This window comes from Falco punctatus (assembly GCF_963210335.1).
Source record: "Falco punctatus genome assembly, chromosome: 3".
Taxonomy (NCBI): domain Eukaryota; kingdom Metazoa; phylum Chordata; class Aves; order Falconiformes; family Falconidae; genus Falco; species Falco punctatus.
In genome coordinates this window covers 108,121,464-108,634,593 of record NC_137582.1, presented here as the reverse complement: position 1 = coordinate 108,634,593, position 513,130 = coordinate 108,121,464, and the positions used below count along the sequence as shown (strand labels likewise).

Here is a 513,130-nt window from a genome sequence, read left to right as displayed (position 1 = left end):
TGTGGGTCACACAGATGGGTGCCCTGGTTTGAGATCTCCTTCCTCTACTTCTTGTTTGGTGTGTTGATCACATTTATCATTGCCTTAACCCACCCATAGGCCTGTAAATCCTTGTCTGAGAACCCCCGAGCACACTCCCTGCACCACCGAGGAAGTGGGGGGTGTCTTCAGCTGCCTTTTTCCACCCACAAGCTCCTGAGAAGCGGGTCAAGGGCCCGGGGAGCGGGGCTTGTTTAGCCTGGGAAAGAAGAGTTGCAGGGGGGGCTACTAGCAAGCTTACAATACCTGTGAAAAGTAAGCAAGAAGACAGAACCCGGCTCTTCACGGTGGTGTATGGCAGGAGGACAAGAGATGATGGGCACGTTGAAATAAGAGAGGTTCAACCTGGATTAAAAGACTATTTATTTTGTTTGTCGTGCAAACAGTCAGTTATCGGAACAGCTTGCCCAGAGAGGTTGTGCAGTCTCCAACTATGGAGGCTTTCAAAACCCAACTGGATAAAGCCCTGAGTAACCCCAAAGCTGACCCCGCTTTGAGCAGTAGGTTGGACCAGAGACCTCCAGAGGTCTCTTTCAATGTTAATTATCCTCGAATTGACAGCAAGTCTGCCTCCACTCATCCTTGGCATGTGTAGAGATTAGCCTTAGCCAGGGCACATGACAAATGAGAGATTACCTCACTGGCCAAGGGAACGCTTGGGAAACATCCCATCACTTGCCTTACATCAGTTCCATGCCGGCTCGTGCAGAGAGCACCCCACCCAATCCATGTGGATCTGTTCACTCCCTACCTCTGACAGCTTGTTTATTCAAAAGCATTTGGCTCTCAATGCCTTCCAGATGAAATCAGAGATCAAAGGCCCTAATTTCCTTTCCTCCCACTGCATTCCCCTTCCACGTTCGGGCTGGGGTTCACATTGACCAGGGATTGCTTCATGGCACGGGAAGCGCCGTTTTGAAGAACCCCTAGCACAAGAACCGGCACAAGCCAGGAGCAGGTTGGAAGCAGCTGCAGATTCCTTGCTTGGGGAATTGTAAGAGGCTGAGTTAGCAGCAGCTGGGAGTAGGTTTGTTAGAGTCAAGGAGAAAAAGACAGGTTCAGAGATGATGCTAAACAGGTACGGAGCTAGCTGGAAGGTTCTGTCCTTGCAGGCAGAATTAGAAGTGCTAGGTCAGTTCTATGAACACTAGGAGCTGGAGGGAGCTACTTCCATTTAGCTCAGTTACTCAATGGGGCTCCCGTTAGCAGAGAACCTCTCAGGCTTGACCTATCCTCACAGTATCTCTACTAAAGAGGTTAGTACTACCAAGTAATTTCAGAGGGGAGCTGAAGCACAGGGAGACCAAGATGACAACTATACATCATCCCCCCGATCCAAGCTCGGTCTCCTGCTCCACAGGCTTGACACAAGGCAGCTCAGGAAGATGTTACAACCGTATCAGCATGATGCTGAACTTGAGCTAATCAGCTCAGACTCCCAAAAGTGAACAGACCACAAGGAACTTGCCAACATTGCCCGTCAGGAGCAAAATCAAAGACTTGAGCCGTGTCTTTGTGGTCCTGCCCACCCCGCCGGCTGCTGACACCTCTCCGTAAGCTTCAGGCAGCACTGGGGTCTTCAAGTGCCTCAGTGTCCCCATTCCTGGAATTATTCAAAGTATGTTCATTCTTCTCCTGCCTGAAAACAACCTGTGATTCACTGATTTCTTTCTAAGCAAACACGCAACCTCTCCCATGTAATCAGAGTTTGTTTATTTCGCTGCTTCCCCTTTCATGTGAGGCTTACGGCTTTCCATTTCTTTTCAGGCATCAAACACTAATTTCACTTGGCTTTTGTCAGTGAAATGGGCTGGAACAGAGAGTCATAAACAACTGGATCAGTAACACTGATGTTTATTTAAAGGGCAGTTATGATGGTTTGGGTTTTGGTTGGGTTTTTTTTTTTGTTACTGTCATTTTTTAACTCTTGAAATCCAGCATCTTTCTGCAGCTGTTTCCCTCTCTGGCTTTACAGAGCAAGAAACTGAAGGTGGAGAAAACAAACAACAAAAAAAATTACAGATAGGAATCCGGATAAAATGATCATTTAGCAATTGCTGCGTAAAAGTGGGAGTCAGTCTGGCAGGAGTCAGTCCTGCATCTCACTGGCAGCATGTCCATCCTCAGCGTTTGGGGGACCGTGCCCTTATTTGCAAATGGCATAGGGTGGCCAGGTCAGAGGAATTCTTTCTTCCCCTTTTTTTTCCTGGGCAGATCTAGAACAAACTAGTAAGATGAGCTTGGGCAAACAGCATTTTGATGTAGCTGCATCGGGTAACAATCACAACCTGAAGATGGTAGCAGAGGTTGGGCAGGGACTAGGGTCCGTGAGAGCACAGCCAGAAACCCCCCTGCATTTACAGCCTGAACCAGAGAAACTGCTCTGGTATCATTGTGCTTTTCCCTGGAACATTTCCCGATGACAGAGACTACCTTTCAGAGCTTTCTTCTCCTCCTTCCCACAAAGCCGGTGGGAATGCAAAAGAAATCGTGTTTGTTTGGAGGTGTGTGCAGTGCTGAAGCGATACAGGCTTCTGCTGGGCAAACAGATTCCAGATCTACGGTCTCGTTTCTCAGTGCTGCTGTTTGCAAGCAAGAGTCCAACAAATGCCACTGGCTGCAATGCCTGTTGCTACATGGATGCTCCTCTTAGATGGTGGATTAGGGCTACTGGGTCTGTTTGACCTGGGCTGCCTAAGGCTGATGTGGTACCTCTGCCCAGCCCCACATCAGCTCGGGAGATCCAGATGTTCAAGCTGCAGCATCCTACTGAGGAATGCCACCTCTTTCTGAAGCTTTTGGATTCCCACAGAACATTTTCTTGTCCTTGGGGAATGTTGGAAAGAAAACAGTGTTGTCAATACCTGTGAATTGCACTAATTGTGATATTTAATACTTGGTTGCAATTGCACTGGTGCTGAAACCATCATACCCTGGCTATAAAAGACCCTAGTGTCACAAATACAGTAGAGTTTTTCATGCCAACTGCTGTTCTGGGTTATGGCTCCAGTCTGGCTGCATTGCTCAGTGAAATATGTTATTAGAAAATTAAACCAACAAAGACAATGTTACAGCAATGTTCAATCTGAGCCCAACCCACAGAGGGCTGGGACATTCATCACAGAGCAGGGAATTGCATCCTAGGTCAGCCCAGATGCTGTGTGCTAGGTCTAATCCTGCAATGAGCTGAGCACTCTCCAAGCCTAAAGGCTTCAGTGAACGTGATGGTGCTTAGGATGTCGCTCTGCTCCCTGCAGGACTGAGCCCCCCCAGGCACCGTGACCCCCACATTGCCATGCCGGCCACCGCAGCACGGTCAACTGCCCCATCGCTCTTTTGCTCAGGGGATTGAGGGGCTTACGTCCTGCTGGCCCGGGGCACAGGCTAGCAAGAGAGCAGATGCCCATTCTTTTCTCTCCTGTGTCTCTTTTCCCAAGACATGGCACTCTTTAACAAAGCTCTTTCTATGTGCCCTGTTCTCCACGTAGGGCTGGAAGGGGCCTCTTGCAAAAATGCTGACATAATCCACTGCTTAGAGCCCGTTCAAAACAGGGTAGCTTTGCCAAGGCCACCAGCAAGCAAAAAACATTTGCTCTTTGCAAGCTGGACTGAACCCACTCCCTCCTTCCCCAAAGGCTGCCCAGTACTCCTGTACTGGCCCAGCATGGATCAGAACTCACTACTTACTGGTGGAAGAGGCTTCATGGTCCATTAGGTTGTGCGCTGTTAATCAAAGCCACGCTGTGCTCCCTCCACTCACTGCAGCCAACACACTGGGCTTTCCCCAGATCCTGCGGGGGATGCATGGAATTTCACAATCAGGAGTAAAAGAAGAGAAATTTTGTCACTCCATATGCCGGACAAAAATTGATTTTGCAAGCAGACGTGTGCATAGTTCAGGGGGCTATCTTTGATAAGAAATAATTTGTTAATGAAATATGGGTGCTGAGGGAACAGAACTTTGATTTAGTATCTCCTCTGCTGAGAGGCAGAAGCGATTGATCTGCTTTGCAGTCTGACTGATTTTTTCAGAAACTGCACTACATTAAATGAAACCAATTAATTTTTTTCTCCTGTGTATTTACTTGCAAGAGCTGTATAACAACAGAGAGCATGAAAGAGTATCGTTTTGTGGTCGTCGAACCTAGTGGGCTTTTTCCCTCTCCAGTTCTGCACCACCACTCAGCCAAACCTTCTGCAGAGGTGGATTCAGAGGCCAAGCCAGAGATCCTTCCAGCAGTAATCTAAGCCCCTTCCAGTGGGGTTTATGGGTGAGACGATGACAGGCAGTGTCCTCTGTCTGGTATGGCACTGCTCGCGGGCGCCGTGGTAATGCTCTGATTTATACATTCATTTCCTACTCTCATCTGTGGTTTCGAGCCCCCAGCTCTTCAGCAGCATGCTCTGCACAGGGACACGGGCTCGCAGAGGAAGGATGGAATAACACTGATGTGTGCGAGCTGTTTTTTAAGACCCCACCAAAAAAAAAAACCACCAAAACCAACAACCCCAGAACCACAACAGAACACACCACTGAGGAACAACCACTTCTGCTATGTTGTTGTAGTTGTGAGAGTTATAGTCCAAGAGGGGACAAGGTAACGTCTGCCCAACTGCAGCAAAGCCGTGGAAGCCCATGGCTGTTGGTGAAGAGTTTCCCAAGGTTAGACCATAAAGCATGCGTCTCCTCTTTGTTACAATGCGTCTCTGCCACGAGCACAAAAATAAACTCTTCTCATTTCAAAATATAAGAAAAAGAGGAAGGTAAGGGTCAGGGATCTGTGCACTGAACGAGAAACCTGCACAACCAGGCCATGCTGAGAAAGTGGACCCCATCAATTCTTGCAGGTTCCCCTGTGCGACCAGTAGTGCCCACTTCTCATGTACGAGGGCACCAGTGCATTTTTAATTGGGAACAGGTTTACTCTCTCTTCCAACTCATAAGCAGATGCAAGGGAATAAAAATTGCAGAGGTTTTAATCTGGCCACAGCACAAAAATTCTGTTTGCAAAGGCATCCCTTAACAAGCCCCCACTAGGTACGGCAGAAAGGCTTTTCGGAGGGGAAAGGTTGTGATTAAACACCCAGGAGGAGCCACACCAGACCCTGATTTCAGTCCCTGCCATGTATACCTGGGCTCAGGCTTGCAAAGCCAGTGGTGCTGTTTCAGAACTCACACCAAGGCAGTGGAGGACTCAGCGTGGCTCACTAGGCTGAGCAGAAATTGGCCAAAAAAAAATAAAAATGCTCCTCTTGGCCGAGAGCCAGATTCTGAGGTTAGTTTCAAGGTTTGGGGTCATGTTCAAATCTGGTTCAGAGTCCATGTCCGGCTGTGCTGAACCCTTACAGGTCTGGTATGGGAGGAGAATTTCAGATAGCAGTCTGAGATAGACTTCTGCTATACTGCATGGCCCCAAACTGTGCTGTGCAGAGCTCCCCAGTATCCCCAGGGCTGGCTGGCCATGTCTGACAGAATGAAACCTCCAGATCTGTTGCATTTCTCCCCCACCAGCATTGCCATAGCAGAATTATTTCCCTGGAGTTGCAATGCTGAGCTTCAGGACTAGTCCCAGAAATGGCCACGAAGAGGTTAATGCAGCAGGTATCACCACCATATGTGTCCCTCCAGGTATCCCTGCTGAGGCAATCCGAATTGCTGGTCCTGTGTGAATAAAGCACGGTGAAAGCGGGTGCTCAGCTCCCCCCCGGTCTCCTATAAAATATGGGGTCTGCGGGTCTGGAAAACCCCCAGCCGTGTTGGCCTGGTCTGAAACCTGCAGCTAAGGCAGAGCTGCCACCTCACCGTCCCGCTTCTCACAGACACGAAGAGTTTCCTTTTGCATTTATTGTCACCTGACTTGATAATCCGTGAAACTGGCCTTTCATTAATCCCTTTCATTAATCGATCCAAAGCCTATTAGTGGAAGGTGGCACCTGAGGAGTGCAGCTTAGGATTTGGTCTTGGAAAGCTGAGACAGAAGAAAGAGCTGTATGAAGATAACAGCTACATTTCTCACAATTTTAATTTAAATTTGAGACTTTGTGAGACTTTGAGAGAATTTAAAAATTCTCTCAAAGTCTCACAATTTTAATGGGATTCCTTTAATTTGTTCGCTCCATCTTTCTTTTGCTGTTGTCTTATTATTCCTATGGCCACTGTTGTGCGAGGTGCTGAGCAGATCCAGGGGGAAAAACCAGTCTCTTCCCACCCAAAATCTGCAAACTAAGGTAAGATAAAAACGTGCAGATACAGAAAAGAAAAATTAATGAAAGGATAGAACAGTTTTGGTTGGCCTGCCAAGAAGTGATCTCAGCACACTATGTCCCTAAACTGTAGCTAAGATTTAAGCATCTCTGCTAAGCAGGGTTTTAATGGAGAATTTGAAGAAGTCGGCAAAGCTTTCCTGTCTTCAGCAAGCGAGCTGCTCAGTCTGAACGCATTTGAAAACAAATGAGCAAAACTTCAGGCCATTTCCAAAACAACAGCCCAGAAATTCATAACAAGTCCCATCAAGCTAGGAAGAAATCACCCCGCCGTGAGAGGCATCTGTTCGGTGTGACAATCCTTAAACAGGAAAGGTTGGGTTGGGGTTGGAAATGCTCTTAAGAGGTACCAGACAGACAGGGCAGGGGATCAAATAAAAGACATTGAGGAGGCTATAAATAACACGTTGCCCGATAAATCCAAGCCTAAGAAAGAAATCGCTTTACCTCCTACAGACATTCAGCCACTGGGATTAAAAAAAATGATAATAAAATTAATCCAAAGGAATATAGAATGTAAAATAACTATAATATAGCCGGGATACAAAACTAGCACCTGATTCATCATGATCATAAATCAACATGATTTATCTCCCTGCATAACCCCTCAACAGCTTTTCTTTCTACCTGAACCTTGACTTTCCCCAGCCACTCCCATTATTTTTTTTTAATCTATTTAAAAAAACACCCACCAAATTTGTTAAGCAACGTTCTTTGCTTTTAACACGTCAGAGCTTTTCAAACGTTCTCTTGCTCCAGAGGTTAATGCATTCATCACTTTATAAAAGTTTATAAAAAGAAACTAGTTGAAGAAAAAATGATTGAATAGATGTTTGTCTCCTGTACTATTTGCATGTTTCATAACTATTTATTTACTACTATCAGTGAATCCATCATCCTGTAGACCTTAATCCATTGTCCCATAGACCTTCTCCTTGCACTGTACCATACTGCCCTGAGTGCAGATGATGACATGGATGCTACAGAGAATAATTCAGGGTACTGGACTACCCTCGGTGCTGGTTCCCTTATGGTTTCCATCTCTCCTGCACTAAGTCTGTTCATCTGGGGTGATATGACAGCCGTTGGCAGGACCTGTAGCACACACTGCAGAGCAATACACTTAAAAATGCTGCTTCAACTACTCGCAGAAGAACAGATCTCCTGGGTTAGCCCAGGTTTCCTGGACAGTAGACCAAGTTGTTTTCTGCCATCTGGTGTCCAGAGACTAAAGGCAGATGTTACCACTAATCAGACTCTTCCAGATGGTCACCAGCCTCAGGATGTTTGTCTTACATGATCCTGTAGCCAAGAACCAAAGAGCTCTCCTGATAGCCAAAATTCAACAACATTACCGAGGGAAATACCATCTGTGTGCTCTCACAGGGATTGAGTTAGACCTAACTCATCTGGAAAGAGCACTGTTTGGCATTTGGGAAGCGTCTTATCCCATCAGAGATCTGAAAGTGCTTTGATAACGTTAATCAAGCCTCATTAAGCCTCACATGCACATCTGTAAGGCAAGTAGGGATTTCTTCTGCCTCAGTTACAGAAGAAAACACTGAAGCTTCGGAAAGCAAAGCCACTTGCCCTGGGCAGGGTTGTTGAGTAGTTGGTGGTATTAGCTAGAATGTTGTGATATATTATTCATGTAATATCATTCTTCTGGGGTCTCATGTCTTAATTTTTGAAGGTTTATAGCAGGCAAAGAGTCAAGTCCATTGTGAGGCCAGGAAAACAAATGAGGAACTTAGACTTTGATCTTTGTGTTTAAAGTAAATTCATTCTAATCTCATTATAAAGACTTGAAATAAGCGTTTTAATACGTAGTAAGATGCACCCTCTCCAGCACCCTTCAGTCTCAACTGCCTGCTTATTTTGTGGGTCTGGCCCATTTGCTAGCCAAGGAACACGTGCTTTCAAATAAAACGAGACACAAAGTAAAAGTTTCACCCACGTTCCTGAGGGATTGTCCCAAGGAGTCACCAGCGTAATGATCCGATCCCAGCTTCTTTCAAATGTGGTGAAGTTGTAGCTTGGCTAGCAAGGATGCTCTTGCTAGGAGATGCAGGCACCGTGCTCATGCAAAACACTTTGTTGCCTTTTTTCAAAGTTTGAATCAACTTTATCCATCTTCATTATTTTCGTTGTAACCCAGATGATCTAAAAAAATTGCCTAGGCCCCCAGTGTTTACTTTCGAAACAAGAGAAAATGACTGGCTCTCGGTCACATGTATCCCAAGACTTTTCTCTTAAGCAAAATTAGAGTTCCTTCCATGGCTAATTAAATTCTCCAGTGAATGAAAACAAATTTCCTGGAATGAATATCATCTTGATTCACTTTGGGCAAAGCCAGGCTTACATGCTTCTCCCACTCTGTTCTCTGAGGGTGTTGGCTGCATTTCTGAAATCTTGTCAACACACGACAACACAGGGAAACAGTCTAGTACTGGGGTCTGCGTACAACTTCGCCACAGATTACAAGAAATTGTGTCGTCCTTATTCCTTTTCTCTGCTTTATGTGATTTTATAGACTTTCACTCTCTCCTTCATGAGTATTTTTTTCCAAGCAGAACAGTTATAGTCCATTTAACCTCTGTATACAATATGGTTCTATAATTCTGACTTTTCTATACGTATAATTCTATAATACCTCTTAGTCTTCCCTGGACCTTTTCTAGTTCTACTATATGCTTTTGAGCAGGAGATACTTGTTGACTTACCATAGTTACGTGAGCACACTAGGATATATATGGTAGAAATATGAACCCTTTTCTTATTTACAGAACGCAGGATGCCAGTTCACTGTGTGGCTTGCCCCCTTTGCTCAGATGTTTCTACAAACATCAGCCTCCCCGTTAGGAAGAAATCTATGGTAATAAGCACTGAGTGAAACGGCAAGTCGGAAATGTTCTGACAACACTGAATTCCCAATACGTTGCTATTCTGCTGCTTTTCCCTTCCCAGGAACGTACCCAAGAATCTACCAGAAGTGCTCACATGGTTTACGAGTGCACAGCAGCTGATTTTTACTGCTCTTACAGCCACACATATGGGAGAAATTCCTAGAACTTACCAGTTCTAGGTCACTTCGACATCAGTTACAGTGGGTAAGTTAATGGCTTGTCTTTAGTGTCCCAATTCCCCCAATAACCGCTTAAGAAAATGATGCTTTTAAGTTCCCAGTGATGGAGGGATACAGCCTTTTGCATGATTACACTCATCTGGGTTTGGGAACAATTTGCTCATAACTTGCTGAAGGCCACCAGGTTGACAAGCCGCTTTGGATGGAAATGGGGAAGATTCCTCCCAGGGCAAAAATCCGTACCTGGCAAAATCAGCTCCTTTCCTGTGCTTGTTCCCTGGTTGTCATCTCCCCGGTGAGCCTGTCTTTTGTGCTGTGTTCCCTGGGGCAAGGCAGGCCTACGCTCTGCGTTTGGCAGTCAAGCGAGGTTAAAGTCAGCCCAAAGGAGACAATAAATCATTATCATGGTTAGGCTGTGAGCAGATGGCTTTGGAGGCCATCCATTTTGAAGGCAAATTCCTTCCCTCTCTGACGTTTGCTTTCCTGTTTATTCCTTTCCAAGCCTTCATAAACGGTGCTCAGTTCTCCATCATCTTTTGATGCCAAACTCTGCGTCCAACTGGCCTCCAGTAGTCTTTTGGTGGTAAACACCAGCACATTCCCCTACGTGCTGGAAAACTTCATTCTCCAGACCAATTGGCAGTTTATCATTTTATCACCCAATTTCAATTGTCCCATCGGAAAGGAGATTTGGACCATGCACTGAATAATAAGACAGGAGCAAGATGCTGCTTCACAGTTGAACAGAAGCAAGTTTTTCTAGGATGTGGCCTCAGAGATCATACTTTCTCTATGTCTACACGATATCTACTGGGATGGTTTGTTAGCTTGGGCATGTGAATTCAAATAGCTGTGTTAGCACATCACTGTTCTACCTGGATGTTTAGGCTATGGTCAGCTGGTTGATGGTTGCATTTCTGGGGAATGAGGTATCATTCCTCTTCTGTGCTGCAGCGCCTGATGGTGGGTGTTCTTCAAGACCTAGGCTGGTCTACTCCACAAACAGATGACAGAATGGTTGAGGTTGGAAGGAGCCTCTGGAGGTCATCTGGTACAACCCTCCTGCTCAAGCTGGGCCACCCAGAGCCAGCTGCCCAGGACAGCTTCTGAATATCTCCAAGGATGGAGACTCTCCAGCCTCCCTGGCCAACGTGCTTCAGTCACTTTCACGGTAAAAAAGGGTTTCCTGATGTCCAGACACATCGTCCTGTGTTCCAGTTTGTGCCCATTGCCTCCGGTCCTGCCACTGGGCACCACTGAAAAAAGCCTGGCTTGGTCCTCTTTGCAATCTCCCTTCAGGTATTTATATACATTAATAAAATCCAGCCTTCTCTTCTCCAGGCAAAACATTCCCAGCTCTCTCAGCCTTTCCTCACGGGAGAGATACTTCACTCCCTTAACCATCTTTGTGGCCCTTTCCTGGACTTTCTCCAGTATGCCCATGTCTGTCTTGCACTGAGGAGCCCAGAGCTGGCCTCTACTCCAGGTGTGGCCTCACCAACGTGGAGTAGAGGCAAAGGACCACTTCCCTCGACCTCTGGCAATGCTTTCTCTAGTTCAGCCCAGGATATTGCCAGGCTCTTTTGCCACAAGGTCTGGGTTTGCAGCCTCCTGTCCCAGACGTACCTGCATTCTGGCAGTGGCTCAGTTACTAACTATACAGTTCCTACTCTACCCACAAAGTTATCTTAAATCGTGAGACTTGTAGTACTCGAGCATTCTGGCTACAATTTCTAAGATTGGAAGCAATGGAGTTCAGTTGCAACCAATTACACAGAATATACTTATGTTCTATGTGAACATTGAATGTCTCGCACCATCACATGATTCCGGAGTCTGGAGCTTCCAGGAAAACCCAGTACCTTAGCATAAAAGCCACAAGAGTTGTTAGTGCTACAGTTCCACATGAATTCTGTTCCAAAGACAAAACTCTTTCCCAGGCCTTGTGCACAATCTTGGTTTATTGTGGACAATTTTAAGTACACTGCCAGGCTTTTGGTGTAAGTTTTACAACGAGTCTCCCTGTCTTTGTCTGCTCTTGGCAACACTGAACTTACAAACTGGGCACTGGGTATTCCCAGCTCTTTGCTAAAACAAGTCGACTGCTCTCACGATGTCTCAGGCCATGACAGAACAGAAATCCCATGTGTGAGACGGGGTGGACATGACCTCATTTCGTAAAGACCGTGGTTCCCGAGTTGCTGTTGTTTGCGTAGTAACACAGGAGTTATGTGTGAAATTGCAGGTCTACTGTGTCAATTAACTGAATCATGCCATGAAATATTGGTGAAATGGATAGTAAAAGGCTGGTTTCATACATTGCCTTGTGTTGCCAGAAAGTTAGTTTGTGCTCCTGCTCCAAGGCAGGCTGCAGAGGGGCTCAGGGTGAGAAGGCAGCAGCTCTACCAGCAGCCATCGTCTGACCCACTCAACTGCTATCTTCAGTCCCTGCAAAACGAGAGGGCAAGCAGCTCTGTAATGGGGTAACACTTAACATCTGCAGAATATTTTGGAAAAGGAAAAGCAGCACTGAAGCAGGCATTCCTTGTTTTTGTGTTTCTGTAGGTAGCCTGCCTTTCCCTAGTCGAAAAATCGCATGTGGTGGAACTGCTTTGCACATTTGCAACTCCAAAATTTCATCGGGCAAGACTGCAACTTGGATAATACCTGTGCAGGAGAAAAAGGACCGTGCTTTTACATGTCATGGATCCTGAGGTGTCCAAGAGAGCAGCTGGATGTGCTGACTGTAACCCTGGGCTGGGGCTGTATTGGTTTCATCTCCTACCTTGTAAAAGCCAGACAGAAACCTGAGGATGTACTCAAGCGGTGAATCGTAGGATTTAACCTCTACACTGGCATTGGTACCTCCTCTGTGCAGTTTTAGAGGTAGTGCAGCACGAACTCCAGCCTCTATTTGCACAAACACACCACATTTGCCCCTATTTGAGTCTTAGAGGCCACAGCTTTTGATTCAGTTTGCACCTTCCACAATGATTATGTCAACTGAGATTCTCAGGAGCCATAAACTAGTGTAATCCCCAGTGACTCCAGCCACCCTCCACACAGCTGTGCTGTTCAAAACCTCAGTAAATCCTCTGAGTGAAATGTTTCTCAAGGCAGGCTGACGTGAGACCGACGTTCTCCTAGGTCAGCTGCTCTCTCCTCTTTCCTGACACCCCACCCTCTCCCCACATCGCCTCCCAGACAAAATGACATAGTGTGTGTTGATCTTTCTTACCTCCCTCAGAGAACCAGTTAGAAAGAACCTATAGGCTGCCAAGAATAATCCAAAACCAGGGAATTATAGTCTGTTTGAGCTGGATATGCCACCCATGTTGTGATGAGTGGAGCCAGGGGAGGTATGGAGGGAGCAACGCTGAAGGTTGTGCAGAGACTTAAAGCAGCATTGCAGCTCAGGATTGATACGGGATTGTCCCAGGGAATGGCTGTGTGCTCTTCGTCTCTTCCACTCAGCAAGGCAACTTGTGTAAAGCTCCTTCATCATAAGACCGCCATGTGTGACCACAACATGCTCAGCAACTCTCTTACCTCCTGTGACAAGCCAGCAGGACGACATCTCTGCCTTAACTTCATCACAAAACAACATTCCATCCCTTGGCTACACTTGGTGTGTACAAATTTACGAATTTTGCAAATTTGTTGTGTACAAATTGGTTGAGTACAAGCACTACATGGGAGCTGACTCTACGGGGACCCAAATCCACACTTCAAGAGGGTGCAGATTCTTTGAAAGCCACAGTGTCATACCTGCTTATCCCCCTGGCATCCAGCAAACACATGGAGTGGTGAGGTGACCTTGCAGCTCATCCTTCCACTACAGCTCCCCATCCACCTAGATGCAGTCTGTTGGGTAGATGTTTTGCTTTTGCAGAGAGATCAATGTAGATTACTTCTATGGACCCGGCAGTTGTCCCAGGTTGACTCTGCACAGACCTTTATCAGTAGCAAGAAGGCGAGGCTGAGCAGTACTCCAAGAGCCTTCTAGGCTATTCCCTTCCCTGAGGGCAGACTGAACGTTATCAGACCCAGAGGATAAGTGCCACATTCTGGATCTCAACAGCAATTTTGCAGATCTGTGAGGAAAGCAGGGTTTGCCCCACTCAACATGAGCAGCGACTGCCCCATGGCAGGATTCACCTCTCCTGTATATGTATATATACATGTACATGTGTGTGTGTATATATATATGTATAGCTATGACATATAGGTAGCACTCCTATCAGAAAGGGTGTCAAAGAGTTCAACCAGAAAACACACATAAGGGAAGCTGGCTTCAACCCAGCCAGGCTGTTTCCCTCATCTCTTCCCTGTCAGAAGACAAGGATGTCTTCTCTTCATGCTTCCTCTGGTGTGTGAAGTGTAAAGAATACTGTTCAAGGTGAGGTGGGGATCGTATCCGTGATAGCGGAGAGGGGAAAGCCCTTTCCCCCCTGCTGCTGGCCTTCCCTTTCACCAGCCTGGGCAACTTCTACAGTGTCAGCTCCAACCAAGGCCCCAGCTGAGACAGAAAGAAACACAACCAAAGGAATTTTCCAAACTGCAACATACAAACAAACACATCAGCCATCTTCTCCTCAGCAACCACAGAACATCCTCCCAAAAGCAACACAGCGAGTCGCTTATTAGAGACTTAATGAGCTGTGGAAAAATAACACTATTCATCCTCAGCTACTTATTCTCTGTCCTTTCTAAAGTCATAACTCAGGCCACCGCAGAACCACACAGGCAGCAGGCAAACGCATGGGCAAAGGCACGAGCTCACTTCGGCACACAAGCTCCCAAACAGTATTTGTTGGCTTGTAGCTTTGGCTCTGACCTGGTTTGACTCCAGCCTCAGCTGCGTTAGCCCTAAACCCAAATTGGACTGAACTCACAAAAGCTGGAAATTACCACCAGAAGACTGGTAGGAAGAGTTTTCCCTTCTAGCAGTTGATTAGCTATATGCTTCATCTTTATAAGAACTGCAGATACTCCCATGGTATCTTTCTTCCCAGGATCTCAAAGCACATCTTCAAGTGAGGGTTATTCATCGCTCAGAATTCCGAAAACCAGGTACAAAGAAATGATGTGGCTCGACCACTTTAGAGAGTGGAAGGATAGAAACCAAGTCTGACGTGCTCCTAAGCTCTCAAGCACGGCGCCTCCTCCAGCAAGTGTCTGCCAAGGTGGATGGATGATTGCATTTCTACACCCTTTGCCTTGCTGCTGCGGTCAGTGCTGCATCCCTGCCCTCAAATAAAAAAAAATAATAAATTAATTAAAAAAAAAATCAAAATCAGCCAGGCTGTGGTGCAGCAATTCTTCTCTCACATCGGCAATCCGAGATTTATCCTCAGGGAACGTGTTTATACAACTGCCACCAATGTCTGCACCACCAGTCCCAATGCTAAATTCTCTTCCCAAATGAAGCCCTCAGTAAATGGGCACTTCTTCGTTCCTCTTTGTTCTCAAGTTGCCAAGAGGCGGGCCCTGAAATACCCCACATTCCCGTGGGGCTGTCTGCACCCTGGGTTTAGGCTCCTTTCAGTAACCCCACCGCCTCACACGGACAGCAGAATGGCAAACGTGAGCACCATTTCTGGATGGAATAACAGTATCTGCTACTGCCCGCTTTGAGAGATCATCAGACCACGCAGATCTCCACCGTTACACTTCCCAGGAGTGATGACAAGCCTTCTGTTATCAGAGAGAGCACCCCAGGTGTCAAACACCCTTCTGCATGTCAGCAAGCAGCAGTGCCCGGAGGGCTGAAGGCTGGACCTGGGTACTGAAGACTGGGTGCTGTTGTGAGATGGGAAGGAGAGCTCCACGGTCAGGCAGCTGCCACTGAGAACTGCTCAGAGCGGCATACACTTGACAGCCAGGGCAAATCAGAAAACGGTACCATCTCTCAGTGCCTGCTGTTCGGTAAATGCACAGATGCAATTAAATATTAGGAGACGTGATCACACCCCGCAAAGGTGTTTTCTACCAAAGAAGGGATGAAGACAGGCACATATCAGTGCATGTGTAGTGTTTGCCAAAAAAAAGTCTTCTTTTTTTTATTTATCAGTTTCAAAACATTCACTGAACACTCTCCCAATTTATTTTCTGTTTCACAGTTGGGGTTTTTTCTTGGTCTCAGGACAAAAGCAGATGCTCAAAGTGCAGAAAGGTTGGATTCACAAGATTTTCTTTTCCTCACAATTTAACTTGGAAATATCTAATGACCTTCAGAAAGAGATTCAAGATTTTCTGCCTCTTATGCAAACCAGATCTGGAACTGGGGGGAGGAGTTATCTGCTATGCCATTGAAGATTCAAAGACTCCACACAGCTCAGATGACAGACTGGCTGAAGTTGTTTGCATTCACATCTCAAAACTTATGGGGAACTGCTTCCCAACCTGCTTGTTTCAAAGAGCGGTAACAATTTAACATGAACATCAACTATTTACTTTCTGCAAAAGGTCTGCCAAAGAAAACTTCCATAAAACCACAAGTTTGTTCAAATTTGGTCATATTCCATCTGTACTGTTTGCAGAGCTGAGAGCACCTGTAGGTTAGTAAAGGAGCGTCACTAACAGAGCTGTACGATTGATAAAGAGCTGCTAGGGACACACCCTCTCTTCCCCCATGATCAGCCTTTCTTACACCTGTATAAATTGGATCCTGATTGTTTACCAAAGCTCAGCTGATTCCCTGAAAACACTTTTAAAGATGGGACTGAGCTAGGAATAGCATGAATCACTCATTTTTCTTTCGTGACTGGAAAAAACCCACCAAAGAAAAGCAACCCGTTGGTGTTCATGGAGAAGAAATTATCTGTTTGCCTGTGATTTAGCTGCCAGCTACCTCAACATCTGATGAAGACCTCTTCTCTTTTTAAGACATCAGCTTGTACTAAGGCTGGACAGAAGCCTCAGGAGGAAAGGAGCCTGTACAGGTCTCAGGGGCAGTGAGAAGACTGATACAGCTACACAAAGCACCAAGAAGACATGGAGTGAGCCTCTGGTTAATATTACAGCTGGGAAAATAACGGCCCAAATCTTCATCTCCTTCTTAATGAGTGGGACCCGTTCATCTCCCACATCTCCTCCGTGACATGAAACCATTTCTATAGAAAAGACAACCATGGCTTTACAAGCCAAATCACTAATACATCAACTTGCCAAGGAATAACAGCCCCTGCCACAGGTCACATGTGTTCATCACGACCACAAGCCATTTGAGGCTTTTCTTGTTTGTTTAAGAAAGAAACCCAGCACATGAGCAATCTGTGGCTGCTACTGTGTGGCAAAAGTCACACCTGCCTCCCTCCTTGCTTTTGGCCAACGCAAGTGATGGTACAAAAATCCCATCAGTAATAGAAGGATGAGGCTGCGGTGATGAACTCCACATTTAGAAGAAACACTGCAGCACTCCAGGCAGGAATGGCTTGTTCTGCTTGGGCAAAAAAGGGACCCTACTGTCAGCTCAATATTTAGACCAAAAGCTGGAAGAATACAAAAAACTGAATTTTACTTTTTGTTTTTAAATTTTAGAAGTCAGCGGTCTACTTGGTGGCAGTTCACGACTCCAGCGTAGTATCACCAAGAAAAAAGCTATGTTCCATGTGACAGAGAGACTGCCATCAACTGCCCAAATCCACGGGCTTGTGCTACACACACAAACAACAATTAGCACTGTTTCAGAGCTTCTGACAAGGCTGAATAAGGGGTTTCCCTTTGTTTGCATAGATTACGCACATACTACTGCAATTCCCAGAAAATCAACCCTTCTCTAGCTTCCTCTAAGGCTCCATCCTGCAGGATGCTGATCCACGGACCTAAGCACAGAGAAGACTTGCTGTGCGCCTTCAGCTGTGGCCAGGGTTTTCAGGTCCTACGCTGCAGAAAGGTACACCTCCTAGCACCAAGCATTTTTTTTTTTTGGCTATGAAAGAGCTCTAGGAATGCAAGACATTCTTCTATACTTTGGATCTTTGAATCTACAACAAATCAAAGGCTTCCAAGCATAGTCAGACGCTTTATGATAGAAACCAACATATTTCTGGAATTTGTGTTCTTCAGAAGTAAGAACTTGCTGAGATTTGTGAATATTGCAGAGTTCAGAACATTGATTACAAGGAGCTAAACCCCTCCAAAAAAAACCCCACTACTGTCCAAAAGTTCTTGCCCGTATGGGGTATGGCAGCGCTGCTGTTGGAAAGTAGAAGGTAGCACATGTAGACAGACTGGAGGCAGATCCCTCCTAACCACACCGAGCAATAATCACAGCAGAACCAGCCAGCACAGAGCACAGCCACAGACCATGTACAAAAGCCATGAGCTATGTATGGAGACCATAGGTTCTACGCACAATACAGTTCTTACTATAGCCCATCGCTGTGTTTGCCCATTGCCCCTAGTGCATTTGTTTCCAAGCCTTCTATTCCTCCTCCTAGTTCAATTTTTTCAGTGCAACTGCTTGGTCAGGGCACTTTAGTGCAGAGAGCTCCCTTTTCACAGCCCAGGCTTCTGAGATGTGTGTGGATTTCATTACAGATTTGTTTAGCAAGATGTGCTGACCAGTCTCTGTTGCCAATCGTGAAATATTTCTGAAAAATGAAAACTGTGACACACTCATTCCACAATCTGGAAGACAAGGCCAAGTGGATCCTTTCCAAAAACGTTGCAGGGCCAGTGACTGGCTCCCTTCTCACAGATGGAAAAACCTCATATCCCAACAAATCTTTTTCCTTGAACAAACCCCAATCAAGGTCATTAATACAGAACGTGCCTTTCATTTAGTTGTGGAAATGTCACCAGAGGAAGTCAGACTGGATGCTAATTTAACTATGCACGTGTCACTGCATGGGCTGGAGAGCACCAGAGCTGCCCATCAGGATCCACAAGCCCTAAAATGCTGCTAGCGAAATTTGACAGTCCTATAGCCCAAGTGACAGCCTGTTGCTGAAGCAGAAGGCTATACATATATCCAGTACAGAGTAACCAGGAACGTCTAGAAGGTTCTTATAGCATCTAGCAGAACAAAAGCAGAAGTGTCTTACATAAGCATTTAATAGTATAAAAAGAGAGAGGAGTTGAAATTAACCTTAAAGTCCCATTAGGGATGGTGCCGAGTACAGGATGCACAACTATGGACCAAAAATTAAGCCATCAGTTTGATAGAAGTTAACTGACCTTATCAGAACAAAACCACTTATCAAAGCATTGCACAGTAATGTTCTTAAACACTGCAGCCTGCAGTTCTGTCCCTGCTGCCATGTGGCTGTGACATTAGAGCCCTATATTCTTCCATCCAGACAGGAACTACAAGCTGTAAGAAATGGTTTTCAGATCAAAAAGCCAAAAAGCTACTTAGTTATGCCTTTTCCTGCTTGCTGCAAAAAAACGTACACAGCATAGGAAATCAGGCTCGTGCTGAGCTAAGTCCTGTATAGGAGAAGCTGGTGGGCGCTGGACCAACAAACTCTGGACTTCCTCCCGACCTACATCATTCCGTGATTCTCCAAAGGTCCTGTCTGTTGGAGACAGCGGTCTACAATGTGCCATGACCAGCACAAGCCCCATCATTCATCCTTTCTTGCTAGGCAAGGGAGGAGAGACCAAGGCTTCAGCAGATAAGCTGCAAAATGCATCGTAGAAGACTGGCAGTAGTCAGAACCGGGATAAATCCAAAGCGGGGAGCCGGTTTGTAGATCTGTCAACCAGACTAGTAACCCCCAGACATAAGAAATACCTATGAGGAAATATTTATTTTAGTGCACATTCCAGACTATCAGATTTCTGGCAGTTTGACTTCAGCGCTCTTGGAATCATGAGCCATGGGCCAAGCATGACAGTATCTCTGCGCACTCTTAATCTTATTTCGCTGGGAGCTGCAGCCGGCCCCAGGCAGTCTCCAGGGAATCAACTCTCTGTCTTCTCATGTCACCCCAACGGTATCTGACATCCCACGCAGACTGTCCAGCTCAGTGTTGCACACACCGATACCATCAGTCTGAATTCACACACATATTTTTATGTGGATTCACTTTACTAATTTGCACGTACCTGCGCGACAGAGGTCTGCTGGAGTACATTGTCGCTTTGCCATGGACTGGGATGTGCACATGATCGGTTTAATTTCACTTTTGTTTACACTGACTTCAACTTGATGAATTCAGAAGGGTTGTTCTCAGCATAACTGAGTGTCAGAAGCCCACCAGACATGAAAGATTTAAAACGGAGCAAGTTGGAATAAGTCGAGCCTCCGTGGGACACTGATGGATGTCAGAGAGCTTTTTTTTTTTTTTTTTCCCCTCTCTTCGTCTTTTATCTTTGGGCTTTTTTAGAACCTCTCTGAACTAAGGTGCTTTCAGCCACAGGTTTTTCTTCTATTTTTTCTGGAGACCTTCATGCTGGAGGTCTGAGCATTGGAAATGTTCTTCCTAAGGTATTTTACAGGTGGAATGGAAGGAGGGACCCTGGACGTGTTGCAGGGAGCCTTCTAGCTTTCACAAGCTTTCTGGTTTATTTTTGCAGACACACACAGAGCTCAGGTCAGAAAAGGCTCCAGATTTTGGGGAGCTTCTCCGAAGCCCAAGCTCTAAATGCACGGCAGCCTCCCTGCATAGCTGCATTCATTCATCTGCAAACGGTCTGAGGAAAGAGCTGCCCTTCTCCTGAGCCTGAATGAGTGTCTGGGGAGGTGACAAACCACTGTAGGTGAACGACAGGGTGTTAGACCTAAGAAAAAGCAGATAGAGCTGCAGCCCAGAGGGACCAGCGCTCCTTTAGAGATGCACCAGAGCTGGCCTGAGCAGCCCATTTCACAAGCAGGGAGTTGGCTGGCGCCGCACAGCCCTTCCCAAATTATTTAATTCACTTTCCCACAGCCAGACAGGCTTTGGACAGGTGCTTAATATCTGAGCAGGGCTAATTAAAACCACCTTTGAAAAATCTGACCAAGGCCAATTAAAAAACTATATGAACGATTGTCCCTTTGGAGCTCTGACAAAGCCTGTGGGTGAATCCTCCCAGTACCCAGTGCTGTGCTGGAAGCTGGGGAAGCTGCTTTAGCACTCCCATGCACTGGGAAAGGGTGACCAGGCAGGAGGTACACCAGGCACTTGGAGATGACTTGCAGTTTGGTTTTCTTCCCCAGGGTGAAGCTGGGTAGATCACCCCGTTTATTTGCAAGCACGCACCCCATCTGCTGAGATGAACATTGGAGAAAAGCGCATGCACCAGCAAAGCACAAGTGGTTTGAAGGAACACGGATAAGGCTGCCAGCTGTGGATTGGCAGTGCCTTGCTGGCAGGCACCCGATGTTCTAGGGTTTACCACTCGTCAGACGTGATCACCCCAAAAGGCTGGGCAGGCAGGCAGGCTCGCTGTTCTTAACGTATTCTGAACGGGACTGTGATGGCGTAGAGATCGATACATCACCGAGCACCTGGCACTCACCTCCTGAGTGATACTGAACATGTCACTCGCCTCTCTGTTTCTCTCTTCATATCAGGTTTTTAAGATGCTCTTATCCTAAAGGATACGTCTATCCTGAAGGCCCCACCTGAGGATACTAATGGAAGGTTAACAATGAAAAGCAGCAGGTATGAATGCCTGTTTTCCCCAGCTGAAAAGCCAAAGTAGGCACCCTGCAGGCTGACCCACAAAGAACCAGAACCAAAACCATCACAAAGTCTGGAACCTGCTTCCCTCAGCTTCAGATGCGCCCCATCTGCCCAAATGGCAATGCCACAGGAATGACGTAGAAAAGCCACTTTTTCCTTGCCTTGCTCAGGGCTGACTTGCACCACCAACTTTGATAAAGGCAGGCGAGTACCCTAACACTGCCTGCTGGCCTTTTCACACCATCCATCCCCTGCTGGAGCTTGCCAGGAGGCAGCTGGCTAACTGCAGCGAGCGAGCGGTCACGTCCCAGTTAGTGCCCTGGGGAGGAGGGGTGACACGCTGGGGGAATCCATTGCTTCCAGAAGAATTCTTCCAGGCTGTCTGGCCTGTAGAAACACACCAGTTGTCTTCAAAAGGGTTTCTTGGGCTCTTAGCAAGTTAGGAAGTGACTATATGCGGGGTCATCTCTTCCAACACGTTGCCAGGGCACGATAAACCAGACGAAGCTGAGCCGACTTCTTCAGAAGCCACAGGCACCAGGAGCACTGAAACCACGTTCTGCCCTTTAGCTGTCCTACCTGAACCTGGACTGTTGCAATCACTCCTCACAAGGCTTCCTTTGAAGGCTTACTCCAAGGATTTCTCTCAAAAGCTTCAACAGGAGAGAAATGCAAGCAAAGCGATGGCTCAGGTTGTGTTTGTTTCTCCAGTAAGTTAAGCAGAGGGTAGAGAGGCACTGCCAGACCACACAGTTTTGTTATTCAGGTATTTTATTATTTTTTTTTATATATAAAAGGGAGACAACTTAGTTTTTGTTTCTTTGGTTCATAAATACAGCACATGTGTGGTCTCCGGAGAAACACACCAGCCTGGGCTTTCCTATCCCTCATCTCTTCCCAACAATTTCAAGGCACTGCTAATACCTGGTGGTAATGTCATTAGTGTGTTTGGGTGGGCAAGGAAAATACTCCACACAGAATGACACCAGGGCCTCCCTCCTAAAGGGACAGCTGCCCAGCCTTTCTTTTCTGTTGTTGCCAGCATATTTCTTTGTGCCGGTGGTTCAGTGCTTGCAGTTAAATTTGCAGATGGCAACGCCGGCATTGCAAGGTCCAGCTCCCTGGCTGGCCAGGGCTGCAGTGCGGTTCTCTGGGGTAACGCCAACACTCACCCTGGCAACTGAGCTTGCCTGTTGGCTAGTGGGAACAATTAAAATAAAGCTTTTACTTTAATAAAGGCCAGGAAGAAGGATATTCCTTTGGTTGCCTTTGCACAGCAAGGATAGACCTTTTGCAACAGCCACCATCCTGTGCCAGCAAGTGACAAAATGCTCAGGACAGTCTGAAGTGAAGAACCAAGGCCCAGATACTAAAAAGATGCAAGGCACTGGACACCAATCAATTCCATTGTAGTTTCCCATGCATTTTGGTCATAAAAGAGCCTCCCAACCTCTGTAGGTGAGGCACAGACGTGTCCTGTGCAGGGCTGTGTCTAGGTACCTGTGACTTGTACAACACGTGTTACTGCTAAGGCACAACAGAAACGGCAAAACACAGAATTTCAGGCTTACCATTGGATTATCCTGGAACAAAATCCCATCTGCCATTCAGGATACGGGCATTTCCTCTTTTAGATTATATAAGTGTTATTTAAAGAGGTACCGAGTAGATTTCAAAACATATTTTAACTTTGAGAAGGAATGTTTGCTATCTATTTGAAATGTTGAGTTTATTGGTGGGGTTTGGGTTTGGGATTGGGATGCTGTTCTAAGATTTCTACAGCTCTTTCTTGCTGTGTTACTGTATTAAAATCATATATCAATAGGAAACAAATACATAGTACAATGTCATTGAATATAAATGCTCCAGTACTGACAGAACGTAAATGTTAATGCATTATATTATAAAATATTCTCCATGCAGAAGGGATGAATCTATGACCGTTGCTTGAAACCACGCAAGGAAAGTATTTGGAGGACCAAGGGTGGACAGGTGATGGCTCGGTCCCCATCCGGCTAGAGAGCAGTAGGTGGAAGGACACAAGAAAGAAGAAGCTGAACCTTATTTATACAAAAGTATCTATTAATGCTAAACTAACCTAGGTCCCTGTACCAAATCTAAGTCTAAGCCAACCAGAGGGTTTCCCCCCATCCCTTAGTCATGTTGCTTTTCCTGAGAAATCATGTTAGCATGCATTTGCATCTTCACTGCTCTCGGATAACTTAGTTTCTATTCCCAATCACCCTTCTGCTCTAATTTTCATACTTAATGCAAAACAGAATGTTCTCTGGTCCTTCAGGCATGCCACAGGACCATTCCCTCTTCCCCACCTCTTAAATATAAAAAGCATGCAGCATAATCTTCCCTTCAGTCATGAAAAATACAGTATAATCTTAAGTAAATATTAGTGTTCCACTTACGTAAATACAAACTGCCACTGAGGGCTAAAGCACTGAGCCTGTCAAAATCCTAGACTGAACATATTTCTTTGGAAAGGACACCAAGGGTCAGGAGTGAAAGACACTTTGGTGTTCACTATGAGTTAGGGGAAGAGTTCTGCTGAAAAGAGAATGGGCCAAATATGAACTTCATTCTAGGGCTCCTGGAAAAGAGGAGAAAGGGAAAAGGGGAAGGAGATGAAGGAGATGCTGCTTGAAATAAGGTTTTCTTGATTCTTTCCTGAATAAATACCTCCTGCTTGCCATTCTACCCTATTTCTTGCTGCTTGCTGGGCAGGGATAGATAAGAAATCGGTTTAGGACAAAGGTGACTAAGGTGACTGATAAAATGAGGACAGTGTCCTCCCCCTTGGCAGCCACTCCAGCTCCGAGAAGAAGAGCCAATGTCATAGCAAATGACCATGACAAAACATCTCTCATTCAGATTTCCACATTGCAGACACCACTGCTGCCTGTCCCTGAGCTAGGAGAGGTATTTCCCTTCCCCATCCATTCCTAGATAAGTGCTGCAGGTAACTCAGGAGGCAGCAAGAAGAGACACCTTGCTGTCACCAAAGCATCATCCCGACCAGCTGCTGCTCACAAATTACACTAGATGTTCTGGGAGTGCCAAATCTCGAGGTTTTAAAGGCACCCATGCTTCAGAATCATGACAGGTCTTCAGAGCACTCCACTTATCATTAGTGAACCTAAGGTTCCAAACCCTCCTGCCATCTCAGGTCTCTTCCGTTGTAGTAACCACGCTGCCTTTGCATTCTTGTTTTCTCTCACCCTACCCAAGTGCAGCAGATTTCTGTCCCCTGGGTGGGAAGAAGCATAGGGCATTTTCAAAAATATCCAGCACTGACTGTTCCTGTAGCCCTCTGAGGCTGTCGCTTCACTGAGATGAGCACTTGAAGATAGATCTCATTTTGGGGAGCGTTATTTCACCTCTTCAGACAGCTGTATAGTTTCAGCATCTCCTGGGGCTGATACCCAGCTCCAGGCCCCAAGCTCTCTGCCTTCATCAAGGAGAGTGGTCCCTGCTTCTCATGGTTTGTAACCAAGAGGTGGAGGTAAAGGGCAACAGCCACCCAGCAGTCCATCAGCTTCCCCACTCTGTTGGGCGCTGGCAGTTCAGGTCTGCTTCAAGTCCCATGAAAGACACAGGGTTTACACAGCTAATGACCATAGATCCATCCCCAGTTCAAGTCCCCAACCAAGTCCCATGAGAGACACGGGATTTACACAACTAACTTGACCATAGATCCATCCCCAGTTCAAGACCCCAACCAATTTCATGAAAGACATGGGATTTACGCATCTAACTTGACCATAGATCCATCCCTGGTTCAAGTCCCCCACCAATCATTTCCCCGTGGTTTCCTAAAGCACCTCAGACCTATCCCGCCATTAAGTCCAGCATGATATTTTATCTAACACAGCCTGGCCTTTTTGTTTTCACACCTACACTTTATCAGCTGCATAGGGATATTTCTGGAAAGTTTATCCATCCCAGAGGTGGTTTTCCCTTTGTCAAGAACGGGAGTGATAACTGGTACCTCCCATTGCACATCACTGAGTGGATAATCAAACACAAAGGCACTTAGAGCTGTAAATTACTGGTGATGACTTCAATCTGTAATCATGGGGACAACACATAATTTCTGATTTCCAACGGAGTTAAGAGGTAAGTCTAGCTCCAAGGAAGCATTTACCAGAAAGGGATAACACAGAAACTCTGCTGACCAAAGCCAAACACCCCTTGGCCCACAGGATTCCCATTGCCTATCATGAATACGTAGTCCTTTGTGGAGATCAAAGCATTGTATCCACACTAACGACCGAATCATAACCTGCAGAAGGCACTGCTATTCTTCCCCTATTCAAGAGACCCTCCTAACTTGGAGGAAAATAAAGCAAGGTGCCTGAAGTCAGCCGAGGACGCAGAGCTCCAAGCAGAACCTGCACCTTTCAGTGCCTGGTCCTGTGCTTTTCTGTAAAGCCCTTCTCCCCCTGGAAGAGCAGGGCAGGAAGGAAGGCTAGATCCTGTTACTGAACAGATTAAATGTGTCAATTTTTTATTAGTCTTTAAAGCATTAGAGAGATTCTACACTTGGAACCCAGCTGCGTTTGCCCCATCATTACTTTCTCTAAGCATTAATTTCAGACTTCTTTTTTTTTTTTTTGGTCTCATGTGCTTTTATAATTCCCCTGCTCTGAGCCAAAGCCCTGCTTGTTTCATAACTACCATAAATTTGATATAGACATTAGATTTCAGAACAGAGCTTTGTCAAAAGGAAATTTCTGAATATTGCTGACAGCAAGAGACGAAATCCACGTTTGCTGTGCATCTCTGCCTTCATGTTCCTGCAGACAAGGTTTGCCTTTCCGTCAGATGTTTGTGTTGCAGGTAGCACAGAAGTAATCAGCTGCTCGCCCCTTTACAGAGCTGTTCTTTTCTGACCCCCGCCGTCCAGATGTGGGGCAGTGGCAGTAAAACACACCCCATGGAAAAACTAGCGGACATCTAGAAAAAGCCAAGCCCCACTCGGCTGGTACAGCCTCCAGAGTGGTGACCCGGGAGACATTCAAGACCTTTTATACTTGCCTGGCCCCGTGCAGTGATAATTTAACTCTATTACCTGCAGTGTTGATTTAACTCTGTTAGCTGCAGCCCAAGGTGCTGCTTCTGCTGCAGATGTGGGATTTTTTTGCCTACTCATTAGTGTGATACCTTTCTGCATTTGTAAGGAGAACCTGAAACCACAAAGGCATTTAAATGGCCAGTCCCCTCAGTGGGATTTAGAGCCCCAAATACTTTCATGAATCTACAGGTGGACAAAATGCCAGGAACTGGTGACAGCAAAAAGATGCTGGGGGTGGTGGGGGTGGTGGATGGATGAGCTCAACCTCCCAGCCTTACAGTCAGACTAAAGGACCCCAGCTTCTTCCCCCAGCTTTCCATCCTTCGTACATACGACTGCGAGCACTGGAGAATAATCACCTAGATCCAGTTCCTCCTCCTAAGCACACACACACACACACCCCGCCCCCCCCCCCCCCCCCCCCCCCCCCCCCGCTTTGCTTTATGACACCGAAGGCACGCACAGCCCATTTTAACATTTTCCAGCCCGAGAGCTGCAGTCCAACCAGGGTGGGCAAACAAACGTCTCGTCACCGCCAAGTATGGCCCAACGTTGGCTCCAGCAAGAAATTTCCAGCCACTATGGAGCCAGACACATTTACATTCCTCTATTTGAAGTAAAAACCCTAATCCTTTGGAAGATTTGCAGTCTGAGCGAGAGCTGCGCTCTCACCCGTGCCTTTAAGGTTTCTTTCTGCCTTGCAGCAAGGGGCAGCAGCAGACTTCCAAAGAAAGAAGGGGCTGATAAAGAAAATGGACTGGAAGTTCATGGAAGGGGCTTTTCTTTTGTTTCAGTTCTTTGAGGGCTGTGAAGTTTTTCACCAATTTATCTTCAGGATCTCACCTCTAGGAAACAAATGAAACACTTTTTTTTTTTTTTTTCTCTCTCTCTCCATATTTTACCAGCAGGTAAACAAAAGTGTGTAGAAGGAAAGTGTCTTCTCTGATGCCATCTAAAAATTACACAGCAGAGGCAGCAAGAGCCTTGGCTCCAGTAAGCTCATTAATAAATCTTGACTTAATACGTGGGTTTGTCACAATTCTGATCACTTGAAAGGGTCATTGGCAGCTTTGGCTTTCCCTGCTGGTTGCTGCCCAGAATTGTCACTCTCTTTCCCATTAGAGGATTGCATCGATCCTCACCGCATCCATTGTGTGTTGCTCCTCAACCTCCATCCATCGGCAATGGGAAGAACTCTTCTAAAAACGGGAATAGACTGTGCAGGCAGAAGGCAGATGGTTCCAGCCTAGTAAGTGCATGCCTTAACGCCGTAACTCATCCAGCCCTTAGAAGTGACACACCTCATGTACACAGACCTCACTAACACATCGCTTCACACACACGACGTCCAGCCCCCACTTGTATGCCTTCTTGAACAGTGGAGTTTTTCCATAGACTTTAACTCTTATGAGATGGCCTTCCTTGCTAAAAATAAATAATTAGAGAAAGCAAGAAACAGAAAATTCGTCTTTTCACACCATGCAAGGCAGCGGTTTGTGAACCTGGTGTAAGATCCAGAATCACCTAGTAGCTATCTTTTGCAGGGAAGGAAGACATGCTAATACGGATGAGCACACAGGGAATTCCTTCTGGAATGGCAGAAAAGACTCAGTACCCTGCCCTTCCCTCCAATTCCAAGCCCACAGACTGACAACCCACTTGTCAGCGTTTCTCAGCACTTCACGCAAACCCAGACATCCAGATGGACAGAGGACATAGCTCCGTGCTACACGTTGTCCTGTCCACTCAGGAACAGGCCAGAAAAAACATTCCAGAATAAAATACGGCTCGGATGTTTGAACTCAACAACAGGAGCAGCAGAGTCTACCAGCCTGGAAACTCGTTACAGGCCTGCACAAGACCTAGGTGCTAAGCTGAGTAGCTGAAGCACACCACGTTATCTCTGGTGGTACCTGGAAAGCGCCAAGAGAGCAGATTTCCACATTGCTATGCATACAGAAAACGTCAGGTGGTTAGTTCTGGGACCCACAACACCGGATCTAGCCAGGCATCATGCTGGCAAGGCTTTGGCAAGCTTCTTGTGGGCATCTCTGCCAGGGCACCAGGTACTCCAGCACATCCAAGCCTACACCTTCCCTGTGGCACGCAACACCCTCTCCCATTTCAGTGCTGAGGTGAGGCTGCACCAGTTTGAGCAGAGCTTTGGGGTGAGCACATGATGGTTATTGCCCACGCTGGAACTCCAGGATGTGGTTGTGGTCTGGATCTCAGCCTTGGCCCCCAGGCAAGATCACTGTAAGCACAAGAGCTCTTGCTTCCTTCCTGATCCAGCCCAAGGACTAGCAGCAGTCTCAGAATGGGTCAGTGAATGCCTTTTCACTCCTGGAATTCCATACAGATTACCTAGCAAACCATAAATTTTGGATTTCCAGTCAAGGGCTTGGACTTGCTGACCTAGTCTCTTGTTTCTTTCAGCACAGACATTGTGAAACTCTGATATTCCTGTTTTCTCTCTCCTTTTTCAAAAAAAAAAAAAGAAAAAAAATTAAAAGAACCTTTAAAGGTTCTTTTGCTGGCTAGCCTGACACATCAACTTTCCAAGCAACATTACCGCAACGGTTTCTCCTTTCAAATGTCAGACCCGAACACTCCTGCTTATTTTGTGTCTGCAGACAGTTCATCTGCTCTTCTCAGGAGGATGAGGGAGTACCTAATGTATGAAGCAAGGGTTAAAACTGGAGGAAAACACATTACTGAAGGCATGATACTTCCCATACTTGACTCAGATCACCTCACCGCTGCCAGGGTAGCTGTGAAAATAAATAAACCTGCAGCAAAGCTCACACATGCAGTGTTCTAATTATATGGGCTTTGGCCAGCTGCAGGAGCGCAACAAGGCTGCGTCTTCCCCACAGTAATGCAGGTCTTCCCAGTTCATACCCTCCAGCTCCTCTGGATCGTGTGCTGTGCCCTTCTGGGGCTGGGCAGTGACCGAGTGGTGACAGTGGTGCTTCCCGGGACCACAGTGACAGTCATCTGCGTGTTGGCCCTTGGTTCCCTGGGCCACCAAAGTCTCCCTGATGGCGTACTGGTTGCACTCATGGCATATCTGTCTGCAGAGCAAAGAGCTAAGAGGGCCAGGTAGCGGGAAATATCAGTGTTTCCTTGTAGGAAACCTCCAGTTCATGCCAAAGATGTGGGTTTTCCAATCACGATTTAGGGTCTCCGTTGCCCCTCCTGAGAGCCTTTCTGTGAAAGGCTGAAGGTAAAAGATGCAGATGCAGAAGTTCCTCCGTAGGCTGCACTGCCCATGCCAGTTGTCAGATCCTGACTATGAACAGCTCATGGCTCCAGCTTCCCTTGCTCGCATCACAGCTCCCTACAGGCTTCTCCCTGCATTTCGTATCCCTGGATAAATCTAACAATATCTAATAATAAATGAATGATTTCAGTTTCAGACCTTGTCGCTTGTGAGGAGGCTTTCCCACAGTGGTTAATAACCTCCGATGAGGACCATTAGAATCTGCAAGGAAGAACAAAACAACGCAGAGGAAGGGGGACAGGGAAAGACAAGCTGGCTCCTGTCCCACAGCGCTACAGCATCTGCTGCTGAACTATTCCCGCATCCAACCAATTGCAATCCAGAGCAAGTCCTTCCAGCTCCATGCCTTTCCAACCTTTTTCAGGCTAACACTACAATTCCCAACTCTTTCCTTACTATTGTGCTTAAATCACACCCAGAAGAGAAAACTAATCCGGTTTGTACCATGTCAGTTAACTGGACAAAGACCACCTCTGCCCACCTGAGAGGGTCAAAGGCGTTAATGTCAGACAAAGAGTCTCATCACAGCTTGATCAGAAATTATCACCTTTTCCAGTTCTAGTAGGTACGTGGCAGAGCCAAGATCACTGCAGGATCAACCTCCCCCTGCTCCATCCACCCCCACTCCCAGCGCTGGTTAGAACATTGCTCCTCACCGCAAAGGGTCTAGTTGTTAACACAAAATAAACATCAGGTCTGTTTTGCTGGCAGGAAAAAAGCCCTTGCTGTCCACATAGAAGGGAGCCTGTGCCTGTGGAACCAACCAGGAATCTTTCTGTGATACGAGCATCTCTAGGCTGTCCTCATAGCACTTTTTCTGAGAGGGGTCCGTGGGTGCTGGCTGGGTGCAGTAAGTCTGAACAGAGCATGGTGCAGGGAATCAGTCAGCTCTTCTTCATCCTTTATGGTCTTTTGGGTTTTATTTTAATACATTCAGAAAAAGGCACAAACAATTTTGACAGCTTCTTTATGGCATTTTCCAGAAGCCTGAAATGGGATTCAAGTGACAAACCTCTAAATTCCTGTAAAGTTCCTCTGGATGCCATGGCAAATTAGGAATTTGCTGTCCAAACCACATATATTGAACTGGCCCTGATCCTGCTGCATTGACATTCTGATGTGTTTTCCTTTCCCTCCATTTCATTCCCTTTGGCCAACTACAATTGTTACACATCCATGAATCACGACTTCCTAGTCGTCGGGGCTGACCCACTAATAACAGCATTATTTGCATTATAGTCAGCCTATTTTGCTAGACATTGCGCAAAAATCTAGAAAATGACAGCCCTTGCCTCACAGAGTCAGCAATGGGATTAGATGTGTCGGTTCCTTCTTACACAGAGGAGTAGGAGGTTCTTGAATTCACTTAGGTGTTTGCTCAGTGGTTGTCTGAAAACGGTACTCCGAGCACCCCCATGAGTAACTAGCTTCCACACCATGCCAAAAGATCACCCTTCCTAACTGGATTTGCTTCTCATCACCAGAAAAGCCAAGGAAGCAACAGGCTGTGTGTGTTGGATCATCCCGTTGCTGCAAGAGAACGTGATAAGGAACTTTGCCGCTGTTTATGTGCCATCTTAACTGGGCTTGACCCAAGTAGTGCTCCTTGTTTGTTCACATGCTGCCCAGATAACCTTCATGGTGGCCACTTTCAGTGTGACCAATATTTTTCGGGATCACTTTTGCGATGCTCCCAAGTACGCAAGTGATGGATGAGCTGTCTGTCTTGCTTTCCCTCACCAGTCTCCATGTCCTCACTGACAAATGGACCAAGATCATGTAGGCTACAGGAAGCCCAGCGAAGTGAACTGCCTGAAATAGGCACAGAAGTGCTTTAAGCTTTAGCGACACCAGGCTGAGGACCGGAGATGTTTGAGTCAGCTCTGCCACTTGGGAAACACAACCATGATCCTGCAGGTAGTCACGAAAAATGCTAACGCAGCAGTTCGTTGGGTGCCACCTACAGACAAGGCTCTTGCCTACTTGTGATTGATCAGCCAGGTAAATCACATCAGTTTGATGTTGTTATCTCTTTCCCCAGGCTGAATTAGCATTTAAACATGCAGATTCACTACTGGCTTCTCATGTCACAAATCGACAAGAAAGAGCTTGCACAGTAAAATTGAAATGGATGCTAACAGACATTGACATCAACGCTACTGGTAACATTTTCTGCAGTTTTTCTCATTAAAACAGTTTAGGTAGCTCCAAAGATGTTCTGTGCATTTTGTTAAACAAAATTGACCTTTGAACATTTATACAAATAAAAGCTATTTGGAGTACTGAAAAGTGTTTCTCTTGTAACTGTACCAAGAAGGGTCACGTCAATTAGCAAAAAAGATGTAACTGTCATGCTGTGACATCTTCTGGGGGAAGGTGTTTAAGTATTTACTGTTCGTATCCATCAGCTAAATGTTCTTTGGAACAGGGTGCAGGGGGAGATGATGGAAACCCTCAAGGCTGTTAGTTCAAGAGAGGGGGGATTCTCCAGGCTGTGCCCTGCGGCCAGACCCTGGTGGGCTGGCCACCACCGTGCCAAGGGAAGGCTCGGTCAGCTAACTGGCCTTAGTTCTGGATGAAGCCTTGCATCAGCTCTTCAGCTGAGAATATTGCTAGAGGAGGCTGCTCCAGACCCCCTAACACCTCGCTTAACGCCCTTACCCACGTCCAACTGCCCAAGCGCTCCTTCCCCGCTCCGCTCACCTCTGTGGAAGCCACCTGCATCTCTGAAATAACTTTCCTATATTCGGTAAAAAGCCTCAAAACGGGGTGCTGCGTGTCCACAGCCCCTGAAGAAGCATCCTGCAAGCCGCTGGCTTATCGCTGCCTACATAGTTGAACCAAAAGGGATACGTTTCTTGCTGGCAGACGGTGGAGACTTGCTGAAGCCGAGCCAAGAAAATAGATGAGGCAAGGGGTGTTAAAAGCTACCGTCTCGCCTCTTCCACACATCACACGCACGAGTGCCTTCAGCACCCAGGGCCCGGAGCCCAGACAATTCGCTGAAAGTCTAATGCGTTTCAGATAAGGCTTTTGACTATTACCTGGATTGACAGCCAGAGAATGGGAGGAAAAACCCAGGCTCCGGACTACTCAGCCGAGCAGAAAGCAGCCCAGTTCGCAAGCTAACCTAGGTCAAGCGATTTGGCGCCTGCGGTGTATTAAAGTTATTTACAAGAGGAGAGAGGGAGGGAGGTTACAGAATTCGAAGAAACTCTCCCAGCAAAAAAATGTTTTTATTATTTTAATTTGTGATATGTCCTGGCTCTGTGCCCACGGCCAGGGCTGGAAAGGCACTGTCTTTAGTAGAGACAATGGAAAAATGAACAATATTTCTGAAACTCCCTCCATTTCACCACTACCCAGCTCAGGTGCTTTGCTTTCATTCTATGGACCATCCCCAGAAAGCTGTTCCTTCAGGCTGGAGGTGGAAAGGATCAAAGGATCAACTCAGTAAGTTCCCAAGAGCCACAGGCATTTGTACACACACTCTCAGGCATATCCAAAAGTACCGGGACAAGGATGCAAAAGGACAACCACGTTTGGAGCCCGCACCAGAAAGGCAAACACCTCTCTTGTCCAGGAGGACATCGGTGCAGATGCTTCAGTAAATCTCTCCCAGTCAAAGCCAAACTGGGAGCTCCAGAAAGACAAACACTCTTGGGAGGTTTCAGCCATCTCCCATTCGAGCTGGAACGGTGTTTCCCGACTGAGATCACTAGTGCTCTCCGTACTGGGTACGCTGGGGGTGAAAGATTACAGAACCTTCCAGAATGCTGAAAGGTAATGAGACATTTGGGACTGATGGGGTTGCCTCTTTCTAACTCCTTCCAAGGCTTCATTTCTTAGAACAAGCCTTAGCTGGTAAAGCCCAGTCACCCCCCTGCAAGGTGGCGTATCACCCTCTCCTTGTTCATGTGTCTGGCGTGGGAAGGGGCACAGATACTCAGGGTGGCAAAAGTGGGCTGGGGGCTCCAGAGTGACAGTAGCCAGCACACTGTCCTGTACCGCTTCAAAGCTCCCGAGCTCTCCAGACGCTGGTTATCCAGGAGGAAAACCGAAGGGGGAATTACTGCTGAAGGAACCGGACACACATCTTCTTTCGGAGTCTTAGAAAGCTGCCTTCCCCACCACTCTTTGTTTGTCTTCCAGTTATTGTGTACCACCACCGGCTGTAAACTAAGCTGATGCCTCTGCCAGGGCTGGTCACCACCGAGACACTGATCTGGCCTCAACGTTTCCATGAGGGACTTATGTCTCCCACTGCGATGGGTGCTGCCAGCCGTGCCAGCGACAGCAGTCCTGCGTGGGACAGGCTTGTCACCTCTGTGACCCGGCTGGGGCTCTAGATGCAAGCAGCCAGGGCTGGGAGGCTCCGTAGGAGTTACAGGCAGCAGACTGGAACCAGCACCAGTTCAGTGATTGCGTTAGTCCTCATGGTCTGACCTGAGCACAGCCATACAGGGGCAGGACAACAAGCGTAATCATTCTCTAAAACACCACCACACTTTCCCCTCTGCTTCTGTTTTCGGTTTTCCTTTCTCTTTTCTAATTTCTGTGCTGTTTGTTGGGAAATCTAATATTCTGTGACCAACTTGCACCCCCCGCCCTTGCCTGTCCCCCCACCTCCCGTCCCCTTCTGCTCTTTGATCTGAAGATCAAAGTGAGAAAAAAAGCACAAGAAAATCAATGCACACATGGAGTAAAAAAACCCACCTACTTATAAAAAGGAATAGTAATATCTATTCCTCCACTTGTGATGGCCCCCACAGGCAGCTCTGGCTCTTGATTCTCTGAACTTGTCATAAAAAAAAAAAAAAAAAAAGTCCCCGACTGACCAGTGCACATTTTTTGGAGTAGTTTGGGAACCCCCAGTTGTGGGCTACCATCCAAAAATTGTATGTTTTTCTTACAATTAGTTTAACCGATTTCTGTGCAAGGCTCCGGTTCTACTGTTTTCCTCCATGGCTGCAGCATCAAAGCACATCACAGGGTTATTGAATCAGCTGCTCCCCATCACAAAGGAAAAACCAGTCCCACAGCACCCATTCTGCACTGGCTTACTGGGTCAGCACCACCTGGATAGCAGGAGTGCTGCTGGATAAACTGCCGAGAGCACCTCCGACCTAAGGCTTTACCCTTAGAAAACTTATTTTTCAGTTCAGAATTGGGATCTGCTGAGCTGGGATATACCAGCAGGACCTTACTCTGACACAGCATAGAAGCTCTGCAGTAGTTTTAAAATCATTGACCAAATTTTTTTTTTATTTATTTTGCTGGTGGCTGTGATGCCTCACATGTATCGGACTAGCAGCCTGATTTTCTGATATCCCAGACACTTTATCCATGGCCCGCTATCGCTGTTGTAAATATAGATGCAGAGCAAAGCGTATCATTTTGCTGCTCAGGCTCAGTTTCTAACATGAAAAGGATAGTTTTGCTCTGCCAGGAAAACAGCCCAGCCCCCCCTCCTTCTTTTTTTTTTTTTTTTTTTTTTTTCCTGAGAATTGCCTAGCAATTACAAAAAAGGGCAAAATAAATGGCAGGGGGAGTGGGCATCGCCTACTGCAAAACAAGGGCTAAACCCAACATCCCCGTGGGTTGTTAACTCACTATGGCTGTCAGCACTGATCATAATCAATTGGTCACTCATCACAGGAAAGCAAACGGTCAGGCCACAGCATGCCCCGCAGAATCAACAGGCTAATTATCATCCTCCGTCTCACTGGAATAAGCCTGCTATTAAACTCCCGGGAGTCTCACAAAGCTCAAATGTTGCCCTCCAGCAATGCCAGAGAGCGACCCCAAGCAGCATCCCTGAGGTTTCCCTGTGGTGCTTCCAGCACGCACTCATGTTTTAGCAGTGAGGAGTAACACAGCGCAGCAACGTGGACATCTCCGCACGGAGCAAAGACACGGTACCATAACCATCACAAACTCCATGCCACTTCCCCTGCCCAGGCTCAAGAGGATTATTTTTTTGTCTTCCCCGGAGGAGGACAGGAGCACAGCAGCTCTCCCAGCGTGGATTCTGAGCAGCGACTGTGCAGCTCCCAGGCACGGCATTTGCAAAACGTTCAAATACCATCTCTCTTGCAGCTCGTTCGTGGAGCTGCTCCTGGCGCGGCTGGCGGGAGGCCAGCGCTGTCACTCAGCATCAGGCAGGTCCCTTGTCAGCATGCTCTTTAGCCATCACAACACTGTCAGCCCTGGCGCCTAGGCAACTGTGGGAGGATGCTTAACCAGGTCCAATTTGTCTGGTGGTAAGGGAGGAGAAGCCAGGGACGTGTTGCAGGATGTGTCCTGGAAAAGAGCTAAAGCACTTGAGGTGCAAGCTGCGGGACCCAAGGAGAAAGGTAGAGAAGCTAAAGCAACAAACAGCCTCCTCTTCCCCTACCTTCTCCCTGTCCCCCAGGAACTGGACAGGAATCTCACACACAGGCCCCTCTGTCTCCACGCACCGTTCTGCCTCCTCTCTCTGAACTCCTTCAGCTCCCTCTGCAACCCCCGGCTTTCCACCTACTCTACAAACAGTCTCCTGCTCAGCGTGGCTAAATGCATTTTTATCTAGCGCATGGTAATAAAGACACTTAGAGCGAGACACTTTTATTCTGCTTCCTACCACCCGCGTGAAACTCCCTGTAGCCATCACATGTGCACGTTGGGGATAACTGTGACACTCTCCATCCTTGAAAATTCCTCCTGCCAAATGTTACTGCGGTGCAGCAATCCACCTGTCTCCATGCAAATCCCACAGCCTTAGCCACACCATCCCCACGCCTTCCTGCCAGGCTGCATCCCGCTTTTTTTTTTTTTTTTTTTTTTTAATAGAAGTGACTAATTCTCCACACCACTTCGCATCACATTAAAAGGTTTCACTCGGGGCTGTGTCTGGTTAAAACAAAACAAAGCACAGCAAAAATTGCTTCTAGCAAAAAGAAACATTCTTTTAATATGATATCACCATTCCTTTCCATCATGTCTCACATTACGATCCCAAGGCACTGAATGGGAGCACATTTTACCTGTAAGTAGAAGAAGGGTAATCCTGGTTTCCCATGAGTTCATAGGAACCCAGGATAGGGAAGGCGGGTGGAATTCCCACTTTAATCAGAATGGGAAAGATGAGTTCAGGTGGAAATGCAGAAGCTTTCCCTTGACACGCTGGTCCATCACTCTGGGTCACCAAATGAGGATGGTTACTTCAGCCAGCCCCACGTAGCTTTGGTCAGGAAAGCCCCACATCCCCCAGGTTAGATCCAGGCTGCTTATGCAGGGTTTAGGGAATGAAATATTGTCGCCTCTGCTAGAAATCGGTTCTGTTGCTCACTGGGGTTTGTTAACCTGGAACAAGAACAGGCTAGAGAGGTACAAAGGTGAGATAATCCAGGAGGTGTGGGGATGGAAGAGCAGAGCAATTTGTGGACGGCTTCACTTGGCAGAGTGCTGAGGATGGGGGAATCGCGGACTGGAATCACAGAATCATTTTGGTGGGAAAAGACCTCTGAGATCACCAAGTCCAAGCATTACCCCAGCACTGCCAAGCCCACCTCTAAGCCATGTCCCTGAGCGCCGCATCCATGTGGTTTTTAGACACCTCCAGGGATGGTGACTCCACCGCCTCCCTGGGCAGCCTGTGCCAGGGCTTCACCACCCGTTTGGTGAAGACATTTTCCCTCATATCCCGTATAAACCCGCCCTGGTGCACTCGAGCCTGTTCCCTCTTGTCCTGTCACTTGTTATTGGGGAAAAGGGACCGACCCCCCCTGCCTACAGCCCCTGTCAGGCAGCTGTAGGGAGCAATCAGGTCCCCCCTGAGCCCCCTCCTCTCCAGGCTGAGCCCCCCCCCCCAGCTCCTTCAGATGCTCCCCATCAGCCTGGTGCTCCAAGAAAACACTTTACACAAGATAGCTTTTGCTGTCTTGTTTAAACTACCTTCCTTCTACTTTATTTGCAAAGGTATGTTAAAGGACATCTTCTGCATGGACAGATCAGCCTTTCACATAAAAGGCTGTCGGTTACCATCACCCCAAATTAATTGAAACAGTCTCTTGTCAGGGTGCATTAGCTTGGAGAGGTTGGAATCAGGTTAGTGTGATCTGCCTGTTACATTACCAGAAGGCTGGTGTTTAATCATATCTTCCAGCAAGGAATTTTTTGCAGTCTTTCCATGGGAGTTTGCTATCAAATGTGAGCCTGGAAGCAAGTGAGAAATGGAGAAATTTCATTGTCCCATCATGAAAACAATTTAATCTGCTCACTCAAACACTAACAGTTAAAGACAGGGTAGGAACAGACTCCTGGGGTCGGGAATCTGATTGAAACTCCTTTTTCACCTTGAAAATTCTGGGCAGCTTTGGGGCACTCGGTGATTCGATCCTAGCTTATTTGAATTCCTAGAGGATTCAAACACATCCAGGTCAGAAAAGCATCCACAAAAGCAGGCTGTCTTTAGATGAAGTGAATCCCTTTGCAGCCCAGCATGACACATCTGACGTCGCAGTTGAAGGAACAGAAAGATGGTTAGAGCCTTGCCTTACTGCAAATCCAGGGAAGCATTGAGCTCCTCCTGGTCTGGCTTTGACTGTGGTTGACGTTCCAAACCGCTCTTACTCCAACACGCTTCCTTTTCCTCCATCCAGGAGAGTAAGACAATGAACCCAAGGCCTGGAAAGTCTTATCTGGTATACCTGATCTCTGCCGAGTATCGAAATAAGAATCCACATGCCTTTTGTGATTGAGAACTAGCAAAGACCAAGGCACAGCCCAGCACAGCAACTAGCACGTGACTCGGTATTCAGGCATGGATTCTGCCTCTGCAGCACAACAGCTGAGGTTCAGGCAGGAGCTTCACCACCTCCAAGTGACTATGACTGACGATGATATTGATGATCTCACAACTACAAGAGCCCCCAATCACATCAAGCAGGACACAATTGCCTCATTTAGCCCACTGCCAAGCTCAGCACAAGGCTCTGTGGCACACCCCCAGTGACTTCAGTCAGGTACCCCAACGAGAGGGGCATCCTGCTCCCAAAAGGGGCAGACCTGCATCCTGGACTCCTCTGCGAGCTTCTTACGCAAGTAGATTGAGCAGCTTTGGCAAGACTCAGAACACAGAACCTGCAAGTCACTCATCATTAGCAGCAAAGGTTTTTCACTCGTGCACATTGACTGGGAGGCACGGGGTCAGTTTGGGTAGGGGTCAAGGAGGCAGGAGTACCACCTGTAGCTGCAGCCGGGGGTCTAGTGGCAGGAGACAGTCCCCACGGCTGCACATCACATGAGACACGGTTAGCAGAGCTCAGCTCCATGTTCGTGCTGCACCTATGTGCCTCAGGTCATCCCAGGAAGCACCTGCTGTGTAGGTGCCAGACAGAGATGATATCAAATGAAACTTTGGCACCAAAATTGACATACTTCTGCAAAGCCAATTTACATTCCTTGCTCTGGGCTTCTGGAGCCAAAAAAAAAAAAAAAAAAAAAAAAAAAAAAAAAAAAAGTGCTTTGGATCCAAAGTTGACTCCGTGGCTCCAGTTTGCCGAGCATAGTTTCCCTGGTATAATGCTAAAATGAGGTTCTGGCTCACAATGCTGTGTCCTAGAAGAGTCCCCAGTGGGTATTGCAAAGTCTATCATAAGAGCAGACTGGGAACAAGACAGCAATTATGAGATTGTGATGAAAAATGGTCTATTTGTTGCATTGCCCAACCCTGTTCCCATCTTTGTCCTCAAGGGCTTCTTTGCAGACACTGTGATTTGCTTTTCTTCTTAACGACGTCGGTTTGGAAGAGAGAGCCCTTTTTTTCCACCCTCCTGACACAGAGTCCATGTGATCTCTCCTTCCCTCCCTCCTGCATTGCACGCTCTTCCCTGTAGCAGCCAGGCTCCTCAGCAAGGGAGAGCAACAGATTCACAGCCCTGAAGATCCTACCCCAGAGATGAAGCAGCATCAGACGACACTTGCAGCTTCATCGTTACCAAACTCTGTTGGCTGCTCATAGAAAATACGGAGCTGGGCAATGCGCATAGCCTGGTCTTGAATCTCCCTCATATTTTACTACGAGTTATTGCTTGTTCCCTTACAAAGCTGGATGGAGAAGCCCCTTCTGCTGCGAGGACTTTGACGGCTTGCTACACGTGCCCTGTCCGAGGGCAGCTGAAAAAGCTCAGCCGATAGCAGCTTTCGTCTTGATCTTGCAGCTCCACAGGCTCAGACAAGCATACGGCTTGAGCCCCCAAATTCCATTCGTTTCTTACACTAATAGCTAATACTAACAGCTCAGTGCCCCACCAGCTCCATTCCCAACACAAAGCATAAGTTAATAACCCAACATTTCCTTGTTTTCATATAATGCTGATGTAATAATATAAAATAACCTACAAAATTATAGCGCGAGTTATCCATTTGCCCACTTGCTTTATCTCTTGCCCACTTCTTTCACGAGGGCATCATCTTTATGTAACTCCACGTTAACACAAGAGTTATTTTAACCATAAATATATTTCTTGTTGGTTAGGACCCGGCCAACACCTACACGGTGTTCGGCAAGTCACTACTAGCTTCCCAGAGTGCAGGATGAGGGCTCTGGTTTTCCAGTTTTGTCCGTTCACTTCGACTGCCTTCGGTGGCATTCCTACGTGCGAGCAGGCATCACCGCCAGCACCTGGGTTTCTTCCTGCTCTTCAGCTCTCGTTCTGCCCAAATACTCATACTTCACTCTTCTCAAACTTCACCGCCTGTGTCTAAAGAAGTCCTCACTGCCTCCTTTCTGCCTCTGCGGTCCTTCTGCCCATCTTTCCTCCCTTGCTTTCTCTCCCCCCGCTCCACAGGTGCTTAAGAAATCAGACTTCTGTTTTTATTGGAGCCCACGAAAGCCAAAAGCAGCCAGAATTATATGAACTTAATTTTTTCAAAAGCTCCACCTTGGCCTCTGCCGTTTCTACCCAAAGCAAACAGGCTCAGGCTACAAGGCTCGGCTAAAATAAAGGTAATATCATTAGAGTATAAAGGTTTCACCTTTATGAGTAAGGCAACAGGAACATACCGCTGAACTGATTATTTCAAAAAACATGTTTTATGTATTCTTTATTGATTCTCTTCTCAGAGGTGCTGATTTGGTAAATACACGGGTGCGTAATTGAAGCCCCTGAGGAATGCCAGGCAGCTAATTATTTGCAGGAATGGAGGGCCTTTCCTGCCAGCTAAATAATGAAATATAAATTTGCAAACCTCTCGGCGAGTAAGCGGTTCTCCTTTCATTGACTTTTATTCCATCTTTGTTATGGGTTTGCATTAAGCAGCTTCCACTGGCAATGAAAAAACAGTGCATGTCGTTTCGGAAGATTCCCTAGTCTTTTCCCAATCCGCCATAAATGTCACTTGGGGCAGAGTTTTATTTTCACTGTTCCTCTTTTAATTCTCTTTTCTGGGCAGGAACATTTTAAATCTTGGTTGCTAATGGGGGTTTATGATGAAAACAAATCTGGTTAATTCTCCTCACTGTAAAAACAAGTCAGCTTATCTGGATTGCATTCCTCGAGGCAGCCAAGTGCAGCCCTGCTTCACTTACCAGAGGCACCAGCCCTTCTGGATACATATCCATTAATCCCTTCAGGATTAATCCCTGCAGGAAATTCTGTCACTCGAGCTCTTCCCCACACAGATGTGAGATTGCACATCTTCCCAGTTACCGTACGTGTGTCTGTCTGTACGTACACGTGAACTGCATGAAGGCTTTGGAGGACCCCTATTGCTCCAGCGCCGCTGCTCAGCTTTCTCAGAGTCGTGCCACCCACCGCATCGCACAGTCCCATGGGGACAGACATCTGGAGGGACAAGCACCGCCACTTGTCGATATCTGGATCATTAAAGAACACAAACGCAGAGAGGAGACTGAGCCCAGCAAGCAGTCCAGCCTCCCACAGAGGAAGGGCGAGAGGGATTTTGGTGCAGGCAATACATCTTGACCTGGCTACGTACAGAAGTATAGAGCCTTGGGTGGGACAAGCATTCCCAGGAGGTGCTATTCCTTCCTTTAGCAGGTCCTTCTGTACAGTTTCATGTCCTAAATGCCTCGTTGAGGCATCTGAACGGAGGGAGACGCTGAGGTTGGTTTTCTCCTTGTTTCTGACAACTGCACTTCAACAGACATACGTGGAAAAGATGTGAAAACATCAGAATGAAAAGCACAATGCAAAAAGAAGCTATTGCTAATCCTGCCCCACCCCAGGAGATCAGAATTGCACATTCCTTTCTTCTAGTTCGAAGCTGTTTAAAAACCAACTGGCCATCAGGCGTAGCAGTTCAATAACCCTGAAGAACGAATAAAGGGGGCAGAAAAACTGTCCTGGGCTGCAGCGCCGTAACCACAGGGCTTAGCAGGAGATTCGCCTGTGCTCCCCAGCCCAGGACAGCGATGGGGATTTCACCTGTATTGAAGCAGCAGCAGGTACTCCTTGTGCTCAGGTAGCCATGGGCAAGCACCGAGGGCACGTAACTGTAGCATGGGGCTCAGCAGAAGTGGCTGGTACGATCACGAGCCACGTGCTGCAGCAAGGTCTCGCTGTTCCCAGCCTGTACGTCTCCCTAGTCCCTCCCTGCCTCAGTTTCACAGGCACTTTGGCAAAGGATTCCCGTTTCCCTCCCTGTGCCTAACCCCAGCTCCATCTAGAATAGGGAAAAAAATAATTATTTTCCTCTTCAGAGACCTGGTGTTTTCTCTCTTCTCATTTTATTTGTAAACAAGGAGGTGGGAAAAGCCGCCTCTGGAGTTATTTCTCCAAGCTAAGCTTTCCCTGCATTTCATTATCATCTTTCCCCACAGATTTCTTTATGTTCATATCTAATCGTAACAGACTGCTTCCCGTATGAGACGATCCAAGACAAATAGCCAATGGGAGAGATTTAGACTGTTTCTTTCTAGGAGGGATGCCTTTGCAGGAAACCAGCAGACATCCCCCAGGAGAAAAAAAAAAAAAAAAAAAAAAAAAAAAGTACAACAGAGAATAAAATCAGGCTGGGAAGTGTAAGATCAGATTTGGAGTTTTGCTTTCTTTCCCTGCCCCCAGCCTCCTCTAGCAAAGCCTCATCAAAAGAGATCTGACAGGAGGGATCACTTTATGTGTCTTTTCTCTGAGCCACCCTAGACATTCCCAGGTCACTGATGATTTAGATACTAGCAACAAGAGGTCAGTTCCCTGTTGCCTCCATCCACATCTCCAGCACCTTCCTCAAGCCAGCCAGTTTCACTTGTATGGCTTTATCCTCAACGCTGTGATGCCAGCAGCCTCCTCCAGCCCCCATCAGGCTACCAGAGCTAGCATCTTTTGGAAGGAGATTTACAGAGGCTGTCCATTTGGCCAGGAGACAGCCTTTAATTCCTTCCTACCAGCATCTTGCTCCAGGAACATAAGCTGTTCCCAGCTCCCTGATGCTTTATTGCAGCCCCAGCCATCCATGTCCATTGGGTGACCTTTCAGGGGAGGCGCAGTGTCTGGTTTCAAGCCTTTTTGTCCTTATCAATGTGGGAGATGAACTGTCAATCTGCACAAACTTCCCTAAAATTCACGCTAGCATGTTCAAAGATCGAGGAAGGTGCAATAATTCCCTTGGGCTGAGAGCTGGTTGAGTAACGGCATTTCATTTCCTCGCTTGATTCCCCCATCCCCTCCCCAGCTGCCACTTGGATAGCATCGCCATTGCATCACATCGCCCACCATCCCAATTCCCACCAGGAAAGAACACATCTCAGAGGGTCTCTGCAGCCCTCCTCCTGGCCCCAGCCTGCGGCATGCTCTTCTTGCTCCTCCTCATTTCGTGTCCTGCTAATGCCATTGTCTCACCCAAGTTCTTGGTGTCCCCCCCTACACAGATGTGCAGGCTACCAGGGGTCAGCAGATAAGGGGTACGTGCAGAACACAGCCTTGTCTTCAGCTGTGCAGCATATCCAGGTGACACCTACGCATTTTCTCAGTGCTTTCTGGCTTGTATCACTCAGGTTGTCGCAGGTGGGATGCGTTTTAAAGAAGGAACTTCAGATACTGAAAGATGGGTGCTACTTTCTCTCTTGTCCTCCCTTCCAGTTGCATGCTAAAAATCTCTTCAGAATTTTCCACACTTTTTCCCATTGAATGACTACTTCTCCATACTTTTACATAGGTTGTTGTGGGCTTTTTTCCTCTACTATTCCTCTACTCAGGGCTATAATTCCAGCACATCTTAAATTACGCCCATAAGTGCTCACAAATTCAAAAAAAAAATATTTATGTGTGTTGTAGTAACTCAGTGGAGAAAAACATACAGCCTTAGGACAAACCCCAGTGCTCAATGCATGCATCAAAAAAGAAATATCTAATTATGTTAAAGGAAGGTGTTGATCTGCTGTTACTCACACAAAACCACATCTATGTGTAAGTATAAGCCCTTGGAAGCACATGCTGTCCTGTGTGGACAATTCACACCAGCACCTCTTGTACTAATGCATTAGCCCCAGCTCATACAGACTAGTTATTTCATTTACATGCTGTTTTGTCTCGCCGCTCTCTAATATAACTGACAACCTTTGCCGAACACTCGACTCCTTTAGAGTCAAGGGCTCAGATTTGTTCCGTGTAGTAAATCGCATAGCTTCATTAAAATTGACCAGAAGCTGATCCACATCGCAGGAGTTGAGGGTTTGTCCCACAGTGCAGCAAGTAGCACTAATACAAAGGCAAAGAGCTAGGTAAATACGCAGTGCGTGGAAACACACCGCGCAGTAGTAGCTGCACCAGTGCCAGGCTGGGAGCAAGCCTTCTACGCGGAGGCTGGTCCCTATGCACAGGCTGCCCCCTACGCGCAGGCTTACTAGCACCCAGCTCACCATCCTCCAGTGCCCGAGGTGCTTCAACAAAGCCCTTTCCACTTGGCTTGTGTTTTACTTCCACACATCTAGGAGTGCCTCATCCTTTTCAGATATATACCCCTATAGCCTCCAACGATCCGTCTGCTGCAGGAACGGAACCGCAGCCTTTGGATTCAGCTGGTGGCGATGAAGTGAGCGTGGGAGGCTGGTGACATGTCTCTCCCGAGGTCAATATTGGCAGAGACAAAGATTGTTTCTAGCTGTTATCACTTCACCTTTGAATAATCCCAGGGAGTTACTTTGGGGAGTTTTGCTTTTCCAGGCCCTTTCATCAACTCATATAATCTGGGAAAAGCTGATGGGATTTGTCACCTTAGGCAAGGGCTGTCGCATCTGTAATTTGGCCAGAGTTTGCACAGATACACTCAAATCCTGGACGAGTCCCGGTCCCCAGCCTTCCTTTTCACACCGGAGAGCCTCAGTTCCCAAGGCAGCTGAGGTACCAGAGCATACAGCAGGAAGCACTCAGCCCTTTAAGGATCAGGGGTTTCTCCAGAATTGGAAAAAAAAATAAAATAATAAAAAAAATAAAATAAAAATCTTTCCCCAGAGGATGCAGGCATGTTTGGATGAAATGTTACATAGGAGTCAGACACCGCCTTATCTTTTCCCACACAGTTTGTATGTAGATACAGTGATATAGATCCAGTGATAAGAGACAAGCGACTCGCAGCTGTCTGAGTTGCGATTCCCTAGTTCCTCAGTGAAATAATACCGCGTTTCTGATGTCTGCGTGTAGCATATTCTAAGTAAACCTGGAAGCAATGCAAAGGTCTCAGATATATCTAAGTTCCTATAGATTTAATGAAAAAAAAAAAAAAAAGTGAAAGGGTCCGCCTGAAACCTTCAGGCAAACAGAGCTGACCTCAGGCATCCTACCTCCCACAGTTACTCATTGAAGGAGACTGAATTTTTACGCAGGGAAGCCAGGGAGGCAGTTACCGAAACCCCTTGCCAAAACCAGAGCTCACACAGCAGGGAACAAAGCCACAGCCCCAAAAATCAGCACAGCTCTACCAAGGCCATAGCAGAAAACCCGGGATGAAAGTAGCTCTGGCAGGTCAGAGCAAGCTCTCCGTGCCTCCACGAGCGACCGGACCAGAGGCAGATGCCGAGGGCAAGGAGCAACCAGAGGCAGATGCCGAGGGCAAGGAGGGTGTACGGTGACTTCCACTCAGGCTCACGACAGGAGGGACGGGACACCAGCCGATGGAGAAGCATCAGCAGTCAGAGACCTGACCCAGGGATACTGGATGCAAGCGGTGCGGGCTCCGCGCCACGCACTGCTGCTTCGTTAGGGTCATTAAAGCACAGCAGCAGTCCCTGGGCAATGCTGCTAGCAGCATGAGGACACGGGTGGCAGGAACCTGGCCGCGCTCGGGAACCATCATTTTTTCCATTGCCCCACTCCTCCTTTTTTTTGGTCCCAGTACAGCTACGCTGTGTCTTTAGCAAACGCTCCCGCTGAGTTTTCAGAGTCAAACCAGCACATTCCTTATGACCCCAAATGCCTGTGTGATTCCACTGGGCATGAGAGGGGGAAGGCAGAGCCATCCTTGAGGTTAGCTAGGCTGGCTGGAAGGGGGAGGGGTGGCCTCAGTGGTCCAGCGGAGACAGAGCTCGTTTGGAACTGCCCCTCCTGGAGATGAGCACCACAGTGGTTCCAAGCCCTCAGGGCTGGAAATCAGATCCTCATCCAGCGTGTAGCAGCTGAGTCCCAATGGAGCTGGGCAAGGACAGGCAGCAGCTCCGCAGACATCCCTGTGGAATGGGGAGCCTTGTCCACGAACACCCACCGCGCCGTTCCCTGCTGCTGATGGGTGGCACGCAGACTGGCTGGGGAGGGAAGGGGGGGGGGGGGGGGAGGGGGCACCTTGTTTTCACACAGCAAACACTAATTCTTGACTCTTAGTATGTTCCCTCCAAGCAATGAGGGCTAACATTAAAATGCAGACGTTTGGATAGCTTTATCATTAATGATGGCTTGGAAAATGAGGTGGGGGGGAGCAGGGGAGGCAGACTGGCTTCTCAACAGGTAGCCAGAGCTTCAGGAGAGGCTCTGGTGGGCACACGTGTCCACCTGCATCCCACTGCCCAGCTCCCTCCGGCCCCACGCAGGCTGCCCACCAGCAGGAACACGGGCAGCAGCCCCACACACCCACCGAGCCTGCGGAAAGCTTCCCGTGTCCTCTTCCTCCTCCAGTCCCAGACCGGAAAACTTCCCATTTCCTCCTCCTCCAGGCCCAGACAGCTGCCATGGCTGGTGAAGGAGTGTCCTACCAGACCTTCCTCTCCCCCCACCCACCCTCTACCTCTCCTGTTATCAGATCCCGTTTCCTGCAGAGCTTTAAGCTAATGGCTTCCTCAGGATGGCCCGGGGGCATTAGGTGAAGATCCCTATCACTCTTAATATTCCCCAAGGCTCCAGCTCCTGTTTGTTCAAAACCGGGGGAAGCAAGAAGAATGTAACCCATTGAGCCCCAGCAAGGCGAAGGGCAGCGGCTGGAGATCCAGTACCGAGATGTCTAGCACCGCTGACAGTCCCTCCCTCTTTCCCTGGCGTTTTCCTTTTAGAGTAAATATGTAAGCAGGGACCAATTCCAGGAACACCAGATCTGCTGGAGCCAGACTGGCTGCAGGCTGCTCCCTTGCGGGTCGCTCTCGGCAGCTCTGCGCGCTCCAGCTCCATGGCAGTGACCTGTTTTGGGAAGGGGACAGGGGACGTATGTCCTGTTGCAGAGATCCAGAGGGACAGGAGCGAGTGTCCCCCGAGCACCCCACATGGCCCCGCTCACCCGTGGCATGACGAAGCCCATTAGAGCCCGTGTGATGGTCTCACGAGATCATCCCCGCAGCCACAAGATGCGCAGGGATGTGGGGACACTTGCTGACAGCCACACGTCTGTTATTGCAAGATGAATAGCCTCCAGACAAGTAACCCGACACATTTTATTATGACAAAATGGGATTTTTATGCGCAGAATTTGGATGTCACACATACTTTAGTTTCTTTTTCAGAGCATGAAAGTTAGGTAGTTAATTGATTAAAAAAAAAAAAAGTTACTTTTAACACAGTATTCACCCCCACCTTGCCCCAGGCACTCAAAAGCTCTCATAAACTGAAGTGGAAAATAAACTCTTCTCCAATCGCTTTGCAGGTCTGCAATGGGAGGAACCCAGAGCTCAGCGCACCCCTCGGATCGCATCAGACACTGCAGCGGTTTTCAAATAGCCTGTCATCAGTCATGACAACACAAGAGAGTGAGAAGGAGATCAAAGAGGTACCAGTCTGCAATTCCAGTCTCGGATTCCCTGCAGTTCAAGGTAATGACAAGGTCAGGAACCAGCATCAAGTGATCACTCGGCGTTTTGATGGAGCTGGGGATCCACGGCTGTAGGAGCCAGGCCTGCTGCATGGCCCCCCAATGGCACTCCACGGGGAGATCTAATTGCGTGGATTTCCCCAAACCACAGATGACAGCGTGGCAAGACTGGACCCTTCAAAAGGATGGTATTTCCAGTAGCTCCTGCCTGCGGTTGGAACTGGAAATATCATCGTCTGAGGTCAGCGTTTCCTCACCTCTGACTGCAGAACACCTCTGGCAATGCAAAGGCATCAGCCTGCCCAGGGGGGGATGACCCAGAAAGGTTTCAGAGAACACGTTCCTCCCACTCCCAGGGAAGTTTCCATTTAATTTTCATCAGGAGGTTTCAGGAAGGCTGATGACTTTTTCCCTGGGTGGAAGAACAATACGCTCCTTCAGTGCTAGTACCCTTATGCAAAAGCCTTGAACCCATTGAACTCCCGACCCTTCATCTCAGCGGGAGGAAATTACTGCTCTCGCCACTTAGGAGAGTGTTAACAGGACTTACTCCTGCTTGTAAAGCACCAGCACTCTTCACACAATATTCTTACTGGTCAGCTGGGATACCAGGCGATACCTAAGGTCAACTTCAGAGAGCTCTAGAACTCTTCAACCTCGTGTGAGCCTTACGTACTGGCTGCGTAACCCACCAAAGACCCTTTCCTGAGGGGCTCGTGGCTCAACTAGACAAGACACAGAAAGGATGAGGGAACTTGCCCAAGGTCAACAAGCAGGTCAATGGGAGTGCTGGAAACAGAACCCAGCTTGTCCTTTCTCTTGCTCCGAGACGTATGTGCTCCCATGGGCAAGTGCGCGTCCCCTCAGGCTACAACAGCCATACTCAGAGTTCGAAGGAGCCTCCAGGCTTCAACCCTAAGGGCAAGAGCACAGCTACCCACAGGAGCTGCCCTGTTCCTCTCTGTCCAGCCTCTTGTAAAAACATCCCCAGAATCTCTATCACTTCATAAAACTTTCAAACCAAAACCTGGTTGGAGATATTTATACTGTTTGAGATCATTTCCCCCAGACTGACTGTCATTCCTGTTTTATAGATTACTGGCAACTCCCGGCACCCTTTGCTGGGAAAAAGAGGGTTTGATAATTACAACAGCCCTTGAGAACTTTGCTTTAAACAAAAAGAAAAAAAAAAAAAGCAGCAAACAACCCAAACTTCATTATCTTGTAAAGTTTTATGAGATCTCACGTGTAACACGCACAGAGCAAACATCCCGTAACCTGTCAAAGGAGACACCTGAGAGAGCAGAGCTAATTTAAAGGGGCTAAAAACTGTCCTTAAAGTTTGGGGGTTTTTTTCTCTCCTTGCAGCTAGAGCTACACTGAAGGGTTTTCTCACATCTCCTGAAATTTGGTTTCCTGGCCACACAGATGTCCCAGCTGATGGGTTTGGCAGCCGGTGCTGCTTGGAGCTTTGTGCCACCCTCAGCCTTGGTGGGTGCCTAAGGGCTGCCCTGGCCAGCCTGCGGGCTAGCCAGCCAAGGGGACCTGCTGCCCATCCCGGTGCATCTCCCTTAAGGGATCCCCCACATCTCACCAAAAGAAAAAGGCTGGGAAAGGTTGGCAGGTGTTTCCAAATGAGCCACGAGTGCCTGAGGGAGAGACAACAGGGATGCCCAGGACACGACCTTGCTCCTTCCCTCCCGGAGTTCAGAGCACATTGGTTTTCTGCCCCCCTTGACCCAGCGCCCATCCAGCTCCCCACACCAGCCCGTCCTTAGCACCCAGCTCCTGCAGGGAGACGAGCTCGGAAAAGCACGTGGTGAAGAGAAACGTTCCTTAACCAGAGCAAGACGACGAGCTCTTAGCCAATTCCTTCCTGCCAGCTACAGCCCCAGCTGCCATTCTCCCTCCATCCCATCCACCAGCATCACTTTTCCAAGAAAGGATCATGGCTGAGCCGCCTTTCCAGAGAGCTCTGACAACTCCATCTGCTCTTTCAGTGCTCTACAAGCTAGCCACAGCTAGAGGGAGAGCAAACAGCAGGCAGAAAAAAAAATAAACAAGCCAGTGAAAAAACAAACATGCAAACAATGTTTATGCCAAACAAACAGCAAGCACAATATTTTCTTTGCCAAAAAATGACAAGCTGCAGCCAAGAACCAAAGCACAGAGCCGATCTAGCAAAGAAGCAAGTGCCTCAAATGAGATTTAAGATCCTAACGTTAGAATCCACAAAACTCATGGAAAGATTTTATGGAAACACAAAATGCTGTTCCCCATGCAATGTCCAGTTTCTCACTTGTTCTTCATCCGTGTACATCAAATATTTCTCCAAACCCCTAATGGTAGAGCAGCCATTCCCAGGGAGGCTGGCACCATGTGGGGGGACCCCTGAGCTGTCTTGACACCTGGCACAAGGGGGGGACACGGCAGAGGCAGACACTCATCGATAACCCTAGGGTCTGTGCTGGGCAGCCCCCACCCACCTGCCATAGAATCACAGACTCATTTCGGTGGGAAAAGACCTTTAAGCTCACCAAGTCCACCCGTTACCCCAGCACTGCCAAGCCCACCTCTAAGCCATGTCCCTGTGTCTAAAATCCATGTGGTTTTTAGACACCTCCAGGGATGGTGACTCCACCGCCTCCCTGGGCAGCCTGTGCCAGGGCTTCACCACCCGTTTGGTGAAGACATTTTCCCTCATATCCCGTATAAACCCGCCCTGGTGCACTCGAGCCCGTTCCCTCTTGTCCCGTCACTTGTTATTGGGGAAAAGGGACGGACCCCCCTGCCTACAGCCCCTGTCAGGCAGCTGTAGGGAGCGATCAGGTCCCCCCTGAGCCCCCTGCTCTCCAGGCTGAGCCCCCCCAGCCCTGTCACTGCAGCGCAGGGCTCCGCACCCCCACTCACCGCTGCGCAATTTTCTAGCAGATGTTCCCCTCGCTTCCATTTGCGGCCTCCACACAAGCCAATTAACTGATCACGCAGCCAAGAAAAAGGCACAACAGACATTTCCAAACTGTTTCTTCCACTGTTTCTTCCTCCCTCCAGGCAGATTTATTTGCCTATAGGCAACTAGAGAATGACGGATCCGTGCAGGGAAGTTTAACTGTACATAGGACAGAGCTGTTGCATGGGTTTGGTATTGCTGTTATAGGCGTCTGCTTCAGCCCTGGGGTGGACCGAAGTGGGATGCAGCTCTTGCTAGTTCCAAGAGCCTAAAACCACACAGCAGGTCAGCAAAGCCCCAGGGGGATTCCCATAAACCTGACCTTTATCATGTGTGGCTTCAGCCAGCACCTGCAGGGAGCCGAAAGGGAGGACCCAAGGAGCTTTGATGCTTCACGGTAACTTTGTGGTGTGTTACAGCCATGGCACAGGGCAGCCGGTGGGCTGTGTTCACTGTTCCATGTTAATTCCAGCCTTTTCCTTAAAGCAGGGTGCGAAGCTCCCCGCCAGCACACCTCCCATCTCCCCAGCCCTGCTCTCCTGGCTACCTTCCCTCTGCTGGCTGGTAGCCCAGAGGCTGCACTGCCCTTCAGCCAGAGCTGGCCAGGCTGGAGGGCTGAGGAACCTCATGGAGTTCAACCAAGGCACGTGTGGGGTCCTGCCCCTGGGGAGGGACAGCCCAGGCACCAGCACAAGCTGGGGGTGACCTGCTGGGGGGCAGCTCTGCAGGGAAGGGCCTGGCAGTGCTGATGGGCAGCGAGTTGCCCATGGGCCAGCAGTGTGCCCTGGTGGCCAAGGGGCCAGTGGGATCCTGGGGTGCATGAGGAGGAGCACAGCCAGCAGGTCAAAGGAAGGGATCCTTCCCCTTTGCTCTGCCCTGGTGAGACCGTGCTGTGCCCCCCAGTTCCAGAGGGACAGGGACCTACTGGAGAGGGTCCAGCGGAGGCTGCAAAGGTGATGAGGGGGCTGGAGCATCTCCCTTGTGAGGAAAGGCTGAGAGACCCAGGGCTGTTCAGCCTGAAGGAGACTGAGAAGGGATCTTACCAACGCCTACAAATATTCTAAGGGCCAGGGTCAAGAGGACCTTCCAACCCCTTTTTTCCAGAGTCCAGGCTCTTCTCAGTGGTGCCCAGCAGCAGGACAAGGGGCAACAGGCACAGACTGCAACACAAGAAGTTCCTTCTGAATATGAGGAAGAACTTCTTTACCTTGAGGGTGACGGAGCAGGGGGGCAGGCTGCCCAGGGAGGCTGTGGGGTCTCCTTCTCCGGAGACATCCAAACCCACCTGGATGGATCCTGTGCAGCCTGCTCGGGGGGAACCTGCTCCAGCAGGGGCTGGACACGGTGATCCCATGATCCCAGAGGTGCCTTCCAGCCCCACCGTGCCACGATTCTCATGTAGACATTCCAAGCCCATCCTCGTACAGCACACACTGCAGCAGGGCCGCACACAACCTACCTCGCACCAACGACAGCAAGGCGAGTCTCTATACAAACAATCACACTTTAAAGAAAAATAAATCACTTTAAAGCCCAGCATAGGACCCCCCTGCCCGCAGGCAGTGCCAAGCCCCTGGCACGGAGGGGTCTGGGAAGCAGCGCAGAGTCTGCGGACACATCTTCATCGAGCCTGTGCTGGAAGCAAACCCAGCTCAGGTGCCCCAGCACTGCGGCTCAGATTTGGGATTTCAGCGCAAGACTTACTAAAAGGGCACACGCTCCATCCCTGCGCACCGAGCCCCTGCAAGGCACAACAGAATCAGCCCCAACCCAAAATGACGTTAGGTTAATAGCCAGATCAGTTATTCTGGAATATTCTAGCTTCAGCCACAAAGACATAAGATCATTGCCCTAGCCGGCAGCCTAGCCTCCCCATCTCATATTTCAAGATAAAGGGAGCTAGAACATTCCCACAGTTGAGCCTGGGAGATCACAAGGCATGCTCCAGCAGCTCTCCTAGACATTTCAAACCTCCCAAAGAGCCATAAGGAAGGACTCATTTCAAACTCCTATGGCCTGACCTGCCTATTCTCAAGGCTACCTGGGAGCCCAGGGGCTATTTTAAATCAGAACTGCTTGCCACAGAGGAAATAAAAATACTAGATCCTTTCTAAGCCTGAGAAATAGAGGTCATCTAAGTCGTAACAAACAAACACATTTTTTTGCCCCAAAACATCAAACAAACGGTAAACTTACAAGACCAACAAGCAGACGCAGCTCCTCCACTCCACAGGGATCCAGTACTCATAAAAACTTATTAGAAATACTTACCCATCCTTTCACCACTGGTTATTTATTAGGGGAATACCAAGTCCCAGAAGCTCTGCAGGAAATTAGCTGTCCTGCAGGAAATTTGGTGCACCTGAATCCCTGACGTCACAGCCTTTTAGTCTTCATTGACACCAGCCTAACCTGAGCATTAAATAAAGCTGCTGAGTGAGGTGAGGCTCTGTGATCAATGAGAGTTTGATATCTTGCTGTAGATATAAGCAAACACACAAAGCAAGAGGGACTCAGGGTCTTCTTGGTACCCGGTTCTATTTTTACAGGGTCATCCACACCTGAACTTTCCACGGAAGCCTAACAGATCCAGCTCTCTGGAGTCTGCTGTTGGGGCTCTCTCCACCGCAGCAGTTACAACGCTGAAGTATGTGGTATTAATTCCCAAGTATCATCTAGTATTAATACCTATATCGGGCTAAGTGACTCTGCTTTTTTTACTAGTCACCAATTCAGAATGGTTTTCAAATTACCCTGGAGTTTTCCTTGAAGACTAAGCCTGTAACTAACGTTCTGTTCATCACTTCTATTTGCAGGCTCCCCGCAGAGATGCTTGGAAAGGGTCTCTCTGATTTCGTCATTGTCCTCTGGACTGATTTATAACCTGCGCCTATTTATAACAAGAGTTTTATATGACAAACTATTCATTTTGCTCGACAGTTAATAGCCTGCCATTCAAGAGAAGTTTACATGTGCTGGGCCCTCTTCTATGGAGTGAGGAAAGGCAGGCAATCTGCAGCTAATCCAACATAAATACCCCTGGAGTCAGTCTGGAGTGTGGCATCGAAATAATTTACAAAACGTGAAATTCGAATAGAACTTAAAACCCCGTAACCTGTCAGCTCCCAGCCAGGGAAAATATTCATGGAGTGCCTGCAGCTGGAATCTCGGTGCTTGGAAGATTGCTTTTATTGGTCTGAAGCAGTTAGCAGAGAGAGCAAGGGTGCAAACGGGACAAGCCTGGCATTGTGGAGGTAGCTTTGCTCAGCTCCTAACAGCTTGTCCAAGGGCTGCTTCAAGGCTCTGTGTGGATTAAATACAATCCACTGCAGATTCCACGTGGGAAGGGCTGATCCGGCACTGCGCTGCGTCCTTCTGAGCCAGCTTGCGCAGTGGTAAACATGAGACAAGCGAAAAGCAGCAGGATTAGGACGATGCAGCGATCTTTTGTCAATATAGCTCAGAGGGCAAAATTGATCGTGGCTGTGCCAGCAGGAGCACACCTGAAAGGCAGCTCCGGAGTTAAGCCCTGGACTAGACCAAATACCTATATTCTGGGGCGAATTGCTAGCACTCTCGCCAGATTTTCCACCAGGCTCAGTGGGCTCTCTGTCAGGCTCAGAAACCACACTTACCAGCACATTCTGTGAGGGTACCCAATATAGGAGCTAAAAAAACTCCTATAAGGTTTATATATAAAATATTAAAAATATATATATATTTATATAAAGCACTACCTAGCTTAGACCTTTGAGACAAGGCAGAGGTGTGTTCCAGAAGCACAAGGCAATGACATTTACCATCGTGCTAAGCAAGCAACTGTAGCCTGAAGCTGGAAACTTATAGCTGGATTCCATTTAGAATCAGGAATTAGGAGTGAAGATGATAACTTTTGTAGACATTGAAATTAGTGGTCTGTGCTCATCCTAGGGTTTGGGTTCTTGGTGCTGAAATACAAGCCAAGCAGCAAAGCCCTCTGCTTTACATCACAGCCTGTGTGAGGGGGAAGCGCAGCAACCAGAGCAACGAGAATACCGAGCTCAGTGAGTCTTACAGGACCAGAGTATGAAACTCAGTGTCAGCATCTTAGAAGGAAGAAGCTTTCGGGTAGGAAAAATTCACGAGAGGGTGCAAAACTCTGGATAGTGAACACACCTCCCTCGTTCAAGAGGGATCTGCAGAGACCATTAGCCCTAACAAAACCACGGTGATTCGCAGTGGTTTTGTCTGAATCTGAGCTGTGCACACAGCAAAAAGCTTGATGTGGGTGGTTGCAAGGATTGAGTGAGGTTTTGCAGAGGAAGGGGCCAGGAGGGTTAGTGAGCAAGGGCACGGTGAAGGCAGCAGAGATTTGGTGAAGATTCACTGATCCGTGGGGGGTGTCACAAGAACCTCTTTGCAAGTGTTCTTGAACTAGTATACATATATATATATATATATATACACACACACACTATATAGAGTACCTGAATATATATGTACTATCAATAGTATATATACAGTACCTGAACAAATTATGACTGCGAGTACAAGTTATAAATATTTGAAACTTTTTTGAAGGCGCCTCTGTGCAAACATTCCTGTGAAGTAGTCAAAGATGAGGGTAAGAAAGGAACTGGTTCCAGTGAGATGTACCTTTTCTTACCTCCAGTTTCCCTGAAACCCTAAACTTAGAAATGCTAAAGGAAAAAAAAAAAGTGTGTGTGTGTGTGCAAAAAAAGCAGCAACTGTGTTTCCTATTCTGCTAGGACCTCAAGAGAGGTGCCCCCATCATATCCCCCCTGCCCCAGCTCATACTGATAGTGCATTGAGCATGCTGGAAGGACCCAGGAGAAAAAAAAAAAAAAAGAGAGACCATTTAATTGTGCCTCTTTTAGACTTCTCCCCTTGCACCCACAAATAGCCATTGCCACCGAGCAGGCTTAAAACACTTGGCCGTTAAACCATAGGCTCAAGCACGTGGGTTTTATTTTGTTATAAACAACTTCTTCATACCGAACTCAGTCCCCTCGAGTCCTTCCATTTTTCTGGGACTATAAATTTTATGACTACAGAGGAGCACTGAAACTTTGCTTCGCACACCATTAATCTCCTTGCTCTCCAAACAGCGCGGAAGCCTTGCAGGGTGTTTGTCTCACCCGCAGCCCAGCCAGGAGGCTCGTGTCCATAATAGTGATGAGTTTTGCACACTCGCTGCACCCCAGCGCTGGAGGCCCCACTCTCAGCTCGCTTCTTGGCCGTTTCGACCCGTTCTGCCCCATCTTGCTGCTGGACGGACAATCTCACGCTGCCTGAAGCCCCAGGAGTGCAGCCTGCTAGCATTCAGAGCTGAAAGACTCCTAAAAAAGAAAAAAGAAAGAAAAAAAAAAAAAAAAAAAAAAAAAAAAAGTCTTTTGGCTACAAGACCTTGGAGATGCGTAGGAAAGCTCCTTAAGGGACAACCCTCTATCTGGAGAATAAAACGAGCTGATTGAAACCCCACAAGCTTTCCAGTGGTGACGGTGAACTCGGGACAGACAAAGAGATGCGATGTCCGTGTCCTCCGCTAATCCGGCTCCTTTCCCCAGCGGGAGCAGAAGGGCAGCATGGCTCCCCGACAGACACCGGGGAGAGGTCTGCTCCTCTCTCTGACACTACCCACAGGCAATCACTGCTCCTGCCGAGGGAGATTTAAGCCTTCGCTGTTTGGGCTGTGTGTTCCTAGGACTGTCTGACAGCTGCTAGCACACCAGGGAAACCGTCAGGGCAGCACTCTTTATACAAATAAAGGAGAAGCAGTATAAAGGCAGAACGAGTGCGTCTCCTACTAAGAAGATCATGAGAGTAAACCAGCAAAGAGTGGGGAAAAGAGAGTCGCAAATCCCAAAACAGAGTCTGACAAACATTTTTAGTTCTACAACCAAATAAATATTTTAACTCAGATTTACCAAGAACAGTGAGACTCGGTTCAAAACCCCTATATATACCAATGTACGCTTGAATGTCACACCACGTTGATTATGTTGCTGTAAGTCATGCACAAAACAGCCCAATTTATTACAAATATTCACACAGAACAAAGGACAGTATAGCTATACATGCTGGGATACAGGCCACTTGCCCTGACTACACTTACTCCATCAAACCCCAGTGTAAACAGCCAATCTTTATCGACAGGGTTTAGTGATATTCACACGTGGCTTGTGCTATCTGAAGCTCCAGAGATGACTGCTGCTGCTGCTTGCTATGCTTCGATAGCTGTGGACTCCCCTCTGCCAGCACAGCACCCAGTTTATGCTTAAAAGCAGATTCTCCCCAAAGTATACTATGAAAAAAAAAAATAAATCCATAGGAATTCTGGTATGTATTGTGGAGCAAGAAGGAATATATAAACATTCATAGCTGCTGTATTTTAGACAGCCACACAGGTCCAGTTAGAACAACCGCATTCCATTGACTAGAAAGCGGAATTTACCTGTGTTTACTTGTGTCACAGCACTACTGTATCATTCCCTGTACCCTCTCCTTCCTCCTCCAATAGGTATCACTTCAATACTTTCTTCGCAAAGGAAAAAATACCATTTATCCTTAAAGCTCTGTCCCAAGGTATTTATAATAGAGATGAAAAAAACCCAAAAGCAGTTTCAGCCATGCCTGTTTTACAGCGGGTATTTCCACAGCTCTTGAAGACAGACATCTTTGCATACCACCAACCTCAACAGCAGCGTTACTGGAGCTTGTAGAAACATCATATATTGGCCAACCTGAACAGACCCAGCGACAGATGACATTTTTTACATGCCTTCTGCTGTCCCCAGCAGCCTTTGTTTCCCTTGAACGAAGATACTGCAGTTGATCAAAGGTCGCAATACTACACAAGGGATATCTTCCTTTCACTGCAAATATTCAAGAAGTACGTGGACGCCCTTCTGGGCCTTGCTACCATCTATTTAGGACACTGTTATACAAGTATGTCCTTAGTTAAGTTGAATCAATAAAAGGGCCAGGTGTCTGTTGAAAGGGAAAGCTACAGAGGTACGTTAAACGAGTGTGGGTTTTTTTAATCACAGGGATGTTACCACATCTTGGGTAACACACCTTAACCCCGTGAAATGGCAACACCCTTTTACTTAATCAGAATGAGTTTGTAGCCAGGAGCTATATGCAAAGCTGCTCTGGGGGCTCGATCTCACATGCTTACATTTGCAAACAGATGTGTAGAAATCCAGAAAACATCCACTGGAGGGTCTTTTGGACAGTCTTTGGCAGCACTTTCAACCTCCAAGCACATCCCAGATAGACTCCCTACGACCCTGGCCGCCTGATGGAAGCAAGCCTTGCCCCATGTTTTCTTTTATTATTTCACTGGCATTGAACAAGCACCAAATAGGTGACACATCTGATCCGGGGCTGCTACCCTCACTGTCTTTGCCAGGCTTCTGACAACCAGTGTAATACATTTGACGCATTTACAAATGATTATACGGCACCTGAGAGGATGCTGTTTATGCGATGCAGTCCAAAACCACATGTATATCTTACTAAAACATAAGAACACAAGTAAGGGAGTTCGTGCTAGAACTGGTGCCATTGGCCTTACCTTTTCATAACAACAAAACTGCACAGGCAGCAAGGTATTCAGCTTCATCAGTAAGATCAAGGCAATACTTAGATACAAAGAACCACAATAAAGAGTTCAGACCTTGGATTCCCATCTGTGAAGCACGCATTGTCTGAGAATTCAATATACTTTTTGTCAAATATATCCAATTCTGAACATGAGAGAGGGCCTATACCGTTCACAATTGCATGAGAAAAGCAGTTTTGCAAATCCTTGTCTCTTCCTCCATAACACAGAAAATATAGTCACTTCTTTACTTCCCCTCTCAATCCTTCATTTACAAACTCAAACACCCCACAATCGATCCCAAAAGACATGCTGATTACAAGTGCTATTGTGAAATAAAGTTATAATGCAACAAATTCCAAATCTCAGAGTACTGTTCAGTGAGCATCTGGTGAAGCACAAATTAAATATTACAGTTTATTTCTGAATTATAAAAGTATATTTTTTTACGATGAATGAACTGGTGTGGACCTTGAAAAGCAGTAGCCTCTGAAAGCAAGCTGGAGTATCTGTGAAAGGAAAGGCTCTTTGCTTGTTTAAAAAGATGCCAACAGTTACAAGGAAGCAGTCTTCAAGAGTCAAAGTAAAGGTTTCTTCAGTCAAATATACACTGCAAGGCTCTAATTCATATCCTTCCCTGCTACGCTGCTGCAGATGACGTTACGCGCCCATTAACATGCCCATAAAATCTGATCCATTCTGAATGGTGATGGGAGCTCCAGCACTGTTATCCACAAATATGGAGGTGTACTGGCCAGCCTGCCGAGAGAAAAGAGGGAAAGGGAAAATATCTGATGCTTCATCCCAGCATAAAAGGGGGGGCGGGGGCGGAAAGCATTTCACTGCCATGAACTAAGCACAGAAGCCTCCTGCCCTTTTCCCTCCTGGGAACAGGACCTGATCAAATATTTTTTTTTACTGCAACACTACAGTCTTGATTTAGTGGAAGAAATTTTCTGTAGTGAAACTGTGCTATAGATTTATTCCTTGACTAGACTCCTACTGCACTAGCATCATTTTGGGTGACTAGTCAAGTGGCCATTTGTGCTTCACATCCCCTGCTATGAAATGGGAAATACAATTACCATCTTAACAACGCGAGGGAGATTTGAGAAAGAAAAATATTTAGGGTCATTCCTCAGAGGGGAGGTTACTTCTGCGGCTTAAGATCAGAATGGGCAACGCAAGTCTGGCTTTTGTTCCTGTTCCTGCCACAGCTTCTCTCTAGTCACTCCAAGTAAGGCATTTAACTTCATTAACCTTAGAAAGAAGATTAATAAAAGCTTCCCCGTCTCCTGGTGAGAAGTGAGCCTCGCACAGCCCACCAAGCAAACCAGTACAGCGATTCCGCCTGCACGGGCTTACCTGCAGCTGCAGTAAGCCGTGTACGTAGATAGTGAAGATTTTGCTGTTACTTTCCAGACCAGCAATGACTTCCAAAGACCTAAACAGTAGCAAAAAAGAAAAATAAACTGCTTGAACACCGAAGGCAGTCACAATACTTGCATGCAGAATGACAGTAGTCTCATGACCTCCCTAGAAATAGGACCTGCTGGTTCTAGTACCCATCTGGACTAAACAGGTGGCCTGTTGACTTGATTCGAGCAGTAATCAGCTACCTCGAAATGAGAATGGTAGATTCTTGTCCTCACTGTAGCGTCTAATGGAAGACCTAGAGAGCACACAGGATTATGAACACAAAACTGAGCTGGAGGCAAGAGCTGGGAGCCACCTTCTCTGACAGAGGTCTTCCTCAAGGTCCTGTAGTCTCCATTCCCCAGCCTTGAACAGGTGCTAAACATGCTCTTTAGATTTGTCTCCATCCATACCAGTTATCCCAGTTTGCTGACCCCCACAACAGTTTCTACGCTTGTTATTCTGCAAAGACCCAGGTATATGCATTCTGCCAATTACAGTTCATCCATTTCCAAAGCGTGAAAGGCGTATTTCAACCTTAATATATGCAGTCAGCCTACGAAAGAAAGAACATATTCTGCAGCTGAAAGCTGTTTTGGGAGGACATTTGGAGCAGGGGTCAGAAAAGCACAAAAAAAAAATAATTGTGCTTTAGTTAAAATTCAAGGAAGAGCTCCAGGTCACTCTTCAAACATTGGGTTTTCCTAATATCATATTCTAATAGCCATTATATTCCTTGCAGGAGCAAGACATAGGACAGCTGCTCTCTGTTGCACCCGCAGATTACAGAACACTAACTCGGCTCCTCTGTACAGAATTCGGGGTGGAAGGAGGTGCCTGAGACAACAACAATCAGAACAACTCCTGTAAGCTCAGTTCCAAAGCAATACGAAAGCACAGAGCTCCACGCCTGGCTAGTTCTTCCGATACCTGCCTAGCCAGTGGTAGCAGATGTAGTTGTTTTCCCAAGAAAACCAACCCCTTTCCTCCCTTTTTTCCATGAAGTGGTAGTGACGAAACCGAGCAAGTGCAAACGTGCTGTTTCCAGCCCCCTTGCAAGGAAATAACATGCATAAAAGGTAGGGGCAATTTGGCCCAGAGAGAGCAAGCCACTTGGCACCACCTTGACTGAAGAGCTCAGTCTGTATGCTTCTGCCAAAAGCCTAACTTGGGTGGGAACTTCCCACCATTAATCTCTTCTACTCCAACTGTCTCCTTGCCTCTAAGTTTCCATCTCTCTCTGCCGAAAGCCCTCGGGGCTCTTTCAGCTCCCTCAAATGAATGACTGTGTATGCTGACATCCCCAGGAAATTCCACAAGCACGGGTGGCAGCTCAGCCTGTGCCAGCAGAATGTCTGTCCAGGCAGATTCCCATCCCTCCACCCACCTTCCATGCCCCAGACCAGCCATACTCTCATCTACCATATGACAGAGAGGGCTCTCGGAGCCAGTGCTGATCCCGCTTTATGCCCACTGCTGTCCAACTCACTCCACTCTGGACAGCCATACAGCACAGCCAACCCTGGACAACTGATGAAAACTCCGAGTCACAGATCAGAGAGCTTTTATCTAAATAATTAACACCTGAGTCAGTTCTAAGACAAAAAGGATTCTGCTATTCCTGTTCTTTGGAGAATGTAGCTATAAATTCTTCAAATGGCAAGGTAATCTCAGAACATCCCAATAAACCTGCCTGGGCTGTATGTGACAAAGTGGTTGTTCACACATCCTAGCTAGAGCCAGAACAGATTTCTAGAAGCTTTCAGCTAGAAAGACCTGCAGTGAGGAAGGCACAGTAGTTTCCATGGCCCATGGGGAAGCTTCCTATTCAGGTCACTCTTGTGCTTGCATTTACCAGAACAAGAAAGCAAGACTAAAGTCATGCTGAAAGCAATCAGACTGACATCCTTTCTTTAGTAATACCACTGTAAGGTTGACTGAATGGACAGCAAAGGAGAGAGAGACATAGACAGGCACTGTCATTGGAGACAGAAGGAGCCTTCCAGAAGAAACATTTTGTTCTCCCTCAGATGCCTTAAATTAATTGGGAGCTTGTGGAATCTCAGGAAGGAACACTCACCACTGTCACTTTAATTTATTTTTCAAAACCATTTAAATGGATTTTAGATTTCTATATGATCCTGTAACTGGAGACAATGTAAAGTAGAGATCAGGATGGGAGAACAGCTTTTCATTCTTGGAGATCTGCAGGATCCATTTCACTTTTAAATCCTGTAGGTGGCTTCATAAATCTCACCCACTCATTCACTTAAATCTTTATTGAAATACCATAAGGTCAACAACACCAACCAACAATATTTTCCCGTATCCCAACAGGGATTATCTTTCCACATCCCAAAAGCATGTAGAAAAAGATTCTGTGGGACTTGCAGTCTCCAAGGAATCCAAGGGCTAGGGGCATGAGTCCTGTTCTTGATGAAATTGCTAAAATGAAGAGATTATTATAGGTGAAAAGAAAAAAGCATCAATGCTGAAGAAAGAAAAAAACCCAGCACCTGATTACTGGAATCTGACTGGTCTTCGCTATGCAGAGTAAAGGACAGGACTAGGGATCTGCACTGTGCAAAGGCAATTTGAGAGAGCCACTTGTAAAAAGGGCAGTAATATTCTACCCTACTCATACCTGTTCTACCCCTGTGACTAAAGGCCTGGGCTGTCCCAAAATCACTCACTGTCAACAAGCATCCCAGATTTCCAGATCAGGCTGAGGTCCATTCTTAGCACGATCCAAAGGAATTCACACAAGTGCCAAAAATGAAATGTCCCCTAAGATCTGCAACTTACCAGAATATAAGCCAACCCTTCAAGGGGCAAGAAGTTACACCCCCATTCTTCTCTGGCATTGTGACTGCAGCCAGTCTGTCACTGCCTCACTTGAAATGCTGCAGTCATAAAAAACGGTTGTAAAACAGTCTACAGGGCCAAGGAGGTGCCAGTTGCTCCAGTCTGCAAGCTCCTTGATTTCCCATCATGTCAGTGGGTGCACAGCTCCCTCTTACCCTAGTTACTAACGGGTACACAGACACCAACCGAGTCTTTTCCACAGGCCAATGAACCCTAAGAGAGGTTTATTTATTACACGAGGCTTCATGTCAAATTCACCCACCACTAAACTGAAACGTCTGCAGAGAGGTCAGTCCTATTTGCAGCACTCTGACTCATGGAGCAGGGAAGGTGAGGGCTGAAGCAGTCAGTCCAGCAGCAAATGTATGGTTTTGTCGGGTTTAGGTTACACCTGCGGAGTCGTTTTATGGCTATATTTCAGTGGTGCTATCGCAAGGTTGTTGCTACAGCTGCACTGGAAGAGCTGCGGGCAGAGCACAGCAAAGCTGCACAGCCCTGTCCAGGCATTTTTTCTCCCCTGAAAAGGGCCGAGCTGCAAGCAGACGCAGTGGCTACTCTGTGCAAGCGGCATTGCCCTCTGCTGGGTGTGTTTCAGCCCAAGCGAGGGGCTCCGCAGCCCCTTCCTCCAAGCAAAGCTTGCCAAACTCCTCCAGAGCAAGCTGGCCTTCTCTGAGACACAGGGCACCTACATGCTGCAGCTGAAAGGATGACAGAAGCAGAGCAAACATGAGCAGCCACCAGTACACTGGTGCCGTGGCCCAGTGCATAAGGAGCAACACCCAAGGTCGCCATGGCCTAACAATTCTTTAGCAGAGTTCTACTAATGGATCCCAGCAAAGGAAAATGCAGCGTGGTTATCTGAGCAAGCTCCAGAAGGCAGCTGAGGGCTGCCAGAAGGTATCATACATCTGTGTACAAGCCTTGCACTTTCTGCCTCAGGACCCATCCACCTCTATTTTCCTTCTATTCATTCTTCTCATCACTCCAGCACTTCCATGGCAACATGAGTGAGATGCCATGATCCATTCAGGATGCAGCTGAAATTATAAAAATTTACCTAACCACCTCTGGCACAAAATTAAAGTGTTTGTCTCACTCTGTATGTTCATGATAGCTGAGCATTCAGCACCTTCAGCTACATCCAGATTCAGCTGACTTCATTCACAATTCTCTCAACATACACAACATTTAGCCATTTAGAGTAATTAGCACCAAAAGGTTAAAAATCAGAATTAAAAAAAACACATAAAACCTAAAAGCGAATGGAACTTCACTCTTCAGAAAAGTTCTACAAACATTTATCATATAAAATTCACTGTTGGTGAACCTGATTTCCACAGTTGGTTGAAACATCGGCCCATCTGAGAAAAATAATTGTCAAGACAGCATCGCAGTAACTCACGTGTATCGGTGGCACAGAGATTCAATGCAGATCAACACTCGGACATTATCTCTGGCTCGGAGTTGGACTTTACTCTTCAACTCACTGTGGTCTAGGGAAAGCAGTGGAAGGAATATAAGCACTTTCACAACATAGCAGACCACCAGTTGCTGGTGCTTGGCTTAACAGAGACACCAGTAACCTTGTGACTCCTGTATTGGGTTTGCACATGAAGGTTTTGGTAGAGGGGGGCTATAGGGGTGGCTTCTGTAGGGGAAGCTTCTAGCAGTTTCTTATGTCCAACAGGGCCAGCACCAGCCGGCTACGAGATGGACCTGCAGCCCCCCAGGTCAGTGCAGAGGGCAGGAGATGCTCCAGGCACCACAGCAGAGATTCCCTGGCAGCCTATGATGAAGACCATGGTGAGGCAGGCTGTGCCCCTCAGCCCATGGGGCTTAACAGTGGAGCCCATCTCCACCTGCAGCCTGTGGAGGACCCCACATCGCAGCAGGGGGATGCCCAGAGGAGGCTGTGATCCATGGGAAGGCCATGCTGGAGCAGGCTCCTGGCAGGACCTCTGGCCCCATGGAGAGAGGAGCCCAGGCTGGAGCAGGGGAAGAGTGTGAGGAGTCCTCCCTTTGAGGAGGAAGAGGCAAAACCAACATCTGGTGACCTGACCAAAACCCCCATTCCCTGTCGCCCTGTGCTGCTGGGAGAGAGGAGAAATCAGGAGTAAAGTTCAGCCCAAGGACAAAGGTGGGATTGGGGGAAGGTGTTTTAAGATTTTGGTTTTATTTGTCATTATCCTACTCTGATTACATTGGCAATAAATTAAATTTATTTTTCCCCAAGTCCAGTCTGTTTCACCTGTGACAGTAACTGGTGACCAATCTCTCCCTGTCCTCACCTTGACCCACAAGCCTTTTGTTACATATTCTCTCCCCTGTCCAGCTGAGGAGGGGGCTTTTGGTGGGCACCTGGCATCCAGTCAGGGTCAACCCACTAAAACTTATCAGGAAAGCACCCTTCTGGTGTTAGATTATAAAATACTTCATCACTGAATAATTAAAAACCATTGAACAAACGCACTGGTGACAAAACACAATCAGAACTGCTTTGATGCAGTTCTCCATCTTCATTTCTTCTAAGGTCTTTTATGGAAGCCCTAAGTTCTCTGCACATGAATATATTTGGTCCCTAAACTCATGTCCATAAGAAGTATTGATTTGTTTGGTTTGCACGGAGGAGCTTGCTGTGGCTGTCGGTCTGGGGAAGCACCCAGCTCTAAGGACAGGGGTCTGGGTCATGGTACCAAAGGGAAAGCTCACTGCAAAGGGCTGGCATTGCACATACTTTAAATCAAACGGGACCCAGGGAGTTCTCTAGGACTCCTTCCTGCAGCTCTCAGGCAGTACAGAAAAGGTTTCTGTGGACAACACTCACCAATGTGGACATTAGCTGAAAACTGGTAGATGCCAGACACAGGTGCTGTGAAACGTCCTGTTGCCAGATTTAATCCCGTCCCCCGGAGAAAAGCTCCTTTGGCCAGAGGCTGTAAGATGAGAAAACCAGACCTTGATGAAATATCCAGCACTCTCAACAATTGCCTCTGCCTGTGACAAAGAACAAGCTTACATGCATGAGAACAAAGCTGAAAAAATTTGTGAGGCTTATCTCCCCAGAACACACCTGCCAGATGGGCACTCTCAGCATTTGATGCTCACAAAAGGCGAAACGATCAGTATGAGACACGAAGATGCCCTTTTTGCTGGTTGCCAGACTGTTCCAATTTACCTTGACTCAGACTGTGCTTACTGCATCCCTATGCTCTGCTGGTCCTAGTGGCCTCTAGCCTCCACTGATGTTCTGCTACACAAGATCTCACATTTTTTGAGTCAAGAGGTCCCTACTACTCCCAAAGACTTCCTAAATGGGGCCGAGCAGTGTCCCCAGGCTCAAAAACCTGGAACCTCATACACTGTTTTTGTGATACAAGTACAGAGAAAACACTTGTATGGGTCTCCAGAGGTTTTCTACCCACTTTAGGTTTAAGTCAGGTGGCTTTGATACTGTTAAAGAATGACAGCTTGGATTCTTAAAGATTCCATATTTAGTTTCATTTTGTTCTAGCCTCGGATTCTACAGAATAGGCAAAAAACTAGTAAATAGCATGCAGCTTCTCCTCATGGCAAGGAAGCAGTCTTAAGTCAAACTCACAGCAGATTATCTGACTCAGACTAAAATAAACCCTGCAAGAAATGTTTATTGTTTGTTTTGGCCTGCCTTATGAATTTGGCTAGAGCTGGGGAGAAGCAGGAGTGGCTTCAACGGGCCAAGAAAGCACATTAGTCAGACTCTGCTTCCACCGCAAGGGCATTCTGTGCAATGTGAACGCATCCCCATGGATGCTGTCCTGAGACATTTGCCCCACATTGGTCTTACAGGACAGAAGAGCTGTTCAAGTCTGACTTGGTAAAGGCACACATACTGCTATATCCCCAAAACATGCACAAATACATAATTTAGCGATCTCAATAACCCAGCATTTGGACATTCTTTCCAATACCAGCTGGCAAAACGGGCCTAAGATGTGGTGAAAAAATCTGGAGCAGTGCTGCCACAGGTGCTACTACACTAGGGAAAAAAAAGAAAGTAGTGGAACACCTTTGTTCAAGTATGAGAGGAAGTTAATTGCCTCCCCATTACGGTTCATCACAGCCAGAAATTGCGAGCTTTCACAGTGCAGGGTAGAAATAATTTATTTAGCTTTCTCTTTTAAAGGGTGTAAAGCCGCAAATATTGGGGTCTGGTGGTGTTTGTTTAGATAGTTACTACATGGTAGGAGTGAACCTGCCTTTATTCAGCACATCCCAGGCAAGGGTCACAACAGGATAATTCCCAGTCCTTGTTTACCAAGATCTAGCTGTATTTTAAAAATTTCACAGAACTTTTCTAGAAATGTTTTATGTATGCATACCATGGTAAAAATTTATCCATGTGCGACTGTAGTGGCACTTCTTATAAGATCACATAAGTATAATGGGAAAACTGTAATAATGAACTGCAGAACAACTACATTTTGTACAGTAATTTCTAAGTCCCTGTGTTTATCAGCGGGCACTAATGTGTGCTTGTGCACAGAAACACACACAAAAGGACGTGCACAGACAACAGCCAGCCTAACAAATACTATGTGCTCTTATGCTATATCATTTTTGGTAATGCTGTTTCAGATTTACCTCACTGAAAGAGCAGATCCAAGCCCTGTATATGTGTAAAGCTGTACTGCATAGTTAATAATGTATAGTTAATTCATTCCTTTCTTGTTACAGCTATTAGCAGAATCAGCAACATAATTCCAAAACCACTGGCTGAGCGTGGAAGGCAATTTTAGGCACCAGTAAATTATCGCTGATAAAACATTCCTGTTTCTTCATGCCCTCTGTGGCTTTGTTATTCTTTTGCTCATAGAAATAGACAATGCAGGGAGAGGTTCTCTGGGCAAAATATTCCATTAAACCCTACGCCAATTAGAGCTCCTTGCTGCATTTGCTGCCTCACAGCAGCGTACTCACCTAGCTGCTTCAGACACTGCAGGGATTTATATCTGAGAAACTGTTTGCACACAGTTATTTCAGACCAAAAGCAAATAAACTAGTGTCTAGTCATTCTGTACAAACCAAGCTCAGCTCCTCTGCCTCAGTTCAGCTCCTATCCCCACATCTCCCTCGTACACTCCATCGTTTACTTCCAGGTGGAAAACAGAAGCCATGCACCAAGATTTGAGATATGAACGTCCAGTATCACTTTTCAGTGACAAATGCTGTGGAAAGCAATGCGCTGACTTATCTGTTATTAAAGAACAGGATAACACAGCCTGCACAGCAACCACAATGAACAAGGGATGCACCAATTTCCTGAAGCAGCAACAAAATTCAGCTGCCAAAAGGTAGACATTTAGCCTGACCTCAAGGCACAGGAGACACCAGGAGTCCTTCTGGGATCTTTCACCATGAAAAAAAAGCACGTAGGCCATCTTAGCCTTAAATGATCTGGTTCCAGTAACGTTCCTGGGCCCCAGAGAAATCCCACTTCCATGGCCTGTCAGAGGCTCCAGTTACTTCCATTCTTGCTGTGTCACGTACCTTTCTGAGAGCTTCTGGAAAAGGCAACCATCAGAAACCTCAAAGCAGGAGGCAGAGGAGGAAGAGGTGTGGGGAAAGGAGTATCACATGTTTCGTTCCAGATATCAAGGAAATTGTGAGACCAAGAGGGGGAGGGAACATTCTTGGAGGAAATATAGCATGGAAGGATGAGAAAACCATTGTGCTCTCTCAACACTCAAGGTGAGAGTGACTTGGACAACACACCCAAATGACAGAGTATAGTAGTGATAGGCTGTTTCTCAACAGAGGTTCTTTCCACTATCTCAAAATGCTTTGGGTAAAGTCCAAATCCAGGAAAATTAGTCAACCCCTGTCATTTCCCTGAGAAGTATCAAACTGTTGGCTTCTTCACACTATTAAACTGACAGAATGGAGGGAGGGGAATGATCTCTTTCCCCCCTGCTTGGGTTGTTTAAAGACAATGTTTTCATCTTTTCAAGAGCATCCCCTGTCTCCCTCCCTGCTAAATTCCCCTATATCAGAGCACAAGCTAAAACCAGACACTTCTTGTCCCAAAGCTGAAATGAAAGGCTGGCATCCAGAGGCCTGCCAGCCCTCCCACATCAGCTTCAGGGCCAGAAGCAATTAGAAAGAAGCTAGGCATATGATAACAAAGCATGGGAAGCATCAGCCTACGCACTGATGGCTGAGATGTCTTTATTCACATTTTCCCTCCTAATTAATGAGGCAGCAGATCTCTCTAGCCCTGCCCACACTTCAAGTACAATCTTGCCTCTGTGCCAGCACCCACAGTGCTGTCAAACCAGGCTTCCACAAGTGTATTTGGGAAAGATCCAGGAAAGCACCCTATTTAGAACACAGCCCCTACCTCTAGTCCCGCAGCTGTGAGAAGTCCTAGCAGCAAAACTGCTTCATAGGAAAGGATCTGCTGGACAGGATTCCTCAGAAATGGGACTCGGAGCAGCTGGGAGAGAAGCTCAGCACCATACTACATGGACAGTGTTAGCAAATGCTGCTGATGGAAAGCCATATTCCTTGTTTATATTCTTCAAACTCTTGTCACATCACAAAAGCAACCATGTGTCTGAAGGCCTTGTGGTATTAGATAGGCTTTGTGATTCCAAAGTCTAGAATAAGTCTCCTCAGCTACCAAGCAGCTGTTTGTTTTTAGCTATTACTTTGCCTAACATTTATATTTCCAATTCAGATCCTATTCGCCACTGGATCAGAAATGGCTAGTAAAAGTTTTAATATCAATTCAACAGCTTGCTTGTAACCATGCGTATAACTACCAACAGCATCCCATGCTGCTGGTGCGCTTGTCATTGTAATATGACTATAACAAAATTATACAGTTAACATTTATTAGTCTTCGATAAGACATTATGTAAAGAATTTGAGCATCAGGACTGGCCCATCTAACAAAACGATGGCTCTTATTTGGGCTCACGAATCTATAACCAAACCAATGGCTTCTGTCTGCCTCTGACATTTTTCTGCACTTGAACGTTACTCTGGAATTAAACAGGGTGTGCACTGTAAAAAAGAACAGATCCTTCAGACTAATGCCAAACATGGACAAGTCTTTCTCCATCATTAACTGAAATAAAAAAACCTGACTGCTGTTCGGACCTGTGAGACAGCCCTCTCTTGCACAGACCTGTTAGAACTTCAGTAAGAACTGTAATGAGATTCAGCTGGGCTGCAAGAGAAGGCAGAAAGTCTGCCTCTTGGGCTTGTCAGGAAGGAGAGGACTCAGAGTTAAAAGTCCATCTCACTGCAGCTGAGCTTCAGTGCTGAAATCACCCTACGAGATCTTACTTCTGTCAATCACAGAAAAGGTAGTGCTATATTCATAGCAGCCAAGCCTGGGATGTGCTTCTGGGATTAGTCTGCCCTTTTGGGAAACTTTATCTACACAGCCACCTAGCAGCTTTGCAGACTGGGGGAACTACAGCTGATCTACGCACAATGGCTGTTGTGGAGTTGCACAGGTTCAGTCTGTAATCCCTTCTCACCGACTGGAAGTTCTGAAGTTCTACCAGGGTCTTCTTATCTACAATGACTTGTCCTTTTAGCTTGCAATGGAATGCCTCCTCTACACGTCTGTGGGGCGAAACTTCCTCCAAGGAGAGCAGGAGTGGAGGCAGCTGGCTAGGATGGGCTGAAATAGCCAGGGATGCTCGACGCTCAATGGCTTCTGGGAAGAAAAGAAAAAATACAGGAAAATAAAGGCTTAGTTTAAGAGCCTGGTCTATGAAGCCATTAGTTGTGTGATTAGACTTCTGCACTTAACTCTTCAACTCAAACTAAGCAGCCCTGAGGAAATATTTTTCCAAAATTTTGACTGCCAGATAGGGGAATGCTTTAAGGTAAACGTTTGCAAAGCCAGTTCTTTATTTGCCATGGCATTCACCAACAGAAGCATACCACAAAAGCACAAAGCTCTCACAGTCTTTACCTTTTAATATTTCCTTAAACTCCTGCAGAAGGACTTCCCGGGTGACTTCAGCACCAGGTGCTCCTGGAGGTCCCTGGGGACCAGGAGGTCCTGGGGGCCCAACAAGGCCACGCTAAGGAAGTAACCAAAGAAAAACATGTGAATTGAACCAGGCAGTTGCACTGACAGACCACAAATTCTCTCAGCCATGAGCCAGTCCTACAGGGCTGTCAGCCACGTGAGCAGCCCCCTCCAGTATCAGTCCAATGACAGGCCTGATGCAGTAAGTCTTAAACTGACTCTCCAGCCAGCTGTGAATTCCAGCACTTGGAATCTACTCACATCTTTATGTGGGAGGATAAACTTTGCTCAGGTAAACACTAGCTGGTCCTTGAAGTACATATATACAGTGCAAAGCACAACAACAGGGACAAGACTAAGTTTGCCACTGCTGTTTCTTCTCCTATCACCAAAGTATCATATTTTTACACTTATTCTGTCTATTCACTAACTAAAATAGCTATCTAGCCACATTATTACGTTATTTAATATACATTGCTCAGACATAACGATCACATACATGAACGTTTGGTGTGACAGAGCTCTCAGAAAAAAAATTAAACAGTTCATTCATAACACCTGTAAAAATTAGCCATACACACATTAGAGCTTTAAACTAGCAGTACAAACACGCAGCAGCGTTATCAAAGCTATTCTGATGTATATGGTTCCCAAGAGTTCCTGTTTCCTCAACTGAAATGCAGTAAACCTGCATGGAAACACTCCTGTCTATCAGCTCACTAAGAAAAAAAAAGGAAATCATTAACAGTGTTATCATTAAAAGCATTCAAGATTATCTAAGCAGCAGATTAGAAGTCCACACATGATCAAGCATCACTCAGCAGATGATCAGTAATTCATTATTTTGAAATAAACAACTTGTCCACACCTTGCTTAATATATCCTTTGGGATACTTGGACTTTATCTAGTGGAAGAAAAAAACATTAATTTTATTTCTACTGAGCAGGAGAAAAAAAGAAAAACCACACACAAAAAAGGCTCAGTCCAAGAAACAGCTGGTTTAAACAAAAATGAATGTTGACAGTGGAATTCACACACCTTAACTTACAAAGCATATAGCAGTCTTTGCCTCAGACTTCGCCAAAATACTCTGAGAAATTAAACACACACAAATGAAAAAGCAGCACACTCTGGGATGAGAAGGCAAAAGCTGGAGTATACAAAACACCTTGCGTATCAGTAGTAAGAAGGGAAGCCACACCGCACATTTATTAGCTGAGGGTGATATAGCAATAACCTACTAATTTCTTGTCTTTCCCTTTGCATCTCCTTTTAGAGGTATTGCCATCATCTGGGCGGTGAACAAAGGAGATCCAGGTCCGCCGTGGATCTGTGATTCGAGGATCTGGAGATTCTAGGATCTAAAGAGAAACAAGAGCAAAGACTGGTATCACCGTATCTCTAGCCAATACATGGATTCAGGGAAGGCAAAGTTTCCAGACCAAACTGTTGTCTGCTGCCTAAACCACATCCTTGATCCAGACGTACTGCATTTGGGAGGACATTGAAGGTGGGATAAAATGGAATTTTACACTTCTGTAACAAGCAATTCAGTTTGGATTATCCAGTACCATGCCACTTTTTCTTCATTTACAGGAGCATTGCAAATGCAGGGTAGTACTTCAATCTGAGCTCTGACACAGTGTATGAAAGACACCAGCCTTCCAAAGAGTCCCATTAGAGTGGGATTTTTTTCTTCATAAGTTGCAGGCTAAGTCTGCCAGCAGAAATGTCCCAAAAGCCAGAAGATGCTGCACTTAAAACATCAAAATGCCTTTTCATAACTTAATAAGCTATTACCTGCAGGGCCTCCCATCTTCCTTTGCTTAAGGAATCAGTTAGAGCCAAGAGCTGGGAACCAGTGCACCTCAGAGACCTTTCTCAAGCTTCTGAGACTCTCAGCCCTCTGAAAGTCCTAATATGTGCCACAGAAAACCTGCCCAGATGCCAGAGATTGTTCACTACTGGCATCTGACATTTATCAGCTGGATCAGTCAAGCAATACAGGGAGATTAAAATGTACAGAAACATTTGAAATGCTCCACAACTTTCAAATCACAGGCTGCAGAGTGACAAATGTGCACACAGAAAAAAAAAAATTCACAATGAGAAATGAAGTACATGTCCGATCACAGAAAAGATGTCCGTTGGCAAATTCAACTACCTTGCCCACTCCTGCATTCTGCAACTGTATCATAGCCATAGAGAAATTATCTAGGGAAGCTTTGACATTGAAGTGCCTAGTCCTGGATCCCTTCTAAACAAAGTCTGGACAGAAGAGAGGATCTGTCTTTATGAATTTCGATCCCCTTCCCATTGGACTCCCTCGTTCCCATTACTCACCTCCCAGAGACAACCAGAAGTAAGTAGTCAAATAGCCATACCTGTTGTTTTTCTTCTAGGCTAGGAAATTAACTTCTAACTTTAGACTGAAAAAAGGTACCAGAAATCATTGGTTGTCAATATCTTGCCATGCTCTTGTCGAGAGCAACTAGCAGTTGGCTAGGGAGGTTCCAATCTGCTGGCACACCAGCCTCCCAAATGTCCTTCATGGTGAGGATAAAAGCACAAGCCCTCCCAGAATTTCACAAACCATGCTTAATTATCCAGAGCCATTAATGAAAAAGCCAGAGAAGAACTGCAATGAACACTTAAAAAAAATAAATCTTTAAAATAAACAAAAATCCCACCCTATGCCTATTGTAAACTTCTGGAATTCATTCAGAAAAACTGTTTTTGTTCTTCTCCTGGTGAGACAGAACAGGTACAGATCAGAATTCCAGCAGGAAAGCAACACAAGGCAGTAGTGGGTTGAATGATATTTGAAACGATTCCTAGACCATTATAAGATTAGGTAAATCAATACTGATCTATCACCATTCAGGAGGAAGAAAACAAGATGGGCGTGGAAAAAGCATAGAAGCAAAGCCAGTCAACAGTGCGCTTTTCAGATCTAAAAGTGTTTGCCCCAGGATGTTAAGCTCCTACTAGTTTGACAGCACTAGACGGTTCTGCCGCAGCTCAGACACTACAGCTCTACATTGAGTGATCGTAACAGCAACAGTGACCTTGCAAGGTGCTTCCAGCACAGCCGAGTTAGCAAACGCTCTACATTTGCTCCTTACCTGTCTCACTTGGCTCTCTAAAGCACTTGCCACTTCTCAGCTAAGTTTTATTGAGTTTTAATAACATTTCTAGTACCACTTATAAGCATAGATTCCCCTTCATCAAGTAGACTGCAGAAGCACATAGAAAACAATTACCCTTTGGAATGCAGGTAGAGCTGAGGTCCCAAAAGCTGCAATATACGTCACTGAGAGCAACAGGAATCGGACAGAGGACTGCAAATTTTAGCTAGAAATGCCAGGGCAAACCCATTTTGAGGAGAAAAGACCACAGTCTGCGTGACCTGCTATGACAAAAACCCACGCAGCATAAATCGTTTGAAAATGAAATCTTAGAAGTCTGCTGGAGTTCCAGCTTGAGGCTGTAAGGAATGTCAGAGCTTCTAAGCTGATGCAGAGCCTGGAAAACTCACTCTCCGGCATGCATCCAGGCACATGGGTGTAGTACAAGGCACTTGTCCATAGATTTCTGAGCTGATGTGATCACAACTCTATTTCAAACAGCTTGGGTCAACAAATTATTTACAAGCCAGCAGAGTATGATGTACAAACCAGCTCCCCAGAAATCCGATGTGTCGTGAGCAGAGCAAGGGTATTTGTTAAATATACATCTCCACCCCTGTGAAGCCAACTATCTTCTCTATTTGGCAAATAATCTTAGGTTATTTACTGCTCAAACGCAATCCACAGGAAGATCTACTCCTATTGAATTGCTGTATTCACGCAGTCCACCTATCCTCCCCTCTGCAGCATTCTGTCTGGAGTAGCTGCCACCTGCGCTCTAAGCCAGAGCAAGGACATCCCAAGACATTTCACCATATCGTTCGTGCATCCTACTGTAATTAACGATAGCCAGAGATATGGTTATGCCCACTCGCCTTGGTGCTCAAATTTAGCGTGTATCGCAAACGAGAGCAAGACACATATTCATAACAATCTAGTTTGTTATTTCTGTACCAAAAATCAGTCTTGAACAGACTCTTTAATGTTTATAACCACATTTTCAGTCAGCCGTAAATTGCATGTTTAGTCAAGGGGTTCTAGTAGGTTGTTTTAGCTGAATTATTATTTGCCTTTTTTATTTACTGCACTGAGGGCTTAAATAGCTTTTTTTCCATTGGAAAGTAATGTAGATGGAGCACCACAGGAAAGCACGGGCATTGTGAAATTAGTTACCTCGCTAAAACATTATCATCTTCCCACAAATTGCTTGACTGCAGATTTTTGCAAAGCGTAAAAAAAGTCTAAGACAGGCCAGGAAAGTCCTTTGGTGCAAACCTCTCCGTCTATTGTACCACATTTACATCAAGTCCAGAGGCAAACGTTCATAAAGTTTGAAAAGTTCTTAGAACAGCACATGAGGTGCAGCTTATCTCTACAACAAACATGAAATATATTTATGGGAGTTCTGTAAAGATGTAATGATTTCTGATGGGAGAAGCTAGTTCTTTCCTACCCCGCTTCATCTGAAAGCAGACAGGTGCAGCATCACCACACATGAGGTCACACCTGCAGAGGACTGTATTTATGAGCATTGAAGTTTACAAAGTTCATAAATGTAGAGCAGGTAAAAGCCTACCCTACCCATGCTTTTCCCAAAGGGAGAAGATGTCTTTTTGTCCCAGTGACTGGGACCGACAGGTCTGTGGTAAAGCTGCAGTGCAGTTGACAAAACAGAAGGAAGCACCCAACTCAGGCAGGATGGAGTACTCCCTCAGTGCTGTAACAGAAGCCAGAGAAAGAACAGCTGGGTTGTAGAGAAAAGGAAAATAAAATCAGTTCATTCTTCAAAAAGAGCTGGCTCATGTGGCAGGAACTCAGCAGTGCAGTCTCCAGAGCACAGCACACACAAGACCAGAGTCTTAGGCGCTGGGATGCAGCATTTGCTGCAGATGTGGAAGAGACTAATCAAGTACTCCTGGTTTCCACCAGGCTCCAAGACAGGCATAAACTCCCCTCTACTGCAAAAAGGAGGAAACAGGCCAGCTAGAAGCAGAAGCCAGCAATCATGGGCAGACTCTGATCATTAACTGTGAAGACAAACAGATGTCCTCAGCCTTTCTGGAGCTCCAGCTGTGAAGAAACAGGCCAGAGCAGACATCTTGTCAGGGAGAAAAAAGAAATCCAGATGGCACATCCCAGAAAAATAAATTAAGAACTCCAGAAGTTTTTAAAGAAATAAATATAAAAATCCCATACCTCTCCAGTGGCTTGCTTAAATTACAAATCCCTCTACAAGACAGTCATGGCACTCCCCAATTTCTCCAGCCCAAGGATGATTGACAGTTAAAATGAATGTTCCATCCTTGTGGTATTATTATTTAATTACTATGGCATGCATGAGCAATCCCAGCAATAAGCATGCAAGCCTCTATTTTTCTTGGCAGCGGCAGCCTCCAGCAGCCAGAGAGACCTTGCAGCCAACTCAGGTATCAGTCAGGGCTGAGAACAGCCTTGGAATCCCAGCAAAGGGGACTTGTCCCTCCTGGGGTGCTGTTCACAGCGCAAAGCTAACCTACAGGAGTCTGGAGGAATCCTCACCTTAACTACAGTGAAATCAGGTTACTCCTTAACACTTGAAACAGTACCTCCAAAATCAACAGAATCCTTGCCAGCAATTTTTAATGAACTTTCAATCAGGTCTTTTAACATTACCTTGGAATCCCAATACAATGGCACCTACCTATCACTTCAGAACCAGTTTAGAAGACTGACGAGAAATTAGCCCACCCTCTCCCTAACTTCCCTCACAACAAAAAAAAAAAAAAAAAAAAGACAAGCTGAGCTGTAATTTAGGCTGCTGTACGCAAACAGAACCTGTGGTTCTTTCTGGCTTTAACTCCCAGAACAGCACGCACTGCCCAGAGACACACGCAGTCTCTGGCCAAGACTCAGCCAGCGTGGAAGAAACTGCTAGCAGAAAATCTACAGTCAAGTAGCAGAGTTTGGATCCTGAGAAATTTCTGAACTGTATCTGAACTTTCCTGAAATTCAAGGATGCTGGGATCCAGTCTGCACCTCTGCTAAAAACTACACTGGAATGAAAAAAATTAGCTTCAATCTGGATGAATAAAAAAAATCAACGTGACGTGTGAGCAAGCTTGTACACCTGAGAGCATCTCAAAGTGTTCTCAGGCACACCTAAGTGTTTCTCAGGGTGGAACAGGATGGAAAGAAAGCATGAAAAGGTTACAATTTTTTCAGAAAACAGCATCCTTTCCACCTGCAATTAGTCAGAGATGTGTCCAAGAACATATCTAACTATTCCAGTCCACAGCCTTTATGTCTGAAGTTACTGCCCTGCAAGTTTTGCTCAGTTACCTACATATTTGTCCATCTGTGATTGAATTATATTTAAGAATTCTTTGCTTAATAGTTAAGCATTTGCCAGCTGCAAAATGGACTCGACTAAGCATTTCAATTACCTTCATCCACAAATTTCTATGTTATTATACCTGATTTACACCAGCAAGAGTATTGTCAGCTTTGTTATGAAATTAGGAGCAAATTATTTATTTCAGTAGTGTATTTTACTTGGAAGAGGTTAAAAAGTGTCAGACCACTGTGTTTTTAGCATGAAAAATCCTATGGCAGCTGCTAATAACTTATGGTTATACACACTCTTGGTTATTAATGAGATGTAAAACCAAGGTCCTGACCACTTGTGGTTTTTACAGATCTCTCAAGAATTTTCCCTAGAGCAGAAGTGTTAGGTTTGGCATCTTAGCCAAATCCGAAATGGAATTCCTACCTAAATTCCCCACTATGTTTTGTGATTGAAAAGTTATACTTCACTCCCCTAAATGGCTATCTCAAAACACTTCTCCCCTCCACTTAAACACAAAGTACCTGCAGCGGCCACACCCATAATGAATTTAATTAATCTAATGGAACAGTTCGCATGAGCAAGAGCTATTCTGGGTGAGGAAACACCACGATGTTTGTGCTGTGTTAGCCATGCTGCAACATTAACCAGTGCCACCCGTGGATGTACCAGTAAAGTTCAGTCTTGAGGGACACCACAAAGGCGAGGAACTGAGCAGCACCAACAGAACAGGAGCAGTGTAATGCATGTAGTACATAAACCCACATCTGATATAGGACTACATAATTTAATAATGAGCTTTAAAAATCTTATATACAGCTTTGAGAAATGAGACGAAGCACTGAATTATCTGATAGGCCGAGTCACAGATATATGAATCCAACGTTATTTTACATGGGCCACGAGGAATTGCTAGGAAGCCTGTTATTTGCTCCGGCATATTATGGACTAGAAGGGCTATAACAAGCCTGACAGTGATGACAGATACAAAACATGAAAGATAACATCTCCTGCTACAGACAGGTCCACAGTCCAGTCTCTCCCATGGCTTTACCACTTGTCAGACCACAAAAATACTTTTCTCAATTACACATGCAATCACACACTTCAGGCTAAGACTGAAATCTCTTTACAGTGGAGGAATGCAATCTGTGCTATGTCACTGAACCAGCTGCTGTTTTCAACGGGAAGCAAAAGACCCCAAAGAAATAATTCGGAGAGATTTACATCATAAACCAGGTAGACCTGACCCTAGATACCTGACAGAGACAGACGGATCACAAAGAAAATAAAATCTCAAGGACTCTTTAGCTATATAGTGGCTAACTAATTTCAAAATATTACACTATTTCTTCCACTGAAGGTAAAATCCTGTTGACCTCAAATCATCCCTGAAATTTCACTGGGACACTGAGTCATTAATTTTCCCCAGGTTAGGATGCTGTCTTTGAGTTGCTTAGCTGAACTACCCCTAAAAGCAGCTCACAGAACAGCTGAAGCTGGAAGGGACATGCACAGGCTGTTTAATTCAACACTCTCTGCTCCAAGCAGGTGAACTAGAACAGGCTACTCTGGACCACGTGCAGTCAGGTTTTGACTGTCTCCAAGGATGGATGCTCCGCAGCCTCTCTGACCAGCCTTTTCCAGTGTTTGACCATCCTCATGATACAGAGGCTTTTTTCCTTACATTTAAGCAGAATTTCCTGTACTTCAGCTTGTAACCACTGCTTCTTGTCCTTTCACTGGGCACCAAAAGTCTGCTCCATCTTTATTCCCTCTGCCCAGGTATCAAGTGGTAACTCCTGGTCAGCATCAACTCTATATAACCAGTGGACAATCTACTACCGTTAACCCCTGTTAGCATGCTACCACATCCTGCAAGGCAAAATCTATGCCTGGAAAGGAGAAGGCAAGCCTGGCAAGTGGCAGCTGCAGGTACTCAGCCACACAGTCAAATTAAGAAGGTCCAATAGATTAAAACCATCACTCACATTCTGCTCTCTCTTAGTACACCTGTGTCAGAGAAGAAAACTCATGTGCTTGCAAGCACGTCACATTGACAGCAACTCAGCAAAGATAAGACTGGAGAAAAACTTTTAAAAAACCACAAACCAAATACACAGTTCCCTTGGAAATATCAGGTTTATCAGGAGATTTGAGATTTCTGCTTCCCCGTTTTAGGTAGAGGTTTCACCACATGACTCACTCATGCATTGTGAATGTTGAATGGGAGCTTTCTCCACACCTATTTGAAAAGAATTCCCAAAAGAATTCCCAAATTGTTTTGCTTAATTAGAAGGAAAAGACATCTACCTTTTCAATAGTATGAATAAAAAACACTACTCAGTTAGTATTTCATTCCCTACTCCTCCTGCTTTGATAAACCTACCAGCTGGCAGCAGAGCGTTCCAAGGTAAACACAGCCCTAATTTTTACTGCACAAGGCCACAAAAATTCCACCTTTCCTGTTATGTGCTGTAGAGAAATGAAATGGGACTCTGCTGTTGTTCCATGAAAGCATGCCCTGTACAGGAAAGTGAAACAAGACTGCTCACAGAAGTACCTTCACAGCTCAAAGAGATCAGCCTTCCACTTTCAACGTTCCTTTAGCTTGATAGGTTAGGTAAGGAGAGCTTCACTATTACTTTCCGTCTTCCCTTAACTGAATACAAATTGTGGTGCTTTGCTGTAAATGGCAACTGTCAACGACCTCAGAAATGGTGACAATCCTTAAGCATTGCATTTATAGTATGTGTAAAATAATCCCTTAGTTTGGGCAGGTGCTATATAAATATAAATACAATACAGTCACCCATGACATTTAGAAGCAATACTTAACTAGAGAGCCTGGATGTCAACCTCAAATAGATTCCAAGGAGAAAACTTCACAGTGCAAAATTTGGGAGTGGATATCAAGCAGAGCTCATAAGCATTTACATCAAAGATTTGGTTTCATCCTATCCTTACTCAACAGAACCTGCCTTCACTGACTTCACCAGCTCTTACTGCAGCCAAACCTTTGCCATGGATATTTTAAAGCAAAGTATTTCAACACAGAAACTGCAGCTTCCAAACAATGTCTGTTTTAATGAATGCCCACTAGCCTTCAAATGAGTACTGTGTTTCTTCTAGCAATAGTAGATGTATGACTATAGCAGAATTAACCAGGACCAGTTTCTGCTTGCTTTTACAGTCAGAATATATTCTGCTTGCAGTCCAATACATTTTACATCAAGCCAAATTAGTTCCAGAATGGACTGAAATTTAGTTGTACCAGATAGATATCCAGCCCCTTTTGCAAAAGCAGAATGAAGCAGCACTAGAAAGAGTAGAAGAAAGTGATTGATTATAAGCACCTCAAGAACTTAGCATGTATACAACCTGTCCTGACAGAGCCCTGTGATACACAGCAAAAAATTAGCTACAGAAACTCTGCTTACAGTCCCCTAATGATAATTTTAAGTGCAGCAGCCAGCTTTTTTATGTAGAGGATTGTTTCCCAGACTTGCCCAACCTTAACCAATTACTCTCACAATAGCATTGAATAGGATATTTAGAATGTCAGCCCAATTGTTCTAACTTGCCCCCTCTGCCATGCCCCAATTTTTGACAGGTTTGTTCCTCTATTGCTATAGTGACTGCCATCCCTAATGTTTGAGATCAAAGTCATGTTTTAGAGGTCACCTCCATTTGAAACAAGGGACATTTTTGTGTGAGCAGAGGAGGGAGGGAGGGAGGCGGGCTGTGTGGTAGGGGAGACTCCCTTCTTTCTCCGTGTTGTAGTCTCCCTTCCATTTCATCCTGCTTCTAATCCTAGGACCTGCTTTTAATTCCCTGATTCCCCTCTCCTACTCCCAAGCATTCTATTCAAGTGTTCATCTTAAAGGATTCTGGGGGGCATTGATCAATTGACTGGAAAATTTTTGCATCTTTCATCCTGGGGTGATTCTCCCAAAGATGTAACTGGACAGATCCTACCCTGCAAAATTCACAAAGTCCAGCAAGTCATCCGCTACAGCCATCGAGGTCTCGTATATGCAGCCTTACACTTGTCACTTATGCACAATTAGCACCATCCTGAATCCTTTCCAACAAGAGCCACAATCACCTTGAACAGATCATCTGACTACCACAAAATTTCTCGTCTGTAATTTTCAACCACCACAGCCTCTCTGGTGGAAGGTGCAGTGCAGGAAAAGCTCAGGCATGCTCAGATGTTTATACTGTTGTATTTGCCCAAGAAAGTTTTGAAATAATATTTCAGAGAGTAAAGGGTTTGCCTGCAAGAAATACATTAATATTCCAGTCCTACTGTACTGGGATAGCTCACTTGCATTTTATTTCTTTTTTAATCAGTTTTTTCTGAACAGGATAGTGTTCATATACTAGAACTTAAAAATGTCTTTACACTTCATCAGATACTATGGGACTGGAACTTCAGTCATGCATATTCTAAAATAAATTCTAATCATAAACTGTAGCATTCCAGTGTGTGCTTCAGTAAGCTAGAAAATCAAGTCATGCAAAGGAAAAAGAGAGCACATTTCTCTTTAAAATCAAATAGAATTTGGCAAGATTGCCTCAATCATTGGAAATAGAAAACAGCACCACATTACTGCCAGAAATAAGTTCTACCCAGCACTGACAACACACAAACACCTACCTTGGGATGTCCGTGCAGTTCTTCACTGTTTGAGAGGGTAGCATTAAAAGGCTCTGTATACTGATTAGGTTCTTTCTTCATCTTTCTCTCTCTCTTTGCTGCTGTAACTCTGAAGAGGCAAAACTGCTGACAAAGTAAAGTTGCCACAAATACCCAGGTGCACCCCTTCATTTTGAAAAGGGAGGGGCCAAGTCAGGAAGAGCACTCTCCAAGCACAGAAACCGTCACCACCAATAACAGGAATAGACACAGACTTCTCTCTAAAAAAAATTAAAAAAAATAAAAAGGTTAGAACGATTAAAGATGATCCTCTGGGCTATGCAATGTCAAATGAGCAGCATGCATGGATGCACTGGTTGCTGGAGAGATCTCTGTTCAAGCAGGACACATGGAAATGGTATAGATAAACTTGTTTGAAAATCTGGATTCACTCGAAGAAAGAGGTAAGTCCATTCAGCCTCTTGAAGCTTACATAAATACAAGAGGCCCTGGAAAGTCCTGCCACCCACCTTGAAGTGTCACTCCCCCCCCCCCCCCCCCGGCCCCCCCCAATAATTCTTCAGACTTGTTTAAAATGCACTCAACTATGAAACCTAGAGAAGTCAAATTGCTCGGGGCAACAGTTGCTCAGGCCAGAGCTGACAACATAAACTCATTAGGGGGGTTGTTAGGTTGTTCTTCTTCAACAGGAGATTTCACTTTCTGTCATTTGAAGCACTGTGTTCAGTTCAAAGCAGGCTTGAATACGTTCCATCCAGTCTCTCGAGAGATACTTCCCTTTCCTCAGTGACAAGTCCTCATCCTTTCCTTCAAGATGCTGGAGAACTGTAATCCAAGGTTGCTACAGCCGCTGCTCTTCTGAAGGGGCTGAAAGCATCACCGCTCAGCCCAGTGCTCAGCCTTCTATGAAGAAAATTAATTTCTCATGTCATAAAAGTTAAAACAGGGAGAAGCAAAGATTCTGAGGATGTACCTAGGTCCATCAGGAGCAGATAAAGTTTTCCCAAGTCTAGCTTTTCTCCCTCTTTAGCCGAGTGTATCTTCACTTTTCTTTAATGAGACGATGAGCAGCAAGTCCCGATGCCACAGGGAGCTGTCAGGATGTAGAATCTCATGTCTTTTTCATCCTCACCTCTCCTCACACCAGGCAAGGTTTCAGGTACCTTGGAGTGGAGATCATGTCTGATTTTTTTTGCTGCTCCTTTCCCCAGCTGCACACTGGCAAAACCCTCCTCAGCTTTTGCTTTACCTCAGCAAATAAGTACTTCTTTCCTGAATGAGTTTCCATCAACTTCAAGAAAGGGAAAAAAAAAAAAAAAAGGAAAAAAAAAAGAGAAAAAAGGAGGAGGGATCACATTCTAATGAGCTGTCAAGCCTATTCTCTTCACATTCCTATTAGACTCACTGATAAGTGGAGCTGGCCCGTGTGCCAGGCAGATTTAAATCAATGCCCATTCCCTGCTCCCTCCCCTCAGCCCTATTCTGTACCTCCCCTTCATTATCTCAGAGAAATCACCATTTTTCTGGGAAGTTTGTAAAACTGTACATGAGTGTGTGGTAGAGCTAAAAATATGTGGCTTGGAATATGCACTCAGCATCGCACCACACATTGATACATCAGAACTTTTGCTTTACACTCTACTTAGCTGTGTTCCATGCAACATTTTCCCCTAGCTCTCATTAGAGCCTGGCTCAGTGGGGGTTTTCTGATTTCTTTAGAGGGTATGCTGTTTATTAAAAATAACAGAAAACCAGAGGTTACACATCTCCTACAAGCATTTCATAAAGGAGATCTTGAAGTACTTGGACACTCTGCAAATTTTTGTCAGTTCCCCACCACCCAGAACAAATAATTCCTATTCTTTCTACAAATATGGAGTGTGATGCAAAAATTTCTCCGAGATTGTACCATGAGAAAGTCCAAGAATGATAAAAGGTTGAAGAGCACATAATGTGAAGTCCCTTATTCAGTCAGCAAGCAACAGATTTGCTTTTTTTTAACAATCCCTTTACCATGCCTTCTGTAATCCAAGTAATAATGCCAGCACAGCTCTTCGTTGGACTTTAAAGGCAGCCAGGGTGGATCAGGAGCACTATCCATGGCTCAGGGAAACTGAGGTATGAACAATCTGGGCACATAAATCAAGTAGTAGAATACAGGGTTTTTTAAAAGAATACTTTTTTCAGCATCTTTTGAGGGAAATGGAGTTTCAGAAAGAGAAGAGACTAAGAAGGGAAGTTACACAGAAGCTAAATAGTTAACAGCATTATCACCCCTCCCCCAACTAGCTCACATTCCATCAAAACTACGTGGCAGACTTTATTTGTTAATAATATTTAACTTTCTTTGGCGCCTTCTCATACTTAAGCCTCTTTTTCAGGTTAGTTGTAGACAAGCCATGAATTTGTAAAAGTGCACTTGATGACACATTAATAGGATGATCTGTCATATTGCAGCTAAACAGCTTGACAGATCCGCACACCATGGCAAGAAATGACATTCAAGGCTGGAATGGGGCAATCGCTTTTTTAGTTTGCTGGGGCAGGCTGCATCTGTCTGCCTGCAGCATCTCCTTTCCTATCCCAAGAGCCAAATCCCAGGACTATATCCTCAGATTTGGGGGGAAACGAAACCTACCTACGTTTGCAAGCACAAGGCGAAGTTACCTGATGGTCCAGTAAGACAAGCTGAATGTAGCCAACTCCTGCCTGCATACTTTTCTCTGTGTTGGGCTGAAACAAGCATCAGCACAGTTGTTAGCTCTCCTCCAACCTTCAATTCAGCATTAGCACTATCTGTAAAAGATTGCATACCTTGCTGCTGCTGTTCTCACATCCAAGTTGCAGCAGTTCCAAAGCACCTGAGTCTTGCCAATGCACAAACAACATTCAACCCCCATTTGCAAAAAAAAAAAACCACAACCAAGCAGGAATAGGGCGATGTTACACTTCCTGGCACAGCAAACCAAGGATCTCAAAGGGACTGGAAAGACAAATTGTTTCTTCTCTGAGCTCAGCACCATTGCAGCAAACAGGAATAGAATATAACAATATCAATTCTGCACGAGGAAAGTTTTACAGTAGGGAAGGTATTATAAGAAGCCACACTTAACGTTTCAAAACTGTGCACAAGGACCCAGATGCAGTGTTTGCAAACCCTGCAAGAAGCAAGTGTGAAGCTAGTGAGGAAACTGAATAGTTAGGGCAAGAAACTTGTGATTTCATCTTTCAATCTCTACTTACGCAATTCACCTTTTACTCAAGGTCTAAAAATAATACCCAAAGGGCAAAAGGTTGAAGCTAGGATTTTCCCAGAATTGCCCATTGCACATACATCACACAATTCCTAAGCCTTGGTACAGTGATTTTTTTAAAGCAAATACAGCAGATGGCACATTACCATTGACTAACACACACACCCCCTGCTTCACAGCGGATAAAGGTCTGGAGGACTCCAATGATAGATCCCTTGGGTTTAAATGTGAAGTTTCCTAATACTAACCCAATAATCAGCTCAAGCTGTTGATTGGGTTAACATACAAAAGCTGTCAGAACAAACCTAAACACACCAGCAGACAAAAGAGCAGCTTTAGGAAGCGAGACCAAGAGCTTAGAGCTACTTCAGATGCCTTCTGCAGCGTCCCCCCTGGAGCTGCCCGTACCCCTCGCTTCAGAGCACCTCTCCATTCACTCCCCCCCCCCCATTCCCATCCATCCCGACCCACGCGGGACCGCTACGCCATCTCGCGGCAGATCCACGCAAACACACCGAGACGCTCGGAAAAACGGGGAAACCCGCAGCGACTCGCAAGGTTTCTGTCGGGGTGGGCTCTTCCGAGTGAGCGAGGTGTAGAAATAACGCTGTTGGGGCAAAGCTTTTATCGCTAATAAAAGGCTCCTCGTAAACCCTAATAAATCACCCTCATTCGTTGCCCAGAAAAAGTCTTTTCGATAACACGAGACGTAAATGCTTTGAGTTCATTTTCAATCGCATCCCTTTTGTGTATGTGTCTAGGGGGAGTGGTTTTTCCACTATAAATATGATTTTTCTGCTTTAAGAACTAAGACCTGGCCTTCGCTGGGCAGCAAAAGAACTATCATCTTGTACACTGTCTGTCTTCCTGTGACTGGGTTGCAAGATAAGCCACCAACAGCAACAAATTATTAGCAGAAATTATTCAGAGACATTCAAAAAATACCTTTTAAAGCACATGACTTCAGGTAATAATCCTAATTACAAATTACAAGCTTGCTCTCCTGAGGAAAAGACAGTTTGTCACTTGCTGGCTGCTTACACATTTAAGGCAAGCTGGAGAATCCATCAGGTGGGCAAGAAGCATCTCATTTCTTTGACCTTCTGTGTAGGAGAAAGTTTCCCATTAAATACTTAGCTAGATACTATCAACATCCACAGTCAGTTTCAAATCCAAGTACTTGTGCAAATGCAATAGGAATTTGGGGGTTCTTACCCACAGAATTTGTCTAGGGCAGGGGCAGAACAACGTCTTCACAGCAAGAATCCTGTATACTACACGGATTTGAAATACAGCAACACAGCTACCCCCATCTGACCAGCTCCTCAGTAACATGAGCCCCAAGAAAACCAGAAGCAGGGGCAACTGACAAAATGAAAATCACCAAGTCTAAACAACAGTTTCAAAAGAACTCCCAGTCACAAGAACTGATCCGAGTAAGAAAAAAAGGTAAAAATACCAGCATTATTAAGGAAAAGCCATGATTTCATAAAATAGATTAAGACCCAGCTCAGCCCTGGCAGATTCAGACAAGCAAAAAACCTCACTTCCATCAAGTTGTAAAAAAATTGCTATTACAAATAACCATGTTTTGGATCCCCCATCCCCACCCCCAACTGAAATGCTAGTCCAAAATCAAATTCTAAAAGTCCACAGTGAAGACAGCCTCCAAGTAAAATATACTGTTTTACACAGAACTGAAGCTATCTAGATCCCTAGGTAATTCAAGCTGTCAAGATAGCACAGAACTAGCTATCCAGATGTTAGGGGAACAGCACCAGAATAAACTCAAACTCCACTCAAACAGCAGCTGTTGAATTTGTAGCAAGGTTCCAATGTACTTTTTTCTTCAAAGACATCATCACTGTTGGCAAGGACAGTGAAACAGCATCTTAGAGTGGCTCCTGTGTGTCTCAGAGTAAATAATGAAAGCAGGCACCATGCTACAGTAACCATTATGTCGTTACAGAACAAACACCTCTCCAGAGAGGAACTGCATTATCAAAAAAAATATTTAAAAGAAGTTACTACCTGTAGGCCTTTCTGGAGGTATCCCTTACATCTGTGGTAAAACTAACTTGAGGAAAAAAAAAAATTTAAACCTGGAGGTTGGAGAGATGCAGTTTTGCCAGTTTTCATTTTCTAGTCCATACATATCCAGTTAAGATTTCTTCCCAGTGATTCCTTTCCCAAAAACAGTCCCACAGAAAGTATAAATTTTATCATGAATGTTTATTATGAACAAACAACTTTACAATGCAGTCATTTCTACTCCTCAGTACATGCTTGAAGGTTAACTTCCACAACCTTGAAATCTTAGGGGGATAAAAGTTATGGCTACACACAAATCCAGGGTTTTAAAAATCAAAAGATCTTTAAAGGTGACCACTGAGATGTCTTCTGAATCAAGCTGCAAAAACTCCCTAGCACCTGTGTATAGCAATCTTACAGAAACCTACGAAACTGCAGCATTAAAGTAAAGGGCCAGACATTTATTCCAGTACCATACACAGAGGGACAGCTTTCACTTTTATTACATTAAGTAATGTGCTGCTTCAGGGCACGATAATATTTTTGCATGGCAAAGAATGATTTACTCCATCTAATGACTTTGGTAACAAAAAGATCAGATACCGCATACTGTTATAAATTCTTTTAAAAAACACAAAACGGTAAAACCTACACAAAAGGGAATAAATTTTCCGTTACCAAAGGCAAGGAGCAAGGAGATGGATCAAAATCGTGTAACCTATAGGTGCAAGGGTTCAGTCAACTACTGCTCCTAGCTTTCAACAAATGGCACCTGCAAGGACTGTCAAGTCTTTCCCTGATTCCAGGGTACTGAAGAGAAACTGCAACTGGAAGTCTTCTTTTTAAATATAACCAATCCTTAGAAAAAATGCAGCATGTCCAGGGTTTAACCAAAGGGGGTTTTTGTTTCCAGTTGTGGCACTTACTTCGAACAAGAGACCCATCTTCAAATGCTTGGGCGTAGCTTAAGGCCAACTTCTTGTCACAGAATAAAATGCCTTTTATTCACCATCTCCGGATTTTACTAGCTCTTTTACCTTAGTTAGGTACACTTCATAAAAGATGCAAGCACACCATGCCCAGAGTCTCCTTGCCTTTGCCTTCATCTATGCGGACAAAAGAACTTCCATAAGATAAGATGATAAAAAACATACATAACCAATTATAAGCTTCTGTCTGTAGGTGATGTCAACAGTAATAAAAGGCATTGCAAGAACACAAACACATTCGAGTGATACTGAGACCTATGAGGCAGAACAGCCTCAGCTACAGGTCCATATGCTTTGAGGGGAAAAAAATAACTCAGCCTGACAAGCTGTCTTGAAAAACCTATCACTGCAGGAAAGACATGACACTCCCCCTCTTCCTCTCCAGCACAGCCCAGACTGACAGAACATGATTATTTCTAGATAGATACAACTGGTGCTTCTCTTTTTACAAGAGCTGATTAAGCACATACAAGAGGTAAATTAAAAATAGTTATAAATAAGGTTTGGTAAAACCACAAAATAAAAAAAAATAATCGAAGATTTATAAATACATTTTAAAATCTAGGCTTTTCCAAATTCCACCCTCACACACCCCATCTCCTCCTTCCCTTCCTTACCTCAGTAAGAACTGCTTTAAGATTTCTTTAGTATAGAGCTGTTCTGCAAGTTTTGGTAATTCCTACCTATTGCAGAGAATTGGTCACATTATTGATGCTTTAAGCTGCATGGCTCATGGGTTAACACTACATTTTTGCTTACGATTCAAGATACCAAGGAGAAGCAGAGAAAGAGAAAAAAATCTGAAAGGGAAAATAAAACTTTCAAAAAACATTCTTAGATATATGAGGTAATATTTATTTGGGCTCTTCACAATACTTAAAATAAGACTATGCAGCAAGATGCAGAGCTTTTTACCCTGCTATCACCTTTGAAGTTAACTGTAGCATTAACAGTGAGTGCATTCCTCCCCAAATGACTAGGCTTCACTGTCAATTATGAAAGGCACAGTAAGATTGCCTCTGATGAAACAAAGCATTTGGATAAAATTAAGCAGGGGAGAAAAACCCAAGCAAAACGAGTTAAAGTAATTTCAGACAAGACTTTTGAACTGCCCTAGGAGCTTTAGTGTTTATCCGCAGTCCTGTAATCCCATGAACAAACATGAGTATTTCAGTCATCAATCACGTGAAGGGGAACAGTGATGAACTTATACCAAAAAGTAAAAAGCTTCTAGAATCTCAGATGAATTTGAAGGGTTTGGGGTTTGGCTTTTGGTGGTGATGGTGGTAGTTTCTTTTAAGAGTTTATGCAAATCTTCAAGTAAGCAAGCAGAACTAATTTTAAGGGTTTACTTCAGCTAGTGACACTTCAGATTAATTCAGCTGACTCTGAAGAAGCTGGTTTGTTCAGACTCATTGGTCTTTTTATCTTCACAAGGGTTAGGGTTACTGCAAATGCAAAAAAGTAACTGAAGCCCAGAAAAATCTCTGGATTTCTTGAATACACAGTCAACTCTCCATTGGTGTGTGCAGTTTTATTTTTTTTTCCAACAGTGGCATCTTGTGATCAAAATTAAGTATTACAGCTTTCAAATATAACATCTTCCAAAATGGAAATCTGTAAATGAACAAATCCAAAACAATACTGGATACGGGTAGCCCCACTAAAGACTGGTTCAAATGCTTTTTCTTGCTCATCATTCCTAAAGGCTGACAACTGCACTTCTCATAGCCCAAATAAAACCTTCAATGACTTTTTTGACAATTTAGACAACACATTTAACACACATGGTGTTATCTTCCCCACTCATCTAATCACTACTGACTAGATATGCAATGATGTTCATTCTATTTAAAAAAAAAAAAGAAACCAGCAATCCTCTGTAGCATCAATGTTTACATTAACCAAACCCTTACCAAGTCCACATGAAATCTTGATTCGTATCAACACCTGTACACTCTTCCCTAACAAAAATATGATATGCATAAATTGTGAAATTTTAAAAATTGTCCAATGAAGTAAAAAGCCTAATTTGCTTAAGATTTTCAAATTTCAAATAACAGATGGAAAACTGCTGTAAAAATCAAAGCACTAGAAATGTTAGTGTCTCATCAATAATGCTTTGACTTGTTTGTAAGCCACTACTAAGACAGTAGCAAGGACAAGAGGATCTGTGAGCAGAACTACTTTCAGTTTTCTGACTAATTGAAACTAGTCCATTTCCCAGACATAACCCATGAGCCAACCGATGTTTTACCTGCAACTTGGTAAAACAAGAATTTATCCCAGTGTCAGAGTCAGATGCCCAAAGAGTCCCACTCATTCTGCAACTACCACTAATTTGGTCTTGAAATTCTTTTATTATTTTCATTCTTGCGCTATGCTTCTCAGTACATACTTGACTGTGTAGGCAAAGGCTGCAAAACCAACTATAACAAACAAGTTCGCCAAAGCGCCGCCTAAAAGTCCATGGTTACGATTGGCCTGTTGGAGACCTGGATGATTGGCAGGTGCCAATGGTACATGCCCGTTAAGAAGGGGTATTCCATTCTGACCGTAGTGTGCTTCCCCATCAGGGACAACATCTGGTAAAGGGAGAGATGGAGGTCTGTTACTGAGCTCTTCTTGTGCTTTCTGTTTTTGTTTAATCTCCTGGAGAAAGAAAAAAGAAAAAAGAAAAGTGAATAGCTGGAAGTGAAAGTGGTGAAACTCTCAGGTGCTTTTTGAAAAGATTTCAGAAACCAAGTTCTTACCTAACTTTAGGAAAAGGATATGGTACACTTTATATTGTAGGTCTTTTAAACTAAACTAACTGCATTACATACATTCTTCACAGTCTCTCCATTGTCTTCCAAAGTTACCTACTTCTGTAGCTGACACTAACAATCATTTGGCCAAATTTATTTTTAGTTCACATGTACATTTTCCAAGAAGCCTTTTTTCAGAAATGAAATTCTCGCATCAAGTCTTACATGTCCAGCTTCTTCTGAACACAACACATTAAAAAAAAAATAAAGTCAAGCCATCATAGAAGCTTAGAAGGATTAGGACTGTTAAGTATTACATGTTAAAAATCTGCCTGTACTTAGGACATAACAGCAGTTATCTATTATCATCTTCAGAGTTTCCCGATGATTTAGGTACTAGCAAAACAGTACTGCAGAAAAGTTATTTCCAATTCTCTGGCATTCTTGTAACTGATAAGGAAACACAATCAAAACCTTCAGTTCAGATTTGTATCTGCGTAAGGAAGGAAGGAAGTGGAGATAAATTTTTTCCCAGAGGCCTGTCCCAAAAGAAGACAGAAGGAAAATAGTTTTTGAACTATGGGTTTTGTATACCTTTAAGCATAATAATAGATGAATCAAACCTGAAGTTCCATAAGCACTCACCAATCTGCCCAAAAAGGCGATTTCTGTCTGTGGACAATGTTTACTTCACTAGCTGGCTCACTTGTTTGTAACCCCAGGTTCTCTCTCATGCTTAAGAAAACAGCTGGGAAAAGCCTCTTCTACATCTTTCCCCTGCTGTTCTACAGTATATGTTCTTTGGGCAATAATTAACACCTGCAATTCGGTGAAATTTGTACAACTCTGAATAGTTTGCCTAACAAAATTAATTTTATGCTTAGAATTCCAGATTACAATGAGCATCAGCACTATAATATTGTAACTCCAGAGTCACGAAACAGAGTTCGTAACAGAAGACTGTTCCAATTCATACAGTATGAAGAAAATTAACTCTCAATGTCTTAATAGTAGCCTGAAAGAACTGAATTCCTTCACTAAGAAGTTACAGGGAAGGAATCATCCTGAGACAAGAAAGAAGCATCCCTCATCTGTAACAGGTGAGACCTTTTAGAACCAAGTTAGCATCAGTGGAAATTGGCTAGACAATCCCAAAGGTCTGAATTAAGTGAGATACCTTTTTCCTTTCTTTCTTAAACCTATACCATCTATTTAACTTACCTGGCAGAAGGGTAGTGATTTTTAGAACCTTAGTCAAAGCGAATTGCTGTATCCTTCGGTTGTTACCCCCATATGACAATATAAACTGTGTATCATACAGGATTAGTGTTGCACAAGACACACACCCCAAAAAGTTAAGCAGGAAAAATAAAACAGTCTGATCTTAAAGGAGAATTAAGAAAAAAAATCTAAAATATTGATGGACCAAATCCAGATAAACAAAGACTAGTCCTACCCAAACTCAAGAAAACACAGCATAAAATTCTACAAATATTGGGACCACAACCACATCTGCTGCATGTACAGCTCAGTCAAGGCTATGATAGCAATCCTAAATACACATACTTGATTCTCTATACAATGGATCTTTGTGCAGCAGAAACAATTCCATTTCAAGATTCAAGTTTTTAATTCTTACACATAGCAAAAGCATCTTTTAAAAGGCTTCCAAGATTGACAGAAGCAGCTACTGTCTGGGAAAAGTCCTAAACATTAGTTTACAGATCTACACAGGGAAGATGAAGAACTACAGAAAACCAAATTATCACACAGATGGAATTCCCTTACCTCCACCACTTCAGGGAAGAGCTCACAGAAGACTTTATCTTTTAAATTAAATGCTAAGCTTTGTGCAGCGAGTTGTCTTTTCTGTTGAGGAAAAAAAAAATTATCAGCACTTGCATATAAGCAAAGTTTACATACTTTAATTCAACATCTGACTTCCCACAAGAATGGTGCAAACCACTAGCCAACTGGTTTCTAACATTTAAAACTTTGTATTTGTGAGTATTATTCACTAGAACAGACATCTAGACATATGTTCTCAGTTCTTCATCATATGAGATTAGCATTCTGTACCAGTGCGCCTGCTTGGCAGACACTTCAAGAGGAAGGAAGGAGAAAGTCCTAACCATACTGTTCACCAAAAGGGATTTTAAGTTCTCCAAGAAATCCTTTCATTTGCCCATCATCTGTATTAGGCAACAACATAATCATTTCTGAGAGATCAAAATACCAGCTGCTGCTGCTGCTTTAACTTTGAGGTCAGGTTCAGCATTCTCTAAGCTGACAAAAGGTACATCACACAGTCCGGAGCTTACTGTGAACTCTGACGTCTCTATGCTGCCCAGTGTGGGGCCCTTTTCCACCATAAAACTAAGAAGGCCCGTCAAGATCGTCGAGACTGACCAAGCTGGATTCCATGTATCCGGGTGGAAATCAGTGATTGAAAGACACAACCTTCAAAAGACAGGCAGTGCATTTTATTATTGCCACTAAAACCATTACATGTTATACATATTGCTAAAATGGTGTTAATTGCTTAAGTGTTAGAAGAAAATCCTTACCTTGTATTACACTTAAACCTTCCATTAGGTGTAATCATATAAATACTAGGAGGTTTAAAAGGAAATTCTCTGGGGAATATTAGTTTCCCATGATAATAGCCACCTGCATTACATAAAGAGATGAATTACTTATTTTGCATGAAGATGAAGTCCTTAACTGTTACTCAAAACGGGCCAAATAAAACCCTTTACTTGTCTCCTTCTCTCCTCCACACTAAAGAGATCAAGCTCATCATCTTGTGTCTCTAAAACACAGTAATAATAATGCCCACCTGCAGTGGATTCACTTTGGAGGCAATCCTCTCACAAGCATATCACAAACAGCACTTTCTGTTGTCAAGTCCATAATATATTTAGATATAACCAGCCAAAGTGTGTGTATTTATTTCAGCACAAACGGGCTAATTTTCCAGAAACAGCTAACTGAAAATAAAATCCCTATGCAGAATCAGATTTCAAAAAGCATTTTGTGACAGGCTGCAGAAGACACTGTGAATTATGTGACTACAACAAATTAATAAGGCTTTCACATTCCCCACTTTCTCCAGAGAAATTCATAAAGAGAATATAAATCTCAGTTCATGTGGTAACAAAATGTGATTTTAGTTACCTTTGATGGTCACGTACTATCTAAAGCGAGCTATCTGCTCCAAGACCTCGCGCAATTACTTAATAGAAACTTATCTGTCTTCAGTTTAACCTAAATGTAGTTTTGTTAGAATCCTTGATAACAGAAAAATTACTAATAGATAGCGGTACCACTACCGCTTTCAGCAAGTTATCACACAAGTCACAGACAGCCTTGAAGCTGCACTAACAGTTTTTAGAGCTATTTCCAGTTGTTATATTTTGCTCATTCAAACAGGCATGTAATTACTGAGGCATGCCAATCACAACATAAAAGTACATGCACACTTTTGCTACATGCTAACTCTTACCTTCATAGGGAGTCATCTCAGGTCCTCGTACAACATAGTGCCTAAGACAAAGAAAAAAAATCTAAACAGTATGAAAGCCTTCACACAATCAGCCATCCATTTCTCTAGAAAAACGAAGATCAATATCACTTCAGCAAAGTTTCATACTCCACCTCCCAAAACCAAGATTCCCATACAATCTATAGGAGGGAGGGAGTCAGACTTGACAACCTGGAAAATCTTGTTCTCTCCATGGTTCATTGTAATTCTTACCATTCAAGGATATTAGATGGGAGGGGCTCTGCACAGATATAAGGCACTGGATCTTTCTTAATTCGCAGGTAGTCTTGTTTAAGTCTCTGTGTTGCTGTCGTCGGTGCTCTCTTATTACTGTTGTTGCTCATCTGGTTTTTAAAAAATATATGTAAATACAATCTTAATAGACATAGAGCTACAACAGTTCACTGAACACAGCTCCATTTTTTTGCAAAATACTTTACAGAGTATTTTTTAAAATACAAATTAATTTACCATAACTTTTAAATGGCAAGAACCATGCAAAATCCTAACCAACACACTCCCAAGAGACTCTGCACATTGCCAAAATGGGAAAATACTCCTTTCAGAACACTGCTGCTTCAATACCACAGTAAATTGCTAGCATGAAAATAACAGAGCTATATTATGCACTATAGAACCTGCTTGAATTCTTAATAACCAGTCTTGTATTTAGGCTGAACACACATCATGACACTGTTTTAAAGGACTTAAGTCTTTTTGAGTAATTATTTTCCCTATTCAGTTAAATTCATTTAGTGTTTCTCACATCCAGTTATTTGAAAGAAACAACAAACAAAAACCCACAAAAGCCTCATTACTGACTTGGAGGTGAAGGCTTTTAAATTACATCTGCCACATGCTTAAAAGTCAGTTGAATTTACAGAAGCGAACTTTTGAGCCAGATTATTCTCTTCCAGATAAACAAAGACCTCATCCAAAATGAGACAACTCAATGTGAAGAAAGGAAATTCCATGCTGCTTACAAGACAAAGAAAGCATTAGCCCTTACAATGCACCTACAGAACACATACCAATTAACAACTGCTATTTAACTCACTTTTGCTGGAGACATTTAGCAAGTTACTTTGCTTTATACATGGAAATTTGAGCCAGAACAAGAAGGAAAAATTTTATAAGGAGGTTGTATTAAGAGATAAGACAACCTTACAATACGAGAGCAGCATCTGACACAAAAAGTATGTTAAATGCCTATAACCCTTTCTATTCCTTTACTTCAGATAGCCAAGCAGAATTTATTGAAGAAATAATAATATTTAAACCATGAGCAACAATTGTACGTGGTCAAATATTCAAACCTTACTCAAAATAAACACGTTTAAACTGGCTTTTGTCAGAATTAGTGTAAATCATTGTTTTAAATATATTTTCTTGAAGGAAGTCACACACCTTTTTGTAAGTCACACCTCTTGAAACCATAAAAATACTAATTTTTCACTAAAAAAGCTTTGACTTTAAAACATAAATTAAATCATATCTTTTTAATTTAACACAATAATTTGTTCTGAAGTCTGGCAACAGCGCCCCTCACTATGGGCTGCAAAGCCACACTGAAGTACTTAAGTTATTGGGATTTTAACACCCCTCAAAGCCTTATCTGAAAGGACAGCTGTATCTTACACGCGGAAAATAAACACTGACAGAAGCGACGACCGCGAACTCGTTGTCCCATCGGGACATCCCAATTTACGAGAAGAGAGCAACCGGCCAGCGCTTCCAGACGGCCGGGCACCAGCACACGATGCTCCCAGATGCAAAACCCGAAGGAGCAGAAGGACAACCAGGGAGCTGCCAGCCCACAGCGGGCCCCAGCAGGCCGGGGAGAAGAGCGGCAGCCGGCCGGGCCCCCCCTACCCCCGGAGCTCCCTCACGGGCTCGCCCCGCCGGCCCAGGCCCCGCTCACCTCTCCCTGCTGGAGCAGGCCCCTCCGCCGCCGGGACGCCCCACCTGCCCGCAGCCGGCGGCCGAACGAGGGAGGGAAGGGGGGAAGGAAGGAGAAAGGAAAGAAGCGCCACCAGAGAAAGCGGGAAGGCAGGGCAGGGCCGCGACCCCCACGCCTCCCCGCTGCGGCGCGACCGCGGCTCCTAGCCAAGATGGCGGCCCGGCGAGGCGGAGCCAACCGACTGCTGGCGTCTCCTTCCGGGAAGGAACCGCCCCACTTCCGGCGTGCGGACCCGCGGCTCCGGCGGCTTCCGCTTCCGGTGGGGCCGCCTTGGCGGCGGGGGGCGCTACTGGGGGGCAGCCCGGCCCTGGGGGGCAGCGGTGGGCCCCGTGCCCTCGGCCTCTGGCCGCCTGGGGCTGCCGCCCTTCCCGGGCTGCGGCCTGCCGGGCCCTGCGGCCTGCCGGGCCTGTGCGCGGGTGCGGCCGGCTCCGGGGGGCCGGGGTGCGGGGCAGCAGGCCGCGCCGCCGGGGGAGCACCGGGGCCGGGGTGCGGGGCAGCAGGCCGCGCCGCCCGGGGAGCAGCGGTGCGCCCTGTCGGGGCAGAGAGGCAGCCGCCAGCAAAGCAACACTGATAACGGAGGTCCGGTGTACTGGGACGTTGCCAGGCAATTGTTAGGGCTTCAAAGAAAATTATATTTGGGAGGCATCGCGGGGTTGTCCGACTTTTTTTCTTTCCTCAAAAATAATTAGCTGTCTGTGTCTGTTTTGCTACAAGTTTCTTCGATCTGTTCTGCAAATTCCCAGTGTTCATCAAATGGATAAATGCAGACTCATTTTCTGTCATTCAGTACACAGGCAATATTTTTGCTTCCAGGATTACACCAGCAGGCCCGTAAAATACAGCAAATTATCTCTTATCATGTTCATGCATCTGTTGCTTCAGTAATGTTTATGAAGAACAGAGCAAGTCCATCTTAGGAGAAAACGCTGCAAAATGTTGCCCCGTTGAGGTGGACACTGTGTTACTTTCTCTCTCGGATCCTTAGCTCGCTGTCTTGCAGGAGCTCTTTCCCTTAAGGGATTATGTGAGATGCCTACGGTTGAAAGATTAAACGTTTCCACAATGTGGGTATTGCAAAGTGTTCTGGAAACACAAAATTCGCCCTGGCCTTAACGTTCTTGGGACAATAAGCAAGCTGAATGAGTGAAAACCAGCATCATATTAAGACGCCGCTTCGTGCAAGGCAGGCTTTAGCAGACCAGTCGTGATGGTCCTTTTCCAAGGATTTCACCCCAGCCCTTGCTGTCAGGGTTATGCTGATCTTCGCTGATTTGGATCCAGCTCAACACTGTTTCAGCTATATTGAATTTGAATACTTGTATTGCTTGTTATGCTTGTTCACATGCAAAAGCTGCCAACCAATTAAAAATGCCTCTTCAAAAGACTAATAAATACTCTAGCTGTGGCTAACATTTAATGTTTTAGCATTTCGGTCATAACCTATATACTGAATTGTAACCCAGTTGAGAGCAATTTTTTGCTTACTCGCTTCCCATGCTCTTCTTTCAGGGCTTTTGAAATTTGCAATTCAAACTGTTTGTGAAAGGGAATTCTTGCAGTTTGATTAGTCAAGATTTAATTTAAAAAAAACATAAGGAAGAGATTGGCTCCTGGCTAATACATCTGTGTTTAGTTAGCGCTCTTGGTGTGTAGAGGATAGCGGCTGTACTGTATCCATTAACTATTAGCATATATATTAGTTTAAGGGAAAGTGTACTTCTGTTGTTTGGGCTAATAATCTTCCTTTATTGCCTCAGGTGAAACGAAAAGGCAGAAAAGAAAATGACTGAGTTGCCCAGAGACTTTGAAACAGACTCATAGATGGGACTGCATGACTGCAATAAAGGCCAGAATTTTTCTTCCTGTTCCAAAAGGTGCAGGCAAGAATCTTCCGTGCCCACAGTTCTCCCCTCTGCCTGAGCGCTCCTGCACCGGTACCCAACAGAGGGCACTGGTAGCCCACACACTTTTTAAGCTCTTAGTTCTGTCTGTTGCCAGTAGTGTAGGCTGTTGGTCAGACTTGCACTCTCTCAGGGGTTTGTGGAGGTTAATCAACATCAAGAACAGGGAGGGGGAAAAATGGCTGTGATGTCAGTACCTGTGGGGGAAAACCAAATTTCAAACCACCTATACGTTTTAAGTTTCACTTTGTTTCTACAAACTGAGGATTGCAAAATACTGTGTCCTCATAGAATCTCTCACTTGAGCTTTCAGTTCGTTTTTGGTGGGAGGATGCAGTTTTCATTTATGTCCTAAGCACTGAGGCAGGCTTGCTGATGCAAAGTGACTGTTGCATTAGACCCCAGGGAGAGCTACAGTTGTGCAGCAAACTGAAATTATGTTTGGCCTTGCAGAACCCCACTGAGAGGTGTTAATTTTTGTTACTTCAGCTTCAAATATGGACAAGAAATATTTTTCTGAAGTAGGAAAATGATAGAGATTTTAGGAAAAAAATTCCAATCTGAAATCATGAAGAGAGAAATTAACTAAACAAAAATATTTTGTTTGCTGATGGGTGTAAAAATTTTAATTTAATGGTAGTTTCATTTCATATGTCTAATATTTTCCATGATCACTCCAGACTTCAGTCACAATAGCAGGATCCTTCAGACACACACTGTTCACCTGTCCCACCTGTGGCCTCATCAGAACTTTCTGAGTTAATGAAGTTTATCAAACCATGTCCTATTCTTTCAACTGTTTTGATTTTGGTGCCATGAAATACTTCAAGGAATAATGGTTTGCTTCACAAAAGAAGCAATAGTTGATCTGTTTTGTTTTAATCTCTTACACTCACTCATCCTTATATCTAATCTGAGCTCACAGTTTACAAATTCTTGAAGGTTTTGCACAACAGAAGGAACTTTTATTATAAATTATTATTATACTTTGATATGTAACACACTGTATAAATACAAGGTATTATTAGAATGCTGTATTAGCCTACATGTATTTTGCCTAATAAACTCCCCATGGCAACTCATGCAGTACAACATATACGTAGTTTTAAACCCTTTGACCTGATGACAATTAACATTTCTTTCCTCTGCTACACCATTTTGTCTTTTTGTGTGTTTGACACTGGAATTCCTACTAAGTCATCTAAGTCTACAAATGCAAGAAATGTGAACTAGAGACTGTAATAAAAGCCCCAGAATGCTGAAGGAATTCCAGAGCTCATATTTATACCTCTGTCATTCTCTCTAATGTTCTTCAACCCCGAAGTATTTCATGCATACGTGTGTTGTCATTAACATTCCATTCATCTCTCTGGTATGTTATTCTCAACACTAATGATAGCATAGAATGAGTCCTCTCTAGAGTAGTTTCTTTCTTCCCAGTTGTTTTCCAACATGCAAATGAATCACACTATAGAATTTCCTCTCTGTAAAGTATCTTTGGTGTACTGCTATCGTGTCTTGAAGGCATATTTTAAACCTGGGCTTGGGAAGTCAATAGAAGTTCCAAAATTATGTTCTTAAACCATTAACTGCAGCAAACAAATAAGTACATACTGCTAAATTAACTTGGAAGGTGATTAACTCCAGGACAGAGACAAGTGAGACAGTTCACTATCTCTTAAAGATTAGAGTTGGTTTTTAGTTTGATATGGGCCCATCAGCAGGATCACATGGGTGGTTACAGGACATGAAAACATCTTTATATGCTTGTGAACACAGACTTTTTGTTTTATTCTTTAAAAATGTGTAGCTGTTTGACTTTTGCACTGCAGAATTTTTTCCTTTAATTGTGATTGTAAGAAAAACATTGCAAATTTTCAGGACAGATACAAATAACCGGAACCCAAATTTGACTGCATGCTCCATGCATGCAGTTCAATGAGTGTTTTGAGGCTGACCTTGGTGGATGAAGAAATAATTTGAGAAAGAAAATGCACCCCGAGGAATGTAGTGAGGGTTAATTAGCGTTCACATGTACTCAAATGTAATCTTGCCCAGTAAATGTGGCAATGCTGTGGCTGCTGAGCGTCTCTGTTTAGATTGTCCACAGAAAGACACAGAATGCTTGGAAGAACAGCCATGCCTCACGGCTGCTCAGAAGTGGGGAGGCTGATAAAATGGAAAGTTCTGGTATTCCAGAAAGACATTTGATGTATCTTTGGGAAAGCAATTTCCCCACGTCCTGTTACCAACAGCCATGTAACAGTGGGATCAGGAGAGGATCTTCTCATAGGTACTTTCAATGGGCAGGTTTTTTTCTTTAGTTACCTCATGACTTGGCCATTGAACTCATTGCTGCTTCAGATAACCGAGATAGGTCTCTCAGCTTAAGTACTGAAAAAAACAGGAATCTTTACATCTGCCCTGAATAGAGAGAACTACCCCCTAGGCCCTTTACTAGTTTTTCAGTCTCTGTAGCCTGTGAAATTGGAGGATCAGTCAGTTATAATGCACTGTCTTACTTTACACGTCCATAGAATGTGTTCCCTGGTATGTATTGTAGTGACACGACCGATCTAGTAATTTTTGTTTGCTGTCTAAAGCCACGGCTAACCGGCACCATGTAAATATTTTGGATGTACAAAGGCAGAATTTGCTAACCGTGAAGAGCTTACTGTCACAAGCACAAGATGCATCAAAGAAATCATTGCCAGGTGAATAACTGCAGGAGTGTCCTGTGGTCTCTCCTGCCTGACTACCTCCTAGAACAGGGGGCTTCAGGGAACTGAAGGTGCTCAGCAAATCTGCCTGGCACCTTGCTCCATTAGCAAAGATACAGCCAGGATTCAGGGCAATTAAAAGCCACAGGGATCGGTAAAGAAGGAGGCTTGGGAGTGTTACACCCAAGTAGGAGAGAAGTGGGTGAACCAAGGGGACTGTGGCAGCCTTGATCTGAGCGGGCTGGAAGAAGTCGGGCACGGGGCTGAACATTTGCAAAGCCATAGGGAAGGAAATAATGAATCTTTAGGCTGTTGTTAAGGAAGAAGTAGCAGCTGGACAATCACCTTGAAAAATGCATCCCATGAGTAACAGGTGATGTAGCTCAGGAAGCCACAGACACATCTTCTCTTACTGAGCCAGGGAGCAACATTTATTAGCATGGCTATTGTCAGTGTTGGCCAAAGACGAGGCAGAGTTGCAAGGTGCTCAGTGATGCTGGTGAAGCCGTTTTTCATTTATGCTAGGCAAAATTTGTGTTCCAGGCACTTACCTGAAAGGCCTTAGTTAGGATTTTGGTTTTATACTTTTTTAAAGCATTAATAAATATTGCTGAACAGTATTTACTCTTAAATTTTTAAAGTGTATTTCTTCATTTTGGGGGAATGCAAAAATTAGGTTTGGGTTGGTTTTTTTTTTTTTTTCTTTTCTTTATTGGGAGGGGCTTTCAGCAAAAGGAATTTGGAATTCTGAGGAATTCTGAGGAAGAAGGATATTTGCTGTTCAATCTATAGTGAATCTCCATCACTGATACCTGAACGTGTTGCAATTATAACTACCTGCATGGGGATGAGAATGGTGACACTGAGAAACCAGATCACCGTCCCAGGGCCCTGTTTGTAATAAAGCACTAACTGATCACGTTTTCCACAGCCTGAGCTTGCACTTTAAACCAAAAGATATCCTTGACCAATAATCCTTCAGAGATCTTTTTTATAAGAATACAAGGCATTGATGCTAATGTCTTGGTCAGATTTAGTTCAAGTAATTGTATCCTGCCTTCCTGAATTCCCTTCCAATTCCAAGTGTATATGAGAGGCATCGCTTCCAGGTCTGAACTATGAGCAATGTCATTTGTATTAAAACAAATTAAAACATTGCTGCTTCCCAATCTAAAAGTTCCATTTCATTAATGGATGAAACGACGTAGGGGGGGTTGGTTTTTTTTTCTCATAAAGTGGCTCTTTGTTAATCTTTGGCCAAAGGGCAATTTAGAGGTTCTGTGCGTTTATCTGTTTTTCTTATTTTTGGTTCTTTGTCCTTTTGTTTTATTGCTTTAACTACCATACTGGCTTTTATTGAGTAACTTTCCTTCAGTGACTGTTTTGTCACTATAGTGCATGTTTGTTTCATAGTATTCCAGAAGTATAGTATATTATTGTCTAGCAGAACTATATTATTTTGTAAAATTGCCCAAACCCTTTGATTCTCTAGGAGACCGATACTCATAAGTGGGTTTTTTTTGGTTTTTTGTTTGTTGTTTTTTAATGGGAACTGGTAACTTGTTCACAAGTAGCTTCAACATGACTGATGATCTTGAGTTCCAGAGAAGGGCTGTGATGGTTCCTGAATCTCACTGATTCATTGTTGATCATGAGGAAATCATCCAATTGTTTTGAAGCTCCATTTTTCTTCTTGTGTAAAGAAAGGGTAATATTTATCGAGCTTTACTGAGAGCATGCATGCTTAATCATTTGGTGAGTGGCATCTATTTTGAGCTCTCTGGACTAAAGGTTCCACATCAGCAAGTGCCAAACATGAATCATAATCTTTGTTTTCCATAATCACTGCTGTTATGATAATGATTAATGTTGTTCATTTATAGGCCAGATTAACATTTCCAGACATCATACTTTTTGTGACTTATTTCATTTTCTACTGTCTGAATTGGAGAGGCAGCAGGCAATCAGACAGCCTTAGGTGACCCAAATAAAATGACAGGCAATTTAGCCTAAGCACTGATAAATAAACTTGCTGAAACCAGAGCTTTTTTCTCTTTGATTTCCTCCCCTGCCTGGCTAAGGACGGGTGTGACCTCCTTTATGATGATTGACAAGGAGATAGTATTACTTAAAAAATAATTCTGACATGTTTCTGAGTCAGAAAGAGGAAAGGTCAGTCCTCTTCCTTATTTATTCCACCAGTACTAGGTAAGGAACTCCATCACCAGGATCCAGTTCCCATTTACCTCTCTGTATTTCCCAAATGATAATTGGTACATGGCCATCAGTGGCCTTCGAATGACATCACCTTAAGATGCAAAGACAAATAGTATGACATGCCAGTTTCTCCTTATTGTTCATCACTTTCACTGCTTCCGCATGCCCTTCTTTAGTATTTGACATTTGTATGATTTCATTGCTCTTTGTATCCAAAGTGCAGCATGCCTAGTATTAGAACGTTATTAAGCTGTTATCTTGCAAGATGGATGTATGCCTTCAAAAGCCATTATGATGGCTGTGGTTTCATTGCTGCTGAACTTCCTTTAGAGCCAGGCAATCTCTACACAGATCTCTATAGATAATCATTCTTCATGAAGATCATTTGCAATTTCACGGCAAGTTTTTCTGACAAAATATTTTTTCTTAACTTGCTTGAAATATTTAGTCCTACAGGGAGATCCTGGCTGAGCTGACCAGTGGTTTGTTTTCTGATGGTTAGACACAAAATGAACCTCATTGAATAGGCTGCTTCGCTCAATATGACAAAATTTGCTAAATTTGACAAATATGCCTCTGCCTCAACTGAGAGGAATTGTCTCCAGTGCTGACAGGAGGATTTGAACCTTTCAATGATAACATGTTTCCTTTAAAGAGCTTACTAAGCAAGAGAGTGCCTGCTAAACTTAGCCTGAGCTGTAAATCCTTGCTTTCCCACTCTACCTTCCGATCTGTTTTTTCCTTGATGTCCATGAAGAGAAACTGGCAGGCACTGAATGCCACCAGAACTGTTGGAGCAGACAGGGTGTAGAAGCACATGCAGTCTTCTACAGCCAGATTCCGATCGGTCCAGGTACAGGTAAGCAATTCACTTACTGATGCAAACTTTTGGAGATGCTGCAGCCTTGCAGGAAGGCACACCTTTGAAGAGGAAAGGGGAAGCCTTTTGGAACTGTTGGTACAAATAATGCTTCAAATTTATGTCTGCCAGCATAGTCTCTGGGTAATTTAATAAGAAATATATGCCAGATGGATTATCAGAAATAAAAGCAAGGCAGCATGATTTCCTGTGGTGCCCAGAATAACGGAATGGTGTTCCATCTCACAGTTTACACTGAGTACTCATGGCAGTGTGTCCTAGAGAGTCTGACCCAGAGGTTTGCTCAGAACATATTCTGAAACCTGTAGCAGACCAGAGGTAACCTACTTTTGCTCATCCCAACAGAACACACACACAGCCCCCCCCCATTCTTACCCCTTTTGTAGCTCCACTAATGTGTTTAATCTGTAGTACACAAGTGTTCTTTGACAAAGGACTAACCTAGCTGCAGTGGCACAGGGGACGTCTCAGATGCAGCTTCACAGGTGATTGCTGCTGCTCTGGCAAGTCAAAGTCAATGGTCAGATTTTTAATGGAATCGAATATGAAGTTGACGTTTGCTGCCAAAACCTGCTGGAAGACTCCAGTCAAAGATGCCGGGGATAATAATGGGGGAAAACTGGGTCTTTTATGTTAAGACACTTTTCAAAATGAAGTCATACAAAATGCATTACTTGCATTGCAGGCCTGTGTGTGTGACAAGTGAATGCATTCCCTCAAGCTGGAAAGAGAATTTCAGAAAAAAAGATCAGGTAAAGGATATACGCCCTCATGATGAATATCCACTTCTGGAGGCGTATTACATGGCCCGCGTGGCAAATGCAAATTACACGTGTTCTTGATCTATAGACCTCCTTATGACAAATAGGTCTGGAAGTGAAAATAATCTTGATCTTATCCTTTCATGCTGATGGAGTGAGAAGAAAGTCTGTTATCTTAAGCAATGGGCATTGCAAGGAGCTCATTTGATGAGGCTGAAAGCTAGAGGCCAAAATATATGGGATCTGATGTAGGCAGCACCCCTTGCATATTGTGGGAAAGTATCTGCAGGATTGTTAAATGCACAAAGAATTCTGTCACTTGTTTGTCTAATACGGGAATACGCACTGATCATCTTAAAATATCAGATGAGATCTAGGAACATCTCTTAAAAACATATTTTTAAATATTGTAGCATGACTACAGCCCTGTTGCAATTAACAAGCAGTATCAAAGCAATAGTCATCATCATGCTTACATGGCAGCTTACATCACCAAAGCTTTATACAAACACCAATTAACCCTCTCAACAGTGCTGCAAAGTGTCATTATGACTGTTTCAGGGATGAAGCAACAGAGAGAGAGAGGCAGAAAGATTTGTCCAAGATTGCACAGCAAGAGAAGAGAAAAGTTCAAGAGTTTAAGGCTCTCAAGTTGGTATTTCTTTGTCCATGTTGTGGCAGACTCTGCCCTTCTCTGCGGGTGGAGTTTTGGATTTATTGCCATTGCTTCTGCGGTTCTGGTGGATCAGGAAAATTGAATTATCTTCTTTTGGTTTTCATTTTAGTTGGGTTTTTGTTGTTGTTGTTTGGTTTTTTTTTTAAATGAGCTAGACTGGACACAATCTGCTGGCAAGCCGGGACCCTCCAGCAAACAGGACATCGACTTTGAACAAATGGTTGTGGAAAGTTTGGAGACTTCTGCCTTTGTTTGGGTTTTCTGTGGTGCTGATGGGTATATTCAGCGAGGAAAACATCACTAGGCCAGTTTAGCTCCTTCTGGTGACAAACCATTCCTGATCTGACTTTTGGAGGTTGGTTGGGGACTTCTGTGGAGGGTTTCTGTTAGCGCTGAACAGACAGGTCAGACCAGGAATATTTGTGCTATTCAGGTGGACTGATCACTCCACATTACTCATGGTGAGGTACGGGTCGTGGTAGTCACATGGCTCAGCATTGGCTAGTAAAGCTTTCCTGGGCATGAAAAAAATGAAAAACAGGTGATTAATAGCAAATCTCAGGGCTTACTGGCTAAGTGCAGTGCTTTCCTTGTGAATAAGCACATCCCAAATATCAGAGCAAGCAGACCCGGAGCACGGGGACATTCATGGGTCTCCCAGATAATCTGCTGCAAGTTTGAATGAATCAAGAGTAAGTCATCTATGCAATCCTTACACCAACCTAGCATCTTGGATCGCCTTTGGCATCATTTAAAGGTTACAAAAGTATATCTTTTTTTAAAGCCAGGTCTTCTCTTCAGCCACAATGCTTCCCTGAGGGTTTATCTGTGTTCAGAGGGTTATTACTGAGCTTTCTAAAGCTTTCAGCACTGGTAGCCCGAACGGAGCTGTTTGTATGTTTGCCGTTGCGGCACCAGGGCTATGACTTTTCAGATACCAACTCAGGCATGGGTGGAGCTGTTTGATGAGAAGGTGAAGGAATCCTTCAGAGGTTGCTGATGGAAAATAGGGGATTGCACCTGAATTTAACCCAAAAAGCATCCATCTAAAGAGGTATGACAGCTGACACAGCCATTTATGTAATAGCTGGTTTCAGTTACTGATTTGCTAATGACTGTTTTGCCCTTGCGCAGTTTGTTCCCGGTTTCTTCATTCCCCTCCTTCCTAGGTGCCATACTGTAGTGCCTCTTCCTCTTGTTGACATCTGTTCTAGTTCCCAATAGGAAAGCCTGAAGTTATTGGATTGATTAACCCCACTGACTTGCTATCAAGCATTGCACTGCAGTTTCTTTCCTGGGTACCAAGAGGAGTGGGGATCACCAGGGGAGATCTGCTTGCCTATTGCCAGAAGACAGGAGCCGAAAGTACTATCTACCACTTTCTCCGGCAGCTTGGACAACAGCATGGGGAGATTTGGGCATCATTTATGATGGAATTATGGTATCTGTGATTGCAGGATGGTGACATCTTGTGTTTCCACAGAACAAGAAGCTTTTACTGATGTTCTCCAACCTCTGCCAGTCCTGATTGCATCAGCATTCCTACAGATACTGCGTCTGAGCTGGAGTAGGATAAAAAAAAAAAAAAATCCACTGGCAAGCAGGATTTCACCAGCCTGTGAATCTTTGAAATTGGCTGATGGTTTAACAGGTCTGAACAGGTGGAACAGCATCTATGAAGGCTCGTGACTAAAGAAACAAGACCAGAGAACAGGAAGAGAAACAAAAAAAAGCAGGTGTTATCCCAGAGGGATGACAGGAGCTGCTACAGACATCTTACTCAGAAAGGTGAGTGAGTGGAAATGAATGCTTGGTCATACTGGAAGTAAGCAGGATTTTGCTACTGAGGCTGCATTTTTAACCCTATGCGCCTCTGGTGGAGGCTTCATGGAAAGCAGGGGTTACGTGGGGCCTCTTCGTAACAAGGGGTGTAATTAAGGAGTATTTAAATGGCTGGTGACTAGCAGAATGTGCATGTCCTCATTGCTGTGATTTCTGGGTTTTTGTGAGGATGTGCCAGCCAGCATTAGTAACCTTGCTAACTCAGTCACGGCTGGTGATAACACCAGAGCGCTAGCAGGGAGCTCAGCGCAAGTTAAGGAGTGTTTACCAGTTCCTTGAGCAGGTTTGGCAGCCTTTGCAGCTGCCTTGGCTAGGTGCAAACCAGTGCACAAGGGACGCTGAGGTACACCAATGCTATCCTATTTCTGCAGGCATAACTCACTGTGGTTTCAAGATAAAGATCCCCTCAGCCACGGCTCAAAGCATCACACAATCAAAGCAATGAATGTTGGCATTCCCAGAGGAAATTTTGGTGAGCTTCGACACAGATTCCAAGAGAGGTGGAAAACACCTGAAAAATCAGAGTCAGTTTAGGACCATTTGGGGCAGGATCAAAAGGAAATATTAAGCAATGTTTGGAAGCTCTCGCGGGCAGGGACTGCCTTTGTTCTGCCTCTTGCATAGGACTGAACTGAACAAGCTGTCAGCACCTCCATAATACCTCGCAGTACTGCTCCTTTCTTCGGTAGGACAGCAGATTTACAGACAACAGAGTAACAGATTTGTGTTCTGCTTTGAAAAGATGACAGAGTGGTTCTGGGCGAGTAAGAACTGGGGAAAAAAAAAAAGAGAAAAAAAAATACAGGAGGGCAGAGCCAGCTGCGTGCCAGTTCAAGTCCATGCACAGCCCAGCCAGCCAACACATGGGAAGAGGAAACACGGGGAGTTGAGTTTCCCTTTTCTATAGTTGCCCACAGAAGTTTGTCTGCCTTTGAGTGGGAGGAGGAATAGACTGGCTCATCCAGTGGCCATGAAGAAAGCACTGGGAGGGAGTTTCCACACAGCCAGAGGAGGCAAGTCATGCTGATCTCAGAGAGGAAGACGGGGTTGGTATGCTGTGCCCCGTGTAATGAGAGAAAATGTGGGAAGATGGTTTAACAGAGTAACCTGGGGCATTCCAGAAGAATAAACGCCATCCATGCAGGAACAAGTGACGTGAGTAAAGCAAGATTTGCTAAAAATCAAGATTAAACCGTAGCGCTACAAAGCCTGCTGAATGCAGGAGGGTGCAGGATGTGCTCCGCATCCCTTCCAGTGCAGGAGGAGGTGGATGCCAGAGGCTGAGAAAAGCAGTGAAAAGAACAGAATAAAGAAAAACCGTGGGGAACCTCCAGAAGACGCAGGCGAGTTTAGAAAAGGAATGCAACACTTCAGTGGGAGAGCGCACGATAATATGAAACAAATGCAACGAGGGAGAAAGTTAATAACTGAAAGAGAGCTTGTGTGGTTAGTGGAGAGCAAATTACAGTGAAGTTCAGGGTGGTGTGGCATCAGGGAAAGCTGCTGCAAGGGTGGTGGTGGTGGGGTTGCTGTGTCATTTCAGTTTGCTGATTTGTTTTAGGCCTCTCAAGGCAAGCAGGTTTCAACCATGAAATTTTAAGCCAAAAAGAGCATGATTTACAAGATGAGGAAAAACACTTTTATCTGCCTGGTCAGACTCCCCTCACTGTAATTCGGTGTTCTCACAAAAGTCCAGACACTGTGGCACCTCTTGTTTTGGACATTTAAAACGCTACCGGGCAAAATACTAACATTTGAGCTCTAGAGGACTAGCTGGTCACAAGAGGGACTAGCTAGAGATCATCACTAAGCTTTTATCACCCGTGCCAAGTCTGCACTATGAGCAAGGGTAGCGTAGGGTCAAGGTGGCAGTTTGGACAGTGCCCTGAATATGGACAGCAAGGTAAAAGCTTAAAAGGAAAAATGACGGAATTCCTTTACCTGTACCGTCTTTGTCAAGGAAATGGGATGTGACTCCATTCATCTCAACCGGTGAAAAAATTGCAATTCGGGGAAAGGAGCTTGAAAAAATGCTGTGTGGGAGAAAAGCACGACACGTCCAGGGCTTGTATTCAACCATGACATTCGCTGCTGCTATATGGGGTGTGCGATAGACTTACTCCTTCCCACCATTGCAGTGCTACAAGCACCAATAAACATTTTCTGCCCCACTGAAAATAATTAGAGCATAGCCTTTTTGCAACCTTAAAGGACTTTCTCATGACTGTTATCTCCATAATCTGTTGCTGTATTTGGAAAGAAACACCAACTTACTTTTTTTAACCAGCAAAAGAGTTCTCTTCCCCTCTCCTCCCAGCTCAGGATACAGGATGCCAAATCAGCAAGTGCAGACAGAAATGGCATCTTGCTTGAGGGACAGCGTCGTTTGCACATCCAGTTCTTCTCCATTTCCTGCAGGAAAAATTCCTGGCTGGCTCGGAAGGTGTTGTTCTGATGTGTCGCCAGAAGATCTCTACACTGAGGCCTGCAGCCATAATGAAGCAACAGAATTTGTCTTGTGCATGTTCATTGTGCAATAATTTCATTGTCAAGGATTTATTGTTGCCATTTTCTATTGCACAATATAAAATGAAGAGAGAATGAAGGGTGGGGGACAAAGAAATGGACGTGACAGAATTAGGTTTTCAGCGTTCTGAGGTTTTTTAGTGAGAATTCAACTATTTACTTCTTCACCAGTGACAAGGGACTCTGCTGTAGCTGTTCAAGAGCCAACTGGATTTTTTTAGAACAAAAGTTTAGTTTTTACACCTCAAAATACTGGGTATTTTTAAATCAGAAATATTTTCCAAATATTTTCTGTGACATTTAAAATGAAAGACAAAGAGGGGTAAAACACATCAATAGCAGCTGTCTAACAGCATTTGCATCTTTTAGAATAATTGTTCTAAAATTTGAGGTGAATGTTCTGCATGTTTCATTTTTATGAAGCAAAATCCAGCACAAAGCAATTGTTAAAAGCATAAACAGGATTTAAATCAGTCAAAAGCAGAAGAGTATGTTTCCCCTGACTTTTGCCCTTTCTCTCCTTTTTTTTTTTTTTTTTTTTAAATTCAATTTCACAAGAAATTTCAATTGTCATTGCAAATAACAGTATTTCGCAACTTCAAATGTAATAGAAAATCCGGTTCCAGCCAATTTGAAAAGGCAGGCAGGAGCTCTGCCCGTCTCATCCGGGGCTCTAAAAATTCTTCATATCCAGAGTATTAATATTTTCATACAACAAGCTTCTTGCAAAACCATCGCAGGGCTGTTTTCCACCTGGGCAGATGTCAGTGCTAATTATACGAGCAATCTGATGTGCTTGTGTTTTAGCAGTCCCAGAATCTGCTTCTGCATTACTTAGGCAGACTTTTGCAAGTCTTGACTGAACAGCATTACAAAACAAGGGTGTTCTGATTTAAATTGAGAATCGTGGTGGATTTAGTTTATTCAAGTGTCTCTATTTGAGGGTTAAATTCTTAACGGGTATGGGATAGCCCACTGCAGATAAGCAATATTCTTGGAAAAGCAGGAAGGAATCCATTGCCACGTGTGCTTTAGACTGAGTAGCTGATCACTTTGGATTACATGGAGGTATTTAATTCCTCAAGCACACCTGTGGACAACTTAATGGCTTCAATTACTAATGATCATGCAAACCTCCGGAAACCATGAAAAGGCAGCAGAAAGCTACTTCCTTGATGGGAAAGTTCAGAGTGGAAAGAACTTTACAGGATCCATGGGGATTCCCTAGGTATTTGCAGAAATTATAGCTGAAAAGCTATTCTAGCCATGGCGGGGGGGGGGGGGGGGGGGGGGGGGAGGGGGGGGGCGGAGAGAATAAAAACAACAAAAAACCCACCTCCCACCACTCAAACCAACTTTAACTCAAGCATAACCTTAATTTTAACTTGTTTGTCCAGTTCATTCGGTTCCTATTATTCCCTGGATCATGCTTTGAATAATTTCCATGATCTGTTGCTGAAGTCCTGCCCCTTTTGATGTCATCCATTCGATCCATATAGGCTGGACAGCTCCAGATACATCCTCAGTTAGAAAAGGCAACACGAAAGCTGGGGACCAGGACTTGCCTCCTGGTCAGGATCAAGCCGAAGGCTGAGTTTAGTGGCTACTCTAAACACTCAGAGGTTCTGCCAAGGTACAGTGGGGTCTTTTGCCATTTTACTGTGTATTTCTGTGTATATATGTGATGGATATGTAGCTATAGATTCCTATGTGCTTAAATATTTGACTACATGACCTTCATGTGTGTTTAGTGTGTGTTGAGCTGCTGTGAGGATAAGGAAGATACACCTGTTTACCACCGCTGTGTAACTTCCACTGACTTTCTTACAACCTGCAGCCTCTCTCCAGGCTCTTACTACAGACAGGCAACTGGTCACCGTTGCTGTTACGTGTTTGAAGTCCCCAGCTGCAATTGCTATGTTAAATAAATTAGTGGTAGGCTGATCTGGGAAACCAGTAGGGAGGACGTGCTGTAGCCTGTGTTTTGAAAGATTCCCTCTGGGCTGTGTTTTTTGGTTGGTTTTTGGGGTTTTTTTTTGTTTGTTTTTTGCATTATCATATGCTTTTTTCATTCTAGTTATGTTAAGAATGCAGATTCAAATGGTATGAACTAACTAGCCATAGCCTTAAAAGCCCAGTCAGGATGTCTGAAAACTGTGGGTTGTCTCTGAAAGCCATAGTTTGAATGTTTACAGGTGGGGTTTTAAGGTTCAAAATTATGCATAAAAAGGTGGGGTTTGTAGATTTGATTTAGCATTCACTTTTGGTGACTATTATCTTTTATTCTACTTTTTCTCGTAAGGGCAAGGCTGACTAGTGAGATTAATACAACACTAACAAATTAAATTTTCCTGGTTTGGTCTCACACAATTTTAATTTCTACCTTAAACCACCATAAACATTTAAGGACTCATTCAATATCTTTCTTAATGTACTCTGCGGGCTTATTTGCATTTATTCTTATCTAAACAAAATGAGAAAGGAAGAACTGAGTGAGATGAAGGTTGAACATATCATTTAGCATCTGAGTTTAATCTGAAAAATGTGTAATAGGCGGCAGCAAGACTACCAGATATTTGTTTCTGGAGTTTGCCACATATCGTCCTTTTTGGACTGGAGAAGGATTTGGATGTAAAGCTGTAGCTGTAAGGTTGGCTGGTAAAACTGGTAACCAGTGGCTCTGTGCAGTCGGTGTGGGAGCAACAGCTTAACTGTATATGCACTGCGGGAAAACAGTGTTTCCTTGTAGCAAAAGTGGAATCGCTTCTTTCCCGCTTCAATTTTTTTATCACACAGGTTTTCTTTTAATTGTTCATGCCCTTTATTGAATAGTTCACTTGGCTTGGGCTTCCTGTACTTGTTCAATGGCAGCTGTAGCTAAGAAATTTGAAAAACCATTTGTCATGTTTAAATATAAAAGTTTAAAAGAGGTACATATGCCTTTGAGGTTTTTTTTAATAATATAGAATATATATTTAATATATTTAATAATATATTAATATAAAATACATAGTATAATATATAAAAATTTGTATTATTGTTAAACAATATTCTTATGCCCTTTGAAATAAAGCCATGTTTTAAAATGAGATCTAGCTGAGGATGAAGGCATTGCAGGTCAGGGCTCCGGTGTGTATCAGCTGAGCTGCAGGAACCTCCCCAGCTCCTCCAGCTGAGCCACCACCAAACACTTCAAGGCTCATAACTCAGTAGAGAGCCTGAGCTTTCATTTCGTGATCCCATAGCCCACTCACAACAACTCTTTAGTTATTTCTGTGCTCCCTGTCTCGGCTTCAAACCCTGTTGCTGTATTTATAAGGTTTTTATTTGGAGTTAAGGTTGGACCTAAGTGTTGCACTCAGTAAACTTCTCTTAACAGCATAATAGGTAGGGTGATTCAGAGTGCTGCAATGTTGGAAACTCACAGATTACAGGGCCTGATGTCACGTTCAGTAAGTGGAAGTATGTCAACATTAGTCCAATGTCCCCAGCTGCTACTAAACCTAGGAAGATGTCCTCAGCCTGTGCTGGCTAAAACGTATAAGCATAAATGATAAATTCATGGTCTCATCAGTATAAAGTCTGAAATTATCTAGAGTAGCATAGCAGGTGTTTTACTTACTGTGACAAGGGAGAGATGAATTTTGCTTTCCAGTTGTGCCACTCTTCTTGGGTGGTTTTCAGTTTCTATGCTTCATTTTTGTGTCTGCAAAATGATAAAAACCTGGAAGAAGCTATTTATGTAGGAGACAGGTGGTAAAATTTCTGTTAATAGTAGTAATCAATATTTCTGTGGTCTTTGGAAGCAATCCAAGAGCATTTTATTTTAAGTAGTATCTGCAATGCTTCACCCACATCCTATTTTGGGTAATCTCCTCTGTGGTTTCAGCCGAGGTGGTGGTTTTCCCCACTTTCTTTCCTGAACGCCCGATTCTGCTCATCTGAACCGCACAACACCTACTGCATTTCATCTTGGAAGAGGCTCTGTTTCAGGGATGACAGAAATGAATCCTGTTTTACCTCCGTTCTGCAGAACGGGAGATCACACAGCAAAAATTAAAAGCAAATCCTAATATGTCCCTTGAAAGTCAGATTTATCCTGATTCCTTGGCGTAAGGATGAAGCCATATTGCTAGTTCTGAGGCAGCCTTGTTTCGTGCCTCGAGCCCAGCGCGTTTCACAAGCAATATACTCGTAACAAAAAATTAGTTACAGACCTGTATTAATGCCCGACGACAACGTTTCAGAATTAAATGCTGGTCCTTGGTGTTCTTCGAAAGAACACTACACACCCCTTTGGCTGCAAACTGCTCGGCAGCTGGTGCATTAGTCACTTCACCTTTGCATACCCGTGCTAACGGGGAAGTCATAGTGGAAGTGCGGCAGCACGCCCTGAGTTACTGGGGCAGCGCTGTGCGGGATGTTTGACCTCTTGGTTGCTTCCCTGTGTCCAAACTCTGGAAAGATGGATGAGTCTCACCTCACAGTTATTTTCAGCTTTTGCTCATAACAAACTCATCGGTGCCCTGTTTGAAAGAGCCCATCGGTTGGCTGCGGTCTTTCTAACACGCTAATAAGATTTAATTTTTTATTGAACAGAAACAGACTTAAAGGATGGAGCAGGAAGCGGCAAGAGAAGAGGAGAAGAAAGAAGGCTTGATTGAGTTTTACGATTCCTTCAAGGATATGTTTGAATTCTTCTGTAAGAACACAACGATCCACGGCACTATCCGCCTCGTGTGCTCGGGCAGCAATAGGATGAAAACAGCTTTTTGGACTCTGCTTTTACTTGCCAGCTTCGGCATGTTGTACTGGCAATTTGCACTGATGTTCAGCCAGTACTGGGCCTACCCTGTTGTCCTGACCATGTCAATGCATTCCGAGCCCAAGATGTTTCCAGCAATTACCATCTGCAATCTGGACCCATACAGGTAACCTGCACTCTCCCCTTGGCTGCAGCCGTATCTTTACAGTCCACGAGGGTTCAGGGAGCATCAGCATCCTTATGGCTGCAGCCCTGGGAAGGCTGAAGGTAGAGGGAGGTCTCTCTGCCTCACAGAGGTGGAAAGGGACTATTGTTATTTCCAAACTGGTTTTAAGATAAAAATCTTGTTGGGAATTGTGCAACAGCATGTACAATTTATTTCACACACTGAGTCAGGATAGAGGGAACTCTACCTTGTGACTTGGTGCAAGCTGCTAACTGATTTTATGCTCCGATAAAAACAGCCTTTCCCTGAAAAACGTGGGTACTTTGTGGTTTTATTCCTAACCAGACTACGGATTTCTGGAACCATGCATGTTAGAGCTTATTCTGCTTGGTTTCTCTTATCACAGAATGGCTTTAAGGAAACAATATACTGTCTGTGGAAGTCTGTGTGGCTCTGCTTGTCAAACAAGGCTCACACAGTAGCAACAAATTATTGAGATGTTTCAAATTACATACTAAAGGAATTATGTAATTTCCTTTGAATAATTATTTAACTGGCTGACAGAAAGGCTAGTTTGTGCACAGCTACAGGTTCTGAGGTTTTCAGTGGAGAATCCAGCAACTGGAAATTCACCTTTGGAGCTCCTAATAAATAAATTTATTGAGGTTAGGTATGCTAAGCATAGGCACTGTGACTGCTGGCTTTTCTCACACAGACATCAAGGTCCGCAGAGACCAGGAGAGCAGCCTTTCCGTAGGTGCTGTGAGGGTACATAAAATAAAGTGCTTTGGTCTAATAGAAAATAGGTTTTCACAAATAACTAATATTTCTTTTCCTTGCAGGTTTGAACTGGTTAGTGAACATTTGGTTCAATTGGATCACATGGCAGAGGAATCGATTGCTTTTTTGTACGGCATCAACGTATCAGCCAGCTTATTCCACGTGAACGAGAAAAACATTCACGTGAAAGACCTGTCAAGCATAGGCAATCTCAGCAGACCTAGCTTCAAGCTGAGCCAAAACTTCTCACTCTTGAGAATGCCTGACCACAATAACAGGGCAGGGAAGAAACATTCCAGCGTGGGCTTCAGGCTGGTAAGTGCACGTCCTCTTTGGGATTTTAACCTGGCTACAGACAGGAGCAGCGAGGGCCGGCTGCTCCCCCAGGGATGGGGCAAAGGAGCCTGCCGGCAGGGCAGAGTGGGAACCCATCCCATGGTACCCAAGCAAGCAAGCAGGGAAAGCTCACGGATGGTGGCTGGGTCCAACCATAAGTCCATCTCATCAGACAAGTCCACGGTGATGAGGCAGGTTGAGGATCAGCTAGCCCACTGGATCAACGGGGTCCACGGTGAGGCAGGAGCACCACAGGAGCCTGGCTGGGATGCAGCAGCTCTACCCCCCAGCACAAAGAGGGGCTGCTAGCCCTGGGCTGGGCTTAAGTGAGCTCCTGAGCCCATGGGCAGAGCCCAGGTGAGGCTGCTCAGGGCCGTTAAGGCATAACAGGGCACTCAGAGCCCTGACATCTCACTAGGTGCCCTCAAAGAAGAAAAAAAGAGTGAAAAAAAATATTTCAGTGCTGTGTAATGACAGCTTGGAGAGTCCACCCCTGCCTGTAACAGTCTGTGCTGATTGCTAGGATTCTTGGGATGTGAAACAGCAGCAACATCAATGATCTTACACAGCCCACCCGCTTGTAAAGACCTTCTGGCAGGGACAAATTCGGTAGGGGGTGGTAGCAGCAGGCTATGGAAATCATTGTACCCCTTTCCAAAAATACACAAAACATCGAGGCTTCGCAGTGAGCCTAGAACGGACAGAGAAACAACAAGGGAGGGTTCCCTCGGTGTCTAACAGCTGCGGTACTGGGGGCACTAGAAATGCTGCAGGTAAAACAAAAATGCAATAACAAATCCAGAGGATGAATACAACAAATACGTATCTGTGACTTTGGAGAAGAATGGAAATGCTTCAGGTTCTTCATATCAAAACCAGGGTTAGTGTAGGTAAGAGCAGAAGCTATGAGAGAGAGATCAATGTGGCTAGAAAGGCCAGCAATTTTTGCCTGATTATAATCATCTTGCCCTATCCTGAAGTCCTTCACCAGGCACACTGCCACCAGAATCTGGGGGTGTTCATCTGTCTAAGGCCTGAGAAAGGACAAAGAAAGTGTCTGTGTCTTAGGACGTGGTTCATGATTCGTGGGTTGTAGAGAATTCCCACCAGCCCTGTCCTTCCTTCTCCCAAGGTACTTGAGTTTGCCCGTCTGCTCTCTCCTCCTGCCTCTTTTCCCCTGCACTTATCCCCTCCAGGTGAAGCAGCACCCCTATATTCAGCTTCAAGGAGAGAAGGTGCTTAGCATGTAACAAGATGCTCTCCAGAGGTCCCTCCCATTCAGTGACTCTTTGATAAATGCAACGATCAAAACCTTTGCTTTCTGGAAAAATAGAGGTTCCCCTTGCCCCTGTATCCAGTATTGCCTTTACCCCCAACCCCTGTTGTCCTGTGCTGAATGGCTCCATCTCTTCTTTTCTTCCAGTGCAACGCCACAGGTGGGAATTGCTTCTACAAGACCTATTCCTCCGGGATGGATGCAATTCTTGAATGGTACAGGTTTCACTACATGAACGTCATGTCCCAGCTACCAGTTATAATCAACATTTCTGATCATGAGGAGCAAATTGAAGATATGGTCTACTCCTGCCAGTATGACGGGGAGCCCTGCAGACCCAGGTATGGTATTTCTTGAGGTGTTCATTGTGATTTCAGCAGAGCTGAAGGGTGGGGGGGACTGAGCTGACCCCACGCCTTCAGCAGTGCAGGTGCTGAACCTCGTGGCGTACTGCACCGCCTGGCCCTTGTTGGACATCTGACTGAAAGGAAGAACAGCCTTTCATGATCGGAGCACGGGGCTAGGAACCTGGAAATTCGTGTTCTGCCACGGCTGGCTTCTCTGGCTGCGCGTGAGTGTCTTAGGGTGGCAAAGAAACCCAAGAGAAATTCAGCAGGAATTAAACCTTTAGTGGTACAAAGATGCATTGAGTGGTAAATGGTGAATGTTGAGCTGCATGGGAGGAAAGGAGCAGGAATCCTCAGCTATCCAAGGGATGAAAGTGGGATCTCTTTTTGCTGTAACTATGAAAAGCAGGGAGGGAAGTGGAAGAAGGCTCTCATGACTCAGATGTAGCACTTGGCCCCTGAGCACAAGGATTGTTCTCAACTATTCTGCCCGAAGAACGAGGTGAATACCAAAAGGGTCAGGTGGCCTTTTGCATCCGTTTGTCCCTAGAGGCAAGGAAGGGAGCCTGCTGCACGCACCGGAGGCTAAGGTGTGACACCATGTTCCTGCATGCTTACGGTCTCTGCTGCTGGAAGCTCTTCCAGCTGACATGCACCACCCAAGACAACGCTGTGCCTCGGGCACGCGAGCCATTTGCTGGCCTGCTTGCTGTCAGCTGATGACTTGTACCAAGAGCAGTGCACTCATCGATGACACAGAATAAGCAGAAGGCAGATGGAAGTGGTTTTCTGAGCACTTTCAGCAAAGAGGAGAGGGGTCCACAAAGTTTTTTGTAGATCATTTTATGAGATAATGGCCTGGTTTAGCTTTGCTGGAGGCACATTCTTCTGCACTTAGTGTTTCTGATGCTCTCATGTAATGTGTCTCATCTGTGCACTTGGTGGTGAGCATCGTCACTTTTGTGCATATGTTTACCCAATTCTTCTGTGAACTGGCGGAATGTGGAGGCTGACTTGGCCAGGAAAGGTCAGCATGATCATAAGTGATGTAATTTTAAGAAAACAAGGAAAGAGAGGATCTGTTTCTTTTATTGATTAGAGCACGGAAATGGTGTTTCTCCTACTGATTAGAGCACAGAACTTCAACCTGCCTGGTTGTTGGAACAAGCAGGGGAAAATTTAGTCTACTGGGTGGAAGGAAAACAGGTCAGAGCTCTGAATTTGTCTCCTGTGTTTGCTGCTCTGGCTGTAACCGTAGGTGAGCAATGAACCCCTGGGCACCTGATTTTTTTCCTTGTCTCCAGTGAATTAACAACTCTTTCCCATAGACACTCCTGTACCTACACACACACACACAAACCACATCCTACATAGGAGTAGAAGTATTACTACACTCAGAATTAAACCCCATCAAAATCTCTTTTGATTTCAGTGACTATGTTCACTTTCACCACCCAGTCTTTGGAAGCTGCTATACTTTTAACAGCAAGGGAACGGACCCTTTTTGGACAGCTACAAAACCAGGAATTCCTTACGGTACGTTATTTGGCAAAAGGTGGGAGGAAGAGCTACAGTTAATATCATTTGGCTATGGATTAAATATGTCTTCTGTACGTGACTTGCTGACATTAGCCCTCTCTTCTAGTCTGGTGGCATAAATTATATATAACCATGTGTATATAATAGCCATATCAGCTATTATCCTCACTGATATCAAGCAGAATAGTATTTTAGTTTTCAAGCAGAGTGTTATTACAGTTTTGGAACAGCCTCGGGCAGTCGCTACCTGACCACTCACCAGGTCTCTAAGGAGAAAGAATGGCTCTTGTTCAGTCCTGAGAATTCCAGATGTAGCAGTATTCCTACTTTGGCTCAAAACGAGTTGTTCTAGGCTTCCCTTTTCTGTGGTTTACAGGCCTTTCCCTTATCCTGAGAGCAGAGCAGAAGGATCACATCCCACTCCTGTCTACAGTAGCGGGGGTGAAAGTGATGATACACAACCACAACCAGACGCCATTCCTCGAGCATGAAGGCTTTGACATCAGACCAGGCATTGCAACTACCATAGGCATTCAGCAGGTTAGCTGCTTGCCCAAGAGCGTTGTTTCTTTTCTTTCTGGCCGCGGAAAGCTGCGAGGAGCTGAACACTGACTCATATGACAGACTTGTGCGACGCTTATTTCACTTCTTGGCTGCGTGTGTGTATTTATGCAAGCCCCTTTTCTCTCTTCACTGTGCTCAGGTTCCCACGGGTAAAACAAAATTATTCCAAATGTGCAAGTGGCCTTTTGGTCCTTAATACTTTGGGGACTGGTTTGTTTTACACTGAGCCTCTTACACCTCTGACATCTCGTTCTTACAGCTCTACGCAGGGCGCTGCGTGCGTATATTAGAATGAGAACAAATACTTGGAAGTGATTTAGTTATTTCGACACGATGAGTTACAGCTTGTCAGCTGAACCATAGCAACTGACCACCTGCATCCTCCTGCCTTTGCCCTGTTCATATGTTTTATATGCATATGTATATGTTTTCTTAGCAAGATATAGCTCATGTATCACTACGCTTCCTGTCCTTTATATGATGCTCCATCCTGATCAGTTTTTATGGTGATGGCTAGGTCCAATTACAGCTCCTAATCACTCAGGCCTCTTTTCTGTGTCCACAGGATGAGGTGAATCGCCTGGGTGGCAATTATGGGAAATGCACGACTAATGGCAATGATGTGAATGTTAAACTCCTGTACAACAACTCCTACACCCTGCAGGTACTGTCAGAGTGGCTGACTGAGGCCCCAGCTTCTTTGGAGTGGATAAATAGCTAGCGAGTCACACCTTACTCTCCAGAGAGCTTTTACAAATCAGCAGGTTCATTGCTGGAGAGAACAGAGAGATTCACGCCCCTCTGAAAAGCAGCTGACAAATGGGGTGTTACAACTTGAAATGTGTCTTGTAAGACAGAGTGGGGGTTCCTCAGTCCCAGACACTGGGGCTCTTCCCTTCTGGTAACACAAGAGCCATCAGGCAGTGAGACGGTGGAGGAGCCAGTCTGTTCTCCTAGTACGTTCTTGGGCCATCAAGTTTTTATTTGTGTCAGTAGTTGCTCCTGGCTCTAGATGTTTGGGCTGTTTAACTGAGATGTTCCCAGGCGTAATGATAAAGGGAGCTGGGGAAAATTCTGTCTCGCTGTGTTCAACACTATTTTCAGAGGTAAAGGGATGAAAAGTGAAAGCCTTTTCCATCATCATGCTCGAGTCATGGCTGGCATCTTTTTGCAGCAACAGAATCCGTACGGTGTCCCCTAGGAGCTGCGTGCTGCAGACTGGAAATTTAGGCACTTGAGATTTTCCAGCTTATCCAATCTTTTATGCTTTCTTTATTTTCCAGGCTTGTTTGCATTCCTGCTTTCAGCACATAATGGTTCAAAAATGTGGCTGTGGCTATTACTACTACCCGCTGCCTCCCGGCGCTGAGTACTGTGACTACAATAAGCAGCCTGCATGGGGTAAGGGCAAATGGCTGCTGGCTTGTCCCGGTCGGAAGGGGACACCGTCCTGCAATACTTGCTGCTGACGGGACTCAGGTCACTGCCCTGCTACTTGGTGCCTGTTTTCTGCTTAGACTATTTCCTCGCATCACTGAATCCTGCCAGAGGGCAGCCACCTCTCTGGGCGTTTGCATGGGTATCAAGAAAACATCTTGATGCTATCAAGCATCCCATTACAAAGGGCGTTAATACAGCGTTGAGCTCTTTCATGTTACTGATCTTGGTGGCTGTGCTGGTGTAAAACAAAGCTTTGAAGAACTTCTCTGTGTTTTCTGGATGTCCTGTCCTCAGCAGATCCTTCCAGGGAAGGCACCTGCACTACCTGGAACCATCCTAAAGTGACACTGAGGAAAGCTGGGTCTCTCTGGAAGGGTTCTGTGTGCTCGGGAAGGCCACGTGAGGGCAGAGGGTTTGGTAGCCTTCCATCTGGTAGCCTTCCATCCCCTGAGGAGATGTCTGAGCGCCTTCCTCCCCTTTCTTTCCCCAGGTCACTGCTTCTACCAGCTGTACAACAGGCTCAGAAATCACCACCTGAATTGTTTTGACCAGTGCCCCAAGCCTTGCCGGTAGGTCACAGAAGGAGAGCACAATAAACACCAGCTTGCAGAGGAAAATTCCACCCGTGGAAATGTAGGGAACTTCATGGAAAATGTATGGAGCGGCTGGCCAACTGGATCTTGGCATTTGCTGAACCAGAGGTTTCAGTTTGGTGTTTGAACCTCAATACTGAGAAAATGAAAACAGGACAGCATTAGATAAATTAAAGAAAAAATCTGTGTGTGCATGACAGCAGAGAGGGGAAATTATTTTAGTCACACAAAAGTATTTTATTAAGCCCAAACCAAACTGTGTCATTTTTCAATCTATATTACTTTTCTCAATTCACCTTTATTGTTGTAGGTCGATTTCAAAATGGAAAGACATGATTTTAAAGCAAAATATCGAATATTTGGGGGTTGAATGCATCAAAGAAAAGTTGTCAGCGTTTTGAAACCGTTTTAGTTTTCCTCCTGACCTGAAGAATTTTCAGGCAACCGCTGGGTTTATTTTCTAAGCTGACTTACAAAGCTTTTTCCAAGGTTCTCAGGAGCTGCCGCCAGAGCTTCTGCTCTGGGCAAGTCGTTAGTATTATTAAACTCCTTCTTGTACTCACTTTGAAGTAACAAAAGTCATAGTGATCGTTATCTCCGTTTTTATCTTATCAGGGAATCGCTGTACAAGGTGTCTGCCGGGACAGCTAAATGGCCATCAGCCAAGTCTCAGGTAGTCCATACAGACAGCTGCTGTGCTCAGATGGGATAACTGTGTTTACTGGGGCTGTTGGGACATTGAAGTTAAGGGTGAAAACTCAGGCAGCAGCAATGGAAGCAGCAAATAAAGCAAACTGGTCCAAAACCTGAGCCCAAGGGAATGACCCTGTAGTTGAGATGCCGGACTAAGGTGCTAGAGAGGTACATCTAATTCCAGTTCTGATCCAAGCGTCCGTCTGACCTTCAGCAATTCACCTCACTGCCTTAGTTCCCACCTACAAAACGGTGTGAATGACTTCTTCCAGCGGGTGCTGTGGTCTAACAACCCGCTCATCACGGTTTGAGGGGCTGCAGGGCTGCGGTGGGAACTGAGGCAGCGCGTGACCTCTTGCCGTTTCACACGGTCTGACGGTAAACGGGCATTCAGCCTGTGCGACCGGGGAATTCATTCCCGTGAAAGAGGCGACAATGTAGCTGTAACTACAACCGATACATTTTAAAAGAGGAAATTATTTGGTGGGGTTGCCATTAAAGGCAGAATTTAAGCGCCAGAATACTGTACACACCGAAAATATTGGTGTTTCCTTGCTAGTCTGGCAAATGTAGTTACCACTTGATAGCTCTCACGGCGTGTCATAATCCAGTCAATTACATCCTTTTTTATTATTTGCGGTAGTCATTTTATTGCTTGTGAACGCTACATTTACAAAATACTAAACGTCTAAAAACTGGGGAGACATGATTGCCACTAACGTATAGATATACTCTGCTGCAGGACTGGGTCCGCCAGGCTCTGAGGCATCAGAAAGGGTATAACTCCACCAGCAACAGGTCAGTCCCTGCGGGAGGGTGCTCCTCTTAAAACTATGGATTAACTCTTCATCCTTGCAGAATTTGTAGACGTTAGACTGGGAAGGGAGGACAAGAGAGCAGTGTGCAGGGTCACCTGATCCATGTCCCATCTTTCCTCACCGCGCTGCAAGCCAGTCACTTCGGTAACCTTTTCCCAAGCTCGCGTTAAACACCCTCAGGAAGAAAGTTTGAGTGAGTGGGGAAATCTGTGTCCTGGCAATCAGCATGTAAAATCCAGATGGGAATGCCAGCCGGCCCTTCCACCAGGGGAATGACGCGTGGAAATCCCTCCGTTGCTAACTGCTCCCTTTCTCCAACGCAGGAAGGACATTGCCAAGGTGACCATCTTCTACCAGCAGCTGAACTACCAGTCTGTGAACGAGTCGCCTCTACTCTCAGTAAGTTGCCCTGCACCAGCTCACAACACGGCTCAGTTAGGGTGTGCTGTGTATCGTTGGAGCCTTATTTACAGCCCCCGGGGTGGGATGATTTTTCAAAAAGGATCTTGAAAATGTCACATTTTAACACAGTCACAACAAATTGCTCCCCCAATGGCCAGCAGCTAACCGACCTGCTGGCAATATGCCACGATTTGATGTTCCCAGAGCCCTGCAACGCAGCCCTTTGATTCTTTCCACAGGAGAATCTGCTTCTGTCCAGCATGGGAAGCCAATGGAGTCTGTGGTTTGGATCCTCAGTGTTGTCTGTGGTTGAAATGTTTGAGCTGCTTATAGATACGCTGGTCTTGTCTCTCCTCTTCTGCTACCAAAGGCTGAGGTCAAAGAAGACATTGAAAGTAGCTCGCACTCCTACCATCCCCAGCGTGAGCTTGACTCTGGAAAACTACCGAGTTGTGCAAGAAGAAGCTGGAAAAGCTGACGATTCTGCTCATGATCACCCTTCTGGAGTCACTATTGCCATGGACATCAGCAGTGACCTGCATCTTGCCCCACTCCCCAGCAAGGTGGAAATGCCAGAGGTGTGCCCAGATGTGGTGCTTAATGGATTTGGGTGCACGAGGGACAGCTCTGTGGAAGGGGAACGCAGTAGCTGAGGCTGTTGGTATGCACGGAGGAGTGGGAGACTCGAAACTCCCCTAATGCTCAGGTGCTGTCGGAAAAGTTGTGGACAGAAACATTCTGGATCCAGGATCTGCGAGCACCTACACCCCTGAGCTTGGCAAGCCTCCCCCAGCTCATCCCAGTTGATTATTAAACCATCCGTGTGTCCTGGCTTCAGGCACCGTGCGATGCTCTTGTGTTCCTAACAAGGCTCTGGGGAGGGGAGAAGTGCGCTCCTGCTCCCCGGACCATCCTCGTTCCTAGCTTTTCACTTTTAAACCCCGGAGAGGAAATCAGCCTGTGCCTTAAGGCAGGCCCATCTACATTTCACAGATGTACTCAAGAGCAGAGCCAGCCCGGCTGTCAGCGGAAAAGTTCCCAGTGGAGGCTCAGGAGCGAGTGCTGCTATCAGTCAGTGGTGTCCCGAGGGTGACAGAGCAGGTAACGACAGGAGGTGGCTCTGATGACAGCTTTGCTCCCGAGGCACCTCTCTGTCCTTGACCTACGACTGTTGCACATTGAGGACAACGCACAGAATGATGCTGCTGAGATGCTTTTTGACTTAACCCGGATTATTTCAAATGAGACTTACAATCTTAGAAGAGAAGAAGTGGGGTTGATAACTTTTTTTATGTCACAGGTGAAGCATCTGATTTATTTAAACAGTGCTGCGTTTTTGTTGCAGTCCATTTATAAACAGAGATGTTTTAATGTTAATATTTGACGGTAACTTATGTGTACATAAAATAGCACATTTATTTTTGATTATGATGCTTGCACAGGAGCATTTTACTCTATTACAATCTTGTTTACGACTTTCTGTAGAAGACGAGTTAATAATAAATCAATGAGCTTTGTTTTGTAACTTTTTTAAATAATAAAATGCTCTGAATACAGGCTGTGACTGGGGGTTTAGTTTGCCTTTTTTTTTGCTTTCAACCAGTATTTGAGTTTGTTACTGCCTACTTCTTATTTCTAGGTGTTGGCTCTGGAAAAGACCTTTTCAAAACACCCAGACTCACTTACAGAAGTGTAAGTGCACAGAGCCAAATCACAAAATGAGTTTTGATTCCAGGCATGGAGGTGGGATCCTTGTAGCCTTCAGTTTGCTGCTGACATCATTGGAAGCCAAGCATCAAGATGCTTTTGAAAGTCTTACTTTTGTTTGATTTGCCAGATGATTTTTTTTTTTTAATTTTTCATTCACAAGGAGAACTTGCAGAGATGTAGACCAAACCCAAATGAACTGTGCATTAAAGCATTTAATGCACTGGCCAGGTTACAAGGCATGGGAGCACGTAGGCTCCTTCAGTGCATGATTCAGCCTTTTCTCTGGGTCTTCTGCCCTGGGAAATATAGCTTCTTTGCTGACTGGCAACAGTGATTTTATGCAATAATGCAGTCCAAGGGACCCTGTTGAGAAAGGATAATGTGAAGAAAAAAAAGCACTAAGGACAAGAAAGAGAGGGAAGGAATTCAGAGTCTAAGCAGAACATCTGGGCACACCCTGGGAGTGCAAAACTCCGGCAGGTGCCATGCAGGCATGGATACACACATCTGTGTGCATACACATACACTTTGCTCTCAAAAAAAGCCCCTCTCAGAATTCCCAAATCTGTTACCACTGGGCCTAAATGGGAAAGCTAAAGGTTAGCTGAAAAGAACTAGCAGAAGGAATCTTTATACTGGTCCTGCTGCACAAAAAAAAAAAAAAAAAAAAAAAAAATCACTGCAGAATCCTGTATCATGTAATGGAATCGCCAGGAGGAGCCAGGTTTGGGATCAAGCAGCAGCATCTTGTTCCGTGGTCAGGTTTGGAACAAGAGGGATGTGGCAATCCAGGACAGGGATCTGTTAGCAGGGGTGTGTGCTTCAGTTTGTACACGTGCAGACCCAGAAGAGCGAGGGGTGTTGCAAGCCAGGAGGGAGATGCCTTGGCAGCGCGGTGTGCGAGTGGGCAGGAGTGGCTGTGGTACAGAGGGGTAGGGCTGGAAGAGAAAAAATGGCGTGGGGTTTGCTATGGGGTGTTGAGAAAAACTGCTTTGCACCTGCTTGTGCCACCTTTAGTAGAATAAAATAATGATTTCTAAGCTAGTGGCAGCATGAGTAATAGGCACCCAGTTCGAAGGTAGCTTAGAGCAGTCTTCTGAGGGTGTGGACTAATTTTCAGCTTAGGAGCTACCTCTTTATTACAGAACATTCCCGTAGCCTGCTGTAGTTGAGAAATCAGCCACACAAATTTTGCACTAGGGTCACACTTCAGTGCCTGAGATCATCACTGACACATCTGTCCTGTCGGGAGCTCCTTATATCAGAGCCACACGCTTCCAGAATGGCACAAAAACCAAGGTACAAATGGGAGTGATTATTATACTCAGAATCACACAGCAATCTGTAGAAAGGTATATAAGGTATGTGAAGGTGTATAAATTCAGAGCCCCAGCTCCCTACTCTAGCTGCCAGGCTGTTCTCGCCCGATAGAAAGCTGCTATGGCTCTCACAGCAATTTAAAGCAAGCAGCAGCGTGGGTCAAGCCCCTTCCCTGCCACAAGCTCCACTGTCACAGCACTCTCAGAACCATCAAGCTGCAGCAAGGCTTTTACCATCACATCCCAGGTTAACGTCAATAACTAGTTAGCACACCTTGCCCCAGCACAGCCACCAATGCCCCACAAGGTTTCACAAGTTCATCTACTGCTCATGCTGTTTCTTCATCCTCTTCAGGCCAGTCCACCCTGCTTCTTGCCTCTGCTGCATCCTTCTCCTTGTCTCTCCTCCACCCAGGGCTGGCTCTCACTCTCCTCCCGCTGCTTCCTCCAGGCCTCTCTCCATCCAGAGGTCCTCCTCCATGCCCTTCAGAGCTATTTAACTACTTAGCAGGAACCAGCCACAGCGGCACCTTATCCCCGTCAGCCAACCCACCGCCCCTGAAGCCAGCCCACAGCTGTATATTATCAATGTTAATTAACCTGCCTTCATTCCTCTGCAATTCCCTACAGCTGCTCAGCAAGCTGCTCTGTGGGCCTCAGCAGGAGGCTGCCGGCAGCCCCCCAAGCCCATCACCTGGGCTCTGCCTGGCCAGGGCAGGGGGTCCAGCCCCCCCCGAGCCCCACCGCACTGCACTGTGCTCGCCTGGCAGCATCTCCCCCGGCTGCCAGTGTCTGGGGGGGCTTGTGGAAGCTGCATTCTGTTGTCTGGTCAGGGAGGTGTTTGGGGGCTTCTCTCTGAGGAGAAACATCTTGTCTGAAGGGCTGAGATGTCTCTTACGTTGCCACACCGCTCATGTGTTCCATTGCATTAATGAAATCAGAATGTGTCTTAATCAGATCAGACAGAAGGGCTACCAAGGGAGTGAGAATCCTGCGTCTCTTGGGGGGGAAAGTTCCTTTAGCTGCTTCTTTTCAAGCCGTAAACCTGTGCCAAACGAATTTCATATTTTAAACCTTCTCATACTAAAGTGCTTTGCTGGCTTGTAAAGCTCTAGAATCAGAAAGAACGAGGAAATGTCCATACGAAGAGCATCCAGCCCCAAAGCTCTTTGGACTAACGGCCCTCAGCATTGCCCACGGGCAGGTGGCAAGGGCTGGTAACGCCAGGCTCACCGGCAGGCAGGCTTCCACCCACGGCTGCTGGTTTTGGGCACGGCGATGCTCAGGAAATCTCGGGGGTTTGTGTGCACCGCAAACCCAGCTTGACCTACCTGGTACCTTCTGACTCCAGTCACTTGAGCCCCTCCTCCCACTGGTGGGATCTGCCTGTTCCCACCGCCCCCGGCAGCACCGTCCTGTGCGTACCAACGCATCCACCCGGACTTCTGCCTCGCAGCCGCTCAAACTGCTGTCCCCTCCCCGCCCCCGCTGTGCCCGCGCTGTCACCCCCTGCGTGCATCACCCCGGCTTCCCAGCATTTCCACCAGCTCCCCACCGCCGATGCCCCCCCACCTTCCCTAAATAAAACGTACTCCCTTTCTGGGAGGAGAAGAAGAAGAAAAAAACCCACCTTTCTGCACTCTATAGAAATCCGGTGGCTTTCCTACGAGGACAACACAGACTCATCTCCCCAAGGTTTATTTAGGACGAGTTTGCTGTTAATTGCTAAGCACACCTGGCAGCACCAGGGAAGTGGGTGCTGACTGGGCTGAGCTCCAGTCTAGACACCAGCTAAGAGCTGCTCCTCCTCCTCCTCCTCCTCCTCTTTGATCCCGACTTAGTTCTGACACCAGTGGGCTGGTGGCAAAGTGGCACTTTGGTAGCGGGAGAGAGAATTTCCATCACCTCCTGCCCTTGGTAAAATGATGAAACCAGCCTTCCTCAGTGAGCTCACCACCCCTGCTGCGTACCGGTGAGATACTTGCTCTGGCAACACCGAGGTGTAACTCCGATTACAAGAATCCTGTTGTAGTAAAGTGTTAGTCCCAGATTTTTGAAGATATTTAAGCATTTAATCCTCTTTAACTAAAGAAAGAGTCTTTTCGAGATCTGGGTTTCTGTAATCGCGTTTTGGTCTTCAGTGTGTTTATTCTTGTGAGGCCAGTGAGACCCCAGTCTCCATTTTAGACAGTAAATAGGTGGTAAAATAAAGGGGTGGCAGAGGGGGTCAGTGACAGGGTGGGAACAAGCCACGTGTCTCCCAAGCTCTGTGCTTATGAATTTACTGTGAGACCATGCAGCTCGCCGTCCATGAATGACCGTAATGCTGCTGATTTCAAAGTATCATCACCCTGTTTAACTCCTCCACTGAGCTCATCACTTGGGATCTGTTTGTCCCTCCGGGGGAAAACAGGGATTAATCCACAATTTTCTTTTCCTGCATTTGCTTTCCATGCTCAGTACGATAGAAATCACAAGGCCAGGCCAGTCTTTCTTCTTCTTCTTTTATTGTTCCGCCACAGACACACAGTATGAGAGAAGCCAGCGAGGAAGGTGCACCCTGGTGTGTGGGACATGGTGGTCCATGCACAGAGGACCCGTATTTTCACCTGGTGCAGGGTCTCCTTTTAAAGAGCCCATAACACACCAAGCACGAACTGATCCAGGTACCCTGAAGAAAAGTGAATGGGTGGGTCGGGGCGGGTGTGTGTGTGTGTGTGATGTGAGCCTGTCACCTTCACGCCAACCTTATTCCAAAGCACCCTCAAATCACACCATCGCAGAAACCCAAGCAGAAATGCAGAGTATTTACGTGGCATTCCAGTCCATTCACTGCCATAAAACTCAAGCTGTGGGTTGCAGAAAAGAAGGAAGAGGGTTAAGAAGGAATGGTTTTCTAGATCCAGTTAATACAAGCAACAAGGGAAGGCATCCTACGTAAATAAATCAAGCCAAAGGAGGAGGAGGGAGGGAGTTTATCTAGATTTTTATTAACAGTGTTTCAAGAGACAATAGAAGAGAAGGGAGGGGGGAAAAAAGGCAGACACCACAGCAACAGGTTTTAAAATTGTACAAAGATAATAACATACAGAATATCTGGTTCCATAGTTACAGTCAGTACAGGCTGTGTAGGGAAAGGGGGAATTAAAAAACATGTTACAAAGTTGTACTGAAAGCAGGCAAGTGAAGGAGGTTAATAGGTTATAGCGTATTTACAGCAAGTGTCAGCCCCTGGCGCAGCAGCCCAGCCATCCAGCGTGTGACGGGTTAATATTAATTAACCACACCGCAGCTTTGACTTGGCTAAAGAACTGCTTTCTCGTGCTGTTTCGATAGGAAGGTGCGGGAGCCTGAGCCAGGAAGAGTTGGCTGGGGGTCACCCCCAAGGTTTTCGCTCCAGGCTGCCAGCCCGCGTACCCCTGCGGAAAGGCTTACTCGATTCCTGTGATCCAGCAGGTCTCCCCGCCCCAGGGGAACCCACGCAGACATTCGTGTGCTGCTGGAGGGACATGATGGGTGGAAGTCAACTGAGACATCTCTACAGATCTGTTGGCAACCTGAAGGCAACCACCTGGCTGCTCCCAAAACGTCACCTGTCGGAGCACGGGGACATACCAAGGTGCTCCCTCGTGGTCCTCACCGCGAGTAAGGGGCCAAGTGCCGAGATGTGTTTGTGGAGCAAACACTCCTATGTCAGCTAGCGGCTCTAACCATCTCGGCTGCTGCACTAGAACCACACCTGGTCCTCCTCGTGCCTTGGAAACTCTCTTGGCTACTACACCCACCTCCGTCCCTCATTCCCTTCCCGTAACCACTCAGCTGCCCCGTCTTCCCACTAACCCAGCGCTGGGCATACAGCTCACAAGGGATGGACCCCAGCCCAAATTCCCTACAAGGCTGAGGAACCAGCAGGCAGACTGATATGAATCACATTCCTATGGAAACAGCACTCTGTATTTTGGAATCTCAAAAAAAAAAATAAATCAAAAAAATCTTGTTTCATCAGAACTCCCACTCTCCCTTCTGCTCAGTCACGCCTTCCCCACGCCCCCTCCTCGATATAACAGCACCTCACTCACATGCACACTCACGCAGGCATCTGTCATCTGCTAACCAACGGTTCCATATAACATTTAATCCGTTCATCCTGGTTTGTCTTTGGTTGAAAGCAAGAATGCTCGGGCAGTGAGGAGAGAGAAGTGGGCTGAGGGACGGTCGAGCAGCGCAGGGACAACCCAGCCGTTCAGCCGTGGCCACCAGCTGTGTTGTGGCCATTGGACAGCAAGTTAATCAGTGCATTTCGTTAGGAGGTCCTGGGTTTCTTTTGCATAAATAATGGCCATTTTAGCTGGTCTGAGAGGTTACTGATCTACGTCGCACTGATCACAGTCTCAGCTTGTCAAATCTTTTTCGTTAAAGACATAAATTCTTCCAGTTCCACGTCTTTCTTCTAGACTGCTCAAAGAAATTCCACATTGCAGAGACTATCTCAGCGACAACAGTACTAAAATAACCTGAGGCTTCCCTGGATGACACGTGGAGAGGGAACACAGAGGGTGGCAGATCAACTTGCCAGCAACCTGAACTCATCCCATTTGGAATCAGAGGTTCAAACCTAGACTGCCTGTCCAGGCACTTGGTTAGAGGGTTTGGGTCAAGTCAAACAAAAGCTAGGACAAGTATAGAAATATTCACCCGGATCTCAAAAACTCAAAAGATGACAGGATCTGCGTGGCTGAGGCAATGGTTTGGCTCCGTTTGTGTTGTGGCAATGCCTGGCATGTTGCTTTCTAGACAAAGGCAAATCTCCTCATGTTAACTGTGGTTGCAAACCAAGTTACCGTCGTATAGGTAACATACACACTCTTGGAAAAGAAGAACGAAAAGAGAGTAGTTTTGGCATCAGATATTTCAAACAAGATTGTACAACACAAATACAGCTGTATTTGAAGAAGGGAAAAAAAAGAAAGAGTTCAATATTGAGTCTTCCCTGGAGCCTGGTTGGCTATTTACTTTGCCAAAACCAAATTTTCCGTACAAGTTCCCCACTCTTCCTTCCAAACCTCTAAGCGCACACGCACACACATGTACACCCCAAGCAAATAAATCAAATAAACACAGAAAACATTGAGAAGTGCCTCCTTAGCATTTTTTTTCCTGGAGAACCTTATTGTTTTAGAAACTGCAGGATGTAGTAAAGTGTTTGATTATATTTCAAACCAGAGGCATTTAATGCCTCATGATCTGTATAATGAGAATAGAAAAAGGGGGGGGTGGGGGTGGGGAAGAAAGGAAAATCATGGGGGGGGGGGAAAAGGCAGGTTTTCAAAAATATTCCCTAACAATGCTACAAAAAAAATCCTGACATTAAATACAGACAAACTGTATTGAATAAAAATTGCACTAGTCCTCTGGGCACATCAATAATAAATTAAATACTTAACAATTTCACTGATTAAAAAAGACAGCACAAAACCCATAACAAAAGAACATAAACCCCCCCAATACTGTATGTAGGAAAAGTGCACAAAGTTGCTTTATACATTGAATCTAAATAAAGTACCAATACATGTTAAATAGATAAATTGTCTTGCAAGACACTGCTTTTTGCTTCAGTATTTACATATGCTTGAACTTCATGTACTTCAGCAGTGAGTCTGAGCTTCAACGGACCTAACTGTACACGATTTTTTTTATTGTCGTCATGAGCCGCTAATGCTGACGGTGAAATAAAATGACCCAAAGTGGAAGCCATGTCTCTAGTTCTCACTGACTTACAGAAAAGGTCGGTCCTATTTCTAACTCCTCATAAAAAGCTGGAAAACCAGTTGGGGTGCTTGAAGGTACATGTGAAAAACCTCGCTAGGCAATGATGGTGCTGGGATTCGTTAACAGAATAGGACCGTGGCAGTGGTGAAAGATCTATTTTGCTTTCAGGACCTCTGCAGCACCCCGGAAGATGCCAGCTCCGATTCAGTGTGGCCTTTGCTGGGGGAGGGCACAGCTCGAGGGGATGTCAGCACTGACAAGTGTCTAAATCAGTGCAGATGAGTACAAAAGGGGACAGGATTATCAAAGAGAACTCGTTACCGAGGTTCCGTTCCTAACCCAGGGAGCAGAGTTCTTGGGTGGATACTGGTTCCTGTACTGAGCACTCCAAGTGCTGGTCTGGATGCCGCAGGGCAATGGGCATGATCCAAGCACAGCCTCACCGAAGTCAAAGACGTGCTGGAGGGCTTTGCTGTGCCGCTGGCAGGCTCAGCACCACTGCTCATCGCACCGGCCAGCAGCACCCAGCACCGCCTGAGCTCTGCACGGAGCACGGAGGTCTGCGGGGCATTTCACACAGGGCATGTATAAGACTACAGATTTACTCCTGAGCCCACTCAGACCGACAGCAACGCTGCCACCAGAGTAAGTGGGCTCAACTGACGACAAGGCAGGGGTGCCAAATGGGGCAGCAACGCACAAATGAAGGCACCACCCTGCTCAGTGGGGAAGCCCATTTAAATTTAGGGTGACCTGAACCAGAAAGAAGACGAACTCCAGCACAAAGGACCAAAAGATGAAGCTCCATGAGAACATCAAGTGGTAACCTTCTGTAATCCTGCACAAGAAACAGCGAGTGGGCAGCAATGCCAGCTGTACCTTCACACAGGTATCGGGAAGAGATATTTAACCTATGGTATATTAAACGTAAACTGAAGGAGACCGTGTAGCAGCACTGCAGCCACAGCTACGCACATCTGCCAGCACCCGGTATCACTTTCAGGGACGTGATTCCGGAGTCGTACAAGGGAGCTACAATCAGAACATGGGCCCTATGCAGGATGAAACTGTCCTCGGAACTAATACACATCCTGGCATTCCTCTGAAACCCAACTGCAGTGACAATGGCATTGTACGTCACAGCGCTTCATCCCACAGGCAGTCTGGAATCGCTCTCGAGGGCGCCAGAGCTGAACAGGGCACGAACAAACCAAGCAACCTGCCCACTGCTGAGGGCACGTCCTACAGCTTCTGCTCCGAGCAGAGTTGAGAGGGAGTAGTGCCCGCTCAAAGACTACAGGGTAGTAGTAGACTACAGGCACTGGAGGGCTCAGAAGGGAGAACGCACGTCCCGCTCCAGCCCCTCTGCGTGCGGTGAACTGGCAGGTTCACACAAGCCAGGAGTCACATCGTCCTGGCGCAGCAGCAGCAGCAGCAGCAGCACGCTCTGTGCACAGCACTGGGCTCCCAGGACAGAGAGCAGGGTGATGGAGAACACCACGAAAGGCGTCACCAATGATAAAAAGGCTGATGGAGCCAAGCTCGTTAATTTTTATTTTCCATGATTGGTGGAAGGAGATAGTTACTTAAGGAAGCGTGACAGGTCTGGGGGCAGATTTTGTGCTGCTGTCGACACGCAGCGGTTTCAGCACAGTCACTAGGACCATTTGGGATCTGCAACAGACTGAGATCAGAACTTGGCACTTGGTACCGTGCATCCCAAAGCTCCAGAGGGAACAAGAATGAATAAACAACAAGATAAAGATGGACTTCAAGACCCAGACCACACAGACAGAAAAACTGTGGTCTGGCTGCAGCAAAACTTGGGACAGCACTTTCCTAAGGAAGCAGGGACTCTCCCTTGTCCTGACAGGACACCCTACCAGAGACCAAGTGGAGTTTCTTTATCGTTCCACTTTTCACTGCGTGGGTGGACCCCGAGCTGTTGGTTCAGTCCCTGAGGGCAGTATCCCGAGGGAAGAGCTGGATCGCTGCTGCTCCAGCATCTGAGTTGTGTCACAATTGTGTCAGCAGGAACAAACCTGCAAAGGTTTGACCTTGGATGGGCTGCAGCACGACAGCAGCCAGCACACAAACAAAGGTGTAGAAATCACATGTGGGTTGGACGAAAAATAATACGACCGTGTCTCACTGCTGATGTAACACAGGAGGATGGGGAACTCTGCCTGGTGTTCTTGCGTTCCTTGTGAGATCTGGATCCCCTCGAGATCCCAGCAGGACCCGTAAGGCACTATGGCCCAGCCTCGGAGCCAGCAGCCGAGGCGCCCAGGCGGGTTAAATATGTGGACTGCCAGCCACGAGTCCCGACAAACTCTGATGTCAGCTGCAGCTGAGGGAACTTTGCAGAGGCTCTAGAGGAGCTCCCCTCAGCTTGGCATCCAGACTGCCAGCCAGAGGACAACCTGCCAGTGGTACACATGCTCTGTGAGCCCTCCTGAGACGGGATGACGTGGCTGCAGCATCCCCGCAGAGCTGCTGTAGCACGATGCCCAGAAGAGACCGTATAAACACAGCAACAAAGTGCTCCAAGTAGAAACACATTCCCCTACTCCAGCAAAGAATACAAGAAGGAAAGAAACAAAAAAAAAAGAAGATTCTGCCGGTCATTGGAATTGGAGAACTCAAAAGCCCCTGGGCCAGCTACGGAGATGCCCTACTCACATGCTTCAGCGTGCGGGGGGAGAGCACAGAGGGATACACATGCAAGTAGAAGTCTCCTTCACACAGGTGCCAAGTCAGAAATCTGAAGTGACCAGGAAACAAACCGAACCAGGGTCAAATCGCATCGTGCAGCCAGCCATTTAGGCAGTGGGAGTTGGACGTGGCTTTTCTTCCCTGACACAAAGCCCGTCGCCAGCGACAAGCTTCTCCCAGCCTCAAAAAATTAGCACTGCTGCTTCCATAACGCCATGCAGATCGCATCTTGGCCCAGGAAGCAGGCGAGCTATGGCTTTGACCAGCTAACCACCAAGGGCGAACAAGGGGGAGCGTGGCTGGTATAGTCCTGAGAGCAATTAAGGTGAGTAGCCATCGCTCTCGATCCTACCCCTTCCGTCGTGACGTCTGGAGCAAAACCTCTCTGCCCCACAAAACAGCCTGTTCCTGACTTTGAGGTCATCTTTTAGTTCTCTAAACGTGCCCCAGCAGCTCCCAGATGCTGCAGCAATCCCGCGAGCGAGCAGGCTGCCGGTCACACTGCCAGGACAGAGGGCTCCACGTCAGAATCCCTTCCAACCAAACTGTCCAGACGAGGACTCAGTGCGTGGGAACTACACTGAAGCAGAGACAGGTTCGTCTGATCGTATCGTTGGTGGGTTTCTCCTGGTGATAGAGGGTTTCCTTTTCTTCTCTTTTTTTTTTTTTTTTTCTTTTTTTTTTTTTTTTTAAATGCTAAACTCATCTCCCATACCTTCCACACACTCAAGTCCACACGCCATGGTCTGTAGTTATGCCCTAGGAATCTCCTACACCAAATCAACCATCCAGTAGTCAAGCATGAGAAACGCTAACAGGAAAGACCCCTTTTCCTTCCTGCGTGCATCTCAACCTATACGTGCAGGCATCCAAAACAGACCAATCTGCAAGAAACACCAATATACCAAGGACGGGGCTCTCGGGGCTTCTAGAAATTCAGCCCAAATTCAAGACAGCAAAGGAGACGTGGGGGAGTTGTCACTAACACTCATCTATATTAAGGCTGATGAACTCCTGTATACACTTTCTGTACTGCAGCTCGGTAGGGCTGTTGCTGGGATATTGACCTGGTTGTCCAAAGGGACCTTCTGCTTCTCGCATCTCCTCGTTCATCCGAGCCAGACGCAGCCTAGAGCGAAACAGAGAAAGCACAAGGGAGAGAGGTTTGGTGATTCCTTCCCCCAGGGCTCTTTACGGGCAGTGCTCCCGCAGACACCGGCTGCACTTACAGGGTAACGATGTCTGCGTTGGCCGCCTGGACCGCGATGCTGAGCGGGTCCTGCCCGTCACCATCCACCGCGTGCTGATTCGCCCCTCGCTTGAGGAACAAGCAGACCTGACTGCAGAAGGGAAAGACAAGACCATGAGAGCAGAAATTCCAGCGCCCCCAGCCCACGCCACAGTGGGCAGAGGGCAGGACCCTTCCACGGGCAGGCACGGCTTCACTTGTGAGGCTCTAGATCAGGGAACGCTGCGGCAGCACGGAGAAGTGGATGGATCTAGAGGGGCCCAATTACCCCCCGTCTTAAGGATAACTGCCCCCCGATGATAGACAATCAAGCTGCTGATTTATATGTGATATAAAAAAGCATTTGCAAATATATACTATTTGCAAATATGCCAAAAAAAAAATTAAATTTGCAAATAAGCAACCCACCCCCAGCCAGCTCCCTTGCGCACCCCAGTGCTAACGCTGAACCTCGGTCCAAGGGTGATGGAGCACGTCACGGCAGCGTGCAAAGGACTTACCCGGTATGGCCCAGGTACGTGGCATGATGCAAGGGAGCTCGGCCTCGGCTGTCTCTTTGGTTAACATCTGCCCCATTCTGCAGCAGGAATTCACAGGTTATCAAGGAGCCCTGGCAAGGTAAAGGGGAATTTTCTAAATACATTCAGCCAGCAGCACCGAGAGGATGCACGAGCACGTGGCAGGCTGTAAGTCGCCCACTGTCAGCGCACTCCGAGCCAGAGTCAAGACCTCACATTTCCAACCGTGGCCTCCCAGCCACTAGCACACCATACCCCCATCACAGCTTGAATCAGAGGAGTTTTGTTCTCATCTTCATCATTCACCCAGTTGATCTCAGCACCATGTGCGAGCGCTTCTGCCATGAGAGGCAGGTTTCGGGCGTGCGCTGCCTTGTACATCAACAAGCCGGGATGCAGCTCCCTCAGGTCCTCCAGATCCGATGCCTCCTGTTCGATCTCCGCTTCACCGCTTGACTCCTCCGACACCTCACACTCTAAGGGGCAGAAAAAGGATGGAGATGACCCAAAAGCTTCTGATGTTCCCTGTTGTTGGCACCAGAGAGCACCAGATACCCACCTTCCTCTGTCACGCTGTCCACCACAGAGCCAAACACCAGGATATCAGTGCTGCCGTCCGTGCTGCCTCCGAGCCCGCTGTCACTGCTCAGACCTGCAGGGCCAACAGAAGACAAACCAAGGCCATTTTAATACACAGGCACTCCGGTACCAGGCACAGCTGAGACCGCAGGGGAAAAGGGCTGCGCAGAATGTCACACACACATTGCACCGGGCACTGCTGGCACGGGAGAGGGGGACCGCTATCCCATTTAGCCCCACTCCATACAACTGCCCAAGGAAAAATTGCAAAGCCTTATGGTGTCCATGTCCCCACGCTGCCCTTCATGCAGGGATGCTCCAACACTGCCCTGGCACTTTGGACGGCTGAGGACAGCCCTTGCTGCAATCCATGAGGATGCTGTGACGGAGACTGGAGCAGAGCAGCAGCAGAGACAGCTTTGCAGCAGGTTGTGCAGTGTCATAAGCAAAGACACCCCTCTGCTTTTACCACTAATAATCTGTTTCCACTCTATCCATGCTCTCCCCAGAGCTTTTTGGTTGTCACTGGGGCACTTGCCAATACATTGCTCTTGTGTCACAGATTATTGACGGTGACTGGGCCAAATAGTACCAACAGTGTGTATCTCAAGCCAAACTTAAAGCATTGTCCGTTGGCTCACTCACCTCCACAGACATCCCTGCCCTCTCCCCGCAGTGCTTCCCACCTTCCCTGTTTAGCTGGTGAATGCCACAAGACAGCTGACGACATACAAGAAATGGAGCCACGAAGAGATGAAACAACTTGTTCAAGGACACACAGTGTGTCAGCGGCAGAGAATCTTTGCACTTTTTCCAGCTTGTACCCAAAAGCGGTCAAAAAAATGACAGAAAGGAAGAAGCATGTGCAGGAATCGTCCCTGCAGGAACAGGGATGGCACATCACCTTTGTCCTGGGGGACGCCTGGCCCCCTTGGAAACTCTGGCTGGATTCAGCTTCTTGCTGCTTTTAACTTCCCAATGACTGTAAGGGCTGGGGGTGCCTGTCCTCCAAGAACTTAGGAGGTTAAGTCCCCACGACCTACCTCAAGACCTACCCTCACTCAAACCACTGCAATTAGAAAGAAAAAAACAGCCAAGTTGTAGCTGACAAAATGTTTCTAAAACATGAGCAGAGTCGTCTTTGCAAAGAGTCGTAGCAGGAAAGCCTGCAAGAACTAAAGATCTGAGCCTGGAAAACACAGCAGAACAAGACACCTTAACCTTAAGGCTCTCTGTTGAAATCTTCAGAGCAGCTACAGCTAGGTCCCAGATAACGAACAGTCTCTAAATTAGTGGTCCTGAAATCAGGGCTCCCAAGTAATCCTTCAGCACCGTTCAACAGCCAAAGAAGATAATGAAGCTACAACAGGAAAGGTCTGAAGTGGCACATCTCATGCATATATCTTTTTTTTGGATTTGCTGTCAGAAAAATCCCTGCTGGTTTCTGAGGAACGCAAACGTACTGCTTGGTGAGACTACACTCTGTGTCACGTCAGTACAAGTAGTGTGGCTCCAATGAGGCCACGTGGCACTACTCTAGATTTACGTCAAAGCAAGAAAGGAGGATCTGGCTCATATCACATTAATATTAACGCATCAAATTCCCAGTTCTGTTCCCACTGAATCAGTGATAAAATTCTTATTCTCTTCCACTGGAGCAAGGTAAGGCTGTTGAGCAACTCTGAAGTCCCACATCTCCCAGGTATTGTTTCTGTGGACTAGTAATGCTAAAATCCTTGAAACTGGAGTAGCCCTCAAGGCACTAATTCAGACAAGCACTAAAGCACCTTCTTCACTGATACCCAGAGACAACGTGTACTTGTAGGAAAGCCTGTGGTTTTCTGCTGTGCTGACTCAGGACTATAAATACTTCTCTTAAGTTCACACAATAAAAGCCAACTGAGCTAGTAAGTTTTAAAAAGTTACCACTCCTCAGCTCCATATGACAATGGACCCACGACTAGTCTGTGACCGGTGTGGGACACTTGAAGCAAATATTTCTTGCTTCTTATTTGCCATGAGATCCCACCTGTGCAGGATTTGACCCTTTAGCTCATCCGAGGGACAGGTGTTCCTTTAAGATGTAGTAACTTGACTGCTGGAAACCCTAGGAAGCTTTTTGCCTTTCAAAAGCTTTTGCCAGCCTCTTTGCCACAAGGGACAGGTAACGTATGGAATTCACTCGTTTGGCTGCAAGAAAATACATAACTGCCTCTGACGCTTGGTGTGGAACAAGTAAAATTTGGGTGTCTCTTTTGCTGCTAGCTGCCAGAGCGTCACCTTACCTCCGTCCAGGAGGAACGGCATACCGCTCCCACCGGGACCAATGCCACTGCCACTCCATGGGCCACCTGTTAGCGGATGCTGCATAGAGATGTGGCTGGCACCTAGAGGAAGGTGGACGGAATATGAGGGGAGTTCATCGTCACAAACACAAAAAAAGAAAAATTGTCCGCAGTAAGACTTGCTAAAAAAAGGAGAAAAAAAAAATTAAAAGCCAAAACAAAAACCAGAAAAAAAAGCCAATGGAATGCATAGTCTGGGCGTAAAAGACGTTGGGAAAAAATCCCATCCACCAGAATGCAAACACCAGGGACTGACTGGATAGGATATTAAAATAATCAGTGCAATAAAAGAGCAACGGGTTGGAATTTGTGCAACTAACTCCCCGTCACTCTTCTAAAATATTTACCCTCTCTCCAGTGAGGCCGATACCGTGCCTTGGGTCTGGTGCAATGCACATGCCCTAGAAGAGCTGGGAGGCCAAGCGAGCAGACACTTTGTACTTACTGCGTGGGCCAGAGCCAGCCCCGGTGTCGAAGTAGGAGAAGAGAGAGTCCAGCTCGTCAGGGCAGAAGAGGGAATCTCGACGGAACTTCCTCTCCAGCGTAGCTGCTATTTTATACAGCAAGATGTTGAAATACATAGTTAATAACACGCAAATGAACGAGCGGGACACATTCTACAGCTGTATTTCCACAGGCTGAGCTTGCCTGTCCAATGCACCCCACATGTCCAGTGCCATACTCATGCCCCTGTACACCAAAACGTGTAACACTGAGCTGACCACAGGTGGTGACACGCCGCAGACCGAGCCACCCCACAGCGTTTTGAGCAGCCAGAACCCTTCGTATGTACGGCCTCCCTTACAGACCAAGCAGGTAAAACCACAAGGATTTGAAACTTATTAAAAAGCAGAAAGCTGGAATACAAACAGAAGTGCACAAAGCAAGCTTAGAAGCTGCTGGATCACCCTGGTGTAATGATCTCCTCCTTTAGCCACACGAACCTCCTTAAACAGATGGAAAGCATTAGGAAATGGCTCTAACGACCTGTCAACTGTGCAACAGCATGTTTGCTTATATTTCTGGAAGGCTTACAGATCCTAGAGAGAGACAGGGCTGCACACATTTGGGCAGCCGCGCACACACCTACGAAGGGCAGTGGGCAGGTGAGCCCAGCTCACTGGGGACCGGGGCCAGGGGGGTTCCTACCTGATGACAACATGGCTGGTGACGCGTTGCCTGCTTCGTGGCGGTACTTCCTCCGAGCCGTGGGTGCTTTCGTGGTGCTGTTGTGTCTCTGGCACTTCTTCACGCACCAGCGTCGAGGTTTCCGCTCGTTCTCTGTTAGAGCCTCCCCATTCGGCAGCTTCTTCAGGAATTTCTTCTCCACATACTTCACTTTGATCCAGGCTTCCTTGTCCTGCCTAAGAGAACAGCAGCGTAAAGCTGTGCACAGGGTCACACAGTTCACCTAAAGCAAACAGCCACAAGGAGATGGAGCTGCTCTGGGTCATTTTATCAACCTGGTTTGGAGTCCTAATAATCCTTGAGGCCTGTATTAAGCAAGGAGGGTTTCTCAAACCTGAAAATATCTCCCATTTCAAAGCAAAACTAAGAAGTGCAGGGTGCAGCCAAGAGTGGAGTGACACGTTCAGCCCTAGGCAACACCGTAGCTTCAGTTACAGGTATTCAAAAGGTCTCAGAGCAGGCGCAAACCCAGCAAGCCCTGGTTCCCAAGCACGTTTCACCAGGTTGCTGGTTGGTAATACCCCACTGGCCTTTCTGAGAGCCAAGCTCAGGCTAGCTACGGGGGGAGTGGGTTGGCATAGGTGCACCTGAGGTATTTTGGGCCAGCCACACTCTTAACCTGGCTTTCCGGAGAGTGTAGGGTACTGGGTTTGCTGTGTGGATGGAAAGCTTTCCACAGGACTGAGAGGACCAGTGTGCACACTCGGACTCACCTGGAGCTCCCTGCTGTTGGTTTCTTAAGTCCCAGCTCTTCACACTGCGCCTCATAGATCTGATTCATGGTACTGTTCCCCAGCTCGCACATCAGCTGCAATACAAGGGAATGAATGAAATCCTCAGGGAGGAGTTACCGTCCCTCTAGACTACCCTGCCACCAAGTACGACTCCCTCCAAGCCCGCCACATGTCTATCCCTGGCTGTTAAAACCCAGCACTCACTTTCAGTAACTCTGGCTCCCAGGAGTCCAGTGTGAGAGATCGGACCTTGGAGCAGTGAACACCCAGGCTCCTATTTATGCAAAAGGAAGAAAACTGATATGGTTACATCCCTCAGAACAGAAGTTCTCACCTGCCATAAGACAAAGAAGATCAATCCAGTTCTTACGTATTTATCTATACAGACATAGGTATAGCACCGAGTTTTATGCCTGTGCATACACAGATGTACCTGCACACACACAGGTACCGCAGCAAGCGATTACTTTTGGATCTATCTGTACAAACGTTATAGTCAGTCGTAATTCAGACCCCACCGTTTTTCCCAGCAGCTTGCAATCCGTCCCTGGCTGGCAGCACGGAGCACACACGCACGCAGTACCTGTGAATACCGGAGCACTCAATGCACAGCAGAATGCCCAGGTTGATACTGGCCCAGCGAGGATCCGGCTGACCACAGTCACAGCACTGGTCATTCCCAGGGATGCTCTGCACTCTCTGCAAGATGGTCTCTCCTTTCACACTGCGCTCCCGGGAGTCAGTAGCAGAATCAATGCTGCTAGTTGATGGGGAAGCAGTCCGGTCCAGTCTCTGCAGGGAAAAAAAGGGTTCCAGGATTCTGCAAAGCACTGTGGAATGGACGAGAGCTTTGCATAGCAGAGGGATGGATAGGAAGCATTACCCAAAGAATAAACTAGGGCTAGTTTAATGAGGGCTGTCCTCATTAATTTGTATTGTTGCCACAAGACTGTGCTGCAGCCCAGCCCAGCCCCGGCAGCGCGGGCAGCATGCAGACTATTGTCTGGCAAACTACTTGCTATCAAGTGCCTTGCTTGCACTTGTCCCAGCTAGGGAGCAAGCTCTTCCCAAGGGAAGATAATTCCTAGGGGAACACCAATCCAGAGTGATGGCAAGCAAATGAAGGTGTCAGGACAACACCGATTTGAAGCCTTGCCTTCCCCCCAGCCCAGATCTATAAGCATGGCTTTGGTTAGTAAATGATTGTTGCTTCTGAGTTAGCACTGACACCAGCTCCCCTCCTCGGGAGCAGAAGAGTATTTCCAAATGGTCCACCCACACTGGACCTGCCACAGCGCAAAAGCCCACTATCAGGGCTCTGAGACACAATTATGGATCTTTTGTGACACCCTCACTCACTTCAATATAGTAGCTGTCAGGACTCTCCCGGTATGCAGAAGCAATGCTAGCTTGAACAGCTTGAATCCAGGCCTGACGCAGCTTCTCCGAGTCAGCCTGCAGCATGCAGCTCCTGCCAAGGAAGGAAAGGAATTGGAAAGAGCAAAAGGACAGGGTGCATGTTTTGGTCAAAACTGTTGCACTTCATCCTCAGCGTAGATGTTCCAGTGGGGGCAGCATCTTGGTTTGACAGGTAAAGGGGCAAAAATGAATCCTACAAGCTTGCGCTGTCAGAGGTGTTCCCTTTTAAAAAACTCCAGGCAGGTCTGCCAGCTGCTTTGAAAAGCTGCCCTTTGCCCATTTCACTGTCTAGATGTACATTAGGTATGCATGGCCCAGCTCTGGCTTATGCTGATGTCTCACAAACTTCACGGGGAGTCTGCAGTACAGGCAACAGTATCTCCCGATAACATTTAACAGCCCAGGGCAGCACCTGCTCAAATCTACGATCTCTCACAGTTCCGTGCACAGCCCAGCTCCCCTGAGGATGGCCTAGGGAAGCCACCAAACTTACTTGGTAGGTGAGACGACCTCAAAGCAAAACCTCCTCTCTATGTCTTCACATGGCTTGACAGTACAGAGCCGCAGGTCCTCCACCACTACCGTGAGGGCATCCTGGAAGGGTGAGAATAGGTGGCTTTGTTGGCTCCCTGAATCCCTGTCATAATCAGGCCTCCCAGAAAACTCCTTCCCCAGCCCTGCTGGTTAGCATACGTGGAGTCTAGAGAGAGCCGAGCCAGCCCACCACTGGATAGGGAGGGCAACAGGAGGAGGTTATACAGAACCAAAGCATGGGACAACACGCACGTGAAGCGGCAGGCTTCGCGGGGACTTCAGCTTCCTCTGCTGAACGTGAATAATTACATCACCAACACCATCTGCTGCCACTTAGTTCTCAGTACAGTCTAACTCTGGAGCACAGTAACACTTGAACGGGCTTGCTGTCCCTCTGACCCAATCCCCCTCCCCCACTCCTCCCACCCCATTCCCTTGCCACGGTGCAGAAGTCCCCCAGCAAGGTAGACCAGGACACCAGACAAGCTGGCTAACCTGCCAGTATCAGCCGCGGTAGCCTCACTGACCTTTAGCTTTTTCTGGTACACCAGCTGACTGTTCTGGATGGAGAACCACCTCCTGAGGGAAGACAGACACACAGACATCAGAAGAAGTAACCAGCAGAGCTACAGAGAGGCATTCTGCTCTGTGGCAGAGCAGGATAGCTCTCCATTTGAAAAAAATAAAATAAAATAAAAAAGCGTAGTTTGTTCCAAGAAGCTGGAAAGTAACATCACAAGAAAAGCTCGCACGTCTCCAGTGCCCTCCCTCGGAGGGCAAACAAAGGATTTACAGCCTTAAGGAACGACTCCTGGCGCTGAGATGCTGCGATGGCAAGTGTTCTAGATATGTCAATGTAAAGCAAGAAGGAAGCAAAGACAAGAAACAAAGGAATCGGGCAGTCCCATCTTACTGCCTACAATTTCTGGGGCAGAAGGCTGTGTGTGCAGACTGACCCTGGTGCAGGTAGTAAATCCAGTGCCTATGGGACATGTTGCACTCGTTAGGGCATACTTGCATACCTGCACGGTGGGCGTACTTGACATTTACTGGCTAAGTTGGATGACTTGCACGTGCCATGCCAGATACAGCGTGCCTACTGCCTCTCCAAGCAGGCTGTCCCAAGGCAAGCCAGAAATCCCTTAACATCATCAAGAAACTTCCAGGTAGGAAAAAGAAAAATCCACCTCAGAAAACCCTGCTGACTGGCAGCTCTACAAACACCGCTGGAGAAAATAATAGGAATGGGTTGCACATCTTGCTGTTTATACAGGCGATGCTACCCACCAGGCAGGTTTTTGGGACAACCTTCAGGAGGCCAAGAGATGCTAAAGGTCCTGCTCCCTGTGGCTGCGGTATGGACAGGTGTGCGTGAAGGGAATCTGCCTTCTTAGGAGGCAAGAAATCACCAGCTAGCAGCTTTCCATTAAAATACAAGTGACAGAAGGTCCGTGCGCTGCTTATAGCGGAGGTAATTCCCCGGTGTCTTAATCTTCGGTGCTAAATCCAAACCCCCGTCCCTCCCTCATCATTCTAAGATACAAGCTAAGATTTAGCAACCTGATCATCTTCATGGAGGGCAATGGAAACGGTTTCAGGAATACCTGAGCATAAAGAGTCAAAGAGGCTTTGCAGCAAGACGTTATTTAGAGCATGTATTACATTCTCTGTTTGCAAAAGAACGAGGCTCCCTGGGAAAATGAGACGAGACAGGGTTCTCTTTCTTTTATCATTGCTGAAACGTTAAACAGATAAAAGACAACAAAAGGACTTGACATGCCTGGGGAGAAATGGGAAAATACAGGTAACTGGAGGGCATCCCATCCATGTGGGAGCCTGTTTTGATGAGCTGATATGCTTCTGCATCATTCTGAGGTGCTTTGACAGTAGCAGTCTATGCTCCAGGAGCTCTGCTGTCACACCAAGCTGGGCAGAACGTTTCTCTGTCAGGTTCTGATCGCTGCTGCTGCAACTCACAGCTGTGCTCTCCTGCTCGCCAACCCCAGAGCAGGCACTTCTGCCTGGCGCTGGCTCCCAGCCCCACGGATTTTGGCGTTCTCTCTGCCTGCTCCCTCCCGCTCACACGAGGGGGAGGCACTAACAGTGAAGAGCTGGGTGACGGAGAAGGTGATGAGTAGGCTACGGAGCCGTGAACAGCCTAGATAGATATGGCGAGGAGTAGGTGGGACTGAGGAGAGAGAGATGCCTGTGGGGAGGCTACAGGCTCTCCATGACTGGAATGTAGGAGGACAGCTGGGATTTGGGGGACACTGAAAACCTGGAGTCCTTGATGCTAACATTGCTTCAGACATCAGGAAAACCAGGAAGTCCCAGACAGTCATGGACAGGTGCCCTTTGGTGGGACCTATGAATTCACAGCCAGGGTTGCTGCTCAGAGAAGGGAGCTGCCTGGAACTGTTCCTCTCTATCGCAAGAGTCAAGCACAGGTCTTGACATTAACTTGACAAACTTTGAAACGACCTGCTACTCCACATAAACGAGTGGTGTCAGTGAAAGGAGCCATGCTACGGACCAAGGCTTTGCTTAGGAAACACCAAGCAGGAAATTCTAAAAAAGATTGATAAAAATTCAGCTAAGATACCTTTCCAGTGCAACAGCTTGTGAGCATGGAAATCACAGAATCATTTAGGTTGGAAAAGACCTTGAGATCATCAAGTCCAACCATTACCCCGCACTGCCAAACCCACCTCTAAACCACATCCCTGAGCATCACATCTGTGTTTTTTAAACACTCCCAGGGATGGTGACTCCACCACCTCCCTGGGCAGCCTGTGCCAGGGCTTCACCACCCTTTTGGTGAAGGAATTTTCCTAATATCCCATATAAACCCCGCCCTGGTGCAACCTGAGGCCATTCCCTCTTGTCCTGTCTATTATCTGGGAGAAGGGACTGACCCCCCCTGTCTACAGCATCCTTCCACGTAGTGGTAGAGAACCAAATGCTGATGCACTGTGTTGTAGCTGCCGTTGTGGTTTCTGATTCCTCCAAGCACAAACTTAGTACTTAACTGTCAGGGGACTGGACAGCCTGAGGGGTAACAAAATTCTACCAGATTTGACTGGAATCTCCTTAGTACTAGGGGAAGCTTCAGAAAGAAGGAATCACTTATCTAACAAATGCAGGGATCTCTAATAATTTCAAGTGTTTCTTCCATGCAAATACAGGCAGTTTCTGTGCATAGCACAAACTGTTCACTGAACCATTTAGTGTTTATTTATTCCAAAGTCTAACAGCAGCACATTTCAGCCTTTCTGGGGTGTATACATTGAATGTATCCCACAGCCAAGTAAAGATCCCTTAATACCGTATCATCTCCCTGTTAGGTGAGATGAGGAAATGTAGGTCCAGAAGGCATTGATCTCATGCATTAGAAACTCACGGGAAGAGCTTGAATCCTTTTGCACAACCGTGTATGAAACCCTCAAGGGAAACTAAACACACAAATATCGAGCAAGGCTAGAACACGAAACCTTTGCTTCCACTTCCCCAAGGTCTCTGGCAGCCGCAGAGACTCCTGCTGATTGCAGGAGGCATGTGTGCCTGGTATTCCCAGTGACCTATCAGATGAAATATTTATAAATTATTAAGAGCACAGTCAGTGCCATTTCTCAGCTCCAGCAGCACAGTTGATATTTCCAATCTCGCATATCTCCCTGCCTCAAAACAGACAGGTTTGATACCCATGCCATGTACTGCTGCATTAGGGTATTTCTCTTAATTGTTATAAATTTACAGCTTCCCTAGGGCAAGACGTGAGCTGCAGTGCCCCATCATCCCTACGTGGAACCTGGTCATTCTTCCACTGTGGAAGGCACACCTTTTTTTTTCCCCTGGCATCTGCTAAGATGCAGCAAAACATGAACTGGCTCATTCCATGATGCAGCTTAAGAGAAACCTACAGCTTCACAGAAAGAAGCATACCTGCTTTTGAACAGGAAAATAATAATCATATAGACTACACAGCACCTAGCTCTTTTACTGATTAACATATGTCTCCAACACACCAGTATCAAAGACTTGCTGGCTCTGCAAGCTCAGCACGTGAGTTATAATATGCTGGTAGAAAATTTATGTGGTCTTAAAACATCAGTGCAATGAAGCAGATTCTTACTTCTCTTTTGCTCAGAGATGACTTCGCGTAGGGCTACATTAATCTCTTGAGATACTGCTTCTCTCAGGAGCACTTACTCATCTGCAGTTATGCTAACACAGCTTCAGGTTCTGATCTTACTGGCAGCTGACAGGTTCTGAGCAGAATCACAGTCACTTTGGTCGAAAGGGACCTCTTCAGACCATCTAGTCCAACCCTCCTGCTCAAGCAGGGCCAGGCAGAGCACGCTGCCCAGGACTGTGCCCAGGTGGTTGTTTAATATCTCCACAGACGGAGACTTCACAACCTCGCTGGGCAATCCTCACAGTGAAAAAGCAGTTTCTTGCATTCTGATGCAATGTCACATTTTTTATATGTGCCTCTTTCCCTGTCACTAGGCATTGCTGAAAAGTCTGGCTCCCTCTTCGTTCCCTCCCATCAGGAATTTGTACACATTGACAAGGTCCCGTCCCACCCCACCCCCAAGCCTTTCTTCTCCAGGCTGAACAGTTCCAGCTCTCAGCTTTTCCTCATATGAGAGATGTTCCAGCCCCTTAATCATCTTTGTGGCCCTTCACTGGATCCCCTCCACTAAGTCCACATCTCTCTTGTGCTGGGGAGCTCAGAGCCAGACACAGTACTCCAGATGTGGCCTCACCAGCACTAAGTAGAGAGCGAGGACCACCTCCCTCAACCTGCATGCAAAACGCTCCTAAAAGAAAAGCCTTTGTATGCAAAAACGATCAAACCAACCTCATTTGAACTATTTAGCTTTTAGCTACTTAGCTCAGAATCCTTCCAGTGGTGATAACAGTTGCTAAGATCTCACTGAAAGTTAAGTGTGCTGCTGTGGGGGCAGTTAGCTGTATGCAGAGGTTTAGCCCAAATATCAAATGGAATATGAGTTTTACTCACCGATTCCATGTTTTGAAGGCATTGCTAGCTCTCTTGAAGAGGTAGCCTTCCATCACCACTCCATTTGGGGCATCTACATTAAACTCCACCTTTGAGTCATCACAGGAGAAGTCCTGCAAATAGAAAGAGACTGAGACTCTAACATGACTGCACTCTCTAGGACCAAGATGGAGATGAGTCTAATCAAAACATCAAGAAGAAAAAAAAACCATCTACGTCAAAACACAAAGGTTCAGGCAGAGCTTTCAGAGCATATCCCTATGCCTTAGTGCAGCCGTGAACAGCAGTCACAAATCATCCTCATTCCAGCAAGCTTATCTGTTTGCAGGAAAGTATTATACATGCTTTATTTCCCCCTCTGGTAGCTGATAAGGAGAAAGGCAAGTTGCTTATCATCATGAGGGCTAAAAATTCCCAATATTTGGGTCAGTCTAAAGCAATAAAGGTGCTTTTCACTGGCCAAGTGAGTGAGCAATGCTGCTGCCACCTCTCTGTTCTGCAAGGAGCCAGGAGCAGAACAAACTCCAGCTTCTTTACACAGGGCAAACAGGCATAATGATTTCTAGAGGGGAAGACTTATCAATTCCATTTTCATTAGCTATCATCATACACCACCTCCAATCTGAGCTCACTCAATTCTCTATGCTATGCTACCAGTCAGAGCTGATTTTTCAGGTTTGCCACTGATTCATCAGATAGATCTCATGGATTCTGACAGCTGGCAAGCAAGACACAGAGCAGAGGGAATAGTAGCTGCTCTCACAGAACATGGGATCCTTTTCCCTGGGGAATAGTCTGCCTCCTTCCCAAGAGAAACTAGGTCATGAAACCTAAACGACTTTCCCCTCTAACCTGTGGAATTGAGGCACATTGTCTCTTTGCACGCTGATTCCACTCCAATGATGCATGCTACCCACACCTCCCCCTCTCTGGAGTGCAAATATTTCTCCCTGTACTACTTGGTTCAAAGACAAAACAGCGCAGTGCAAACAGCCCCATTAAGTTAAGTGCCTTTCCTAGCTCAGCGTATGAAGACCCTTGTGATGCTGTGTTGCTAGGCAACATGCACTTCACTCTCATTAAGATGAGTTATTTTCATGTTCAGAGATGCAAGCTTGCCTGGGAGGTGTCACAATAATAATAATACTACTGATACAGAAGGAGGAGATATAATGCGACAGGACTGAGTCATTCCTTGGAAAGACAGCATGATGCCCAATTAGACACTGGAAACTGCTATAAGGCACCCAATTAAGAGTCCTGCTCAGCCCTAAATTTTCTTGCCATTAGAGGGTGAATCCCATGGGGGTCCTCTTCTGCAGATGTCTTTTATGTACATATTGCAATCAAAGGCTCGAGGGAATTCTCCTCTAACTCACAGATAGTTGCATCTGTGATTTTTGCAGAGCCGCTCCACAGTGACAATTCTACAGTCAATGCGAATCCGCGTTGTCTTGCAATACATAATTCAAATATCCAAAAACGTGGAGCTTGTTGAAAAGCGCACAGCAAGCGTAGGGCCGAACCTTTCCGAGCACATCTTAAAAATGACCACTTAGCTGGATCTTGCTTTGTAGAAGAGGTAAAAATAAGGGGGAGGGTCTAAATATCATCACCTGACTTCTTCAGCTGTCCTTAGATAATGAAGCTGTGTGACGGTAAGAAGGATATATTGCCGGTGAGTGCGGGAGGAACAGATGGGCCATATGCGTCACTACAGTAAATCCACTAAAAACCAGCGGAGTCAAGCCAGGTGTGAATTTAACCTCGCTGAGGCTGTATTGTATGACACCTCTCTACCGACCTGAATGGCTTAAGCAGACGAGCTGAAGGCGCATGAGTTGTTCCTTGCCTTTGAAAGGACTCCAGCATGCACCAAGCCCAAAAAAAGAGAAAATGACACACAAAACCCACCAAGTGCATATGAAGCTAAGAGAGAGCCATCTGGATGATGTCCAAACATAAAAACACATTGCTGGGAAGAATGGCTTGTGTTTGTGTTTCTCTTCCTTGTCTCGTTGGTTAGGAAACATCCCCAGGCCAAGTGCTGCTCATATTTTTGCTGGTGTAATTCCTGAGCAACTCCACTGCTATCAACAGAACTACTGAAGGGCAGCTGAGGGCAGAATACATTGACCTGAGTTGTAAGTGGGTTTTTGCTTTCCACTTGCTGGTTTGAAAGCCTCTGCATTAATATCCTTCTTCTCATCCCTATGGATATGTCTCTTGGAACGTATTACTTTATATAACAAAAGGAGAGATACGAGGGATAAGGACCAGTCTGCCTTTTACGCCCAGGGCACGCAGCAGTCTGATCTTCAGGGGAACTTGGTTCCATTCCATCCTACGCTGCTTGGAAGCACCTGAAGTCTTTGCTCCAAAATTATTGAGAGTGTTGAAAGACTAAATAAAGGGGATAGTGAAAAAAATCCAGTAATCAACCCCTTGATCAGTATCATTTTTCCTCTCTCAGCCAGGCAAAGGCCAGAAGAGGGATGTACAGAAATGGCCTGAGTAGCTGAAAGGCAAAATCACAGCAAGTGCAATTGTGAAACTTCCAGCACACCAGAGCAAGCTTAAACTACAGGCTTAATGGATCCCTAAACACATCATCTTGCTGCAGCCCACAAAGGGAACTTTCTTACCACAACCACTGAAAAAGGGGAAATTTCTGGGAAAAAAGTTACAAGAACATCTGTTGAAACCTGCTTCCAGGTCAAAGCTAGCTTAGAAACTGTCCGAGGGGATGGATCGCTTTGCCAGCGGTGTCAAAACGTCATGATAGTGTGTGGCCACAGCTGGATGCACGCAGATGGGTGACAATGAACGCCCTTACCTGGGTGGCCTCCCCTCGGGGTGTCCCTCTATCTGTTCTACTCACTGACACAGATTTTAATCCTGTTCTTCCGCAGAACCGAGTCGAAAGGTCCTGGCTGACAGGACACACATCACAAACTGTGCCCCCCGCCAGTCCCTCTGTGACCCTCACGGGGAGGCAGGGCACCAGGGGAGTGCCTGACTCCACACAGAACTGGGAAATCCAACCCTTCCAGCCCCGCAAGCCAAGCCACGATGTCTGGAAGGTGCTGGTGAAGAAGGAACACGTCACCCACTCCACAACATTCCAAGTAGGTTTCTTGATTCAAATCTTACCCTTGATAAAGCAAGGTAAGAGAGTGAACACAGATGATTTCTCTCGTCCCCTCTTCTTCCATTTTCTGCTATACATGACATTGTACTTTAAATGAGATTATTATTTTAATGCATGATTTTAATAAACTACCTTTTGCAATGATGGGAAGCATTTGGTAGTGTACATGGAGTAGGCAAGTCTGCTCTAAATGAGTTTGGACTGATTAATTAAGCCTGCATTTAGCACCTCATTGTCTCTGTAACATGAAAAAAATGCTTGACATGGGAAACGCTTCGTAGGATTGGGATCTGAATGGCTTTGGCTGCAACCACATACACAGTCCAGATCAGAGACTGTGCTGAATCACACATGGGTAAAATAAATCCGACATGTTCCAAAAGAAGAAACCAGATCGCTGTCATCACCTGCTTCTCTTTCCTTCACTGGTTTTCAGTCACACCAATTTTGTCTCACTGTCCCATCCCCTTCCCGGTCCTGTCACTCTGAGTTTACACACGAGGCTGCCTGGGAACTGATATTCTTTTAGAAATGACATCACAATGGTTTCCATGGGAGCACACCAAATGATGCTGAAGCAACAATGAAGTAACACACTCCAAGAGACACATCCATAGGGATGAGAAAAAGGACATTAATGCAGACGCTTTCAAACCAGCAAATGGAAAGCAAAAACCCAGCACAGGCGCAAACAGATCCATGAAAGAAAAAAGAAAAGGGGGGGTGGGGGAAGGGAAAAAAAAGGAAAAACCCCTATTTGAAGGTTGCCTCATGGCCCACTCAGTTAGGAACTCCCCCGTCCATCTCCACACAGCACACCCGAAGACTGCTTGCATTGCAGACGCCAGACAAACTCTTCCGATTGCTCCTGCGAAGCAAGCATTTTGTGCAGAGAAGATGGCTGATGAAATGAAATAAACCTCCAGCTTCTAATGTGAAAAGTGAAGATGCCCCTCATCAGCCTGGAATCCTTGGCGGGGGGAGTCTTCAGAGTAAGGAGCCCTGCCTAAAAGCCCACCCGCTGAAGTAGGAAAGTCTTGTTTATGGGCTCATTCCCACCCCAAAGGGAACATCACCTGGCTGAGAACAGAGAGAACCTCTCTCTAAAATACCAAGATTTCCTTAAAATTCTTTGAAATACAATCACTGTGGCAATGGCCCTCCCTGAAAAGCCACAGCGTTACTCCCTCAGTGCATCAATGCAATGTGGACATAATGACACTGTCCTTTTCTGTACAACATTTTGATTTCTACTGATAGAAAATACTGTCAGAACCAGGCAATCACGACCAGTGAATCATTACAGTCCAGGTGGGTTTAGATATTCAGAGAAATATATCTTACTACCAAGCCTCAATGTTAATCTCTTTTCAAACGATACCACTTAGGGTAAGTGACAACACACGCGATACATCCTTTTCCCCACAGAAGACAAAGGCTTTTATCCAAAAGTGCCCTCTTTAATTATCCAATTAGAATTTATAATTTAACAATAGTATTATGTATGCTCCCAACAACATCATGTATACATCCATGCATTGGAAACAACTTCTCCTGGAGGTGAGTTTAAAATTGCATTTGACTAGTTCAGCTATTCGGTTCTGAAGGGAACATAATTCAGAGGAATATTCATATTCCCTAAAGACGCACGCACATCCCTTCCACACAAACACTGGTGCATGCAGTCTGTTCTCTTCTGGTGCCTGAATATATTTGGAGCTTTTCTCTATCTGGCTATTTTTACCTCTGTGTATATACTGCGAACAATCCGAGACCCTCAGCGGCAGATGGAATTTGGAGGAGGGCTCCCCCACCTACACTCCGCTCTGTGCAGACAGCTTTCATTCATTCTGGCCAAATCCCATTTAGAGACCTTTTGTTTCTTGAATTTCCTAATGCCAAACGATCTCCCTGCTCTGCAGCTTGCCAGCAGATGATGCACAGAGCTCCGTGCCCTGCCCCAAAGCTTTTCCAAGCCAGAAACAGAACCAAGCACGTTTGCTTTCATAAAGCTCTACTTGCTTTTGGGTCACAGCGGCAAGGTCCTACATCACAAATCCTCGCCCCCCCCCAGGGAAAAGCACCCTCTAAACTTTCTCCCCAAGTCAAAGCAACCCTGCAGGAGTCTCCTTACCAGGAGGTATTCAAGCCTGCTGAAAATCTTCATGATGCCAGCTGCAAGGGAGGTTGTGCTGCTCTTGCCTAGAGAGCAGGGAGCAGCTCTGCGGTTCTCGCTCGCTCTCCGTTCGCTCTCTAGAGTAGCATCTCTGCTAAGCACCGTGGGCTGGCAGGGAAGGAGGGATTTCTTTTTCAGCCCCTTCTCTTTTACCCCTCCTACTCCTTTTTGGGAGCTAAAAGCTCTGGTGGTGGCTCCTGTCAAAGCGAGGGGCACTACGAGAAGGAAGCCTGTCCAAGGAAGCCTGCTGGCCTCTGGGGACCACCTGCTTACCCCCTCCTTGTGCCTCCTATTCACAGTCAATCAGCTTAGAGCAAGGGCTAATTATCATACAGCTGTCATGGAGGCACAGGAGGGAATGGGAGAAGCCAGGCAACACAGAGCCAAGTTGACAGGAAGATGCTCACCGAATGCCTCCCTGACCTTAACACAGCCAGGCTCGCCTGCCTGTAGCCGGGTCGGCTTCTCCCAGCTTCTGGAGCAGAGCCAGCCTTTGGGCAGTGATTCCACGCCTGCTCCGCTGCAGCCACAGAAATGAGGGTGTTGAAGTGCCATATGGCCCCCAGTTGATTATCTACCAGCTGGACTGAACGAGGCAGAGAGGTCAGCCTTGGCACTCCATCCTCCCTTCCCAAGCAAACGGGCAACAGGAGCACAGTTGCTTCCCTGCCTGCTCCGGGCTGGGGAACAGGCAGGAGGCTGCAAAGAGGTTTTTATGTAGATAACTCTGTATCCTGCCACTTGCACTGTGGCCTGTCAGTTTTGGTGCAGTGGAAGGATTCAAGAAGGTCAGGATCTGTGAGGGAGGACTGGTTTAAATGCTACCGGTTTCTCTATTCATTTCCCACTGGCAATAATTCCTAGGACTGTGTGTACTGTGCTAAGTTCTCCAAAATCTTTCCCCTCAGTGGTCCAACCTACACCAGGTCCTGTGTGTCTTTGTGCGTCCATCTGAAGGAACTGAGCCCATCTAAAAAATACGAACTCGTCACATCTGTGGTTTAAGACAGTGCAGTTCAACACACAGAAGCAACGTGGGAAGCTACGAGACCCTCTCCTCAGCCTCCTCCAAAATGTATCGCAGAGCACGGTCCCCGCACACGTGCATCCCACACACAGGAGAAAGGCACCCCCAGCCTTCATCACGCCGAAGCTCTGCACAATGGGAAGATAACCCAAATATTTATTGTGGGTTTATTTATTTATTTATCAAACAAAAAATATTTAAAAATGGGAGACTCTTCCTTCCTGCTCGCTGATTTTATTTGAAACCTTTTTGTATAAGCAAGTGTTATTTTTATATGAAGTGTGAAGCCGCAAATAGACATCTTTAAGGTTTTGGAGCTGGGAAGGCAGAGAGTGCCATGGTTAAAATGACAGCTTGAAATGACAGCTGCCCTAGAAATCTGCCCCAAAGGTGGCAGATGTTCCGTGAGGGAAGATGGGGAAAGGGTGGCACAGGAATAAAGCATCTAAATTACAGTATCAAAGAAAATATTCAAGATTTATGCTGAGTTTTTCTCTCCTACTGAATTTATTTTAATTAAAACAATAATGAAACAAAATGCCATAGACCATTTCCTTATGAATTTGGCTTTTAAAAGGCTGCCCTCCATGCCTCACAAAGCTGCCCAAAGGCTATTCAATTCCCTGTCTTTGGAATCTGGGTAGCTTTCCCACCCCAAGAACACTTCAAAATGTATTATTTCAACTAGATTCCCTCCCTTTCTGTCATGCCTTAGCAGGCTGTTCAGGGAGGACACTCTGTTGAGGTAAAAAGGATAATTCTGACACCACTCTAATGAAGCACAACTAAATCTCCAAATTTTTCAAGAGACCAGAGGGTATTCTGGGCTGAGCATGAAGACATATATTCAAATACGTGCTGTGCTCCCTTTGGAGACGGCAAGATGCTCACCAGATGCAGAGTGCCATGCTCCATCGCAAAGGGAGGAGCAACACTGACTCCGAGCAGCTGAAAAGCTGTCTCCTAGCACTTTAAATCCTACATTGCAACAGGGATGCTCAGCTCTCTTACAAGCCTACGGACCCAGAGAGCCACTGCTCTATGCATATGTATCCCGATGAAGAGTAACTGCTCGTCCTCCCTCTGGGAACCTGTCCTCTGCTTCACCCCCTGTTAGTCCAGTCAGCAAAGCCACGAAAAGGGATTTAACCGAAATGCACTGTGCTAGAGAGATTTTTCCATGTTTCCTTGAATGAAGTCATCACTCCAGCAGAGACCCAGGGGACCTGAGGGTTCAGAAATGGATTTACCCCTCCCTCAGAACACTTAACCAAAGGCAGCATATGCACAGGGAATGTCTGTCATTAGCTTTCAAATCTGGTTATGTTTCCATCTCAAGGGTTATGACATTTTTGAGGGTAAGCATTAGAAAGGAAACCATGGCCACTTTGATTCCTCCTGGTGAGAAGTATTGATCCCCACAAGTGCCTGCCAGACGGACTCCTCAGCAAACCCTACGCAGGGCTGCGTTCGTGAATGGTTCTCTCTTAGGGCTCTCTGAAATCCCTTCTTACTACACCCACAGCATGTGACAGCGTGTGTCAGAGTGTGCTGTGTATGTCACAAGTCCACCAACACTCTCTGCCAGGAGCCTCCCACCAGAACCGTGGTCCTCAAAGTCCCCCAGGCACTAAACATGCACCGAGTGCCAGCCAAGCACTGCTGCCACTGCAATACTGACCTCTGAGTCAAGACTGACCACCACACAAACAGAGGGACCTGAAATCTTATCTTAGCACAGGACTGAAAACACCTTTGATGAGGATGAAACCCAAATCACTTGAAACTGGGCTTTAAAATTCCATCTCTGGTGTTCACGTTACACCACCAATGCTAAGACAAGGTTTCTTTGTTTTGCTTTCAAAGGCAGGACTTCATAAATATCCAGAGCAGCAAAGTGTTAATTCTGAGAAATGAAGATGCCAGAAGAAGGAAATACATGTGGGTACTCACCTGTAGGAGGGTCTGCAGGGGCAGGTCAGCAATCCATGAAGAAAAAGAAGGAAAAGAGAAAAAAAAATTAACTGATGTTTCTGTAAGCCTTGGATTTGGAATCATTGGTCCAATCCAATGGTCTGGAAAATCAGAGCCCATGTTAACCAAAGATGCCTCCTTACTGAAGGCTCAAATTTTTTTGATAATAAAGCCTATTATCTTGCCAGTTCATGGTGGTTACCCCCAACTACAGCAGGTGAGAAGACACACATGGTGGGTTACCATAGCTCAGCTGAAAATAACAGCTTGCTTAGCCATGGCAGCTCTATGGCTTGGGTCCCCGCAGATCTTCCCAAAGTTACGCTGCTCAAGGCTGTGGCCACGTCATGTCACAGGAGCCAAGCAAGAATCATCTGAGCTGCAGTTTGGAGCACACTTGCAGGAAAGAAGTTCCCTGCAGCACACTACTCTCTCAATAGCAGCATGGAGTCCTGCCCTCTCTCCCCCACGACCCACGAGCATCGCTTCAGTGCGGTCTGAGCTCCCCAGGTACAAAGAAAAGGCTCTGCAGCAAGTCCTGCCTATGGGGACCAAAGGAGTGCTCATTTATCTGCTGGGTGCTGTAGCAGGGGCTCTGGCCATCTGGTTGGGTTGGGCACTCAGGCACGGTGCCATGCTGCTGCCTCACCACGGGGCAAGGCACGGGAGAAGCGTTAGAATGGACACATCAATACGGCAGTAGCTGCAGGTCATGGGGCTTGCCAGATAAAAGCTAGCTTGCTCAGCCAGAGGAAGGATGCAAGACTAGGAGAGAGGAAGAGAAGAAGAGAAGAGAAGAGAAGAGAAGAGAAGAGAAGAGAAGAGAAGAGAAGAGAAGAGAAGAGAAGAGAAGAGAAGAGAAGAGAAGAGAAGAGAAGAGAAGAGAAGAGAAGAGAAGAGAAGAGAAGAGAAGAGAAGAGAAGAGAAGAGAAGAGAAGAGAAGAGAAGAGAAGAGGAGGGAGAGGAGTGCTCTGATCTCTCCCCAAAAGTAGCTCTGCTGTGCAGTCAAGTTATTTTCACAGGCAACTACAAACAACTACAGCCACTCCTCTATCTCAGAGCCATTTATAGAATATGAACCTTTGTATCTTCCCACACCCTCAGCAGCACAGAGGGAGACAAAGCGTAGAAGGCAGGCTTGCTCAGAGGAGGAGCAGGTCAGCGGCGGAGCTGGGAACACAGCCCAGGTGCCCTGAGCCATGGGGTCCTGCCTGTGTCCCTCTCCCTCGTGTACCTAGATGCGTCAGCAGCTGAAAGCCCTGCGTTCCGTCAGGCTTACCTACTACTAGCTAGGTCTCCCAGCGTCCATCCGGTTATTACTTTCATCTCAACAACTTCTGCTGCAGCTGCTCCAGGCTGTCAAAGACTAGCCCAGCCAGGCCCCTCATCAGGCAGCAGTTGCCACTTTGAGCCAGACAGCCACACTAATGGAAAGAAGTGCTGCTTGCACCAAGCTGCAGCTTCAGGACTCACCCTCTGCTGTATCAGCGCATGCTTGTGCTCCATCTCCCTCTTCTCCACTGCCGAATCAATCACCAGCTGGTCCAGCTAAAGGCAGGGAGGAGAACAGCAGGCACAGAAATCAGGAAGGAGGTTTTATTAGCCACCGTCCATCTCTGCTTCTCTGCTCCGGGATTACACCAGCCCTACCTAACATCCCGAGTCCCCACAAGAGGGGAAAAGGGCTGTGTTTGGGTGTGCACTGGAAGTAACCATAGCTTTTGGCTGCCACCCCATAATGCAGCATGGCTCATCCAACAAGCATGATGCTCAGACCACTCCCTGACTACCAAGTACAGTAGCTGAAAAGGGAAGAGGATGTCCTCTCAGGGTGAAGGGGTACGAACAGGCAGGTCGAGTCAAGCATACCCGTCAAGCATACCCCTGGCCCCTCACCTCTGTGGCTAGTTTCTTCATGTAGGGATCCAGTTCGTGGAGAAGACTGTAGCCCTGCTGGAAAAAGGCGTACTGGGCATGCATGAAGGACAGCATCTGGGGAGGGAAAGGATAGCAAGGTCAGAGCAGATTCTGGGACAAGGCGAGTGTGAGAAGTCCTTATTATCCCTTATTACCCACAAAGAAGTCTCTTCAAGGTCTAACGCTTTCCCTTCCCAAAGCAATCTATCCTTCCTCACTGTCAGGCAACCCCTGTTGTGAGCATAAAGCAGTACAAGCAGTGTCCTTCACCCTCAAAAGTCCTCTCCAGTCCTGGCCTGTGGAGCATCCAGCTGGTCCTTCATTCTCCCCTCGTTAGCATACCTGCAGCCCCCAGAGCAGTCCCAGACAGTATCTCCAGGGCAGACCGAGGAGTCGGTATGTCGACCCATGCAACCTGAAATGGAGAGGGCTGCCTTTCATTGAGTCACTGAGAGCAGCCACAGAAAACAGAGAGCGCCCTTACCGCATCCAGTATTTCAAACTTCTTCTTGGCCTGGAGGACATTGATCTGTGAAGGAATGGAGATAAAACTCTCAGCACTCGCAGCGTTAAGCAGTCTGGTGTGGAGATCCAAGTAGGAACAACTTGCTGTAGTAACCCTAGCAGCAAACCACAAACTATTCAAGGACACTTCCAGAAAGTTAAGTTTTTGAAAAGACAGTCCTGGTGAGTTCGAGGCAGAATAAAAAGGGGAAGAGCACACGTGTACTTTCTGACCTGGGCTGCTACTGATTAAGGTCGCTGCTAGATGTCTGCCTGTACGTAGGCTGACAGCAATGACCCCAGAGTGCAGTCTGGCATCACATGAAGGAGATAATTAATCTCTCAGGTCACTGCTTTGATTTCTCTTAGGCTGAGAGGTAACAGTTCAGTAATCACATTCAAGCCAGCCAGGAAATTGTGGTACCTGTTAGGGGCTTATATTCCCAGTGTGTGCATCCTTTACACACCCATTTTTCTTGGAGAAAAGTGTATGGCTGACTGCCCCAGAGACCATCACATTCCTTCCACACAGAAGCAGCAGTAGCTCAGGATGTCCTGTGCCAGCCCTGATGGGCTTGGGCTCCTGGGGTGGAAGAAAAGGCCTTCCAGCACATTCAGGCTTACACCTCTTCCCCGGTCAGGGAAGAACTGCAGTACCTCTTGCAACAGCAAGACAGCATTGCTTTGGAAATGCACCCTGCTACTGCGAAAGAACCAGTTTGGAGCATTTACTGTGATGAGGGGAAAGCCTGGACATCCCTTGAGCTCTCCAGCAGGTGCTTAGCAGAGTGGCTGTAGAAGCTCGTCTTTGACTCCTCACAGTTCACTGCCTGCATCTTTGATCAGGGAAGTCCCACCTAAAATCCCTGCCATAAAACCTTGGGCACAATACAGCAAGGTGCTACATCCCAGTTCTTTCTCTCCAGTATTGTTCTATGCCACTGGGAAAGTGAGTGCTGACCCCTGCCCCCCACAATCACGCAGTTTTGGAGTCAACAGCAATCTTTACTCTGAAAGGAAGAACAGGAAGACTGGAATAATTCAGTATTATGAGGTATGTAGGAAGAACAAGAAAGGTAGTATCTGTTTCTAATGTTCATTACTCTACCAGTGAAACTACAGCCATCAGCATCTCTTGGGCATGAAGATAAAACTATTGCATATCCTCTTTAACTGGGGACAAAGGCAAACTCTGAGAGACCTAGTACATTTCTCTGATACAGGGCCATGGATCTGGAAGTGAAAAATATCCTTAAGAATTAAAAATAATTTAAAAATTTTATGTAAGGCCTGAGCACCGGCCAGGAGAATATAATTTCAAAAGGAAAAAAAAAATTAATAGCACATAGTTACAATAGCTTGCCCATAGATTCCACGAGTTACACCGGGAAGTCTCACAAGTGCTGCAATTAGCGCTGAAGAAACTGTCAAAAGCAGCAGAAGGTTTCGATGGGGCTTCAGCTGTCAGTGTCACAAATAATGCATTAGCATGACAGCAAACTGGTTCCAGTGTGTTAATAACTCATTTAGAAATGCAGCACCCGTTTGTTCAGAAACACTTTGCTAAAGGAACAGCATCCACGAGGCACACCGTGATCCACCTCCTGACTGTGTACTAGGCAACGTGGTCATCAGCTCCAGCAACACAGGAGGGGAGACAAAGTAGTTCAGGTATACCCCCAACCTCCTAGAGACCTCCTTAAAAAAAAAAAAAAAAAACAAAACCAAAAAAACCCAAAACCCTGAAACTAGTAGTGCTGCTTTATAGCAACAGTTTCACTCCACAGCAGTAACTCCTCCGGGCCATGTATAGCCATAAACCAGTCACTGTAATAATGGAAATATGCTACATATTACAGATATAAAAGAATAAAATGATAACTCTCATCACTATATCCTTAATTAAATACCAAAGGGTACCTGGACAAGTTCATGTCTATGCATTTTAAAACTGATGGGTTTAGTCTGGTAGTTTGCAGTGGACCAGCAGGGAAACCTCCCCAGCATTGGATCAGCACGGTCAAGGAATTCTTCCTCTTCCTCAGGGGAAGAGACAGAGGGAGCTAACCGTAGCATGACCCTGCCAACAAACACAGTTGCATCCATATCTAAATCCTAAATGCAAAAAAATTCAATCCTAAAGGAGGATCAACGACATGCATGATTTATACTCCAAGGGGAAAGCATTGCCTTTCCATCCGCGGCTGCCAGAGCATGGGACTTCAGAGACTGCCTCATGGTCAGACACAACATGTTGGCAGATGGCCTTAGATCAGTGCTACAGGAGTGACAGCTAGTGGAGACACACAGGGATCAATATTAACAGTGACTCTGGCTGCTTGATACACCTATTGCTTGAAAGGACAGACCTGACATGAAGCCTATGAATGATTCAAAGAACGATCTTTGACCATCCTGGGGGCACCAAGTGAGCGTTCCCACAGGGAATGTCCCTCTGGGAAGAGAATGCAGCCTAAGGCAGTGTGTTTAATTACTCCTACTGAAAAAAAAATGATTAAAATCTCCCTTTTCAGGAATGCCACAGCATTTTTAGGAAGGAGAACATGTCACAGACCTGAAGAGTCACGTCAGTGCCATGCACAGGTGTAAACACAGCTAAGCACACATTCCCACACAGACGCAGCGTAACGCAGGTTGGAAGGGACCTGCAGAAGTTATCTGCCCAACCGCCTGAGCAAAGCAAGCCTGACTTCAAAGTTAGACGAAGTGGCTCAGAGCCTGGTCCTGTTGACTGTGAATCTCTCTGGGTCCCTCTTCAGCGCTGCGTTAATTCTGAAAACTGTTTTGCCTTCCACTCAGCTAGAATTGCCACTGTCACAACATATGTAGCTACGCACCATGCACATATGTACATGTACACACATACATCCACCCAGATGGGTATTTGCACATGCACACACATCCCTCTGGAGTTTCAGGCACGGACACAGGTACACACACATGGATGTTTACATGTGCACACAGATCCAGACCTTTGCCCTTCAGGACACGTAGGGGCAGACAGTGATTTGCAGAGAACACTTGACAGCATTGCGTTCTGTCTCTCACTTTCAGTAGTTTCATGACCCTGTTTTACCAGACTCTTGGGAGAGTTACAAAGATCAAAGCAGCTAAGGATTTGGGGAGGCACCTCCACTCTCTTACACCACTTACATTGACAGTCTCTGACTATTTCAAGCAGATGTGATCAGCTACAGACCTCAGCCCCACCAGGGAAGGTCCTCTCATCCCAGCACAGCCTACCCTTCCATACAGACAGGCTGGATTATGCCAAAAGGCAGCTCAAAGAACCCTGGGACCTACAGCAGCATGGGGCTTTGCTGAGCTAGGCATGGGTGCACAGCCGCACCCCTACACCCACGCCGAGAACTACAGCAAACCTTGGTGGTTTCATGCTCCATCACACAACAGGACTAAGCACTCCCTGCCTCAGGGGGCAGAGAGAAAGATGTCCAATGGATTAATAATCCAGTACCCTTTGGAACCTGGTGGTAAAAACCTACTTGCCCCCGCTCATCCCTCAACTTCTTCATTTCCTACAGCACATTATTTAGCAATTTGCTCGTGATGTCTCGTTCCGCGCTGGGAGATCCAGTCAGAGCTGGGGCACAGACACCAACCTGCAACACATAGTCCAGGGCCAGGTGGCGGAAACACTTTCTTGTTATGGTCAAGGTGCCTGTGGCCTCTTCCACTTCATGGGGCTTGTGCCGAGGTGCCTGGGCGTTCTTCACTAGTGAAATCTCCATGTCTTCTCGCACCTTGTCAAACTGCTTCTTGGTTTCCTTGAATTTCCGGACATCACTGGAACACAAAGAAGAGGAGATGGTGAGAATCATCATTACCAAGCAGCCAGAATATTGCTGATACCAGCAGAGGATGGAGAGGTGCAACCAGGTACACTATGATCTCTCAGAGATCCTGCTCCAGAGGCCACTGGGATCCTAGCCCACCCCACCAAGCTCCACCGTGTCCAGCTGGACAGACTCCAGATTAACTCCAGAGACAGCTGGTAAGGAATTATATTGAACCTTGCATACTGCCTTCAAAGCCTGAAGGAAATTCTCCAAGGACAGCATCCAGAAAGCCGGGCCAGATGGCATCCAGCCCTAAAGATAGCCCACAATTGTCCTCAGAGTAAGTGGGGAGCAGTACATTTCGGAACTTACCTGTGAAAATACAAGTTTCACATTTCACTTAGTGAAAAGAATAAAACCAGTTACTTTTCAAATTCAGGACAGGGCATTCAACTGGGGCACCCAGGCCATTCATGTGCATCTCTACCTGATTCTGCCTTGTCTGACTGTAAAATCCAGGCATTTGACTATTCTTTTCCCCTTGTATAATAGGCACATTTATTAACATTTGCATTGGGAAATAAATGCATTCACAGTATGAACTGTCGAAGGGTTTTTATGCCTAGAGACCTCACATGAGATCAGGGGTCTGCTCTGCAGGGGCAGAGGGGAGGCTACAAAGACAGAGCAAGTGGTAGACTTATTTTTTTCAGTTTGTTTTATCTTTTTTTTTTTTTTAAATAATAGCAGGTACCATTCAGGCAGGACTCAACTTAAGTTGCATGACCACAAAGAACTGAACACATCAATTCCTGAAGCTCAGCTCTTAAAAGTGGCCTTGGTTCCTCAGGAGCTGGCAATAACAATGCTGCTTTACAGCAGCTGCAACACACTTATCTTCTGTCCAGGGGAGCTCTGTTTACCTCAATTATAAACTGTTATAACTGAAGGTAGTTAAAAACTGTTAGTAAATAGTAGCGCCCACTTATTCTTTGCCCTAGGGAAGATGAAGAGCTTCAGTTGAACGTGACAGTCAGAGAGTAAATGCTGAACTCTGCCCTGTGGCAAACTGTTTGAAGTTGCATATACTTCTGTAGGGATCAGCCCTTGGCCAAGAGAATCTACCATGGGACAGGTTCGGCAAGGATAAATTAACACGGAGGTGGCTGGATTCCTGTCCTGGTGGTGGTTATTGCTTTGCCACGTTGCCCTCAGTGTTCAGGGCTGCCCAGTGACATGGCCATCTAGCTCCACTCGCAGGAAAATTAACAGGGTCACTTTTTGCATTTTTGGGTCACTTGCAGCAAAGGGCTGTGGGGATTTTACAGAGCTTTTGATCCAGCTTTGGAGAGAACAGCTTCCTCTTCTGTGCATATCCCCCATGGAAAGGAACAAGAGTTTGGAGCCACGGTGGAATTTCCCAGCTTTGCTCTAAGCCAGGCTGCAGCAGCATGACTGCAACCTCAGGAGTCAGCTCCAAAAACCCTCCTACTCAGCAAGGGCTGTGGCTTGGAAACGTGCAGACACAGAACATTTGGCTACCGGCAGCGTGGGCAGGGCAAGCTGACCCTTCCTGCATGTACCATGTAAATAAATCAGGCAAAGACCTTGACGGCTGGGAGACAGGGAGGGCAGGTTAGAGGGTGAATGTTGCCCTCAGATCTGGATAAATCACCATGCAAGGGCACAGTTCCCCCTGTCCCTTTATTCCCATCCTCAGCCAGAAAGTCGCAGATTTGCTCTAGCTGGATTATTCAAAAATTAAAAAAAATAAATAACATGGATTATTCAAAATGGTCCCAAGCGTGGAATTTATTTTCCAACCAAGGGTGGGAGCAACGCAAGTATCAAGGCACCAGGGCCTGCAAGTGCAGAGGTTGAGCAGTACAAGTGTAAAAAGATGAGGAAGTTGCAAAGATGCTGAAAGGATGACAGACCCCAAATGAAAGTGAAATTCTCCTTTCTGACTGCCGGCCTTAAGCAGATTAAATCTGAGCTCATCAGAGAAATAACTACAGAGAAAGTGGGGGTAGGGTGACTGCTCGGCAAGAAGATGGGGATGAGGAATGGGGGGGTCAGCTAGGGACCCCCTCCCTCCCCATCAAACCACACAGCTGCTGAGGGATTCACAGGCAATTACCAGTTCCCATGGCAACCAGCTCCTGCTTAGCTGAAGCCCTGGGTTGCCTCTCTGACCTATATTCAGCTGACATGGGACCCGAGGTACCTGCCCTGGGGACAAGAGGCACGCAGAGGAACATGGCAGGGACAGCCTGCTGAGAGCCTTGATCTCAGCGCAGGCTGGTCCCATCCCATTAACTTCCCAGCTCTTCTGCACCTCAAGCCTGCCACGTGCTAGTTCACATCCTTCAGATGCAATATTCTGCATTGCTCACACCAGGGCATTGTAAACCTGCTTTCCATTAGCAAGTAACTCTGAAGCAGCGGCCAGGCTCCAAGCTGAAGGCTCAGTGATGATCGGCTGCTCCCTCCACATGAAGAAGGGCTCTCCTGTCTGTCATCTGTTGCACCAGGGGAGGTTTAGATGGGATATTAAGGAAAATTCCTTCACTGAAAGGGTGGTGAAGCCCTGGCGCAGGCTAACCAGGGAGGTGGTGGAGTCACCATCCCTGGAGGTGTCTAAAAACCACATGGATGCGGCGCTCAGGGACATGGTTTGGAGGTGGGCTTGGCAGTGCTGGGGTAACGGTTGGACTTGATGGGCTTAAAGGTCTTTTCCAACCTAAATGATTCTGTGATTCTATGATCCTCCCAGACAGATGCTCAGGTTACTCCAGAAGACAAGGGCTGCTGTAATTTGGAGTGACTAAGCGTGATCCGTAGGGAGCTAAGAATGTAGTAATTCTGCTGGACCCCGAAGTCACTGGGCAGTAAAGTTCCTTCCTTCTGCAAGCATGCACTGCTTTTAAATCACAAAGGAAACTCTGCATCAATTGTAAGACAACATACGACACAGAGCTGGCCCTGCTCTGTGGGGATCTGAACTCTGGGGTGTGTTTGACCTAGAGGATCGGCTCCACAGATGAACTTCACCAGACTTCAGGATAATGCTCTGATCTGGAAGCATGCCTCACGTTGAAAGCTGGAGAGGGACTTTTTACAAGGGCACATAGTGATAGGACAAGGGGAAATGGCATTAAACTGAAAAAGGGCAGATTTACATTAGATATTAGGAATACATTCTTTACTGTGAGGGTGGTGAGGCACTGGCACAGGTTGCCCAGAGCAGCTGTGGGTGCCCCATCCTGGAAGTGTTAAGGCCAGGCTGGACGGTGTTTTGAGCAGCCTGGTCTAGTGGAAGGTGTCCCTGCCCGTGGCAGGGGCGTGGAACGAGATGATCTCTAAGGTCCCGTTCAACTCAAACTGTTCTATGATTCTGCAGTGTCCAGCTTTAACTATGAGCTGGCAATAGGATGAAGACATCTGGTTGACAACAGAGCAACCAAATGATAGTGTAGCACGGTGCCAGCAACAGCACCACACAAACCAGATCCTTTCCTCTGCCCTCCAGTACCTCTTCTGCTCCAAGCTTCCGCAGTTGTGCAAAGCTTGCAGTTCTGATTCTAGTGCACATAGAGAGGTGCAATGGAAGTTCAAGAAGCTGAAGACCAACCTGGTTAAGACAAGTACTCACTCTTTCACGAAATTGTGCAGCTGCTGCCGGACTGACCTCTGAGCCTGGTCAAACAGGATCTGAAAGAAAAGAAAGGGAAAAGAATATCAAACAGCGTGGCAACATGGAAACATTGAGGAGTCAGAAAATCCATGAACACTCTCTAGGGGATTCAGTGTGAGGGACTCCAGGGCTTAGCGCTGTCCGTTATTTGATCGCTATATAATGGATAACAGCTTTTCTCTGTAGCTACAGCACTCCGTTACCCGAGCAGAATTCCTGCACTGCAGGTTCCACAGCCTGTGCCAGGGCTCTGAGACCTATGCCACCAACACACCTTCCTAAGAGGAGTGTTTGTAGGAGCAGCTGCCTTCACAGTCCCTACTCACTCTCTCCACAGCCTCGCATTTCTCCTTTTGCCAGAGGAGGGCACTGCCAGCTCAAGGCTACTTCGGGCAAGAAACGGGAGCGATCCCTGGAGGTGCTTCACAGCCTGATGGTACATCACACCGATGATGTACGCTGAAGGTATGTCACACACACCGATGAACTTGGGGGAGAGATCCAAGCACACAATATAAAGAGAAGCTTCGTTTTTACAAGTCTTTTAAATTTTACTCTCCTGCCTGTGCTTCACAAATAAATGGTCCCAAGCCCATCACTCTACACCCTCTGTCCATCTCATCTCCAGTCCTCCCATCTTTAAGAGGTGTTTTCCCCCTACTGCTGTGTCTGCTCGGCTTCCTCCCATCCATCTGATGGGCACGATTACTAACAACTCCGTATTTCACAGGATGACACAGCATTTGGGCTAACAGGGACCAGATGGGGAGAGGCTTGCGGACCACATAGCGACTGCAGCAGGATGTACATATCATCCCAGGGTTACAGAGAAAAGCCACTGGCACCACGGCAGCCAGCAAAAGTGGCCCACAAAGAACGGACGGGGCTCCATTTCATTCCACCATCAGGAACACATGGCCTGGGCACTGGCCCAAAACTTAGTGATGCCCTGAAATATCACAGTGCTGGGCTCTGGCATCACTACAGCTGTTCGGCATGAACAACCCTGGCTGATTTGCTCCTATTTAATACTGTGTCCTGAGCAGCCAATTTCACCTCGAGAGGTCCTGGAACACACAACGGTAACTGTGTCTGTGTTCCTGAGGATTCAACCATCATTTCCCAGTCCAGCATTGGCCTTGCCTTTTCTCCTGAAACGTCAAAAGCCCTTTCGGAGGAGGCTTTGAGCCCACCGTGTGAGGGACTGTTCTCAACCAGGGAGCGAGAGGCAGACACAGGACTCGGTTGAGGCAACTTTTCTCAGCGAGCAGACTGTACAAAGCCCTTTGGATCAAAACAAACAGCTTTTTCAGTTTGCCTTTTTTCCCCTCCTCTTTGTGGCAAGCCTGGATTTCCCAGTGGGAGCTTTCTGGGCAGCTTCCCTTGACACCCCAGCCACCACCTCTCCTGTCCCTCTCTGGCCACCTTCTCCGCTTCACTACACAGTTCAGGTAAGACCCAGAAGCGGTGAGCACCTCTGGGTCTCCCAGCTTTTCCAGGAAGCAGGAAACATCATCTGATCATCAGAACATTGACAGTGCAAAAGAGCTGGCATTGCCTAAAGCAGCAGCTTTTTGTGAGGAGGTGGTGGGTTAACCTTGCCTGGTTGCCAGGTGCCCACCAAGCAAGACAGTGCCTCCTCAGCAAGACAAGGGGAGAAAATCAGATGAAAAAGCTCATGGGTTGAGATAAGTACAGGGACATCGCTCACAAGTCACCATCACAGGCAAAACAAACTTGGCTGGGGGAAGATGGATTTAATTAATTGCCAATTATGAATAGCGGATAGTGAGATACAAGAACAAAACTAAAACTGCTTCCTCTCACTATAGCATGGTTAGGATTCCCAGCCTGAGCAGTACTCTGTCCATGACACTAAGATCCTGGCAGGCACTGCAGAGATCTGACATGGGATACACATCATGCCCCACAGTAATCTACTCGCAAAAACACCCCGGTTCCTTCCTGACCCTTCCTTCCAGTGCCAACAGACTCGTACAGGCACAGATGTCCTCCCTACCGAAGATCTCCTGCTAGGAGATAAGCCAGTCATGCTTTGGACGCTGCACAGGTGTACTGCTCCAAACAGAATGCCAAGCACCCTGCAAGGACGCGGCAGCGCTGGCTGCAGAGCCTCGAACGCGTTCATTGTGTGTATCGCTGCAGCCAAGGACAGAGCAAGAAACATGCCAGGACTAGCTGAGTATAAACAGCCACGAACGGCGTCTAAATATGAACAGATGCAAAGCAAGGGGGGAAGAAAGAAAACCCCAAGACCACCCAGCTTTGTGTTTTTACCAGTGTAAATTATTTACTGCTCTTGGCATCCAGTCACTCTCTCCAACAGCAGTCCAAGAGGCATTGGGCTGCAACTTTTTCCAAGGAGCAGCTTCCCCAAGTGATGTTTGGGCATGGACAGTGTTTCCCTGCACTCGTGATACCATGCGGGGATAGGCAAGCAGCAAGAAAGCCATCTGCTTCCCACCTGCACCTACACCTGGCAGGTTTCCATTACTGGCTTCCGCCAGTAATTAAGGATTTAAGGATCAGGGAAAGGAAGGGACACTATCAGGTCACACTCAGCACTGCAGACAAGTACTCTGGGACGTTCTGGGGAAGAATGGATTGCAGGGTACATAAAAATCAAACCACACAGCTCAGGAACAGGGCTTCCTCAGCTTGATAAGTAGCAAATCTGGGCTACACAAAGCTACAACACGGACAGGCACCGGTGTGATTGAAGAGCTCCACAGAAATGCAGGCTGCTCCCTGTTGGGTGATGACAAGCAGATACCACACCAGGCAGTGCTAGTGTGGGGCACCTACCTCCACCTTACCATTCCTGCCTGGAAAAACCATCTCCTAGCTGGTGCCTTCAAGTACTGCATTGAAAGAAGCAAGCAAAAATCTGCTGAGCACCCAGGTTCACAGGAAAAACGGAGAAAGGTACCAGACCAGGCAGATCACCCTGGAAGTAGGATACTGCCCTCGCTTTTGTGGAAGCAAGAAAGGTTCTGCTCACCAGTGCCTAGCTGGAAAAAAAAAAATAATCAGATGCTTTGAACAGGGCAAGTGAAGCATCTACAGAAGGTATCTGCCTCTAGCAGGGAGGCACTCTCCCAGCACGGTGCTGCCAGGCATCCGTGCGATGCTTGGCAAAGCATGGGCTTGTTCTCCGGCTGCCTAGGAAGAATTAACCAAGGATCCAGTCCAGGTCTAAAAACCAGAGCTCATAAAACTGCTCCTTACTGAAGCTGTTTGCTGAGAGGGTGATCTCGCGGTGATCATGAGCAGTATTCCTATGCCTGTGGTACAAGGACCTTTCCATGTGGAATTTTAATGTGAAAGGATCTGTATCAGAACAGGAATCTGCACAAATGAGGAAAACAGGCCATATATATATATATATATATATATATATGCATATATATGTATACCTCCATCTCCTGCTCTATCCATACTCCTCTCCCCTGCTCTGGTTATCCATGCACTGAGCCCCACAGCACTCTGATGGTGCCCTTCCTTCCAGCCTGAACTGATTTATATAGTGCAAGCCTGGGGCAGGGAACGCCAAGTGGTTTTGAGAGGATATCAGGTAATGAAAATGCTTTTCCCTGAGAAGCATCCTATGATACCAGCATTATTTTTATTACTTTTTCATTAATTTTGCCAGGCAAGATCACCAGGGGAATATTTTCAAGTGTGTCCTCCATTCAATTTTCAACGCAAAATAAATAAAGCTTTAAGAGGTAGAGTTTCAAATAAAAACTCATCCCTTGGCTTTTCCTCCTTTCCCAGACATACTTGGAACAAATAATTCATTTTAAGATTTTCCAGACCAAATATCACCCCACCCTCGCTCTTAGCTTGCACCAAGACATGGGAAGTCCTGCCTATGACTCACCCACATCTGGCCTGAGGAGGGTCAGCATGATAGAAGGGAGTTAACGCAGCTCTCACCCAACAGCAGCAAAAGGCTAGATCCTGTATTTCACTTTCCCAGCATGGGCTTCCGAGGCAGCTGCATCAACCCAAACCCACGTTTGACAGGGGGCTTAGGAATTTCCCTACGAAATAAAGCAAGTTCAGCGGCCCAGGATGTTATTCCTTGAACTGCAAGCCCAAGATACATCAGAGATCCAAAGAGATGCCACTGCTGCAGCACTCCCACATGACCCCCTCCAGCACTTACAAGAGAAGAGTAGAGAACCCACCAGGCTGCAAAGCAAAGTAGAAGCTAAAAAAGAAGTGAAATTGCCTGGCTGTGAACTGCTGCTCTCAGCACTTACACGCATGGAGCTCAGAAGTAGGACACCACAGCTGCTCATGGGAGCAGTGCTTGAGCAGAGATTAAAGGTGCATCTGTGGTGGGAATTCATCAGGGAGCAGCAGAGGCCGTTGGACCAGGAGCTGAAGAGGAATAACGCAGGGCAGGGGCTTCACGAGCCAAGGTTCCACCCCACCAAAAAAGAAGGGCAGGTTCAGAGATGGTGGCCATATTCCACCAAGATCATCAGTGAAGTCTGTGGTGATGAATCACGTCCAAGGCCAGGCTGGGACGTCAGTCCACGTATCAGGGTCAGGCCCAGAGATTGCCAGGCAGATCCCTAACAAGGCAGGTCCAGCATCATGCTGGAAAAATCAGTTTCTAAGTCGGGATCACCAGGGTGCATGGCTGGGTATGGCTGAGCTGGAGACCTGTGCTCCTACAGCACAGCTCAAACCAAGGCTGAAGGCCTCAGGCAGAGCTTCAACGGAGTGCCCGGGGCTGGAGGGTATGGGTGGAGGCGGCAGTGAAGCTGGTCCAGGCTGTTAAGGTCTACTAGAGAGCCATAGCCCAAGATGAGCTCAAGATCACAAAGGGAGTCAGCCCTTCTCCTGCAACAGCTGGCCCCAGATGATGAGACGCAGGGTGTGGAGCTTCCGTGCAGCTGCCTGACACATGGCCAAGGGCAGCTCTCCCTTCCCCAGCTCCTCGATTCACCACCCCGGCCACAGCGGTCACGAGCTGGGTGAGTCACTGCTCCACACTTACCTCCCTCATGGCCAGTCTGGAGGCCCCGTTCTCACCGACGTCCCCTGGAACAGTCTGGGGGATTGGTTTGTGTTGCATTTCAATGAGCATTGGTTGGTTGGTGGTCTGGGAATCAGAGCCTGATCCTCTCAGCCAGTCTTGGGAATGCTGTCCCATCAGCAGTCTCCCACAGTGTGGCTGCGAGACGGAGGCAGCTACAGCCAGGCTGGCAGGGCCACCTGCCCAGGTACACAGGTACAGGTACAGGTACAGGCTGCCTGCCCAGGTACAGGTACAGGTACAGGTACAGGTACAGGTACAGGTACAGGTACAGGTACAGGCTGCCTGCCCAGGTACAGGTACAGGTACAGGTACAGGTACAGGTACAGGTACAGGCTGCCTGCCCAGGTACAGGTACAGGTACAGGTACAGGCTGCCTGCCCAGGTACAGGTACAGGTGCAGGTGCAGGTGCAGGCACAGGTACAGGCTGCCTGCCCAGGTACAGCTGCAGGAACAAGTACAGGTGCAGGTACAGGTACAGGCACAGGCTGCCTGCCCCGGTACAGGTGCAGGTACAAGTACAGGTACAGGTGCAGGTACAGGTACAGGCTGCCTTCCCAGGTACAGGTACACATACAGGTACACGTACAGGCTGCCTGCCCAGGTACAGGTGCACATACAGGTACACGTACAGGCTGCCTGCCCAGGTACAGGTGCAGGTACAGGTACAGGCACAGGCTGCCTGCCCAGGTACAGGTACAGGTACAGGTACAGGTACAGGTACAGGCTGTCCACCCAAGTACTGCTTGCTCAGGTACAGGCTGCCCTGTCAGCTCTCTCTCTGCATCTGCTGGGGATCAGAAGTGACCCCGTAACAAACCCACAATCTCCACGTGACCCCCTGTCAGACACCCTGCTCCCCAGAGACCACCCATTCTGCCACTGGTGGGACCGCAGTGCCTTTGGCAGCCTGCCCTGGCCCCTCCTCCTCGCCTCCCCAGCGCCCTGTCCTGCTGCAGGGTGGCAAAGGGGTTTCTCCGAGACCTGGGTGCTTACTTGTCCTACGGCATGTCTAAGCAAGCTGCTGTTAGGGTGTGCCTGGCAGAGCTTTGGAAAGAGCACGGAAACACCGCTTCAGCTGCTCAAATAACAAAATAAAATACAACACTGACAGCACACTGTACATTTTTCCCTGCTTCCATATTCCTACAGTTTACTTCTCTTTCACTGCAGCTCCTACCTGATTATAATAACCTAAGGGGCAGGAGGGCCAGCCAGAATTCAAGCATCCTTTGTTTGGCAGGAGATGCTTAAATGACTTTTATTCCTGCCTGGCTATATGATTTGGTCCTACATCTCCTGAGGAATGGCCCGCCAGATAAATGGCACCCACGAATGGCATTCCACCCGTGATGCCTTTGTAATACAGCTCACTTGAGGATCTGGAAAACAAGCTGACAACACTACTTCTACTACACGTTGGATGTCAGCACATCCTAACTTGGGAACCAAGCTGATGCCGAGTCGCACAAAAAGCTCAAGAGCTCCAGTTTGTGCTTAGATTAAAGGACATTTGTTCCTGCCCCTTACATATTATTGAAGCGGATCGTCGCCCCTAACTGGAGAGCAGATATTCTGGGAACTGACAAAAACCTAGTCTTCCTGAAAGGCAGAATGCAGCACTGAGCTGGACCGGTATCAAACCGCAAGGGCAGCAGCTCCCTTAAGTCTTTTAGACCACTCTAATGTCATTGCACTAGGACACAACGGCAAAACCCGTGAAGCCACGGGATGACAGAAAGCACCTCCCCTGCCAGATGGTAGTTCTGCATCCACAAATGATGCCCCTTGCTGGGGTAGCCCGATGCACCTGGACCCTTCCCAAGCTCTGTCAGAAAATGCAGGTGGTCCACCCAGCCCTGTGGAGACTAGGCAGCGTGGAAGCACTCTCCGCTTTCGCTTTCTTCTTCCATCCCCCTGAACTCCACCACTACCCTCCACCCACCACATCTGCCATCTGCCTCACTGACTCATCACAGCTTGGGTGGTTTTTCTTCTTGTCAGCAGGAAACGCTTCCTGGCTCGCTCGGCATAGCTACATCTCCCCTGCAAGCTGCTGCTGCTCCTGCTGGAGGATTCCTGTGATGTAGCTACAGTGATTTACGGCAGACAGGAAAGCTTAAGACTTAAGGAAGCTCAACACAGCGCTGCCTGGAGTAGGGCTGATGAGGGCAATGTTAATGTTACATCTCCTGAGCTGCAGGTACTGGGTGCTGCTGAAGATGCACTTAATGGGCTCGAGCCAGAGCAACCCTGTCACAACAGCACTTCCACTTGCATGCTTCCACTTATCTTCCTGATCGCACAGAGGGAACTGCATGCTTGGGAAAGAGCCTTGACGTGTGAATGTGACAAGGCTGTGCTGCAGATCCTGGTGTTTCTTTCCAAGGGCAACAGGCTGGTGGGAAAACTGTTCGCCATTCTTTGACAGAGCCAGGGGTTATTGCATCCCCATATTCACTGCCTCCCACTCTTGTATAACCTGGAGTCTCTCCTTCCTTGGAGAGGAAGCTGTCCCTTGGAAATGGGTGCTGACAGCTTTGAACTATCTATAAGTTGTACATCACTCAATCTGGACAGCTAGTCAGCACCAAGAAGCTGGCATGGAGCGTATCCAGTTGTGTCAGCTTTAGAAGTCCATGGAGAGGATTACCCTGCCTTCACAAGAGCTGATTAGATACGTGACTGCACTACAAAAAACTGCACCTAAAAGCAGGGCAGGGAACTCTGACCTAATCAGAATTTTGCAGGAATAAAATCCACTTCAAGTCTAGGGTTTAACAGTCTTTGGCAACGGGGTTAAAAAAATACGTGAGCTTTTGCACTTCTGTAATTCCAAACACCACTGCCTAGCATTATAGTATAAATCCAATAGCCCATAATTATCAGCTACCTCTCCAGAACCAATGGCAACTTTACACTCCTTTATCCGTGAGGAAACCTTGTTACACTCCTGCACTTACATTCATCAGATTCTGTAAAAAGCAGGAAAGGTGGTTTTCTCACATATGACGGCCTGGCAGATTGCTATGCCTTTCAATCTGTTTCTTGTTTTAGGGAGGGTGATAAGGAGGAAGGAAGGAGGCAAAAACCACACAGGTTTTGGAGCTGCCAGCACAGCATCTGTCTGCAGACAAGCAAGGAGTGTTTCCAGCACAGAAGAGTACTTTGGCAAGCCACAGTCAAAATTTATTACTCCAGTGTGGTATGTAGTGAGGAGGGGGGGTCACAGGGGAGACTTCAGGTCTGCGAGCAAAATTCCAGTTCATGCCACTCAGGCTCCTGTGAAATGGAATGGTTCACTCTGGTGAGCTGTGCAAGGCTCAGGCATCCCTGTCTGCCACCCACTGCTCAGAGGTCACTGGAAACTTGTTCCCTGTTGCAGCACAATCAGACCAGTAGACTGCAACAAGGCTTGCCACCCTGCAGCCTCTAACCAGTGCAGGGAAGCTCCCCTGATGAGATGCTTCAGATGGGCCCCGTGCTGCAAAGGCTGCAGCGTTTCTTTTAGAAGTTTCTGCAGAATATCAGCCCATTCTGGGTTTTGGCACAGGCTCCTGGCCACAGGTAGGGGAACGACAGAACAGAACAGTACAAATAATGGGGCAGACCACAACATTTGTTGGAGGGAAGTGCTCTGGCATACTGCAGTGTTTACACAGTGAGGAGATGACCCCCTACTTCCTCAGGATCTCAGGCACAAGGAATTTTTCACGAGTAAGATTTCATTTTCACTTGGGAAGTGCAAGCTAACACTGCAAAGTTGTCCAGGTGCCTCTGTTTCACTGAGTCCAGTGGTACTGGGAGTACGAAATACCTCTGAGACCCTGCACCTCTGCCCTGCGTGTGTTTGGTAAAGAGCCAATTACCCTAAACACTGTACCTTTACAAGTATTAGAGGTAACAGCTGATGCTTTTAAATTCGTAGCACAACTGACAACTGCAAGACTAGAGTCCATAAGGAAAAGTGGGGCATTTTGCTTTTGGAACACAGGCAGGAGTCACAATCATTTCTCATCGGGTATTTTCCCCCTGCACAAACTGAAATTTTAGGTCTAGGATGCCTTAACCCTTAGATACCTAATGTAGCAACAGTACAACTGAGATCAGGACACTGAACTGCTGTTAGAAAAGATGAGTACAGGAATTCTGTGGACCTACACACTGCCATGATTGCTAGGAGAGAGGAATGACAGCCCCCTGAAGCAGAATGCAATATTCATCGAGACACGGTACAGTCACCAAGAGGAATACATGCACAGCATCCTGCCTCGAATCTGATCCTGAGGTGACATGGCAGCCAGCAGGACCTTGGCTTTTCTGCTGATGCTGCTGTCAACATCTGCAGCTGCAGTGATGCCTCAAGAGGTCAGCATTGTAACATCAGTAGGAAGCTCTTTTTCAAGCCACTAAGCATACGTTTCTGAACAGAACATCCTAGGAAGCCAATTTCCCAAGACACTGGAAGGCCATTTTCCCTAGGCAGCAAGCAAAATCAGCATCCCAGCTAAGCAGTTGGCACGTTAGGGAAATACATCCTCTGGAGCTGCCAGGGCAGTGCTATTCCAGCTCACTAGCCAAATCACACAACCAGCTAGAGCCATTAGTCCCTTGACCTCTTACTCAATCATAATTACCTACATTGGTTCATTTGAGCCATCTAACCTCTCTTGTCTCCCCTACAAAGCCATCCCCAGCAAAAGAGCTGCCCAAGCAAGCCAGGTTGAGCAGTCACCACAACCGGCCACAGCCAGGAGCCCAAGCTTCTTCAATACCTAACGGGGAGAGGCAGTCACCTCCGGAGCACAGCTGAGAAGCCTCGGACCACAGCTTCATGAACCTTTTCAGCTGGCACAAGCCAGCACTGCAGTCAAGAGTTCCCTGTCTTTGTGTGGTTGCATCGTGAAATGGCTTTAACTAAGCTAAAAAACCCGGCTAGTCTGGACGCAGCCCAGTGTGTGTGACCCTGAGCCACACTAGGGAGGGATGACAAGGGTGCTGGAAAATGTTAAAAATGGAGAGAAGAGAAGAGGGGTGGCAGGACTGCCTCTCTCTGCTGGCTGGAAAAGGTCAAGAAACTGCTCAGGCTAAAGGAACTCCTGAGGGACACCAGCCTCCGAAGTGGCAACTCACCCCTAAGGCGTGAGCACTTTCTGCACCGCTCCACTTGGTTCTGCAATGGTCCCACAGCTTTATAATTTCATTGCTTTCCTTTCTCTCCCCGAGCCAAAGCAAGAAGCACAGATCTGAACAGGGAAGGGACTGCAGAATTGCTCCCTGCACCGTTAGCTGAAGCAGCCTGTGGACTGTGGTTGAAATCCTCTGCACTGTTCCCCATGGAGCAGTGCTGCTCTCTCTCAATATGTCTTACAAATTTCATTATCAGACAGGAGTCCAACAGTGTTTCCAGTTATAACAGTGTAATTTGTGTGGCTGAAGAGAATTTGAATCCCAGCACCTTTAATCTCACAGTATTAAAACTGTCCTCTTTTCCCTCTGCCTGTCTGCCTTTCCTTGGTTTCATCCCTTTCTACAGTTTGGGCAAAAATTCTACTACCTGGGGTATTGATTCATCTTTTGGACAATCCTGGTATTTACCTGGCAATGAATTAGCAGAGCTTCTGTTAGTTGTTAAGCCTGTGTGTCCTCCCAATAGCCCCTCAGAGACAGGAATGCGCTTGAAATGCTTTTTGCAGATATGGAAGCTGAGACATAAATGTACAATAGTCCAGATCCATAAAGGTATGGAGGTTTCTAACTTCTATGCATGCTTTGACATGAGTAAGTCATTAGCCCAAATGCATGTGGTTAAGAGAAAAAAAAAAAAAAAAAGGCAGAGAACACTGATTCCAGCTCTTCTGAACTCAACTCTCTCTTTTGTCATCTGTCCTCTAAAGTTGCGTTGAATGATTTTTTTTCCTCCTTGTGCATTAAAAGGAAGGTGGGAATGCTCTGGAGCTCAGTGTGTTCATTTACATTCAAGCAGGTTTTATGCTTGGATTTTGCTGAACTAGAATCAGGACATCACTGGGCCCCGTACTTTAGCAATAAAACTATAGAACAAGCTTTTCCAACCGATCTTTTGGGGATATTTTCCCTTCTTTTTAACTTGTTCCAGTTGTACATACTGTCCTGGCCGCATTCCTAGAGTAAGCACTGACAACTGTTTCATAGCTGAGATCCTCAGACACCGACGAGCCAAGATACACATACACGCACACGCAGAGGCACACACAAAGGAGACAGCAGAAGGCACTAAAAATAACTCAGCGAAATGAACAGCCGCCGGAGCGGGCTCGGGATGCAGCAGTCATTCCCAAGCCTTTTCCTGGAGAGGGACTCATGCTGCTGTGCACCAAGGGAGGAGGGTGCTCTCCCAGGGCTGAGGGGAGGGAGGATTTAAGCACTGTCTCCCCTTGCACATGCTTTGAGAAGCCCCGAGTCACACGGAGTCACACGTAGCGGGGAGCTCAGCCCTGCTGACCGGGGTGGGGTGCAGGGGAAGGGTTAGACCACATCAGCTGGGAATGTGACGGCTCTGGGAAGGGTCCTGCTGCTGATGAGTTGGCTGAGGCAAGAGCAATCCCAGAAGTGGCACTTTTGGCAGGGAGCGGGGATCCAGGGGAAGCTGCACAGCTGGCGCAGCAGAGCTTGCGGACAGAATTCTGCATCTAGAGGTTTCTGGCTGGGACTGCTTCCTCACAGCTGGGCTGCACGCACTCCTCAGCCCAGCCCCTATCAGTGCAGCTGTGATGTGAGCCCTGGGATGGAGGGGTAGCTTCTCAAGGGTTCATATGCTCCTTGGCAGAAAGGCCTTCCAATTGCTGAGGGAATTTGAGCAGCATCAGACAATCAGGGTTTGACTTTCTCTGCTTCGAAACAAACACACCTTTTCTCTGCTGCTCACGCTTGTTTCATTCACTCTCTCCCCACCAACAACATCGCTGTACAGCTGTCTGTTCCCAACTACTAACAGTCCTAGGAGAGCTGTGTGTGCAATACCTCTTTTCCCTGACATTTTTTACTAGGAAACAGTCATCCCATCTGCTTCATGAAATAATTAAATGGACTTGATGCAGCCTCTTCTCCAGCTGCATGTGGCTAACTTGCGTCCCAAAAGCAAGCATCGCGCCTAATGTACTTTGACAGGGGCTTCATGGTATAAAAGTGGGTCAGTCCAGTGCTGACACTCTGAAGCTTCCTTCACTTCAAAGCACTTGTGCTTTAAGCTCCTGAGTTACAGACTTAAAACTGTGGGTCTGGCACGGAGCCACCAAGCACGAAGCACCTTATTCTTCTACGAGGTTTACAGATGCCATGGCTGGGATGTTTGGGATGGAGAAAGGGCAGATTCTAACCCCTTGGGCTCTGTTAATGAGACACGGCAGCTCAGCAGAATAGCCATTGTCTGGGCATTTCCCTCCTTTCATCTCATTGTACTGTTAATATGTCCTGTGTTAGCCTTAAACACAGAGCTGCACACAACTCACTGAGTCTTCTCCCAGCATCAGCTGACCACAGCAGTCCGGCCAGTTTGATTCACTCACAGCCTTGCTGGTGTCCGAACATCACAGATTTGAATGCCAAGCTTCAGAGGTATTTCACATCTGCAGCAACAAGGTTATACATGCAGGCTGTTAACAGCCAGGGTCTGAGTTGTCAGGGCGCCTCAGGACCCTGTCTGCCCTCCCTACAAAAACCTGCGTTATCCAAAAAGAAGAACAAGGCATCTGGAGTGCGTGACCTTCATGAGCTCTCCTCTTCCTCTGATGAAGAGGTCTCTAACCTCATCCTTCTACACACTTCTTGTACATCTCTGCTCTGAAATGAGCCAAAAGGCACCCATGCAACAGTACACACCCTTTCACCGAGTGGTACCTCCTCTGTAAGCCTGTGGAAATCCCATTTCCTAGCACACATGATGCATCAGGGCTGATCACGGTGAGTACACACTCACAGCTCATACAGTTCAATACTGTTGCAACAGGCAACAATAACCTGCAGCCCTTTGCTGCTCTCTTGGCTACGCGATGTGCAGGTACTGGAACCCAAGAGACAGTCCATCCACGGACCCCACCTTCGTGCAGTGGCAAGTAAGCCAAAGACCGGAGACCTTTAATCAGTGCTTCGAGAAAGAAGTTGCCATCAGCACACAAAAAGACAAGAGGAAGAGGCATCTTACCATATGATAGTTAATCATTTCCTGCAGGCTGTCTCCAAATTTGTCGAGGCACTCCTGCAAAAAAAGGTAAAGAGAACTGGCAGTGAATAGAAGCAGCTGCCCTTCATTCCCAGGGGTTCAACGGCTGAGAGAGAATCTCATTTAAGCCACCGAGGAGCCACTCCACCATTTGGCAAGGTGGCATTTCAGAAATGCCTGACAGTGAAGCCATAGGCTCCCTGTCCTTTCCAGTTTAGTGCTGAAATCAACATGTCAGCTGTCGCTTGTGTAGGCTGGTTACCCGTGCTTCCTAAATAACTCATGCTTACTGACCTAGATTCCAACAACCTTGCCAGCACTGTGGCTTCTTAAAAGTCCAGTTCTCCCTGCAAACAATGAATCTCACTCTGACCTTTCAGTATTGCGTATCAGATGGTCTCTACATTCCTCCAAAATTAAAATTCCATACTAAACAGCTACTTAAACAGTACAAGGGTCTTGGACATACGGTCCATTTGCGGTATCAGGAAGATTAAGACTGCCCAGCCCTCAGTGTGTCCCATGCTCCATCCCCCAGGATGACTTACCGAAATCATTTCATCCTTCTTGCACTGCTGTGACAAGTCCCGGACTCCGCTGACAAAGTGCTTGTTCGTGGTGATGTAGGCTTTGCCTGCTTCTATCATCCCACTGCATAGCTTTACCAGCTGCGCAAGGAGAGAGGCGTGAGCTGACCACATCAGACCCAACTGCAGCCAGGCAGGTTTTAATCTGCACCAACCCCACAGCCCAAGACCTTTAGAACCGGAGCCATTCGTGTTCCTGGTGTGGCTACATTAGCAATCCTGCCTGCACATGGCAGAAACAGGGATGCAAATCCCACTTCTCCGGTACGTCACGCTGTCAGGGTTTCGCTTGTCACTTAAGAACAACAGTTGCAGGCTGTCCCCTGGGGACAGATGAATCAGGGCAGCCCATTTTTTCCAGTGGGTTTCTACTGCTCGTTCTATCCTGAGGCATCAGGACTGCAATAAAAGGAACCTGATTACACAGACTGACTGGGGAGAGGTAAGACTCCTTGGTGCTGGGTGGAAGTGAAAAGCTGTCTAGAATCTCCCTGCTGGGAGCGTACTGCTCTTTGGGATTGTCAAGTCTCTGAACCCAGCTGGCTGTTCTGTATACTTGTGGAGCCTTGTTTTGCTCTTCCCTTGGAATGAAGGGAGCCAGCATTCAGCACTCTGATGGTTTTGTATCGTGTTGTCCTTAAACCAACTGACCAGGACTGTTTAAGCTGTGCCTGCTGCGTGCAGCCAGGGAAAAAAAAAATCTATGTTCCCTCACACGCAGGTTAAACCATCAGGATTTAGATATCTATGAATCAATTCCCACCATTCTGCAGCCCTGGGAAACTTTGCTGGGACACTGTAAGGGATCACAGCGTGTCTCTCTGGACTGCACGTGACTTAGCGCAGTCTTTCTGATAGACCTGGAAAGAGCTTTGTTTGGAGAAACATTAACAACTTTAAGCAAGCTACACACGCTCCGATTCTCACCGCCAGCCTTCTCAGAGTGAAGTTAACACTGAAGTCACCTGGAACTTGCAGCAAAATGGGCCAGCTTCCTCATTTTGGAATTAGTTTGCTGCAGCAGAGGTATACATCTCCAGACAGCCTTTATCCACTTCTGATAATTTAACAGCTGCAGGGAACATTCCCAGACTTCCTAGCCACAGCAAAGTGCCTTAGCATGCCTGGAACTGGCTGTAAAGACGGGAGCATTAGCTTAGCCAGAGTTCCTGGCCATTAGCCTATCTCCTTTCAGCCAAAGCTCCTTGTAAAAGGTTACACTAAACAACTTAAGATAAACCAAAGGCCCAAGGGATCTGCAACAGTAACAGCTGGCCACTGAGTAAAAATTTTTAATATTTTGTTTGGTTGGTTTTTGCTTATATCATCACTGTTCTAGGCTTTTCAACTAAGTTGAAAACTTTAGCTGCTGATAACAAACAACACTTGGATCTGAAGTTTTCCATTCTCAAAATCCAAGAGCTTTTTAGGGATATTAATCTTACTAATGAAAAATGGCTTTAGAAATCTTTCCCCATCAACCAGCCTCACCTACAGGCTGGGAATGAGCAGCTCTCAAGTCTGGCTCGATACCAAAGCCCCACTGAAGCATGATGTGCTGGTTTTGGCCTTGGTGCTCATTTATTTATGTAGCCACAAGGCTTTGGGGTCTAATCTATATGCATGTTTTGCAGAACAAGCTGGCTTGCCTCTATCTGCAGTTTTGTAAAAATATATCTGAGTATATCTGAATGTATAAATATATATGTAATACAAATATACAAATATAATATAAATATCATCACACGTGGTACATCTGTGTATATGTAGTATATACAGTCTTCACTCTTTCACACTCTCATCCTCTCCTGTCCACGTAACTTGACAGAAGAGCATTGGATGCTAGCAGGCTATCCCGTCCAAGCCCAGAGAAGAAAAGCAAACAGATGCAGTTCCTGTCACATCTGGAGCCCAGACGTACACTAGGCATTTGGACAGATCCTCTGGAAAGGAAATCCAGCCTATTCTGCAACGTGGCGGTTTCTAGCATACCTCTGTGCAAACACTTGTGGCCAAGGCTGTGTAGTAGCTGAAGGCCATTCGGCACAAGCACGCTCCCAAGGGGAGCAATGATGACTTTGCTGGTGGAGCACAGGGCAGAATGAAGGAAATCCCCCTGAAACAGAACCAAGCCCAAATCTCTTGTTCCCTTGAATGAATCATTGACACCACCCTTTACCTCCATTTCAAACAGGTGTGAAAAAGTTAACCGTTTATCAGCTAGGTGCTCAGGGGCACAGAAAAAGGCAGAGAAACATAGTCAGTCCTCGCCAGCTTGCTGCTCTTTAAAAACTAGTCATGACAGTTATTTGGGTACTACTGAACGACATTTACACCAAGCCCTGAAAAGGCTGCCCTGGGCTTCCACCCAGCCTGGACATGGGAGGGGAGCTGCGCCATCCAAGGCTGATTTTTCAGGGGGGTGACTGAACCTTGTCCCAAGTTACCCTCAGAGAATTAATTTGAACTCCAGCCTCACTTGCCTGATAAGCCTGTTGCTGACAGTAACTGAGCCAGCATTTTGCATGACCACTCATGTCTGCAACAGGCAGGGAAAATGATGTATGCAAACAGAATGAAATGTTGGCCCACTCTGCACTTCCAGAATATCACCCCATAACTGCTGTCAGGGGAAGAGCAAAACTGCATGAGACTATTGTTTTAAATGCAGTCCTCACCCAAAGGAGCTCAAATCAATTTGCAACAAAGCACTAACAATAAAAAGCTGAGAGCTCTGAACAGCTCTTGTACTTCCAGCCTACTCTCCTCACTCCAGGACTGTTCCTCACACCAAGTTGTCTAACTACAGGGGGCACTGGCAGCAGCAGTGCTAGAATCGCAGCGAGTTTCTCCCCACTTTCTTTTTCTTTAGAGCCTTAGTTTAGAGGAAAAGAGATAACCTAAACCCCTTTGCAGCTTTCACCAGTGAGACTAGTTAGCTTGTGCAGATCACCATTTCAAGCAGCTTGATTAGTAAATAGGTTTTATAGGACACAGCTTTGCCTAGGGCTTGTGACTTCAACAAAGCCCGTTTCTACATCAGACGCAGGAGTTTTATCCCTTGCTGGCTTTGGGAAATCTTGCAGACAAAAAGCCAGCAGCTCTTCTGGCTCCTCTTCTTCATTTTACTCTGTTCTCGCTTAGAAACAACTTGGCTGATGGCTCAGACATCAGGAGGAGTGGGGGTGGAAAAGCCGCCTTCCAACATAAAGCCTCTGACTTAGACCCAAACTACCAACTGGATGTAAAGAATCACCAGCATAAATGCAAAATGGCCAAACTGGTCCCTGAGAGGATACTTCCAGCGTCAGATTGCAGCTGTGGTGCACAGCCTGGCTGAACATCAGACAGCAACCACCACCATCAGTCTGAATCTGGTCCCTTGTTTACCTGCCAGTGTCTGAGCTGACGCAGCAGTGTGTGGACTGGTAAGGGCTCCGACCCCACACAGCTTAATATCACAAGCAAGATGGTGGAGAGGGGAAACAGCACCGAAATAACTTGCCAGAGCAGGAGAAGCAGTGTCAGTCCCCTGAGTTCCAGGGGCAGCACAAGAAGGCCATCATTCACCATTGGGAGCCCACCTGGACCTCTTGTCCTGACTCCTTTGGCAGTCACGAAGGAGCCCTGACAGGTCCCTTTCAGCAGAGGGACACGTGGCCCTGCGGACAAGCCCAGTGTCCGACACATCAGTTTCCTGACAGCCTGAGATGGGCTCACTTTTTAGAGGAGACCACTGGGGCCAAACTCCTAAGCAGGAACTCATCAGCCCCTCTTCAAACCAAGGCACCAGGCTGCCCCACCTTACCTTGTCAAGCTTTGCCTCTATCTCCACCACATCTGTTTCCACTTCATCAATGGTTGCCCTGTAACGACAACAGCAAAAAAAAATAATTAATTGATTGCTTTTGATGACTGGGAGAGAAGCCAGGAGGTCCCAGATGACTGAAGATCAGAGGGACTAAGGCATGTGTGCTGGTGGTGGGCAGGAGGAGGGATTCACGCTTCCCACTTTGGAGTTCCCCGCTGCTATGTAAACTCAGGACTGACTTACTCGGGAGAAGGATCGCACCTCATCAGGAATAAATTCCACAGGGCTGGGAAAAGAGACAGATATTATGCTATCTTCTGTCAGCGGCATGGGGAAATTCAGGTGTGCTGTGGCAGCCACACGCAGCAAACTCATTTAGTGGCCTTGTTCTGATTCTGCAGGCAACGTTGTTAATTGGCAGTAATGCCAACTGACACAGAAATAACCACTGTTACACCTTAGCTATCCAGTTGCATCCATCAACAACACAAATTGCTTACTTCAGTACCACCAAAAAACATTTTCTAGGCTATTACTGTGCCTGAAGTGCAGCCACATGGCAAATTATGTCTTTTTCACCTTAGGAACCATCACTCAAGCAGAAACACATCTTGGTCCTTTTGCGGTTGAACACCTTAAATCCCTTTCACACATGTGGGTCTTTGCTTGCATACGGATAAATCCGCTCCACGATTATCTGATCTGTTTTCTTTCCACATCACTGGACAGATATGACAGTAAGAGGCTATTAGAATCCAGCTGCAAAGGTCACCGGGCCTCCCTCACAAAATGAAATATTAACGTGACATCAGCCATTTCCAAGAGGCATTCCCGGGCTGAGGCACGTGGTATGAAATGCCTTTTTGGAGGCTGAAGTCCGACAGTAAGCCCTGTAAACCTGAGAGCATTCCCTTGCAGAGCTGCTCGCTGCTGTATGATGTCTACACTTGGACGGTCGTTTCTTTAACCACACACCTGGAAACGTGTTAAGCCCCACGCCACCCTTCTGCACCAAGGATATGCAATCCAAATCTCACTGCAAAGAGCTTCTTAAGTTGGTGAGCTTGTAATTTATGTTGGTTCCTGAAATACTACACTCAGGCTTTAAAAACATCCGGCACTGAACATGTGCCAGCTGAAAGAATAGGAGGGGAGAGATGTGACTTAAAGCCCCGTGAATCCATACTGCTATCTCAGCAAAAGGACAGGGCACCCACAAACCAAAGGGAGCAGCAAAAGTCCTGGAGGAACCGTTACCATACGTAGTAACTCCGTGCCACTCAGGCTCTTGGTGTCTTCAGTGAATAAGGGAATGATGAAGATAGTGACTGTCTTCACTAAGGGACATGTTTCTAAGAGAAGGAAGGATAAATTTAAGAAGGAAGCCCAACAGGTCACAAAGCTGGGGTCTAAATCTAAATTTCTGCCAAGCTGAGGAAGGGTTCAGGCCAACAACATGGTACTTGTATGCACCTTACAAAGACTACACATAACCAAAGCAGCACAGCGCACTCAGTAACATCTATTCTAAGCATTCTTCAATGGGAACAGGCATAATATTTTACACAGGTGAGTGCAGTCTCCATCTGTAAGCTATGAGACCACCAACGTTTGCTACAGTCCTGTGTAATCTGGGTGGAGCACGGAGGAGAGTCTATCCTCACACAGCACTGGCCTCAAAGAACGTGAGTCTCGTCTTGCTGAATCTAAATTGGCTGCATATTCAAGAACCATGATGGAACAGCTGGAACTTTCCTCCAGATACTCCTGTCTTCCCCTTCCACTTCTCTCTTGCTCCCAGATGATATCATTTACAAGCAGAGGAGTCTCTCCTCCATCAACGCCCCTTTCCATTAAAAATTCCTTCTAGCCTGTGGTTTGACCATGCTGCTCCCAGCCAGGGAGGGCAGAAGGGGGATGCTGGACACTTAGAGGCCACTTGTGACTCCACTGCTGCCCTTTCCTCATCTGGTTTCTTTTAATGTGTGACTCCGAAGAAAAAGGGGTAGGTTTACTGTTACTAAATGAGCTGCGATGTTCTTCAGCACCGAAACCCTGCCAGTGCTGTGCGAGGAAAGGATGTGTCCCTCCTCCCTCCATCCAAGAACTCTTGATGTCATCTCAGCAAACAATACTCCCTACATCTTAACGTAAGCAGAACATCAAATCCAGAGGAAACAGGCTAGGTTATTCATCACCACTATATATGGCAGAAGGCAGCCTGGAATCTGCTTTCATTCAAAAATACAGTACGCAAGAAAATACAACTACTGCCTGCAACTGGCTCCTCCACTTCCCGCCATGCGAGGAGAAATAATACTTATAAAAAAGCTGGCTGCCTGCTGAGCACTTTAAATGAAGCACATTTGTTACACCTTCCCTCGCCCCACACATCACTTCTTTCTCCCTAGGCCCTTAATAACCAGACAGCCTTCTCCTTGCCGGGACACCCGGCGTAAAAGATGGTGAGGCTGGAACTTCAGAGATTTCACCGACACTCTCCATCTCAAGCCAGCCCTAGCAAGCAAAACAGGAGGGCAGCCGAGCACTCTGCTTCTGCAGGGAGCAAGCCTTCGGCTCTCTGAAGTTGCAGTAATACAGCGTGGCTGCTCGGGAGTGTGCTTGATCCCTGGCCTCCTCCCGTATCTGCAAGGAAGCTGGCAAGAAACCAGGGCAGAGCAGGCAAGACAGCAAGAAAATCTTCATGTTCCAATTGACCTTTTTCATCTGCAGTTCCTTAAAACTGTAGATAGCTAGAGACTAAATCTGCAGCCACCATGGTGGGAGCAAGTCTTAACGTATAGGTCATATTTGTGCAGGAATACACTGAGACAACTCCCCAGCAAGGAATACTTCTGTGCAGAGTCCCAACTTCACTGCAGTTGCAGGGCTCTCAGTTTCCCTTATGCAAAGGAAGGGTACCGGTTGCTGCAGGTTTACAAGCAAGTATAGTTTTCTATAATAACAGCAGAAACACCAAGTATAGTGCATTTTTTTTTTTTTTTTTGCATTTTTGCGTTTTCAGGAACAAGCTCTGTCTTGGAATGATGCTGTAATGCTAGCCTTTGCTTTCTGCAAATAGCTCTCTGTTCCACCACAGGCACTTGGAAAGAAGGAAACGCAATAAGGACATTATGGACTAACACAGACCCATGTCCAACCCCAGCATTGCCACTACTGTCTTTCCAAGCCCTGGCCTGACTCAGGGACTCCTATAACGTGAAGCTGCAATGGTACTGATAGGTGGTGGCTTAGGTCCTACTACCCTAGAACCTACTAGAGAAAGAACCAGTCTGTTCACGGAAGCCATACAACCAGAAGAGATGCTGCAAACTCTAACAGAAGGGTCAGACAATAGATTGATGCCATTAGAGAATGAGGGACCCCTGCCTGAGCACAACAGACGTGTCGTACCCTATTTCCTTACTGTGTTGCAGTGCGCACCTGACCAGGCATCCCACTTTCCTTCTTCCTGCTTGTTCTGTGTACAACTGGTACCCATGCCACTGGGCAGCAAGGGGCTTGCCCAAAGAGAAATTAAAGGAACAGATCTTATTGCAAAGCTCCTTTGACAGTTCACAAAAGGTTATTTTGGAAGGTGTTTTTAACAGTGGTCTTTTCATTAGCTTGAAAATAGGAATTTCTTTACTTTTCAGTCCTGCTGCAGCATTCCTTTGAACAACATCCCAGCCAATAGGGAGGTTTCATAAAGTGGCTATTGACTTAATTCCAGATAAAGATATATATAAACAACTATTTTCTCCCTAATTAGAGAAAACTCAGGTGTCACTATGGCCATCTTCAGCACAAACACCACCCACAAGAGTATTTCAAAGCTTTGCAGTATTCTCAGTGTTCCTCATAAGCTTCAAAAGTGTCAACTTGCAAGTGTTGGAGGAAGACGTAAAAACTTAAGGCACCGCAGAAGGGAACAGGTGACTTCTAGAATAGTGGATGTTCTGTCAGTGTCCTGAAACACAGATAGACCAGGCGGCTGGTTACTGCAGTGTCAGCACAGCTAAATGACTTTGCCTTTCTGTAGCAGCGGCAGAAAACGCCATCGTGAAGATTTCAGTCCTCTGTGCCACAGCAACAACAGCCCAGGAACCTTCTCCAGCAGACTGAAAAATAAGTGCTGGTTGTCCTTTCTTTGCTTTCCTCCAACACTTCTTCCAAGCTCTTCCTCGAGCAGCCCTCTGGGAGCAGCCTCTAGAATCCAGGCAGGAATCTAAACTCCTTCACCCTCCCATCAAAATCCCAGATCAAAACAGAAATCCTGGTGACTCGCTATGAAAGTAAAGGCTCCCTTGTGCCCTGGGCTCTGGCCACCATCGATCTGCTACCAGCTCTTTGAAAACACAGCCAAAAAAGCAGCTTCTTTCTCTCTAATAACGCAGCGCTCAAGCTTTACTGCAACACATATGGCTGCCCTATACACATGGCAGCCTGGCTGTGCCAGGGGCAAAGCTTTTGAAAGAACTGGAATAATTAAAGAGTTTCTTTGAGGCAATTTTTTTCTCTTGCAGCTATTTTTGTTCTCTGGGTTTGGAAGTCGTGTGCCTTCATGCACTGCACTCTTATTGCCAGATTAAATTTTTCCACTTGGTTTCTTCATGCTTCTGATAGCTGGACATAATAACCAGCCTAAAAAAAAAAAAAAAGAGAGAGAGCTGGGATGTCTGGGGATGCTTTTCTTTTCAGGAAAGCTAGAGCAGCCATTGTTTAATCTTCAGACGTCAGCTAGAGGCCAGCCCAGCAAGGCCGTCTAGCAGCATATTTCCTGCCAGAAGGTGGAGAGAGCACCTATAATTTACTCCCCATTTTTATCATAACTTAAGAAAAGGAGTTGATATATTTGGACTCTGTGTGGAGGAGGAAGACATTTTGGTCTGGTATCCACTAAGGTATGAATACAATTGCCTATGGCATGAAATTTGACCTTTATTTTTGGTGTAGAGACTTGATATAAAAGGTTCCAAGCGTTTGATTTCAAGGACAGTGATCTCAGGGACCTATTCAGTTCCAGGACTGTAATGGAGTTCCAGCTTCATTACCGGAAGCAAGGATGATCATTCATCCATCCTTTCCAGTTACATGGTGCTTTTATAGCTGAGTGAAGTCCTTGGGGAGAGGAACTTAGGAGGATGAGATGTGACCAGGCATAGTGCAGCCATGCATTCATCTTGGATAAACTAAGGGGAAGACAAAAGCACATCAGTCCTCAGTCAAGCGCCTAGCCCCGACCCTGCAGTGCCTTTTCCCACACACCTGGTCTTGTTGTTTTTCTTTCTGCAGCTCTGGCCCTTTGCTTCTTAGAGAGCAACAGAAGTTCTCTAAGGGCTGGGAGAAGGTTGGAGCAGAGCAGCAGTGTGCAAAAAGAGAAACGGTTCAAATTCCTCCCCCCCTTCCCCACCTTCTCCTCGTCCCTGACCAAACGATGCCACTGCAGGGCCTGCCATGGCATGGGAGAAACCAGGGAGCAAAATCTAGATGTAACAAGTGCTGACTCCTTTGCTCACAGACTCAGGCTGTCCCTCCCCAGAGTGATGTGTATGAACGCCAGCTAACTTCGTTATGATCTGTAAAGAATTACCAAATTCTTTAATACTTGATTTCCCACCCCTCAAGGGTACAACATGCCTAAGGCCATCCCTTAGAGGAGTTTTGGGGTTCAAAATGTCTTTATCCTGCTCACTGATGCCGTTCCAGAGTCCACTGATCATGTTTTTCTGGAGAAATAACAGGTTTCAGTGCAACTGCTTACTACAGAACACAAGGGCTAAATTCTCTGCCAATTTCATTCCTAAATTTAAATCCTCCCACTGTTCCACCAGTGTGTCATAGATACAAGACAAAACCCTTTCAGTTATACAAGCAAGCTGAGGACCTGGAATAACTCCACAGGGATGAGTAATGCCACCTCAGCACTGCCGATCCCACTGCTCCATCCTGGAGGAATGCAGAAGTGAGGTGAGCAGGCATGGCAAGTAGCACATACGATCCCTGCTGAACCGACACGCTTGCCATGCCCACAGCACTTGTGACTTCTGACACAAACAGAAAACCCCAGGCACAGGCAGCAGCTGTAGTGCGTACACGGGGATGCTTGGCACTTAGGGCTCACATGCTCACCCAGTTGGAGGCATCTGGCTAAGAAACCAAGTGATTCTGACAACAGAGAATTGAATCCTTTCACCCAAAAAAAAGTAATATCCCAACTGCTGGGCAGCTAAAGGCTGTGTAGTCATGTCCTGGCTGGGTGCCCTTGGTGTTTCCTGATGCTGTGCTCTTCCTGCTAATGCTTTTCCAGGCCTTGGGCTATTTCCGTCATGAGGGGAGAGAAAACAATCCACGACCTCATCTGCTAGTCGTTCAGTGCAAACCGGAGCCCCTCCAACTAAAGAGGTGAGGCTTGAGTTTCCTTGCTCAGAGAAATCAGTAATTCCCCACAGTCCAGAGGGTTTTGCATCACGAATTTTTCTTTGTCCTTTAAAGAAGCCATGCAGAAGCATGATTTTTATGTGACAAAAAATCTTCCCAGAAGCGTTTTTCTACCCCTTGGGGACAGGAATAATAAGCTATACTGCTATCAGAGAACAGGGTCCGTGGCCAGGACAACTCTGCCTTTCACCTCTTGTGGCATGGTGCTACTAACCTTCATGAGATGGTTCCAGCCAAGCACCAGGAGAGTAATCACCTGCATCCAAAAAGTGATCAAAGCAAGAAAGTCCCACTGGCAAACTGATGCAGAAATCGAGTTGTCAGCATCACTACAAGCTGAGGCTGGGTGTAATTGTGTGGCTGCCTAGAACTGCATTTTATAAGCTGTGCTTGGAGCACAGTTAGAGGGACAGAACTGGTAGAAGAGGACGGACAAAACCAGAGGGGAAATGACAAGCTGACTGAGGGGCACTGTGACAGGTCAGCCATAAAGCCCTTTTTTAAGGTAGATTATCATTAGTCACCATTTGCTTCTGACTGCTGAGTAACAGTCTTACAAGAGATGGTTTGTGAGTGGAGCCATGAGCAGGCCTAGGAAAGTTGCTATTAGCTGCCATCGAAGTCAGCTCTTAGCCTTGACTTCCTCATTGCTCACTGATAAACATTTGCTTCGCATTGACATTGCAAGTATTCAGTGATTAATCCATGTTTGGCAAGCTCCGGGGGATCCCCAGGTGACAGTCACGTATTCGATTAATAAACCTTAGCATTAAACAATATCACGTTACTAACCAGCTTGGGCATGAAGCAATCAACAGACATTTCTCAGAGAGGCCTGTCTGCATTTTTTACATTTCTTTTCCTTCACGGTGGAATAATGGTCATGATTTTCTTGAAATTTTTTGTTCACTGAGTGCCTTTGACACACACACACACACGTCCTACAGGAAGGCAAGTACAGCAGAAATCCAACACCAGACTAGGTATTAAAAAGTAAGAAAATGACCTCAAAATGCTTGGTTACCTCTGGCAACTCTATGAAGAGGAGAACCAAAAGAACATAAAATGTAATTCCAAATTATTAGCTGCTATAATAGCAACTACTTATACTTGCAGCTGTCAAAGCAACTCACAAAGCTGACTTAATTAAACATGCCCTTCTTTTTCCTTGGGAAGTGCATTTGGTTTCCCTCACTTTTCTGGCAAGGAAACTGAGGCACGAGAATACAAAGACTAAGATCTTTTTTTTCAGTATTGAAGTTCAGAAAAACACAGGGCTATTTTCTGCATGCAGTCACCAGATTACAGGTTGTTAAATTGGTCAAGTAAAGGGCTCGTTTGGCCTAGAGGACATTTACATACAAAGGCTGTTGCATTCACTGTCTACAAAAAAGCTGCATTTTTACAGTCAAGCATGTAAAAAGCACCTCGGAGGCTTTTGCTTTCCGAAGGGCCCTCCGAAGGGTACATCTCTTTGGGGCCACACAGTTTTGCAGTGCATGAGCTGATCCTGCTCCAAGTGATATCAGCAGGACAACGTGGGGTCCAAGCCAATTCCCATTGCAGCCATCGTGGAGATATCCCTTTAGCTCAGCAGGAGCAGGAATGTTTCTGGAGCGCCTGCTTCCCTCCCTCTAACTCCATCGGTGCCAATTCTAACTTGGGCTGATTTGCGACTCTTACATATGTGATCTAACTGCTACATCGTGTTACCGCTCCCTTACAAGCTGTCTGTATCGCCCTGCATGAAACCCTCCCCCAGTTGGAGAGAAGGAGAAGGTGTAGCCCTTGAACTCCGAACAGACCCCCACCTGCAGGCCAGCTGTTCCAGCTGCTGGCTGGGATGCACGCAGGCTCCCGCAGTTTCAAATCCCTCTTGCCTGGGATGAGTCATACACGGAACGGGAGCACTGCATTCAAAGCAGTGGGTTTACCTGGCGCCCCACCTGAACAACACGCCGAGTGGGCTGATGAATTCCTAGAAACCCACCTCGCACCACGAATAACTGCAGGCACATGTGCAGAAAATCTGCCTTGCCAGCAGCAACAAAAAAAACCCAAAAACAAATAAACAAACAACTTTAAAACCAATAAAAGAGCTAATCCATGCCTTACAATGACAATTCCTCCACAGAAACATCTTCTGTGGCCAGGCAAAGGGCTGCCTCATGAGCCTAATGGTTTTGGAAGTGAGCCACTGGCATATCGAGATCAAAGACAATGTTATTTAGCCACCTGGAGCATTCAGACTTCTGTTTAATATAGCTCCAAATCAGGCTCCTAAGGGCCCTACTATGTCACTAGAGAGATGTTCAGGGTCTCCTTTAGTTTAACGCCGTGGGACAGAATGAAACCCGGGCTTTCCAGAGCTCCAGATAGGAAACAGGAATTCCTGGATCCTATTCCTGATGGCCACCGCACACACGGAGGCCACTTCCCACAGTCTCTCTGCCCCACTATCACTATTAAAAGACTGAGAAAAATTAATCCTCCCCTCCCTCAAAGGAGTGTTTGGAGGATTTCATAAATAGTAGTCGCAAAATATTCAGAGAGTGAGGCGCTGTAGGTGTGCAAAGCAGAGTTATTATTTATTAAATCTGACTGTGTTCGATTTGAAATGGAGTGAAAACAGCATCCGCCTTGCTGAGATTCGCTCTGTCCCTAACTAGACAAGGATGTTTGGCATAGACACAAGTTGTTTCTCATTCAACTCCTTCTTCCAGAACCATCAGCAGCCTGACAAGTTCACTAACAGCTGCCAAACTGCCTTCCAAAGGAGCACAGAAATTAAATTCTCTAGAAATTAAAAGGAGGTGAGTGTGTTCCTTCAAGGAAAGAGGCCTGCAGGGGAAGATGGGATTTTAAGTTCTGCCTCCACATCCTCATCTTCTGCAAGATACTGGACTTCTGGAGGTTTAAACTGAGATGAGGTAACAGCCAAGCACTGACTACTACTGACTACTGGTCACTCTTTGGAATTTTTTTGCAAGAGAGAAGAGCGCTGCTTTCATTGCATGGTGAAATACGCTGTGGGTGACCCTGCAGCAAGTGCATTAGTTTCATTTCCTTTTGTGGGCTGTTACTTAATATAAAAAAAGAGAAAAATAAGGAACCTTACACAGACAGCCTCAACAAGACTCTTAAAGCAATTACTAACCTCCCTAAATATCTATCTGAAAGCTTCTGTGCTCTCTAATATCCACTGTTTTTCCTCCTTTCTTCAAAAGAATAGGTATACTTTGCATCTCTGTCAATGCGAGCAGACAGCACCATGGCAACAGCTCCATGGTGACAATATCCATGACAACCAGATCCTGCAACTGCGATGGCTTCCCGTTCAGAATGAGAGCTTGATTTCCATGGCTTTTTGCATTTGCTCATGGAAATAGCATGGGACCAGTTAGGAGACAGTTAAGCATAGCCAAAGGTTTCTGAGGGTAATGAGCAGAGCATACAGGATAGTGCTGGAAACCGTAAATTCTAAGGAATAATCAAACTGGAGAGTGTCATTAAAACCAGCTCAGCATCCCATCTCGGCTGGAGAGCAAAGAGAGACTAGGTGAGATGCTTTCTCAAGGCTACAGCCGCAGCAAGCATGTAGTTCTCACACACAAGGCAGCGGAGCAGCCACGCCAGCAAACTGCCGTTTCAGACACACACACACAACATACTGGAGATTTTAATCCCTTTGCTGGTGCTGGTTCTGCCAGGCTCAACAACCCACAGGAGCATCTCCCACAGGGATCTGGGAAGGGACTGAAGAGCTACCCTGGACGAGGACATATACTCCCTCCATTAATGCCAGCCACTTCTGAAACCACCAGCTCTCTGAAGACTTGAACGGAGCCTCCTATGCTCACATGCTCCACAAGTTGTGTAACTTAGGTGGGAAAATTCAGGCACAGGAAAAGGGCACTCGTCTTGCCAAACTTCCAGAAGCAAATAAGCACAAAATCCCCATGAATTCTGGTCCCTGTCTTCAGGTGGACTCCGGTTGGAAGAGTCATCCTAGAACTGGGAAGAGGGATGGCAGGGTGTGAAACCAACCAGGAGTCAGGAAAAATACATGGAAACCAGATTCCATCTATAGGAAACCTTCCCATCCCCAGCCCACTAAATCCTGTTGCTCTGTCAGCTAAGTGTGGCTCTTAATACACCCAGCACTAATACGTCCCTGCCATGCCCACCAGGCAAACACCACTGCCCTCCCCCCGTTACACACAGTAGTGGGATGCCTAGAGCTAAAAAGTGTTAAATTGGGATTAAGTTGCACCTGAGGCTTTAGTGGCTCCCTGGCTGATGGTCGGGGTAGTAAGTGCTGCTGCCATCTGCTTCTCCTTTGGTGCTTCTCTATTACCTCTCCCAACCAGCCCTTCACCCTAGCTACCCATGTGGGCCAGGCACAGCCCTGCCACGCTGTCCCTTGAAAAATCAGCCGCCACCACTTCTCTCAAGCTCTGTTGCACAGCAATTTCTAATCAAACCACGCTTGCCCATCACATTTCCACCAATCTGCCGATCCTTAGCCTTTGCTCTTCCACACCTCCATTCATTCTCTTCAGAACACCTGGCTCTCCACATGGTGGGGGAAACACACACACACACACACACACAAAAAAAAAAAAAAAGATTGGCCTGGATAATTGAAAACTCTGAGGAAAGTCAAATCCAATGTATTACTTTTCAATTGTTGCCTGGGTTTAAGTTTGCTGAAACAAGCTGCCTTCATAGTCTTAAGTCTGAGATGCACAAATTAGTCACAGCACATGAACAACACTGTCCTCAGTTGTCTCCCACTGGTCCCTCTTTCCTTCCAGAGTGGAAACAGTTCAGCCAGATGTTGAATCCCTTGGGCCTTAGTATCCATTGTTCTTTCATCAACAGCAAGATCAGGACAAACTAAATTAAAACTCAGTTGCGTAGAAGACCAATGACTTCAGTAATCCTTAAATTGTATTCCAGAGTAACAAGTTCTCAAAGTGCGAGTTTCATTTCTCTTTCTGTGGATCAATGGCAAAACTCTGCATTTAGCACCAGGAGGATGAAATCCCATCTTTCTTGTCCTTATGAGGGTTCCTACTCTTACTGATAGTGGTCTGGATCAGGAGAAAGTGTCATCAGGGCAAGTGCCCCTCCATCAGCCCCTGAGCCTGCTGCTACCTGCTCGCACCCATCCACACCAAGCTTCTGAGCAGGTTCATTGGCTTCCTTCAGATTCTTGGGTAACACAGCTTGTTCCCTTGTCTCCTTGTTATTTATCCCCTTTTATCCCCCCCTGCAAGCTCCCTGCCTTCTGTTTGTGTGCAGGGGTGGGGGGAGTTCCCACAGTCCCTGCTGGCTGCAGCACTCTCTCTAACAGAAAAAGTAAATGTTTATCTGGTTCTTTGGTGTGTATATCACTGCTGTGCTTGCAGCTCAGTAGAGAAGTCCTGGTGCAGCTGGAGTTAATGCCACAGAATACCGTAGTCCAAGGGTGGGTCTAACTAGGCTGGAGAGAGTGATGTTCAGGGACTTGGAGCAGGAGCCTGGGAGCCAGGGTTGTATCCTTACCTCCGGCAATGACTCAGTCATGTCATCAAAAATACCTCATAATCGCTCCCTGCCTTGGCTTCCCCGTCTGTAAAATGGAGCCGCTTTCACAAAGCTGCACTGTGAACTCGACTTAATGACAACTGCGCCCCATTCAGAGACCTTCAGATCAAAGATAGTGTGAACAGATTACTGTTAGTATGGCCAGAGATTTATTAACGCATCCCCAGTGCTGACAAGTCAATAGCCTTCCCAAGCATAAACGCTCAACACGGTGCAAACACTGACCCAGATTTTCAGTAATTATGCTGGAAACTGGCACATGCAAAGCTTTTGCTCTCTGGCTTTCAAGTCAGCAGCGTTCACGTAAGCAGAGGATATACAGCTACCTTTTGTTTCAGAGCTGTGCCTTTCCTCCCACCACTCAGTGTTTCAAAGTATTAGCAAGACCAGACCACAGACTATTTTCTTTTTCCATCCCCAAACGGAGGTCTCTGCTGCTGGAGTGCAAGCAGCACGTTTGCTAGGTGCAGAGCAAGGTTTGGAACACTCCACGGCACTTAGCTTCTGCCCAGGACAGGGCAGTGCTGCTTGTAAATCCTCGGTGACTCACTGCTCTACAGAGTGAACACAGGGACCATCACGGAGGGTGGCAAAGACCACGCTCCTGATGCCAACAGTGACCTGTCTGCAAGTGAAAGGAATTCCCAGAAGACATCAGCTCAATCGTCAATGGAGAAGGGAGAAAAGAGCTCCTTCCTGACCCTTCCAGTGACCAGGCGGTATGAATGATGGCGTTAGTGTACTTCATCTGAGTGTAGGGACACTCACATATTCCTAATCATCTTGACAGTGAGAATTTTTACCCATTTTCCATCCCCTCACTAAACGAGGATTTTTTTTTACTATGTCCACCATTCCTGCTAAATGTGTGCACTTCCAGTTTCTCATCTTCTTAGAACAACAGCCTCAAACAGTGCAGCAAGAGGGAGCTTCGTCCTTCACAAGAGTCAAAACATGGAGTCGTAGCTCAATTCGCAACGGAGAGCACATGTGTGAACCACACCAGGGAGCAGCTATATTGCTGCGTTGTGCTGACCCGGACAAGGCTGCTGGCTTGCGGGCAACAGCCTGGCTTGAGAGGTACAAAGGGCTGAGAGCTGGGACTTGTTATGCTCAGTCACACAGGGCATGCCGAAGAAGCTCATCCAGCCAAATCACTAGTGACATACTCAGAACTGCTCTTGCTTAACCGAGTTAAGGAGAAAAGTCCAATTTTACTAGAAAACATTGACTTCCTTCCTGATTTCTGTCTGTATAAGGAACTGGCTTCTGGTGCTGCAATCTCATGAGATACTGGTCTTCACAGAACTGGGACCCTGCTTGCCTTGTCGGCATGGCTCGCTTCGAGCATCCACAAAGCTGCTGCCCCCGACAGTAGTCCTTGCAGTAGGCTGGCTCTGGCAGTGACAAAAATCACAAGGCACGGGCAAGTGACAGGACCCTCAGCATAGCACTGTGATACCTGGAGGAGAGAGGCTCGCTGAGGATAAAGTTTGCTTTTGACGCTTGAGATCTCACCACACGGCTTCAGCGCAGGTCACTAAAGACCTCATAGCCTCGTGCTCCATGTGGAAAGACTAAGGCAGAGGGAATAAACGATCACCAATCACACGTGCTTACACAGCAATTCAAGGACAGGCGTGAGAGCGCTTACTCCCAGGACACTCCCTGTTCCATGCTCTGATGGCAATAGCCAGCCAGTGAGAAAGCTACCAAAGGTGCATTAATTAGTATTGAGGCCTTCACTGGCAAAGGCAAACTCCTGGAGCCAGCCAGGGTTTAAAGGTCATGCATATGCAAAGTCCCCAAGCAGATACTTGATTTTAAGCCCGTCTCCCACTCTCACCAAATTCAATGGGATTTCACATCTATGCCTAGTGCTAAGCACAGGCTTCACCCAGCTTGCTAAGTTGGAACAGGAATCAGAGTGAAGAAATGTCTTTGTAAAACCAGTTGCACTGGTATAACGAGCAGGATGAACTAGAACCAGAGATATATCCAGCAAGGAATAAACTAGGGAGTTAATGTTGTGTGCTGTTACACTTAAACCCCTGGGTGCCTCGCTGTCCCAGGGATGACGGATGGAAGACATGGAGTGCCTCTTGCTACACTGGGTATGTGAAGCACTCACAGTTTTTTGTAAGCTTGCTCCATCTGCATTACTCAGCATGAAAGAGCAATTTGGTGCAGAGCACAAGAAGTGTGCACACGAACAAACTGAAGTCCCACAAAAATGCCAGCCACAAAGCAAGTGTTTTCATCACAGCTGAGCATCCCAGGCTAGCCTAGACAAACTGAGGAAGAGTTCTTAGCCTAAGCCACAGTAGGTCAAACTGCAGGTTGCCAAATTTCTCTAAAAAAAAAAATTTGTTCACTATGCTTTTATGCAAACAAACAGTAAAGCCAGGCATAAAAGTAAGAATGAGGTATTTTGAGGTCTGCAAGACCACTGTGTCTCTCTCATTTGTTGTACTGCCTAATGCAAGGACACCACGTATATCCTTGTCCACAGAATGGCATTGCTTTGTGACTCTAGAAGACACACTTTCAAACACAATGTATCCTAAAATAAGAAGCACAAAATCTTTTTTTATTTGCCTGTGACTGCTGGGCTTTTCTCTGGAACAATTAAGTCTTTGGTTTCTGTTACCAGAAGCTGCAACGTTAAAAAAATTACATGTCACAAACTAATTATCTACTCCTAATCCTCAGCAACCTAAATGAATGATTGCTATGGTGCAAGAAGGTGAATTTGGCTAGGAAGTGAAAGCAGACAGCATGGATCTTCTTGCATGAGACACCGAGACACAGCCCCACACACTGCTGCCACAAATATCATCCTTAATACTAAGCCAGGAAGGCAGGACACACGCAGAATTGGCATATACAGTGGTAGCAGGTGGCTGAAGAATCGCAGAATTGACTGTTAAATGTCTTAAATCGCATACTAAATATTTACCTGCACAAGTGATGAATTAGACCCTGCAAATGAAGGCTGCATACCTTTTCACTAATCTACATCAAATTCATAAGAACATAGAGGAAAATCTTCTGATAACGGTAGGGATTAAACAGCTTTTTGGTCAGAAAACCAATCTGGTTTGTGCAAAGTAGTGCAGCCTTGCACCTTGCTGGTAACAGTGTGGAGTGGCAGGTAGACTCAGGGTCTGTGACTCACTAGAACTCCACAGAAAAGAACTCCACAGGGAAAAAAGCACCACTGGCAGATGTTAGGTGGACTCTGCTATGCTGCACAACCCTTCTGCCTTGAACCAGAAATAGCTGGACTGCAGATGTGTGCAAGATTTTGTTTAGTCTATCATGGTTATTGCTGCGGAGAAAACTTTGTTTTGCTCCTAAATATTCATTCTCCCACACACATGCATAACCACAATGCACACACACACACACAGTTTGGCAGAAGATGCGGAGCCTGCTTGTTCGAAACCTAGACCTGGAATACAAATGCATTTTGGAGAGACCAACGGGAGCCAGAGAACAGCAAGGGGAAAAGACACATTGGCAGTAACAGGACATGCTGCAAGTCAGGGAGGGGAGCCAGGGAAATGATGCAGGGAGGCAAGGGTAGCCTAGCAAAGGGAAGTGCAAGGAAGCAGGAGAAAAGTGCTTTTGCTGTCTCTCGGGGCAGTTTTAGTTCATACAAAGTCAGTGGGAAGCACTGCTGATTTGCACCAGCTGGGAATCTAGCCTTCAGCACTGGTTCTGCATCCCTGCAGCCAAAGAGGTTTGCCATGAGGCTTCACTACATCAGGCCTTTCCTTCCCATGCCCCGATGTGGTCCTCACCCACGGACACCGACCGTGCACCTGGCCTGGCTCTGAACTGTTCTCCCCTCACAGCCTCTGAAGAGCCAGAAGAGAAAGAAAGGGCGACTGTGATGGGGAAATCGCATACACAAGCGCCAAGCAAGGCAAACGTTCCAATTTGCCAGTGGCAGGTGTCGCTTTGCTGCAGTGGCAGTGATGGATGTCACCCTGCCCTCCTAAACACAAAACCACACACACTCACACTTCATCTCTTGTTCCCATTAGCTCCGGAACAGACAACCACACAGGGCCTATTCTACTGGCACAGTATCATCTTGCACTGATTGCTACTTGTCCTCTGCCTTGACGGTGAATTTTGAAGTCATTAGCTGCTAACGGCCCTGCGCGTGGAGCACAGGCACGCTGGGGGCTGCAGACAATGCCCTCCCTTGTGGCCGCCGCCACAGGAACTCCATTGTGTGCCCCAACACTGGAGCTGTGTTCCCCTTGGCCGGTGCTCCACGATTCTCCCCGCTCTGCGAGATTTCCCCGTCCTCTGCCAAAGCTCAGCCTCACTGGCCTTTTCAGTGCTGGGGTTTTGCTTTCCATTTCCCGGCACAGCACCATTGCCAGCGCAGCTCCACTAGCAGGGGCAACATTCCCAGCTCTCACCAGCACCTGTGCCCACAGTCACTGCGTTCTGCTGGAAGTATGGGGCCCCAGATCCTCACAGAATCCCTGGAATTCTCCCTTGTGAACCCCAAAAGGAGTCCGGTTTGCAAGAGGTATCCGGCATTTGGCACTCCTCACCGTGACACTTGGGACCAGTCTTTTGGAAGCGTTTGCTGCTCATCACGCTGAGTCATTTGGAAAACTGACCTCCCAGAGGTTCAAGTGCATTTGGCCCTGCTGCCCAAACCCCACTGTAAGTGAAGTGCTGTGATACTAGCGAGAAAGGGAAAGCTGAAAACTGCTAGGATAAACATAACCATCAAAATCAATGGCAAAATGGCAGAGGAATTCAGAGATTCGCAGTCTGCCAGCAGTAGGGACAGTGAGGGCAGTTCACTCATACTCACGCTACCCAAACCAAAACCCTCCAGTTGGTCACAGTCCACGATCAGCTCTGGAGCACTGGGAACACCTCTCCTACAAATGGCAGCCACACGGAGATGGGGTGGCAGCCCCCCATGCTCCCCGAGCACTGGCAGGTCTAAAGCACTGTGCTGGTTTTGGCTGGGATAGAGTTAATTTTCTTCGTAGTAGCTGGTATGGGGCTGTGTTTGGGATTTGTGCTGGAAGCAGCGTTGATAATTCAGGCATGTTTTCATTATTGCTGAGCAGCGCTTACACAGAGCCGAGGCTTTTTCTGCCTTCCAGACCACCCCACCAGCGAGCAGGCTGGGGGGCACAGGGAGTTGGGGGGGGGGGACACAGCCAGCACAGCTGACCCCAACTGACCCAAGGGATATTCCACACCATAGGACATCAGCTCAGCAATAAACCAGGGGGAAGGTGGGCTGGGGGGCTGCTGCTCGGGGACTGCCTGGGCATCAGTCGGTTGGTGGTGAGCAATTATTTTCATTTGCATCACTTGTCTTTCTTGGGGTTTATTTCTCTCTGTTATTTTCCTTTCATCAAGATTTTTTACAAAGTAGTATTATTATTGCTATTATTGTCATTATTATTAACATTAATATTAATATTGTAATAATATTCCTATTATTAAACTGTTCTTATCTCAACCCATAGGTTTTCTCATTTTTACCCTTCCAATTCTCTTCCCCCATCCTGCTGCGGGGAGGCTGAGCGAACGGCTATGTGGTGCTTAGCTGCCGGCTGGGGTTAAACCACAACAAGCACATGACAGAGGAGGTCAATGCATTCCTCCAGCCTGCAGACAGGGATACATGGGGACCAAAGTCACACTGTCACCTCCAGAAGGCCAGCAGCAGAGCAGAGCGCCCGCACCGTCCTCCTCCATCTCAAGCCACCTAACACAGATCCTGCCCACTGATTCTACCTTGCCAACATTTGCCAATGTCAAATGTTTCTGTTTCCAGACAGAAGGAACTCTTTTGCCCCTGAAAGCATGATATTCAGAACAACTCTCCTGGGAACAAACACTGATGCCCTTTTCATGTGCACCCTGTCATAGCACTCTGATGACATCTCCTTCACCTTTGCAGCAAAACTGAACTTCCAGCTTGTCTCAGCACAACAGCTTTTGTTGAAAGAAGTGGACCCATGGTACATGGAAGACAGCAGTAAACTTGACATTAAAAAAAGCCACAGCCCACTGCAAAGTACTGCAGACTGGGAAGCACTGCGCAGTAGATCCAAACTATCCATGTTTCAACTCTGCGCGATGCACCAGTCTCTTGGCATACAGGCTTCCAGTTAAAACCACCAGTTTCAAAGCAAATCCCTGTCAGAGACACAGTCCTTGAACCGCTGCCCCAGCCACAGAAGGAACAGTGTCCCATTATCTAAGGTAGAGAGAGAATCTCCCACTTTCATCGGATAATCCCTTAATTAGTGTGGCCTCTAAAATAATTCTATTGAACGGTTTAGACAGCACAATTTAAAACAAGCCATGCCGCAGATCCCAGGGTAATGGACACTATGTCATTCTAAGGTGTCTTTGTATTAGTTGATTAGCTTCCTTTCATATCTGCTAAAACAGGTTGTGCCCCGGCCCTCCCAATCTTTCCACAGCACTAACAGGCTTTTGCTTAATACATTATAGCTTGCTGGATTTAAAGGCCAATAAAGCTCTTCCGACTAACTCATAAGACCGCACAGGGCATTTAAAAAAACCATGCTGGCTGAAAGCTTATTTTCCAGAGTAATTCCCAGCCTTCACATGAAACTCTCAAGACAAGCAACAACACTAGTTCCATGGGCACTGGGTGTTCTTGCTGGCCCACACTTTGCTTTTAATGTGAATCTGTTGGGGAACACGAGCAGGCTGCATCATCTCAAGCCTCACCAAGCCCCGCTCCGCATGCTCGGAACGATCGCATTAGCCAAGTTTCTGCACAAGTGCGATGTGCTCTATATAAATGCTATATGCTGGCTGGCTCGTGGAAGGTATTTTCTGGATACACTCCAAGCTGGCACCTACAAACAGCTTGCAGGCAGCACCCTTCGCAAGGAAAATCATTTCAATGCCAGAAGCTCCGTCCTCCCTGTCGAGGGTGAAGAAGAGGATGGGGATTAAGAAATTAGCTTGGCCTCTCATAGAGTGGAAAGAAATGTTGTTAGGGATTCATGAAGACAGATGAGAAAACAATTGTTCTTATCCAGTGTTTTGGGGACTCAGGGATATATGTGCAGCCTTAAAGCATTAAGAAATGAGTCCTCACCATGTCCTCCATCAACAGAGAAATCAGGGTCGCTGCAGGAATTAACTGAGGGGGTCTGGTGCTTTAGGCAGTTCAAGCCCTGCAGGTCAGGCAGTGCTCCATGAAATCAAACTTTGTATGTAATGCAGCAAGAACTCTTGGGGACAAAAAAAATAAAACAACCTGTCCTTTGTGTTACAATAACAGTTATTTTTGTCTTCTTTCTCTTTCTTAGTGCATACATATTTATATGTGCACTGCCCTTTTAAGTGCAAACACTGGGCAGTTCTCAGAGGGCAGTGTCTGGAAAGGTTTCCTCCTATTGCCAGAAGAAACAAATGTCTTATATGAGAGATATTGGCTGGGGGGAGAGAAGGGGGTTGGGTTTGGATTGGGTTCTGAACATCTTTTCTCTCCCCTCCTCCCACTCCCTTTTTCTTCTCTGATTCACAGGGAAACCACAAAGCAAACTCAAGACTGAATGAGACTTGTTTTTGTGAATGTTCTGGCTTTCTCTTAGGACATTCACTTCCACCCCCACTAGCCTAAATCTCCTCCATTTAGACCAGCCCAATAAATTCAATGAACTTCCACAAGCGTAAACACAACTAAAACCTGGCCTGCTATTTCATTACCGTTGCAGAAGCCACTGGAAGTTACATTGATCTACAAACCCAAATTTTAATGCTCTTGTTTGGTCTAATGTTGTTTAATTTGGTTGAACTTAAAACTTTTCAAACTCTTTAAACATACTGACTTGGCGTGAGGACAGCCTTACATGACCAAAAGCCCAGAGTTACTCAGGGCTTTTAGCTGCATAGCACACGGAGTGCATCCCTCCACCTCTCCACGTACCTATTCCGAAAGGCAACTAGCAAGTACATGCAACATAGCATGCACTATGCAATCTCTCCACTTGGTATTTTGCTATCACCATGTCATCAGAAGGCTCTACCCTGCTTCAATGCAAAATCCAGCAGAACTAGCTAAAAATTACCTTTGTTGTTGGTTTGGTTGGATATTTCATATACTTCAGCCTGCGACTACTTGATTTTGGGATTGAAGGGATTTGTAAAAATTTCACAAGCCACTCATGTATTTCAATAGGCACTTAAGTGCCTTTAAAATTCTAGCCTTGGATCATCAGCTCTAAAATGAGATTAATTCCCTATCTAACAAAGAATTGTACGAAGAAGTCTATTAATGCTTATTTACACGGTCTGGATAACACAGCAATGCACTAATCTGACAGGAAAGGTGAAAGAAACTTCTGCAAAGTGCTGGATGTAACTGATGTGTTTTAACAAATGCTTCCCTTCCCCGTGAAACAGGTTCTCCTGCTCAGGGCTGAGTAGGAGTGACTACACATCAAAGGCTTTGCTTACTCAATCCCCAGAGCCAAGAGCTAACTCCCTGCTCTGCCGCCCGGGATGGCACAGAACGTGTGAAGTGTTCCATCCAATGTAGAGCCGCCTGGGAATTTTCTGGAGAAAAAAAGTACTTTCTGAAAGAATGCCTTGGCATTGGGAAGCGCTGATTTATCAGAGTGAAACATTTCATGGGACAGTGTTGAGACTGGGAGTATCCATTCTGGAAGGCAAAGATGGACCAGTATGTTCTGCTTCCACCACTCTGACACGGAGCTCCTTTGACTTCTCAGTTTCACAATAGAATCTGAACCCAGCTGGAAATGGAATGACAGTTTTCAAATGAAAAATTCCTTTGGAATTTCATATCACAGGATTTTTTGGACTGATTTGTCAGCCCATTCTACCTCTGAAACAAGAATAGGAAAAAAAATTACAGAAATTCCTACACACCTAGCTCCTCACGCAGCCCCAAAGAAAGCCCAGCCCTGCCCTGTGAACTGGCTCCACGTTGCAGACTAACCTGTCACACAAATGGGGCTAATGACTGATTTTTGTAATGAGAGCTGGCAAACACAAGAAAGATTTCACACCCTTCTTCCCATGAATGGGGAAGAAGCATTCAATTAGGAACACTGCCTATTCCTTAATCATTTCCTTTGTGTGCACAGTTATTAATATCTTTACATGACTAGTCAAGCCACAGGCTATGTTTTTCTGGACTTGTCTTGGCTACTACTTAATGCTTATAAAATACATACAGAAGCCACACCCATAGAAAAATCAGGAAAGAAAAGGAGGCTATTGTTAGGACTACTTGCAGTAGACAACTGCATTCTCCAAGCATACTGAAACCCCTATATATATGATATTATACAGTGTCACAGAAAGAGACTATCATACCTCCAGTGACTTTCAGTAGATAAGGCAGGTGAATGGCAAGAGAAGTGAAGAGAGGCATGGGAGAGGTAATGTGACCCATGGAAGTGAAAACAAAAGGCCAACACCCAAACCAAGAACAGAACTGATCTGCCTAATCCCTCATCCAATACTTCGCACTGCCTGACAGATAAATATAACTCAAAACCTCTGTTAAAAAAATGAAAGGGAATCATCAAATGCAAGCTGGAAATAGTATGTCTTGCAACAAGACTGGAAGTTGGGAAGAAAGCCAGATGTTCTCAAGGCCGCAGCTGGTCCATAATGGACTCGACAACATGCATGCACACACCGTGTGATGAAACGGTGCAGGGAAAGCTGAGGAGAAGCCCATCCCCTGTCCACCTTGCACCTAGCACATCTGGATTTTGGCCTTTAAGTAAGAATACAAGACAACAGGAGAAAAGCCAAAGCTGGGAGGAATTGTCAACCCCTCAGTAAAGTCAGATGACAGCACTGCATTGTCCTTGCTTTGGGAATGAGATAGCACTTAACTAAGTGCTTGTCCTCACTGACCACTGAGCTCTCGTCTGCCCATATAGTAACAACAGGAGCCAAACCACTCCAGATGTTGGCACTAACCTTGCAGACAGGGGTTCCTACTTCACTGTAAGACACATCTTGGCCCACTTCTGCTCTCAGCTGGCTGAGCACCTGGAATGAAAGGATGTCATTCCTGGCAGAGCAGCTGAGCTGCCTCCTTCAGACAGGCATCCCCAAGCAGCCAGTTCACAGCATCTCTAAGGTTTCTGCACAGCCACTCGCCTTCTCCCATCAGAGAACGAGCTGAATCAGTGGAGAGGGGATGGGCAGAGTAATGCTATTTATATCAGCCACGGTCTGAGTGAACATCTCCATCCACTGGAACGGAGATTCAACTGCTTCTGATTTAATTAACAAAGGCCTCATTTGCTTTGGGAAGCAGGACTGCTGCCTATCATTACATCGCTTAAAAAGGCCTTTTCTTCCACACACGAGCAGAAATGGAAATATTTTACCATGTGCCTTGTTCAAAAAGAGGGAGTAGAACTGTGCGCTGAGTGAAATAAAACCACATCTGCATTCAGCTAATACGAGTTGCTGGCAAGATGTAAGCACAAGCTGGATATCCACCTGTAGCGCCAACCATCATGGCCTGCCAGCAGTGATGCACAGGCTAACCACATGCCACGTCAAGCATGCTCTTCAGACACCGCCACCTGCCACACATTTTTGGGTTGTACTTGGAATGCTGAGTGGTGGCAAGGGAAGACTTTATGGCCTTTCATAGCCGAGAGGTTATGTTTGGAGACCCTGACCCATGGACAGCTCATTGAGAAGTCTATGAAGACCCCTGTCTGCAAGTATTCCCCATGCTTGCCCAAAAGGCAGGGAGCCCAACAGGTCTGACCGAGAGGTGTGTGACAGATCAGCATCCTCCACGCAGCCGACATCCTCTCACTGCAAAGGGAAGATGATGATGTAGAGCCCTGAATGAGATGTCCTGGAAAGAAACAGGCCAAGGAGACAGAGTTCACACAGGGAGGAGTGCCTGGTTTTGATTTGAGGCTGAGTCAAGGCCAAGCCACAGCCCTGGATTCTCAATCACTGAGATCACACAAGCCTGACTTGGAAAACAACTGGCAAAACCTCCTCAGAACTGGTGACTGTGACACACCAACCAACCCAAAAGGCACTAAATTCAGCCTTCCACCCAACCCAGCACCAAAGGGGTTTTGATCTGGCCGTTTGTATCCTGAACCATCTCACAGGGCCATTCTCTAACAGGACTTTGCCTCCATCCCAGACACAGGGATGACCCAACGGCACTACAAAACCATCACACATTCCTGGAGGATACGCAGGAATAACACGCAGTATCCCAGTTTCTGTGTTCTTTATCTTCGCGTTTCTAAGGCTCTCTTTGTGCAATAACTAGTTTATTTCAGATCGGCAGCAGAAGGGAAGGTTCATTCTGCTTGCTTGCCAAGTCTTACACGGGCTTTGCTTTATTTTCTGAAGGGTTTCTGCACATTCAGATTATCTAAAATAAAAATCACCTGGAATAAGAAATAGATGGCTGCTCTTCGTGTTTGACAGCACCCACGTCTGTGCTCTTGCTAAGTGGGAACTATGGCTGCAAAGATTTCTGCCGGGTCTGTGGCTCCCCGCGCTTTCAGCACTTCAGCAAGGCAGCCAGTCCCTGGCCTGTCAGCACAGGGTAGCTCTGATCTTTCCTAAAGCTTTGCCATCAGCCTGCAAACCTCCACGAAACCCAAGACCTGTTGCTACTAATCTCCATTTCCCTTTCTGCTCAGAAGTGACAAAGCAGAACGCAACTCCTGCCTCACATTCCTCCAAGCCCACAGGAAACCATAAATCAGAAGAAAAGCATAACATCCAGAGAGAATTTGCAAAAGGCCAAACACCAGGATGGGCTGAGGGGCTGGGGAAAGGGAACAGGGAACCAGTAGAACCAGCCACAAGGTGAGCACTAACCCACACCTCCACCTTGGCTGGGAGAGATCCTGCTCCAAAGAACAGAGGAAAATCGAGGGTCAGGGCAACTAAAGGTCTTCCCCTCTTCCAAGGGAATGCATGCATACATGTATATCTATATTCTTCATTTTCTTCCCACTCACCCCACCCCATTGCCTCTTCCGTAATTACGCAATAATAATATAAAAACTTTTAGCAGGAGAGGGTTAAACCTCCCCGAGTGTCACCCTGGGCAGAGCTCTCAGCTGGCTTCAGCTGTAGCTCATGACCCTGCCAGGAGACAGGGAAGGGGAGGCTGCCTGCGGGGTGGGAGAAAGAGCTGGGAAGAATTAGTGCTCAGAGGGAGGTGAGCGAGCAGTGCTTGGGCTGTGAGGTGCTAGCTTTGTTCAGCTCTTGAAGCCCACGGTTTGGAGCACCCCGAAGCAACCCTGCAAGGTCACTGTGACCTGCCTGGCCACGAAAGCATGGCCACTGCTGACCTCTGAGAAATCAAGCTTGCTTGTCTGCACTCGTCCTGGGAGCTTGGACGGCACAGGGAACTGTGGCTCGTTCAGTTTTGCTTTGCAAAGGGTCTGTTACAGCTCTGCATCCTTGGTGGGATCAACCAGGTCTGCGGCCAGGTAATGGGAAGTGAACTGCCTGGCAGGTCTCCCCAGCTTTGTGCTAGAACCTGCTCTATCTTCCTCCCATCCACCCTGATGACTGTGGTTCAGGCTGAAGCACTTCTCTGTGGCTGAATGAAGCAAGGATCTGCTTCATTTAGAGGTGACTCGTTCTGGTCAAAATGACTGAGATTTACTCTGGCCCAGATAAATCTATTTATAGTAAGTGTTATGCTAATTCCATATGCCTGGGCTGATCCACTTGTACTCACTGGAGCAATAATGCTTTCTGCTACCTGTTCCTTTTAACTACTTCTGTGCAGCTCGCAGCCATTTTGTCCTCGGATCATCAGCACTTACTATAAAGTAGATGTGCATTTCCCCTTGCTTCCCTTTCCAGTGAACCATATAGAACTCCATTTCCTGCAGCCCTGCTGATCTCCTCCCTGTGGAAATCGCTGGCTCAATACAAGATCTGCACTGTGTTTTTAATAACTGGGAGAAACCTAGGTAAAAACAGAGGATGCAAGTAATTTTAAAGCCACTCACATTTAAGTCACTTAAAAAAAACAACAAAAACCAACCTGAATTGTTTTCATTACCTTATCTGAGGTTCCCGTTATGTTTTGTAAAGAGTAATTAATTTCCTGTCACTCTTGTGAACTAAGGAGTGTGGAGGGGATTTTACTCATCGTTAAAATGCATCTGTCTTTGGGATAAACTGTACCAATTGCTTAATGGAGAAATGGCAATAGAAGAGCTTTTTTTAGTGGTTTGTCTCTCCTATTTTTGTTTCCAGGATAATGGAATAAGCTGTATTTCTAATCTTGACTAAAATCTCTCTACAGATGGCTATAAGCATGATGCAGATGTGGAAGGTCGTGCCAATGCTTTTTGATCCTGGAAACACGAGAGGGTTTTCTGTAGTAAAAAAAAAAAGAGGTAGAACAGAAGCTCAGATGATGTAAGTGGCACCAAAATGATTCTGAGATGCAGGGTCCTCATCCCTCTCCTTGTCTTATTCTCGTTTGTTCTTTAAAAAGTTCCACTGAAAAATTTCTTTGCAGTCTTTCAACGATTGCTCAAACACTCGACTTGTCATCAAATCTATCTGTTTCAGCTCCTTTCCTGCTACAGAACTACAAGTAGCTAGCAGAGTCAGCTCTTCACTCCTCATGAAGTCCCCAGGGCAGTAGAGTTAGAGATTGCTGGCTTGTCTTGCTGTGAGATGGGGTTTGGATCACTGGTTTGCTAAGGGCAAGCTAGTATAGCCAGCAAGTGACATCAGCTTGCTGTTCCGCTGTTAAGAGCAGTCAGAGGTGGTCTCAGCACAGCTTTTGAATGCTACAAGACCCTCCACGTAGATAAACAATGTAACTATGGGAAGTAACATCAGAACATAAAATACAGATTGCCCAAATCTGGTTTTCAATGGTACATGAATACAGATGTTTTCCTGGTATTTGGTATTCTATTTTCTCATTTTTTCATGGAGGTTAGATGTAGGTATACAACCTCTAAAACCATTTCCAGTACGTGTGCTCCTGGGTGAAGAGATTCTGTGCCTAAACTCAGCTTAGCTCTAGCTTTGGGAATAGTGTTCATAACATTCTGCACATTTTGCACAGCTACTGAAATATCCAAGTCTTTGCCTGAAATGTGCTAAATGTCAGTTTATGGCTCTCATCCTTTTACTGAGAGGCTGGAGGTGTATGTTTGGACAGAGTATTGAAGCAAGATGAATAAGACTTCATCTTTTGGTTGCATGGTGCTTCATTGACTTTAAATTGGTACATACAATGACAGATACGGCTTTTATGAACTCTGCTATACATACACAAGTATAGGCTTTTTCCAGTATTGCTTCTCATCTATGCTCAAATTATTAAAAGGCCCATCAGAATTTATGAAAGTATTTGAGTTTACCAAGTAGTTTTCCCATACACTGAATTCTCCATCACTACGATAGTGAATTTGAACTCCTGTAGAATCAAGGCACTAAGCAACCTGATCCAGTTGGAGCTGCTCAGAGAAGGGCATTGGATTAGATGACCTCCAGAGGTCTCTTCCAACCTACATTGCTCTAGGATTTAATGTCTTAAAGGTGAAATCCTTCCTTAGCTCTTTTAATGCACTCCTTATGTAATGTATCTCATGATGACAGGGTTCCCCCAAGCTTCTCTTTTGTAACCCACACCCAAACGTTCAAGGAGGCAATAGCAACTTCAGCATCTGGATCTCTCACTGTCCATCCCTGGTTGATCTGCAGATCATAACGTCTACATAAAGCAGAGAGGAAATACTATACAGAAGGCATTTTACTTTTTACCACTCATCATTACAGTCTAGAGGGGAAATTTGACAGAAGTTGCAGCAAACTATTTCTTACTCCTGCCCACAGTACTTGAGCAGCTTCTCAAATCCTGAGGGAACAGGGAAGCAGCCCAACAATGTCATGGTACTTTTAATCTTCCAATACTGCTATTTCAGTGTGTGTGAAAAGGAGAATTCCAATAGAAAACTGACCCAGTGAGCGTAGGTAGATCAGGTCAGGAAATAGCATGGAATTAGACTACTGCCCTAGGGTAGTGTCTCTTCTCTACACGGCCTTTTGGGTGGTTTCAGACCAGCAGTATGCAGAAGTCTGTGCAAACCATGGTAAAACCAGTAAGGAACATTGACCTCTCGGGGACTCTACAGCCTGACTGACAGTAAATCGGACAGTTGACTTTAAAAAGGCACCATCCTAAGGGCAAAGGGGGTTCTCTGCTTGCCAGAGCGGCCAGGACTACCCATTTCTTGTTCAACGTTGTTCTTGTCTCCTTTAGTTCACTGGAAGTCATTTCTCAGCTAAAACACTGAGCTGAGCACCTCAAAGTGATGGATTCTCCATGCGGACCATTTCACATGCATTAATGCTGATGAATTGGCAGAGCAACTGACAAAGATCATCTGGTACCACACAGCAACTTCCACCTTTAGCTCATCAGAGCATAGCACTATTTCTGCTGAGAGCTAATAATTTTTTTGGTTATCAAACTGAAGGGAGCTCTACCTTCCTTTCTGCTCTCAATATTTGTTTGGCAGAAGAATGACACAGCTGCAAGATCCAGCCTCTCTGGTTCGATGTGCAGTAGTTCCAGCACCACATCTCTAGTACACTTTGAGAATAGTCCAGGAAGAGATACAGGTCTCTGCATCTGCAATCTGCATGGACAAGTGCACTCCTGCTGTTCGGTATTCTCTCGACCTCTCTGAGCAGCTCATCATGCAGCTCAGTTCCTGGAATGTCATTCACCAGAAGGATGCAAGAGAGGGCTTTGAGCTCTGGAGAAGAAAGTATCATTGAGAGACTCACAATGAGCAAACTAGGTGAGGCAGCAGCCATACCACAACACACCGGTCAGTCCCACCGCAGCGTGCAGCCAGAAGGTGACTTCTCCTGAACCAAATTCCCGGCCCTTGCTTTGTGCTGACCTGAGCCTGCTGTGTCTCCCACAGAGAGGACACGTGCTTTATTTGACCCTCGCGAGCTAGTTCATCCACCCCACAAGTTCCACAAACACGACTCTAGTGAGACATATGCCCAGAAACAGGGATGTTGACCACCAAACATCCTCCACGCTCAAGACTTAATCAGGTGGGTCATTTGCACTTTCCCAGGGGTGATATATTTTCTTCCCTATACACTTCGATCAAGCTCACTAAGTGACTTCATAGATTGTTTGTCTGCTCATCAGAAGACATTTCTCTTCCTGGGTCACAAGGATTTTCCAGTGGCAATATGGAAACTGCACAGCAAAGACTGAATACAACAATATTCTTTCCTGAGCTGAAAAAAGAAACATTATATGGGCATGTGACTCTTCAGATGACATTTGTTTGCTTTCTTTTACAAGCAAAAGGGATTTATGAAAAAAAAAAAAAAACAAAACAAAAAACTTGTATCAAACCATTCTGTCTTCTCCCCAAATGAACTCAGCAGCATCCGTTTACCAACAGGGCTGGACAAGTTCCAGCGGGCTTTGTTGAGACTTCCCCTAGTCCATAGTTTAGCTCAATCCACCCTCCCGCAGCAGGGATCTCTCTCAGCACTAAATGCTCCTTGTTTCTTTTTTTTTTTCTCTCCCTCCCTTGGGCCTTGGCTCAGAACTGGAGCTCCCCAACCTCTATGCTCCCTTTGTCTCTGTCTGAAAGGCTTTTCCTGTGTCGTGTCCTGCCAAACACAGCAAAGGTCTTGCCCTCCCTGGCAGCAGAAGTGCTGGAAGTGCTGACTGACCTGGGGGCAATAAGGGAGGTTCCTTACCCCTTCCTTGGCCCTGGGAGAGCTGGGTGTCGCTTGCACCCTCCTGGAGGTGCCAAGTATTTTTTTCTGCGCCCCAGTGCCACAAAACAACTGTTTTTTTCCTGTAGAGTTACTTCCCAGTAAGTAACACAACCCTTTCCTAAAGGGATGAGAGTCTGTGGCTGTGCTACTTCAGCTGGTGCGGCATGGAAGCTTGTTGGGGGAAATATGAGTAAGTGTCCTAAACACTACTCACCCCTTGCTTTTATTTATTACTCTCCGGGGTTGGGTATGGGACCTCTTTTCTAGCTCTGACTGCCTTACACCTCTCGAGAGGGAGAGAACTACTGTGCTGCGGCTGGGGTATTAATTCTCATGTAAAGGATTAGTACCTTGGTCATCAAGCTTTAGAAGAGGACACCAGCTACATATGGCCACATAATGGACTGTCACCTCCCTCTGAGCTAGTAAATCATCCTTGCAGGATGAACCTTACCATCCTGCTGCATACCTGACGTTGGCTCGGACCCTGCTCTGGACATAGGATGGGTAGGCTCATATACAAGGAGGAAATTCCCAAGCTCACACAAAAAGCCAGAATGGTGGTAGAGGGAATCACTGGGCAGGAAACGGGGACCAGTGCTGCTTGGAGTAAAATTAATACGTCCTCTGTACTCAATGATGTGGCCCAGGCAAGGGAGAACAAAGTTGGCATTGTAGTAACAGGCCTCAGCAGCAGAAAAAGAAATGAAGCACAAAGTCAAGGGTCAGAACAACAGGATTCAGCCCTGCAGGATTCACAGATAGTCATCCTCCATACTGAAAATTCAGTTAGAAACTGCCACTTCTTCTTGATCTCCAGGCATCTCACACACTTCATCTGAACACCCCCCCCTCCAGTTCAGAACAGCAGGTAACAGAGAAGCATGGAGTACTAAACTATGAATAATTGTGATGAACACAAGCAAAGATTAAAGTCCATGAGGCTAGATGCTACAGCATTTTGACTTCTGAGAGAAGCCTCTTCCCATCCCATCAACATATGTATCAGCTTGGAGTTTTGCAGTGTCTCGGTCCTGTTCACTAGTCTGGCATTGTCCCATCGTCTTATGCATTATCTCTGAATTCAGATGAGTCAGTGGTACATCAAGAGCTTGCATAATTCCAAACTCCTCAACTCAATCTGGCAGAACTGGTTTTATTACACTCTTTGAACACTTAAGGTAGGCATCTTTCTACAAAGTCAGCTTGCTGCCTTCTCTTCCTCCAACCTTCAGGTAGGCTGATCTCTGCAAAGCTGAGAGCACCAGCTGAAGTGCCAGCCTCCAGATGGTGCAAGCAAGAAAAGCCAGGAAGCCTGTGGGAAGAGAAACGTGTGGGAAGAGAAGTGTGTGGGAAGTGGGAAAGGGAAGGGAAGGGAAGGGAAGGGAAGGGAAGGGAAGGGAAGGGAAGGGAAGGGAAGGGAAGGGAAGGGAAGGGAAGGGAAGGGAAGGGAAGGGAAGGGAAGGGAAGGGAAGGGAAGGGAAGGGAAGGGAAGGGAAGGGAAGGGAAGGGAAGGGAAGGGAAGGGAAGGGAAGGGAAGGGAAGGGAAGGGAAGGGAAGGGAAGGGAAGGGAAGGGAAGGGAAGGGAAGGGGAAAGGGGCTCCTGCTATGTCAGTGCTATCACAGTGGCTGCTTCCCACATCCTGGGGTGAGGTCACAGTGCGGGGACAAAACCATACTTCCTGCCAAAAACTGGGTTTATCAGAGAGAACAAAGGGGTGATATTCTGGAAAGAAATTGAGCTGTGGGAAACAGCATTGTTTCACTGAGCTACAATGGAGCAGGAACAACTGACATGCTTGAATAGCCTTCTGCAGAATAGTTAGATTTCTGCAATACCCCAACATGGCAAATGTAGCAGGACCAAGCCAATGTTTAAGCTTGTATTCTTCTTAAGTGCATGGGCATAAAATGGCCTTCAAGCCAGCCACAAGTGTGTATATATGCATAACCTAACTTTTCTTTGTCGTAGGAGTACAGATAAATCTCTTTTAGCAGCTCCCTATGTCCATGGAGATACTTTACCGTAGCAATATATGCGGACCATGTCTGTAAAAACTATACATGTAGTATGCTGTATTTTCAGCCCAATGGCCAGAGATTTAGCAGATGAAACCATATGTCAGTCTCCTCTACGTTACTGTTAAATACAGACCAGCACAGCTGCCTGGATGCTGAGAAAGGACTACAAGCTATACGTCTGTATCTCTGTGCATCTCAATGCATGCACATGCAGGCCATACAGCTAAATTTTATTCCCATAAAATCTCCTCTCACCTTATCAATAGGCAGATGTATCCAACGCTGCAAACACTGCATGTGCACATACATATTTACACACATGTTCACACATGCTGTTTCTATCAGCAGTAGCATTTAATGAAGAGTATGGAACTTATTAAGCCCCGCTGCAGGGTGATGGAGCAGACTGGGTATGCGGAGAACGGATTATCTCACTCTCTGATATTATATAATCTGTTTAGACTGTGCCACTTTATGCTTATTTAAGGAATGAATGAGCACTTCACTCTGGGATGTGCCACCCATGAGTTCTGACATCATCCCTTTAATCCACTGTAATGAATATACTGCTTTGCTTTTTAGCCATTCCCTCCCTATACCCAGTAAAAGTTCTGTACTAGAACGATTACTCTCAGAGACTGCGTACGTGTGTGTGTGTTATTCCACACTGAATCAAATGATGGTTAATTATATCAGAGCAATAGAATGTTCTCTGCTTCCCTCAAGAAGAGACCTGGCACATAAGCATTAAGTAAACTTCTCCTGCAGATAAGGTGAAGCATGACAAGAACGTAGGGCGTGCATGCGCACACTGCTGTAAACGTACCACACTGCATTTGGTCCACTTTGTATTCAGTGGATCAGTACGGGCTATTGAAAATACATTTACAACCTTTCCATTATTTTTTCTAGTTGTTTCTTCCTTCCTATAAGTCAAAGTCTCTATTTATTCCCTTCTTTACAAAATGAGAGGCCAGAGGAGACAGCACCATGCAAAAATAAAAAGATCTGTAGATGCACTGCTTTAAAACAAACCCTTTCCAGTAAGGCAAAACACGTACCCCACCAAGTGAAAAGGATGGAACATTTTGCCAAGAGATTCGCATACGGGCAATTATCTTGCCTCATTTTCTTCTTTTGGGAGCAGCGGCTCAGAGGAGTAACCAGCTCCTGCAGCAACACGTGTGGCTTACTCACCACTTCTTTGACCTGTGTTGGTATTGTCTCACCTAGTTTGTCAGGGCAGATACATGCATGCCTAGCTCTGTTCATATGCACGGGACGGGAGGCAAAGCCAGTTTCCTACCACCAAGCATGTGCAGGAAGGAACCCATGAAAACTCTCCTCCAAGCCTTCTAGAGGAATGGAGTCTCCAGCATACCCAGTCTGCTTTTCTAATCTGTGGCAATAGAAGTAGAAACACTTTTTCCCTTTCTTTTAGCAGCTCGCACAATGGGCAGGACATGAAGCAGGATGCTTTTTCCTTGCTGGTACACGGCCAGCCACGATGGGTGTTGTGACTGCAGTTGTGGGCAGCTCCTTCTGGGCTGAGGGCCAGTCTGGCTGCAGCCAGGCATGGATGCAGGGGAGTTGCAGGAAAACAGCCTCCACCCTGCTCCCTCTCCTGTGGGGTCCTGCAGAGAGGAAGGCTGGCAGCTAACATTCTGGCTGCTGTGTACTGAGGGGCAGAGACACAATTCACCTCCATGCAGCCTGGAAGATCTACACATCTCCCGGGGATGGCAGTTAAGACACATAGTCCACCCCCCTGGCCTGGGGCTGAGGCATGCAGACCCCTAGTGCTGGGAATTCCACAGCTCCAATTCTTTGTCTTACCCACTCCAAGATCTTAACAGAGCAGGCTCTGCAGTGCCTCAGAGAAGATAAAGCAGCAATTAGAAAGCTACTGGCAGGTAAAAATCTCAACCTTCCATACTGGCCATGAAGCCTGCTTCCCTGTCTCCCTTCAAGTCTGCAACCGCTGGTCAAAAAGGGAACTAATTCTGCTCTCGCTTCCCTTTCCTTTCCCCACAGGAAAAGTTAGCATGGCATCATGTTAGCATGAAGCCTAACCTACCTTCTTTTTTTTCCCCACTTCCTTTCCTCCCCCGCTCATCTTTAATGCAAGCTTTACATTAGACAGGAACCACATTAATTATGGGAAGAGCTGACAATCTGTGTGTGTAACAAACACTTGGGAAACAGTGGTCAGGAATGACTGTCAATGTCTGAAATCAGAATACAGCCCTGATGTACAAGAGAACTGCAAGTGAACAAACACTCCTGGCTCCAGGGAAACATTCTGATCTGTCCCCAAAATTCAACTAAACTCTGATTGCAGGTCTGTTTCTAGGACTTGTTTCTTTATCCCAAATAACCAAACTTACAAAGCTAGCAGTAGCCTGTTTTTTTAAGCAAAGCCAGTGCTTAGGAAGCCAGAAAAACTCATGGTTCCACTGGCTTTCCTGCTGCAAAAAAAATTAATATTACGGATGAAATTTCATAGTGTTATGAAACCAGGTTTTAAAGAGACCTTTGCCATTTCAGAAAACCTTGGGATTCCAAAGCTCTTGTGCTGGGTTTTCATTCCTCCCATTCCTGCCCTTCGACTGCCCCTTGAGAACAGAGCAGCTCAGGACACTTCAGAGTCAAGGCTTTACGGGGCTAGCAGTTTCAGGTAGCTTTTCGGTGCAGGAATTAAAACTTAATTTGCAATGGCTACAGGAAACTGCTAGGTGGTGTGAAAACTGGCTCTTTCACCAGCCCCGCGTATCTGAACAGGAGGAGCTAGGGACCTGTTTGACCTGACAAGCTATGTGAAACAGTACGGACACAGCCTAGAGACAGGTGCATCCAGACCCAAAGTCACTCTCGTAGCTCTGATTTCAGGTCTTAGCCTTCGTGCTGTTCCTAACCTAATCCAATGTATACGCTTTCCATCCCGAGGTCATCTGTTGCCCGCTCAAGTCCCAGTACCAAATTGAAAGTCTCTGGCTTCCTTATATCTACTACGTGACTTGGAAAGGGGTTTCTCAGCTCGCTGTACCTGTGTTAGTAACCCCAGGATACGGTCTCTTCAAATCAGAAAATACTGTTTAACTGGAAAAAGGGACTTGCAATATCCCCCAGGATACAACTCAGGCATTGTAGCGGAATTTACGATGCCTGATCCGTGCATTAGCAGATGAGACAGTGCTTTATTCCTTATCCAGTGATTATAGGTCAGAGACGAACTGCCCTACTGACAGTGCAAAACTTTGCAGAAGCACCCAGATTAAGAGAGGCTGTGTCACTGATAACATGGATAATGTGCAACAAGCTCAGGATGTCTGGCCCAGGGGAGGCCAGCCAGAGAAAGCTGCCAGACGCGCAGTCCAAGCTCCTCCAGGCACAGGATTCTCCACCATGCTGTTGCATCCCTTCTCCCTGGCCGGACTGGAGAGCTGCCTTGATGATGCCACTGAGACCAAAAAAAACCAGCCTGACTCCAGGAGCCTGCACTGCCTTCCGGTCTCTGGGAGGCAGACCAAAATGGTGGTAAATGGTAAACGGTAAATGGATGGCTTCTCTCTCACGAGCTGGGAAAGGTCCCTGGTGCATGCAGCAGCAGCATGTTGCCCTTCTTTCTAGCACACCTCCCCTCGGAGCCCAGCGTGGGAATGCCATGCTTTCCTACCTAAAGGGATCACCAGAAATGAATGATTAATCAGTCAGTGGCGATGGCGTCACGTTACTGAAGGTGCTTTGCCATCACAAACATTAATTACTTCACAGGCTCTTGACTCAGACATGCAGTGAGACCCTTCCATCCTGCCCCTGTCCCTAAGCTAAGGAAAATAAAGCAGAGGAGCTGTTGAAATAAATAAAAGGGACTTTCCTCCATCGCACAATCGCTGAGTGCCAAAGCAAGCAGGAGCCCTCAGCCTCGGGGCTCCCCATTCTCCGCTGTGGCTAGCAGAGAGCCTGGGTTCCCTTCAGACGAAGGCTCGACACCGTTGTTTCCCATCACCACAAAACTGGCTTTGTGGCACCTTTCCAGCTTCCTGAGCTTCAGCACTGTGTGTGACAACAGACTCTGACTTATCCCTAGAATGCAAAGCTTGCTGGCTTTGCAGTAACACACATTTCAACAGGAGCCTGTCTAGAGTCCACATGAATGAGGTAACGCCAAATAACGTTTCATTGAACTCTTATTCTACGTGCTCACTTGGCCTCACTGCAGTCCTTCGAGGACCAGGGTTGGAATCCAGAGACACTGCGTGGTGCCATGACAACCAGCAAAGCACAATTATCAAGACATGTGGCACTCTCCGAGGAGGGATGGATGCATCTCCCACAGATACTTTCAACAGCACAGATAAGCTAGCATCAGCATCTCTGAGCCACATTACCTCTGGGTCTAATTACCCTCTTCCACCACAGGGTTACTGCTCTTTCGGTTTTGTCATCTAACTTCCAACCATCTTACATTCTTTATTACAGCTAGAAAACTAGCCACTAGCAAAACCCTGATCTTGGTTTCTCGGTGGCTTTCGGCCATCCCAACAGGACAAGGTCTACAGTTCCTCGGGGTGTTGCCCCTCAGAAGGCTCTGGGGGAAAGCAGCCCAGACTAACACCCTGTGCATGTGACAACCGGAGTTTTACACTTTGCAAAACTTTTCCTGCAAAACCATTCAGGTGGAACAGCTTACTCCTTACACTTATCTCATGGCAGCCAGGAGGAGAGCCACGGAAAGGGAAAAATGTCAGAAGGCCATCACCAACAAAAGTGATGATTTCCATCTTTGTGTAGCCACACACATCCCAGCCAGTAGAAAGAGAAGAGAGGAACAGCTACTGAAAATGAAAGCAAGCAACTTCCAACTCAGAAACTGATCTGTTGGGCAACTAGAAGCATTTCAAAGTTTGCAGGTGTTCTTACAGGGCACGTACTATTACAAAGCAAGGCACAATACAGGAGTGATATTCCTGTAACAAACTCAATCATCAAATTACGAAGTACCAAAATTTCCCTGGTCCGTGCGCTATGCCATGAAACTTATGAGCTATAGCTGTTATGAGTGTCCTGAGAGACTGTATTTCAGAGTTTAGCATCATCCACTGCAAACTCACAGCTCCTTAGTCTGGACAGTCTTATCTTGGGGAAAAAAAAAATATTTAAAAATCCCTTTTCTGATTTTGAGAGTTGGGATGGATCAGCAGGGTTTTAGCTTCAGAACCTTGGCCCTTTGGGATACTCTGCTTACACAGTTCACAATTCACAGTTACTAAGGAAACTGCTTGCTAAAAATTTGGCATGAAATACCATTTATGAAGCCAAGCCAGAGATCTCACGTCAGTTGTCACCCAGTCAATTCTCTCATACCAGGGGATTTTCCCTGTCTACACACTGAATAAATACCTTCAACTCTGCCCACAGTAATGCAGGCTGAAGGACTGCAGCTTTTTCCTAAGTACTTCAGGATTCACATGGTGGTTTTGAGGACAGGGAACCTCAGATTAAGGGACTTCTGCTTCCACATACTTCTGTGATACCACCTACGGAGGAAAAAGAATTGTACCACGCGAGGGTCCTGCTGTGAATGGGATTCACCTGACACAAGAGCAGCTGAAGGGTGATGCTGCCTCAATGGCAGAGGAAGCCCTTTGGGTGAAGTTGTCACAACTACAGCTGTCACACACAGACAGACACACGTCTGTGGGGAGGCACCAACCTAATAGATGAGGGACAGATGCCACCATGCCCCAGTACAACTCCGGTAAAGGCCAGATTTGCTTCTGTATTACTGACTTGGGATGACTTTAAAGGGATGCCAAAAAAGGGGGGGGGCAGAAGCCAGGAGAGGAAACAAAGCCTCACTGCACTCGGAAAGCACCACGCTGATGCACAGATATTTAGGATCTGGATGGAGCGGGTGGACTGCTGGAACTGGGAGAGTATCTCATGGCTGGCACTGCGAGGAGAAGTAACTATACAGTGACATCTTTGACTTCTCCCTCTACATACTTCAGACTCTGACTTTAGAAGTGCAATAGTCAAGAGATAAGAAATAGGATAAATAAAGACAGGTATTACAATTGATATAGATAGTATCATGCTGGTTTTGTGACAGCATCTTCTCTCTCGTGCAACTAAACCAGCAAGTGATGGCAATCATGCTCATTAGTCTCTCATTCAAAAAGCTCTCTACGTAGGCATATATTCATGCAACTGCAATCAGGAGCAGGGATCTTGCTTACATAAGGTGACTTGTGTAACAAAAACCAATTTCAAATCAATGCATGTGCTCTTTTTGTTAAACTGATTTAGTTAAACAGATGAAGATTCTTTCTTCGGCTGTTCTGGGCGTAATTTAAATTTGCTTTTAAATATCTTAAGCTAATAAGTTTGGCTTACTTCAAACTCCATGTCGATGGCACGCAATGTCAACTGACACAAATCACACAGAAGCCACTAAAGATTTTTTCTGCAGAGGCCTTCACCAACACACATTCACATAGCACCGATGCATTAAAACTGGTTATGCCAGCTTTAAAGTTGTCTAATTCAATCTGTTACCAGACTTAGCAAGATCAGGTTGACTACTGATTTTAATTTTTCCCCTTCTGTTTGAAACACCCTAGTAAGAGTTAGAAAATATTTTCTAAAATGTACATGTTTTTCCACTTTCTTTTCCTCTGGCAAATGACAATTTTTTTGTCTTGCATCTTTCATGGAGCTAGAATTACATGCCTGCATTTTTCCCTGCCTAATGAGAGCTGCAATAACGTGCAGACAGTGGTGCACACTGCTAGAAAAACCATCTCTGCCTATGTCCCTGGGTCACTGCCTGATGACAGCGCTGCTCTGGGGAGCCCTGTGCATTTCCGAATTACTGCCTTACAGCCATCCAGAGGCTGCAAGGCACGGGGGAGGTGAAGACTGGCACCCCTCAGATCTGGGCACGTACGTGGTCTTGTGTATGCCCCAGTTGCAGGTCTCCCTTTCCTGCTAAGCAGCACAGAGGTTCCTCGGTGGCCTGGGGCTTGGATGGATCCAGAGGGATGCTGTTAGCTGTCTGTTCCCTCAGGTCACGGCAGCTGTAAGGGCTCCTCATGAGAAGATTCCAGCATCTGAGTCATTGTGCTACAGTCAGCACGGCACCTCCTGGCTCACCCCACTGACACGCAGCCCGCTCCGCAGTGGGTAACCCTGACCTCACAACTCTGATTAATAAGGTTAGTTAATAGCAACAACTACAATAGCAATGTTAGTTAAGGAAATAACCGCTTATTTCCTTCCCTTGTGGGAATTACCACACAGGCATTTCGGGTTTTCTGTGACCCACAGAGTGCTACAGCCAGGTCCAACTTCCACAGTTTGTTCCCACTCTTCCCTTGTCCTCCTGACTGTTCTGAGAGCACATTTACACCCAGAATGAGTAACCATGTCCCTACCCGTCCCTTAGCACGAAATGAGTGTTCCCTGAGTGAGGAGGGAATAAAGGTTGGGGGTAAGCCTTTGGAGCTGGCAGTATGCCTAAGGACTTCCAATTTGCAAGAATGAGCCAAAATTACTCATCTAGCACTGTTGCTTAACAGATCTGCAAGGGTAAGGGCAGTAATGGGTTCTTCTTTGCATCGCTCCAGACCACTGGCTTCTGTGACTGAGTGGAACAAGTCAGAAACACGTTCCTAGATTTCCCAGACTACTGCTAGCGAAACAGAAGGCTCCGCGTGTCAGGCAGATGAAAGCCACAATATCTATCGGGGTTGCATTCAAATGTGCTAGAACTGGTCTTTCAGGATAATTATACCTGTTTACTGGAATTGAATATACATGTCTCTACAAGATGCCTTACAGAAACAAGGCTTATCAACCCATCTACAGAGCTACACATGATCAAGTAACGAAATCTTTTAAAAACAGAAGTTTTCTTTGTAGCAACTGGTCCCTATATAATGGGAAGCAATGATGGATGGAGCGTATATTGAATATCGATTTGGAGTGTTTTGACATGTAATTGGATTTGACTCCTAAAGTAGACTAGTTTGGTAGCCTTATTATGGGATGTTTAATACAATGTTTGTTTATGCCTGTGTGTTATTTTTGGGTTTTTTTTTTTCCTCCCTGTGTACCACAAACAGAAAACAATTTGATTAGCTCGAAGGTTCACTGATGAGGAGAATAAACCAATTGTAAAACATGGCACAACCCTTTGCTGGCAAGCGCAGAGGGGCTCTGTGCAGCACTGAGTGCCAGCAGGAAAGGGAGGGCGATTCCCAGCTAAGGGACTGGTGTGGGAAACCTGGATTACATTTTTGCCTCTTCCACAGATGTTTCCTATGGCAAGGGACTTCACCTATTGCTGTCTCAGTCTCTGTTGAGAAAGTGTGGATTATATGCTACGCTACCTTCTCTCATCTCATTTTATCTGTATTTTTGTATACAGTTTAACTTGCATGGCATTTTACTTTTTTTATAGTTGTAAGATTATAGGGACATGTTAGTAAGCATCTCTGCTACGTACTATGGAAGACGTCCTGTCCCTTACAGGTATCTAATGATTCTCTTGTATTAGAAATGAATAATTGTAACAGAAGAACTAATTAAAGAGTCAGGAGGAAGAAAAGTATACAAGGATGCTAAAATCTATACTGCTTGAGAAAGTCTGAAGAATTCTATTTTGCTCTTTTGTGTGTGTGTGTGTGTCCCATAGGCCTGCTAATGTCAGTATTTTCTCACTGTTCGAGGTTTTCGTAGTTTACGTATTTCCCTGCTATGTGTATTTCAGACCTTCTGAAATACACAGGCTTACTTCTCTAGTCTAATCTCTTGTTCTCCCTGTAACAGGCAGACTGTGTCTGGCCATTTGGGAAATAGTTCATAATTCCATGCTTAAATAACTGGCTTTTGATAAAGGTCCAACCCAGTGCTCTGAGAGCTGTTTTGTTTTTATGGATGGAGCAGACAGAGCAGAATGATGTTGCCTGCATACTAAGAAACTTGGCCTGAAGCCCACACACACACCAAAGGCAAAATAAATAAATAAACATATCAATCAATCCTGACGTCACCAGGAAAAGGGTCACTGCCATGTGGAACGAGACATCTGGACAGTGAAGTCACTGCTCTGGATGGATGCCACTGAACAGTTCACATGCTCTGCGGCACAATAGATAAAATGACAGTCAAACAAGAAAAGGGAGGGGGCAGATAAATTCCAATTGATGCCAAGAGAACAGAGGTTTAAAGAAGGAGCTTCACACCTTCTGCAAACCTGTCCATGCATCTAACTTTTTCCTGACGAAAAACTCCCATGACTCCAACGCCAACCAGGCACAGAAACAAAACCAGCCTGTCATCTCACATGACACTGCCCATCACACTTTCAGAACCACCTTTGGCACAAGAAAGAGCAGGATCTTACCGTGCAACCAAAATTAAAACGTGTGGGGGAAGACCCTTTCCACAGCCCTATATATCCCCATATGCAGGGATAAAGAAGATGCACGCACCCAGGTATTTGCGTTACTTGCTGCTGTACACAACCACACACAAAAAAAAATAACAGTTGTTCAGAATAGCAACAGACCACGGTAGCCTTTCACATCAATATTGCATTCCAAGAGATTATTTTTAAATGCACCTCAAGGAAAATGCAAACCGTTCTATTTCATAAACACAAAGGTTTGGAGAAGGAGCAACAAGAGACGTCTGCAGGGAAGGAAGGAGAGACCCCTTGTAACTCTTTCCTCCTTACACACAGCACAACCAACTTGCAGAATTCTGCAGGCTATTGTCTTTCCTTCCCTCTGTCCCTACCAGGCACAGCACTGAAGCAGCAGGAGATGGTTAACTATGGAAGCTCCGCTTTCCCCTTTATAGCATCAGGACACCCCAGCCCATCCAGACAGCTAGCCAGGATGGATGCTCCTGGCACAATGGAGCATCTGCACCCAGACCGTGGGGGCTCCTCTCCAGCCCTGGGCATTTCTGAAACGGCCTGATTTTAAATGCAGCGCAGCCAAGACGGCGTCTTTGTTGTCATAGCCCGGATTCCTTCAAGACTGCTAAAAAAATCCACCCTCCGAGAGATGGGAATGCGACTGCATGGAAAACGGCTCTATTTCTCCGCACTGGCTCCTTTGCGGTTTAAATCAGCGCTGCCCAGCTGCCCCCCGAGGGCGATGCCAGCCCCGTTACCAGAGGGACCCGGCGCTGTCTGCCGGGCGCTGGGATCGGGATTTTTTCCGCCGGGAACGAGCAGGGCAGCGCGGCGCGGAGGGCTGGCCACCGCCGGGCACCGCCTGCAAGCCGGCGGCATCCCAGCCGCGGGGCCGGTAGCCCCAGCCCCGGCGGGTGGCGGGGGTCGGTAGCCCGGCACGGGGCCCGTTCGCTCCCCGCGGCCCCCCGGTAGCGGCGGGAGCGCTGAGCAGAGCGCGGGGGCAGCCCGCTCTCTCTCCCCGCTGCTCCCCCGCCGAGGGCTGCGCCACTGGGCTCGGCCGCTGCTTACCGGAACCGGGGCGAGTCCTTGATGCACTCCTCGAACTCCACCGTCATCCTGCCGGCTGGGCCCGCGCAGCGCTCAGCGCTCAGCGCAGGAAGCGCATCGGCCGCCGGCAGCCGGGGACGCGCGGCCGAGCGCCCGCCCCCCGCGCCCGCCGCACACGCGCCCGCCGCCCCGCCGGGGGGAGCACCGCCCGCCGCCCCGCCGGGGGGAGCACCGCCCGCCGCCCCGGGGGGAGCACCGCCCGCCGCGCCCGGGGCTGCCCCGAGCCCAGCCGAGGGGGCCCCGCCGCCTCCCGCAAGGCGCTGCCGTCCCTTCTCCCCCCCCCCTCGGTTCCCCCTCGCCGGTACGCGGCGGGGGCGGCTCGGTGGAGCGTGTTTCTGCGCTGAGCCGGCTGCGGTTGCAGGCTAATTGCCTGCCGGAGTGATTAGCTGGAGGTGCGGCCGGTCGTTTGCACCGAGGGTCGCCCCGGCGGGATGCGTGCACCGCACAAAAAAAGTCAAGGCTGTGCGGGATGCGCAGGGCGATTCTACACCAGCAGTGTCAAAAGGATTGGCTTCAATCCTGTTACGGCTTAATCTAGTTTTTAATTTTCTCTACGCGGTGGATTTGTTGCTGCCATCAGCCATGCAGTAAATCTGCAGTAACTCCTGGGAAGCCAATGTAATCACCCAAGGAAGGAAGACATCTGGGCTTGTGGGTCTGGCCGAACAGATCATGTTTGCCACAGGACATAGCAATGTAATGTGGCATGGATAAATGAGGCTAATTACAGTGAGCTTAGTTCTGATCCTCCACCCATCCAGCACCACACACAGAAGAATGGTGTAACACCCCTCATTCACTGCAAGTTTTAGGTGAATTTAAGACTAAGAAAAGGGCATGAAGTGTCAGGGTCCATGACATGCATCCTGTGTAATATGGACCTAAACTAAAACCAGGAGCCGGACAAACACCAGGGCCAGGGCATCTGAATCCAGGACAAAACGTGATGATGAGGCCTTACCTCAGCCATGGGCAGAACTGTGATGACATGAGATGAAATAAGATGTTCAATGCTGTTTCTGTACACAAACTAGAGCCAAGAGTCACCTCTAGACCAGGCTCCCATTTCCGTCTTGAGTTCCCAGACCTGCTTGATTTGTCAGCCACAGTCACAAGTATCTATGTGCGAGCAAAAGTCTGACTTATTTGTCACAGTTATCAGATGCTGGCGTCTTCTGAGGAGCAAAGGAAGTAGCCCCCATCGATCACCTCCGTCCAGGAGAAGGGGCAAGGTGACCTCTTGTGGCCTCTGTTTTACATGGTTTCATAAAGGTCAAATCAACACAAATCTTTTTTTTTTTTTTTTTTTTTTTGTTCTTCCAGCACAGATGAAAGTGTGCGGGTGTTTCTGCCTGCCAGTGTATGCACAAACTCAGGGATTAGAAATTACCATCCTCTTTAAAGCTGAGATTCATCAGTTTCGTTATAATAGAGTCTGGATGCCATTGTGCGAGTTGAAAGCTGGTGGGATTTTTCCATTCAAAACAGATCTCAGATTTGTATGAGGCAGCCAGGGATTTTTCTGTTGCTCTCCCTCTTTTTCTAATGAGTTGGGATTTGTTTACTGGTTTTAGGCCATTGTACATGCAGATATTGCAGTTCAGTATGACAGAAAGATGAATAAAGATTTTAAAATACAGAACATAGTCACGAAGAACATCTGCAGCCTTTTGTTAATTCTCATCATCTCAGCCTATTTTGGTCCCTGTAGCTGTTCTTTACCCTCAGCGATTGGTAGCCTGCACACATCTTTCCACAGGCAGGCTGACCGGGATGAACGTGGGCTGGCCTGCAATGCCCATGCTGGTTTTTGCGGGGATTCTGGCACAGCTCCTGGCAGTCCGGAGCGGTTTCGCTGCAGGTTGGGAACATTGGAGCCTTTAGTCAACAATCCCAAACTCCCAAGGAACCAGCAGGCAGCCCCTTGCCACGGGCACTGCCATGTCCTGGGCCTCACCCGAGAAACTTATGGCCCCATATAAACCATTTTTTTCCTGTGGGAGTTACATTCCTGCTCTGCTGCTTGCCGAAAGGTGCTTGCCTACAGTCAAACTTGAGAGCCGACAAGAAGACCAAGCACGCGGGTTCGAGGGGGTTCCTTCCCCCGCCATCGCTGCCCGGGTCACCTTCAGCCAGCCTCCTCCACGCACAAGGAAAAACTCCGAGGTGCCCCCGGGGCTGGGGAGCGGCGGGTGCCCCCGGGCCTGCGCCCCCCGGCCGAGCGGCGGCTCCATGCAGCCCGGGCCCAGGCCGCGGGCAGCAGCCCAGGGCCACCGCCCAGCTCCCGCCCGCCTCCCCCGCGGCCCGGGCCGCTGCCGGGCCCGCCCGCCCCGGGCCTTGAGGCGCTGCCGGCGAGCGGAGCCAGGCCCCGGCGGGCCCGCGCTGCTGCCCCGGCCGCCGCCTCTGCAGGCCCCGGCGCTGGCTGCCCCCCCGGCGCGGCGGCGGCGGCGGCGGCGGAAGCGGCGGAAGCGGCGGCGCGGGGCGGGCCGGCGCCCGGGGGAAGGCGGCGCGGCCCGTGGGGGAGGGGAGGGGAGGCCGCTGGGCTGCACCGGGGCCCGCTGGGGCCGGAGCCTTCGCCGTGGGGCCGTAGGCAGCAAAGATGGTCTCTCCCCCAACTCGATACCTAGTGTTCTTTCAGTACCTTGGCACTAAATATAGGTAGGTGCCTCAGCATGTGCTCAGCCATGTGCGGTGGAAGTGACCAGCGCCTGCTGTGGCCCTGGGGGTTACCCACGGGCCGTGAGGGGGGAGCCGGCCCTGCCCTGGGGGTTACCCACGGGCCGTGAGGGGGGAGCCGGCCCTGCCCTGGGGGTTACCCACGGGCCGTGAGGGGGGAGCCGGCCCTGCCCTGGGGGTTACCCACGGGCCGTGAGGGGGGAGCCGGCCCTGCCCTGGGGGTTACCCACGGGCCGTGAGGGGGGAGCCGGCCCTGCCCTGGGGGTTACCCACGGGCCGTGAGGGGGGAGCCGGCCCTGCCCTGGGGGTTACCCACGGGCCGTGAGGGGGGAGCCGGCCCTGCCATGGGGGTTACCCACGGGCTGTGAGGGGGGACGTGCAAGGAGGTGGCTGGGGAAGGATGGGCAAGTGCAGTGGTTTTGGTGAGGGATAAATCCTTTGCTGAGCAAGTGAGAGCAGATGGGGAGCTGGACTATGCATCCTGCTGCTGTGTAGAAGTGTTAGGAAGGGGGATGGTCGGGGCAGGAAATGCATAAAAGGGGCAAAGAGAAAATAACAAAGGATGGAGGAGGCGGCATAGTTGTGGTCTCAGGCTGGATGGGGGAGCCAAGTTACTGTGTTTCCTGTGGTGGTTTGTGGGGTGCCTGGTGGTGTGGGCAGTTCTCAGTGGTTCAGATACCTGCGCTGCTTGAGAGATGCGGGTGAAGTGAAATGTGGGCTGTGAGTCCTGCAGGGTAGCAGAGGCAGGATTCCCCCTGGCCTTAAACATCCCACATGTGTTGCTGTGCTTATTTACATTAAAAAAAAAAAAAAAAAAAAAAAAAGTGTGTGGGAGAACTTGTGCAGCTCCAACTCATGGAATGGTGCCTATCTTCATGAGGATTTTACAGAATAATAGCATCATGTTCCAAACCCCACAATTCTTTTGTAGTGTGTGGTCTGTGTCACTGTGGGCACTGACCTAAGTTACTCTGAGTAGTTACAGGTAGGTTGGGTTTAGCCTTGGGATGTATCTCTGCACTTCAGCAGGTTTTGTGAACGGCTGTGACTTCTGTAGTAGAGAAGGAAGCTCATCACAAACTGTCTTTGTGGTCTTTTAGTACTTTCATGACATCCACAGAGCCTGCAAGAAAGGGACCTGCAACTGGCAACTAACTGGCCCTGGAATAGTTTTATCCTTAAACTCTTTTCTACTGTAATTTGTCTGCCTGACCTTCTTGTCAGTCTCCATCTGAAGGGCTAGTCCAGATAGTAACATTTGAAGACATTTTTATTTCCAGCCGCCTTTCTTGCAAAATCATCGCTACATCTGTTTTCCTGTCTGTTCATCGGAGTGTTTGGTCCCTGCAAGTTCTGTAAAAAGATCGAGGTCGCTCAATAGCAAACAGTTTGTTAATTGTCCCGCATTAACTTCTGGATGTATTGGTGGACTCTGTCATGTTCTGGTGTCTTGACTCCTACCAATAACTATTGTATTTGTTTTGCTTTGCAGTGGGGTTATGGGGACTTCGAATGATCAGTCAACAGTTGGAGTCCAGAATTACTTGGAGGTACGTCCTTGCTAATCATATTGTTATTAAAATGAAACTTTGAGGGTCACATTGTTGAGCTACAGATATTATCAAGGATAAATATTTTTAGATTGACACTCCGTAAAAGACACTTGAATAGTGCTAAACACTGTAATACTGAAAACACTCGGAGTGCTTTAGAAATTATGTCAGTATACAGGTGGGAGAAATAGGTCAGGGTGAAGTCAGGGACATTAAGATCCTGATACTGAAAAAGATGTGGATCCTTCAATAAGATTTGAAATTGAGGCATCCAAGTCCAGAGCTATGACTCTGAGAGCCCTGGCTCAGGTGCTGGCCCACCTGAACGTACTTTAGTGTGAGCTTCATTAGCATTTGTTGCTTTGCCTCCCTTTATTCTTAGAACTACTTTGGTTCTGAACAGGCTTAGCTGCTCTGCTTCTGCTTTGTGTCTAAGTCCTTTATGGATTTAGAAATCAGATGCTGCATCCTCCTGGGAGAGGATATCTAAGATAGACATTTTTCAGAACAAAGCATAGCAGGATATCCATTGTTCCAAAGAAAAAAAATGCTTGGTTTCCATTCTTCTGGAGTTCTTCTAATATGCCGGGGATAAAAAAAGGTATGATCCTGTCATTGCTGTTGTTCCTGCACTGCTCCCAGGGATTTCCCAGAATGTAAGAATGGATTTTGGAACCCAGATGCTGTTTGGGCTTGGACTGTGCAATAGGAATGCAAAAGACCCACTGTTACACCAGGAAGTAGAGAGTGGGTTGCTTGTGTAGGGTAAATGCTCAGCACACCTGGATGTTTGTGCAACCCAGTTGTAACTTAATTACAAGCTGCTGTTGAGCAGTGTTTGTTTGAGCGGTGGGGGTGAATCCTGTGTGTGTGTGCAGGGCAGGAATGAAAAGGAAGCTGCTTTATTTTTCTCTCTTGTCTTAGAAGTAGTCAAAATGAAACTTATGCCTCTTTATAAGATAAGAGATTGTTGAAGAGGTTGAAGCTGACTGCTTTAGGTCAAATCACACCTGTATATTAATAGCCAACCTTTCTGTTACTCAGTTCTCATTTTTGGTCAGACTGTCTAACATGACAAACAGGAGCAGTTTGAAGGTGGTGCACCAGCCATGCTTGCCTGTGATCGTCTGTGCTCTGCCTGCCTTAGCTACAGTTCTGGTGTTGTGAAGGAACAGTTGTTGAAGAGCTGGTCCAGGAGCAGACTTGCTGTCCCACCCAGCCACGCTGTGACCGTGGCTAGGATTTCCACACTGTGTCTTGGTTTGCTGAGTGAGTTCTTGCCTGCTCTTGCTAAGTAGTTTGCAGAAGGAAAGTGTGATGAATTATGGCTTGAGTAAGAGTTCTCAGGGTGTATTTGTATGGCTTCTTGCCTGAGACCATTGTGGAGAAAGTGTATAAATATTGTGCAGATCTTGAAAGAAAGAAGAGCCCCGAAGGACTTTCTATCTCATTTATCTAATCCTCTGAACCATCCAGTGTCTCAGCCCCAGGCGCCGGACTTTGGGTGAGCCCAGCAGTTGTTTTGCATTATCCAAGTAACTTTGTTTTAACAGGCAAGTGGGTAGGATGGGTGATTAAAGGAGAAAAGAAAAAGAAAAAGATAAACTTATTTGGTGTTGTCTTTTCACAGTATCAGCACTTTGCAGGCCAGTTCTGGGATATATGCTTTGCTTTCATGTGGTGGTATTGATGCTGGGCACTGCTGAGCAGGGCTGTGTGTATTAGAACCACATGGGAAGTCTTAAAGCAACTTTAATAGAAAACTTCTGGGGCCTGTAGGAATTTAGCTTCCTTCCTCCATTTCTGTGTAGCCTTGAACTTCACAACTTTCCAAACCCAGGAAGGCAACTGAAGGGAAGGGCAAAATTAAAACTCTAATGAGATCCTTATTGTATTCTAAATATGTTCAGACATTTGTTTGCAGTTACAGGCAGGCAAATAACCTGTGAGGTGTAGACCTTGTATTTCAACAACTGTATCATTAAAAGTGTAATGGACTGGTTTGTGAGAGTGTACTGCAGCTCTCTGTGTGATAAAGTAAAACTGCTGGACTGGGGCTGAGCAGAAGGCCTGTCTATAACCCTTTGTCACTGTAAAGCGCCATATCCTACAGGACACAGAAGCTTTTGCAGTCCTCAGTGCTGCTATGTAACAGAGCCCTGGGACTGTATGGAGGAACTGGAGACTTGTTTTAGTTTGGGAACAGATGTAGATATTCAAAGGAGCTTTTAATGTATCTTTGAGGGGGGTGAGCTTTGCAGGCAACACTTCCTTGGAGGCAGCATACATGTCTTGAAGTACTTGAAGCCCAGCTTGCTAGTGATGGGTTGAACATAAAATGCCAGACCTTGCTTCCCCAGGTGGCAAAGGCTGAGTCCTGTGACTTGGCTCCCTCAGGTTCCTTGTGGAAGCTTACAAGATGCAGGACTTTGCTCTCTAGTCTCAATTCTTACACAAATGTCATTACTGTAAAGGAAGGTGTCCTGTGTAGCACCTTTTGCTAAAGTGGGTATCTGTTGCTTGTGCTAACAGGCACCGTACGCAGGGCCTGCTAGGATCTACAGAAAGTTCCCTTTCATGTTTGGTTTGAACCATCTCCGGAGTGTGCTGTTTCCCATTGTGCTGGTGAATGCTGCCCAAAACTAATCTTCCCCACACGAAGCTCTGTTTTGGCCAGCAGCCTTGTGCTAAGGCCAGATATTACTCCTCACGAAAGGAAAAGGGGGAGTAGGAGAGGAGAGAAAGAGAACATACACAATCTCCCTACTATGCAAGGCAGCTTTGGTACACACACATGCACCACCACCCCCCCAAAAAAAAGAAAAAAGAAAGGAAAATAGATCAAGAGTACTGTCATCTTCGACCCATGTTCTGATTATGATTTCAGCCGCATAGAAGATTGGTTTGGAAACCCTTTCTTCTAGCAGAAGCTACTTTCTCAGTTTTTTCTTCCTGGATTTCACTTCAACTTGTATCTGTTCCGCTAAAAATGAGTTAGATCTTTAATTAGTTTCAGTTGATGTAGCACCCATTGAGTCAGTGAGGCTGTGATGACTTGCAACCAGAAGCTTGCATGTTGTTATTAGAACACAGCAATTTATAAATCATGCAGCATCCCTGACAACACAGCACAGTCCCTTGTATCTGTGCAACTAATGCCATCATGCATGATGAAACCAGTAAGCAATCCAGCTGGTGTGAAAGAGAAATAGATGCTTATTTTTCCAAAACATTCCTAATGCCTGTAGAAATACCTGGCTGAGTATCTTGAGGGTCTTTTTATTTAGACTTCAGGGAGAGAAGTGGATGAACTTGTGCTTCTCCGCCATAGGTGGTATACATTAATGGGCCTGTTCTTCATCTTTACTCTCCAGCATTTGTACAGAGGAGAGAACTGAGCTGCGAGTAATAATAGCAATCTGGAATGTGGATCCATATCATTCTGGCATGCAACAGTGGAAACTTCAGTGTGGTTCAAAATGTGGAAGTGCTTAGTGAATGAAACCTGTTAGCAGAACAGATCTACTAAATGCAAATAGTACTTTCCCCTGCATCACCGGTATGCAGGGTGTTAGAGGTATAAATGGACACCATGGGATGCTTGTTGCTGCGCCAGGAATATGGTTGTCTGGAAAGACTGTGACTCAGGAAGTAAAAGCCAAATGAAAATGGATGAGATCTGGCTCAATGAAAGTCCTCCAGCAGGTGCCAAGCCAAGACTTCAGTGTGTTTGTAACACCTGCTAAAGAGAAGGATATTGGCGTGCTCTGGGGCTTAAGGAAGGGAACAGAGACCTGTGAACTCCGAGCACATGGGAGGACAGCTCATCTCCCTCCTTTATTCCTGTATCTTCTCTGTTGCTTTTTAGCTGGGTGCCCACGGGTAAAGTGCTTAACTTCTGCCTCAGTTTCCCTCATAGGAACGCGTAGATGATACCCAGCAGGGTAGGGATCTGGATTAATAGCAGTAAAGCCTTTTGAGTGCTTCAGATAAAAGGCCTGCTTGGTTTTGGGGGCTTGTTTTTTCTGAAAGGGCAGGAAGAACTGGTTGCTATCCAAGCAATTACTAAATGTAAATAATGCATCTTTTTTGAAATTCAGCGTGGGTGATATTAACAGATTAAAGTATACAGGAACCAGAGGAGGAAACAGTCAGCTGCCTATAGGCTCAAAGGACATCTGGATGGTACAGATATGAGACATTTGCACAGGTGAAGGGGTCATTTCTGAATTGCCTGCAAAGAAGTTCAGCAGTTCTGAAATTCTCTCTTTAAAGAGATTAATTAGGATGGGCTATAAATGAAATTTTAAAATTGAAACTGGAGGCAGCAGTTGGTAGTATATTATCCGCTGCATGCCTGTTAGGCTGGAGGAAGAATCCATAAACACAGCTTTCAGTTTTCAGAAACAGATTTGTTGTTGATGGTGGTCCCATTCCTCCTTAGATGCCCAGCACATACATCCTTCGGTCATCCCTCCGGAGAGGTGCGCCTGGAAGAAAATTGTGCTAAAGGCTGCAAAAATCCCATTTGTTAAACCTAGCATCCAGTCCTGCACCTTTGTGGATTCATTGGCTGACCTGATGGGGGAACAACCAGATTTGCCTTGGAGTCTGCAATCCTCTCTTCCTCTGCAGCCTGCTCTCCAATAAGGCTCAATTCCCACTGGCAGAAGAGAAGAGATCCAAACAGTCTTATTATCCAGCTTTGTTCAGATGCAGTGACTGAAATGGGATGCAGTGTGGGATCCAAAAGAGTGCTGCATCCAAACTTCTCCAAACCATTAACAAGGAAGGAGGATGTTTTCCATGTTCGCTCCTGTTTTCTTTCTCCCTCTACCCCCATTCAACTATGTTCCCACTGGCTGGTTTTTGCCTGATGAGAAAGGAGGGGGAGAAGAGGGTGGAGAAAGGGAGGAGCCTGCAAAACCCAAACGTTATCGTTGCAGAAACTTTGCTCTTAAAATGCAACTTCTGCTTTAAGACAGATTGCCGAGGCAGAAATCAAGGTTGGCTGCTGAACTATTTAATTTCTGTCTGCTTCTCTGTGCTTAAGGGTGATAAATAAAGATTTTCATTGTTAATTGTAACCACATGTGAACTCCAAACAGAAGGATTAGGAAGGGAAAAAGGCTAGGGTCATTTTTGTTCTGTTTCCCAGGTCTTCCCCAGCAGCTTGGTTACGTTTTTTCCTTGCCTCCCTGTGCATTTTAACAGTATGTTTCTGGGAGCCCGGAACCCCGTCTGCTTAAATAGAAGAAGTCTGGAAGGTATTTGTGAGTCAGCAGTTCAAACTTTACTGACTCTTGGTACCAAATTAAAATCTAATCAAGACCACTGCTGGGTTCACTACTCAGGAGCGGAGATGGGAGAGAAGGAAACTAGCTTCTAGTTATTTGGTTTTCTGCTTTTTTTTGATGATGTTTTTCAGTCTTTCAGATATGCTTCACTCATTCCCTGTAACAGATTACGTTGGATTTTCTGTCTAGGGCCTGTCTTCACAGGGCAGAAAAAAGTTGCAGTGCTCCAGCAACCTACTTTAAAACCTTAGTGTAAGTAAGAGCTACTATAGTTTTAACATTGCATTAGAAACCTTGGTATTCCAATGACTTCGTGACCTACCAGCATTTGTCCCTTACCAAAACCCACCCTGGCTTTGCTAAACTTAGGCCAGTCTAGACAGACCCTTTAATATAGAGCATCTAATTAACTGTGTTAGCATCTCTTTTGCTCTGCCTCTTTTGTGTGTTCGTCTTGATTAAAAGACACCATATTAATGACTCATTTAGCAGGATTTTATTTACTTTCCCAGCAGGAGCCTGTAGTAATTCACCCAGTTGTTTTTCCAGCCCTTTGTTAGTGGGCAGAATGAAACGGCAGAAACAGGGTGGGGATAAAAGCCAGCCATGTGGAGAGGAACACTTGGGAAGGGGAAACAACAATCCTAGCATCGGGTGGATTCTCCATGCCAAAATCTGTGTACAGAACCTAGAGGATCTGAATTACTGTCCTACCCCTTGTGTTAATAGTAAGTTTCAGCTTGTTGAAAAACAACATTAGCCAACTAATTTTTAAAGTGTGTCTCAGCTGCAAGTGTAATTTAGGGCCTTTGGGCTCCAATAAGCTTGAACTCTGTGATGGTGTAAATGTTTGTCATTTTCTGCTTTAGCCTTGCTATGGCAGAGGTGTTAGTGTGAGTGAGATGTCATCTGAATATTAAGGCAACTCTAGCTCCTGGAGGAAACAGTACTCTTGAGGATTAGCCAAGTCCTGCATTAATGCAACTGTGGAAGCAGCAAATATAAGGAAATTCCATCTTGTGACTGCCAGTAGCGTGTGTTTGTCCTGTGGTTATTTGTACCTGCTGGGATAGCTCAGTGTCAGCTCTTCAACTACTGGTGTGTTTTATGAGAGCTGTGTCTTGATTCTTAGATCTGTCTATATTTATATTTCTCAGTGGGACTAATAAATGCATTACGTCAGTGCTATGCTACTCCTCTTCTGGTCCCCTGGCTCCTCCTCTGCTCTCAACAATGAATGGAAGCATGTTGCTCTCTGTAGCCTTGCTCCCATTGGGGATGGAAAAGAGCTTTGGCCTGCAGCAGTAAGCTGCAGTATTTTACACCATACTTGGCCTGCACTGGAAGCAAAGGATGCAGCCTGAGCTCCTTTAGGTGTCTTGGCTGATGTCATTCAGACGTCACTGCATGCTGTTTCCATCCCTTTAAGGACTGGGTTCTGCAGCTCTTTAAGAACTGCTAAAGTAATCTGAGTTCTTAGCAGTAAATTGCAGGGGTGGTGTCTGGGTTTAAATGGGTAATTCTGTCCTCTTTCCCCCTCACCCAATGATATAAAGCAAAGGATAGGGAGATGAATATTTTTTTACTTTGTACACATAAGGAGACTCACATGGCATTTTGGATGTTCTGTTCAAGGTGATTTCAGGACAAAAGGTGAGAAGCCGCAGGTGCTAGGAGAAGTCCCCCAAACATGCTCCCTTCCATCCCTTTCTTTGCAGCCCACAGTAAAACTTCCAATTACTTTTCTGTGTGAGCAATCAGGAGACATGTGGTTAGCAAGGAGGACAATGTTTTTTCCTGGTTAATTTGAAGTGAGTCCACTATTCATGAATCCATCTTGTGTTGGCTTTCAGAAGGCAGCGGAGAACCTAAAAGCCATTGTTCCTATCAAGTTCCACATCTCCAGCCGAACAGATACTGGTGTCCATGCACTCTGCAACTCTGCTCACCTTGACATCCAGAAAGCACCGGGGAAGCCAGCTTTTAAAGAGAAACAGCTCGTCTACAGTCTTAATTACCACCTGAGGCCTGAGCCAATCCGGTGAGTTAGTGGCAAGTCAAAATTTTTATTTTGCCCTTGTTGGAGAAAGGAGGAGATGCAGCAATGATCTCCCATCTTCACCCAGGCAATGTATTTTCCCGTTACATGTGCTGGCAAACCACTCCCTTGCACATGTGTATTTCTGCTGCTACCAGACCCCTGGCATGTTAAAGATCAAACTTGTTCCACCATTGTCATTATGAGATAATCTATGCTGGTACCCTTAAAACAGGAGGAGTTTTGAGAGACAGGGATCACCATGTAAGTATTGAATCCACTGGGACGACTCTAGTTTCACATGTGAGCCAGAACACTACTATTTTAACTTCCAGTGCTACTTTATTCCCCAAACTCCCTAATTTTCTTTGTTCATTGAATTGGCATTTAGCAAAAACTTGGCTGCAGTATTGCTGCTCACCTATATCTGTGCAAAAAGATGAAGAATAAGCAAACAAAATTGTTGTTAGTGTTAGCATAGTCTACTCTTCCCTTCCCACGTGATCAGACTCTTTTCTTCCCTGCTAGACCAAGGCTACTGTTTGACGTGGTTTAGAGAAGTTACATCAAAAGGCCCAGTTTAGTATTTTTATAGCAAGACTTGATGTTTTATTCACTGTTCACACTATACCCAACTGTTAATGACTAGGGAGAGCTGCATATGAATGTGTAGTGAGGAAGTTGGTACAACAATCTGCAGAGAGCAGAACAGCCATTTCTTCTTCCTGTGTTCTTCTTTCTTCTTGTTAGAGTTATTACTTCTTGCAGAATTCCAGAGCAAGCTTATTCTGCATGAGCTACGTCTGAATGCCCACCCTCAAAGGCAGAAAAAAAAGATCATTAAACTAACAGTTTCTGTTAGGATATTGAATCAATTACATAATTACTATGCCTTGTGAATTTTTCAAAAGGTGGATTGAATTTCATTTCCTTTGCTTTTCTTCTCAAGCTGTTGTGCAGTTTCTCTGTCAGCCATCAGTTTTTGTGTTCTTCCCCAGACGTGGGCACATTTTCATGGTTAAGTGTAAATTGAATGTAGCGTTGGGTTTTTTGGACTAAAAACTAAATCTGTGCTGTGTCATAAAATCAACATACCATTTGCCAGCAGCTGCTTTGCTGCGCTCTATTCTTTCTTGTGTTACTTTGTCTTATTTGCATAAACTAAAAACTCTTCAAGGTACAGACTGTCTTTGTTTGTACAGCATTTGGCACAACAGGACTTGGATCTCCATGCAGTACCCTACTGACGAGTGTGTCAAAGCACTACAGAGTGTTGTGCAAGAAGATGGGTAATTTATAGGAGGTATTTAGATGAGCAGAAAAACTTTGATGCAAGATGCCAGCTAGTAATTACTCAGAGGCCCAGGCTGCTCTGCTTCATGTTACTGCAGTCTTTCTGATGTCTGGTGATGTGAACATGAAGGAAGATCGTGGAGGCAAGTTTCCCGTGCCAGAGCAAGGGCCCAGGACAAAAAAAGCACATCCACCCCAATGAAGGGATTGTTGTGAGAATAGTAACATTACTATGAAGTACGTCCCTCTTCCCTTGTCACCCAGTTAGCTTTATTTTCTGATCTCTTCTGTATGAAATAAGGCCTGACCCAAATGCTGACATAGCAAGGCCTGTGATTTGAGGACTGACATCATACTTGCATCTGTTCTTGGTTTTGCAAGGGAGGATTCAAGTTCTCCAGGGCTTGGGGAGCGGTGAATCCAGCTCTAAATGTGCAGGTGCTCAAAAAGTGTTTGGGGTCTGAAGGAGGGAGACATGAACAATGGTGTAACTTTTCCCAGGAGGTCTTCTGTGCATGTTCCACGTGCTGTATAAAGTGAAGAGTGAGTTAGTCTAAGTTGGCTGAAGCTGTGGTGTGCTCTGCGCAAGGTGTTGATCTGCAATTCAATCAGCTGTTTAGACTTTTTGAGAGTGTATTGCAGGCATTCTAACCTTAAGCAAAGGAAGGAACCCGAGGAAAGCAGTCCCAGGTGGCAGTCTTCTCTAGCTTTGACTACACTGGCGGGCGTTGAGTACCTCTGGAAACCAGGCCCTCAGGATCAGACTCTCCAAGGTGTCTGCTGCTTTTTAGAGGCAACAAAGCAGACTGCCTGCCCCTGGTTGGCAGCAGAGATAGGTTGCTAATCTGCAGATGTGAGTAGGGGGTGAGACGTTCCAGAGTGCCCTGGACATGCCAGTGGCACCTGCAGTGCTGGGCAGAGGCTAGCTAGGTTGCAGAAACTCTGCATCTGCTTTAACATTCTGTGAAACACAGGTTAACTAGTTGTTAACTTGTTGCTCCAGCACTAGCTTACTTGGAGTAAAATAAGTTCAGTGTTGGTCAGCAGTCCCTGACGTGACTTGCTCCAGACCTTATACTGACTCGGTGTGAATCACAGATGGACTGAAGGGGTCACCTTCTGGTCTAGTGGCCATTCTCTAGACCATGTGCTGTGATGATGCAAGGAGCACTATTAGGTGGAGGGCCTCTGCCGCCAGAGTTCTGCTGTGTCACATCTAGAGGGCATATTGATTCCAGGGAACGAATTCCGACCTATGCTGATAGTCATGTCTGTGTGTGAGACTGGTAATTTGACATTTGTTGCTGTAACAAGGTACGTTGTGACTGGGATCCCACCTAGGTACCTTCTGTAGGCCTATGTTGAAGAAGTGTTTAGTGCCTGTAGCTCTCATGGCCTCAGGATTGGGTTTTGCAGTGTCTGCATGCAGCGTTTCTGGAGTTGTATGTCAGTGATGCTTTGCATTTATTTAAATATAGTGGGACTTTTTACTGGTGGGATCTCAACTCGGTCAGTGACTGCAGCAGAAGCTGCAGCAACAGTCTTGGAGCCAGCTGCATTCTTTCGCCTCTGAGCAAGCACCAGGGGAGCCATCAGAGGGTGAAGGGAAAGAGGAAGTAAAATCCGTGGAATCTGAGCTTGGGAAGGAGGGCAGGAAGGCACTATGAGAGCCTTATTACTGGAGGCACATAGTTCTTGTTAGTGACTGTTTATTATGTTGGTTTAACTGACCTTTTTCCCTGGAGGTTTAGAGTTCCTTTGACAGCCCTCAGACAGTTTGGGGACAAGCATAAGGCCACACTGCTTTTCCCGTTTGATCCTAACAGTCTTCTGACTGTCAATGTTAGCTGTTGCTGTCCTTCCGTGAGACCCTCTTACGATGTCTTGGGAGTGGGTGAGCTCAGCCCAAGGGCAGTGTGAGATGACTGTTATGCTGCTTGGGCTTGATTTAGAGTGCATCTGCTGTTAGAAATGCATGACTGTCAATCCCCAGAAATCCATAAGGGAAATTTTTCCTGCCTCCCCCACCTCATTTACAAAAATGTGTTATAGCAGTTTGCGGAGCTGATCGAGTGTTTCTCTGAAAGCAAAGGTTTCGCATTGGGTACCTGAAAAAACCCAGATACTACTGATTTCACTGCTTCTACTGCACAGCCCACAAACAGCCATCCAATAACAAGTCAGATCGTGCATCCCAAACCTGAGATTGAACATTAGCATGATAATACAGGACTAAGAGTTTTGCACTTACAAATGGGCTCTAAAGTAGCAGCTAGATTCCTCTACAGTGGGAGGCTAGAACACAAAGCAAATCTCTCTCTCTCAAGCTAAGTTGCGTGCCTAACATCTGCGAGTTACTGTCCCTTGACAGCTTTCACCTTTTTTGACGTATGTGTGAAGAGTCTAATGCAGCTGCTGTGGGGTGAGGCTGGAGAAGATTTCTTTTCAGACTGCTGTGTCAATTTAAAAAAAAAAAAAAAAAAAGGATTCTGAAATAGAATTTGACTTATGCAGGGTTTTGGTTGTTATTTTTGCTCAGACTGAAAACTAGGTCAGAATATATACTCCCTGGAAGTCAAACTGTTTCTGGGCATTCTAGCAGTAACAGGGAACATGAAGTAGGTCACAGTTTTGATTTCCTTCCTTAAAAGACTAAAGCAATTGTTTGGGAATCAAAACTAGCTGATTTTACAGCCAGAGGGTACCACAGCAATAATCGATCTGTTCTGTCCATCACCAGCCACTGAATCTCAGTCTTTTCCCCCCAAGTTTAGGCTTGTAACTTTGAGTTGTGCTACCTAGCTTTAGTGGAATAAGTTGTCCTCAAGAGCTAAAACTACTGTTGTGACCATGCCACTTTCAATAATAGTAGTCACACATACATAGTTATTGCTAGCTTTGTGATACCTTGACTGATTAGTCCAAGAGCAAACAGGAAATTTGCTGCTGAAGAAAGTTTTAAGTTAGGGAGTGTCTCCAAAATGAGGGAGCAGTGGGATCTCACAGATGGGAAAAGTGTTTTTTTGTCTCATGCTAAGATCTGGCAGGTACATGTCAGGAGGTGGTATCTTCTGACAGGATGCAGTACAGCCCTGATCAGTTAGAGTTGATCAGGATGCAGTCAGCTCTACTTCTCCTTCTGCCTTGGCCTGAACCTTTTAAAAATGGTTTAGCTGCATTCCATTAAGGAGCTTGGTGATGGGCATGAGTCTAAGTGTATTCAGCAGGCACCTCCTCCCTGTGTAAATACTACTTTGCCAAGAAGAATTCTCTCCTAATGCTGAAGAGAAAACTCAGCACTTTCATGTGGTTGCAAGCAGGGGGTGGTGGAGAGGGATCTTTGTGAGAACACATTGTTGTTGATAGAGCTTGGAAGCGAAACAGAATTCCAAGCTGGCTGACTGACTGTATCATCAGCAATAATAATCTTCTTTGTAGCACGATGGGTCTCTTCTATCAACTGCTCTGTCTTAGGTTTGCAAAGCGTATGTGGAAGGACCTTGTCTGCAAAGGCCAGGGTGTGTTTCAAAGATGCGGTAACTTTAGGAGGACTTAGCTGTCCCTTAAGTAGCGATGGTAATACAGTAGACTCATACCTCCTATTTCTGGTTTCAGTTTTGTGAGCACACAATAAAAGCTGTCTGAGTGACAACAAGACAGAGCTGGAATTCCTCCCACCTCTTGCAAATTGGCATTTAGTTTCTGTTGTCAGTGGAAAGAGAAGGATGTACTTCTGGAGACCGACTTTGTATCTAATATATTGCCATTTCTGGTTAGATGTCTTCAGGCTTTTTTTCCTTCAACCTGTGAAATTCAGGCTGTGTTGAAAAGGTAAAGAATGCTGTGAGTCTCTTATTTTCCAGCAGTCTTTCAAAAAATGGGATCTTAATGAGTGCTGAAATGTAGCTGCTGGAATAAATGCTGGAAAGACGTTTCTAGCTAGCTAGAAAGAGCCTGTGGCAGCGATTACACCTGCTAGGAGAGGCAGAAAAGGATGCCTGTGTTTAAGAGCATAAATAGGCTTTTCTGAAAGAATCACTCTTATCAGAGGGACTGAAAGGATGGTTACTTAACAAAAATCACATAAGCGTTAACAAGAGCAGTTCAAGATAGATTAAATGCTTGTGGAGGCATGTAGATAGAGGAAGATAAATGTAATAATTATATTACTGTGTTTAGAAAACACTGGAGGTCCCAGGTTCAAACTCCAGTGCAGGCCTGGAGGATGTAGTTTGCATTTCTACTGAGAGTTCATAATAGTGGAGCAATCTCCTGGGCTTGTTATTGCAAATCATTGTGGAGGCCTGTGGCTCAACTTTTAATTTCTTCTTCTGTGGTCTGAGCCTTTGCAGTCAAGGAATGGGAGCCAGAGGGACTTGAGCTGGCAAAAATCCCTGAAGCACCAACCTTTTAAAGTAAATAAATAGGTTTGTCTATTACTTGATCCCAAATGGTATCATATGTTTTGGCTTCCCTGGGTCCCTTTTCCTCACTATGCCAAACTCCAAAGACAGAAGGGCATGCAGCAGGAGAAAAACTGCCTGCTAAGGAGAGGTATCCTCTAAAGTAACACCTGTAGAGAGATTATGCATGTGTAATAGCGAATTCTTGCTGTGTGATCCCTGCAGTACGGTGAGTAGCCAATACTCTGGGATAAGAGAAACAAATCCAGTAAAAACTGCTTCTGACATGTTCAAATCAATGATAACACTTTGGGAGAGGTGCAGAAACATAGGGAAGCTCTGTTTTCTCCCTTGCCAGAGAGAAGGGTGTTTTCTTCTCTGACAGCCTTCATACCTTTCCTTCTGGCTACCAGGCTGTCTGTGTTTGATGGTAATGGTGGTGCTGGCTTAGAGAAACAAGGCAATTTCTCCCTGTTGCTTATAGAAGAAAACAGGGGAGTTAAGCTGCCTAGAAAGCTGCTTCTTGATTTAACTGCCCAGAGTCGGTGGAAGATAAGTAGACACGAACATCCCCAAAAGACATTTTCTGCACACATGAAACGCGAGGTTCCCAGGAGGTCTCCTGCATGTAGCATTCCACTGTTTTCAAGATAGACTCAGTTGAGATGATGGGTGGGAGGCACCTTTTTTTTCATTGCTGCAGCAAAGTCCGATTTGTCTTGGAGGTTGTGGGGGGAGGTGGGAGGGAAGTGACCTAGTTTCAAGTATCTCCATCTGCTACGACGAGCTGCATAGCCGCCTTCAAGCACGGAGGTGTCTGTTGCTGGGGGAGTCCGTCCTGCTCTTGTTTGGGACTGTGGTTCTGCAAAAGCGGAATGGCACAGTGTTCGTAAGGTGTGCTCCTCGGCTGGAGGTAGAGGGAGTCAGCTTGCTTTGGGAAGTCGCAGTCTCTCACCTTAAGCATCGCTAGGAACATATGTGCTCTCAGCCAGATGTGCAGTACAGTTTGATGGGCTGGGTGAGCTGTTTGGTTTCACAGCACAACAAAGAACGCATGCTATCAGTTGCCACTTCTCAACTGTGGGCCTTTTGTGATGGTGTGAGTGTCCCCAAAGCGTGGTAGCAGATGACCCAAAGTCAGTTTCACTGTGTATCTGATGACAGGGGTGATGCCAGGGCTCTTCTGCCTTGTAGATGCCTGTGGCAGCCTACAGGTGCATATCCTCGGTCACTGGTTAGTCATTGGCTGTCAGGAAGTGCAGTGTCTCGAAGAATCCATTGTATGTTTTAGTTACCATCTATGTGGTGACCAGGCGACAGCTTTTGAATTAGCACATGACATTTCTCTCCATCTCTTTCTCTCCTAACAGCATTCTGAATGCCTACCAAGTGGCCAATACCTTTCATGCACGCTTCTGTGCACTGTCAAGAACCTACGTTTATCGGCTGTTGATGGGCTGCGCTCATCATTCTGAAATACCAGTGTTCGAAAGGGATCTCTGTTGGGCTCCTGCGGGAGGGTAAGTGTGCCCCATTAAACCTCCCTGGGGAGCTACCTCATCAACATTTGGAAAAGGCTTGGCTTTTGGGGGAAGCAAGGGGGGAGTAATTTCCATGCGTGAGACCAGATTCCCCATTTGTATTGACAAGATTTCCCTGTTGGAAGCGGTGCAACTGCACTGAGTTATGTTCACTGAGACCTGAGACTTACAGACTTTTTTCATTGTACTGTCAGTTGTACCTGTGACAAACATGCTTAGCACTGCTGAAATAACTCAGTGACTCCAAGCACAGTCCATCAACAACTTTCTGTGTCTCTCCCCATGGCGGTGATGAGCATTTCCTCAGATGACCTTGCCAGTTCATACAGCAAACCCATTTGGACAGCTGGCTGAAGGGAACAGCGCTCTGATATGATGCAGAGAGGCAGAAATGCATTGCATGGCAGATCTCAGAGTTTTAGGTGTGACCATACAGGCAGGCAAGAATGAAGGCTGAAAAGTATTTATTTATGTAGTTATCTATTTATTATTCCCCCCCCCCCCCCCCCCCCCCCCCCCCAGTCCTGTTTCTGGTAGCAACTGTATGTAAATCTGCTGTCTTATTCCTTGTCTGCGTGCTTGTATGTTTGAATAGTGAGAGCCATGACTCTGAGCAACCCTACAATAACAAACCCGTGTATCTAGCTCAGTGTTCACTTGTGTCTTGGAGTAGCCACTGAGTAATAACAAATCAGTGCTTGTATATGCAAGGGAAGAAAAACAAATTCAGTGCCATTTAAAAAAACCAACAACTTAGGACATGATAAACAGTGAGTGAGGAAAAAACAAACAAAACCCAGAATATAATTTGTTATTGTCCTTTCAGTTTATGTTGTACTGAGATAAACATACATTGGAGAAAACTGGTTTTCCACAACATTATAGAAAAACAGGTTTGTAGCTGGTTGTGGCCATTTCATCACCACTATTGGAGTAACAATTGTGGGTAGTGGAAAAAAATGTAATCTCAACTGTCCTAGCAGAGGAATGAAGATGACATTGTCCTAACGTTAAATTGCTGACTTTCTTTTCTGTGGGCTGTGGAAGGGAAAAATAAGTATGAAATTGCAAAATTAGATGTTATGTGCACAACGTGCCTTCATCTTGAGCTTTGTGAAACAGCATTTAATTTAATCCAGACACTGCAGTTAACTTTCTCAAATAGCAATACTACATAAAGGGATAGGGTGAGTATTTAAGAAACTCTGAATGGGAGCTGTCTCACTAAAAGTTGGGATATTTGGACTGCTAGTAGTGGAGAAGCTGATAGTGTCTGCACTACTGAACACATCTGGTGTATAAAACACATAATAAACTTTAAACTTCTGTAGGCATCTGAGTTGCCAACTAGGTGACATCAGCGCTTCTCAGTGTGACCAGGATACTAGTAATTTTTCTTGAACACAGTGAAAAAGCTTAATGGTGTTGGAAAATCTCATCTTGATTTTTTTTTTTCTTCAGGAGCATTTTGACTTCTGCTAAGATCTGAAAAACTTAAGCCATACATCATGCATACTAGCTCAGGGTGTTCTTAGGAGAAATTTACAAAAATACAATAAAAATAAGCATCTGTGCAGCAAATGTATTTGTAAATCTAAATTCCTTTGCTTGAGACCTAGATACTTCCAATGAAAAAATCTGAATGACACTTGACATTTGGAGTTTTACCCTTGGCCCTTTCTTCTGTAAAATGCAACTTTGGGTTTACGCTGGCTTCACCTCTGAAAGTTTGCTCACTCATTCCATTTCTGTTACTTCCTAATTTCGTCTTTTGGCTGTTGCAAATCTAAGGTTTGGAAAGCCATCATAGTGTTCGATGTTTTCTTACCTGGCAACATCTTTTTCAGTTTATAAGATCCAGATACTGCAAAGGATTTTGGTTCGGTTGCCCTACACTCTAGCCAACAATTTGAATAGAGTTATTTGAATTGAGCTGTTACAAGCACAGCAGGATAAAGGTTTGCGTAAAAGCATGTGCCTGCCAACCCCTCATCTAGCTTGGGGTTTTCAATACCTTCAGACCTCAGGTCACTTGGCATCTTGGTTTGTGGTTTGGGCCGTTACAAGACAAACTCCATTTTGCAAAATGTTGTTTCCACAGTGCTGCAGTGTTAAATCTGCATGCCAAATTTAAGCCTCTCACCAATTAACTGGACTTTTGACCCACTTAACGTACTTGGTCCCACCTGATGCTCCTTTCCTTTTGCTCTGCATGTTTGATTTCAGCTACCTGAATGTGCCTGCCATGCAGGATGCAGCACAGTTCCTGCTGGGAACCCACGACTTCAGCACCTTTCGCTCACTTAACTCTGAAACACCTTTTCAGTCTCCAGTCAGAACCATCCTCCAAGTAGACATCCAGCCCTCTTCTGGTTTCCTGTCCCACCACTATGAACACAGGTGAGAGCCTCGATACTTCGCTGCAGAGCTGCTCTGGTCAACTGGTGCTTGCTTTGTCAGAAAAGCTGCTTTCCAGCACTGCTTTGGGAACTGGCCTCCTGTTTGCTGTGCATTGCTTTCACAGTCCTGTGATGGTGTCAGCAGGGTTCTGCCTAGTGACAGCTTGGAAAGGACGTTTCTTGCCCTCTCCTCCCCGATGTCCTGAGGGACAAAGATGAGCAGGAATGAGGGCAGGGAAACTGGTCCAGTGATTTGTACATTAAAACACAGACTGTTATAAACTGGTGTATGGAATCTGGTATGGAGTAATTCCTACGAGGTGCTTCCAGCATTTATGCTCATTTTTGTTGCTAACAACCGGCTCCGCCATGGGAGGTGGTATTTCCCCCTCTCTGCCCCCGCCCCAGTGGTGTCCTGGCTTTGCCTAAAGGCTACAAACAGAAGGAAAAAAACCCACCCAACACCTAGGTCACTGCTGTAGCTATGCAGATCATTCAGTTCACACCAGTAACTCCTACTATCTTCCCAGGGAATGCTGATGAAGGGAAGTCCAATATTTCTCAGTCATTACATAAACAAAAGATTGTTGAGTGTCGGGTTCTTTCAGGACCAGGTCTTGCAAGTATTGAAATTAAGTGGCGGGATGTATTCTCTCTCTAGCAGAAACTGAAGTTTTTTCCCAGAAAGATAATGGGTATTTATGATCTGAACATGGATTTTGCTTTCATGCTTGCTTCTTTCACGGATAAGTGGCTGATGCGTTTCAGCTTGAAAGCAAACCTTGCTGTTGTCTGTCTCCAAACCATATTTTCCTGCTTTCTGATTAGGAGAAACCCCTTTTCTTTGTAGTTTTCCCCAACAACCTTCCATTAGATTTGAATACCTACTGAGTTGTCTGTAACAACAAGTGCCATGCTCCAAGCTTTGGCAGAGCCTCGCTGCAGTTTGCAAATAGCCTACTGTTTCTTTGTCCATGTCGTAGAACAGTGTATGTTGCTAGCAGTAGTGTAAGATAAAAACTGAAAGCAAGCTGCAAAAACAGAGAGATCTGTATGCTCTGAGTAACCCTGGTCTTTCAGTTCCTCCCATCTTCTCTGATTCCTGCTATTCCTGCTCAGCGTTGGTGCTTGTCAGTAAACAGCTGCATTATAAAGAGCCACCCAGTTGACTATGGCACTTCCACTGCTGCTCTCTGCTGTATAAGCACAGGGATGTGGGCAGTTGGTGCCAGATACAAACACTTCCTACCTTCTATGCAGCTGAGAAACATCATCCCCATGGGAAAAGGAAGGCTGGAGCGGAAAATGGGTGCTTTCGTGTGGCTGCATTCTTGCTGTTTATTATTGGGTTGCCGTTGCTGAAAGGAGAGCTTGTCCTCCCTCTGGCAAGTGTGGTTGTGCTTGGGGACGCAAGTAACAGTGAGATGCTTCATCCACAAGATTATCTTGTCCTTTATGATGAGTAGCATTGTAAGTGGCAGGGTCCCGAGTTAACCTGAAAATAACCATTAAAAGTCTTGTTAAGATCACCTGTGAGTGCATATATACAGGTTACTTTCCAAATCCAGAACTGCTATTGTCGGTTTTCTGATTTCCGAGATGTAATACGGATCGGCTCTTTTCTTATGTCTTCGATTTTAACGGTAAAAGGGAAATTGCCATTCTTCGCATAACTTGCTGCATAAACCCATCCCACACGAGGCCAAAAACAGCTCATACGAGAGAGAGAGAGCAAACCTAAACTGGATCAAAAGCATCAAGGAAGTTGCTGATGGAATATTTTTGCTTTTGGTGACACGTGCAGCCAAACTTGTGTTTTATAGTGAGTCATTTTTATAAAGTGTTGATATTAATTGATTTAATGAATGCTTAGGCTGAAGGGGATGGCTTTGAGAAGCCTAGTTTCATGCGTTAAAATGGCATTTAACTCTCTTAGACTACTTTGTTAGTAATAACCACAACCGTGAATTTTCTGATCTAGAAGAAAAGTTGTGGGGTTTCGGTCTTTGTGACGGGCTAGGTGGTGTTGGGTTTTTTTCCCCTTTGTTAAGGGGTTTTTAATTACAGTGTTGTAGTTACTTTTAATCTGTAAAATTCTCTGAATGTGAACAATTGCACTCATGGAGTTCAGTGTGTGTTTGTCCGTTCTGCAAATAAGACACCAAATATGCCTGAATTTGTGTATATGTGTGTATTTCTTCACTGCAGTAGCAGAAGTGAACTGTTCCTGCAATGAAAGGGCTGGGATAGCAGTAAAGCTTAGAAATAAGTAATTTTTTAAAAAAGCTTGGGTTTTTTAGCCTAATCTAAGGAATTTTTTTCCTGTTTCAGAGGGAGGAATCCACAAAATGATAAACTGTGGTCTCTTAGTCAAATAATGCAGCTTTTCTTTCCTTCTTTCCTTCCTTTCTGAACTTAAACTGTTCTTCTCAATTGACCACTTGTCTGTTTAAAAGACTAACTGTTAAAATGATTCTTTCCATCAAACTCAGTTGCTCAGCAACAGTGGGAATGGAGTTAGTGTCCCATCCATACAAAATGCTTTTGAATGCTAAGGATGTGTTCAGAGACTTAGCCCCATCACTTATTCCTAGGGAGCGATTGCTCTGTCACCTGTTTTTGAGCAGAACATGTATTATTCATTGCAAGGTGCTGGCTTCTGCTGCCAAATGGAGAAAGACAGCTGGATTTTTTTGCTGGTAAGCAAAATTATCTGTGAGATTGACAAGAAAAACACAAATTCCCCTTAAAGAAAAACATCTTGTTCTCTTTTAAAGTTTAAGAGATATTTTTCCCAAGTATCTCAGCTCATCTTTTGTGGCTTAATATATCTTGTCAAGACAACCAAGACAGGAGAATCCTGGCTAAAGAAGGTGCATGCAATTTGATGAGAGGGGGATTTGTCTCTGTTTGAAAAAATTGTCTCTTGCGCTTTGCTAAAGAGCTGAGCTGAATTATGACCTCGATATACTGGGCGTTTGTGCATGTGTGTAGCAATGCACATGCCTGCATGCCATGCACGTTGAGCTGGGGGGAGAGCAGACCATATGTAAGTGGTAGAAACACTGTCGTTTCCTGACATAAAGAGGAATCCGGAGGTAGGAGCTGCCTTTGCATATGCCCACATACACAACAAGGAAGGCTAAAAGCAGTAATTTATCTGTAAATCCTGCGACAAAACAGCTTGTGGCTGCTCCCTGCAACGACTATTTCAGTTTCTTTTCCTGCTAGCCCTGCCCTGATGCCCCATGTGGGCCTGTGAATCGTGGTGTCCCTGCTTCACCTTTCTTCTGTGGCCTCCAAGAGCTGCCTCCTCTCCCAGGGAATGGGCAGCCCCTTTCCTGATACTCAGGTGTTTCCAGCAAACCCAGCCTGTCCATCTGAACCCTCCAGGTGAATATGTTGCAGCTGTGCTTTTCTCACAGCCAATTCAAATCTCCATAGCCCTTTGATACCCAGCTACTGGGCTCATTGCAAGGGAGGAGAGCAGAGGGTTTGCATGCAAATACTTAGTTTTCTGGCTTATGTCAGGTAAGTTTCATTTCTTTTTGCTGTAGGAATGCTATGGGGTATAAGGACCACTTAGAAACAAACTTGCTAACAGTTCATTTTTATTGTTATTGTTACTTTTATCAAAGCAGCTTCTAGGATTTCTTGGTAGCCTGAAAGTTTGAAGATGCAGGTATTGAAGTGATAACCTAATTTTTGTGCTGTTGATACTTGTGTATGTGTTCTTATATATCTAATATGTATATCAGATTTTTATAATTTGTAGGAAGGAAACGTGCATACAAGTTCTTCCCTGCAGGACTATTCCTGAGAACTGCTTTGCATTGGGTTTTAGTGTTGGAACTGGTACTAGAACATCAACAAAAACACAGAAGTATTTAGAAAGCAACTTGTAAAGATTTAGCAGAGGATGCAAGTGTCGGTGAAGTGTTGGAATAGTTAGCTTCAGTAGAGTTCTTATGAGAAATATAGGTTGCTACCATAAAACTTTCTGGAAAATTGTATCTGTATGAACAGACAGATTTGGTGAGGAGAGAGGATGTCTTCTTGCATAGTAGCATCCATGCAGCCATCCCCAAATATTCATCTGCTATTTCCTGCTCTGCTGGCTCTTAGCCTGGAGTGCTTTCTTGTCTGCTGTCACTGGTGTTCTTATGCTGCAGCTCAATTTCTCAGGCATGTCTGTGTCTTGAGTTGCTTCTCCTGACTTTTCCCATAGCATGTGGATGTTGCAGTAGGCATTGCTGAGTGTTGGAATCCATTCTGCAAAACCTGTAAAGACGACATGACTCTCTTAAGACAGCTCCAAATGAAATGGTAGAGTTGCTTCGCTACTGGGGGTTGTTGCCTCCTTTCTCCAGGAGGCGTCAGACTGCATTCCTCAAATCGGTAGTACCTTAGCAGACCTTATCCCTTTCCTTTTGATTTGAATCATTATATACCTAGGCGTAAGGTAGCAGGAAGATCAAGCCCCATAAAACTAGGTACATACAAACCAGGCAGGAATTGCCTCACCCTAGAAAATGTCTGCATTGGAGTAGCAAATGAGCAGTCTGGTATTCAAAAGCTCACGGTGCTCTTTTGGGTTAATTGGGGGCTGTGCAGCTTCTTATTGTCTTATCCATTCTGCTCACCTTCACCTGTGATTTATACTTCTCTTGTGGGTAGAAGAGCCATTTGAAATAAGAATTTTAAATGCTTTTTCTGTTTTTTTCTTTAGGGGGCTGGAGTTTTGGGAGTTGACGTTCAGGAGCAGAGCATTTCTTTACCGACAGGTACTATTTGGTGTTTTATTCAGCACACAACCTTCCAAGAACCAAAGTGTTGCTGTAACTGTTAATCAGTTTAACAATGTTGTGCCATCTCTGTTGCACAGCTGGTGTTACAGCTGCGTGACACACACGGGGACTTAGCATCGGAGAGGTGAGGTTTTGTGTTCTTTGTTTGATCCAGTAGAACCAGAATCTCTTAAGTTTGTCTCTAAAATGAATGTCCAAAGTCACAGAATTGTGTGGGAGGATGGAAAGTTTTGTTTTCCGCAATCTTTGTCTTTGCAGGCTGAGTGGTAAAAACCAACAGACATATGTTCTTGCTCTGCTGAATGGCACTGGGCCCAGCAAAGACTGCCTGGAATTTTACTTTCTGGCTTCGGAGCATGAAGTAATTCTCAGTGTTGCACAAAGGAGAGATGGGAAGACCTGATTCAGCTATGCAGGCATGACTGCAGGATCTTCCCCTCTGCCATGCTGTCTAGTCTCCACTGGGTTTTCTTTGAAATAACTCCAGTGGGGTTTTCGCTGCTGTCCTCAGGGGAGACTGCTTGCTCCGCAACTTAATGGATCATCTCATTAGGAAAGAGTTGGCTGTTCTCAGTCTGCCCATCCTGGCCATGGTCACACTCTGGAGACGGAGAATAGGCAAGAGAGGGCTTGTTTTTTAGAGGAGAGAGGGGGTGTTTTGTGGGAACAGCAAGCAGCTATTTTTTATTCTGTTTTGACAAACCAAATTTGTTTTTATCCTGTGCCAAGTAATGCTCTGTAAGCTCTCTGACAGTGGGTGTCTGGATACGACCAAGGGAAGAACAACAACATGCTTGAGAAGGGCTTGACATACAGCAGGGATTTGCTTCATCAGATGCTCTTGTGACAAGGAGGAAATGCTGGTAACCCATTTAGTGCGTTAGAACGGAAATGGTACTTAGTGACATTTTGCAGAGAGGACAGTTACCCGTAATGCTCGCCTCAGCCTAATGCCTTCTTTGAACCTTGTTCACAGCAGCCGCCTTGCAGTGAGCTGGCAGGCTATAGGGTAGCAGGAACAGGCTGCACACGCTGAACTTGCACACTTCTACCTGAGCATCAGCTTCCACCCTCCGTCGTAAAGAGGAGACTGAACTAGATGGACCTCTGATGTCACCTCATATAGCAGCTACAAGTATTGCCGTTTGGATGGTTTTATTAGAGAAAAGGGTTACACAGCCCAAAAGGTGTACATATGCATTTTTGCTGAATAGCATGCAGGAGGGAGACACCAAGCACATGGCTGTTTCAGATGCATACCATCAGTCCACTTTTACACTAGCAAACTCCCAAGTGTGGAGACATCAAAGCTAAGTCACAGCATACAATGACCTCTAGTGAGGGATGGATAAAATAACATATGTCAAGTATCTGTGCTTCCTCTCTGCTGTCTGCTTAAAGGCAGGCTCTCGGCACTCCACAGTGCAGTTTAAGATCAGAGCACATGGGGAGAGACAGTGCTTGCCTTTGGATTAAATATATCTTGGTTTGTTGGACCTTTCGTGTTAACGGTGATAAACATGCTCAGGATGCTTAGTGGACTTTGGTTTATTCTTTTGTAAACATTAATGGGTCGGGAAGTTAGACCAATGCTTCATTATAGCACTGCGTTTATGTTTTTGAAGAGCTTGGTGCACTTTGAAAGGTCACTTATAGAATGAATGTTGATTTAGGCCAAATGACTGACTGCGCCTGCACAAGTGGGGGGTGTTCTGGCAGCAGTACGAGAAGGTGAATGAGGCAGGACAGTGTCTGCCTGACCGGTTTCCTCCATGTGGGCTGGTAACTGCTGTTGCCTGTAAAATTTGAGACCGGAGGGCAGTTCTTCCAGTGTGGACAAAGAAAAGCAACTTGGAGATGGTGAAAGTGGGGTGACTTGGGATCAAGCGGTGTGAAGGGCTGAGTTTCAGTGTGGCTCTTCTGTCAGATAAGACTTGGGTCTGGCGAATGTGTGGCATGTTCCCTTAGGCAGCGTGATCTCTCCTATGAAAATGAGTGCAGGTGAGCCCAAGCAAAGTGCTGGCAGGTTCTGGGAGGGGGTTCAGCTCTTGCCTAGCTGGACACCACTGGCCTGGTTAAGTTCACTGCACTGTGCTGTTTCTTTCCCCTCAAGAGACACGTTTCTCATGATGGGACTGTTTGGACAAGCCTGTTCACCCCAGTGGCACTGGGACGGAGCCTGGCTTTCCTTGAGTTTCATCTCTTGCTGAACAAAAGGCTGGAAGCCCTTCTCTATCTTCATCCTTTGTTTCCCCAGGGATCCTCTCTAGGATGCCTTGCTGAGAGTACTTTGGGCACAAGTTGAGGGGCTCGAGGGGCTCTTACTTGTCAGTTATTCCTCAGCAGCCACTTCATGGGGTTGCCTTGACATTAAGAAGCAGCAGGAAGATTAGTGCTCAGTCCTCTGTTTTCAGAAGGATGCCTTCAGCTCATGAAAGGGGTGGAGAGGAATGAAGCCACCACACAGAGGTGTAATAGATAGCTAGCCATAGGGAGCTAGCATTTGGTGTGCAGGTGGCATTGGCAGGTACAGTCTTGGCCCTCCTGGGACAGCATGTCTTCCAGGGATGTGGAAGGAAAGGATGTTCTTTAGCCAAGAGGATGCTGGAGTGTGAGGGGTGCTCACGCAGGAGGCGAGCTCTGTGGTGTGAAATATGCACTAACCCACTAGGTCTGGAACTGTTGAGTGTCGAGGGAGGGAAGGGAAGTCGTGACATGCAGAGGTGTTTGAAATGCCAGCTTGCTGCGCTGGGATGATGTTGCCTCGTGGGCTGTCCTACTTGAGTGGTTTTTTTCTCTCTCTTTTTAAGCTTTCTGAGAGAGAAGCAAGCTGCCACATAGTCCCCCACCTGAAAACAGTATTGCTTATGTATTAAGAACCTGTGAGCTCAGCTCTCCCAGAAGGCATATGAGCTTCCTGCCACAGATGTGTGGGTGCTGCTGTTTCTGAAGCAGAAACCATCCTCTGCTCAGCAGTGTAGCTGGAGATCATTCTGTTACAGGTCCTCATTCTTACCAATGTCTTTAGCTGCAGGGAGGGAAGACTTAAAGGACGCAAGATAATTTTGCTAGTTCTTCTCCCTTCCCTACCATCAGCTTTGGTCACTAGAAGATGCTGTGCCACTACACGTTGCAGACAAGCTTAGCTGCTGCATGCTGTCATGTCACCCCTGTCAGTCCAGAGCCTGGGCAGCCCATGCAGTCCCTGCTAGAAGGGGAAAGAACACCTTTCCTCTGCAGACTGCGGGGTGACTGTGACTGCTGGGGTGTGCTTGGGGACTAAGGGAGTATGATCTTTCTGAAGAAATAAAGCGAGCGCAGGAAATGCTCCCTGGAGGTGTGTGATACCAAGGGCGTACAGGGGGCAGCCAGGACTGGCTTGAACCCAGATGGGTGAGTCTGGACCTGGGATACTTCAGTGGCACCTAAAACATGAGTCAAAACATTCTTTGTGTGGAGCAATGCTTGCTTCTTAACACCCAGCATGTTGGACTAGGAGCAAAGTGCACAGCACTGGGAACAACTGATAGTACTGGGAACAGCAGAAGAGCGCCAGAAATCCAGCTTTCTGGGAATTCTGGGTTTAATAATGATGTACCTATATTCAGGAGCAGGCTCATATGAAGAAATGGCAATTTTCTTTCCTGAGTGACAGACACTAAACTCTCTGATTAGGGTTTCCAGTTTGACTTGCCGTTAGTAGTAGCAGTGGGCTGTTTATAACAGCCCAGTGCTGCTGATAGCACAAGTCCAGGACTAGCCAGAACTTCCTAATCTCTTTAAATTTTATAAAAGGCAGCTCCTAAGCTATGTTCTCTCTTTGTCCAGGTCCGAAGAATGGTTGGGGCTCTAGTTGCAGTTGGCCAGGGAAAGTTAACACCTCGTCATATAAAGGAGTTACTGGAGATAAAAGATTCACGGGCTTTTCCATCAAATGCCATGGCTCCACCATCTGGACTCTTTCTAAAATCAGTGGAATATAACGAAGCAGGTAAGAATACCATTCCTTTTGCATTCACTTTTTGTAGGAGTCGGATCTAATACTGAAGGGAGCAGTGACACCCACCGTCTCCCCTTTATGTGCCGCCTGACCTGTGGCTCACAGCTTCCTTCACTGACACCCACGTCACAGCGAGTGCCCCAGACTGTACAGGTGTTTACAGCAGTTGCTGTGGAAAAAATGTGTATTTTTTTTTCCCCAGCTAGATTTCCCCCTCTTAGTTGCAGGGTAGTAAAGGAAAAGTTGACAATGACTTTGAGATCTCATGTGAATGATACTATAAATTCTCAGAGATTCTTCTTCTGTCCCTGACTGTGTATAAAGACCAAATCTTCTGTGGTATCTGGGCACCTACAGATCCATTGCTGTTCACTGACTTTCCCCCTTGGTATTTGAGAGGTTCGTACAGACTGGAGGGCAGAAAGCAGATCATCCTTTTGCTTATGTGGTGGCTCTCTTTAACAGCATCTGAACTAAACTATTTAAATTTTTTAGATAAAAAAAATAATTAAATGGGTAGGGGGCAAATTTGCAGAAGTAGCAAATGGTGATGTAGTGGAAGTTTGACATCCATGCTAGGGATAGCAGGTATTTAAAACTGCAAGGACTAACCTGCCTCTGATTAATCCAGTGCCCACAAAACGTAGATAGAAAGGACTTCCCACCTTTCCGCCACACTGCAGACCTTCTCCAGGCTGTGTTGTCTCATGCAGGTGGGCTTAGAGTACGCTGTCTCCCGCAGCAGCACTGCAGACACTGGGGCTTAAGGAAGACACAAGGGAAAGGGAAGCAACAAAGAGCTGTGCGAGGAGCTTGAACGTGGTCCTGAGCGCTCGGCCTGCCCTTGGGAAGGCAGCTGCTGCTTGCTGGTTGTGGTCCTCTCCGATGGTGCTTTTCCTCACAGTGCTGGCTGCGGAGCTGTCTGTGCCAGTGCGGAGGGAGCCCAGGCAGGAAATGAAGACTACAGATTTTTAAGTGCTTTCAGGTGGTTTCAGTGCCATCTTTTTCCCTAAATCAATGTTTTCTTTTTTCCCCCTTCTCAGATTTGAACGCTACCGTTGCCCCAGGAGAATAGCAGCTCTGTGAGATACAGCCACATCTGAAAGGACTGTTGTGGATGTGTGATGGAGGTTTGCCAAGTGCTCTTTACACAATACACGACCTTGTCTCAATAAAAATCATTGACTGTGACTGTAGGCATCTTCCTATGATTTCTTCTTGCTCACTGAGACTGTCAATGGGAGAAGGAAGAACAACTCCATGCTGCTTTCAGATAACTTTTATTTTTTTGAAATTCTGGTGCCTGTCTCTCAAACGGGAGGAGGGAGGAGTGGGGATTGGTGGTTTTGTTTGTGTGGATTTGGGTTTCTTCCCTTCTGTGGTGTGTGTGGGAGGAATACAGGTTTAAAACGGAGGAGAATGAAGCGTTTCCAGCCCTCTCCTCTGTAACCCTGCCTTTGTACGGCATGGTTGGGACAGCGGTTGCTGTTTGATGCAGCGACTTAACAGAAACAGCCTTTGAAAGTACTCGCCACTTCCTCTCCTCATCAGCAGTTGCCCTTGCTGAACTGTAGTAGTTTTTACATTATTCTGTTCCCTGGTACAAAGTCACATGTGTTACACTTAAGATGTGGCGTGTTACAGAGCCAAGTTCTTTTGAGGTCACTTAAACCCTGTCTTAACAGCCGCAGCCTGGGCTGGTAGCAGAGGCACAGCTACCCGAGCGAGAGCCTAGCGGGACGTGAAGCGCGGTCGGCAGCGGAGGCTCTGTAGCCGGAGGGTGGCTGCCACGCTCTTGCTGGGCTTTGGTTTGCTTGTTGCCACCTTCTGCTGTTGGCAGCTGTTGGTGCAGTGGTACCGCAGAGCGTGCTGAAGCCTAGCAGTGATCTAAGGGCGTGTGAATCCTAGTGCAGAGCAGGGAGCAGAGAGAACTTTTTTTTTTAAACCGCTCTAACCTCAGGTTTTGCCTGCTTGCCCAAGCAATAAAATACACATTGGGTAACTTGTGGGTTTTTTTTCTTATGAATGACACCAGAATCTCCATTTTGGTTATAAAATGACTGAGTGCCAGGTTACAGGAAAAAGGACAGGGAAAAAAAATACTTCTGAATTTCACAGAAGAAGCAATACCCGATTTAAATCCTGCAGTGAAAGCAACGTGCAGCTGAGATGCCTGGTACCACCATAATTAAACTCCCCTCTGTCTATGAGAGGAGAAGAATTACCGAGAAAGCCAGAGCAGACAGCCCACTTGAGGACTGTGGAATTTCTGGTCTCTGTTTGCACGGTGGAGAGCAGCAAGGTAGGCAGAGGAGGGGGCAGCAGTTCTTTTTGACCTCTTTTAAGGCCTCCCTTGTCTTTGGCAGTGGGGGATTGAGGTAGTGAGTGGTCCTGATACAGAATACGAGGATGGCCCATTTCTAGGTGTCCCCTCACAAGAACTGATGCATCTCTTCCCCGCTCTGTTCCAGGCAGCAGTTTTGCCAGCGTGGGAAGGAAAGGCAAGGTACTTCTGGTTACTCTCTGCCTTCCCGTGGAGCATGCAGACTGCTCGGTGCTTTGTTCCCTCGGGGACCAATTCCCAAAGAAGACAGAACCTGGGAGGAGCCCTGGCTCTCTACCGTGGAGAAGGAGAGTTGAAGCCGCTGTGCCGATGGCGTGGTACCTGTTGGTGCTTCTCTAGTACAGCCTTGCCAGGTAAGTACCCGGGGGCAGGGATGCTGTAACACGCTGCCCTGATTTTTCAACACAAGCACCGGGGCTTCCCTGCTCCAAACCTTGACATGCCCGTGTGTTTTTACAGCAGTTTGTCTGGAAGGGAATGGCAGCGGATCTCGCTTTTCCTCCCTTTGAGGGGGAAGTGAGCGCAGCTACGGGCCCACTTCAGAGCACCTCAGACTGATGCCCTGGTACCTGGTTCCACAAAGGCAGGCCTGGCGCTGCAGGTGGCTTTGGGTGGGAGCGTTGTGCCTCCTCTTGCAGTGGAGGGAGGTAAAGCATGCACTGGTGGTGTGTTGGCTGTGTGCTGTGCTCTCCCCCCAGGTCTGGGGGGGCCCACGTCGCTAGCGGGGCAAGTGCTGTGTCTTGGATCTGAGTGACAGCTTTTCATCTTCGCTTCCTGTGGTTTCTCTCTGTAGAGCAACGTGGGAGAGCTCTGCAGTGTGTCTTGCAGGGCAGTTTGCTCTGGTGAAGAAGAGCTTAGTGGTGACCTCTGAATTGCGAGAACTCTTTGGAGAGGCCAGTGCACTCACCTGCAGCTTTTGCAAGAGGGACAATGCTCTGAGCTCTGGTAAGTTAACTTTCTAACTAAATTTATTACGGATATTTACAGGGCAGAAAACTGACCCAAATACTAATGCTGTTTGGGTGTTAAAACACGTTAACTGCTGCTGCAGACTGGGGTATCGTAGCTGCAGTGCAAGAATAGCTGCTATTGATGTTTCTGCAAATGTTTCCCAACTTCTGGTTACAGTAAAAACGTATTGTGCTTATGGGCTGGTCATCGAACCCAGTAACTGAGCGCCCCAGGTTCAGCTGGCTGGGCAGTAGTCTAGCAGCAGACTGACGGGCGAACTCTGCAGTTAGCGTAAAGAACTGTTGTGGGGTTTTGCTTTTGTTCTTTTTAAATCCCAGAGCAACTGTTAAAATTAACCTAAAGACATTTAATTAAAGAACGTGCTCTCTTAGCATCAGAAAATGTACCATCAGTAGAGAACTTCTGTGCAAACTCCTACTCTGAATATTTTTTTTTACGGCCATCATTAATACTTGCTAGTTATCAAGGGGTATTTTAGCATTCTGCTCCTTTTTATGTTGCTGCATTACTAGTTTCTTTTAAGCTGATTCAATTTGGACAGCCAGTACACAGGGAGATCTGTCTTTCTGATTGTTTGACAGTGATGCTTTCAAACTAAAACCCAGAAAAACCTCACACTTGACCAGAGTTCAAAGACTTAAGCTTGGCTTTATATGAAAACAGTTCTAATAATTTAATGAACTCAATATCCAGTGGAAACTTCAATGTATGCTTTTACATGTTTTTGTAAATCAAATCACTTTGTACAGAAACAGAAGTTCAGTAGTGTTTTTTGTTTGTCTAGAAGAAATAACAGCCTTCCCCCCCTCAAAAAAACAAAAACAAACAAACAAAAAAACCCCCAGAAAACTACGAAGAAACAACAACCAACCAGCCAACTCCAGCCAACCAAGCCAAAAGCAAACAAAAAACCAACAAACAACTCTGGGAAGCAAAGCTGAATTTTGAATTTGATCAGACTCACGGTAGATAAATAAATGATTTGTTATAGGGTATGGAAGTGGCTGTATGGTTGGAAAATGTATGTTTAGTTGTAGAGTCTGTCACTGCTATTACCTCTCACAGGGAATGAAAATATTTTCGGGCAGATTTAATGTACATGGTGGGGTCCTGCAGTGCATATGCAACTGTTTGCAACTGGTAGAAGACTGACTTGTAAAAGATTTGTAAAATACTCCGTGACAGTGGTTTATTTACCCCTCCACCTCTCTTCCACTGTTTGTTACTTCCATAGTTAAGCTTAGATGGGCTGCATTTAGGCGTGGTGGGTGCCAGCAGGCACAAGGGTCTCTGTGGCCAGTTTCATGTGTTACTTCCCAGCAACGGAGCTGTTGGCATTGCCCACTGCCCACTCTGAGAATATAAGACATAATCATAGAACCATAGAATTGTTTAGGTTGGAAAAGACTTTTAAGATCAGAGTCCAGCTGTTCACCTAGCAGATGCGGGCTCCTGTTTCAGGAGGGATGTAGGGGATTGAGACTACAGGTGCTGAAAGGGAACGATATTCCTGTGGTATCACGGTGCAAGCAGCTTCCGTGCCTTTGTAAGGCCTCACGGCCGTACTGCCAGGGGTCTGCGCGGAGGCAGTTTTAGGCAGTCAGCAGCTCTCATGTCTGGCTTCTACAGAACCTTGGGACCGTGTGTGTGCTGTGTGGAAAAACTCCTTTTGTTTTGGAGCCGTTACCCGATAGTGTCTACAGCTGTCCTTACTGTGCTTGTCTTGCGAGAAGCGGAAGCTCATCAGTCTGCTTTGCCTGTCCTGCCCCTTCAATGATTTTACAGGCCTCTGCCTTATCTTCCCGCAGCTGCCACTCTATACTTTAAACCTAGAAGAGAGAGATGTTCAGTGGCTCTTGCTCTGGCAAAGCTCTGAGATAAAGGCTGTTTCAAGTCCTGTGCTGCTTGAAGTTATGGCTTAGCCACGCCTGGGTTTGTATTAATTTTCTCCTGTGTGTACAAACCCTTTGCTGGTCAGTGAAGGACCCGTGTAAGCAGATACGTGTGCTTGCCTACTTAAAGTGAAACCATTTTTTTCCCCATTTTTAGTCTTCCAGTTATCATCTTGGGTGCTTTCGACTTCATTAGATAAACAACTGTTGGGAGGAAGTGTGATTTCAGAGTTTCCTTTGGAAAGTACCCACTGACCTTTTTATGTTGTGTTTTCAATGGCTTAACTTGAAGAACACTGCACATATTGTACTTGGGTTTAATTTCTCTACTGCCTTTAAGGGATTCTGTTTAGGTGTCTATGTTTAGGTGTCTACATTTAGCTTAGTTGGATTTTGTTTCTATTTGATGGAGAAAAACTGCACTGCTGGAGTGCGGTTTATTGCTTACGTGACACGAGTGACCTAGCTGAGAGGCGTTGTGCTTGGACAGTGCCTCTTTCCCACGTTTCAAACACTAAAACTAGTCCTTCAGGCCCCCTTTGTACCTGGGATGAGTGGTAGTTTCCCTCTGCAGTGTGCCTGCAGAGGCGGCGTAGGGTGCTGTAAGTTCACCCAGCAGCTCACACCGAGCCGTCCCATGTGTACCTGAAGGTCAGCTAAGGTGTAAAAGTGTGGGTGGGAAGGGTGGAAATCCCGCTGTGTCTCTCACGTTGTCTGCAGGCATGTTAACCGGGTCTTACGACAACCTCGGCCTGTATCCTGGGCTCAGCACGCTCCTGCAGAGCAGTGTTTGTTCCGAGAGACCTGGCACATCTTGTCTGCAGTGCTGAGCCCTTCCACTTACCATTACGTGACAGTTGTTGGCTTTACTCCTGGCGATCCGCCCTGAACTCTCCTCCTGCTGCCACTTTATGGTTTGCGTAACAGCTTGGTATGGATGCCAACTACCTGTTTCAGTTCTGTGCTTTAAATACTATTTCTTCATTTTAAAAGAAAGGTTCCACACGTGCTCCGCAAAAAAACTGCGGCAGCAAGGTTGAAACAGCTCAGTCACGCAGACTGCAGGGCTAACTGTCACCTGGGAGCCACTGGAAAAGCACTCCTGCTTGTCTTTTTGGCACTCCTGCTTTCCTTTTTCCTGGGAAGTCTGCACAATCCAGCCCTGCGGATTTCTAAGGACAGAATAATAACATCATACACCCCTCGGCAGTGATGCAGGAATTTTGGTAGGGCTTAGGAATGAAAAATTAATGGCAGGACATCCAAAGGTGTATCGCTGCTACGGTTCTGTTGTACCGCTTCAGTTTCTGGCCCATCCCTAGCCAGAGCTATAGCTTTCCACGTCTCCTTTTGGGGCAGGGGGAATTGCTACCTCTGTTATTTCAGTATTGTCACTTTGTGATGATTTTAATGCCAGTGAGGACTCTGGCTACTGCGTAAACTTCAAATGTTTGTGTTTTAAATTATTTATTCTCCCATACAGCCACGCTGCTTTCCATCTAAATATACCGAGCGCAGGCGTCTGGATGACAAGACTTCACCAGACTTGACGTCGCTCAGCTGTGTGGCTTTAGCTCTTACCTGCTCGAGGTGAAATAACACTCAAGAACCTCCTGAGGTGAGGATGGCTTAAGACTCTTATCCCATGTCGGACATCCTACACTCCAGCAGAAATCATGGCAGATGTTTCCTGGACTGGAGAAGTCTCCAATGAGACAGCTGCCAATGCCAGTTCGGAATTCAGTGTGGAAGCAGACTTCCAGTATTGCTTGTTTACTGTCATCTACAGCATCGTCTTTGTGCTGGGACTGATAGAAAATGTCTTGGCTCTGTACCTCCTGTCCTGCAAGGTAAAGCACATTTCTCATTCCTATATATACATGATCAATCTGGCTCTGGCAGACACCTTGTTTGTTTGTGTGCTGCCTTTTAAAATTCATTACCACCTGAACTGGAACAACTGGATCTTTGGTGACATGGCCTGCAGGATAACTGGGACTCTGTACTACATCAACATCTACCTGAGCATTGCCTTCTTCACCTGCATCTGCGTTGATCGTTACATTGCGGTGCTGCACCCCTTCACGTACATCCAGATCAAAGTCATCCATTACGTGACGGTGGTCACGATCCTTTGGGTGGTCGCTCTGAGTGTCACGGTTCCACTTATCCTTGGAGGTCCCCTCCACAACAGAGGGGTGAGGAACACGACGGCATGTTTTGAGAACTTTGCTACGCATAGCTGGACTTACCGCATGGCGCCTTACAACATCCTGGCCTTAGTTTTTGGTTTTGTGATCCCATTTTCCATCATTCTGATCAGCTACCCTCTCATCGCTAAGAGGATCTCCCAGATCAAACACGCCGCTCGCAAGAGGAAGGCCGTGAGCACTATCTACATCATCTTGGTCATTTGTACTTTGTGCTTTCTCCCCTATCACCTCACTCACTTGTTCCACTTCTTAATGAGAATCCAGGTCATCCAGAATGAGTCATTCACCACCTTGATCTACAAGATGCGAAGGGTCACCTTAGCCCTGGTGAGTTTCAACTGTTGCCTTAACCCCCTCTTGTACTACTACACCTCTTCCAGCAAGAAGTGGCGCTTCAACCTCAAGCTCAGATTCAGGTCCAAAAAGGTGTACACGATCTGCGACCAGAGACTCGGGGAGTCCTCCTGCGTTTATAAACTCCAGCAGACACATGGAAATAAAAACCCCAGAGATGAAATCAACTGATCTACTTCGGAGTACGGTATTTATCTTTCAGTTTCTTTGAAAACAAAGCTGTAAAACCTACCCTTTTTTTGGTACAGTGGCTCTTACATCAAGGCAGCACTGGAGGGAAGGGCCTGACAGCTGGTTTTGTTAGTCAGCTGGGACAGTGCTTGGGGGAGCTGCGTTCCCTGACAGCACATGGTGGAACACTGTGCCTTGATGTTTTTTGGTCTCCTTTTGTTGACCTTCAGGGCTGGTAGGACACAGGGCTCTTCTGGAAAGCCGTACAGCCCGGGAAAGGGTTTATTGAAAGAAACCAGCCTCCTAATTGACACTCTAAAAGCTGAGTGGCTCAGGGCAGTCCTGCTTGGCTTGCCCTATTTTGGAGGGATCCCGTGTTCTCCCCAGGGGCAGGCTGTAGCCAGCCGGGTTCAGAGCCTTCCTGCCTACATTCCACGGCCAAATAAGGGCTTCTCCTCCCTGCTCCTGAATCGATTGATCGGCTTCCCGAGGAGGACTTCAGCCCAGGGTTTCTAGCCTGCATGCCTGTGGATTCAAGCTGGACAGCTGTTAATGAAAGTTTAGACAATAACAGGTCCAGGTATTTCTCAGTCAGTGGTGAACAAGCTCCTCTCACCCCACAGCCGCGGAGGGGCAGTGACCAGGAGCTGGCACACCTCAGGCCCTGCAGTCCTGCCCGTCCGTCACAGCTCCCCGTTCACTGTTTGTGACACCGTGTTTGTATCTGGCCTGTCTCCCCCCTCCTCTTGTATTAACACAGCCGCCGAGACCTGCCGCGTTTTCCAGGCTGTGACATGGAGACTTTGGAGAGAATTTATCATTTGTGGGTTATCGAGAGTCACCAGAAAACCACTGGCCTGGCTGACAAACCTGCTTCATAGCCAACGGGTTAAACAAGAGGATGTGATCTCTTTGGCAACAGCAAAACAGACTCGCTCTGCTGTTCCTTCCCACGCCACCCCCAGACTTACAATGTGCGTATGTGCTACTGCCCCGGAGGTGCGCAAGGCTGGGAGCAGAGGGGGTCCCGGGGCTTGTTTAGCCAGGAGCAAGGGCTGCCCACCCGCGGCAGGAGCTGCACCCGCATTGCTGTTTCCACCGCCACAACGCAGGCTGAAAGTCACGCTTGGCCCGGCTACCTGGCGCTGTTCCTGGGCTCGGAACAAGAACCACTGCGGACCCTAAATGAGGGAGGGAGCAGGATGGTTGGGGCAGAACGGTGCGGGGAGAGAAACGATCGCGTGTCTCTGTACAGTGCAGTTATACCTCTTTGCACAGCCATGGATGCTGCAGCTTCTGCCCGTACTCAGCCGGTTTTCCTATGGCAGCCGGTGCCACAGTCAACGCTGGTTAAGGACGGGAGGGGAGAGGTTTGGAAAACAAGCAGCAGTGGTGCTGGGGTACACTGGGGGTCTTGGTTTGTGGGGAAAGCCCACGCGTTATGCTGGCAAGCAGGGGCTGAGGGGGGGAGTCTGTATCGATCAGTCAGAGCCAATTAATAAACCACTTTAGCAATGTGAGCTGGATGCAGCAAGCAGACAGAGAGCAGAGCTGAAATGACAACAAGCAGCGCTAAGCTTTGTACCAGACAGCTTTTGTGGGTGCAGTATTGCCTGTTAGGGTGGGCCCGACTCGCGTCAGTTACTGCTACGTGGGGGTTGGACACCTGTTAGTAATGATGGGTCTGCTGCTGACCTCTCCCTTCCTGCATTTTGTTTTAGCTTGGAGGAATTTTTAACGATTGGTGAGAAAACCTCCTCAGACTTTTCTAAGACACTGAAAATAACGATTCCTGCCTTCCTTTGCCTGACTGGCAAATCCTTGCACTTGTAAAATGGAGATGAGGACAGCCTCCGAGGGAGAGACTGCTGGTGTTGTCCCACTTATAGGCTATGGAAAAACCTCCCAGCCCTGGAGGGGCTGTTCTTTCCAACTAAGCACAATTTTTATGTCCTAGACAAAAGAGGGAATTTTTTTATTAGAGACTCCAGCCAGGAGTGCAGTTTTCCTGCAGGCTTGTCAGCTGTCATGGAGGGAAGTATGGATAATTAGAGAAGTGACACTGCTGAGTAAATAGCGTGTTTAGGGCTTTATACTGTCATCCATTATACTCTGCATTTTAATTGTGAAGCTTTGAAAGTTCCTTGTTTCGGTAGCACTGCTGAGGTTTCAAGGGAAGCGAGCTGGGGGAGGGGAGGGATGCTGTTATCACTCACCTCAGTGCTGGCAACTCAAAGCTTGTTCCTCAGACTCTTCGCAGCCGCGATGCCTCCCTGGATGGGTCTCCACTGGGGGATGATCGCGGTACTGTTGAACAGTATGCACTGGCACTGCACTAATTGAACACTTTAATTCCTTTATTAAAAGAAAACCAGAAAACATTCACCATGTAAACAAAATAAAATCTAAGTCTCTCTGAAACACCGCTGTGCCTGTTGCTCATGCCGTGCTCTGGGGCAGTCCCTTTTTCAGGAGGGATGTGAGATAGCTGCCCAGTTCTTCATCCTAGGGAGAACAGAGAGAAACAGGATGAAAGCCATCGCCTTCTACTTGACTTTCCCACCTGGGCTAGTAAATTCAACTCTGGTACTTGGAAACAGACTGAAACAATTCTTGGGCCCAGCACAATCTACTGTTACCGCTGCTCGGAAGCGGAAGCCAGTCCAGTTAGCACAAACCCATTTCTGGGTGCTCTTTCAAAACACCAGTGCCAAACTCTCATTTGTCAAAGTCGGCGCCTGGACCTGAGGTGTCACATTTGAGGAAAAGGACCATTTTTCTTGAAAGCAAAGCATAAAGAACCATTGATTTTTACTTGTTTTGCTTTGCCCTCAAGAAGGCATTCCCTTACTGCAAATAAAGCATTTAAAAATACAGCCATAGAATGTGTACCTTTGAAAGGAAGAAAACACAATGACTATGTCCAATCTTGCCACAGTTTTGTGTTAGCTAGGTGTAAAACTTCAACCAACAAGCAGAAAGCTAAGAAATAGAATATAAAACACTGCCACGCTCTGTACGGCAGCAGTGATACAGCTGAGCGTTCAGGAGCTGGATACTACAGTGCCCTTGAAATGACTGTAACTATGTAAGTGCAGTTACTTCAGATCAGTTGCCTTGAGGTCAGTGGTCCCAGAGAAAACCGACGCAGTAGAGTTCCTGTAAAATGATTTGTACTAAACCTAAAATGGTGAAGAAAACGGCAGGGACTGGCCTCACCATCTTGACTCGAGCTACCTCAGTGCGGTGGCAGAGCGGCCCAGGGTGCAGGACAGTTCGGGCCGCAAGGAGTTAAGGTCAGAGCTGCCGGAGAAGCATGTCTGCCGGTATTCCTACCTGGTAAGTCCAGGATACGAGCAGGACTTTGGTTCCTTGATCCTCTGAGTGTGCTGTGGCTTGGATAAGAATGGACTCCACTGTTATGGAGCCGTCGGGGAGGTGCTGCACGGAATAATCCTTCAGGACCCTGGTAAGAGAGAAGACAGGTGAGCTATTTTCAGTGGGAAGTGCAAACCAGCTGAAGGGTGGGTCACCCCCTCTAGTTCTGGATCCCAAACACCAGCACGTCGTTACTACCTTCAGCATGTCTGAGCCAGCAGGGAAGGGAGAAGGGGCCCGAGTCATAGCTTGCTTGGTTTGGTTCTTACATTAATCAAGTAGGGTTCCTACAGAATTTATTTCTGTAGCTCCAATGTGAACCCTGTTCATCTGAGCAAAGGGCTACTCTGAATCCGCCAGCGTTTCAGGTTTACCTGCTGCTGGCTTGTGAAGGAAGAGGTCAGGTGGACCGCTCTAAGCTTGGCAAAGACCACGGGCTTGTAGGCTGACTACCAGCCTCTGCCACTGCAGTGTAACTGCTGCGCCGGTTACATCAGCTACGCAGACTAAAATCTAAAAAAGAGAATTTTCTCTGTGTTCCCTGGAGGAGGGGGCACTAGCACGACCTACATTAAGTGTGATAAGCTCAAGTCCATCCCTGGGAGGGATAAAAGCGGCTACGGACTCACCCTTTGAGGTGGTTGTACACACGAAGCACCGTCTCATGTTCTTTCCGTGGATCCTGGATGTGAACGCGGCAGGTGAAACGCAGCTGATGTTCTGTAAGGCCCAGCTCCTTCAGGGCCTGCTCAGGAGAAACCAGGCGGAAGCTCTGCAAAGGAAAATACAAACCCCTTATAAACCATTTCTTTGCACTTTCTGAAGTTTTATTCCTGCTCACAGGTCTTTCTTCCTCACTGCAAAACTCCAGCAGGCAAGATCCTTTCCTTTCAATCTCTGAAATGTCTCGGCACATTTCTGTGGCTACTTGCAAGCAGTAACAGCTGGGCACGAGCGTATGACAGACAGCAAAGGCAGAGCCAAGACAGCGGCAAAACATCCACCTGAAGACTCACACCAACACCTTATTTCCCCAAATGGAAGTTGCTCTCTGAATGGAAGCTGGTTTAACCTCTTTATCAGGGGGAATGATTTGCTTAAATATAAACATGAGGTTACAGGGTAAGAATTCCTCCCTCGGCACCTTTCCATCCCTGTCCCACAAACCGAGGTGTACCAACAACAGGCTGCTTTGGGAGTCTTTTGGTTTTTACAGGCACAGTGAACCGGGAGCACCTTGGATTCAGAGATGGAACCCCCAGTTTCCTCAGAGTGGCTGCAGGGTGCCAGGGGGGGAAACAAGCCTTAGGACAGAAGCAGCTCTTCAGATTTACCCATTTCATGAGACTACCTGTGAGCATGCACCAGACTGACCAGTAAAAATTCTACCACCACCCGCCCTGCGCTCATGAATAGCAAGATCCTAACTCTGGAGTTGTGGGACTAGTGAGGACTATCAGTCAAGACAACTGACAAGCTAAAGAGTCTGTTTTACAGATTGCTCTTCTTTTACTTACATTATCCTTCATCATTAATGTGCCATGCATTAGCTTGGGCTTCTTGGCATCTGGTAACAGACCTAAACCGAGGCCAATGGAAGAGAAAGACGACAGTGTTAATGACGATGCACACACTTTTCACACCAGATGACTGCTACAGGACCAAACAGATTGGATTTCTGAGTCCCTGCTCAGGTTCAGAGACACAGATTTTACATCTTTGTTCTCCTGTCCGTTGGAGCGCCTGGTGCTTACACCATTGTCAGAGCTCCAGGCACATAAGAAGCCATGTTTAGTAATACAGAGCAACTGCCTCCCTTCCCATGGCGCTTCCCAATTTGAAAGGTTTTAGATAGCTTTTTTTAAATTGGGTTTATAAAAGTAATTCTAGTTTTCTCAGACTTAGCGAGTAAAAGCATCCACGGACTTTGTTTTCATAGGGAATGGGCAAAACAAGGTAGTGTGTGTACTTGTTTTTAAAAGTTATTGAATATACAATCCCAGCACAGTAGCCACTTCATCTCACAGGAAGCCTTCTCACCCCCTACGTGCTCATAAAAGCAGTTCTTGTACAGGAAACGCTGCTGTCAGCCACCACTGCTGCAGGCAGCCCTGCAGCACTGCTCCCACCTAACACAAGCAGCGTGCAACACAGCGGCAGGGCCCAAAAGATGAAATCCTTGGCTCAAAGCGCATCACCTATTGCTGTTTCTCTCTTCAGGAGTCCCAGGGATATGTCCACTGGAATGCTGGGATTGGTGAATATTGTGGCGGTCTCCCCGTTTGCAGGCATGTAACAGTTGACATCTGCAATGTGAATGACCCACGTCAGAGGGGCTGCGGCAGCAGCATGGCCAAGCCCAGGCCGCCAGCGCACCCACAAGCAGCCCACGCGCAGCCTGCGAGCACTGTCGTTTTGGCAGAGGCCTCTCGCAGCTGTGCGGGACAGGGAGCGAAGTTTAACAGCGATCTGCTGAAAATTAATACCAGGGATTTGAAAAGAGGCTGTAAAGTAGAACTGCTGCTCAGACTTGAGGCTCACAACCTTACCCGAACCCTCAGAACCCCCCTGGGGGGCAACACCCAGCAGCCTAGCTGTCCTGACCCCCTGCGGGGGGTGACACACTAACAGACTGCAACAAAACGGCCCCCACTGATGCTGCTAACAAATCACTGCAGTGACATTGTGACAGTGACCATCCCATGTGAGCTCTATGCTTTCTCCACTCGGCATTTAAGAGCTGGCTGTTTCCAAGGAATAATTTTTTTTTTCCCCAGAGTTCAATCCATTTAACTGGAGTTGCTAACTTACAACTTCAGCTGTACCCTGCCCACCTCACCTTCTTTTAGGAGTCTAAAGAAATACAAATTCAGTAAGTGCTGAACTGTAACAATACAAACATAACAAAAAACCCACCTACTTCAAGTCCAAACAGACATTAAAATTAAATGAGCTTAACATGTTAAGTAAGATACGTCATGGATACTACATTTCCGAAGGGTGCCCGGTCCCGTGTGTTAATTATGCCTGACTGTGCTGAGGTCCGGTGGATTGAGCAGGTGAGCTGTAAGGCCTGCCTTCTACCGCCATTCCCTCTGCAGTACCAACACCATACGTACGAAATTCCTGTTCTATTTTCTGCTTCAGAAACTCCATTTTCTTCGCTTCACCATGGACCAGGAGAACGTTTCGTGGCTCAGCCTGGCGAATCAGCTGCATTATTCCCTTGGCATCTGCGTGGGCACTGAAGGACATGTACTCCACCTGCATCTTTACTTCCAGCTGCAGAGGAGCAGAAAGCACGGGCTTTGTGGGTCAGGAATCGCTGTGGCTCACTACAGCTTGTACACCACACGCAAACAGACCCCCCAGACTCCTCCGTATTTAGTTTAAGGCAAGAAGCAGAACAGCTGAATTGGAAAATGAGGTTGGAGAGGGAGCTGCTTCCCAGCACAGACCGCAGGCGATGCTGTGCAGAGCAGCTTTCAATAACTTAAGGATCAAACTGCCCCATTTCAGAGCACGGTACATGTCACACATCTGCCAAAACAAATCAATATTTAAGGACAGCTGGTATCAGGTTTCTTAGTGTCCCTGTCTGCCTAAAAATATATCAGTTTTACCTAGCTAGCTAACGGGGTCTAGTTATTAAAAATCCTAAATATGCCCCTGACAAAGTCTTACAGCAGAAAAAAAGACAAACTGTTGCTAATGTAAAGTATGGCAAATGGGAAGAAACCCTAGTCCAACCGTTAACTGGGCATTTTCAATGCTGTATGTAGCACGTTCCCATTACAGGTACACGGTGGCGTAACTACCACCTGAAGTTCTGAGGAACTTCCCCAAAATCCTCTTCCTTGAAAATAAAACTTACTATTTGTCTTCCTTCCATTTCCAGCTTGCGCTGCCCACTCAGAATCTTATGGCCTACAGTTCCCTGCACACAGTAGCCAGGCATGATGACCTGAGAAGGAAACCAGAAACATCTACCAACTCGGCACGTGGACTGTGCGCAGCGTAGCTGCCATGAACAGAAAAACGGCCACAAATGCATAATGCTGATGTTAATTTGTGTTCCCCCCCATTACACATACCACCCCACACTGGAAAGCTGCTTGCTTTGTTCTGCAGCTTGCGAACACCCAACCCCAGCACACACATCAAAATGAAACTAGAAAGCAAACCGCTGAAATCTATACACCACTAAGGATTAATGCTAGTTACAAATGTCTCTGAAGCAGCCTCATAGTAGTGAAAGCATTTCTGAAAATAAAGTCTCCCACAGCCTCCTGTCTGAGACAATGACCTCCTCCTCTGCGTGCCCCGTCACACACAGCAAAGAAAACGCAGTTTGAAAGACTCTGCCCCGGGCTGGTTTGGTAGAGGCCTCATGTCCCTTACCCCCAGGTACTCAGGAAAGCCTTCCCCACAGCCTCTGCTCCTACAAAAGCATCAGTGCCGCTACCACGTTAACACAAAACATCACTCAAGAAAACAAGAATTACTTACCATATTCTTTTCATTCCCTGCCCATTTCCTGAAGATTTGAAGGGACTGTCCCGCATGAAGCATACCAGGCGTTGCAAACACAACCTGGAATTCGAAGATGTGCCAAGAATCACCACACAAAACACAGTTTTTTTCCATTACTTGTAATATATAAACAAACACCCTAAAACTGTGGAGTATCCACTAATACACGTTACAGCACACTTATTACAGCAAAGCTCTAATGGGGACTTTTCCTATTTTATTTTTTCCAACCTTGTCTAATTTTCATGGAAGTTGTACTACTGTTTTAGGAAATTTTTGTGAGCATCCACAGTGCCTGATAAAAGCTTTGAATGGTTTTATAATGGCGCTATCATGCTCGGCAGATTCCTCTTGCAACTGCTGCCTAATAAACCAGAAATAAAACCAGCAATAAGAGATTGTGTCTGGAAGGATTTGTCTCCTGACTTAAGTAAAACAATATACTGTAAAAATTATCATTTGGATCAAACCCAGAGGTACAGATTATATGAACATGCAATCATTTTTATTTTCTCTGGGCATTTTACCTTTACTGAAATAAAGATAGAAATATCTTTAATAGTTACAGAGATAAAAGCACTCAGCCTGGCCACAGAAGGGTTTTAGATGGGATATTAAAGCTGATATTAATGGGGTAGAGGATGCCTAGCTTTTGCAACTGCCTGTTTGCCTTAGCCAGAAACAAAATGGTACAAAAGCAGCTCCCTGAACCTGCAGCCCTGCCCCATCAGGTGTTAATGCCCACCTACCATAGGCCCTGGGTTGTCTGCAAAGGCCCGATCGAACGCTTTGATGTGTTTGAATTCAAACATGTTCCTCTGCACAAATGTTTTCCGGATTTTCTGATTCGTCCAGGTGATGAAGAGCTTGTAGTAATGATTGGCCTTCTCCGTCAGTCCCGTGGAAAAATAAATTGGAGCCTTCAAGTTCATTCTTTCCCTGTAGAAAGAAGCATTCCAGATAGGTGTGAAGGCCAAGTTAGGATCCTGGCTATCCATGCTGGAAGTCCGTAAATCCATGTAGGCACCAAAGATATTTTTCAGTGCATACCCGACTCTCAACAAGCTACAAATCAGTACTATGACGATGCTACGTCACTATGCATTAGCTTTACTGAAAAGTAGCTTTAGCCCAATTCACCCCCTCACCCACTACACACAACTTCCTTCTGTTACAAACACTAATCACTCTGCTATGGGAAATAATTAAAAGCAGTATCATTTAGTATTATCAAAAACATTTCCAGACAATGTTTATGCGTAAGTTTAATACTTGTTCATCCCTCCTCGCACTCCCATGAAAACAATTTTACAATGTGACAAAGACGCAATCGCGTTTTTTAAAGGACAGTTGATCCCAAGTGTCTGGGGGAGGAGTGGAGAGTGACTGGGGAGAAGAAAACGTTAGTTTCCTGCTTAGAGCCAGGAACATGGGGAAGTACGTGGAAAGAAGTAATTCCGCAACTGCCAGCACGGGCCAACACAGAGAGGAATATTAATGAGAACAGCTGTACTAAACAGGCACGAGAGAATCACAGAAACCTGCCGGGACCACAGCACGAGGAGGACAAAAAGGAGGTGAAGGAGTCACACACAGGGGAGACTGCACTCACCAGAAAGTTTCCAATAAAATGCAAAGTTCCTGGGCACGTCCAAGGGCAAAAACTGGGATAAGAACCTGCAACAGAGAGATGATTTACAGGCTGAGAGACCCAAACCGCCATCTCTGAACAAGCCCTCAGTTCCCTCTCACTCTCTGATACACTTTTTGCCGACCTTCCTTTCCACAGCAACGTGGTGTTCTGCAGCTTTGGAGCAAAAGGCACTGAGATTTGATGAGCACCTGCCTGCTCGGCTAAGACCTCTGTCACACACACTGAGGAAAATCTCTGGCAGGGCACGGTGCTCATGAATACATTCAGTTCTGTCCTCTCCTGGGTTATACGAAAACAAGTTGCTGAGAGCAAAAATTCTGGCATCGTTTATGGAAATGGACACCAAGATGATACCCTCAATATTTGCAGACTGTAAGCATAGCACTTCCCTTACTCTCTCATTAACTCATAGTCTGGTTTCCTTCCTGGCATAGTTTAAATGCTTCATATTCTCTCTTTTAAGGTACAGACGGAGGAATATAAAAATTCTTTTTCAGTTTCACATAGTAATCATACATAGGTGCCCGAGTTAAATAGTTGCACAGCACTACAGAGCCAACAAGAGCTTCACAGAGGAAAACCAACATCACATCACTTAGATTATCAAAATGCCATACCTTCCCTCCTCTTTCTACAGTCTCATGAACTTTCTTCAAGAAGTCTCTTTCTCTGCAGCGTTTGGAATCTCTGATAGTTGTGGCATAGGTAGATTCACTTATTAATAAATCTGGGCGACACTTATCGATCCAGGCAGCACTAAAACAAAAATAATTTTATAAAACACCAATGAATTTAAGAGAAGGTAGCTGGCACTTCTGATCTGCAGGTCTCAAAGGTGGAGAATGTCACCATCTCCATTTGCAGGAGCTGCAACATGATGCAGATGTGCATCAGCTTCCCAAAGCCACCCAGGAGTTCTGTGGCAGCACCAGGACCCTCTCTTTGCAGGCTATGCTTTCTTTAAATTAATCCAGTTCAGAAGAGACTACAAATTTTGAAAAGCAGTCCTTCTCCAGTCTATTACTTGTCCTAAATGCATTAAAACATTACTCTAAATAGAAGTATTCTAAATCTCTCATATATGCTAGTAAAAATAAAATTAAAGTTTGTGATTGGCACTCTCTTAGAAAGTAAAGACATTTAGAAGATACCGTGACAACAAAACATTTCAAACATCTAAGTCCCATTGTTATGCAGCCTTAAAAATAGATTAGTGTGAGTATTCAGAAGAAGATTACATTAAGGTCTGTCTGGAAGAATCAATGCAGATCTGTTCATTCTCACAATTCAAAATTGCATTTATCTTTCCAGCAAAAACATCACTAAACATTCCAGTCTCCTAACAAAGAATCAATGCTGATAAACCCCTAGTATAAACAGAAGCTGTGCTAAAATCTTCCTGGCAGAAACATATACAACTCACAGAAACTCAGCTTCCTACTCACCCTAAATGTCTGTCTGGTGTCATGTTATAATCACCCTAATGGAAGAAGAGAGATCCGTTAACATGCTGAAGGTAACCGGATGGGCCATTAAAAGGCGGTGCAGGTATCTACGCCGTCGTCCTTACTTACAGTGTACACAACTGACTCGCAGCCAACCTTAATCTGGAACATGGCTGCTCCTAGCACATGGCCTGCATAGTATGCCTTGATCTCCAGCTCCTCATCCACCTACACAAACAGGCAAATGCAGCATTAGAGCAAACATTTTAAAAAAAAAACAACAAACACAGACGTAAAATTGCTCTGCCTTCTACAACAATCCAGTTGGTGTGACCCAAGAGTATGCAGAAATGATCGTTTACCTGAACTGTCTGGTGAAGATGCACAGCAACTACTTTTTTCATACAGTCTTTAATCATTTGAGAAGTGAAGAAGTTTGTTTCCCCTTTCTTATCTACAGTTATTTTCCGATAGTCCTCCAGGAGGATGGGGCAGATGGCCTTGGTAGGATGCGTCATGTAAATGGGCCCATCGTAACCAACCATTTCACTGAAATATGGTAAAGCTCCACAATGGTCCAAATGAAAGTGGCTGCAAAAAGACACAAAGGATAAAGGAAATGTGGCACAGGAATTTAGCTTGCCTGGTTCTCAGATCTTGCTTCAGATTTTTAAAGCTCTGCATGACATAGAGGAACTAGCCAAATGATGAAAGTTTGGGTTGCTAGGGACACTATACAAAGCTTTCCCGTTTCCTATTTGAGCTCTGACAAGGAAGGAAGCTTCCTCACCTGATGATCACGCAGTCTAGAAAGTCAGTCAGCCTTCCATTCTGAGTAATGTAAGAAAAGTCAGGAAAGCGTCTCTGCAAAGACAGGAAAAAACCAGGCTATCTGTCACACAACAAAGCTGGTTAATACCACATTACTAATCCAACAAAACAATGGCGTGGATGACCTGAACGCTGGGAAGGTGCTATAATCCGTCTCGAGGCAAAACTGCAGTAAGGCAGCAGACCGCACCAGTGTCAGCAACATGGTAAGAGCTGCAGGCAGCACCATCAGTGGTTTTGGGCAAAAAGTGTCAAAGAAGGGAAGGGCTGCCAGAGGGCAGACAGAGAAACTGACCTCACGAATAAATAAATTACAGCCAAGTTGATCTTCAAAGTAAAACAGGTGACCAATGCGTTTTAGCTTCCCCGCAGGCATTAAAGCAGAAACACTCAAAACCTTTTCTCTAATGGCGCGTTTGCCATGTCATGCTTTAGCTCTGTCTATCTCAGAGAGGATTTCTGCCATTACTCCTTTCCTGTGAGTATCAAGTGACCAAACATCTGGAGTATTTCCTGGCGCTCTCTCTAAAGCATCAGAGATACATCACACAGATCCCGCAAGTAATTAACTGCCCAAAACCAAGCGCTGTATCAAGAGTAGCCTAGCTATGCTTTAAAGCATGAATCCTGTCATTAGAAGATAGAAGAAATACAGGAAGACCAAAACCTCCCCAAATGCAGCATTCACAGCTTGCTGAGTATTTTTTGAGTCCACAACCCTGGGAAAGGATGGTCAGATGGCGGCACAGACCAGGAATACCTCTTATACGGGAAGGCAACATGTTGGGGGGGCAACAGTTCATTCTCTGGCACAATCCAGCTCCAGCAGTGGCTGATACACGAGCCCAATAATGCACATCTAGTTAACGTTACCCCCACATCACCTAAGATGAGCCAGGCCATGTTCAAAATAAAAGGGAACGGAGCAGAACAACGCACCAGGAGCCCTGCTGGGAAAGGCCAGGCAGACGCACCTGGAAAGCATCTCTACACCATGTTCAGGCTTCTCCACCATACTCACATCATCGTTGTAGCCCATGTGCATCCCACAGTCAAGCATGACATTTTTCCCGGCAATAGACACAAGGATACAGCTGCGCCCCACATCCTGGCCAGCTCCTGACCCAAGCAAAAGAAAGACAAATAAGACATTTCTGGGAATATTTACAATCACTTCCCAAGAGAAGCATTTAACAGTCCATACAGAGTTCCTAGCCCTTTTCTGATGCAAGAAAAGACTACGTTCTTTCGCCCAAGCGAGTACATCTGTTGCAAGCAGATCCTGCAAGCAAGCAGAGGGTAAGCAAATCTGAACTGACTTACCTGAGCTTACGAGAGGGTCTTCCAGCAGCAGCTGCAAAACCGCAGTGAATACAGCACTGCGCCCAAACCCATAAGCAGTTCAGATGCAGGGCACGTGTGTTCTCTGCCCGCTGCTGTGTGATCACAGCTACAGCTTTGAGTAAGAGTAAAATAATCTCTTATCTGGAAAGGACTAGCATGGAACTCAAAGTTCCCAGGGCTGCACCGCCTCAAGTACTCTGCCTCTCAGTGAAAGCACAGACCTCTGTTAAGAAGACTCTCTCGACTAGAGCCAGGTCCATACCAAGCCAGAAAACTATTCCCCAGGATAAAGCAGCTTTGTTCAGCACATCCTCTGCCCTCACAGTACATAAAGGTATCTCAACAATTTCTGTGCAACCAATAAAAAAAGGAAAGAGAGAAAAATTTACTTCCTGTAGATCTTTAACACGGTTAACTAAACTAATGCTCTATCAATACTGTAAAATACTATGACGCCTTTACCAGTATGCGCTAATGAATCCTGTAATCAAAATAAAGAGTTACCAGGCTGTTTGAGTCTCAGTTGATTCAAAAGGAGGACAGTAACATATGAACAAGAATCAAATCAGGATGCTGTGTGATGCGACCCCATGGCCAGCTTTTGGTGGCATGGAAAGGCACACATGTCCCCAGCAGTCCAGCGCATATTACTTTGAATCCTAAACTCCACAGTTATTCTGTGTTTCTATTCCAGGATGATTTTAGATTGGACTTACCCAAGGGAGTGATTTTGATTTCAGGCATTTTAACAAACTCTAAACCTCAAACTGCATAGCAAATTATTTCCGAAACAGTCTAATGGGGACTGCAAAAAGAAGAGAAGATTTAGCCTGTTTTACAGCTGCCATTTCAATTCTTTTTCAGTACCAGGCAGAAGACTTAAGCAGAGGTCCAACTTCTTCCTGGAGGGAAGACAGTCAGAAAACACAAGTCAGATCAACACAGGGATGATTAACAGCTCCTGGCAATTCGGGCCTGATGGGCTTTGGTGATGGGCATCAGCGCTGTGAGCCAGGAGCAGGGGCCCCGCCTGCAGGCAGGGAAAGGAGCAGGCTCCTGCGGGGCAGCAGCAACGCGGGGTTTCTTTATTCATACCATACACAACGCCGCATTTCTGAGCGTGACCTGGCAGCGCCTGCTGGCCTTCGCCCTCATCGAGGAGCCGGTGCGAGGCAAGGACAGGCTGGCCCCAGCCCCGGCCCTGGTCAGGGAGAGCTTGTGCAGGGTGTGGACGAGCCAGCCCCAGCCCTTGCCAGGGACAACCTGCGTGAGGAACGGCCAGGCCAACCCCTGCCCCGGTCAGGGAGAGCCTGTGCGGGGCGCAGCCAGGCCGGTGCTAGGCCTTGTCAGGGAGAGCCTGTGCGGGGCGCAGCCAGGCCAGCCCTGGCCCTAGTCAGGGAGAGCCTGAGCGCGGGACGGACAAGCCAGCCCCGGCCCCGCTCCGGCCCTTGCTGGGGACAACCTGCGTGAGGGGCGGCCAGGCCAGCCCCGGGCGAGGTGCACAGGCCGGCCCTGGCCTGGCCAAGCTGCGTGAGGGGCGGCCAGGCCGGCCGTGGAGCTCCCGCCAGCCCCGGCCCCACACCCCAGAGCGCAGCCCCCCGGCCCCGGCCGCCCCCTCTCACCGCCGTGCCGTTCCGTGCCGTCCCCGCTCCTCTCCTCAGCGCCGCCGCCGCGCAGGCGCAACCGGCCCCGCGCCGCCCCGTGCCGCGCGGCGATGGCGGGCGCGTTCAGCCTGCGGGAGGTGCTGGCCGCCTTCCAGGCGTGCGTGACGGAGCGGCGGGAGGTGCTGCTGGGGCCCTACCTCAGCGGCTGGCGGGGGCTCATCCGGTGAGTGCCGGCCGGGGCGGGGAGGGGGAGGGGGGGGCCGCCGCCCGCTAACGCCCGCCCGTCTCCCCCGCCGGCAGGTTCCTCCACACGCTGGGCGCCATCTTCTCCTTCATCTCCAAGGACGCGGTGGCCAAGGTCCAGCTGATGGAGGACTACTGCCGCGGCGAGCAGCGGGAGCAGTACGTGTCGCTGCAGGCCATGGTGCGCTACGAGCTGGCCCAGGGGCTGCTGGACGCCCCGGGGCGCCCCGACTCGGGCTGCCGCACCGTCCTGCGCCTCCACAGGGCCCTGCGCTGGCTGCAGCTCTTCCTGGAGGGGCTGAGGACGGCCCGGCAGGACTCCCGCACCTCCACCATCTGCACCGACTCCTACAACGCCTCCCTGGCCGCCTACCACCCCTGGGTGATCCGCAAGGCCGCCACGGTGGCCTTCCGCACGCTGCCGCCCCGCGACGCCTTCCTGCAGATCATGAACGTGGGCACGGCCGAGGAGGCTGTGGCCATGCTGGGCGAGGCCTTGCCCTACATCGGCGATGTCTACGACATCACCCAGCAGCTCTTTGCCCAGCACGAGCTGCTTGACCTCCCCTGAGGGGGGGCACCCACCCCAGCACCCACCCAGCCCCGGCCGGGCGAGCACGGTGCCACGGCAGGGATGCGCAAGTGCCTGGTTCTCCGTCCCTGGCCGCTCGCCCTTCCCTTGTAGACAGCTGAAGCTGGCAAAGCTATTCAGGATGCCTCACTTCATATAAACGTGCCGATTTTTTAATATATATATATATATACACACGTATCTCCGTCTGTATGCACGTAGAGCCTGGGCTCTGCACTAACAAAGCGTGCTTAAGGGATTTCTTCCTGAATTCACCTTCAGCACCCCAGCTAGCCTGGGAGGAGGTGTTTTGCTTTCCTTTTTAACTCAAACTCTACAACTGAGGCAGCTCCTGTGCGTTTACATCGATAGTTAGGACCTCACGTGACAGCACAACTTCCAGACGTGGCATCAACACACTTACCTTATCATGCAAGCTCACATTGCCACTTTTTTTTACAAGCTTGTGCCCTTGGATAGAGGGGGGGGGGGTGTTACCTGTTTACCCTCTGTTACGCTGTAACCTTGACTATAATCCTGAGCAATGCACATCTTGGTCTTTGTGTCCCTGTGGTCACAGACTCATTCGATTACTGCTGCTATTTCTCTGTCCCCTAGAACTAAAGAAGGAAAGGGTGGTGCAGGACACTTAAGACTGTACCTTGCTTTCCAGCCCTGCTTCTAAAATTGTGTTGTTATGATTATTTTTTTAATGAATGTGTCAAACGTCTTCAAAAATGACTTCTTTTACTGTCAGGGGAGAAATCCAAACTTGCACTGTTAAGTCACTACCTTGTGAGGCTTATGGCTTCTATTGCAAATCACTGTATACAGCTGGGGTGTCTGTATATATACACCCCGAAGTATGTAAAATGAAGTTTACTTAGCTTTTTGAAAGCTGGAAAAGTACCACGTTGTTAGTTCTGTGAGGGAGAAGCCCACAGGCTATAACATGCTTTACTGTATCTCAGATCGGAGGCATTTTAGTCTAATATAACATTATGTAATTCAGGAAATCACTATTACCTCATGGAGATGAGACTTAACTGGACATTAAAGTATGTGAATAACGTGCTTCTGAAGAGTATCTTATAAGCTATCTGGTTCTGTGGGACTGGAAGGGAGCAGTTCCACGTTAGAAACTACAAAATGCTGGGCCTCCCTTGCTGTCTGATGCAGATACAGCTAGTGTTTCGTCTGTGTAGTGTATTAAATGCCTTAAATTATGTCAGATAATGTTCTGTGTCAAGTCAAAAAATGTTGAAGTTTCTGGTATTGGTTTATCACTTGAGGAAATGGTAGTATGACCACATGGGAAAATGAGCGGGACAAGGGAGAAAAAGTAATTCTCACCTATTCCTCCGATGAGATAAACATTGATGTTGAAGATTAACTTGATTCTTGCCATTAAAGAATTTATCAGTAGGGGAAAAAAAAAAATATCGTTGCTGTAAGTTTATAACCATTCCTTTTGTGCAAAGTATGCCTCAAATAAAATACAGCTTTCCATCAGTCTGCCTGTTCTCATTAAAACCAGATGCTGCCTAATGGTGATTTTGGTTTCCTGGTGTCCTGCTCTGCCTCCAAACGACGGGGACCTTTTTAACAGCCCCAGTGAGTTACCACAGAGTAAAATGAAGGTCTACACTTGGCTTTCGGCAAGCTCAGAGCCTGGCAGCTTTCACTAATGGTGCCAAATTCAGAAAAGTAAAACCTTCCCCAGCAGCTAGTGTATTTGAAAGCTGCAACAGCACACAGATTCACTAGAGGGTGTTGAATATTTTGCACAAAAGTCCATCGCATCAGCTATCTCCTGTGGCACAGCAAGCACGGTCAGGAGTAAGTAATTGTCTGTGTGAGACTTCCACACCATGCAAACAGCTTTTTTTTTTTTTTTTTTTTTTTCCTAACTCTCCCTCCAGGCAGCTGAATTTGTATTTTGTAACTTCTTTTGAAAAAGTTCTTAGTTAAAGCTAACACTTGAATATTCCATTAAGGGGAAGGTGTCCTCAAAAGGATGTCAGTATTAACATGTCTGTGTAATGTAGCGATAGATACAACTGTTGCTTGCCTGAATTACTCACATACTTGGCGTTCTCCAGCGTACCTGCTTCTCTTCATGCATGGAAAAATACCCTACCCTTGTAGCAAAATCGGTGTATCACTGTGGCAATATAAGCAGTTTTTATGATACAGTATAAATATATAATAAACCAATAAAATGCAGTCGTTTAACTTTCCAATTTTGAGCCTATCCTGTTTTCTACAATTCAAACCTGACAGAAAAAATGCAAACCACGATGCAACCTAAATTACTATGCTGTGGAACTTACACCTAAACCAAAGTTTTTAAACTGAAGTTAAAGTCACAGCTCAGGGTGAGAAAAATTTAGATCAGCCAATAACAATTTCCTAAAAACAGCAGAACAGCTCACCAGCAGCTCACCAGCCCTGCAGTTCAGGGATGGATTGCTCCAGAAACGTTCTTGCGATGCACTGGGGAAGATCTGATTGTCTCCACAGTGAGGGGACCTTGAATTTAAGAACAAAAAAAGAATAAAAATTACCGCTGTGTAAGTTTCCTACCATTACCCTTTAGTTCAGGCAACAGAACACACTATCCTGAAGTTCATTTAAAAATAAACTACATGCCATTTATTCAGTGCAGGCTGCTCCCAAGTGAACGTTTGGGTGGGAGACAGCCAGGGACAACCTCGGGTGACAGCAGGAGGCAACGCTGGCGAGTAAATTTTTTCCTCCCTCAGCCTCTGTATGGGTAATGGTTGCGTGATGGTAACAGGCACTGCTCTGCACAGGGCACTTCAGCTCATTGGATTCTGGTCCTGCCAAAGTGCCTTCTCCTTGGCGATGCTTTGAGGCGAGCAACCTGCACTCATTTTTTAAGATCTGCTCCCAGCATTAGACAAGTCAGGCTGTTTGTGAAAGCTGTAAATGGGGACAGTTTCCACAAACATATTCCGTTAAAGATGAGGGTTCTTCTTGGGTGGGGGAGTTAAAGCAAAAAAAGGTGTCCAAATTAGAGTGAGGCACCTGAATTCTGCCCTACACAAGTCCGGAGCTGTGACAAGGACCTCAGTTAGTCATTCTGCTTGAGTAAGGGCTACTCACTGAGCAAAGGAAACCAGGATCAGGCCAGTGATTTGCAACCAAGTGCACTCCCAGGGTGTTGCGTATTTAACTATTGCCCACTAAGCACAGAGTTAGACATTCAATGCATTTTGCTAAACAAATTCTTCCCCGTTATTTTCATCTTCCCAAGTTCTATTTAAAGAGACCTCCCCGGAACCGATGAGACCAAATCCACTGCCCCGTTCCCTCTCCCACATTTGCTTGGCGATTTCCTCGCAACATTTCCCCAAAAAATAGACAAATAATGGTCCCTGACCTGCTGCTGGGCTTGAGCTTTGGTTGCGCAGCAGCCCTCAAACCCACGTGCCTATCGGCTCAGTTTCAGCAGCCGGGTGATTATATCATAGGAGGCTTGTTCCCTCTTGGAATGGAGACCGTAAACCTGACGGCACGATCAGAGCCCACACTGGTTGTGTGCAAAAGGTAAGAGGAATCTTAATTTCATGAGTAGTTGCTGGGAAGAGAAAGGAAAAGAAAGCAATCCTGAGAGCAACTGATGGTCCCACAGCCGGGCGCGAAAGCTGAGAGGGAAACAAGGATTAGCTCCAAGGTGCTGGAGCGCTGGTGTACGGCACCATCCATTTCTGATCCCAAAATGGAAAATGTGTTTGCATTTTCTTGATGCTTCGGCATCTTCACGCTATGGCAGTCACACTTCAGGCACAACAAGCCCCATGCTGATGAAAGCTTTTAGTAGCACCCGCTTCCTTCGTGTGTTGACTCTAACACACAGAGGTGCCAACGTTGCTGTCGCTTGCACTGCGCTCCGTGGGCAGATGACAGGTGGAGATGGCACCATCACCTTTTACAAGGTAAAAGGACACTCAGTGCTGTGCACAAGGCAAAGGGGGGGAAGGGAATCACCTACCCTGCAGGCTTGCCACCCTGTGAGCAGTATTTGCTACTCAGTTACCCCAAGGGGGCTTGCTCCATCCCACTACAAGCTCCTTACAGCTCGTTGTGAGGAGAACGAAAAGACAGGCTAGTGTCCTACGGAAGCGCACAAAAGCGTGGTCCAAACTCTTTGTGTCTTTACAAGCCATAAAGCAGGGGATATGCCCAGTGCACTGAGCTCTACAGCGGAGGAAAACCCCAGGAAGGTGGACATCTCTCCTGAATGAGCTCACACAGCACTTTGGGAGCCCCTGGCTTCATAGCCAAAGTACACAAAGCCAAAAGCAGGGGGTTGTCCGAGTCTTGACCCTCTCAGCTAAACACGCTGGTCTCTCTATACCTCTGCTTCTTCTCCTGTGATGCCCAGAGGATATATTTGCTGATAGACAAGATTAAACAGATTTGAAAGGTGCTCAGAGCTTTCTCTACTCACAGAACAAAATTCACAAAGGCTATGGGGGTACAGGGATGCTCTGCTGACAGTGGCAACAGACAGGATGCTAAAATGTCGAAGAAAACCTGACCACCGTTGTAACAGCTCAATTAAACCATGTTAATTCCACCTCCCTTTGCAGGTTATTTGTAGATGGGCTAATATGGGCTCTCGGGATGAAGTTTGCCATCGATCAGATCAACAACTCCACTTCGCTTCTCCCAGGAGTCCAGCTGGGCTACGACATGTGTGACAGCTGCTTTGAGCCAGTGGTGGCCTTACAGCGCAGCTTGCTCTTCCTGACCCGAAAGGGCACCACGGGCATCGGGGTGCTGTGCAACTACACCGACTACCAGCCCCGTGCAGTCGCTGTGGTAGGACCACATAAGTCAGATCTCTCTCTGGAAACAGCCAAACTCTTCAGCTTCTTCTTGATCCCACAGGTAAAAAAACTCTCCGGAGAAGGAAGAATTCTCCTTTTTGCTGGGGGAAGGGTTTGGATCAGCAACGCTGTCGATGCTCTAGGTCTTTGAACCTAGAAAAGACTGGAATCTGCGCTTTAACAGTCGATTCCAGCCTTTTCTCTGCCACGGATTTCCCAAGTGATCGTGGGCAGGTCACTAAACTTCCCTCCTGGAACACCCTCCAGTGTCTACCTTCCTGCAGAGAAGAGGGATAAGTCAGGCTGCTCTGTGATCCATGTAAAATGGGAATAACGAAGCCCCCAGCGTAAACTGGGAGCATCCCATGAAAATACACCTGTGACTAAGTACTCGGGTACCACAACAGAGCGAGCTATAATGCTCAGGTAAATTTAGCCCTGAGCTAAGATACTACTGAACCTTGGGTGTGCCGCCCTTTGTAGAAAGTAGCTAATTATCACTGCCATTAATGCTAAGGGCTGGTGCTGTGATGACGGACACCACTGGCAGTGGAAGGAGATAGCCACGGGGGACAGTGCCACCAGAGGCAAGTGATGGGCCAGTTCACGGTTCTCCTGGTAAATGTACCACGTCAAACCTCTCCCTTTAGATTAATTCTTCCTTCCCACTACCCTGACCCAGCATTTTGGAAAGTTTAGCACGCTAAGGCTAAGCAAGGAGGGCGGAACATGATCTGGACTGTGAACACTTCCCTCCGTTTTACTCCTTGACTTGCATTGTCTCTTCTCTAACTTGCAGGTCAGCTATGGAGCCAGCAGTGAGAAGCTCAGCAACACAGAGTTGTACCCATCTTTCTACCGTACTGTTCCCAGCGATAAGAACTTGGTGGAAGGTATGGTCCTGCTACTGGACAAGTTTGGATGGAACTGGGTTGCCACCATTGGAAGTGATGATGAATATGGCAGAGGAGCCCAGGGGCTCTTCTTCAGCACAGCTGTCAATCACAGCATCTGCATTGCGTTCGAGGGGCTAATTCCTACAGACCTTGCAGACCCTAAAGCCAAAACCCAACTGGAAGATACCATTAAGTTAATTAACAAGACCCAAGTCAACATCATTGTGCTTTTTGCCTTTAGTCAGCCAGCCCAGGCCCTGCTGGAACACAGCATCAGGATGGGACTAAGCAAGAAAGTCTGGATTGGCACTGAAGCCTGGATTTTGTCTGACATCGCTGCCTCCACCCCGAACGTTCAGAGCATTGGGACGGTCCTGGGCTTCATTATGAAAGCAGGCACAGTCCCTGGCTTCCAGAAGTATGTCGCTGATCTCTTTACCTCTGTTCAGCAGGATGAATTTTGCCAGGAGACTAGAGAATTCCACCACCCCACGAATTCCGACACACTGGACACACGTTGCGGAGAGTGTGACCACATCTCGCTGCAGGAAGTCTCGCCTGTGCTGAGGCACTCGCAGGTACAACCGGTGTACATCGCCGTCTACAGCGTGGCCCACGCGCTGCACAGAGCGCTGGGCTGCACCCACCAAGCCTGTCCCAAAGCAGCCGTCAGACCTTGGCAGGTGAGTAAAGGTCGGGGGGACAAAGAGCAAGTATTTGTGCCCTATTTCTGCACCAGAGCTGCACGCAGCTGGACAGGGAGGGGGTAACGCTGCGCTCCTGCCCCCTGCCCTGCTAGGAATACAGCATCAGCAATTTCTTCAGCCAGGCAACCCCCTGCATCCCCCCACCCTGGGTCTACATCCTGGCTCCCGCTAACTGGGCTTGGCACAATAGACAGAGCAGTCGATAATACACCCAGAAGGCCAGTAGCTGCAATATTAACCCAGGGAAGGGGCAACCGATTTCAGCCAGAAATCAGCTTACTGCTTTACCATCCTTCAAGGAAGAACATCAACTGTCCCCATATTTACTACTAATTTTCATTTTCTCCTCAGCTGCTGCACTTCATGAATACCCTCCCGTTCAAGGTGAACGGCCGAAGTTTCAAGTTTGATCCATCCCACGGCACAAACACTGGCTACAAGCTTATATTCTGGTCCTGGACAAACAGCACCCTCACACATCTGCCTGTAGGCAGCTACGAAGGGTCCTTGTACGTCAATAAGTCCCAGATTCAGTTTCACACTGCAGATCAGAAGGTAAAGACAGTCAATCACAAAATGAAGTAAAATTATTTGCCACTTTAGCAGGACTGTTCCTAAGGAGCTCTTAGCCTGCGTGCTGCTCCGACGGGATCTGGGGGGGATCCAGTCGTGGCTCCTCTGCAAACACGTAACGTATCTCCGTTGTGCAAAACTAGAAGGCGGCATTCCCAGCTCTGTGGGAGATTCAGACCCAGGGTTGACCCCAGCGCAGCCAATTTCCAATTTGCTTGGTGACACCGTGCTTCTCCTGAAGGTACCTGGCTGACATTCGTTCCTCCTCTTGCCTAGGAACCTGCATCCGAGTGCTTCAGGCACTGTAAACCAGGACAATTCAGACAAATAAAAGGATTCCACCTCTGCTGCTACGACTGTACGGATTGTCCAGAAAACACCTTCTGGAGCACTAAAGGTGGGGTATGAGAAATTAAATGGCTTTAATTCTGTGTATTATGTCTATTTACTGGTGGTGGAGGTTACACAGGCTTACAGAGTGAGCTCTGCCTCCATGAATCACTGCCAGGGCAGAATATTTGCCTCCCTTTTGTTGTGCTGTGCGTTGCTCAGCCTTGCTCTACAGATCCTCAGTGGGGGACCTTCCTCTGTTGATCCCAAGGACGCGTATGTTTTATCTCAAGAGGTAGGAGAGAGGGGTATGATGAAATTTGAGGGTCACAGGTAGAAAATAGTCATATGATGAAATTCTGGGATCTTCTGGAAACTGGTGATCCTCCCTGGGGAAGGGAAACAAAGCCAAAAAAATATGTGGACCCTTTTTGCGGGAGGGTGGAGAAAAAGAAGTGGGGAGGGGGGAAACATTAAAAAAGAAAAAGACTAAACTATCAAAAACTCTGGAGATCCAATACTTGGGGGTGGGGGAAAGTAGACAAAGCAGCACCCAAACTAGCCACCCAACTCACGAGTGTGATCCATCCTCAAGGACTGCCTGCAGCAGGGTAGCAGCACTCCACTGCAAGGTGGTCCTCAGCTTCTCGCTGCTCCTCTGCAGACAGGTCCACCTGCACTCCCTGCCTAGAGCATCAGTGGTCCCCTGCCCGCAGCACACAGTGCTATGACCGCAGCGAGAGATACCTCTTCTGGAACGAGCCGCTCACCATCGCCTTGCTAACGCTGATGTCCATCATCATATCCCTGATCTGTCTGACAGCAGCGCTCTTTTTAAAGAATCTTGAGACTCCCCTTGTGCAGGCTTCTGGAGGTGAACGGAACCTCTTTGCCTTGTTCACACTCACGCTGCTCTGCCTCAGCTGCTGTCTCTATATAGGGAAGCCCAGCAACAACCTCTGCGTGCTCCAGCAAATAGTCTACGCCCTGTGCCTCAACGGTTGTTTCTCCACCTTCTTCATCAAGTCCCTTGAGATCACCCTGGTGACAGAGTTCCCTCGCTGCGCACCCACCTTCCTGGGCTGGGTGACCCAGAGGCGGGCCTGGCTCCTCGTCGCCTTGTGCCTCCTCACCGAGTGCTTGTTCTGTTGCTGCTATCTTCACCTGGGCCCTGACTATCTGCTGTCGGACTACAAGTCGCTGCCCACTGAAGTTCTGCTCATGTGTAGCACGGAGTCCTGGTTTGCCTTCGCCCTGATGCATGGCTGCAATGGCTGCTTAGCCTTCATCTGCTTCCTGTGCACGTTCATGGTACAAACGTCTGGGAAGAAGTACAATATTGCCAGGGGGATCACATTTGCCATCCTAATCTATTTCATCATCTGGATCTTCTTCATTGCTATTTTCACCACGCTGAAGACCGTCCTCAGGTCTGTTGCTCAGATTGGTACCATTTTGGCAAGCAGTCTGGGTATCTTGGGGATCTACTATATCCCCAAATGCTACATCATCTTGTTTAAGCCTCATCTGAACACAGTGGATTATTTCCAGAATTCCATCAATGAGGAGCCAGAGGAGGACTCCATGAACAGACAATAAACCAGATCCACTGTCACCTGCTGCTCAGCGGAAGGTGGCTGTATTGCAGGGAGGTAATTCTGTTTATGATGACTCCGGCAGTCTGAGCTATAAGCCTCACCCAGGTCACTTTCCTGTAAAGGTCACTGGTAATTTCCATTTCTTATTAACTAGATAACTGCTCCAGAGATATATCCATGAATCTTTTCCCAGGCCCTATAAGAAATTTTGAATATGTTTGACAGCACAGAAATAATAACTAGAAAACCAGAAGGGAATCACGTGGAAAGGTGTGAGATTATAGACCACAAATCGAAACCCTTGTGATAAACCAATGACACCCAGTCCCTACCTACACAGCGTCCTCTCTAAAGACCTTCTCCTAGCATCTCCTATCGTCAGGAAACACAGCTCCTATGCAGGCTTCCCCCTGTGAGACACAGGAGGCAGGTGAGGAGGGGGAAGGAACAGACAGAGAGAACCAAAGGTCCTGCACGCTGCTCCGTCACTGCAGCCCATACACCTGATACGTGTTTGTGCGCTTCCTTTATTAAAAGTGGAATCAATTACATCCTACAGCCTCTGGGTCTCTTTTTTTAATGGTTACAGTCAATGCAAACTTCTCACCTTCTAGGTTGGGAAGCAACCCTGCCCCATTGTCCTGTAAATAAGATTCCACGATGAAACACACCGATCCCTCGGGCTGCCCTCTGTTTAAACAGAGGGGCTCCAACTTACCAGTATGGCACCAATTTATTTTTTTGCTCGTTTTAGATTGACCTTTAGAGGATACCTGGAAAGATATACACTCAATTAACATGGGTGAAGAGTACACAAAGAAATCGATAGGTCATACACAAACTGAAGTTTGTAGGGAAACAACTGCGCTCGGATGAAGAAGGGCTGACCATTTTGACTAAACTAAAAGATAGAAACGCTAAGTAAAGCTTGTGATGACAAGCATCGCTCTTCTAGTTCGTGACACCAGCAGTGCACTGCTGCACCATATTAACTAAGAACTGGTTCTTGTATATCATCAAGTGCCGAAACAAAAAAAAAAGCAAGAACTCTGATTTCTCAAGAGATTGCACGTTTCACTCCAAGTCAGAATAATTGCAGTGATTCAAGCCAGAATCTCAGTAAAACCGAGAGTTTTTTCAGATAGGTTACACAGTAACAGTTTAGATATCATAATGGAAATATCATAATTTCACGCTTCTTTTGCAGTAGGAAACTCAGTTTAGATATCATTGTCGTGAAACAAAAAGCTGAACTTTCCAAAGTCAACGTTTACATTTCTGTTAAGTAATGTTTTCTACGAGAAAAAAGTCAGTTTTAATTTTCTTGACTACTTTGTCACAAAATCCATAGAAACCATTCTGATATGTAAAGGCAGCTGTATGCATGATATGAAGAGTATATCACCCATTCAAATTTCAGTTCACTCATTTGTATTTCATTAGCGTGTGTTTGCGAAGAACATGGAAATGAGGACCAGACCCATGGAAATGAACAGTGTGCAAATCACACTATCCAAAGTCACAGCCAAACGTTCCTCCCATCTCCAAAAACATGCAAAAAAAAATCACCAGAGAGAAACATTTCTTCTCCAGTGGGATGTTCTGCAAAACAGACAAAATCAATCAAAGGCTTTGAAGTTTAATAAATCTCTCTCAGCTGTATGCATACATGTACCGCATGGCTCCTGCTCCCTGAAAAGCAGAATTCTCACGTGCAGAAAGGCTACTGGTTTGCCCTGTTAAGCAACGGATTTACAGGAACAGGTAATGGTGACAGTTTCAGAAGGTGTGACAAAGAAATACTCATACAGGAAAAACACAGACTAGCTCCCTCACAAAAGGCACTTACTAACTATAACCAGTTAATATCTAGTTTATCTGTAACCCTTCATGTTCATCATGGGTTACTGAACAAACACTGATCCTCTGAAGTGCTGAGCGTGGAGGTTCGATAACCCTCGGTAAACGCTGCGAGCTCTTTGCCGCTGGGGAGTACCGTCTATCATGGATTTCACAAGCCTATTTTTGTGGACGCAAAAATCACCTCTAATTGTCAGTCCACCTGCTTGTACCAGATAGATGTTCCTCACTGCCTAACAGCCACAGCCACATGCTCCAGGCAGGACCTTCTGCACAGACGAACTACTCAAATCAAACCTGAACAAAGGCACAAGAAAACGCCCTTGTTTCCATTCCTGTAACGACCTTTACCTTCCCCAGCAAGGGAATCGGCCCTTCCACCCAACACTGGACATCTCTCTTCAAAGTGGCACGAATCTGGGCCTGAAGGCGGCTAAAGGCAGGGAAGAGACGTGCAATTAGTAGGTACCTTCTGCACAGCTGTAACTGATTTGTTAATACCACATAACATGCCGTTAGCAGGTCCCTTCTGCAGCACGGCAGTAACTGATGGCATCTGGCTGGGCTGCGTGTGACAAAAGCGCACCTATAGACCCTCTAGACACATATATCACCAGAGCATTTCCTCCAAACCTACAGCACCCTCCAGGTTCCTGCCTCCCCTGCAGGCTCAGCTCCCACCCCCACATCCCACTCCCACCCCCCCCCGCATGAAGGCAAGAGAACCACGTCACCACACCAGCTGGACCATGCTAACACTTAGGGGTGTGCTGGTGGCCTCCACCTGACAGGGGTAACTACTTAGTTTGTACTACTTAGAAAGATGCTACTAGTAGAATCACCAGGGCAGATGACTTGAACTCAACTCCTATTGCTGTCAATAGCAAAACCTCACTTAACTTAAACACAGGCAACTACCTGATCAGCTTTAAAGCAACCAGACATGCAATGGACTGAGGAGCTTTGCAGGTGAAGACAGACTTCTGTTGACTTGTGTAAGGTGTTACAAAAGCATTTCAAGGTTTGTCTTTACTCACTACTCAGCCACTTGGGCATTTACGCTTGAGGCCATTTATTCTTCCAGCTGATTTGGACGTCATTTCTGTCATTCCTACAGATCAGACCATGGTGGAAGGACCAGGTTACACAGCTTTCCAACCCTCTTCCGAGGGGCTGTATCTCTACCGGTGCCTGGATTCAGCCCCAACAGCTGCCAGGTAGGAGCTGACAGCAGCACACGGAGAGGCCGGATCATCCACCACCTGTCAAGTTCCTCCCGCTGGGCCGGTGGGAGTGGGAGCTTCCCCCCTCCGGCTGCAGAGCCCAGGGAGGGGGGGTCCCTGCTGCCAAGGAGGCTGGGGGGTCCCCGCTCCCACAGGGGCCAAGGAGGGGATGGGTTGGTGTCGCGGTGGGGGGTCCCTGTTCCCAGAGGGGCCAAGGAGGGGGTTGTCGTCCCTGCTCCCGCAAGGGCCAAAGAGGGGGGCCAAGGAGGGGGGTCCCCGCTCCCGAAGCGGCTCCCCCCGCGGGCGCGGTGCAGCACCACGGACAGCAGCCGCCCGGCCGCCGCGCGACGGGGGTCCCGCCGCGGGGGGGTGTGTGTGTGTGTGGGGTTGGGGGTTCCCGTGTCCCGCATCCCCACTGCCAGCGGGGACATCACCACGTCCCTTATTCTTCCGACTGTCAGCAGGGAAGACCCCCGTGTCCCTTACTCTGCCCGTCAGCGGGAAGCCCCCCGTCCCCGTCTGCAGAATGCTTTACTGTTCAGAGCTGCTCCTGAACCATCCTGCTGTGCAATAAGCAGGTAGCGCTTCCAGCCGCTGCAGGCACACGACACGCAAGCTCTTTGAAGTACAACACGTCACATTCTCGCAGTAAAACTCTAGCAGAAGACAGAGGGTAAGTCTCTGTGCGGGCAGGACGGGACACTACGGGATCTGACGAACAAGCTGCTGCTGAGAGCACAGATAATGCAGAAGTGGCACCCGCTGCAGAAACCTGAGGGTGCCAGAAAATGAAACCCATGAGGGCAGAGGCTTGGAGCAGCACAACTCGTGCGGCGCTTCCCCTTCCCTTGCTCCTCAGAGTGCCAAAGCTACAGGCACCTTGGGTACCCGGACACAGGGCAGGCAGTAGATGAAGGGCAAACAGACCTGCCAGCATCACATAATCTGGAGCTTTTCAGGCCTACTGCTCCGTGCAGCGACTGTGACAGCTCTCCAAACACAGGAAAACTGCAGAAAGCCTTAGCCTCCTCCTGCTGGCAGAATGTGTTTGCACCAAAACATTTTTTATAGCCAGTAGGACTAGTTCAACTACAAGTGTTACTCCCATCTGTTCTTGCAGGTGTGGAAATTCCTCCGTCCTTCAGGTCCCCCCTGCCAACTTCAAGGCATTGTAAAACCAGCGGGGGGACTGTAGCACGTGACAAAGCTGACTCTGCAGCTCAGGGGGTCACCACAAATCTCAGTCTTCCAAAAATCAGCTCAGAACCGCAGACCCCGAGCAGACTCTATCCCAGCACACCTACGGTGTTTTATTTTTCGCCTTGCCCTTTGAGACTTCTGGCTCCGCATAATGGAAGGATTATAATCCAGGACAGAAGAAGCTACGTTGCTGCTCCTACCCCTGTGCCTTCTGCCAGTTACTTTTAGAACACACGTGGTGGTGAGATCACACTGCCGTGCTTCACCGTGAGCACGCTGCCGGAGCACCAAGCGTTTGCCAGCCTCACAACACCACTGTACAGAAGCGGCTCTTGCCTTGCTTTACTCCTCCAGGTTTTCTAGATCTTTTCAAAGTGTTTACTATGACTTACTAGGGCTAACCTGACGCACCTACGTGCACAGGTGGTACAAGCTGATGAACTGGGTCTGCTTTGCTCATTGTCACGACTGCAGGATCGTTATCCCTGCCTCACAGAGTCCCAGCAGCACAATCTCCTTTGTGTCTTAAGTATTTTCAGAGCTAGTGGGGATGTCTGGCACTTTTGGTCCTTACTATAATACCGTGTTCTACATTATACTTCTTGTCATAAACATGAAAACACATTTATTACACCTCTGTACTCGTTATTACACACCTCTGTACTTCCAAAAGGCTGGAGAGAAACCAGCCAGCCCAGTACAGACACCAAGCAAAGATGGACAGAATCTTGGACTGTAATGACCAACAGTGTCTCAGTGTCCACTGAAGTACCACAAAGGCTGCCACGTGTACTAATGTAATACAAGGTGGCTAATTAGGTACGCTGCGCTACCAACTACCAGCCAATACTTGTTATCAAATGTTAGCCACTTAGTGTCTCATCGTGTCGGGAGAAGTGGCAGCTACCACTCTACTGTTACTTTACCTAACGGTGCAGATGAAATACAGTAGATTTGTCTTTTATCATGCTGTATCATGAAGGAATGATGACAGTATCTCTCCTTCAGTTCAAAACCAAAGGATACAACTTGATCCAACACTTACTAAGCAATGCCATCACACTTATCCTTTCCTAAACCTGATAAAAGTACAATTGGACTCCAATCCGATTCTTAGAAAAACCTGATTTCATGTTACTGAAATCAAGGAGCCAGCCAAGAACAAGTACTTTCTCAAAGCAAACCCAGGAACGTTTCAGTAAAGGCTGTTCACAGTTAATTTTTTATCTTTCAAGCAATCTTTATTCTACACTCCTTTTGCAAAAAATTGTCAGTGGTAAACCATGAAAACTGAAAATGGAAAAACTTGCATATTATTTCACATCACTACCAGTGTCAAGTAAATACCAAGTCACATCACTAAGATCTTTTCCCCACCCAATCTGACAAGCAACTGTATTTCCCAAATTAGATTTAAATGTTTTTCCATCTATCCGCTACGTGGTATTGGAAGTTAAGTCACCAATTTAGCTCAATTAAAGCACTTGCAAATCAATCTAAACCAGCAAATACTTTTATTCTTAAAACAAAGAGCTTTTCAGTGCACTGCAAAGCTAGCCATCCTCGATTTCTGTAGCTACCTGTATCTAAAATTCTCCTGGCATGCTTGAGTAAAAATAATGTGAGACGTTTGACAAAAGTACTCCTCAGTGTAATTAAAGATAGCAAAAATCTGACCTGAAGACTGGAAGTCCTTGTTTCTGGAGACGGCAGCAAGTCTTCACCAGCATATTGTTGCACCTGATAATCTCAGCAGTACTCCTCACTTCAGCGCTGTCAGTTCATAGCAGAGAAGCATTAAGTAACTTTTGATCATCATTTCAGAAATAGAGAAGGCAATAAAAAAAATAAAATCGAATTTACTTCTACTGCTTCTCTTTCTGGCAGCAGAGCCAGAGCCATGGTAAACTGTTTTTACTTTGGAGGGAGGGAAAAGCAGCCAATTTAATTGTTCAACCAATTCCAGTCACCTGCAGACAGCTCACGCTGGATCAGCTGCAGCCCGTCAGCCCCTGCAGCAAAAAGGCTGCAAAAGCAAATCCAGAATTCTGATCTTTTAATATATGTTTCACTGGGGGAATTTTGCGTCCTCTATAAACAAATATGGGAGAACAGGGGAAACTCTGCAAGGCTGTCTCATAGGTTTTTCTATAAATCTGCGGCAGAATCACACCGTTTACAGTGGGTGGCTCCTTAATAACTATTACTTTCTCTCTCCCTTTGCTTCTTGATCTCTACCAGCTGAGATGAGGGAACCTGCTTCATCAAGCTGTGGTTGTTCCTTGTACGTAAACTACTCAGACCTGACAGGGAGGCTGGGCGTCCTTGTGTTGCATGACAAATCTGCTGTGGTTTAAAGCTTACCAGTTAGTCTGCAAAACGGTGTCCTAACGCGCCTAGCTCGCCTCTGCTGGAGTTTGTGCACAGAGTCCAGAACAAGGGAATATTCCCGTGAAACAGCTGAACACATTGATGGGCTCTACCGGCAGATTCATCTCCAGGGTCTGCAGGCAGGAAAACTTGTTCCAGCTCCTGTCCTTGTAACAGGACGTACCCTCCCGCTGTCTTTGACTTCCACAAACTTCCTTCAGCCTTCCCTGCATACCTACTCCTGCCAGGCTGCGAGAGGGAGAAGCTCAGTAATTAAGAGGGAGGGCAATTTAAGGGGAAAGCACAGCTTCGTCACCAATACGTGAGTCATTAGCTTAAAGCTACAGCACTTCTGATGAATGGCAGGGTCTTGTCTCATTAACCTGCGCAGAAGAGCCAGGCCTCTGCACTTTAATCACCTGTGGCCCACTTTAGCGGGGAACATTTACCGCGTTCCTGTCATATCTGGAACTGTAAGCGCTTCTGAAGTACCATTAAATCACAGAACAGAACGCCCAGCTGCCTGTCAGCTCCTGAATAATCTTCTCCTGTCAAAAGGACAAAACTTCAGTGTGGCAGGGGGTGGGGGGGAAGAAGAAGAAGAAGAAAGTAAGATTCAACCAATATTTCATCATTCCTGAATAAAAGATAATGCAGTAGTGCAAAGAACTGAAGACATACACTGCGGTTATCACATAAAATTAAAAGCTTTTTAGTGTTTAAAATAGCATTTACACATAAGCAGCTATATATTAACTATACAGACACTTGGGTTTTAATACAATATCTACAAAAAAGAATTCAATTATGCAATAGACATTTAACGGGAACAGTGCAGTCCATGCTAGTAAGAGGTCACTCTTTGAGTAGAACCAATTCTAGAATAGGTGATAGTCTGGGTTTTCATTATTTAAAATCATGTAACTTTGTTCCTCTACTGTACATAAAATTCTTTACATGTATTTCTAATCACTGATTAGAATTAATAATTTTAAGTCAATCTTATTACAATCCAGTTAAATGCAAAACAAAAACAATTACATCAACTCATGAGCCGTCAAGCCTCCAGGTGGGACTGCCCATTTCAATAGAACAAAAACAATATTAAAAGTCAATGTCTGTGCATCATTGCTTGCCATCCAATATACCTTTGGATAAAGTGTCCAGGGGACTGCTACCTTCGAAAAGTAGATTTATTAACAGGAGGTAAAAGACAATAGCAGTGCTTTTAAGACTATTTGCCAAAAACCCCTACTCAGAGTTAATACACTGGGAGGGTACACAACCCTAACAGATACCACCTCCTTCAGACAGGAGACATCATCCCGCCCTGTTTTCTCATCATTTTCGGTGGTCCTCCAAACACAGCTGTTAGTCCTTGTTAAAAGCTGTCGGTAGGTACGCACGAACGTTAAGCACAGCTGCGGAGCACAGGCAGGTGGGGAGAGTCTCACTTGCAGAACAAAACCATCAGCTACTTCAGGCTCCCGTTATGAGGCTGTTTCCATGCTTAACGCAGCAAAGCCACACCACCTCACCGCCGTTAGAGGCACAGGTCATGCATTCTACAGCCCAGCCAGTGCCCGTTACTGGACATGAATATCAGAGGAAAAATTCAAGCCCTGGTGAGAGAAACAGACAGTTCTGCAGCACTCCAGCCTTCCCGCTTTCTTCCACCTGGCACAGTACTCCCAGTTGTACATAGCTCGGCTGGCATCAGTGGCACTTCTTTCTGCAGGTAGTACTGTACCCAAGAGGAGAAACTCGCACAGCGAGGCCCCCAGGCCCCCTTGTTGCAAAGACACATGCACATGCATTGAAAGCCAAGGATGGGACCTGGGAAACCTCCCGTAGTCGTTCACTTCTGAAAATAAAGAGCTAGCAATGTTTCAGGCCTCACCGGCCATTCAGGCAACCAGCCTCTCCACCGTACGCTGCAAGGCGGGGAAATGAAGCTTTTGGTTTACACCCAGTGGCCGTGACGTATTGCACCGTTCACAGAAGGGTCACGTACGTTCTCCTGCTGCTCTTTGTGAACAGCAGGTTGGACGCGCTCTACAGCATCAAGCCCCTCGCACAGCCGTCAGGACAGTCAGAGCGCTCCTCGTCGGCCTGAAAGGGATGCCTGCTTGGGGGTGAAGCTCCTGCAGGCTGGATTTAGCAGCTCAGTTTCCTCAGCAGACAAATGCTTTCCCACCCCTACGTTACGGACCGTCACCCTCCTCCCAGGGATACCCATAAACACGCAAGTATATAACACAGTCGTTTCAACATAGCAGCAAAGACCAGCAAGACACAGAATAGTTTCTGCCAACAGCATAACAACAAGACAAAAAAACCCAACAAACCAACAAAAAACTAAACAACAACCCAGCAGGTGTGTAAACTGCAACTCTTGAAAAGACAGAAGGAAATTAAACACGTTTCTTCCACGGGTGAAAGCTCAGCCCCCGGCTTTAATCCCTTTTGGAAATACCTTATTAAAATGACAGTCTTTTCCTCCAGCCCTGTAAGTTCTGCCTTAAGACAAAAGTGGGTCAGAAAAATCGTAATATATAAGAGACCAGAAAAGTTAAAATTCATTTAAAAGTAGAACCACTAGTGATTGTCAGCAAAGTCACAGACTCCTTAATAGTGTCTCCTGGAGACACAGCAGAATTACAGAATTATTTCACCCTGATTTATTTCATTGCTTTCAATGTCAATCTCTCAAAATAGTTTACTGAGTTTAGTTAGCATCTTTGTGGCGTTACTGGGAGGAGGAAAGGAAAAGAAAAGATACTGTGGCACAGTCAGGCTTTAGGTAGTGCTAATCTTTTGAAGAAGCCATCACCAACGTTGCAATCTATGCCAGTCTATCAGATGGATTATGACGAAAGCACTGCTTTCAGAAATGTCATGTAGCTTTTTCGGGAGATTCTTTTTATATAGAAAACTGTCCAAACCCCCTCAGCTAGTTCAGAAGCCTAGTAATGGGAGTACCTAGTCTGAGCGACACACAGTGTCCTAAATGCCCAGCTCCCTTTTGAAAGTATTAACACAGACATTTGAAACTGTTACTCTGACTTTTGTAAAAGGGATGTGTTTTCACGCAGACCTGGAATAAGAAAAGTAGTGGTGACAAATCGATCAGAATGAACAACAGGCAAAACGGGCAGTTTGAAGAGTAATTTTTCAGGGACAAAGGAAGATGAAACTGCACGTATCTAGTGGGAAAGACATGTTCTCTTTTGACATTCGTACTGGATATTCACACTACCCATAAAGCATGGAACATAACAACAAGAAGCTTCTTACCAGTGAAGAAAACGCTTATATACAGTAAAGACTGATTTTAAAGCACCTGTCCTAAAACCTGCCAGAAGCAGGTATCTCACCAAAGAAGATTTAACCGAGGCATGGCCCCATAGTCAATGCCACCGACTGCAGCTTAACACTTATTTCCCATTAAATGAGCCACCCTCACAGAGTGTGTGTGTGCTCTTAACCATGCCCTCACTCAGTGCCTTTAAAAAAAGCTTCTTAAACATCAGTGAACGTTCCTGAACATAATTTATCAAGCATCCAGAGCCTCGGAGCAAAAAATACACGGTAATGCAATCCTGGGGATATACAACAGCAGTTGCTTCAGTCAAAGCTCCCCAGCAGGAGCTTTAGTGTGGGTCTCACTCAGTGTCAGGAATAAAGATTCATTCCTTGTACCATTTGTGAACTGTTCTCCAAACACCCTCTCCCTTCTCTGCTAACATCTGCGTTCAGAACCCTTGGGCAACACTGCAATTGGGATCAGACATCTCCAGGTTTGCCTTTCAAAAGAAAAAAAAAAATAAAGAAAGAAAAAAAGAAGAGGGATATGCTCAGAAATTAAGAACAGAAAAAGAAGTGATCAAAATGAATAGCCATGTCTCAGCAGGAGCCAGGATTGCCCTGCATCTCTGCTAGAATGGGATAAATATCCCCTTCGAAAGGGAAAAGCTGCAGCTACACTAACAGAATCATAGCGGCAATTGTCCTATTTCTGTGGAAATAACTTTTAAAACCTGTAAGCAATTGTGCATTATAACCAGGAGAAACAGACACATCTGTCAGCAGGGATGTGACTGAAATGCCCAGGAACGGACTGCAACTACAAAGTCACTACCATGATACTAAAGGAAATAACTTTACATGTTCTGCACAATGAACACATACAGTAGCAAGACTCCAGCACTCTCTTGATAGAATAATATCCCCCCCCCCCCCCAAAAAAAAAAAAAAAAAAGGGAGGGAGAGAAAGAAAGGAAGATTGATTCATACTGCCTGGTCAGCAGAAGGTGGTCACAACTTTTTGCCTTCTGCCAGGAATCGGTTTGAGCCTGCTCCTTCCCAAGCACACGTTGTCCGTACACCTGCAGGTCTGACTGACGCATCCCAAAACAGCCTTACGAGGCAGTATCACGGGTACCAGCCAACGAGCATCTTTTCCTTGTCAGAGAAAAAGCAGGGAACAATAAAAGTGCTACTATGCATTACTGGAAATTTAGAAGTCGTGTGAAATAATAGTCCTTGAGTCAGCCCAAAAGATACACTAATTGCATTGAAGTAGGTGCCACAATTACCAAAGCTCGTTAAGATGTGAATATACACCAGCCATTCATAATCAAAAACAAGGAGGGGGTGGGGGGTGAGGGAGGATAAAGAAAAGATGCCATCGATTTGCTGACATTTAACAATCCCAGGAGAATTATTTTTTTGTTCATTGTTATGGTTGGGGTTTGTGTGTGTGTGTGTGTTTTTTGTTTTGTGGATTTTTCTGCAACACAATCACAAACCAGGCAGGTGTGACATGCAAGACAGCCAAGTTTCTTCCATTAAGTGTTTGACAATGACCAGATTTGCCCACCCACCCCCAGCCCAGTCCCCCCCGCCCCCAGCCCTTCCCCGAGCAGAGTCTGAAGGCACTTCTTCTCACATGATGTCGACAAAGAATTCACAAGGGTTGCCCATAGCCTTCTGGAAGGACTGCCGGCTCCCCGTCAGCTCCGGAGGAACGGAGCTCAGTTCCCTCACCGGGGGTCCTCCGGGGGGGCCGCTGGTCCCGTAGACTTTGGAGCCCAACTTGGGGAGATTGTAAAGGGGTGGGACGCCCGGCGGCCCGTACGAATGGTGGCTGTGGTGGCTTCTCTCGCTGTGGGTGGCAGAGCCGTGGCTCCGGTGGCTGAGCTGGCTGACCGGCCTCTCCCGCCGCCCCCCGCCGGTGCCGCCCCCGCTGCGGGCGGTGTGGTCAGACTCGCTGCCGCTGCCGGCTGACTTGCGGTCCTTCTCTCTGCCAAGAGCTCTCCTGCTGTTCTCGCTGTTGCTTCGGTTCGAGCTGCTGCTTTTGCTTCCTAAAGCCCCCCAGGGAAAAAGGACACACAGAAAAGCAGAATTAGCTCAGCTCCCCGGCTGGCTCCCCCCTCAGCTCCTACCGAAACCCACAGAGCCCGGTATGACCATTGGAATGGCAACGGCGATGACAAAACCAGGCCTGAACGTGCTGATGGTGGCTTATGGGATTTAGCAATGACGGTTGGTCCAACAAAGCGGACAAGGTTGTGCCATGCACAGGTACACGGAGACACCTTAGGGCTTGCACAGTGAAAGCAGCAGCTAGCCTAAAAACACCGGCTGAAAGCCACCTCTGCCACCGCCACCACACCGGCTGGAGAGGGGGGGTGCAAAAACCGAAGGAAGAAAGCAGGCACTTGGGTTTTGACTCAAGCAAGCGAGGTTCAATCCAATTGGAATTGTCTCTGCTATCTTCTATCGGCAAAAATGTTTCAAAAAGAAACTCATTTGCCTTCTCTATCATCCTTGGTCACGCTGGGCATACTCGCAGCCAGGGCCACATCACCTGAGGTTAACAGATGTCCTTTTCCTGGCTTCAGTGGGTAGATTCTTTTAGAATCCATCACTACAGTGTTCCAGTGTTGAAGAATTCGTCAAAAAACAGTTATTTGTTGAACTGCTCTACAGTGAATCAGTAACGTGCAGGATGCTCCCAGCAGAAGCCACTAAATCAACTCAGAAAAACAAAGGACGGCTGCTGGCGTGTAAGCTGACTTGTTACATACAACTTCATACATACATACAACATACTAAACCTCACTTTACATGAAAGTTGAAGGTCATACTCTTACTGTGAGATAGGCTAGGATGATGTCAGGAGACATTTCCAAGTTAATTATTCTTTTAAAAGCCCCAGCAAACCAAACCACTTCTCATGAAGTTCATGTCATCTTTGTGCACTGCCTTCTCAAAAAGGATCCCCAGCCAGCTGAACAGGGGACAGCTTTTGAGTCTGAACGAGCCACAGAGTCACTGGGGCCACTGAAATGGGAAAACCAGAACGATTCTGAGCTGCTCCTTTCTTGAACTACAGATGATCATCACCACCTGTCTGCTCCAGCTGATGTTTAGAGCAGGCTGATAGAAGAGACAGGAAAACAAGACTGTATGTCTGGTGGCACAGTGTGTACAGTGGAAAGGCGAGATTCCCCTGCAGCGTGCAAGAAAAGCTGGGCACAGATGGAAAACACAATACGAAATCACCAGACTTGAAGTCAATACTCTGAGCCTGGGGCTCTGAAGTGGTATTTGCTGACTGTAACCCCTTATCAGCTCTCCTCTGCTCTGGGATAAACTGTCCTGCTTCATGCCTCAGTTTTCTTCCATCCGTGTATAGACATCTTAACGCAGCATCAGCTACCTCCACCAAATACTACAAAGATTCACTAAGGTGAATCTTTTTGAAGAGGTAAGGTGCTCCCTGAGCTGTCATTTCAAATGTTTCCTAGCAATCTTGTAAAAAACAAATAAGCGAGGTGAAACTTATTTGTTAGCAGGTTGACTGTTCTAAAGAACAACACAGAGATGATCTCCCAGAAGCATCTCTGTAAGCTCCCCACTGTGGCACGCTGTTCGCACCAGAAGAAAATTGACATTTTAACACTTCCAGGGCTAATAGGGCTTTACCTTTGGCTCATGAGGCATTTTGTTGCCACCCACCCAAACCCTGATGCAGGCTTCCCATACATAAGGATTCATTGTCAGCTCCACAGCTTTTGGCTGAGTAAAGATCACGGTGTGGAGAAAGCAAGCTGCCCTGAAAGCGCGTATTACTGATCTTGAGAGGTTTTCCACAGTCAGTAGGACTGGGAGTGCCTTGTGGCAATCCATCACGTTGCTACTCCAGACTTCAGTATATCTGGAGTAGCAGCTCTAGCTGATCTGCCAAGACTCCAAGAGGTCAAGTGGGTAACGCAGGCTTCTTTTCTCAGAAGAACCTGGCTTTCTGCAGCTGGGCTCCAAGCTGATTACACGGCAGAAACAAAATAGAGAAACCATCTGTCATTACAGCAGCCTGTGTAAGAATAATCAGCAGCAGAGCCATTCTCCTCTGGTCGTGCTGAGGTTCACTCTCTCCCTGACATGCCTTTAAATACTGTCACAGAACAAACAATCAGAAAGTCCTTCGAAGCCCGAGTTTAAAGGCAAAGTAACAAGAATGTCACCTTCTTGGCAGCCAGGGACTGGTCTTGGAGTCATGCAGCCCAACCTAAAGCTGAGGTTTGAGATGCTGCTCTGTTGACACAACCGATGCAGTGTTTGCTTCCATCTAAGGCCAACTTGAAACCAAAGTGTCATAAAAGGGATTTAACGAATCTGCATTTCAAGTGCCTAGAAAAGCTGCACTCAGCACTGCCACAATGTATTACCAGCCTTCGCTCTCTGGTACTGCTGGACACCAAACCTCCACCCCCTGAAGCCACCGAGACTCCAGCTGCCTCACTACTTCATGGGAACAGAGTTTCCACGTGAATCCTCCCGGGCAGGGGCAGGAGAGGCTCCAGAGGCAGTCTAGGGAGGCCCTGAAGACCCTTCTATTGTTCCTGTCTCAACAACTGACATCCTGTGAACTTGAACAAATCCATCCTTCCTACTCCTTTTGTCTCCTCTGGCTGTAACCTGACGATCCCTCACGATCCAGCTGTACAAGGAGCATCGGCCAGAACAGGGAGGTGACTCTGATCTAAACGCTGCGGTAACAGAGGTGACGTTCTGCAGAGGAGCCGGACCTCACACCAGTGTCATTCCCCACAGCAAACCTGCCCAAGCCTTTAAAAATAACCTAAGCCCCAGGTACCACAAGCAGGGACAGATGATGGGGCTCAGATGAAACGAGCAGCAACCTAAACTGGAACGCAGCCTTGAGCAGAACTGGAACACCACATAAAACCTTGCTGATTCTTCCTCCCCATCTGCTGCTTGCCAGAACACAGTCACAGTCTGGCTCTTGACCCAAATCTTGGGATTTTGTCCGTAGTCATCAGCAAATACACTGCATCCACCAGGCTCTGGAGCAGTGCTCTTGTTCACCAGATGAATTCAGTTACAATCTAACATCACACATAAAAGAGAGACTTCGCAAGAAACCCAATTCTAACACTATATGGAGAGTGGGCGATGCGACCTTGTGTCCCAGTACTCCCGATACCTGCCTGAGACATCTGGACAGTGCTCAAGTGTCTTTTAGTAAATGAGCAGTAGAAGGGCATTGGTAGATAAATCCGATCCATGTGGATGACATCAGTCTAATACATTAGCAGCTGGGATTACTGATTTATTTAATGAGGAGCAGTGGATGACTGGCAATACCATTTTCCCATCTGAGCTGACAGTGAGCTATCTGATGCCATTCCCTCCGTAGCTGCTGCAGCACAGTCACACAGGGGCCAGACAGGTTGATAGGCTAATGCCACGCTATCGGACTACTGTGCACTGAGACAGGTTGAACGTCCAAGACAATTAAAAAGAAAAAAAAAAAAAAAGAAAAAAAAAGAAGGAAAAAAAAAAAGAAAAAAATACAGCTAAACATTTGGGTCACAAGAGTCTAAATGATCATGCTGTGAATTCATTATTATTATGGAGGCATTTGAAGCTTACCAATCCCCTAGAGTCAGCCATTCCTCTATGAATCCTTCAGTCTAATGCTTGCTCAGAACAAAACAAGGGAATAAAGTTACAAAACAAGAAACAACACAGAAGTGTAGTTTCCAAAAGAAGAACAAGGAAGGTGTTGAAACCCTTCAGAATTAAATACCTTGGCACCTTTCCAAAGGCTCTCTTTAGCCAGTAACACAGGTCGCATGGATAAAATACCATACCTTTCCTATTCCAGCAGCAGAGATCTAATATTCTACTGCCCACAGAACCAGCTGCCGAAAAAAAAAATATAATCACATACTTTCCAGTACAATCAGCTAGCAGTTCTAAAACTTCTGGATACAACTGTGAGCTTCCTCACAGACACTTCTTATTTTGAGATAAGATGGGAAGCAATAGTGCTAAAATCTTGTGAGCAAGTTCCTGTTAAAAAATTCTTTTGTGCAATTTTGCGAAATCTAACTGCCTGCAACGAACAGGACAAAGTTACATCCAAGTTACTGGATGTTAATGACAAAACCAGAGAATCCTCACCTTTTCTCTACTGGCAGCGTTTCCAAAAGCAAAACTCACTCTGGAATTGATTTTTTTTCAAAAATCAAAATCTGTACAGCCAAAAACCCATAATTTTTATCTACTAAGGTTTAAAAATCAACCACAAAATTATCCTAGGGCAGGAAAGGAGGAGGTCAGGTTTTTAATCCATGCAGTATCATCTTTTTTTTTTTCCCCTGGCACATATTCCAAAAGAGACTCTCCTCCCTGTGAGCAGTGTTTCAGCCCTGTAAACCGTCTGGCTGGCCACGTCACGCTTGTCTCACACAAGCAAAGAGCGTGATTTTCCTTCTGGATTGTGCGCTGAAGTGAAAGCCAAGAGCACCTTGGTTCTAATCCCTGTTCCATCAGCGATGAAACGGCCTAATTGCTAGCAATATCAAGCGACTGCAGCCCCGCTGCTGGCAATGGCTCTGACCTCTAAAAAGGAGGGCGACAGTTTATCTGTTTTAACAGGGTGGACAATTGAGTCATTAATGTTGGCCTGATCAGCATTATCTAAGCAGCAGTTAACCGTGTGGGGCTGGGGGGTAAGAAAAGTCCAGCTGCCCACACCACCACGGACACGACAAATACTTGGCTCTGGTTCCCCATGGGCATTTTGCACGGGGCAGAGAACTACAGGATAACTATAAAGAACATGTATTCTAGTCTATTCTGCTGACTCAGAGCATCTCTGGCAGTTCCGATACAGAGCTGAAAGGCTAACCCACTCCATCACACACACAAACGGTCTCGATTAAGGGCGGTCGCACCAATTCCATGCACGTAGCACACAAAACCACAAGACAAGAGCACAGACAGTACGGAGGAACTCAAGCCAATGGTCAGGGATAATGACAGCTGTAGAGATAAATACCAGCTGAACCGTCTTACCTTCACTTTGCTGGCTCCCTGCGCTGCCGCTACCGTAGCTAAAGCCTGGGTCTTGGTATGCTGGTGGGAAACACGGAGGGGGCAGAGGATACTGGTATGGGTATCCTTGGCCTAATGGCCAGGGAGCAGCAGGATGGGGAAGTGGAGCAAGGGTATCCTGATCCGAGGCTCCGCTAGAACCGTTGTTAAGGTTCAGTGCAGCCATATCTGGAAAAAAGAGAGAAAAAGTGAAGACTGCGCTCCGACCTGGCAGCTGGCTCCTGCACATCACTAATTCCCGACCCAGCACCTGGTGTGGCGAGGGAGCAGAGGGACTCAGCCTCAGGGTTCACTTAAACACCACAGACGGCAGGACAGACATCAGCGTTTACCGCTGAGCAGCAGGGTACCTCTGCAGCACTTCCGTAAGGCAAGGAGGAATTATCCCCATTTTACAGATTGGAAACTGCCTGGCTGACAAGCAGGACGCCTGTGGCATCACCAGAAATAAATCCTGCCTTCCTGAGCCTCGGTGCACTACCCTGTTTGATGAGTTCATTTTTCTCTTCCAAACGGTCTAATTGCTTGGTCTGAACAAGTGTCAACCACTTATCAGGCACCCCCAGGCTGACGACCCGTTCCGAACCGCCACTTGTGAGATCCTACAGGGCTCTCTGTCCCCTGCGCATCCTGCCAGCACAGCAGAGACGACGCACATGCAGCTTTGCCCCTCACAGACGGGAAACTTACTGCCACAGAGGTCTCCAAAGACGTAATAGCACTGTTCCGAGAAGGTGATTTTGTTCACAGTGTGCCTGAGGTAGCCGTGTTTTAACATGCTGCTGGCGTATTTTCTAGCCTCCCGTCGGTCTTTGAAGCCTTCTACGTGTGTGTAAAGCCAGTCGACCACATCTGCTCCTAAAATGAGGAGAAGGAGACACAGGATCATCCGAGCCAAACTGACCTTGTTCGGTTTTTTAATCTTCAGATTATCACACAGCCCACTAGTACTACCGTGCCAGGGACCGAATGCAAACATGAATATGTAGCAATCTTGCTGCAAAGAGTTTAAAATGTCATTTTCATGACTCAGTCTAACTGCTAAATTACTTACCACATCAATGGAGAAAGCAAAGAATTACCTTGCATCCAGTTGAATACTCCATTAACAGTGATACCCAAATACACACAGAGGAAGTTTTACAGGTACACTGTTCAACCCTTTCTGAGTTGCAATAATGAAAAAGACAGGATATAGAATGAAAATAACAGGAGTTACAGAACAGAAGTGACTGGGAGAGTCATCTTCCTCCAGAGGCAGATGTTATGTGGTCAAAAGACCTGGGTTCCAATCCTTTTCTCATCAAAAAGTAGCTACAACCCAGATTAACTAAATGTGACCACAGTTCAGGTCACAGGACAGTCAGAATCAAAGGCAGGCTAGTTGTGGTAATTTTAAATGTAATTAAGATGCTTTATTAAGCTTGTGTAGCTGTCTGGAACTGGAATTACAAGGATTTTTGCTTTGCTGAAATTGGGCAGATTACTAGAGCCACAAGTAGTTGCATGGAAAACCTGAGCTATAACAACTCAGGATGAATGACCAGATGTGCACAGGCATGAGAAACGTGCAGGATTTCTGGCTGTCCAGGCTCAAACAACAGCTATTAGTTATTTTCTGTCACACTTAGAGCTGTTCATGAATACCAAGTCAAGGGAATGCAAGAGGTCACAGCCAGGGGGGAAAAGGAAAAGTTCATAGAAAGGTAGTTTCTTGAGCCTGTTTCCAAAAAGCCACCGATTTGGGGTTTTATCCCCCCCCAGCACTCCTTTGATCTGCTTACCTATCACTGCGTTGGAGATGGTAATTTTTAACCACATCCTGTCCCGAATTTCAAGGCCTGAGTCCGGGAGCTGCATAACCTTGACAATAGTAGCCATGTCACTCTTCACAGTTAAGGGGCATTCTTCTAACTCTAAAAGGAAGAAAGGTTACATGCTTCTTTGAAATGAACCGAGTCTGAAAGGAACTTCTCAGCTCCCAGTCTGGATGAAACATTTCAAGGCACAGCTTTACCAACAGATGTAAAAAAAAAAAAGACACAGAGGTTCTCAAATGCATCTTCATCGATGGCATAAATTACAGCAGTCGTACCAATTCTCTCAAGATTGTGCTCAGTGCAACTGGTTTAGTCACCGGGATGGTGAGCCCCTACGTGTCTTGACTTCACAACCCAGCTATGGGTCAGTGCTGCGCTCTTCCAATCCACACTGCACTGAGATTTGCAGAAGAGTAAACCCAAGGAGCTCTAGGACCACTGCTTCCCACTTCAATTTGCCATGAGCAGCCCCTACCCACCCAACGTCTTGGTGCACTGTACGCAAAACTCTGTAGGACAAGTTTTCTTGGCTTGTTCTTTGGCTTTTGGTTTAATTGTCAGGAATAATACTCATCTGCATAGATGTGGTGCTTAGAGGCATGGTTTAGTGGTGGAATTGGCAGTGCTGGGGTAACGGTTGGACTGGATGATCTTAAAGGTCTTTTCCAACCCAAATGATTCTGTGATTCTATGGAGAAAGCTGACAACCATGTCTCAATCAATGTCCGTTTGGTTTTTTTAAGATGTGGACATCAGCGTAACTGGGGAGAACTGAAATTAGAAGAGAAAGCTTCCATCACCCGGATAAAGGCTAGTGGTTTCCTTCAAAAAAAAAAAAAGCTTTCCAGGATCCCGATGACGGCAGCCTTACAAGTTAACATGTTGCTTAACCCAGCATCAACCATTACTTTGCCCTGCATCTTTCTCGCAGAACACTTAAAAAAACGCTGTTCCTAAATGCCTCAGCAGCCACCACTGCTCCATTCCTATTTCACACACACTTACAGGCAGAGCTGGCCCACCAGAGGCTTCGTTTTTTCCTGATCAATTTTTAGAATAAAACCAGAACGCTAGGGCTGAGATTCACCCTGCTGAACTGGGTGGGCACCACAGGAGTCTAATTCCTTTAGAAACTCCTTCCATACCGTACAAGGAGGCAAAGTGGCATCTAAAATTGAAAGCCCAGGGGGGTGAATCTGGGTTCAAGAGTCTCCCAGCCTTTTGGTGATCCGTGCAGAACTCAATCATCCTGTCTACATATAAAATGTTCTTTGGATACAACACCCAGTCCTTCCTGCTCCCACCTTCTCAGCCCTAGAAAATTAATGTTGAGCATGTGTGTCCTGTGCCGGTAGTTCAGACCCTTCTCCAGCAGGAATTCGGAAACCCTCCTCCCCTCCCTTCTCCCAGCTCCCCATATCACCCACCTTTCAAAAGCACAAGGGAACCGATTGTGTCCTTTTCCAGCAACCCAAAAATTCGATAAAAGGTACAACAAGCATGAAACAATGAAAACTGAAAATGCACTGCTAAGAGACATGAAAACATCCCAGACCACTTATGCATGCGGTTCTTACAAAGTTTGAATAAACACTAAAATTTTGCTTTTGCTTTAAGTTAGTTTGGTTAGTGGCAAAAAGCAACATGTTTGTTTGGGGGGAAAAAAACCCAACACACCAATATTCAAGTATGTGGGGAGTAACGCATTATATTTTCTTGGAGACCTGCGATCTGCATATAAAGAACACTGGCCAAATGATCATCATTGTTTTCTAAGTTTGCTAGTTGCTGTACAAATATGAAAAATTCTAAGATGTATCTAAAATGCACCCACTTTGGTCTGAACTGAGTAAACCGTGGGTCTGCCCACCTGTACAGGTACGTGATAACCTGAGGAACAGCACAGGCACGAACTCCTTTCTGGGGAACCAGATTTCCTGCAAAGGTCTTTCTCAGGGCTTTGGTTATCTGGTTTGAGAAGCACTTTTCTCCCATTAGCAGATCCTGGTAATACAATGAAAATGAAGTCCTACCATGTGTCACACCACTGCTGGTTTGGATCCTTATTTGAGTAAGGAGGTAAGCATTTGCCCAAACAAAAAACACCCCCAGGAAATTCTGCAGTACCTCAGGCTGAACACTGTTAAGCAGAAATAGTTTGCAGTCTCAGTTCAAAATCCTCTGAAGTCCACACAAGAGCAAAAGAGAACTTTCCAACCACGTCAGTGGACCACCTTGGGAAATGGCAAGACTTTCAAGGAACACCTGAAGTTAATCTCATGGACCGGGACAGCACCACTGTGCAGAAAGTGGTCCTGTAGTGGCAGTACAAGGGCTGGAAAAATCTACCTTCAGCAGAGTAAACGAGGAGCAGAGTTTGCACTGACTGAGGCGGCGAGTCCGACATTCACAAACCACTGTGAGAGAGTATTGTCCTGCATCAGCCCAAACACTGCTGGAGAACGAGGAGCGGGGGGGTTAAAGCAGTAATTACTATTAAACACCTCAGTCTGCCTTGGTTTGCAGAGTCCTGTTTTTGAAGAAATACACCTGAGAAAATAAAGAGCTAAGACAGAATAATTCCTACGTATGGTGGTGACTGGTGTGGCCCCAAATTCTCAGCTACTTTAATCACTAGCGCTGATGTGATGGTGGCTGTGCAAACGCTTCAGCTATCAGAACTTCACTTTTGATCCAGAGGCTCGAGAGCAAAGGAATGTCAGAAGGAAAGCAGCTCTTCAGCCCACTGACGTCATCCTGGCCTTGCTACGCAGGGTAAACCAGCAGACATTCACAGTACTTAAAGCAAGGAACCATGAGACAGACTTGTCTAAGGTGACTCCGTTAATTCACGGCTTCCCCTTTCACGGCCAGCCGCTATATTTGTAACATTTATCTAATAAAACAGTTGTTATATTTGCTGCAAACCTCAGTGACTCCAGCCTCAGAGGAACCGAAACTGAGAATCTTGCACTGGCACGTGAAAAGGCAGAAAACATTTTGCGTGAAGCTCTTCGTTCAGCCTCTCCTCTCCTCTCCCAGCCTCCACTCCTCCCCAAGGTTGTCTTGCCTGCCAAAGAGGTTGGCAGGAGAGGTGCTGTGCACCTAGGGCCCTGCGGTGCTGCCTGGGGGGGTTGTGGGGGGGAACAGGACTGAACTGAAAGCAGAAGGTCACAATAAAGGTTAGGGGTACTCCACGTTTTCTTGCCTTCAGCAAAGAAAACATAGTAAGCCACTGGCATAGAAATGAGAAGCTGTCTCCAGAAATGTGGTTCTGCTCCCAAATAACCTTTATTTTAAAAAATATGATTGAGAGGGTGCCTGTGTTCCACGCTTCCCAATCACATGGCGATATAGCAAGGCACATGATACATGAATGGTTCAAGAGGAATGCAGAGTAACAGACTCTCGTCGTTTGACAGCAATCAGCAGATACATTCGATTCCCACAATCTTTAGTACCTGTAAGGCTGAAAACACATCTCAGGATAAAGCGGTCACCAGGTGAGCAGTTCGCTTGCTTTCTACTGCGGATGTATTTTCCCTTCAGCGGTCCTGCCTACTACCTACGGAGGCACTGAGCTACAACGCCGACTGAAAGGATAACTGCCCTCTCAGTTCAAGGTGAAGTGTCATTCCAGGAACTACACGCTTATGAAAATCTGAGAGAGGACAGAAGAAAAAGATGCAGACACCTACGTAGTCTGATAGGACTTAAGTGGTCCCTGCAAATGCAACTTCTACACTTCAGCCATGCATCTGTCCAGGGAAGATTCTGTCACTAATCACCAACACCACAGTGGTCTTTGAAATCCACCAAGTGTTGGTTTTCTTGTTCATTGTGTTTTGCTCAGGTTTTTTTCTAAATGACATCCTGCCTTTCTCTCTGGAAAAATCTTACAAAATGAAAAAACAAATAGTTACTCAGTCCTATATGTAAGACTCCAGGTCTGGCAGACACTTAAGCATCCCTTGTTAAACATGTAAGGATTTCTCTGGCTTTCAGTGAATACACACTGAGGTAGCATCATTCCACAGATGAGATAAACTCCTCAGAACTTTCAAGCCACTTCAAGATTTCTACGTGTATATAAACAACCAGAATAAATCTTGCTACAAGATGAACAACTCTGATAGAAAGGTTGCACCTCTAGGGAAATTCTTCCATAGTAATATTAAAGGCAACAAACACATACTAATGAGGTGTAAAGTACCTCAAAACTTTCCTGTCAAGCAAACAGAAGTGCGGTTTTAAATAGGGACACTTTTCTGAGACAGGACTTCGGTGGCCAGTGTCTCCAGAGATGTCTCCAGATGTCTGCAGAGATGTCTCCAGAGACATCTGCTCCTCGTTTCTTTGTCTTGCCTTACTGCCGTGTATTTCAAACCAAATGCTAGCTCTTCTCCCACGCTTACAGCAGAGAGCAAGGGAAGAGGGGAAGAAAGGAAGAGTTTATATTCCGTAAACAAAAACTTCCAAGATAAGGAATCATGACAACTTGTTGGTTACATGGCTATGACTTTAGAGACTGCCACAGACCAGGAAAGAAGGCTGACCTCTAACCATAACTTCACGTGGGACATTACATTTGTTTCTCCCTTGTTCAGTAAATTCTAAAAGTATAAAGAAGTATAAAAGAAGGCAATGCGAGTATCAGAGGAAGACTTCCTAAACGATACGTTAACGTTATTATCCAGTGATGCCTACCTGAAGCAAATTATTTAAATTTATTTTAAAAGAAGTCAAATGCAAGGAGGAAGCTCTCATATTCATCTGAGGGTCAGAGCTGGAAGCCTGCATTGCAACTTTGAAAGGGACCAGAAGCCACCTCTTCCTCAACATGAACCCTGCCACAACACCACTGCGCTCACTTCTGACCTTTGGGGGGGGGGGGGGGGGGCGGGAAGCTTTTATGCTCCCCATCAGAATTACAGATTTAAGAAAGCATTCAAGAGTTCTGTGGCGGCTGTCGTTTTCATCGTGCTTGTGGCTGGGGTCGGGTTTGCGCACAGCTCGGCACTGCTGGCCCCGAGCAGAAGACGCCTGCCCTGTGCTGGCCGCAGTGTGACTTACTTTCCGAATCGGGAATTGAGCTTGTTAGTGAGGAGCTGGTAGATGTGGTGATGCTCATGGAGGGGCTCATACCGTAACGGGGGTACGCTCCCGTCATGGCTGTGGTATGAGAGATCCACGCTGCAGGGTCAATTGGCCTCACTGGTTCAGCTGCAAAACAACCAGGAAGGGAGAGAAAAGACAAATGGAATCAGTGAACAGTAAGACCTAGAGTAAGAAGGAATTTTGGGGTTTTTTTGGAGGAGGGGGGCGCACATGTCCTTGCCATTCTGATGGTACAACTGGGATAGCCCCAGCACAAGGGAACAGAAAGCACCTTGCCAGCAGCAGTGTGTTTCCTCTAGCAACTGCTGCACCAGCCTAAGAGGATAAAACTGATGCTCCTGTTCCTGTAACTGCAGTAAGAGTGAAATATTTCCCCTTCTGGGAAAGAAGCTACCAGTCCAAGTAATCATATGTCACTATTATTCTATACAATGAGATAGACTCTCATTTTGCTGTGACATGAATTGGTACCAAACGCTTTGCCCCAGCTGATGGGAAGACCTCTTCCTACTCTAAGCATCTTGGATCCAAAATAACCTCTCAGAGCCACATAGCAATCAATTTTTAAAGCTGGGAATAAAACCCGATTTTCCCCACAATCTGGATGACTTCTTTTCTTCTGAATTATAGTGGCTGTTGTTCCATTGCCCTAAAACCAGAAATTATATAAAAAAGAGCTCTGCCTATGTTAGGTATTCCCACAAAATACACATTGCTGCAACCACTTTAGCCTACAACAGTTATATGGCTGTTTGCCTGGGATAAAATGCATGCACCTTCGCTGGACGAAGGACAAACTGATACCACAAGCTCTCCCTGTAGAAGAATCTCAAAATGTGATTTGTGGGATTTTTCTGTTTTTTTGGATGCTGGTGTTCCTAAGGACTTCAGCTGAGTGAGGTCCCGCAGTCTGCACAAGTCTGTTGCATTAATTTAACGGGCAGCGCCAGCCTCACCTGCTTAGGACTGGTAACAAACTGGTTTCAGTCCCATAAGCTGAGCACTCACCAGTAGGAGGCAGCTGTGCTTGTCAAATGAGCACAGATCTTTTATTACTACTGAAGGCTTTATTAAACCAGAAGTTTTAAAACTAGATCATTTTCAAGAGGTTTTATGTATATTCATCAATGTTGTTTGCCCCACATTTTAAAAATACTCTTTTAAAAGCCTTTCCAAGAAGTGTACATATGACAAAATGAGGCTTTTTAACACTGAAGTATAGTTATCCTCCAAACTTTCTATCAACTGAACAGTTAATTAAGATCATGAGGATATACCCACCAAAAGGTTAAAAGCTTGATCCAAAGCCATATGAAACAAAAGAAAAACTCGGATGAATTCAGTGGGCACTGGAGTCTCAGAAAGAGTATCTTAAACCCCCACACCTCCCAAAACAAAAAGCAAACAAAGAATGCAACCAAACTTAAAAGTATCAAACTTGTAGGGATTGAAAATCTATTCAATGCCAAAATAGCTGAAAATATTCTAGACCTTGAGGGCTCCACAGGAACCCAGCAAAGAGCACAAATATGTACTCACCCCTGGGGATGGTGAAATAACTCCTGGGAGTAGGGTCCCAGCATTTGGCTACTGTTAGGCTGATAGGTCTGGGGAGAAAGAAAACAAGTCAGGGTGACTCTTAAGTTTCCCTACAGAAATTGTGATTGCTACAATGAGCTCTCTGAAACAAATTTACTCCTATCCAGCAGCTGTCAAGTTACATGCAGAGAATGCTTTTGAGATGTTTGGTGAAGTATTTTCAGTAGGAACCAGTATCAAGATGTTTCTGGTTTTGCATAGATCATGCACGCTATCAGTGAAATCTGTCAAATGATCAGCTCTTGAAATATTAAAACACTCATTGTATAACCAAACAGCACTACTGAAACCAGGCAACTCCTAGTTTGTGTTGGTTTTGGCTGGTACGTTGGAATTGGTCTCATCAATTCATCATTTAGAGTGAGAAGTTGCGAGTTGAGATCAGCAGTCACGTTGGTTACTTATTGAGATCAAAATGTTAATTTCTCTGAGGTTTGCCCAAAGCGGTTTTGTCGTATGCTTACCCTGGTTTGGAGACTATTTCCCGTAAAACCCGTACTGCGTCGTCATTGCTCATGTTCTCAAAATTGACATCATTCACCTAAAACATTGCAAAAATCAGAAGTCAGGCTTTGCAACAGGGAAGTTAGAAATTTTAGTTATTAATTTCCAAATACAATGCCTCTGTAACTGTTCCCATTCCCTTGAGCAGCTGCAGAAATACTGTTTCTCAGAGCACATCAACTATCCAGCAGAATTTGCAAAGGATTATCGATTTAAGTGAGAATAGTCTTTATGACACATTTCTCTGGGTATGAAGGAATTCTGTTAACGGATTACTAAGGACACGGATCTGGTGGAATGACTGAGCTGAGCCACCAAAGCGCAAGCCAGCAGCACGTATTTTTGGACACGGACCAACCTGCAGAAGCATGTCTCCTGGTTCAATTCGGCCATCTGCTGCCACAGCCCCTCCTTTCATTATAGAGCCAATGTATATGCCACCATCACCCCGGTCATTGCTCTGTCCTACAATGCTGATGCCCAGGAAGTTATACTTTTCTATACAGATAGAAAGTGGAGGGTGGGGGGGGAAAAAAGCAAACAAAGTGATTGGAATGATAGAGAAGAGCAAACACCAGGCTACTTTTGAAAACTCAGTTCTTTCAACACACCAGCTGGGCCATGGTTGACTTACAATTATCTCAAGTTGCCCTATCGGTGTGTGTCTGCCTGGCACGTTCAGGGAAATGCTGCTAAAGACATTATGTTTTCATACAGCACACTGAAAAGTTTCATTAAAAAAATAATAGATAAATGAGCAAGAGAAACAACATTGAAAAGACACGTCTACACCTAGAAATTACGCACCCAATCAGCATTATTAGGCAACTTTCTCTCCACCAACTTTCTCTCCACATGTCAGAGCGGCAGGAAGAATTTGGTGCTACTGAAAGGTGCTGAGTTGGCAGTCCTACACATCTCTGTCTGGCTAAGCAATGAAACGCGTAAGCCACAGAAGCGCAAACCTCCAGTGTCCTGACAATGCCTGACCCCTTACCGTTCCTAGAAATAATGGCAGAACGCCATATCCTGGAGTTCCAGCTCCTCCCCTGGGATTCTCGGGAAGAATACTCATTTGCTCGTGCCACCGGCAGAGAACTCTCCAGCACTGCACTGGGAATCCAGGTACAGCCACCAGAGTAGCAACTCTTAGCTGCCATTCCCTTTAGTTCAGCTGGCATCCTTCCCAATCAAGAAACTTTCTCCTGGCTCCAAAAGCGACTACGCCATAACAAAATACATCTGTACCGCTCGAAATTCATCATAGAAAACATCGCTTATCTTCTTACCCATGTTGAGTGTGACAGTGATGATATTTAGGGACATGGTAGAATCAGTGATGCTGCTGAACGAAGACGACTGCAAAATACAACAGAAAATTCTCAAGGTTTTAAATGGCTCAGAATAAGACAACAAAAATAATTATTGAGGATTAATCAGGAACTGATTAATAGGTTTCCATTTGGAAGGCATCCACAACCACTGTGGCCACCCCAAAATTATTCTTCGTTTAGAGTCAGTAAGGAAAAAGATCTGCACACAACCTGCTCTTTCTCCAAAGACTTGTTTACAAAACACACAGAGCAAGCTCCTACGAGCTTTCTCAGCTGACCTTTACAATGAATCATTTCTGCCTCCTCGCTACATGACTGACAGGCAGACGTTTAAATACTACAGGGCCCAATGTGAATTACTACGTCCACGGCCCTTCCCTAAAGAGAGGGGTGAACAACGCAGGATCCTTCAGAAAGCGAGAAGAAAAGACATTCCCCCTCCTCCAAAACGAAATACAAATGTGCTTATCAAGTATCTTCTAAAACATTGCTCCAGGTCTTGTGATGAAATGTGTGCATACTCATTCTTTAATCTGGGAAGACCAGTACTTATAGAACGGAGAAGTATGTCATTTGGGCCATCTTCATTCTGCTCCCATAGGACTAGCACGGAAAAGGGCAAGAGAACAGATCTGTGATTGCCTATAAATGCAGATTTCTCCTTTCAGCAGAATGCCAGTCTCAACAATTTACACACCAGATGTCTACCAGCACAGAGCTGCCTTGCCCACCTCAGCCAGCAGCGTAACGGAGGGTCTCCTGCAGAGGCTGGTCTTGGAAGAGACAACAAGAAACGCAATCACTTCCCGAGGAAAGGAGAAAGGGAGAGGAGAAAGGGAGCCTTGACTTTAGCGCTGCAGAACTTCAAACGTTAGAGATTTAGTCCAAGGTAGACTGGAGCCAAAGGGAGCCTTTCCAATGAATTCAACAGGGATAGCCCTCTTCTGGGTCCCTTCCTGATTTACATGCTACACTCAAAAAATCACGGTTCACCTCCTTGGAAAATTATGATGCCAACCTTACCCTGTCAATCTGTCGCATCCTTTGTTTCCTCCTCCTGCGTTTATGCTTCCGTATGAGCCGGGATGAAGTGCTTTGCTCAGTGGAGCTACTCAACCTGAGGGAAATTGAGAGCAAATGTCAGCTCTGTAAAGCTGAACCATTTGACTTTCTCTGCACCCTGCCAAAAAAAAAAAAAAAAAAAAGGCTGATTCCTGCAAACGCAGGAGAGAGTAAAGCACCCCGACACCATCAGCGGGCTTGCAGTATATTGCTCGGCTTGTTGCTGAGTTCCTGCTCAATCCTACCAGGTGCTTCTGCCCAGGAGCACAGAGAAGACACCAGCTAAACTCCAGCACGGACTGGGGTGCCATTTACTGACTTGCTTTCTTTTAGGAGCAAGACTGAATGCAAGCCACATCTCACCAGGCACAGATCAACCCCATTTAACCCCCCTAAAGTCAGAGGTAGAACATCTTCCACTACTTTAAAGGTGCTCCTGACAAACCTCTTAAAATTAATTTTTGTCAGTCTCGTCATGGTGCTGTTATTTTCTTCTGCTGCTATCTACCCTGATAACAGGAACTTAACGTTGGGGCTTGAACTCAATGAAGTAAAGTAGCAACTGATAATAGTTACTACCAAACAGTGACAGAGGATAGCAAATGTGATTTACCTTTACATATTCTGTTAGTTTTATTCTGTTGTGGGGGTTTTTTCAGGCTCTTCAAACTTGCAGAACCTAAACGTGCCACATTCTACATACAAATCCTTAAGATCTCCCTAAGAGTTAGGAATGTCCATCATTCTCATTTTACAGGCAGTGGACTGAGACACAGAAAGACATAAATAGATTTGCCCAAATTAATTTCAGAAGCCTGGAACAGAGCCTAGATTTCAGATATACCAGTGTAACACCACAGAGACATCTCTCCTCTATTTAGTATGTTAAGAATGGCAAAAAAAGACAAAGTAATGCCCCATCATTAACCAAGATTAAAACCCATCCAACCCTATACAACACAAGTAACTGACTGGCACTATCACAAAGAAAACAGTGCCAGTCTTTTTCCCCTGTCTCCATGTCCCTGTCTTCAAAGTTCTTGCATTCCTGCATGTGGCTAGAATACCTCAAGCAAACCTTGGCACCAGCAACTTCAAAAAGGAGCTTGCTGTCATGAGATTACAACCCACCACACCGGGAAACCCATCTTGCATAAAGCAGGTGTGTTTTACTCAAGCAAACGGAGCTGAATATTAGAGCTGATGGAACTGCTTCGAGGGTTTGAATCTCTTTACAATCCCTTTGAGTTCACCAAACTATTTCAGGCATGTTAACCTCACACACTCCTTTTTTCCCCTCCCAGCAAGGCAAATTAATTTAAAGAGCCAAGAGGTGGTATTTTCAAAAAAGATCAAAACGTTGCTAATTCTTTATCTTTGGAAACAGCTCACAGCTCCTGGTTTTCTGAGGCTTCACCGTTTCAAAAGGAAAAATAAAGAGGTCTCTCAGAGCAGGGTTCCCAAAACTGGGCTTGTTCAACATTCACCACTCTTCTTGAAAGTACGGCAAAGATCGTACATCTTACGTTTTAGTCCCAATGTTCTCCCTCTTTCTATTTCCTCTCTGATTTCATTCTCCTCTTCTTCTCTATGTCTCATTAGTAGGATTCAGCTAAAACTTTCTAGCACGCACCACTTTAGGAGAATGGGAAGAAAGGCAAGGCATGTTGCCCACATCACAGTGAGCCTGCCTGCTCTTTGAGAAGGGCAGCAAAAAGAAGAGAGGCAAAAAAACCTGGGGGAACTTTTCTGCATAAACACAAGTCAAGCAACAAGATACCTTCAACGACTATGAGAGAGATGTGAGTGCCCTTCTTCCACTGATAAGAGTATGAATTCAGCACTCCAGTCTGCAGACAACCCCCCGCTTACAGACTCTCCTCCCTGCTAGTTTTGGAGACAGCTGAGCTAGTCCATAAGAGAAAGGGAAAAAAAGCTTAAAATTTTATCTGTCTTTTTGGCTGCTATAATCACACCTTGAAGTCATTCACAGCATCCAGGCAATTGATTTTCATTGTTTACACACATACTTCACCTACTGCCATATCGTATTTTTGACTTTATCCCAGTGTGCATCACTTAAGGAGTATGCAATACCTCCTGTCACCAACCTTTTTAGAATGGCATCCTCTAATCGTTACTGTGGATAAAGAGAATTCATTAAATCCATACGCATCATTTCATTTATTCAGTTTCCCATTGCTACATCCCTGAAAGGGGCAATGCCTCCGGCTAAACATTGCCTGCTGTATAAAACAATTTTAAGTTAGCAATGTTCACAGAGCAAAGAAAGAAAATGGAGAGAAAAACTATACTGCCAGTCAACCTGCCTGCAGCAGGAGACCGCGAAGGGAATTCACCCAGTGGCAAAGATCTTCCTTCCACTTTCCAGACAACAGGTATTTTATCTGGATAGCAAGTTAGGGAAATGAGGGATAGGAACAGTAGAGGTTCAGCAGACAGTTCACTGAATTTCTTTGTCTCAAGCAGTCTTGGCAATAATCTGGTGCTATGTCATGGCACTTCACATCCTAAGAAGCAAGCTACTTAAAAGTACCTTCCAGTGCGTGTTAGTATGCTTCCTCTGTCAATATTTTTCCTGATCACAGCCAGCGCATAAGAGCTGACTGCCAGGGGTGACTGGCTATGCCAATTCCTCTCTCCTGCTCTCGAGCCCATCAATACGCTGTTGCTCAGAAAAACAAAGAACTATTATATCCAACTTTTAGTCTCATTTTCTAAAATTGGACTGGGCAAAAATACCTTTTGCCAGCACTGAGCATAGCTAGAAAACAGGATTGCTCTCTGACTCCTTAGAAGAGATGTTTTAATCTACCATCAAGTACGGGACATAATACTTTCATTCCTATCTTTAGAGCGATATAGCAGCAATGAGTTCAAAAAGATGGGCTGGAAAAAAAAAAAAAAGAAGAAAAGCCTAAGTACACTGCAGAAAGCAGGCAGTGATGAGGTGATGAAGGTGTGAACAATTAGCTGATACTAGTATCAGCATCTTGTTCCTTCTTCACTTTCGCCCTCCCTATTTACTTTGACAACCTGGGGGTGAGACTACTTTGGAATATTCATTCCATTTCAATACATGACCACAAATTTGGATTCCTCTGTAAGCAGTGAACATTTTGAATTTTTCTTTTAAATTAAATTTAAATTTAATTTAAAATTAAATATAGTTTAAATTAAAACAGCAAAACTAGAGTTTACTGGCAAATCTCTAAACTTTTCTAAATCTCTAAATAGATGATAATACGTAAGAAATGAAGTTCCTTCCCACAGTATTTTTTTTTTTTTCATTCTACTCAACATTAGATTGGAAGAATGGAAATCAGTTCTTTAGAAAAGCCACAGTTCAGGTTTAGGTCAAAAGGACAGACAATATGTCAGAGAAGTAACTACTTGAGCTGAAACAGCCTCCCACATTAGTTGCACAAAACTGATGATCAGAAGGCACTGCAGAAACATTTTTGTGTGCTTACACATTGACTTCTATACAGATAAATTTAGAAAAATGTTACTTATTACACCGGAGAAACCATACACAGAGAGCTCGCTCAACTCTGGGGTTTCATCCCTTCTTGGGGGAAGCTGCACAATGACTTAAGTTGCCTTAACAAACCTATATGTAAGTAGAAAGCAAGACAGCTTCTTCTGCAAGACTCCCACATTGTGTGAAAGCGTATTTGTAAACATCAGGTTTTACAGTCTCTGCAATTTCTTAACAAGGAGTCAAGCCTGTATCTATTTTTCTGTGGCTATGGTACACTTCATCATCTCTTCCTGTTATTTCTTTTAAATCCAGAGTTTTAATACATCCTTGCTGAATCATTCATAAACACTGCATCTCTCGTACTCCAGGAGTACCTGGACACTAAATAGCAGCTCAAACCTGTTCTAATGAGGAGTAATATTTTGATCCATGAAGTATCCCTAGAAATGAGTAAAAGTTGTTATTATTACAATTTGATGGACAAAGCAAGAGGGCATATTTGAGCTTTTAGGACAAGCACAGAGATGAAAAACAAATCTGGAATCATAACTACCCGTTTCCTGCACTAGCCACTGGCCAAAACCCTTCTAACAAAACCCTTCTAACAGAAGGGCTAGTAAATCCCACAGAAGAGACTTTTACCAAGAAGAATAATAATTCATCCAATCTACATTCCCCAAAAGAAGGAAAAAAAAAGGTAACAATTTGTTAAAGAAACAAAAGGAAAAAAAAAAGCTAACAATTTGTTAAAGAAACCTTATCTATATAGTTTAAAAAGAACTAATGCTAATTTCTTAAATGTGAAACAAAAATTCTGCAAAAGAACCTGCATTTTTTTGCAGTGAATTATATTGAACTAAGAATACTAATCACAAGTTGCTGACAATAATCCTACAGCTACAGATGACATATCTGCTGGACCTTTATTTTCTTAACAGAAGACAGAAATCAGACTCTTACTGTAAAGTTCACCATGAGCTCCCTACAATCTGTACCCAAAATACCACCTACCTGCAAATAACACTAAAGTTCAATTCTAGTATACTTTGAAAACAAAGGAAATAAGTTATCGCACTCACTGCTTGAAGGGTTCTGTACTGTCAGGTAATATCTCTGAAAAAAATGAATTCACTGAAAGAAAAAAAAAATATTCTTTCTCTCTAACTAAATGCAACAGAGCTTCCTTGGACTGGAAATGAACCAACTGTGCTGCCCTGCTCCAAGTTAAAATAAAACAAACCAATGTCAAACACACACTTAGAAAAGCATCCTCAACCTTACAGCCTCTTTGCTTCCAAGACAGCAGCATCCTTTACATCCAATTTCTTCTCTCAGTGGCCTCCTCCACATATAATCTCCTTTACAAGGCAGGTTCTGATACCAGTGTTCATCAGCTGTTATTAAACAAACTTACCCCCTCCAACCTCTCTTTCCCCAGGCCGCTGGCTCCAGCAGATCTGGAGCATTGCTCCATCTTCTATTTGCCTGTATTTGCCTCTGAAGTAAACTTCTCCCTGCCAGCACAATCTCTCATCTGCTGGAGAACATCATCACCCTAACACAACAGCATACCTTGGAGCATTCCATTTAGTTGTTCTTCCTGACTAGCTGGCCTGGCAGCTATTCTGTGTGCCAAAAGCTTCTGCCCTAGCCTAGAAAGGAAAAAAAAAAAGCCCTGCGCAGCAGCTTCGAAGAGTCTCTTTCTTCTCAGGTCAGACGCAGGAAGCTTTACTTTATTAAATATCGAAAGGTTTAGCCTGGGCTAGTATAATGTGCTTCAGTGGCCACCCTGACTGTGCTAATCCTGCCCTACCGCATATCTTGCTGCCATGGAAATTATTAATTTATTTACAAGCAACAAAACCAGCTGCAGGGTTGTTGTTCTTGTGGGATTGATTTTTTTAGGGAGGGAAGGAGGGTTAGAAGCCCTAAAGGCTTTAGGAAGGCTCAGAGTGCATTCAGGTTAACTACTAATCTTGCCAACCCTTTATGCACATGAACATCCAGGTGAAGTACAAAGCATCCAAAAGGCTAATTTTCTGTGTCTGCAGGTGTTGGCAACTTCACCGTAACTGCAAAATAGGTTCTTTAAACTAATTCAGGACCAAATCTTAAATGTTCTTTTAGTTACCCTTTCAAGCCTTTGGAAACACCCAGCCTGTAAACAGAATTTGAAGGAACTGCTGTTCTTCAACAGGTGTTTAAGCTATGACTAACTGCAAGCCCAAATAGATCCACTGAGTTCAATCAGCTAATAACCTGCTTGTAAACACAGCAAATGTTTAAGTATCTCCAGGACGAGCTGTTCTTTGCTGTTCCCATTCTACCTAGAATCTAAGAATATCACGTTGCACCTTATTTGTTTTAGCTACAGGTCTCTATGAACCACCAGAGATCTGTAATCTTGTTCTCTAACAATTAACAGAAATCCATAATGGGTTTTAATAGCTCATTTGGATGGACAACAGCTCTAGAGACTCCGTTCAAATGCTGTCACTGCAGCCAGGAAAGGGAAGAATACCAGTTTTGACTGATTTTACATCTTTAAAAACAAGTGTTTTGAATCTGAGAAATTTATTGGCTTACAGAACAACGGAAATATCTTTACAGGTTAACAAGGATGTCTTGAAATGGAGAGTTTTTCTGTAAAAAGCAAGGAATAATTCACATTCTCTCTGTCCGCACAAAAGGAAAAAATAATTAAGTCGTAAATATATGGCATCACAGCCTGCCTTTGCAAAAGCATTAACTTTGATGAATTCCTGTACTGCTCATAGGTCTTAGACTATGCAATTACATAGGAATTCCTTTGCAATTCAGCATTAATGAAGTGCATACTTATTAGGAATCTATGCTGAAGGTATTTTGTTACAATATTCACACCATTACTTCATAAATAGGTACAGTTGCACATTGCTTTGATCTTAAAATGTGATCATTCTTGCTATTAAAAGGAAAGAACAGGAACAAAATTTTTCTCTTAATTGGAACAGTGGCTATAGGCAGCTTGGACAGTGATCCCAATAACTTAGCTTGCTTCTCAGAGCAGTAATTATATACAACATGATGTTATGGATGAATTATCGGTGCTCAAACCATATGCAGCAGAAACAGAAAAGAAAAGAAAATTTTAAAAGGGAAAGAAAAAGGGGGGAGGGTGGCGGGGAAGAGAAGATATAAATCTTCTCATCTGACCAGTCAGTGTGTTTCAGGAAATAGTCAAGTTCACTGGAAATAGTCAAGTGGCTGGGAAATCGATGCAAATAGTATTTAACAGCTCACTTGCTATGCCCATGCCCTACCTGCTTGTGTTGTCATCATCATCAGAGTCAATGAAGCTGCTGGATTCCAGCTCGCTGCTCATCATGGTAGAAGAGCTGTCATAACCAGGAGGGTGCTCGCGGTGTCTGTCCAGTTTCGGATGGCCATTGATCCGAGGGACTGTAAAAACAAAACAAACAGAGTATTACCAGGCAAAGAGGAAGAGCAAGGAAGAAGTGGCACAGTGAGCAGCACGACAATCACACTGACAGCTGCAGACAACTCTGCAGGAGCATCCCTGTGCCAAAAGCAAGCTCTTTGCAGAACCTGATGTCATTCAATGGCTGGAAAGCCTACTGCCCTGGCTGGCCTGCCTGCCTACCTACCTTTTTCCATTTCTCTGTGGCTCTGTTCACGGGCAAGCCATAAACAGATCGAGGCAGAAGTAGCAGGCTTGAACAAGCACTATAATGGTATCAGAACATCAGTTAGAATGGCCATGAGAAGTTGATGTCAATAGGAAGGTACCTATGAAGATGTTGGAAAAGCAGCAGATAACACAATTTGAGTTTGCTACGGATAGGCTTAGCAGCACAGAAAACATTAAACAACATGACTTGATGAATTCTATTAATATCTCACCAATAAAACCAACTTTCCCTTGAGCAGTGCTACGTGTTCCTGTTCCCATACCCTCACCAGCCTGTCCGGGCAGTACAGCTATATCAAAGTCACATTGTCCTGACCATTCCACATGCGTAAGATGCTTCAGAACAATTTCTTACTAATCCCTGGCTGTGCCAATGTTGTCAGACACACAAACATTCCTGATCACCCCCACAGTGAGAACGCCATTTACTTGAAGGCAGCGGTGATTCATCTTTTTCTAGAGATGTTTTATGGATTTTCCTCTGCAAAGCAAACTCCTCTGCCTGCTTCCTTTCAATGACCTCTCATTAGAAGACTCAGAATCTCTAAGTGCTCTATTTTTGCCAAGAATATTCCTTTCCCTGAAACAAGAAAGGCTCTGCTTGATAAGGCACCTGGTCAAGAAATAAACATACCAGGCTTCACAGACAGACTGATATTTTAAAACGCACTCTCCAGACTCACACTTCCCTCCCCTGTCCAAAGGATCTGCTCTTCAATTACAGAATAGAAAACCTTCATAAAGGAGGAATGTCTGCAGCAGGAATTGTCTATGATGCTGGGCAACTGTACACATCCAAAGTTAATTGATAGCTCTTGCTAGCTACTACGGTACCGTGGTTTGAAAAGCCAAGAGCCACCCTAAACACCTGGCTATGAAGCCCACCATGGCTAGCCTTCACTCCTCTTGTTTCAAAATGCTTAGCAGTGAGATAAAAAAACCCAAACCTGATTTGTTTTCTTCCTGCCTGAGGAACATGGGCCTAATTATTTATGTCCATACAGGATTTGAAGAGATTCTGTAAAAGGTAACAGACATCTATAAGATCTCTTCTGAATCTAAACCATAAATTTCTCTCCAAAGTGAAATAACTGAGTAAGGCTGTAACAAATTCTCCTGCTACGTCACTTCCATATCCCGTTTGATCACCCATCTTCCAGACACCTCTACCAGGACACAAAATGGATGTGAAAACACTTAAGATGGCTCCCCCAAGATGACCAAACCTTCTTCCAAGTCACAAAGCAAAACCAAAGCCCCTTCTCCCCTGCAACAGCACCAAGCTTTGGTTGGAAGAGCACCTGAACAGTACCAACCCTTCATCTCCCTTCTCAGAACTGATACTGGGTTTTGATCCTGCCGTATGCTGAAGGGCATCTGAGATGGTACCGGTTCTTCAGGCTATGAATCCTCTTCCAAAACCAGCACACACTAGCAACGGCGAGGCAGGGACCCACTGCTGTCCTCCAGGAGCTGCCTCCAAGCCAAAGGCTGGGTGGTGTTAAAAAAATGAAGCTTACCAGGTTTCGGTTCCAGACTCTGCCTCCAGAGTCCCTGACCCCTATAGCATTGCCATCTCCCACCGCCCCGTGTGTAAAACCGACAGAACAGCATTTGCCAGAGCTTTTTAGGCCACGTGTTCTACAGTACAGAAATCCTCTCCTCCCAGAACGTGGCCATCACGACTACCCTAATGTGCTCCCAGTACCGGGTGGTAAAACCAGATCGCACTGAAAACTATTCATCAGCTTGTCAACAGCATCTCACGACTGCAGAATGACAGCTCTTCAGAGACACAGTGGGGAAAAAAGCATTTAAAGGCTTTTTTATTCATCGGTTTCCTCAAACTCTACAGTCCAATATAAAGTGGACGTTGACTATTAACATGCTTCAGCCGGTACCACAGATGATCAGGTGAACATCAAGTACCTTCAGGAATCCCACATCCACACTGGAACAGTCTCCTAGCTCTGCCTTTACACTAAAATCTAAGGAGCAGCCAGCTATGCTTGCATATGCCAGATGTATCCAGATAAACAGAAAAAGAGGCTGGCCAAATTTTACTCCTAAAGCTGGCACGAACACCTCTCTCAACCAGACAGCGTAGGAACAGATGCAGCTGTTGATGGCATCGTTACTGAGGAGGTGAAGACTACTCTGCATTGTTTCTTCTCATCAGGAACAGGCAACTTGGACCTTTGAGAGTCAAGGTCAAGTAATCCATGAATTACAGAGTCCCTCAATGTCCAATCCTGGCTACTCGTCCAGGCTTTAAATTTTTTTTTTTCGTAAGTCACTTTCATCCACAACAAAAACGGGAAAAAAAAGAAGGGAAAAGACATCCAAATTCTAAACCTGAGAAAACAGCGCTTTTCAGCAAATTAATAGGCTTTAGACAGAGTTCTGTCTTTTAAGACTAAAGAGAACATCACAGACTTCAACAATTAAAATCCCTCCTTTTTGTGTGTTACAAGTCTGTTTTAAGGTCTTTATGTAGTGCAGCCTAGAGTCCAAAATATTTCACTTGATCTGGAAACCTGGCTGACAATCACAGCACTGGGCAAATCCAACACAATCTCTTCAGCCTCAGTTTAACCACAAAACCAAGCCCAGCCACCTTCCCATTTATTTTTCGTTTCTACGCAGTGAAACATCAGAAACCGTGGAGTGAATTAAAGCCTCTTATTCCAACAGATTGCATAATCTAAATATGTATTCATTGGAAACAGTACTGGAATGGCTAACGACTGACACTGGCACCAACAGCCAGATAACTTTCAAGGAACCAAAGCATCCCATGCTCTCATCACATGAACCCCCTGCATCCCTCCTAAACACACAGCACCTTTAAGCCTGATTTCAGGAGGAATTGCTGGCTTGCGAGGACATCATCACCAACAGATCACTGCGATGGACCACTAGAACACACAAGGTCTGCACGGTTTTCCTGAAGAGGGAATAGCAACCAGAAAAAAGGTGGGGGACATACGTAGAGCATGGTTTGGGGCAGCGCTAGTGATTCTGAGTTATAATGGACACTCACCTAACGAAAATCCCACACAGTCCCAAGCAACTTCGAGTTGGTTGCTGATTACTCGATAGTCTGGCTTCCACTGGCATCTCTTTTCTGACTTCAATAAGAAGCAACAGCAAATCTTAGAAATTAGCTAGCTAGCACACAATTTACAACAAATTTATTACCTTTGTTCCTTCCCGGTTTAAAATTTTTATTTTTCATAGAGGAGCATTATAAAAGCTAGGACAGATGGAAGTCAGAACATCAGCCATGGAGAAAACTGACTTACATTTCTCCACTTGAAAAAAAACACTTATTTTTTTTAACTGTGCTTGTTTTTCCTGCCTTCCTCTGCTACTCCTCACTTGCAACTTACAAAAGTAATCACATCAATGTTGGGTGAAAATGCTGATTTCATCTGGGGAAGCCGACATTAAACAGAGCCCTGCTATTAAAAACAAGCCCCTGTCAGAAGCAGCTATCCCAGCTCTGACTGGGGGGTAGCAGATTACAGAAAACAATGACTTGGATTTTATCCACATTTAGCTGGTATAAATAGGAAGCAAATTTGGGCAGCATGCTTCTCTCATCAAAGATCTTTTATTTACATTTGGCTTTGATTATTATTAAGTATACAGCCCAGAAAGAATGTTGCCAGCATGATTTTGTCATCTTTCTCTGCAAAACTAGTCTGTTTATGCAGCTGGGGAGGGTGGGAGGGTGCCTCTGGACATCAATAGGTGGGTTGTCTGAAGTGCCCACCAGAAATCACCAGTCCTGGCTCTCCCACTGCAGGTCATGACTGGTAGACAATGTAGATCCTTATTCCATTCCAAGTGGGTGGTCTAAAAGCTTTCAATCTTGTGGCCCCTTCCACTCTAAAAGTCCATTTTGCATTCACTTCTCTGCTGAGACTTCTGGATGTCATCAATCAGGGGGCGTTAAAAGTAGATATCTACCAAGTGTAGCCTCCAAACTCTCACCCAGACCTTGCACAGCTGGCAGCAAGGATTGCTACGAAACCAAGATATGTTTCAAAGTGTCACATCTCATCCGCTGTGGGCTATTTATTCAGAAAATATTTGTCCTTAAAAACCTCTATGAGCAGATCGCTATTTTAGTGAATTTGCAATTCGGAGTCCTTTGCCTAATACCTTCAACAGATAAAACTGGCTGTAACTCACCTGATTTGTTTTTCCTGACTCCAGCTACTGGACACCACACTCAGCAGTTGTGTGTATTTTCACTCCTAGTAAGAAACTTCCCAACTCCAAATTGGAATTTGCTTCCTGCTAGCATCCTGAAAGACCATTCTCATGCCGACTTGAAGCAAGCTCCCTTCAACATTTAACTTTATATCTATGGCACTAAAGAATAAACTAAGGTGTCCCCCAGCTCTAATTGCTTAGCACTGGGCTCAAATACCAGCTTTCTAACTGCATTCTGTGTTCTTATAAGTCTTATTTTGTGTGTGTTCTTATAAGAAATGCTCTTCTGCTGCTGCTTGACCTACGATACATGGATTACAGCATAGCAAGCACATACAACACGGCGTGATTATTTTGCAGTCTACACTGATGGGAGCTGAAACCTCTTTGGCTTCCCGGAACATCCTACACTTTACATTTCCCCAAAGTACATGTTCGCTGTTGTTTCAGAGACTATAAACTTGAAGCCAGGACTTGTGCTCCTATCAGATGGACCAGGACTACTAATCCCATGTCTAACACGGAGTCTCAAACAGTTTCCTCATTCATTATTAGATGAATAATTTCTCTCACACAGAAACTTGACCAGTTCCAAGCATTACAAAGAATTAACGGCCCACATCAATGCTCTAGGCTCTATAGTTCTCAGCAAGGAATTTCCACACAGAGGACAATTTAAAGACCAGACAAAATTTGCAACCAGCTGAAGGCTGCCTCGAACACGCTGTGCAAAACCATGCCAGTGGAGTGCCTTTTTTAGCATTCTGCCTTTCAACGAAACAGCAGTACCTCTACAGCAACTCTGTTACACCGCTAGATCACCTGCATCTGGCAGTGAAAACACCAAACTTTCACTCATTTGCTTTTCAACTCAAGCAAAAAAGTTTAGAAACTTTTTTTAGTTTAGAAAACTAAAGAGAAAGTTTAAGACAAGTGATGCTTAGTGCTCACCAAGGATTTTCCAGCACCAAGAGAACAACCAGCAATACAGAGGGAGCCAAGGTGTGGAAATGGCTTCCAGAGGTATTTTCCCCTCCAGCCTGGACATTTTCCGCGTTTAACCAAAGACTAAAGAAATTGCAGCTCGACACAATGCCACGGCCTGTATATGAGGTATGTCTGAACCACTGCCTGTCCCCGCAGGGATGCTCTACTAACGCCGAGGACTCACATGGCTGGAACGCTGCAAACTGTGCTGTACGACTCGCTTGAGAGCCTACAGGACCACCAGCAGTCCGGAGGGCTTCTGGCAACGGTCCCATTTCTGTGCAAAGGCAACAGAGCTCGTGCCCAAGGAATCAAGGACAGCACCTGTGCTGCAGCTTATAAATCCCAAGGAATACTCAGAGCAACGGGTCCAGTGTGGCAGGACCCAAATTCGAGAGACTGGATTGCATCCAGCTGAGGATTGGATCAATGCTACAGGACATTAGCATGGACATAAACTCCCCAAACTCAATAATTACCACCCAAACTTTCACATACCCTTTAGATCTGGTCCTCATCATCTCATTTTTATACTGAGTTTTTTATCTCCGTTTCCCTGCACAAAATAAGGGCACTGACTACTTAGAAACTTCAGCTGAAATGAACGTTAATACCTACAGTGATACATGTGGGGCTGTGCTTCTGGATAACATCTGACTGGTTCCAGTGGCCTCAGCAGGTGGTGACACCACTTGTGACAATACCTCCTACTGGCAGCGGGTCTCAGAGGGGAACGCTGCTGTGAGCGGAGCTCCTGTTGCCTCTCCTGCTGTGGCTGTCTCCTACCAAAACACTTCAAAAACGTGCGAGTGACCATTTCCCTGCCCAGGCTGTGCCCACTTCGTGCACTGTGACTATCGCTCTGTCCAAGTCCAACCAGCGTATCCAGATGTACGCAGAGCTTCCCACAAGTAGTTATTTTTCACGCACAGTGTGAGAGAATAAAAGAGCCAGTTGAGGGCTCCTGCTGGGACACTGGAAAATTCCATTTCTGAAGACTCAAAGATTTTGAAAAATATATGTATTTTTGCATGCTCTTCCTCCATGACAGAATCCCAGGGAAGCCTGTGCCCAAGAGGCAGCACATCTGGTAAGCAGTGTATCTTGAAGGACTGGGGAAATAGAACAAAAATAATTTGCATTGACTTTGCCAGTTGCCACTCTGCCATTTCCACAACACGCTCTGTAATCGCATCTGCTGCTACAAGTCACATTTTTCACGGATCAGTTCTGAAAATCCAAATCCTTTTACAGCCACATTTTTAATGGGATCCTGTTATACAACATAGCACGCTCTATCCCAATAAACCACACATAAACAGACCCTTGGAATTTGCATAATTACTTTTTAGAGTATAGTCAGGCTACTAGAGATTATACTGATCTGGGTATTCTTTTAAATCATGTCTTATTTTAAAGCACTACAGAAATGTATCTCAGATCTAAAACCTTGGTTTTCCAGTCTCATAACACTTGTCTTTCTTGGAGACAGAGGTGAAGGAATTTTTCACCAATAATAATAAAAAAAAACCCACCCACAGACGTGTGTTTCTCATCATTAAATTCCGTATACTTCTGCTAGCGTCTTTACCAAGAGCAAAATGTTTCTCAGCTTCAACCCAAGGTAAATGCTGATGATGGAACGACTCTGCTTGTTCTGGAGAAAGTCTAAGGCAGACAGATTGTTCTGTCAGGACACAAACCACTTAAAGCAGCAACACTGAAAGTTCACAAGGTCTAAACATGGGTGTCATCATCAACAATGGTGAAACAGACAAGTTTCACAGAATCAGTTGAAGTTTGCCACATGGCAAATGGCAGCCACGCTATAAAAATTGATGTTGGGTCTTGTACGTGTACACACGCTCGTGTCTAGCTGAGATTCACCGAGACTGGTATTTTAAGGTCTTCACGCAGAATCAGGAATGGAGCACACCTTGGTATCAAGCAGAAGTTTCTGTTCGTTCTGGTGAAACCTGTGCTTGACTTACAACTGATAGAACTTTCTTTTCTGTACCTAAATACCCCCCAACCCACCTGCCCAGGCGTTACCGCTGCGTACTCACGCCCCACAGCACAGCAGCAGTGTTTGCTGAATTACTGACTTCTTACCAAGGAACAAAAACGACAGAAACTGTCAACATTTGCAGCTTCCATGCCATTTCACAAGGACTCAAGGCTCAGCCATTCAAACGTTACAGAAACAGTTTCGTGTCCTTTGACGGGGTCTTCAGGACAAACACCAACCAAATCAATACGGCATTAATTTAGTAAGACAGCACATTTAAAAAGATGATCCTTCCAAGTGATATTACAATTGCATCATAAATATTTTTCAAATCCTCATTTCCCTGAAAGTTTTTTGTTAGCCTTTCTTCCCAGTTGTTCCTCAGAAGTGTAAGGAATTAGGACAAATGCAAGATGATGATATTTTGTGTAAATTAGTGTTTGCTTTTAGTGTCATTAACAGCAGCAAAGTTTAACATTAAAATTCTCATATGGTGTTAGTACAGATGCGGTGTTACCGCAGATGCTAAATTAGTACCACAAATGCTAAATTTAAAACAGATTTACCATATTTGCTCAAGATTTTGACCTGAGCTCTTCAAAAACTAAATGTCCTCTAACATCATCCAGGTTTTGTCATCTGACTGGGAGACTGTCCCACTATTTATGGATTACTTGGGTATGAAGGAATCCATTTTTTTTAATAAGTCTCCATGAAGTTGTAATGCTTCATAGGGAACAGCATTTTGAAAGGGTACCTTTGCTCCTTGAAAAGTTCACTGTCTCTAAAGCTGAAGGAATCGTCTCTCCCCTTGGTTTTTCCCCCAGACTATGGTCATCTTCAGTCATGCCGAACACCCTGGGATGCTTCCCCCATCCGAGAGCTGTCTCCCACCGCTGGGCAGCATCATCCTGCTTTTCTGCCGGTCCAGAGCGCAGCCGGCTCCCCTGCAGCCCCACCGATCCCGGCACAGTGCCGGGAGCTGCAGCAGCAGGGAAAGCCGTGGGGATCGTGCCTGGGATTGTGCCTGGGGGCTCCCCCGTCACCTCAGCTGCATGTGGGCACTGACCTTAGAGTCCTTCCACCGAGACTGGGAACTGCTGACAGAAGTAAAACCCTCCCCTGCGGATGATGCCTTTGGGGGTGGGCAAACTACAGCTACTCCTTGAATGACCTGGGACAAATTCTTCCAGCGGGAGCAAGGCTGTCCTTTAAAAATAAACAAAACAAAAAGGACAGTCCTACTGACACGGGAGCTGGAGTGGCAGGGTATCATGTTCCCAGTATACAAAGAAAACACAAAGCACGTGTTTTTAGGGTTGTCTTGTAGGTTCAGGAAACCCACCAGAAAGAATAAGCAAAAACTTTGTCCCATCCCATCCCTGTCTTCTAATGGGGAAGGAAAGCAAATTGCTCACGTGTAAAGCAGATTGCGGCAGCAGGCATCACACACCACTCAGGGGACTAGACACAGATTTACAGGGTGTTTTCAATGGTCCTTGGATTCCTCACAAGCGTTAGGTACAAAGAATAGAATCACAGACTCATTTTGGTGGGAAAAGACCTTTAAGCTCACCAAGTCCAACCGTTACCCCAGCACTGCCAAGCCCACCTCTAAGCCATGTCCCTGAGCGCCGCATCCATGTGGTTTTTAGACACCTCCAGGGATGGTGACTCCACCGCCTCCCTGGTTAGCCTGCGCCGGGGCTTGAAAGAAACGGACAAGTTGAGATGCATGAGTGATGGAAGTGCTGTGTGTGTTTTGTCTGCCTGCCGTGACTCAATCTGACGGGGATTTTGCTGCCTGCAGCAGGACTGCACCTGGAATGCAGCACTCAGATCTAAATACCACATCAGCAGGAATCTGCTGGCACCTTTAAGCCCATTCCAAACAGACAAAGCAATGGCCAAAACACTGCGAACACAGGTTTACAGGAGGAAATGGAAATGACCTTAAATCAGTGCCTTTTGAAACATGGTGGCGATTTCTAAGTTTGTTTCTGCGTGTCACATACAAGCCACAAACTTGGTCCCACTACAGAGGTGCAAAGGAAAGATCCCAACAAAGGAAAAACCTGTATTTAACTGCAGTTTCCCTCCCCTTTCCTCTTTAATTCTTAACATCTCTGCAGTGACTTAGTTATATCAAACATAAACATCATATTATTATTGTTGTTATTATTGTTATTATAATAACTAAATACCCTTATTATACATACATACATATATTTTTTAAGGCTTCTGATTAGTAATGTGTTAGCCTACCAGTGTAAATTAAAACTTCATTATATGGCTTTTCTCATATTGTTCAATATAAACCAAAAATGGAAGTGAATTGTTCTTTGAGCGCTGTTAAAGGTCCCCTTCATTGCTTCCCTACAAGCCAGTGCACAGCTGGATTCAGCTGGAACTGGGATGAGTGAACAGGTAAGGAGAAGGGTTTTTAGTCTCATTTTGCAGATCTGAAGATGCACGTCTGAGATCAACTTCCATATTTCTAGATATTCCAACTAAAATACACCAGGTTTATATATTAGATCAGAAGAGCTCACTATACTAATAACACCTCCAGTTTACATTTTTTCCCTTTCCTTTTTCCAGCTCTATCTTCCTTGTTAAATTTTAAACAGAAAAAATAGGTTCAACTTGACATGTTTGAACTAAATCTTCTTTATGGAAAAGCTCCTATACGCTGCTACAATAGATAGAACAGGCTTTACCAGTATGCAAATACACTTCAGTTTTAGCAACACTTTATACCTCCCAAACAGCACCAGGTATTGGCGTTCGCAGGAAAGGTTTGCTTACTTGAATTCACGGGGAAGGTTTGCTGTGTAATTAAGGTGTGCATTGAAATCCATCCAGATTTTGTAATCTCTCTACCCATTTAAAATTCCCTTTTCTAAGTTTTTCTAATTTAGAATTTGTTTGAGGGGTGGGGGTCGGGAACCATTATTAGAATTGAGTGAGTACTTTCACAAACCATGATTAGAAAGGTTTTATTCATAAAATGCTCGCATGTATCCAAGTGCTGAGCCTAAACAAGAATCAATCATTCTCTGCTCTGGTTGAACGCCTGTCCCACTAATAACAGGACTTTCTGCCCTGCTGACCCCCTGCTCCTGTTTCTTCATTACAAGACGACAGAGTTCGCCGAGACTGTCTGACAAAAGCCTTTCAATGTTTCACAGAGATTAGAATAAAGCATGGCCTAGGAGGTTAAAATACATCCTCCTTGACTTCTGTCGAGCCCTGCCTGAGGGACAAAGGCACATCAAAGTGCTAAAGCAAATCAGCCTTGAAAGCGGAAAAGAACGGAGCAGCATCTGCTCAAGGAGGCTGTAAAGAGGGTCCTGTGCCACTGCGGGGAATCAGGGTGGCAGTGTCCCAGGAAGAAGCCAGAGCCAAGCTCCCAGCTAAGAGAAAAACCAACAGAGCTTCCAGTCACCACCAATGCAGAGAGTCTCTACCTGTTATGGACAGGAAAAACATCACCACTTTTTCGATGAAGGCTTGCAACCCTATCCGTGCAGCTCGCTGCTGCGTGCAGGGGTCAATCTCCGCTACATAAGCACGGAAGGATGAGTATTACAATGTCTGCTCCTGCTTGACGCTTGCTATGCATGCTATACCCCTAGACCCTGACCTGTCCAGTGCTTGAAGTTCCCTGGAACCCTTCAACAGCCCCCCTAACCCCTCCTAACCAGAGAAAGGCTCCAAGACATTGACTACGAGCAGTAGTACCGACGTTCCTGCTCTCACAGGCACACAGCCCTACGCTGCCAGAATCCCACGGCATGGCCATCCGGGCACCTCAAACCTTCAGGGGTTCACCAACCACCTCACAGTTGTTTACACGTGAGAGAGTCTTTAAAGAGCAACCACTGTTGCAAACTGCATTTTCAGCTACCACTGTTTAAGTTCCTGCTGCCATTGCTTTGTAGTCCCAGCCCTTTTTTTGTTCAGATTCCTTGGCACGCACTATGGTAAAGAATACATACGCTGCAGCAAGGACTGGAAATCTGCAACAGCTCCTCTTCCCAAACCTGTGGGGATCCTACAAGTGTGTCCACATTCAGAGCTCCTGAAAGCATAGGTCATTATCCAGCATTTTTCAACTGGCTGCACAATAGTGAAGTTCACCCCACAGCAAACCCAGTGTTGAAACACTAGTGTCAACACTTGACATCTGCAGGCTTGTCAGAAACCGAGCAGGAGCTATAAAACATTCTCTAATGTCAAAGAAAACTTGTCCCTTAATTACCTCCCTAATTAGAGCTTCCACAGTCCCCTTTCCCACTCCTCCTCAGGAAAGTGACATGGGAGCTTTGTTCTACACAGCACGGGGTCCCAAGAACATGTGCCAGGCAGACCTCCCACATTTCTAATTAAGATCCTCACTCTACTTTCACTTAATAGGACTTTGTCAACTTTCCAAAGCAACAAGGACTTTTGTTGCTTTAAGAGAGAAAGTGAAGCTCTGACATACTGACAGCTCAACTCTTTCAGACTAATTTTAGATGAAGCTAATGCCAGGGATAGATTTGCTACTAATTAGTGTGAAAGATGATCAGGAGAAGACGTATTCCCCAACACATACAAAGCCTCTTTGGATCAAAGCCTTTAAAAAAAGAAATCATTTCTCTGCATATGCTGCCTTGACAATATAACCATCATTATACCTTTATACACATATATATAGATATATATATACTCACACACACAGAGAGTAGCTTTGTCCATGCTTACCTCACAGGGCTCATCCTTCTCAGCTAGTTCACTTTATTAAGCTCACTGAGAATACAGCAGCAGCATCAGAGCAAAACCTCTTTCAATTTGCACTTCTGGTGTGCAACCCCATGCTTGGAACATCAGAATAATACAGCAAATCTAAACTTAGGCAATTCCCTGGAGAAAAATTACATCTATGCTTCTCGATCCTTCATGGTTTCCCGAGCTTTACTGAGCATCTGTGGATAAGTGGTGTGTGCTTTGCATGCATGACATCATACACCATTCTGGTTCCCAGCAGCAGAGAATGGTGTATTAAAACTTACTGAAAAGGAACACAGATGAAAAGCTGGAGACTGTATAAGCAAGCACTCGTGCTACAGGTTAACAGGTCGGTGCACAAATAACCGAAGCCCCGGCAGAGGAATGACATAAAGCTTTTTTTACAGCGTCAAACAGCTATAAATCAGGTCCAGGAGCAAAGCCCAGAGAGCAGCTTCCCCTAGCACCTATCAGGCACTCAGTTCGATGCAGAATTTCAGCACATACTTCAACGATGTAACTGAGGTTGACCAAAATCACTTGGATTTAAGTAGACTTCCCTTAAAGTTAAGCAGGTGCTTAAGTGATGAAAGAGTCAACAACAAAACCAAGAGCATCGCACGGCTGATGAGGCTGGGAGCAGGTTCTGCTGATGTGTATTTGGACATTTATAGTAGGTAAGGAAGGAAATTAGTGATGCATTGATAACTGCCCCCCCTGGCCAGCCTTCCTCCCACTCTCCATTTAAAAGGAAAACTCACGCTAGGCAGGATTCATCCGAGCCACTGCTGTTCCCTGATGCCGTGAGCTGTGCAGCGCTACCACAGAAAGGCTTCTAGGAATTGGCATGGGACAGATTAAAACCTCCTCTCAAGCACAGCAAGATCCAGGGTGATAATTCTTTTGAAACTACATCCCTTCTCACTTTTCTCCCTATCTCTGGCAGACGTTTCACCACAAAAATTATAAATGCACTTTCATAACCTTTTTTCCAGATCAGCTTCCCTTATGATTTTCTTAGTATCTGAAATGTCACATACTCTCAAACGCACATTGATGAATGAAGGAGTTTCATTATGTTCCTCAGCCCATCCCATTCTCTTTGTATGTATATTTTTGAAGACACAAGCATAGGAGCATCAGTGGCTATTTATTGCCTCTGCTCTTAAAATAATTTAAGGAAAATGGGTGGAAGAGCTGGCAAATGCCCTAGCCTGTGCTGTTATCAGAGTGGAACCCCGGTCTAGTAAATCACATCCTCTCTGCTGCAAAATTCTTCTGCATTTTCAATGGAAAGAGGTGCAAAAACTTTGCCAGACTACCAGGTGTCCCCCACATCTTCTGCCTGCAGTATGCCATCAATATTTATAATGGCCTCTGTATGGAGGAATATAATTGCCCATTAGCAATTCAGCAGAAATAGTTTTTCTGTGATGAGTAATCCTACAACAATGAAGTAAAGCATTTGTCAACAATCCGCCCATGATACCACAGTTTTAATTATCAGCCATCAGAGAATCTGGCTAGTTTACCAACACCCAGACTCCTCAAACCAAAACTGAAGGCCTCAGTCAGAAACCTGTTGCAGTTCAGGCACCGACTGTCAGACTGACCTACCCATGTTTTCCAGTCTGTTGTACAATTAGGGAAAAAAAATTGTGCAAATTAAAATGGAGGCTAGGACAGAAATTGCAAAGAAACTGGTTTAACTCTTTAAGGAGTTCAAATTTATTTTTTTTTCCTAGTATCAACAGTAGCTACAGAGGAAAACTCCCTTTTTCCCATGCCTGTTTTCCCTGCCAGCTTTTGTCTCGCCTGTTTCCACTATCAGCTTTTCAGGGCAAAGCATCTGTCTGTTCTGAGCTCTCCACATAAAACTTTGCCCTGCGAGCATTTTGAATAGCTGTCACTGCAAAACAAAGAGGAAACAAGTCGGCAATAAACATTTTTTAGTTCATACACTGTCCTCATGCACAGACACACAAAAATGCTTAACCCTTCAGCTTCTTGCCAACTCATTCCTACCCCTTTCCCACACCATTACTCCCCCCCCCAAAAAAAAAGAAAAAAAAATTGCATAGACCAATTATTTGAGCATTAAACTGGTCTTTTTATGAATTAAAATCTGTGATTTAAGAAAGACAGGGATGATGCTTTAAGGACTCCACTGCTACGTAGAATGACTGGGGAGCAAAGATAGGTCCGTGGGTCTAACCCTTAGTGAGAAGGAATGAAAGGCTGCCCACAACTAATGGTATCTGTATAGCTCATTACCAAGTATTATTTTAGTCTTTCTAAAAGATGAAATTTAAATCCATTTGGGAGATTAAGATGAAATTCGCTCCTACTCATGATGGAGCCATGCAGTGGGGGGCTGGAGGGCATTTAAGGGAAAACTAGCAGCCAACTGAAAAGGAAACTTGTGTCATGCTCTGAAAACGGCAGTGATGCCTAAACACCAGGCTGACAGGAGAGAGGTTTTTCTGCATAGTTAGAACTCTGCTTTTCTGCTTACATTTACTTTGAGATATTTTCATTTTACCTACATTCCCAACAGATCTGTTTTGCTTCCCTTCTCGTCCCTGCCCTGGGGTTTTCCCAAGTCAGAGCAAGAACCTCATTCTGTTGAGCCTCCCAGTTCCACAGTGACTGGGGATCAGTGGAGAAAGCTTGCTTGACCTGTACAGGTTTTAGCTCACTGTGTCTACACCTATGCAGGTCCCAAATGGCTCATCAGCACCTTCTCTCACTTCGCCTTGTTTGAAACAAAGGCTATAATACACTCGTCAGTTTTTCCTTGTGGAACAGGTACTTCTTGCCCTTTGCAGAATATCCAGGGATATCCTCATTGTCAGGGTGGGTAAATCTTTGTCATTCACTTTATACCATTAATAAGCTCAAACAGTTACAAACACTATGTGGCACATGTTTCTGTACAGCTTGGTGAGCTGGCAGGACCGTACATATGTCTTGGCTACTCTGCATAATAATACCTATGGAACAAACCTATGAGTAAGGCAGCGCTCCAAGGAAGATCCCTCACCCTGCCTCTCTGTGAACTACCAGAGCTGTAATTTTGGTATTATTTAAACAAGTCTCTACAGGACAACATCAAACACCCTAAGTGCATTTCCTTTTCTCTGTTGGGAAAGGAAGATTTACCACTAGTTCATAATGACAAGCGAGCGCACAGCTTCTGCCCCTGAAGTAACTGTGAGCCAGGTGTCACAACCTCCCTGCCCTTCTTCCACCCCTCTCACCCTTTTCCCATTTTCCACCCATCTGTGCCCCAAGCAAAGAATACATGAAGACTCAAGAAAAGCATGGCTCTGCTAACATGTGATCATTGTTATGAAGAAGCCTTAAAATCCTTCTCCAGGAGAAGACTGTTTTACTTTTTTTAATCTTTTTAAGTGGCAGTTCAAGATATAGTGCTGAACTGTGCAATTTGGAGACATGCTTTCAACTGAAAATAACACACTGGTCGTTTTGGGTTTTTAAATAAAATATTCTGAGCACAGAAACACTGTGGACATTAAATAATATATTTCATGAGACCAAAATGATACAGCAGTGATCTTTGCTTTATGCACATTAACAAAACACCTCTTGCTCACACCTATAGCCTGCTTCAGGTAGGAGGCCTAAATTGTTTTGAGAACAGGTAATGTTAGCATTGCTGAGTGACATGTTCTTGCCTGAGTACAGCTTAGGCTGACATGAGAAGGAGGAATTGTTATCCCATCTCCATCTAAAGGGAAAAGTATGAATTAGTTGCAGACCAGAAGCAGGCAGAAACTCCTGCGCTTGAACAATAAATAGCAGACGAGCAATCTTGACTCTGTTCCTAGACTAGACATGCAACAAACAGCTCTTTTGCCACGGATGTCCACGGTAAAACATGCATTGGCATGAGTTTAAACCAATGTTAAAACCAAATCACCTTCTAACATTCCTCCCATAACAAGTTTTTAACACAACACTGTCAGGAGATTCTGCCTCTTTCTGTGATTTCCCAAAGGAATTTGCAGTCGGATTCCTGCAAAGACAGCTCTCTGCTCCACCCACTGAGTAATTTCCCTTCGCTCTGAGTCAGTTGCAAGTTGGGAGGGTTAAATGAACAAAAAGACACCTGCCTCTAACACACAGTATATAACTTCTGGGTTTCTAACTGGAGGCAAATACTTTAGTGGGTGGAGCTGTGAATGAAGCCTGTGATGGCATCTCTTGGGCCCAAATATTCCATATTTTGGACCATTTTAAACTCAATGGGTGGCACCTATTAATTCTTAATTAAGCCTAGAAATTCTTGTCTGGCAACAAATGAAAAAAAACAAGCTTACTTTGATGTATAGACTAGAGGCAAGGGATGAAGTTCTGTAGTTTATATATGTCCTTTGTGTCTATTTATGTACAAAAAAAGATCTTGAGAGCCAATGCGCTGTTGTTATACCAGCATAAAACACTACCGCTGATCCAAGCCCAGAGAAATCAATTTACATTATTTCAGAGTATTTTGGCTCACATCTTGCAATGTTAAAATACTAAGACTCTCAAACTGTCTACCCTGCAGACTCCCACCACATCACACAGACAGTCTGTTCTACCTTTAAATGAGCAAACTTGAATAATGGAGGCAGCCTAGCTGTGACAGTATGGAGCTCAGCATTGGGTGTCGTTATTCCTCTCCAAGCTAATCATCTTCTAACACTATAGAAAGTACTGCATATTGTCAAAAAGAATCTCTCTGACACTTTACTGTAGGCTGTCTGACATCTTAGATGTAATATGTCTGACATCTTAGAAAATGCTGAGCTTCAAAGAGTTTCAAAGCAATTATCAAATTATTCCATTGAAACAATAACAGTCCCTGAAAGCACGCAGGAAGGCAGACACACTTCTCTTCTGCAGGACTGATGTGAAAGTAGTTGTTGCTCTGAAAGATTATCAGAAAAATTGTTCTCTCTAAATGAAAAAGAAGAAAAATGACAATAGGACTCACCATCCTCATGCCCTTCTCTATTTCTCCGTCGATGTCTGTCTCGCCGGTGGCTAATAACTGACTCTGTTCCTGTCTCATTGTCCAGGCCATCCCGGCTGCTGGCAGCATTTGGGCTGTAGAGAACAAATAGGAAGAAACAGTGGAGTCATCTCTTCTTTTCTTTTTGATAAAAACGGTTGCAGTCATGTTGGTTTAAAAGCCAGAAAACTATCAAGCAGATTAGCTGCAGTCTTGCTGCAGCACTGCAAGCTCCCCCAGACTGCTCTGCTCACCCCAAAACCACCTGAAGGGTGACGGCAGTTCAGTATCAGCACTGTGAGACACAGTGCTATTTGCACAAGTAGTATCATCACGACATTGAAAAAGCTGCCACAAGACTGTTGCATGAAATTTCCATAGAAAAAAAACCCAGCCTACTGGTAGGCTAACACCAGCTAAGAAAAGGATGATTTTAGCACATGCTGAGATGACAGCTACCTACGAGACAGCTTTAGCTGCTAATGCACTGGCAAAGGACACGGGATTTCAGCACAGTCCTATCGTGACAGCTTTAATGTCACAAATTTGCACCAGACCTGCCTAACACAAGACCAGGCGGATAACACTGGTTTTTGGAAGAACAACACTTGTTGACCCTAACACTCATCGTGGCCTCCAAAACACCCCAAGTTCCTACGCATCTCCCAAACTCTCCCACGTTCATTCTGAAGAACACAGATCCAAGCCATAAATACAAGTACGTATATGCTCCTCTAGTAATGCCAGCGGATGACCTGCTTTATCAGGGGCTTATTCTCAAGCCTGGGAATTGAGTTGCCTTTGCTACAATATCCCAATACAAAATTTCCTTCTTTTTTTTTTTAAACCAAACCCAGTGTTTCAGCTCACTTCCTTAAGTGCTTGTTCACCCTGAACAGGTTTATTTTCCTGACAATAACAGGCAGCATGCCGACAGCCAAAGAGCAGAAGCTACAGCTCACCGTGGCCACTTTTGATACAGAGTGCTGACCTTGAAGATTGAAGTCTTGCAAATCACAGTAAAGCTCAAAATAATTAAGCGCCTATCTGTGAAATGTGCAAATAGACCCAAGGTCCTTTCCTCATGTTCTCAACTGAAAGCTACACAGATATGCCAGCACCATACGAATCCAGTAAATCCCAGTGAAGAACCACTATGAGCAAGGAAGCTTTAGGCAAAAAGCAGAAAGATCTTAACGATGATCTCAGTGGCCAGATTCCTTCCGCTTTGCTTTTGCGAGGGGTTTACTGAGAGTCACTTTCTCACCACTACAATTAGCCAGAACAAAACATTTCGAAGAGGCAGCAGAGAATTTGCGTGGGTTAGGGCCACTTTCTGGGATGAATCTAAACAAACAGCAATGACAGCTCCATACTCTTGAACTTCCAAGCATCAAGGAAGGACCCAGTTCATACAAACCAGTCTGGCTTTCACTTCTAACTCCAATAGACAAGCCAAGTCGGATAACCAAGAGCAGTGGTGAATATATATGACTGCTTATTTGCAACCATCTGTTTCAAGATCTCTGCTGAAGGAAAAAAAAAAATATATCAGTCATGTTAAAGCAGAGTTGGCTGGAGCAAAGGGGAAGATGGAGATGCTCTTTTTCCCCCTGCTGAACAGAACTAGCTTAGCTATTTAGTTTTCCCCTCAGGCTCAATCTGTTTTATGTTTCTCTGCTATTCTTATATTTAATAAGCTCCCTTGAAGTGCTCACATGGAAGGAAATAAGAAAAGCCTCTTGCAGTGCTGGCAAAGGCCATAGCTCATTTTAATGGACTAAATTGTGGAAACTGATCTAAAGCTCCTGAAAATAGAATAGTGCATGATCTGCTGCGGGCTAATGCTCTGTGGTGAAAGATTTCCCTTCGAAAGTTACTGGTCATAACCTTTCTCTCTGTCCCATAAATACCACCCGCTTAAAAAGGAGCCCAAATTCACATCTGCCCTTTGCACCTGCTACTTATGCCTGACATATCCTACTTATGCACAGCGAGTGCATAATGGCCATCATTATACTTACACCAAAGCATGAGAGTCATTCATTTATTTCTCCTAGAATTCCAGGAGGCCAGAGTACACTGCCATGCACATTTTACGTGGGGAATTAAACTACCAACAATCTAACCAAGTGGCGCCACGGGCTTCTGTGGAAGTTGGACCCAGCGCTGGTATATGTGTAAGCACATCTGGATAGCGTTACCTTTACGAGGGCTGCTGAAAAGGCGTCCGCACACGCACGCACTTTCTTTGCCTTAATGAAATGTACAGACATGCCCAGCACACGAATTGGGAAATCGAGGTTGTTATTCAAGAAAACATTTGACCGCACATTTGAAGCCACCAAAATGCAAGTAGGGATGTAAGTGTTGTCACGAGCCACGTTTGCATTTCTTGTTTCAGTCCAGCACAACTGAAAAGGGACGGAGGGTGACAGTCTCCGAAGGTCACCCTGCGAGGCTCCCAGACATCGCAGCAGCACCATCTAGTGAACACTAGTGACATACTAGTGAACGCTGACACTTCCCACTGCTAAATCGCTTCCAAGGCTAGATCTGCCCCCAAAGGTGGCTTACGCCCTAACAAAGGGTGCAAAAGGAACCTCAGAGCTGGCTCCTTTCCCCTCTCATTGCTGAGCCAATTCAATTCCCTTCCATTTTTAGTGCACGTACCCAAGAGCTGTGTAAGAAAGGTAGCTCAGAGGTCACCATGCTCAACTCACTCCTGCACCTCCACCACCTGACCCGGAGCAGCCTCACCCATTCGCATGAACGTGGATTTGGCAACCACTACACAGAAGCAGCGGAGCATGAAATACAGGATGAACTTCAGAACCCTCCTTAGGGAGGAGAAAAAGTAAATTTTCTTTGGATTTAATCAGTAATGAAGCAAACCATCAATGCTGTCAGGCAGCTAGTTGAGATTACCACTTCATCTCTGATAAGGATCTCATTCGCTTGGATGGTATTGCCCGCTGACCTGTCCTCTTCATCTCTTCTTTGTTGTCCAGCAACACCTCTGTTTGTACAATTATACAACACCTAGCTCATTTGCGGCCTCCTACGTAAATAAGGCCTCAATCAACACTGAGGAAGGAAGACAGGACAGGACACATCTCTGGTAGTTTGAATAGCATTTAAAAAAAAAAAACCAAAAGCTCTGGGATTTAGGAACAAAGAATCTAAGTCACACAAGGGGAGGTGACAGGTGAGTATCAGCAATATTGAAGTTACAGTTGCGAAAGTTACAGGGTTGCACGGCTGAGCTCTTTAAATGGAAATACTATTCAAGGAGACAGTATGCAGAAATGGCACTGAACTCACTACTGCAATCACCGTGCCAAAATCCCAAGAAACATAATTTTTAAAAATTGCTGGAGAGCCGTAAGTGATCAGAAGAAAATACAGTCATGATCCAAGTTCTGAAAGCCACGCTTTACAGTGAAAGACTTGAGCAGCTCAACTTACTTTGTTTATCCAAGAAAAACAATTTCAAAACATGGCACATTCTTTATCGCTTGAAATCTTTAAACCTAAAGTGGGTGTGTTTTAAAGCGAAATTCTAATAGTGAAACAGAATTAAGGGCTTCATGCATAATAACTGAGTGTGATACTCTGCCCTGTGTTATGGAAATAAACTTAGGTCATCATAAAGCTCTCCTCTGAATTGAAAAAATAAACCACATCAGCCAAGAACACAGCAAAACGTTAAGACAATCAGTTGTGACAATAAGAACCAACAAAGGTATTAAGGGAGAACAAGTTTTAGTCCAGAAGACTAAAGCCCCACAAGCCACATTCGCTACTGCAATTTAAAACAAGAAAGAAAAAAAGGCTCAAGGGAGAGAGAAAGGAGGAAGGTGGTTTACCTAGGAATGAGAACACAAGCCACAAGGCACGACCTCCTGTGTTGCTACTCCTGACTCAGCATGACCTGCATAAATTACTTCACCCCTTTGAGGATTCCCACATTTGCTTTGTAACATGAAGATATTATCACTTGCAGCACTGTGCTGACTGACAGCAGGAAGATACAGACAACATTTTTGGAATACCATGGAAGGCAGCAGGTGCATCAGCAGAGCACAGCTTAAATCTCATCATCTGAGTACGCACAGTTATTAGCAGCAAGTGGTTCCACAAACACAGACTTGTGCCTAACTTACAATGTAATGATTTTTATTTAAATACAGTTCGATCCCGCAGCTGTGACGTATAGGTATAGGTCAGGAAGACAATGCACTGGTTGGATTTGCAGGCCATGTGGCTGCACTCATACCGGCCTCTCCAGTCACCAGAAAGCAATTCCCGAACGCAGGAGGGCAGTAAAGCCTTTGCAAGAAGACAGTGTCAGGCAGGTTAGCACTTTTCAAGATTTCTTGCCCCCTCTCAAAGGTATTTACCTGTAAAAGACTCATTCACCACACTAAGGGCTCTTCCAGGCAATAGCTATCCCAGAAAGCAATGGAAACACACAACACCAGGCAAATCAAGACCACGTTTCCTTCTCCAGACATAAACCAAGATCACACCTAGAACCAGCTCCTGCTTTAAATCCTCCTTGTGTACATTCAGAGGGCCTCCCTGAAAACGAAGGTGTCCTAAGGATATACATTGGCCCTGCACATGTAAAGGGCAATAACAAGGCTACCATTAAATCAGATGATCCCCAGCCTGGCTCCACGCAGTTCAAGCTGCCAGCCTGTGGATGCACGTGGAGGAGGCATTCTTCCTGATGTAAATTTTTTCTCTTGATACCAGTGCTCTGCTGGCTCTGCATGCTACGTCATCAAATAGTAATAAAAAGTTGTCATCTGTACTCCACGAAAAGAATTTTTGTCTGCCTTGCTAATTAAGTCTCCACAGTGGGTTTCAAAATGAGATACATAGGATACATATTTCATCCTAACAATGACAGGAGTTTTTTTCTTCCCATTCCCCTTTTAATTCTTCAGTTCTAATAAGTATATCAGTTTTCTAACTATTAGAATAAAAAGCTGGTTTGCAGCAGCAGGGAGAAATGCGGGGAAGAAATGGACAGGAATTGCATTTTCTGGTTTAAAATAATAATAAAAAAAGACAACTTGTTCTTACTGGAATGATGGAGGCCGGGAGTCTCCGATGCCGCCTGTTCTCTCAATGGGTGGCGGAAGGTCTGTGTGGCTCTCGGTGCACTGGGAGCCTGTGTCAGAGTGGGAGCTTTCAGCCAGGACCAGCTGTCAACAGAAAGAAGAGAATTGCATACACTTGTAAAGGTTTCTCCACTCTGACATAAGGTGTTCAGCCACTGCTTTGCTAAATATTCAGTGAGATCTAAGGGAAACCAGAGGAAAGGAAGCGCTTAGTGTCTAGTTGCATGGATTCCTGCCAAACTTTCATAAAATCAGGTTACATTCAATCTCAGCATGAAAACATCCTCTGCTAGGATACGCACAAAATCCTGCAAGCACCACAAATTTTTTCTCATCTAAGAATGAACAAGCAAAGCACACCAGACAGGGAGTGCACTTTTTCTTGTGACTTGCCGTTACAGCACTCTTGGAGTTGCCCAAGCGTGCAAGTTGTCAGCATTCCTTGCAAAACGCACGCACATTTAAGACTGCGCTCTCCGCCTGGTTTTGCCATGACAAAACCAAAAAGCAAAAGCTGAAGCTTGACCGTATGACGGCCCAAACATGGTATAACTTCTTATAAAAAGACCTTCAGAACCCCTAAAAATTCACAACTTAGTCTGGACTGATCACCAAAATCTCAAGAGTTGCCGCCTTCTCTATTAAGTCTGAATTCAAACCAAAATTCACCGAATCTCAACAGCCATATACTTTAGGAGGAGGACCAGGATCCTGATGTTCATCATACTTTTGTCTTCTGTGCCTGTTTTGTCTCTTAATGTTTCCTTAAGGCTAAGCTGCAGATAGGAAAAGTTATTTTCCAATTGTGCCATGAAAACAAGGACATTGCGTGCACCCTTCTGTAATTCGTAATGACCTGAGAACTACACTTCTATAAAACGACACAGCTGTAACCATCACCTTCAAAACTCCTCTGACACTGACATTTACATTCACAGAAGGTGAAGGTGCCTGGGAACCTGCCAGCCAGGGCAGAAGGATGCTGCAGAGCACCCAACACACAGCACCCACGTGGGAAGAGGTAACTGAAGACAGGCTGCAACACCCAGTCCCCTCAGTACAAACAACAAGCATCTACATACAGTTTGGGAATTATTATATATTCCAGTCCCATTACAAGGCAGGGTGTAAATTCTTCATTTACTAATGCCAGCACATATTTATATTTCCCATTAACATCCTCAATCATTAATAGGGATGCTCCTGGATAATGGATCACAGGCACAGTCATGGCACACAAGAAGCTTACTGTACTCAATTTTACTTCCAATAAATTCAGGACAGAAAGACCATCTTAATTTAGTATGCCTAGCGTGACATCTTTAATCAGCAGATAAACAGGAGAAAGAAGAATGAGTCTCTCCTCCTACCCTCACGCTCCTGGTTTGTAGCTCGTTGTAATATACTGATTGACAGAGGATCTACCATTTAACTATGATCTGATTCTATCCACTTATCTACCAGGCTGGTATCAATTTTCTGTATTGAGAATTAAAATAATAATAATAATAATAAAAGACAGAGATGCTCTGTGTTAAAGAATCCTTTTGTACACCTAGGTGAAACTGGTTTTCCACATTAATTTTTTTTTAAATCTTAGTGCTGGAAGAAGCTCTTGGTTGAAGTCTACACCCAGGAACCAGAGTGTGTCTCTTCTCTAATACTAATTCAGTAAATCTTTTATAAGAAAATTGGCACTTCTGCCTCAGTTTCCTAACCCAGAAAGGAAGGATACTACCAATTTTGCACAACCGAGTTAAGATAATTAACATGCCTAAATGCAATATAAATCCTAGGATAGAAGAACCATACACACTGGGTAAAGCATCACTACAGAAAAACAAACAACGTGCGCTGATCCAAGATTATTTTTCATTTGATTCCTAATTAGTGGTTCCAGTTCTAATTCAACTTCACCTGCTAGATTATGTGGTTATTTTTTATTAAAAAGCATAACAGTGGAGAAAGAGATTCCAGTCCTCTACTACTCAAATCAGAAAGGCAGATGACTAAGGTGCGAGGTTTTGCCCAAGATGAAAATAGAATCCCATCAACTGAAAGACTTGGTTAGTATTTTAAATGACCACATAAAATTACTCTCCCGTTAAGCTGGGCATCTGATCTGGATGAACCCCCCCAAGGACTGTGGGCACTTCAGACAAGCAAGATGAAGGAAAAGGCAGGGAGGCAGCACTGCCGACACCACTCCACTTGCTCAGCCTCACACAGGAGGTCGAGAGCAGCCTTGAAAGTCAGTTCAGATCCTGCACACCCTCACCTAGTTCCATGCTTCCCTTACTGTATTTGCAATGTTTTTGCAAGAAGGGGGAAAAAAACAAACCTGCCTAACCAGAAAGGAAGCTAAAACTGACTCATGTATTTCAACAGCCCATTGACCACACACAGCACTCTCTGGCCAGTACCAACAGAAGTTAGACTATAGTGACCTAGAGGTGAAAAGGTTTATATCCTATTACCAATCCCCTAAGCCATCTAATCACTTTACTGTGTCCCTTTTAACAACATAGTTATAAGGTCTTTAATTAAATAAATGCTCAAATATAGATTATATATAGAGATTATTACCTTTCAGAGCACCTTAAAGAGGCAACAAGGTCTCAGCTTCCCTCTATTTTTAGCTGTAGAAGAACTAGCCCTATATAAGAGATTCCACTATAACTGGTTAATTTATCAAGGGCTAATTCTAATATAATCATCAGACAGATGCTAAAGAAGCGGATGGAGAAGGAGAGGAGGCGACTGGCATTCAGGATGCAGCATGTTGCTCCTAAGAGCATGTATCATAAATATGAGAAGGCAAACACACACAGACTGTCAAAAAGGAACTGCCTGAAGACAAAACAGTTCTCCAGCACCCCATGGAGTCAGCTGCGTTATTCAAACTCTTATCACCAAAGCAAGAGCAACAGAGGAAACACTGAAGGGAAAAATAACATGAGCTTTCCTAATAACTTGGTAATTAAGGTTTCTTTCTTTCAGGTAAGGAAGTTAATGGGAGATGTTTAGAAAGCCTGTTGGCATGATGGGGATGCAAGAATGTCTCTGAGTCTGGCTCATCCCCTGAGGATCCTCTGTGCAAGTGCTTTCACTAACAAAAATCAAACCAAAGGATAAAAAGAAGGAAAAAGAATGAAAGGAAAAAAAAGAACAAAAGGATAAAAAAGAAACTGGGTGTAGGCAAGACTATACATCCCCTCACCCTTCACATCCTAAATTACATCAAACTAAGCAAACAAGCACCTGGCCTGAGTTACCTGAAAACAGGAAAACATGTTCCTCCTTCAAGCCTTTCTGCTGAGCAACACCTGTCTCAAAGATGAGCTTGATGCGAAAAGAGAGATGAGCCAACAAGACAAATCCTTTCCATATTTCAGGATATTTGTTCTTTAGTACTTCCCTGCTCTGGAGGAAGAAGTCTTGGCAATGCAGAACCCATTATGAAGGCAAACCCACCAAACTGATCATCTCGGGAGCGCTGCTGAGCAGAAGCAAAATTCACTGCAGCAAAGCAAGTCCTTTGTGAATGTTGCCCCTGGGCTGTGATTTCCTGAAGGATAAAGCACTGGGTCCCCACTTCTTCTTGGCCTTCAGTGGGATCAGAGTCACAAACAGCCTCAGACTATGCCATTACCATTATAAAGGGAAGAGAGCTGCAGAAATTACCCACGCTCATCTTTCAGCTGCATTCAGGAAATAGACCGCTTTAAACCTCAACCAGTTCACTACCAGACATAGTGAACTGGAGATACATGCCAATTTGAGAAAAAATAGTAGCAATATCTCCTGTTTCCAAGCAGCTTGTTAATACTAGATGAAGGTCTTTCAGATTACAAGTAGTAACTCATAAGCACAACAGCCATGATGATGCAGTGGCCAGTGCAGAACTTCTCATGTTCACCTTCCCTATTAAGATCTGTTACTTGCAGCCTGGCTGAGGCGTTTCCACCCAAAGTACATTTATTGTAATTCAGACACATCCTCTGGGGTGAAATCTTGCCCCTGAGGAATAATAATAAACAAATAAACAAACGAACCCAATAGCCTAACAGTTTAAATATGTTGCCTCATGTGATCTTACTCTTATGAGAAGCAGGACCTGGGAGCTCCTGCAAGAGGACCTGATTCCAGGGATTTAAGTAAAAGAACTTGAAGCAATTATGTTCTTCAGACACAGATTGTCCAGACCTCTGTCTGGTTACAAATGGAGCGCCCACCCTTCATCAAAGCTTTTATTCTTGACTTACAGATCTCTATGCTCATGAGCACTAAAAAACACAAATGGATGGCTGCAGACCAAATTAACAAAAACACCCCAAAAGAGCATTATAAAAACATTGTTTGTGCTAGAAAAGAAAAACTGGAGTAGAAGATGGCACATGCAGCGAGATGAAGGCCGCGCTGTCTAGCTGATTTTCCAAAGGATTGGACAGGTACGGAATACCGGGGTCAGGGGGAGCTGTAGTGAGTTAGCAGCCCCACTTCTTTCCAGACACCTCACAGAACACCTTGATTTGATGAAGGTTTGGCTGTGACTGCCTAAGAAGAAGAATTTTAGGGGGGTGTACACTTGTTGACAGAATTCACATGTCAGTGCCCTGGCTCCATGTGTGGGCATACAGAATCGCTGCTCCCTGCTTTGCCATGCCAGCTAGGAGTTCCTCATTTCTTCCAATGACGAGGAACACTCTGTAAATCATTAGGTGTTTTATCAGCTTTAAGATAAATTGTGTCCTTTCCATTGACAAGCTACGGTAGGAATAGAACGCTCCAATCTTATATCACTTTGAATGGAGAAGACAATGCTCTACTGGACTGCTGCATTATAGACTTCTCACTGTGCTTCTGGGAGAAAAGCAGCGTTAACCCCAGCCTCCTGGCCAGAAACCAGCCCTGATAATTATATTTCATCCATCAGGCTTTCCCTGCAGTTTTGACTGGCAGTTAGCATTTTAATCCACTTCTTTATTTGCACTGTGTTGGTACTGTGTGCTGCTCGAGAGCGTGCCTGTGGGCTGTAAAGTCCCACCCCAAAGGACTGCATTTCCATGTGAAACGGGGATGTCTTCCGTGTGGCACACATGGAGGAAGTTAATAAAGAAGTGTGGAACTAATTGCAACTGTTGATTCAGTTCATTCCATCCTACTGAACGCTGTTTGTTTTTTCAGCTGAGATCCTACCGTCACACTCGCTACTAAATCTTTTCCAGGAAGTGGAGAAAGAGTATCATCCCTGGCAGGTTAGCTAAGGATCTCATGTTCTTCAGATATCCCCAGCGATTCCCACACAGCCACTTCCAATCCATAACCGTACATGCAACGGCGTGCTGTGCAAGTTGGCTACTCTACGCTGGGCTACCAAAACACGCAGCCTACTCCTGCTGACAAAAAGCGCCTCTTTCCTTCCGTGCTAGAGAAGGCTACCCAGGCACTGCTAGGCATCTGCTAAAAAACCGTTATCTTGGAACTCACTTGCAAAAATAAAGTGTTCGGCTCTCTGTCTGCGTCAACACTGCCCACTTCAGCAACACTCCCCATCTCAAGTCCTAGTACCGGCACAAAAGCCAACTCCACACCAGCTCCTTCTGCATGTTGTAAGCAAATCCAAGTGATGGAAGAGCAATTAGCAGGAAGATGGCTGAGCTCTCAAATGCAACCAAATGAGGGTAGGTCTCTTCTCCCAGATAATGAGCAACAGGACAAGAGGAAACAGCCTCAAGTTGTGCCGGGGGGGGGGGGGGGTGGGGGGGGTGGGCAGGGGTTAGATGGGATAAGAGGAAAAATGTCTTTGCTGAAAGGGTGATGAAGCCTTGGCACAGGCTGCCCAGGAAGGCGGTGGAGTCACCATCCCTGGAGGTGTCTAAAAACCACATGGATGCAGCGCTCAGGGACATGGTTTAGAGGTGGGCTTGGCAGTACTGGGGTTAATGGTTGGACTTTGTGATCTCCAAGATCTTTTCCCACCTAAATGATTCTGTGAGTGGCTCAAAACACCAGCACCCCAGCCAGAGCCAAACAGTGACACCAGGCCAGTGAATGCTTCCAGTGCCAGGAGAGCTCATTTACTTCCCATTATTGCTACCAATCTTCAGTGAGTCATTGGATCAATTGCTTCACCTCTCTGTAGCTCAATTTCCCTTTTTCTCCTCTCCATCACATTTGCTTCTGCTTTTCACTTAATTACAGCAAGGACTGCCCTTCATAGCACTCAGCAGACATCTCCAGCTCAGGCATTACACCAGCTCAAGGAACTGGTCTGTGCAACATCCATGGCTGAAGACACCAGACAACAAGAACCTGTCTGGGAAGGGGAAAGAGCAAACATGGGTACACTCTGCTCTCATATTCTCACCTGGCAAAATATTTATTCGTCTATCAGCATGAAAACGACAATATTTAAATTCTCAGTGTTACTGAGAGCAGCAGCAGCTCTTGGTATTTCGCTCAGCTCAGGGAGAGGTGAGGGATTGATAACAGGAACTAAAGAAATACCCCAAAAGAGCCATTTGTATTTCTGACAGCAACTTCAGAACAGCCACATTCATCTACAAGTTGAAAGTAATTATTTCCTATAAAGCCACAGACATCTCAAATCCCAAGCCAAAGCTTCAGAGATGTGGCCCATTATCCACACGATGGCTGCTCCCTGAGGACCAATTGCACAAAAGGACTTATAGATGAGGCCCTTTATTCCACCAGGAATTCTGTCAAAGGCAACAGGACTCCACATTGCTAGAAGGCCTGCAAAAGCCTAACAGGAACGTGATGTTTATTTTAGCAAGGAGGAATTGTCTGTGCTGGGTAGATTAGGATTTCCCTTTTTTTCCTGCTGAAAACTACAGTACATTTGTTTGGGGTTTGCTCCAACCACGGACCATAGCTACTCAGAGAATACAGGATCAAGCTTATATAGCCTGGAAATCAGAAGCTGTTACAGGCTGAAAGGAACAATTTTAAGAAATCTGTGGCTGCCAGGTAAAGGGTGACCTTTAGTGCTCAGAGACAGAAAGATACAGACTGGGTTTCAAAATAAAATTGCCAACTTGTATCTGTGATTTTATCATCTTCTGCTTTCTGTCATTGAAAGAACATACTGTATCTTCATGAAATATACGATCTCAGATTACTCCCAGATTCTGTTAAGCATCTCAGGTGTTTGTTTATGGCACAGTATAGCAGGCTAGCTGTGAAGCACATTCAGTTTCACGCAATGACGTTTCACAGCAAGTACTCCAAACACAGGATTACCTGCCTCGTGGAGAACATGTGCACTCAGAATGGGAAGGAAATAAAGGATCTGCAATCCTAGAATCCTATTTCCCTGTCTCGCCCTTCCAGATTTTTTCAGCAGGTTGGTCACTTTTTCTGTGAGTTTACATATTCCTCACCCCAGCTAAAAACAGGCACTTTTTTTTAGTGAAAAAAAAAAACTAAAAAAACCTTATTTTAGTTTTTTTTAGAGTGAAGTGGAGACCTAGCGTCCCCACGCTTCTGCAAATGCTAGTGAGCACTCCTGCCCCACGACTAAGGAGGTAAGGCTTCCTTACAGGCTCCTTCCCCCACCTGGTGCTGATTACAGTTAGAAACAGGACAGCATCTTTCGATTCAAATGTGAAATAAATCTAAGAATCCTTGAACGTATCAGACTAGAACCACGCAACGTTACTTTAGCAAAGAGAGGACCGTAAGATTGTAGAGCTCTGAAGCTTCCTCATTCAGCACATTCTTTCATTATTTTTTTTTCTTCAAGTCCCCCATCCTTCACGTTAACACGTTTGCTTCTTCCCCACCTCTTTCTCATAAAGGTCTAGCACTCCAACCCCTCAGAGGAATTTCATTTTCTTATACTAGGACTTGGGTCCTTCCCTAATAACTCATCCCGGTACATTAAAGGTTAGGAATCTTTTCAGTGCTCCCACCTCCCTTCTTTATAAGCTCTAAACATTACAGAAGAAGATACTATATTGTGCTAATATCCTTTTCGCTTTGGGTCAGATTTCAGACACAATATTGTGGTAATACCCTCTTCCCTTTGGGTCAGATTTCATGCACAGCTCTCTTATTTTCTCCTGTGTGATAATTCCATCTATCAGCAGATGAATGAGTGTATATATATAATCTGTGGAGAAAAGAAACAGGTCCTGAAATCAGTTCATTTGATACAGAAAAAAATCAACCAAGCATCTGCATCTGCGGATTTTCATTCCCTGCTTCAGTTCTGTGCCAAAAGGCACCAATGCACTTTGCTGAAGATCATTTAACAATTCCGAAAGCTCCTGTGTTGCCTTGTGTGGTAGAAGACTAAATGGTTCTACCCAACAATGTTAATTGCAATTGCAAATACAGCGTCTGAAAAGCTTACGTACAAACAGGACAAGTATTATCTGTTGGCACCCAGATAATAGAGAAGAAAAAAGAAAAAAAAAAGGGAAAGCTCACACAAGGCTATGACATCACTGCCAGCCAATAGGAAATATTCCCAGCAATAGGCATATTCCCAGCAGCCAGTCAGGGAATTGTTCCCAGATGTTGCAAAGCCTTCCTAAAAAACACAGATAACAGCCAGCGACGTTGTGCAAACTGCTGGCAGAGGCCACTCCACTGGCTCCGATCTGGCAGCAGCCACAAGCCTATTCTTTCCACATTCCCAGCTTCCACCAGGAGGCTGTTCCTGGACTGTGCAAAAAGAATAGAAAAACATTTTAAGCTTTTGCAAAAAGCCTGAAGGTAATGTATTCTCTCCCGTACAAGCTATTTTTCCAAATTGCCCTGTAAGGACCTGAACCTGAAAAAACAAAAATGCATTAATAATTTCACTCAGGTAAGCAGTCCCAAAGAACTCAAAATAAATTACCCTCTGAGAAAAACTGCAGCCTATGTTTTATGTGCGTGTGTTAGCAGAACAGGCACGTATATCAGCTATTTCCTGCAGAAGATGTGTTTGTGTAAATGCATTTACAGTAAGAACTACTAGATGAAGAACTCTGCCATACAATTAATGCTAGGTTGCATATTGTTGAAAAACCCAAAGGTCAACCACTGAAAAGGAATCAAGTAAGTAGTAGCCCTCTGTCCCAAATTACTTAGTTGTTAAAAAAAACCCAACGAAAACCAACAAATCCCCCCCACCAAAAAAAAACCAAACAAAACCCATCCCAAAATCAAAAGGACAAGATCTAAGACGCAGAGGAGAAAAACAAGCAGGACACAGGAGGGGTGGGGAGAAGCTTTATCTATAGCTAATTAGCAGCAGTAATTCTAATTCTAATGCTAATTCAAAACTAATCTAGCTGCACACTGAGTTCCCAGGGCAGCAAAAGTAAGCAACAACTAAAGACTTGCAGATCCTGCCTTGAAAATTTTCCCCTATGGAAACCACTCCTGCATATGACACCAAGATCAAAGTTCCTACCTACAACAAATAGAAGGATTCAAATGTTATTAAAAAAGATGAAAATCTCAAATTTCTCAATGTCAGTCATCTTGTAAACTTCAAAGTAGCCACTGTATCAGTCAAGAGGGGAGTTGTGGGGGAAGAGACAGCTAAGCTGCATCGCGTGCACTTAACGTTCCAATTTTAAATCTGTCATCTCATTAGGAAATACACACATATACATTGCTGTAATTTATAGTGAGGATGACAATTACCACAGACGGTTTTGTGAAAGAATCCCAAGCCGCCTGCTACCAGCTGATGCACAGTTTATAAGGCAGGAGACAAAGCTCAGGCCCATCACCTTAAAAACCAGATAAGGACACAGCCCTGCCCCAAACACATTTTTTTGAAAAGGTAAAGACCAACTTTGCTAGCCCTGAAAGATATGTATGCAATTATCTGTTAAATTCCAGTGAATAGGATATTAAAGGGTTGGAAACTGTGAACAATTAACTTACAGTAAGATTTACATAAAACTCCTCCAGTAATTAGCAGCAAATAGAGGCAGATAAGCACTGCAATTTTATGGGTGTTAGTGTGGAAAAAGTAATTTGCAATTCCTAATGCAGGTCAGACACCGATGTTTCAGCTGATTGTTCAGCAGAGCGAACAGAAACCCCTGTCAACATCGTCTGCAAAAGGTGCACCATATGATCGCAGAGAAAAGAGCTATAAACTGAATCCAAAGCAGTGGGATATGCATATAAATTTGGAAACAAGCTGATGGGTGAGAAGGGAGGAAAGAGTCTTTATGTCTTTTGAGGTAATGTATCTATCCATACTGCCTACAACAATCTGTGCTCACTGTCTCTGCCTCAGCAGAAATAGATGGGTTTATAGTGCATTATGTCAGCAGAGCCTGTGAAGAGCCTGCGATGGTACAGCACTCACAAAAGGCTTTACAGAACTAATTATCTGAAACAATTTAAGCCACACATCTAAATTTTGCTTTGAGATCTTTGCAATAGCACCATTCCAACTATTAGAGACTTCGCTACTGACACAGAGTGAACTGATACTTGGGTGTTAAGTTCCTGGGTTGGCATTAAGAAGAAAAACTATTTCACTGTTTATCATCAAACTGATGTTATTTCACCTAAGAAAGAAAGGCAAATTGAACTGGTTCTTCTAAAGAAAAGATGTTAGAAATGAAGGAGAGATTGTGTTCCGACTTGGAACACCAAATTTGTCTTTAAAGGTAGACGAGAAACTGCCTTAGTCTGTCATTAAAGAGGATGATGCAAGTATCAGAAAAGCTACAGAACAAGCAGTGAATCCATTTGCAGGATAGCTGACATTGCAACGGACCTCTGGAGACACTCTAGTCCAACCACCCTGCTCAAAGGCAGCTAAAGCAAGTTGCTAAGGGCCTTGTTCAGTCAGGTTTTAGTTATCTCCAAGCATGAAGACTGCACATCTCTAGGCAGGCTGTGGTTTACCACCCTCCGAGTAAAAAAGGGGGTTTTATGTTTGAATGGAATTTCCTTTATTTCAATTTGTACCTATTGCCCCTTGTCATGTCACAAGCACTGTTGAGAAGAGCCTGACTCAGTCTTCTTTACTCTACCCATCAGGGATTGATAGACATTGATAAGATTTCCCCAAGCCTTCTCTTCTTGAGGTTAAACAGCTCTCTCAGCTTCCCCTTGTATGCCAGATGCTTTTGTCCCTTAACCATCTGCAAGGTCCTTTGCTAGACTTGCTCCAGGGTGTCCAAGTCTCCCTTATTGTGGTGGGTTGACCTTGGCTGGACACCAGGTGCCCACCAAGTTGCTCCATCACTCCCCTCCTCAGCAGAACAGTGGGGTAGAAAATAAGATGGAAAAAAAAAACCCTTGCGGGTCAAGATACAGGGAGTTTAATGAAGCAACAGCAAAAGTCACATGCGCAGAAGCGAAGGAAAACAGAAGATGCTCTTCTCTACTTCCCATTAGTGGTGATGTTCAGCCCCTTCCCGGGAAGCAGGGCTTCAGCATGCATAGTACTTGCTCTGGAAGACAAATGCCATAAATAACAAATGCCCCCCCTTCCTCCTCCTTTCTCTTAGCTTTTCTATCTGAGCAGGCGTTGTATGGCGTGGGATATCCCGCTGGTCACTTTAGGTCAGCTGTCCTGGCTGTGTCCCCTCCCAAGACCTTGCCCCCCCCCCAGTCTACTGCAGGGGGGAGGTTGGAGGGGCAGCCTGGGTGCTGTGCAAGCACACACCGGCGCCTTGTCACCCCCTTCCTGCTGCCAGCACAGGCACAGGACTTTTAGGGTGCTGTGGGGCTCAGCCAGACCCAATACCTTGTTCTGAGGTGCACTAAAGCTGGATGCTGCCCTTCAGATGTGTCCTCAGCAGGGGCAGGATTAGCACTGTCCCACTGCTGGTGATGCCCTTCCTGACGCAGCCTCAGGCGCTGCCCATCTTCTCTGCTGCAAAGGCCCTTTACTGGCTCACAGTCAACTTGCTGTCCACCAGGACCACCAGTTAGGTTCAAGAAAATAAAATGTTAACATTTTTTAAAAGGCTACCTTCAACTTAAACTTGACCATAATCTCATTTTAAAAAACTAGCAAAAAGAAGATTTGAAGATGAAGTAATCAGACTATGACATATCTGCTGCCAGTTGCAGAAGACTTTCTACATGACCTTAAAGGGGAAAAAGAAACAAATGTAAAAAACTTCTGTGTCTCAGTTCCCACCCATAATGTGGAAAAAGCAAATAGTAAGAAATTACAAGATCGAGGTCTCTGATCAGTAGCTGTGTCTCCCACCGTGCACATGTGCAGTGCACAGCAAAAGAAAAAAGGAAGGAGCAGAGACATTGATCATGGTTGCAGCCTCCAAGCAAAACTGCAACGTGAAAAATAGAAATGGGTGGGAAGATTTGAAACAAGGTACAAATCCTTGGAGCAAGGATTCTGCATTCTTCTACATTTGGAAAGCAGCCAGCCACCTATACTGGAACAGGAATCACAATAAATTGAATTCATTCTTAAAGTGCATTTCAGAAATCATAATGTTTCTCTGAAATTAAAACACTTAAGTCACAGAATTAAAACATAACATTTAATTCATGTGCCTGCGTACATATATATATTCTTGTTCTGACCTTACTGTTCTTTACATTCTTCTGTTTTTCAGCTGGAAAACAGAAAAGCCATGTATTTCCATATTTCATATTATTTTAGAAGCTGGGAAAAAAGTTCAGCTCTCAAGTCGAGATCAAATGCCCTCGGGTTTTTAGTCAGGGGAGGGAAGGAGGAAGAGGTTACAGATTAGGGATGTAAAGAGGAATTAAATAATCCACATGCTTATTCATGTGGAATAGTTTGGGGTTGGGGGGTTGCTTTTATTTAAACTCCAAGAACACTGGCCCTTGTTGGAACAACCTGAGTCAGGCTGCACTGAAGAGCCTGAATAGCGTATGCAAGTCCAGAATGAATCATCGGTACTTTGAATCACCGATGCAAAAGATACATTCTTTAACAAGGCTGCACAGATAAAAAACACTTCCCTGCTCCTGAATGCACTGGGAAGAAGAAACCCAAGTCAGGGATGCAGAAGGCAATCCAAGTATCAGCCTGTTCGAATTAATTTATATCAGTTCAGCAGCATGGGAGAAAGGGGAAGAAACAGGGAGGGAATGACACCAAGGAGCAAATACAGTGCAAGTGCTACATACTGAGGAGGAAAGGGGCTCTCAGGATTAATTTGCTCTCCTGATAAGAGCTACTATTCATTTCTACCCCCTTGCTTTTAAAACAGATGCTGCTCTCATGCTATGGCAACATAAATGACATCTTCATAGCCTTTTTTTTTATCTGAGGCTTTCAGGATGCGCTCTTCAGCTTGTTATTTACACATGAAATCCCTTTTTGTACAATCTATTCCCATACTGTCAGAACACCATGCTATAGCCCACAGTAATCCTTGGACTGAAGACAAAAACCAGCACCGCCAACATTCATAGTTCAAGCGTATCCTGAAAGTAGCAGATTCAGCAGCATTGAGCCCTTCAGTCATCTCCAGCCCCTCAAAGAAAAATGACCCTCATACCACACCAGTGGTCGTCAGCATGCATGTTCAGCCATGACTTGGAGAAGTTAACACCATCAGATGTTCAATTTCCACACAAAAATGGCCATAAGCCAACAACCTCATTAAGGAAGAACCTTGTGCTGTCTCCCACGGTACTAGGTGAACCATGAGTTCTCAAAGACCACAGCTGTTTCTTTAAACATTCATTTTACTCTCTAATGCCAGTGATTTTATTCTAGACAACGAGTACTGCTTTTACCAACCAATTTACTCCTCCACGGAGCACAACACATAGGGATCCTTCCTTCTTCGTGAAGGCAAGTAGGCAGATCCCTGTTGCGTTCATTTCTTTCCCTTGAGTGCAGTGGCTCACGTTGGCATCAGCATCACTTTGCTTTGAAACACTCACCAATTTTCAATTTTCAAATTTTCAAACCAAGGCGTTTAGTTGCCTAACACCCACTGCTGGGTGGAAATACATGGTGCAGTTTTACAAACAGCTTTGAAAGTCACACTGGTCATTAGACAGCTATTGTTGCCGAGTCAAAAGGTTGTGGCAGCAAAGACCAAAAGTAGGGTATGGAGGTCCTACAACAAAAAAAAAAACCCAAACAAAACAAACAACAACAACAAAAAAAAGAGTAGCTTTTCCTTCTGCATTTTTCGGTGACAAAATTGCTAACTGTCAAGAAAGTACAGACTGAAGGGAGAACATTCTCCTAATTTTTAAGACCTCAATTCAATACAAAATCTGGTAAGTGCTTCTGTACGCATTTGGGTGTGTAGGAGGACTAAGGTTAAGTTGGTGCATTAAGAAAGCCATGTGTTTTCCTTGCCTAATACTAAGAACCTGTTGGGACTACACAGTTGCCAGAGTCTTGAGTGCCTTAAAATTGAAAGCAATCAACAGAGCAGAAAGAAGTGATAATAGTGTATGATACAGCTGAGCTCAATTCATCTGCCAGCCCCTGCCCTCACATGAGCAGTGTTTTCAGCTGCTTAGAACCCAGCAGGGGCTGTATTGGATGAACCACAAGGCATCGTTACTTTAGAATCAAACTGGTATTTAAAAGATACATCACACTTTCCTTACACAATAATAGAGCGCGCTACTGCGGGCAATAGCATGCAATCAATATACCGTATTTGATTTTCTACTGAAAGCACCCATAATCCTGTCTTCAAGAAGCCAGTCTTAGAAACTATAAGCTACCCAGCATGATTATATGCAAGGCCCAGACAGGTTTCTTTATTCTGTATAACTTCAGTGACTGGGATACTGAAGTATTTTAGGGGTACCGACTGTAAACGTATAAGCAAAATCTTCAACTCCTAAAATCATCATAGGACTGTAAAAATAGATGGAGACAAGGAAGTTCATTCCAGCTGAGAATCCTAAGTAGCCCCAGTTGTCCTAACCGTGCAGTTGGAGAAAACTCCTGTAAACCTAAACTACTATGACTTCCCTGCTTATCTTTATCCTACCAGAAATAAGAAGACTGCAAACATATATCCAAATGTACATCCAATGCTGAAAGGTTGTCCAATATCTCTAGTTACCTCAGCAAAGTTCTATTTGTGGCACTACGGTTTCTAACCCTACTTGCATCACTTGTTGAAGCCAAGCCCTTAACAAAAAAACACTTCATACTTGAGACAAACTTGAGTTTTGAGGAAAACGAAAAATTCTCCTTGTCCTTTGTTGTGTTCCTGATACACAAGATTGTATGGTCAGCTTGAAAGAGGATATTAAAATCACAGACGATGTCCCAAATGCTTTTTTGGTGTTAAAATCTAAAATACTAGTGCCCTCTTTTCTGCTTAAAGTTGCAGCACTTTAACCAAGCTTGACAGGTAAACCTCCTATCCTCAGACGGAGAAATACGTTCACCAAATGGCCAAACACCAACTTCACCTGCATGTTTATCTGTGCCCCAAACATAATTGGAAGGTGGGAATTCCTGTATTTCACACAGTAACCCTGGGGAGCCACAGACTTTTATTGCACCTCCATTAAGTAGACCACAATGTGGCTAAGGAACTGTGCATGTGGAGAAGCGAGCATTACAGGTGACAAATTCATGGCATACTGGAGAAATGAACATGTTAAAAACAGGCAAGAGAAAGAATAAGGGAGATGCGATCTGCTGAGCAGCACTCTAACTGGGATGAACAGCTGGATCACTGACTTCCTCCATAACTGGACAAATTACAACCCAAATTGCTCTGCTCTGCTTATTTCTCCAAGGCTATACATTTTTCTGTCTTTTTACTGAATGTTGAGCTCAGAGATTTAAACCTCATTTAAACCTTCCAGACACTAACACAATACTGATACAGTGAAATTCAAATAACATAACCAAAATCCCCTCCAATATCACGTTTAGCTGTTTTTCAATAAGTTGTTTTGGCTATTTAAGTATTAAAACTCAACGATTCGGCAGAAGCCTGATTATTAAATGTGTAACGCAGACAAATGTGTGCTTCTACTCGCCTACCGACAGCAAGCTGGCTCTTACATTTAACCTTAAATTGTGGGACAATTTCTTTTAAACAAGGATTAGAGCTTGGCTCTTACTGTTTTCCACAAAAAGTAAGCAAAAAAAAAAAAGAAAAAGAAAAAGAAAAAAAAGAAATGCTTTTAGAAAAAAGGTAAGAAGAAAAAAAAAAAAAGAAATACTTTTAGAAGTCTAGGATTATTTTGTGAGGTTTTACAGCATTATTTCAGAGCCCTCTGAGATTCAGTAATGCTTAGGAAAGGAAGAGACACGAGTGGGAAAGAAGAGGACACAACATGTTACTAATATTAAAGGTTTCATGTTAAAACCACTTTTTCAGCCCTGCACACACATTTGTGAACCTCACTCTCATTTTTAAAATAGATGTAATTGCTTCCACGCAATTTGAGATTCAAGACACTTCTAAAAATTAGGATCCGTGTACTGACCACCCTGCTACTGCACCCACCGTATCAAACAACATAGCGTACAGACACATTAGCCAACATACCCAGGACACCACTCTTCCGTTGAAGCAAGGTAGCTTTGCATTGTCGTCTGAGATTTCCTCCTTTACCACCCTGGAAAGAAAAAAAAACACAATAGGAAGAAAATCAAGAGTTTGAAATTACATCAGATCAGAAGGGACAACGGGTTTCTTAAATGCTCCAGGAAAAATACGAATTTTCACTAAAATGTTGGTATCGGTAGGTCTTCAATCTTTAAAGAATACATGACTCTCAGAACAAAAGAAGCAAGCAAAAATAAAGGGGAGAACAGTACCTTTCCAGACAACCATTCCAAATTGGTAGGCACAAAAGTAATTACAAGCATTTTTCCCACTTCGGAGTCTTCCATCTCACCACAATCTTTAAAGACCTGATGGTGATTAAAATCCCACTGTGCTGTGCAGTCTTGTGACCCCAGGTGACAAGTTAAGGCCACTCTGGCAGCAAAGAAAGGGCTAATCCCCCAATTTCCTAGAGTGGATTCGGAGTCCAACTCACCACCTTCGCTGCAAGGCACGGAAGGACTTGTGGTCAGGCTTCGTACCGAACACCATACTGAACTCACCTCCCGTACATCGGACGGGCATCACAAGCTCCTTCGTTAACTCAAGCTCTCTTCCCACTCTCGCCAGCCAGACCCCCCTCCCCCTGCCTTGCTCCCTGTACATCCCTCCTTTTGCTCCAAGATGGTTTCAAAACGGTGAAGCCTAGCCCAGGGGAAGAGCTGACGTGGTCAAACACGGAGGTGCAGCCGTGCCTTGGAGTTCCCTCACCTACCCCGCCTCCCTTCTAAACAGATGTAATGCCCATATAGCATTCAGCTCAGAGCTGTTCCGAAGGCTTAATCCAGAACCCAAACTCTTACAACAAAGGAGAATAAAACCAGCCATTTGTTTTACTAGTGTAAGGTTCTTCACAAGGTTTTCAGTTCTGAAGACACTCGCTGTGCTTCAGTGTCTCAGAACCAGCATTTATTTCAACAGTTTGGCCGGAGCTGAATATAAACAACACAACTACTGAGAAAACAGAAATGTTTCCATTTCATCAGACTTAATTCCAAGCTTCCAATTCAGCAGCAACTAAAGTTACTTCAAATGCTTCTGTTCTTCCAACTACCACAGTAACCAACACGGCCCCCATTTAACAACCTTATAGTCATTAAATTAGCCAGGCACAACCACATACATATATATTTATAGCCACAAAAAGATATTCTGAATTCTTCCCACAATCCAGTGCTCGCTCACCCTCCTGGAAAGTAAAGTAATGATGTTTTAAGTCAGCAAGGTTCTTATCAGGTCTGCTGGAGGCAGTCAGGCTCCAGCTACTCTGTAACCCCTGGACCACGTAGCTGGCAGAGCTGGACCCGCTGGAGGCGGCCTCTCTCCATCCCATCCAGGATCTGGAAACAGCGGTGCTGTTGGCTACACTGGAGTCACTTTGGATTCATCCAGATGAAAAGAGCAGGTTCAACACCAGCTAGTGGTTCAGTACTACAGGGGGTACTCTCTTTGCAACAAGCCCCCAGTGAGCCAGCTTCTAACTCTACAAACCAGTGGCAAATGTCATCCTTCAGCAGGATGATTTACACCGTGGGGTTTAGGAATGCTGTTTTAGGCTGGAGGGCTCCAACCTGAAGCAGCAAAGATTAAGAAAACCCTGCATTTGCATCACCTTCCTTAACAAACCTCCCTCATTTATGCAAGGCCATGATCTCTCAGACGGTGGTTATTTGTTTTTGGAGAAGAATTAGACATTGCTGGTGGCTTCTGAAGAGACCGTCAAATGAGAAATTTTAAAAGAACCACCATTTCAGAACCCAGTCTGAGCAGTGCTTCAGTTTTAACATGTGCTTTATTACTTAATTTAAAATCAGAATCATTGAACTCTGCTAATTCTGAAATCCTGATTGGTAAAACAGGATTTAAAAAAAAAAATAATTAAAAAAAATTGGATTTGGTAAAACAGCTGGGCTGCTTTCACTGTTAATATTAAAAAGTTTCAATGCAATATGACAGAGTTCCGAATCAGTGCTATAATGGATTCTCTCTTGATGATGACCCACAAGACAGGACAGAAAGGGTCCATGTTATCTACTACAACACTAGGTCTGGTTATCTCTAGGAAGGAGATACGGATGAAATGCAGGGCAGCTAGCTCCACATTTGGCTTCGTAAGAACAACATCACTTCAAACATTACGCAGGACTCTCTTCTCATCCTCTCACTCCCCCAATAGGACACAAATCACTTCTGCCTAGAAAGCAGACCTTAAGGCACAAGCTTCCTTTCAAGCCTTTTTTTTGATTTTTTTTTTTTTTTGAATCTGCAAATTGGAGCAAACTCTAAACGCAGCATCTGGCAGAAGCAAGGCAGCCCCAGGCAGGGCAGCACAGAAAATCCCACACTATACCACACACCCTGTACAGCAATTATTGAAACCTGAAGCCCTGTGCAAACATCTCTTCAAATGCTACTGCTGCCTTCCTTGTAGCAAGATTCTTGTGGATTCTTCTAATCCTACAAGTAAGTGCTCAAATAGGGCTAAAATACAAGCACTCAAATGCAGGATGTGTCAAATTCCCATTTCAGGCAGCCTCATGTACAGAAATACTCCAAGACAACACAGCAAGCTTACAGGACATTTCAACCCATTTTAATCTCTTATTTCAAGAGAGAAGTAGTCCTGGTCTTGCCAGAGTTTACCTTAATTCACTTAATCCATAGTGCTCTATTTATCAGACTTACAGGAACAGCATCAATGCCCATGGCTTCCTTTAAATGCAGAGCTCTCCCATTTCTATCTAGATCCAAATAAACTATGGCTTTATGACAGCCAAGACCAATAGAGTACTTCTGCTAAGTCCTGGGAGTCACTTGTCCAAGAAAGGGTTTGCTTCACAATCCTAAAGAGCCTGAGATACTCACAAAGGTGGCTGCCCAGGTCAGGGAGCATCGGCTGGGTTTTCCCTTGGGTTTTGGTTTTTCTTAATGTACAGCTTGAAGGAACCGAGCTAACTAATAGAAAGTCACTCAACTGCAAAATCGCCAGGTTTGTTCTTAAGTGTAAAGCTTTACTACTACATATTGATGTGAATATTCAAGACATTCTTTTTGTTACCTAAGGGCTCCAACCAAAACTGGGAACCTTTTGACCAAGGCACTGTACAAACAAACAGGAAAGCTCTAAGTTTGTCTAACTATGGGCAGTGAGGAGCACGGTGCCGTGTTTATACCAAATCAGACAGTAGATCCATAGCAGAAATAGATTTCTGGCCTCAATGTCCCTATGCAGAACAGGGACGATTTGTTTTTGACAACCTCTAAGCTTTAAAAAAGCCAACCTGAAGTCTAGTCAAACTCAATGAAAATTTGTGGTTCCACAACCACATTTTCCTTTATTTATGTTTTTGTCTTCCTTGTTGCTGTGTAAAAAACAACCACAATAGCCACAAAGCAACTGACTATGCATGAAACAGTGTCATATTATGAGGGGGGAAAAAAACAGTTAGGAAGGAGAAAGCAAATGGACAAAGAGTTTCTTTCCATCCTACTTTTGGAAAACTAGAAATAAATGACACCAGCACTAATACCGGCATTTGCACACTTTAAACCATTTTTTAAAGAAGGAATTAACATCCATTTCTTTCTCCACATTTATTTGCATTGTTAATGGCTAGCTGTACAATATTGAGCAGCCTTCACCCCTTTCCTATTATTGGAAAGAAAAACGTTTTAAAATATTCATTTAACTCCTAATGCATCTGTCCTCCCTTCACATTTTGGCAACAGGAAACAGATCACATGATTTCATTATCGTTTTCAGTCATTTATACCTAGACTCTACAGAGACAATTAAAAGTAAACACCATTGAAATCAACAGATACCCAGTGCTTCAGAAACCTTTCACAATTCACTGAAGCTCTCAGACCTGTAATTCTGGAGCTGCAAACTCTGTGCGCAGACAGAGGATTTCAACATCTGCTTGGATCTCCAGCCCCAGTGGACTGACTCAAATTCAAACATTATCATATGTGTTTCACAGAGTCCTGGAGAGAACACTCACTCAGCAAAGATCCAATGGTAGAATCAGGAAATAAAGATGCTATATTAATTTTATCTTGACAGCTGCATGTTTTAAATGACAGTATCTTCCCACCCAACAAGGAAATGCCACTTACTGCATCCCAGAAATCATATGCAGAAGTTCTGCACCAAGCTTTAAGATTTAGGCAAAGGTCAAGCACTAAAACCACAGTGATTGTGGGTTTCTCTCCAGAAAAGACTGGGGGGTGGTGGTGGTGGGGGGGTTGTCTTTCTAAAACTGACATATGTGGTGGCAGTCAGGATACCCCTGCAATACCGCACAGACTGGTTCAGTTGTCCTCGTGATGGAAAACGAGCACGCTGAAGTCACCCCTTACAAAACAACGTGCTATCACAGCATTAGCCTTCTGCTGCAGCTAAAGGGAACAACTTCCAGATCTGTTGCAACTTGAACTACTAAATATAGCCTTGAGCTATGAGGCAGGAGAATGACAAGACTGTAATTCCCAGCTTGCTTTGGGTAGCAATCAACAGTGCCAAGAACATCAAAGACAGCAGCAGCCACTAATTTCAAATATCACTGTTTTACAAATCATTATTTGTAGTAAAGAGGCAGCTCCTTTCAGTTCCCAGGAAAGATAAGCAATGGAGAGAAGGCAAGAAAGGAAGATGAATGGTTGCAGCCATATGCTTTTGTCTGAGGACAACTTTGTATTCCAGAAGACATCTTTTGCTCTACAAGAACTTAGAACCCGTGCCGTTACCTGCTTTTGGAACACACACGGTCCATTAGGAACTAATATACACAGCAGCTTAAACCCAGGGTGTTAAGGCCCTAAGTAATGGGTTCACAACCTAGACCCAGCCCAAGCCAGCACAGCAAAGAAGAAGAGGTGATGTACTTGATCTGCCAGAGACAACCTGCTGAGGTGAATACTGGTACTGGATGAGGTTTGTCGTGGAGATATGACACCAGTGCTCTCAAACCCAATCATTTTTGTTTTGTCGTTGATAATAACTGACTTGCCGTTTGACAATAAAACCAAAGATCATCATACCAAGGAACACATCCCCTGCTCTCACAGAGTTAAAGCTTCCCTTCGGAAGAGGGGCTGTTTTTTTCCCAGGTCACATCCTGCCTCCTGGCAGCACTGTGCCTCTGGAATTGCTGGCAAGGTTGGAACGCACGCAGTCTCTACTCCAGGATGCACAAATCTCCTGTTCAGCCTAGGTTATGAGCCACTTCGGGTCAGAGAGAAAAGGGCAAATAAACATCTATCCACAAAGCCGTTTACAAAGCTACCACTCCACGCACAGCAAACAGTGACAGAACAAACTGGTCATCTCCAGACAACTTGGGGTGCAAGACCTACCAGCAGCAGGTCTACCCAGTACTGCCCTGCTGTGTTCCAGCTGTACACAATTCTCCTTTGCAAAGGGGAGGGAGGGCAGGCTCTGCCAGCACACCGACAATTCAGCTACATCATTTTTCTTAAACATCTAGAGACTTGTAACGTTTTCCTCGTCACCATACTCCAGGAAAATCTTGATGCACAAGATACTAGATCCTTTAGTCCACCCTTCAAATGCATCTACCAGGTAAAAGGAAGGTAAAAGAAAAACACCGGGGAACAACTCACCCAAGGTCACACAGTATGTCAGCGACAGATCATGAAAAAGCCCCCACGCTCTTGAACACCCCCAAGCACCTGCTCTACATTGTCAGCAAGCTCCCCACTATCAAATCTCACATCAATACAGTCTTCACTTAGAAAGAGAATGTGCATAAAAGGGTGTAGATGTGCAGGGAAGGGGAGGAGGCAATAGTTCTCAGAAGCTCACATCCTCTGGCTTATTTGACTTAGAGGAGATTTAAGAACTAATTACTAAATGAAACAATCGCTGCTGGTAACAGCCCCTCCTTCCTCTCACTTCCTGGAATTGTGTCCGGATCCTCTGACTTTGCTACCACCCTACTCTGCACAAATAGGTATTTGTGCATTTATCGAAACGAATCATGTTCACCCTCTCACACCTCACCTGCTTCTAGGATAGGTTTACACTCCTGGTTACCCTCCCAGCATCCTCACTTCTTGAGTTTCCTCCAAAGAGGATTTTAGTCTGAAATCCAAGGATTGTTTAGGCTTACCCTCGCTCTCATCCCTCTGCCAAGCTGTCTGCTGCCTCAAAATACATGCTGACTCCATATTAAGAATACCAAGTGAACCCCACAAACCTCTAATGACTCTCTGATTCATAAGCATTTAGGCAATTGGAAATTAAACACTGGGTTTGATAGTATTGCCTACACTTGCATTTTGATTGCATCATGCATGCCCGTGAGAGACCTAATGTCCAGAATTAGCTAGATTTTTTTCTTTCTACTCAGAAAAATGAGGTTAACAAGGAAATTCTCCTTTGCTTGCTTCACCAGTTGCAAGCCCAATCTGGTTGTTACAGCAGTGTGGCCCCTACAAATTTCTTTCTAAGTTAATGTGTACCATGCCACAAAGTGCGCATCCTAATAAACTTTAGCACCAGATCAATTCTACCTTGTCACTGTGATTATAATCAAGTCTTTTCTTAATTCTTTCTTATTGTCCTTTATTGATGGGAGAAGGGGAAGAGAAGCTTCATTCATTACTTTTTAGAAGTTGCTTGGAGATCCTTAGAGAGAAAGCAAAGTAATTAAGCCATTTGTTCTAAACACATCTCCAATGACCCCCATCACCACAAAGGCAGGTAAGAGATTATTCAGATGTCAGTTTTGATTCATACTCATGTAGGTTGGAAGAGAAATCCGAGGGTCATCCAGTCCAACTTCCTGCTCCCAGTGGGTTTACGTTGCTCAGGGCCATGTCCAGTCAAGTGCTGAGTATCTCCAAAGATGGAGCTTCCACAACCTCTTTAGGCAACTTGAATCTACTTATGCAGCAGCAGTTTTCCAAAGCGCTGTTTAAATTTGTAGACCCGTATGTAATCATAATTGCGACTACTCAATTGGAATCCAAGGCTGCAGCTCTATAAATAGCCTTTCTGAAGCTATTAACATTTCAGTTTGAATCTCTAATGCAGAATTAAATCTTCAGGCTTTTTGTAGCTGAGGTCACAACACCGAGAGCCTTTAGCCACCCTTCCAACTCAGAGAAAAGAATGAAAGCAAAGCCACCCACTGAATTTACAGGTGAGTCTTGGCTAGGATCTACTGTTTATTCTGGAAATAAAAAAGGGGAGAGGAGGAGAGAAATCTTTTTGCTGAGCAGATAAACACTGTAATGCAGTGCAGCATAGAAGGGCTCTGCTCAACACAAAAGATTCGCAGCCTTCTGTGATGCATGAAAGCCTTAGATCTCGTCTGCACCCCACTGAGCTAGCGCGCAGGAGCCGCCGTTGCAGTGTTCTGAGGCAGACCTGCAGTGCTTCTCGACAGAAGGCTCATGCCAATCACTCCTCAAAATACCACAGAGCCCGAGCGCAACCAGCATTCTCCTTTTTAGGTTGTTATTCATAAACACCACTGACAATGCTTCGCCCTTCCATGTATGCGCTTGTGTATGCCAGCTCCCACATAAACCTGTCAAAAATGAACATCAACACGCTACCCACAATTATGATATAAATGACACACCCAAGTGTGGAACAAAAGCCTCTTCGAAACAGTCTCCAAAGATACCTAACTTCGATGCACGTGAGAGCTCTCCCAAAAAAACAGCCGAGCAGCGGCTCCGCGTGACCAGCTACACAAGTTCAATATCCCTCCTGCATAAAAGCCATTTACTAAAGTCACCTTGGGGTTGACCTTCTGTCCTTCCACCACGCTCACTAGCTCCTTCTTACAGGTTCTATAGAAATTGTAGCTAGAAACTGTGTGCAATGGGTATCAGGGAAGTCACCTCTTCCTGCACAGGTAACAAATGCATTAAGAAACTCTCTTTTTCTTCATTTATGTAATTAGCTGCTACTGTGTCTCGTGTTGTTCTTAACACTTTTAGAAATCTAAACATGCGGTCTTAGCGATTCTGCCTGCAATTAACAGTCAATGGATTCATGTATTTACACACCAGTTATCCTCTGCCACATCTGATCTTCATCATCACCACACTAAACACTTTTGCCCACATCACTGCCTCTTCCCTGTTTTCTCCACCCCACCTTTATTCCTGCAGGCACATCCAGCTGTTTGTCATGCCAGCCTTCTAGAATAGTACGGATAATTCCTCATCTTTCAGGAGAACTGCAGGATACTGGAAAAGTTTTGGCACTTGGGTCCTGTACCAAACTTAAACACACGAATGAAGTAGGCACTACTGCATTCTCTAAGAGAGAATCGCCCTGCCTCTGCCCTGCATCTCAAACATAAAGCTTCACTTTCTATAGCAGAGTTGGAACTCAAGGACAACTAAATTTCTTTAGGCTCCACTCTGCCACCAACCCGCTGCATGACCTTGAGGAGGTCACTTGGACTATTACACTCCCTCTTACTACAAGAAAATTATGGGACCTTTGTGTTTAAAAGATAGTCATTTGAGCAGCAAAAAAACCTACTTGATTAGAGAAATCCAGAGTTCTGCTTAAGCAAGATCCCTGCACATGAATTAAAAAAGAATAACGGGAGTATGGGAGGGAGGGAGGAAAGCAGAGATTACTTGCGTTACAGCTGCCTCCAACTCGAACAGGGGAATTTTGAGCTACAGCCATCCAGTTTAGCCATCTGCATCACACTCAAAGCACTTTCCAAGGCCTAACAGTCGTTACAAAGTGCCAACGGTCTGACACAGTGACTCATACTAAAAGGTTCTGCGTGTTTTGAACCAACTGGTACTTGGGCTCCCAGCCCAGATCTGTCTCATCCTTCCATTTCAGTCAAGTGCAGCACAACAGGGACTAGTGCTAGGCTACAGACCCCTGCCAGAACTTCTGCCCATTATCTCAAAAGGGTCTCCAAATATAGCGGACTTTGTAGCCTTTATGAGGAAAGGCTTCCAACTAAGTATTTTAAAATATTTATGACTGTTACAGAGCAATGGCATATAGGGAATACAATTTGCTTCTCTTTAATTAACAATATTTCAGTGGTTGTGCAGATTGTGCACGAGGTATGAAAATCCCTCTAAAATACAAGCATTTATGGCATTATACGTTGGTATCTACAGAAATTAGTCTATTTTGATGTTAGCACGGATAGCCCCAATTGTCCATAGTGTTATCCTCCACTCCATGACCAGCTAACTTAGCAGAAAAAAAAGCATACTCTTAATTATGTGCACAGAGAAGTCAAGCAAACGGTTCACTTCTGGAGTCCTAAGGCCGTACCGTTTGTTTTCATCAATACCATCTACTCCCTCGGAAAGGGTCTGGAACAGAACTGGCCAAACTGCCCACAACAAGCAAAGCGTTTTAGCCTCACTAACAGTCTTCTATCTTTTCTATTATTTCCCTTTTTCCTCTACTCTCCATGTTATTTAGTAAATTATTTATGTGACTATATTACAATCTCACAGTTGTTAATGAATCTATTCTTGCAGCTGTCCCAAAGGACAGACACATATCATCTCCTCTGCCATAAAGACAAGGAAGCCACAATAGGGAGGGACAGGTCAGCATAATTATGACCTGAACCCAGATTTCCAAGTCCCAGTCCAATGTCTTAGTTATAACACAATAAATATTAACAAGCCACCATAAAATGAAATAGTTCTTGAAAACCTAGGAAAAATACTGTAAAAGAGAGGCTACTGCCAGCAGCAAGTTGGTTGTGGAATGCCCATTTGAAACAGCTGGCTCTGATTTTGCTTTCCCCAGGGTGCAATTATCTTCAAAACTCCAGCACAGGACACTCTCAAAATAGCACTTAGAGATGACATTCGCACAAAGTCAAGGCAGAGATGCAGCCTGTTGAAAATCTAAGCCTCTGCAGGCTGAAGTCAGGTCATGACCTTGCACACTGAGAGCTACATACCGATTCATTGAGATGTTGCGGTTTCTAATACACACTCCAAGTGCCTTTCTCCAAGCCAGTTCTGAAGCTGAGAACTGAAAGGCAAGGTTCACGATGCTTTTAGCTGATCCCGAACAGCTCGCAGCCCCATTGATAAACAGCAAGAGAGGCCGCATGATTTGTAAGTTTATTAGCCATTCCACCTGCTGTATGCTACCAATAAGATCCGTATTTTTGTGCAAAGAGAACACTGATTTTGATAACACAGCCTCCCTCAGTACAAACAGACTCTCACAGTACGTCCTTTCAGCTATGCTTCCAGTCCTTTTGAAGTTACTTGGGAAGCATGAAGAGCTCCATGAATGCCCAAGGTTTTAAATCATCCCTAAGGATGTTTTGGGTAATGTAACTCTAATTCATCAACAGGCAAAAAGCATCACTTTGCAGCCACTATTCTTGGACCTCCAGCCAGAAGTGAGGATGCCTCAGCTTCAGCCTCAAATCCATCTGCTCAATATCAAAACGGACAAAGAAGCATTTCAGGCTCCTAAATCCAAGTAGTTTTAACACCACAAGCTGAAGGAGTGACAACAGCAGCAATAGTTACACAAGCTTCGCTACAGTCCACAGATTACACTAGGGACTCCGGTACCTCCTCTGGCTGCCAGACCACGCTTGAAGCCAATGCTGCCACAAATTATTTTGAGGACTTCCCATACTAACAGGATTCTAATTAAGACCGATACACTCTTTGCTATCACACATCCAAAATGGCATGCAGACCAAGTCTCATCTCACATTTTGCACCTATAGAAAACTCTTCAGGCAGAAAGGGTGGACTGAATGCACGGAAGGATGAGTGACAGCAGGAGACACGAACTAGAGCCAGATGCAGCAGCACAGCTCTGTCACTGCTGACAAACCGATTTCAGTAGCTGAATTGAGGGCTGGTTACCAGGTCACTCCAAGGAATCGCTGCACCCAGTGCCAATAGCTGCTGAGGTTACAAAAGCATGCAACCCAAGCAGACACTGACATAAAGATATCTGACAAGTTGAGTAGCAAGAAGGACCTGCGTGGAAAGGTAACAATTTCGGAATAAGGTTGGAATTATAGGACAACGCACCTACACACCCAGCAGAAAGAGTCCAACAGAATTGCATTGGGGCACTGCAGTCCACTCAGGAGTCTCATACAATGTGTTTTCTAGCAAATGACAGCCTCAAATTCCCAACACTAACTTCTGAAGGTGTAATTCACTGCTGAGCAAAACAAAAGCACAAACACAACGTTCCACCTGACCTGGTCTTAAATAGCATATCAGCTTCAGCACAGGGATGGATCTGACTTAGGCAGGGCTAAACTGACAAAGGAGGATAATTCGGAGGAAGGGTACAGTAAATACTTCAGAAGGATGTTATGAAAATATGATGAGTGATATCCAGACCACTGTGTTACAGATCCTTTTCCAAAATGCCAGATGATTATTATGCAACAATCCATTATTCTTATTCATAATATTGACCATCAATAAGAACTGAGCCCACAGACAGCAGATATCTCTTATCTTTGTATATTTGCACACATTTCACAATGGCCAAGTGCCCAGGCAGTTATTTTTGCCCTGAGTTAGGACCTTGTTCCACAGCAAGACTAACAGTCAATTTGCAACTTGTAAGCTCTTCAGGGTCTGAGTATCTTCTGTGGAAAGGCTGATATTCACACACATCACACTGCAGCCACAGAAAGAAGGGACCACAAGAACAGCCCTTGTTTCTCTGCAACTGAAATAACACGCAGAGAGACAAGACCCCAATACCATCATGTGCCTGCATCTATGAGAGCGAATAAATGAGGCAACTAATGCTAGACAGCATACTGAGGTTTTGTGCTGAGGCAAACCAAAGTCACATGTTCTTACACTGCCTTCACAATTCAACATAAAAGAAACAGCTTCTCAGCTAAAGACTATTGCCAGAACGCTTTATTTGCATTACTAGATGCCAAGCAATCTATTTTCAAAGGCAATACCACCAACGACGTATTGTAACCTTATGAATCTATTTTCTGTCCTAAAGGGGGGAAAAAATATACACATACAGGAACATGTTACTTCCATCTCAGTACAATCCAGTTGCTGTCACTGATAATGCTGGCATGATCACACGCAAGTCAGAGCATTCTGCTTAACTATCTTTCCACTACAATGATTCTAGCACTAGTGGTACCAGCCCAATCTTGCCCACATGGTAAAAAACCATGCACAATACTTGCCCTTAATTATGTGGTATCAGTTCTTCTTTATCATGTGTTCACGCAAACACCATTTTAAAGATAACTATATTTTCATCTAAAAAGATAGTCTCTGAATATTAATGCACAGTATAACAAAAATCCCAGATACAGTCAGGTCCTTATTTTAGAAAATGAGTAACTGTTTATATTAACTTCGCAAAAATGTCATTGTCCACCTTCAGCGTATGCCATGTTCTATTGGTAGAAGAATGAAGGAGAAGCAGAGATCTTCCTCTAAGACTGCAAAGGACAGGTGGAATGTGAAACTAATAAAGTGATGATCCTTCAGGAACCAATTCCAGAGCAGTTACTAGAGAAACAAGTCAAAGGACTGTGCCTGTGACCCTAATCCCACATATTCCATCAAGTCCACTACTTTCAATATGGAATGAAGCACCTTTCTGGAGAGGTCCACTAACTTCCATGCGGTGAAATCACTCTCTGAAAGACAGCAGAAGAATGAGCTGTCTGAAAACATGCCCACCCTCTCCACTTCTCAGTCAGAATGACTTTCAGGTCCTTTACAAAAAGCAAGAAACAAGTTCAACATGCGGCCTTAGAAATAGAGCATTTTTCCTGATCAACTAGAAGTGGGTTTATTTCTGCCATTCTAAGTAACCACTGCATATGGGAGCAGCTCCAGACCTCTTATTTTACAGCTGTTCAATTAATTTTCAATAAAGGTGTCACACAACCATGACAGATACGGTGTCAGCTGCCAAACAACGCTAACCGAGGAATGCTAAACATACATGAGAGCAGCCAAGCTAAGAATCAATTCTTATTCCTCTGTGAAACGTTCCTTTTGTGCTCTCTCAAAAGTACCTTATTATAATAATGAAGCTAGGTCAAAAAAAATAATGAAGCTAGGTCAAAAAATAGCCAAAAGTGTTAATCAATACCTCACAGAATATTTATTTACAGTCAGGTTAAAATAATTGCTAATGAAGAGATGAATGCCAACCTACTTTCACGAGAAACAACCATATTATCCAGCAGTGGCTACAGTACTCCAAGACTCCAGATTCTTGGGAGAGAAAAGAAGCTATTCATAAATTTATTTAGTATGGTCCCTATGCAGAAACCTCAAACACTTATTATAGATAATATCTCCCCCTAGGTTATTTGTCTAGACATATTTTAATTAAATGGCATAATTCTGGTCACTGATGTGGTGAAAACTATTTAGTTCATTTCAATAAGATCTTTTGGTCTACACTCCTCCGGCTTCCAGCAATATAACTCACAGCCCATGACAAGTTACACATACGCGGTAATGAACGCGATAGCGCCTATTGCCTCCAGACCTATATAAAACACAGGCACAAAGGTGGAGACTACCACCTCTGTTTACCTTCAAAGCACATGCCGAATGGCAACTCTCCCACAGAATTACACAGAAAACCCTAAAACACCATGTATATATTTTAATTTTTTTTGTGGGAAGCCACCAGAAGCCTTCACTAGTCACTTCTTCACACAAGCTTAAGAAATGCATCCTACCCAGAGATCAGTTTCAGGCACAATTCCCAGAATCTCCATCGAGCCTCAAAGGCAAGCCAGGAGGGGTCTAATATGAATCCATTTCATGGCTGTTTCAGTCATTCAATACATGGCCTGGAAAGTCGCTGTGGACAAAGTATTTTGGAATTCAGGTCACAAGATGAAGTTGTCGTTGTCTCCACCCCTTCGAAGTTTAGTCTCCCACAAGGAACACGCTAGCAGCATAGGGGAAGCCCAGATAGAGCCTCCTCACATTTCCCTGGGATAGCAACACTGCAAGGCAAACTTCTAACGTAATGCAAAGCTGAGTTCAGACCTCTTACACTCAGATCTAGTAATAAATTCCACCCACACTTCAACTTCTAAGTATAACTGGACCTACAAGTTTGTTTAGGCGTTGAAAGAGAGATCTTCAGCTTGTCACAAAATCCCAATTTGGATATAAATTAAAGAAATGGGTAGTCTTTGGATACGTGCCTAAATGGGATGGTGATCACTCTCTAAAGACTTTCACCACAGTAAGTCAAAACTTTTGTTTTCACCATTGGAAAGGTGTTCCAGCAGAGAAGTCAAAGAAGTTCTTGATAGCCAGCACAACCCCCCAGCCCCATGTTCACGTTCAGACATGAGCTTGCTATTTCAAGCTACACTATAATGCGTTTTACAAAAATATCTACCATTTCATTTAGAAAAATACCAAAGAGTGATAGCACAAATTGCATGTACTGATGTATTCAATGTGCTTGCAAAACCAAATTAAGAGAGGCGTTGCCTTGAGAAAACTGAAATCTTCCAGTAGAAGACAGCTGTCTGTATAAACATCAGCAAGCCACCCTCCCTCATCTCCTGCGTGGCTCCTTCGGATTAGAACTGGAGGACACTGGTAAGGGAGAGAGAGAGATGGTTGCTTCATTTCCTACTATACTCCTGAAGAACTAGAAGCAAGAAGAAAGCTGCAGTGCTCAGGGACTCACTTCGGTACTTGACACAGGTTTTTGAGTTCTTTATAAAGAAAGATTTGTTCAGGCTATTCTTGTTCAGTTCATACTTACAAGATTGAAAACAAAAAGAACTCCAAACCAAAACAAAAAAAGCTGTAATGAAAAGAGCCCACATTGCTGTATTTTACCATTTCCCCAGGTGCAGCGCAGGCTTTCCCATCAGGTCACCATGTCCTCACTCCTCATGAATACACCAAGAGGCGTTTGCCAACAGCTCTTAAGGCCATGCATTAAAGGAAAATAAAAATTAGACAGGTCTAAAAGACCGAACCGTTCAGCTAAAGCACCCTTCATAAGACAGGCAGCAAGCTTGCCAAGAACATGCATGCACTAAGAAATGGTCCTCCTCCAAATATTGCACTTGTGTAAGTATTACCTAGCAGCTGGTAAAGCACAAAGGCAGACTGTTTCAGGAGCAGCCCCCATTAACATAGGAGGTACATGCTTTTTACCTGCCTAGCTCTGCCTGTTTGGTTCCCCATTCCACACCTCCCACTCCAAGAGTCATTTCAGCATCCCAAAAGGCTGCTCAGAGAAACAGTTCAGATAAAAGGTGTTCAGATTTTATGCATCACAGGGAGAGAACTGAACCTTTTCCATATGCAAAGGGAAAGCAGGCAAAATGCAAACCCTTCCTTCCAAATCTGTACATTTGACTTCTAAATGACTGTTTGTAGGTTTAAGTACAGAATCCTACAGAACCTCTGTCTTAATTTACCGGTGTATCAGTGTAGAAAAGAGAGGGGAAACATAGGGTCTAATTACTTTTTTTTTTTTTTTTTTTAATTAAGGAGCATTTAAAGCCTTCTGAAACAGAAAACAGACCCTCATTATCCTGGCACCATACAGAACAAGATAAGCCGCCTATCATCTAAAACACAAGATGAAAGACTTATTGCATCTTTTCCAGCAGATGGTAAGATGAGGCAGAGAACTGTGTGGCAGGGTTGTCAACCGAACCCAGGTCTGCCAAGTGCTAGGGAATCACCTTAAGACACAGACAGCTTCCTGAAGAGTCTCTGTCATCATGAGCGTGGCATTTCACTAGGAACTGAACAGGAAAAAAAATGCAACCGACTCCCATTCAGAGGAAATTCACATTTTCAATCTGTAACAAGTAGTCCCCCTTGCCTAAACTTTACAAGCTTCACCACGGAGATTGCTACAGTATTTGCAAAGGTTGCTCTGGATTCAAGGGATTCATTTGCCCAGACTGGAAGATGCACACACATACACGCCTCCGGTTCTGTGCAGCTATTGTGGTTACTCTGCAGCTCTTGAGGGATCTAACAAAGCTCTGAGATGTTACCTGCTTGGGCTGTGGAACGCATCACAGGGAAATCTGAATCTCCCACAGGTTTTAGATCGACAAATAGCACCCCGGGCAGCCCTATCTTTTCAAGGAAATATCCTGAACCTTGCAGAAGGTTTGTACATACTGACACTGGGCAGCACACCCCAGAGATGGAGCCACAAAAAAAGATAACTGGCAGCCTTTCTGCTTTACTAAAATAAGGCACGAGCCAGCATAACCTAACTCCCTAGAGAACTACATGCATAAACACTGGCAAGCTGTATCTTCAGGGTGCAGAGCACAGCTTCTTCACCCTGCCCAAATGGTGTCTAGAATCCATTTTGACTAGCTGTGCACTCTGAAATGACATGCAGCATCGCTAGGGCATGTCTGACGAATGCATTCATCGCCCCAAGAAGGCTGAGCTTGAAATTGGGAAGAAACTCTAAGTTCTCCTTATTGCTAGAGTTGTTAGAGTTGCATCATCCATCTTTCATCAAACTCGGTGTTTTCCTGTCATGGGAACTTTATAAGCCATCGGGCCTTTGACTACAAAAAGGCATGTGCTGGCCCCACTTGCACAGCGGAGATTTCCACCCTCTCTCGAGAGAGCTGGCAGAGCACCAGGAACAACCTTTAATGAAAAGGCAGATGCAGCCAGACTGTGTTTGTATTAGGCTGCATAATACTCAGCTTGGGACACACAGCAGGACTGCAAAAGATTTCTTCCAAATCCTATTTAGAGAAGCAAAAGCTGTTTGCCGTATCAAGTTCAAACTAATGAGAAGAGCCCAAATCCACATCCGAGTGTTCACAAGCACCAAAATCATATATGCCAAGTGCGCTACAATCCGTAAGTCGCAACAGTTTTTCACAGGTCAGACTTTCAATTGACTCAACATCAACAATAACACTGGAGCAGGCAAACTGTAAAGTTTGATTTTATTGCTGCTTTTGTTACAGAAACAGTAAAGTGTGGCTAAACAGCTCCAACTCAACCGATCCACACCATAAATCCTGAACAGCTTCTTGAGCTTTCCAAATCCTATTTTTGCAGAAGGATACCAATAGCATCTCTCAAGAGTAAAACTCCACTTTGTCATTTCCTAATTCTGATTTCATTGAGACATATATCCTGCTGTTTGGCAAAGACAGATAAGAAGAGACCCGGTCCCAGAGGTTTTGTAATCTGTCCATTCTTCTGTTACAGCTGTGCTCCTATCTTTACTCATTTTCTGTCAGCAACTCGGGACAACCAGCAGCTCCCTAACTGCAGCAGTTGCCAATGGTTATCCAACCAACCACAGCCTCATTTCTTAATTAGTGATCCCTGGAGCCTACAGAGAGAAAAAGAAGCTATTAAAAGGAGACAGTATGGATCTGGGGGGCGGAGCGGGGTGGGGGTGGGAAGGGGGGCAAGGATGGGGATTAAACTTCAACGCATAGACTAGTTGTTGATATTTGCCCAAAGACATGCCGAGTACCTTAGCCACAGGGAAAGGTCTAGCTGTTGCTTTTAAAACCAGTATCCAGTAAGCCACCAAAAACCCTGTTAAAAGTCAGTCTGTCTAGTGGGGAAATCAGAAATACACATTAAGCCACTACCTCTTTTACAGAATCTTAAAAATGGCAAATAGTTTAAGACACCTTGTCAGTGCCTTAGTTATAACTTTTTAACACAGATACTACCTTCTGACCATGTCCTGAGTCACTATTTTCAAAAGGAAATCTGTCCATAAGAAAACACAGCAACAAAAGGAGGTACTGTCAGATTCTCAAGAACATCGCGTTACTTGGCTTTGCCCTGGCAGACACTGTTCTCCAGTAGCACCGTGGCTCCACCCCCAGAGACACAGCTTCTTTTGATAACACAGGTTTAATAAAAGTTCAGCTTTTGTATATTGCCTCCACAGAACACTTTTTGGAATGCTATCTGACATCTGCACTTACTGTTTAACACTCAGGAGAGTGAATCATATTAGGAAAGGAATAATATATTTTCAAGAGCTGGTTTTGTTTTGCATTTAAATTTCTCTACTTACTATCCTTAGAGAAAAGAATGTTTTAAGAGTTCATGAGCTGACAGATGTGCGTATCTCTATTGTTTTTATTTATTTTACCTCACTGCTGTAAGTAAAAAGAAAATATTTTAAAGAACAAGAATATACGAATGTGAGAAATCAGCACTCTTGGCAAGGAAAAGTCAAGGTTGTTCTAGGACTACTTAAAGTAAGTTTTTAAGAGTTACGTGATTTTTAAGAGCCAGGTTTCCATAAGCAGCTAGAGAGTTGGTAACATTTAGTATTGTGCCTCTAATAGAGTAAAGGTCTCAATTACTTGCCAGCAGCACATTTGATTTCACAAGTGCCTACAACATAGATCCAAATGCCTAAGACTGAAAGAACAAAATAAAATTGTTAAGAAGGAAATATTTGAGGCAAACTCTTAGAATAAGTACTGAAAATCAGAAACACATTTATCCAACATGTGCAGCACTGGACACAAGTCTGTCTCACGCATCCTTTTTTAGATGCGTGGGGGATTGCTAATTGAGGACAACGCGACATCCAGTGTCCTGCGAGGACAAAGCAGCAAAGAAGTATGACTGGGGTGAAGAAGACTTCCCAGAAAGGAGAAGGAGAAAACTACCAACTCAAAGAAAGTTTAAATAGCTTCCTAATGCTGGAGAATGAAACTTTCCACTCATCCAACAAGCAAGCATAGATCCTTCAATCCCCCGAGGAACCTCTCATTGCAAATGGACATGCCTCAGCCTCTGCCTGTTGAGGTATCAACAGTGGGGCAAAGGATGGCTGTGGTCTGTCTACTACTAAACGCCCACGCACTGGAAGTTGAACCAACTGCTCAAACAACCCATCATCCACAGCATTATTTGCCAACCTAAAAGCCCAGACGAAAGCCACCATCACCTAACCTTACCAGATCCCTGAGGTCACGAAAGTTCACAAGAATGTCCTATTTGTATACAGTTATAAAGCCATTTCCTGATTTGTATGGCATCACTCCAAAGAAATAAAAAATACAGAGTTCTAATTATGATACTCAGCCTGCTGCTGAGAGTTCACAGTGTCCCAAATATTAACCAACATATTGTAAAGCTTCTTGTCAGCTTGGAATCCAGAGACAAATCACCACTGTTCCTGCTCCTAGAAGCCCTCAGGATAAAAGGAGAAAGGAACAATAAGACCCAACAGTTTCTAGCACTATAAAAAAGAAGAAAGGTCTTATTTTGCTTAATTTGAAGCAACACGTTATTGGAATGACAGTGATAGACTCAAGGTTGTCAAAACCAATTGCATCCAGAAGCAACCACTGGAAGCAACCTTTAGTCAGTTTGCCAGGCTTGACTAGATAATTATGTCATGAATTTGTTCTTGTATCCAGTATATCCCAGGCTATGGTCCCAGACCTTGGGCACAGAGAGTGATTATCATTTCTACTCATCCATTTTCTATTACTTTCACTTTTATTTCACGTAAAGCAAACAGCAAGATTCTTCCTTAAAAAGGACAGTTGTGTTATGCCTTAATGGATTTCTCTCCTTTCTAACATTTTGGTATTTTGTTTGTGTCAGGAGGGAATGTATTTCAGTTCAGTACACCTATACTTAGCCAGATTACAAAATTTTTAATATTCCAGAGAGATGACTGGGATATTATCCAGAACTACCACGACACACTAATTGTACCCTCGCTCCTAAACACATAAGACTGTACTTTGATCTTGATTCTCTAGACTGCCCTCACCCAGCTGAAAAGCTTTACTAGTGCTCAATAGTTATCAATGGAAATAATAGCACAATGGAACTTCTTTACCTGCTAGATGAAAAAATTAATGTGTTTTCTCCAACTGTTTCATTCACATGCTCACACCTATCACATCTGTGCCACCATGATAATTATGACAGTCTGAGAAAGCCTTTAGTAAATAGGAGCCGATCTGCCAAGCCTAGGAAGAGGTTCTGCCTAATACGTCCCTTTCTCTGTGGCTGTCAGGAGTAGGAAAGCGAGCAAAGTGCAACAGAAGAGCTGAACCTGCCCAGCTCACAATTTGAGTGCCTGATTCACGAAGCCTAATAAAGAGATGACGACCTTACTCTCTTCCGTTCCCTTTGTGTGTGTAAGATACATGCAGTGCTAAGGCTGCTCCAAAAAGCATGAACTGTAGATCTTCACGGACCCAGAGAGCAGCCACTGCCCTTCCAGCAGAATGGTTTGCTTTACATCATCCAAATATAAAAAACCATAGCTGGAAGGACTGCTGCATCTTTAAGTGCCAGCGCTCAAGGAGCATGCTCTGACCACCTCAGAAGTGATTCTTCTAAAGAAAGCTCATGTTATACCACTAGGATAACAGAATCTTGGCTCCTTTTTTCCCCTCCAAAGAAGAGATCATTTGTGTGCATACAAAATATGCAAAGCTGGGAATCAAACCTCTCTCTTTTTAACAAGTTTTACTTCAAGCCCATTATTTACTGTACCATGATCCCCTCATTCAAACAAAACCCTCCAATGCTGCCTGTCCTTAAGTTTGTTCCTTTTTGCTTAGCTGCAATACAAGTTCTTAAAAATAAGGATTGTTTTCTTACTAGGAGTTTACACTATTGCTTCACCAAACATGATGCCCATCTTGACAAAGGATCCCCCACTGCACCAGCAGTAAGGAACCACGCTGTATTTGCCTTTGCATCTCTGCCCCCTTTTTACAAATGTAAATAGCAAGTGCAACTCATGCAGCAACCCACAGGACAAGGCCAAGACAGACCAACCAAAGATGTCCCCCCCAAAAAAGAACCTGTTGAGGAGATGCCTCCTAAAGCTCAGTCACTACCCTTCAACGCCCATGAGCCCCTCCTGTCAGTTCTTTTTGCACTGCCTGGTTTTAGTCACACAAACTAAAGTCAGCTTGGCACTACAAATGCAAAGCTGCCCTGCAGCAAAGGATAATTCACAGTAGCGTTATCTTCAATTCACTGGCTTACTGTTAATTTGGTCTCAACCGGAGGGTGGGGGGAGTGTTAGCAAAGACAAAAATAAGCAGATGACAAATTTGCTTATTAACCACATTGAATAAGAGATGTATTAAAAAAAAAAAAAAACGTAAGGAGGGAGGGGGGATGAAAAGCAGGATGTGAAAGAAGCAGGAGCTGGAACAGCATGGCTAATGTCAACCATGAAATGCAACCCCTGCTGGGACAATTTGAAAGACAGAAGAGGCAGGCTTTTTAACATTAACTATTTGACCGCTTTCTTTCAGATGCATCTATCTAATATCACTAGCAACAGGATTTCCATTTACCCTGTAGGTAATTCTTACAAGCTAGAGACCCGAAACAGCACTGAACAACAAATAAACTCACTCCACACTGAAAACTGTCACTAGCTTCACTCAAAATTCATCAGGACACACTGTGCAAGAGTCATCGTGAAACAAGTGACACACCAAAGAGCTCTTGACAATGCTCCAGCTGCACATTCACACAGGCTCCAGGGCCATGACTTAGTTTACCTTTATTCCAAATGCTCAGAGCTCTTTGGAAAGCACATTCTGTACTGTTTCAGGATTAGTTTCTTGTACCATTGAAGCCAGTGAGGATTTCTGCATAGAGTGAAATAAGGAACTTGTCAAGCATGTCTACAAGCATTGCACTTGCTCAACAATCTCTAATGACTAAGTATCCCCACATGTTTCCCCATGACATCAGAAATCCAACCTCTCCCTCGAACTCAACAGTCTAACTAGCACCTCTAGTTAGAAACAACATGGTTGGTCCAGAATATTCCTAAATATTCATGTGTTCTGCAGCACTCCCATCTTCCTATCGCTTACTACCACTGTGCAGCTCTCTTCCTCAGTACGAGCAAAATGTAATTAGTGTCAGACACTTCTTTGCATATTTTTTTGCAAATAAAGAAAAAGTTTGTCATATATCCTTACTCCCCCCTCCCCATCTCTGAACCAGGCAAGTCTCTGGGCTCAATTAGGTTTGTTACATTTACTGTACCTTTTTTCAGTTTGGGTCTAAAACTAAAAGAGGTCATAAATTACAACGGGAAATAAACACATTTAAAAAGCAGCCCTAAAAAGTCATGCAAACCCACTCTTTTAGTAGTTCCATTCTTTCTGCATTAGCAAATCATTTTTATTTATATATATAATTTTAAGAATTCAACCACAATAGTAAATTCAACGGAAAATATTATGTGGGTACAAACAGAACAATCACTGAAGCTGGTCACTGCGAAGAACTACTACAATGACTGCCAAAAAGCAAGGGGCAGGGAGAGGAGAAAGAACCTCTCTGCTTCTCAGCAAAACAAAAGGAAAGAGAAGTCTGATAAGACACCACGCATTGGCATTAGTATAATTCTGTAAGTGCGAACTGGCAGCATTTACGCTAGTCTGCAGCCAGTGTTTTACCCTAATTTAGTAGTTTTTACAAATCAGAACCAAAACCCCAAAATAAAAGCCTCTGTTTAAGAGTTTCCTAGGCATGTAATCTTAACATGTTTTGAGTCCCCTCCAAAGGTACAACTCAGGTATAAATTAAGCTAGGCACAAGTTTAACTGTTGGTAATATCAGGGACTAGATCACTTCCTCAAGGTCAAACACAGAGTAGCTGGAAGAGGGAAAATTGAACTCAGACCTCAAAATCTCAATGCAGTGCTCCAACCCAGCTAGTCATTCTTCTCTTCACATTCCAGAGAGAAGGTGGAGAGGTCTTTTAAATATCACAGGTTTCAGATAGAAGTTAACTAACAAAATGCTTATTCTGAGATAGTTTTCAAATCTATCTGTTCCTCTTAAACTTTATGTGACAAATGCTTGGTTTTAACAGCCTAACAGTTGTTAAAACACAAGCTCTCGTCCCAGCTCCCCATAGTAAACAGCTCTCCAACAGTATTTGCATGCTTACTGAGGATTTTCCAAACGCATATACTTCTAGACCTCAGAAACGCAAAAGCAAGTTAAAAAGAATTAAATAAATCAAAATCTGGAGGCTCCCTTTTAGGGCTGCTCCTCACAAATTGCTGAACAACCTCTATAGGACACTTCTTCCAAAATCAGAGGTGTCTTAAAAACAGAATTATGCAAATCTAGCAGCTTTCCAGAGCACTGAACGGACTCCATACCTTAGTCATTACTATTAAGACTGCAAGTTGTTGTGAAAATGCCATCCTTATAGAACTTGAGGGGCCTGAAGTCTCAAGTCTTACACCTCCCATACCACAGCCCTGTCAAGTCAGCCATCAGTCACATTCCAGTTAGATACGTCAGCATCCCAGTCACATCCCCCCCATCCGAATCAGAAATTCTCATACTGATTAGACATGGTCTGCACCAATTGTATCGTTGCCAAACAAAGCCAAGAACACTGATCCTCACTTCACCTGCTTGATAAAAAAAAGAGCCAGAGTACTTTTCAAAAAGGAGGTACCTTCTTCAGAAATGATGAAACAGGTAAAAGTAAACCCGATAGCCAAATGGTCCGTAGCAAGTCAATGGCATAGGGTGAAGGGGTTCTCTTACTATCCTCAAGCATTTCACTCCAATAACCGAATGGAGAATATCATGTTTTGTATGCTTTGACTATTCTTCCAAACAGTTTTCATACTTTATCTTACCAAGGCCACTGAAATAACTAAAAACAATCATTATTCCCTCAGTTACTTACATTTCACATGGAAATAAGCCACAACAGAATCACAGGGCAACTATTTAGGTCATTCCTTCCTCAAGCACTGTAAATTCCTCTGTACTTGCTCAGCAGCTTGTCTCAACTGATTAAACTCTACAGCAGAAATTGGAGGACAAGCCTCCAGTAGTCTTCTCTGAGAACTGGGACCCCAAAACAACATCAGCAAAATGTCCAGTGACATCCTCCCCCTTCCCCAACACGCTCATTAAACCATGAGACAGTGCTTAATTACTTTAGAAGATGGCATTCTAGTGGCAGGCCAATCCAAACACCCTTTGCTAAAAGGCAAGCAGTAATCAGATGGAAAAAAGCAGAGCCTATACATCAAAGCTTTTCCTGCACATACGAAGTACACTTAAAATCTTCTCTTAGCCCTGATGCTGAAATGGAATTGAGGGCTAACTGAAGATCCAGAGAACTGTGTGCTCATACTGCATATCCCCACTGCTTGCTACCTCAACAGTGACATTCATTGTGGAAGAACTCACCCATCCACGTTAGTGGAGCTGACAGGAGAAAGCTGGCTCAAGCACAGACATATTTTTTCCTGCTGTGTCTCAGCACAACAGTAAGACTCTACTTCTGAAGCAGCATTTTCAGGACCCAGCTCACTGGTCTTTATTGATTCCAAAACACAGCTCCGAAGAGGCAGCTGCATTGAACTGGCCATGACCAATCAATCCTTCAAACACATACATTCTCAGCATTCCATCTTCTCTCACCAGGCATTTTCTTGCAAAGAAAAGCTTCCAAATCTAGGGTCATTTATATACTATACGTACTTATACCCAAACTCTGGGGTTTTAAAGCTTGGAGCATCCCAAACTGTTTTCAGGAGGATTCGCAATCCTTCAAAGGGGAACTTGTGGAAGCAACTCCATCCAAACAGCTTCTGGTATCCAACAAAACCTGGACAAATATATTGGTAAGAAGAGTCTGTCCCAAAGTCCATCAGAATTGACTGTTAATTGTTTCTAGGTACCAGTAAGGAGGTTGAACCTGGCCCTGTTGGGAACTACGAGCAAGACAAGCAGTAAGGAACACCTGTGTAAGCGTATTACTATGTGCGAATGGGTTTGCTTCTGAGATTTGTGAAATAATAAGCATTCAAGTGTTTGACTAAATTAGGATCTAAAAGCTCTGTGTGTCACCAGTTTCCACACGCTATATGAACTGACGCTTGGATACCGCAGCAATGGGGCCTCAGGAACAGCCCCCACTCCCATCCCCTGCTTGGCCACAGAGACACTTACTCAAGAGTTCCATGAGGAAGACCACCTGGCTCCAAAACGCGTGAGTATATTCTGTTACCGACAAACAGCTGATGAAGCAGTAGCAGCAAAATGAACAGACCCCTGAAGGACCAGATACCTGTGAAATAAAGCCCCAAGAACACAAACCAGTTCAACTCCATGGTCTCCACTTAAAAGGTGGAGATGTAAAAGGCTGGAAAATCTGTATTTTTCAGCTCAGATGGGAGTGTATTTTCACTATATTAAGTTCTCACACAAAGACACACAGAGAGGACAAAGCTATCAGACCAAAATATCCTGCAAAAATAAAGATGGTTACACATACCCTTTTCTTCCCTGTAGAAACAAGGAGGACTAAAAAACGGCTTACACATTTTCATAAGACACTGTATTTCTTCTGCTAGAAAAGACAGTTACCCATTCACAAACAGATGCAAGTTTCGGTCCAAGTAGTATCTTTCACCTCAATGTTATGATCATGTTTGGGAAAACAAGCAAAATTTAATATCTAAAAGGATCTTCTCAGGAGATAGCTGGATGCAGCTCTTAGATTTGCAGGTTTTCTGGAAAGCAGACATGACCTTTTCATTTTTTCCTCCAAAACAGGATCATCTATCTGCCAATTTTTAGAGGGCGTATAAGGAGAGGAATTTTCTGTCTTGTATACTCTCAAAGTAAAAGAGGGTCATAAAACAGTGGGAGCTGCCATGAACTCGGAGGGGTGGGGGGGATATCAGATGATACCATCAACAGATGCTGCTTCCTTGAGAATCTCTCTCATGAATTTGCCTTTCTTAACACATTTTTAGGCCAATTAAGATCATGATGAGAAAGTATCTTCCAAAATACTTTACCTGGCTACTGATGGACTAAACCTGACACAGTTGTGTACCATGTAGAAGATTCTGGCATGTCTGAAGCTAACCTAAGGTATGTCTCTGTATCGTGGCATTGCAGCACGCAGAAGTACAGGCTCACACTTACAGTCGTGCTAACATAGGCCTGATTCTTTTTCACTTCTGCTCTACCACAGGGTCCACTGTATCAGGGAAAGAACCACACCACAGCCATTCCAGAGACTGCTTACCTGGTCCCCCTTCAAGTCAGTCTCCACAAGACTACTTTGGACTATACAGGTATGTGCTTAGAGAACTGAAGACCAAGACAGGCTGATTGTTGTTCTATTTTTTACAACTTTCATACATTTCATCATCAGCAACATGCTCTTGAAGAGACATTTTGATTCAATTACTATTAGGCTTCCAACTGCAGTACTAGCTTTGTCAGGTAAACCAACGATGCAGACCAATTTAAAAGGAATACTGCCTACATTCACTGGTAAATCTTTGAACAGAAAAAAAATAAGGCAGCACACACACACACACCCCCCATCTTGGAACTCTTGGAAAAGCAACACAAGACTGCATTTCTTAACACTAATAGCAAGATTTTCAGCAATGGTTTTCCTCTGACTTCACTGGAAGAAGTGTTAGACCTACCCTAAATGATTATGAAAAAACAACACATTTTGCCAGGACAAGAAAAACAGATGAGTTTAATCATCTGTCCAGATGCAGCACCCCAACCAAGTGAATAAAAGCAAGCACAGATTAAACAAACAGTAAAAGTGATATTAGAGATTGTCAGGAATGCTTTACTCCCCTTTTAATCTTCCCAATCCACCTACTCAGTGTATTTTCTCTGAAAACAGTCAGTACTTTGGATTGCATATATCTTGCAAAATTCATAACAAATAGCTCTACTTAAACTGAATTTACATGTGGTTTTCTCATTAGTTACATATACAGGGGTTTCAAAATGCTGGCTGCTGAAGTCCACAATACTCGAGACTACCAGAGAAGAGAACTCATTTGCAGATCACACAAGGATCCCTTGTGGGCCTGTTTTAATTACTGCCCTGTAACACAAGTAAAGCGCATAAAGTAGCCATTTAGCTGAAAATGAGGCACCTGTTTCCCTTATAAATAACATAGCCAAAGAAAAGATGCAGTCCTGGATATTGTAAGTCATTAGCCATTAAATTGCATCAGAAGATATTTCTGCTCAGTGCAATGTAGTAGATTACTGACCTCAGCTTTAGTAAACTACAAGGAAATACTTATGCAAAAAGAATGCAAACAACTGGATAAATAGAGAGTAACCACAAAGCAGGAACAGGCTTTTTTAAAAAGTAACTATAGGACCAAGTAATATTAATCTGTCTCTGTTCAGTGCTGCATCCATTTTTATCAGAGGCCATTCACCTCACCTCCATTATTCAGTACAGTCAAGCTATCCAAAACATTCCAACAAAGGATCGCAACAGCACAGCTTGCTCCGCATAGAACAGGCCGAGTCCTGTCAGTACAAGGGCAAAGCTAGATTTCAAGGAACAAAAGATAAATTAAGTCTATCTGTAGCAGCCAAGCACTGAAAGGACACTGCCACTTTTTTGAGCTGCCTTCTCACGTTCTCTTTGGGTGTTCCAGCATGTAGCGTTCCGCACTGCTGCAGTTAGCGTAGGTGTCAAAGCAAAAGAAACACTCAGCTTCCTGGTTCACCTCAGGACTATCTGGTGGACAAAGGACAAAGGCTGACTTTACCTCCAGTACTGGCAAAATAGATGGTCAAGTCACATAGAAATGTGTCCAGTCAAGTCACACCGAGCCATCTTCCTTTTCCTGCACAGACTGAAAACAGGAATAGAACTCTCCTAGATACTGCCTTTACTCAGTAAGTTGTCATACTTGGCACTTTGCTTCCTCTCTCTTAATTTCTTTCCAAATAAAATCCAGAAATCTCAGCATTTTAAGGAAACAAAAGCTAGACAGAATAAATTGCAATAATGCGTATGTAAAGAGTTGTATTGAGTCAGCATCATTAATTGGAACAATCAGATGATTCTATTGAATTTTCCCTCCCATAACGTGAGGCACATTAAGAGAGGTACATACCTGCTGAGACAGAGGATCAGGGTTTAATGGCTTTAAGATACTTGACCTCAACAGACTTTACATGGGACCGGGCTCCAACACTGCTGAAAATTTCAAGGATAATGCTGCTCCTTTTTAGCTTACGATAAACACAGGAAAAAAAAATAATCTGCCTCTGTGTTGTAGAAATTTCAAGTAAATTTAAAATAAAAAAGGCTTGCCACTTTGCAAACACCAGCTGATATGCCTAAGTTGTTTCACACAAAAGCAGGTGCAATAGAAACTTCAACCTTCCCTATTTCAAAGAGGCTGTAAACACAGCTCACTGCTGTAACTGCAAGAATCATCCCACATATCCCTGGAGATCTTCAAACTGGACCAAGTAGCAATCAAAGGACAGTGGACTAGCTATTCAATCAACAGAAACATTAACAAACTGGGGCCTTGCAAAGAAATTCTAATGGCAAATCAGATCTCTACCCATCACAAGGTGTTCAAGACTGCAATGGGGTGAGTATAACATACTGCAAGTTACTTGAGGTCACAAGAATCAGCTGCATAAAGACATTGATGGATATCCTTTCTCATGTCCACTTACAAGGAATGACAGTAGCACAGAAAGAGTGAGAATTAACCAGAACTTAAGGGGCAGGGGGTGTGGCGACAATCACCATTTCACATGGTGAATCATATGCGAAAAAGAATTTCACATGGAGATGAAGGCGGAAAAATCTACCGTTGATTGTATCGAGCACAACAACAATGTATCTAATCAGCCAGATATACAGCAACCCCAACTGTTGTGGAAAAAAGAAAGAAAAGAAGTAACTTTAATTATCAGGACATCCAAATCGAAACATGTCATGATTCCTGAAGACCAGAAGAACGGGGAGCGAATTCTAGCAGTGACACCATTTACAGAAAAACCATTACTTGTGTTTCATAAACACCACCTCGTCAACCTTTCCACCTCACACTGTGGTACAACAGTTGAAATAAACGGTTGGGGCTCCCAAACGATTCTCTGAAAGTACTAATGAGAATGATAATTGGCCAGGTTGCACAGAGCCATGGTAACACCTGTCAGGCTGCATTTCCAGTGCCATCTGAAACGCACGCACGAACAAGGCTATTTTCAAAAACGCCAGACTCCTGCTTGAAGGTAAGCAGACTCCAAGTGCAGGGAGCCTGCTGTACTAATCTCAAATATACCATGGAAATCTTTATAGGCTTTCATACTGTATGTAAATTAGTTCCTTAATTCAAAATTTTAATCTATTCCACAGCTATTCATGTTCATTTCAAAGCGCTGAATGTAGATCTCCTTCTGGTGCACCTGGATCTCCTCCTGGTTGCCTGTTCACTCTCCTGTGGCATGCTAGAATGGTGATAATCTTTCAAAAATTATTAAATAAATCCCATTTAATCCAACCTACTTCACAGGCAAATTTTAATTAGAGATACAGCAAGCCCATAGATAAGTTGCTGAACTTGAATCCTATAGAGAAGGTTCATGTTTCCAACAGATACACAGTCTGTGTGTGTATTCTTAAGCCAAAACAAGTCTACCTGAGCACTAGAAAAAATAGAAAAACAAAACTGTGCATACACTATGTGGAGGCGTTCATTAAATGAACAGTAGTAAACTTGTTTTTCTAACTTGTCCCGCTGCAGATCACTAGCCGCAGGAAGCAGACCAAACCTGATGTATCCCTTTAGTGTGTTTTCATAGCATTAGCTTTTAATAAATATAACATACTCCACCCTCAGAGCAGAGCAGTCCTCAGGTTCCAGCAGAAAAAGTGGTTGTTTTAAATATTTAGATTACATTACAGTTGGGACTTTAAAATAAGCAGTGACTTGTACTGTAGACAGCTATCAGGATCAGCTCGGCAGAATACGTGTAAGCTAACCTAGTGTGGTTACAAAGTATGAGCTTTGAGGTCTATTAGGCTGGTGTTCTTATACATATTTTTATTATTTGTACTACAATAGTGCTTTCTGATATCAGCAAACAGAAAAGCACCACAGTGCTAGATGCTGTAAAAACATAAGTAGTAAGACACACAGTCTCCAGAAAGTTTATAAATTCCAGCAGAGAAAATGGGAAAAACCTAAGAGAAATAAAAGCTATTCTCGTTAGGCAAACAGCTAACACAGGCCTCAATTCAGCACTACCCTTCAGTGTGTCCAAGTACTTTGTCGAGTCCAAGCCTAAGTCTGTGGCTGAATACATATTTTTTTTTCTATTTCCCAGGTCTTAATTCAGTGGTTTAACTATCCATTTTCTCCTACTAGGTAACAGTACTCCAGTACTCTCCCTTCCAGTCTTAAAATTTCTCCCTCCCTCTGAAAGCCTCTGTGCGGTTGCTGTTGATTCAGATACTCAGGCCAGCCAAGGACCTGAGTATTAGTAATTTTTTATTACTAATTAGTAATAAATTAGTAATCCCAATTTTCAGAATATTATTCCAGATTTATTTGATTAAATCAAACTGAAACTTGGCCTTCACTTTTGAGCCTCTCCACCAACAGCAGATCAAGGCTTCTGCAATGTTTCCAGCATTTAACTGTGCAACAGACCATGCCGAGCGGCATGAAAGCTGGAAAGAACCCTGACCAACCCACTGAACTGTAAAGTCAAGAGTCACCATATTCAGTTTTATTAGTGGTCTGAAAGAGCTACTAAAAATATGAGCATCTTCTCAATCTGCCTATCTGGTTTGGTTTGTTGTTTGGGTTTTTTTGAGGAAAGTCTTCATTAAAAGGCATTCTCTTCCCACTGCACTCACTGCAGGTTACACGTTCAAACCAGTGCTGTTCATGTGACAGAATTAGTTCTGCTAGAAAATGGCTCAAAATTCAGTGCAGTTCAGAGGAAGACTTAGTGACTTCACCAGGCTTTGGATAAGACCCAAACGGAGCTTCAGCACTGCCAGATACCCTACTGTAGCCTCCCAAAGCAAAGCTGGCAGCAGCAGCAGCAGAGAAGGGTCATGAATCTTAGCCATGGGCTGTAACATGCCTTGCATTCATTTTCTTGGTCAACCGTGCTTGTTTACATCACAGGAACAACTGTCCCAGGGTGACCTGAAGACACCTTTGACTATTATGCAATCATTCCTTTCTAGCCTACAGACAGGCAAACCTGGCCAAAAAGGGTACAGGATAAAAAAAAAACCAAACTTTAAAAGAAACCCATCTGTTGCTCCATCTGTTCAACCAGGCTTGCTATCCAAAAGATATTTTCAGTAAACATGCCATAGGCAATTGCAACAATCTATACCGTAAATTATGTGACTGCATTACCAGTTGAAGCCCCAACCCTTTTTGACCTTGTGTCCAAGTAACCTGCTGTCTTTTTCTCAGCCAAACTGTACCTCAGATCTCTGGATATCTACTAACTGATGAAACAGCCTGAGATAATGGAGAAAATACAGAGGGTTAACACTGAAAGGACACAAAACTTCAGGAAGCCTGCTCTCATTAGTTCTACCCTCATGGAACTACTTCGTTACTCACTCACCCCTCCTAAAAAAACCCTGTTCCCTCAATAACACTGAGAGTAAAAGAGACTAAATGGGGAGGGAGATGCATGTGGGGAAACAAGCACACAGGGGGAGATTCTACACGGATGCTTTGTAAAAATAATCTTGCTTGTATTTCAAGGCCAAAAGTTATACGGGACAACTCCTCCTATCCGCTTATCTGCCTGCCCATCATCCATGTCAGTAACGTGGACGTCGTCTTGAATTCTCCGACTGCTCTGTAGACCCTCACATCCAGCACACATATAGGTCTTGCAGTCTGTGTAATATTTCTGACGTTTTCCATTTATACACCTAAAATTCTTGCCAAAGCTTTCATCATAGCAGCTGCCTCACCATCCCCTTGCCTAGTTCTGATCCATACAGCCTCACTCTGTGGGTATCAATCCTTGTCACAGAGCTGCAGAGATCATTTTCCTAAACTTTTATTTTTAGTACATGCCCCTCTGCACATTAGTCTACCAGCTCCGTATTTTCTAATGCAAATATGAATCATTTGCCTTCATTTTATTCTGTTCCAAAAAAGACAGACTCCTACCTGTAACTGACCTATATCAGCCTCTGTCACCTGCTTGTTCAGTTTTCAAACAAGTATGGAGGTAGGCATCCTTTCATGTTGCTCTTTAGTCTTGAGAGGATCTCCTTAAAAACACCAGCAAAAATACCTCATTAAAATCTTTGTTGCAATAACTACCAAAAAAAAAAAAAAAATAGAACCCCAAAACCAAAACTAGGCTCTTACTACTACACAGCAGAGTCCAGCTAAAAGGCAGACTCCTACCTGCAAGGCACTTTGGTCCAGTATGCTGCCTTATCCCTGAATAACTATGGAAACAGTTTTCCAAGCACAGAACTCAGCCCAAAAACCTTCTCTTGAGCTTGGCTAGCTCAGAGTCTAGAACTCTGTGGCACCTGATTGACAGAGAACAGGCAGAAATAAGGCTTCCACATTTTCACCCAATGTTCCTTTCCTTGCTGGATTTTTACAACAGCTTTCATAGTTACATTTAATCAGCGTGGAATTCTGCAAATATAACACACAAATCAACATTCTGTTTTCCAAATTATCTACATCCAGTGTCCAAATGGCACTTCAAGCATCAATCATCTAAGCTTTATTGATTAACAGGCAACTCCTACTTTCACTTGTCTCCATAAAAAATATTTTGACGTGGTTTTTTTTTAGTATCTGGTCTCTAAAAGCTTTCCCAATTATTACATTTTTCTGAATCCCCACAGCTAGACACTAGTCAACTAAGACTCCTGTTTCTCAGTCAGGGCAAGGCTGAAAACAGAGACAATACCTTGCCTCTATGAGAAAAGACACAAAATAGTGCTTCTCATGTTCCTCTTCTATCAAAAATTGCCCCACTCAGCTCATAATCCCAATCCCAAACTGGATTCCTACTGCTTTAAATCACAATTACTTGTTAGTTTTCAACACATCAAGTATCCAAGAAAATCAATTTATGTGCAAGAAACAGCTGCACCTAAAAGTGCGGTTCCAAAGGAAGTTCTTTTGCTGATACCAAAGGAATGCCTGAAAAGCCACTCCTCAAAGTACTCCCTAAAGAAGTACAATCAAAAGAATATTAGTTCACACAATGGAAAGAATGAGGACTTGAACCTCACCCAGAAGGATGGCAGAACAGACACACTCTGGTATTCGATGGGGAAAGATTGCAGAGCCGAAGATCGGCTTGCTCTTCCCATCCTGCAGCACGGCAAGGCACCCGCAGCACCAGCTCCTGCCCCAGTGATATTTGTTCCCTGAACAGCGCAAAGGAAGCCAGAACAACGCAGGAGAGAGCATATTTATCCACGTGAGCATTCGTACAGACCATTTATTTGGTACAGTTCCTCCTCTGCATCTCTCCTGCTATAACCATGTCGCAGCACAGCATCCTATACTGATCAGAGATGAAACAGTAGCAGGGAGTCTCAAAGCAGGTTACTGTACAGCAAAATTAAAACACATAACTTATGGGAACACCTGGATTCATACACATACAATTTTGTATTTTTGGCATTTTATGACAGTGTTTTTACAGGAAAACCTGCAGAAATACCAAATATTTAAGAGCAGACAGGTAGGAATTCCTCTTTTAGGACTTGCCATGCAGATTCATTATGAATCACTTGGACCCAACAGTTTATGCAACTGTCAGAGGCCCAGTCACGAGAGCCCAGGCATCACAAACCATAGCTTTATTTTCTGATGTATTCATTGCCATTTGTCAATCATCGAAGAATCAACAAAACTGCATTATACATTATTGCAAGGTCCTGTGTGGCTGTAACCTTAGAATTAACAATTCCAGTGATCAGAAGTGACGTCTGAGCTCTTCCCCTGGAAAGAATCCGTCGCTGTAAGCAACTAAGCAAGCTGACGACACAGCTCCTTGTCTATAAAACACATATCACAAATATCACCTTTTCTAGATTTCATTGCTGGCGGATACTATCACATAAATGAGTCTGATCCTGTAATGTCCCTGCTTAATTTCCCACTGATTAGAATAAAAACAGAAGCTACACAGCACTTCCAAGGGCTGTGTCTTAAAGTCAGAGCACAGTTAGGCATCCTGCATCTGGGAAACAACATCAGATCTACAGACAGAGTCAGTAGAAAAGCCTGGGCTTTCACAATAAAGACAGATCCACCCCATCAAGAGTCAGTCCAGAAGTCACCCTTGAGAATGACACGGCACAGGGAAACGTGTTTTTAAATCAAAGGAACGCTGCCAGGAAATTCAAGATGAACGTTCCACATTGTATCTATTTTCCACAGCTTTACTGATAATGTAACATGGAGACTAAAAGGCAGAGTAACAAACTAAACTGTAACAGAAGTTCAGGAGGATATACACCATTCCCACAGCTTTCCTCTCCTGCCACTTCCCAGAAGCAAAGCTGAAAGCAGGCTGGTAACCCAACACAGGTACACAAAGCATGTAACTGCTTAATTTCATAACACAGCTCGATATGGCTTCAACCCATATTCCATTCCAACCCTTAGCAACTCTATCTTTCATGCTTGGAAACAATTCAACACATCCACTGTTTCTGAACACAATTATTTATTACATTATCTCAGGATCCAGGAAAGGCTGCGCCTTAATTACAACAACATGTGCAGTATTGCGAAGTCGGTTCCCGATCACTGGCTTCTCAAGGAGGCTCCACTTCTCCAGGAAAACATTTGCTTTCCTAACACAAGAAGTACTTTTCACTCCACATTGGGATTTACAAACCGCCCTGCCAAGTAGCAGTCACCATGCCAGATCACAGCTCCGCACAGCCATTCAGCAGCAATATGAAGAACAGAAGACCAGAACTGCAGAACACTACATTTAAAACCAAAATGTTACTGTAGTTGAAGCCTAAGTACCACTTACAGAACACACAGAAAAGAATTTCTTTGGAGGACGTTTTCAGGCACCGAAGGTAGAAATTAGATACACAATTTTGTTCTGGTTAGTGGCAACTGCATCTATAATTACCTATTCACAACAACAATAAAAAAAAAGTCAGCTTGAAGACAAGAAGATGAAAATAGCCCAAATTTACTATTAACACTTGCTAAGACAGTCAAGATTCATGTAAGTTATCTTCTACTTTTCTTCTGCTTTTCTTCTAATTCTCTATTTTTCACAAGTATTTAGGATTCAGAGGGGAACATAAATCTGGTTGACCAACAAAAGCAAACAATAATCTGACTGACAGCTTACTGCCTTGCAAGAGTCACCATCTATAGAGTCACTTCAGCTGTCTCAAGACAATGGACCAGCACCCTAACGGATTCAGCAGTTTATTTGAGACTGTTGTTTAAATAAGAGAGACAGCATTTACAGGTCCTAATCCTCATCACCCACTTGCAGCCCTTCATCTTCCATCATCTCCATTCCCAAGACAACACAAGAACAACAGACAATTTGCACCCCGGTTTCCAGGCTAACGAGAGGGTCAGCTGTAGGGCTGACGTTACTAACTCTGTTACCTGGTCAAAGAACAGCCCAAGCACGTTGAAGATCTTCCTAGTACGTTCAACATGCCTCAGCACAGTTTACATTTTTCTAGCGCTATGTTTCTGTAGCAGTGGGAATGAACACATACACTGTCCCAACAAACCCAACATCTTTTATCGAGGTTGCACCACAAAAACTGAAGAGCTTGAACTTATACGACACCCGCAGGGTTTGCGTCCCTGCCACTTGAGGGTGAAGGAGAGAAATTTATGCACAGACGATTTCAAAGACCTTATTTTGAAAACAAACAGTTTGTATAGCTGTTTCCCCCCAAAGTGTTTTCACAATCCAGACAAACAAGAAGCCAAGACATGAACAGTCCTACAGTAACACGCCAATACTAACAACTCGCCACATAAGAAATACGTGTCAACAAACAATATCCACATTCCACCAGGGATAAAAACACAATTAACATTAAAAGCTTTGGGTCTCCTGGATAAAAAAAGAGGCTACACAATGTGTATGAGGATGCTGGGGGTGATTGATCTCATCAAACATCATCCAGGGCATTATTTTAGAGTCAGGTCCAGATTAGTTTCCCACAAACCTGCTCTCTTTTGTACCAGCAAGGTATTTAAATACCTTTATTATAATATATTTATTTACAAGTTATTTAAAAACCATCTTGCCAGCGACAGATGTGCGTACAAAGGCGAGCGATCTCCTACAAAAGGATTAAGACATTTGGAAAGTTGCAAAGCGTCGAAGGGGGCGGGGGTGGGGGGGGTTATTGGGTGATTTTATTACAGCTGTAAATAAACCCGGTGGCAGGCTGAGCGGGACCGGAGGGACATCAGATCCCCCCAGCTGCAGCCTGGAGGGGCCGCAGCGGCGCTGGCAGCCTGCCCCGCACCGGGAACCCCCCCTGCCCCGCAGCGGGAAGCCCGCACCGGGAACCCCCCGCCCCGCAGCGGGAAGCCCGAGCGCTTCCATGGAGGAAGCCGCCGCTCCCAGCGCTGCGCCTCGCGGGCCGCCCGCAGCCTGCCCCGCCGGGGGCCGGGGCTCCTGACAGCTGCGGCCGCCGCTCACACAGCCCGGCCCCAGGCTGCGGCCCGGCCCCGCCGGCCGAGGGGCCTCCGCGCTCGGCGGGGCTGCCAGCCCCCGGGGCGGCCGGGCGGGCCGCGGGGCAGGGCCCGACCCCTCAGCCGGCGCCGGCCGGGCCGCCATGTTAGCGGCGGCGGCACTCGCGGCTTCCCCCGGGTGCCGGCGGGGCCTAGCGCCGGGCGGGCGAGGGCCGCACCCGGGCCGCCGCCGAGCCCCCCCAGCCCGGGCGAGGCAGCGCCCGCCGCCGCGGCCCGGCAGGTGCGTCCCGCCCGGGGCTGAGCGCCCTCCCCTCGGCTGTCAGCGGGCAGGGGCGCGGGGAGGGGAGGAGGGCCGGGCCCGCCGCCCCCCGCCCCGGCAGGCGGCCCCGCCGCCCGCCCCGCTCACCCGAAATCCTGGTCCATGGACTTGAAGAAGAACTTGTAGCTGTGCACGGGCCGGTTGCTGAGGACATTTTTGAAATCGGCCAGAGTGACTTTCTCCGGCGGGACGGGCAGCTTCACCAGGTATGGGGTCTCCTCCTCGTCGATGTGGTAGATGATTTTAGTCTCCGCCATGGGCGAGGGGGAGCGGAGGGGAGGCGGCCCGGGCCCCCGCCGCCGCTCGGCTCCTCTCACGGCCTGCGGCCCAGAGCCGCCCCCGACAGGAAGGCAGCTCCCAGCGCCCGGCCGCCGCCGCGCAGGGGCTCCTCGGCCGGGATTTCGCTCCCTGCACTGCTCTCTAGCTGCCCGACCCGGGAACGGCAGCCCGCCGCCGCCCGCCCCGCCTGCATCCTCCGGCCGCGGCTCGCCGCACCCCCCGCTCCTCCTCTCGCCGCCGCGCTGGGCAGCGGCCCCCGCGGAGCCCGTCCCCGGGCAGCGGCGGGAGGCGGCGGGGGCGCGGGGCGGCCGGGCCTGCCGCCCTCCTGCCGCCGCCGCCGCTCTGCACGCCCCGCCGCCGCGCTCCCGCACGCTGCCCCCTGCTGGCGCGGCGGCGCCACAGCACGGCACGGCCAGGCCCGGGCGGCACTGTGGCACTACGGGCATGGCCCGGGCGGCACGGCAGGGCACGGTGGCACCACGGCAGGGCACGGCACCACGGCCGGACCTGGCACGGCAGGGTCCGGCACGGCAGTGCCCGCCACCCCTGCAGCCCCCCGGGTGGGTGAGCCATGCCGCTGTGCCTGGGACACAAGCGGGCCGGCGGGGGGCACGGAATCCGGGCGGATTTCGAGCAGGCAGGGCAGATGCAGGTTTCAGCAGATGCAGGTTTTGGCAACCGCAAGGCATCGGCCCCATCCTTCCCAGGGGAGCTGGGTGCCAAGGTGCTGAGCGCCCACTCCTTGCCCTGAGCATCACCCTTCGCCTTCGGGCTGCTTGGGGCACGAATGCAGCTCCGGGCACCCCTGGCGTGGCGTGAGCTGCCCCAGTGCAGCACCAACATGCTGCTCTCCCTGCATGAGCATCCTATGGAAAACAGCTGGTGTCCCAGTAAATGTGCCTCACGGGCTCCAGCAACGCTGCTGGCCCCCTTGCAACGCTGCCCTTATTTCCTCCTTCTAGGAATTAGCAAACACTTCCCAGGCACAGACCCTAGGCATTGTACAACGGCGGGCAGTGTCCTTACACCGCAGCAGGAAAAGGGAGTTACGTTACTATACGTATACTCTCGTTAGTAAAGCGTTCTAGCCGAACTCAGCGGTCCCTACAAGACGCAAGATACGTTCTCTGCGATCACTTTAGAGGAGAGATGGGCAGGGCAGAGAACCGACTGACGTGACCCACAGTGTTACAAGGGCCAGCAAACTGCTGAATTCCAGGTATCTGAAGGATTCAGACCCCTCGCCCCCAGCGGTCCCGTGCCCTTTTGTGTCTCCTGGGAGCTGAGGTGGGTTCTGTTCAAGCGATGAGCTCACAGATTCTCTGCAGATCATGACATTTTCCACAGTGCAGTTGGCTTCTCCACAGCTTATGCTAATAAGAGAGCGGGGACACATTTGTGGCTCAGAAGAAATGGCTTTTAATAGCCGCTTCAATGGAAGCCTGTTGGGCACGGAGCTCGCTGAGGTGCTTGGCACAGAGCGAGCTAAGAGTTGCTGGTCAATGCTGTCAGGTGACATAGGTATGTTTTAGAGCACACGTGTTTTGCAGGTGATACACTTGGGAAGAGTTCACCTTTCTTTCTAGAAATCCCCAAAAATGACAGCCAGAAAAGGAAGATTTCAGAACTGTGTGCTTAGGTCTCAAGGAATCTTTTGTTCATTGAAAAAATACTTCTTCTGGAAAATCCCAAGCTAATCACATTCTCTCTTTTACCCTTTCAAAGAGAGAAATAGTCTTTCAATATTCTTTCAAACTTCCCAGAATATTCCGCTGCTTTCTCAGAAGGGCTAAATCCCAGCTCAGGGACTGAACTACCTGCGGCACTGGACAGATTTTTCTACCAGCTTGAAACGGAGGAGCCAACTGCATTAGAGGCTGCCAAAAGGTTTGTTAACATTATTGCTATTTATTATTTTCAATTTTCTGAAAGTTTAATCATTACCAGTTCCCAGATCCTACCAGCACACTACCTACCACGTGAATGCTGAGATACCGCTTCCAGAGCCCAATTCTCCTAGGCAGAGCCAGATCTGGTACCTCTCTACCAACAGCAGGGTTAACCCACAACTCAACAAGATTTAACAATATTGAAAAAAACCCAAAATCATCAAGTATCTGCTGTCATTTCTGGTACAGTGAAGCAATTATGAAATCACATTCACTGGGGCTCTCCAACACCAGTGATTTGCTCATCTGCTGACATTCATACCACTCAACACTGCCCAACTTGGAACGCTTGCATGTTCATCAAGCAAGGTAAGGTAAAAAACAAAGGTATGGCCTTAGTCTTCATCACCTAACTAGCTATTTGGTACTGGTTTAAGTCAGGAATGACCTACTTAGTACACATCAAAGAGTACTTCCCAAGAATGGTAGCCACCGATGGTCAGGGATTTCTCACTCTTTTAGTTTTGGAATTCTGAAAGAGTAAGGCATAAAGTACTGAAGATTTCCACGAACTATGCATTCAGCTTTCTGTCCTGTGTGTACGCACAGACACATGCCACAGTTCTGCAAGCACCTGCAAATACTCTTGGTATGGAGAGTATGCCCTGAATCCATCAATTCCACCACACACAAGAATCCCTGAGCAAGAATGGGGAAGGCTTCCTTTGGCAGGACAGCAAAATAACTCTCATACAGGTTATATTTTCTGAGATACTGAGCTTTATGTTGGTTTTGCAGTATGAAAAACTTCAGGTTTTACTTAATGACCTTCTTAATTCCTCAAAGATGCAGGTGGTATCCACACAATGATAAATCTGCAAAGAGCTCTGTTCTTGCTCTGTTAGCTTCACTTTTACTTTTGACAACTGATAATACAATGAGTTGTGTAATTGTCAGATGACTACCTTGGAATAGGCACAGTAAGACTGGATCTATGACTCACAAAAAGCTTTCTGTGTCCCCATAAAGCATAGAAGAGAGGAGATAACCCACTTTCATGTTACAGTCCAACCACAAGCTAATCCAATTAAAGAGCGGACATAGGAACCCAGAATACACCACCTTAGCAAACCACTGGTCCATCAGGGCTAACACCTTGCTTCTTGCAGAGCTCAGGGCTTAACATTTCAGTGGAAAATAAATATAAGGCATAAAATCTCTTGCTATTAGTGCTGTGCTCTCCCTGATAGAGCAAATAGTCTTGCTGACTCCTGCAGGAAGCAGGTAGTGTCCTGAGGCATAAAAGCTGCTGCCTACCCTTTTCTTAATAGCGGTGCACTTCATTACCCCATAGAGAACAAGCAAGCCCTTTTAAAAAGCCATCCTTTGAATTATAGTGATGGCTTTTGCTTATCTTGGTGAATTCGAAACACTCATCACACTCCGGATGCTTAGCAAAAAAGTATTTGTTTTAAAGAGATACGACAAAAAGAAACCCAAAGCTCCAAGTGTCAAAACTGTGACTTGGGACCCTTTCTGAGATTTCATGGATATTTCTTATCCACCTGCAAGAATTTATCTTTCACTTGGAGGATGATTTTTTCTCAGGAGGCAGTCGCTGGCAGTTTTGCCACTCATGTTCATAAAATCAGGTGTGACTATGAGGTCCTTTCATTTGGGCAGTCAACCTTAGGAAATGAAGACTTCTGTTTTCATTTGTTTCAGTAACACAGCAGGATCAATGTGGTTAGTGTTGCCCCGAGCATCCATCATGTACTGCCAGCTATCCGTGCCACTTGTAGGACCAGTGGTACCCTACAAGGAGGCCAGTAGTGTGGATGTATTAGAAACTAAACTGATGACACCCACTAGCCATGGAAGATTCCTTCCAGACTGGAATCACAGTGACACAAAATCTGGGTTGTCAAAGTACTGAGTCCCATCGGTAGATTTAGTCTTTATATTCCTTTGCTTAAGTATTTTCTCCAAAAATGACCATTTTAAATGGTTTAAAAATAAAAGGAGAAACTGATTTTGGACTTTTACCATTGAAGGGCTGTATCAGAAGCTGCTGTCTAAGTGAACCACACAGGATCTGTTAGCCAACCTATTCCTCGTCTTCAGAGATCCTAAGTTTTCCCACAGGGCGCACTATGTGAAGACTTTCAGCACATTCAAAAAGCCAAGTTATGCAGCTACTCCTCATCTCTGGAGCAAAGATTCCATCTCGTTCTGCCAATTCACACAGGCAAGATTAGCATCAATGCAGAATAAGAACTAAACATGGAAATGATCCTAAGAGAGGAAGAGAAGCAGAAATAAATAACTGCAACCACACAGTTTGGATGTGCTTAAAATTAAGATGCTGTAGGCTGGCTCCCAAGCTGGGACACGTCAGCAGGATGCACCCCAAGTCAGTTCACGCCACTCATGGATCTGGTCTAAAAGATCTGCAAGGGTTTTTTTTCCTTTTATTCTTCCTCTCTGTGCAGCAGACCTTGGGCACAGTCAGGTCATGGCAGTATTTGGTCCCTATGGTTTAGAAGAAAATAAAGACATAAAACACTAGAGGGAGGCAAAACCTTTGCAGTCCAGCCATCTGCTCTCCAGCCTCCCCGGCAAAGCTCCCCAGGGCTTTCATTGCCACTGGATTCAAATACAAATAAACCCAAATAAACCTGAGGGGGAAATGACAGAGGGTATTTTCAGTGACATTTCCAAAAACCCTCTTAACTGAGGAACGTGTGTTATGGAGGGATATTGCCCCACTGGTCTGTAGGAATGAGCACTGTATACTTTGCACGGGAGGGGGAATAAAGAAGAGGACAACATTCATGTTGGTGCTCTACAGGGGCTGCTAAACAGGAATTAGAAGAATGGAATGGAAAACATTAACCAGCGTCGTCAGCAGATGCACACAACATATGGGATTCATGGGAGGAGATACTCTTCATTCCTGTTTCAGTCACTTTTTCATCTAACTTGAGTCAATTGATGATTGTTCAGTTACTGCTACAGAAAGTCAGTTCTGTTACGGTGTGATCCTGGACTGCTGGAAGAATTATCACACTGAACAAACTATGTTCCTGTCTTTTCAAGGTCTCCCAGCGACAGCAAACCTCAAGTGAAAACCACTCATATGGAATGGCATCAACCTCCCTACCCCTGCTACAGAAATGCTGCTAACTTCTGTCTCAGAACTCAACGGTACTTTAAAACAACAGCCAAAACAGTGGAGATGAGTCTGGAAAGATGTGAAATGTTATTGCAAAAGGCAACAGGTTGAGCACTTCGAATCACTGAGTGACATCAAGCTGGTTTGGATGGAAGTACCTTTATCTCCATCATGTGCTTGTGGTAGATGGGTCTTCAGAGGGAAATTTGCATGAGATGCTCTGGTGTCTGGGCAAAAAGCTCTGACTGAAAGCAAGAAGTGATGCCTTCCAGGCAAGCCCTTCCTTGCTGCTGAATCACATGCACAAAGCACCGTGGGTTAGAACATCAGTACTCCAGCTACGAAAACTCAGCACTCCCACACTTTTTTCTGGAGCCTTCTTAGTGCCAGTCATGGAGAACCAGTCACTAGTGCACACGTACTTTTGGCAGTCTCAAGCATTTGCAAACACTTGCACACGATGCGCACCTCATCAATGAGTTTAATGTTGATCCCAGCTCATACTCATCCTGACTCAATCTATTTTCTTTCCTCAGCCATTTAGTGGTTCTCCTACCTCTTCGTAAGCAGCTGCAGCACTTTTTTAAAAGGGGAGAGCCACACTTGAAAAACGTCCCTGCAGCAACTGTCTTCAGAGCAGCTGATCTACAGAGCCACATACACGTTTAGAAACTTGGCCTCTAGGAAACAGTGGAGGCTTTTTGCTTACAAATGTCTATTTGGATCATTATCCTACTTCTCTCTGTTCCCTGGTGTTTCTTCTTCCCCTCAGAAATTTGTTCTGGTAATGACTAACAAGTCCCTCTCCATGGGCAAGACTCTCCTCACCGGAGGCAGGAGAACGGGGATAATCTGGACTTCATTTCAGACAAGTCAAAGACAATGAAAATATTTAAGTGGTCTGCAAAGCAGGCCCCGTGGTTGCTCAATTAGTTGGTTTTTTTTTGTTCCCAGCTGCTTTCCTGGAAAATCAGACCCACTGCCTACAGAGACAGAGAAAAGTAGCAAGATGCCCCAGCAACAAATAACCAGCAGTGCCTGGGCTGGAGTCTGCAGAAACCCCATGTACCAGCAGAAAAGAACAGGGCTCAAAGCATTAATGACACTATGCAGTAAGACCTCACTCTTCAAGATAATTGTGTAATTGCAGCTACCCTTTTTTTGCAGGCTCCCCCATGTTTAGAAAAAAGAAAAAAAAAGTGCCACACTGGGTTCAAGAGGGAACCAGGCGATTTGTACATGCACAGTGTCAGGCAAGTACAAATAAACAGGCCTGCAAACACTGCATTTGTATTTTTGAAGCCCCCCAAAAAACTCCACTCAAGCTCCATATTCCCCCAACGAAGAACAGATACAGAAATCCAATCCAGCATGTGTCAGTCAGCTCTGTCCACTAAAATGGTAGCATCTCTAGCTCCCAACATCAACAGTATAATTTGAATACTGTTTTATTTACAGCATGGTGCTCTAGTTTGCCTGTGGCATTTAAGAGGAGGGAAAAAAAAAAAAAAAAGGTAAGTTTAAATCTTAGGAAAATGCTGTTGAGTCAGATGTTCCCAGTGGGGCTGGCATCAGCTCCAGGATGACCTCACTTTGCCCAAAGTATCTTTTTTTCAGGAGGTCTCATTTGGCTTCCCCTCACCATGAAGAATCTCACCTACAGATTGTAGCAGGGGCTGACCAGGAAAGTCCCACAACAGTACCAGAATGGGTACTTCACAGGATATCTTTGTCGTACATGGCCCCTGGCTCTACCTGCTCAACTTTTTTCTTTGTTGTAACAGAATTAATTTTCTGATCACTCGTTCTCAGCGACAGCAGAGGCCAGAGAGAAGGAACTACTCCCCACCTCCTTCTCACTGTCTTCAGCTCCCAACCCTTTTAACCTAGGGTTTACACACACACCTACACCCACACACCCCCACACCCTCCCCAGTTATCTGAGAAGACACAAGCAGCCATCACTGGGCAATCCACCCTAGTGAAGATGTGGTATGAAATGGCAGGAGACTGGCTGTAGTATGATTTCCAACCAGGTGAGAGAAAAGATAATACTTCCACCAGAGGTAGACAAGCCGGTCCATAATCTTAGTTTGCTAAATGCACTTCTTTGCCACTTTTTAGCTTCGTATCCTGCTTTGATCCTTCAAATTCTTGCACCTGCACTGTCCATCCATGCAGCAATACAAGCTGTTTCCATCAGTGTCCCTGGAAGAACTCTGTCATGCCAGCTGGGATACTACTCAGTGGGTGGAAGCCCTCCAAGAGCAGAATGTGCAGCAAGAACTTTGCAAGGTGTTAGTTCTGCAAGGAAAAGAGGAATTTGGGCTGGAAGCGAAGTATAAAACTGTGCAGCTAACTATTCCAGCAGGATATGTTATCTTCCCTTCTGGCCCTGCCGAATTATGTACTATGAAGGAGCTGCCAGCCTTCAGTTCTGATAGATGTTTTGAACATACCATCTACAGCTGCAGATCTGTTCAGTATACAACACTTCTGAAAAGCTAAAATCCGTCTGCGGGCCCCATGACCAAGTCAAATGATGATGTCCCATGTGGAAACCACATTGAAATCACTGGAATAACTTATTGCATCCGCTCTGCACTTTGTCAAGCACTTTGGGATGCTCCAAGATGAAATATACTGCACAGCTATTGGGAAGAATTAGCTAATGCTGGCTAATGGCTTAGATAGCATCTCCAAAGAGCAAGAAATAAAATCAACCTTAACTTGAAACTCCATTATATTCTCCTTTATTTCTTAAATGTTAGGAGAGTTACAGAACAACGATAAATGGTAAAAGTGACAACAGTAATGAAAATTAATTCTGTTACAACAAAGAAAAAAGTGTTACGGAACAAGCCCTCCTCTCTGTCTTGAGAGGAAGCAGAGCATGCACAGAGCTGAAAAGAAGGGGCTCTTGTTCTAGTCTCAGTTTTAACACCTTTCAAGGTCCCTTTTCTTGTTCCACAACAAGGGCTTGCAGTCCATACATCACCCTAAAAGAGACTTCCATTTCTCTGCCCTCACTGAGCTACAGTACTCACTGAGAAGTAATTGGTATAAAAATACTAGGGGTTATTACTATTTTAACTAACTGAACATAAAATGCATGTCTCGGGAAACCAAGGAGACTATAACGAGGCAAAGTCTGCCAAGAGCCTGCCAAGTGACAGGTAAAGAAATCAATCAAGATGCAGCATGCCATTAGTACAGTGAGAACATTACTCTGAATAACTCAGGTGAAGCACGTTTACCCAAGTGCTACACACCTCAACAAATTGCTTCTCCACGAGAGGCAAGTTACTGTGCCGTATAAGGGCAAGAAAGGCTGAGATGAGAGAGAGAGAGAAAGCCAACCTGTCTAGAATTGCACGGAGTCTAAGGCAAAGTAGGAACCAAAAACAGTGGTCCTGCCCCTAAGCCTAGTGGATAATCGCGAGTCAAGCCTTCTAAATTTCATTTGCAGGATCAGCTACGTAGACTTCATGCCAATGCCAAAGACTGCCAGAATACAAGTGCACATGTGAAAGACCTAAAAGGCTTTTCACAAGTATTTAAGGCCAAACAGCCTTTAAAAATTCCTCCGTGTTAAGAAATAAACAAACAAAACTCTTCAGTTTAGCATTCAGTTTTCTTTCTCTCTTTTTTTCCCAACAGTTTGCAACACAACTGGTTACCCAGCAGTCTTGCCTGGATCTCTTTCAACCAGAATTTTAACATACTAAATTACATACTGGATGTGGCATGCTGCTTTTGAAAACCACTGTTCTGATCATCAGTCCCATCACACAACGTATGCCACTCCTGAAAAAAAAAAAAAAGGGGGCCAGAATCTCAACTTGGGCTCCTATCTTGATCAGCCCAGGCTTATCCTGGCGTGTCTGACCATTACCCAAATTCAAACTAGTGATCAAAGCAAAAATGAGGAACTCGTAAAGTTCTTCCTAGTCCTTGTTTCAAAGAACATATTAATTTTTTTTCCCTTAAGCTATTTTGCAGCCTAGAAGTCAAATAAAATATTTAAATGCCTCTGGAGTTTATGAGTAACCCCACTTTGAGCTGGTGTCTGTATGAGCTGTGCGGAGCAATTCGAACTGGCAAGTAAAGATCTCCAACCTTTGACTCACAGACATGAAAGGGAGGGAGAAAGACATTAATGACAATTGCTTGAGACTGTGCCACCCTGATGGAATAACCAGCGCAGCCTTATGCACCTGCAGGAATGCGGCTTTGGTTTCAATCAGGTCCAGCCAAAGGCAGCCTGCTCTGGGGGAAGGGCAAGCAAAGAGAGCCCCCAGCCCAGCCCCAGACCCTCCTCTCCACCCGTCACGGGTCTGCCCAGGCCGAGTGCTTTTGTAGGGGTGACTCTTAAGTGAAAATAAAGGCCATTAACCACGAATCACAGAAACTGTCCAGAGAGCAGTGGAAGGGCTAAGCAAACTAAAAAATAAAGGATCTGCCCAGCTGTAGCTTATGAAGGCTCGCCTCCACCTCTACTGTTACATTCTTTTAATACTTGTAATATTTGAAGGCATTAAAAATAAGGGTCCCCAAAATATTTACTCTTTAACCCAGTCCTCAGTAACAGAGAGAAGTATTAATACCTATAAAACTTGACACGGTCCATTTACCATTCCTATAAAAACTATGCATCGAAGTACTGACATCCTAGCTTCTGAAGAGCCAACACAGTTCCTTCTGGTACGCAGGAGGTCTCACCCACCACGCTTCTGGCAGAGCTACGGAGCTGAGCTCCGCTCCCGTGTAAGTAGCTACAACTTGGCAGCCATCACCCCCAGCACAGCATGCCTCTGAGCTGCTCCGAGCCTTACTGAGCCCCCTCACACACCAGCAGCCATCAGTGGTGGCGGCGGGAGGAGGGAGAGGGGGTCTGAAATGGGATTGAGGTGTCCAAGAACATTGGCGTCAGAAAGACGAGACACCCACGTTGGCAGGGGTGGGAAGGGTTGGCTATGGGACTTGACATTGGTTCCTACATTATGGGGAGCTCTCAAAACAGCACCACACCCTCACAGTACATGTGTTCCTGCAGCGGGCAGCTTCACCCAGCTGTGACAACCACTCTTTCCAGTTTGACCAGACTCGTGCCTCTGTTAGACGGCAGTGATGTGAGAGAAATAGCAAGGGTGGCTAAAACAACAGCCAAGGCACGTACCATACCAGGCAGCAGGTCGCATTCCCAACTGTTCAGCTGGTAGACTGAGATGCTTTCTTTGGACCACAGCTACTTCAGCACCTGCAAAGACCTCAGAATTCTCCATCCCCAGAAAGAAATCCACACTGAGATACCAGTTGCAAGCAGAGCACTACTTCAAGACTGAAACCAAACCATCACCCTCACGGTAGTTCCACACAAGGTCCTCTTCACACTTCCACCACCCACAGCATCCTGGAGACCCTAACCCAGCTCCACCCAGTCACCAAGCCCACGTGCAATCCCTCCCTCTGCCATCCTCTTCAGACCACCAAAGAGGAGGCTGGGAACCCTTGGCCATCTCCACCCTTACACAGGAACACAAGCCACTGCCATCACAATCACAACAGCAGGAAAGACCTTTGCTTCTGTGCCCCAAAGACAATCGGTGTACTTGGTTTGGGAATGATGCCACAGAATATCCTGAGCAGTCAGAGAGGCTGTGTGGAACTGTTGACATTCTCCAGCTTTCCTGATTCTTTAACTTGCTTGGATTACAACACTGAGTTACTGACTTCCAATTCTTTTACATCCCCACCTGACATACTATTAATATGTAGAACGTTCCTTCAGCCCAAAGCCCCATTATCTCAGGTATCCCTGAGCTCCTGCAAAAAAAATCCACAAGAATGGACTCATCTCCCTCCTAAACTCCCCTTCCGAGACCCTGGCCCATGAAAATTCCTAACAGGCCATTTAGTGGAGCGTGTTCTTACTCTTGGTCCTCATGGTCTGCTCATGAGAAGCTACTCCTTTCAACAATCTGTCTACCTGTGCTGTAATCATACCTTGGTTCTGATGTGCACACAAGCTCTGTGTGACCCGGATCCACCCAAGGACTGCAGGAGAAACACCTTCCAGATCCCACACAGGAGTTTAGCCCTCTCCATAATAATTCTGGTTCTGATCTAACTGAGACTGGTATAAGAGCACTGTAACTCCATCAGCTTCAGCTGAAAGTGTCTGCTCATGCCAAATTTGATTTGGTCTGCACTGAAACACAAACAGATCAACAAACAAGCTTAGAGTGAGAAACACAGAGTTAGGCTTCCAGAGCTCTTTGGAGCTGATCCCAACCCTACCCTTGGTCTTTTGGATGCCTCCCTTTCCCCTATAAAATGAGGATATTGACATGTCCCGATTCACCAAATGAGGTATTTACATTGTCATTTGTGAAGGGGCGTACTCTTTGTACTTCAGCTGGAATACGTAAAGTGCTATGTGACACTGATCTATGCCAGCCTATGAGAGATCACAATCAGGCTTTACTGTTGTTTTTCTGATGAATACACTATATGGAAAAATGCCTGATATAACGATGGCTCAAGATTAGTGATGCAAGTTGGTTTATTTAAAGCAGTAACATCAAAGCAAAAGGTCTGCTGATTCAGCTCATAAAAATCATTGATGCATAAACCCAACAATAATACCAAGAAAGAGAAGGAAAATGGAGGATGAGGAGAACAGAAGAAGAAAAGGCAACCCAAACCCATCATAAGTGTGCACAAGACAGACTAACTCGTTCAAGAAGCATTTGCCAATACCCTTGTGCTTAGTGGGGAGAAAGTCTATGTGGAAAAAAAATCTATGGTAACTGGAGGGACACGATATTAAGAAAAGGCATCTCTCTTCCATTTATTTATCTTTGATTGATGCTTCTGGTCCAGCCAGCAGCTTGGGAATGTCTTCATTTACAATATTCCTTCCTGAAATCTGCAAGCAAATTGAAATGGAGGTCAGTACCTGAAGAAAGATTTCAAACCATCCAAAGCAGCGCACTGTAATATGGACTTAGCTACACAGTGACAAGTATTTGCTATCAACCATGTCCCAAACATCCCCCCTATAAAGCCCACAGTGAGAGGTACTGTGTATAAATTATTGCACAGATCATCTCTGCAGAACGTAGGCAAAAATATCATGAGAACTCCATCAAGAACAGCAGGTTTAAGGCAACTCACAGACTCTCCAGACCAGTCCCTTCTTGATGTCATTTCAGTCACATTTATTATACTGTAAATTTGTATGAAAGGAGTCATGGAACCTAACAACTTTTCACAGACACTGCTTGACATAAGTGTGACTCTACAAACTGAGGCATAATACTCTGGATTAATACTGGATAATAGAAAGGAGATTCAGCCACTAGGGAGGGAGAGTTGCTTGCTTTTGTTGGATGAAGTAAGTGACTACCCGTTACCTATAAATTAATTCAACTCAAAACACTCTCTTCTGCACAGTGTTTTCTTCTCAAACACCATGCCAGGACATTTTTGAGATACATCTCCCTTTGAGGTTACAGCACAGAATGCACTATCCCAGCCCTGCGAGGCATTCTTTTCCAATAAAGAAGAATTCTATTTGTGCCATGCCAAAAGTTTTTAAAAGCCTAATCACTACTTGCATCTTGTGGCTCCATGATGAAAGGATAGGAAGGGAACTAGCTTCTCATTCCTGCAGTCATTTGTCATGATGTTTATCATTCCTCATTTGGCTGTGGCTTGGTCAGCTCACTGCTAAACTGTGCTCTTCCCTCCTCCCTCCTTCAACCCATCAGAAGGCTCCTACCAATTAGGGTGAAGCAAGTCATTATTACCTTTGTCTAAATCAATGTTCTTTGCTGGGAAGCTTCTGGCTTGCTCAGCCTTCTCCTTCAGGATGTTGTTTTTGTAATCTGTGGAAGGGAGGAGTGTAATTCAGATAGGCATTAGAACATGAAAAGACAGCAAAGCTTTACAGGCAAGGTGGACGTGATCGGTCCTTCCCTGAAGTACTCTAGGCCTGCCATCTCCAGATCTCTAGGAGCAACTCACGTTGTTACTCAGCCGCTCAGCAGGAAAAGGAAAGCTGCTATGACTTCACTTTTGCCCCTGGCACTAACCAGTTCTGCATACTTCAGTCTCCTGCTTCTCACAGGCACCACAGATTCTTCCAGCATGTAACAGAAAGCTCTGGATTATCTATGTGAAGCTCACCTGAAGGTGACTGATGCAGTTATTCCAAGAATTTGCTCACAGGGGAGCTCTCCTGAGGCACACAGAGAATTTGTACTTGCTGCTGTCCTGGTTTACAACCCACTCTCTGCAATTCCTTTGTCTTTACTTCAGATTTTGTATCCGCCTCTTGTTTACTGGGGCCCTTTACTGGGGCAATGCTGCAGCTTGGGGACCTAAAGTTCATCAGCCTTAAAGGTTGTACCTTTACTGGGGGTGGGCAGAGGGGAAAAAAGAGGGACAGCCTCAGTTGTTCCCTGGTTTATCAACATGCTCACTGACATAGGGCAAGCTGCAGCAGGTACAAACTGCATCATGGCAACTCTTTAGGAATCAGGGCAGTGCTGACAAGAGGATCAACTCTGCTTTACAGACAATCCACTCCAAGTCCAAGCAAGAAGACACCCCTGATCAATTGCTGACACAATAAATTCAAGGCTGCACCTTCAAGCCCTAATAAGAAGCAGCATCTATCTTCAGGAGCGCTGTGAGTCCCCCAAGTCAGTCCTACATATCCCAGGAAAAACACTTTCACAGATCACCAGTGAGATTAGCTTCCTTCTCCACTTTTCATTATGTTTCATGTTACCATGAGTTCCAGGGGGGGTTGTATTTTCTAAGACCTTTGTTGCAAATTTTCTTCCTACCACGTTCCCCAAGTTTATTTGTCCTAATCGCTACCACAGATCTTCAGAGAAGGCCCAACTGGTCACGAAGTGATTTGACATCCAGGGAGGATGAAATTGTACAAATTTAAACCAAACCGGCTTCAGCAGGAGGCTAACCTAACGCATGACATCTCTTTTTCCCCACTGCAGTCAGCTACAGTTCATCCCCACTTTCAAGAGTGATGATGAGGTCAGTAGCTAGTACTGAAGACTGTTGATCTAATTTTTTTTCTCCAGAGAACTCGCTTTGAGCTATTTTTTATTTACTGTAGAATGATGATATTCACATTGACAAATGCCTTTAGTTTCTTGGACAGGAGATTCTAGAGACCTGCCTTGCTGATCCTCTTCCCTACACAAACTGCTTCAGTTTGAGGAATCCTCTTCCCTAGACGCTGTCTTAATCTCATTCCCCAATGTTTTGCACTCACTCGAATTTGGCTTTCAGGTGCATGTCAGACAACCCCAAAAAGTGCAGGTGAAACAAAAGAAGCTGTGCCTTGTTACTGACCAGCCTCACCCATCAGCTTCTGGTTAAACTCAAAAGTCAAGCCTGCCCTCTCCAGCTGCAGTGTCCCTGCTTGCACTGACTTGTAGGTTGATGAGCTTCTCAAAACTGCCATTTAAAATCAGGAGGTTAAGTCACTTCAAAATGGCATCTAAATGCCATTAGAAAATCCTCGGTTATGACGAGTTTTGACCTGGTTTGGAGAAGGGTTGCTAGCTGATGCATACCCAGCCTGATGTCTTCACTTTTGTACTGAGTCAGATCTGTTGTGTCGACTGTAAATTCTTTAAGATTTACATCCTTCCTGAAAAAAAAATAACAGCAAAAAATGGTATTGTCACATCTTTTAGTAACTGGTTCTTTCCAGCCTTTTTCACAATTGCTTTTCTAATGCTACTTTACAGAATTTAATTTACAGTCTTTATTTGCCACTTATCTGGAGAAAAGTTGAAAAAATCCATAGAAGATTTCATTCTCTATTAAATACTGGTGATTTTCACATCAACCCTTAGAGATTTTTTTTCCAGTTTCTACAAGGCTTCCCTGGAGAAAGCATGCCAGTTAGGTAAGAGCACTGGCAGCCACTGTACATGGGTACTTTTCCTGTCTTTGCTCCTAAGATATCAAACAGATTTCAGAAGGTCTTACTGCTTACTAGTGATTCTGGTTGTCCTCTCTCTAGTTAGCTTTTCTATTAATACCTTGAGATCTCTGGCTAGCTGGCTCTTTTGTCCCCTTGTGTTTGTCCAGACCTTCAAACAATGGGGAGCCAACCTGCACTGGAACTTCCCCATCTCTTCCAGTTTAATAGTATATAATAACAGATAAAGGAACCCAGCTACACAACCTTGGCCCCATCTCACAGTAGGGTTTATGTTAGGTCTTTACCCCTTTACTACTAACTCCTAATGACATCTCACAGAAACATCACCCGTGAATCAGTTCCCAAAGTACCACAAGAGGAAATGCAATTGCCAAATCAGCCCTACAAACCGTTCCCTCCTTTGGTACTTCGGCAGCATGGAAGTTGCTCCCCGATATGCAATCATTATGCAAGTGTGTATTCCTGGGAAAATTATACTAATAATGACTAGAGCGTAAAACTGCAAAATAATTGGTGGAAAGCAATGAATAAACTCTATCAAGCAGCCTATGCTTTACGTGTCTGTACTCGTACTAACCAGATCCTCAGCTGTTTTAGGCTCTTAATGACAGCTCAGGGTTGAGGCCTATAAATTCATTTTTATGCATTCTCATCCTAGGTAATAGACACTGGAATTATACTTACTCTCCGTATTTCTTCACATTGTATTCATAACCTAAACAGGGAGAAGAAACAGAATAAGCAGTCACATCCAGTCCAACCCACCCTCCCCAGGGAACAGTGATAACAGTAACACCTGGTACTTAATCACACTGCTCTTTATTTGTGACCCTTACGATGGTCACCTTCACAAGCCCTCCAACACACAACAACTCAGGTGTGTCCCACTGCCACAGGGAGCTTCCCTCTCCTTTACTCACCAGCTTTCTAGTGGTCTTCCCAGATCTATGCATGACCAGCCAGGAGAAACCGTAGCCATCGCTGTATTTAATTTCTTTCCACCCCCCATTTATTACAAAAATATCAACCACACCTGTCATCTCTCGTGTTCTGGTGCTGCACTCGCCCATCCCCAACTCGTTGCTTAGGCCTGCATCCATCACATGCTACAGATACTGGTTTTCATCAGCCGCCCACATGCCTGGTACCTAACTACGCTCCTGCCTCACCCCACCCTGCAAGAAGTGATGATTTTCTGTCTGTCCCCTCTGTGACTGCAGAGTAACTCCACTCAATAACATTTTGTGTTATTGCTGATCCCCTGACACATAAATAAGGATGAATGTGGTCCTGCAAAAACACACCAGAAGGCAGACATTCCCTGGTATTCGCTTTTGGTGTGGCATCCAGAACTATTTGTGTGGAAGTCACCAAAAGATCTCAGTGTCCATTTACCTAATTATACATGGAGAGTCACTCAGCGCAGGGAGTCCAGCAAGGAGTTTAGACATCTTAGTTCCTAAGGGATGCACGAGGGCCTTCTGCTCTAAATAAATGCCACTTGTAAAGAGCAACTATCCAACAGTTCTGATTTTCTTCTCCCTTACAGCACAGCAACTCAGCAAATCATGGCCTGGAAATTTTTACACCACACTATTGAATCTCCCTTGGCATCAGCACCTGCAAAGACTCCCCACTGTTTGCTGGTTTTCCTGAAGAGGATAGCTGCCTTCAGCATTATGCACTGCAGTACCTATTTCTATACACAGATATAGTATCTATATCTACGTCTCTGCTGTCATGAGATATAAGCACCACAGGGCTGGTCTTGTCCAGCGCTTACCTCTCTGCCGACGCTTGCGGGTGACGAGGATAACAATGATGAGGAGGACAATGAAGAGCAGCAGAGTGGCCAGGATGTAGCCCAGCTGCTGGAAGAAGTGCATCCGACTCTCAGGGATGATGACATTTATTACGTTGTGGCCCCTGACAACACTTGGATCTGATAGCAAAGGAAAACAGGGTGATAATTGTAATTGGCATCCAAAGCAAAGCATGTTCAGTGAGAAACTCCTCTGAACTGCAGGAAGTAAAGGGCAAACAGCTGCCCAATTTACAACATACTGCACCTTTGTCAGATGGAAGATGCCTGCAGTCTTCACAAGACCATTACACTTCCCAGGAGCATGAATTATTAACAGTGACTGCTGCACAGCCCTTTCCTGCTGCCCGGTTATCAGTGCGTTCTCGTTTACTGCAGAGGGCAAGGCCAGAAGAAGCCACGCTAGAGAGCCCCAGGTCTTTCTGCAGGGTAACACAGCCCTCCTCTGGGGCCCTTACAACACACACACACACCACGGTGCTTTGGCTCCAGACAGCTGAAGTATGAAGCAGCCCCTCCCTGCCAAGGGTTATAATTTACAGAGTGGGAGGAACTTTCAATGCCAAAGAATGAGTTTCCTTTGAAATAAAATAAAAATCGATAAAATAAATAAAATAAAAACCCACAAAGAAAAGCCAAGATTCCATTCCATTCCATTTGTGGGTGCAGCAGCATTTCAGTTCCATAGCACAGGGAAGGGTAACTCAAAACTTTTACGTGGAACGTTTTTGTAGATCTCAAATAAATAGGTCAATGTTTTACACATATAGAGAGGAAGCGACTTCTCTGCTTGCAATAGTCAGTGGAATGGCCAAACCCTGCCCAGGCACAGACAGCAAACCCATAAAACACACTGTGCTGGGAGAGGCTTTTTTCTTCAAAACAGACTGAAAGGGACACCCCCTCCCCCTGCCAGGGAACATCCACAGAGCACCCAGCAAGACCCACCATTCTCTTGGGAGTTTAACCCCGTAAATTAGCCAGAGGGAATAAGGGGGGAAATACCCCAAAAGCCACAGTGCCATTGAACAGATACATTCTAATGTGAGAAATGCTGACATTTTCTGAGCTGCTGGCGTAGTGACTGGTTCCAGTTTGACAGGCAGTTTGTTTCCAGCATTTAAAAACACCAACCCGCCAACAATAAAGTCAAGCAAAACGATAGTGAATTGAAATAAACACTTCAAAACCAGGGATGATTGTTTGCTAATGCTAACAACAGTCCTAGAAAACGGAGAGGTTTTTAGCACAGGCTCTGTTCTGGTAGCCCAGCCTGCCACTCCAGCAACATTCCGCTTCCCACTGGCCTTGCTAGATGCCCTGTGCTTGCTGGCTGTAGTGCTGAAACCCAGCATGTGTTTTTCACCACTGCTAAGCTAAAAAATACCAAACCAAAAAACCACTTGCAAAGCTGCAAACAGTATACGTGACGGTTCTACTTTAACGGATCTCTGGATGGTGAAAGGCTTCTTCAGCAGCTGCCGTAATGAGATGGTAGCCGCTGGACCAGCTGTTGAGCTAGAAGTCAGCAAACATAAATGCATTCTATTCCTGGCTTTTTGCTCTCCCACAATACTGCAAGATAGGGCAGGAGCCGAGTTAAACTTTAGTCAACATGGAGAGGTCACTGTAACAACAAACTCATTAACTTTGGGCCTCGTGGCTTAATCAAGTAATACTAAAGATACTTGTATTAATCTTTTGACAAAGCATTACTGCTGGACTTCGAAGTGCATCCCCAGGCAGGCAGTGGAATAGATCCCATCTTGTAACTGGGGAAACAGGCGCAGAGTAACGGCTGACTCAGTGCACCCAGCAGATGAACTGTCAGCGCCTAGCACAGTATCACACCAAGGTAACACAGACCTTCCTCCTCATCCTAGCATTGTGTCAGGATTTAAGCTGAGGTGACAAAGGTTTTATTCTGCCACCAAGATCTGAGCTTTCGGTACATCTCGACACAGCATGCCCATCTGCCTCCAGTTCACTCACGTGATCTGGTTTAACTACTGGGAAACAAGCTCTAATGGTGGGAGGGGGAAAAAAAAAAAAAAACAAAAAACAAAAAAAACGAACAGCGGCGCCTTTACATTCCTTCACTGAAGTGTCACGGGTCAGATTCTTCTGCTGGGAAAAAGGGAGAGCTCTCCACCAGGAAAGCTCCCAAATGCTGGCTACCACGGCCCGTTTTCTTTTCAAGGCTAGCAAAGGACTGAGAATAGTTTAGCAATAAGCACGAGATGCCATTCTTCAATCACTTGCTCCAAAGCAAGCACGCAGTAAAAATGCACTGAATTATTAGACATACGCCGTATTTATACTGCTGAGACCGAGAGCGGAATTGAGCTTATGCTTATATTCAAAACAGGATGAAATTTCCTGTCTGGAAATGGCTCCGGGCCTTGGAGCTCTGCCAGAAACTATAGCTGCTTGCTGAAAAAGCTGATTGTTTTCCTTTTATTATCTTCTGACGTTTTATTTTTCTGTTATATCTTCAGAATGAGTTCTACACAGTTTTTCACGGAATGGGGCAGCATCTCTGCCTCTCCTGCTATACACAGCTAGGGTGCCTGCATCCCAGCAGGATCCTCAGCAGGGGTGGGTTTGAAAAAGCCCCTCCAGATGTCTCCATTTCTATCACATTCCCATCGACTCAGCACATTTTTGTGCATGGTGCTTTTGGACCAGCTGAGCGTTCACTGCCCATAAGGGACAAAGCTCTTCCAAGGCTGTTCTTTTTGACAGTGGAAATGACTTTTCTCGGGAAGGGAAGTTCCTCCAGCACTGAGGGCACTACTGCCGAGCTAAGACAGCCCTGGCGGGTTAAATTAATTTGTAGGTTCTGCCCAACTTCTGAGCAGGTAGGTAACTATTCAGTGACAAGCAGGACAACAGGTAGGAAAAAGAGGAAGAAATTCCTGGGTGGGCAACTCTGAAAATGCACAAAGCTCTGAAAACTCTGCACCATGTGAGCTGGATAGGGCTCAAGGGCAGCAAAAGGGCTGCAGGCAGGGAGACTGGTCTTTGTGTGTCCTGGCCTCCACGGCAGCTCAGCCCCAACAGCCACCGCTCTTCAGTACTGCCTCCATCTTCTGGACACCAACCTTAGTCCCAGGGGAAAGGTTTAGGTTTCTGTGACTTGAAAAAGCGAATTGCTAGGGAAGAATAGACCTATTTAAAAATGTACGAAGCACGTCAAAATTCTGTATTAAGCAGCCAATAAATATCAAGCCACAATGAGTATTTCAGAATGTTGACACAGAACTAACCCCCCAAAAATTAAAAAAATATCAAACTTGGGATTTTTATTTTATTTTTCTGCCTGAACTAAGCCTGATGGTTCTGAGTTTGGACAGGCTGTCAGACGATAGCTCACTGCGGTGGAAAATGTGAAAATTGGTTTAAGAGAAAAAAAGAAAAGCTGAAGGGTGGAGGAAAATTCCTAGTGCTTGATTCCACGCAGTCTGGCATCTTGCACAGCCTAAACCTCCCTGCAAAAGGGAGAGAAACACTTAACAATCTACCGCTGAGAACAGTGGCACATTTCAACAGCAAAGGCAGAGCAGAATCGACCCCAGCCCCACACCTTCTCCTGTTCCATAAAAGCAAAGAGGAAAGGGAGCCTGTTAGAAAAACAGCTTGTTTGCCTTAGGGCATGTCAGCATTGCAGAGCAGAGCAGGCTGCAGAATTGCCCTGGAGCACAGAAAACACAAGCTGGACATGTCATCGCTACAGCCCTGCAAGCAGGGTAATTAACCCTGATGAGTGGGATGCTTCCACTTTTCGTGCAGCAGAGCGTTAAGGCAGCTCTGCAGGATCCTCACTCCTATTGCTAGGGACGCAGCTCCAGGTACACCAGTGTAATGTGCAATGGAAACAGCTCAGAAACAAGCCCATACGCTACAGCCATGTACTAGCAGCAAGGGAGGCAAGACCTGATCTAGTCTTCTAACCCGAAGGGCAGGAATAGCCCCTGGCTCAAATGTGAGAACAGAGGAACATAGAGGAGACCTCAGTGCTGCTCCAAATGGCACCTCTCGCTCCAGTGGTGTCCATGGGACTGCTGCAGGGCACAACTCTGCCTTGACCACGCTGCCTCCTCAGGGCACTGCGTGATCTCTGCAGAGCACTGCAGAGGGAGAGGAAAGGCAAGGACATTTTGGCACTTGGAACGAAGGCCTCCTGAGGTGATGATGGGGAGTAACATGTCATATTCCTGTCCCATGACTTACTGAGCTCTTTAGAGCTCAAAGGTGCAGCTGTAGATACTTATCTCTTCCTCAGTCAGGAGAGCCACTTCCAGAGGCCACTTACCTATGGCTGGGGCAATGTTGTGAGTTGTGAGGTTCACCACCTTCTTCTCTCTCACTGGCTCTGTCACAAAGACTTGGTAGATCCTGCGCTCATGCAGGCCACAGTAGTGATGGTGCAGGTGGCAGGAGTAAGTGCCTTCATCTGCACTTTCCAGCTCTGAAATCCGCAGGGAAAAGTCACCCAGGGCAAAGGCTGTGTCAGTGATGTTCATCTTCTGACGAATGAAGAGAGGTCCATAAGAACGGCGCTCACCAGAGGCGTACAGATCAATGAGGCGGTCAGCCCGGTCATGAGGAACGCCTGGGGGTTGCCTGTCCCAGTGGACCACTTGTTGTTCCTCCTCACTGTGCCGTTCAGTCCAGATGTGGTTATGGTTCACACAGGGGAGCATCACTGTGCTGCCTTCTAGGGCAACAATCACGGGCTTCTCCCCATCCCAGTACTCGTTTGCATCCTCAGCTGTGGAAACAACACAAGTTGTACAACCTTGGTATGTGCACCTTTACACACTTGTCCTATTCTTAAGGATGCCCAGGCACACCTAAGATTGCTCTCAGATCCTGCAATCCTATAACACATCCCCTCCAAAGATATTGAAGTGTCACAGGGGCAGCGTGTCCTGCTTACACTTAGTTCAGCAGTTAATAAAGAAACGCAGCTTTATCTTCTACATCCCAGGTCAGCGCATTAAGCAAGACCACTTTCTTCCCCTTATAACTGAGAGTTAATCTCTTGCTTCAGAAAGCAGGAAGTATACTCTTTCTACAGACTAAGAATGGAACGAGAATAACAGATTTCATCTTCAATATGCTGTATCCCAATTCTCCAGGCAGGAAATACTTTTCTACCCACAAATGCCCTAATTACTAGAGGAGTTCAAGCAGCACTGTTTTGTATTTTGTTCTTGAAAAGGATGAACAGAAGAACCAAAACACAGATGAGCAGACGGGGGTTCACAGGCCTGCCTGGGTGTTTATTGCATACAAGCTATGAGAACAGCAGCAGGAGATGCTCTTCTCTACCACCCCACTGGCCCTTCAACAACCTCCCAGCACTATCAGCCCCAGTACCTTCACTTGTGCATTATACAAAGGTCAGTTTAAATGAACGGTAGCGATGGATGTGTGCCATGGGTGGCACATGCTGCAGTTGCCAACAGCCCTCAGAACCTTGCTTTCAGAGCTGGAGTTAAGGTGTAGTAACTTGAGGAAGCTTTTAAACTACAGGCTTTCGCAGGTAAGCTCACCAACTGATGTACACGGCAGATCTTTGCAGGTAACCTGACTGATGATGGAATGCTACTAGGGATGTTCTACGGCTGGAGCACTAACAGGATAGTTTGCTAACTGGGCTGCCCAGAGCAAACATTTAACTTAACATGGAATACAATTTCTGAAACTCAGGGAATCTGACAGCAAACAGCACAGTGAGCACCACTCTCTCCTGATGCTTTCCAAGCCGCCTACAGGATCTGTGCCCTGAACCTGGAATTGAGACAGCACAGGCAAAACGCTGCATCCACACTGCTCTTCTCTGACACTAGCAGCACGCAAGGCCTACCGTGATCAGCTCACAAGCCCCACTGTGAATTCAACAAAGTCCTGGCAGAAAGGAAAGGAACCCAAGCTGTCCACCACACCTACCTTTCTTGGTGATAGCTAGTTGGATTTTCACAGTTTCATACAAGTGGCAGTAGTGATGGTGAAGATTACAAGAATATGTGCCTTCATCACTCTCTGCAACATCTAGTACAACAGGGAAGAGAAAGGAAGTTGAATGTTTTATATTCAGACAATAACTACTCTTGTCATTTATACAGCTTCCCGAATGCTTGTACAGATGCAAAAGGGCCTTTCTATAACTTAGTTCTAACCCATCCATATCACCAAGGTGGGCTAAACAGAGAAGAATCATCTCACCTTATGTAACAATTTGTTCAGTCTATTTGCTCTTGTGTGGAATGTATTTGTATTAACAGATGGAAAAAGAAAGCTGATTTAAGTTTAGCCAAGAGCAGGCACAGGAAGGATGGCAATCTTGGGTTTAGAGTTCAGGAACTGAAATACAGTCAAAGGTCCACAAGAAGCTCAAGGCAATGAGTTGTTACCACTTCTCTTTTAAAATGGGACTGTTTTGAAGGGAAATAAAACACTATTGCCAGTGCTTCAGAGAAACTCATTAAACTGATATATATGTATTTATTTATAGAAAACGCTCCGTAAAATAGCCATTTTTACTGAAAAACAGAAAGCCAGTTTAGTCACGAACCCTCCATTCTGCGGACAGCATAGGGAGAAAAGATGCTGTTTAGTACCTTTGATCACCAAGGAGAAGTTGCCATCTGTAAATGCATTCTGGGGCATGAATATCCTCCCTTGGTTGTAGGAGCTGTATACACGCTGATCTCCAGCTGAGTACATGTCACAGAGCCTCTCCATCTTGTTATCTCCATAATAGTTGCTGTACACATCCCAGTGGACTACGCGCTGGCGGTCATTCAGGCGATCCTGGGTCCACACCATGCGGTAACTCTTGCAGGGCAGAACAGCCTGTGACCCTAACGTAGCACTGATGTTTAACACTGACACTACAACACTGTCTGGGTTTGAGGCATCAGCTGGGACTGCAAGCCAGGAGCAAAGAACAAAAACAGAGTTACCAGATTAATGGGATGTGAAAACGACACCAGGGTAGGACTCAGACCTGTTCTAGAATCTCTGCACACCTTCCACCCAAAAGAAAGTAATCTTCAGGACAAACAGAAAGCTTTCTCGTAGAGAAATTATCAATAGAAAGCCACTTAAAAACACTGATTTCATTCCTTGAAAGCAATGTCTACGATGTCTGTTATCAGGATTGTAAATGTGACCTGCCCTACCTACCCTTCCTAATCCTAACCCCCAGTTTAATCAACATTTAGATAGACACTGCTTCGAGGGATGCACGGTTCATGCCTATGGAAGTTAGCAATGAAATCCCCATTGCATGGCGTGGAATCAGGGTCCCTCTCATTTCTTCTCATGATCACAAAAACAGGCAGATTACAAAGACATCACTCACCTGAATATAAATAAACAGAACCTGTCAAAGCAGAAAAAGAAAAAAAAGGATGTTACTGACAACAAAAGAAAGAAAAAAACTACAAATACAGTCATAGTCAGCAGCCATCTGTTATTATTCCATCTATTCCTCCTTTCTCTGTTAATACACTTAATTAACACATGTATTGTGGTTAAGGCCAGAGGCTCAGACCTTGGTTGGTCTGTACACTTAACAGCAAAAGGCAGTGCCCGACACAACAAACTTAAGCTTAAGAGCAATGTGGGATACGCTTAGTCTGCAACTGAATTTCATACAGCCCATGTCTCTATTTCACACCATCTATAGCCACCCAGTTTCTTCCACCATGCTATTCAAACATCACACCAAAGGTATCTGTCCACACAGCACCCACCAAAACTGTGTGAAAGGTCTTTTTTACCCAAGAGGAAACCCTTAAACAAATGTTGTGTAAGACAAACTCAAGAACCCAAGGAGGCAGAAGCAGGCAGGGGGGAGGCACTGGTATTATCTTAGGATCTGATATTAGTCCTGCAAAAAAAACAAGGCATCAGCAGAAACAGTATGGCAAGAACAGTTCATAGAATCATAGAGTTTGAGTTGGAAAAGACCTTGAAAGACCCTCTGGTCTACGCCTCCTGCAACAAGCAGCGACATCTTCAACTAGATCAGGCTGCTCAGAGCCCCGTCCAGCCTGGCCTTGAACGTTCCCAGGGATGGGGCATCCACCACCTCTCTGGGCAACCTATGCCAGCGTTTCACCACCCTCATCGGAAAAAAAAAATTCTTCCTTATATCTAGTCTGAATCTATCTTATTGTAGTTGAAAACCATTACCCCTTATCCTGTCACAACAGGCCCTAAAGTCTGTCCCCATCTTTCTTATAAACCCCCTTTAAGTATGGAAAGGCTGTGATAAGGTCTCCCCAGAGCCCGCTCTTCTCCAGGCTGAAGAACCCCAGCTCTCAGCCTGTCCTCATAGGAGAGGGGCTCCGGCCCTCGGATCATTTCTGTGGCCTCCTCTGGACCCGCTCCAACAGGTCCGTGTCTTCCCTGTGCTGAGGACTCCAGAGCTGGACACAGTACTGCAGGTGAGGTCTCACCAGAGCAGAGTGGAGGGCTACTACCCAGATGTGACCAGTTAAAACCACGTTCTTTTTTGTGTTGTTTGACCGTTGTGAAATGAATGTGAGTTTCATTTCCAGCTCTTTCGCAGCAGACACCCACATCTCAGTCAACTTTCTCTGCTAAGGCACCTATCCTGAATGGACTTGGAGACAGAACTGACATCAGCTCATTTGCCTGGGGTTAGAGTTGCCCAGGTAGAGGGAAGCAGATCCACACTGCTGATGCAGTAGACTGAGGGTCAAAAGATAACTTTCATCTCCAAGACTCCAAACCAAACTCCTATAAAACTGGGAATTCTGGAATTCTGCAGTATGCTGAGTCTACCTGTCAAATGAGGAGTGGTGTGACCTGGCTGTTTCACTCCACACTCCTGACACACACTATTGTCAGCGCTCTGCTGGGCAAACACATCTTGGCTTGGGAGCATGAGTCTCTCCTGCTCAGATTCCTGGTCTGCACAGTGAACACTGTAATGCTCTGGCTACAACGGCAACTCCCTCCAACTCACATGGCTCAGATCTTCAGATCTATGCAGGAAGAACTTTGCAAGAAATGAACTAATGCCTTTGTTTCTGCATTTCTCTGGTCCAGTCCCTCCTGCTTTTTGTGTAGGAGGGGTCTAGGAGGTCTCCTGGCATCATGCTTCGAGAGCACGATTCAGATTCCCAACACAACAACATCATTCATCTCTCTAACCAGTCAAGCTCAAGTGGGGTCCAGCAAGATCACTGGATGTTTTGTCCCGCTAATGTCATAAGCACAACGTCCTCCAGACAAAGGCTGTATTTTTTATTTTTTTTTTTCAGTGCTGGAATTTATGCATTTCAAAAGAGAATAAATTAACTCCAGGCTGGGGCTATTTTAACCACACATCCAGTGCATGGGTTGAGAATAAACTCAGTTTCATTTCCTTTTCCTATCACAAAACACAGGGCAGTGACCGCTTATTAACCAATTGATTTGGTGCTACAGAAACATCCTCTCCTGGCTCAGGGCGAGGAATGCATTTACTTTGCTCCTTTCCTCTTGCAAGTTAATGTGAAAACCATTGAGCCCTAATGCAGCATCATAAATCTAACAACTGACAAAAGATCCACCTAAGCCTTCCAATATCCTCTGCTCAGCAGCCTGCTGCAGCCCTAAACTAAGAGCAGCACTAACCCCTGGGTTTGTATCTTTTAGGGGCCCTACTGGCATGGTGAGGACCACCCAGGTCCTGTCTCTCCATCCCACCCATGGGGGCCTTTTGCCAGGCTAGCCTGCTGGAGCTGTCAGGCACTCGCACTTCTCCAGCACGCTTCCAGACACAACTCTCTGTAAAACAAGAAAGTGGTAACGTTGTCCATAATGTAACAGCTTTTTAGATAAGAAAAGCTTATGTCTTGTAGGTTTTGACAGCTTCTTTTTCCCTCCACTGTTAAAGCTTCAGCTAGCAGCTCCGTAAGAAGCAGGGCAGGAGCACTCTCGCTTACTCAACAGTTACACACCAGGGTCTGTCTAGGTGTGCCCCTCTGTGACCAGGAGATGTTGCTTCCTGTTGGGAAAAGGGAAAACTCTGGTGCAGCCTTGCCTGCATTTCACTATACTGCTGGTTTGACTTGCCAAGTATTGCCACACAAAGCTGAACATCCAAGGGTGACAGTGACATTATGCACTAGAACAAAACCCATCCAAGATGAAGGCACAGCCAAGTATTGTGTTGGAGTTCAGCACAGAGACCAGACATGGAAGAGAAAGGGTTTTTCATGGCATGTCTGTGCACACTTAAATCCACACACACATATTCTGGGCAGAGGCTTTGGGTCTGAAGCCTGCCCTAGGGTATCATTCACAGTCTCAAGGTGGTAGGTGCAAATATCCAAAAGACAGTGGCGTAGCAGCCAGTAAGCAAAGTTCTAGGAGGGAAAGAAAAGACAAGTCTTTACCAGAGACACAGGAACTCCACAAGACAAAGAAGCAAGAACTGACTGTTCTGATTCCCCAGCAATGCCGGAAATCTGTGCACGTACATCAGGTCATGGGCAAGACTCAAACTTATTTGACATAGCTGTAAATGAGATCACTTAGAAATCTAAGGAATCTGGAATGTCTCTGATCTCTTGTATGCCTGGAGAAAATGGAATTTAAACCAACGGACTTTCAATAACCTGAACACAATGCAGTAGTTAAAGAAGGAATAAGCCTTTTTCTCTTTTCAATCTCCTCCCTCTGCTATGTGAGACAAGAACAGCAAACAAGGCATGTCCCCCAGCCATGCCTTTTAAAGTTATTGTTTGTGTAATACAGTAGCTACTGAACAAAGAGAGAGAGATACCCATAACCCAGCAAAGTTGACAGCTTTGAACTACAGGACTGGGGTAAACGGGAAGCAGTTATTTTGGTGAGTCACAATTCCCAGACCTGCAGCTGTAAAAATTAATAAGCATTTATGCACCCAGTGAAAGCTCAGACTTACAGCATCACAGGGCTCCAGGACCCGGAGCTTCAAAAGCACCAAATACCTTAGTACTTGTCATTGCAGAACCCACTGTAGCTTTCCTTTTAAAATTTCAAATTCCACATCACAGATGATCACTTTGTCCTCTCTATGTGATGAACCCACACAAAACCAACAAAAAGACATCTATATGCTGTTCCTTGACACGTTCTGTGCAGACTCAGCATGCTTCTCTGCAGGATCCCAGAGGAATTCTGCTGGTCTCACATTATAGGAAGAGGAAAGCAGCCTGCAAAAGCGCTTCCTAATCCCTTGTAAAAAGCGGAGCCAGCTCTCACTTCTTGAATCCCATCCACTTTTCAAGTGAAGAATTAAGCCACAGGACTGTAGGCAAACTAGAAGTAAAAGCCTCAGGCTCTGAAGGACATCTTACACACTCAGACCTCTCTAGGCAGTGTCCTTGGAGTAGTTCAGACAGAAAGCTTGTCCCTTGAGTCTTGCCTGAACAATACCACGACTTTTTTCCTCTTGGAGACAGCTGCTGGCAGAGGGTCTGCTTCACAGGTAGATGCATATGCTAACGAAACCACTAAGCTCCTCGCTCATACTGGAGGATGAAATACAGAGCAGAAAAGGAAACTGCAAACACCATTAAGTGGTAACCTGAGTGCCAAGTGGCATATACGCTCCATGGGACATGACGACACCAGCTCTACCTGCAGTGTTTCTGCTGAACTCAGCAAGAGCCTTGCCACTGATGTCAGCAGAGCGAGGATGAGCTGCCTGGAACAGTGCCTCACAAGGCAATAAGCATCACCAAAGTCCAGATTGTAGCAGTGGGCAGGAAAGATAACAAGTCACTGGAGAAATGAGTGTCATAACCCACCAGGTGTGTGGGTTGAAACAACAGCCTGTGAGGCTGACACCCCGCTTGCCTAGGCAAGCTTAGCTCATTACTCCTTTGCACACCTTCTCCAGTATCTCCTGCTCTGTCTCAGCTTCTTCTTTCTTTTGAAAAAGGAAGCGACACCACCTTCACATTTGGGGCACAGCAGGATGGTCTAGTCCTAGAGACAGGACATGGTCTTCATGAAATCTGTATGTGTCAGATTCCTTATTTCTCCCACAAATCCCACTGTCCATGCAGGGGATTTAACGGTCTCTGTAGACCTGTTACACAGTTACTGCACTAACAGCAGCCCGTGCTACCAAGCTGTTTCCAAACACTTCTGGGGAATGGCACTGGCTCCATCCTGACTCTTTAGGGAGCTGACCCAGCGTCGAAGAGGTAACACCAAGGTGACAGCTACACAGATGAGCTCAGCTCTCTTCTTGTAGGCATTTTTTTTAAAACCCGCTGACCAGGAACCAGAAGTAACACGTGGGCCCATCCTGAAGAGGCGAAGGAGGGAGGTGGTGAGCAATACAGTTCCACCTAGACATCTCCCATTCACCACCTGTGCTGTCGGGCCCAGGACCACAGGACTAAGCTTTCCAGTAAAACAAAGCCTCCCTTACAAAGCCAACTGATTGTCAAGCCAGGCTTTGAAGTAGGCTTTTATCCAAATTTCTATGTTTGTTTATTTTTAAAGGCTTCCTGGGACAATTTTCTCAACAGCAGAGTCTCCTGCTTTCAAAAAGGATGTCAGGACTGGAGAGGCCTTAACTACTCATCTAGTCCCAACAATTCCAACACCTCACTGCAGGTAGGAACATGCCCATCAATCGGCAAAAAGCAAAAATATGCTGCCTTGGCAGAAAGAAAAAAATTCTTCTGTCGGTACAAGAAAGCAATCGCCACCTTGGACACTGCACAATCAGGATCCCTCACAGATCTGCCCTAACTTTCTCACAGACAGTTCCGATACCAGCTCAGCTTTAGGAACCCTTCTCTGCTTTGTGTGCTTCGTGTTGGCTCCAGGCCCACAGAACAGTTTGTAGAGCCATTCCAAACACAGCGCTGTTCCTCCCTGCAAGACATTAACACTTGAGGGTGTGGTTCCTCTCCAGAAGAGATCATCTCAGCAAGCACGGAACAGCACCGATTCCCTCCCTTCTTCCCTTCCAGTCTTCACTCATTACGTTATAACCTGACTGGTGTGGGGATAGCAGGACTCAAACATCAGGGCTGCCTGGCATACGGACAGTTCTGTCTCAAAAATACACCTGAAAAATTCCGTCAGAGGTCATCCATCCTCAGGTGGGATACTGGTGCCTCTGCACGGCTCCAGCGCTGCCCTACAGCAACCCAACCTGCTATTCCTGCCCTGGGTGCTCCCCAAGCTCTGCCAACACACTAAACCACACCGAGGACTAGCTGGACTGGTTGGGGCTTCTGAAATACAGTTTGTGGCCTCTCCTCCTTCTCCAGGCTTAACTCACCCCACACACTGCTTTCTGAGCCACTGTAACCCTTCCGTCCCTATGACTGATCCCACGTTGCCAATTCCTAAACCTTGCCTCCAGGCATTGCAAAACGAGGGATGATGTAGTGACATGGGAACTAGATTAATTAGGGACCAAACTAAGAACCCTTCAGCTTGCCCCATCTACATACTGAGGAGCTGTGGAGGCTCAGGTACAGCCTTTCATTACCAGGGCTGTGAAGAGCAGAGCGGTCATCAGTCCCCAAAAAGTCTGTGCTCCTCACCTCCTGCTGTCAGCACCCTGAATGCACTCTCCCCACTGTTCTTAGAGCTGTAATTGGTCCTTTGCTCACAGGTGCCTTCCTTAGAGCCCGAAGTGTTGCAAAAGTGGATTTGCTGGGATTTTTGCAATTAATCCTCGAATCTTCTCCAGCCATCCAAGCCTTACTGGGGTTTGTTTAGCTTGGGGTAAGGCTCTCAGGATCCTGAATTGCTTTCAGCTCTTACAGAAAACTCTGTGATTAAGGAAAAGGTACAACCCATTCTGTTATCATAAGCTCATCAGACTCGTCCTCATCACTTTCTTGCACCTTACCCAAAAGTGATTTCCTATGTCTCTGTCTTTACACTGACAGGAAAAAATAAACAATAACAGCACTTTAATTTTTTCCTCCACCCTGAACACATGCACACGCACACACACACACCCCCCAGCTGTTCCTGCCTCTTCAAAAGTATAAAATAACCTCAGATTATGTAAATCTAACTATGCAAGCTTTACTGTACTTACATTCGAGCTTACTGTTTTTGAATTTGCTGATCAAGGTAACTGACAGGAAAAAACAGATTTAACAAACATGCTGAATGGAGTACTGCTTAAACAACCTCAAACATTTCTCCAGTCTCTCCTCCTTCCTCTCCAAAAAGCGTAAGAAATCCATGATTCCCGCCCCTCACAAACAAAAACACAGCTAACTTCAGAATCTGCACAAAATCTTACAAAGATAACAGTTCAAAATCTTCTAGCTAACCCCTGCAGTTGAAATAAAGACAAGTACCACGCCGATCAGCTAGGAGCTTACTTTGCTGAAGCAAAATCTGCCACAGAAGGAGTTTTGCTAGTTGCTTCATTTCTTCAGCTTCTCCGTGTTTTCGTCTCTCTTGAAAAACAAGGCGAAGACTTTTTTTAATTTTTTTTTTTGTAACTGAAAAACACTATGACCTCATCAATTTACATCCAGAAAGCTGCAGACAGCAGCTCATATTCTGCAGAATTACTCCACCTACAACTTCCAATTCCCCACCTCCCCACTCTGCTCTCCCCCTACATTCACACTCCACCTCCTTCCTTTCCCTAACACTTTCTGCACAATCACTACAGACACCCACTCTCCTCTTTCCCCTCCCTCTGGGACCTTCTGATCTGCCCCTGACTTTGATGTAAAAGTTTTATCGGGTGAAGCTGGTCCCGTACAGCTCTGGGCTCATGAAACAATCTTCCTCCCTCCCCCTAGGGATGGAACTAATTTTCCTTGTGCTTTACTTGATCCAGCTGTTCCTTCCTTTGTTTGACACTCATCCAGCTGTCTGCTTGAGACTGGATTTATTCTGTTGCCTTCAGTGGTTTTTTGATCTTTGGTCCCCTCATATGGTTTTGCTTCAAGTTCAAGTCTCCGAAGACAACCTAGAAAACAGTATTTACTCTGTCCTGTGATTTGTAAGCAACGGCTTAATAGCAGCTATCTTAGAAAAAGGATAATAATGATAAAGACTGAAAATGCGGGAGCTTAGGGCAGTGCAAGCAGAAGAGCCTAGAATGCAACTAAAAGCCCCAGAATACTGCAACGCAGGGAACAGGTTTCCCTATCACAGAGGCCAGAACACAGAAAGCTGGGTCAGATTTAGAACTTGAGCTTTCAGCCCTTCACACAAGAACTGAAATAGGCTAATAGCTGCTTGACCGGCAGCAAGACAAACAGCTGACACATTGCAGTAATCTTAACTGCAGAAGAACTGATAACAGTGCTGCTCCTCTCCTTTCTGTACTGGTAAGGTAATACAGCCCTGCTAGCAGTGCCAAGACACAGCAACAGTATCAAGGAATGACTGAGTCTTTGCTCAAGGGAAAGACTGTTAAATTACATTAACCCCTTCCTAAAGCCCTTACTGATGTATTTAACTGTGTTTCTATAACCCACTGAACTGTGTCCCACAAGGATCAGGAGTATTAACACAGTCAGTTACTGAAAACAATCGGTGACAAACAGCAGAGAATGAAGCAGTAAATTCTGAAACTCCAAACATTGCTTCACAAAAGAAAATCTATGCACACCCTTTCTGTGTACACATGCTCAGACCAGTTAAAAGTTCTGAGCGCCTAAGTTTGCATCTACAGACCAGATACAGTCGCTTTTTTCAGTTTAGGGGATTACTTCTTTAGATCCTGTAGGGCATTCAGAGGGGACAGACTCCTTAAACTGGCAGGGCCAACCAGGCATGGAATAAAATTGTGCCCTCATGTTTAAACAGCCGAAACTTCGCCAGCCTCACCTGAAAAGGGCAGCAGCCTTCACAGGTAGTGGGCACAGCTTTACCAGGCTGCTGGCCGAACCATTTAGAACAGGTTCTAAACTCATTTAAAGTTGGTCTCCTCTGCTGACTCTGTAAGTGGTAAGACATTTCTCTTCCACATCAATCCAAGTCTGAGTTCTGAAAAAAGCAATTCATGTCCAGTGGAAAAATTGTATTTTATTTTCAAGCAGGACGAGATGGAAAAAGACACTGGGTCAGAGTATTCAACGCCCTGTCCCATAAAGCACCTTCAGATACAGGTATGAAAGGTATAAATGTTGCTTTAGACCTGGAATATGGTTCCATCTGAATCTGACCTTGTGCAGACCTAACAACCTAATCTCTGTAGGTGACTGAATTAGCCAGGAGTCTTTTAATACAAGAATTGCAGGAGAATTACATGAGTATAAAGTCAGGAAATAGTGTAGCTGCCGCTACTATACATTAAAAATAAAACCAAAACACACACTGGTGAAGCTTTCTGTTTGCTTGCATTCTGTTGTTAGATGATGGTTCTTTATCATTAACAGTGTTTAGTGGATTTAAAAATACAGTCAGATTAGGCATCAAGTGGAAAATGTTGGGGAAAGGGAATTAAAACTTGTTCTTAAGCATCCATCTATAGAACAGAGCTAAATATATGTGAGACTCTTGTAAGACAGCTTAAAAATACAAGCTAGTAGCCTTCCCACGGCACTCCACGGAAATAAACTTAATTGCCCCACTTGAATTTTTCCTTCTGACATTTTTCTGCACCATCTAGTATACCAGAAGAGAGATTTCCTCCACCCCAGAGGGGGCTGTGTTTCAGGGAAGAGGAGGGCGTTATAATAAAAACCTAAATAAACATTTAAATAATTATATTCCGCAACAAGGGAAATTTTGAAAACATCCAGACTAAATCAGATCAGGACATCATCTAGTCCAGGATCCTGTCTCCAGCTGCAGACTGAAACAGATACTTCTGAAGAAATACCAAGGGACTGGAGCTATTATTATTAAATAATTTGACCATGAAAAAACCCTACTGTTAACTCCAGCAGGTCTTCACACCGTCCGAAACAGATCCACATCACTGCTAGTTCGCTTCTAGTGAAAAGTTTTAAAATAATCTTCAGATAAGAACCCCACAAAATTTCACTGCAAACTTCAACTGTCATTTATATCACGTGGGGAATTTTGTGGGCAGATACATACAGTCACTCACAGTCCGAGCTCCCACACACCACCTAAGCGATGACAACAGCCTGTACGTTCACAGGTCCAGCCCAACTGTAACCCTCACACAAAAGCACAGGCTTGTCTTTGCAAGTCTCAGGTACTTGCATTAGTCCAATTCCATAACCACCTGCGTGCAGCAAAGGCTCCCACTGTGCCATGCCCCTAAACTGAAAACCTGCTGCCAGATTCTCAGCATCATAACAAAGGCAATCCTGACTGACAGCAGCTGAGGTGCTGCCCTGTTGCTGCCCAGAAGTCTGGCAGAAGAAGGAGCCTCTCCTGTTGTCTCTGTCAGGCCAGGGAGCCAGAGGAGAAGCTCCAATCTGACAGCCTTTTGTTCAGCTGCGTCACCAGAGCAGAGTCTGGAAAATGTTTGGCTGGGAGGCAAGAAGCCGTTCCCATTGCGCAGACAGCAAATACAGCACCCTCTCCTTCCCTTGGTTTCTCGCAACCACAGCCAGAACCTTCCAAGCTGCAATTCCAGGTTGCTTTTCCACCTTTCTGCCTCCTAGCTTTGGCACTGCAGAGGTTACTGGCTGTTTCTTGCATGACTTATGGGATGGATGCAGATTGCTGTGGTTGCTGCTCTCATGAACTGGCTATTTCCTGACTGAAAGAAGCCAAGTTCAAGTCTAAACACTGAAGCCTCCTGAAGAAAACCATCCACTGGAAGGAAAGAACAACAGCTTTTCAGGGGTTCACGTCGAGAGGAGGAAAGGGACACAGAGGCTATTTCACAGATCTTTGCCTTTTCCTCGCTCTAATTCTGCACAGTCTCTACTCAGCCCTGCCTTCCTAGAGCTTTGCTAGTCCAAAGAGATCCTCCTGGAAAAGCAGCTGTGTTAACACTTTGCCCAGTTAGGAGTGAATTGTTAACTAGATCCTCCACGGAGGCTGCCCTGAGCAGTGTTCCCTAGCCTCCTTCCTCACTCCCAGAGGTATTTTGGGTATTGGTTCTCAAAACAAGAAGCAACCCCTTAGCTGTCCACTGCAGCATATACAGCTGTCTACCCTGACCACAAATCCTGTCCAAAGAAAGCAACTTCATCCAGGCAAAGGAAAGGAACCTTCCAGCACCAACACAAGTGGGTTTGCTTCCCAGAGCTCTGCACCTGCCATGCTCATCGCCGATCAGGCCAACAGGGCTCCCCTGCTTCCACTTACCCCTATTTCAGATACGAAATCTATAGTGATATGAAATAGGTATTTCATATCTCTTTCAGATGTGAAATGCTGGTGACTCAGATGGAAAAAAGGCCTGCCCAAAGACAGTGCAGGGGTCACAAGATTAATTAGCTTGTGGGAAACAATAATGGGCAAACCATGTCTGCCAGGAAGTTTCCTCTTCCTGATCTCTTCCATTTTCATGGGTTTTTTTTCCATGGCTGTGAGCTGCACTGAAAGACATCCCAATAGGTCTGAATTGAAGACCACCAGTCTAGAAAAACTGAGCAAGTATCAGAGCAGGAACAGGTCTGATGCCAAGAGCTACCCTCCATCCTTTTATTGCAGTTCTAAAAACCATTAACCCTGGGAAGCAGAAGTGGAAGTGGCCACTTCCACCCCGTTTTCACAGCTATAAATATATGTAATGTATTAAAAAGGAATGCCAGAATTAATGCTCTGTTGACACAAAGACACAAATTACAGTACAAGGCTTAGTACACAGGATTTGCTAACACTCCATGCTTATTACCAGCAACTTCTTTAGATCTTCTTTAAATACAGGACCCATAGCACTCTGCCATGATCAAAGGAAAAGAGAAAATATCTACTATGAGCAGAAGCAAGGATAACTCCTGGAACTGAAAAGTAGTAGGGAATGCTACAGCTTGGAAGAATAAAAGGTGCTAATTGACAGGTACAGTGACAAAGGCAGCAAGGATCCTGCAAAGCCAAGAACATAAGCAGAAACAGAGCTTTGCATAGAAACAGCAAAAGAGAGAAAGGCATAGGTACTGAAGTTCAGGGTTAATGTACAATGACATCATTTACCTTCTAGTGGGAATTGCTCAACTAACCCCTGTCATGACAGTAGTGTGATCAACCTGTAACACTCAGAGGGATAAATACGCACCCATATTCACTGCCCCTAAGAGCTGGTGTAGCTAGGGGAAGCCTTCAGAGCTGCCCGCTGATGGAAAAGAGCAAAGTAACACAGAACCATGTGAATTACCAGAGGGTATGCACTTCCCGGGAGGCTTCCTTTGGTTGCAAAGCTTTTCTCATTAAACTAAATCTTTCAGCTGCAATGCAGCCCATAAGCAAGCCTGGAATAATCCAACTTACAGCGAGAGCTGTGAACTAAAAGGACAAAACTGAGACCCAACCACAATAACAGGGCTGTCAAGTGAAGCCTGTCATTATTCCAGTGAGGTAACAAGCCGTGTACCTCTTACAGACCCAGCATTACAATGTTTGTTCTCTAGCCATAAATGCTAAAGCCCCTCATTTGCCTTCTCTGAAAAGCATATTCAGAATGACAAGTTGAAGGTCTGCCCAGATGCTTTTCTGCTTTTTTTTACTTCATTGGAGTCCACTGTGACCACCAGCCTGTGATGCAGCCACCAAACCAGCAGCTGAGGCAAATACACATGCCTCGTGTGTAAGAATGGCAGAGCTCCCTTTATACTAGGTATGTATAAAGTAATATCACGGCAACAGTTAATAATACCTCTGGGACAACCTGTTTCCAGCCAAGAGAAAGGTGAAGTCCACAAAACCACCCCATAGTGGTAGACACTGCAATGGTCTAAGCTATGCTATGCCCAAGAACTCCCGAAGCAAAACAAGAGGGTTGCCCAGGAACAGTTAAGTGTTATTTAGGGGCTGTCCTTTGCAGCCAACTCCTGAACTTCTTCCTCCAGCTGGAAAGCTCTACTTCCTTATGTGCCAAAGGCATTAGTGCATAAATTAATTAATGAGAATGTACAGGTATGCAAGATATTCCATTAGATGGAATCTTCACAGGTTTTTGATCTTCTGCTTAATGCCCTGAGCTTTGTAGCTTGCCTAGCAGAAACTTAGATATGCACAAATGAGGAGTTAAACTGTAGCATCCGAGCAGACTTCTCTCTTCCTGAATCGATGAATATGTGAGCATGTATGTGGTTATATGTTCTTCCAGCACTGCTGTCCTCGTAACAGGTCAGAGAGCTCTGCCTGCATCTTATGCCGTAAGGCGTCTCTACAGCTCAGCGGTTCCTGTCATCTAGTATCTTTGGATGGCACAATATTTAAACACCCCCTTCTGTTGGAAAGCAGTCAGCCTCAGATTCCTGGGATTCATCTCAAAACCATTAATAGAAACCAGTTACAAAAACAGAGAAATTGCCCAGGAAACCAACACAGATTTTTTTTTTCTCCCCCAGACTGAAGCCTGAAGATTATTTTTCCAAGATAAAAATGCATTTTGGCATTTTTTTGACAACATGAAATCCAGAAAAACTAGGTCCAGTGTGGGGAGAAAATCCAAATGGATTTGTGTGCCCCCAAAAAATCATCAGAGGCAGATATTTAGCAGGCATAAATCAGCAAGCTTTATGACCATGGGCCTATGTCAGTTTATACTTGCTATGAATCCTCCTCATAAAACCTTGTGTTCTACAAATACCCATCAGATCATTAATCCTACCACTAGAGAGCTTTAGGTAGTGGTGAAATTTGGTTACTCTATTTGTTAAAAGAAAAGAGAATGCAGAGTCTCCTTCTCGTCACCTTGTCTTTTCTGTAGATCCCACACAGCTGTGCTTCACCAGATGTTTCTTCTGGTCCTGAATAGATTTGCCTATTCATACAATGTCTCCTGCCATTCACAACCTGTGAAAATCACCATCAAAACCCTGTAGATAGTAAACATTTTTGATTTAAACCCCCAGTTCTTACGAATCAGCATCAAATTCCACATTGTTCCAAATAAGCACCTGAATCAGATGCAGTTAGGCTAAGTGATAAGTTGGTTAAATCCCAATAGATCAATAAATGTACTCACTGAGGTGGTGGGTTTGTTGTTTGGTTGGTGTTTTAATGGTGTTTATTTTAAGCACAACCTCCTCCATCCCAGCAGGCAATGACTTTGTGTAGGGTACCCGATGATGAGAACATTTGAGTACTAGCCTCTATCTCCGCGATGACTTTCTTTTGAACTAATTTTTAGTTCATAAATCTTAGTCGGCTTTTAGATCTAGTCCCCTGCACTATAGAGGTGCCTCCTTACAGCTAAAGTACTTCCACGAGGTGACAATAATAATGGGCTGTGAGCGTCTATCTAGGCTAGCCACAGAAACAGAATTCCCCACGTGTAGGCAGCTTTTTCTCAGCTATCAAGTATCAAAATATTTCATGATCCCTTTGTGACAGAGAAGGTACAAACAGAATCAAAGTCCTCACCCCAAGAAAACACTGAGCAATGAGAAACGGGAAAACAACAAGCAGCAAAGCAAATCAGGAAGGGAGATAAAGACACCAAGCGCCACCTCACTGGCATCCACAAAGAAGGTGTAAATTATAGTTTTCTCTTAATATCTTTGGCATAAACCAAAGCCTGTAAAAAGGGAAACCTGGAAAATCAGTTCTCTATAAAAACTGATTTGTTTTAGTTGGAAAAGAAAAAAAAAAGAGAGAGATTTAAGTAGTTTGCCATGATTGTTTCAAATAAATGTCTTTAAAAACAGACAACCTAAAAACACATTCTATGGGTTTTTTTCTGGTCCCTCATTCATGTTTGCAAAGGTTTTTTCAGTGGTGGTATCACACGTCTTTGTTCAACAGGGGCAGGCTCTACACACAGCACAGGCAGCTTCTGGCAGGGCAAGTTTGTAGTCTAAACAGCCAGGAGCATGCAACACAAAAGGAAATGACTCACCCAAATTCACACAGCATGCTGATCAGTGGCAGAATACAACCCAGCCCAGCCGCAGAGCAGCCCAGCAGGACCTTACTCTGCAGACCACGCTGCCTCTGTCCCCTCAGGGAGCCTACAAAGCCCTGGCACTATGAGAAGCCCCGCTCTGCACATAAGCCTGGCATGGATGCAGACTGAAGGGCAGAGTTAGACAAAGTCTCTTTCCTGTCTTTCAGCTCTGGAAAACTGCAATGATACGTGGAACTCTGATATAATTTGGACAGAACCCTGATTTTTAACTTTACAACAGCCTGGTGCATCCCTCTCACCTCTTAGCTCTTGCCAGTATTCCAATTCTCCAGTGCATACAAGAATTATTACTACTTGTTGCTTCTTTTCAAGAGACCGCAGTGAAATTATATTGTTTAAATTTTATTTTGTTTAAAATGTTAAGTACTTATCTCCTAGTCTATTCTGGGAGCCAGTAGTGTCTTCACCACACAAAATTACAAAAAAAAAAAGAGGCAGCAAGCAGGTATGAGCTGAAAATCACTACATGAACCATGAAGCTCCTGAGAGGGTGGAAAAATATGCAAATCTGAATTGAAGTTACTGTCAATCATAACTTCAGGAGCTGGCTCTACTCATGTATATGCATCTGTTAATCTTCCTTTAAGGCTCACAGTAGCAGCCAGCACCTGTGAGTTGCTAGAAGCAGGGGGATTTCTGGGGGGGCTCCTGACAAGCTACCACTTGCAACTGAGTGTCCTCAAAGCTTCTAGATCTATACAGACAAATGATCCCCCCAGATTAACTTCTGAATATCAAGTGCCTGAGACAGAAGGGTATCCAACCTATGACACAGGACTGACTCACTCCCTGGGGAGCTGCGGTTCTGTAGCATCTTGGCTTTTTCAAATCCACAGTGAAACCGCCTGGCTCCCCTCTAGGGCAGAGATACCTCAGACTGGTCCAATTTGGCAGATGGTAGGCAGCACCGAGATTCAGGAGGAAATGACTGAGGGACCAAATCACCACTTTGAACATTTACTCAGCCAGTGTGCTTGTCTTAAGAAATGCAAGAGAAGGCAGCAGCTCAGAACTGTGACATTCCACCTGGCTGTTACCCACTTTCCAAATTCCAGACCTGGGTCGCATCTCTCAGTTCAGCAACACTCCTCTGTGAGGAAGAGGCTTGCGCTTCACAAACCTTTTCATTCCAGATCTCAAGGTAGTTTACACGGAAGTTGTTATAATCCCACAGAAGGAAAGTAGGTTCTGAGGGACAGAGGGGAGAAGCAGGTGGACCGAGACCACTGAAGAACAGCATCCAGAAGTCCTGCATCACTGTCCAGTGCTCCTACTCACTCGCATGCCCTTGGGCAAGCCAAGCGAGCTGACCACACACACCACGGTCCTGGCTGACCGCGAACACAGCACAACCAGAATCTCACTCCTTCCATTCTCACCACAGGCAGAAGGACACACGGGCAGAGTCTCTGCTTGTACTGCCAAAGCTTTACGATGGGACACTCATCAGCACAAGGCTGGCAGCATTACAGAATTTACAGTGCTTTCAGGCCCTTATTGCGAGATGCATCACCAAGAAGCCCCGTGCTTCTGCTCTCCTTGATCAGAGACAAGAACATCCAGGTCTGAACCAAAAAGCACTCTGCAGGAGGAAGGAGGAGGAAGATTCAAATATACTTAAACAGGCTTCGACACCGTAGTTGTTCCTGCCTAACGCCCTGTTTCTCTTTGTGTTTCTCACAAGTAACCTGCTAAGCTTCCATGCCAGAACAAAATTAAAAGCAGTAATCAATCACCCACTAACAGCACCGATTCAGCGCTAGTGGAGGACTAAACAGAGAGCCTTTTCCAGAGCCGTTCTCCAGCAATCTCACACGCAGGCAGCAGTCGGGCAAGTTTCTCTAACACGGGAAAAGCTTAAGCCACAAGCACACAGCATTGTTTATTTCTGTGAAGAACCAGAAAGTTCTGAGAGTACTCAGGGAGAAGACACATTTAGCTGAGAGATGACATGTTGTGTCCCCTCTCTGACCATCAGCATGGTGCCTCAAACCACATCTTTTGGTCTCTCTGTGCATGGGAACAGTGTCCTGGTACTATGAGCTTTTGAAGGGAAACTCCATTCCTCACACTAATTGCAACCCATCTGTTGCACCCGCCTAAAATAATTAAGCAGCGGGATTCCAGGCACAGCATCTTATTTTGAGATCACAAATGACTGGGAAGAGTGGAAAAATTAATAGGTTAGCTCTGAAAAGGGTGCTCAAAGGTTGCCTTACTGAGAGTTTTATTATTTACCTCAGGTTTGCAGGCCATTTCATTTAAAATAAAAATACTTCTGCTGAAAGGAGGTTGCTTTCCATAATGCAGTATAATCCTGCTGCCAAATTTAGACACACAAACATGAAGCCTGGCCAACTTTTAAGGGCTGTCTATGTGAATTGTGTATTTGCTCTAGATCGATCCAAGAGGACTTTGGCAACCATAACTTTAGCTGAAGAAAACAGGGTGCTGCTTGCTTTGCCTCCTTTAGAAATCAAGTGTTCTATTTCTGCACACAAACCTACCCACCTGAACCAGCATTGCTCCTTCTATCCAGAGATCCGAGTATTTTACTACAGTACTACATCTAACTTTCTACCTTTTTGAGAAGAAAAGGATTTCTACCCCCTTTAGGAATGAGAGGAAAAAGAAACAAGATTTTTTAGTATCCTGCCAGACATCACAGAGGAAAACATGTCAGAGCTCTGAAGCTCCTGGCTCCTCAGTTCTTATTAACTCTTAAACAATACAATAGACCCAGTCAGACTAGTGGTATAACATGGAACCTTTCAGTGTTCTCTAATCTCTCGGGATTTCTTACTCTAATAAACATCATTACTATCCCTTTTTTAAATGAAATCAGCCAATAGCTCTGAGGTCCTTTTTAATTGCTTATTAAAGACAAACATCAACAGAGCGTAGCCAGCCATCAATGAAGAAATTAACAGTATTCTGAAGTTAGTGCATCCTCTGAAAAGTACGATTTACGAAAAATGGTTGAAAAGCATGCAACTGCCTAATTTTTCTTGGAAAAAAACTGCCTGCTCTCCAAGTGCCCTTGAGGAGTTAGGGAAAAGTGAAATACCCCAGCATGATGATTCTAGCAAAATTACCTTCAACAGACAGGTCCAGAGGGAATGATTTAGCTGGAGAAAATACGGAACCTGTAAATTTATAGAAACTTGGCTCTTTACAGTCACAGATAATGAGGTGCTCCTGACAGAACCACAGTAGAGAAGGCTGCTCCTTTGGTACTTCATGGTTCCATAAAATAACATGGTAAGAGTAAGGGAGTAGAGGGGGAAGTGTCCCAGTTACCATGCAGAACAGTAAGCAAAAGCATCACACTAAGGCAGAATTAGCTGTTATCACTGTCTAGTGAAATTGAAGGAACAATCCCACAGTGCCTTTACCCAAAAGGCCAAAGCACACTTCAAAATTATCATGTTCACCCACAATAAAAATTTAGCCATTCCGGAGCAGAACATGCCAAGTGCTTCATAAACAAAATCCACTACGTAATGGTTTAGGACAGTGGTAAGAAGGGATGTGCACTTGGAGACCCTGCCCCACACATCCCTTCTAACCTAAGATGATAATATGAAATCAGCAATTACTCCCAAAGACTCAAGCACCTAATTCTACCCTTTAGTAGAAGCCACAGCTTCCATCATTGCATGAGTACCCTTCTTATTTACAACAGAGCTGATACTTGCAGGGGGAAACTGCACTTGTTTTAAGAACATTGCTAAAGGCCTCTCAAATACCAAAGGCAAAAAGGAAAAAGCTTCTCACATCAAACATGCCACATCGCTTCAGTGTGGCTTACAGGGCCAAGACACACCAACAGTGAGCTGTATTAAGGGAAAGAAACCATCACTCAGTAGGATGCAGCCAAAGTTACGAGCACGTCTAAGCTGATTTTGACCTACTCCAGGCTGGAATACACAGCAAACAAACTGGCTTTCCCCTTGCTGGCTTTAGGCTTTTTGCAACAGTCCTTTAGAATGGAAGAGGACAACTTTCCCCTGGCTCAACAGAGCAGACCTCCTTCCTCTCTCCAAGCATATACCTGAAACCTGAGTGCTAACACCGAGTCAATTCCCAGGCAGGCACATGACAGAAGCTATTGCCTGGAGGTGATCTGTACCGGTGCCCAGTTTATGACATACATGCTTTGCACTGCTCCCTCCCAGTCCAGCTTCTCACAGCTGTGCAGAACAGCACAAGCTCTTAGAGCTCTCCAGAGCCGTGGAACCTGTCATCCCCCTCAACAGCCTCTGCATGCTCCAGTAACAGAAACCATCTCAAGAGGGGGGAAGAAAAACAAAACAAAAAAACCCCACAACCCAAAACAACCGTGAAGCTCATTTAGAGTCCCCACACCGAGCTGGGGAGCAGCCCCATGACACCAAATGTGGTAATGCATTTCATTTCATTGATAATGCAATAATCAATACAATGGGAAATGTTTAAGTTACTTTAACCTAGCAGCCCTACACCAGAAGCAGCTGTCCCTACACTGAAAGCCACATAAATGTATTTTTATTGCTCTCTCTTCCACTCCCCAGCTCCTTTTCATAATTAGAAATCACTCAAGGGGAAAGTGTTGCACCCAAGGCACGGATATCAAGATTGTTATTTTCCACTCGCTTTCTTTTCACAGTCCCAGGTTTTTGCATAAATTACTTGCGAGAGAAAGCCTTTCCTGTCTTTCCAAGGGCTACAACTCTCTTCCCTTCCACAAGGGATGGATGATGTTATCAGAAAGTAGGACACATTTAGCTCTGTCCTACCTTCTGGTGGGCCTACAGCAGGAGTTCTCACAGCTGGCAGGATACCAGCAATAATACAGGCCATTCTCCCATATCACAAAGACACTAAAATTAGGCACCGAGATTTCTCTGGCAGATGCCCATTCAGACCTAGAGAAAACAACAGAAAAGCTCATATGCAGCAGCAGCGTCTCCTGGACAGTAACTGAAACCATATGAATGGTCAGGGAAGCCAAATGAAGGCCTGCTAAGCCTAGGTGACCAGTCACAGATTCTGCCTTCGGGATGTACCTGCTGATTCTGCTGCTGAAAAGACTCCAGCTGGCGGCTCCATAATGAACTAGCTGCCTCAGTGCTGACAGCAGCGAAAACCCCTCGTCAGTTGAGGAAACAGCTCTGACTCAAGCACCCAGGGAACAGAGCTGGTGAGTAACTAGTGCTGTTTACACATAGTCACATTGCTGACCATAACTGTTGTAGTTTCTTCTACCTTTTTTTTTAAAAAAATTTGGCATGTTCTTCTGTGACTGCTTATTCTTCAAGTTTAACCAGTTCCTCACTGCCTGGTGATAAAGCTCAGCTAGAAGCATCCTGCCATGAATTGTTAATTCCCTTAAAATAAATCTGACAAATTCCAAGCTATTAGTTTTCTACCTGATGTGCTGACTCCTTGCTCAGGACTCCACATCCTTGTCTTAACGATCACTTTGCAAGTGGTTATGGGACTCTGAAGTCCTTGCAGCAGCTGAGAGGCTCCAGGAGTGCTGTCTCCAGACCTACATAAACCAAAGGCAATGACAGTCCCTCAGCACAAGACCTGCCTGATCAACACCAAGTCTTGTTTATTGAACAACTGAAAAAATGCTTTTTTAATCAATATTTCATGTTATTTTTCTACTTTAAACAAGATTTTAGCTACGCTTCCTAAGCAAACAAGGCACATGTAGTTATATGATTCCACTGTCCATTCAGCCCCCTCCTCCTTCCCATTATTTCAAAACACAATAGCCAATTTCAGCTACATTTGAGAGTATGGGACAAGTCTCATAGTTCTATAGTTCCTACAAGTCTTGTAACTAGTGTAACAGAGGAAAGATGCATTAGCGCCCATGCTGTGAGTAAGACTAAAAAATTCAGTCTTATTTCAGGGAATTTACACAAGAGTGATGTATCAATTCCCCTAAATTCTCTGGCTCACAGAACTCCTTGTTTCAGTTTTGTTCCTCTGTCTTACAGGGAAAGGCAAGCAAGAACAGATACGTCCACAGGAAAGTCAGCACACTCTGCTTAAAGCTAGCTCAGACGTCTATATAAGAACTACAGTTACTGATTTTTCTTTTTTTAAAATTTAAAAATCAGTAGGAAAAGCAAAACCCACTTTTCAAAACCATTGCAGTTCTGCAAATGTGACGTTCCACGTTGAGTACAGAGTGCTGTTGTTTTTGGAGAGTAATCGACCAGGCTCAGCCCAAGCGAACCCAAACCAGGATGTTTTCACAGTCAGAACAGAAATGCCAACAGCAGAACAGCATGAATGGTGAAATGAGAAGATATAATTTTAGTTATCCACAGGTGCTGTTTGCAAAATCAGTAATATCACTTCAGACAGATTTTCAGCTCGTGTAAATAAGCATGGTTTATTAACTTTGGAATATACGGACAAGGGTTCACACCCACTGAAGTACAGCCAGCTTCATATTTTGAGAAGGACCAAGCCAGAGCTACTGAAATCAATGAACATACACCAAATTATCCCAGGTAACTTTTAGACAATTTTTAATACAGAAGTGTACCATTTAATATGGGTATTAGCTCACTAGAGTAAAGGTACATTGTTTCTGTTCAGGAATTATTGGGCAATGGTAGTCAGGTAACATGAGCAAGAAGATCCTATTAAATCCCTGGAAGGTGTGTTTTGTGCATCAAATGCTCATAAACATTCCCTGACTTGGGCTAACAAGTACTACTCCCTTTAAGACTGGTCTTGAGTTTACTAATGGAAAAGAACAACAGTTCCCACAATACAGACATAGAAAGAACTTGGTTTTCTGGTGCCAGAGTTACAGTATGCAGAGGAATCCTCCTGCAGCAAAGGAGGAGGCTTCACCCCTGCCCCCTCTGATGTTGAACAATACAAAAAAAAAACAAGAAACATAAAAACCCCACTGCACAATGAAAAAGCCAGACAACAAGAACCCTACAAACACCAACAACCTCCCTCCCCAAAAAACCCCAACCAACCAACAAAAAAACCAACACACCGTCACCACAAAAAAAACCACACTCCAAAAAACAGGTTCTTAGGCACCCCTATCAGGAGCCAATACAACAGTAACGTGAAGAATATTTCTCTTTACATTTGCTGCTACAGTTGCGTGCAGCCAGGTTTACTGAGCATCCCACGGTCTGTCCCCAGCCCTTCAACACACACGCGCCTGCTCCCATGAAATCATAGTTGAAAACACAGTGAATAAACTCTCTTGACCTGGACGTTTTCAAGATCACAGTCTATCAGCCTAACAAAATCTGTTTGGGTAATACCAACACAATTTTTTTTCCAGGCTCCCTGTGCTTTAGGATTTAAGGACACTCAGACCGTTTGCATATCTACAGCCTCAATTCAGATCAGTGTTCTCCTTTGATGTGAAATCTTTGGTCCCATCACAACCTGTGCAGCTCCTGGTTTGAATCAGCTTCAGATCTGGTCTCATGAGCAGGAGCTGAAGAAACCATCATTACATTCCACTCCATTTCCTTTCCACAGGGCTCCTTCCTGGACAGCCAGTCTGTCTGTCTGTGCCAAGGACAGCATGGAGAAGGCATCCATGAGCTCCTGCATGACCTCAGGGCTGCTTTAACAGCTAGCAGACTATCCAACATGTTTTGTAGGGTAAGCACAAGATTTTCAGAGGAAAGAAACATCTTGCATTGACTGCTGGTCTTTCCCTTTTCCAAATTAATTCTGTTCAACTTTAAGTGAGTCAAAACTACAGCAGACAATTACCAAGAAGCCTGTTTCTGTGGAGAGCTGCAGCAAACAGCTGCCATACACTGTTAAAATCTCATCTGCAGAGTCCAGACCAGAGGTGCTATGGTTAACTGCTCTTTATGCATGATGATGTTAAGCCAAATTGCTAAGCTGCTGCAATTTACACACATTTTAAATGTTTCTACTTTCCACCCATTTGGGGTTCAATCCTTGTTACCAAAGGGACCAGCCTTCTTGGCTTCTTAATTTGCTCTAAAATAGTGTGGTTGCTCTCTTTATAAAAAAGGGAATTGAAATAAAATTTTCTACTCCCCATCAGCATCACAGATCTCCTGCTTCACCATCATTTCTAAAAACCTGTCATTGCTAACACTTCATCTGTGGACCACCAACACTGTGGACCACTAAGCAATAGTCTGTCTAGCTATGCAAATTACTGGCAGTTAATCCACACCCTCCCACCCCTGTGCCAAGCAAACCTATCTTGGATGGTGTTAGACAACACAATAATTGAGGAACAGCTGCAGCAAGCAGTTCTTTTGCATTGCTCCCTTCCCCATACGCAATCAGGCCTGATCCCCTGCTGTAAGTTATTTTTAAGTTATACTGGTTTAATTTGCGTGGCTGAAAGAACTGTTACGTCCAGAAGCCTCTAAAGAACTTCAAGAATCCACACTGGTGTGACTGAACAACACACTTTCTAGAGAAGATTCCTGAAATACATTTAATTCCTACCCTAGTAAGAAACACTGCTATCCAGCTCCAAGAGACAACTAAAATCTCAAGTTTGCCAGCAACCATTATTTGCTAGCCTTAGAAAGAGATAGTACTTCTGCCACAGCTATGTCAGGAGCCCACTACCACTGTGTTGCTATGTTTTGAGTTTTCCAGAAGGGAGAACACTCTCTGAGTTTGCAATGTGATGCTTTGGCTAAGAGAAAATGCAGAACTTCCACCCCTTCAGAGTCAGCTGACTTCCTATTTTAGAGGCAACTCATTTCAACACAAACCTGAATGCTATGATAAAACTACCAAACCTGTTCAGCTGAGCTTGCTGTCTCTGTATAAGTACAGGCAATCCAAGAATTAGGGATGTAAGCATGAGTGTAAGGGGTTTTATATTCCAGTTTTAAGGGACATTTCCAGACCAACAACTGTCAAGTAGTTTCAAACATGAAATCACTATCCCACTGGGTATCTCCAGTCTCTGCAATAAAAAGCACGAATTTCCCTAGCAGCCTCCTGCTGAGTTTCAACCATTTCCTCTCAGAAGTGAGGAATAATAAGGAAATAAAGGAGAAACCTTCAAGTCTTAAATATTTTGAGATTCATTTATAACAGTCAAACCTTTCCTGTCTGCAGCTACCACAGCTACATATGCACATACACATATACATTTACTAAGTAGACTGGTATGTTGGTATGCATGTATTTTGGAGAGGACCAGCAACTGTAAAGCTTTGTGAACAGTATTTTATGTACTCGTGCTCCCCCTACAGAAAAACAGGTGGAGCTTTCGCCTACCTGTACCAGAGAGTTTAAAATTGCATCCTGTGGTCAAGAAAGTTAAAGCAAGTTTATACAACCCTGGTATATATTATCTGATAGTGCCACATAAGACAGACAGTCTTTGCAGTATCTCCACAAAGAAAATACAAATCCTGAGATGTGCTTTGAGGTACTCTGGTAAAAAAGAATACAGCATTCATATGACTAGGACTGGCAGTAACTGCCATGGATTGTTTACAGACACTTCTGTAAATTACACAGTAGTTCCAGATTTCTATACGTGGCTGTGTAATTACATCTAGTAGATGTAAAAGCAATGACTTCTCTTGGCACACTCAATTTGGATTACTACTTAGAGAGGATACCATTTAATAAACTACTTTACTTCCTGGAGACTTGCAATTCACCACACATCATTGCCTTAGTACAAGAGTTCACTTGCAGTGGAACATCACAAGGTACTGAATGATTATGCGCTGCAATTCCCACCATTTCAATCATTCTCTTTTCTAGTTAGTATCAGGATGTAAAAACAAGTTAGAGAACAAGGTGGTTGTGCTGATCCAGGAAAATGGTACAAGTTCTCTGCCTGCATGATACCAGCACGCCTGAGAACAACGAACAAGTTTGTCATCTACAGCCTCACCATTTTATGTCAAACTAGAGAAATAAGACCAACCTAAGCCTTATGGATAAGAATGGCTAACATACCCTTGGGCAGCTGGTAGATTTAGAGACTACAACAGAGAACAAAGACGCAAATTACAGGATTACGACAAAAAGAAAATCAAGGAAGAATAAACCTCAAAACTGGAACTGGAGGTACAGCACTGACAAATGAACAGGGCATGCTACTTTTTAAAGTCTATTGCTCTGTGTAATTCCAGCGGCACTGCAATTCTTCAGCAACCAGCAATCTCCTAGAAATGTGTAAACTAATTATCATTTTTCCCTAGACAGAAAACCAGCAAGTTTGGACTAAGAGGCAGTAAGAGAAGCTGTAGGACTGACAGAAAACAATGCTGGCATAAAGGCTCTTAAAACAAATGTGACTAGGGGGAAAGAAAAAAAAAAAAGAAAAAAGAAAAAAAAAAAGAGAGAAAAGACACAGACCTGACCTCAAAGGTGCTAATCCTCTCAGGCCCCAGCCTTTCACCTAAGCATCTTTGTGCAGGGAATGTGTATTGGTATTTTAGAAACACCTAGATGCACTCTGCATATTTAACAAACCTGTAAGCCAGAATCAGCACTCAATCTTCTCTCACTTGGTGAGTTTTTAAGGCTCGTGGTTAGACATCCTCCTCTTCATTGAAATCCTGACAATAGGCTGAATGAAAGAGTCCTGCTGGTCTTGGTTAAAAGCAACTGCTGCCTATTTAAAGCACGAAAAGGATGGAACATGTGTTTAATTTTTTTTAATCAAAGTTGCCTACTGTTAACATATGGTTTGGAAAAAAAAAATATGCTAATCACATGTTTCTACAGGACTTCAATACAGTTCTCAGAGTGCCAACAGTTCTCTAGCAAGATTAACCCATTTTTAAATGTGGGTGTACCCTTTCCTTAAGATACCAACATAATGACCCAGCTAGCTTCTACATTAATGGCTAAGGAGTTTCAGAGGCTTTACATTCACTGTCATCTAGCAATAAAAAGAGCAGAGCACCCCACACAGAACCCAAGACATATTCACTGTGTGCCAGGAGTCACCTGTCCTTCCTGCAGTGAGATTAAACTGTACCTGGCACCGATGAGTTCCGCACATTATTGTTTCTCTTCCTTTTCAGTTTAGTCAAGTGTTCTGCTCCTAGCAAATAAAAAGGAATAAATTTTCAGGGTAGTTTCCCTGTATGCTGCAGAATGATGAGCCTACACAGCTCGTTCCTTTTTCCCCTCTTTCTCTCAGAGGCCAGTCCACCCCACCTACCTGCTAGAATAGACAGGGAAGGGCTGAATCACACAGAACCAAAGTTAATAGCCTCAAACAGAAAAATCAAAAGCAGAACCCAAAAGAGAACTCAGATATAAAGTCTCTGACTCTGACAGATATAAAGTCCTCTCTCAGGGTTTATTTTAAACATTTGTATTCTTCACAGCTTTCGTGAGTCTCTTCCATCATATAAAACCAGCTGATAACAACAGGATTGCCTTGGTCACAAATAGTTAATGAATAATCAGCTCTGAACTTTTACTGATACCAGTATCTGGATGTTCTGTATGACAAGGGTCAATTGTAGAAAAAAAAATTATTAGCACAAAACAGAACAGAAAAAATAAATTTGCTTTTTAAGGATGCTCATGCAATGCCTAAGGCACATGCACACCAAGGCCTCAGAGAGGTGAAAATCAAATCTTTTTCAGATATATTCTACGGAATTATGTGCCAATTCTTACTTCACAATAACTCTGAGCAAACACCAGCCTTTTTACAGCAAGGCTATGAAAGAATGAGATTCTGAAAAGAACTTTTCAAAATGCTTGTGTCTTATATACAATGAGAAGAATTCTTTCGCTTATCTCCCAGAACTGACTGTTCTTACAATACATTGTTCAGCCTAATCTTCATAAATTCATCTGCAATCTTTGATACCTTTGCCCTAACACACATCTGGGGGCAGCAGCACGGGACTGCACACAGCAGCACCATGTCACTATACAAGAGCTCCCACCATTCTTTTGGGGAGAAAAAGCATATTGCTCTCAGGTTTGTCCTTGGAAAACTGCTCACCAAGACTGAAAGTTTCCTCCTACTAATTTCATCACACTCAGAAAAAGGTTAAATGTAATCCACATACTTAAATATTTTTTTTAATTACAATTACATGTTAAAACTTATTACAAGTGTTTTTATCGCTTTGAACTTTTCAGAAATATCTTGGGTGTCTGCCATCCCGCAGGAGGACTTTTCAAACCAGCTCTTTTCCAGATGCGCTCCAAATCTTTCTCAAATTTTATCTAAAACAGAAAAAAAAAAAAGAAATGGTAACACAGCTCAAAGCAACATTTAAGTATTCAGCCACGGCCCACATGTACCAAGTAGAATCTAGATGTTACACACACAGAAGAACCAAATGCTTTATGGTTTTAAGTAGACAGCTTGCTCTATGTGTCAAATTAGCCTTACTGCAGAAAATACATTAAAATGCAATAGGATTCTGGTAGCATTATTTTAAAAGTCCTGTGTGAGGAAAACTGAGAAGACAGAAAATGAAACTTAAGAAAAATTCAGAGGTTTTCCTCATGACAGTGTGTTCAGCACTGCTTCCTACAAATCTGAAGAAACGGAGTAACAATTAACCCCAATTTGCATCAAGGCAAGGTGAAAATTACCAGAGAATGAGCTAAACTATATTATAGCAAACCTAACAGACTAGTGAAAGCATTGAATGAGACCATTTACAGCTTGAATGAAGGCCCATGTCTTCCCTCACCCCTTCTATTATGGGAAGTAAAAGGCTTCTCTATAGAAAAAGACAATAGGAAGCACTTGAGGATGTTGGCAAGACAGGAGATAAATTAAGATTAAACCAGTCTCCCTGATATAAAGCAGACACGTGAATTAATCTTTCACACAAATGCTAAATTTCTTCTCTCTTAGCCACATGTATTTATAAGTTTATGCCATGCAACAGAAATCATGCTCAGTAACTGTCGCACATGTATGTTTACAACCACAGAAATATTCTACATTTCAGGTTCTGAAGATGTACAGGTCAAACACAAAACAGAAAAAGCTATTGTACTAGTAAATACTGAATTTATTAAGGCGCTCTGAGCTGCTGCCATTTTTCCCCAAATAAATTCCACTTAAACACATCGTCTGAGACCTGAACAGAGGCCAGTTTGAGAAGAGGGGACATTTATGTCAAGAAGTTTTCTCTACCCTGAGCTCACCTGACGCTTCTTCTTGCGACCTTCCTTTATCCTCCTCCGTACAAACTTTCTTCGCTTTAGCAGCTTTTTGTACTTGTGTCGATTCATTTTCCTTCTGCGAATCTTCAAAACATTCTTACACTGAAGATTGTTGCTACTTGTTCCTTCTCCTTCCTCCACATCAGCTCCCTCGTAAGATGGAGGACAGTCATATCGCTGCAGAGGTTCATAGCCCGCTTCTTCCTGAGCATTAAGGACTTCTGCTTTAGGTAGCAGGTATCGAACTGTCAGCCAGCTTTCTAAGGGGCTGATGGAAAGTTTTCTGGGGATCAGCACCTCTTCCAGTTCAGGGTCCAGAGCATACCACTGCTGAGGCTGGGCTCCGCTATTGTTAGATGGCTGTGTGCTATAGCGCGCAGATGTAGAATGATAGCAAAGAAAGGAAGACACGGACCTTGGCAAAAGGTGGCCTTTGAGAAGAAAAGAACGTCACTTAAGAGGCAGAATTGTCAAACAGAATGTTAAGAAAAACTCTGCCCAGCTCTCAAACCACCAGGTAACTCTGGCCAGAATAATCTAACAAAGGAATTTGCTTACAAAAATTACATTCCCAGCACATAAACAAGTCTTTTTTAATTTGAATTTAATTATGCTGCTGTAATGCCACCTGCTAAAAATACATTATACAGTGCTTTATCGTGTAAGCTCTGTGTAAGTACCATTTGGAACAGAACAGGGAACTGTTCACTGCATTAAGCCTTTCTGTGGCTAAAGAATCTCCTCCTAAGCTTAAAAGAGGTCAGATCAGAACTACACAGTACGGAGAGAACAGATCAGAGACATACGAACATTTGAAAACCTCTGAATGAACAACAGCCTCACCACTCTTGCACTGCTTCCTGGGAAATAAATTCCTGGGAGCCTCATTACCTTAGGAAAATTAAAAAACAAAAACAAAAACAAACAGAAACCGAGGTCACACAACATCAGTTTACCTGCAATTCGTGAAGCCTTCAGTAACCTAGAAGTCAGCTGTGATATTAACATATTGTTTTGCTCTGTCCGTAGCCAGACTGTAATGACTGTTAAAATAAGGACATTTACTCATTGAGGTGAACATGCTGCTTAAAAAAAACAAATCCAAAAATGGGCTGAGTCACTCTAAGCACCCTCCTCCTCTCCTCGCCAGGCTGCTGGGTTTTGCTGGGGGGGCCTGACCCACAACCAGGGGCTTAGTGGGGCCGCACAGGCAACTGAGGAAACCTCGGCTGTTCCAGGTTCAAAACAAGGCCCCTCCAGGCCCAGCCCGGCTGCCTGCCGCCCCCAGGCCCTGAGGAACAGGCCGCTCCCGAGGCGGGACGGACCGCAGCCCTGTGCTCTGGGGGGTGGGCAGCCTCCTGCCCCGGGCATGGGGCTACCAGGGCACGGTGCTACCAGGGCCCACCACCACCATGTTGTGCCTGTCAACCGCGGTGGGGCCACAGCCCTGCCTGTCAACCACCTGCCTGTCAACCACCACCCATGGCACGGGGCTACCAGGCCATGGGCACGGGGCTACCAAACCCTGCCACCACCCCACTCCGCTCCCCGGGCACGGGGCTACCAGGCCCCGCCATTGCCCCACTCCCCGGCCACGGGGCTACCTGGCCCCATCACCGCCCCGCTACCTGGGCACAAGGCTACCCGGGCACGAGCACGGGGCTACCAGGCCCCGCCACCGCTCCGCGGCCACGGGACCACTAGGCACGGGGCTACCAGGCCCCGGCCCCGGCCCGCTCCGCTCCCCGGCCACGGGGCTACGCGGCCCCACCACCGCCCCGCTCCCCGGGCACGGCGCTCCCAGGCCCCAGGCACGGCCCGCAGCCCGCCGGCCGCCATCGCTCACCGTCCCCGCCCGCCGCTGCCCCGGAACTTCCGGCCGCTGCGCAGGCGCCGTGAGGCGCGGCCGGGCCGGGCTTGTGCGGGCGGCCGCGCTCCTCCCGCCGGCCGGCCCCGGGGCAGCCATGCCGGGGCGGGGGAGGGCCAGGCCGCAGCCCCGAGGCGGCGGGGTGCCTTCGGCCGCCGTCCAGCCGGGTGGAGGTGCTCGGCCCAGCGCACCGGGAGGCCGGGGGAGGTGCCAGGGCTGGGCCGGCCGCGGCGGCGCGCAGGGGCCGCGGCCCTCAGGGGAGCAGGGCCCCGCCTCGGAGCTGCTGCGGGCTGGGCGCGCCCGGGGAGGCGCTGGCGGGGCCTGCTGCCCGGCAGCCAGCTCTGCTCTCCTGCTGCCGGCCGGCGGAATCGCGGGGCAGGGAGCTGAGAACGGAAAACCGGAGACAAAACCCTCTAATACCCCGTCTGGAGCGCTAGAGAGCCGGCAGGCTTTAGTTTCGAAGCTGGATGCACGGGGGATAAGTTCCGCCCAACGCACATCCTGACTTTGTTCACCATTTATCTTTATATGGCCAATCTATACCTATTAATGACATTTCTGAGAAACTGTTGGCATACTCCTTACGGTTCCATGCACTACTTATCATATCTACACTCTTACTACACATACGTGGCCTAATGGGTCCGGGGTCCTCTGGGACACCTTCATCCTTCCATCATCTTCTCATCCTTTTCATGACCTTCTCCCTGCCTTGTTTCAGCACTCGGGGCTCATGTCTCGGTTTCAGCCCGGTTCTTACCTACTATTGTAGCTAAACTATACAATGGAGCGTTCTACTAGTAACTAAACTACATAATGTGACATTGTACAGCTCAGCAATGCCATGGATACGTTAGTTCCAACATTTACAGTTAAGCACACAGGTAAAATTCCCCTCGTCTCAGAGCATTCCTATCAGCACGCCACACAGCAGGCTGCAGAAGGCACATCTGCTCCTTTTCCACACCCAGCATCTGACATTTGATTCAAACTAAATAGCTCAACTAGTTCAAACTGAGCTCGCCCCTTACCTACCGGGTTTGTGCTGATACAACAGTCACACTTGGAGATGGAAAGTCAATAGCTTTCGGCTGATAGGAAGGCACTGCGTTTTGTTCACCTGCTTGGTCACAGCAGCGCATCACTGAGAATCGGTCTGAGAGCCGAAGTGTGGCAGAACAAGCAGTTTTTACAGTGAGACTTTACATCCTTGTCGATGTGGGGATCACGAAAGGCAGCTAGAGAACTCTCTTTCACACCGTCAGCTGCATCTGAGGGCAGATCTCACAGTGGCTGCTGTCCAGGAGCAGCCACACCTGTCTCTCCCACTTACCTGGCTGCTCTTTTGTCTTTTCTTACTCGGTACAGGAACCCACCATCTTGGCACAGCATGAAAATGCCTAATCAGCTGGCATGAGGGAGTGATGTTGAAGCAAATCCCAGACTTCAAAGAACTTTTTGCTTTTATCCCTATCTCAGCCAGAACACAGAGATCTTTTCACCAGATGCTTTTAGGAGTTCAGACCAGAACAAGGGTCTGCCCCAGTTTCAGGTACACCCCACCATGTTAAACCCACCTAGCCCAAAGGAGACAGCAATGCCTAGTTCCTTCCTGCAAGGCAGAAGTACCATTCCCTGGTCAGGGAGGAGCAACCTACGTAGACAAACGTACATACACAGAAAAATAACCGCAGTGGTTCAGTAAACAGACTATTTGTTTAAACAAGACTTTATTGAAGATGCTTTAGAAGTTTATGTACAAAACAACATTCCCGCCCCCGTATCAGGATATCAGTCATGCCCTGGGAACAAAGCAAGTGTCTGGTGTGTGCCGTCAACCTGGGGACACTCAAAGGTTGCCGAGGAATTTACAGAAGCACAAAATTCACGTAGTTTAGAGCTGGGCAATTTCAGCCTTGGCTCAGTTAGGACTGAAAGAAACCAAAGGACCTTTTCTAGAGATGTGTCTCCAGCAGACTGAACTTTATGGAACCTGACAGCCTGCACTGGCCTCGTTCTTTGCAGAAGTAAAGGACCTGACCTCAGAGTGAGAGGCCCACCCTGGTTTCGGAAGTGAAGAGGAACCAGCCCCTGGATTTAACTTGCAGTTTTAACTTATTTTAGATGGTTCCAGGAGATGCCCATTACTAAGAACACAGTAGTATTTGCAGAAAGCATTAGAACAGAGCAGTAGCAATACCAAGTCAGCCACCTTGCTTTCCAAGTATACCTAAAGAGAGGTGGGATATCAGACTGGCTACTTCAGCTAGTAGTGTATAAGAAAACAGTAGAGACACAGACATTAGTGGCACAAGTTAAATAGTGACTGACGTGCTGTTTCCATAGTATACTGTGCACTTCTACCACGGTAGAGTTTCCCCTTGCCAGTCCAGGAAGGAACCATTTTCTTTTTCACCGAGACGGTCCAGGACGGAGAGAATGCCTGGGATAGCCTCTTGCACCTGCATGGGAGCCTAGAGCAAATCAAGCTTAGATCATTACTAGGAACAGCGTACAGAAGAGAATCAAATGCATTTAAGAAGTTACTAGAATCAAAGGGGGGGGGAGTATTTTCATTTTTCATAGCATGGCCCTGCAGCATATGGAAGTGTATGCTGTGCAGTGGGTTCTTGCTCAGGGGTTGGAACAACAAGGGAGTCTTTCACATTTTCAAAGAGATGTCACTTACCATGTTTCCACCCATGTCTGTCTGAAGCCAGCCTGGATGCAAAGAAATACAGAGAATTCCATCCGATTTCAAGTCTGCGGCAAGACACCTGGTGATCATATTCAGTGCTGTCTACAACAGTGGAAACCATCTATTAGTGTGCTGGTTTTACAAGCCTGGAGCAAGACCCAAGCTAATTGGCACCTGCCTTCCATCATGATGTCTCCTGACAAATGAAGGGGCAGTAACAGTATCACAGTAATTTATCCAGACTTAGTGAGGGCTTCATTCTCACGTACAGCTGTTAAGAGACGTATTGCAAAAGTTCTATCGTCATAAGCTTACTGCCCAAAGACAACACTAAGTTCTGATGGAAGACAAAGTAGTATTTGAAACTCCTAAGGAGCTGCGGGGAAAATAATGTTGACATAAGGACTGTGTTTTTCTGCAATAATCACTGCACAAACGTTCAGGTTTTTACTTCTGAACAGGGAAAACAAGCATACTAACAGCTTACGAGTAGGCGGTGTAAGAGAAACTGTATGTCTAATCTTGACTGTTGGTACAAACTCAGTTTCTGGATGTGACAAAACTGAAAAACTCCACCTCTCGCTAATCAGCTCTACCATGTACAGGTCAGCACACCTTTTGTTGAGTTTCATGCCTATCTTGCTTGGGCTGGAGAAGAACACAGCTAATAGGACACACACCTGAGGGCATCAGTTCTTCCCTGAATGCCAAGTGCCTCTGAAATGGTTCTGTATCAGAGTAGCGATGGAGCATCTGTTTTTAAGAAGCTGGTGTGCTTGCTCATGTATATGGTTTTCAAGGTCCTGTTTCCACCCTCATGAAGAACAAGAACAGTTCCTGTGTCAGCCTGCCCAAGGAGGTGCTGCAGACCTCACATCATCCTCCTAAGCTCAGAGTGGTCTTCACCTCACAGGCCTGCCGGCACCCAGCAAAGCACAGCCCAGGGCAGCCTACAAACCTTCGCTATCCTGTAGGGGTAGACCTTGAGGAACATCTCATTTGCCTGGACGAGTTGCATGGAGGCAGCAAGAGAGGACATATTGATAATGGCAGCTCTATGGCAGCCCATTCCTGTGCTCAGCTGAGCTGCCTTCCTCAGAAGGGGTAGAAATGCCTGTGAAAACAAGAATTGGTTTTAATTTGGCCCCTTCAAGGCAAGCTGGACTCTCAGGTTCTGCTCTGTGAAGAATTGCCGTACAACTCTATACCACCAGCACAGAATGGCGGTGGCTCTCCAGACAAGCTGACCATAGGAAACCTTTCTATAACAGCCAGCTGAAAATAGCAAGGACCTTCAGCCTCTTCTGCCCACCTCCTAACCCAGCCTGTCCACGGAAGTGACCTCATACCAGATGGATTTAAACAAAGAGAAAGATCTTTGATAAAAAGGATCTCTCGCCACTCGCTAGGCATACAGTTTGACATCAGAACCATATCTGTGCAGTTCCAAGGCGACAAATGCTTTGGTTACATGTCCAGCTCACTAGTGGCAAAGCCTCACATAGTACTATAGGTTAAACACATTCTTCCCAGTTCTTACCTTGGTGACCATCAGCTGGGCAACTGTATTGGTTTCGTAAGTGGTGAGCATTGTCTCTGCTGTGACTTCTTCCAAGGAAGCAATCACATTGATGCCAGCGTTGTTAATGAGGCAGTTCAGACCTTTGTCTCCCACAATTTCTTCCACTTCCTTGACTACTTTCTTGATGCTGTTTTCACAGACCACATCTGCACAGAGGAGCCAAGAATAGCCATGGTGAACAGTGAAGCATGTGGTTCAGGTGCCATTCTGGCACTATACAACACATGCTAAACTATAGCTAAGGCAGTAGCCTGAACGGGGACATTGAGGCAGCACACAGAGATGACAAAGCGCAGAAGACTTTACATAGATTATGTTTCCCCAGTGTTATCGTAAGGGTGATCGTTTTCAGCTGCTGGAGGTCATGTACAGCTACTGATCACCCAGTAGACCTGTTGCTTAAGATGCACTCGCCTGATTAGTTGAAGATACTTAAGCCCTTTACTCACCCAGTTGGAGAAGCTTGATATTGCTGTATTGCTTGCTAAGCTGCTGGAGTTCCTGGGAAGAAGAAATTATTTGAGTTATCTTTTTAATATATATTTATACATATATACATATATTTCCGTGGCTATTATATAAAACAGTTTGAGATCTGCACCTCCAGAATTGTAACTGCCATTTCTTTTCATAATGGGACTGAAGGCAGTGATACTACTTTGCTTTCCAACTGCTGAGCAGCTTTCTGGAGGACAAGATCAACTGCTCCAAGAAACTGGACTCTTCACCTGCTTAGTCAAGATACCAGCATGCCAGATTATAGAGTTAGTTCTCAGTTTGTACAGCTCCAGGGTGTGTTTGCAGTGTAACCAAAGGTCTTTGATCAGGCAGCTGCCATTGCCAGTTCCACAGCAGACCACCATGGTGCTCAGACTGCATTCCAAGCCAGTAATTCCCCACTTCTGTAAGAAAAGTGTAGTTCTCCTGAAGCTCAGCTAGTGCTAGACATCAGTTTAGCGCAACAGGAAGGCTTAAGAAAAGCCATCTGGAACTACTGTTTGAAGGAAGTTTCCTAACGCTTTTCCCATGGAAATTCTGTTTGCCAGCACTCTTGTTAGCTTCAACTCTTGTAACCCAAGGTAAAGCACACATTAAATCAGCTCCATACACAGCAAGTGTCCACGAGAAGAACCCTGTTCCTGCTAGATAGCTGTAATTCAGTCATCTGTCTGCTACTCTCAGTAGAGGAATGACTAGTGTTCTTGAGAAAATGAGTACTATACCAGTGTTGCTGCTGGACAAAGTATGTCCCAACTGGATTTATAGGCCCAGACGGAATACTTAGGTTTCTATGCCATGTAGCCAAGTGGGATGTGTGGCCAAATGTAACAGATGGATTACACACTCCCAGCCCCTTTTAGGAGACTGAGCAACCCTGGCCAAACATTCCAGGTCAAGCAAATCCATCTCTTTAGGAGCCCTTTGGAAACGGGGGTTGGGGGGCTGGTTTTGAAAGAGTACTTTTTGCCACTTGGAGACACTTAGGGACTCTGTGTCCTCTGTCAAGCTATAATGCATTACAACTTTTATCTCTGTTCATACTCTGCAGGATTCTCTCCAGGCTCATTCAGAAAATTTGTTCGTCCCCTGAGGACGATCTACAACTGCAGTTAAGGCTGTTAGGGGGGGAGGGAAGGAAGGGGAACAAGTCAGGAGCACAAAGCCAGAAGACATTCCTCCCCTTGGATAGGGCTTAGTGGGACAGTTTTCAACAGATTAAAGGCCCAGAACACACTATCTTGTTTATTGATAGTCAGGCATGAAATAGTTCTGCCATGTCAAGGCCTGCAATAATTATGTAGCTTTGGACTGTTCACTGGACTTCAGTTTGACAGTATCACTTACTTGATAATAAACTCAGAAGTGTTTTGGCTTCTCAGGGTTTGTTCATTTGTGTATAGTCAGACTGCTTTACTCTCTGGCAGAAACAGGCTATGTTTCTAACACTATTGCTAAAAGGCCAGAGATGTTTTGTGAAGTGAATAAGCAACACGTTCAATTAAGAACTCCAAACACTGTAGCATTAAACCTTCTCCAGCACACAGCGTGAAATTACAATTGCTGCATGCAAATCAGGTTTAAAACTCAATGTTTTTTCCACTCAGTTGGTTACTTAGTTAACGAGTGACTCCCACGTCAGTGGTTTATGTTTCTCAGAAGCGGCTTCCAGGCATAAAGCTAACTCAGATGGCTTTGGTCTTCAAGAATGTTACTTTGTCTGATATAAACATAAGCTGAAAAATCCAGTTAGGAAACCTAAAAATTGCAGAAAAGCCTATTCTTTTCCCTACTGTGACTAGAAGGAGCAGGTGGAGAGGAGGACCAGAGACCAATTCATGCAGCGCAATCAGATACAGCCATTTCAAGCCACCAGTCACATATGCTGCTTCTCCTCTTCCCCCACTCCAAGGAGTTTTGATCAGAGAGATCAAACGTCCTCTGTGTCTAGAGAACTCCGAAAATATTACTGCAATGCATGCATATGCTAGCTATTGACTCCCCACTGAAGGGATAAGTTTTCCTGAAACTCACTGTTGTTATCAGTCAAGTGCCATGTTCTCCCCTCATTAAAAACAAAACACAAAACTTCCACCAAAATTACAACTTAAAAAAACCCACCCAAAACAACAAACCAACCTACACCACCAAAGCTACGTGCAAGGTTTTTTTTTTGAAGCAGACTTGTGCTCACTTTTTGGAATGCCAACATGCTAGTGCAGAGGCACGGCTCCCAGGACAAAGAGGTTGAATCCCTGGAGAAGACAAAGTCTTGGAGCAGAGCCAGTGCAGCCCGTAATGGCAATGCATGCGTAAGAATAAGTCAGCTCATTGGTACTGCTTTTTGAAGTGCAGCTTGTATTTTAATGTCAGTTAACACAGTTTCATTTAAAGACACCAGGTACAGCCAACATATCCCAGACTAAGTAATTTTTAGTTAACGTTCTGTGATAGCCAATTTAAAAACAAACGAGACAAACAAAACCAACATAAAACCACAACACATCCCCCTAATACTGTGCTTAGCGTAGTAGCTCTAGGAGTGCTCTGCACCTGAATGGTTACCCCTGAGAATCAGCTCTCAGGGATTCCAAGAAAAAATTAAACTCTGATTAGCATCTATTGTTTCCCGCTTGCTGATTTTAATTACAATTAAAAAAGAGCCAGCCTACTCCAATTTAAACAGGATCCTCTGGGTGCTCAAGGCTCCAGATACAGCTTCATCAGTACACGGAATATTTACTGCTAGATTTCAACGAGAAATGTTATGTTGTCTTTGCCATTAAGCAGGATTTACTTTGCCTTCTTTATGAAAGCATTATCCACCTCAGTTACAACTCTTGGAAAGGACTGGGCTCTAGTAGGGCACTTGGAAGCAATCAAGCAACTAACATAGCCTGTAGGTAGCTCTGTCAGGCAAAGGGTGCTCGGGTATCCTTCACATCATCCTGCTTGCAGTGAGGGCAAAGTCAAAGGTGTATCATATTTGCCCATGTCTCTCTGAGACAGGCTATTCAGTATCACAGTGTACAGCCAACTTACTGTTTGCTTGTGTAATAGCTTACACCAGGCTGCTACAGGCTGCCCCAAATCCATAGTTCTCTCTGACTCAAGAGGAGCCAGACCTTAATGCTATAGGAAGTGCAAAAGAGTTCCAGGGGGAGAAAAAAAAAAACCCAACACTGCAATAACCCCAAATTATAAAGGCTTCAGGAATGCCCCCTTTGTCCGATATAACAAATCTATCTTGCTAGAGCGCTGCTCCAGAGATTGCTCAGCTGCTCCTTCCAACAGCAGACCACACGGCTAAAATATGTAGCACAGAAAAAAAAACAACCAAACAAAAAAAAACCAACCAAAAAAACCTGACAGTGTGCAGAAGCACTTCAGTGAGAGCTCTGTGTCTGACAAGGGAAGAGACACAGCACTGTTGGTAACACTATCTCCTATTTCAGAGGAAGGGAAACAGCACATTAAGCTCTGGAAGCCTTCCAGAGCCCAGCAGAGGACCCCTGAGCAGCGAGGAACTGAACGCTTTCTTGTTCACCTGGGAACACACTTGGGCTTGCGGGAGAGCACGAGGAACAAGAGATGCTCCTGTCCCGAGGTCCCACGGTCAGCTCTCAGCACAGCCTGGCAGAGCCAAGCTGAGTACTCTGAGCCCTGTAAATGGATTTACGCCGTGGCCATTCGGATCCCTTCAGCTACCTTGCTTCCTTCTGCACCTCAGCAAGTCAGAGGGGGGACTACTGGGGCTGCACCATCATCAGGTGTAGTCTTAAGACTTCAGATCGGAGGGGTTTTTCCCTTTTACGGGGAAGCAGGATGGGGGAAGCAAGAGCAAGAAAGAAAAGCAGGAGCTGGGGATAATTACAGATGGGTCCACAAGCCCGTACAGGCTGGCTAATCATAACTGTACTGTGGTTTTGTCCATCTGGAGTGCAAAGAGAGGACACCCAGGATTATTTTGCAAGGGAGATGTAGTTGCTTCCACTCTCGGTGCTGAAGCAGCCCAAGTAAAGGCAGATCAGCATCAAAGTGTGGCTGAAGGAGTCTAGCATGGTACTTTTCAAGGAGGAGCAGCGGTTATCTAGATGCGCCTGCAGGCCTGCTGCATGTTATCGTGTGATCTAAAGCCCATTTGTTAGGCAAATGTTCTGTGGAGGCCACCTAGAAGCTATTCAGCACAAGAACTCAAGTTATTACAACTTCTGCCAGCGCAGGCTCATGTGAAAGCTTGCAGCTGTTCGGCATTACCCCAGGATTTGCAAGTTACAGGAGACGTGCTGCTCTCTGTAGTAAGCAGAGGAAAGCAAAGTCAGATTCTTCTCCAGCATCTCTCTTAAGTCAGGTCCTTGGGGGCTTTTGGCTGCCCACTGTTCGGAGGACTCTGAAGTATGCAGTCCTCTCTGCAACAGCATACACTCTGCTGAGAGATTCTCTGGATAAGTCTCCGATACCAAGGAATTGCTGCTGACTGTTGTCCCCAAGATGAGCACTGGATTTGCCAGTAGCTAAGCATATTTAATCACTTTTCCTCTAAAAACTGGAAGGTTATTTTTAAAAAGCTTTTCATTTAAGATCTTCCCATCCTTTTTGCCCTCCCTGCACTCTGCAACAGGGAAATGCTGCTCTATCAAACCAGATGAGAGCAGAATTTAAGAGAACTATCCAAAGTTGCCTGTCTCCAAGTTCATCCTCCAGTGCTGGAGAGGAACTGGGGGACAGTGCAGGATTTTTCATATGGTCACTTACCACAAAGCAAAGTGGGAAGAAACTAAATTAGATAAATTAGACCACTTGAGTCACTGTCAAGAGGAAAAGCAAGTACCGAGTGCTCAGGTGTGCAGAGAAAGAACAAGTCACTCAGCTCTCCAGCCCAGGCTGCATGGTCAACAAAGGGATCTTAGATGGGCAAAGCCCATTTGATGTGTAGGAAGACAAGTCTGCGGTGCCAGCCCCAGGAGTACAGGAACCTGAATGCTGGGGGGTTAAGATCTGACCGGTAAGTTAGCGAAGGCAAAGTTTTCTCTCTGGGAAAGAAGAAAAAAAAAAAAAAAAAAAAGAAAGTCACTGAACCTTGGCCTTTCCTTACCACACCACACTCAAGCAACATTGCCAAATTGGATCCAAGCTTTGAGACGGTCGTCTAAAACTCCCATTGCTAGAGGCTCAAGCACGTCTGTGCTTGCCCTCTGCCAGCTAGGAGTAGTGGCATGGTGGAAACACCCCAAAAGGTCAGAAAGTTGTGTGCCAACTGTATGCATTGCAGATGAGACAGATAATAGTAGTGAGACTACTACAATACCTTTAATAAAGATTTCCCTTCCTTGTGTTTCCAAACCCATCTGTTAGAAATATGCTTTCAGCTGGCTGCAGAGGTTTCTATTGATGTACTGCCAAAGCACAGCACATGGCCTAGAGGTCCTTACAAAGAACAAAAACCTACCCTGATGCACCAAGGACAAACCTTGCCTCCCCCCATCACCAAAAAAATAAAAAGGGGGGGGGGAAACTTAGGATGCACCCCATGTGGCCTGCAGAATGGCCACTGGGGGTTACTGGAATGTGGCCCTTGGCCAGCTTCCTGTGACTGCCAGCAGTCTTTCCAGGTTTCCACTGCTGGAAGCAAGGAGTGACCCCGACTCTTCCCAGGCACACTGCACTTTTTGAAGGCTATTTCATCTTCTGGTGCAGGTTTACCAGCCTTTTTGCTCAAGATTTTTAAGTCCTGGCAATGTGAAGAAGCTCACAAGTTCTATTCAGATATGTCTGTGTAACGTTTCCTAGGAAGCTCTTCCTACGGAAGGAACCATTTCACTTCTCCATGTAATTGATCCAAGATCATTATAACGAGAAATCCCTGCTGAACACAAGGGCCGATTGGTGAAAAAGAGAACCTCCCTCAGCACCGGCTCAAGCAGCTTTAGAACAAACAACCAAGCAGGGAGATTTCTATCTAACAACAGGTCATATGTCTCTGCTGGTTTCCTGTACCACGCTGTTGTGCAATCACTAATAGGAAATACAACTGGGACACACGCCAGGTCTTGTAACAGGAGTGAAAAGCGAACAGAACGGTAGCGAATACCTGTTCAGGAGCTCATCTACTGCAGAAGGGGGGCAGAGGGGGGAAGCTGCAGGAATCAATGCCTCTGAAAGGCAGTCTTGTGCACCAGAGTTCAGTCTGTTCCTCAGCAATTTGATTCAGAAAGATCCTAAACGTGCCTTAGTGCTGGATAGTTATTTTTTTCAATAACAAGAAACAAAATTAAGCCTTTTTCCTTCGGTTTCATAAGTACCTGTAGAGCAGCACAGTGCTGCTGGAGAAGCGGGTGGTCAGACTGCAGGCACCCCCGAGCCAGCTCGGCACTGCCATCCTGGAAGGGGCAGCTGCGGCACCACCTTTTAAAATTTTTGTGTAGCTAAGCAGTAAACAAAGTCCCTACATTTTCTTTATTGCTAGCATGGCGTGACCACAATTTGCACTGAAAAGAATAAAGTCCACTGTAAGGGAACAGACGTATAAGCTCCGTTTAGCTCTGCACATGCCAGGGAATGTGCCTTTCACTAAGGCAGCCTTGTGCCGTGCTTGGAATAGGGGAGATGCGGGAGCAGGGCTTTGGGGATCAGTTCTCCTATCGGATGCCTGTGGCACAGTAGGTGCGAGACAGCCGCAGGGTTGAGAGCTCAGATTCTGGCAGCTCTGGAGCACTAGAGCTTTCCCAGGAAAGAGGGGGATACCTGCGTGTATTGTCGTGCTGCCCTAGCAGCGTTCTGCCTTACTGAGGAGAGTCAAGAGCAGACTAGAGATGCACCAAAGGACACCAGTAGCTGTGAAGTGAGTGGCTTGATAACCCTCTCCAGTTTGCCTCCCAAAGGTTTCATTTGTCATTTATAACAGTCTAGGGCTGGGGAAGGAGCCCAGACACATCGCTGCTGTGCTGTAGCAGCAGGGATGCTGGCTGAGGGGGGAAAGGGCTGCAGGTGAATTCACCAGCAACGTGTAACAAAAGCTACTACGTTTGCAGCAGAAGGTGCTGGTCCCTGAGCAGCCAAGGAGGGCACCAAGAGGAGTGTTTAATTCGTCATTCCTTTGAGCCTTTGCACTTAATTCAGTGGAGAAAGGGAAGAGAAAGATGGGGCAGAGCTCCTTCTGGGGACACAGGGACACCGTGTAGCAGAGGCAAGTAAAGCTGTAACGGGATTCACTGGGAGGCTTATGGGGGGTGGACTGCCCCTGCAGGGCTCCTGGGCCACGGAAAATTGGAGAAGGCCAGGATAGTCTTATCTCCAGCTGCAAATCCAGTGGGAAACTCGTGGGCAAGAGGGAGCGGCTGGCAGGAGCCCTGAGGTGCTGCAGCTGCCCAGCCTGCCCGGCCGGGACCGGGGGACTCCCAGCTCCCCTCCCCTCCCCCCGGGAATGCCCAGAGGGACCCGAATAGCAGCACCCCGGGCTCATTTCACCTCCAGCCTCGGAGACTCACGGCACCGGCTCCATCCGATCCGGCCACCTACCCCGGGCGACAGCTCAGCCCCCAGCTCCCCTCCCGCCCCGGGCACTCGCTGCCGGGACACCGGCGCCTTGTCGCAAAGATGCTGCGGCCCCGAAGTGCCTTCTCCCTCCCCCGCCCCCTCCCCGCCAGCCCCCGGGGCCAGCACTGCCGGACCGGGGCTCGGGGCTGCATCCCCTGCCCGGCCCCGCCCGCCCCCGGGGCTGGGGGCTCCGGCACGCAGCGGGGCAGGCGCGGGGTCCCGCGGGCCGGCAGCATCCCCCCCCCCCCGCCCCGGGCAGTCCCCGCTTACCTGCGCCTTCTCGGGGTACCGGCAGGTGGCAAAGACCAAGTCCGGGGGGGGGCTGGCGGCTGCGAGCCCCCGCACCAGCCCCAGCCCGATGCCCCGGCTGCAGCCGGTGATGAGCACGGAACGGCAGCGCGGCTGGGCCATGCTGGCACGGCTCGGCACGGTTACGGGCACGGTTACGGGCACGGGCACGGGCACGGGCACAGGCACGGGCACAGGCTCGGCTCGGCTCGGCTCGGCTCGGCTCGGCTCGGCTCGGCTCGGCTCGGCTCGGCTCGGCTCGGCTCGGCTCGGCTCGCTCTGCTCCCGGCGCGGCTCCAGCGGCTCTTAACCTGCGCGGCGCGGAGCCGGCACCGCCGTCCCGATCCCGATCCCGCCCCCGCCCGGCCCGGCCCGGCCCGGCCCGGTCCCCGCCTCCCCGGTCTCGCCCCCCTCCCCGGGCGGGTCCCGCTGCGGCCCCCCCGCAGCAGCCTTGTCCTCGAGTGCCCGGCTGCGCTCGGGAAGCGCCCGGCTTCCCCAGGGGAAGGGGACCGGGTGCCCCCAGCCCCAACCGCCCCCCGCCCCGTTACTGTTACCTGCGTGCCAAGGCCAGCGGGGGAGAAGCGGAACCTTCCTGGTCCCAGCGGGGACCGCCTGCCCCCCCCAGCTCGTAAGCCTGACATCAAGGGACAGAGGTGACATCGCTAGAGATCTAGGAGAGGGTAGAAGAAACGGTCCCAATTCTCTACTGGGGCAATGAAGTGGAGGCAGGTGCTGAACCCCCATTTCTGGACTCCCCAGGTCACTGCCAGAGGCACGGAGCACCCTGCTTGTTTGGCTGTTAGGAGCATCCTTGACTGTTCATCCTGCGGTGGGCAAGAGGTTGCTGGAAGTGGCAAGCCTTCCTCGCTTTTAGCTGGTCCTCACATGCATTAGCCACCGGGCTTGTGCATGCTTTCCCTGTTCTTGATCTGCACACACTCATACATATAAATTGGTATGTGTAGGCATAAAGGCTTTGATTGCATCTGTTAGTATTATACTGCTCTTTATTTTCTTTATTAAAAGATCAGGAAGCTTCTAAAACACTAACTTCATCCTGATACAGGTCAAGAATAGCCTCTCCTCTTGTACTTGGGAAACTAAAGCACAAAGTTTTGGTAATTTGTTCCAATTACAAACCATCTGATGAGTCTGCCCCATTTCCCTTTTGTTGGTTTATTTCTAAACAACTGCAGTGGCTCCGAGGAATGTTCAGGATCTGCATATCTGAAAATATCTATTCCTGCTGGACAGCTTAAAAGAAGGTTTGATAGTTGCGTCACGCTCCCAGGGTGAGATAAAGACAAGATACTTGCAGTCATTGCTCATGTCTCAGGCTCTTCGACACACAAAGTGTTGCTGGCAAGCAAAGCTGACCAGCAATGTGGCTTCTCGACCAGTGTTTCTGTTATCTTTGTGTACAAAGTCATGACGAGGATGCTTATTTCTGGTATACCGAGCCCCTATACACAGAACGGTCCCCAGCCCTCTTCTCTTCCTTCAGCAAGCAGAGTCCCGGGCTTTCACGGAGCCAAATGCATCAGTAGGTTCTTAATCAAGCAGGAAACAGAGTCCAAGGTTTAGTGGATACAAAGTGTTTGCCCATTGCAAACGTCTTAAAGACAATGCACGTTGTATTGGTGCGTTATGCTGCCTTTTTATGGCATCATAAACATACACAGCAATTTGCAAACAAACCACAGGGGCAATAACCATCCTCAATTGCCCCTTTCCCTGATAGGTCTGAAAATGCGCGACAAAGGAGCTGGTGGACCTGGCTCCGCTTGGCTGCTGGGGAGAGAGATGCAGTGATCTGTCTTGAGGCCTCTGAGCCAGAGGTCAGGGGACAACACCCAGTAACTGCACCCTGCCTGATGGATGACTCACACCAAAAAGCAACCACCCACCTTGGTTTTCAAAGAGTTTCCTTCTCCTTTGCCACAGAGACACAAGCAGCCAGGCCTCTGTGTGCAAATCACCCCAGCCCCACTTGCTCCACACGCATCAGCTGGGGACCGGGACCATTGTCTCCATACTGGGCTCAAACCAATTTGCTGCAGCTTGTCAGTTTTGCTGCACGTTACTGGGGCTGCCGGCTAGTGCCCAAAAATATCTTCTGTTCTTGTGACAAACGGGAGATAGAATGGGCTGGTGCAGACATCTCTTGTTTAAGCTGCCACGTTTCACATCACATCTCTAATGAGTGTAGGGCAGGCTGGGGAGCAGCTAATGAGCGTGACTGGTTGGTTTCACATATTCCCTGAGGAATGACTCACACTGTATACATTGTCCTTTTCCCTGCTGTGAACGTGAGAAGCTGCATTGTGTGACACCACCTGAAATGGACATTGAAGGGAAGAATGTGGACTTACAGATGCCTTACTCTAGGCTTACTCCAGGCTCACTAAGGGAAACCAACAGTCTATTGTCAGTCTTAAAACGCCAAGGAGGGCCACTACAGTGATAGGCAAGGCAAGTGATGGAAAGGGCTCTCCTGCTTTGAATAGACATGGTATCAGGTCTCTACGAGGCTAAGGAAATGATGAAAATGCCGTTGCCTTACACTATGCGTTCCCTGACTTACTCCTATAGAAGTATTCCCTCTGTCCTCAGGCTGGCTTAGCTACATCCATTTTGAAGTCTCCTTGGCTTCTTACGGAGCTGTTTGTGCTGGTAGCAGAGGAGGGTGGAGGCACTGTGGGATACAGGTACCACCTATTGCTTGCAAAGTATAGTCAGGTCAGTCCGCTTCTCCCTGGAACCCGGACCTAGCGAGGTTCAGATGCTCGGCTGGGATTTAGGGAATTATACCTCAACTCCTGGCTGCACAACAACTTCATTTGTCAGCTTGGGGAAGTGAAAAGAGTGTGTTCACGCTGCCTAGGTTTGGTATGTTGTTTAGGCAGCTGCTATTCCCGAGTTCTGAGAGACAGACTCATCCACCAAAGGGTCTGGAGAAGTCTAATTGAAATATAAATGCCTGTCCTTATCCATCAGTTATAGGAAAGAGAAGGAACGCCCCAGCTTTGATATCTAAGTTCTCAGGCAATGTGAATATCCTTCTTTAGTATTTCCATATAATCTCCTCTACTGGCTCCATGGCATTGTTTTCATAAGGACTGGAAGGAGATCAGGTGCCTTAAATAGATCAGCTGCGAGTGATCCTCCACAACAGGAGCCTTGGGAAGGGCCTTCAACTCCTCCATCCTCTCAAGGTTCAGTGGCTTTGGAAATCGCGTGGCCCGGGGGGCCGATTACCCTGACAGTGATGGGTGATAGGCACTCACTGAAGCTTAGCTCAGCCGTGCAGGTAAGAGGCTGGTTTCACCTGTGGAGTTGGGAAGGAATACATAATTCAGCCATGCACAAGCTGCTTGTGCTCACACACACACACAGAGAAATCAGTGGCTAATATCAAGGGCGTCAAAACAATCAAAGAAATGTCTGATTACTGCTCTGCCATGTGTAAAAATGAGCGTGTGGGTCTATCGCTCTTTAAATAAAGTGGATCCACAGAATTAGATTACACTCTTCTCTAAAGCTGGTGGGAAAAGCTCATCTTTGTGCAGAGATCAGATGTGGCGACAAGCCAGCAGTAAGGCTGCCCTGTACACCGATACCTGTGTTTTTCTCATTTCTTCCAAATAAAGCACCCTTCCAGAAATCTCTCTGTCTCACGAACACTGACACTCTCCTTTTCCAAGTGGTTTCATCAGTTACCTTCCTTCCTATGTGCACTACATTAATTTCAGAACAATTCTCTTTGTGCATTACAAACAGCATTTTGTTGGGTTTGGAGAATTATTTAAAAAAATAAAAAAAATAAATCCATCAGCCATAAAACTGCTTACTTGACCTCTTTGTGCTTGTAATTTATTCAGCCCTCGCTGTCAGCACATAGGAGCGCTGGAATTTTGCGCGGGTGAGTGAAGCCTGCAGCGGCAGCGCTGGGACTGGCAGCCCCTGGGCTCGTGCTGGCGTGGACACGCCGTTGGGTACCGCAGCACCGCGCAGCCTGCGCCACCCCTCCCATGGCACAGCAGGGCTGCGATCGGTACTGACATAATCCCAGCGTGGGTTTGCTGACCTGAGACGTTGGTGACACCCGTTAGGCACTTTGTGCTTGGTGCCGCACTCGCCATCAAACCCAATCGCAGGTTCTATGGCCCTTTATAAACACTTGCACTGCTATTTGCCTTCAATTTCTCAGGCATCCCTTGCTGTGTTCCTCCTCCAGTGCAGGTCCTGCCCCTAGAAGCCCCTCTTTCCTGAGTCATGCAGAGGATTCTTCTGCCAGCAGCTTTTGTGATGAGCAGCTGAACAAAAAGGATCCCACCAAAGTCAAGGGGAGGGTCGTCACTTCCAGGGCACAGCCAGGACGCCGCACACAGGCTTCTTGTCTCTTCTCTGGAATTCAGAGCAGTTCTCGAAGGGGAAGAAACAGTCTAACTACAGGAAGATGTTTTTCTCAGTAAATAAAATATATCCTGAAAATCCCCGCTGTTGTCTAGATACACAAGACACAGAACTAGCACATACAGAATTTTACATAATGCAAGGTTCTCCTAAAAAAAAAAAAAACCCAAAAGCTCTCGTTCTGCTTTTATAGACGGGGAAACCAGGACAAGGTCCAGTCACATGGTCCAAGGTCACACCGAGCTGGTGACAGGTTCCCCGGGGCTCGCAAGGTCCCATCCCGCTAGTGAGGCGTTTTTCCTGAGTAGATATCCACGTTGCAAGACATAGCAAGGTACATATGAGAGAAACACTGCCCAGGGCTCCTTGCCTCACCGGAGACAGCAAACAGCAGCCAGGTCCTGTGCATGCGGGTTCTCTTCCACCAGCTGATGCTGGATCCAAATCTGGCCAGCCCCAGTCATGTCTTCTCCCCTCAACTCTCATTCTGTCCTTCCCAGCTCTTCCCAAGGTGTTTGCTACATCTTTTAACCAAGTTCCATGTACTAGAAGCTGACCTCCAGGCCTACTTTTGTCAAACTCTTTGAGTCCACTCCAGATTTCAGCACGCTGTTACGCACAATCTAAGGCAGCAAATTTTTATGTTGTTCAGCTCAACTCGAGTTGGCTACACCAGAAGCAGAACTGCCTGGCTTAGTAATTTCTCCCCCACATTTAAAGACAGTAAAAACAAGGGTTGTCTGGCAACATTTCCAGAGGATTTACCTGGCAGGACACTGGAGAAAACGTTCCTTTTGTTTTGCATAGAGCAATATTTTTACATAATTGCTACTTGCAGTTTCCATATTTGAGTGAGCTCCATCATTCAGCTCCTCTCTGGCTTAGGTCCATCATCGTGCAGGACACGCTGCAAGGCTGTTTTTATTTTTCTTGCTGGTCTCTGGCGCTTTTGCCACCCAAGAACATATCAGAATATTTATAGTGTTTGTGGAACTATAAATCATTATTAGAGCGATAGTCTGTGAGCAAAACAAAGTTTAAAAATAGGCACTCCCTCTAACTAAACAGGTTTGAATCGCCAATCCAGAGCCTCCAGGTCAGCAGGATTCAGTCCAAGCAGGCTCCAGGATGTCAAACATGGGAAGAGTAGTCGCCCTTCACAGAGGTGCACAAAATACTCTGCCGTAAACCAAAGCCACCATCCGTTTTGGCACTGCAGACCTGGCCGTGCCAGATCTTAAAGCTGGCTTCAGCTTCTGGTAGACTGAGAGGCACACGCAGCCAGCTCGGCACGAAGGCGGGCGGTTTCTGACCGAGGTGGAACCTCTCTCCCCTTTTACACCACACGTTTTCCCAGCACCCAGCTTGGCGTGGAGGCAGCGTCACTGAAGCTCATGGTACATCCCAGTTAAAATCTCCCTCCTTCCAAATGTCTAACAGGGAATTGAAACCAGGTTTACTCCTTTGATCTCAAAACCTGCAAGCTTTCTTGTTTACTCAATTATTCTTTCATTGCGTCAACTTACCAACATGGTGGGATCTTTCCCTCTCGGTCACCACCCGCCTGGCACACAGAGCTAGAAGTTCCATGTTTGAGGAAATAATTCTTCAGGCTTTCACCTGGAAAAGGAAAGCTTTGGTGACCAACCCTCTGGTGATACAGAGCAAATACAGATCTGAAGGTGCAACCTTCCACCTGCACGTTGGACTTACAGCTGTGGAGTCCATCGGTGAGGAAACTTTTAGCCAGGAAGCCTCGAGGGTTATTCCCCATGAAGGAAGGGGGACTAGGCTGCCTTGCTGGAGCAGGTAGAAGGCTTTTGCCAAGGAAGGAGAACCACAGCCTGGCCAAGACTGTAACACCTTCTAAGCCTGAGGTTTCAGTAAGCGCTGCCCCTCCAAAGGTTCCAGCCAGTGAGAACCTCGCTCCGGGCAGAAGGAAGCGCACGTGAACATCAGATACAGAGAGATCACAGAGGAGTTTGATGTTCTCACAAGCAAGCCCCGTGCTGCGGTTCTGAACACCTGAAGATGTTCAGAAAACACAAGTCATAATTCACCTAAAGAGCTGAGACTTGTATATGCATGCGTGTACACAAAACCATGGTGCTTTTAACATTTATTTTAGGTAAATCTCAGCTCTTCCGTTTACTCAGCCTAATAGACACAGGTTTTTGTGTTTTGCAATCTTTGTAACCATGAGAACTATAATTTTTTTTCTTAAAATGAACATTTAGATTCTCTCACAACCTCTCACTGAGTAGACTACAGGTTGGAAACAAACTCCAAATATTGTGTGGTCTGTGACAAAGCCACAAGCACTGGTAGCTGGGTGGAGCTAAAGAAAAAAGATTGGTCTCAGTAGTGTAAATATAGCGAAACTACTACACACAGGCTTCAGCTGGAGGAACTAGTCGGGTCAGAGGCTGTCCTATTTTCTGTCCGCAAGGACTTAAGAACGTGTCTGGATTTGAGGACAGGCCTGTACCATCCCTCCAGCTTCCTGAAACATGCACTAGGTCAAACACTGATGCCTAGAAAAGTGCAGTTGATCCTTCGGTGAATAGTGAAAATTATGTCTGAGCAGGATTACACGTCATTTATTCTATATTCAGCTCCACTTCCTAGGAAAATGAGTAAAAATTAAAGAACTAAAAGGTTCAGGAAGCAAGTTCTTTGCCAAAGAACTGTCGAGTTCCCCAAAAGCTCACGTGTGGGACTGACAGCAGGGTGATTTCTTAAGTCACAGTGAGGGTACAGACCGCCTCGTCCTATCATTTCACATGAACCACCACCGTTCAGCCAGATACCAGTGGGCTCCCACTGCTACCTCACCAGATGACCCTCAGGTGAAACAATTTTTTTAATAAGACCAAAAGCAGCCCTGCTCTTTTCAGCTCCTTAGGAAACATTGGGAAAAAAATCAACTGACAACCAGATGTACAGAAACAAAAAGGGGCTCCAAGAGGGCACTAAGCACAGGTGAGGAACAGCAGAATGACTTGACACGGTATTTAACATTTTCTCCAATTTCTTTTTCCCCAGGTTCTTTTACAGTGTTGGGCCCAATCACATCCACTTGACGCCCACCACAGGAACTGGGCTTACGAAAGATGAGGCGAACAAACGCAACCTGGTTCCAAGAAAAGGGAATCAGCTGTCAGCTTCTGAGTTGCTTGTAAGCGGCAGCACTTACTTCCCCGAGTTGTCTCAACAGTTCCCAGGGCCGGCTTGCATCAAAACCACCGCAGATGTTCATCCACTTCCAAACATTTTCACACCCCAGGAGCTGGCGCAGAGCCCATTTTCTCTTTTCCACGCATCAAGGTGCAAGTTTCTCATGAACCGCTGTTCTGTCATCTCCCCAAGATCACCCGTAGCTGCTACCTGTGCAGTTTGCTCCCTGTTGTACGGGTGAAGAGGACGAGTCATCACCGTTCATGCAATCCAGCTATCTGCCATCTACATTTTAAAGTGAGAGAAACGCACGTTCCATCCCACAGACTTCTGCAGCTTGCTGGATGTTATATTTGGTATCGCCTGGCCAGGTGCCTAAACTAACAGAATGCCCAAGATTCCCAGCTTCAAGGAAATCCAGATTTAATTCCAACGGTTTGTAAATTGACCACTGCAAAAAGCTTAAAGCGAAACTCTGCAACGACTGCTTTGGAATGCCGATCTGGTTATTTTCAGAGTGAAGTTTGACAGATAGCACTGTTCTCAGCACAGCACATGCTGGAGAACTACTTGCTTGTAAATCCCCCCCGAGTTACTGAATACACGCAGTAACGCTCTAATCTTGGACTTCCTAAGCAAAGTAGAACAGTCCTCGCCTGCCCTTGGGCTGCGTGCCGTACCACCCTCTGCACCTCTGACATCGACACCCACCCAGCCCCTGAACTTCAACCGTTCTTACGCTTCGTCGAGCTCCTCGCAGCACCTTCCCCCAAACCCACCTCGCTGCCAAGACATTCTGCGGAGCGGTCTGTGTTGGGCTTTTTGCCGGTAAAGACAGATTGTTCTCTCCTAGAACAGGATGTCTTTTAATCCTGTGATATAATCCCTTTTGTTTTGGAACCAAACCACTTTAATGCAAAAACATACACACTTTCTCCTTTGTTTTTTTTTTTTTCCCTCTCCAGATTTTAACAAATGTACTAAAAAGTGGATTATTATTTATTTAGCACTGTACTGCAGCACAGTAGTTTATAGAACACAGATGCTGATTTTTGTGCCAAGTGACACTACGTTCGTGTAGAAAAGTGTTCATAGCCTGGGTCTTACCTTAATCCTCGTCCATGCTACTTGCATTGGCGGAAGGTCACGTCTGTAGTTAGTAGACTTGAGACTTAACTAAGGTAATTCCTCTTTCCGGAGGAGGCAGCAGCTGTGAAACCTGCCTCCCCCTACGCTGCTCAGTTCACGAACTGGGCAAGAGGCAATTCTGGAAGCGTGCAGAGCAAAATGAAGTAATTAAACAGGGAAATGCTGACTACCTTTTAGAACTGGAATTAATAAACAGAGTTTTGAGGTCGACCTGCTCCAAGTAATATACATGTAGTAAGAATCAGAAAGACTTAAAATGGGAACTCTCTAGAGAACACTGTTACTTCAGGTTGTTCATATCTGAATAGATCAAAGTTGCTTTTCGTATCACACTGTGTCTGAGCTCCTTTAAGTACTACTCAATTATCTAGCATACCAAGTATGAAATAATTAGTTTCCACCTCTGTGCAAGTCAAGCGAAGGCAGATAGTTTGCAGATTCAGGACCAGATTAACTTACATTCCAAAGCAGGACTCTGCCAAAGCTCCGAGGAGCTTTCCTTGTACACGCTGCCTATCTCAATTAGTTGTCTTTTCTCAGCTGAGATGTAATCAGAACTATGGTAAAGGACTACACACATACTACTTACTGCAAGGTGACCAGGAAATAACTAGTCTTCTCTCTGCACAGCAAACAGGGTCACCCAACAAAACCATCCAGCAGTGATGCATTTAGAACAAGTAACCGTGTTGTGTAAAGTAGTAATTCCTGTTATGGAATAAAATGCCAGTGGTTGCTGCAGAGGTCAAAAGCATGACTTAGTTCAAACAAGGATTAGTCAAGTTCACAACCAGGTCCACTGCTGATTACGCAGAATAATCCTACCCAACCTCCAGCTCAGGAAATCGGTAGACTAGAGGCTGGCTAAAAGGAAGGTGGACTGCAAATCCTTTCAGCTGCTTTACCTCTACACTCCACATTAAGAAAATTGCCATCAGATTGGGCTGAATTTAAAAAAAGCATTAGAAGACTCAGTCACACTGAGGTATCTACAAGATTGAGCAGAAAAAACCTCATGAATCTTATTTCCCCTGCAGGGGCCAGAGTAAGTTTAACAAGCAGGCAGTGGTTCTAGTAAGATCTACTCGCAGAGCTTGAAAGGCTCAAGTAACAGCACCCTACTCCACACAGCACACCAGTCTACTCCTCCAGGATGGGCCCAGCATGGCACCTACTATAGCTGTGTTCAGGGAGTAACAACTTAGGCTAGCCTTAAATCTACTACAATTTGATGAATCTTCAGCACCAAATTTCTTTCCTTATGAGTAGGCACAGTGGTGTAGCTCATAAGAAACTACTATCAAGTAAATGTAATAGAAAATCAAATACTTTAATGAAATTAGGGATCATGAGAGTAACAGCTCAGATATACCACTAGAACTGATACTACTGGGCTGTGGGGTTTTTGCTATTTTTTTTAAATGCTCTGTTCTTCAACAAGCATGCAGATTGACAAACTACTAATTCTTCAGAGTGTCAAAGATCCTGAGTAAAGAATTTCAAACCACTTTAAATGTATATATAGGAAACGTCTTATGAGCTGGTGGCCCGCACACAGCATTGCACAGATAAAAATATACTACTCTCAATACACAGAGCTAAATACTTTCACATTTATCAGAATTTTCTACACAAGTCTTTTGATAGAATTCAAGTTTTGAATTTTCTGTATATATCTTCCACCTGTATTAAACAAATGCTTATTTACATTGTGGATAAAGTGTAAAGGCTAGTAAGGCCATATTCCCATACTGTAACACTGCAAAACATATATACACATATATAACCTAATATAGGCAACAGTTCTAAAATAGTCACCTTAACATTTGTACAACATAACTGAGTCAGTATGAAAAGACAGCTTTGTTAGCACCAAGCCACTCCAATGGTTTTTATGAACTGTCTGGAGCCTTCTAGTTCCACAGGGAAGGACTGCTCAGCCCACCATTCCAACTACTGAGCAATGGAGGTCCTGCTTGCAGAACTGGAAGTCCCAAACAACACTCCACTGCACTACAGTATGGAAATTGCTAAAGAGCAGGCGTAGGAGCATCCAGCGAGAAGTTCTGCACTGTTATTAGGTGACACTCCAGCAGAACAGTCACCAAGACATTTATCAGATTAAGCCTTTCACATCATCCCATCCTGTTAGTGTCTCTCCTTTGGATTCACGACAGCAAGTACAGAATTGCCAGCAGAATGGACATTACTCAAGCTAGGTGGTTTACAAGCCAGGTTAACCCTATACTGCAAAGTTCAAACAGAGAAGAGCTCCACTGCTTAAATTCCAAAGGAAAGAACTTTTTGCTTTATTTATCGCCTATGCCTACTGTGGCCAGGATGGTCTCGGTCATAGCGATGACTTGCCCGCTCATAGGAGCGTGAACGCTCATGCCTGTGATTTCGGTAGTAGTGACTCTTCTTCTTGTACTTCCCTGAATGGTCAGAGCGCTCCCGGGATCGGCTCCTGGAACGCGATGAACTCCTGCTGCGTGACTTCCGTGGCTTGTGCGTTGAGTATTTGTAGTCTTTTGACTTCTTGTAACTTCTCACCTTGGAGCCTTTGTAGCTAGAGCTGTGGTTGAACTGTCTTGGGGGAGAGTCACTGCGGCTCCTGGAACGGCTGTGGGATTTGGAACCGCTTGATGTAGAGTAACTTTCACTTTTCCTAGGGAAAGAGAAAAGAACAGGAGAGAAAACATAGGATTTTCTTAATATTACACAGTATTACTCTGTGATACTACTAGCACCTAAAGGTAGTCCCAATACATATATACACACTTCAAGTACCATACAGACAAATGCTTCTCACTTGCAGAGCCAAGCTGTGCAAGCACACTTTGAGAGCAGGCACTTAATTCTGTATTTTGTCGTTCAGAACCCCATGATTACTAATTTTGTGTCCTAGGCTTGACCACATCTGGTTACATTAGAAATACTGATTTTTAGAAACTCGTATCTGTTTGGCGTATAGCAGTCGTGTCTCAGTTTTAGGTTTTTTCCTTCACTATTCAGAAAACAAGCATGAATAGCTAAGAGTAACTGCCAGATTCAAAGTGCTACCAACAATGAGAGAAAAGGTAAACCTACTCCTGCTTCGCTTATGGTTATACTGTCACCAAAACACCCAAGTTTGGAGTTTATGTTCCTTTCTGTCTCTTTGATTTCCCCTTTATGGGTATGTATCGTTGGTTATATGCTGAACTTTAAAGTCAAAGGCAGTACAGAAAGCAGATTTTAAAGATGTTCAATTACATTCAGGTAATTACTAAAACGCAATTTTGAATTCAAAATTGAAGAATTTTCATCAGCAGATTTTAGCTTTGGTCTTTTCCCGCACAGACATTAACACAAAGCCATACTTTTGTCAGTCCCCACCCAAACCCAATGGGATGGACTGCTGAATAAGCTGCCAAACTTGCATTGACTGAAGGGCAAGAATCTCTTACTAGATACTCCCAATTGGATACAAAACAGAATCATTTTTTATTTTATGAATTAAGTTTTGTAGGAACAACACCAATGAGACTAAGGCTGGAGTGAAAGGTTAATCTACTGTGGAAAATGGTTTAACTACTCCAGTACAGTTTAGTAAAAAGGTAACTCCATAAAGGCTGTAGCCACAAACACCCAACTGTACATATAAAACTTTACATATAAAAACCCCAAACCAATACACAAACCCTGCTGCTCGGTGGGCCACGTGTCACCAATAAAACAGGCTGACAGTGGAAAATGTCACAGTATATTTACACTCTTTCAGCCTGTTTGGCACAGGTATGACAAGGTCAGAGACAGCAACTCCCTTGACCTGTGAGCCAAAATAGTACAACTCTCAGCCATAGTATTTCTGGAGTTTTAACTAGCAGCACATACTGCTTTGGTATTCCACAGCCCCCGCAGCTGAGAAACTACCAAAGCTCACCCTCTGGAACTGGGAGCTTTTTGCAGCATACCCTGCCTTTGTGACAGTACATACCTGTGCTTAGGGGATGCAGATCTGGATGGTGATCTTGAATAACTTTGATCTCTACTTCCACTTCGACTTCTGCTTTCTCTTCCTTTCTGAACGCTGCAAGAGAGAATAAACAGAACGTTACATTGCTTAAAGTAGTGCTGGGGAAAAAAAAAAAAATCTGCTTCCTCAATTTGAAAGCCTTACCCGTTTACTGGGCTATTTGAACTCATTCTTTTTGCTCCCTCTGTTTTCCTTTTAGCGTTCTTCATTGCCTGAACCGGTAGCGGTGAAGGTTTATTTCCTTTGACCTCTTTTGGAGACTCTAGAAAAACAAGCCTTTGTTACCTTATCTTGAAAGTATGAGTAGTGACTGAAAGGACTGAAGCCTCCCCTTGCCCCATTTCCCCATCTTTGTAACAATCAGTACTACGTGCAGTTTGCATGTATGTGCACACATGCATGCCCACACAGCCACCCACGTGACGCAGAACTGAAGAAGTTCACAGAAGGCAGAAGTTAACCTGAAACATTTCTGCCCAAACACTGAAGGAACGCCAAGGAGTTAACTGCAACAGTAACACATTGCTTTCAAAGCCACTTCAGGAAGGCAGAACAGCAACTTCTTTTTCCTGTCCATCGCTCAGTATCTTATTAAAGGTAAACTGAGGAGGAAGATGGTAATTGTTATCTCCTAGGCAGAATGTACGAGACCGGAAACTTTTGACCAAATATACAGGAAAATATTCCCTACCCATCACCCAAAAAATACTACTCCTGCCAGAGATCCTAATCATACCTGTGCTTCAGTATTGCTTTAGCATAACATGCCAGTTCCAAGTATTTGTTAGAGTTCGTTGCCAAAACTACATAATAGCAAGCCCCTGTACTACAGAAGTTTAAACCTTAATTTTAGACTTACTGGATTTTAGCCTTTTATTTGTTTCAAGAAATTACAAAGTTATGGTGCTATTCAAACTCTGACATTTGAATAGTTGTTAAAGCCAGCTTAAAAAAAATAAAAACCAAACCACACTGTTTATGCATCCCAAAGGGGTAAATACATATTTAAGATGAGAAAGTTATTAAAAACAAGTTATCCACTATTTACCATTTTTCGGGATAGGGGAAAATCCTGAAGTGTTATCCAAACTTGGGGCTCCCTCAGGTACTAGACCTTTAGCTTGTGCTTTTGCCTCTTCGATAGCTAATTTCTTCTTTTCTATTTTACTTTCCAGATCAGATAAATCAACCTGTGAACACAGGAGGACCACTTATGACAAAACTTTGTATCATCTTTCTGCTTACTCACTTCTGGGAGGGGGAAATAAATAAATAATTCTAAAGAGACACAGACACTAGAACTATCCTGTTCCACTTCATGTACCAGGCTTGCAGCTAGTTTCAAATGGGATAAGGTTTCCCAACTCGTGTCCTAAGCTGCAGCCTCTAATGAACGCTCACAATACGAAAAACTAGCAAACCTTTTTCCGAGTATAGAGCTGCAAAATTTTTAAGCAGATTTCTTGAATTTCTTCCTCTGTTGCTCCAAAGAGTAAAAACCAGTGTGGACGATTAGGAAGTGGAATCTGAAAGGGAAGGCAAGGCAAGGCATGCTCAGTTTTTTGCTTCTATTAAAACACCTAACAAATTTGAAATTAAAAGGAACTGCAGGCTCACCTCCAGCGTCCTAGCTGCGAGGTAAATACATGCACAGGCAATGCTTTCTGGCTGGAATCTTACAAAGACATCTGTTCTCAAGCTATCATTCATGTAGTTCCTGAAAGACAGGATATCAGGAAAGTTGCATGGCACTGCAAAGTTGCTTGTGTTCTTTGGTTTTTGTTTTTACTTCTACAAGGACTATTTCTTTCTGCATTCAGTGACTAGACCTCAACATTATACTCCTGTAAATCTAAAGAAAAGTTGAATGATTTTACAAAAAAAAAATATAAAAAAAATAAAAAATATCCCTCAATGGGAGGGATGTGTGACAGAAATTAAGTTTGACTGACTGACTGGCTGGCTGCTGAAAATTCAGTTGTGAAAAGAGAACCAATTTTAACTTCACTTTTCCTTCTGGATCTCTACTGGCCTGCTCTCATGCAACAGACAAAGTTATTTTCATCAAGACAACATACAATATAATCTGAAGTACTCAGATATAGATTTTTAGGTTCACATGTTTCTCTGCAATACGGCTGAACCCAGATGGTTTGCTGAAAGCTGCAGCTCCTGTAGTAGTCCTCCCATGAAAACGCAGTCCACTTCGGCACACGTCAGCCTCCACTGGAGATTTAAGGGGTCCCCTTTCCTTCAGAAGCGTTTTTTTCCATCCAAAAGAGAATTCTTTTTGATGCAAAAAGCAGCCATAGAAGAAATCAGGGTGTTTGCAAACATCAATTCAGAAGAATACTCAGTATTCAGGCAGATCTCCTCTTTGGCACATGAAATAAGGTTTCCAAATTGTCCCATTTCAGTAAGGTTGCTTAAAATGAATATTCACAGAATGAGAAAACTGTAAAATATTGCATATATTCCAGTCAGTACACTTAAGCATTATTCTTCTAAATCTTAAATACACAAAGTAAATTCCTCTGAATCTGTCAGCTGACGTGCTTAAAAAGATCTAGATTTTTGAGCACATATGCCAAGCAAAGTATCAGATGGGGAAAAGCTAAAACCAGACACAATAGAAAGTCCTCAAAAGAATACGCTTTCTGAAAATAGTAATTAACCATGTGGGTACCCAGTATACAAGGATTCACTAACCCCCAAGGCATCCAAACCAGAGCCCACAGTCCAAACACCTGTAACCAGTTTACACAGGACAGACAAAAGGAACTTGAACTCCAAAAGCATCAAACTCCCACCTGCCCCAGTTATCTTACATTCCTGTTCACACAAAGAGCAACTGCTACCCCAGAGAAGCAATGCTAAATAAACATCAGCTCATCTTTCTGGGAAAGAGGAACTTCAAAACCTACTTTTCTTGTCCCACAACAAAGAGAGCACAAACCTTTTGGCAAAAGAAGCAACAAAGAAAAGCGGTACGTCAAACATCTGGAAGTCATACAGCCTTTTTCTAATTTGCCAAATTGAATAACATGCCTGCTTCCAAGTTTGGTCTGCATATTTTCCCTGTGGGCTCAGAATCAGACACACGAGGAAATGAAACCTTGTTACAATATTTTAGGAAAAAAGTAATGTTGTAAAAACACACATTTCAAAAAAACAATTATACTGGATATCCACCAGTTTTCAGGTACTAGAAGCAACAAGCATCAGCACACAAATAATTTATTTTAACAAGTGAATTGCTTCTCAATTAGGCAAATTTCCTCCCTCCTCACCTAACCTTCTTTTCATTACAAGTAAAAAATTGGAAATGAGTAGTCACATCCGAGTACTTCATGCAATGGTACTGGGAAAGCTGGTAGCAGGAAGTTTCTCTAAGCACTACATTTGACTCTAAGCTTCACATATGTACTCAAATGTCTCCTCAAACTAGTTTACAAATAGACAGCAGATTTCAGGTTTTGTTGTGTTAATTCATCTCTTTTAAGACTTAAATCCCACCTTAATTTCTTTTATCATTTAAGAATACATTATTTTAACAGTTATAGAAGCATAACATTAAAAATCTTTCAGAACTGCAACAATCAGGTTATCAAATATACAGCAGTCAAAAGGCACAATGAAAATAAAAGTCAAAAAAGTGTAAGCACAAGAAGCAGTTGGCCAGTTACTATACTATCATGTATATACCACCTGTCTAGAGTCAGCCTTCTCTTTGGAGAGCCTGCTTTGGTTTGACTGAAGACGGCAGCTATCCCTGCACCATAGCGCTTGGGCAGCAGAGGAGAAGTCTTAGTCACTTACCCTCAGAGGCTACCCTTTGATTAAAAGAGTACAGAAAAGAAAAGTCAAAACTGGTTCTCTACACACAGGTCACAGTACCAGACAGTTCAGTCAGCAGAAATATGATCTTTGGATTCACTAACGGTTTTTAAACCACAGTATTCTTAAAAAGCATTCTTGTTTAAAGCATTCATCTATTCATTAAGTTTAAGACCTGGAATTTTACATAAGCTTCCCATCCCCAAGCAAATCTTTACTGTAAAGAGAGCAACAAGGCAGAGGACATTTCTCGGCAAACATGGAAACATTTGAGTTTATCCAGTCTTAGAAGCTGACATCTTGCATTGTCCATATAGGTAAAAGAAATTTATCTGTGCTGAGTTTTTGGTACACCTGTAATCAAGCTCAAGCCATGGGAAAAGCCACTTCCCAGCACTAGTAACAGAGTTTTTAACTATACATCATTTTCTCTGAAGGACAAAAAACCAAGAAAGTGCTATAACCCACTCAACATTTTCCTTTCAGCTGAAAAGTGAAAGCAGAGAGGAGGGAAGTGAGAAGTCAGGGTGGAAAGCTACCTTACCATTAAAACAGCACCTCTAACTTAAGAGGCCGATCAACATTTGGGTAGTAGTTTGGGCCACACCAAGAAACAGTGGAGCTGTCTGGTGTGGCCCACAATCATATCCGAGCAATGCTGCCCAGAGTGTCTCAAGTGACATATTTCTGCTACTGCCCCTGCTGGTCTCTTGTAACAAAGAAAATCAACTTACCATGAAGTCTGGACCAGGTGTTGGTTACGTTCACATTCTAATACCTGAAGGTACATAACGATTATCTGGAAGATACGGGTTATTGTGTTATTAACAAGAATCTTGAGAGCCACCTATTTATTTCAGAGGGAGATCCATGAGGCATCTGTTATTCTCTTCCAAGTTCTACAACACTCCACAGGAGAGCGTTTGCAACATCCCCAGCGTTTATTCACACTGCTTCTGCTCTCCAATGGAAAAGCTGGACACTCAACCAGATCTGACCTTCCTAGCTCTCCGTCTTCTGAGCTCAGGCATCATGCTATTCATCTAGATGTCTCGTCTTGTCTTCAACTGTTTTCAAACTATGTATGTTCTCCTATCAAACCCACGATTCCTTTTAGCTGTAAACTTGGGAGAAAATACCACTAGCTGCAATAAGCAGTAAGAAATGTATTTTTTTGCAGAGAACAGATCTAACACGTTGTGTGTTGCTGGTTTATTCAGGGCTGGGTTTTTCTCTTAGGTTTTAAAGGAAAACAAGGTTGCAGATAAAGACTATTCTAATAGAAAAAATTCATACCAATTAACAAACAAGTACAATTGTCCTCTGGGGGACTGGTAACATCAATGAATGACTGAATTTAAGTCAAGCAGGCTTAAAAAGACTTTAAGACAGCAGTAGTTTTTAGAGATCCCAAGTCCTGCTGTCACAGAAGTAGCAGGTTCTTCTTCCACACTTAGCTACTTATGGGATAACACTAACGGTACTAAAGCGCCAATTTAAAACATTTGCAGTAGTTGTGTCTTTCAAGTACCATTCCTAGTCTGGCACGTGATATTTGTATGTTGAGAACCATCTCATTTCTAGTCAAGTCCTTCACATCTGAGTGTACTTTTTAGAATATAAGCAGCACTGCTAACTAGCTCATCAGGATTTAATAACCTCAGCATGTATCCAACAAGGATTGATCATGACACGCAGTGTTTCTGGTAATAGGCTATCACAATCCTAGGTCTCCAAATTCCTTTCTGCTTAAGAAACTACATTTAGTTGACGTTTTCCAGCACCACAGCTACCTGCTTATATAATTTGACTTCAAGGAATACTTAGCATCTGCATCCACCTCCAGTCGTCTTTCAGCAGTGACACAAGACCAACTAGTAAGAATCTCTTAAATGAGAAAGAAGACATCGAGAACATAAGATGCTAGCTTTACCGAAATAACTAGCATTATCATATACAAACGATACAGCTTCCATGCATTTAGACAGCCTACTCAAAGCATTTACAGAGTATGAAATGCTTATTATAAAGTTAACTTATACAGTACAAACCTTATGAGGGTGCTTTACATGAACACAAAATCCCAACTCCTTTAACACTCTTCTTTCTGCCTTAATAATTTGATTCTTCAAGTTCACATATTCTTGATCCAATATTAGAGGCACAGGTTTTCTGCAAGACAATTTCAAATTCTGAAGACGATCTTAACCTCTGAGAGTACTCACATGCAGGCTGTGTTCGTGTAAATGTAAAGAGACATCACTATTTCTAACACCAAAAACGTTTACTTAATAAAATGGGTCAACTCACTTTTCTCCTTCATGAGATTTCTTCAAGATGTTCATTGATTTACAAAACAGGGAATGATCCTATCACTGGCCCATGAAGTTTAAAAACTTTAAACTACAACATCAATACCTCCAATTATTTCAAAGTCTAAACTTACTTTTTTTCCCGTAGATGTCTAAGGCGATGGAACACATTAATTACATCCCTTATGCGTCTTGGTGCTTCTTCAATTTTGGATGCCAGATGAACACAGGCCATTGACACATGCTGAAATACAAGTATTGCAAGATACTGATGTTTTGCTCAACTCAGGAACTGATCTCCTCCAACAGCTTAAGGAGGGATAACAAGAGAAAATGGTGGTAAAAGAAGGAAATACTAGAAATTTGTACAAAATCAGTACTACGTAGCTTTGTAAAAATCATACCGATCGAGAAGTAAAATCTAAAGGTTAGTTACTAACACTCTGATCACATCTAACGTGGCAAAACAGATCAAATAACATTTGTAACCATATGCATCTTTTAATGTTTTCTTACCTCCATGGAATGCTTCACAAAAGACTTGGTATAAAAAAAGCGTTGAAATAGCACCTGTCCTGTAGCCATGGCAACCTGAAAAGGAAGAAATCACAACAGGTATTAATAAAACAACTTCCAGTTCCAACGAGACATTACCTGGAATGACTTCAACAGATTTAAGACCCAGAAGACGAGCTAAGCTGTATTTAGGCACGGGAGTAAATTCAGTGGGATCTAAGGAAAACTAGCACCCCCTACCTCTGTAACAGATTAAGTTGCCCAAAATGTTATCAACACCACAAACACTGTAAGTAAAATCGTTAATTTCTTTTATCAAGTATGAAAACATGTGCCAAAGCATAGAAAAATAAATAAAATAGTAATAATATACCCCCTAAACGCTAGAATCCAGTAGAACTGGGAGGAATGGCAGTATACCAGAAAAACTTTATTTGTTCCGTGGTGGAAGGAGGAGGTGTTTCCTAATCGTATTATGATTTGCATATACTCGTAACACAATCTGAGCGGCCGAGGTTGGGTAGCTAGAGGATGCCTGTAAAGTTTTACGCTCAGGAGAGCAACGAGACTCGGGGGGAGTGGAGCTCGCCAGGAAACAAAGCCCTTCCGAGGTCACGGCAGCCCCCGCGAGCGCCAGAGGCCTTCCCCTCCCGCCGCCCCGGCGTTAGGAGGGCGCTGCGGTAGCGCTGGGGCGGCGCCGGAGGCTGTTGCATCACCCGCTGCCGCCCGGGCGGGGAAGGCCGCAGGCCCGGCGGCTTTCGCCTTCCACAGCCCGGCCAAAAGGGGCACTCCCCAGCCGCCCCCCCCACCTCTAGCCGCGGGATGGCGGCCTAGCCACCGAGTGCCGGCTCCGCCCGCCGCCGCGGCCTAGCCACCAAAGCTCGGCCCGGCCCCGCGCCCGCCCCGCCGCGGCCTTCTCCCCCGGCCAGCGGCGAGGCCTTCCCCGCCGTGCCGCGGCCCAGCCCTACCTGCGGGAGCCGGAGCAGGATGCCGGCCGCCTGGATGAGCTCGCAACCGGTGACGCGCAACTCGGTCTCGGTGTCGGGATCGAGCCCGCTGCTCATGGACGGGGTGAAGCGCAGCGTATGCTCGGGCAGCAGGCAGTTCTCCAGCGTGATCAACACCCCCGAGTACAGGCGGTCCCCTATCAGCACCGCCCCGGGGCCCGGCACCGGCGCACCGCCGCCCGCCGGGGCTGATCCCGCCGCCGTAGCGCCGGCGGCCTGAGGCCCCGCCGGCCCGCTGCCTGCCACCGCCACCACGGCCGCCGCGCTGCCCGACCCCGCCGCCATTTTGTGGTGGTGCCGCCGCCTCGCCTGCCTCCGCTCTCCTTCCCCGCCGGGCGGCGCCTCTGCCCACCGCCCCTCCGCTTCCGCTCCTCGCCTATTGGTGGGGCGCGGCGGAGCGGCGGCCGCCCGTTGGCCCGGCCCCTGTGACGTCTGACGCTAGCCACGGGCCGAACGCAGCGGCGCCACGCACCGCTTGGGAATTTGAACACGGCGAAGGGGGCGGGACTTCTGGCCCCCGCCACTGCCCTCCGCAGCGCCGCGGCCTGCGCACCCCCCCCCCGGGCAGGGTTTTCCCTTAAGTCACCGCTCAAAATTGTAGTGGCTACCAAAAAACATCTTTATTAAGTCCTTAACAGAAAGTGTGCCCGTTACGCCCGTCGTTAACACGGGAAGTCCTACAGGCCCGACGCAGCACCTCTAACTTCCACCCGCAGCTTCCAATTCTGGGCGTTCCAGTTAATACAGGGGGGAAAAACGGTCACCAAGGCGCAAGTGTCACACCTGCAGCCACCCGTCCTCCTTCTAGAACCATCCTTAGAGGATGTGCCCCACAGCGATGGCCTGGGCAGCAGCCTGTGAGTGAGGGCACCTTGCAATACCAGCTCTTGTCTTAACACTTGTCTCTCAGCATCAACAGTGGTGCACGATGCGTGAAAATATCCCCTCCGGTTCTTTGCCATCTCCCAGGGCGGCGAGGAAGCCTTCCTGTCTCCTCCTCTGGGCAAGGGCAGCTAGCGACTTGAACGTCTTCGGCTCATAAATAGCCAAATCAGCAATCATTTTCCTATTCAGCTCCACCTGGGACTAAACGCAAGAAAATTTGGTTGGTTAACCACTGTAATTTTTAGGAACAACACTGCAATGCTTAACAACTGCCTGAGGTCTTAAGGCAAATCCATCTTTTTTTTCTATCCTGTACAGTTTTGGAACTATTAGAGAACTGTCAGGCACGACCACTCAGCTATGGATGCCTCCTTAAGCCACCGCGTAAAATTTGTTTACTGACTTTCTCAAAGTCTTCCTGGTAGAAACCAAAAACTAAAGAAGAATCTCCTTATTTTGTGGAAGGACATGTGTTACCAGTTAATCCATGGCATTTGTTTCAGTTCTGAGACATATTCAAGTTCACTTGTTGTGCTAGAAGCTGCCTGATATCTTAAAATGTGCCCTGGATTAGAGAATCAAAGACTGCAGGATCAAATACCCTTAACACTAGATATTGCACGGTTAACTGTGTATTAGTATCTAAGAGGGAGGTATTACACAAAAGTTTGCTCATTTTGGATCTTTTAACAGAGAATCTTACAAGAATATATTACTCTGAGACATGAATCAAAGGGACAGGCATCTTGCAGGAAAAAAAGGAGAGAAAAAAAAAAAGGAGAGAGAAAATAAAAATAAAAATTAGTTGGCTTTGAGGTAGTGCTTGATTCTTTTTATTGAAGTATAAGAAGAGTAACCAGGAGAATGAGTGTATAAATTTCAGAAACTGTAACACTTTACAGGAAACATGTCAGAAAACCTAGAAAGTTATATATTTATTTGAAACCGATAAAATGTTTTGAAATATGCTATAAATTTGTATGTAGTTCCACTTCTAAGCAGCAGAAACGCTATCTTTTTATGATCAGAGCCAGGAGACACAAGTTTTAACTTTACAGTTCCACTATAAAAAATTAAAACCAATTCCCCAGCATGTTTAAGAACAAGGGACAATGGCACCAACTCCCTACACTTTCCCTGCTCACCAAAACACAAAGCTAGTTGTGAAAAGAGCAGAGATTTCTTAGGGTTGTTTTTGCTAATTCAAGCTTTGCATTTTAAAATTTCTTGAAGTAAAAGGAAAGGTAGCCGTTACTTAATGCCTGCAGTAGCAATAAGCATAAAAAGCATTTTACAAGCCTCATTCTTAAGATGCGCAGTAGAAGTTTTGGGGACAGAACAAGGTGTAGTAAAACAGCTTTCACCAGGATAAAAGGGGATTTTGCATATAAGGAAGAGAAACAGGTTTAGGGCAGAACTTACTTCCTGAAGTGAATGAAAGTCCTTTCATAAGCGGGAGGCCTTTCATCACTAGAACTAGGAAGCAGGACAGTGTTGGCAGAAGTTCAGTCAGACAGAAGGAGCTTTTCAGCCCCTCCACCACACCCTATGCTGCTACTGCCTGCTCAGGCCCCAGTTTGGAAGTCCCCACCGTTATGGCTCAAAGATTAGCAAGTGAAGGCTGCAGCTTCAATTCCTTGAGGTTGCATTTTTACACAGTAACCAGCAACCCTTTGGTATGTTTTGTCAGACTACATCTACTTGAAAGATTTCAGAGTTTAAGAAATTAATTTGCCTGGCACTTCAGAAGACCTCTGTCAATGACATTTTCTCTGATTTGTTGTTTCAAAGTAATTATTCTTCATGCATCGTCCTTACCTTAAGTAAATTGCTTATGAAAGATGGGTATTTCAAACCATGTTCAAGAGAAGCTGCTTCAATCCTAGTGATCCAGAGCTAAAAGTGTAAAAATTAACAACCTGAATAAAAAATACTTTAAAAGTAAACCTTTTGTCTTGCTGATCTGCTCACACTTGGTAAACGTAACATTTTCAGACCTGAAGTCTTCTCAGTGCAACGTATACATCTATGAACTTCAGAATGGGAGCTGTTTCAGACCACAGAGGGAGTATGTTTACTTTAAACTCGTATTTTTGACCCACTGGTAAAACACTTTGAGAGAACCCTCCCCCAGTAAGGACAGTTGCTATTTCAGTTCCACTTTTCTCCCATTTTCATGTTCACATCTAATGTTTTGCTCTTTACCGCTCTTAGAAATCTCTTCTTCTCTCTTCTGGCCTTTGTAGACTTTACAAAAGCTCTCCGAACGCTTCGTATAGCCAGGCTATAGCAGCGGTTCTTCCTGCCACGAAAATGCTGAAAAGAAAACAAGATGTTCTTGTTCAGTTGTCTTTAAGACTGTTTTACAAGTTAACCCTTCAGCAATACTAATATATGCTCATGTGTATTTCACAACAAGGATCATGAAATACCTCACAAACACCAGCTAAGCCTTCAGTTGGCATACAATGAAAATATTCTTGCCTCGCTTTATAGCATGGGAAACACATAAAGCTAAGGAATTGGAGCTGGCTGAAAAAATTTCAGACCAGCATGAAGGAGCCAAAAGCAGCCCCCATTTTAGGCTGCGGTTCTGGGGGGAAGGCAACCACAAAACCATTTTCAGTGCTTTCAGCCAGCCCCTAAACTCACACATTTATTCTCCTTCCTCAGCTGCCCCCTCAGTTTTGTCAGTGTGAATACAGGGATGGGACAGGAGCCTCCGATATGTCAAAAATATTGCAGCTGCCCAAACAGAAAGTGTAATCAAGGTTTACCGGTGGTAGCTGACAGTCATCTAACATGAAGCAGGAGGAAGCAGCCAGTGAAATAAGTAACTACTACAGGTACTGTGGGTACCTTAAGCACTACAACACCAAGATACCTGTCACTTACTACAGCATTTTCCATCAGACTACTACAGCAAATGTACTACCTCCCAGGACACCGACAGTCTGCCCTTGGAAAAGCTTTTTCCCAAGCCTAGGTACAACACTTTGGACTTCAATTAAATCACGTTTGGAAGCAATCCTTCTAAAACGCACCTGAAGAGCATGGTTAAAAGCAGTGGGGTTTTTTTACTGTTCCTTTGCCTAGTGAAAAAAACAACCCCAAAGAAACCACGAGACCCCACAACCGGGCGGTATTTACAGGGGGCTGCTCCTGTCAGGCCCGGGGTCCTCCTGCCGCAGCTCTTGTAGCCCCACACCACAGCTAGCCCGCGTTACTCGCCGCCTCCGGCGCAACCCGCACAGACCAACGGCCGCCCACTGAAAGTTCGACGCTGACGCAGACCCTCGACGTTTCTAGAAACAAGGCCGCTGCCGCCCCCTCCCCCCGCCGCCGCGAGCGGCCCTGCCGGCCCCTCAGTAGCACGCCGGGCCGGGGGAGGCCGGGCCGCCCGGGGCAGGGGGCAGCAGGCGGCCGGGACACTCACCCGCGCATACTTGAGCACCTCCTGCACCCTCCAGAAGCGGTCGGTGAGGCGGCTGCGGAGCCAGCGCGGCGCGCTCAGCAGCACCATGGCGGCCCCCGAGCCCGCCGCCCGCCTTCCGGGGCGGGAACATGGCGGCGCGGCCCTTCCGCCTCCCTCAGCGCCCCCTCCGCGCCGCTTCAGGGCCTGCCCCCCTCGGTGACAGGCCGTGCCGTGCTGTGCCTGCCCAAGGCTGGCGACAGTCCCCTCAAATCGCGATCAACGTGCTGCCTAGCGCAGGGCTGTGTGTCTGGCCGAGATTCGCCTCAGCAGCCGAGCAGGGCTGTGGGTCTGGAGGATTTAGTGGGTACTCGAGGATAACGTGCAGTAGTGTTTCTGTGGTGGTGCTTGATGGCTCCTGCTGATGACTGGAGAGTTTTGAATTTTATACATATAAAATATATATGTATATACACACACATATATATGTATACACACACAGAGGCCCTGAAAACGTTGTCTCCATTTTCTGTCTGTAGCACCGTGCCAAATGCTTTTTACAAAGAGATTAAATTATGGTTACTGCTGATCTTTTCTTGGATTTAACAAGATAATGCCTCTCCTACTCATCAAGCTCCTTTCACAACAGCTGTCAGCATTCCGTTCCGCAGTAAGAAGCTACAGATACGCTGCGTTCAGCTGTTTGTTGTTGCTCTTGGCTAAGCTTTTCTCCAGTCAAAGGTAACGACAGGTCCAGTCCATCTGATACCGGGAAATATTTACCTGTGTGCTTAACTGTAAATGTTGGAACTACGTATCCATGGTATTGGCGAACTGTACAACACCGTACTATGTAGTTTAGCTACTAGTAGAACATTGCATTGTATAGTTTATAACCATATAGTAGATAAGAACCTGTCTGAAACCAAGACATGAACGCAGAGTGCTGAAACAGGGCCAGGAGAAGTGAAGGTCATGAAAAGGACAAGAAGAAAAAGAGGAAGATGATGAGGAAGAGGATGAAGAAAAGATGAAGGTGTCCCAAAGGACCAGCAGAAGACCCCCAACCCTCTAGGCCACACATGCGTAGTAAGAGTGCGGATATGATAAGTAGTTCATGGAACTGTAAGGAGTATGCCAGTAGTTTTTCAGAAATGTCATTAATACGTATAGATCAGCCATCTAAAGATAAATAGTGAACAAAGTCGGGATGTGTGTTGGGCCGAACTTATCCCCTGTGCATCCAGCACCAAAACTAAAGAATGCCCACTTTCTAATGCTCCAACCCGGGTATCGGACAGTTTTGGCTCTGGTTTTTTAGTATCACATCCGTAACTTGGCTGTGAGCTTCTGAGAGCTTTTAAAAGTAAACGCAACTGCAACAGACCAAATGATACTAGAAAAGAACTGTAGTCAAAGAAAGGCTGTTGTGATATTCCTGTTAAACTGCAGACATACTGATAGTCAGTGACCTGTCTCTGCAGTTGGAAACAGTTAGGTGATAACCTGCTATTAGTATGCAAAGACTGAACCTTTAATTCTTCAGGCACAGCAGGCAATCAGGTTTGCTTAGAAAAGCGCTTTCAGTGAAAACAGTGATCCATGTGTCCGTAGAGACAGGAGGAGGGAGCAGGTTTGCCATTTTGTGTTATCGTTTGTCTTGTGAGGTCATGGAGCTGTTTATGAAGCTCTGTGGGTGCTGGACCTCATTGGCAGCCACTGTTCAGCACCCGCCTCTGCGCTACTGGGCTGTATTGCTAGCAGTGCTCAAACTGGCAATGCTAAAGCAGTGGGAAAAGTTTTTGTATTGTTTTCAGTGAGTGGAAGGATTCCATACCGGGTAGCATGTCTTACAGCATCCTCTGTGTGCAAGAGACTCTGAGATGTAAAATGAAAATTTATGAACTGTAATAAACCACAAGATGGTGCTGTCATTATAGATGGTGGAAAAATTACTTCTTAGCAGCGAGGGTCTCTGCCATCAGAGGACTAATGAATTTGTCTGATCATCTGTAATCATTACCAGTTTCAGTATCTTGAAGCAATGATTCTCCTGTTAGAAATTGCTCCATAACTTGCACCATCATCAAGACATCTTTCCCACTTACAGGCAGGTACTTGTTAAAGATGTGGAAATTTCACAGAAACAGAGGCTTGGGGGATCTTTCTTACTATCACTGGGGTTTGACACGAACTTCACTTGGTTATTAAAAGAATCATTAAAATGTGGGGATTTTTTTTCCAAAGGAAGATATGATTAAAGAACATACTTTTCATACCTGCCACACATTAAAATGTGTTTTCATTATAGCAAAAGATCTTCAGAAAGTGTTGCTGGATTTAGCAAAGCCTTTTAGAAGTTATGGCACTTTTATGACTACTTTAGCAGCTTTGTTTTTTACCACACCACCGTGCCCTCACCACAGATGTTAAAACCTCTTTGTATTTACAAGGGAATAACATTGGCACAAGGACAATCACTGTGGTGATGGGGTGCATCTTGTTAGAACAGCTCCTTGTTCAAGCTCCTCTGTTAATTGTCAGAGCCATTTCTGGCTCCTACACCTGTCCCGCAGCGAGCTCCAGAGTCCCAAAACGCAAACAAGCCAGTGGCTTGGCATGGGGAAAGGTGGCGGCATGGAGAGACAGACCTGGTGTAGGACTGTAGAGAGGAGGGTGGGATGCAAGGGGCACTGAGAGAAAGGAGGCGTCGGGGCTGAACCCTGAGTTGAGAATGCAGGGGTTCGGCAGGACGCCAGCGGTTAGGAGCAGCGTCGCTGTGCTGAGCTGCCAAGCTGCCGGGAGGGGAACCTGACCTAGTTGGGCTGGGGCTGGGTGAGGGCAGGCCAAGAGTGAGCTTGGGTTGGGTCGTTCATGTGTGAACACGAGTTAAGATTTGGAGCTAAGTGTTGCAATTTGAGTGGTGTGAAAGTTATTTGGGGTTAGGATTTTGAAAATAGTGGAGTAAGGAGGACAACTCACCTGGAGTGGAGCAGGACAACTTACCTGGAGTGAGCAGGACATGCCTGAAGCTCCCAAGAGCTTCAGCAATGCCTTCATTGCTTAAATTATAGTAATAAAAAATAGATCTTTGAACATTAAAATTATATTGAAGAGACCTGTCACTTTTAGTAGTAGCAATAATGTTTTCTGTTCCATATTGAGAAAGCAACAGATGAACCCCCACCACTCTTAACAAGAATTTATTAAATGAAGTAATGAGGATTGATTGTCTTGACCTAATATTGTTTTTACTTCCTATTTACTGACTGTATTTACCCTCTGTAAATCTTTGTCTTTTTAGGTCGTTTACTTATACTGAAGAATATAAAGTCAGATCTTGGCCAAATGAGAAAAAAAGACAGTAAAACTGAGCACATTGATAATAGTACATGTGATTATTTGTCATGATGCTTTGCTTAAGTGTTCTGTGGAAGCAACATCATAGATTTTTATGCTTTGTAACAGTGTTAAGTTTCATTTCTTTTAGCCTCATTTTCTGAATCTAGCCATTTATAGCAAGCTGCACAGTATCTTGAAGTCTGCCTCCTTGTTGCCACTTAAGTGCAAGAATTTATTTCTTTGTGGAAGAAGAGATAAAGGATTTTTTAGCTCTTGGGTGGCTTTTACATCCACGGAAACCAGCAGCTGGCTGCTAACTTTTCATCTCCCTATGGATTATTTCTGTTCCATAAGAGATCCACTCAGCAGCATGCACTGTGTGAATGAAAGCACTGACAGCCTGTGACCTCCAGCTAGTCATTATTATTTTCTGCCCAGTTCACACCCCGAGTATAATCCAGGCTCAGGCTGCCACTGACTGCCAGTTGGGCTTTTGGGGTTTTCCATGCAGGAAGCTGTAGCAAAATGATGTGTCCAAGCTGCCTTTTACAGATAAAAGTGCTATTGAAGAGTTAAGCATTATTTATAACTTCTCTAGCAACTTTAGCACTATCAGCACTCATAAATGAAACAGATCATACTGGATCTGAAAAGAATAAGAATATTAGAAAATGTTTTAAAACGATGTGAGTGGTAAAAGATTCCTCAGATCCATATGACTCCGTCAGCCTGGCTGTTCTAAGCTGTTTTCAGTAGGAGAATTACTGATGTTTTCTTTGGGGTGTTTGTTGATTTTAATGGAAGTTTAGGGTTGAAAAATGATTTTGGTATGGGAAAGCACAGCTGCAGGGAAGGAGGTGTCATCTACGCATTTCATCACCTCTGACTCCCAAAGGGACACTCCACAGAGCTGACTGACACAGCTTCTTTGTGGGAACACACAGGCTACATATAGCCAGGAGGGAAGAAGTTCAGGTTGTTCTGTGCCCTTCAAGGTCTGAGAATCAGGCACACACTCTCAGAAAATTGTCAGGATTAGCTTCATCTGCATCAGGCTTGTGTAGGTTAAATGGCAGCACAGAAATTCAGTCCATAGGTGATTCTTCTGTTGGGCTCTGGTAGAAACGCAGTGCTATGTAAGGAGAAAATTACAGAATGGCAAGCTGCATAGACCAGCCAAACCTCGCTATGTATGGAACAGTAGAAGCTCTGTGGTGCCCCACATGAAATAGCTGACATGATTTTGGGGTAGAATTTTTAGTTGCTCAACACCAAGTTTGCAATCATTCCATGGTTTAAACCTAACCTTTCCTAACTACAGTTCCTATATATTGGGGTTGGTTTTTTGTGTGTGTGTGCCTTGTCCTTTCTCCACTTAGAAGTCAATAAGTCAAGCTTGAAAAATATTATGTCTTTAAATCAGCGGTTTTTAGACAGGCATAGTAAATACTGAGACTCTTTAGTAGCCTCCATGCCATTTGTCACATTTATTACATCTAACGCCATCTGGTTTCCTGCAGAGATTCAGAGCTTTATTAACACTGTGGCTGGCCTGTGCAACAACTGAAAGCAGGATGGATTCAATAGTTATTTCCCTCTGGATGTCTGGATAGATCTGTGAAGAGATTTCACATTTTGCAGCTCGAGAGAAGGCTGCTGCCTTGTATTCTCCCCTGAGAGCTGTTCAGCCTGAGAGTGCAGTGAAGGAAATGGGTGGAACAACTGATGACCGTTTCAAAGGTTGTTTCTCTCTGTATTTGTAAATATTTCTCTCTCATGCATTTATTAAAAAAAATAATAAATTTACAGTTCATTCCCCGTCTCCCAGGAAAGTGGCTGTCCAAACAGAGCTGCTCCTGGGGTTTACAGGCTTGTTAAAATCAGAATTGATATGTTAGCTGAAGTGCTTTTGGAATCAATTTTAAAATTTTGGATTAGTCAGCACACCTTTCAAAAATATTTCAGTGCTTGTAATTAAAAAAGAGCAACATCTTTATATTTGGGAGGCAGTTCTTTCTTGTTTTTTGACTTATAAGGCAGAGCTGTGGTAAATGACTGTATAATCAGTTTAGTGAAGTAATTTTCAGATATATTTTTTCAGTTTGAAAAACAAACAAAAATTATTATTCCCTGTGATGAGTACATGCAATGCACTGTGGTACCCAAGATGTTCTTCAGCATGCCAGCTAGGTGGGTTCACCAAACACAAGAATAATCTTTAAACAGAAGGAAAGAGGGTTCTGCAGGGCAGTATTCCACAGTGAAATTCAGCTTATGCCATGGCTCCTTCAACCCTTTCTGGTCAGTTCTGTGCTTCTGCTTTCATTTCTCTCTGGTGAGGCAGGCTTGGAAGGTCCAGGACCCCCCTTTGTGGCTGGGAAACTGGCAGGCTGGCTGCAGACAAAGAGCTTCAGTGCTTTGGTCAGTCCAGTACCAGAAATTTTTGGGGCCTGCTGCCCAGAAGAGAGTAATTGCTTTCTGGATTTCACACTTCTTTTCCCTACACTGCTTCTTCAAAGGCAGCTGAGTTCAATACGAACAGATGTTGGCTTTAATCTGTACTACAAATTAATATTTTCCCTTATTTACCAGTATATTCCTTCTGGAACAAATCAGGATACAGGCTGCTGGCAGTGCTGGTGGTATCAGACCCTATTTTTAACCTTCTTCCCCTCTCTTGGCACATCAACATTTTTTTTTCTTCACTGTGCGAACTTAACCAGCAAACAAAACAGATCAATTAAATTCAGTGTCACCTTCAGTGCCAGAGGAAATAAAATTACTGAAGTCATTAGCACCAGTCCCTGGCGAGGAACAGTGCAGCTTCCCTCTGCTTTGAGGGCAGAATGGGTCTCTCCAGCTCCTGAGTGATGCCAGCTCCTTCCTCTACTGCTCCCTGGGGGCAAAAGCCTTTTCCATTCAGTCAAGAAAACAGCAAGCAATGAAACATACCCAACCCCCACCACAGCCAGCAAGTAGCCACCATCTACCCATCGGGGATGAATGTCAGGTGACATTAATAGCCTTCACTCAAAACAGAGGCAAACCCAGGGCATGAGGCAAAGCAGTTTTCCTTGCTATCGTGTCAGGAGAGATGCAGAAGACATTCCCAAGAAAACATGCTTCAGGGAGGAAGTGAGAAAGACACGGGTGGAGAAGGGCCTGAGAGCAGGGCTTCCAGAGGGTCCTTTTGGGCTAAGTGCTTGCTAGAAAGGGACTAACCTCTGTGCCAAACCCTGCTTCCTCTTACTTGTTCCTTGTCATAGGCAAGAAAAAAAAACCACACCCTTGTGCCACTTGGTAAATAAACAGGATTATATTGGAGGTATGGGCTCCCAATTATATTTCCTCCATCCTGAAACGTCACAAAGAAGCTAGAATTTTGGGTAAATAATAAATGTTTCCTCATCATTGCCACAGTTTAGTCTGAAAAGATCTTTCACAACTCGAAGCAGGAGGATGGGAGAGCTGCAGGTCAAAAACGATCGGAGCCTGAAGAACAAAGCATGTGCGCATAGGTGTCAATGCCCTAAATTCACGTACATGGTTATCTCCACGGCAAAGCCATTAATTCTGAGAACTGCAGAGTACTAGCCTGGCTCCATGACTTTCCAAGGCTCTTAAGCAGATCACTGCACTGAAATAAGGTCTTGAGATACCACCACCACTAGCACCACCTGCTCCTCCTCCTCCTCCTCCCACACCTCCTTGTGCCTTCCAGCTCTCTAACCTGGCTCCCCGGGGAGTTGGCTGACAGTTGTGTTTCCAGCAAATTAGTAGAAAACATTTGATTAGTTCATCTGGTTTGGTTCTTAAAAGGAGGTGGGAACCAATAGCTGAGGAAGAGGTGGGGTGTTTGGGCTTTCAGGGTGCTAATGGGTCTTAATAGGTATCATCTGAGGTGTTCATCTTCCCCCTCTGCCTGGGGGCCTAGTTAGGCTCAGGCATGGGAACATCTTTTTTGCCCCAGTTGCTGTTGTAGATGTACCTACTTCAGAGCTAGCTTGGCTGTAGCCAAAGCTGGTCATCGGACCTTGTTCTGAGGCTGCTTTCCCAGGTTGACCTTGGACCTGCCTTATAACTATAAGTGTGCCTGAAGATCTGGGCTCTTAGTTGAATCTGGCCACCATCTCAGTCTACTGTTTTCATCTTGGTATTGTGGGATGGAGCCTTGGCTGGCAATCCTCTGCCCTCTTGGCTTCCCATCTCTCAGGGAGCAGCAAGAACTTCACTATTGCTAAGCTTCCAGCAGCCTCCTGTGGCTGAAGCTTTGTATCTTTCTGATGGGGTTTGAGATCTCTCAACGGTGAGCACAGGACAAAGTGCCTGGGGTAGTTATGAGTTATTTCTGCTGTTAGTAAGAAGGATGCACCTGACTTGTGATCTGGTGTAGATCAGCCAGAATTTTTACTGCTGGATACTGATAGAGCTGAAGTTTGTGAGACTCTTTGAGATGTCTAAGAATTTCTACAAAAAGAGCTACAGGGGGAAAAAAAAAAAAAGTGGTGTGGGTCAACTAATAACTTCTATAGCTGGGGAATTGCATAACAAGTATGGACATTGTTGAGCTGTTTAAAAACTACTTATTTATTTCAAGAGGCTTCTTTCTCACTGGTATTGTTACTGTGTAATAGGGAACTTTCTTGTTCCTGATTTTGGTGACAGTATTGCTCATCATGTTTTTGGAGTCTGTGTCCTCACAGAAGCTCTTCAACTCACTTCAATTTTAAAGCTTCTGTTTTGATATTGATTATATGTGGCAAACGGTGAATAGCCTCAATTTGTTTCACTGCTTTCTTCCTACAAGTAACATGTAATGCTTTTCCAGCCCCAGGTGAGGAGGCACTTTCAGCAGCAAGAGGACAGGGTCTGTTCAGTTATATTCTGTTTTAATTAGAAAGTAATCCTTCAGGACACATGGGCCCGTACCTCTGTAGGGTGACATTTCTACGGTCAGGAAAATGACTCGTATGGCACATGTGTGATTCCCAATTGAGACAGTGGCCTGTGACTTGGAAATCCATGTCTGAATTTTGGCTTTGAAAGAAGCCTGAGGAACCCTTTTAATTCTAAGTCTGCCTGTTTCTAAAACTTGCACAATAAGAGCTGCTGTGCGTGTTGCTACCATGCATGGAGTGCCTGGCACAGTGGAGCTAAATTCACTGAAAAGCAATACAGAAATCAGAAACAGTCTGCTTTACCCATGAGGAATGCCAAGCCTGGATGTTGCAGTTGGGTTGGTCTCATCACCTCCTCCTCGTGGCATGGCTTCATCAGAGGCTCTTGTTAAGCCATGGGATGTTTGGGGTGCCGCTGCCCAGAGGTCCGCTAGCCCTAACTTATCACCTGGTAGAGCTCTTCTAATGGGCCACCAGCAAATGCTTCATGTGTGAGTCTGTCCCAGTTCTTGGAGAGAGCTGTCTTAGCTTTGGTTCTGCTGTGCATGTTGATCCAACCAGCCAGTAAATAAGCAAGGCAGAGAAACCTACCAAAACACCCAGCAATGGTGGGGGACGGGCCCCCCAAATGTACCATTTGTAGCAAAAGATTTTAATGAAGACAAGCCTGCACTCATCTATATCTTAAAATCATTTTATATTTAGCATTGTGTGAACCTCATTTTTCTGATAACCTTTCTTCCAGGGTAGAATTTTCTGTGAGAAATAGCATTGAATGGAAGGCAGGACTCCTGGATTCTTTCCCTGGCTTGTGCCATAGATGAGCTGTGCCTTCTGGTAGGACCTTCAGTTTCCTCTGGTGTTAAGGAAGTTTTCTACCTTTAAGGATCATGAGTGTATGAATGTGTCTAAAAGGCTACATAAATGTGCAGATGTCACTGGAATTCTTAAGTAGCATTGCTCATACAAGGCAGGAAAAATAATGGATAATTGCTGTGCCTTCACTGGGAGAATATCAACATGTTCCGCAAAAAATAAGCGATGGCCACAGAGAACAGAAGATTTCTCTAAGGTTTTTTTAATCTAGAGAGAAACCGTAGAAAATTAATCGGAGTCAGAATAATTAAAATTGAAAAGGGACCATCTTGACCTGGGAACGTGTGGTTTGAGCGTGGCTCTCGGGCGCTGTGTGCTAAAGCAGTAGTGAGACAGCTGTGAAGGATTGGCTAGCGCAGAGAGCAGCTTCAGAATCGACTCTGTAAACAGAGCACTGTCGCAAAGCCCTGAAAGCCAGCTCAGAAGGGAAGACACGGCTTGTATTCGAGTGTCTGTGACTGCAGGCAGCTGAGTGCCAGTGAAACCACGCACTGCTCCAGCCTTTGTTTCCAGGTCTACGAGGTGTGGGCAAGGACTCCAGCAAGGCAGACGGTGGAGAAGCAGCTGCTGTTTGTCATCTTCACTGGTCACTTCATTTGGATGAGAGTTGAGCAGGAATATTTACTTGGGTGCAAGTTGAAGAGCATGGGAAGATGATTTGAAGCCAAGGAACTGTCTGAAAGTGCCTAAGCCCGACATTCTTAGCAAACAGCAGTGCTCAAAGGTGGAGGAGGATACTAAAGCTAGGCACTTTCTGGAACCAAGCAGCATTATCAAAGCTAAGACAGCAACTGTTTGAGACCTCCTCTTGGGATCATAATTGTAGGAAGAATAACAACAAATTCAGTAGTACTGTGGATTCAAAAGCAGAATAACAGTTATTGCCAAACTTCCAGCAACCACATCTACTTTGAAACTGAGGTTGGGACACTACTGGAAAACATTCTGAAAGGAAACAACCTCTGTTGGCTGGGTCCTGGGAAAGCAGGGGGCCTTTTCTTCCTTGCTCTGTTATGATTTCTGGTTGAGTGTTCTTGTCCATGCATTGACGAGGCACGAAAAGCCTCTGGAAATTTCTTCCCAGGTCTGTTGCCAAAAGCAAAGAAACCATTTTGGATAAGAGTGTGGGTTGTTTAGCAATCTTCTTGAAGAATGTCTAGCCAGGACACCGAGGACTTTGAAGCAGAAAACCTCTCAGAGAAGTCTCAGATGATTCCCAACCTCCCGCCATATGACATGGATGACCAGTTACTTCCCAGGGAGCCACGGAGTGTCTGGTGCTGCTTGGCATGGACCCTGGTGGTAGGCACCATGAACTCTTTGGTCTTTTTCATGAATTTGCTCCTGATGTTTGTAATCTTCACCATTGTGCTGCTTCCTACCATTGTGGTGGTTTACTTTGGCTTCCAATGCCACTCTCAGGTAAGTAAGCTTTGCTCCATTTGGCTGCTAACAGCCACCTCTAAGGCAGGGCCATCTGTAAGGGTTTTATGTTAGCCCATGGGGACCGGTGGCTGTAAAGGCAAGGTTAGACTCCCCCAAGATCTGGCTTTGTTTTCATAATGAGTGTGTACGCCTATAGATTTTTTTATTTTTTTTTCGTAAGGGAGGTATGTCTATAGGCTGGGCTGACAAGAACAGGTTTATGGTGGTTCATGCTGACCTGCAGGCTCTTGGTTGCACAGGGGAGCCGTCCCTCCTGCTTGGCGCTTGTGACGCAGCTATGAGCAAGGTTGGCGTGTGCATTTGTCGAGAAAAGTACAGGCTTGATGGTTTCTGGACTAATTGTCTTAAAGTAGTTGGTTGGCACCCATACGTTCAGTGTCAGTAGGTTAGCACAGAGAGTTTCTCACTAGAGAGGCAGGGAGAACATTGACAGGAGCTGCCTGTGACTGCCCAGCTCCTCAGGGGCTCAGATAGGATGGGACCCTTCGGTCCTGATCCCCTGTGTGCTGAGCTTGATAAAGTGAAGTATAAAGTGATGAGAGAAATCTACAGCATTTTACAACAAGCTTGTACGAGATGCCAACCTTGTGAGTGCTGAATGCTGGCAGGAATGAGCAAGGTATGTTTTTACCCCTCCCTTCTTCCAGTATTGTGGGAAATGGAAGTTTGATTGGGCAATAAAGTTGTATTCCCATGAAAATAGCAAGCAGATCTGACAGGTCGGATGAATACACTCCCTGGCTTGACAGAGTTGCTGTAAGGGCTCTGTGTGTGTGTCTGTTCCAGTTGCTTGCTGCCCTCTGGATTTCATTACTTAAATTTCTTCTTGGTATATGTCTATAAATATTTTTGGAACCACTTAAGTGTGGATGTGAAAAAGCAGTTCTCCTGTTTTCCTCACAGGCAGTAACTGTTAGACTCGCTCAATATGACTGTTCTTGCTGGTTATCCTAAGTTAGAAGAGCTTTTTTACTTCCTACTTTGTGGGGAAAAAAAACCCCACACTGTAGTACCATCTCCCCGCAGGGAGAATTGTCTCAAAATACAGATGCTATTGGTCTCCCCATTCCGTGAAATCTGAACTGAAGGGAAGATTATTTATATATTCTCAGACTAATGTATTTAACTGAGGAACAGTGAAAGATGAAAGCTTTCCCCCTTCCTTTTAATGGAAACTGTGCATCCTATCGAATCACTCAGATCCTTGGGATCTCGGAGTGAGCAGAGCCTAGCATGGGTGGCAGGGAAGGATCCAACCATGTAGCCATTTGCCCAGTTTAACCCAGTAAGGCTCTGCTGGCTTCTGTGGAGCTGTGATGGATATGGTTGTGGAGGTCTCGCTCCACTGAAGGAGGAGGTACCCTCTCTGCCTAGCTGAAGTGTAAAATCACTTTTCCCCACGTGTAACTCTTACTCAGCTCTGGGGGAATGGCTTCTTTAGCAGCTTTTAGTGCCAGTGGTATTTATTCTGAGGATGTGTGGTAAAGGTGCTTGTTGTGTAGGTGGAATCTTTGCTTGCTCGAGGCCTCTACACCCTGGGGCACAACAGCATGTAAGACATACTCTTGACTGCGAGCATGTATAGCTTTGGCTGGGGGATGTGCTGCAGCTTTCCCATACAGCTACTGCATTGTATTTTTCAGCTGACATCCCCAGTTGTCAGCCCACAGCTCCTCGTCTCAATGCTCCCTGACAAAGGGACTGTGCTATTATTGTTTTCTCGGTGCTGATGTATTTGATGGTCTCAGAAGTTTGGCTTTGATTTTTATTGCCCTGAAATTACGTCAACCTGTACAACTTGTAGCTGCTGTTATTGAAAAGCTTTTTTTTTGATCCTGCAAACTAATGAACAGGGAGACATCTGCCACGGTAATTGTTTTGTTGAACAGGACAGATGCAAGTGCTGCTGCTAGTTGGAGGGCAATGTAATTCATGGAGAAATCATGTGCTTCTGGGCCAGGTAGTTTTCACTGAGGCTCTCACACCTTCTGGAAGTGTTTTACTATGGGATGCAAAAGTGTGTGATGCCCAGCAGGGTAACGTGGGAGGCTCTGGAGTGCCTACAGAGAGCAAAAATGGCTCAGAGGGGTCCTAATCTACCCAAGTAGTCATGCAACCCGTCTTCATTGTGGGCTGCAGCACTTCCCTTTTACTGTCCATGGCTGTTAGGATTTTCACATACACAAAGGCAGGTGTGTAGAATGACTGCTGTTTTATTGAAGAGTAAGTCTTTACAAGAAATAACCTAATAAATTCTCCTTGGGAGAAAGTGCAGTGTGGGCTGCTGCCTCGGTAAAAAGGCTGTTCTGTCCCCACAAGCGTAGCGTGGATGCAGATTCTGTCAGACATGAGGCTTTTTAGGGTAGGTTTAATAGCAGATTGCCTGTAAAACCCTTAAATCATTTTTTTCTATGATCTGAAACTAGTCCTTGAAACTCATGGACTTCAAATTGGACTCAAAATGGGGAAAAGGTATGAGGACACTCTCCTGGAATTACCCCTTTCTGCTTCACGCTGCTCAGCCCTCACCTTGGAAAACCTCAAGTTCTCCTTTGCACTCAGTGCTCTCCAGCTGTAGGCTCTGAGGGGATGTAAAAGGTTTTCAAGTACAGCCAGATACATCAGAAACGAACACAAGTGTGTTGCTGTAAAGAGTCTTTTAATACAGACTTTTAATAGGCATGGAGAGGGATTGTGGCAGTATGGCTTCACAAGAGCAGTCTTTTGTCTTTTGGGCTACTGCTTTTCAATGCCTTCCTACTAGCCAGAGGCCAATTTCTGCATTGCAAATCCATTAGATAGATTTTTTTATTGTTATTATTATTTTTATTTAGTATTTTGGGTTGTGTTTCTTGCACTGCTGAAAGAATATGGAAAAAAGAAAGGAAGCTAGGGGACATGGAGGTTGCCTGTAGCATTTGTTAATGCAGAACTGAGTGGTTTGATTCGGATCTCCTGCTGCCAGGATGAAAGGAGGGCTTTAAATACTGGTTGGGAAGGACCAGTTAGTGTGCTGGACGCTTTGCAGCAACATGGGGTGGATGGGCTTTTCCTGGCAGATTTTTCTCGTGCAAAGAGATGCTAGGAGGAAGAAATGAGTACAGTGTGTACAGACAGAACACAAAGGGGTCTGTTCCAGGGCAGGAGCCTGGAGAGTCTCCAGCCAGCAGGTAGCTATGGGATGACCAACCTCTGTCTGCTGAATCTAACATCTTGCTGTATCTTATTTACTTTGTTGTAATTTCCAGTGTGTTTTGCCACCCAGATGAATGTAGCAGCAGGAGGCCTTTTTATTTGGTTTCTGCCTATCAAATGCTAAGCTGTGCTATTCTGATGACTTAATTACTGTTTCCTGCTTCAGGGTCAGTGTGTGGTGCCCTTGTTTCAGTGATGCTAGAGTAATTGAAAGCTTGACTGAAATGTATTGTCAGTCACTTCATGTAGCCGGAAGATTTCTGAGCTCAGCTTGGAGAGAGGGGAGAGAGGTGTCTTTCGTTAAAAGCGCTAAAAACTCAAGGGTACTTTGGTCACCACTCCTATCCATCACCAGGTCTGTGACGGGCTCTGTCTTGCTCTTCCCACAGGTGCTGCACTCAGCTGCCCGCTACTGCAAAAGCATCTTGGATGACAACAGCTCTTCTGCCCTCATTATCCTTGGCTTCGTCATCATGTCCCCTCTCATTGTGGTGGCCATGGCTATCTACTGCAGCCTGGCACGGCGTCTCCGTCTCTGCATGTGCTTCCAGCCATACAGCAGGGCTGTGTACAAGGGGGTGAAATGGCGCTGGTATGAGGAGGGAGGCCTGTGCAGCTGTGCCAAGGGGTGGAACACTCAAGTCAAGGCCTGGGTGTGAGGTTCCAGCACCAGAGGCCCTGCCCTAGCCAGCACCCTCTTCTCTCTGCCCTGTCCCTCCCCAGCATCACCTCCCAGAATCACCATCCTGAGGTCTCTGCAGATGAGGGCTGTGTAGTACCTAGATGTGAGAGGGAGATCTGATAATGAGCCGCCTCCTACAGCCTTGTCTGTAAGTGGGCAGCATTCTGCCCACTCTGAGGGAAAGAAAGAAAACACAAGTCCTTGACGGTAAAGGCAGTGTTCAGCTCTGAAAAGAAGAGGGACTTGTCCCAGTGCCTGTTCCAGTCAGAGCACAGCACTGTTTCGAGTCTGGACAGTATGTTTTGCCTTGTGTGGGACACAGGGTACCTGTGTACAGGGTTAAACGGGGTGGGGGGGGCTGCTGCTGCCTTTGCTGCATGCCTTGAAGAGGTCTCTTGGGGAAAGGCAGCCTTTGGTGAAGCATCCAGCAAAAAGGAAGCAGCTGTGGTTTTCCCAAGCGTTGGACTTGCGGTGTTTCTAACCTCTTGCAAACGTGTCTGGAGGTCACTCCCTCTGATGTTTGGGATCCACCACTTCCCTACACATCTGATATTTCCCCCCCACTAGCAATCCCTCTTTCCCATAGCCTATAGCAGAGCTTATGCTCCTTTCATTGTTCCTGAGTCAGGTCACTGGGTTGGCTGTGGAAACAAATGGTCATCTTTGGGTCTCTTCCCTGCCAGCTACTGATCTGAAATATGCTTGTCTGGTAACACCTGATGGTTATTAACCAGCAAATAGCTCCTTGTCCTTTATGCTGTGGTCAGGCTCTTTTGTCTGGGGCTAAATCTGGCTGAGGGTTTGGGTCAGTTTAAGGATTTCTGGCAGGAGGAGCTGAGGACTGATGGTGGCTGCTGAGCACTACAGGTTTTCCCAGATCTGGTCTAAGAGCTTATGCCTGTGGGGGACAGCGTATCATGTCTCGTTTTCTGAGGGTCATAAATACACTGCAGCATAAACCCTAAATCTAGGTAAGTGGAGAACTGGAAAGGGTCGGACTGACTGCTGAACGCTATGAATCTTTCAGTGCCCCAGCAAGGCTGGATACCTGGAGGACCCAAGAGCCATTTCAACACTGGCACTGTGTGGTATTCTCTGTGTGAAACAAGGACTAAATGGGCCACAGAAACTGACTAGCCCTTGTAAAAATGCAGTATGGCAGCAAGATGGTGCCTGGGGAGCCTGCTGTGCTGGATGTGTGATCTGCAGTAGTAGGGTAACGCGTGGGGCAGCTGCCGCGTGCCCCCAGAGAGGGGCTGTATGTCTGAAACCTGCTGAGCAGGGGCATCCCACCTGTGGTTCTGCAGAACTCCCACAGGGCCTGAACTGCTGCTTAGCTAAGTCACCTTGATCTCCCTCTCGATTTCAGTGGTCTCTGAAGTCACACCACAGATCCTCTGCCATATGACATGCCATGAATTGCAACTGGGTGAAAAGCACGGTGCATGTGAGAAGGTACGGTAGGTAGGGAAAAGCATGGCAGCTTGGCACGTGAGTCTGTCCTTTGAAATCCCTGTGGGTCTCTGTAGTGTTCAGTTAGTAGGGTGTGTGTGCTACTGATCACTGCAAGCTGTGTGCTCCCACTGGCTGTTGTTCCCCTGTCTCCGAAATACAACCATTTCAAATGTTATGTAAATAAAGATCGTGCCAAATGTCTGCTGAGGGAGTTTCTCTCTGTTCTTTCTCAAAGCACTGGCTGCATCAGAAACAGCCATGTGGTGCCTATTGTGCCACAGCACATTTCACTGTAAGTTCAGATGTAATTTCTGTTTTCTCTCCGAGGACTGATTTTTTTTCCCCCTAGTCTATGTAGCCTGCAGAGCCCTGGTCCCACCCAGAGAAATAACCAGCGGTGGCTACAGCTGAAAGTGGATTGAATTGGCAGGAAACACCCAGGGCATGGACAGTCAGATGCTCAGTCCAACCACCAAACCAGAAAAGAACGCGGGGATAGCTAGAGGTAAGTATGGCATTGTTGCTGGACCTCTTGTTTTGAGAGACTAGGGCCACTGGCTTGGGCTTTGGCCATCACATTACCTCGTGGTGATCACAGTCTTAGCTTTGGATGCCAGCAAGCAGGCAACCCTGTGCAGAACAGATGGGCAGCAGTGCAATATATCCACTTGGCTGGCTCCATGTGTGTGTTCAACTGAGTCATTCTGCCAGTCTTCGTTGCTATTTATCCCATCCTGGCAGCTGCACTACACCAAAGCCTCAACAAACCACCTCCACAGTACTTCAGGTGCAACCGAGCTGGTATTTTTTGTTTTACAGTTCTAGCTGTTGCTTAATGTTTCTGTGTACCAAAGAGGAATGAAAAGATTGTTCCATCCCAGAACCTGAGCGCTTGAAGGAATGTAGAGTTGGCATTTTAAGGATTTTCTATTGCTCTAGGATTTTGTGGGGTGAAAGTGCTGACTAAATTGTTCTGATGCCATTCAGGAGAGCAAGAATGGCATTAGCATTTGCTCATGTTTGTTACGTGAGCATAGTGGACTGCCTGACTTGAAAAGGGAAATAAAAGTGCAGCAAGTAATTGGTTTGAACTTCTTTCCTTTAAGCTAGAGGCTTCTGTCCTTCCATAAAAGGATGGCTATTCTGGAGCTCCAGGCTTCAATGATAATATTAATGTTTTGATGCTTTGATGCAGTAAGAAGTTGTTTCTTTTCTGTAAATACCCTGAAGCTGACAGATGAAGTGGGTGGCGAAGGCAGTACTTCTCCATTCCCACTTGGCTGTGGGACACAGCAGTGGATTTAGCTGGTTGTCTCCTAGCAAAAACAACATCAAACATGATGAATGTGACACACGCCTCTGTATGGCCTCCTGGAGAATCCTGCAGGTTGTTGTATAGAGAGTTTACCAATACCACCCTCAAAAAGGTCCCTGAAACACTGAATTTTCTGTCTCTGGCTTACCCTTCATTAAAACTAAAGATCCAGACTTTAAATAAATGTTGCTGACCTTCCTGTGTCCTGCAGCTCATCTGGTAGATGTGCCCTCACCTGCCCGGGACAGCTTCTGTTGTGATTGTCCCCCTGGAGTGACAGGAGTGGGTTTGCTCTGAGCGGTGCTCTTCCCTAAGGTGCTTTGACAGCAGGTTGTGGTGCATTTGCATCTGTATGGTGACAGAATCCTGGAGGATAACTGTTTTTCCCTTCGATGGATGTGCTTGCAGATGTGCTTGGGAGATGGTAGGAAAGACGCACACACAGAGGAGAGAGAGAAATTTGGAGAAGCAACAGCAAGCTGGGCTGGTCCACAGAGGTAATAAAGCAGTCCTCTTTCAACTAGTTCCTTAATAAAAAGCCAACTTAAGAGTCAGGAGCGTGTGATCATCTCATGTTGTGCTTCAGCCCATGAGAAGTGAAACTTCCCTAAAACATAAATTGCAATTAATCGTACTGCCCACTGAGTTCATTGCCATTCTTCCCCTTTGTTATGTCCCCCTGTTTCCCCCCTATACCTCTGCTGTCTGTCTCATCTTGAAGAGTGAAAAGGAGAGAAATAGTCCTATTTCTTTCGGAAAGTCTTTCGGACAGGACTGAGGATAAGCCAGAACAAAGTTGTTTCATGAAAAGGAGGTATCAGATGTCGTGCTACAGGTTTTGCCTGGAGGCAATGTTTGCTGACTGGGCACGGATATTTGATATCATCTGTTGTTCCTTTTGCTCACCTGTTGTTTAATCCAACTGCTTTGACAAGGAAAGTATTCTTAAACCTAGCTATGGTGCAAGTATTGCAGCAAACTGTTCCCATTGCTGCATTTGCAGCAGAAATTAAGATATAATTGGCAACAGCCTTCCCAATAAAATAAAAATTGATTTAATTTGGTACTTTACAGAGAGTTTTAATAACAAAGGGGAAATGAATTTATATGGAAGCACGCTTCCTGGCCATAGCAGGACAGAACTCGTGTCACGTAGGTCGGGCCGTACCGCAGGGGTGTCCTGGCAGGGGCAGGGAGCACAGCAACGCATTGCAACCAGTGCCGGGGCTCTGATGTGAAACTGGTTTGATCCTAAATTTCCTGTAGAGAGTACAGAGACATCCTTAATATCCTCAGCCTTGGATCACATCCTGAGAGCAGCTGTGCCCGCCTGCTTTCTGCAGGGCTGGTGTGCCAGGCAGGGACTGTGCCCATGGATGTCGGGGGAAGGGGTGCTGCCAGGTGATGCCTGCCTCTTCCACACTCACAGATGGGGCTGTGTTCTGTGAGCTCCGACCCAGCACGGAGTTCAGAGCATAGCTCTGCTTAGCAAGGTGCTGGAGGACAGAAAGAAATGTATTTAAACTGCTTTTTTAAAAAGTCTGACTATGTATGGATTGAATTTCCCTGCAACATTTTCTCTGTGATTCCAAGCCACGGCGCTAATCTGGTATTGATGTTCCTCAGAAGGCACGAAAATATATTTCCACCCAACAAGACTTTGGTCACGTCCAGTGTTTCTTTGTGCTTCTTGGCTTTTCTGTCATCACTGAACGGTCCAGATCCAAAGCTGATGAAATCACTAGGAAGGTGCTATGTCTCAGTGGGTGCTTAATTGTGACTTAATCCTTCACGCCAGGGCTGGAAGCAGCTGTTCTGGCAAAGGGAAGGCACAGGCCACAGCACCCCACCGCCTGGCAACACGCAGCTGGACCCCTGGGCACATGCAGTGTACATGAGGGGGAACCATGTGGCTGAGCAAATGATGTGAGACCTTTTACAGGCTTTCACCTGTCTTGTGATGGTGGCTAAGGGGTTCGTTAGGACTCCTGATGCTGCTCGTGTGCCTCCTTTCACCCTTCCAGGTGGCTTCTACAACGCACAAAGGTATTCTTTGTTACCAGTATTTAGTATTTCATTTATTATCCCTTGTCTCTTAACTTATTATCAGCTGCTCACACTGCTCCTAAATGGCTTTGCCAGACCTGAGGACCAGCTTTTATTCACCTGGGCAAGGTTTCAGAGCCCGCAGCCCAGGGCTCAGCTGCTACAGCAATACAGGTTTCCTCACCAGCCTGCCCACCTCCGTGCTTACCAGCATTCCCGGCGTCGAGTCAGGCTTCAAGGCAAACATCAGGCATCTAACTGCTGGGCAGCCCTCGGAAAATAGCATGGAGGCCTGGTAAATGAGCAGTGCTGTGAGCACGTAGGCTTGAGTTTTAGGCAAAAGTGGTATTTGCAGCCCATACTGTGGATGCACCCACTGTAATATTGTAGCTGGTTTGTACGAGGGAGGGCAGAGGCTGGAATGCTCATGCACACAACTGCAGTGACAGCAAGCTCTCATGCCCTGGGATAGTCTCAGTGCACTAGGAGGATGGTGGAGTTGCCTAGAAACACCAGGAGGGTTTGAAAACAGTAATTACACATAGCTGTGGGTGGCACTGGGTTTCTCCTGAGGCTGAGAAACAGATTCTTGAGGTCCCTTCCAGTCCTGCTCACGTGAATTTCATGTTCCCTTTCTCCTCCCGCTTTTTTTTTTTTTTTCTTTTTTTCTTTTGGATCTTGGTCTGGTTAAAAGACTTATAAGGTTTTTGAATCAGCCGTTGCTGAAGGGTGCTGCCCTGCCTTGCAGTGATTCACTGTCCTTAGGACAAACTCTGTTCTTAGCTATAAACATCAACTTGAGAGTTCTTCATCGCCTGTATGACCCACCCAGAACTGGTAAGACTTGAAGAGCTCTTCAAAGCTATGAAAAATATCCAGAATGGCATGCTGAAAACATTACTCTGTGCTTTGCAAAATGAACCAACATTTGCAGGAGCGTTTAATTTTTGCAGTGTGAATTCCTAGGATAGAAAATGACCCAGAAAGAATTGGAAGTGCTGACAGTCAGTGCCAGGCAGGCAATTTGCCTTGAACCTGGTATATATAGCAGGATATATTCTTAGGATGAACGATACAAGACAGCTTCTTGGAGCCAGATTTGTGGAAGTAAAAGAGAAGAGCAATACAGCTGCAAGGGAGGGAATGAGTCCTAATTTCTAAGGGTTTCCTCCTTGTGAAGAAGTGCTGTTACAGTCTGTCCAACTGGACAACACGGAGCTGATATCCTCATCCCTGCACTTCCAGGGGCAAGCTTTGGCAGGGGCCTCAAAGTCACTGTGGGTAAATGTTTATACAGATTCTATATGGATTTGATAAGATGGAAGTCAACACCAACAGGTTTCCACAAGAGGATGAGCTTCTCTCAACATAAGGACCTATTAAGGACTTTTTCTGATTTGTACAGTGTGTAAGAGCCCAGGCACTCCTGAAATAAAAAACAAATTCTTCTCTTGCACAAGCACAGACCTGGCATAGCATTACTGGAATCAGTGGAGACGCCACATTCGCAGCAGGGTAAATGGGAACACGCTTCAGCCCAAAGGAATGCAGAACCTGTACAAAACACAGGGAAATTCTAAACCAGTGGAAATACTCAACTAGGAGCTGAACAACCAGTTCCCTGCCTCCCTGAGTTGAAGCCTCTGAGCCCAGCAAAAATTCTAGCTGGAATGTGCAAGCCATGTCCCAGTGCTCTTGGCTGGGGATCGGTCCTCTCATTCCGTTATCGGAGCGCTCAGCTGGGGGTAGCACAAATAAGAACCATCTGTCAAACTGAACCAAAATTGGGAGGATCATCTTTTAGAGTCCAGGACAACACAGCATTTCTTGGGAGGATGCTGAATTCCTCCTCTGGGGGAGGCTGGCAGAAAGGAAGCTGGAACCTGTTGCATGCCCCGTGAGTAGCAGGTCCATGGGTAGGTCTGCGGCTGCCTGGTGCTATCGACCGAGCAACTGGGAACAGAGCATCCCTCCTGCTCCCAGTGGGTGCTGGGTCAGCACTGGCAGGGGTGCAGGCAGGGAGCTGTGAGAAATTCCCGGTTATGGCCATGCAGTGTGTAGCAGAGGGAAGGGACTGAGGCGGTGGGTTTCTCCTCAGGATAGTTCCTCCACCACCCTGGGCACAGCAAGATACGTTGTAAGAGACCGAATTCGATGGGAATTGCAAGCACTCACACCCAGAGGGGTTCTGGTTCTTCCTAAGAGTGGGAGTTACTCATCTCTTGCAGAGTCCCCTTAGGAGATTGGCTCTTGCTCTCCATCTCACCACAGGCAGTTTAATACCCCATGTGCTTAGTTTGCTGTGAGTAACTCTGCAGGCTAATTTGGTCTGCACACTAATATAATTCCCGTGGCATATGTTCTGGACAATTTCTTTTGCTCTCTGTATTTTTGTTGCTAACAGCTTAATTGTAACTTGCATGTCTTTGGGGAAATTTCCATTGTCCTCCTTCTCCTCCCTTCTCTTTCACCAGTCACTGATGGCTGTTTCCAGCTCTGTCGGAAAATTTGGTTAGAATGAATGGAAGTGATTAAAGAAGGGATAATCAGGGAGCGCCTGCCAAGGGTTCCTGTACTCAGTCAGCTGATCCTCCTAATAGGAAAATGCTGCGGAACGGGTCACAGACTGCAGCCCTGTCCTGGGAATGCTCCTCTGGGACTGGACTGGGGCAAGCTGTGAGAGCTGTTGTGCAAACAAAAGGGACAAAGGTGAGAAGGCAAGTGGTATTTGATTTTAAC

The 513,130-nt window shown here is 45.6% G+C and overlaps 17 protein-coding genes and 2 long non-coding RNA genes across 59 annotated transcripts; 8 read left to right on the top strand and 11 right to left on the bottom strand.

Moving 5' to 3' along the window:
• Positions 1 to 48,952: 48,952 nt before the first annotated feature.
• On the bottom strand, positions 48,953 to 86,944 carry C1QTNF12 (C1q and TNF related 12). Of its 12 annotated transcripts, none has more exons than XM_080379724.1 (9): positions 82,169 to 86,944; positions 81,584 to 81,843; positions 71,712 to 71,831; positions 70,410 to 70,521; positions 69,919 to 70,148; positions 65,265 to 65,373; positions 63,843 to 63,933; positions 59,525 to 59,603; positions 56,551 to 58,918 (listed from the first exon to the last, which is right to left on the bottom strand). In XM_080379724.1, exons 2-9 carry the CDS (start codon positions 81,752 to 81,754, stop codon positions 58,820 to 58,822), a joined length of 1,011 nt encoding a protein of 336 aa, XP_080235850.1. In that variant the 5' UTR covers positions 81,755 to 81,843; positions 82,169 to 86,944; the 3' UTR covers positions 56,551 to 58,819. The 12 variants fall into 12 exon arrangements, with proteins under 12 accessions (XP_080235842.1, XP_080235850.1, XP_080235841.1 ...); XM_080379715.1 differs by having other exon boundaries at positions 69,967 to 70,148; XM_080379718.1 differs by lacking the exon at positions 56,551 to 58,918 and having other exon boundaries at positions 58,926 to 59,603; positions 82,169 to 83,712; positions 84,251 to 86,944.
• A 106-nt stretch (positions 86,945 to 87,050) lies between these two features.
• UBE2J2 (ubiquitin conjugating enzyme E2 J2) lies at positions 87,051 to 96,280 on the bottom strand. Of its 2 annotated transcripts, none has more exons than XM_080379736.1 (7): positions 96,070 to 96,280; positions 94,362 to 94,492; positions 94,110 to 94,170; positions 93,172 to 93,274; positions 92,926 to 93,064; positions 92,393 to 92,473; positions 87,051 to 90,509 (listed from the first exon to the last, which is right to left on the bottom strand). In XM_080379736.1, the coding sequence occupies exons 2-7, from the start codon at positions 94,362 to 94,364 to the stop codon at positions 90,225 to 90,227; spliced, it is 672 nt and encodes a 223-aa protein (XP_080235862.1). In that variant the 5' UTR covers positions 94,365 to 94,492; positions 96,070 to 96,280; the 3' UTR covers positions 87,051 to 90,224. The 2 variants fall into 2 exon arrangements, with proteins under 2 accessions (XP_080235862.1, XP_080235861.1); XM_080379735.1 differs by having other exon boundaries at positions 94,110 to 94,150; positions 96,070 to 96,278.
• A 155-nt stretch (positions 96,281 to 96,435) lies between these two features.
• SCNN1D (sodium channel epithelial 1 subunit delta) lies at positions 96,436 to 124,914 on the top strand. Of its 2 annotated transcripts, XM_080379694.1 has the most exons (13): positions 96,436 to 103,805; positions 105,149 to 114,562; positions 115,405 to 115,657; positions 117,102 to 117,295; positions 118,734 to 118,837; positions 119,217 to 119,380; positions 119,970 to 120,068; positions 120,688 to 120,805; positions 121,335 to 121,413; positions 122,053 to 122,110; positions 122,873 to 122,928; positions 123,272 to 123,347; positions 123,590 to 124,914. In XM_080379694.1, exons 2-13 carry the CDS (start codon positions 114,246 to 114,248, stop codon positions 124,001 to 124,003), a joined length of 1,932 nt encoding a protein of 643 aa, XP_080235820.1. In that variant the 5' UTR covers positions 96,436 to 103,805; positions 105,149 to 114,245; the 3' UTR covers positions 124,004 to 124,914. The 2 variants fall into 2 exon arrangements, with proteins under 2 accessions (XP_080235820.1, XP_080235819.1); XM_080379693.1 differs by lacking the exon at positions 96,436 to 103,805 and having other exon boundaries at positions 104,240 to 114,562.
• A 6,590-nt stretch (positions 124,915 to 131,504) lies between these two features.
• On the bottom strand, positions 131,505 to 226,927 carry ACAP3 (ArfGAP with coiled-coil, ankyrin repeat and PH domains 3). Of its 8 annotated transcripts, none has more exons than XM_080379686.1 (25): positions 226,773 to 226,927; positions 184,390 to 184,447; positions 180,543 to 180,662; positions 179,977 to 180,030; positions 166,678 to 166,736; positions 162,846 to 163,029; positions 159,185 to 159,229; positions 158,680 to 158,775; positions 158,257 to 158,331; positions 156,763 to 156,774; positions 148,456 to 148,568; positions 143,957 to 144,008; positions 143,389 to 143,489; positions 142,836 to 142,947; positions 142,060 to 142,268; positions 141,681 to 141,750; positions 141,456 to 141,550; positions 140,704 to 140,918; positions 140,000 to 140,104; positions 139,495 to 139,596; positions 137,190 to 137,282; positions 136,886 to 137,106; positions 136,613 to 136,722; positions 136,093 to 136,203; positions 131,505 to 135,992 (listed from the first exon to the last, which is right to left on the bottom strand). In XM_080379686.1, exons 1-25 carry the CDS (start codon positions 226,799 to 226,801, stop codon positions 135,845 to 135,847), a joined length of 2,589 nt encoding a protein of 862 aa, XP_080235812.1. In that variant the 5' UTR covers positions 226,802 to 226,927; the 3' UTR covers positions 131,505 to 135,844. The 8 variants fall into 8 exon arrangements, with proteins under 8 accessions (XP_080235812.1, XP_080235811.1, XP_080235810.1 ...); XM_080379685.1 differs by lacking the exon at positions 226,773 to 226,927 and adding an exon at positions 225,773 to 226,753 and having other exon boundaries at positions 140,000 to 140,101; XM_080379684.1 differs by lacking the exon at positions 226,773 to 226,927 and adding an exon at positions 225,773 to 226,752.
• On the top strand, positions 166,743 to 179,969 carry LOC308060684 (uncharacterized protein). Of its 9 annotated transcripts, none has more exons than XM_080379709.1 (4): positions 166,743 to 172,000; positions 172,038 to 172,153; positions 172,276 to 172,422; positions 172,460 to 179,969. In XM_080379709.1, exons 1-4 carry the CDS (start codon positions 171,762 to 171,764, stop codon positions 172,882 to 172,884), a joined length of 927 nt encoding a protein of 308 aa, XP_080235835.1. In that variant the 5' UTR covers positions 166,743 to 171,761; the 3' UTR covers positions 172,885 to 179,969. The 9 variants fall into 9 exon arrangements, with proteins under 9 accessions (XP_080235835.1, XP_080235834.1, XP_080235832.1 ...); XM_080379708.1 differs by having other exon boundaries at positions 172,038 to 172,257; positions 172,319 to 172,379; XM_080379706.1 differs by having other exon boundaries at positions 166,743 to 172,037; positions 172,074 to 172,422.
• A 1,349-nt stretch (positions 226,928 to 228,276) lies between the features above and the next one.
• On the top strand, positions 228,277 to 258,102 carry PUSL1 (pseudouridine synthase like 1). Of its 4 annotated transcripts, XR_013926841.1 has the most exons (9): positions 228,277 to 228,469; positions 229,980 to 230,037; positions 237,191 to 237,378; positions 244,442 to 244,591; positions 246,839 to 247,012; positions 251,741 to 251,795; positions 255,648 to 255,810; positions 256,863 to 256,949; positions 257,968 to 258,102. XR_013926841.1 is itself a non-coding variant. In XM_080379726.1 (8 exons), the coding sequence occupies exons 1-8, from the start codon at positions 228,411 to 228,413 to the stop codon at positions 256,892 to 256,894; spliced, it is 879 nt and encodes a 292-aa protein (XP_080235852.1). In that variant the 5' UTR covers positions 228,277 to 228,410; the 3' UTR covers positions 256,895 to 257,010. The 4 variants fall into 4 exon arrangements, 3 of the variants coding, with proteins under 3 accessions (XP_080235852.1, XP_080235851.1, XP_080235853.1); XM_080379726.1 differs by lacking the exon at positions 257,968 to 258,102 and having other exon boundaries at positions 256,863 to 257,010; XM_080379725.1 differs by lacking the exons at positions 256,863 to 256,949; positions 257,968 to 258,102 and adding an exon at positions 256,533 to 256,849.
• Positions 258,103 to 262,701: 4,599 nt separating this feature from the next.
• LOC308060685 (lysophosphatidic acid receptor 6-like) lies at positions 262,702 to 265,947 on the top strand. The gene is made up of 2 exons (XM_080379711.1): positions 262,702 to 263,781; positions 264,526 to 265,947. The coding sequence occupies exon 1, from the start codon at positions 262,704 to 262,706 to the stop codon at positions 263,763 to 263,765; it is 1,062 nt and encodes a 353-aa protein (XP_080235837.1). The 5' UTR covers positions 262,702 to 262,703; the 3' UTR covers positions 263,766 to 263,781; positions 264,526 to 265,947.
• Positions 265,948 to 266,104: 157 nt separating this feature from the next.
• Positions 266,105 to 278,679, bottom strand: INTS11 (integrator complex subunit 11). Its single transcript, XM_080379695.1, has 18 exons — positions 278,573 to 278,679; positions 277,667 to 277,852; positions 276,628 to 276,725; positions 275,566 to 275,639; positions 275,138 to 275,366; positions 274,905 to 275,003; positions 274,776 to 274,810; positions 273,948 to 274,086; positions 273,289 to 273,353; positions 272,426 to 272,615; positions 271,653 to 271,736; positions 271,018 to 271,107; positions 270,263 to 270,425; positions 269,342 to 269,449; positions 268,661 to 268,722; positions 267,773 to 267,915; positions 267,102 to 267,231; positions 266,105 to 266,270 (listed from the first exon to the last, which is right to left on the bottom strand). Exons 2-18 carry the CDS (start codon positions 277,692 to 277,694, stop codon positions 266,205 to 266,207), a joined length of 1,803 nt encoding a protein of 600 aa, XP_080235821.1. The 5' UTR covers positions 277,695 to 277,852; positions 278,573 to 278,679; the 3' UTR covers positions 266,105 to 266,204.
• Positions 278,646 to 280,880, top strand: CPTP (ceramide-1-phosphate transfer protein). Its single transcript, XM_080379739.1, has 2 exons — positions 278,646 to 278,777; positions 278,855 to 280,880. The coding sequence occupies exons 1-2, from the start codon at positions 278,665 to 278,667 to the stop codon at positions 279,366 to 279,368; spliced, it is 627 nt and encodes a 208-aa protein (XP_080235865.1). The 5' UTR covers positions 278,646 to 278,664; the 3' UTR covers positions 279,369 to 280,880.
• Positions 280,881 to 282,951: 2,071 nt separating this feature from the next.
• TAS1R3 (taste 1 receptor member 3) lies at positions 282,952 to 290,134 on the top strand. Its single transcript, XM_080379692.1, has 5 exons — positions 282,952 to 284,288; positions 285,027 to 285,806; positions 286,182 to 286,385; positions 286,680 to 286,800; positions 287,398 to 290,134. Exons 1-5 carry the CDS (start codon positions 284,022 to 284,024, stop codon positions 288,330 to 288,332), a joined length of 2,307 nt encoding a protein of 768 aa, XP_080235818.1. The 5' UTR covers positions 282,952 to 284,021; the 3' UTR covers positions 288,333 to 290,134.
• Positions 290,135 to 295,672: 5,538 nt separating this feature from the next.
• DVL1 (dishevelled segment polarity protein 1) lies at positions 295,673 to 400,249 on the bottom strand. Of its 3 annotated transcripts, none has more exons than XM_080379681.1 (15): positions 399,673 to 400,249; positions 362,683 to 362,752; positions 346,158 to 346,279; positions 341,046 to 341,158; positions 323,663 to 323,801; positions 316,817 to 316,910; positions 315,749 to 315,818; positions 314,818 to 314,957; positions 314,420 to 314,496; positions 313,896 to 313,963; positions 312,312 to 312,461; positions 307,203 to 307,334; positions 306,109 to 306,276; positions 305,380 to 305,586; positions 295,673 to 300,350 (listed from the first exon to the last, which is right to left on the bottom strand). In XM_080379681.1, exons 1-15 carry the CDS (start codon positions 399,840 to 399,842, stop codon positions 299,932 to 299,934), a joined length of 2,139 nt encoding a protein of 712 aa, XP_080235807.1. In that variant the 5' UTR covers positions 399,843 to 400,249; the 3' UTR covers positions 295,673 to 299,931. The 3 variants fall into 3 exon arrangements, with proteins under 3 accessions (XP_080235807.1, XP_080235808.1, XP_080235809.1); XM_080379682.1 differs by having other exon boundaries at positions 312,384 to 312,461; positions 399,673 to 400,248; XM_080379683.1 differs by lacking the exon at positions 295,673 to 300,350 and adding an exon at positions 300,364 to 303,995.
• LOC308060696 lies at positions 320,019 to 323,654 on the bottom strand. The gene is made up of 2 exons (XR_013926844.1): positions 322,574 to 323,654; positions 320,019 to 322,540 (listed from the first exon to the last, which is right to left on the bottom strand). It is a non-coding gene; the product is annotated as an uncharacterized lncRNA (long non-coding RNA).
• LOC308060695 lies at positions 399,652 to 416,690 on the top strand. 2 transcript variants are annotated; one of them, XR_013926842.1, is made up of 5 exons: positions 399,652 to 399,791; positions 401,592 to 401,751; positions 406,387 to 406,442; positions 408,398 to 409,695; positions 416,469 to 416,690. It is a non-coding gene; the product is annotated as an uncharacterized lncRNA (long non-coding RNA). The 2 variants fall into 2 exon arrangements; XR_013926843.1 differs by lacking the exons at positions 401,592 to 401,751; positions 406,387 to 406,442; positions 416,469 to 416,690 and having other exon boundaries at positions 399,673 to 399,791; positions 407,053 to 408,960.
• MXRA8 (matrix remodeling associated 8) lies at positions 411,476 to 432,573 on the bottom strand. The gene is made up of 10 exons (XM_080379701.1): positions 431,129 to 432,573; positions 424,117 to 424,137; positions 423,371 to 423,679; positions 422,700 to 422,801; positions 421,057 to 421,515; positions 416,703 to 416,861; positions 415,604 to 415,634; positions 414,543 to 414,619; positions 412,743 to 412,820; positions 411,476 to 411,859 (listed from the first exon to the last, which is right to left on the bottom strand). Exons 1-10 carry the CDS (start codon positions 431,175 to 431,177, stop codon positions 411,834 to 411,836), a joined length of 1,311 nt encoding a protein of 436 aa, XP_080235827.1. The 5' UTR covers positions 431,178 to 432,573; the 3' UTR covers positions 411,476 to 411,833.
• A 17,502-nt stretch (positions 432,574 to 450,075) lies between these two features.
• Positions 450,076 to 454,048, bottom strand: AURKAIP1 (aurora kinase A interacting protein 1). Of its 2 annotated transcripts, none has more exons than XM_080379740.1 (4): positions 453,785 to 454,048; positions 452,895 to 452,981; positions 451,921 to 452,369; positions 450,076 to 450,981 (listed from the first exon to the last, which is right to left on the bottom strand). In XM_080379740.1, the coding sequence occupies exons 2-4, from the start codon at positions 452,944 to 452,946 to the stop codon at positions 450,874 to 450,876; spliced, it is 609 nt and encodes a 202-aa protein (XP_080235866.1). In that variant the 5' UTR covers positions 452,947 to 452,981; positions 453,785 to 454,048; the 3' UTR covers positions 450,076 to 450,873. The 2 variants fall into 2 exon arrangements, with proteins under 2 accessions (XP_080235866.1, XP_080235867.1); XM_080379741.1 differs by lacking the exon at positions 453,785 to 454,048 and adding an exon at positions 453,567 to 453,778.
• A 1,468-nt stretch (positions 454,049 to 455,516) lies between these two features.
• LOC308060691 (C-signal-like) lies at positions 455,517 to 466,678 on the bottom strand. 2 transcript variants are annotated; one of them, XM_080379737.1, is made up of 6 exons: positions 466,390 to 466,678; positions 458,535 to 458,586; positions 458,044 to 458,231; positions 457,462 to 457,617; positions 456,495 to 456,605; positions 455,517 to 456,279 (listed from the first exon to the last, which is right to left on the bottom strand). In XM_080379737.1, exons 1-6 carry the CDS (start codon positions 466,528 to 466,530, stop codon positions 456,166 to 456,168), a joined length of 762 nt encoding a protein of 253 aa, XP_080235863.1. In that variant the 5' UTR covers positions 466,531 to 466,678; the 3' UTR covers positions 455,517 to 456,165. The 2 variants fall into 2 exon arrangements, with proteins under 2 accessions (XP_080235863.1, XP_080235864.1); XM_080379738.1 differs by lacking the exon at positions 466,390 to 466,678 and adding an exon at positions 458,814 to 466,359.
• A 9,782-nt stretch (positions 466,679 to 476,460) lies between these two features.
• CCNL2 (cyclin L2) lies at positions 476,461 to 487,205 on the bottom strand. Of its 4 annotated transcripts, XM_080379696.1 has the most exons (11): positions 486,801 to 487,205; positions 485,833 to 485,907; positions 485,451 to 485,560; positions 485,056 to 485,176; positions 483,739 to 483,803; positions 480,785 to 480,884; positions 480,589 to 480,693; positions 480,216 to 480,357; positions 479,312 to 479,429; positions 479,129 to 479,221; positions 476,461 to 477,817 (listed from the first exon to the last, which is right to left on the bottom strand). In XM_080379696.1, exons 1-11 carry the CDS (start codon positions 487,122 to 487,124, stop codon positions 477,463 to 477,465), a joined length of 1,608 nt encoding a protein of 535 aa, XP_080235822.1. In that variant the 5' UTR covers positions 487,125 to 487,205; the 3' UTR covers positions 476,461 to 477,462. The 4 variants fall into 4 exon arrangements, with proteins under 4 accessions (XP_080235822.1, XP_080235825.1, XP_080235823.1 ...); XM_080379699.1 differs by lacking the exons at positions 485,056 to 485,176; positions 485,451 to 485,560; positions 485,833 to 485,907; positions 486,801 to 487,205 and adding an exon at positions 481,246 to 483,000 and having other exon boundaries at positions 483,739 to 485,047; XM_080379697.1 differs by lacking the exons at positions 485,056 to 485,176; positions 485,451 to 485,560; positions 485,833 to 485,907; positions 486,801 to 487,205 and adding an exon at positions 482,124 to 483,000 and having other exon boundaries at positions 480,785 to 481,622; positions 483,739 to 485,047.
• A 229-nt stretch (positions 487,206 to 487,434) lies between these two features.
• MRPL20 (mitochondrial ribosomal protein L20) lies at positions 487,435 to 491,320 on the bottom strand. Of its 2 annotated transcripts, XM_080379742.1 has the most exons (4): positions 491,161 to 491,320; positions 489,930 to 490,040; positions 489,543 to 489,620; positions 487,435 to 487,925 (listed from the first exon to the last, which is right to left on the bottom strand). In XM_080379742.1, exons 1-4 carry the CDS (start codon positions 491,245 to 491,247, stop codon positions 487,752 to 487,754), a joined length of 450 nt encoding a protein of 149 aa, XP_080235868.1. In that variant the 5' UTR covers positions 491,248 to 491,320; the 3' UTR covers positions 487,435 to 487,751. The 2 variants fall into 2 exon arrangements, with proteins under 2 accessions (XP_080235868.1, XP_080235869.1); XM_080379743.1 differs by lacking the exon at positions 489,543 to 489,620.
• A 2,835-nt stretch (positions 491,321 to 494,155) lies between these two features.
• On the top strand, positions 494,156 to 511,058 carry TMEM278 (transmembrane protein 278). The gene is made up of 2 exons (XM_080379678.1): positions 494,156 to 501,674; positions 505,283 to 511,058. Exons 1-2 carry the CDS (start codon positions 501,405 to 501,407, stop codon positions 505,550 to 505,552), a joined length of 540 nt encoding a protein of 179 aa, XP_080235804.1. The 5' UTR covers positions 494,156 to 501,404; the 3' UTR covers positions 505,553 to 511,058.
• The last annotated feature ends 2,072 nt before the right edge of the window (positions 511,059 to 513,130 follow it).

What these genes read in the sequence shown, in the direction of transcription:
- C1QTNF12 (XM_080379713.1), bottom strand. Translation starts at nt 81,754, where the DNA reads ATGAAGGGGTGCACCTGGGTATTTGTGGCAACTTTACTTTGTCAGCAG. An exon ending in GTTTAAGGAAATATTAAAAG is followed by an intron (nt 70,149 to 70,409) that starts GTAAAGACTGTG and finishes TTTTCTTCCCAG; the next exon opens with AAGCCATTGAGCGTCGAGCA. An exon ending in TTCAGCTAATGTCCACATTG is followed by an intron (nt 63,934 to 65,264) that starts GTGAGTGTTGTC and finishes TGCTTTCCCTAG; the next exon opens with ACCACAGTGAGTTGAAGAGT.
- UBE2J2 (XM_080379735.1), bottom strand. Translation starts at nt 94,492, where the DNA reads ATGAGCAACAACAGTAATAAGAGAGCACCGACGACAGCAACACAGAGA. An exon ending in AGGTTTAAGTGTAATACAAG is followed by an intron (nt 93,065 to 93,171) that starts GTAAGGATTTTC and finishes TGTCTTTTGAAG; the next exon opens with GTTGTGTCTTTCAATCACTG. An exon ending in TCTTCCCTGAAGTGGTGGAG is followed by an intron (nt 90,510 to 92,392) that starts GTAAGGGAATTC and finishes TTCTTTCTCCAG; the next exon opens with GAGATTAAACAAAAACAGAA.
- SCNN1D (XM_080379694.1), top strand. Translation starts at nt 114,246, where the DNA reads ATGGAGCAGGAAGCGGCAAGAGAAGAGGAGAAGAAAGAAGGCTTGATT. An exon ending in CAATAAGCAGCCTGCATGGG is followed by an intron (nt 120,806 to 121,334) that starts GTAAGGGCAAAT and finishes TTCTTTCCCCAG; the next exon opens with GTCACTGCTTCTACCAGCTG. An exon ending in ACGAGTCGCCTCTACTCTCA is followed by an intron (nt 123,348 to 123,589) that starts GTAAGTTGCCCT and finishes TTCTTTCCACAG; the next exon opens with GAGAATCTGCTTCTGTCCAG.
- LOC308060684 (XM_080379703.1), top strand. Translation starts at nt 171,762, where the DNA reads ATGGCCAGTCTGGAGGCCCCGTTCTCACCGACGTCCCCTGGAACAGTC. An exon ending in GTACACAGGTACAGGTACAG is followed by an intron (nt 172,001 to 172,037) that starts GTACAGGCTGCC and finishes GTACAGGTACAG; the next exon opens with GTACAGGTACAGGTACAGGT.
- ACAP3 (XM_080379684.1), bottom strand. Translation starts at nt 225,819, where the DNA reads ATGACGGTGGAGTTCGAGGAGTGCATCAAGGACTCGCCCCGGTTCCG. An exon ending in TAGAGGCAAAGCTTGACAAG is followed by an intron (nt 180,663 to 184,389) that starts GTAAGGTGGGGC and finishes CTCCTTGCGCAG; the next exon opens with CTGGTAAAGCTATGCAGTGG. An exon ending in GGCTGGCTCTGGCCCACGCA is followed by an intron (nt 139,597 to 139,999) that starts GTAAGTACAAAG and finishes ACCTTCCTCTAG; the next exon opens with GTGCCAGCCACATCTCTATG.
- PUSL1 (XM_080379725.1), top strand. Translation starts at nt 228,411, where the DNA reads ATGGTCTCTCCCCCAACTCGATACCTAGTGTTCTTTCAGTACCTTGGC. An exon ending in CTGAGGCCTGAGCCAATCCG is followed by an intron (nt 237,379 to 244,441) that starts GTGAGTTAGTGG and finishes CTCTCCTAACAG; the next exon opens with CATTCTGAATGCCTACCAAG. An exon ending in GAGCATTTCTTTACCGACAG is followed by an intron (nt 251,796 to 255,647) that starts GTACTATTTGGT and finishes CTCTTTGTCCAG; the next exon opens with GTCCGAAGAATGGTTGGGGC.
- LOC308060685 (XM_080379711.1), top strand. Translation starts at nt 262,704, where the DNA reads ATGGCAGATGTTTCCTGGACTGGAGAAGTCTCCAATGAGACAGCTGCC.
- INTS11 (XM_080379695.1), bottom strand. Translation starts at nt 277,694, where the DNA reads ATGCCTGAAATCAAAATCACTCCCTTGG. An exon ending in CTGTAGAAAGAGGAGGGAAG is followed by an intron (nt 273,354 to 273,947) that starts GTATGGCATTTT and finishes TCTCTGTTGCAG; the next exon opens with GTTCTTATCCCAGTTTTTGC. An exon ending in CAGGGAATGAAAAGAATATG is followed by an intron (nt 271,108 to 271,652) that starts GTAAGTAATTCT and finishes TTTCCTTCTCAG; the next exon opens with GTCATCATGCCTGGCTACTG.
- CPTP (XM_080379739.1), top strand. Translation starts at nt 278,665, where the DNA reads ATGGCGGGCGCGTTCAGCCTGCGGGAGGTGCTGGCCGCCTTCCAGGCG. An exon ending in GGCTGGCGGGGGCTCATCCG is followed by an intron (nt 278,778 to 278,854) that starts GTGAGTGCCGGC and finishes CCCCGCCGGCAG; the next exon opens with GTTCCTCCACACGCTGGGCG.
- TAS1R3 (XM_080379692.1), top strand. Translation starts at nt 284,022, where the DNA reads ATGAAGTTTGCCATCGATCAGATCAACAACTCCACTTCGCTTCTCCCA. An exon ending in TTCACACTGCAGATCAGAAG is followed by an intron (nt 286,386 to 286,679) that starts GTAAAGACAGTC and finishes CCTCTTGCCTAG; the next exon opens with GAACCTGCATCCGAGTGCTT. An exon ending in CACCTTCTGGAGCACTAAAG is followed by an intron (nt 286,801 to 287,397) that starts GTGGGGTATGAG and finishes GCTCCTCTGCAG; the next exon opens with ACAGGTCCACCTGCACTCCC.
- DVL1 (XM_080379681.1), bottom strand. Translation starts at nt 399,842, where the DNA reads ATGGCGGAGACTAAAATCATCTACCACATCGACGAGGAGGAGACCCCA. An exon ending in ACGGAAGAGTGGTGTCCTGG is followed by an intron (nt 346,280 to 362,682) that starts GTATGTTGGCTA and finishes TTCTGTTGACAG; the next exon opens with CTGGTCCTGGCTGAAAGCTC. An exon ending in CAGGAGACATGCTTCTGCAG is followed by an intron (nt 314,497 to 314,817) that starts GTTGGTCCGTGT and finishes GCAATGTTTTAG; the next exon opens with GTGAATGATGTCAATTTTGA.
- MXRA8 (XM_080379701.1), bottom strand. Translation starts at nt 431,177, where the DNA reads ATGAAGCAACTAGCAAAACTCCTTCTGTGGCAGATTTTGCTTCAGCAA. An exon ending in AATGTGAAGAAATACGGAGA is followed by an intron (nt 414,620 to 415,603) that starts GTAAGTATAATT and finishes TTTTTTTTTCAG; the next exon opens with GAAGGATGTAAATCTTAAAG. An exon ending in GAACATTGATTTAGACAAAG is followed by an intron (nt 411,860 to 412,742) that starts GTAATAATGACT and finishes ATTTGCTTGCAG; the next exon opens with ATTTCAGGAAGGAATATTGT.
- AURKAIP1 (XM_080379740.1), bottom strand. Translation starts at nt 452,946, where the DNA reads ATGTTAATATCACAGCTGACTTCTAGGTTACTGAAGGCTTCACGAATT. An exon ending in GAAGGCTTCACGAATTGCAG is followed by an intron (nt 452,370 to 452,894) that starts GTAAACTGATGT and finishes TTCTTCTCAAAG; the next exon opens with GCCACCTTTTGCCAAGGTCC. An exon ending in GTCGCAAGAAGAAGCGTCAG is followed by an intron (nt 450,982 to 451,920) that starts GTGAGCTCAGGG and finishes TTTCTGTTTTAG; the next exon opens with ATAAAATTTGAGAAAGATTT.
- LOC308060691 (XM_080379737.1), bottom strand. Translation starts at nt 466,530, where the DNA reads ATGGCCCAGCCGCGCTGCCGTTCCGTGCTCATCACCGGCTGCAGCCGG. An exon ending in TATCAAGCTTCTCCAACTGG is followed by an intron (nt 458,232 to 458,534) that starts GTGAGTAAAGGG and finishes TCCTCTGTGCAG; the next exon opens with ATGTGGTCTGTGAAAACAGC. An exon ending in ACCCCTACAGGATAGCGAAG is followed by an intron (nt 456,606 to 457,461) that starts GTTTGTAGGCTG and finishes CCACTGTTGTAG; the next exon opens with ACAGCACTGAATATGATCAC.
- CCNL2 (XM_080379696.1), bottom strand. Translation starts at nt 487,124, where the DNA reads ATGGCGGCGGGGTCGGGCAGCGCGGCGGCCGTGGTGGCGGTGGCAGGC. An exon ending in TCCTGCTCCGGCTCCCGCAG is followed by an intron (nt 485,908 to 486,800) that starts GTAGGGCTGGGC and finishes CTTCCTTTTCAG; the next exon opens with GTTGCCATGGCTACAGGACA. An exon ending in TCAAATAGCCCAGTAAACGG is followed by an intron (nt 479,222 to 479,311) that starts GTAAGGCTTTCA and finishes TCTCTCTTGCAG; the next exon opens with CGTTCAGAAAGGAAGAGAAA.
- MRPL20 (XM_080379742.1), bottom strand. Translation starts at nt 491,247, where the DNA reads ATGGTGCTGCTGAGCGCGCCGCGCTGGCTCCGCAGCCGCCTCACCGAC. An exon ending in AGAAGAGATTTCTAAGAGCG is followed by an intron (nt 489,621 to 489,929) that starts GTAAAGAGCAAA and finishes TTACACTTTTAG; the next exon opens with CTCTGGATCACTAGGATTGA. An exon ending in TCATAAGCAATTTACTTAAG is followed by an intron (nt 487,926 to 489,542) that starts GTAAGGACGATG and finishes TCTTGCGTTTAG; the next exon opens with TCCCAGGTGGAGCTGAATAG.
- TMEM278 (XM_080379678.1), top strand. Translation starts at nt 501,405, where the DNA reads ATGTCTAGCCAGGACACCGAGGACTTTGAAGCAGAAAACCTCTCAGAG. An exon ending in GCTTCCAATGCCACTCTCAG is followed by an intron (nt 501,675 to 505,282) that starts GTAAGTAAGCTT and finishes CTCTTCCCACAG; the next exon opens with GTGCTGCACTCAGCTGCCCG.